This window comes from Kogia breviceps, chromosome X, assembly GCF_026419965.1.
Source record: "Kogia breviceps isolate mKogBre1 chromosome X, mKogBre1 haplotype 1, whole genome shotgun sequence".
NCBI lineage: Eukaryota > Metazoa > Chordata > Mammalia > Artiodactyla > Physeteridae > Kogia > Kogia breviceps.
The window spans coordinates 72,381,444-72,864,729 of NC_081330.1; the positions used below are offsets into that span (position 1 = coordinate 72,381,444).

Below are 483,286 nucleotides of genomic sequence, written 5' to 3' on the forward strand. Positions count from 1 at the left end.
ATCCAAGGCTGGGAGACCAGTGAGGATATAATAGTTATACCATATACAAGATGGTGAGGGCGTGAACTAGGGCAATTGTAAAGTTGGAGAGGATGGATTCTAGAGATCTTTATAAGAGTAGAATACAACTTTAGTGAGAACTAAGATATGTATATATTGGTGGTGTCATTGTTGGGTAAGAAGATGACTTCCAGGTTTCTGGCTTGACTTAAGGAGGAAAATGGTACCATTGACTGAGATAAGCAATATAGGAGGAACAAGTTTGGTTGCCAGGGTGACAATAAGTTCAGTTTTAGACATGTTTAGGGCATTCAAGAAGAGGCAGTAATCAGGCAATAGGATATAAAAATTCGAAGCTTAAAAGAGAGATGAAGGCGGGAAGTAGAGATTTAAGAACTGTCAGCACTTAGCTAATGGTTAAAAGCATGGGAATATAAGAGATCACTTACAGAGATTATAACAAGAGGAACAGGCTAATGTTAGTACCCAAGGGAATGTTTAGAGGATGAGTTAAGGAATAGCCCAGGAAGAAGATTTCTGTCTTCTATCCTTGGGGGTTTTGTTTTGTTTTGTTTTGTTTTACACATTCTCTGTAAGAAGTCTTATCTATACCAATGGCTTTAAATACTCTTTTATTCAAAATTCAGTTTAGTATTTCTAACTGTGTACTGGACTCTTCTTCCCTGAATATTTCAAACTTAGCATCTAAGACTTAGATTTTTCATCTCAAATAATATCATCATCATTAACAATAGCAGGCCCTCCTTTCTGGGGGTGTAGGCATAACTGACGGTGTCATCCTACCATGTAGTCTCATTGAGCATCTCTGCACCCTCAGTCTGTTACATTTTGGGTGCTCCTGAGTGGAATGCAGAGAAATCAGGAGATGGATATGAGCAAAAGGCTGCAAGCCACCCAGAATCCCACCCACAGAAAGATGGATAATGGACTTGAGGGGTGACTGTACCGCAATGTCAGGGCAGTGGAACAGGGACCACAGCCCTGACATCACCATGGATTCTTCTCAAATGGTGCAGGATAAATGCAAGTCGTGTAAGTTCATGCAATATGATGCCATTTTTGTAAAGCCGAACACTAAATATACATTTCATGGGATTCATACATATGTGCTATAATTATGAAGGAAAGCAAGGGAATCAACAGAGTGTCCACAATGCTTCCCTGTGGGGATGGCACAGGGGTGTGTTCTGGGGAGAGTTAAGGTGTTGATGACATTCTCATGCTCAAGGGGAGTGGTGGCTTCATGGATTTTCACCTTATGCTTTATATGTTATATATTCTTATGTATATACAAAATATTATGCAAATAAAAAAACAAAAAGCCAACTAGACTTAACAGACATATACAGTAAGTCCCCTACATATGAATGAGTTCCCTTCTGAGGGCATGTTCATAAGTCCAGTTTGTTCGTAAGTCCAACAAAGTTAGCCTAGGTACTCAGCTAACACAATTGGATATATAGTATAATATAATACTTTTCACACAAATAATACATTAAAAAAACACAAAAAATAAAGAAAACATTTTAAATCTTACAGTACAGTACCTTGCAAAGTACAGTAGTACAGTACAACAGCTGGCATACAGGGACTGGCATCGAGTGAACAGGCAAGAAGAGTTACTGACTGGAGGAGAGAGAGGAGCTGGGAGGTGGTAGAGCTGAAAGATCATCAACAATAGGAGATGGAGGGCAAACTGCAATTTCACTCATGCCTGATGTTGGTGGAATGCACGTTCGCAGCTCTGAAAGTTTATAACTTGTAAGTTCTTATGTAGGGGACTTAATGTACAGAACATTCCACCCAACAACAGCAGAATACACATTCATTTCCAGTGCATGGGGGACATTCTCCGGGAGAGACCAAATGTTAGGCTACAAAACAAGTCTTAATAAATTAAAAAGATTGAAATTGTTTAAAAAAATAACATGACAGTAGATGATATTGAGCACTTATTACATGCTGAGTACTAGGTGCTTTATGTATTTTAACTCACTTTATTTCTCACAACACCTTGATGAAGTGGCATATTATATCCATCTTCCAGATGAGAAAGTTGATACATGGAAATGTAAGTAACCTGTCCAAGGTCACATAACTAGTAAGTGGCTATGCCTGAACTTGAACCTAAGCAGTCTGGCTCTAGAGCCATTAATTTTAACCACTGTGTTCTACTACCATTCTTAAATTTCTTCACCATCCTTTGTTCTTAGTTTCAGTTAATGTCACCATCCCTCAAGTTTTTTAAGCTGGCAAAGTCAGTGTCGTCAGGGCTTCCCTGGTGGCACACTGGTTGAGAGTCCGCCTGCCGATGCAGGGGACACGGGTTCATGCCCCCGTCTGGGAAGATCCCACATGCCATGGAGCGGCTGGGCCCATGAGCCATGGCCACTGAGCCTGCGTGTCCAGAGCCTGTGCTCTGCAACGGGAGAGGCCACAACAGTGAGAGGCCTGCACACTGCAAAAAAAAAAAGTCAGTGTCATCTTCTCGACTTATCCCTGTTCCTTATCCTGAACATTATACACACTGTTATTTTGCCTTTTCTCTAACCTCTTTTTAATTTAAACCCTTATCTACTCTTATTAGACTATTACAGTAGTCATCCCTGTGGTCTTCATGCCTCCTATCTCTTCTCCATTCCAGCTTTCTTCAACACTTTGCTGTAGCTACTATCCTACTGATCATTTCTTTGCTTAAAAGTCTCTGTTGGGGTTCCTAAAAAAGGTAAACACAGAATCAGTTTTACTACTAGGTATATTATTAAAGAGAATTGAAAGCAGGCTTTCAAATGTAAACTTGTACATGAATGTTCATGACAGCATTATTCATCATAGTCCAAAATGGAAACAACCCAAATATCCATCACCTGATTAACAGATAAGCAAAATGTGGTATAGCCATACAATGGAACACTATTCAGAAAAAAAAATGAATGAATGAAGTACTGATACATGCTACAGCATGGATGAATGAACAGAATAATCCTAAGTGAAAAAAGCCAGACAGAAAAAGCCTCATACTGTATGATTTCATTTATATGAAATATCTAAAATGGCAAATTCTTAGAGACAGAAATCAGATTAGTGGTTGCCAGGGTTTGGGGGGTGGGGGGGAAGAGGACAATGGGAAGTGACTGCTTAATAGGCACATGGTTTCTTTTTGAGTGATGAAGTGTTCTGGAATTAGGTAGTGGTGACGGTTGCACAACAATGTGAATGTACTGGAAGCCACTGAATTTGCACACCTTAATGGTTAAAATGGTGACTTTTAGGTTATGAGAATTTTACCTCAACTACAAAACATCATTTCTCTACTTACAGGATAAAGTTCAAATTCTTTAACTTGGTATACAAATTCTCTAGTTTCATAATACCATGCACTTCCTCTCACAAATATTCTAAACATATTGAATGTAATACTTCCCTTTTGTATCTGTGTGTTTACATATTCTATTCCCTCTGCCTAGAATATTAATATTTTTCTATTCCACTTGGCAAACTGATACTCACTTTGGAAGATTCTGCTCAAATGTTACCTTTATGTGAAGCTTTTCCTAGCTACCCCAGGCACACCTAATCGCTCCCTGGTCTATGTTCCCACAGCACCTTATTTATATTTTTGTTCTAGCATTTAGCTTAATTGTTTTGTAACTTGTCAGTTAATATATGTTTCCCATTTAATCAGTGAGTTTTAAACTTTTTTGGAGGTCATAGCTGATATAAACTGTGGACCCTTTCTAGAAAAATGCACATATATTCATATGTTTACACAGTTTTCATGTAATTTCATGGAGTTCATGAACCTCCCAAAGGGCATGTACAGACCCACTCACCTGCATCAGAATCACCTGGAATGCTTGTTTAACAAGCCAATTCCTGGGTCCCACCCCCAGTTACTAAATCAAGATCTTTGGAGGTGATACTTTTATTCACTAGACACTGCAACACATTGAGAATAAAAATATGGATAAGATGTGACTTTTGCTCTTAAGGAATAAAGACAAGCTAGTGGTAAGGGAAACATAAATAGAGAAAATGTGACAAAGTAACAACAGAGATTGAGATTAGAGACATACATCTTCAGAGAGAAGGCAATTAAATGAAGACAGAGAAAGAATAAGCATTTGCTAAGTGCACAAGGTAAGGAAGGGCATTTCAGGAAGAAACTAAATTGCCCAGGCATGAAATGGTAAAGCAGCATGGCTCATTCTTGTAACTGAAAATAGACTGGTATAGCTGAACTATAGGTATAGAATAAGGAATTGATAGAAGATAAAGTTGGATAGATGGGCAGGGGTCAGAACATAAAAGGGCCTTGTAGGGACTTCTTTGGTGTTCCAGTGGTTAAGTATCCGCCTTCCAATGCAGGGGACATGGGTTTGATCCCTGGTCGGGGAACTAAGATCACACATTCCGTGGGGCAACTAAGCCTGTGTGCCGCAATTACTGAGCCCATGTGCTCTAGAGCCCACACACTGCAACTACTGAGCCCGTATGCTCTGGAGCCCACACGCCGCAATTACTGAGCCCTCATGCTCTGGAGCCTACGTGCCACAACTACTGAGCCCGCGCACTGCAACTACTGAGCCCGCACGCTCTGGAGCCTGCACATCACAACTAGAGAGAAGCCCATGTGCAGCAACTAGAGAAGCCCGCATGCCACAACAAAGATCCCGCGTGCTTCAACTAAGACCCAATACAGTCAAATAAATAAATAAAAACAAAAACAAAAACAAAACAAAACAAAAGGGCCTTTTATACCAAACTGTGTGGCAGCCATAGGAGAGGTTTTTTGTTGTTGTTGTTTTTGGGTTTTTTGCCACACCAAAAGGCTTACGGGATTGTTGTTCCCCGACCAGGGATTGAACCCAGGCTGCAGTGAAAGCACCACTGGACCACCAAGGCATTCCCATTGGAGAGTTTTAAAGGGGAAAGTGCACTGTGTTTTAGACAGCTGGTTACAGTGTGAAGAATAGACTCAGAAAGACCAGAGGAAGGGAGATTAGTTTAGAAGGTTATTGGAATTGTCTCAAGGGAGAAATGAGGTCCTGAACAAGGAGAGGAAGTGATAGATTTAGAGAGGTATTTCTGAAGAAGATTCAATAGACCTTTGCTGACTAAGTAAATATGGAGAGAAGGAGAGGAGTTAAGAAGGGCTTAAAGCCCTTAAATGGATTAAAATGGCTTAAAGCCTTAAAGAGCCCTGGTTTAGGAGACTAGGTCAATGATGAGACCATTAACTAAGAATAAAACTGTTGGCAGTAAAACAAGTTTGGAGAGTGGTGACTGTGATATAATAATCGCTAACATTTATTGAGAGCCCACTGTGTGGCAGGCACTATACTAAGTGCTTTATATGTACTTGTTCATTTAATTCTCACCTTAAATGAGATGTTACTATAATCCCTATTTTTATTAATTAAGAAGTGAAAAGAGAATGAGGAGCCAGTAAAGGAGATTGAGATTATGTTCATTCAATATTATGAATTTAGTTCTTGTTAATTTTTATGCTCATCAGTTTGGGAAGGTACTTATTTGAGCTTTTCATGCCCAGTGCTATACCAAGAGCTTTGGAAGCTATCTATGGTGTGTGATACCTTGTGCTCTCAAGTTACAGTAATTCTAAAAAGCATCACTGAAGAGGTGAGACTAGGTGTTTTTTTAAATTAATTTATTTCTGGCTGCATTGGGTCCTCATTGCTGCATGTGGGCTTTCTCTAGTTGTGGCGAGCGGGGGCTACTCTTCATTGTGGTGCACAGGCTCTAGGTGCGCAGGCTCCAGTAGTTGTGGCTCATGGGCTCCAGAGCTCAAGCTCAGTAGTTGTGGCAAGCTGGCTTAATTGCTCCACGGCATGTGGGATCTTCCCAGACCAGGGCTTGAACCGGTGTCCCCTGCATTGGCAGGCGGATTCTTAACCACTGCACCACCAGAGAAGTCCCTAGGGTTGTTTGTTAAACAAGAGGAGGATTTAGGCACAGAGAGAGGTAGTGGGAGGGCATTCTAAGAAGAGGCAACAGTATGAAGAAAGGTATGGAGATAGGAATGTGCCTGGTGTGCTCCAGGAAGAGTGAGGAAGAAATTGGTATAACTAGTGGCAATTACAAGTGTGAGAGTAACAGGAAATAAGGTAGTATTATATTGGCAGAAGGATAGCAGATAATGAAGACTTTGAAAACCAAGATGAAGAGTTTCGACTTGAGGCAACTAGAGAACTGTTGAGGTTCCTTGAGCAAGAGAATGGCATGATGAAAGCTGTGTTTTAGGAAGATTTCCCCAAAGCTGTGTGTAAGATATACTGGGAAACAGTAAAGGGAGACCAGCTAGGAATCTGTCATGGCAAACCAGGTGTGAAGCAATGAGATCCTGGGTGGTCCCACTATCATTGAAGAAGGATGTGTAAATGAGACACATTATAATGGAATAAATGACAGATCTATTGTTGTACCCTTTATCCAAAGATGAGGCTGAGACTTTTACCTAGAACACTGGAAGAATTGTGGTACCACTAACAGGAATGGGATATTTGAGATGGGGAGCCAAGTGTTAGGGTAAATAATCTATTCTAGATTGTTAAAAAATCAAAATAGCTGTGGCTTGGTGTGAGATGCTCATTCTCTGAATTTAATATCTTCCTAAGATACAGTCAGGAACTAGAAAACATTAGAACTGTATATGTATTTTTTGTATAATGTCATTTATTTGTTCATTAAAGACTTATCTATTTGTAGTCTGTTGAGATTAGAGTGTGAGAGTTTGTCAGGGTAGGGGTCCAGGTGCAGACAGGCTAGAAAGAAAGAAGCTCATCAAAGAGGACCTTGCATGATGTACTGACTTTTGACTTTATTTTGCAAGTAATGGGGAGCCATCAAAAAAAGGCTTTTGAGCCAACAAAGTAACATATTCAGATCCTTTTTTCAGCACTGGATTGTTAATTTCTTGTGGACAGTGAGTCTGTATTATTTTATCTTTGAGCTAGTCACTCAAAGGTGACATATTGCCTTTTGTTTATTAAACATCTACAATGGGAAGGTACTGTGTTAAAGGTTTAGTGGTAAGTAACAGATCCACTTGCTACTCTCAAACAACAAACAAAAATGCACCCAGAATCTAGTATTTCTCTCTATCTCCACTGCTACCCACCTAGATGATAAATTCTACCTGGATTATTGTGATAGCTTAGTCTGTCTGCTTCCACTTTTGCCCTTCAACAATTCATTTTTTTCCAGAGTAGATACAGTGATCTTTTCAAAAGGCTAAGGACTTATCCTTCTGGTTATGATGGAGTAACAAGGACTGGATTTACCCTTCTGCCTTAAATAACTGCAAAACTGGACAAAATATATGAAACAACAGTTCAGAGAGAGTGAGCCTGGCTAGAGTCTAGTGGTCTCTCTGAGTTTAGGAGGCAGAGTTGAGAGTTCAGGGAAGCTGAAGTGGCTAAGAAAGAGTATTGCCTCAGTAGTGAGGACAAATTAGCTCTAGACCAAAGGTTGCTCTGGTTCTGCCTAACAAAACTTAAGAGCAAGCCTTGAAGGGATTAAACTGTTTCTGAGTAACTTAACTATATCTCAGAACAAATTGCAAAAGTATTTAAAGGAAAAATAAAGAAAAACTCCAGCACCCAACAACATAAAATCCACAATGTGTTGTATCTAGTAACAAATGAAGAGGTATGCAAAGCAGGAAAATATGAGCAAAATTAATCAACAGATACAGACCCAGAAATAGCACAGATGATAGGATTAGTAGACAAGGACATTAAAATAATTATTTTGAATATACTCTATTTTTTCAGTACAGTAAAGGGAAATGTGATCATATTGAGGAGAGACATGGAGGACATAAAAAGACTGAAATTAAACTTCTAGAGATGATACATACAATGTCTGAGAAAAAAAATACTTGATTGCTTTAACAGATTAGACACTACCAAAGGAAAAATTAGTTAACTTGAAGACACAGCAGTAGAAACTTTCTGAAATGAAACACACAGAAAAAAAATGACTAGAAGAAAAAATTTACAGAGCATCAGTGTACTTTGGGACAACTTCAAGTGGTCTGAACTTGGGAGAGATATTGAAAGTAGAGATAGAGATTTGCTAGTCTCAATTATAATAGATGGTATTTGAAGCCATAAGGCTGGATGCCATTGTAAAGGGAGAAAATAGTAGAGGGAAAACAGAAGAGGACCAATGACAGAACTTGGGAGAATGGCTTCATATAAGTAAGGGATCCCTTTATAGCAGTGTTTGTTAGAAAGCAGATTCCAAAATCTCTGATTTCAAAATTTGTCACTGACAATAGATTCTCAGCCTTCACAGCCAGATTTCTTGAAAAAACATTATATATTCATTACTGCCACTCCTTGCATATGTGGTTGTGGAGACAAAGCAAAGAAAAATTTGATGGTATTCTAGGCAGAGGGAGCAATATATTGACAAGCACAGAAGTGTGCATGACCATAGTATTTGGGGAGAATTTCAAGTAATATATTATTAATGTGTAGGGATTATGTAATGGAGTAGCAAGAGCTGAAGCTGCAAAGATCAGCATGGATCAGTGGGGAACCATGACAGGCTTTTAAGCAGAGGAGTGATATGACTACATGTGTATTTTAGAAAAAGCCATCCTGGTGGCAGTGTAGAAAATGGATTAGAAGGAAGCAAGCCAAGGCAGGGAGATCAGTTAGGAGGTATATTAGTTTCCTAGAGCTGCCAAAACAAATTATCACAAATTAGTTGGCTTAATATAACAGAAATGTATTATCTTATATTTCTGGAGGCTAGAAATCCAAAATCAAGATGTTGGCAAGGCTATACTCCCTCTGAAAGCTCTAGAGAAGAATCCTTCCATGTCTCTTCCTAGCTTCTGGTGCTCCCAGCAATCCTTGGCATTCTTTGGCTTGTAGCTGCATCATTACAATCTCTGCCTCCCTGTTCACGTAGCTTTCTTTGCCTCTTTCCTGTAAATACTTGTGTCTTTATATGGCTTTCTTTCCTGCATGTCTTTACATGGCTCTATTAGGGCCCGCCCTAATCCAATATGACTTCATCTTAGCTACTTATATCTGCAAAAACTCTATTTCCTAATAAAGCCACATTCTGATATTCCAAGTGGACATGAATTTTGGGGGACCTTATTCACCTCAGTACAAGAGGCCATTACAGTAATCCAGGAGAGAGATGATGAGAGTCTGACATGGCAATGGGAGTGAAGTGGGATGGACAAGACTCAAAAGGTAGAATTGTTATGGGCACTTGCAGGCATGCTTGATTATATCTTTCCTTTAACCAATAGTGAATCTTTTACATATATCTCTCTAATTCCATTAAAAGTCAGTGACACTGTTGCTTTTTTTCTGAGCTTTTACCATCTGCCTGTTTCAGATGGTACATCATTTAAGTAATAAGATTAAGTTTACAAAGGTTAAAATTCATAATTCTTTTTATAGGATCCTATAAAATCTTTTTTAATGGCAATATAGTTGGTGTACAATATTGTGTAAGTTACAGGTGTACAATATAGTGATTCATGATTTTAAAGGTTATACTCCATTTATAGTTATAAAATATTGGCTATATTCCCTGCATTGTACATTATGTTATACATAATAGTTTGTACCTCTTAATCCCCTACCCCTGTATTGCCCCTCCCCCCTTCCCTCTCCACACTGGTAACCACTAATTTTTTCTGTATATCTGTAAGTCTGTTTCTTTTTTTTTAATATTCACTAGTTTGTGATATTTTTTAGATTTTACATATAAGTGATATTATACAGTATTTGTCTTTCTCTGTCTGACTTATTTCACTTAGCATAATACCCTCCAAGTCCATCCATGTTGCTGCAAATGGCAAAATTTCATTATTTTTTATGGTTGAGTAGTATTCCATTGTGTATATATACCACATCTTCTTTATCCATTCATCTGTTGATGGATCTTCTAAATTCTAATTGGACTAGACAGTCAACTTGAATTCCTTGACCTATGATGAAACCCATTATTGACTGGGAGCTCTGTGGCCCCCTGACCATAATGGTTAATTTATTTGATAGGAACTTATTGAGCACCCATGTGTACCAGACATTATCCTAGGCCCCAGGAATACAGAGAAAAATACGCTATGGTCCCTATCCTTATGACACTCACAGCTTGGTGTGAGAGACATGTGGGTAAACAGATAATTGTAGCACCTTGTGATAAATACTGTGACAAAAGTAAGCATCATATACAATGAAAGACTATAAGAGAAGTAACTAACCCATTTAATTTTATTTTTTAAAATATATTATTTATTTATTTATTTATTTTTGGCTGCATTTGGTCTTCGTTGCTGCATGCAGGCTTTCTCTAGTTGCAGCGAGTGGGGGCTATTCTTTGTTGTGGTGCGTGGGCTTCTCATTGCGGTGGCTTCTCTTGTTGCAGAGCACGGGCTCTAGGCACGCGGGCTTCAGTAGTTGTGACATGTGGGCTCAGTCGTTGTGGCTCGGGGGCTCTAGAGCACAGGCTCAGTAGTTGTGGTGCACAGGCTTAGTTGCTCTGTGGCATGTGGGATCTTCCTGGACCAGGGCACGAACCTGTGTCCCCTGCACTGGCAGGCAGATTCTTAACCACTGTGCCACCAGGTAAGTCCCTCTAACCCATTTTAGAAGGATGTTAAGGAAGACTTCTTAGAAGAGATGATGATTAAGCTGTATTTTGAAGGAAAGGTAGGAGTTAGTGTTTCTAAGTGAAATATTAGAGGAAATGGGATTCTAGGCAAAGGGACAGAAATGAGAGAACATAGGAGAGTACTTAGAAATGAGTCTGGAGAGAGTCATGGGCTAGACCAGAAAGAGTATTGTAGGTCATGCTATGCCAAGTTATTTAGACTTTATTTTGAAGCTATGGGAAACCATAGGACTTTAAGTAGAGCAGTCATGGTCAAATTTTCATTTTAGAAAATATACTCTGGTGGTTATGTGAAAGTTGGATTGGTAGAGGAGACAAAACTGGAAGCATGAAGACTAGTTAGGTAGCTGCCAGAACAATTCAGTTAAAAAATTTCAGAGTTTGAACCTATGCAGTGGCAGTGAAGATGGGGAGATGGGGGCAGATTTGAAAGAAATTTAGGGCCAAGTCAAGAAGCTCTGGAAGATCATATGTGGGGACTAATTGAGATAGATGTAAAGGATGAATCCTGTGCTCCAGACTTGAGTACCATTCACTGAAGAAGGAATTCAGGAGGACAAGATTTGAGATTTGTGGAGGATGTGAAAGATGATAACATCATTTTTGTATATGTTGAGTTTGAGAGCCTGTGGAAAGTCGAAGTATAGATGTATGGTGGATACCTGGAAATATGGGTTTAAAATTTATGAGATTTAGGATTTGTCAGTTTTATAGCTATTAGCTGAAGCCATGAGAAATGATGCAGTCATTCAGTGAGAATTTGGATCATGAGACAAGAGGATTGAGGATAAGACGTAGAACCCAGGCATTTAAGGGGGGTGTAGAATGAGGCAGAGGAAATGGAGAAGGAAAACTAAAAGAAGGATTGGCCAGAGAAGTAGGAGAAAGGCTAGGGCTAGCAAAATATCCATCACCACCCAGTCTTTCAGGGCAGTGCTTGTGTCCTACCCATCACCATAAAAGAACCTGGGTATATTAGAAGCAGAGACTTCTTTTCTCTTTGAAAGACAAGTATATGTTTATGGCATTCTGTTCTATTTCATTTTTACATTAAGGATATTTCTTTATTCATTTTTACTTTTCAAATTGTGAAATATGCATAGAGAATATTCATATAACATGTATTTACAGTTTAACAAATAATTATAAAATGAATGCCTGTATAACCACTACTGAATTCAAGAAATAAAATATTACTAGCACTTCAGCAGCTCACTGTATGCTCTCCCTCTCCCCCATCTAGGTAACTTACAGTAAGTTAAAAAAATTGTTTTTTGTTTTTCCTAGCTTTTTGAGATAGAATTGATATATAGCACTGTATAGGTGTAAGGTGTACAGCATAATTATTTGACTTAACACAATAAGTTTAGTTAATACCCATCCTCTCATATAGATACAAACAAAAGAGAGAGAGAAAAGTAAGTGGTTATTTCCTTGTGATGAGAAGTCTTAGGATTTATTCTCTTAACTTTCAGATACAACATACAGCAGTGTTAACTATAGTGTCATCATGTTGTACATTACATCCCTACTACTTATTCATCTTTTTAAAAAATTAATTAATTAATTAATTATTTTTGGCTGTGTTGGGTCTTCATTTCTGTGCGAGGACTTTCTCTAGTTGTGGCAAGTGGGGACCACTCTTCATCACAGTGCTTGGGCCTCTCATTATTGCGGCCTCTCTTGTTGCAGAGCACAGGCTCCAGATGCGCAGGCTCAGTAGTTGCAGCTCACGGGCCTAGTTGCTCTGCGGCATGTAGTATCTTCCCAGACCAGGGCTCGAACCCATGTCCCCTGCGTTAGCAGGCAGATTCTCAACCACTGCGCCACCAGGGAAGCCCCTACTTATTCACCTTATAACTTAAAGTTTGTACCTTTTGACCACCTTTGTCCAGTTCCCCCTCCCCAACCCCCTGCCTCTCATAACCACAAATCTGATCTTTTTTACTATGAATTTGGTTTTTTGTTTTGTTTTGTTAGATTCCACATATAAGTGAGATCATACAGTATTTGTCTTTCTCTGTCTGACTTATTTCACTTAGCATAATGCCCTCAAGGTCCATCCATGTTGCCATGAATGGCAGGATTTCCTTCTTTTTGTGGCTTAATAATATTCATATATAGTTGAATAATATATATATATATGAGTTTTTATACATATATATTGCAACTTCTTTATCCATTCATTTGTTGATGAATGCTTAGGTTGTTTCCATACGTTGGCTATTGTAAATAATGCTGCTATGAACTTGGGGGTGCAGATATCTTTTCGAATTAGTGTTTTTGTTTTCTTTGGATATATTCCCAGAAGTGGAATTGTTGGATCATATGGTAGTTCTATTTTTAATTTTTTGAGGAAAATTCATACTGTTTTTCATAGTGGCTGTACCAATTTACATTTCCATCAGCAGTTCACAAGGGGACTTCCCTGGTGGCACAGTGGTTAAGAATCCGCCTACCAATGCCGGGGACACGGGTTCGAGCCCTGGTCTGGGAAGATCCCACATGCCACGGAGCAACTAAGCCCATGCGCCACAACTACTGAGCCTGTGCTCTAGAGCCCGTGAGCCAAAACTACTGAGCCTGTGAGCCACAACCACTGAAGCCCGTGTGCCTAGAGGTCATGCTCTGCAGCAAGAGAAACTACCGCAGTGAGAAGCCCGCGCAGCGCAACTAGAGAAAGCCTGCGTGCAGCAACAAAAACCCAACCTAACCAAAAATAAATTAATTAATTTACAAAAACAAAAACAGTGCACAAGGGTTCCCTTCTCTCTACAGATTTACCAACACTTCTTATCTCTTATCTTTTTTTAAAGATTTATTTATTATTTATTTTGTTCATTTTCAGCTGCATCGGGGTCTTGGTTGTGGCGTGCGGGCTCTTCATTGTGGTGCATGGGCTTCTCTCTAGTTGTGCTGTGCAGGTTTTCTCTTCTCTAGTTGTGGCGCGCAGGCTCCAGGGCACATGGGCTCTGTAGTTGTGGTGCACAGGTTCCAGAGGGCATGGGCTCTGTAGTTTGCGACACACAGGCTCTAGTTGAGGTGCATGAGCTCAGTAGTGGTGGCACGCAGGCTTAGTTGTCCCACAGCATGTGGGATCCTAGTTCCCTGACCAGGGATCGAACCCATGTTCCCTGCATTGTAAGGCAGATTCTTTACCCCTGGATCAACAAGGAAGTCCTCTCTTATCTTTTTTGATGATGGCTGTTCTAACAGGCCTGAGGTGATACCTCATTGTGGTTTTAATTTGCATTTCCTTAATGACTAGTGATATTGAGCATCTTTTCATGTACCTGCTAGTTGCAGATCTTCTTTGGAAAAATATCTATTTGGGTCCTTTGCCCATTTTTTAATTGGATTACTTGGTTTTTTGCTATTGAGTTGTATGAGTTCTTCATATATTTTGGATATTAACCCTTTATCAGTTATATGGTTGCAAATATTTTCTCATTCATAGGCTGTCTTTTCACTTTGGTGATGGTTTCTTTTACTGTACAGAAACTTTTTAGTTTGATGTAGTCCCAGTTATTTATTTTTTATTTTTGCTGTTTGTGCTTTAGGTGTAATTTCCAAAAATTCACTACCAAGACCCATGTCAAGTAGCTTTTTTCCTGTGTTTTCTTCTAGGAGTTTCATGGTTTAAGGCCTTTAATCTAATTTGAGTTAACTTTTTAAAAGAGTTTTGTTGATTTATTTATTTAGTTAGTTATCTTGGCTGCACTGCACGGCTTACAGGATCCTAGTTCCCTGACCAGGGATCAAACTTCCACTGCCCCCTGCAGTGAAACTGTGGAGCCTTAACCACTGGACTTCCAGGGAGTTCCCTCAAATTAATTTTTGTAAGTTGTGTAAGATAGTCAAGTGCTATTTGAACATTGGGGTGCAGATATCTCTTTGACATAGTGAAAACTTTTTATTTTGAAATATTTCAGACTTACAGAAAAGTTGTAAAAGTAGTATATATAATTATCTTATTTTTCACCCAGATTCCCTATTGTAAATATTTTACCACATTTGTTTTATCATTTCCCCTCTCTCCCTTCTCCTCTTCCTCTTCCTCCTCTCTTTTCTCTCACTCTCTTCATTTGTTTCTGAATCACACAAATTGTAGACATAGTGCTCCTCAACCCCTAAATATTTCAGAGTGTTTTTCCTGAAAACAAGGACATTCTCTTATATAACTACAAGACAATTATCAAAATAAGGAAATTAACATCAATGCAATACTACTATCTAATCTACATACCTTATTCAAATTACCAATTGTCCCACTAATGTCCTTTATTGCAAAAGAAAAAAACATGTCCAAGATCCAATCCAGGATAACACGTTGCATTGAATTGTCATGTCTCTTTTAGTTTCTTTTTTTTAAATTGAGGTGAAATTCACATAACACTGTTTTAAAGTGAACAATCTAGTGGCATTTAGTACATCCACAGTGCTCTGCAACCACCACCTCTATGAAGTTTGAAAACATTTTCATTACCCCCCAATGCAACCCCATATACATTAAGCAGTATTTCCCCATTTGCCTCTCTTCCCCCTGCTAATACCTAGCCCCTGGCAACTACAAGTCTGCTTTCTGTCTCTGTGGATTTACCTATTCTGGACATCTCATACAAATGGAATCATACAATCTGTGACCTTTTGTGTCTGGCTTCTTTCACTCAGCATAATGTTTACAAGGTTCATCCATGTTGTAGCATGTATCAGTACTTTGTTCCTTTTTGTGGCTGAATAATAATCCATTGCTTGGATATACTACATTTTGTTTATCCATTCATCTGTTGATGGACATTTGGATTGTTTCCACCTTTTAGCAATTGTGAATAGTGCTGCTGTGAACATATGTGTTCGAGGTTTTGTTTGAGCGCTTGTTTTCAGTTCTTTGGGGTATACACCTGGGAGGAGAATTGCTGGGTCATACAGTAATTCTATATTTAACTTTTTGAGGAACCACCAAATTGAGTTTCTTTTAATCTGGAAGAGTTCTTAGACTATGTCATTTGTGACATCGGTATTTTTTTTAAGAGTACAGAGGGAATTCCCTGGTGGTCCAGAGGTTAGGACTCTGCATTTCCACTGCAGGGGGCATGGGTTCGATCCCTGGTTGGTGACCTAAGATCCCGCAAGCCATGCAGTGCGGCCAGAAAAAAAAAAGTATAGTTATTTTGTAGAGTGCCCCTCATTTTGGATTTGTCTGACGTTTCCCCATGATTAGATTCAATCATGCATGTGGATGGGAATACCGCAGAAGTAATTTGTGTCCTTCTCAGTGCATAATATCAGGAGGCACGTGATACCTATTTGTGCCATTACTGGTGATACTAACGTTGATCAATTGGTTAAAGTCTGCCAGCTTTAAAAGCAAATTGTTATATGTGCTTGTGATATGCCATGTATAATATGATACCACTAATATAAAGCTAAACCACACCCAAAACTTAGTCACTGGGCTTCCCTGGTGGCGCAGTGGTTGAGAATCCGCCTGCCGATGCAGGAGACACGGGTTCGTGCCCTGGTCCGGGAAGATCCCACATGCCGCGGAGCAACTAAGCCCGTGAGCCATGGCCGCTAGGCCTGCGCGTCCGGAGCCAGTGCTCCGCAACGGGAGAGGCCACAACAGTGAGAGGCCCGCATACCGCAAAAAAAAAAAAAAAAAAAAAAAAACTTAGTCACTTAAACTAACATTTATTTTGTTTGCTCAAAGTTCTGTGGACAATTTGGACTAGACTGAACTGGGCATTTCTTCTACTGGTCTTACCTAGGCTCACTCATGCTGTGGCAGTCAGCTGACCGCTTTGTAGGGGCTAGATGATTTAAGATGACCTTACTCACATGTCTGGCAGTTGGCAGGCTGTCAGCCAGGCTGCCTAGATTTTCTTCCATGTGACCTCTCCAGAAGGTTTGGATCCATTCATATGATAGCAAGCTCTGATGTACAAGTGCTTTTCAAGCTTCTGCTTGCATCACATTTGTAGATATCCCATTGGCCAAAACAAATTACGTGGCCAAATCCAGAGTCAATGCTGGAGGAGATTCCCCAAGGGTGTGGATTCAGGGAGGCATGGTTCACTGGGGGCCATTGATCTGATATCTTCCATGACTACATATTTTTTAGGAATATATACATATGTAGTATAAATATCAAAACATGTATGGAAATAAGAAATACCAAAGGCTGAATAGTGGTTACCTCTGGGGAGGTACAAAGAGGAATAGGGAATGATAGGTACACATGATACATAAACTATAGCAGTAATGTTTTATTTCTTTAAAAAATAGGAAGGAAATTTGGCAAAATGTTAGTATTTAACAAACTGAGTTGTGGGTACATGGGTGTTCATTATATTATTTTCTACCCTTTTTTTGTTTGCTTAGAGTATTTCCAAATTTTAAAAAAGTGAATGGGAGGTGTGGTAATGCAGACTAATCTTTGAAGATGTTTGGCAAAAGGAAAGGGCAATAGGGAAAGGAGGCAGCAGTTAGACAAAAAAGTGTGGTAGAAGGAGCACTATATTTATTAAGATAGGCAAAGGCTTGAGAACATTAATAGCTTGAAGAAAAGGCATCAGTAGATTAGGCTGCTGAAAGAGGAAGTTAATTCAAGAAGTACTGCTGACTTTACCAAAAAGATGAGAGATAACAAGTGTTGGCAAGGATTTGAAGAAAGAGGAACACTTGTACACTGTTGGTGGGGATGTAAATTGGTGCAGCCACTATGGAAAATAGTATGGAGATTCCTCAGAAAATTAAAAATAGAACTATGATATGATCCAGCAAACCCACTCCTGAGTATATGTCCAAAGGAAAGGAAATCAGGATTTCAAAGAGATATCTGTACTCTCATGTTCATTGCAGCATTATTTACGCCAGCCAAACTATGGAAATAACCTAAGTGTCCATCGACAGATGAATGGATAAAGGAGATGTGGTATATATGCACAGTGAAATATTATTCAGCCATGAGAAAGAAGGAAATCCTGACACCATATGGAACATTATACTAAGTAAAATAATCCAGACAGAGAAAGACAAATACTGTATGAGCTCACTTATATGTGGGGGGGAAAAGGTTGAACTCATAGAAACAGAGAGTAGAATGATAGTTACCAGAGGTTGGAGGTGGGGAAGATGGAGAGATATTGGTCAAAGGGTACAAGCCTTCAGTTATAAGATGAATAAATTCTGGGACTCTAACATATAGTATGGTGACCATAGTTAAAAATACTGTGTTGTATACTTGAAATTTACTAAGAAAGTAGATCTTAAATATTCTCACCACACACAAAAAAGATAATTATATGAAGTGATAGATGTGTTAATTAACCTGATTGTGGTAATCATTTCACAGAGTATACATATATCAAATCATCACATTGTAAGCTTTAACTATATACAATTTTCTTTGTCAATCATGCTTCAATAAATCTAGATGAAAAAAAAAGAATAATTTAGTAAGATTTAACCTTAAAATTAAAAATGTAAACTGCTCAAACATTTTAAGTTGGGCTTCCCTGGTGGCACAGTGGTTAAGAATCTGCCTGCCAATGCAAGGCACATGGGTTCGAGCCCTGGTCCGGGAAGTTCCCACATGCTGCGGAGCAACTAAGCCCGTGCGCCACAACTACTGAGCCTGTGCTCTAGAGCCCGCAACCCACAACTACTGAAGCCCGCGTGCCTGGAGCCCGTGCTCTGCAACAAGAGAAACCACCACAATGAGAAGCCCACACACCACAACGAAGAGTAGCCCCGGCTTGCCACAACTAGATAAAGCCCGTGTGCATAAACAAAGACCCAATGCAGCCAAAAAAAATTTTTTTAATAAAATAAATAAATTTATATTAAAAAAAAATTTCAAGTTGGTTACAAAGCTGACATTCTACCAAAACAAATTCACCCTCTGGTGACAAACATATAGAACATCAAATATGCAAAGCCATCTTTTTTAACACAAAAATATTCATATAATGGGTCTCTTAAATATTTCTATACTTTATTCTAAAGCTTCCCAAGTTAAGAGACGTTTACCCATCTAAGAAGGCAGTTAAAATACTAGTTAAGTGAAGCTATTTACTAGCAGACACTTGGGGTGGGAGGCTGAGAAATCTTATTTGAGGCCCTAATGGGCAACACTAAACTTGATATGTGATTATGTTAATGATTCCATAACTTCAAGGTGGGGAGATAATTGTATGAAATGATACGATGTCTTGGATTTGCTTTAAAATACTCCAGACAAAAAAAAAGAAAAAGTTAATACATAAATACTGTATATCTAGGTACATAAATAGGGAGTGATCACCTAGCTGGCTTCCCTGGGTTCCATTTTTATGTTAGTTTTTTCTTCTCCCTAAAGTCTGCAGTTCCTACCCAAGTTGATCAATTTATTGAGTTTTGAAATTTTAAGATATATAAGTGTATACATGTTGCTTAAAAAAGTAAATATATGTAAATGTCTCCAGAGACTCTTAAACTTGATGTTCTATAGTAATGTCTTTTGCATTTAATTTTAAGGTATAGCACCTGATGGAATTAGGCATTTTTCACAATCATAGGACTATATAGCTCTTAAGGATCCTTAAAATTTGATCCAGTTGAATTTTGGATATTTCGCATGGCTTCTTCTGACTCAGGGTCAGAATTTAAAAGGTTCATTCTACTAATATTCCCCTTGAGTCAGAAAATGTCTCCTAACTGCTCTCCTTAACAGTTTCTATATTCTTCATGATACCAGTAAAAGAGTTAATACTAACGTGATTAACAAGCTCAACAGTAATCCTCAACAGTGCCTAAATTCTTGATTCTTTTATTGTATTTCCTTTTCTTTTAGACTGAAAACCTTGATTCCTAAAATAAAACACATCATCGCTATTATGTGTTTTTGCATCAAATACAAGAAAATGTTTTAAAAATACACTATTAACATGATCAATAATGTTACAGAATAAAGTCCAAAAATAAATAAAGAAGCACTCCTGGGCTTCCCTGGTGGCGCAGTGGTTGAGAATCCGCCTGCCGATGCAGGGGATACGGGTTCGTGCCCCGGTCCGGGAAGATCCCACATGCCGCGGAGCGGCTGGGCCCGTGAGCCATGGCCGCTGAGCCTGCGCGTCCGGAGCCTGTGCTCCGCAACGGGAGAGGCCACAACAGTGAGAGGCCCGCATACCACAAAAAAAAAAAAAAAAAAAAAAAAAAGAAGCACTCCTGATCTATTCCTCTGTTGATCACTTCAGACAAATTCACTTAGTATATGAAAAGTGATCTTTATTAAACACTACCAAGTTGTTGGCATTCAATGCTTGTAGTTGAGTGAGTATTGAAAGGATACGGCAAGAAGAAGAAAAGCAAGGCAGCAACAAAAAGGCTACTGCCAAAGAGAGGTTTTGGAATTCATTTATACAGTAAACATTTATCGAGCACTTACAATGTGCTAAACTCACTGGGGATACAAAGATTAGTGAGACTTTGTTGCTATCACTATGGATTTACAGTCTAATGGGGATGATATTGTATAAACAGAAATATTACATTCCAGTGTAGTAACTGCCATTACAGAGAGGTGAACAGAATGTTATAGGAACATAGAGGGCAGAGCAATCATTTGTGTGTAATACACATTGTCTGAAGCACAGTGGTTAAAGGTTCAGCCTTTGAAGGCCCGTATTTAAATCCCACAATTTACAAGATGGAAAAGTTATTTAACTCCTCTAAATCTCAGGCGTTTTTTATCTATAAAATGATAATAATATCACAGTATTTTAAAAAATATTTATTTATTTAGGCTGTGCCAGCTCTTAGTTGCAGCACATGGGATCTTCGTTGCAGCATGGGGGCTTCTTAGTTGGGGGCCAACTCAGTTGCAGCATGTGAACTCTTAGTTGTGGCATGCAGACTTCTTAGTTGCAGCATGTGGGATCTTCATTGCAGCATGGGGGCTTCTTAGTTGCTGCATGCCAACTCTTAGTTGTGGCATGCATGTGGGATCTAGTTCCCCGACCAGGGATTGAAACCCTGCTTTGGGAGCACAGAGTCTTACCACTGGACCACCAGGGAAGTCCCATATGACAGTATTGATTGAGGATTAAAATAAGCTAATGAACATAAATTTCTTAGTAAAACTGCTCAATAAATGATAGCTAGTTTGTGTTTTCTGAGAAGACATATACACATTTTTTCCCTGAGAGTTAGAAGGTTATAGTGTGTACAAATGCATGGAGGTAAGAGCATGTATGCAGGGATTTGAAATTCTGTGTGGCTGAAGGTGAAGTGTTAGGTTGAAGCATGAAATCTGTCATTCAGTCATGCTATAGGTATTTATTGCAGATTGTCTACATGTCAGACATGTGGAAGATGCTGTAGGGAAAAAAGCAAATTCCCCTTCTTAGACACCTAGGACATTGTCAGGTGAGGAAGAAAGAGAAGGACGTTCTAAGAGGTAATACAATGTGTTAAGACATGGGGACATAAAGGGGCCTGGTGTGTTTGTGGAATGGTGAGAAGCTTCATAGCTGGAGTTGGTGGTGGGGTAGAAAGTGAGGCTCATAAGGTAGACTGGATCCTAATATGCTAGACCAAGGAGTTTGGATTTTTTCCTGTAGGAATTTGGAAGTCAAAAGAGTAGTTTTTGTTTTGTTTTGTAAAGATCATTTTGAAAGCAGTGTGGAAGCTGAACTGGTCTGGGGTGGGGAGGGAATGGTGACAAGACTAGTTAGCAGGTGTTGTAATAAGTAGTCCCAACTAATATTATAAGAGCCTGAACCCAGATTATGGCAGTGCAGGCCAGGTTTGGCAGAATTATATTTCTGAGGTAGAATCAATAGAATTGTGTGCTGCTTGATTGAATATGCAGGGTTAGGAAGAAGAGGTAATCAGGGCAAAAGCAAAGGTTTCTAGTTTGGCAACCTGGTTTGTGATTGAGAATGAGAATATAATTAAGGAATCCAATATATTGTGGAGGATTGGGGCAGTAGAGAACACAAGTCTGCTTTTAGACCAGTGGAGCTTAAGGTACCCTTGTAGTCTATAGGTAGAGATGTTTATAAGTAATTCCTGCTTAAGCAGGAATTTGGGACTAGTATTAAAAAGTTGAGGATCTATCACTGTATAGTTGATAGTTGAAGCTGTGTAAGCAGATGAACTTCTTTTTTTTTAATTTTTTTTTTTTTTAAGCGGGCCTCTCCCTGCCGTGGCCTCTCCCGTCGCGGAGCACAGGCTCCGGACACGCAGGCTCAGCGGCCATGGCTCACGGGCCCAGCCGCTCCACAGCATATGGGTTCCTCCCGGACCGGGGCACGAACCCGCGTCCCCTGCATCGGCAGGTGGACTCTCAACCACTACGCCACCAGGGAAGCCCGCAGATGAACTTCTTAACCCCAATGAGTAAGGATTGGACAGAAGAGGAGCGTCTGACAAAGGCAAGAAAGAAGAGTGAGGAGACAGTAGTGTCCCAGAAGCCAAGAAGAAGAACTTTTTTTGTGTGTGTGTGGTACACGGGCCTCTCACTGTTGTGGCCTCTCCCGTTGCGGAGCACAGGCTCCGGACACGCAGGCCCAGCGGCCATCGCTCACGGGCCCAGCCACTCCGCCGCATGTGGGATCTTCCCGGACCGGGGCACGAACCCGCATCCCCTGCATTGGCAGGCGGACTCTCAACCACTGCGCCACCAGGGAAGCCCAAGAAGAAGAACTTTTGAGAATAAAAACAATAATTAGCTTTAGGCAATGTGACTACAAGCCAGTGAATTCAGCAACCAGGAAGCTTTCCTTTATAGTTTTATGGAATCTTGGCAGAAGCCAGACTGTAGTGAATTGAATGAATGGAAAAGGAGAAAGTACTGACAGTGGATATAGACTAATCCTTCCAGAAATCTGGCTATGAATGGAAGGAGGGAGAAAGGATAGGAGTTTGTAATAAAATAGGGTGGATATAAGTGTTTTTAGTTTGTTTTGAGTGGAGAAAGTTAAGTATGTCTGTGGGTAGACAAGAAAATGTTCCATAAAAAAAGAAAATGTTAAAAATAGAGGTGAAAGGAGAAAACTGATAGAGACAGTCTAGAGAGACAGTCTTCCTTACAGAATCTTCTGGTGACCACCACATATAAGTTGGCTTAGGATGCTCAGAGTGTGGAACAAAACCAGAGAAGAGGCAAGAGGGAGAGAGACACAAGAGAACAAAAGCTTGGACTCCTGTTCATAACTTCCTTTTATATTCTAGAGAATACTTATCATAGAGTACAATCAGTCTCTCTCTGGGTCTGATCTACCATGTTACTTTGTCCTAGAAGATTTTGTTCACTCCCTTAGTTGAAAAAGCTACTAGAAAATGCAACTCAGTTCAATTACTATTAAATGAACTGTCTCTGGGCTTCCCTGGTGGCGCAGTGGTTAAGAATACACCTGCCAATGCAGGGGAAAAGGGTTTGAGCCCTGGTCCGGGAAGATCCCACGTGCCACGGAGCAACTAAGCCCGTGTGCCACAACTACTGAAGCCCGCGCACCTAGAGCCCATACTCCGCAACAAGAGAAGCCACCTTAATGTGAGGCCTGCGCACCACAACGAAGAGTAGCCCCAGCTCGCTGCAACTAAAAAGAAAGCCCAGGCGCAACAACTAAGACCCAACGCAGCCAAAAATAAATAAATAAAATTTTAAAAATAAATAAAAGAAATGCAAAAAAAATGAACCGTCTCTCTTTTAATTGTTTTCTCCAGTTTTATTGAGATATAATTGACATATAACATTCTATAAGTTTAAGGTGTACAATGTGTTGATTTTATACACTTACATATTGCAAAATGATTACCACCAGCCACATAATTACCATTTCCTTCTTCTGGTGAGAATATTTAAGATCTACTCTTAGCAACTTTAAAGTATATAATATAATATTATTAATTATAATCACAATGCTGTACATTAGATACCCATAATTTATTGATCTTATAACTGGAATTATGTACCCTTTGAACATCTCTCCTTCTCCACTCCCCAGCCTTTGGAAACCACCACTCTGCTGTTTCTATGAGTTCAGCTTTTTTAGATTCCACATATAAGTGATAGCATACAGTTATTTGTCTTTCCCTGTCTGACTTATTTCACTTAGCATAATGCCCTCAAAGTTAATCCATGTTGTTGCAAATGGCAGAATTTCTTTCTTTCTTGAGGCTGAATATTCCATCGGATGTATGTACGTGTGTGTGTGTCTGTGTGTGTATCCCACAACTTTTTTATCCATTCATCTGTCAATAGACACTTAGGTTGTTTCCATATCTTGGCTGTCATGAATAATGCTGCAATGAACGTTGGGGTGCAGGTATCTCTGATATTCTGTTAGTTTTTTGAGGAACCTCCATACTGTTTTCTATAGAGGCTGTACCAATTTACATTCCCACCAACAGTATATGAGGGTTCCCTTTTCTCCACACCCTCTCCAGCATTTATTGTTTGTAGACTTTTTTTTGCGATACGTGGGCCTCTCACTGCTGTGGCCTCTCCCGTGGCAGAGCACAGGCTCCGGACGCGCAGGCTCAGTGGCCATGGCTCACGGGCCCAGCCGCTCAGCGGCATGTGGGATCCTCCCGGACCGGGGCACGAACCCGCGTCCCCTGCATCGGCAGGCGGACTCTCAACCACTGCGCCACCAGGGAAGCCCCTGTTTGTAGACTTTTTGATGATAGCCATTCTGATGGGTATGAGATGATATCTCACTGTAGTTTTGATTTGCATTTCTCTAATAATTAGTGATGTGCATCTTTTCATGTACCTGTTTGCCATCTGTATATCTTCTTTGGAAAACTATCTGTTCAGGTCTTCTGCCCATTTTTTTAATTCATTTTTATATTGAATTGTATGAGCTGTTTATATATTTTTTTATGTTAACCCCTTGTTGGTCATATCATTTGCAAATATCTTCTTCCATTCCATAGTTTGTCTTTTCATTTTGTCAATGGTTTCCTTTGCTGTGCAAAAGCTTTTAAGTTTAATAAAGTTCTGGTTTTTTATTTTTGCTTTATTTCTTTTGCCTTAGGACACAGATCCAAAAAAATATTCCTGTGATTTATGTCAGAGAGTGTTCTGCCTATGTTCTCTTCGAGGAGTTTTATGGTTTCCAGGCTCTGGTGGGGTGTGTGTGGAGAGGGACTCCAGTGGCTAGCATCAGCAAATGTGAATACCTATGGAACAAAGATGGTGAAATCTTTAGAGGGTCTACAGCGGCTGGGTTGGCCTTTAGTTTCTTCAGCGGCAGAATCTGCTGTTTGTCTGCAGGGCAGGTCACTGTGAACTGCAGTTGCTGCCACTGCATGACTGTATTGGTAGCCCCTGTTTTTTTCCTTATTCCTAGCCATCCCTATATGTCTCAGTTTTGATGGTCTGGGTGGAATGAAACTGAAGTGGGACCTTCATGTGGTGCCCAAAAGGCTGGAAACTGGTCGCTTATCCCACTCTTCCTTTTCTGGTGAGGGGAAACGTCTACCTGAGAAACTCCCTCTTGGTACTGAGCAGTGCTTACTTGGGGGATGTGATGATGCAGGCAAAATGAAGCTATCTTTTTTCTCTTCTTGGGCAGTTATTTTCAGGTTTTGTTTTTCTACTGTGTTGCCAAAGTTTCTTATTTGGACTACAGTGCTCCCCCACAGCTGTTTTTTTTCATGGATAGCTGTCTAATTGTTGATCTTTGTTGGGGGATGGAGGCCAGGGTCTCCTATGTCACCATTTTGGTGATGTCCTTAATAAATTTTATTGTTTGGAGTTTTTTTATTATAGTAGTTAACATGTTTATTTTAGGAACTTCAGGAAATACAGATAAACAAACAGAAAAGATAAGAGAACTTGGGTACCCTACTCCCCAGAGATAATCAATACTAGCATTTTGGTATATGTTCTTCAGGTCCTTTTTTTCTGTGTGTAATAGCTGTGCATAGAGCCAAACTCCATCTAACCACTTCCACAAGACTTTCATCTGTCAGATTCCAAATGGTCCCAGTTAGATTTCTACAGTACTTATTTGATAAGCCACACAGTGTATTATGTTAATGTTATTTCTTCTGAGAATCACCAAGGAGTCACATTTTCATTTTTCATACATTCTAGATTTGAAAGCATATCACTAATCATCTGTTTTAGGGATTCTAGGTTTTTTGCTCCTTCTTGCTACTGGACATGACTGTCTTATAATTCTCACTGGGAATTGATTAGTGTATAGATATTGCCAGGTAAAATAATTAGTGCTATAATGAGTAGGTTGGAAGCTAAAAACTTGGAAAAAGAATTACTTACTGAAATTTTAATAAGAATTGTCATCTAAGAGATGAGATTAGCCATCTGTAGAAGTAGTTTACAAGTGTGTTATTAATGGAAACATAGGAAACAATCAAATTAATCAAGATACAGCTTTAGAACTGGGAGGTAACTAAAGAAAACATTTCTACAAGCAATTTTTATAGGCTTTTAAGATTACAACAGTATTTCTTCATGTCTTTTAGTTTTTCTACAACAGAATCTATGTAGAAATACTTCCTTGTCTGTATTACAGATCTGTCTCATTTTTCCCTTTTTTATTATGGCAAAATGTACATAGCCTAAAATTTACCCTTTTAATCATTTTTCAGTGTACAGTTCAGTGGCATTACTTACATTCATATTTTTGTATAACCATCACCTCTATTCATTTCCAGAACCTTTTTATCATCCCAAGCTGAAACTCTGTACCCATTAAACAATAACTCTCCATTCCTCCCTCAGCCCCTGAAAGCCACTATTCTACTTTCTGTCTCCATGAATTTAACAACTCTAGGTACCTCATGTAAGTGGAATCATACAATGTTTGTCTCTTTGTGTCTGGCTTATTTCACTTAGCATTTTGTCTTTAGGGTTCACCCATGTTGTAGCATGTTCAGAATCTCCTTCCTTTTTAAGTCTGAATATTAAGTTGAATATTCCTTTGTATATATATACCACATTTTGTTTATCCATTCATATATTGATGGTCATTTGTGTTGTTTTAACCTTTTGGCTATTGTGAGTAGTGCTGCTATGAACACAGGTATACAAATATCTGTTCGAGTTCCTGTTTTCAGTTCTTTTTGGGTATATACCTAGATGTTGAATGAGTGACTCATATGGTAATTCTATGTTTAATTTTTTGTGAAACCTCTATACTGCACCATTTTACATTCCCACCAACAATTCACAAGGGTTCCAATTTCTCCACATCCTCACTAACATTTATTATTATCTTTTGATTTTTTAAAATAATAGCCATCTTAATATCCTAATGGGTATGAAGTGGTATCTCACTGTGGTTTTGATGTGCATTTCCCTAATGATTAGTGATGCTGAGCATCTTTTCATGTGTTTTTTGGCCATTTGTATATCTTCTTTGGAGAAATGTCTATTCAAGTCTTTTGCCTATCTTTAAATTAGTTTGGTTTTGTTGTTATCTTTTGAAGGATAAATTTGCTGGATACAAAATTCTAGGTTGGGTTTTTTTCTTTCAACACTTTAAATATTTCACTGCATTCTCTTCTTGCTTGCATGGTTTTTGAAGAGAAGTCTGATGTAATTCTAGCCTTGTACCTCTAGGTAAGGTGTTTTTAAACCCTGACTTCTTTAAAGATCTTGTCTTTGATTTTCTGTAATTTGAATATGATTTGCCTATGTGTAGATTTTTTTGGGGGGGGTATTTATCCTGCTTGGTGTTCTCTGAGCTTCCTGGATCTGTGGTTTGTTATCTGTCACTAATTTTGGAAAATTCTCAGCCATTATTCAAACATTTCCTCTGTTCCTTTCCTTCTTTCTTCTCATTCTGGTATTCCCTTTATGCATATATTACACCTTTCATAATTGTCTCACAATTATTGCATATTCCATCTTTTCATTCTTTTTTCTTTTTGCATTCCATTTTTAGAAGTTTCTATTTACATATCTTCAAACTCACTGAGTCTTTTTTTAATTTATTTTTTATTGAAATATAGTTGATTTGCAATGTTGTGTTAATTACTTCTGTACAGCAAAGTAACTCAGTTATACATATATATACATTCTTTTTAATATTCTTTTCCATTATGGTTTATCACAGGATATTGAATATAATTCCCTGTGCTATACAGTAGGACCTCGTTGTTTATCCATTCTGTATATACCACAAACTCACTGATTCTTTCCTCATTTATGTCTCATCTACTGATGAGCCCATAGAAGACATTCTTCATTTCTATTATAGTGGTTTTTATTTCTATCATTTTTTGGTTCTTTCTTAGAGTTTCCATCTCTCTGCTTACATTACACATCTGTTCTTGTATGTTGTCCAGTTTTTCCAATAGAGCCCTTAGCATATAGTTATTTTAAATTCCTGTTCTGGTAATTCCAAAATCTCTGCCATATCTGATTCTGGTTCTGATGCTTGCTCTGTCTCTTTATACTGTGTTTTATGCCTTTTAGTATGCCTTGTAATGTGTTGCTGAAAGGTAGACATATGATGTACTAGGTAAAAGGAACTCAGGTAAATTGGCATGTAGTGTGAGATTGTATGTTTATTTGGCTAGGACTTAGGCTGAGTTTACTGTTTACTGTAGCTGTGTCAGAGGTAAAATTTCCTACAGTGTCTGGTTTTTTGTCTCCCCTGTCATCTTTGAGTTTCCCTAGAGAGTCCTTCTTAAATAAGGTCTGAGATGTGCAGTTCTTTCCATTGTAATTCCCTGTTTTATACAGGAGTCTTACCAATGTGGTGGTATGATATCAGAAGATGGGAAGAATTCTATATTCCTATTTCCTTGGCTGTAATCTTTATAAGTGCTTTTTCATTCCACACCCCCACCCCTTCCTAGGTAAAACAGGAAAGCTAGAGGGGGCTGGATTGGGTATTTCTATTCCTCCAGATCAGCTAGGCTCTGGTAGAACCCAAGGTGGAATCTAATCATCTGCAATGTTGGTGACTCCAACTTTAGAAATAATGAATACTGGACTTCCCTGGTGGCACAGTGGTTAAGAATCCACCTGCCAATGCAGGGGACATGGGTTCGATCCCTGGTCTGGGAAGATCCCACATGCCACGGGGCAACTAAGCCCATGTGCCACAACTACTGAAGCTCACGTGCCTAAAGCCCGTGAGCCACAACTGAGCCCACATGCCTCAACTACTGAAGCCCCTGTGCCTAGAGCCCATGCTCCACAAGAGAAGCCACCGCAATGAGAAGCCCACACACCACAACGAAGAGTAGCCCCCACTCGCCACAACTAGAGAAAGCCCTCACACAGCAATGAAGACCCAACGCATCCAAAAATAAATAAATAAATTTGTTTAAAAACTAATAAAATTTTAAAAAATTTAAATAAAATAAAATGATAAGCATCTTCTAAAATATTGGATATTAATGCTTAGTGAGCTCTCAGGTTTGTAGTTTCTATGTCTGCCATGTACCTTCACATTTTCTATAGTGAGCCATTCCCCACCACCCCAACCCCTGTCCACGCATTTGCTTAATCTTGTCTGGCTTTCAGAATCAAGTGGCTAAAGGAACAAAAGCTTAGTAAAGTGACTTAGGTTCCCTTTTTATCTACTGCTTCTTTATTGGCACCATTTCCTACTCCCCAAACAATAACTAAAAAAGCAAAAACTAATTTTCTGTAAAAACCCTTTTATATTGACAGTTTTATGGCAGGTCAATGCCATATTGCCTATTCTTGGATTGTGGGGACTGTATCTGTGGGGTTTCCCAAGACAAGGAGCCCCTAGAAAGCTGGAAACATCAACCCAATTATGCACTTAATTCCTTTGTCAAGGTGCTGTAACCAAAGACCACACAGAGATGATAAACCATAAGGGTTATATGTAGTATGAAGGGAAGAACAGGCATACAGAGGGATTGTTCCAAGACTCTCACTTCGGGGACCTGCGGCCTTTCCCCAGTTCTCTCTGCCTGCCCAGTCAGTATTCCTACAGGAAGTGGGGCTATTGTTAGGGATGACCTTAAGTGAAAGTGCTTAAATGTTTTCTGTGTGAGGTTTGTATGATGATAGTCAATCTTAGTTCTCTCTCTCCTCTCTTGCCTGTCTCTCTGTCCCCCACCACCACTAACAACTTTTACAACTACTGTGATTTATCTAGAAGTGAAATACCAGTCCAGAGAGCTCCAGAGTCAACATGGAAATGAAACCTCAGCAGAGCAATGTCCATTCTGTTACCTCCTGTCCAGGGCACTTTTTGCTACCCAGAGGTAGGCTGAGGCCAAAATTCTTGGTGGGTTTAACTCACCCCAGATAGTCAGAAACCAGATAGACAGGGAAGGTAGGAAGGAAGGCTTGGTCCACAGAAACTGAATCGGCTTGACATTATAGTCAACTTAGTGCCGCTTGGCCCCACCTTAAACCCTTCTAATCTCTTCTGTTCCTATCCCTGAAAGCTTTATGACTCTGGCCTTTGTGTTCTTTTCTAGGTGACCAGGGTGATATTTAAAAGAAGACAGGAAGCTATAGTAACATGCAAAGCAGATTTGGAATTAGGGAATGTTCTCCTTGGCTCCAGGTTCCAGACTTCAATTTTTTCATTCAACTTACTTAGGTCAGGTATTTGGTGAGACTTTGAGATAAGGATTTGGGTAAGATTTAGTCCCTGTCCAGGAAGAGTTCATAATTTGGTGGGGAACACACAAATATGAACAAATAATTGCCATATTATAAAGTGCAAGTACTAGAATAGAGGTGCTATGGGGAGTGCTGTCAGTAAAAAAAAATCCTCAGCCAGTCTGATTTTGGGTCGACCCAGTTGACTCCTGCTGGTTTCCGGAGCCAATCCAGAAAAAAGAAACTCAGGTGGAGTCTGCAAGCTCAGAATGCAAAGGTTGCAGAGCTGGGAAGGGGTAGTGGCTTGCCCACCACCTCCAGAGGCAGCGGGAGGGGGGCGGCTCAAGGAGCTCAGCGGGTGCCTTCACCTGTTTGCTTATTGCTCCTGAGGACCATCAGGGTCTCCTTCATTTCCCTCTACTGACACCAGAGCTGTTGGAAGGTAAGCTGAGGCATATTAAAATTTGGGGGAGTTTGAGTAAAAACCAATTTGAATTGGGCAGTGCCAAACTGGAGGTTGTTGGGGTCGCTCTAACTATAGGAGGTGGGGGGAGAGACTTTTGTGGAGAAAAGGCAGAAGCAAAGTAAGGAAATTATTGATTGGCTATTACTTAAAGTCTAGTTGGCTGTGTGTGATTGGTTGTCCTTATTGCTTTGATTTTGAAACCTTGAGGCGTTTATAGGCTTAGATTCTGGCCTGCTTACATAGGCCAGCATGGCATTAGAGCCACATCAGTCTAATGGCCTCCTTATTTAATTAATTTAACAACATATATATAAATATTTATACATGTATCTGTATTAAGCTAAACATGAGTTCATACTAATGTCTCCAATTCATATCTATTACCCTATGGATCATTTTAGCTTCTTCCCTTTGCTTATCTGTACCCTCCCACTCCAACAGCAAGAAAACTGGCTCCTATAATCCACCATCAGGTACTTAATTGTTCAATTCCAGTATACATGTATAGTGGTTTCAGAATTGCTAGCCTGTACCCTCAGGGGAAACAACTTTATCAACCAGAATAGAGTGCTTATGTACAGTCCCCTTTGCCTATATTCTTAGACACAACTCATTTACAAAGTTACTTAGGTTTGCACCTTTGCCCCCACCCACTTCAGGAAGGTTCTTTCATACATTTGTAACACACATTCTTTTTTCATATTCTGCATTCTGACCTTGTATTTCTTGATCTCCTAAATGATTTTTTGTTTTAGTTACATATATTAAGTTTTACTCTTTGTGCTATGAAGTTCTATGGCTTTTGAAAAACGTGTAAAGCATCCACCATTACAGTATCATAGAGAATAGTTTCACTGTCCAGAAATATTCCCCTGTGCTTCACCTACTAAACCCTCCTCCTCTTCTCCAAATTCCTGTAAACCAGTGATGTTTTTACTGTCACTATAGTTTTGCCTCTTCTAGAACATCATATAAATGGAATTATACAGTATGTAGTCTTTTCAGACTGGCTTCTTTCACCTAGAAATATATATTTATGATTCATCCATGTTTTTGCATGGGTTGATAGTCCATTCCCTTTTATCCCTCAATAGTATCCCATTATTTGGATGTACCACAGTTTGTTTATTTAGTCACTTACTGGGGAACATCTTGGTTGCTTCTAGTAATTATGAATAAAGCTGCTATAAACATTCATATCCCCAAAACAAAGATCCTCACAGAAGAAATATTTGAGCTGAATATTGAAGGAAAAGGAAGAGTTTACTAAGGAGAATGAGTGAGAACAGCATGAGGAAGGGCAGAGAGGGATGAAAGAACATGGCATGTTTGGGGGCCATCAGAAAGTTTTCCCTAATTGAAATGGTACATTTATGATGACAAAGTTGGAAAGGTAGGATGGGACTAGATCATAAAGATTCATGGAGTGTGGACTTTATCCTTATAGACCAATGTTTTCCAACTTCATTTACTCATATTCTACCTTCACCATTTTAATTTCTTAAATCTAGGCAATAATATCTTTGAAATCATGAGTTTAATATATTTTCTTATGAGAATTAAAATAAAAAGTATGCCTATTAAAATAAAAATGTATTCATTTGTCTCCCAACAGTGGTACACTATAACTGTTTAGAAAGATAATTCTGAGAGCGTTATATGAGAGAGAGTGGATGGAGGAGTCAAACAGGGGATTATTTTAAAGGCTATTGAAATACCGAGAGATGATGAAGTTCTGAACTAAAAAAAGCCTTATTGGCAGGGATGGTAAAGAGGGGAAGGACTTTAAAAGAGATTTAGGAACTAGAATAGACAGGATTTGTTAATTAGAGGAAGGTAAGGATATTTATGAACTAAAATCTGGATTTGGTGACTAATTAAGTGGAAGTGTGGAAGATTACAGAAAAGGAAAGATCTAGAATTACTTGCAGGTCTCTTGTCTTGGAAGTGAATGATGGTACCAGTTCACCCAAGCAGAGAACAAGAACAAAGTTAGGTTTGAGGGAAAAAATTTCCCTCAAACATTTATTTAATTGAAATTTTCTTTTAAGTTACAAATACAGTATGTTCTCACTATAGCAAGTGAAATAAAAAATGCAAGAAGATAAAGTTAAAAATCTCCCGTTTCATATCCCCCTCCCCTCCCCTTGTAACAATGAGGGTACCAATTTGTGCAGCTTTTCACACCTTCTTCATGTGTGTGTATTTATGCACACAAATACGATGATTATTTTTTATAAAAATGAGGTCATATTCTCTCTCCCTCCCTCTCCCCCCTCCCCCACCTCCCTCTCTCTCCACTTTGTGCTTCCCTCCACAGCACCTACACATCACTCCGCAGCGGTAGCAGGCCCGAAGAGGTAGGTAAAAGCAAGAACAGGGGGCCAAGAAACACAAGTCAGTAAGAGCCATCCACGGGAGGCAAAACTCGTAGCTAGTATCGCACAGGCACAGGTCTGTATAGTCTCCCTCGGGTCCCACGTACAGCGATAGAGCATGCTGTCCTCACCACATACAGCTCACCGCTTGAAGCAAAGTTCTCACGGAGTCAGGCGCGTCCTGACAGTGGCCCCTCCAGTTTTCCTCATGGTTGAAAGCGTCCTGACAGTACGCGCACCGCCCACTCAGAGCGCTCCTGGTCCTCCTTCCACCACCAGGACTTGCCCCAGAATGGCTGTGTCTTGATCACGCTGGCCCCGCGCTGATGCCAAAATCTGAGGAGTCCTCATGGGGGTAATTGTAGTTGTGCTTAAGGACCTTGTCCTTGGCGAAGAGCAGGTACGAGCCCGCGTCTTCCAAGGGGTTCGGTATTTGTCCCTCACTGGCGCCGGTAATCCTCGTAGTGTGTGTCATCCAGACCTTCTCCCTGGGTTAATGTGCACGATCTCCTTAGTCGTCCAGGAAGCTCACCTGGCAGTAGGGCCTTGCCATCAGCTGTTCCAGGTGATAATGGTCAGTGGGGTATGGGTCGTGGAGGTGACCCAGGGTATAAATCCTCTGGTGCTCACAGGATGTGAGGGAGGAGATTGTCCAAATAAGTTGTTCCTTCTTCTGAGACGAATTATTGATAGAAGAACTGTCTGTAGCTGTTGTAAAAACATCATCGCAAAGCTCATCTTCACTACAGATGGTGGAAGATGATGTTGAGCTTTCTATAAGGTCTTCGATTGCTTTCCTCACTCAAGGATTTGGACAGTAAGTCAAAACTTACTATTGTTGACCTTCCACTGATGAAAGGTTGGGTTGGCTTTGGTGTAGACCAATTCCTTTCTTAAATAGCATTCCAATACCACCAGTTTGTCTTTCTGTCGTTCACCATGGATGAGAAAGCCGATTTGTCATCTAGGTGCGTGACCTTACCAATCCCACCTTCCTTCCTGTGGGAACACCCCCCCCACACTGGAGTCATCTGAGGTCATAACCACAGCCTTGATGTGCACAATATAGCTGTCCTCACCCACGTGTGTATCTTTGGTCATTTTCCTGTTCACCTACATACCTGTCCTGTGGCGGTGGGCAGACTTCATTTTCCTGTCCGCTCCCCCTCCCCCTCCCCCTTATTCACATCTTGGAGATCGCCTGATTTGGTTGGGGGGTGGGGTGGCTAGAGCAAGGCCACTGAAGTGCCTGGGCAGGGGTGCATAGGCAAGGTGGCGGGGGCGGGGACTGAGCTCCCTGGGGCCAGGGGGTGGAGGCCGGCAGGGGCTCTGGGGACTTGGGAGCAGGTAGAGGAGAGAAGGGAGTGATTTGGGTGGAAAAACAAGTGTGCCACTGAGAGCCCAGGAGTGCTGAGAGAAGAGGAGAGGGCCAGCTGCCGGAGGGGGCTCAGTCCTGGGTTGTCCCCCTCCCCCACCCAGGCCAGACCAATCACAGTTTTGGGGGAGCTGCACCTGCGAGGTGATGCAGGGTACCCCACTGAGCTACATCTCTCCACTCCACCGATTTACTCCATATTGGATTCTTACCATTGTCAAGAGGAGGAGCGTCCCTTTTCTTTTCTTTTTTTTTAACATCTTTATTGGAGTATAATTGCTTTACATTGTTGTGTTAGTTGCTGCTGTATAACAAAGTGAGTCAGCTATACGCATACATATATCCCCATATCCCCTCCCTCTTTTGTCTCCCTCCTACCCTCCCTATCCCACCCCTCTAGGTGGTCACAGAGCACGGAGCTGATCTCCCTGTGCTATGCAGCTGCTTCCCACTAGCTATCTATTTTACGTTTGGTAGTATTTTTAAGTCCGTGCCACTTTCTCACTTCGTCCCAGCTTACCCTTCCCCCTCCCCCTCAAGTCCATTCTCTACGTCTGTGTCTTTATTTTTGTCCTGCCCCTAGGTTCTTCAGAACCATTTTTCATTCCATATATATATGTTAGCATACGGTATTTGTTTTTCTCTTTCTGACTTACTTCACTCTGTATGACAGACTCTAGGTCCATCCACCTCATGACAAATAACTCAATTTCGTTTCTTTTTATGGCTGAGTAATATTCCATTGTATATATGTGCCACATCTTCTTTATCCATTCATCTGTTGATGGACACTTAGGGTGCTTCTATATCCTGGCTATAGTAAATAGAGCTGCAATGAACATTTTGGTACATGACTCTTTTTGAATTATGGTTTTCTCAGGGTATATGCCCAGTAGTGGGGTTGCTGTGTCATATGGTAGTTCTATTTTTAGTTTTTTAAGGAACCCCCATACTGTTCTCCATAGTGGCTGTATCAATTTACATTCCCACCAACAGTGCAAGAGGCATTCCTTTTCTCCAAACCCTCTCCAACATTTACTGTTTGTAGATTTTTTGATGATAGCCATTCTGACTGGTGTGAGGTGATACCTCATTGTAGTTTTGATTTGCATTTCTCTAATGATTAGTGATGTTGAGCATCCTTTCATGTGTTTTTTTGTCAATCTGTATATCTTCTTTGGAGAAATGTCTATTTAGGTCTTCTGCCCATTTTTGGATTGGGTTGTTTATTTTTTTGATATTGAGCTACATAAGCTACATGTATATTTTAGAGATTAATGGACCTATGTGGCAATTTTTTGGCATATATGGGATATATATATACATGTATTTCATATTTTAATAGATATTGCCAGATTACTTTCCTGAAAGGTTACAGTAAGTCTTACTTCTACCAGAGGTATATGAGAGTCCCTGTTATCCCTAATCTTTGCCAACTTTGGATTTTATCATTCTCGAGAATTTTTGCCAGCCTTGGTGAGAAACATTGCATTTACTGCTTTAATTTGCATTTTCCTGATTACTAGGTGAGATTGGGCATCTTCTCATTTGTTTTTGGCAACTTGAATTTCTTCTGTAAATTGCCTTGTTTAGAATTGAATTCTGAATGTGTTGAGTTTGTCATCTAGGAGCATCTAGATGACCTGTCTAGTAGGCAACTCAGAATATGAGTCTGTAGTTCCAAAGAGAATTAGAATTGGGAGATAGCAAATTGAGAGTTGACAGTTTATAGATGAGAGCCAAAATCATCTAAATGGGATCTAAATGATAGCATCATCCTTGAAAACAGTGTAAAGTGAGGAAAGAGCTGAACAGAACCCCTGCAAATACATTTAAGCAGCAGATAGAGTCAGGAAGAATGCGAGAAGGAAAAGTCACAGAGGAGAGAGAGAAGCAGGAGAGAGTGATGCCAGGGAAGCCAAGGGAGGAGAGATCGTCAAAGAAAAGGATGTGATCAGCCATGTCCAAGGCTACAGACAGGCCCAGTGAGATTAGGACTGAAAAGTATCCATTAGATTTGCAATTAGGGCATTATTTGTCATCTTAGTGAATGTAGTTCCAATAATATGGTGAGGTCAGAAACCAGATTGCAGGGGTTGAGAAGAGACTCAGAGGTAAGGAAGTAGATACAGTGAGAAACAGATGATCCTTTAAAGAAGTTCAGACCTAAAGGGAAAGAGAGAGGGTAGCAGTTAGAGGGATTATAAGGTTTGGGGAGGGACTTCCCTGGTGGCGCAGTGGTTGAGAGTCCGCCTGCCGATGCAGGGGACGCGGGTTTGTGCCCCGGTCTGGGAGGATCCCGCGTGCCGCAGAGCGGCTGGGCCCGTGGGCCATGGCCGCTGAGCCTGCGCGTCCAGAGCCTGTGCTCCGCAACGGGAGAGGCCACAGCAGTGAGAGGCCCACGTACCAAAAAATAAAAATAAATAAGGTTTGGGGAGGGCTTCATTTGTTTTAAGAAAAGAGACTTGATCATTTGTACAGGCTGAGAGAAGGAGAGGTTAGAGGCAAGAGGAAGAGAGATTTTCTAAAATGTCCAAAGTGGAACTCCTGATTTCCCCTCCAAATTTACTTCCCAAAACTTTCCAATCTCAGTAAATGGCACCACTATCACTTAGTTTCTCAACCCGCAAACCTGGATATGATTCTTGAGTCCTCCCTTTCATCCCTTTCTGTCATTCCATTTCATGAACAAGTGGGAATGCTGGGAGAGCACCTAAATTTTCTAATATTCCAATAACCTTACCTGGCTCATTGAAGCCCTCCCAGAGCAGGATGTAGGAGCCACGCAGGTCAGGGTCAGAAAGAGGGTGAGCTTGCTTTTTATTTCCTGACCACGTTCAAGGGTAATAGTCAATTTTGAGAACAGAGCAGATGCTAGCCTCTTTAGATATTAAGAACAATACTTTCACTTCAATGCTGTGTTTAGAATTCATGGTGAGAAGCATCAGCAAAATAGCACAAACTTGTGATGTAACTCCTCTTCATAATAGGTATTAATTCTGCTCTTTCTTCTAGTTCTCTGGCAAGGAAGAGAGAGGATTCGGCTCCTGTCTAATAATGAAAGAGAAGGACATGGGTAGGGGCTGAGTGTGAAGGAAATTAGCCTATGTTTGAAAATCTACTCTGGGCCTTAGAACTCACTAGACTTAAATCCTTAACAGCAAGGGCTGTGTCTGTACCCTCAACACCCGGCACATAGTGTCAGTGCTCAATAAATGTTTGAACCTAAAGAGCTAAATTGCCTTATTTAATCCCTGCAATAACCCTATGAGGTAAATAATTTTACCCACATTGTATACGTTTGGATACAAAGGCTTAGAGAATTTAGTAGCCTGCTCATTACGGGAATGTGCATGTATAAAATGTGGTGCAGTGCAAACGCAGGTCTGTGGTTTGGGGTAAGGGGTGAGGCTGTGGCAAAGAAGGTAGCTCTTTCTGGGCACTGACGTGTTTTAGAGCAGGGTTTCTCAGCCTTGAAATTTGATACTTGCAGCTGGGTAATTCTTTGTTGTGGGGGGCTGTCCTATGCATATAAGATGTTCACTAGTATCTCTGGCCTCTACCCACTAGATGTCAGTAGCACACCCTCCCACCTCACCACATGGTGACAGTCAAAAATGTCTCCAAACATTGTGGACACTTAAAATCACCACTGGATGAGAATCACTGCTTTAGAGGCTCACAGAACAGGGCTGGTGCTGCCCAGGAGCCTCTTTATACTCAAAGAGAGGGACTCTTCCCCAGTCTTTTCTCCCTACAAAGTCAGTGGTAGAGAAGCTGAAATGAATACAAGTTGACATTGGCCAGTTCTAAGTCATAGACCTTTTCTGTGCCCTTTATTCTCCTTCCTCTCTTGTATATTTCTGTTTTTCCCTTCCTTGGGTCCCCCAACCCCGCCCCAGCCCTTTCTCCCATTTAGGCAAAAGTTATGCTTTGTATGAGATCCGCACCCCATGGGCACTAGAGTAGCAGTCACTCAGGGTGTTTTTGAACTTTCTGGTAAAATCCAGGCCCTTTCTGCTAACAAACTTTACTCCAGTCCCTGAGGCTTGTTGGCTCTCTCCCCCATGGTCTCCTTTGTCACATGGAGATACCAGTCATATTTGTGAGATTCCATCCATTATTAACAAAATGGTGGAATCAGATCTATCTGAATCCAAGACCGGTGCTCTTACCTTTACCCCTGTGGTTTTCAAACTTTGGCATGGGTCAGAATTAATTGGAGGTCAAGTTGCCAGATTTTGAAAAAATAATAAAAACCAACCAAACAAACAAAAACAAGATGCCCATTAAATTTTAATTTGAATATAATTATGTACCAAATATTGCAAATATTTATAGGAAAAAAATATTTGTTGTTTATCTGAAATTCAAAATTAACTGGGCCATTTTGTATTTTATCTGGTAACCTTGCCTAGAAGGCTTATTTAAAACACAGCTTGGGCTTCCCTGGTGGAGCAGTGGTTAGGAATCTGCTTGCCAATGCACGGGACACGGGTTCGAGCCCTGGTCTGGGAAGATCCCACATGCCGCAGAGCAGCTAAACCCGTGAGCCACAACTACCAAGCCCGTGCTCTAGAGCCCTCGAGCCACAACTACTGAACCTGTGTGCCACAGCTACTGAAGCCCATGAGCCTAGAGCCCGTGCTTGGCAACAAGAGAAGCCACTGCAATGAGAAGCCCGCACACTGCAACAAAGAGTAGCCCCTGCTCACTGCAACTAGAGAAAGCCTGTGTGCAACGAAGACCCAACACAGCCAAAAAGAAATAAATTAATTAAATAATTTTTTAAAAAAACACAGCTTACTGGGCCTCACTTCCCAGAGATTTTGAATCTGTAGGCCTGGATGGGGCCTGAGAATTTATGCATGCTGGTCTAGAGACCACTTTTGACATCCATGGCACATAGGTTAAATGGTGAAAGATAAGAATGTTTCTATGGGGGCTTCCCTGGTGGCACAGTGGTTGGGAGTCCGCCTGCCAATGCAGGGGACACGGGTTCGTGCCCTGGTCCAGGAAGATCCCACATGCCGCAGAGTGGCTGGGCCCGTGAGCCATGGCCGCTGAGCCTGTGCTCCACACGGGAGAATCCACAACAGTTAGAGGCCCGCGTACCGCAAAAAAAAAAAAAAAAAAAAAAAAAAAGAATGTTTCTGTGAAGCTTTTCCCTTTGATCCTGACATCCCACCAAAGCAGAAGGGAAGAAATGGCTAAAACTTAAAGCAGGGTTCTACTTTTTTTTTAAACTACTGAACCACCTGATCAGAAATCCATTTGTGATGGTATATGAATTTTTATTGATAACAATAGTCTGCTAGCTATTCAAAACTATGAATATTGAACAGTAATACAACAACATTCTAAAAGTGAGATTAGGAAACTTTATTCATACCATTTACCAAAGCCAAGTGTTAGTCATTGCTCAATTTTGGTTACGTCAATGAGAATGCTTCATTTTATAAACTGATTCCTGAGAACTATGTGATTATCACAGTCTTAAAAAGTTTTTTCTTTAATCACTGCTTTTGCTAATCACAGAAGTAATGTGTGCTCATTAAATTTTAAACAAACAACCTAGAAAGTTGTGACTTTGAAAGAAAAATTCTCTATAATCCTAGTCCCAAGAGATAAGCTCTGTTAACTATTTGCTGTACATTTATAGGGGCCCTTTGCATAGTGCTGATGTGTATGATTTTATTTATTTTTTAACAAAAATTAAATCATTATGAACTCATGGATTTGAATATATTTGATATCTCGGACTCACCTTGCACATTTCCTGCCCCAAACCTGGAATCAGCCACTTCTCCAAAAAGCCCTGGTTTCTTTTTAGTGGGAAATGGTATTTCAAGGCCACAGTCTAGATACTAGCAGTACTCATAGGTGCAGGGCTGGTCACTATTTCTAAGCCTTTTAAGAAAAAATGCCTCATGAGTTCACACAGATACTTTAATTCAAAGTCAGGCCTACGGGATTTTAGTTAACTCCTGTGTTATATTTGAATCTCCTTTCTTTCAAACTTGAGAATCTCGGTTCCCAAAGATATAGGGAATAATAGAATATCACATAATTACTCATTTGCTTTGTCTCACTGACATACACAACTCTCAGAATAACAATATTAATACTACCACCACCAATATGATTACAAAAATAAACATTTCTTTTGCGTATCATCTCTCCATTTTCCCCCCTTCTGTAGCAATTATATTCTATGCTCTTACTTGGAACGTTCATTGAATCTTAGTGCGTGTGTGTGTGTGTGTGTGTGTGTGTGTGTGTGTGTGTGTGTTTATTATATTTATTTAATGCTCACTACCAGTCCTTATGTCAATGTCTTTCTAGTTATTTTGGTTTTTGGAAGTTTATTCTCTAGTAGATTCCTCAGATAGGGTTCACAAGACCAATCTTTCCTGAGTGATTACACGTTGATAATAGTTTGTAGGCTCTAATCTAGAAAGTCAGTGTATTAGTTAGCTAGGGCTTCCATAACAAAATATCACAGACTGGGTGAATTAAACAACATAAATTTATTTTCTCACTGTTCTGAAGGCTAGAAGTCCAAAACCTAGGTGTTGGCAGGTTTGATTCCTTCTCAGGCCTTTCTCCTTGGCTTGCAGATAGCCAGCTTCTCAATGTGTCCTTGCATAATCTTTTCTGTGTGCATATACATTCCTGGTATCGCTCTTTGTGTCCAAATTTCCTCTTATGAGGACAGTGGGATTGAATTATGGCCCACTGTGATGGCCCCATTTTAACTTAATCACCTTGAAAAGCCCTGCCTCCAAATATAGTTCACATTCTGAGATACTGGGCTTCAACATAAGAATACTGCAGGGGGCACACAATTCAGCCCACACCAGTCAGTTTAGCTGGATATAAACTCTTTACCTCACATTTTCTTTCCTTGTATATCTTGAATATGTAAATTAATTTTCTTCTGGCATAAACCATTGCTATCAATACATCTGATGACTGGCTGATTTTCTTTCCCTTGTTCTCTTTACTTGGATACATAAGATTTTTTTCCTTAAAGTCCAGTAATTTTATTATGATATGATCATTTTGGGTTAATTTTCTCAGTTACACAAATTCCCTTATTAAATGTTGTTTCAAGTGTGCCAAAAGTTATTTCAAGAAAACTTTCCTAAGGTCTTTATTATTCATTCTTTTTCTCTTGCTTTGGTTTTCTTTATGTATGTTGGATTTTCTTTAACTATCTTCTGAATTTGTCACTTTTCCTCAAATTCTTTCTATCTCTATTTTCTTTTTAGTTTTAAATTTTTTCCTTCTTTTCATTTTCTTTTTCTCTTAAGGCATTGTGTGTTGAGTTTATTCACTCTTGTGCTCCTTCTAGTTTAGAATTCATTTCTGATTTTTTTCTTTTATTTCCAATTCTTTCCTTATTTCTATTACCTAACTTTTGAGTTTTTCTAATTCTGCATTATGTTCTTTCACATCTCGTATCATTTTCTTAATGTCTTTTTACTTGTTTTAAAATAGTAGGTTATAGTTTTCATATTTTGTTATTTATCTGCCATGCTTTTGTTGTCAAGGAATGTTATTAGCCTTATTTTTTCCATTATAATAAATATAACCTTGATCCTTTTCTGTTGCTCATTTTTACATGAAAAGTTTTTTTAAAATTTTACAAGAAGGTTGGATTTAGAGGAGATTTTTAAATTTCATGGCTTTTGAGCTCCCTCTTCTGTTGCTTTTGTGTAATATTAAAACAAATGATATGGTGCTGCTCCCCTCTCCTATTTTCATCTGGACCTTCTGTTGCTGTACTGCCTAGTTTGGATTCTACTCCCAGAAGTTTCTCCTTAGTGTGGGCTTTGTCCTAGGATGGAGCTTTAGCTGGTTAGTTTTGAGAGTTCATAGGGCTCACACTACTCCAGGCCCAGATTGTTCCAGCCTCTTTAGGTCTTACCACTGCCCTGCTACAAGCATATGCAAAATCTCTCCCAGTTTTAGCTGCTGTCCTTAAATTGTCCCTCTGAGCTTTCCACTGAGTAACTTTGGCTATTTAGGGATTCTCTGGTCTGTTAGATGCCCCATTGCTTCCCTCTGCTTCCTTTTGCTGAAACCCACATATGTCTTATAGGTGCTGGTAATTTGTCCCCTTTCCTCATATTTTGGGGTTCATGGGGGTATCTTGTTACCTAGTTTTGTTGCAGATATTGTCCATAGGTTTTAGGTTTTGCTATCCTATTCTTTCTTTTTATAGAGGAACTTGGGGCAATTGAAAAACTATGCCACCTTACCACCTTCCAAGAATCACCCTGTCCCTTGTTTTTTTTCTTTTTTAAAAATATTATTTATTTTTGGCTGCTTTGGGTCTTCGTTGCTGTGCACGGGCTTTCTCTAGTTGCGGAGCAAGCAGGGGCTACTCTTTGTTGCAGTGTGCAGGCTTCTCATTGTGGTGGCTGCTCTTTGTTGTGGAGCACAGGCTCTAGGCATGTGGGCTGCAGTAGTTGTGATACACGGGCTCAGTAGTTGTGGCTCGCGGACTCTAGAGCGCAGGCTTGGTAGTTGTGGCGCACAGGCTTATTTGCTCTGCAGCATGTGGGATCTTCCCAGACCAGGGCTCGAACCCGTGTCCCCTGCATTGGCAGGTGGATTCTTAACCACTGTGCCACCAGAGAAGTCCCTCCATTACGTTTTAATTGCAATTATTATATCTCTCATTTTTACAAGTTTTTAATCAACTTTCTGAAATATTATTTACATATAATAAAATATAATACAGTATACCTATTTTACACATATAGTTTGATGAGTTTGGGCAAATAAATACACCTGTGTAACTACCACCACTGTCAAGAGGGAACATTTTTATCATCCCAGAAAGTTCCCTTATGCTCCTTCCCAGTCAATCCTTCTCACTCATGGCACCAGACAACCATTTATTTGCTTCCTGTTACTATAGATTTGCCTTTTCCAGAATGGCATATAAATGGAATCAATAGTATGTATACTTTTTTTGTTTCTGGATTCTTTTGCTCAGTATAATGTTTTTGAGATTCGTTCATGTTGTTGCCTGTATCAATAGTTTATTCCTTTTTAATGCTAAGTATATTCCTTTGTATGGATATGCCACTGTTTATTCATTTATTCTCCCATTGGTGGATTCATAATGTTTGACTTTTATGAATAAAGCTGCTATGAATTTTTTTTTTTTTTTTTTTTTTTTTTTTTTTTTTTTGCGGTACGCGGGCCCCTCACTGTTGTGGCCTCTCCCGTTGCGGAGCACAGGCTCCAGACGCGCAGGCTCAGCGGCCGTGGCTCACGGGCCCAGCCGCTCCGCGGCACGTGGGATCTTCCCGGACCGGGGAACGAACCCGTGTCCCCTGCATCGGCAGGCAGACTCTCAACCACTGCGCCACCAGGGAAGCCCTGAATATTCTTATACATGTCTTCTGATGGATATATACATTAATTTCTGTTGAATGTTTACCTAAGAAGTAGAATTGCTGAGTTGTAAAGTAAATGCATGTTTAGCTTTATTAGATACTACCAAATAGTTTTCCAAAGTGATTATACCAATTTACACTGACATTAGTAATTATCAGTAATTATCGCTCCACATTCTTGTCAAAATTGGTATTTTCAATATTAAAAAAATAGGCTTTCTGGTGAGAGAGGTGTGTTTTACTCATTTCTGAGAGTGAGCTGCTCATTTTCCTCAGGAAATTATTTGTGGGAGTCTTTTGAGGAATAGGGTAAAAGAACATTCTTTCAGAAAGTTTCTGTGTTTGCTTCTGCTAGGCAGTTATGAGCAATGGTCTGGGACTATGTAAACTAAATGAAGCGGGTTTTTTTTTGACCACCAGATAGTGTGTATTTGAGCTATAAACTTGAGCAAGGACCAGCTTATTGTTCAATTTCTCAAGGACATGATTCTCCCCTCTATTATGTTCAGAGCCAAGGCAGTCTTTTCTTTTCAGTCCCCCAGAGCTGGGGAAGTGGGGTTTGGTGAGGTTACTTTCTAGTTTGCCCTTATTTAAGGTTGTGGCCCTTTCAGGATCCAGCTAAAATCCAGGGGTACAGGAAGAAGGCCTTTTTTAGACTCCCCACCTTGGAGGGACCTAGGAGTCCACAAATGTTTTAGCTGAAGGTCACCAGGTTTTGCAAATGCTCCCAGGGCAATGCAGCTTCAGTGCATCACATGTCTATATGGGTTCCCTTTTATCTTATTAATTCCTTTTTATCTTACCAGTTCTTTGATGCTTTTAATAAGCTGCTTTATGTTTTATCCAGTCTCTTAAGTGGTTTTCTGTGGGAGGTTTTGTTCAGATACCTAGTCCACCATATAACCAGGAATGCTTCATATTTCTGTTATTATTCTCCTGTATAGTTTTGTTTGTTTTTCCTGGATTTTCTAATTGCCTTTTATATTTTCTTTCTGAGGAAAGAGATCACTTTTTCTAATCATTAATATTTTCTAGCTTTTTAATTTATCCATCACTTGGAATCAATTACATTCTTCTTGAAGACATTCTTTCTGTAGCACTCTGGTTTCTTATTCTAAATTGGACTGATTGCTTTCCAGGCCTCATTCCCAGTTGTCATCCTAGAGGGTTTTTGTCACTGGATTCATAAGTTAAGTCTCCTATTTCTTGTTTCCCATGTCTTTTTCTTTCTGGGATTTACCCTGGTTTTGTTGAAGTACATCTTAGAGTAACAAACTAAGAAAGGCTGTGCAGGAGTTATTCTTTTGAGTCTTTACATTTCTGAAAATATCTTTTTGTACTCATACTTGATTGGTGATTTGGCTAGGTTTTAAATTCTAGGTTCAGAATAATTTTCCCTCAGAATTTTAGAGAGTTATTCTAACATCCAGTATTGCTAATGAGAAACATGATTTTTGTTTCTTTACAGGTAACCTGCTTTTTCTTTCTGGAAGCATTTATAATTTTCTCTATTTCTGATGGTATAAAATGATATAGTGTCTGGGGCTTCCCTGGTGGCGCAGTGGTTGAGAGTCCTCCTGCCGATGCAGGGAACGTGGGTTTGTGCCCCGGTCCGGGGGGATCCCACGTGCCGCGGAGTGGCTAGGCCCCTGAGCCATGGCCGCTGAGCCTGCGCGTCCGGAGCCTGTGCTCTGCAGCGGGAGAGGCCACAACAGTGAGAGGCCCGCATACCGCCAAAAAAAAAAAAAAAAAGATATAGTGTGTAAGTATGGGTCTTTTTTCCCCTTTGGTCTTAGTAGGCCCTTAAAATCTTCTTCTCTGAATTATCTGTTTCCTCTGAGGTTAATTCTGCTTGCTTCTCTTGGCCTTTCTTTTCATAATGCTGTTTTTCTTCATATGTCTGATGGTCTTTGATTGTCTCTTCATTTTTATAAATGAAAGAATAGGCAGTTGATATAGGTTTTTCTACTTTATGTATGTAGATCCATTTTCTCACTAGTTCTCTCCTCTAAATATGGGATTGGACTAGACGTCTGTGTAACTGGTCAGGGCTTGTGACTAGCAGCCTTCTCTTTAGACTTGTGTTTGGAAGTTGCCTTTAGGTGGGGGGGGACCCCAAATGCCAGATTAAGAAGAGTTTTCATTTGCACTGGAGCACCAAAACCTATACTACCCTTTAGTTTTCTCCAGGTGTTTATTCTATGTCTACTGAGTCCTCGTCTTCTTTTATTTTTTTCTTTTTGTTTCTCTCTTTTCTTTTCTTCCTTTCTATCTTTCCTTCCTTTCTTTCATTCATTCATTCATTCTTTTTCTTCCTTTTTTTCCCTTTTTTTGCTGGGAGGTAAAGATTGGGTGAACTATGCTGAATGTGGGGATGATGGGTGGGGAGATCATGGGGAACCAATGAGGATATTTGTTTCATAGACAGGCTTTCAATTCACCCCATAGTTTTCAGACTCTCTTCTTATTTTGACCTTGAATACTTGCCAGCTCTGAAATAGGAGCCTTTCTGGGATTCTGCCAGGTACATTGGCTTGTTCCATTCTGTTTCATCAGTTGACACATTGCCAATCTTCCAGAAATTTGTTAAGCCCATTTTTTTCACTGTTAAGGCCTTATTCCTTTATTATCATTTTAATGGGTATCAAAAGGGAGGAGATAAGCACACATCTTTACTCAGATATCTTCAATTAGAACTCTCTTATCTTTAAAATGGCCTCATGGTAGACCTTTGTGTAGATGTAATATAGTTTATTAAAGGTCCAATTGATGGGCATTTGGGTTCTTTCCAGTTTTTCACTATTCAGACAATGCTGCAGTAGACATCCTTTGCACATACACCTTTGGGCACCTGTGCAAGTATTTCTGTAGGATAAATTCATAAAGTAAATTTGGTAGATGTTGCCAAATTGTACTCTTAAAACATAGACCCACATCACACTCCAACTATCAGTGAATGAGAGTATCTTCCCCCCAAATCTTCACAACACTATTTGTCATTTGTCATTTTCCATTTTTGCCACTCAAATGGGCAGAAGTCTGCTCTCTCATTGTTTTAATTTGTATTTCTTAAATATGAGTGAGGTTGAGCATTTTTGCGGATGTATTGATCATTAACCAATTTCTTCTGTGAATTGCCTGTTGATGTCCTTCGCCCATATTGTTTGTCTTTTTTGAGTTGATTTGTACGAGTTCTTTTTATATTATGCATCACAATTCTGACTCTGGGTTTACATAATTAATAAGTTTGGGATGTGCAGAGTGAAACAAAAGCTTAAAAAGCCTTTAGTGTGATAATGTACATTGTGAAAAAGTGAATTTAGTGTGTAACATTTCCCAAACTAATCTGATCACAGAACTATTTTTTTCTTGGAGTATCTTAAGGAACTAATTTTGAGGGACAAGTTTGGGAACTGCTGTCTTATCTAGCACTTAAGCTCAATCAGAGTGAAGACAATGTCTGTCTTATTCACCACTGTATATCCAGCGTCCAGTGCCTGGCACGTAGTAAACTCTAAGTAAATACTTCTTGAATAAATGAATGAATATATTTTTAATGCCCAATAATTGAGCTTTTTTTTTACATCTACTAGTATGGTACTCTAATTCAGGATGTAGAACTTGTATTTCATCTAATCTGAAACAGCATTGACTATAAGACATACCCTTGTTTTATGCACCACTAAGAAAGAAAAAAATTTCACTTTGCTGTACACGAGAAACTAACACAACATTGTAAATCTACTATACTTCAATAAAAAATTAAGTAAACGAAAAAGAAAGAAAACAATACGGCCAAATAAATTATAACACAATACTATTTTAGCTTTTATAATTTATACTTTATACTTATTGACAGCGTTCTTTAAGACTTGTTTAAAAATCGATTTTTATCATCTAATGACTCTTGTACATATGTTACAAAGAACCCTGAAATGAAAATTGGTTAAGATATTTCTAAAACATCTTCACATTTGGAATCTGAGTCTTCTGAATTACTTTTTGACTCAGTCAATATGTTCTGGATTTTCCACACAATATTATTCTTTGTCATTAAGGACATTGGCAATGCAGTATTTCTGGTGGGGGGAAAGAAGTATTCTACTTTTGTTCAGGGTTTTCTTCCATGTTGCTGACAACCATTCTGCAAGTTTTGATGCTGGTACTTTCTCGATCTTACCAGAAGGTGTCAGGCAATGACAATTATATCACAACTGCTGCCTAGCCAACAGCAATCGTGGCATTCCATTAATTATAAACTGCATGCCAATTTCAGAAATGTTAAAAAACATGAAGAAATGTGCATTTTTGAATCGATGAAATGCTATTAGATGTTATCACTGTGCCTTTCCTGAATTCTGCATTTCTCTTTAGTTCAATTTATTTTTCTCTTTTCCTTCATAGCTCTGCTTTTAAACAGCAGTCTGTATTTCTTGTCTTCCTTTCCTCCCCTTTCATTCACCCTTTAATCTATTACATTCCAGTGGTGGTCTGCTTTCAGTCCTTATGCAGATTCATTCACCAACCAGTGAATGATGCTTAGAGTCTGTCTGGGAAGATAACAGTAGTATGGAGCAAATCACAGAATCTTAGAGCTAGAAGGTTTCTTAATTCTGACCTTTTCTTATGTGGCAAACCATCACATATTTGACTATTGTTCGTGGCTCCTTTCCCATCTGCCCATTTTAGATTCATTTTATTTAAGTTCAGTAGTTCTAGCTTCTTTAGCCAGTCCTCATATGACAAGGTTTCCAGAAAACTTCGCATCTTGGTTGAACTTACATGTAGCTGGCAGAGCCCTCCTCAGATGTGGAGCCCCAAGTGAAATGCACAAAGCCCTCAAAGGAACCACAGTGACCTAGCAATCCTTTTACTATTACTAGCTAGCTTTTGCTCCCATTCCCCATAGATGCTGTTTCAAACCTCACCTCACCTCTCTTCTCAGGTTGCCTGCTCCATCTCCATTTCCTCCCATTGTGAAGATGTTCTTGCCTCCCCTTAATAAAGAAAATTGAAGCCAAATACCAGCTCTTCTACTTCAAAATATAGTTACAGGGGCTTCCCTGCTGGCGCAGTGGAGTCCGCCTGCCGATGCAGGGGACATGGGTTCGTGCCCCGGTCCGGGAAGATCCCACATGCCGCGGAATGGCTGGGCCTGTGAGCCATATACAGGCCGCTGAGCCTGTGCATCCGGAGCCTGTGCTCTGCAACGGGAGAGGCCACAACAGTGAGAGGCCCGTGTACTGGAAAAAAAAAAAAAAAAAAAAAAAATATATATATATATATATATATATATATTTACAAAATTTGTGCTCAGCCTTTCCTGTTTACCTCCCTTTGTGAAAGCCAATAATCTTCTGCCTGTGCTTGGCATCCTATATCCTCCCATCTCTACAGGGTCCTGACTTGGCCAATATTATTCCTTCTCTTTCTTATCTCTTAAACTTTTTTATTTTCATCACAGATTTTTGCCCTCAGCTAGTAAACATGCTTTAGGATCTACTGTATTGTGAGAAAAAAGTATACTTCATTAATTCTATATCCAGCTTTAGTTAACTTTATTTTCTTCCTTTTTTCATAAACTTAACTTAAAATTTTTATTAATATTTCTTTTTTTTAAAGATATTTTTGATGTTGACCATTTTTAAAGTCTCTATTGATCTTGTTACAATACTGCCTCCACTTTTTTTACCTTTCGGTTTTCTAGCTGCAAGGGATGTGGGATCCCAGCTCCCTGACCAGAGATTGAACCTGCACCCCGCCCCCTGCCACACTAGAAGACAAAGTCCCAACCAATGGACCACCAGGGAAATCCCTATTAATATTTCTTTTTTGGTTCAAGATTCAAAAGTTATAAAAGGTCATACCAGGAAAAATTTCCCTCCCATTCCCATCCCAGTGGGAACCAGGGTTTTCAGTTTCTGTATACACACCCTTTGCAGCCCAGCCCTAATACCCTAAGGCAGTGGTCCCCAACCTTTTTGTCACCAGCGACGGGTTTCATGCAAGACAGTTTTTCTACAGACCAGGGGCAAGGATGGTTTTGGGATGATTCAAGCACATTACATTTATTGTGTACTTTATTTCTACTATTATTACATTGTAATATATAATGAAATAATTATACAACTCACCATTATGCTGACAAGGAGTTGGAGATCAGGCGGTAATGCGAGCAATGGGAAGCAGCTGTAAATACAGATGAAGATTTGCTCGCTCACCTGCTGCTCATTTCCCACTGTGCAGCCTGGTTCCTAACAGGCCAAGGACTGATACCGGTCTATGGCCCAGGGATTGGGGACCCCTGCCCTAAGGCATCTGTTGTATGTAATGAATAAACTTATCACCCATGCATCTAGAATGGCATTAGTTATGTACAGTTCTTGGGAAAATTAAGAAAATATTCGGGCTTCCCTGGTGGCACAGTGATTGAGAATCTGCCTGCTAATGCAGGAGACACGGGTAAGAGCCCTGGTCTGGGAAGATCCCACATGCTGCAGAGCAACTAGGCCCATGAGCCACAACTACTGAGCCTGTGCGTCTGGATCCTGTGGTCCGCAACAAGAGAGGCCGCAATAGTGAGAGGCCCGCGCACCGCGATGAAGAGTGGCCCCCGCTTGCCACAACTAAAGAAAGCCCTCGCACAGAAACAAAGACCCAACACAGCCAAAAGTAAATAAATAAATAAAAAGTAACTGTACCGTTAAAAAAAAAGGAATCTTTAAAAAAACAGAGAAAATATTCTCACAAATAATGTTCTATAGGGCTTTAATCTCTGAACCCCAGTTGAGAAAAGCAGTAGAGATAAACTATGTATATAACAGCAATTGTGTATATATATATATATATATATATATAATTTTTCTTCTTTTTTAGAGAAATGATGTAATCTTATATGCTGTCTTACATCTTTATTCACTTAACCATATGTATTGGAGATCTATGTATGTATCTACATCTTTTCTATCTATTAGATAGATATATATGTTTGTATACATCCACAAACCTAAAGATCTCCCTCATTAAACAATATTCACCTGTATATTAAAAAAAGCTTTATTGAGCTATAATTCATATACCATATAATTCACCTATTTAAATGGGTTTTAGTATATTCACAGAGTTTAGCAGTCATTCCTCATTCCTCTCAACCCTCCCAGCCCCTGGCAGCCACTAATCTATTTTCCATATCTATAAATGTGCCTATTCTAGATATTTCATAAAAATGGAATCATACAGTGTATGCTTTTTTGTGACTGTCTTCTTCTTAGCATACAGTTTTCAAGGTTCATGTTATAGCATGTGGCAGTGCTTCATTTCTTTTTCTTTCCGTATTTTTTTTTAGTACTTCATTTCTTTTTTTTTTTTTTTTTTTTTTTTTGCGGTACGTGGGCCTCTCACTGCTGTGGCCTCTCCCATCACGGAGCACAGGCTCCGGACGTGCAGGCCCAGCAGCCATGGCCCACGGGCCCAGCTGCTCCACAGCATGTGGGATCCTCCTGGACCAGGGCATGAACGCGTGTCCCCTGCATCAGCAGGCGGACTCTCAACCACTGCACCACCAGGGAAACCCAGTACTTCATTTCTTTATAATGATAAATAATATTTGACTGTATGGACATAACACATTTTATTTTTCCATTCATCAATTGATAGACATTTGTTTCTATTTTTTTGGCTATTATAAATAATGCTGCTATCAGTATTTGCATACAAGTTTTTTTGTGGAAATATGCTTTCATTTCTGTTGGGTATATATCTAGGTGTACATTTGCTGGGTCATGTAGTAATTCTATGTTGAACCTTTGGAGAAATTGCCAAGACTGTTTTCCACAGAGACTGCACCAGTTTACATTCCCACCAGCAATGTATGAGGCTTCCAATTAATCCACATCTTCACCAATACTTGTTATTATCTGTCTTTTTGATCATCCTAGTGGGTGTGAAGTGGTATCTTATTGTGGGTTTTTTTTTTTTTTCAGGGATCAAACCCATGGACCCTGCAGTGGAAGTGTGGAGTCTTAACCACTAGACCGCCAGGGAAGTCCCCTTATTGTGTGTGTGTTTTTTTAAAATAAATTATTTTATTTATTTATTTTTATTTTTAGCTGCATTGGGTCTTTGTTGCAGTGCATGGGCTTCTCATTGCAGTGGCTTCTCTTATTGTGGAGCACAGCGCGTGGGCTTCAGTAGTTGTGGTGCATGGGCTTAGTTGCTCTGCGGCATGTGGGATCTGCCTGGGCCAGGGCTCGAACCCGTGTCCCCTGCATTGGTAGGCAGATTCTTTTTTTTTTCAATTTATTTAGTTTTGGCTGCATTGGGTCTTTGTTGCTGTGGGCAGGCTTTCTCTAGTTGTGGCAAGCGGGGGCTGCTCTTTGTTGAGGTGCACAGGCTTCTCATTGTGGTGGCTTCTCTTGCTGCCGAGCACAGGCTCTAGGCACGTGGGCTTCAGTAGTTGTGGCACGCAGGCTCAGTAGTTGTGGCTCGCCGGCTCCAGAGTGCAGGCTCAGTAGTTGTGGCGCACGGGCTTAGTTGCTCCGCGGCATGTGGGATCTTCCTGGAGCAGGGCTCGAACCCGTGTCCCCTGTATTGGCAGGCGGATTCCTAACCACTGTGCCACCAGGGAAGACCCTTATTGTAGTTTTGATTTGCATTTTCCTGATGGCTAGTGATGTTGAGCATCTTGTCATGTTCTTTTTGGCCATTTGCATATCTTCATTGGAGAAATGTCTATTCAGATCCTTTGCCCATTTTAAAATTGAGTTATTTATCTAATTTTTTATTGTTGTAAAATACACATAACATAAAATTTACCATTTAACCATTTTAAAGTGTACAGTTCTGTGGCATAAAGTATCTTCACAGTGTTGTACAGCCACCACCACCACCCATTGCCAGAACTTTCTCATCTTCCCAAGCTAAAACTCTGTACCTATTAAATAATAACTCTCCATTCCCACCTCTCCCCATCCCCTAGAAACTACCATTCTACTCTATGTTTCTATTTATTTGACTACTCTAGGAACCTCATATAAATGGAATCATATAATGTTTGTCATTTTGTGACTGGCTTATTTCCTCTAGCATGATGTCTTTAAGGTTTATCTATGTTGTAGCCCATGTCAATATTTCCTTCCTTTTTAAGGTGGAATAATATTCCATTGTATGTATATACCACATTTTGTTTATCCATTCATCTGTCAATGGACATGAGTTGTTCCACCTTTTTGGCTATTGTAAATAATACTACGATGAACATAGGTGTACAAATACCTGCTCAAGTCCCTGCTTTCAGTTCTTTTGGGTATATACTCAGAGGTGGAATTGCTGGATCATATAGTAATTCTATGTTTAACTTTTTTAGGAATCACCATACTGTTTTCCATAGCAACTGTACCGTTTTAGATTCCCACCAGCAAGGCACAACAACACTTGTTATTTTCTGTTTTTTTTTAAAATTTTAAAATAGTCGTCTTAGTGGATGCGAAGTAGTTATCTTTTTGTTATTGAATTGTAAGACTTCATTATATATTCTAGACACAAATATTTTATCAGATAAATGATTTGCAAATATTTCCCCCTATTTTATAGGTTGTCATTTCACTTTGTTGAAGGTGTCATTTGAAGAACAAAAGTTTTTAACTTTGATGAAATCCAATTTAGCTATTAATTCTGTTGCTTGTGCTTTTGGTGTCATATCTAAAATCCATTGCTGGGGCTTCCCTGGTGGCACAGTGGTTGAGAATCCGCCTGCCGATGAAGGGGACACGGGTTCGTGCCCCGGTGCGGGAGGATCCCACATGCCGTGGAGCGGCTGGGCCCGTGAGCCATGGCCGCTGAGCCTGTGCATCCGGAGCCTGTGCTCCACAACAGGAGAGGCCACAACAGTGGGAGGCCCGCGTACCACAAAAAAATTAATTAATTAATTAATTAAATAAAATAAAATCCACTGCTGACTCCAAGGTCATGAAGATTTACACCTATGTTTTCTTATGAGAGTTTTATAGTTTTGGCTTTTATATTTAGGTCTTTGATCCATTTCGAGGTAATTTTTGTATATGGTGTGAGATAGGCATCCAAAGTAATTCTTTTGCAAGTGACTATCTAGTTGTCCCAGCATAATTTATTGAAAAGATTATTCTGTCTCCCATTGAATTATCTTGGCACCCTTGTCAAAAATCAGTTAACCATAAATGTGAAGGTTTATTTCTGGACTCTCAATTCTATTCCATTGAGTTATATATCTGCCCTTATGCCAGTATCACACTCTGTTGATTACTGTAGCTTTGTAGTAAGTTTGGAAATTGGAAAGTGTGAGTCTTCTAACTTTGTGCTTCTTTTTCAAGATGATTTTTACTATTCTGGGTCTCTTGAGTTTCCATATGAGTTTTAGAATCAGATTGTCAGTTTTTGCAAAGAAGCCCATTGGAATTTTGATGAGTGTTGCCTTATATCCATAGATAAATTTGGAGAGTATTGCCATCTTAATGTCAAGCCTTCTGGTCCATTAGCATGGGATGGCTTTCCATTTTGTAACGTCTTCTTTGATTTCTGTCAACAATATTTTGTAGTTTTCAGAATGTAAGTTGTGTACTTCTTTTGATAAATTTATTATAAGTATTTTATTTTTTTATGCTGTTATAAATAAATGAAGTTACTTTTTAATTTCATTTTTGGTTTGTTTATTGCTCCTGTATAGAAATACAATTGCCTTTTATATTGATTTTGTAACATGAAACCCAGCTGAACTCACTTATTAGTTCTGTTTGTTTTTAGTGGATTTCTTGGGATTTTCTATATGCAACATCATGTCATCTGCAAATAGCGACTCTTTACTTCTTCCTTTCCAATCTGGATGCATCTTGTTTCTTTTCCTTGCCTAATTGCTCTAGCTCAAACTTCCAATGTTGAATATAAGTAGTGAGAGTAGACATCTTTGTCTTGTTCCTGATTATAGGGGGAAAGCATTCAGTTTTTCACCATTAAGTATGATGTTACCTGTGGATTTGTGTGTGTGTGTGTGTGTGTGTGTGTGTGTGCTTCAACCACCTTTATTTTTTTTTTATTAATTTTTATTGGAGTATGGTTGCTTTACAATGTTGTGTTAGCCTCCACTGCACAACAAAATGGATTTTTTATAGTTCTTGAGAACTGCCTCTCCTCCTGTGCTAAGTCTCTGAGCCTCTACTCTGGAGATCAGGGCAGGGACAGTGGCCTCTTGGAGTGACACCCCTGTTTTATGAGCTGGGCACTGAAAAGGGCTGGTAGTCTCTGGTCTTCTTGGCTTGCCAGTGTGGAACCTCTGCCCTACAGGCTAGCTGGGCAAGGGCCTTAAGGACTGCAGTAGTTTTGTCCTGCTGCACTCCCCTCCCTGCTCTGAGATTTAAAAAAAAGAGGTGTGTAGGATTTTTCCTAGTACTGTTATGGTTAGTTATGGTTTCATTTTATATTTAAGTTTTTTTATCCATATGGAATTTATTTTATTGTATTTTGGTACAAGATATATCTATGAATCCAACTTATTTGTTTCTAGATAGCTACCTATTTGTTCTACAGAATAGGGATGATTTTTCTTCATGTCTGCATCTCCAGTGCCTAACATAGTTCCTTGCCCATTGTAGGTTGTCTATAAATGTGGTTTGAATGAACAAGATGGATACTGTGATTCTCTTATAATACTTAGTACCTGCCTTACTGGGGTGGACATACCCTAAAATGACCCCCAATTTGTCACACCCTGTATAATCCCCTCCCCTGAGTGCAGGTAGAACCTGTGACTTGCTTTTTTTGTGTGTGTGTGTGACTTGCTTTTAATCCATAGAATATGGCAAAGGTGATGGTATGTCACTCTCATGATTACATTAGGTTATATAAGACTCTATCTCAGCAAACTAGAATGAGAGAAACTCTCCTGCTAGCTTTGAAGAAGCAAACTTCTAGGAAATAAACTGCTTATGGAGAGGGCCATATAGCAGGGAACTGCTGGTGGCCTCTAGAAGCTGAGAGTCTCAGTCCCACAACCATAAGAAACTGAATTCTGCCAACTATGTGAGTTTGGAAGAGCATCCCAAGTTCCAGATGAGGCCCCAGTCCTGGCCTATACCTTGATTTCAGCCTACTGGGATCCTAAGCAGAGACCTAGCCAATCTGTGCTGGGACTCCTGACCCACAGAAACTATGCAGTAATAAATGGGATTGTTTTAAGTTGCTAAATTTGTGGTAATTTGTTACACAGCAATAGAAAACTGATTTACTTAAATTGTTGACCCATTTAGAGCTTCCAGGTTTTCTTCATATCATTTTAAGTCAGTTTACTCCATCTTATTCCTTAAAAGTCAAGTTTTAAAATTGAATATATGACATTTAAATATGTATTGCCATTATATCCCACCTTCTTGGTTTGGATTCAGTGTTCTAGCATGTAGATTATTTGATAGGTTTTATCTCCTCTTCTGTGAGTTCTTCCTGGATGGCTTTTCTCTGTCCTTTTCCCCTAATACACTGTGGATTGTTCTTTCTTTTGAGATACAGTAAGTCCCCTGCATACAAACCTTCAAGTTGTGAACTTTCAAAGATGTGAACGTGCATACCATCAATGTCAGGCATGAGTGAAATTGCAGCTTGCCCTCTATCTCCTGTTGCTGACGATCCTTCAGCTCTATCATCTCCCACCTCCTCTCCCTCCTCCAGTCAGTAGCTCTTCTTGCCTGTTCACTTGATGCCAGCCCCTGTATGCCAGCTGTTGTACTGTACTACTGTACTTTTCAAGGTACTGTACTGTAAGATTAAAAATGTTTTCTTTATTTTTGTGTTTGTTTGTTTTTTATGTATTATTTGTGTGAAAAGTATTAGAAACCTATTACAGTATAGTACTATGTTGCCGGTTGTGTTAGTTGGGTACCTAGGCTAACTTTGTTGGACTTACGAACAAACTGGACTTACGAATGCGCTCTCGGAACGGAACTCGTTTGTATGTAGGGGACTTACTGTGTAATAGCATCGTTACAGTGTGTTGTAATTATCTGCTTACACACTCATCTTTCCCCACTAGACTATGAACTCCTCAAAGACAGGGACCTTGACTTTTCATGTCTTAGTGCAGTGCCTGACATGTAATAGAAGCTCAAAAATTCTTTTTGTTGTATGAATAACATGAAAGAAGAGGTGACAAATAATAGGAAATGCTTCATAGGACTTAAACAGAAGAGGTTGAAGGAAGATATGATTTGAGGTCTCCATGAAAATTTCAAGCCCCCTCTAAGGTGAATTCTTCCCCTATTCTGTCACTTAGGGATAGAGTTATGATCATAGGCCTCCCTATGTCCATTGCAGCTTATGGTGGCCCCTTTCCTGACCTAGCTGTGCTTGACAGGTACATTTAGTTCAAGACTATAATTCTGCACCCAGTTACAATGCTCACACGTGTTGTTTTCCCCACACCACCAAGCAATTCTCAGACACTAGCTGGCTCTCCTAAATTCAACACAGTTCTGACACTATGTACCTGGAGATAACATCAGATCCCACAGGCTCAGTCCTACAAGACTGCCCTGCCTCCAACTTCAGACGTCAATTCCAAGTCCAGGTTGTCACCTGTGCTTCTGAACTGCCAGCTATAGAATGGAGGTTACAAAACCCACTCCTTGGTTTTAATTACTTGCTAGAGTAGTTCACAGAACTCAGATAAATATTTTACCTACTAGATTACCAGTCTATTATAAAAAGATATAACTCAGGAACAGCCAGATGGAAGAAATACATAGGGTATGAAGAAAGGGCACAGAGATTCCATGCCCTCTCTGAGAGCACCCAGACCCCAGAAGCCCAGAAGCTCTTCAAACCTCCGTCTGTTGGAGCTTTTTTCTTTCCCACACCACACAGCTTGCGGGATCTTAGTTCCCTGACCAGGGATTGAACCCAGGCCCTCGGCAGTGAAAGCGCCAAGTCCTAACCACTGGACTGCCAGGGAATTCCCTCTTTGGGGGTTTTTTATGGCAGCTTCATTACATAGACATAGGTGATTAAATCATTGGCCATTGGTGATTGATTCACCCTCCAGAACCTTCCCCTCCCCCAAGGTCAGAGGGTGGGACTGAAAGTTGTTTCTCCTGGCAACCAGCCCCCATTCTTAGGCTAGGTCCAAAAGTCACTCATTAACATAACAAAATACACTTTGATTGCGCTCCTCTTTTAGGGAATTCCAAGGATTTTAGGATCTCTGTTCCAGAAAGGAGGCAAAGACCAAATCACTGTATCACAAAGACCATCTCATAGCAGAAACTAATGGAGCCTGAGTACCTGAGTCACAGGTAGAACAGGCTAAATACACTTCACAGGGTAGGGAATTACTGCCAGCTCCTCCTCTTTCTGATATCTACACCAGTGCTTATTTCCTACTTTGTGATAGCAAACCCCCAAGAGTTGGGAGTGGAATCAAGAACTGACACCCTCTGAGCATGGTGTATTACTTACTAGGCAAGGACATTCCCTAAATTTTTATCAAGAAAACCTGAATATCTTCCCTAACCTAAGGAAGAGCTCAGAGTAATTCTCAGATCTAACAGAGGGTATCAGGGCTAATCCTCACGTCTGGAATGTAACCGATGTAAAGAAAATGAATTCATTTAATTGTATTATCAATACAATCTGTTTGAGGTTGCCAGAAAGTTGGTATTCTATGAGAATAGAAATAATGGAACCAAAAGTAAGAATTTGTGAGTATATCACCAGGCTTGACCTTGAGAGCAGACATAATTTTCTCCAGAGTACAGTACAGGAGTTAATCCAACTATTCTTATTTGATGAAAAATATATCTAAGAATATCCAATTTCCTATTCATTGAAGCATTCTTTATATTAGTGAAAATTCAAGAACAACATCGATTTACCATAATAGTTATTTTAGAATACTTCAAAAGGACATTACAGTAGATTTTGAAGAATGTTCAATGCTAAGGGTAATAGTTTACTAGAGCTGCCATAACAAAATACCACAGACTGGGGCAGCTTAAACAATAGATTTCTATTTTCTCATAGTTCTAGAGGCTAGAAGTCCAAAATCAAGGTGTTGGCAAGTCTGGTTTCTTCTGAGGCCTCTCTTCTTGGCTTGCAGATGACCACATTCTTGCTGTGTTCTCACATGACTTTATTTTTCAGTGTGCACCCATCCCTGGTGTGTCCAAATTTCCTCTTATAAGAATACTAGTCAGATTGAATTAGGGCCCACCCTGATGGCCTCATTTTAACTTCATCACCTCTTGAAAGGCCCTATCTCCAAACAGAGTAACATTCTGAGGTCCTGGGAGTTAAGGCTTTAACATGTGAATTTTGGAGGAACACAGTTCAGTCCATACAATGGGGGAAAATTTTACAATATGAATAAAAGTGCAGGATATAATATTTAGTGTGATTCTAATTGTATAAACATATGCTGAAAAAGACTGGAAGGAAATACTCAAAAATATTAATAATGGTTTTCTTAGGGTTTGGGAGTTATTAATAATTTAAAATTTTTTCTTCTTTATGCATTTCTGTATTTTCTAAATGTTCTACAATGAGCACATATTCTATAATGGAAAAATGCAATGAAAGTTACATTAAAAATTCATTCCTTTTTCCCTTAATTCTATGACTAAATCAATTTACCTTCAAGAACAGAAGACAAGGGGAAATAAATGTGGCAGAATAATTGATATCAATTGTTAAATTATAAGTGGCATTCTGTTATAAGTCAAGCTCTAGTGAGGTTGACCCTATTGACTGGTTCTCTTTTGAGTAAAATAATTAAAAATGACTTGTTTTTATGCGTGAAGGGGATCAAAATGTAAAACTTCCAGTTATCAAATGACTAAGTCATGGGAATGTAATGTACAGCATGGTGACTATAGTTAATAATACTGTATTGCATATTTGAAAGTAGGAGAGTGGATCTTGAAAGTTCTCATCACAAGAAAAAAAATTTGTTACTGTGTGTGGTGACAGATGTTAACTTGGATTTATTGTGGTGATCATTTCGCAATACATACAAATGTTGTATCATTACATTGTACACCTGAAACTAATATAATGTTATGTCAATTGTACCTCAATTAAAAGATTTTTTAAACTTGTTTTTTAAATCTGAAGCCCGGGGGATTCATTTCTGTACTGCAATAACACCACTGTCCACTACCCTACAATGAAACCCTTGTAGAACCTTTCATCTGGCCCTTTCTTTGACATCTAGCTATGAATTCCCATCCTGAGAAGATGTTTAAATCAAAGCATCCATATCATGTACTTTAGATTACTATTTTTCTCTTTCTATGGGACCACACTGTAAGAGATGTCAAAGCAGGAACCTTGTATTGCTGTGGTCTTCCAGGTTCACCCAACTATGATATTATGTCTCAACATATGAGCACACAGATTCCAAGCAACTGTTTCCAGATACCTTTATAATCACCTCCATTTTCACACTTTGTATATCTGTGCCTTCTTATTGCTTTCTTTTTGGGCTCTCTCTTCCCACGCTGCTCTCAGCTCTGAAACTGCATACTTTTGCCCGTTCATCAGGAGCTGGTTCATCCAACTCTAGCATCCACCTTTGGGTGCATTTTCTCTTATCTAGTTAAAAGGTCATTGAATCATATGGGCTCCCCTCCATGAGGCAAACTTGCAGAACCTGTAATTAAGGAGACATAATCTAGATGCGGGGCAACATGGTTTTCATTAGAGTTAGCATTCCTAATATTAAGAGTTTATTAAAAGTCTAATAAGTAAGCATATAGATGAGCAACTAGTGGATGGAATCTAATTAAACTCTGAAAACTGTTTTTGAGAAGCTTTTATTTCAAAGGTAATTCAAAAGGAAATATCCTTTTTCTTTCCTCATAAAGACCAGGAACTTAGCAAGATACCAGGTGCTGGGGTTAGAAGAAGAATAAAATGATCTTTATACTTGAGAAGCCCTGCCTGGTGGGGGATATGAAAAGTATGAACACGATTATTCTTTTTTTTGGCCATGTGGTATGTGGGAGCTTAGTTTCCCAACCACGGATCGAACACCTGAACCTCCTGCATCGGAAGCATGGAGTCTTAACCACTGGACTGCCAGGGAAGTCCCTGAATACGATTATTCTTTTATAGAAGAAGTACTATGTTAGATATATAAACAGAAGAACAAGCTCTCTGGGCTCGGACCTAGGTTTTGGTGACATGGCTAAACGTACCAAGAAGGTTGGAACTGTGGGTAAATACGGGACCCGTTATGGTGCTTCCCTCAGGAAAATGGTGAAGAAAATTGAAATAGGCCAGCACGCAAAGTACACTTGCTCCTTCGGTGGCAAAACCAAGATGAAGAGATGAGCTATGGGCATTTGGCACTGTGGTTCCTGCATGAAAACGGTAGCTGGTGGTGCTTGGACCACACCACCACTTCTGCTGTCACAATAAAGTCTGCCATCAGAAGTCTGAAGGAATTGTAGGACCAGTAGAAGCACCACCTTTTGAAACGTTGCTAGCCTATAATAAATGGGTTAATTTATGTAACAAAATTACTTTGGTTTGTTGTTAATTTTATTAGTTAAATGTTCTTATTTGCATTGCATTAATTTTGCTTTCTAAAAGGAGACTTGGATATTAAAATCCTTCTAATTTTTGTTGGAAAAAACAAAAACAAACAAAACCAGGAGAACAAGAAATTAACACTACCTGAGTAGTGGATGTTAAGGTTTCAAAGGAGTCAATACATAATGCTTCCTTTTCCCCCTTCATAATTTCTAACCAACTGAGAAGGCATAGGAGACCAGTAAATGGAGATTAAAGTGTCAGCATTCTTACTGATGAAACTGTTGAGTGGACATGACTTTAGAGCTGCAGTCAAGTGGGCCTTTTAATTTTCTTTAATTCTCTGCCCTGAATTAGAGACTTAACTCACCTGGTCGGTCAACCTAGGCAACCCTCACAGAGAGCAAATCAGAATGCACCCTCTCTGTAGGCAGGATGGCTTCAAAAGTGGGAACTCAGGAAGAGTGGAGCCATACATACCCAGTACCTTCTCTCAAAATCATTAGTCAGGTTAGTCAGTTTTCTTCCTAGAGAGGAGTAGTGAGGAGGCAGAAAGAGAAAAGAGGTTCACTCTCTAACAGTAGACATCTGCCTGGTCTGACCTGTGGAGACCCACCCCTTTCTGTCACATACAGTCCCCTTGGGACTGTGCAGAAGACTTCCACTCCACCCCTGAGTGCAGAGGTGGGCACAGGTCCCAGATTTGACCACTCATGGTAGCCCATAAGCCTGGGCTGGGTACAGGTCTCAGGTAGGGCCAGCCAGAGACCTCATATGAGATTGATATGTGGACAAAGATACTGGATCTTCAGAGTTTTTCTTAGATTACAAGTTGTAAGGATATCTCAATCTCTACCTCCCCACCACAAGCTGCCACATGGAGGGGACCCATGGCAGGAGATGAGCAGAGAGAAACAGGGCCTAGAAAGAGGGAGCCTGGTGGCATTGTTTGCATCTCACTGTTCCTAAAGTGAGATCTTTCCTTGCACTTCCCATTTATATGAGCCAATATATTCCCTTTTTTGCCTATACTAGTTTGAGTGGGATTTCTGTATTTTAAAAAAAGGCCTGTGTAATACAGTCTTGAAACATGAGTAGGCATTTCTAAGCTAAGAAGAGGAGGGGCATTTTAGATAACAGACACAGCCTAGGCAAAAGCTTAGAGGTTTGAAATGTTCAGTGTGGCTAATATGATGCCAAACAAAAGAGATAATTGAAAATGAAAGGAAACATCTTATGTGGAACAGTGTGGTAAACATCTCTTCCTAATAAAATAACTTTAAAAAATAGAAATAGGACTTCCCTGGTGGTGCAGTGGTTAAGAATCTGCCTGCCAGTGCAGGGGACACAGGTTCGTGCCCTGGTCCCGGAAGATCCCACATGCCGTGAAGCAACTAAGCCCGCGCGCGACAACTACTGAGCCCGTGTGCTTAGAGTCTGTGCTCTGCAACAAGAGAAGCCACCACAGTGAGAAGCCTGTGTACCGCAATGAAGAGTAGCCCCCGCTCAACGCAACTAGAGAAAGCCCCCGCGCAGCAACGAAGACCCAACACAGCCAAAAATAAATAAATAACTTTATTAATAGAAATAGAAGGACATTTTCTTAATGCGGTAAAGGAAATCCCAAACCAACAGTCATCATATTTACTCCCTTGTAAACTGAAAATAAAACAAGGATCCCTGTTATTGCCATTATTCTTTAATATTGTCTTGGGTGTTCTGGCTAGTGCAATAAGATTTGAAACAGAAATAAGAGGAATCAATATTTGAAAAGAAGAGACAAAAATATGACTTGCAGATAATGTGGTTGTATGCTGGAGTATTCCCCAGATAAGAGGAATATCCAAAAATCAGTAGCAATCTTGTACACCATAAATAACCAGTTAGAAAATACAGCAAAAGAGATCCTATGACATGTAATAAATATATATATATAATGTTTTAAAATAAACTCAATGAGAGATACATATGACCTAAGAAAAACTACAAAACTTAATTGAAAAATATAAAATGAGTTTAACAAAGAGAAATATTTTGTTTCTGGATAGGAAAACTAAATATATCAGAATATTCTCTTAAAATGGATTTATGGATTTATTATCATTCCATTCAGAACCTCAACAAAGTTTTTCTGGAAACTCAATACAGTCAGTTCTGCTCTAGGCAACATACGCATTTCTGAAAATCACCCGGCTATGCAAAATTGTGCAATAAAAGCCACATGGCTTATGGGTAAGATGGGGTTAGAGGCACAATACTACAAATCTTTGTCAGTGACACAAAAAAGATAGGAGATTAATCAAAATGGTATCACAGTTTTACACCAATTAAATGATAAGAAATGCGTGAATACTACAATAAATATGGCACTTTAACTTGAAAAAGACCTAAAGTTTGCTTGTGGAAGTGGGCACTGAATGGCTTTAGCTTGTGAATTACTGTAAAGTGGTGGAAAGAGAGTTATCCGAAATTTGATGCAAAGTTGTAACACCAGAAGGATAGGTGGGACTGAAGTTCTCCTGGTGAACTGATGTAGCTGGTAGATGTCTGCAGAGTATGCATGTGTCCTGCATGTGTATTCCTGCACAGCTTGGTTTATCTGGGTGCAGTTTTCTGCATTCGTTTACTGTTTCCCATAGACCAAACTGCACATAAGCAAAGGCGAAATTTGCATTCTGCTAACATTATCGCCTCGGTATATCAATCGCTTTGGAACAAAATCTCATTTTCAAAACAAGCAAGATAGCAGAAATGACTGTGAAATGACTGTTTCACTTTGAAAAATAAACTGCTTGGGGTACTTTGTAAAAGGAGTAAGTCTTGCCTTAACAAATGTTAAAATATGTTAAAGCACCCATTATTTAAAATGTGCTGGGAAAAGAAACTAGAAACCACATAAATGTGCATAAATAGGGGACTGGTTAAATAAATTATGGGCCACCCCTACTGTGGAGCACTAGACAGCCATTTTAAAAAGTGAGGGGGGCCCATGAATACTGATCTGGAAAGCAGTTCAAAATATATTTTCAAGAAAAAAAAACAGAAGAACATGTATAGTATAATCACATTTGTATTTTAAAAGGCTATCTGGGGACTTCCCTGGTGGCGCAGTAGTTAAGAATCCGCCTGCCAATGCAGGGGACACGGGTTCAAGCCCCGGTTGGGGAAGACTCCACATGCCGCGGAGCAACTAAGCCCGTGTGCCACAACTACTGAGACTGTGCTCTAGAGCCTGCGTGCCACAACGACTGAGCCCGCGTGCTGCAACAACTGAAGCCCACGCGCCTAGAGCCCGTGCTCTGCAACAAGAGAAGCCACCACAATGAGAAGCCCGCGCGCCCCCACAAAGAATAGCCCCCGCTCTCCGCAACTAGAGAAAGCCCGCACACAGCAATGAAGACCCAACACAGCCAAAAATAAATAAATGAATTTTAAAAAGTTATCTGTATTTAAATTATGTGTATATTTTCTTGTATAGGCACAGATTCTCTAAGAAAGCAAAACAAACTGTTAACAGTGGAGATCTCACAGTGGGTGGAAGTGGATTTTTATTTTCTCTCTTACATGTTTTGCTTTTGTAATTTATAAATTAAAAACTAAATTTAATGTGCTGGCATAAAAGCAGACATAGATCAATGAAAAATAGAGAATCCAGAGCTATATGCTAGTATATTTGAGAATTTACTGCATGATAAAGTAGACATAATCAGACAGTCAAGAAAAAATGACTAGTGAATTGTATTAGGCCAACTGATTAGTATTTTGACAAAACTTCAAATTATTTATGTATATAATATATATAATATCACATTTCATACACCAAAGTAAATTCCAGATGGATTACAGGGTTAAGTAGAAAAAGTGAGATATCATCTATAAGAAGGTGATCATTTAAAACTTTTAATTAAAAAAATTCAAGCCTAGGGCTTCCCTGGTGGCGCAGTGGTTGAGAATCCGCCTGCCGATGCAGGAGACACGGGTTCGTGCCCTGGTCCGGGAAGATCCCACGTGCCGCGGAGCGACTAAGCCCGTGAGCTATGGCCGCTGAGCCTGTGCGTCCGGAGCCTGTGCTCCGCAACGGGAGAGGCCACAACAGTGAGAGGCCCGCATACCGCAAAAAAAAAAAAAAAAAAAAAAAAAAAAAAAAAAAAAAAAAAAAATTCAAGCCTATGGATAATTTTAGTAGTGTAATGAATACCCATATATTGTTTACCTAAATTCACCAATTGTCAGTGTTTGCCACATTTGCTTTCTTTCTTTCCCTCTACACACACTCTCATGTGCATGCATGTGCATACACACATATGCACATTATTTTTGCTGACCTATTTGTGACACTTCATCCCTAAATACTCAGCACATGTCTCCTAAGAACAAGGACATTCTCCTACATAACCTCAATACCATTATCATGCACAGGAAACTAATACTGATACACTATCATCATCTAACACATAGTCCACATTCAAATTTCCCCAATAGCCCCAATAATGTCCTTTATATTTGTTTTTAAAAAATATCAAATTTCCAATTGAGAAATACACACTTTATAATGTCATGTCTTCCTTTTTAAAAAAAAAAATATTTATTATTTATTTAATTTATTTTTTGGCTGTGTTGGGTCTTCGTTGCTGTGCGTGGGCTTTCTCTAGTTGCGGCAAGCACGGGCTGCTCTTCATTGGGGTGCATGGGCTTCTCATTGCAGTGGCTTCTCTTGTTGCAGAGCACAGACTCCAAGCGCTCAGGCTTCAGTAGTTGTGGCACGCAGGCTCAGTAGTTGTGGCGTATGGGCTTACTCTGCGGCATGTGGGATCTTCCCAGACCAGGGCTCGAACCCGTGTCCCTTGCATTGGCAGGCGGATTCTTAACCAATGCGCCACCAGGGAAGTCCCAATGTCTGTAGTCTAAAACAATCCCCCTGAATAAAGACGCAGACCTACTAGAGAATGGACTTGAGGATACAGGGAGGGGGAAGGGTACGCTGGGACAAAGTGAGAGAGTGGTATGGACATATATACACTACCAAACGTAAAATAGATAGCTAGTGGGAAGCAGCCGCATAGCACAGGGAGATCAGCTCGGTGCTTTGTGACCACCTAGCGGGGTGGGATAGGGAGGGTGGGAGGGAGGGAGACACAAGAGGGAAGAGATATGGGAACATATGTATATGTATAACTGATTCACTTTGTTATAAAGCAGAAACTAACATACCCTTGTAAAGCAATTATACTCTAATAAAGATGTTAAAAAATAAAAATAAAATAAAAATAAAATAAATAAAATAATTCTCCTGCTTTTTTTTCTTTTGTCTTGCAAGACAGTTGCAGAGTTCTGGCTAGTTGTCTTTTTAATTTTTTTAATTTTTTAACATCTTTATTGGAGTATAATTGCGTTACAATGGTGTGTTAGTTTCTGCTGTATAAAAAAGTGAATCAGCTATATGTATACATATATCCCCATATCCCCTACCTCTACCTCTCCCTCCCACCCTCCCTATCCCACACCTCTAGGTGGTCACAAAGCACCAAGCTGATCTCCCTGTGCTATGCGGCTGCTTCCCATGGCTAGTTGTATTTTGTCTTGTCAAATGTTTCACAATCTGCATTGTCTGATTATTTCCTCATGACTAGATTCAGGTTAAAATTTTTTGGCAAAAATATGTCATGGATGATATGTATTGCTCATTACATCACATCTGGAGTGACAGAATGTCAATTTGTCCCATTAGTTGTGAAGCTAACTTTGATCATTTGGTTAAGGTAGTTCCCCCTAGATCTCTTCACTGTACAGGTTCTGTTGTAGGCAGAATTTTGGCTCCCATGACCTTCTCTCCCTGTGAATGTGTTATATTACATGGCAAAAAGGACTTTGCAAATATAATTAAGGTTACCAATCCAAAGCAGGGGGATTGTCTTGGATTACCTTAGTGGACCCAGTGTAATCACAGAAGCCCTTAAAAGTAGAAGAGGGGAGGTCAGAGAGATTCAAAGCAGAAGGATTTGATGCTTTAGAGCTTGGAAATGGAGAAGATCATATGTTAAGGAAATGGGACTTCAGTCCTACAATTGCTTGGAACTAAATTCTACGAACAACGTGAATGAACTTGGAAGTGAATTTTAGATGCTCTTCCCCAGAGCATCTAAAAAGGAATGCAGATACTTTGATTTTATCCATGTGAGACCCTGAGCAAAGAATCCAGCCATGCAGTGCTGGACTTCTGACCTATATAGTGTGGAATAATAAATTTGTGTTGTTTTAAGCCTATAAATTTGTAGTAATTTGTTACGGCAGAAATAGAAAACTAATGTAGGTACCTTTCCTTTTGTAATTAATATGTAAACTGTGGGGTGCTACTTTGAGATCATGTGAATATCTTGTTTTCCATCACTCAAGGATCATCTATTGATTATGCTTATCTGAATCAGTTATTACTTTGGTGAGTACAAAACGGTGAGTTTTGAATTCTAGCATTTCTTGTAGATTTATTAGCTGGTGTTCTTCTATAAAGAAGAGCTTCCCCCTGCCATTTAAAAGCATCACTATGAACTTATGAATTCTCTTAAAATTCAGTGTATTATCCAATACTGTTAATGTTCTTTTGAAATTAAGTTTGGCAACGTCGAACATAAAATTTCAAAATTAAGTATACTCACATTCTATGCTCAGCAAGTCCACTGATAGGTTTATACTCAATAGGAATGTACACATGGTTCAGCAAATGATACCTACTAGAATGTTCATAGCAGTACTGCTTGTAGTAGCTAAAAACCTGGAAAATAACCAAAAGTTGATCAACAAGGTAGAAGGAATAAATTGTGATATATTTGATATATCGCACAAAGGAACGTCATACAACTAAGAATGAATAATCTACAATGACACACAACAATATGGATGAAACTCAAAAAGTTAACGTTGAATGAGTTTCCTCAGTCTGGTAAAGGGTATATACAGAAAACCCACAGGGACTTCCCTGGTGGTACAGTGGTTAAGAATCCACCTGCCAATGCAGGGGACATGGGTTCAAGCCCTGGTCCAGGAAGATCCCACATGCCGCAGAGCAACAAAGCCTGTGCGCCACAACTACTGAAGCCTGTGTGCCTAGAGCCCGTGCTCCGCAACAAGAGAAGCCACCACAATGAGAAGCCCACGCACTGCAACGAAGAGTAGCCCCCACTTGCTGCAACTAGAGAGAAAGCCTGCACGCAGCCAAACAAACAAACAAACAAACAAAGCCACAGCTAGCCATCATACTTAATGGTGAAAACCTGAGTGCTTTCCCCCTATGATCAGAAACAAGGCAAGGATGTCTACTCTCACCACTTCTATTCAACACTGTACTGAAAGTTTGAGCTAGAGCAATTAGGTAAGGAAAAGAAATAAAGGGCATTCAGATTGGAAATGAAAAAGTGAAACCATCTCTGTTTGCAGATGATATGATCTTGTATATAGAAAGTCCTAAGGAATCCATTAAAACACTACTAGAACTTATAAGTGAGCTCAGCCAGGTTGCAAGGTACAAGATCAATATACAGATATCAATTATATTTCTATAGGATCAATGAAAAATAAGGAAACATTTTATTTACAACAACATTAAAAAGAATAATATACTTGGGAATATATTTATCAAAAGAAGTACAAAACTTACTCTCTGAAAACTACAAAATATTGTTGACAGAAATTAAAAAGACCTTAAAAAATGGAAAGACATCCCATGTTCACAGTTCAGAAGACTTGATATTGTTAAGATGGCAATACTATCCAAATTAATCTATGGATATAAGGCAATATCCATCAAAATTCCAGCTGTCTTCTTTGCAGAAATTGGCAAGCAGATCCTACATTTCACATGGAAATTCAAGGGACCCCAGAATAGTCGAAAGAATCTTGAAAGAGAAGAACAAAGTTAAAGGACTCGCATTTCCAATTTCAAAACTTACTACAAAGCTACAGTAATCAAGAGTGTGGGACTGGCATAAGGACAGACATATAACTCAGTGGAATAGAATTGAGAGTCCAGAAATAAACGCTCACATTTTTGGTCAGTTGATTTTTGACAAGGGTGCCAAGACAATTCAATGGGGGGAAAGAATAGTCTTTTTAATAAATGGTATTGGGACACTTGATATCCATTTGCAAAAGAATGGATTTGGACCCCTACCTCACACCTTGTACAGAAATTAACTCAAAAATGGATCAAAGACCTAAATATAAGAGGTAGAACCATAAAACTCTTAGAGGGAAACGTAGGTGTAAATCTTTGTGACCATGGATTAGGCAATGGTTTCTTACATATGACACTTAAAGCAGAAACAATCAAAGAAAAAATAAATTGGACTTTGTCAAAATTAAAAACGTTTGTGTATCAAAAGACACTATGAAGAAAGTGAAAAGACAGCTCATAGAACGGGCAAAAATATTAGCAGATCTTATATCTGATAAGGATCTAGTGTCTAGACTCTACAATAAAAAGCCAATCCAATTAAAAATGGATGAACGATTTAAATAGATTTTTCTTCAAAGAAGATGTCCAAATGGCTAATAAGCACATGAGAAGATGCTCAACATCATTAGTCATTAGGGAAATGCAAATCAAAACCACAATAAGATACCACTTCACACTTACTAGGATGGCTATGATAAAAAAAAAAGATGGATTATAACAAGTGTTGGTGAGAATGTCGAATAAATGGAACCCTCATAATACTGCTGGTGGGAATGTAAAGTGGTGCAGCCTTTGTGGAAAACAGTGTGGCAGTTCCTCGAAAGATTAAAAATAGAGTTATCATATGATTCAGCAATTCTACTCCTAGGTATGTACCCAAAATAATGTAACACATATGCCCACAGAAAAACTTGTATAGTAATGTTCATAGCAGCATTATTCATAATAGCCAAAAAAAAAAAAAAAAAAAAGGGAAAGAGACAACCCAAATGTTCATTGGCTGATTAATGGATAAATATTTTTTCCATACAATGGAACATTATTTGGCAATAAAAAGGAATGAACTATGTACTTACACATGGTAGAACATCAGTGAACCTTGAAAACATTATGCTAAATGAAAGAAGCTGATTCACAAAAGACCACATACTGTGTGCGTCTATTTAGGTGAAAATGTCTAGAAAAATAGGTACATTTATGGAGACCAAAAGTAGAATTGTGGTTGCCTAGGGCTGGAGTGAGGGGTTTGGGAGGAAATGGGGAATGACTGGAAATGGGAACAGGGTTTCTTTTGGGGATGATGAATATGTATAAAATTGATTGTAGTAATGGGTGTACAGCTCTGTGGCTATACTAAAAACTAGTGAATTGTTCACTTCAAAAGGTTGAATTTTATGGTATGTGAATTTTATCTCAATTATCAAAAGAGTACATACTATATGTTTCCATTTATATAAAGACTAAAAACAGGTAAAAAAAATCTAGGCTGTTAGAAGTTGGGACAGAGGTTGCCCTTGTCAGAAGGGAAAGTAGTTACTGGAAGGAAGCATGAAGGGGATTTCTGGGGCACTGATAATGGTTTGTTTCTTGATGTGGTTGCTGTTACAGGAGTGTGTTCATTTTGTGAGCATTCATTGAGCTGTACACTTATGATACCAGTGTGCACATTTCTCTGTGTATACCGTACCTCAATAAAAAGTTAAAAAATTTTCAGCTCTTAAATGAAAGCAACATAGGAAAATATTTGAATCGAATATTACAGAAGAAAGGTTAATATCTATATAAAGAATTAATTCTCATTTATAAGGAAAGCATCAGGACCCAAATAACTAAGTTGGAAAAAGAAAAGATATGAATAACCAATTTCCAAAATAAATAGTAATTCTAAACAGAATGCACTTCTACTTTTATTTTATTAGCAAATGACTTGTTTAAATTATAGCTATGCTGGTGAGATTGTGGTAATGTTGCTTTGCTGTAACATGGCTGATAGCACTGTAAACTGATAAAAATCCCTTGGGAAAGCACTGTAACAAGTATCAAAATGTACAAATATGTTCATTATCTTTGACTCAATAATCCCAATCCTGGGAATGAAGCCTAAGAAAGTAATTCAACTAGAGACATTGTATTAATGAAGGTGTTTCTTAGAACAAAGGAAAACTGGAAACAACCTGAATAAATGGTTAAATGGTTAAATAAATAATGGTACATCAGTGCTGTGGAATATTATGCAACCACTAACAATGATAATTTTGAATACTAGAAGTAATTTGAAAAATATTTATTTGATCATGAAAACAGAAGCATGCAAAATTATATGAGAATATTGGGTTGGTTTTTTTCTTTTTTTGCAGTTTTCATTAGTGTTAAATTGTTTTATAATAAAAACAAACAAAAAAATTCAATGTTTTGCACCTGGCCATTATACCACAAGAAAGAGTTAATGAAGCTGGAAAAATTCATAATGGTAGAGGACATCATGGAACTTCTGGAAAAATAAAAGCTGAGGAAGGAAATATGGTTGAATTCTACAAATTCATGAAAGGGATAGGTAGGTGAATGAGAAGAGTTGCATAAAATCTTGGGACGCTAGAATTAGAGAGCACCTCCTAATGCTTCTAATTAACTGATCAAGTTTTTATTGAATAATTGAATGCTTATTAAGTCCACTGTTACCCTGCACATGCTAGGCTGGTCTCTACATGGGACCCTGACTTTACTTCATGCCTCAACCCCTTACAAACTAAGAGGCCTTCTTTATATATTCCAGTCTGTACCAAGGACTTCTTTCCCTGAATATTTACAACAGCAATTTGTCGATTAATCTCATAATTGAATCAATCACCTAATCTAAGTAACCAAATAATTATCATACACACTAAAGTATCATTCTGAATATGAATTAAGTTTTTATTGAATACTTCCCATGTGCCAGGCAGGAAGAGTTGACTTCATAATCTCATCTAAGCATCTCAACAACCCTGTGAAACGTGTATATTATATTCAAAAACTGAGGCTCAGAGATGTTAGGTAATTTGCTCAAGGCCACACAGTGTCTGAGCTGGAAATTTAACCTAGGTCTAACTTCAAAGACTGCACTCCTAACCACTAGGTAATACAGTTTCAATTGTATTATGTGTGTTTTCTTTCCCGAACTAGATTTTAAGACTACGAGGGCCAGGATTTTATTTTCTGTATCCTTTGTAGTCTCTTCATTGCTATGCTAGCTGCCATACACATAGTCAGTGCTCAATGAATACTTAAGGAAAGCCAAAATGGAGCTGTAGCTAGCTGAAACTACCAGTTACTTCAAAAAGGATTTAAATTTTAGATAGATTCATTGGTGACATATTCATAATGGATTATTTAAAGGAAACAAGGATATTTAGGCCCATCCTTAATCCCTGAGATGTCGCGGTGGGAGAGAACCACACCTTCACAACCCTTGGTGCTCCGTTCTAAGAACTGATTAGGCTGGATGGGGTTTTAGAGTCTGACACCTGGTGTGATCTTTCTTTGATTCTTTTGCTCCTCTTCTGTTTCCCAGAAACTGCTAGCCTAAAAGGGCTTGTCTCCATGCTGGTGCTTCTCCTGGTTTGGCTTTGCTTGCTGCCATGACTCCTTTTCTTGTGCATTTAAATGAGGTATGGTACCCATAGAGGCCGGTATTGAAGTCCAATACATCAGGTTTTACCAGTAAGGTGGTCAACAAATAATTATGGTGTATGTCAGGCAAGTTATGCCTCTGAGCCTCAGTTTACTCATCAGTAAAATGGAATTAAATAAGCTCCCTCCTCTAATATTTCAATATTGTCAGAATTTCATAGTTAATATTTAGTTTAACATTTATAGGTAGCTGGAGGTACACTATGGAGAGACTGGGGCCTAGAAATCTAGATGGGATTAATTATCTGTGTACAGGTGGTGGTTGAAACCACCTTCCATTCTCCTGCTGACTGCATTAGGAAACACCCACAGTTGAGGGTCAGGGCTGAGGGGTTGGAGTCAGATGGCTGTCCACAACCTGGTAGGGTCCTTGGGAAAGATTTCAGGGGTGAGGTAACCTCATGTAGAAAAGAAAGCTTAGTAAGAATGAGAGTTGAGTTGGAGACTCCCGGGTGCTGTTTTCCCCTCCACCTCTCATCCCCCTCCCCCACTCCTGCCAATCACCGATTCTGACTATCAAGGCACAAAGGTAGAAAATCCCCTGGGGTTTCAGGCCAGGAAGCCTCTTATTGTCCGGCTCTGACGCTGAGCGAGGAGAATGGGAAAAGGCTGCCCTCCCCCCTTTCTCGCTCCCTGCCACGCTGGTCTTGCTTTTGCAAGTGGGAAGCAATGTCAGGCCCCACAGAATCCCTTTTGCAAAGCTGGAGAGAGAGAGAGAGAGAGAGAGAGAGAGGGTGTGTGTGGGGGGGCGGCGAGAGAGAGAGAGAGAGAGAGAGAGGAGAGAGAGAGTGTGTGTGTGTGTGTGTGTGTGTTGTGTAGCGAGGAGGATAGCGAGGAAGATTGGGGGTGGGATTCCATGACGTTACCGGCTCCGCCTCCCGGTGTATAAAAGGGCCGCTTGGCGCGCAACGACCCCAATAGCAGCTTTGAAGCCTGAGCAACCGAACTCGGCAGCCCCAACCCAACTCGGCTGAACTCAGCCTCACCGAACCCTATCCGAGACGCTCCGCCGCCCTGGGCTTGCAACAGCTCCCCGGTAAGCGTTGGGGGCCGACACGTGTGTCAGAGGGGGCGGGCGAGGGTCTGGGCACACCTAGGATTCTCTGGCAACCATGGCATGCAGTTGCATCAACACGGCCGTGACCTGTTGCTGGCGAGACCCCAGCCCTGGGAGCCAAGGCTCCCATTTCCACCTCAGCCTCAGACCTTTTCTAGATGGGGGCATAAGAAACTGGGAGCTGAGTCGCGGGGCATAGGGCGGAACCCCTCCTCTCGGGTGTGAGCAATTTCTGGCTGCTCAGGGGCCCCTCTCGGGGGGCGTCTCCAAATCTTTAGATGTCGAAACCCCGCCTCACTGTTGATGCTTGCTGGTCAGCCTTGCGGGGCGGGAGGAAGTGGAAGTGGGGGAACATTTGCTTACCCCCCTGGGCGATGGCAGTGCCAGTTACACAGTGTGGGCTTGGAGAGGAGGGATGGAACTGAGTCGGTGCTCACTTTTGATCTGTAGCCGAGGTCGGTCCCCCCTCCCTCCGGGAGATCTAGGAACCTTGCTTAATTTGAAGCCCTGGGGGCGAGCGCCGTAAAGGAATGTGGGTATTGGGTGTGAGAAGGGGGTTCTCCCCAGAGCTGCAGGCCTTTCCTGGGTTGAGTTCTGTTTAATCCCCAAAGAGCCACACGCCAGGGAACGGACACAATCGAGCTTCTCTGGCTCCTGGGTTGGGGTCTAGGATAAACGCTATAGTTTCCCCAGCAAAGAAAGAAGAGACTAATATTGATTGAGCACCTACTAGGTGCCAGGCCGCTGAACTATAGGGAGCTTTCACATGCCTTTTCTGAAATTAGTCCTTCCACAAACCTGTGAGGTATTGTTATTCCTACTTGCATATGAAGAAACTGAGGTTAGAGGAAAAGTGACTTGCCTTTGTCCCTTCAACATCCTCCTCCCTTCCCCCCCCCCAGCTCCTTTACTTGGTGGAGTGGGTATTGTAATTCACTCTTCCAGCTTAGGGATAATGAGCCCTATTGAAGGTCTTTTGTCTTGTTTTTCACCAGATCCTTCCTAGCTTCCTCTTCAATTCCAGCTAGAATGCTGTGGCAGGCGCTTTGCAGATTTGGTCAAAAGCTGGTACGCAGACGTACACTGGAGCCAGGCATGGCTGAGACTCGCCTTGCTAGATGCCTGACCACTCTGGATTTAGTGGCCCTAGGTGTGGGCAGCACATTGGGTGCAGGCGTGTATGTCCTGGCTGGCGAGGTGGCCAAAGATAAAGCCGGACCATCCATTGTGATCTGCTTTTTGGTGGCCGCCCTATCTTCTATGTTGGCTGGGCTGTGCTATGCAGAGTTTGGTGCTCGGGTTCCCCGTACTGGTTCTGCGTATCTCTACAGCTATGTCACTGTGGGTGAACTCTGGGCCTTCACCACTGGCTGGAACCTCATCCTCTCCTATGTCATCGGTGAGATGGTGGGGCAGGGGGGAACTGCACAGCCAATGAAGGGGCATGGAGTCAGGAAATCTGGGTGGAATGGTGAAGTGAGGTGTTCATCATTCGCAGGACTTAAATATCCATAAATGTGTGTATTTGTTGGGGGGCTGGGAGGGTTGAAGGTGTGGAGAAATTGTTTGTTCTACTTACCTCTGTCTTGGTGTCCTTAATTGACTGGCTTTGGTTCTTAAAAGGTAAGAATAGGTGAAAATAGCAGGTATTCTTGTGAGACTGGTCTGGGGGAGGGAGGAGAGGAGAGAGGAAACTTGACCCCGTGTTTCTGCCTCTGGTCCACCAGGTACAGCCAGTGTGGCCCGGGCCTGGAGCTCAGCTTTTGACAACCTGATTGGGAACCACATCTCTCAGACTCTGCAGGAGAGCATCTCACTGCACGTTCCCCATGTCCTCGCAGAATATCCAGACTTTTTTGCTATGGGCCTTGTGTTGTTGCTCACCGGTGAGGCAAGGGACAAGGGACAGTCACGGGGGTGGGGCTAGTGGGGACTAGGCCTGGGAGCTTGTGGAGGTGAGAGCAGTGAGAAAGAAGAAGCTGGGAAGGAAAGGTCTGCACACAGAGGCAAGGAAACAAAGCTTGGACTGAGGCCTTTCTTTCCCACAGGATTGCTGGCCCTGGGGGCTAGTGAGTCAGCCCTGGTTACCAAAGTGTTCACGGTGGTGAATCTTTTGGTTCTCGGTTTTGTCATCATCTCTGGCTTCATTCAGGGAGATCTGCACAACTGGAAGCTCACAGAAGAGGACTACAAACTGGCCGTGGCTGGACTCAATGACACCTATAGGTTAGGAGATTCAGGAGCTGCAGAGCTGGGAGCATGACAGAACAGAGGGATCTGCACTGAGGGATTCCGGATTGGCAGTGGGGAGGAATGGGAGCCTAGGCCTTGAAGACCCAGCTAAATAGTTGGGCCTTAGAGAAAAGGAACAAGAGTTGGCTGAACATGCTCTTACCTTTTCTATCCCTTCTTTCACTTTAGCTTGGGCCCTCTGGGCTCTGGAGGGTTTGTGCCTTTCGGCTTCGAAGGGATTCTCCGTGGAGCAGCGACCTGTTTCTATGCATTTGTTGGTTTCGACTGTATTGCTACCACTGGTAACACAGTCATTCCGTTCTGTCTGGGGCTTGGGCATCTGTGTGTGCTCAGGTGGCGTGCGGGTTGGAGTGGTAGAGGAGCGAGCCTGCTTCTCTGATTCAGAACCTTGTGCCCCTTCCTGCAGGGGAAGAGGCCCAGAATCCCCAGCGTTCCATCCCCACAGGCATTGTGATTTCACTCTTCGTCTGCTTTTTGGCCTATTCTGGTGTCTCTTCGGCACTCACACTCATGATGCCTTACTACCAGCTTCAACCCGAGAGCCCTTTGCCTGAGGCCTTTCTCTATTCTGGATGGGCCCCTGCCCGCTATGTTGTAGCCATCGGATCCCTGTGTGCTCTTTCTACCAGGTCAGTGTCAAACGTTTGTTCTCCTGTGCTGTCAGAGTCTCAGGTGATAGCACTCCACACCAGAGAATACCCCTTAAAAGGCCCTTAAGAAATCCCTAAAACGGCCGTGAGCAGAAGGTGGAGACTCCTTAAGCTCACAGTCTTGAGGAGAGAGATGCCCAGTCAACACCGCTCTGGGCGTACTTCTCTCCAGCCTCTTGGGCTCTATGTTCCCCATGCCTCGGGTGATCTACGCGATGGCAGAGGATGGCCTCCTGTTTCGTGTCCTTGCCCGGATCTACACCGGCACACACACCCCCATCGTGGCCACTGTGGTCTCTGGCATTATCGCAGGTGAAAACTCGTCTTTGCCCTTCCCCTCGTTGTTTCACCAACTCTGTTCACTTGGCTTTTGCCTTCGCTCATGTTTTCTGCCCATCAATTTCAGCATTCATGGCATTCCTCTTTGAACTCACTGATCTGGTGGACCTCATGTCAATTGGGACCCTGCTTGCTTACTCCCTGGTGGCTATTTGTGTTCTCATCCTCAGGTGAGACTCCTTTCCTCTGCATACTGTGGTTTGGGTTTTGATTCTGAGATGAGGAGTGATGGGGATCTGCTCCTCCTTCCTCCTCTTCTTTCATCATCCTGACTTTCCGTGAGGAATATGGATATCCCTCCCTGCCAAAAAGAGTGGCTACCCTTAATGGTGATGAGGAAGGTTAAGCTGCCTGGGAGAAGATGGTATAGTGGTTAAGGGATGTTCTTAATACTGCCATCTTCCTCTTGTCTCAGGTATCAGCCTGACCAGGAGATGAGGAATGAGGAAGGTGAAGTGGAGTTGCAGGAGGAGAAGATCCATGAAGCAGAGAAGCTGACCCTACAGGGACTATTTTGTCCACTCAACTCCATCCCCACTCCACTCTCTGGCCAAGTTGTCTATGTTTGTTCCTCACTGCTTGGTGAGCATTGGCATTTTTCTCTTGGGTCAGCACGATGGGAAGGAGGGGAGTGTGTGGCATTTGGTGGCTGAGAGAGGGTGACCCTCCTTGGAATGGGGTGCCTAATGTCTTAATATGTTGCTCTCAAGAACTGGTTTTGATGTTTCTCAACTTGATCCTTGAAGCTCTACTGCTGAGTGTCCTTTGCCTGGTGCTGGCCCAGTGGTCCACTCCACTGCTTTCTGGAGACCCAGTGTGGACTGCAGTGTTTGTGCTACTCCTGATGCTTATTACTGGGATCACTGGAGTCATCTGGAGACAGCCACAGAGCTCCACTCCACTTCACTTTAAGGTAAATGACCTTTCTCCCCTCCACCAACCCATCTTGGAAGAACAGGTTCCAGATACCTTGCAGTCTCATACATATTCTTTCATCGGACAAGAAGGGAAAGAGATAGGAGATACCTAGGCCAAAGATGTCTTCTCTGGCCCTTCCTGTTCCATTTCCACAAATTCTGCATATTCTTGGAGTCCCATATGAGGTACACTACATGAATGGACACTGAAATACACAGCATGAGTAGGAGTCGGACTCTCCCTTTCCTGGCTTGAGTAGGTTAGGGATCTCTTTCTATATCACCCTGTGGTCTGTACAAAGAAGATTTTGCTTTGTTCCCAGGTACCTGCTTTGCCTCTCCTCCCATTAATGAGCATCTTTGTGAATATTTACCTTATGATGCAGATGACAGCTGGCACCTGGGCCCGATTTGGGGTCTGGATGCTGATTGGTAGGTATCCACTTGGGAAGAGTAGGCCTCTCGGGTCTCCTTTCCCGCCTCCTTTCCCTCTTGGTCTCGAGTAGGAGCCCTATTAAGCCTTTACAGGCCACTATTTTCCCTACCTCACAGCTACCTTTCCCTACTAGGGTTTGCTATCTACTTCGGCTATGGGATGCAGCACAGCCTGGAAGAGGTTAAGAGTGACCAACCCCCACTCAAGTCTAGGGCCAAAACTGTAGACCTGGATCTCAGCAGTGCCTGTACACATTCGATTTGACATCATCATACCTGAATGCTGTCTGTTCTCCCTGCACAATAATGGAGAGTACTCCTGACCACACAGAGAGCTAGGCTTCCAATGGGATGTTGGTGGGGGAACACAGATAGAGCTCTGTATTTATTGTGGAGTGAAGGATGTGTCTTCTCTTTCTTGTCTTTTTTTTCCACTCGTCTACTTTTTAACTGTATCTGTAGCTGCTTACTGGCTTTTAAAAATTATTATTAAAAGAAACTAGAAATAGAAACTATGTCTTGTTCTTTGCTTGCTAGAGATGATACGGAGCCTGACTTTCAGTGTGGAGAGCTTCAGATAAGTGTCCTTTGTTTGCTCCCGTCACCACAATAGTATCTGCTGTGCCTGTGTGTGCTTCTTGTTGGCTTGGGGTTTGAGTAGGGTGGTGTAAGTAGCCATCAAGTCTAGTCACACTTCAAGGAACGATCTTGAGATATGTTTTCCCCTTGCTACACAAAAGGTTAGGTTCTGAATAAGTGGACAGCAACACTCGTCTCTGGGATTTGGGGGTGGACTCTGATCTCAACACTGGCATTGGTCAGGGCCTACACTGAGACCATTGTCTTCTGTTCCACCCCTTCTAGTTGGACCAGTCCCAGACTCCTATGACTGCCTGGACAACAGAAATTTTGGCTGTGGTGTTTAGTACTTCTGGGAAGGGGTGGACAATAGGAGAGGATGGGTAAAGGACTGTGTATATGTATAGCTACTGGTTGTTGTAAGGAAACAGAAGTTAGAGCTGCTCAGACCAAGAACTATTCATTCCTCCATTTACTCAACAAACATATGAGGAGCTCCTGTAAAATGCTAGGCCGGTGCTGGGTGGTGGGGATACAAACATGAATAAAACATAGTCCCTGCCCTCAAGGAACTCACGATCTAGTGGGGGAGACAAGCAGGTAAACAGGAAACAATGCGATTTGTCCCAGGGCAGGGGTAAGTGCCGAGAGCTTCAGAGGCACAAAGAAGGATGTGCTTGACCTGAGTGCACCCTGCGGCTTGTGGGATCTTAGTTCCCCGACCAGGCATTAAACCTGGGCCCTCGGCAGTGAAAGCACGGAGTCCTAACCACTGGACTGCCAGCAAATTCCCTTGAGTAGGTGTTTATGAAGTGGACTGAGGGAAGGTCTTATCTGCCAGTGAACAGTGCACAAAGCTGTGGAAATGTGAAAAGGCGTACTGTATTGGGGGTATGACATAGTTTAATGTGGGTGGAGGGCAGCATATATGGGGTTGTGGTGAAAGGTAAGAAACCACAGGAATGGCCTTGTATACCCTACCTAGGAATTCAGATGTTATCTTAAAATGGTGTGTGTGTGTGTGTGTGTAGTGGGGGAGGGGATGTTGTCATTGAATGATTCCAAGCAAAAGGGGTGGTTGGATTTATTAGTCTGGCAGCAACAAGGAGGATGGCTTGGAATAGGGTGGGGGAAGTTAGAGCAGTGTGATAATAGCTGTCATTTATTCAGTATTTATTTTATGCCAGATACTGTGCATACAATCTCTTTTTAGTTCTTGCAATGACCCAATGAAGTAGAAGTTATGGTAATTATTTTTTACAGATGAGGAAACAGGTTTGGGGTAAGAGATATGCTGTAGGTCACATAACTTGGAGTGATCAGGGCTGGGATATGCACCCAGTTCTGACTCTGCAGCCTGTGCTCTTTAACCACTGTGCGACATTGCTAGCAATAATTAGTTAGGAGAGCATCATAGTCATTTGGGCAAAATATTTCAGGATTTTTGGTCATTTGGATGTCAGAGGTAAGAAAGAAGTGGACGACTTAGATTTCTGGGTGAACTTTCTGGGTGAATGATAAAGTTATTAGCCAAGATGGGGAGCGTAAGAGGAAGAGCATATCTGGGGAAAGATAAATTCAGTTCCAGATATGCTGAGTTTATGAACATGTACATGAGTTTAGCTTCATATAGGTGAAGATACATAATCACCCATTGGAGCATGGAGCTAGGCTAGAGGTCTAGGCTAGAGTTATAGATTTAGGAATCATCAACTCAGAGGGCAAATGAGTATGTAATGGAAGCTGTGTGTGGGGCTAAAGATTGCCTTGGGGCAAAATAAATTCTGAAGCACAAATGATATCATTTCCTTTATGTACAAAGAACTCATAAAAAATAAGAAAGATGAATAACTTGATAGAAAAATGAGTACAGGATATAGTGTTCAGAAAAAGAATATAAGATACCAACAAATATAAAAAAAGATACTCAATCTCACTCAACAAGAAATGCAAATTAAAACAACCATGAGAATTCAGTTCTTACCTTCCAGACTGGCAAAACAAGTATCGATGACAAGGCATTGGCAAAAGTGAGGGTAAAGAGGCAGTCTTACGCATGATGGGGATATACATTCTTGTGACTTTTGCAGAGGGTAATTTGATGATACCAGAATTAACACATTCTTTTTGATCTGACAATTTCATTTATAGGAATTAAAAATTTACGTATATGAGGATATTTACAGTAACATTATTCATAATAGCGTAAAACTTGGAAGCTACCTGATGTGCACCGGCCAGGAACTAGTTAAGTTATATTTATTCAGTGGAAGACATACAGCCATTTAAAAGACGAGATCTTGCTTTCCTGGATATAAAAGCTCATTATAAATCTAGGTTAAATACAACAACATGGCATTTACTCAAAAAAAGAAAAGAAAATATAGAATTATATGTGCCAAGAGCTGATATGGAAAGAGCTCCAAGTCACACTTTAAGTACAGACAAAACAAAACAGAACAAAAACCCCAAGGTGCAGAATATTTGTGTGAAAGAGCAAGAGGATGCATTTATACCTGTTTCTTTTTTCTGAAAAAATTAACCAGAAACATCTGGTTTCTCCTCTGTACTTTTTCAGTTTTTCACCAGGTACAAACACTTTTATTTTTTAAAAAATTAAAAAGAAAATATTTTTTTGGCTGCATGTATGGGATTTTAGTTCCCCGTCCAGGGATTCAACATGCGTCCCCTGTGGTGGAAGCGTAGAGTCTTAACCACTGGACTGCCAGGGAAGTCCCCAAACATTAGTTTTAAAATTCCTTAAAAAATCATTATGATAGTAAAAGATTGGAGTAACTCTAACATTGAAGTGATACAGGAAGAGAAGGACTCAGTGTAGGAGTAGGTGGAGACAGGAGAGTGAGGTGGAAGTCTAGGGAGGAAGGGACCTCTCAGGAGCAGTCAACAATGGCAAATGCTGCCTAGAGAGCAGAGTTAAATAAGATGAGGACAGAAAGGGTTCATTGGTTTTGTCAGTTAGTAGGTAATTGATCATTTCAAGAGCAGTTTCTGTCAGATGGTGGGGGCGGGGGACTGCAGTGGATTGTGAATGGAGGGCGAGGAAGAGGACCTGGGCTATAGGCGAGCATTTCAGGGCACTGCTGGAGGGAGCTGAAGGAGAGGTTTAGGTTTTTTGTTTTGTTTTGTTTCAAGATGGGCAATTCTTGCATTTACATGCTTAAAGGAGATTGTTAGTGGAGAGAGCGATAAATCCTGGCACTACTGTTTAAATAAATCTTTTGTGAAGGAAGGAGTAGTTCTTTGATTTTGGTGCTCTAGGTCTTTTTTCATTCAGTGCTGTTTCCCAGACCTCAGACAGGTAAGTATAACCTTCATGAAGTTTTCTCTTTTTGTGTAATTCCTGTACTATTGAAAAAAACACACCAATTTTTAAGCTTAAATACACTTCTTTAAAAAAGAAAACATTTTACCACTATCATAAGTGGAAAACAAAGTATTTTCCTAATACACATTAAAATATCCAACTATTAAAAAATGTTTGGCTGTGCACCACCTAAAATAATCACATACACCATATTTTGGAAACAGTTAACACAGTGAATAATATCTCCGTAGGACACTATGCTTGAAGCTGGAGTAGAAAATTGCTTTAGGCATGGTCTAATCTTGATCTCCTCAAGGAGCCAGAGATAAAAATTGGCCCAAATAAGTACAGACACAAAGTGGGAAATAATAGGTATCCTAAGAGAGGTCTGAATGAAGTACCATGGGAATTCACATGAAGGAGTTCTGTGAAGTCTTCATGGAAGCTGAGGCTTTTAAGCTGTGCTTTAAAGGATGGGTAAAATATGTAATTTCAGATATGGTGGGAGAGCATTTCGGGAAGAGGGAACCTTGTGCACAAAGGCAAGAAATGGGAAAGTTTATAATTCAGTTTGCCCAGAGCCTAGGATTTTGAAGTGGTGAAGTGGAAAAAGAGGGCAGGAAAGGCAGATTCCAATCACTCTTGAACTCAATTCCAGGGCCTGCAAGTAAAGGGCAGGAAGTGTGTGGATGAGAGTGTTATACTATGTGAAGGAGAGAGTGGGTCTGTGATTTGTTTCAATGAATTAACCTCAGCTACCTACTCATATGGTTATACCCTAGATTTTGCCAGAATGTCACCTCTGAAACCACTATTTCAAACATCAAATTCTCTGTCTATGTCACCTCTGAAATTACTATTTCAAACATCAAATTCTCTGTCTACATCTTCCCAACAAGCTCCAGCTCATTTGCTCAAGTAACCCCACTGCAACAATTCTTTGACCTCTTGAATCGTCCAATTCACTACTCCTCTGCTCCCCAGATACACCTTCTCTGTGTTTATCAGTTTCCTCCAATCTTTTGCTTGTTCCCTTTACCACTTAAATTTCTGAATTTATTATCATTATCACTCTTGCCAGTATCTTCACCTCACTAGGCAATACTCCAGAGTCCTCTCCACCCCACCCGGAGGAATCCAAACATCTTCTCCATACTTTCACCTGTGTAGCTCAGGATTGTTGGCGGCAATCACACAGCTGGGCAGGTTAATGATCATCAACCTTGACCAGGCCCTCAAAGGATTTCTGCCGGAAATCATCTTTTTCTCTCTGATTCCCCTGCTCTCTGAAACAACTGTTTCTTACCTTCCTCACATTCTTCAAATCTCTCCCTCCTACTCTCTGCTGTTGACTTTGCCTCATACTTTATTGCAAAAATGCATGCCCATCAGATAAAAACTCCCTCATCTTCCTGTGGATTTTTCTTTTAATGGAAATAGCTTTTCTTTTTTTTCCCTAATGATAAAAATGTGTTCACTGTAGGACATTGAAAAACTGAAAGATATAAAGAAGAAAGTAAAGATTCTCCCAAATCCCAACACTCAAAGATAAACATTGTTAATATTTTGGTAAATACTCTTCCAGACATTTTCATTCAAATATGCATACATACATGTTTATCTTTTCTGCGAGACCTTTTCAGTTTACGTATTAGTGGGATTGGTTGGTTGCTGTAGCCACTTCTGTCTCTTCCCATTCACACCCAGGTGGAAACCATCCCAATATTTTTCTTAAAGTGAAGTATACAGTTGATTTACAATGTTCTTTTAGTTTCAGCTGTACAGCATAGTGATTCAGCTTTGTTGCAGATTCTTTTCCATTTATAGGTTATTATAAGATATTGGCTGTAATTCCCTGTGCTATACAGTAAATGCTTGTTGCTTATCTGTTGTATGTGTAGTAGTTGGAATTCCCTGTAGTTTTTTTAGTCACTCAAATCTATAAAATTACACTTTTTAAAAATTAGTTAATTAGGCTTCCCTAGTGGCGCAGTGGTTGAGAGTCCGCCTGCCGATGCAGGGGACACGGGTTCGTGCCCTGGTCCGGGAAGATCCCACATGCCGCCAGAGCGGCTGGGCCCGTGAGCCATGGCCGCTGAGCCTGCGCGTCCGGAGCCTGTGCTCCGCAACGGGAGAGGCCACAACAGTGAGAGGCCCGCGTACCGCAAAAAAAAAAAAAAAAAAGTTAATTAATTGATTTTTATTTTTGGCTGCATTGGGTCTTCATTGCTGTGTGTGGGCTTTCTCTAGTTGTGGCAAGCAGGGGCTTCTCACTGCGGTGGCTTTTCTTGTTGCGGAGCATGGGCTCTAGGTGCGTGGGCTTCAGTAGTTGTGGCATGCAGTCTCAGTAATTGTGGCACACGGGCTTAGTTGCTCCGCGGCATGTGGGATCTTCCCGGACCAGGGCCCCAACCTGTGTCCCCTGCATTGGCAGGTGGATTCTTAACCACTGTGCCACCAGGTAAGTCCCTACACCTTTTTGAGCAGTTGGTAACTTTTTTCTTTTTTTAAACTCAACGGTAGGATATAGGCATTTCCCAAGTTTTATACCTCTACGTTGTTTTCACAGCAATGTTTTTAAAGGCTGTATAAGTATGCCACTATATGGTACTAATGTACACTAGGTTGTATAAATAGTCCACATTTAACTAGGTGAACACATAAGAGATTTACAACGCCTCAGTGAACATTTCTGTTAATCTATCTTTGCAAAATTTTCCAATTTCTTCTTTAGGAAAATTCCTAGAAGAGGAATTGTTAGGAAATGGTACACACATTTAAGACTTTGATACCAATTGCCAAACTGCCCTCCAGAAAATTTGCAGTAATTTGTACTCCTAACCAACAGTGCACAAGAGTGCCTGTTTTGTGCATCTTGTCAATTTGAGGTTTTGTTAAGCTTTTTAACCTTTGCCAATCTGATAAATGAAAAAAATTCACCTCGCTTTATTATTTGCATTTCTTTGATTACTGATGGGGTTGAACATCTCTTCATGTGTTTATTGGCTATTTATGTTTCTTCCTGTGCAAATTGTCTGATCATGTCCTTCGCTGATTTATGTGCTAGACTATTTGTTTTTTTAATTTTAAGAGCTCTTACTGTTTATCTGTTACATATGTTGAAAAAATCTTTTTCTAATCTGTGGTTAGTCTTTCAACCTTGCTTATAGTACCATTCAGAAGATTTTAATTTTCTTTTTCAGTATGCGGGCCTCTCACTGTTGTGGCCTCTCCCGTCGTGGTGCACAGGCTCCGGACGCGCAGGCTCAACAGCCATGGCTCACGGGCCTAGCTGCTCCGCGGCATGTGGGATCTTCCCGGACCGGGGCACGGACCCGTGTCCCCTGCATTGGCAGGCGGATTCTCAACCACTGCACCACCAGGGAAGCCCAGAAGATTTTAATTTTTATGTGGTAAAACTTATCATTATTTTTCCTTTTGATTCTGGTTTCAGGTCACGTCTAGATCTTTTCATGTTTATAAAATACTCACCCAAACTTCCTTTAGAAATTTTATGATTCAATTTAATCTTTGATGAATCCAGAATTCATTTTGGTATATGAAGTAAGGCAGGGATCTGGTTTTATTTATTTTTTTTAAATGGCTATCCAGTTGTTTCAATACTTTTTCCAGACCAGCTCTTTTCTCCACTGATTTGAATCATTTCTATATATACTTGGGCCTGTTTCTGAACTCTATTTTGTTCCATTTATCTGTCTGCATGCACTATTACCATACAGTTGTATTTACGGTAGTTTTAATATCTGGTAGAACAAGCCCCTGTCCCTTACTTTATTATTACTTTTGTTTTTAGAATTTTCCAGACTATAATTGCATATTTACTCTGGAGGTGTTTTTCTTCTTTTAACAAGGTGTAATGCTACCTTCTGCACTACTTTGCATTCTCCGTTGCTTACTCTCTTTTAATCCAGTCTATTAATGAGAGTCTTAATAAGTGCTCATTAGAGTCCAAGCTGTTCACCTGCCTTATGTAACAATCTTAGAGTCCAAGCTGTTCACCTGCCTTATGTAACAATCTCTTTCAACATTTCTGCACTAAGTTGTTAAAGGGTTGCAGTGGAAAATTTATAGTTTATTCTAGGGGTAAGGTAAGATAATTTACAGCATGTTGAGTGCTGCCTAATGGTATTTTACTACTCACTCTTGCACGTCCTCCCCAATATGTACCTGCTTCTTTTATGATCTCTTTTCCTCTTCTCTCTCTCTTTGACTTTTTTTTTTCTGTCTCTTAATTCTCATTTACTTGTAACATCTAGAGAGGCCATCTAGATCAAAACCAAAAACATTGGGGCTACCCATACAACATAAGGGTTTTTCACCCTTTCTGCATATTTTCCTTTATTCCACTGGCCCTTTCAGTGTAGTGGTTCCAGCTCAGTAAGTAGCCCTGAATTTGGAGTCTTATTTATAGTCAGTATTAATCAACAGTCATTTGATTCCTGTATGCCTGATATAATCTTGGATAATATAATATCCATTCTACTACAGACATTATTAATCACTAAGAGCTCTAAAAGGACCCCTGTGGGCTTGAGAGCTGAGGTCTAATTATTGTCCTGTTTCTCCATCTGTTCATCCATGAACAAAGGAGTTATGCTAGAGCCAGGAGCTTGGGTGGAATGATAGAAGTTGGGAGCCCTTAACTGCCAACCAGGAAATGGGGAGTGATAATGGGAACTAACATTCTTTAAGTACCTACCATATGCCAGCCACTGTTCTACATGCTTTATGTACACTATTCCATTGATCCAGAAGCCTAGAATTACTTTTATTCCCATATTACAGATGAGGAAATTGAGGCACTGAGATTCTAAGTAGCTAGAGCCCTCTCATGCTGTATGTAGTGCGTGAGGATTGGGTCAATTATGGGATACCACCAGACTTCTTCCCCTAATTTAGCAATCTAGGATTGTGAAATATATATTAAGTTGCAGGATTTAATAGAGGAGGATCCAAAAGAAAAGTAGTTAATAGCAGTACTTCCTGTTTTCCCCCTTTTCTTCACTATACTATCTGATCTAGATGCAGAAAATTTTGAAGAGGGAAAAGAAATTATTTTTAGAAATCCCATCTTTTTTTTTTTTTTTTGCGGTACGCGGGCCTCTCACTGTTGTGGCCTCTCCCGTTGTGGAGCACAGGCTCCGGACGCGCAGGCTCAGTGGCCATGGCTCACGGGCCCAGCGGCTCCGCGGCATGTGGGATCTTCCCAGACCAGGGCACGAACCTGTGTCCCCTCCATCGGGAGGTGGATTCTCAACTACTGCGCCACCAGGGAAGCCCCAGAAATCCCATCTTTTCCACGATAAATAACGACTGACTCTGAGACTCTCAGGGTCAGGAGGCAACTCTGTTAGTGTTCCCAGACTTGAAGCCACAATCTCTTCTCTTCATTTTGTTAGCCAGCTCCACATCTGGCTTGACTGAGGTGCACAAGGCTTAAAAGAGGGGTATGTGAGGGAAGGGGTGGGAGGCTTGTTAATGCTTTGATTTGGCATGTCCCCAAATTTGGAGGCCTCATGCCTTAACATGGCTGTCTCTGAGTTGAGATTTCAGTAGAGGCCAACTCCTTGGTTGCAAGCATCACTCGTAGATTTAGCTGAAATCAAACATGTTCACATATATATATTCCACACCATCCCTGAAACCATTTATTTGGAGTTGGGTAGGACCCCTGCCCTTGCTGTGAGCCTGCAGGGGAGTCACTGGGTAGTTTCCTTCAGATTTGACAATGGCAGAGCAGCAGAAACATGTCTTGGAACTACAGGGTTTTTCAGTCTCCTCCACTTTTAAAAATAATTAATTTATTTGTTTTTATTTTTGGCTGCGTTTGGTCTTCGTTGCTGCTCGCGAGCTTTCTCTGGTTGCAGCAAGCGGAGGCTACCCTTTGTTGCTGTGCATGGGCTTCTCATTGTAGTGGCTTCTCTTGTTGTGGAGCATGGGCTCTAGGTGCGTGGGCTTCAGTCGTTGTGGCTCTCCGACTCTAGAGTGAAGGCTCAGTAGCTGTGTTGCATGGGCTTAGTTTCTCTGAGGCATGTGGGATCTTCCCAGACCAGGGCTCGCAAGGGCTCGAACATGTGGATTCTTTTTTTAAAAAATAAATTTTATTTATTTATTTATGGCTATGTTCGGTCTTCGTTGCTGTGTGTGGGCTTTCTCTAGCTGCGGTGAGTGGTGGCTACTCTTCATTGCGGTGTGTGGGCTTCTCACTGCGATGGCTTTTTAAAAATTGTGGAACATGGGCTCTAGGTGCAGGGGCTTCAGTAGTTGTGGCTCACGGGCTCTTAAGAGTGTGGACTTCAGTAGTTGCGGCTCATGGGCTCTTAAGAGTGCAGGCTGAGCAGTTGTGGCGCACGGGCTTAGTTGCTCCGCGGCATGTGAGATCTTCCCAGACCAGAGCTCAAACCCATGTCCCCTGCAGTGGCAGGCGGATTCTTAACCACTGTGCCACCAGGGAAGCGCTCCTCAACTTCTTATATTTCTGACCTTTGCACTCTTGAATAACCAGTGGGCAACATTGTTTACTTTCCGTTCCTTCCTCCCTTCCTCCCTCACTCGTTCCCTCTGTCCCTTTTCTTTTTTTCTTTCGAAGGCCTGCTCTCCTCTTTCCTGTAACCCTCGCCATCTGTACTTTTCCCGCAGTAACTGCAGTATGTTTCAGTATTGCACTATATTCCCGCACTTTCATTGATTCTCACCCTGGCCCTCTGAACTGCATCCACAGAACTTCACGCCTGGACTGTGCCCAGAAACTCAGGCTTCGAGATGAAGGGAAAACGTCAGTTGGGAGAGGCCTTTCATTGACATCACTATGGGGGGAGGAGCTTTCCAAGCGTCTTCACTGGCACTATAGACTTGGTTTGCGCAGGGAGCACTGCGGCATCGGCTGCCCTGGCGGAGGTGTATAGGTTAGTTGTTTCTAACTAGCAAGGAGATGCGGTCGTTAGGTCAAAACTTTTTAAAGTGGCCCTGAGGCAGTGATTTTGAACTATGGAGCTGACTCTCTGGTGAAGGAAGACGGGGAAAGACAGGGTTTCGGGACTTGGATGAAGTATGGGGAGTGATGCGGCGTGGGGGCGGGGGACAGTGGGGAAGGGCGGTCAGTGATTGGATGCTTAGAACATATGTGCGTCGGGGTCAGGGGATTTTGAACCAATTAGGCGGATTGTCCTTAGAAAAGAAGTCCGACGAAAATTTCCTTCAGGCTGGGTTCCCGTCGCCGGACAGCCTGCTGCTGCGTCTCATTAACTTTTTCTGGGTTTTAAAATTTCCTCAGCATTTTTTTTGGGGGTAACAACTAACAGGAAACATTTGAAAAGAAATTTATTGAGAAGCTGGAGAATAAAGGACAGAATATTAAAATATTTTCTTATTTCGTAGGCCTGAACCAGAGATTTTAAAATGGACGCCGTTGATTTTCGTCTCATGGACTTTAAAGGTATTTAGCTTTGCACTAGAAAATGTCAAACTGTTCGCTACCTTATCTAAGATCTTCTGAATGTACTCTGTTTCCTAATTTTATCTCTTTGGCCTATCCACAGCTCCAAGTTTTCTCATTTAGGTATCGGAAAACAATGTTGATGTTTAAGACACCAGAACCCTTTTATAAACTAGCATAGGGAAATAGTATTCACAATTCACAGCTTGTTTTCTCAGGATTTTTGTGGCATGCATAATAACAGTGGTTTAATCTGAAATAGAAATCTACTGCGTTAAAAGTACATTAAAAATTATGGCTAGGACATCCCTGGTGGCGCAGTGATTGAGAGGCCGCCTGCCGATTCAGGGGACACGGGTTTGTGCCCCGGTCCGGAAAGATCCCACATACCGTGGAGCGGCTGGGCCCGTGAGCCATGGCCGCTGATCCTGCGCATCCGGAGCCTGTGCTCCGCAGCGGGAGAGGTCACAACAGTGAGGCCCGCGTACCGCAAAAAAAATTAAAAAAAATTACAACTAGATCCTGAAGTGCCTTTCCATAATCATCAGTTAAAAATAAATTATAGCCTGTGTAGTTTTAGGTTTAAGAGCATTTTTCTGTATCTTAATTCTTTTGAAAATTGGTACTCTATGGATAATATTTGTGGGAGTTCTTAGTAAACAGAAGCAATTCGATTGACTAGAATACCAGATTCCTCAACCATGCCAGATACGGGAGAGTTCACCATACTTCTTTTTTTCTGGGGACATGATTAGACCTGTGGTACATTCGCATTCACGTTCATATAATAATGAAATATGTTGTAACCAGGGTGGCTACAAATCTATGATTTAAAAAAGTTTAGGTCAGTATTTTGTTAATGCTTGTCATTTTAAAACAACAACAAAGCCCACTACCACCTACCTGAAGTTTTAATTTAGGATATGCTATCTTAAAGATATAAGTATTAAATAGGGATTGTGACTTTTAAGGATATTGTATTTGAGACCTGGCATTTACATAAATATTTGAAGCACACAGAAAAGTAAGGAGAATAATATAATGAACGCCTGTAAAACTACCACTAAGTTTTGTTGAATCTTCACATTTTGTCATATGCTTCAGATACTTCACTGTTCCAAAGAATGAAAAGATTGAGGTGCCTGTTTTTCATCATTTGAAATAGTACATAAATTGTATCATTTTTGTATAGTTTTTTTTTCCTGCAGCTTGTATTTTTTTGCTCAGTATTATGTTTTGGATATTTACCCATATGGATATTTTAGCTCTAGTTCATTTATTTACATCAGTGACTAGTAATAATACATTGAATATAAGTGTACCACAATTTATTTATCTAATCTCAACAGCATTACAACATTGTGTTTTGTAGTGTTTATTAGGAGCTTTCAAAAATTTTTGACCACCACCTATGGCAAGGAAATATTATATTTCACATCACATCCCAGTATCAAAAGTTTAATGAAATCATTTTACCCTTATTACATCACACTATAATATTTCCTATTCTATGCTTTTTCATTTACAAAATGTTGGTTATGACTCACTAAATTAATTTATTTCTTGAGCACTAGTGGGTGAGGCTCTAGGGCAATGCTGTAAAATTGAAACACAGTGCAAAGATAAATAATTTTATATTTCCTAGTACCACATTAAAAAAGGTTAAACAGATGAAATTAATTTTAACAGTACATATTATTTAGCTCAGTATATCCAAAATGTTATCATATCAACATGTAATTGATATAAAAATTATTAATGATATTTACATTCTTTTTTCTGTACAAAGTCTTTGAAGTTTGGTATGTATTTTATAGTTAAAGCATATCTCATTTTGGACTTGCCACATTTCAAGTGCTCAGTAGTCACATGTGGCTAGTGGCTACTCTATGGTGGCAGTGCTATTCTGGGGTGTACATTAAGAAGTTGCACTGCTGGGTCAAAAGCTACAAGCATGTTTAACTTAACAAATATTGCCAAATTGCTGTCCACAGTAATTTTAACAATTTATACTCCCTCTTCTTTTCTCTTTCCCTATATTATTGCTAGTATTTGGTATTGCCAGACTAGAAATTGTGCATGAGTGAAGGGTTTTAAAAATTAATTAATTAATTAATTAAGTTTTGGCTGCCTTGGGTCTTCATTGCTGTGCAACAGCTTTCTCTAGTTGCGGCGAATGGGGACGGATCTTTGTTGTGGTGTGCAGGCTTCTTATTGCGGTGGCTTCTCTTGTTCCGGAGCATGGGCTCTAGTGTGTGGGCTTCAGTAGTATGGCACGTGGGCTCAGTAGTTGTGGCGCATGGGCTCTAGAGCACAGGCTCAGTAGTTGTGGTGTGTGGGCTTAGTTGCTCTGCGGCATGTGGGATCTTCCCGGACCAGGGATTGAACCTGTGTCCCCTGCATCGGCAGGCGGATGCTTAACCACTGCGCCACCAGGGAAGTCTGGTGGTGTTGTTTTTAATTAACATTTTATCTTGGGGTAATTTTTTTTTTTTTTTTAATTTTTTATTTTTGTGTGGTACGCGGGCCTCACTGTTGTGGCCTCTCCCTTGCGGAGCACAGGCTCCGGACGCGCAGGCTCAGCGGCCATGGCTCACGGGCCCAGCCGCTCCGCGGCATGTGGGATCCTCCCAGACCGGGGCACGAACCCGCGTCCCCTGCATCGGCAGGTGGACTCTCAACCACTGCGCCACCAGGGAATCCCGGGGTAATTTTAACAGTACGCGGGCGGCTCACTGTTGTGGCCTTTCCCTATTGCGGAGCACAGGCTCCAGACGCGCAGGCTCAGCGGCCATGGCTCACGGGCCCAGCCGCTCCGCGGCATGTGGGATCTTCCCAGACCCAGGCACGAACCTGTGTCCCCTGCATCGGTAGGTGGACTCTCAACCACTGCGCCACCAAGAGAAGCCCAATCTTGGGGTAATTTTAGATTTACAGAATAGTTACTGAGATAGTGCAGAGAGTTCCCAGATACCCATCAGCCAGTTCTATTTTCTCTCATGTTGTCATATTACATGGGTGTTTTAATTTACATTTCTCTGAAAATTAGTGAACTTGGATATATTTTCATAAATTTATTGACCTTTGAGTTTTCTTTTCTCTGTACACAACCTTTTCAGTCAGATTTTGTAAAAATGGACCACAAAGGGCCATGTGATGGCTTAGCTTATTTTCTTCTCAGGGGGAATTGACATAACATTCCCTCTTTTTGTACCAACAATTCCAATCAATTTCAAGGCCAAAAAGGAATACAAATTGGTGTGAGTTATACTCACTGGGTCTAAATAATTGTAACTCCTTTTCTGCATGTCAGCTTTTCAACTATTTGAAGGTAGTTATGTCCCCTGGGAAGTCTCTTCAGATTCAGCATTTTGAGTTCTTTCAGTCATTTCTCATATTACATGGTTTCTAGTCCTCTCATCATTTTGTGTGCTGTCCTCTGAACATGCTCTGTTCTTTTCATGTTATTCCTTAAAGTGTATATATATATATATACATATATATATTTCTTCCTTAAAGTATGGTACCCAGAACAGAACACAATTTTCTAGGTTTGATATGATCAGCTCAAAATAATCTTTCTCTTTAGATTTAGGAATGATCATCATTGTCTTTAGATACTGATATAGCTAAGATTGATTTTTTTTCTTTTTTTGGGTGGTGGCAGTCACACCGCACTAATGACTCGTTTTGAGCTTTTGGTCCCCAGAAGACCCTCAGTCTTATCCCAAGATAAAATGTTAATTGAAAACAACACCACCAGACTTCCCTGGTGGCGCAGTGGTTAAGCATCTGCCTGCCGATGCAGGGGACGCACGTTCAATCCCTGGTCCGGGAAGATCCCACATGCCACAGAGCAACTAAGCCTACACACCGCAACTACTGAGCCTGCGCTCTAGAGCCCGTGCGCCACAACTGCTGAGCTCACGTGCCACAACTACTGAAGCCCGCACACCTAGAGCCCATGCTCTGCAACAAGAGAAGCCACTGCAATAAGAAGCCTGCACACCACAACAAAGAGCAGCCCCCACTTGCCGCAACTAGAGAAAGCTGTTGCACAGCAATGAAGACCCAAGGCAGCCAAAACTTAATTAATTAATTTAAAAAACCCTTCACTCATGCACAATTTCTAAAGTCTGGCAACACCAAATACTAGCAATAATATAGGGAAAGAGAAAAGAGGGAGTATAAATTGTTAAAACTACTGTAGACAGCAATTTGATAATATTTAAGTTAAACATGCTTGTAGCTTTTGACCCGGCAGTGCAACTTCTTAATGTACACCCGAGAATAGCACTGCCACCATAGAGTAGCCACTAGCCACATGTGACTACTGAGCACTTGAAATGTGGCAAGTCCAAAATGAGATATGCTGTAGGTCAGGAGCAGGGCAGCATAGTGTGGCATCAAACTCCTGACTTACAGCCTCCAGGGATTTCAGCTCTGTAGTACTTTTTCTTTCTTTCTCTCTCCTCAACTTCCTCTTTCCTTTTCCTTTGCTTTTCTTATTCTTTCTTTCTTAGAAATTAACTTTATTGAGATATACTTTACATACAATAAAATAAAAATAAAATTCACACACTTTAAAAAAATTATTTATTTTTTGGCTGCATTGGGTCTTCGTTGCTGCATGCAGGCTTCCTCTAGTTGTGGCTAGCAGGGGCTACTCTTCGTTCCAGTGTGCGGGCTTCTCATTTTGGTGGCTTCTCTTGTTGTGGAGCTTGGGCTTTAGGCATATGGGCTTCAGTAGTTGCAGCATGCAGGCTCAGTAGTTGCAGCACACGGGTCCTAGAGCACACAGGCTTCAGTAGTTGTGGTGTGTGGGCTCAGAGTTGGGGTGCGCGGGCTCTAGGGTGCGTGGGCTTCAGTAGTTTTGCGCGGGCTCCGTAGTTGTGGCTTGCAGGCTCTAGAGCACGGGCTCAGAAGTTGTGGCACACAGGCTTAGTTGCTCCACGGCATGTGGGATCTTCCCGGACCAGGGATTGAACTCACGTTCCCTGCATTGGCAGGTGGATTCTTAACCACTGTGCCACCAGCGAAGTCCAAAATTCACACACTTCAAGTGTATAGGTTGATGTTTTTTTTTTTTTGGGGGGGCAAATGTAACCTGTATAACCACCATTACAATCAAGAAATAGAACATTTTCATCTCAGAGAATTCTACCATACCCCTTTGCTGTCAGTCTACCCACAGCCCTCTACCCCAGGCAACCACTGTTCTGATTTCTGTCACTGCAGATTAGTTTGTAAATGAAATCATTCAGTGTATACTCTTTTCCTATGGTGTTTTTCACTGAGCATAATTGTTTTGAGACTCATCCATATTGTTTAATATATAAGTAATTAATTCCTTATTGTTTAGTAGCATTCCACTGAATGCCTAGATCACAATTTGTTTATTCATCAGTTGATGGACATTTTTGACTATCATGACTAAAGTTGCTATGAATATTCATGTATAAGTTTTAAGTGATTTAGGTTTTCATTTATCTTGGGGAGGATATCTAGGAATGGATTTGCCGAGATGTAAAGTGCTTTTGTAACTAGGTGTTACCAGATTTTCTAGATTATTTCCTTTTTGGAGGACAGGTTTTTTTTTTTTTTTTTGGTGGTACGCGGGCCTCTCACTGCTGTGGCCTCTCCCTTCGCGGAGCACAGGCTCCGGACGCGCAGGCTCAGCGGCCATGGTTCACGGGCCCAGCCACTCCACAGCATGTGGGATCTTCCCGGACCGGGGCATGAACCCGTGTCCCCTGCATCGGCAGGCGGATTCTCAACCACTGCGCCACCAGGGAAGCCCTGGAGGACAGGTTTTGAAAGGCCCAAATTCTTAATTTAAGAAACAGTAGCATCTGGGTTGGGGGTGTTTCCTAAAACTGTCCTGCCTGATTCAGAAAGAAAAACTTCCTCATCTTGACAAGCACCAGGACCATACAAAATAGAACTTGACTTAACATGGGAATAGCAAAAAGTTGAGTGTTGTTGAATAGTTGTACCAAGATAATTCAGGCCAGTTGTCCTCCTCAACATGAGCGTTATTTCTTCTTAAAGAATGGCAACTGTTTATCAAGCTTTGGAACTCCCTTTCCTGTTGTTAATTTGAAGACAATTCTCCTTTTTCTAGATTTCTAACCTCTTTGTATTTGCTATAATATAAACATCCTTATGGTCTATTAAAATATCCAAGTTTTTACTTTATTTTTTTCTGTTAAATCTTTGATGACTGTTAAGGAAGTAGGTATTAACAATTTGTATCATTAAATCTTCAGAAGCCAGTGACAGTATATACTTTAGACCAGCTGTGTACAATAGAAATATGTGAGCTACAATGTAATTTAAAAATTTCTAGTAGCCACATTTAAAAAGCAGAGAGAAACAGGTACAATTATTTTAAATAATAATTTTGATACTATGTTTATAGCCTTACATATCCAAAATATTATTTTAACATGTAATCAATATAGAAAATTACTGAGATATTTTACATTTTTTATACTTTACATTTTTTATACTAAATCTTTGAAATCTGGTGTGTACTTTACAATTATAGCCCATCTCAATTTGGACTAACTACATTTCAAGTGCTCAGTAGTCACATGTGGCTGCCATGTTAGACTGCAGGTCTAGATTGAAAATTTTAGTAGGAACACTCACTCAAGATAATTGACTTTCATTGAATCTCAAAGGACTTTATTCATTTGAAAGCCTCCCTCAACAACTTTTTTGTATTCCTTTAAATGCCACAGTGGGATCCTCAGATTAGGAGTGATGGAATTATTAGGAAGTGTCCCAAGAGTGTGCCATGTAGCTCAGAGTCACAAGCATAGTGTCTGTATGGCCTGTGCAGAAATCTTGTTGATATACTTGTTGGAGTCACCTGGTATGCACATATTAGGTAGAAATAATATAGTTTATGAAATAAAGAGACAGTGTAACTAACAAAATGGAACTTTGTTAGTATACCATACAATGCGTTTCAAGCTCTGGCCCCTACATACCTTTCTAATGGTGTTTCCTGTAACCTTCCTTTACCCTTTTTTCCAGCCATACTTAACTACTTATGGTTATTTGAACCCATTGTGCTTTCCATATCTGCATGTTTTTCCTTCTGTTTGGTATGTTGCCTGGCAAACTCTTAAGTGATCCTTCAAGACCCACATCAAATAGCACTCAGTGAAGCCTATTCTGCCATCCCTATATCCCAACTCTAAAACGGGTAGTCACTTAATTCTTCCTTTATATTTCTGTAGCGTCTTGCACTCACAGCACTTATTATATTGTAATTTTTCTCATTTTAATTTCTCTTAATAGTGTGATCTGCTTGATGGTATAGACTGTTTCACTCATCTTTGTATTCCTAGTAAGATCCATAGTATCTGCCTAATATCAAGCATTCAATAAATGTTTGTTGTATTAACTTTTACAAGGAGAACTGTGGACACCAGCCAAAGCAGAAAGTACAGTTGTTGTGGATTTTGTTCATGCTGTACTACTAATAGCTTTGATCTTGGGCAAGTTAATTAACTTCCCTGTAGCTTATTTTAATTAATTATAAATTAGAGTGTGTTACTAGAATTTTAAGGTGACTTACAGCTCTAGAAAATTGGTTGATTGATACATGTGTATACCATACATCTTGTGTGGAGATGGTATGTAAGCTCCTCAAGGGAGGGAACTGTGTCATGTTTACATTATTCTTGGTGCTTAGCAAAATACTTAATTATCATTAAATGTTTATTGAATTAATGAATGAAATAACTCTTGTCTCTTTCATTCATATTGCCCACAAGGATAGTAACACTGTCACCAGGAATGATGCTATATATTTCTGATGATGATTTGGAAATGCACATGGTCTCAGATAAAACTTTCCCGTGTTATTCTATCACCATCAAAAGCAGTTCAGGGCTTCCCTGGTGGCACAGTGGTTGAGAGTCCGCCTGCCAATGCAGGGGACATGGGTTCGTGTCCCGGTCTGGGAGGATTCCACATGCCGTGGAGCGGCTAGGCCCGTGAGCCATGGCCGCTGAGCCTGCGTGTCCGGAGCCTGTGTTCCACAGCGGGAGAGGCCACAATAGTGAGAGGCCTGCATACCGCAAAAAAAAAAAAAAGTTCATAAGATGCTTAATTGTTCATGTCATTTTGCTTAGCAATCCTCTAAATAACTAGTGCATTCTGTTAGGAATGGAAAGGCTAAAGATACCTTGTGTGGAAAATTAGCCGTCATTCATTTGGTTTCATTAAATATTTGACATCTTTTGCAAGCAAGTTTTATTTTATGTGTATTATGTGTAGTTTACAATAGTATAGAGATAAGAAATCACAAAGACAGTTGAATCAACTTAGGTTTCTTTCTTCCTTCAAAGACCTCTTTGGTGAGAGTTGCTGTAATGTACTCAGTTTAGCTAATCCACTTCAACCTTCCAACTGTGTTGTTATAGTCTACTTATTGCATTCCCAACCTTTCCATGTATTGTTTTTGGTCTGATTTAGATGTGAATCTACTGGGCAGGTGTCTTGGATACCTCTGTCTTCAGTGCCTAGTGCATTGTTAACACTCAGTAAACAAGTTAATTAATTAAGTTGTTAAATAGATAGAAATAGCCTTTGGTAACCATGGTAACTAAAACAAAGCAGATATTAGCTGAATAGAAGACTCAGTCAAGAGCAGCAGGGTTCAGCTACAATGGGTAAGATGATGTAATGAGAATAAAAGAGTAATATATACAGATATTTTGTAAATATATACAAATGCTTAGGAGTAGGATTGGATGAATTGGCAAATTGAGATTGGTTATTGACCTTGCATTTTATAGGAATGTGAAAGAAATAAAATACCAGATTCATGGCAACCTTTATACAGTGTGCATTTGGTTGAGAGGACTGTTGTGGCTTTTTTGAGATATTCCTCCTAGTGCTATGGTTTGTTCAATGTAAGTATAATTCTACCCTTTAGTATCTAAAGTTTAGTGCCCTGGATGTGACTGGATGTCTTTCCTTACCAGAATCAAGTTGGAAATTCCTCTTTTGGTTAGCATGATATAGTCAGCTCTTGCCTTTTTACCTCCCGCCACCACCTAGCCAGTAGCCCTTCAAAATTTTACATAGCTTTATCTCCTGATGAGCCTGGGCTTAGGTTTGCTTCAGTCCCTGAGCCAGTTCTGTACAGGGCAAGAAAGAATAACAGTATTATGTTGTAGGGAAGAGACTGGTTTGGAATGAAGTCATACTGGCCGTCAGATTTGAGATTTAACATGCTGAGGGCATACTGTAGTCACCTGTTGAGCTTTAGAACTGTATCATTTCTGACTGTCATGATTTTCATGGAGCTAGCCTGCCCTGTATCTTTTCCTAGTTGCCCTCCAGGACCAAGATGCTGCTCAGAACTACAATACACTGCTGTGAATAATTCTCTTGGAACTATCGTTCATGCAGTTTCATCTGACTTCTGCATTATGATTCGCTGCTTGGATTCTCTTGTGCCATACCCAGTTTGTCAGATGGGTCCTCCTGGAACATTGTATATGAAAAATGATCATGTCTCTGAATATTAGATAGAAAGTATGATTTACAGTGTGGTTTTGTCTGTCATTAAACCTGTTTGTCCTGAGTTTGCTTGAGTTTTTTTGCCATGCCCTTTTGACACTGTTTTGGACATTCTGACTGTCCTCATTAAAAGTAGCCTCTGCTGGAATAGTTTTTCTTAGCTCACAATCAGAATTATAGTGTAGCACTCTGAATGGTGTTGGATCATTTCTTTTCTCTCTACTGTTTTTTAATTGTCTCAGAGTCCTGGCAAGTCAGTTCTTCCAGGCCTTTTCCAATAGGCCTAGTATAGTGGAAGGACAGGATTTCAAATTAGAAAGCCTCAGTTCAGCTCCTAGTTTGCTACTTCCTCTTTCTGTCACCTTTGAGAAGTCACGATACTTTGTTATATCTCAGCTTCTGCATCTTATAAAAGTATCTCCCTTACAGAGTAGATTGATGATTAAATGAGAATGCATATAAAAAAGCTTTGAGACTGTAAAGCGCTATGCAAATGTTAATTTTATTGTCATTTTTGGTTCTTTTCTCACTGAAGAAATTGCAAGTAATCGTTGTGATTTGGAGTAAAATCTTGAATTGACCCTGGCAAGTCTTTGTTTTTTTTTTTTTTTATTTTTTTTTTTTATTTTTTTATTTTTTTATTTTTTTAACATCTTTATTGGAGTATAATTGTTTTACAATAGTGTGTTAGTTTTCCCTCTACAACAAACTAAATCAGTTATACATACACACATGCTCCCACATCTCCTCCCTCTTGCATCACCCTCTCTCCCACCCTCCCTATCCCACCCCCCCAGGCGGTCACACAGCACAGAGGTGATCTCCCTGTGCTATGCAGCAGCTTCCCACCAGCTATCTAATTTACATTTGATAGTGTATATATGTCCCTGCCACTCCCCCACTTCGTCACAGCCCACCCCTCCCCCTCCCCATATCCTCAAGTCCATGCTCGAGTGAGTCTGTGTTTTATTCCCATCCTACCACTAACCTCTTCATGACCTTTTTTTCCCTTAGAGTCCATATATATGTGTTAGCATACGGTATTTGTTTTTCTCCTTCTGACTTACTTCACTCTGTATGACAGACTCCAGGTCCATCCACCTCATTATAAATAACTCAGTTTCATTTCTTTTTATGGCGGAGTAATATTCCATTGTATATATGTGCCACATCTTCTTTATCCATTCATCTGTTGATGGACACTTAGGTTGCTTCCATGTCCTGGCTATTGTAAATAGAGCTGCAATGAACATTTTGGTACATGAGTCTTTCTGAATTATAGTTTTCTCAGGGTATATTCCCAGTAGTGGGATTGCTGGGTCGTATGGTAGTTCTATTTGTAGTTTTTTAAGGAACCTCCATACTGTTCTCCATAGCGGCTGTATCAATTTACATTCCCACCAGCAGTGCAAGAGGGTTCCCTTTTCTCCACACCCTCTCCAGCATGTATTGTTTCTAGAGTTTTTGATGATGGCCAATCTGACCGGTGTGAGATGATATCTCATTGTAGTTTTGATTTGCATTTCTCTAATGATTAATGAGGTTGAGCATTCTTTCATGTGTTTGTTAGCAATCTGTATATCTTCTTTGGAGAAATGTCTATTTAGTTCTTCTGCCCATTTTTGGATTGGGTTGTTTGTTGTTTTGTTATTGAGCTGCATGAGTTGCTTATAAATTTTGGAAATTAATCCTTTGTCAGTTGCTTCATTTGCAAACATTTTCTCCCATTCTGAGGGTTGTCTTTTGGTCTTGTTTATGGTATCCTTTGCTGTGCAAAAGCTTTTAAGTTTCATTAGGTCCCATTTGTTTATTTGTGTTTTTATTTCCATTTCTCTAGGAGATGGGTCAAAAAGGATCTTGCTGTGATTTATGTCGTATAGTGTTCTGCCTATGTTTTCCTCTAAGAGTTTGATAGTGTCTGGCCTTACATTTAGGTCTTTAACCCATTTTGAGTTTATTTTTGTGTGTGGTGTTAGGGATTGTTCTAATTTCATACTTTTACATGTAGCTGTCCAGTTTTCCCAGCACCACTTATTGAAGAGGCTGTCTTTTCTCCACTGTATATCCTTCCCTCCTTTATCAAAGATAAGGTGACCATATGTGTGTGGGTTTATCTCTGGGCTCTCTATCCTATTCCATTGATCTATATTTCTGTTTTTGTGCCAGTACCATATTGTCTTGATTACTGTAGCCTTGTAGTAGAGTCTGAAGTCAGGGAGCCTAATTCCTCCAGCTCCATTTCTCGTTCTCAAGATTGCTTTGGCTATTCGGGGTCTTTTGTGTTTCCATACAAATTGTGAAATTTTTTGTTCTAGTTCTGTAAAAAATGCCAGTGGTAATTTGATAGGGATTGCATTGAATCGGTAGATTGCTTTGGGTAGTATAGTCATTTTCACAATGTTGATTCTTCCAATCCAAGAACATGGTATATTTCTCCACCTATTTGTATCATCTTTAATTTCTTTCATCAGTGTCTTATAGTTTTCTGCATACAAGTCTTTTGTCTCCTTAGGTAGGTTTATTCCTAGATATTTTATTCTTTTTGTTGCAATGGTAAATGGGAGCGTTTTCTTAATTTCACTCTCAGATTTTTCATCATTAGTGTATAAGAATGCCAGAGATTTCTGTGCATTAATTTTGTATCCTGCAACTTTACCAAATTCATTGATTAGCTCTAGTAGTTTTCTGGTAGCATCCTTAGGATTCTCTATGTATAGTATCATGTCATCTGCAAACAGTGACAGCTTTACTTCTTCTTTTCCTATTTGGATTCCTTTTATTTCTTTTTCTTCTCTGATTGCTGTGGCTAGAACTTCCAAAACTATGTTGAATAAGAGTGGTGAGAGTGGGCAACCTTGTCTTGTTCCTGATCTTAGTGGAAATGGTTTCAGTTTTTCACCATTGAGAACGATGCTAGCTGTGGGTTTGTCATATATGACCTTTATTATGTTGAGGAAAGTTCCCTCTATGCCCACTTTCTGCAAGGTTTTTATCATAAATGAGTGTTGAATTTTGTCAAAAGCTTTCTCTGCATCTATTGAGATGATCATATGGTTTTTCTCCTTCAGTTTGTTGATATGGTGTATCACATTGATTGATTTGCGTATATTGAAGAATCCTTGCATTCCTGGGATAAACCCCACTTGATCATGGTGTATGATCCTTTTAATGTGCTGTTGGATTCTGTTTGCTAATATTTTGTTGAGGATTTTTGCATCTATGTTCATCAGTGATATTGGCCTGTAGTTTTCTTTCTTTGTGACGTCTTTGTCTGGTTTTGGTATCAGGGTGATGTTGGCCTCATAGAATGAGTTTGGGAGTGTTCCTCCCTCTGCTATCTGTTGGAAGAGTTTGAGAAGGATAGGTGTTAGCTCTTCTCTAAATGTTTGATAGAATTCGCCTGTGAAGCCATCTGGTCCTGGACTTTTGTTTGCTGGAAGATTTTTAATCACAGTTTCAATTTCAGTGCTTGTGATTGGTCTGTTCATATTTTCTATTTCTTCCTGGTTCAGTCTCGGCAGGTTGTGCATTTCTAAGAATTTGTCCATTTCTTCCAGGTTGTCCATTTTATTGGCATACAGTTGCTTGTAGTAATCTCTAATCCTGGCAAGTCTTTGAACTGCTTTGGCTTTTGAATGACTGGTTGAGTTGATGGAGGTCACAGGGAGAGACTTGGCAGGACTGTTGATAGATTTTTTCCATGTTGTAACAGAAGCTCCCTTCCTCAAGGACAGGGAAGAAGTTTATTTTCTATTATACTCTACCTAGAATGCTGTCTACATAATCAGAATTAATTGGTACAGATTAACGTGGCTGCCTCAATAGAGTGACTCCCCAGTTTTAACTAGGATGAATCTCATTTAAATTAAATTGAGTGCAGTCATGTTGTAAATCACACTTTATTTCAGTAGCCAGGAAGATAATTTAATCATTTTTTTCAAAATGTACAATATTTCCTGATATAACCTTAACACAGGGTGTTGTCTTCACATCTCAGGAATAGGCTGTATTTATAGAAGCTCTTTTCTGAGCTTCTCCCAGAAGCAAGTCTCTCCTTCATAGTGTAACTCTCAACCATTCAGCTATGTGATCTCTGTTACTTACTCAGCTTTGCTGACTGCATTTTATCCTCAAGAACTGCAGTGCTCTCATTGCCTCAGCTGGTGTTAGTCAAGTTGCTCAACTGAATGACACTGAAAATATGTTTTGAAAGGACCAGAATTATTTTGACAGAGAATGAATTATATAAAATATTAAGAGAACATTAACAAATCAAAATTAACGCCTTCACAGTCTCGTATACTATGTAACTAGGAGTTATAATTGGTATTCTAATAAAATATATTTGGATTATTTTTAAAAAGGAAGTCAAATTAAAAAATTTATATTGGGTTTTTTCTTTTCAGAAACATTTTAAGAAATCTGTTTTTAAAAGATTTGGATTTTTAAAAACAATTTCAAAACATTCCTAATTATTTTTAAAAATTGAGGTATAATTGATATACAACATTATATTAGTTTCAGGTGTACAACATAATGATTCAATATTCATGTATATTACAAAATGATTAGCACAATAAGTCTAGTTTAACATCCATCACCATACATAGTTAGAAAATTTTTTTCTTGTGTTGATAACTTTTAAGATTTACTCTTTTTTTTAAACATTTTTATTGGAATATAATTGCTTTACAAAGGTGTTAGTTTCTGCTGTATAACACAGTGAATCAGTTATACATATGCATATGTCCTCATACCTCTTCCCTCTTGCATCTCCCTCCCTCCCACCCTCCCTATCTCACTTCTCTATGTGGTCACAAAGCAACGAGCTGATCTCCCTGTGCTATGGGGCTGCTTCCCACTAGCTAGCTATTTTACGTTTGGTAGTGTATATATGTATATACCACTCTCTCACTTTGTCCCACCTTACCCTTCCCCCACCCGGTATCCTCAAGTCCATCCTCTAGTAAGTCTGTGTCTTTATTCCCGTCCTGCCCCTAGGTTCTTCATGACAATTTTTTTGGATTCCATATATATGTGTTAGCATATGGTATTTATTTTTCTCTTTCTGACTTATTTCACTCTGTATGACAGACTCTAGGTCCATCCACCTCACTACAAATGACTCAGTTTCGTTTCTTTTTATGGCTGAGAAATATTCCATAGTATATATATGCCACATCTTCTTTATCCATTCATCCGATGATGGACACTTAGGTTGCTTCCATGTGCTGGCTATTGTAAATAGAGCTGCAATGAAGATTTTGGTACATGACTCTTTTTGAATTATGGTTTTCTCAGGGTATATGCCCAGTAGTGGGATTGCTGGGTCATATGGTAGTTCTATTTGTAGTTTTTTAAGGAACCTCCATACTGTTCTCCATAGTGGCTGTATCAATTTACATTCCCACCAACAGTGCAAGAGGGTTTCCTTTTCTCCTCACCCTCTCCAGCATTTACTGTTTGTAGATTTTTTGATGATGGCCATTCTGACTGGTGTGAGATGATATCTCATTGTAGTTTTGATTCACGTTTCTCTCATGATTAATGATGTTGAGCATTCTTTCATGTGTTTGTTGGCAATCTGTATATCTTCTATGGAGAAATGTCTGTTTAGGTCTTCTGCCCATTTTTGGATTGGGCTGTTTGTTTTTTTGATATTGAGTTGCATGAGCTGCTTGTAAATTTTGGAGATTAATCCTTTGTCAGTTGCTTCATTTGCAAATATTTTCTCCCGTTCTGAGGGTTGTCTTTTCGTCTTATTTATGGTTCCTTTGCTGTGCAAAAGCTTTTAGTTTCATTAGGTCCCATTTGTTTATTTTTGTTTTTATTTCCATTTCTCTAGGAGGTGGGTCAAAAAGGATCTTGCTGTGATTTATGTCATAGAGTGTTCTGCCTATGTTTTCCTCGAAGGGTCTGATAGTGTCTGGCCTTACATTTAGGTCTTTAATCCATTTTGAGTTTGATTTTGTGTATGGTGTTAGGGAGTATTCTAATTTCATTCTTTTATGTGTAGCTGTCCAGTTTTCCCAGTATCACTTATTGAAGAGGCTGTCTTTTCTCCATTGTATATTCTTGCCTCCTTTATCAAAGATAAGGTGACCATATGTGCTTGGGTTTATCTCTGGGCTTTCTATCCTGTTCCATTCATCTATATTTCTGTTTTTGTGCCAGTACCATACTGTCTTGATTACTGTAGGTTTGTATTACAGTTTGAAGTCAGGGAGCCTGATTCCTCCAGCTCTTGTTTTCTTTCTTAAGATTGCTTTGGCTATTCGGGGTCTTTTGTGTTTCCATACGAATTGTGAGATTTTTTTTTGTTCTAGTTCTGTGAAAAATGCCAGTGGCAGTTTGATAGAGATTGCGTTGAATGTGTAGATTGCTTTGGGTAGTATCGTCATTTTCACAATGTTGATTCTTCCAGTCCAAGAACATGGTATACCTCTTCACCTATTAGTATTATCTTTAATTTCTTTCATCAGTGTCTTATAATTTTCTGCATACAGGTCTTTTGTCTCCTTAGGTAGGTTTATTCCTAGATATTTTATTCTTTTTGTTACAATGGTAAATGGGAGTGTTTTCTTAATTTCACTTTCAGCTATTTCATCATTAGTGTATAGGAATGCAAGAGATTTCTGTGCATTAATTTTGTATCCTGCAACTTTACCAAATTCATTGATTAGCTCTAGTAGTTTTCTGGTAGCACCTTTAGGATTCTCTATATATAGTATCATGTCATCTGCAAACAGTGACAGCTTTACTTCTTCTTTTCCGATTTGGATTCCTTTTATTTCTTTTTCTTCTCTGATTGCTGTGACTAAAACTTCCAAAACTATGTTGAATAATAGTGGTGAGAGTGGGCAACCTTGTCTTATTGCTGATCTTACTGGAAATGCTTTCAGTTTTTCACCATTGAGGACAATGTTGGCTGTGGGTTTGTCATATCTGGCCTTTATTATGTTGAGGAAAGTTCCCTCTATGCCTACTTTCTGGCGGGTTTTTATCATAAATGGGTATTGAATTTTGTCAGAAGCTTTCTCTGCATCTCTTGAGATGAGCATATGGTTTTTCTCCTTCAGTTTGTTACTATGGTGTATCACATTGATTGATTTGCGTATGCTGAAGAATCCTTGCATTCCTGGGATAAACCCCACTTGATCATGGTGTATGATCCTTTTAATGTGCTGTTGGATTCTGTTTGGTAGTATTTTGTTGAGGATATTTGCATCTGTGTTCATCAGTGATATTGGCCGGTAGTTTTCTTTCGTTGTGACATCTTTCTCTGGTTTTGGTATCAGGGTGATGGTGGCCTCGTAGAATGAGTTTGGGAGTGTTCCTCCCTCTGCTATATTTTGGAAGAGTTTGAGAAGGGTATTTGTTAGCTCTTCTCTAAATGTTTGATAGAATTCGCCTGTGAAGCCATCTGGTCCCGGGCTTCTGTTTGTTTGAAGATTTTTAATCACAGTCTAAATTTCAGTGCTTGTGATCGATCTGCTCATATCTTCCACTTCTTTCTGGTTCAGTCTTGGAAGGTTGTTCATTTCTAAGAATTTGTCCATTTCTTCCAGGTTGTTCATTTTATTGGCATATAGTTGCTTGTAATCTCTCATGATCCTTTGTATTTCTGCAGTGTCAGTTGTTACTTCTCCGTTTTCATTTTTAATTCTGTTGATTTGAGTCTTCTCCCTTTTTTTCCTATGAGTCTGGCTAATGGTGTATCTATTTGTTTATCTTCTCGAAGAACCAGCTTTTAGTGTTATTGATCTCTGCTATCGTTTCCTTCATTTCTTTTTCATTTTTTTCTGATCTGATCTTTATGATTTCTTCTGCTAACTTTGGGTATTTTTTGTTCTTCTTTCTCTAATTTCTTTAGGTGTAAGGTTAGGTTGTTTATTTGAGATGTTTCTTGTTTCTTAAGCTAGGATTGTATGGCTATAAACCTCCCTCTTAGAACTGCTGTCGCTGCATCCCATAGGTTTTGGGTTGTCGTGTTTTCATTGTCATTTGTTTCTAGGTATGTTTTGATTTTCTCTTTGATTTCTTCAGTGATCTCTTGGTTATTAAGTGGTGTATTGTTTAGCCTCCATGTGTTTGCACATTTTACAGATTTTTTCTTGTAATTGATATCTAGTCTCATAGTGTTGTGGTCAGAAAAGATATTTGACACAATTTCAATTTTCTTAAATTTACCAAGGCTTGATTTGTGACCCAAGGTATGATCTATCCTGGAGAATGTTCCATGAGCACTTTAGAAGAATGTGTATTCTGTTGTTTTTGGATGGAATGTCCTATATCAATTAAGTCCATCTTGTTGAATGTATCATTTATTTTTATTTATTTATTTATTTATTTTGCGGTATGCAGGCCTCTCACTGTTGTGGCCTCTAGATGCGCAGGCCCAGCCCAGTGGCCATGGCTCACAGCAGCCCAGCCGCTCCGCGGTATGTGGGATCTTCCCGGACAAGGGCCCGAACCCGTGTCCCCTGCATCGGCAGGCGGATTCTCAACCACTGCGCCACCAGGGAAACCCGAATGTATCATTTAAAGCTTGTGTTTCCTTATTTATTTTCATTTTGGATGATCTGTGCATTGGTGAAAGTGGGGTGTTAAAGTCCCCTACTGTTCTGGTGTTACTGGCGATTTCACCTTTTATAGCTGTTAGTATTTGCCTTATGTATTGAGGTGCTCCTATGTTGGGTGCATAAATATTTACAGTTGTTATATCTTCTTAGATTGATCCCTTGGTCATTATGTAGTGTCCTTTTTTGTCTCTTGTAATACTCTTTGTTTTAAAGTCTGTTTTTTTCTGATATGAGAATTGCTACTCCAGATTTCTTCTGATTTCCCTTTGCATGGAATATCTTTTTCCATCCCCTCACTTTCAGTCTGTATGTGTCCCTAGGTCTGAAGTAGGTCTTTTGTAGACAGCATATATACAGGTGTTTTTGTATCCATTCATCCAGTCTGTGTCTTTTGGTTGGAGCATTTAATCCTTTTACATTTAAGGTAATTATCGATACATATGTTTCTACTACCATTTTTTAACTGTTTTTGGTTTGTAATTGTAGGTCTTTTTCTTCTCTTGGGTTTCCTGCCTAGAGAAGTTCTTTTAGCATTTGTTGTAAAGCTGGTTTGAAGGTACTGAATTCTCTTAGCTTTGGCTTGTCTGTAAAGCTTTTAATTTCTCCATCAAATCAGAATGAGATCCTTACTGGGTAGAGTAATCTTGGTTGTAGGTTTTTCTCCTTCATCACTTTAAGTATGTCCTGCCCCTCCCTTCTGGCTTGCAGAGTTTCTGCTGAAACTGTCATCTGTCAAACTTACGGGGATTCCCTTGTATGTTATTTGTTGTTTTTCCCTTGCTGCTTTTAATATTATTCTTTGTGTTTAATTTTTCATAGTTTGATTAATATGTGTCTTCACATGTTTCTCCTTGGATTTATCCTGTATGGGACTCTTTGTGCTTCCTCGTCTTGATTAACTATTTCCTTTCCCGTATTAGAGAAGTTTTCAAGTATAATCTCTTGAAATATTTTCTCAGTCCCTTTCTTTTGGTCTTCTTCTTCTGGGACCCCTATAATTCGAATGTTGGTGAGTTTTATATTGTCCCAGAGGTCTCTGAGACTCTCCTCAATTCTTTTCATTCTTTTTTCTTTATTCTACTCTGCACTAGTTATTTCCACTATTTTCTCTCCCACGTCACTTATCCGTTCTTCTGCCTTAGTTATTCTGCTACTGATCCCTTCTAGAGAATTTTTAATTTCATTTATTGTGTTGTTCATCACTGTTTGTTTGTGCTTTAGTTCTTCTACTGCCTTGTTAATCGTTTCTTTTATTTTCTCCATTCTATTTCCAAGATTTTCCATCATCTTTACTATCATTATTCTGAATTCTTTTTCAGATAGACTGCCTATTTCCTCTTCATTTGTTAGGTTTGGTGGGGTTTTACCTGCTCCTTCATCTGCTGTGTGTTTCTCTGTCTTCTCATTTTGCTTAACTTACCCTATTTGGGGTCTCCTTTTTGCATGCTGCAGGTTCGTAGTTCCCGTTGGTTTTCGTGTCTGCCCCCAGTGGCTAAGGTTGGTTCTGTGGGTTGTGTATGATTCCTGGTGGAGGGGACTAGTGCCTCTGTTCTGGTGAATGAGGCTGGATCTTTTCTTTGTGGTGGGCAGGTCCATGTCTGCTGCTGTGTTTTCTGGTGTCTGTGGCCTTATTATGATTTTAGGCGGCCTCTCTGCTACTGGGTGGGGTTGTGTTCCTGTCTTTCTAGGCTGTTTGGCATAGGGTGTCCAGCACTGTAGCTTGCAGGTCATTGAGTGGAGCTGGGTCTTGGCGATGGGATGGAGCTGTCTGGGAGATTTTCGCCGTTTGATATTACGTGGAGCTGGGAGGTCTCTTGTGGACCTGTGTCCTGAACTTGGCTCTCCCATCTCAGAGACCCAGCTCTGATGCCTAGCTGGAGCACCAAGAGCCTGTCATCCACATGGCTCAGGATAAAAGGGAGAAAAAAAAGAAAGAAAGGGGAAGATAAAATAAAGTTATTAAAATAAAAAATTAGTAAAAAAATTTTTAAAGTAATAAATAAAAGGAGGAAAGAAAGCAGAGAGCAACCAAACCAAACCAAAAACCAAATCCACCAATGATAACAAGTGCTAACAACAACAACAACAAAACGGACACACAGTACAAGTGGCAAAAGCAAAGCTATACAGAGAAAATCACACACAGAAGCACACACATACACACTCACGAAAAGAGAAAAAGGGAAAAAATATATATATCGTTGCTCCCAATGTCCACCTCGTCAATATAGGATCATTCATTATCTATTTAGGTATTTCACAGATGCAGGGTAAATCAAGTTGATTGTGGAGATTTAATCCACTGCTCCTGAGGCTGCTGGGAGAAGTTTCCCTTTCTCTTCTTTATTCGCACAGCTCCTGGGGTTGAGCTTTGGAGTTGGACCCACCTCTGTGTGTAGGTTGCCTGAGGGTGTCTGTTCTTCGCTTGTAAAGGAGCAGCTGATTCGGTTGCTCTGGATCCCTCAGGCTGGGGGGGGGAGGGAGGGGTATGAAGTTCAGGGCAAGCCTGCAGCGGCAGAGCCCAGCGTGACATTGCACCAGCCTGAGGTGCGCCGTGTGTTCTCCCGGGGAAGTTGTCCCTGAATCTCGAGACCCTGGCAGTGGCAGGCTGCACAGGCTCCCAGGAGGGGCAGTGTGGATAGTGACCTGTGCTTGCACACTGGCTTATTGGTGGCTGCAGTAACAGCCTTAGCATCTCATGCCCGTCTCTGGGGTCTGCGCTGATAGCCGCAACTCGCACCCATCTCTGGAGCTCCTTTATGTGCGCACTGAATCCCCTCTCCTTGCGCACCAGGAAACAACGGGCAAGAAAAAGTCTATTGCCTCTTCGGCAGCTCCAGACTGTTTTGTGGACTCCCTCCCGGCCACCTGTGGCATACTAGCCCCCTTCAGGCTGTGTTCACACAGCCAACCCCAGTCTTCTCACTGGGATCCGACCTTCGAAGTCTGAACCTCAGCTCCCCAGACCCCGCCCACCCCGGCAGGTGAGCAGACAAGCCTCTCGGGCTGGTGAGTGCTGGTCGGCACTGATCCTCTGTGAAGGAATCTCTCCGCTTTGCCCTCCGCACCCCTGTTGCTGCGCTGTTCTCCGTGGCTCTGAAGCTTCCCCCTCTACCACCCGCAGTCTCCGCCCACGATGGGGCTTCCTAGTGTGTGGAAACTTTTCTTTCTTCACATCTCCTTCCCAGAGGTCCAGGTCCCATCCCTATTCTTTTGTCTCTGTTTTTTCTTTTTTTCTTTTGCCCCATACCCATGTATGTGGGTAGTTTCTTGCCTTTTGGGAAGTCTGAGGTCTTGTGCCAGCATTCAGTAGGTGTTCTCTAGGAATTGTTCCACATGTAGATGTATTTCTGATGTATTTGTGGGGAGGAAGGTTGTCTCCAGGTCTTACTCCTCTGCCATCTTGAAGCTCTTCCCAAGATTTACTCTTAACAATTTAAAAATATACAGTATAGTAATAACTATAGTTGCCATACTGTATATTACATCCCTATGTTCTATTTATTTTATAACTGGAAGCTTGTACCTTTTGACTTCATTTACCCATTTGCCCCCCCCCACTTCCTGCTTCTGGCAACCACCAATCTTTCCTGTATCTATGAGCCTTGTTTTTTTAAAATGTTTCCACATCTAAGTGAGATCATATGGTGGTATTTGTCTTTCTCTGTGTGACTTATTTCACTTAGTATAACGCCTTTAAGGTCCATTCATGTTGCAGATGGCAAGATTTCATTCTTTTTTATGGCTGAATAACATTTTATTGTATATATTTACCACATTTTAAAAAATTAATTAATTAATTTATTGATTGATTTTGGCTGCATTGGGTCGTCATTGCTGCCCGCGTGCTTTCTCTAGTTGCGGTGACTGGGGCTGCTCTTCATTGTGGATCGCAGGCTTCTCATTGTGGTGGCTTCTCTTGTTGCAGAGCACGGGCTCTAGGCACACAAGCTTCATTAGTTGTGGCACGCGGGCTCAGCACTTGTGCCTCGCAGGCTCAGCAGTTGTGCCTCGCAGGCTCTAGAGCACAGGCTCAGTGTTGTGGTGCATGGGCTTAGTTGCTGTGTGGCATGTGGTATCTTCCTGGACCAGGACTCGAACCTGTGTCCCCTGCATTGGCAGGCGGATTCTTAACCACTGCGCCAGTAGGGAAGCCCTTAGCACATTTTAAAAATCCATTCATCGATGGAGACTTAGGTTCTTTCCACATCTTGGCTATTGTAAATAATGCTGCAATGAACATGGGGTTGCACGGTCTTTTCAAGTTAGTGTTTTCATTTTCTTCAGATAAATACCCAGAAGTCGAATTGCTGCATCATATGGTAGTTCTATTTTTAATTTTTTGAGGAACCTCCCTACTGTTTTCCATAGTGGCTGCACCAATTTACATTTCCATGAACAGTGTTGAGGGTTCCCTTTTCTCCACATCCCCTCCAATACTTGTTATTGCTTGTCTTTTTATGATGGCCATTCTAACAGGTGTGAGGTGATATCTCATTATGGTTTTGATTTGCATTTCTTTGATGATTAATGATGTTGAACATCTTTTTCTTCATGCACCTGTTGGCCTTCACTGTGTTTTCTTCGGAAAAGTGTCTATTCAGACATTTTAAAATTGGATTTTCTTTTGCTGTTAAGTTGTATGTTTCTTTATATATTTTGGATATTAAGCTCTTATCAGATATATGATTTGCAAACATTTTCTGCCATTATAAACTTTCCTAGTTCAGTTATCAGTATTTTGAGCAAGGGCTATAATATATATACTTCTCAGCCTAATGCTTACCTAATCTTAGAAGAATCAAGATATTTAATATTAGTCATTCTGTTAACTAATTTATGGGAGTAAGGAAGCTAGAGGTTTTTCTTTTCATATGTATCATTACTTGAGGCATATGAAATATGTATGGTATATTTTCCCTAATAACTCTGATCATGCAGTGTAGGTACTGAAGAGCTTTAAAAAATGTTTGAGTGTATTTGAAAATAAGTTGCTTTGTGAAGTCTCTATGTGAATCTATTTTCTGATATTTAACTGAAAAGTTTTCTTTTTTAAAAAAATATTTATTTATGGCTGCGTTGGGTCTTTGTTGCTGAACGTGGGCTTTCTCTAGTTGCGGCGAGTGGGGGCTACTCTTTGTTGTGGTGTGTGGGTTTCTCATTGTGGTGGCTTCTCTTGTTGCAGAGCATGGGCTCTAGGCACGCGGGCTCGGTAGTTGTGGCTCACGGGCTCTGGAGTGCGGGCTCTGTAGTTGAGGCGCACCGGCTTATTTGCTTCTGTAGAATGTTGGATCTTCCTGGACCAGGGCTCGAACCCGTACCCCCTGCATTGGTAGGCGGATTCTTAACTAATGTGCCACCAGGGAAGTCCCGAAAATTTTTCATTTAGCAGATTTATTGTTCGTTGTAGCAGGTTAAAAATCTTTCAGAAGGTGCTCTTATGTTATTGTTACGAATATTAACAACATTCTTGCTAGTTAATGCTCAGAAATGTTGCAAGAAATTAGAGACATGTAGGTTATGGAGAGCTCTGTTACACAAGTTTGGAAAAACCTCAATTTTGATAATATGAAAGGCATCAATTATGGTTCTACATCACGTTTGGGTTTTAAGGAATTCTATGGCCTAATAAGATTCATCTGTATTGGGTCTGGAGCTCAAGACTGTTTAGAAAATGGTGACATCATTTGTATAGATTCAATAACTGGCTAATGTTGCTAATTGAGCATGTCATATTTGTCTCACAAAGTAAGGTTAAGACTTCAGTGTATGTCTGTCTAATGCTTTAAAGTATTAATAAGTATTTTAGTTTTACAGGGCATGTATCTAAGTCTCCCTTCAGAATTTCTACATTTTGTAGTTTTGAAGACATTGTTAATTTCTCTTCTCTAGTTTTAAGATGACCTATAATAACATGACAATTTGTGAAATCAATGCATTTTACTTTGAGAATGAGTAATGACGATTAAGTTATAAACAAGTGACTCCTAGGAAATACAAATTTTATTTGAAAATTATGCTTTGCCTTTAGATAGAATAAACTTTATCTCCAGTTTGGTTTTACTCTAAGGAGTATTGAAGTTTCTCCATGCTGTATTCATTTGACAAAAGGTCTAGGAACAGATTTCAGAATGATTTGCTACTTTCAGCCAATGTTGATAGTTCACAGCACTTTTATCATTTATTGTTATTTCAGAAGTTGTTGAAAACCTGGTTGTAAAAGACCGTTCACCTGTGATACCTGAGACAATTGATAGACTCTTCGTGGACATAGGAAATATCAACAGGGAGTCTATGGCTGAAATACAGGACTCTCAGGTTGGTATTTTGTTTATAAGTTTTGATGATTCACTGTTTTAATTAATGTATAAGTAAAAGGATAGACTTCATGATTAACATGAAATCTAAATACATGGAAATCAAGCCTAATGGCACATTTAGGAAAAATAGTGTTTTAGAAACCAATGGAAAAATATGTCTCAAATTTAATATGTACTATTTAATCTGTCTAGGCTTCAGTTTTCTCATCTGATAAAAGAGGCATAATAAAACCCACCCTCCAGTGTTGTTGTGAATAGTAAACGAAATAACATATTTAAGGTCCTGGGTGCATAGTAGTTAGTCATTTAGTAATAGTTCTCAGGCTTCCCTGGTGACGCAGTGGTTAAGAATCTGCCTGCCAACACAGGGGACATGGGTTCGAGCCCTGTTCCTGGAAGATCCCACATGCCACGGAGCAACTAAGCCTGTGCACCACAATAAGAGAAGCCAGTATGATGAGAAGCCTGCACACCACAATGAAGAGTAGCCCCTGCTCACTGCAACTAGAGAAAACCTGCGTGCAGCAATGAAGACCCAACACAGCCAATAAAGAAAATAAATAAATAAATAAAAATAATAATAGTTCTCTTTTCCTTCCTTCTGCAGCAAAGTAAGAAATTACGTGGTACCTGGTAGTGGGGAACTCAGTTGAATATAAGCCTTCAGTGGTGCTTTTTTTTTTTTCTAGTGTTTAATTGGAGGTCTGTTCCTTAATTTTGAAATTGCCTTGAGGTTCTGAAATACTTATGGGAATGTTTACTTTGGGCAGATCCTTCCATTTTGGTGAATGCACGTATGGAAAGGTGAGAATAAAGTTTGTTGTAAATATGTCTCATATATATAACTTTATATATATAACTTTATTTATATATAATTCATATGCCATATAATTTACCCATTTCAAGTGTACAATTCATTGATTTTTAGTATTTCACGGAGTTGTGCACCCATCACCACAGTTAACTTTAGAACATTTTCATCACCTCTGAAAGAAACCTTGCACCCATTCACAGACACTCCATTTCCTCCTCTCTCCTCCAGCTCTAGGCAACCTCTAATCTACTTTCCATTTCTATGGATTTACCTATCCTGAGCATGTTATATAAATGGAATTGTACAATATGTGGTCTTTTGGGACTGACTTCTGTCACTTAGCATGTTTTCAAGGTTCTTCCATGTTGTAGCATGTATCTGTACTTACTACTTTTTAAAAAAATTCTAATTTCCATTTGAAAGCTTGAGTGTTATTTATTGAGTGATTGGCTGCGTTGGGTCTTCATTGATGCGCGTGGGCTTTCTCTAGTTGTGGCGAGCGGGGGCTACTCTTTGTTGTGGTGCGTGGGCTTCTCATGGCAGTGGCTTTTCTTGTTGCAGAGCACGGGCGCTAGGCGTGTGGGCTTCAGGAGTTGTGGCACATGGGCCCAGTAGTTATGGCTCATGGGCTCTGGAGCACAGGCTCAGTAGTTGTGGTGCATGGGATTAGTTGCTCTGCAGCATGTGGGATCTTCCCAGACCAGGGCTCAAACCCGTGTCCCCTGCATTGGCAGGCAGATTCTTAACCACTGTGCCACCAGGGAAGTCCCATGTACTTCATTACCTTTTATGGCTGATAATATTCCATTATTTGGATATATCATGTTTTGTATATCCATTCATCTGTTAATGAACATTTGGGTTGTTTACACCTTTTGACTACTATGAATAATGCTGCTATGAACATTCATGTACAGGTTTTTATGTTTTTATTTCTCTCAGGTGTATACCTAGGAGTGACAATGCTGGTCATATGGTAACTCTGTTTAACTTTTGAGGAACTGCCAGATTGTTTTCCAAAGTGACTGTACCATTTTACATTCCCACCAGCAGCATATCAGTGACCAAATTTTTCCACATCATCACCAATACTTATTATTAGCTTTTTGATTATAGCCATCCTAGTGAGTGTGAAGTAGTATCTCATTGTGTTTGTTTTATTTTTAATTGTGGTGTAGTATACATAATGAAAAATTTACCATGTTAACTATTTTTAAATGTAAAATTCAGTAGTATTGAGTACATTCACATCGTTGTGCAACCAATCTCCAGAACTCTTCATCTTGCAAAACTGAAATTCTATACCTATTAAACAATAACTCCCCATTCTCCCTTTCCCCCAGACCCTGGCAACCACCATTTTACTTTCTACCTCTATAAGTTTGACTACTCTTGGTACTTCATATAAGTGGAATCATGCAGTATTTATCACTTTGTGACTGGCATATTTCACTCAGTATAATGTCCTCAGATTTATCCATGGTGTAGTATGTGTCAGAATTTCTGCCTTTTTTTCCCCTCCCCCAGAATTTCTGTCCTTTTTAAGGCTTCATAATATTCCTTTATGTGTACATACCACATTTTGTTTATCTATATATCAGTCCATAGGTACTTGACCTGCTTCCACCTTTTGGCTTTTGTGAATAATGCAGCTATGAACATGGGTATAAAAGTATCTGTTCAAGTCCCTGCTTTCAAATCTTTGGGGTATACACCCAGAAGTTGAATTGCTGGATCATATGGTAATTCTATTTTTAATTTTTTGAAGAACTGCCATACTGTTTACCATAGTGGCTGCACCATTTAAAATTCCCATCAGTAATACACAAGGGTTCCAGTTTCTCTACATCCTTACCAACACTTGTTATTTCTGTTTTTTGATAGTAGTCATCCTAATGGGTGTGAGGTGGTATCTCATTGTGATTAATTTGTTTCCCTGATGACTGATGATGTTGAGCATCTTCTCATGTGCTTATTGGTCATTTGCATATTTTATTTGGAGAAATATCTATTAAGAGCCTTTGCCAATTTTTAAATCGAGCTGTCTTTTTATTATGAGTAGTAGGAGTTCTTTATATATTCCAGATACAAGTCACTTATCAGATACGTGACTTGCAAAATATTTTCTCCCATTCTGTGAGTTATCTTTTCACTTCCTTGATTGTATCCTCTGAAGCAAAGAAGTTTAAAATTTTGATGAAGTCTAACTTATCAAGTCTTTCTTTTATTGTTTATACTTTTGGTGTTATATCTAAGGAGGCTTTTCCTAACCCAAGGTCATGAAGACTTACTGTTATGTTTTCTTCTAAGAGTTTTATAGTTTTAGTCCTTACCTTTAAGTTTATGATCCATTTTGAGTTTACTTTTGCATATCGTATGAGGAAGGGATCCAAATTCATTCCTTTGCATGTGGATATCAAGCTGTCCCAGTATGTTTGTTGATTGTTCTTTCCCCATTAAATTTGTGTTAGTATCCTTATCAAAAATCAATTGACCATAAATATGAGGGTTTATTTCTGGATTCTCAGGTCTATTCCATTTATCTATATGTCTGTCCTTATGCCAGTACTACACTCTCCTGATTATTGTAGCTTTGTAGAAAGTTTTGAAATTGGAAATGTGAGTCCTTTAACTTTGTTCTTCTCTTTCAAGATTCTTTTGACTATCCTGGGGTCCCTTGAATTTCCATATGAAATTTAGGGTCTGCTTGCCAATTTCTGCAAAGAAGGCAGCTGGAATTTTGATGGGTAGTGCATAAATCCATAGATCAATTTGGGGAGTATTGCCAACTTAAAAATATTAAGTGTTATAAGCCATAAAATGGTATGTCTTTCCATTTATTGTTTAATTTTTTCAACGTTTTTAGTTTGGAGTATAAGTTTTGTACTTTTTTTTAAATTTTCTACATGTTTTAGTTCTTTTGATGTTATTGTAGATGTATTATTTTCGTAAATTAATTTTCAGATTATTCATTGCTAATGTAATTGTTTTTCGTGTATTGATCTTGTATCCTGCAACCTTGTTAAATTTGTTAATGAGTTCTAAAGTTGTTAGTATATTTTTTTACATAGAAGTCTCTTTTTAGAATGCTCAACATCATTAATCATTAGAGAAATGCAAATCAGAACTACAATGAGATATCATCTCACACTGGTCAGAATGGCCATCATCAAAAAATCTACAAACAATAAATGCTGGAGAGGGTGTGGAGAAAAGGGAACCCTCTTGCACTGTTGGTGGGAATGTAAATTGATACAGCCACTATGGAGAACAGTATGGAGGTTCCTTAAAAAACTACAAATAGAACTACCATATGACCCAGTAATCCCACTCCTGGGCATATACCCTGAGAAAACCATAATTCAAAAAGAGTCATGTGTCACAATGTTCATTGCAGCTCTATTTACAATAGCCAGGACATGGAATCAACCTAAGTGTCCATCAACAGATGAGTGGATAAAGAAGATGTGGCACATATATACAGTGGAATATTACTGAGGCATAAAAAGAAACACAATTGAGGTATTTGTAGTGAGGTGGATGGACCTAGAGTCTGTCATACAGAGTGAAGTAAGTCAGAAAGAGAAAACCAAATACCATATGCTAACACATATATATGGAACCTAAAAAAAAAATTGGTCTTGAAGAACCTAGGGGCAGGGATTTCCATGGTGGTGCAGTGGTTAAGAATCCTCCTGCCAACGCAGGGGACATGGGTTTGAGCCCTTGTCCAGGAACATTCTACATGCCGCGGAGCAACTAAGCCCGTGCACCACAACTACTGAGCCTGCGTGCCACAACTACTGAAGCCCACGTGCCTAGAGCCTGTGCTCTGCAACATGAGAAGCCCGCGCACTGCAACGAAGAGTAGCCTCTGCTTGCCGCAACTAGAGAATGCCCGCGAGAAGCACTGAAGACCTAACGCAACCAAAAATAAATAAATAAATATATTTGAAAAAAAAGAACCTGGGGCAAGATGGTAATAAAGATGCAGACCTGCTAGAGAATGGACTTGAGGACATGGGGAGGGGGAAGGGTAAGCTGGGAGAAAGTGAGAGAGTTGTAGTGTATATATGGACATATGTACACTACCAAATGTAAAATAGCTAGTGAGAAGCAGTCATATTGCACAGGGAGATCAGCTCGGTGCTATGTGACCAGCTAGAAGGGTGGGATAGGGAGGGTGGGAGGGAGGGAGACGCAAGAGAGAAGAGATATTGGCACATATGTACATGTATAACTGATTCACTTTGTTATAAAGCAGAAACTAACACACCATTGTAAAGCAATTATACTCGAATAAAAATGTTAAAAAAAAAAAGGTATGAACATTTTTTGGCTCTTTTTACATGTTGTCAAGTTGCTTTCCAAAATACCCCAAATGGCAGCTTTAAGCTGTTTTACTCTGCATGTTTATTTTTCCACCTAAATACCATTTGTTCCTCTGGGAAATTTTAAGTCAAATATTAACTCCATGTGCTTTTGATGAAACAAATCAAATAATATTTCATGTGAAAGTCATCATTAGGTCAGCTGTGGCATGGGGATACTGAGTGAGATAGATGGAGATGAGCATGATAATTAGCTGCAGAATAGTAGTGAAATGATGGCCATGCTAAATAAATAATCCATTTAAAGGGAAGCTCATCAGGGAAATGTGGAATTGTAGGGGGAAAAAGTGGTCTTGAGGAAATAAACTAAAATACAGTTGTGCACTGTTACTGTACACAAACTGAGTTTGTGTTATGAGTATGAGTTATTCCTCTTAGTCGTATTACTACTAATATGTTTATGATAAGATAATGGTATATAGCTTCTATCATAGTCACTATAGCACACTGGGAGATTTAGGCCAGAGCTCTGGCATATTGGTCTGAGGCAATAGTAGCACCCAGGACCAACTATTGCCTTCAGAGATCTCTTGTCAGAAACCAATCTACTGCAAATTTTATTCTTGAGATACTATGAGCTTGATTTATTTTTCCATCCAGTTGACTATGTTCCACCTGATAGGTTAAACCAGAAGAAGCTACTAGAATCTTTGCCCCCATAGTCCCTAGAACAGAACATAATAAAACAACAAATCTTATTATTTTAATATGTATTCTTTATTTAGCACTTTGGCAGGTAGTATAAGTGCTACATAAATTGAGATATGAACTTTGATTTCAAGGAGTCTAGTTGGGAAATAAGAGTAACAATAAAAACAAATGATACACAGTAGCATAGTTAATTGCTCAATTATGTAAAACTTAAGTTAATATAGGAATTCAAAGAAGAGAGAGACCAGTGAAGACTGTAATGGTTGCTTAAAACTTCATGTATGTTCTTGGTGAGGGTGAATTTGGATTTGAGTTACATAAAGATCATGGGAGGAGGTATATCAAGTGAAGCCAACAGTATGAATAAAGGTACGCGGGAATGAACAAGTTGTGTTCATGGGACAATAAGATTATTACTCTGTGGGTAAGTTTTTGGGAGAAAAGTTAAATTGGGACTAGATTATGGAGGACCTGTAAATGACCCACAGTAGTCACATAAACGTGAAACATGCACAAAAGAAAATATCATTGGAGGTGGACAGTATTTTAAGTGGCTAAGAAAATGTTTCTGTTGTACAGATTGAAGAAATGGCAGTAAACCTGTGGAACTGGGCAGTTATCAAGAAAACAGCTTTGGGTTTAAGTGAAGAGCAGAGCGCCAAATGTACGTATATGTTTTGTGACTCATATTATGAGGAGTATTCTTATTATACATTAGATTGTGTTCCTGCACTTTAAATAATATTTTGACCTGTTCTTAGATGCAGATTTGTTAAAAGTAAACTAAACAAAACAACCCATAAGCAGTGGTTTCTCAAGCAAACCCTACCTTGGTTTTGTGGTTTTTCAGAGCTTAGCTCCTTATTAATAGAAATTTAAAAGTGTAACTGCAAGAAATAGTCTGCTGGTGAACAACAGAGATGATTAAAAATGAGGCGGGAAAATGAGAACTTGAAAAATTTCAAAGGACATGGATTATTTCCTTGGAGAAGAGATGACCAGAATCTTCAGGATTCTGAAGAACCATCAAATAGTAGTTTCTCCTCTCCATTAATAAAATAATGAAAAATGTTGCTATGTGAGGAATTCAGATTAAAAAGTCTGTAAAGAATAGTTTCTTCATGAGGTGGGTTAATGAACATTGGACTGAGTTACTGAGAAAAATTACAGAAGTTTTTTGTGAGAGCAAACAAGAATAACAACAACAAAACAAAACCCCAAAACCATATTCAGCTGCTTAGATGTATTAAATGTGATCTATTGTCTGGCAGAGTTTGAGTGCTTTAGCTAAATGGGCAGGGTCTAGTGTGCTGACAGTTACTGATTTCCAGCAAGGATAGGGACAGTTAATGCATTTATGGAAAGTATATGTCTCATAAAGGATACATTGAGGCAACAAACCAAAAGGTGAATCTCTGGAGTGCTTGGCTTGTAGACAAATGAATTTTGTCTGTATGCAACAAATAGAATTTAATACTAAGTATTTATCTCTATGAACATAAACCAAACTGTATACAACTTCAGTGTATGTATAGGGTAATTAGTGGTTGATATAGTCAATACTATACTTACTTTTTAAGCCCACTCCTCTATTAGGATGTTTAGAGAACAGTTCTGTCTCTTTAACTCTCCAATAAATGTTGATATCATTGCTCCTAGAAGCCTTAGATCTTGTAGTTGTGAGGAGGGAAGAGTTGGAAATTCATCCGTGGGAGAAACTTACTACACAGGTGAACTGTGCGACGTTAAAATGCTTTAATTCTAAACTTCTCCCATTTTGCATATCAAGGAACATTGCTCTGGCTGTTTTTCTCTGCTTGTCAAATAGTGGGGATTTGGTAGATGAAGTGGGAGCTGCAGCACTAGGACTGACCTTTCCTAATGTACTTACTCTGCATGTAGCAGTTCTTAGCTATTTGGGTGCTTATTATGTGTATAATACTTTTAAGATACAGTGGAAAACAGGGTGTAGTGCAGGAAGCCTCTGATTTTAAAAAGTTTTATTCTCAAAATCTGTTGATTGGAAGATATTTTGTCTAAAAAACAAATTCAGTGTGCCTGGATTGTGTTGTGATCAAAACGTCATTAAGATTTATGTACTACAATTTATTATTGGGAAGAATTATGGAACAATGAACAGAAATAGGAAAGGCAGAAGTAGAGGAATGACTCTTAAACTTTAGTTTTAGACCTGTTGTATTTGAGGTGACAGTAAAGTTGGCGATGTGAGACTGGAGCTTGTGAGAAAGGTCGGGCTGCTTATAGATTTGATGTTTATTCACATGGAGATGACTGTTGAAGCCACAAGAATCGTTGAGTTCTCTGAGGGAGAAAATAAAGAGCAGTGGTTCTTAGATACTGATATAAATGAGAGTCACCTGTGGAGCCTTTTAAACTACAGATGCCCAGTCTCCACCATTGGAGGTTTTGATTTGGGGGGGTTAGGATGAAACCTGGGCATGTCTGTAATTTGAAAAAATTTCTCAGGAATTCTCATGCATACCAAATATTAAGAACCAATGGTGTTGAGAGAACGGAGTACTGAGATTTTAACCTTAATTCTTCCAGTTAAGGACTGGGAAGAAAAAGAGCAAGGATAGGAGACCACAGGTAACAGTCAAAATATTCTAGAGGAGACTCACTACCCACTTATTGAGTACATACTCTTTTATAGGGTTGTCAGACCATGTTATGGCAGGCAGTAGGTGAAAGGGACAAGGTAAGACTCCAGGGCAAGAATACCAGGCATACATTATGCTTGAGGATTTAGGAAGGAATAGGTTAAAGCTAAATAAACAGTGAAAGTAAAGAATTCACAAATGCCAAAGGATGCAAATCTATATGTTGTTTAAAGTCAATTCAAATATCAAGCTGTGGATGCTGATGGAGCAGAGTAAGGCAGATGCAAGGAGTCAGTCAGCAAGCACCTAACCAAGATGTTTATAGTATAGAGGGACCAAGAACAGGCTGATGAGAAGACAAGGGTAGGGCAACAGCAACAAAGAAAACATCTTTATACTGAAGTAGCATTCTGTTTGAGCCTCAGGTGCCTTTGGCCTGAAGGCTTATTGGTGATAACTATACACAGCTGGATCAAGAATGTGGGGATGGAGCAAAGTTCTTGGACTAAGACATTTCCCACAGAGGGACACTGCTCAATGCTGAACCAGGATAGAGTGAGGCATAGAAAGTAGTATTTTTCCAAAAGTTTATTATGATCATTGTGAAATGTTGCTGTGAAGTCAGGGAAGGTGATCTTTGGGAGTGCAGCTTTAGTAAAGTGGTAAAGATGCAAAACAGATTGCAGGGCATTAAGGAGACGAGGGAGTAGCAGTAAAACAGATAGTAGGTCATTCAGTTCAAGAAGTTTGACAATGAGAGGAAGAGGAGAAATTGGAGGGAAGCTTGTAGCACAGTGGGGTTAGCTGAATTTTTTCAAGGAAGGGAGATGGATATATTTGAAGGTAGAGGGGAAGGAGTAAATTGAGAGGGAAGCACTGAAGATATCTTTGGAGAGGGAAAATAATTGAGATCAGGGTCCTTGAGAGTATGGAAGAATTAGTAAACTTTGAAAAAAATAAAGGAAACATTTTTAAAACTGGAAATGCAGGACAATGTAAATATATGTTTAGAAATTATTTTACTGAAAGTTTTTTTCCCAGAAACAAATTAAATTTGTTGAGGGATGAATAATGTTTACATTTTGTAATGGTTAATAAAAATTTGACTACTTCAATTACCATAATTTAAGCTGGGCAAATCTTCTCTTTTTCATTGGAATATTAATTAAAAATGGTATTAGCATAGGTAGAATGGCTGGTGAGATTTAATAACATCAAGACAACTAGTTCAGTTATATGTGAAGTCATCTTTAAAAACTTGAGTATGTTTTATGATGAAGGAAACCAGACAACTAAAGAGGTTACAATTATTCAAACTTTCCTATTTTCAGGGTAAATGAACTGTATAATGAAGATATCTGTATTTTCTAAGTTATGCTTCAAGAACTTTTACCTCATCTGCAGAAAATAATATATTTAGACAGTTTCACATTTTAGGAGAATAATCTTAAACTATTCTGATGTTCAGAAATTTTGTCAGATGTTGAATAGCTTTAGATTCCAGTTCTACTTAGAATTATTTTGCTGCCAGCATGGTACGTACAAGAGCATCATGTTAGTCTTTGGGATTTAAGACAGGCAGAAATTAAAATTTGAAAATTAGATATCTGTCTGACTAAAGCGTTAAGCACATGATTCATTTGGTAATTTTCAGGTCATTTACTTTTGATAATTGATTTTTTAAAAAGACCTTTAAAGTTCTTATTTTTAACAACAAAAGTGGTTTCACTTCACTCCTCTTTTCTCTTTATATGTGTATATAAAAGGGGAATGAATGTTTTGTGTTTATGGGTATCTAATTACTGTTTTGCAGTACGGCACGTTGCTTGCAAGTTGGTGTGTATGTGTGAATGCTCAGCTGCTTCAGAAGAAACTATTCGAAGACAAATTTTGGTAAGTCCTAATTAAATCAGGAGAAAGTGCAGATGCAGTGAGAGAGTCATTACTCCTGTGTAGATGGTTGAAGTTAGTGTAAACCTGGAAGGGAGTTATATCCTTTAGTTCTAGCAATGTTACTTTTATAATAATTATATCTATTACAATTAAAGGTCTCAACAGTATTGTAGTTGTTAATTACAGTGATTCAGTGGACTAAATATTGAACTTATAATTCAGGATTTATGAAAAGGAAGAAAAGTAATAAAAAGTAATAGTTTTCTGCTCCATCCCTTTCTACCCCCTGTCTTGCTCCCTAGAGGCAAGTATTTTTTTTAGTGGAAAATATTTTTCCTAGTGTTTTAAAACAATATTTTATTGAAAAGCTCAAATGTACACATGAAGCAGAAAAGACAGTATGATTCCCCTATTTACCTATCACTCAGCTAGAGTAATCAATCAACTCATGACCACTCTTGTTTCTTCTATATCTCCTCTAACCGCAAACCCCTGGCCCCATGGATTATTTTGAATTAAATCCAAAGAAGCATTATTTTGCCCATAAATATTTCAGTACATGTCTCTAAAAGACTAGATATCTTTTTTATTCAAACCCAATACCCATTATCATACCTGATAAAATTTAATAAAGATTTTTCTAAAATCATCAAATATCCAGTCTTCCCTCCCACCAACCCTTCCCACTTGCCTCCCCCCTTCTTTCCAGTTGGTTTTTTAGAATCAGGATTAAAGTCCACACCTTGAATTTTGTTAATATGTTCTGTAGTTTACCTAAATTCTGGATTCCGATAACTGCATCCTGTGGTGTCATTTAATAGTACTTTGTCCTCTGCTTTTCCTGTAAACTGGTAGTTAGATTTAGAAGCTTGATCTGATTCAGGTTCATTTTTGTCAAGAATAATTCATAGGTGGTATGGTGTACTTCCATCAAGAGGCACTAATGTCTACTTGTCTCTTTTCTGTTGTGTTAGTGTCCTTTGATGATTATTGTCCCCAGGTCCATTATTTCTGTGGGGGTCTGCATATTCAAATTCTGTAGTTATTTGGTTTATTAACTGGAATAGAGAGAAACTTTCATCAACTATTTGGTTACTCTGAAGTATATTTTGTATAAGAAAGTCCTGACTCTTCCCCTTTATTTAACAGTTTTCAGAATAATGAGTTGGTTCTGTAACATCCTTAAATGATGACTAAGTGGGTTATTTTTTAAAAAAAAGTATTACTGTGAACTCATGGATTTTAACATATTTAATGACTTTCAATCCATTGTAGTTATTATTCTTACTGAAGCACAATGTCCTATTTTGGGTTGGAAGGAGCCTCATTAAGTGATTCTGAGTCCTTTTGGCATGACCTCAGCAGTCTTTAATAGTTTCATTTGGTTTCTGATATGACAAGGTATCCAGGCTTATCTTGTATAGTTCCTACCCTAGACCTGGAATCAGCCATTCCTCTAAGGAGCCCTGATTTCTTTTAGTGGAGAACGTTGTTTAGAACCCACAGTCTGGACGTCACAAATGCTCATTACTATTGCATTGGTTATTGTTTCTAGACCTTTTTAGTGGACAGAGCTATGACGTATATATTTTAAGAGAGAAAGTATATAATGAGTTCATACTGATATTTCCACTTGATATTTAGGATTATAGGGTTTTACTTAGCTTCTCGATTTTATATTTGTGTGTCTTTGGTGCTAAAAATCTTGGTGCCTAACATTAAAGTAATGAATAACCTCTTTTATCCTAGAAAATGTTTTTTTATAAGTTTCAGGATATAGCAATATCGATATTATTACTAAGAATGATTTCTAAAAACATTTAGGAATTTTTTTGCACGTTTGTTCTTAGGATGTATCTCACTAGGGATGTACAGTCAAAATATTGTTTTAATATTGTTAAAATATCTTAAAATTACCTGAAATAATTCCTTTCCCTATGATTAAGCTATGAACTTGATACATAGTTAGGTTTATTTGCTTCTGCTTGCTTTTGATTTTTGTGATTGCTCCCGCCTACCCATTTTGATTGAATTTTGTTTTATTTTATTATTTATTTATTTATTTATGGCTGCATTGGGTCTTCGTTGCTGCACCTGGGCTTTCTCTAGCTGTGGCGAGTGGGGGCTACTCTTATTGCGGTGCCTGGGCTTCTCATCGCAGTGGCTTCTCTTGTTGTGGAGCCTGAGCTCTAGGCACGCAGGCTTCAGTAGTTGCAGCAAGTGGGCTCAGTAGTTGCGGAACACGGCCCCTAGGGTGTGTGGGCTTCAGTAGTTGTGGTGTGTGAGCTCAGTAGTTGTGGTGCATGGGCTTAGTTGCTCTGTGGCATGTGGGCTCTTCCCGGACCAGGGATCAAACCCATGTCCCCTGAATCGGCAGGCAGATTCTTAACCACTGCACCACCAGGGAAGTCCCTGAATTTTCATATTTTATTTTCTTTTGCGGTACACGGGCCTCTCACTGTTGTGGCCTCTCCTGTTGCAGAGCACAGGCTCCGGATGTGCAGGCTCAGTGGCCATGGCTCACAGGCCCAGCTGCTCCGTGGCATGTGGGATCTTCCCGGACTGGGGCACGAACCCGTATCCCCTGCATCGGCAGGCGGCCTCTCAATCACTGCACCACCAGGGAAGCCCTATTTTTAGTTTTTTAAGGAACCTCCATACTGTTCTCCATAGTGGCTGTATCAGTTTACATTCCCACCAACAGTGCAAGAGGTTTCCCTTTTCTCCATACCCTCTCCAGCATTTTGTAGATTTTTCTGATGATGCCCATTCTAACTGGTGTGAGGTGATACCTCATTGTAGTTTTGATTTGCATTTCTCTAATGAGTAGTGTTGTTGAGCAGCTTTTCATGTGCTTATTGGTTGTCTGTATGTCTTCCTTGAAGAAATGTCTATTTAGGTCTTCTGCCAGTTTTTGGATTGGGTTGTTTGTTTCTTTAATATTGAGCTGCATATATATTTTGGAGATTAATCCTTTGTCCGTCGATTCATTTGCAAATATTTTCTCCCATTCTGAGGGTTGTCTCTTTGTCTTGTTTATGGTTTCCCTTGCTGTGCAAAAGCTTTTAAGTTTCATTAGGTCCCATTTGATTATTTTTGGTTTTATTTCCATTACTCTAGGAGGTGGATAAAAAGAGATCTTGCTGTGATTTATGTCAAAGAGTGTTCTGCCTATGTTTTCCTCTAAGAGTTTTATAGTGCCCAGTCTTACATTTAGGTCTCTAATCCATTTTGAGTTTATTTTTTGTGTTTGATGTTAGGGAGTGTTCTAATTTCATTCTTTTACAGGTACCTGTCCAGTTTTCCCAGCACCACTTATTGAAGAGACTGTCTTTTCTCCATTGTATATCCTTGCCTCCTTTGTCATAGATTAGTTGACCATAGGTGCGTGGATTTATCTCTGGGTTTCTATCTTGTTCCATTGATCTATGTTTCTGTTTTTGTGCCAGTACCATATTGTCTTGATTACTGTAGCTTTATAGTATAGTCTGAAGTCAGGGAGTCTGATTCCTCCAGCTCCGTTTTTTTCCTTCTACTTCTATGGCTCTCCGGGGCCTTTTGTGTCTCCATACAAATTTTAAGATTTTTTGTTCTAGTTACGTAAAAAATGCCATTGGTAATTTGATAGGGATTGCATTGAATCTGTAGATTGCTTTGGGTAGTATAGTCATTTTCACCATATTGATTCTTCCAATCCAAGAACATGGTATATCTCTCCATCTGTTGGTATCATATTTAATTTCTTTCATCAGTGTCTCATAGTTTTCTGCATACAGATCTCCCTAGGTTGGTTTATTCCTAGGTATTTATTCTTTTTGTTGCAGTGGTAAATAGAGTTTCCTTAATTTCTCTTTCAGATTTTTCATAATTAGTGTATAGGAATGCAAGAGATTTCTTTGCATTAATTTTGTATCCTGCAATTTTACCAAATACATTGATTACCTCTAGTGGTTTTCTGGTGGCATTTTTAGGATTCTCTATGTATAGTATCATGTCATCTGCAAACAGTGACAGTTTTACTTCTCTTCCAATTTGTATTCATTTAATTTCTTTTTCTTCTCTGATTGCCATGGCTAGGACTTCCAAAACTATGTTGAATAATAGTGGTGAGAGTTGACATCCTTGTCTTGTTCCTGATCTTAGAGGAAATGCTTTCAGTTTTTCACCATTGAGAATGATGTTTGCTGTGGGTTTGTCATATATGGCCTCTATTATGTTGATGTAGGTTCTCTCCATGCCCACTTTCTGAAGAGTTTTTATCATAAATGGGTGTTGAATTTTGTCAGAAGCTTTTTCTGCATCTATTGAGATGATCATATGGTTTTTCTTCTTCAATTTGTTAATATGGTGTATCACATTGATTGATTTGAGTATATTGAAGAATGCTTGCATCCCTGGGATAAATCCCACTTGATCATGGTGTATGATCCTTTTAATATGTTGTTGGATTCTGTTCGCTAGTATTTTGTTGAGGATTTTTGCATCTGTATTCATCAGTGATATTGGTCTATAATTTTCTTTTTGTGTAGTATCTTTGGTTTTGGTGTCTGGGTGATGGTGGCCTCATAGAATGAGTTTGGGGGTGTTCCTTCCTCTGCAGTTTTTCAAAAGAGTTTGAGAAGGATAGGTGTTAGCTCTTCTCTAAATGTTTGATAGAATTCACCTGTGAAGCCATTTGGTACTGGAGTTTTGTTTGTTGGAAGATTTTTAATCACACTTTCAATTTCATTACTTGTGATTGGTCTGTTCATATTTTCTATTTCTTCCTGGTTCAGTCTTAGAAGGTTTTACCTTTCTAAGAATTTGTCCATTTCTTCCAGGTTATCCATATTATTGGCATAGAGTTGCTTGTAGTAGTCTCTTAGGATGCTTTGTATTTCTGTGGTGTCTGTTGTAACTTCTCCTTTTTCATTTCTAATTTTATTGATTTGAGTCCTCTCCCTGTTTTTCTTGATGAGTCTGCCTAAAGGTTTATCAATTTTGTTTATCTTGTCAAAGCACCAGCTTTTAGTTTTATTGATCTTTGCTGTTGTTTTCTTTGTTTCTATTTCATTTATTTCTGCTCTGATCTTTAGGATTTCTTAACTTCTGCTAACTTTGGGGTTTGTTTGTTCCTCTTTCTCTAGTTCCTTTAGGTATAAGGTTAGATCGTTTATTTTAGATTTTTCTTGTTTCTTGAGGCAGCCTTGTATAGCTATAAACTTCCCTCTTAGAACTGCTTTTGCTTCATCCTATAGGTTTTGGATTGTCGTGTTTTTATTGTCATTTGTCTCTATGTATTTTTTGATTTTCTCCTTGATTTCTTCAGTGATCTCTTGATTATTTAGTAACATATTGTTTAGCCTCCATGTGTTTGTGTTTTTTACGTGTTTCTCCCTGTAGTTCATTTCTAATCTCTTAATGTTGTGGTCAGAAAACATGCTTGATATGATTTCAATTTTCTTAAATCTACTGAGGCTTGATTTTTTACCCAAGATGTGATCTATCCTGGAGAATGTTCTGTGCACACTTGAGAAGAAAGTGTAATCTGCTGTTTTTGGATGGAATGTCCTGTAAATATCAATTACATCTCTCTGGTCTGTTGTGTCATTTAAATCTTGTGTTTCCTTCTTTATTTTCATTTTGGATGATCTGTCCATTGGTGTAAGTGAGGTGTTAAAGTCCCCCAGTATTACTGTGTTATTGTCGATTTCCTCTTTTATAGCTGTTAGCAGTTTCCTTATGTATTGAGGTGCTCCTACTTTGGGTACATATATATTTATAATTGTTATATCTTCTTCTTGGATTGATCCCTTGATCATTATATAGTGTCCTTTCTTCTCTCTTGTAACAGTCTTTATTTTAAAGTCTATTTTATCTGATATGAGTATTGCTACTCCAGCTTTCTTTTGATTTCCATTTGCATGGAATATCTTTTTCCATCCCCTCATTTCAGTCTGTATGTGTCCCTAGGTCTGAAGTGGGTCTCTTGTAGACAGCATATATATGGGTCATGTTTTTGTATCCATTCAGCAAGCCTGTGTATTTTGGTTGGAGCATTTAATCCATTCACTTTTAAGGTAATTATCGATATGTATGTTCCTATGACCATTTTCTTAAGTGTTTTGGGTTTGTTTTTTTAGGTCCTTTTCTTCTGTGTTTCCCACTTAGAGAAATTCCTTTAGCATTTGTTGTAGAGCTGGTTTGGTGGTGCTGAATTACCTTAGCTTTTGCTTGTCTGTAAAGCTCTTGATTTCTCCATCGAATCTGAATGAGATCCTTGCTGGGTAGAGTAATCTTGGTTGTAGGTTCTTCCCTTTCATCACTTTAAGTATATCATGCCACTCCCTTCTGGCTTGTAGAGTTTCTGCTGAGAAATCAGCTGTTAACCTTACGGGAGTTCCCTTGTATGTTATTTTTTAATTACTATGTGTCTCGGCGTGTTTCTCTTTGGGTTTATCCTGTATGGGACTTGCTGCACTTCCTGGACTTGGGTGGGTATTTCCTTTCCCATGTGAGGGAAGTTTTTGACTATAATCTCTTCAAATATTTTCTCTGGTCCTCTCTCTGTCTCTTCTTCTGGGACCCCTATAATGCGAATGTTGTTGCATTTAATATTGTCCCAGAGGTCTCTTAGGCTGTCTTCATTTATTTTCATTCTTTTTTTTATTCTGTTCCACAGCAGTGAATTCCACCATTCTGTCTTCCAGTCAGTCACTTATCCGTTCTTCTGCCTCAGTTATTCTGCTAATGATTCTTTCTAATGTAGTTTTCATTTCAGTTATTGTATTGTTCTTCTCTGTTTGTTCTTTAATCCTTCTATGTCTTTGTTAAACATTTCTTGCATCATCTCGATTTTTGCCTCCGTTCTTTTTCTGAGGTCCTGGATCATCTGCACTATCCTTCTGAATTCTTTTTCTGGAAGGTTTCCTATCTGCACTTCATTTAGTTGTTTTTCTGGGATTTTATCTTGTTCCTTCAACTGGTACATAGCCCTCTGCCTTTTCTTCTTGTCTCTCTTTCTGTGAATGTGGTTTTTGTTCCACAAGCTGCAGGATTGTAGTTCTTCTTGTTTCTGCTGTCTGCCCTCTGGTGGATGAGGCTATCTAAGAGGCTTGTATAGGTTTCCTGATGGGAGGGACTGTTGGTTGGTAGAGCTGACTGTTGCTCTGGTGGGCATAGCTCAGTAAAACTAATCCGCTTGACTGTTGATGGGTGGGGCTGGGTTCCCTTCCTGTTGGTTGTTTGGCCTGTGGCAACCTGTCACTGGAGCCTACCTGGGCTCTTTGGTCGGGCTAATGACAGACTCTGGAAGGGCTCACGCCAAGGACTGCTTCCCAGAACTTCTGCTGCCAGTGTCCTTGTCCCCACGTCGAGCCACAGCCACCCCCTACCTCTGCAGGCAACCCTCCAACACTAGCAGGTAGGTCTGTTTCAGTCTCCCCTGGGATCACTGCTCCTTCCCCTGCATCCCGATGCACACACTAGTATGTGTGTGCCCTCCAGGAGTAGAGTCTCTGTTTCCCCCAGTCCTGTTGTAGTCCTGCAGTCAAATCCCACTAGGCTTCAAAGTCTGATTCTCTAGGAATTCCTCCTCCTGTTGCCGGACCCCCATGTTGGGAAGCCTGATGTGGGGCTCAGAACCTTCACTCCAGTGTGTGGACTTCTGTGGTATAAGTGTTCTCCAGTCTGTGAGTCACCCACCCAGCAGTTATGGGATTTGATTTTACTGTGATTGCGCCCCTCCTACCGTCTCATTGTGGCTTCTCCTTTGTCTTTGGATGTAGGGTATGTTTTTTGGTGAGTTCCAGTGCCTTCCTGTTGATGATTGTCCAGCAGCTGGTTGCGATTCTGGTGTTCTCACAAGAGGGAGTGAGAGCACGTCCTTCTACTCTGCCGTCTTGGTTCCTCTCTCTACTTTTGCTTTTTAAATATAAGCAAATAGGTGTTTATTCATATCTCTGTCTCCCCCGAGTTTCTTAGGTAATTGGTAGTATTCCGTATGTATACTTTTCTCCACCTTTTTTTTTACCCAATTTAACATTATATCCTAGAGATCACTCCATAGCAGTTTATAGAGATACTCGTTTTTATTTTTATTTTTTTTTTAGCTACATAGCATTCAGTTGGTGCATGTAACTTGTCACATTCAACCAGCCCTCTTTGATGGACATTTGGATGCTGCAGTGAATTGCCTTGTACATATATCTTTTCCTCTTTTAAGGCTATTGCTTGTAACCAATTTTGCTTTTACTTCTTACGTTTACTTTCATATATCTTAATCATATGCTTGTATCACTGTATTAGTTTGCTAGGGCTGCCATAACAAAATACTACACAGTGGGTGGTCTAAACAATAGGCTGCCATAACAAAATACTACACAGTGGGTGTTCTAAACAATAGAAATTTATTTTCCCACAATTCTGTCCAAGATCACGATCCAAAATCAAGTCCAGCATTAAGGTGTTGGAAGGTTTGTTTTCTCCTGAGGCCTCTCTTCTTGGCTTGCAGATGGCTGCCTTTTTGCTGTGTCCTCATATGGCATTTCCTCTGTGTGGGCAGACACCTGGTGTCCCTTTGTGTGTCCAAATTTCTTCTTAAAAGGACACCAGTCACATTGGATTAGGGCACACCCTAATGGTGTCATTTTAACTTCATCATTCTGTCAAAGGTCCTATCTTCAAATACAGTCACATTCTGAGGTACTGGGAGCTGGGACTTCAACATATGAATTTTTTGAGGGGGAGGGGGCAACATATTTCAGCCTACAATAATTAAATCTTTATTTATCAGCTTCATGTATGATCTGTTTCTTTCTGCTATGATAGATGAAGATTTATCTCATCATATATTACCTCCCCTACTCCTCCTTTCAGTTTTTGTTAGCTATATTATACTGTTTTAAATTTATTTTAATTATTATTATTATTTTAATTTAAATTTATTTATTTTAGTATATATTTTTGTTTCTCCATCCATTTTGGAGAGTATATCTTTACTTTCAACTGAGGATATTAGTACCTTTATCATTCTCTCTCCCATTCCCCACCATTACCCTTCCAACTTCTGTTACCTCTAACATTTGCATTTTTGGCTTTATTGATTTCAAAGAATGGAACCTAAAAGGAGCATTTTATTGATTATGACTACTGTTAATTCTGTAGATAATAATGGTATTTCTCTTTATGTTTCCATTTACAAGCTGTCTTAATTCTATTTCCTCAGGTATTCTGTTTGTTGAGTGTGACGTCCTTTCATATTATTGCTTTCCCTCAAACATTTGGTGATTCTTGCTCATATTTAATTTGAGATTCCTTGATTCTTCTGTGTCACACTGTTTACTGTAACTGAATCCAGTGACTGATGGAGAATTAAGACCAGAGGTTTTGCATTGACCTGTGTTGTCAGCCACCTGGAACTCTGTTTTTCTCTAGCCTAAGTGATTGTACTTACTGTTCCTTTCTGTGGAGGAGGGGAGAATATATCTCTTGGGGATGAAGCCTACTGCCTCATACTCCTCCTGTTCATATCCAGAATGTTTCCACATTTTGCATTTTTGTGCATTTTAGGATATGGGGTTTTGCTGCAGTTCATTTGCTGTCTATTTTTCAGAGGTTCTTCATAATTTCAGATCAACTGAAAACGTCCCTTATTTTTCAGGACTACTATTAATAAGAAAAATATGTATATTTTTCTTTTATTTCTAGAAAAAATATATAAATCCCTAGAAAGGATATTTATAATATATATAATATGTATCATAATACATATTTATGATATGTATATACCATTTCTAGGGGTTTATAGTATATAAAATTTATAGTATATATTATGTACACTTATAGTATATAAAATTTATGGTATGTCATAATATGTACTATATGCACATCATTTATAGGGATTTATAATAGAAGGGGTGGCTGTAGTGTGTGCTCAATCCTCCATCTTGATTCAGTCCTTGTTTGCTTCCACAGTATTTGTGCATATTACTTATCAACTATTTATTTAGGTGTCTGACAGTTATAATACTGTGAGCTTCTTCAGGGTGCCTGGCATGTAAAGGATACATAATAAACATTTGCTGGACTAAGAAAAATGTTATTAGAGACATAATTAAAAACTACAACCGAGGTACGTTGACTTATAGTCTAGTGCTTAGCATATAACTTTCTTCAAGTATGTGAGGCATTAAGTTTTAGAACTTCCTCTTCCTGTCTAAATTATCTCAATGTTTTCTTTTAGTATTTTCTTAGAAGATGTGTTTTCAAGTCTATTAATTTTTTATTATTGCTTTTCTTAAGACCGTTTCTCTTTTAATTATGGAGTTCCAAGCAGAACACAGAACTCTAATAAATGCTGTTAGTTTTTTCTTTTCTTTGGATTACACTACTGAATATGGACAGAGGATTAAATATTTTCTCCAGTATAATCCTCAGTCAGTTTGGAAGAGGTGTGAATTTAAAAAGAATTATTTTCTAACTTCTGTCTTCCAGATGAATATGAAAACAGGAAAAGGATGGTTGGATGTTGGAGATGCTGTGATCGCTGATCAATTTTTTCAAGCTGCCATGGCTGTAAGTTACCATTGATTTTTAGCTGTGGCAGTTATTAGTAACAGTTGTGGTTATTATCATCATTACGTTGTATTGTGGTTTATTTTCCAGGTTCTGGAGCAGTTATATGTCAAATTATTGCAGAGTTGCTCCACTGAGGTCCATGTGACTATGCAGAAGACTACTGTGGAGAGGGACGTTTTCAGAGTGCTTTCTTACCAAGCAGAGTCAGTAGGTATCATAATCACTAGGGCCTCACAGTGGGGCATTTTATATATGTAAATGCAGAAGTGATGACATGTAACCTATTAGAAGAAAGTCAGGTGTCATTGGTCTTTTATAGGATATTATATTTGGCCTTTTTAATATCTTGTTTTATATCTGAAGGTGACATTACTAATGGTGATTGGTACGTATTGGAGTGGATGAGATTGAAAAGACTTATATAGCTAATCATCATTTTCAACCACTGCATGTAATATCTATCATTTATTTGTGGCAGTGGCCTCTACTTAAAATACCTGTCTCTGTGAATATCTTACATTCACAGTCTACCTAAAATATTTGCCGAAAAAGAGCCTTCACATTGGCAATTATTCTCGGTTGTTTGCTGATGTTTCTTAAAAGTCTGCTGATGTCAGTGTTCAGAGTTGTACTTTACCTCTGTTTGGCTTGTGAGTTTTCTTCTTTTGTCACCATGCAGTTAGGTGTGCATTTTCAGTTGACAAAATGTAAGCTGTGATGAGTTTACTCTCTGAAATTATGTAATTCTAGAAGTGAAGGAGACCTTAAAATCATCTAGCGTAATCTTATTTTTATTTTTTAACATCTTCATTGAGATATTTATAATTTGTATACTATAAAATTAACACATTTAAAATGTACAATTCAGTGGTTTTAGTATATTCATAGAAATGTACAACCTTCACCACAATCTTAAGTTTAAAATGTTTTCATTACCCCGAAAGAAACCCCCTATCCATTAGCAGTCACTCCCTATTCATCCTGACCCCAGCTCTAGCAACCACTAATATACTTTCTGTCTTTATAGATTTACCTGTTCTGGGCATTTCATATAAATGAAATCATACAGTATTTAGTCTTTTGTGATTAGCTTCCTTTTACTTAGCATGTTTTTAAGGTTCATCTGTGTTGTAGCATGTATCAGTATTTTTATTACCAAATAATGTTCTACTGTATGGATATACTAAATTTTGTTTATCCATTAATCTATTGATGAACATTTGGATTGTTTCCAGTTTGGGGCTATTATGAATAATTCTACTGTGAACAATAACATACAGATTTTTGTGTGTACATTTTAAAATTTCTTTTGGATATATACCTAGGAGTAGAATTGCTGAATAACATGATTATGTTTAACCTTTTGTGAAACTGCCAGACTGTTTTCCACAGTGGCTGTACCATTTTACACTTCTGGCACTTGTGTCTGAGGGCTCCAATTTCTGAATATCTATGAGTTTTATAGATTTAGCACTTATATTTAGGTCTTTGATCCATTTCAAGTTTATTTTCGATTATGGCATGAGGGTGGGAGTCCAACTGCATTTTTTTTTTTTTTTGTGATACGCGGGCCTCTCACTGTTGCGGCCTCTCCCGTTGCGGAGCACAGGCTCTGGATGTACAGGCTCAACGGCCATAGCCCATGGGCCCAACCACTCCGTGGCATGTGGGATCCTCCCGGACTGGGGCATGAACCCGTGTCCCCTGCATCGGCAGGCAGATTCTCAACCGCTGTGCCACCAGGAAGCCCCCCAACTGCATTTTTTTGCATATAGCTATCCAGTTGTCCCAGCGCTATTTATTGAAAAGACTATTCTTTCCCCATTGAATGGTCTTAGCACTGTTGTCAAAAATTAATTGATCCTGGGCTTTCCTGGTGGTGCAGTGGTTGAGAATCTGCCTGCCGATGCAGGGGACATGGGTTTGTGCACTGGTCCAGGAAGATCCCACATGCCGTGGAGTGGCTGGGCCCGTGAGCCGTGGCCGCTGAGCCTGCGCATCCGGAGCCTACTCCGCAATGGGAGAGGCCACAACAGTGAGAGGCCTGTGTATCACACACACACACAAAAATAATTGATCCTGGCGAGGCTCTGGAACTCTTATTTGAATTTGTGGCATGGAGAGATCATAAGGTGGTATTATCCCGATTTTATGAATGAGGAGCCTGAAGCTCAGATAGAATGCCCTAAAACCAATGACACATTGAGTAAATAATAATTAAATAAGAAGGCTAATAGAGGAGACCTTCAAGATGACAGAGGAGTAAGACATGGAGATCACCTTCTTCCCCACACATACATCAGAAATACATCTACATGTGGACGACAACTACAGAACACTTACTGAATGCTGGCAGAAGACCTCAGACTTCCCCAAAGGCAAGAAACTACCCATGTACCTGGTTAGGGCAAAAGGAAAAAGAAAGACAGAGACAAAAGAATAAGGAGGGGACCTGGACCTCTGGGAGGGAGCTGTGAAGGAGGAAAAGTTTCCACACACTAGGAAGCCCCTTCACTGGTGGAGACAGCAGTTGGCCAGGGGGGAAGGTTTGGGGCCATGGAGGAGAGTGCAGCAACAGGGGTGCAGAGGGCAAAGCAGAGAGATTCCCGCACAGAGGATCGGTGCCGACCAGCACTCACCAGCCCGAGAGGCTTGTCTGTTCACCTGCCTGGGACGGGTAGGGGCTGGGAGCTCAGGCTCCAGCTTCAGAGGACAGATCCCAGGGAGAGGACTGGGGTTGGCTGTGTGAACACAGCCTGAAGGGGGCTAATGTGCCACAGCTAACCAGGAGGGAGTCCAGGAAAAAGTCTGGAACTGCCTAAGAGGAAAGAGACCACTGTTTTGGGGTGCGAGAGGAGAGGGGATTCAGACCACCGCCTAAACTAACTCAAGAGATGGGCTTGAGCTGCGGCTGTCAGCGTGGGCACCAGAGACGGGCATTAAAAGCTAAGGCTGCTGCTGCAGTCAAGAAGCCTGTGTGCAAGCACAGGTCACTATCCACACCTCCATTTCCGGGAGTGTGTGCAGCCCGCCATTGCCAGGGTCCCGTGATGCAGGGACAACTTCTCTGGGAGAACACATGGCGCACCTCAGCCTGTTGCAATATTATGTTGGCCTCTGTTGCCGCAGGCTCGCCCCACATTTCATACCCCTCCCTCCCCCCAGCCTGAGTGAGCCAGAGCCGCCTAATCAGCTGCTACTTTAACCCCATCCTGTCTGAGCGAAGAACAGACACCCTCAGGTGACCTACACGCAGAGGCGGGTCCAAATCCAAAGCTGAACCCCAGGGGCTGTGTGAACAAAGCAGAGAAAGGGAAATTTCTCCCAGCAGCCTCAGGAGCAGGGGATTAAATCTCCACAATCAATTTGATGTACCCTGCATCTTTGGAATACCTGAATAGACAACGAAGCATCCCAAAATTGAGGCAGTGGACTTTGGGAGACACTGTAGACTTGAGGTTTTCTTTCTGCATCAAATTTGTATCTGGTTTTATGATTATCTTAGTTTAGTATTTAGAGTTTATTATCATTGGTAGATCTGTTTGTTGATTTGGTCTCTTCTTTTTCCTTTATGTGTGTGTGTGTGTGTGTGTATGTGTGTATATATATATATATATATATATATATATATATATATATATATAATTTTTTTTTCTTTTTCTCTTGGTGAGTGTGTATGTGTACACTTCTTGTGTGATACTTTTCTGTATAGCTTTGCTTTTACCATTTGACCTAGGGTTCTGTTAGTCCATGTTTTTTCTTTGGTTTTTTTTTCTTAGTAGAGTTTTTAGTGCTTGTTATCATTGGTCGATTTGTTTTTTGGTTTGGTTGCTCTCTTCTTTCTTTCTTTTTTTCTCCCTTTGCTTCTGAGCCGTGTGGCTGACAGGATCTTGGTGTTATGGCCGGGTGTCAGTTCTGTGCTTCTGAGGTGGGAGAGCCAAGTTCAGGACCTTGGTCCACCAGAGACCTCCCGGCTCCACGCAGTATCAAACGGCGAGAGCTCTCCCTGAGATCTCCATCTCGACGATAAAGCCAGCTCAACTCAACGACCAGCAAGCTACAATGCTGGACACCCTATGGCAAACAGCTAACAAGACAGGAACACAACCCATTAGCAGAGAGGCTTCCTAAAATCCTAATAATGTAACAGACACCCCAAAACACACCACTGGTAACAGTCCTGGCCAGCAGAAAGACAAGATCCAGCCTCATCCACCAGAACACAGGCACTAGTCCCCTCCACCAGGAAGCCTACACAACCTACTGAACCAACCTTAGTTAACCACTGGGGGCAGACACCAAAAACAACGGGAACTATGAACCTGCAGCCTGCAAAAAGGAGACCCCAAACAGAGTAAGTTAAACAAAATGAGAAGACAGAGAAACACACAGCAGATGAAGGAGCAAGGCAAAAACCCATCATACCAAACAAATGAAGAGGAAATAGGCAGTCTACCTGAAAAACAATTCAGAATAATGACAGTAAAGATGATCCAAACTCTTGGAAATAGAATGGAGAAAATACAAGAAACCTTTAACAAGGACCTAGAAGAACTAAAGACTAAACAAACAATGATGAACAGCACAATAAATGAAATTTAAAATTCTCTGGAAAGACTCAGTAGCAGAATAACTGAGGCAGAAGAACAGATAAGTGACCTGGAAGATAAAATAGTGGAAATAATTAGTGCAGAACAGAATAAAGAAAAAACAATGAAAAGAATTGAGGACAGTCTCAGAGACCTCAGGGCCAAAACTAAACGCACCAACATTCAAACAATAGGGATCCCAGAAGAAGTAGAGAAAAAGAAAGGGACTGAGAAGATATTCAAAGAGATTATAGTTGAAAACTTCCCTAACATGAGACAGGAAATAGTTAATCAAGTCCACGAAGTGCAGAGGATCCCATACACAATAAATCCAAGGGGAAACATGCCAAGGCACATGTTAAGCAAACTATAACAAATTAAATACAAAGAACAAATATTAAAAGCAGCAAGGGAAAACCAAGAAATAACATACAAAGGAATTGCCATAAGGTTACTGGTGATCTTTCAGCAGAAACTATGCAAGCCAGAAGGGAGTCGCAGGGCATATATAAAGTGATGAAAGGGAAAAACCTACAACCAAGATTACTCTAAACAGCAAGGATCTCATTCAGGTATGACGAAGAAATTAAAACCTTTACAGACAAGCAAAAGCTAAGAGAATTCAGCACCAGTAAGCCAGCTTTACAATATATGCTAAAGGAACTTCTCTAGGTAGGAAACACGAGAGTAGGAAAAGACCTACAATAACACACCCAAAACAATTAAGAAAATCGTAATAGGAACATACATATCGATAAGTACTTTAAATGTAAATGGATTAAATACTCCAACCAAAAGACATAGGCTGGCTGAATGGATACAAAAACAACACCCATGTATATGTGGTCTACAAGAGACTCCCTTCAGACCTAGGGATATATACGGACTAAAAATGAGATGGAAAAAGGTATTCCATGCAAATGGAAATCAAAAGAAAGCTGGAGTAGCAATTATCATATCAGACAAAAGAATCTTTAAAATAAAGAGTATTACAAGAAACAAAGAAGGACAGTATATAATGATCAAGGGATCAATCCAAGAAGAAGATATAACAATTGTAAATACTTGTGCACCCAGCATAGCAGCACCTCAGTACATAAGGCAAATGCTAACAGCCATATAATGGGAAATCGACAGTAACACAATCATAGTAGGGGACTTTGACACCCCACTTTCACCAATGGACAGATTATCCAAAATGGAAATAAATAAGGAAACACAAGCTTTAAATGATATATTAAACAAGATGGACTTATTTGAAGTTTATAGGAAATTCCAACCAAAAACAACAGAATACGGTTTCTTCTCAAGTACTCATGGAACATTATCCAGGATAGGTCATATCTTGGGTCACAAATTAAGCCTTGGTAAATTTAAGAAAATTGAAATTGTATCAAGTCCCTTTTCCGACCACAGTGCTATGAGACTAGGTGTCAGTTACAGGAAAATTTCTGTAAAAAATACAAACACATGGAGGATAAAGAATACACTACTAAATAACCAAGGGATCACTGAAGAAATCAAAGAGGAAATCAGAAAATACCTAGAAACTAATGACAATGAAAACAGGATGACCCAAAACCTATGGCATGCTGCAAAAGCAGTTCTAAGAGGGAAGTTTATTGCAATACAATCCTACCTCAAGAAACAAGAAACATCTCAAACAACCTCACTTTTCATGTAAAGCAATTACAGAAAGAACAAAAAACACCCAAATGTAGCAGATGGAAAGAAATCATAAAGATCAGATCAGAAATAAATGAAATGAACGAAACAGTAGCAAAGATCAATAAAACTAAAAGCTGTTTTTCTGAGAAGATAAACAAAATTGATAAACCATTAGCCAGACTCATAAGGAAAAAAGGGAGAAGACTCAAATTAATAGAGAAATGAAAAAGGAGAAGTAACAACTGATATTGCAGAAATACAAAGATCATGAGAGATTAGTACAAGCAACTATATGCCAGTAAAATTGACAACCTGGAAGAAAGGGACAAATTCTTAGAAAAGCACAACCTTCTGAGACTGAATGAGGAAATAGAAAATGTAAAGAGACCAATCACAAGCACTGAAAATGAGACTGATAAAAATCTTCAAACAAAAGCCCAGGACGAGATGGCCTGACAGGCGAATTCTATCAAATATATAGAGAAGAGCTAACACTTATCCTTCTCAAACTCTTCCAAAATATAGCAGAGGGAGGAACACTCCCAAACTCATTCTATGAGCCCACCATGACCCTGATACCAAAACCAGGTAAAGACATCACAAAGAAAGAAAACTACAAGCCAATATCACTGATGAACATAGATGCAAAAATCCTTAACAAAATACTAGCAAACAGAATCCAACATCACATTAAAAGGATCTTACACCATGATCAAGTGGGGTTTATCCCAGGAATGCAAGAATTCCTCAATATATGCAAATCAACCAATATGATAAACCATATTAACAAATGGAAGGAAAAAATCCATATGATCATCTCAATAGATGCAGAAAAAGCTGTTGACAAAATTCAGCATCCATTTATGATAAAAACCCTCCATAAAGTAGGCATAGAGGGAACTTTCCTCAACATAATAAAGGCCAGATATGACAAACCCACAGCCAACATTGTCCTCAATGGTGAAAAACTGAAAGCATTTCCAGTAAGATCAGCAATAAGACAAGGTTGCCCACTCTCACCACTATTATTCAACATAGTTTTGGAAGTTTTAGTCACAGCAATCAGAGAAGAAAAAGAAAGAAAATGAATCCAAATCGGAAGAGAAGAAGTAAAGCTGTCACTGTTTGCAGATGACATGATGCTATGCAAAACGAATCCTAAAGATACTTCCAGAAAACTACTAGAGCTAATAAATGAATTTGGTAAAGTAGCAGGATACAAAATTAATGCATGGAAATCTCTTGCATTCCTATACACTAAGGAAGAAAAATCTGAAATAAAAATTAAGGAAACACTCACATTTACCCCTGCAACAAAAAGAATAAAATAGCTAGGAGTAAACCTACCTAAGTAGACAAAAGACCTGTATATAGAAAACTCTAAGACACTGATGAAAAAAATTAAAGGTGATACAACCACATGGAGAGATATATCATGTTCTTGGATTGGAAGAATCAACACTGTGAAAAAAACTCTACTACCCTAAGCATTCTACAGATTCAGTGCAATCCCTCTTAAGCTCCCAGTGGTATTTATCACAGAACTAGAACAAAAAATTTCACAGTTTTGTAGGGAAACACAAAAGACCCCGATTAGCCAAAGCAATATTTTTTTTTCAGTACGCGTGCACCGGACGCGCAAGCTCAGTGGCCATGGCTCACGGGCCCAGCCGCTCTGCGGCATGTGGGATCCTCCTGAACCAGGTCACGAACCCGTGTCCCCTGTATCGGCAGGTGGACTCTCAACCACTGTGCCAGCAGGGAAGCCCCTAGCCAAAGCAATCTTGAGAAAGAAAAACAGAGTTGTAGGAATCAGGCTCCCGGTCTTCAGACTATACTACAAAGCTACAGTAATCAAGACAGTATGGTAATGGCACAAAACCAGGAATATAGATCAGTGGAACAGGATAGAAAGCCCAGAGATAAACCCAAGCACATATGGTCACCTTATTTTTGATAAAGGAGGCAAGAATATACAATCTAGAAAAGACAGCCTCTTCAGTAGGTGTTGCTGGGAAAACTGGACAGCTACACATAAAAGTTTGAAATTAGAACCCTCCCCAACATCATGCACAAAAATAAACTCAAAATGGATTAAAGACCTAAATGTAAGGCCAGACACTGTCAAATTCTTAGAGTAAAACATAGGCAGAACACTATGACATAAATCATAGCAAGATCCTTTTTGACCCACCTCTTAGAGAAATGGAAATAAAAACAAATGGGACCTAATGAAACTTAAAAGCTTTTGCACTGCAAAGGAAACCATAAACAAGACCAAAAGACAACCCTCAGAATGGGAAAAAATACTTGCAAATGAAGCAGCTAACAAAGGATTAATCTCCAAAGTTTACAAGCAGCTCATGCAGCTCAATATCAAAAAACAAACAACCCAGTCCAAAAATGGGCAGAAGACATAAAAAATGGGCAGAAGACATAAATAGACATTTCTGCAAAGAAGATATCCAGATTTCCAACAGACACATGAAAGGATGCTCAACATCACTAATTGTTAGAGAAATGCAAATCAAAACTACACTGAGGTATCACTTCACACCACTCAGAATAGCCATCATCAAAAAATCTACAGACAGTAAGTGCTGGAGAGGGTGTGGAGAAAAGGGATCCCTTTTGCACTGTTGGTGGGAATGTAAATTCATACAGCCACTATGGAGGTTCCTTAAAAAACTAAAAATAGACCTACCATACGACCCAGCAATCCCACTAATGGGCATATACCCTGAGAAAACCGTAATTCAAAAAGAGTCTTGTACCAAAATGTTCATTGCAGCTCTATTTACAATAGCCAGGACATGGAAGCAACCTAAGTGTCCATCATCGGATGAATGGATAAAGAAGATGTGGCACATATATACAACGGAATATTACTCAGCCATAAAAAGAAACGAATTTGAGTTGTTTGTAGTGAGTTGGATGGACCTAGAGTGTGTCATACAGAGTGAAATAAGTCAGAAACAGAAAAACAAATACCGTATGCTTACACATATATATGGAATCTAAAAAAAAAAGAAGAGGTCTCAAGAGCCTAGGGGCAGGGCAAGAATAAAGATACCAACATAGAGAATGGACTTAGTACACAGAGAGGGGAAACAGTAAGCTGGGAGGAAGTGAGAGTATGAGAGAGTGGCATGGACCTATATACACTACCAAATGTAAAATAGATAGCTAGTGGGAAGCAGCAACATAGCACAGGGAGGTGAGTTTGGTGCTTTGTGATCACCTAGATGGGTGGGATAGGGAGCGTGGGAGGGAAACGCAAGAGGGACGAGATACGGGAATATAATTATATGTATAGCTGATTCATTTTGTTATAAAGCAGAAAGTAACACACCATTGTAAAGCAATTATACTCCAATAAAGACGTTAAAAAAAGCCAAAAAAAGAGCTATAATTTTTCGATCTGTGTCAACTAAATATAGGAGGAATAGAGTTACAATAATATCTTCGAAACTGTAAATCAAGTTTAATTATCTAGAGAACAAATTAAATTAAATTGATCTAACTTGGCCATTGCTTTAAAAAATTTTACCTGTATTTATCAGTCTGGGATTGCACCGCCTTTCCGATTCTAAAAGGCTATTCCAACCAAGAGCCTTTTGATGAGGAAATGACACAGGGATTGGAGTGTAATAAAATACCAAGTATGTTATTTTGAATTTTTCTCATGCTTGAGAACAGAAATACCTTACGCTTTGAAAAAATGGTGCAATTTTATATTTTCCATTTGACTACCTTAAAACGTTCATTGTCTTTTAATGAAACTACAGGGGGCAAGAGCAAAGATGAAAAGATGTAGGACTGTAAAAGTGATGGCTTTTAGCTTCTAGTACTTGAGTGAAAGCAGTACAATAAAGTAAGATGGAGTGCAGCAGCAAGTTTTGTGCCTTGAAGCCTCCTCTTTGTGGCAGTAATTTGGAATTAATTTGTGCAGCTTCTCAATAAAAGGCTTTATGTTTAAAGAAAACATTAATTTATCCTAAATGTGAGGGTTTATTTCTGGACTCCTGATTCTGTTCCATTGATCTATATGTTTCTCCTTTTACCAGTGCCACACTGTGTTGATTACAGTAGCTATGTAGTCAGTTTTGAAATCAGGAACTATGAGTTTAGAGCTTTGTTAGTTTTCAAGGTTATTCAGCTCTTCTGGGTGTCTTGCATTTCCATATGAATTTTAGGATATGCTTGTCAATTTTTGCAACAAATCAGCTGGGATCCTGATAGGAATAGCATTCAGTCTGGATCAATTTGAGGAGTATTGCTATCTTAATAATGTTAAGTATTCTGATCCATGAATATGAGACATCTACCCATTTATTTAGGTTTTGTTTAATTGCTTCTCATTTTTTTAAATGATGAAACTGAGGTTCAGAGAGAAGGTGTGAGTTAGTTGAAGATCTAAGACCAGAACCAACATTTTCTGACTTTTAGTCTAACTCTCCCTACCTTGCAACGTAGGTTGGCTATTTAAAAAGAGAACGCCTTGTGGTAGTTTTGGCTTGCCTTGTAATGTTAGTATCTTTTTGGGGCTACTTTAATGCAACTACTAGAAAAAACTGATAAGAAGTCCAGCAGGTCTTGGTCTTATGTCTTAACTATTTCATGAACTTGCTGTATGACCTTGGGCTGTTACTTAAACTCCTCAAGACTATAAAATTTCAATATTTAAGAAACCAACTCCCTATATAATACACTGTGTCAGGGGTACATTTGGCTTGATAGCAGTTCATGTGAGAAAAAAACCTAAGTGCTTTATTTAATTTTTTTATTGACGTATAGATGATGTACAGTATTATATGTTACATGTGTACAATATAATGATTGACAATTTTTAAGGTTATACTCCAGTTATAGTTATAAAATATTGGCTATATTCCTGTGTTACATGATACATCCTTGTAGCTTATTTTATACATTATAATTTTTTTCTCTTTTAAAAAAATTTTTAAAAACATTTTATTGGAGTATAATTGCTTTACAATGGTGTGTTCATTTCTGCTTTATAAAAGTGGATCAGCTATACATATACATATATCACCATATCTCTTCCCTCATGTGCCTCCCACCCTCCCTATCCCACCCTTCCAGCTGGTCACAAAGCACCGAGCAGATCTCCCTGTGCTATGCGACTGCTTCCCATTAGCTAACTATTTTACATTTGGTAGTGTCCATAAATGCACTACCACTCTCTCACTTTGTTCCAGCTTACCCTTCCCCCTCCCCGTGTCCTCAAGTCCATTCTCTAGTAGGTCTGTGTCTTTATTCGATCTTGCCCCTAGGTTCTTCATGAACATTTTATTTATTTTTTTTTTTGGTGGTACGTGGGCCTCTCACTGTTGTGGCCTCTCCAATTGTGGAGCACAGGCTCTGGAAGCACAGGCTCAGTGGCCGTGGCTCACGGGCCCAGCCGCTCCGCGGCATGTGGGATCTTCCCAGACCGGCGCACAAACCCGTGTCCCCTGCATTGGCAGGCGGATTCTCAACCACTGCACCTCCGGGAAAGCCCTTCATGAACATTGTAAAATTTAGATTCTCTCTCTATATATATATGTGTGTGTGTGTGTGTGTTAGCATATGGTATTTGTTTTTCTAACTTACTTCACTCTGTATGACAGACTCTAGGTCCATCCACCTCACTATAAATAACTCAATTTCGTTTCTTTTTATGGCTGAGTAATATTCCATTGTATATATGTGCCACATCTTCTTTGTCCATTCATCTGTTGATGGACACTTAGGTTGCTTCCACGTCCTGACTATTGTAAATAGAGCTTTAATGAACATTGTGGTACATGACTCTTTTTGAATTATAGTTTTCTCAAGGTATATGCCCAGTAGTTGGATTGCTGGGTCGTATGGTAGGTCTATTTTTGGTTTTTTAAGGAACCTCCATACTGTTCTCCATAGTGGCTGTATCAACTTACATTTCCACCAACATTGCAAGAGGGTTCCCTTTTCTCCACACCCTCTCCAGCATTTAATGTTTGTAGATTTTTTTCATGATGGCCATTCTGACCAGTGTGAGATGATATCGCATTGGAGATTTGATTTGCATTTCTCTAATTAATGATGTTGAGCATTCTTTCATATGTTTCTTTTCAATCTGTATATCTTCTTTGGAGAAATGTCTGTTTAGGTCTTCTGTCCATTATTGGATTGTGGTTTTTTTTTATATTGAGCTGCATGAGCTGCTTGTAAATTTTGGAGATTAATCCTTTGTCAGTTGCTTTGTTTGCACATATTTTCTCCCATTTTGAGGGTTGTGTTTTCGTTTTGTTTATAGTTTCCTTTGCTGTGCAAAAGCTTTTAAGTTTCATTAGGTCCCATTTGTTTATTTTTGTTTTTATTTCCATTTCTCTAGGAGGTGGGTCAAAAAGGATCTTGCTGTGATTTATGTCATAGAGTGTTCTGCCTAGGTTTTCCTCTAAGTGTTTTATAGCGTCTGCTCTTACATTTAGGTCTTTAATCCATTTTGAGTTTATTTTTGTGTATGGTGTTAGGGAGTGTTCTAATTTCATTCTTTTACATGTAGATGTCCAGTTTTCCAGTTCTATGGGATTTATTCTTCAGTTTGTTAATATGGTGTATCACATTGATTGATTTGCATATATTGAAGAATCCTTGCATACCTGGGATAAATCCCACTTGATTATGGTGTATGATCCTTTTAATGTGTGTTTGGATTCCGTTTGCTTGTATATTATTGAGGATTTTTGCATCTATGTTCATTAGTGATATTGGTTTGTAGTTTTCTGTTTTTGTTACATCTTTGTCTGGTTTTGGTATCAGGGTGATGGTGGTCTTGTAGAATGAGTTTGGGTGTGTTACTCCCTCTGCTGTATTTTGGAAGAGTTTGAGAAGGATAGGTGTTAGCTCTTCTGTAAATGTTTGATAGAATTCCCCTGTGAAGCCATCGGGTCCTGGGTTTTTGGAAGATTTTTTGGAAGATTTTTCATCACAGTTTCAATTTCAGTGCTTGTGATTGGTCTGTTCATATTTTCTTTTTCTTCCTGGTTCAGTCTCGGAAGGTTGTGTGTTTCTAAGAATTTGTCCATTTGTCCATTTCTTCCAGGTTGTCCATTTTATTGATATATAGTTGCTTGTAGTAATCTCTCATGATCCTTTTTAATTCTGCAGTGTCAGTTGTTACTTCTCCTTTTTCATTTCTAATTGTATTGATTTGAGTCTTCTCCCTTTTTTTCTTGATGAGTCTGGCTACTGGTTTATCAATTTTGCTTATCTTCTCAAAGAAACAGCTTTTAGTTTTATTGATCTCTGCTATTGTTTCCTTCATTTCTTATTGCTTTCTGATCTGATCTTTATGATTTCTTTCCTTCTGCTAACTTTGGGGTGTTTTGTTCTTTCTCTAATTGCTTTAGGTGTAAGGTTAGGTTGTTTATTTGAGATGTTTCTTGTTTCTTAAGGTAGGACTGTATTGCTATAAACTTCCCTGTTAGAAGTGCTTTTGCCGCATCCCATAGGTTTTGGGTCATCATGTTTTCATTGTCATTTGTTTCTAGGTATTTCTTGATTTCCTCTTTGATCTCTTGGTTATTAAGTAGTGTATTGTTTAGCCTCCATGTGTTTGTATTTTTTACTGATTTTTTCATGTAATTGATATCTGGTCTCATAGTGTTGTGGTCAGAAAAGATACTTGATACAATTTTAGTTTTCTTAAATTTACCAAGGCTTGATTTGTGACCCAAGGTATGATCTATCCTTGACAATGTTCCATGAACCCTTGAGAAGAAAGTGTATTCTGTTGTTTTTGGATGGAATGTCCTATAAATATCAGTTAAGTCCATCTTATTTAATGTGTCATTTAAAGCTTGTGTTTCCTCATTTCTTTTCATTTTGCATGATCTGTCCATTGGTGAAAGTGGGGTGTTAAAGTCCCCTACTATGATGGTGTTACTGTCGATTTCCCCTTTTATGGCTGTTAATATTTGCCTTATGTATTGAGGTGCTTTTATGTTGGGTGCATAAATATTTACAATTGTTATATCTTCTTCTTGGATTGTCCCCTTGATCATTATGTAGTGTCCTTATTTGTCTTTTGCAATAGTCTTTATTTTAAAGTCTATTTTGTCTGATATGAGAATTGCTACTCCAGCTTTCTTTTGATTTCCCTTTGCATGGGATATCTTTTCCCATCCCATCCCTTTCAGTTTGTATGTGTCCCTAGGTCAGAAGTGGGTCTCTTGTAGATTAGCATATATATGGGTGTTGTTTTTGTATCCATTCAGCCAGCCTGTGTCTTTTGCTTGGAGCATTTAATCCATTTACATTTAAGGTAATTATCGACATGTATGTTCCTATTACCAATTTCTTAATTGTTTTGGGTTTGTTATTGAAGGTCTTTTTCTTCTGTTGTGTTTCCTGCCTAGAGATGTTTCTTTAGCATTTGTTGTAAAGCTGGTGTGGTGATGCTGAATTCTCTTAGCTTTTGCTTGTCTGTAAAGGTTTTAGTTTCTCCATCAAATCTGAATGAGATCCTTCCTGGCTAGAGTAATCTTGGTTGTAGGTTTTCCCCTTTCATCACTTTAAATATGTCCTACCCCTCCCTTCTGGATTGCAGAGTTTCTCCTCAAAGATCAGCTGTTAACCTGTGGGGATTCCCTTGTATGTTATTTGTGGGTTTTCCCTTGCTGCTTTTAATAATTTTTTTGTATTTAATTTTTGATAGTTTGATTCATATGTTTCTTGGTGTGTTTCTCCCTGGATTTATCCTGTATGGGAGTCTCTGTGCTTCCTGGACTTGATTAACTCTTTCCTTTCCCATATTAGGGAAATTTTCAACTCTAATCTCTTCAAATATTTTCTCAGTCCCTTTGTTTTTCTCTTCTTCTTCTGGGGCCCCTGTAATTCGAATGTTGGTAGGTTTAATATTGTCCCAGAAGTCTCTGAGACTGTCCTCAATTCTTTTCATTCTTCTTTCTTTATTCTGCTCTGCAGTAGTTATTTCCACTATTTTATCTTCCAGGTCACTTATCCGTTCTTCTGCCTCAGTTATTCTGCTATTGAGTCTTTCCAGAGAATTTTAAATTTCATTTATTGTGCTGTTCATCATTGTTTGTTTACCCTTTAGTTCTTCTAGGTCCTTGTTAAAGGTTTCTTGTGTTTTCTACATTCTATTTCCAAGATTTTGGATCATCTTTACTGTCATTATTCTGAATTGTTTTTCAGGTAGACTGCCTATTTCCTCTTCGTTTGTTTGGTCTGATGGGTTTTTGCCTTGCTCCTTCATCTGCTGTGTGTTTCTCTGTTTTCTCATTTTGCTTAACTTACTCAGTTTGGGGTCTCCTTTTCACAGGCTGCACGTTCGTAGTTCCCGTTGTTTTTGGTTTCTGCCCCCCAGTGGCTAACTAAGGTTGGTTCAGTGGGTTGTGTAGGCTTCCTGGTGGAGGGGTCCAGTGCCTGTGTTCTGGTGGATGAGGCTGGATCTTGTCTTTTTAATGGCAGGTCCATGTCTGCTGGTGTGTTTTGGGGTGTCTGTCACCTTAGTATGATTTTAGGCAGCCTCTCTGCTAGTGGGTGTGGTTGTGTTCCTGTCTTTCTAGTTGTTTGGCATAGGGTGTCAAGAACTGTAGCTTGCTGTTCATTGGGTGGAGCTGGGTCTTGGCATTGAGGTGGAGATCTCTGGGAGATTTTTGCCAGTTGATAGTACATGGAGCTGTGAGGTCTCTTGTGGACCAATGTCTGGAACTTGGGTCTCCCACCTCAGAGGCACAGCCCTGACCCCTGGCCGGAGCACCAAGATCCTGTCATCCACATTGCTCAGAATAAAAGGGAGAAAAAAAGGAGAGAAAGAAAAATATAAAATAAAATATAATAAAATAAAAATGTTATTAAACAAAACATAATCATTAAAATTTTTTTAAGTAATTAAAAAGAACAAAAGAAAGAAGTGAGCATCCAAAGCAAAAAACAAGTCCACCAATGATAACAAGCCCTGAAAAGTATACTAAAAGACAAACCAAAAAATGGACAGACAGAACCCTAGAACAAATGGTAAAAGGAAAACTATACAGAGAAAATCACACAACCAAGTATACACATACACACTCAGAAAAAGAGAAAAAGGGAAAAAAATATATATATATATATCGTTGCTCCCAAAGTCCACCTCCTCAATTTGGGATGATTCATTGTCACTTCAGGTATTCCACAGATGCAGGGTATGTCAAGTTGGTTTTGAACAATTAATCCACTGCTCCTGAGGCTGCTGGGAAAAATTTCCCTTTCTCTTCTTTGTTCACACAGCTCCTGGTGTCAGCTTTGGATTTGTCCCTGCCTCTGGGTGTAAGTTGTCTGAGGGCGTCTGTTCTTACTTAGGCAGGACGGGGTTAAAGGAGCAGCTTATTCGGGGGCTCTTCCTCACTCAGGCTGGGGGAAGAAGGGGTACGGAGTGCGGGGCGAGCCTGCGGTGGCAGAGGCCGGCGTGACGTTGCACCAGCCTGTGGTGTGCCTTGTGTTCTCCCGGGGAAGTTGTCCCTGGATCACAGGACCCTGGCAGTGGTGGGCTGCACAGCTTCCTGTGAGGGGCGGTGTGCATAGTGAGTTGTGCCAGCATACAGGCTTCTTTGTGGCTGCAGGAGCAGCCTGAGCGTCTCATGCCCGTTTCTGGGGCCGTGCTGATAGCCTCGGTTTGCGCCCGTCTGTGGAGCTCCTTTAAGCGGCTCTCTTAATCACCTCTCCTCACGCACCAGGAAACAAAGAGGCAAGAAAAAGTCTCTTGCCTCTTCAGCAGCTCCAGACTTTTTCCTGGACTCCATCCCACCTAGCTGTGGCGCACTGCCCCCCTCAGGCTGTGTTCATGCAGCCAACCTCAGTCCTTTCCCTGGAATCTGTCCTCTGAAGCCCGAGCCTCAGCTCCCAGTCCCCGCCTGCCCTGGCAGGTGAGCAGACAAGCCTCTCGGGCTGGTGAGTGCCAGTCAGCACCGATCCTCTGTGCAGGAATCTCTCCGCTTTGCCCTCTACACCCTTGTTGCTGCACTCCCCTCTGTGGCTCCAAAGCTTCCCCCCTCTGCCACCGGCAGTCTCTGCCTATGACAGGGCTTCCTAGTGTGTGGAAACCTTTCCTCCTTCACAGCTCCCTCCCACTGGTGTGGGTCCCGTCTCTATTGTTTTGTCTCTTTTCTTTTTTGTTTTGCCCTACCCACGTGCGTGGGGAGTTTCTTGCTTTTTGGGAGGTCTGAGGTCTTCTGCCAGCGTTCAGTAGGTGTTCTGTAGGAGTTGTTCCACTTGCAGATGTATTTCTGATGTATTTGTGGGGAGGAAGGTCATCTCCACGTCTTATTCTTCTGCCATCTTGAAGCTCCCCTCTACCTATTCATTTATTTATTTATTTATGGCTGTGTTGGGTCTTCATTGCTGTGTACCAGCTTTTTTTAGTTGTGGTGAGTGGGGGCTACTCTTCTCTCTGCGGTGCGCGGGCTTCTCATTGTTGTGGCTTTTTGTTGTGAGCACGGGCTGTAGGCATGCAGGCTTCTGTAGTTGTAGCGCGTGGGCTCAGTAGTTGTGGCTTGTGGGCTCTAGAGCTCAGGCTCAGTAGTTGTAGCGCATGGGCTTAGTTGCTCCGTGGCATGTGGGTTCTTCCCAGCCAGGGCTCGAACCCATGTCTCTTGCATTGGCAGGCAGATTCTCAATCAGTGTGCCACAAGGTAAGCCCCTAGCTATTTATTTCTAAAGAGACTCCCAAACTGTTTTTTAGAGTGGATGTGACATTTTAATTCCCACCAGCAATATATGAGAGATCCCATTCTCTGCATCCATGCCAGCATTTGGTATTGTGACTTATTTTAGCTGTTCTATTAGACGTGTAGTGATATCTCATTGGTTTTAATTTGCCTTTCACTAATGGCTAATGATGTTGATTTTTTAAATGTACTTATTTTCCATTTGTATATTCTCTTTTTAAAAAAAATTTGGTTATTTGTTTATTTGGCTGCTTTGGGTCTTCGTTGCTGCGCGCGGGCTTTCTCTGGTTGCGGCGACTGGGGACTACTCTTTGTTGTGGTGTGTGGGCTTCTCCTTGTGTAGCTCAAGCTCTAGGTGCATGGGTTTCAGTAGTTGTGGCTCAGTGGTTGTGGGTCGTGGGCTCTAGAGTGCAGGCCCAGTAGTTGTGGCGCATGGGCTTAGTTGTTCCACGGTGTGTGGGATATTCTTGGACCAGGGCTGGAACCAATGTCCCCTGCAGTGGCAGCTGGATTCTTAACCAGTGTACCACCAGGGAAGTCCCACCATTTGTATATACTCTTAGGTGAGATGTCTCTTCATGTCTCTTGGCCATGTTGTAATTGGATTGTTTGATTTTTTTACTGTGAATTTTGAGAATTATATATTCTAGATTTGAGTTCTTTGTCAAATATGTGTTTGTAAGTGTTGTCACTTAGTCTGTAGCTTGTCTGTTCAGTCTTTTAATCGGGTTGCAGAACAAAAGTAATTTTGATGAAGTCCAATTGATTTATTTCTGTTATCGATTATGCTTTTGGTATTCTGTCTCAAAACTCTTCACCAAGCCTTAGATCTGAAAGATTTTCTCTTATATTTTCTTCTAAAAGTTTTATAGCTTTACCTTTTGCATTTAAATCTATTATTGATTTTGAGTTAATTTTTGTGTAAGTTGTGAGGTTTAGGTTGAGTTTCCTTTTTTGTTTATGGATATCCAGTTGCTCCAGCACCTTTAGTTGAAAAGACTATCCCTCCGCCATTGAATTGCTTTTGCACATTTGTTAAATGTCAGTTGGCCATACTTGTGTGGAAGGATTTCTTTCTGGGATCTCTATTCTCTCCTTTTGATCTATGGGTGTATCCTTCTTTCAGTACCACTCTGTCTTGGTTACTATAGCTATAAAGTCTTGAAAATGTGTAGAGTCATTCTTTCCATTTTATTATTATTTTTCAGAATTATTTTAGCTATTCTAATTCCTTTTTCTTTACATATAAATTTTAGAATAATCTTGTCCACATTTACACAGAGTTTTTGCTGGAATTTTCATTGGAATTATGTTCAGCCTATATATCAATTTGGGGAGAATTGACATCTATTATTTTCATTTGTTGCTTGTCCTTTAGTTGTCATATCTGAGAAGCCATTGCCTGATCCAGGATCATGAAGATTTACTCCTGAATTTTAGTCTAAGAATTTTATAGCTTTTAGCTTTACATGTAAGCCTTTGATCTACTTTGAGTCAATTTTTCATATGACATGAGGTAGGTATGCAATTTCATTCTTTTGTATTGGGTATCCAGTCCTAGCACCATTTTTAAAAAGAGACTATTCTTTCCTCATAGAATTGTCTTTGCACCCTTGTCAAAAATCAATTGACCCTAAATGTAAGCACTTATTTCTGGACTGTTAGTTTTATTCTGTTGATTTATATGTCTTTCCTTATGCCAATATCATAGTCTCGACTATGGTAGCTTTGTAGTACGTTTTGAAATAGTAAGTATTAGCCTTATGACTTTGTTCTTCTTTTTCAAAATGGTTTTGCCTGTTGTGGGTCCCTTAAATTTTTAGATGAATCTTAAGATCAGCATGTCAGTGTCTGCAGAAAAAGCCAGCTAGAATTTTGATGGAAATTGCATTGTATCTTTGGCTTAATTTGGAGAGCATTGCCATTTTAAGACTATTAAGTCTTCTGATTTGTGAACATGGGATATCTTTCTGTTTATTTATGCCTTCTTTAATTTCTTTCAACAATGTTGTATAGTTTTTAGTGTATAAGTCTTGCAGTTCTTTTGTTAAATTTATTTCTAATTTTTAATTTTTTGTTGTAATTTAAATGGAATTGATTTCTTAATTTCATTTCTGGTTTATTCATTGTTAGTGAAAAGAAATACAATTGATTTTTGTTTATTGTATGCTGTAACCTGGCTGAACTTGTTTATTAGTTCTTCTAGTTTTTTTGTGTGGATTTCTATGATATTCTCTATATAAGATCATGTCGGGCTTCCCTGGTGGCGCAGTGGTTGAGAGCCCGCTTGCCAATGCAAGGGACACGGGTTCGTGCCCCGGTCCGGGAAGATCCCACGTGCCGTGGAGCGGCTGGGCCCGTGAGCCGCGGCCGTGCTCCGCAATGGGAGAGGCCACAGCAGTGAGAGGCCCACGTACCGCAAAAAAAAAAAAAAAAAAAAAGATCATGTCATTTGAGAATAGAGAATTTTATATAGGGATTATACTCATGAATAAATTTAACAAAAGAAGTGAAAGAAAGCCAGAAAATTTTATTGAAAGAAATTAAGATCAAAATAAATGGAAAAATATTCTATATTCATGGATTGGAAGGCTTAATATTGTTAAGATGACAGTATTCCCCCAAATTGATCTACAGATTGAATTCAATCCCTGTCAAAATTCCAGCTTCCTTGCTTTTTGCAGATATTGATACCCTTATCCTAAAATTCATATCAGCACTCATGAGACCCAAAACAGGCAAAACAATCTTGAAAAAGAACAAAGTTGGAGGACTCACATTTCTTAATTTCAAAACTTGCTGCAAAACTGTAGTATCAAGATAGTGTGCCACTGGTGTGAAGACATATAGATCAGTTGAAAAGAACTGAGAGTCCAGAAATAAACCCCCATATTTATGGTCAAATACCTGAAAGTAAGAGTTGAAAATATAAAACTCTTAGAATAAAACATAGGTATAAATCTTTGTGACCTTAGGTAAGGCAGTGATTTCTTAGATATGACACCTCAAGCACAAGCAAAGAAAAAATCGCTAAATTGGCCTTCACCAAAATTTTAAACTTTCTTTTATAAAAATAAATAAATGGGCTTCCCTGGTGGCGCAGTGGTTGAGAATCCGCCTGCCGATGCAGGAGACACGGGTTCGTGCCCTGGTCCGGGAAGATCCCACATGCCGCGGAGCAACTAAGCCCGTGAGCCATGGCCGCTAGGCCTGCGCGTCCGGAGCCTGTGCTCCGCAACGGGAGAGGCCACAACAGTGAGAGGCCCGCATACCGCAAAAAAATAAATAAATAAATAAATAAATTTATTTATTTATTTATTTATTTATTTATTTATGGCTGTGTTGGGTCTTCATTGCTGCGTGCGGGCTTTCTCTAGCTGTGGTGAGTGGGGGCTACTCTTTGTTGTGGGGCATGTGCTTCTCATTGTGCTGGCTTCTCTTGTTGTGGAGCACAGGCTCTAGGCATGCGGGCTCAGTAATTGTGGCTCACGGGTTCTAGAGTGCAGGCTCAGTAGTTGTGGTGCATGGGCTTAGTTGCTCCGTGGCATGTGGGATCTTCCTGGACCAGGGCTCGAACCTGTGTCCCCTGCATTGGTAGGTGGATTCTTAACCACTGTGCCACCAGGGAAGTCACAAAATTTTAAACTTTTGTTCATCAAAAGACACTATGAAGTCAGTAGGCTGCTACAGAATGGGAGAAAATGTTTGCATGTCATATAACTGATAATTATCTAGCATCTAGAATACATAAAGAGTTCTTGGAACTCAGCAAAGAAGTATAAATAATTCAAATTTAAAATGAGCAAAACACTTGAGTAGGCATTTCTCCAATGACGATAAACAAATGGCCAATAAGCACATGGAAAGATGCTCAACATTATTAGTCATTAGAGAAATGCAGATGAAAACCACAATGAGATGCCACGTTGCAGACACTCAGATATGTATAAATACAAAAATGGAAAATAAGTGTTGGTGAAGATATGGAGAAATTGAAATCCTCATATACTGCTGATGGGAATGTAACATGGTGCAGCTGCTGTTGAAAGCAGTTTGGAAGTTCTCAAAAAGCTAAACATAAAGCCTCCATATGACTTAGCAATTCTACTCCTAGGTATATGCACAAGAGAATTGAAAACATATGTTCATACAAATGCTTGTAACACAAATTCATAGCAGCATTGTTCATAATAGCTCCAAAAAGGAAACAACTGGAGAGGGAAAGGGGGGAGGGACAATTTAAGGGTATGGAATTAAGAGATACAAATTACTGTGTATAAAGTAGATAAGCAACAAAAATATATTGTATAGCACAAGGGAATTATAGTCATTATCTTGTAATAGCTTTAAAGAATATAATCTGTAAAAATACTGAATCACTGTGCTGTACATCTAAAGTAATGTAATATTGTAAATCAAGTATACTTCAATAAGAAATACATATGATATAAAAAATTAAAAGAAAAACCTAAAACAAAATGGGAACAATCCAGATGTCAATCAGCTGATGAATGGATAAACAAAATGTAGCATACCCATATAATGGAATATTTAATCCATGATACAACATGGGTGAACTTTGAGAACACTTTGCTAGGTGAAAGAAGCTAGATATGAAAGGCCATGTATTATTATTATATGACTGTATGTATATTACATTTCCAGAATAAGCAAATCCATAGAGATAGAAAGTAGCTTATTGGTTGCCAGGGACTGGAAGAAAAAGGTGATAGGTAGTGGTTACTAATGGGTACAGGGTTTTATTTGGGGATGAAAATGTTCTGGAAATAGTGGTGATGGTTGCACAACCTTGTGAATATACTAAAAACCACTTCAGTGGTTTTAAAATGCAGTTCATTGTGCACTTTAAAATGTTGAATTTTATGGTATATGAATTATATCTCAAAACAAAAGACCTATGAATGGGGCTTTTCCATGGAGCTGCCAGACTGGTCAATTAGTGATGATTCTCTGGGGATGGGGCTTTTTTGGCTCTTCCAAACTCATTCTGTCCTTTTCATTGCCTAATATGGTTCCCAATCTACTGGTTTTCAAGGCTTTTGCAGGGCTGGAGAGGGGTTTATCAAATGAGCAATTTATTATTTATTTATTTTATTTTGTTTTATTTTTTTTGGTACGTGGGCCTCTCACTGTTGTGGCCTCTCCCGTTGCGGAGCATAGGCTCCAGACGTGCAGGCTCATGGGCCCAGCTGCTCCACGGCACGTGGGATCTTGCCGGACCGGGGCATGAACCCGTGTCCCTTGCATCGGCAGGTGGACTCTCAACCACTGTGCCACCAGGGAAGCCCAAATGACCAATTTAAACTACTACAGGCTTGTTGGCCTTACCAAGTTCTTTTATTCAAGAAAAATCAGCTAATTTTATTGAGTAAACACCTCTAAGATCGTTGCAAATTCTTTTTTAATTTCCAGAGTTCTGAAAAAGTTAATTTTGACAATTTTTGCCCAAGTCCTTATTGCTTTCCTGGAGGAATGGAGTTTCAGAGATCTTTAAGTCACTATTCTAGGAGTGATTCTTCTAAAATTGATTTTCATATGTTGATCTTGCATCTTTTTTTTTTTGACTGCGTTGGGTCGTGGGCTTTCTCTACTTGCAGCGGTGAGCGGGGGCTACTCTTTCGTTGTGGTGCGTGGGCTTCTCATTGTGGTGGCTTCTCTTGTTGTGGAGCACAGGCTCTAGGTGTGTGGGCTTCAGTAGTTGTGGTGCACGGGCTTAGTTGCTCCATGTCATGTGGGATCTTCCCAGACCAGGGCTCAAACCCGTGTCCCCTGCATTGGCAGGTGGATTCTTAACCACTGTGCCACCAGGGAAGCCCAATCTTGCATCTTATATCTTTGCTGAATTCACTTATTCTAGAATTTTTTTGTAAATTTCTTGGAATTGTCTGTGTAGACTATCATGTCATCTGCAGATAGGGGCAGTTTTATTCCTTTCCAATCTGTATTTCCTTTATTTCCTTTTCTAGCCTATTGTGCTGGCTGGGACTTTCAATACTATGTTGAATAAGAGTGGTGAGGATGAATGTGATTTTTTTGGACATGTTATAATGGAATGTGGCAACCTTGGTATAGCTACATAACTCACTTAACCAGTATTTTGCAAATTACCAGTTCATATTGTTACAAAATCATGCATGGGTAAAAGATGGAGTCAAAGTATAAGATAGATCCATGGGTTTTAATGAAAAAATTCATTCATGAAAAGTTCATTTGTGTGGTTCCAGAATTCACACTGCAACTAACCTTTAAGAAGCTGCCACTTGCTTAGTTTTGGTGTTGTATCAAAGAAGAATAGCTTCAATTATCTGAAAAGACTATTTTCCAACTGCATGTATTTGTAAGAATGGATTTTCTTCATATACTTCAATCAAAACAACATTATAGTACGTATAATGCAGAATCAGATATGAGAATCCAGGTGTTCTATTAAACCATTTACAGATTTGTAAAAATGTAGTACAGTGGTACTTTTCTGCTAATTTTTTTATTTTTGGAAAATATAGTTTTCACAAGAATGTGTTATTTATATTAACATATTCAACCTCATTTTTCAATGAATACATATTTTTTTAAATTTCCATTTTAATTTATAATATGGTAAATATTGATAGCTTTAAAGTAGATAGACAAAATCTCTTTTGAGTCCTCAATTTTTAAGAGTTATAGGGCCCTGAGACCAAAAAGAATCAGAACTGTGACTTCCCTGGTGGTGCAGTGGTTAAGAATCCGCCTGCCAGTGCAGGGGATACGGGTTCAAGCCCTGGTCCAGGAAGATCCCACATGCCACGGAGCAGCTAAGCCTGTGCACCACAGCTACTGAGCCTGCGCTCTAGAGTCCATGAGCCTCAGCTACTGAGCCCACGAGCTGCAACTACTGAAGCTTGCGTGCTCTAGGGCCTGTGTGCCACAACTACTGAGCCCGTGTGCTGAAGCTTCTGAAGCCTGCGTGTGGCTAGAGCCTGTGCTCTGCAACAAGAGAAGCTACTCTGATGAGAAGCCTATGCACCGCAATGAAGAGTAGCCCCTGCTCTCCACAACTAGAGAAAGCTCCCACGCAGCAACAAAGACCCAACACCGCCAAAAAATCAATGAATGAATGAATCAATCAACTATTAATAAAAAAGAATCAGAACTGTTTTGGTGTAGGATTGATCTAGATCCATGATTCTCAATGTGTGGTTCCTGGACCAGCAGCATCAATATCACCTGGGGACTTGTTTGAAATGAAAATTCTTGGGTGCCACTCCAGACTCAGTGAATCAGAATTCTGGAAGTAGGGTCCAACAATCTGTGTTTTAGCAAGACTTCCATATGATTCTGTTTATGCTAAAATTTGAGAATCATTAATATAGCATATTCTGTCAGGATGTTTGACAATGAGAAGAAAAATTGAGTTGTAGCTGCTGAGAGAAGCACAGTCAAAGGAACTTTATTTTCAAAATAGAATATATAGGAACACATTATAGGTAGAATATAAAAAAGCAGGAAGAAGATTGGAGGAGTTTGATAAAGAGGAAGGCATAATTAATGGGTCATATACCAGAAGGAGATGGAAATGAATCTGATCAAATACGTGTACAGAGGGAAAAACATTTATTTAGTGCCTGCTATATAAGTCAGTGCTCTGTGCACTAGAGATAAAAAGACCAGGGAATTCCCTGGCGGTCCAGTGGTTAGGACTTGGTGCTTTCACTGCCATGGCCAGCTTTCAATCCCTGGTCAGGGAACTAAGATCCCGCAAGCCAGCAGTCCCCAACCTTTTTGGCACCAGGGACCGGTTTCGTGAAAGACAATTTTTCCATGGACCAGGGAGGGGTGGGATGGTTTCGGAATGATTCAAGTGCATTACATTTATTGTGCACTTTATTTCTATTTCTATTACATTGTAATATATAATGAAATAATTATACAACTCACCATAATACAGAATCAGTGGGAGCCCTGAGCTTGTTTTCCTGCAACTAGACTGTCACATCTGGGGGTGATGGGAGACAGTGACACCCGAAGTGTGTTGCTTATGTCCAGTCTACTCTGTGATCTCATTTTGGTTGCTGTCACTGCATAAAACCCTGCTTCACGAAGATAGGATGTTGGAAATGGAAGCAGGCTTTTCAGTGCTTTTGTGGCAATCTCAGGATTATTCTGCTTTGACTTTAATCCATAATGTATGGAGATTTGAAGTTGTCTCAGACATACTTTTAAGGCCATCATCATTTGCGATCTCAAGCAGTTGATCCTCTTCTAGCATGGACAAAGTTGATTCACCTGGCTTATTCACAAATGGGTTGCAGATCCATTCCTTCCCCGTTCGGGGATCTTTTGTAGTTGGGAAGTAATGCTCAAACTCGTTTAAAAGCTGAGGTAGGTGATCATTTACCAGCTGGGAGAAAGAAGGCCCTGGCTCAGTCTCTTTCAAAATCTCTGCTAACGTTTGAAGTATGTCAGAAATCCCAATGTTCGCTCGTCACCCCTATAATTCCAGTTTGGCTTAGAATGCAGCCACTTTATCTGCCGACTTGAACACAGTTACCCTTCTCCTTTGAAGTGACAGATTGAGTTCGTTGAGGAGATTGAATATGTCACACAAGTATGCAAGTTTAGCAACCCATTCTGTGTCACTGAAATGCGCTGGCAGTGGTGACTGTTTTTCTAAAGCAATCTCTGGATCGGCTCTCATAACTCAGAAACTCTGGCCAGTGATCCACCTTTAGAAAGCCATCTCACTTCTGTGCATAGAGAAGATGTGTGTGCTCTGTGTCCACCTCCTCACAGAGCTGCGCAAACAGATGTGAGTTAAGGGCACGTACTTTAATGTGGTTGATAATTTTAATCACATCCTGCAAAATGTTGCTAAGTTCAGGTGACATTTTTCAGCTAGCCAGCATTTCTCTATGGATGATGCAGTGTGTAGACTCACATTCAGAAGTGACTTCTTTGACCCGAGTAGTGAAATGAGAAAGCCGTCCAGTCATGAGAGCTGCTCCGTCCGTGCATATACCGACACAAAATGACCAATTCAGTTTTCCTGATATGTAATCATTCAAAGACTTGAATAGTTCTGTAGCTGTGGTGTTGGTTGGCAACAAAAGTGCACATAACATATCCTCAGGCACATCCTTCTGAAAAATATGTCACACTAAAACAAGCATTCTTACCTTGTTGTCAACATCAGTAGACTCATCAACTTGGATTGTGTACCATGGTGACTCATTAATCTTCTCTAACAATTGTGCCTCAATATCCTCTACTATTTCATCAAGTCATCTAGTATGGTGATAGCCAAAAGGGGAATACGTGCCACCTCTCCTAAAAGTTCACGACAGATGTCCTTAGCAGCAGGCAGGATCAACTCTTCACCAGTAGTAAAGGGCTTCTTAGCTTTAGCAATGCAGTTAGCCACTAAGGATAATGCTCTCAGTGCAGACACATTTGATGAAGTGGCGGCCTTCAATAATTGCTTCTGTTCTTCATGTTCGTGTTTTTTTTTTTCATTTGAAAAACTCCAAAGGCTTATCTTTTAGTGCAGGGTGCTTGCTCTCCATGTGGCAAAGCAGTTTCATGGCTTTGTTGGTTAGCCGGTCACCACATATTATACAAAGCGGGCTTGGAGAATGTGAATCACCCATTGCAATGAACCCGTAATTTAAGGACTCTCGGTACTTTCTTTTAAATGCAGCTTTCTTTTTGTTGGCAGTCTTAGCGTCTTCTGCTTTCTCATCATTGGGTCTTTCCCCCCTTTTCAAAGTAGCTTTCTAGCACGTTTGTTTTTTACTCATTTTGGCTAGGGTTAGCTTGTGGGCTTACCAAAACTGTGATTGAGACAAGCACACAGTGCAGGAAAGAGGCGTGGACGGAAGTGGTAAATAAAATAATGGGTGGGCCATGTGCAGACTAAAGTAAATGTCGGATCCTGACTTAAAGCCTGCCACCAGATGCAACTGTACAATTGAAGTACATCAACTCACTTGCCACTATAAAGCCTGCCACCAGATGCAGCTTAATTGTCACTTGCCACTCACTGATAGGGTTTTGATATGAGTCTGCAAGCGATTGATTTATTATGGTCTCTGTGCAGTCAAACCTCTCTGCTAATGATAATCTGTATTTGCAGCTGCTCCCCAGCGCTAGCGTCACTGCCTCAGCTCTACCTCAGATCATCAGGCATTAGATTCTCATAAGGAGCGTGCAACCTAGATCCCTCGCATGCACAGTTCCCAGTAGGGTTCACACTCCTATGAGAATCTAATGCCATTGCTGATCTGACAGGAGGCAGAGCTCAGGTGGTAATGTGAGCGATGCAGAGCGGCTGTAAATACAGAAGAAGCTTCGCTCAGTGGCCCGCCGCTCACCTCCTGCTAGGTGGCCTGGTTAGGGACCCCTGCTGCAAGCCACGTGAGTGGTGTGGCCAAAAAAATAATCATGTTAATGTGTGGTACCTCTCTTATAGGAACTTAAGGTAAGTTTTGTGGAAGATACAGATGTGTAAGCAGATACATTACACTAGGATAATTGCTTTCATATGAATGAAGTTCCAGTTCCACAGTAAAACAAAAGGTAAACAAGGTAAACAACTAATTATGCTCTGAAAATTAAGAAAATTGTGAATTTTATATGGTTAAGAAAGGGACATACGTTAGGTATTTTACACTGCAAAGAAGAATTAGATGTTGAGTAGCGCATGAGTTTTTTAAATAAGGTGGAAGGTGAAGTAATTTTTGGGAGAGGTGCAGTAGGAGTTTGTGGTATGTTATGGAGCACTTGAAGAGTACGAAGAAGGGCTGGAACATCTGGGTGGGAAATGACCTAAGAAAATCAACAAAGAAGGGAACTAATTTTTACTGAGCATTTACTATATACTTGACATGGTACTAGGAGCTGTAACATTCTTGTTTGCTGAGCTAAAGTGAAGGTCCAGTTGAAGTTAGCATAAATTTTTAGTGGATCCATACAGCATAGTTTACTGTCTTTGGATTGATTGTGTTATCATCATCACTTAGCATATTAGGTGATAGTCTGTCTAGCATTTAATTCCTTGCACAATGGCAATAATCCTTTGTAGCAGCAGTTCAGGTCCAACCTTGGAGTTTTTCTTCTCTCTTCTAAGGAAGGGAAACTTAAGATTCCTTGATCCATCAGTATAAGTTATAATACTTTATAGACCTGCTAGCATATGATTTTACAAGCAGTGAGTACCACACAGGAACAGATAACTTCCTTTGTTACAATTCTTGGCACTGGTGGTAGTTTTGACTGTTAAATATGTTAACATTTTTGTGTACTGCCTTACAGTTTACAAAGTGCCTTCATATCTGTGATCTCATTTGATCCTCATAAGATCAGCCCTATGTGATAGACATTACTATCCCTATTTTACGATTAAGGAAATTGAGGTTCAAAGAGGTTGTGACTTGCCTAAGTTCACTGAGCAAAGAAGAGGGGAAGCTGGGAATCCAAATCCTGTATTCTTTTTACTACATCAGTATAGGCTGGGCATCATCCCAGACCTAATGATTCAGAATCTCCAAGTGGTGGGACCTGGGCATATGATTTTCAGAAAGCTCCACTGGTAAGTATAATGCTCACCAAAGGTTTCTACAGCATTACATCATGCTGCCTCTTCCTTAAGACTTCTTTTACTGGAATTCTATATTGTTTGGATTTGAAATATTGATTTCTGGTCCAACAAGATGAATAAATTTTCAAAACTAGTTTGAATTATTAGACCTCTTATTTCCTCTGAGATAAAATCTCAGTATATTTTTGTTGTTGAAAGATAAAGATGTTTAATGTTAGATTGTTTACTTAACAATTCAAATTTAGAAATTCAATAAAACAATAAAACAAGATCTAAACTCTATAAATATAAACCTAGATGGTTTTGAAAGGAAATATACCTGAATATCAGTAGTGATCATCTGAGTTTGGAGATTACAGTTCATTTTATTCTTTAAAAATATTCTGTATTTTTAAAGATCTCTGTAAAAGTCATATATTCTTTTTTAACAGGAAAAAACCAATAAATTGTATTTTATCAATTTCTCATTGAATACGTTTTTTAATAGTTGCCTTCTACCTCAATAAGTTTTAGGAAAACATGAAAAGACCTTTGGACCTTTGTAAAATCTGAGTATTGATAGACACTTTATGGATTCTTTGACTATTAAAGGCTTGTTTTATATCTTTTAAGAACAGAAAGCATCCTCCTCTGATATGATGTTTGTCACTCAGTGTATCTCTTTTATAATAAGATTTTCTTCACCTTGAATAAATCAATTAGCACGTATTCATCAAACATTTATTTGTATAGATGGGAATATTATTTTTTAATATCTATAGATAATTGAGATTTGGCTTATTGAGGTTCTTGTGCTTACAGTTTTTTTCTCCTTTAACAAAATCTAGTATTAAAGCCTTAGAGAAGGGTATCTACTCAGCAAAATGTCAAGCTTAAGATTCAACAAGTAGATAGAGGAGAAAACTAGAGAGAAGCTGGCTTCTTACATTCTTCATCTTTTCTTCTCTCTACTCAATTCTTTTATTATCCAAAGCACAAAAATATTTGACACCACATGAAGAGAAAAGAAAATAGTGAATGTAGGGAGTTTTGCCCCGAGAAAGTACTTCAGAAAATTATTTTTTGTATATGTCCATGTTTCTTTTAGTATGCCTCATCAGCTAAATTCTTTAATGACAGAAACAAGCCTCTTCTACAAGTGTGAACACACAAGTAATGTGTGTTCATTCATTTGAGTGTCATAGAATGGTAGAGCTGAAAGAAATTTTTTTTTTTTTTTTTTTTTTTTTTTTTTTTTTGCGGTATGCGGGCCTCTCACTGTTGTGGCCTCTCCCATTGCGGAGCGCAGGCGCAGGCTCAGTGGCCATGGCTCACGGGCCCAGCCACTGCACGGCATGTGGCATCTTCCCGGACCGGGGCACGAACCCGTGTCCCCTGCATTGGCAGGCGGATTCTCAACCACTGCGCCACCAGGGAAGCCCGAAAGAAATCTTAAGAGATAATTTAGTACAGTATCCTCGTTTTATACATGAGGAAGCTAAAGCCATGAAAGCATAAGGTTCAAGGTTATACGTAATAAATATCAGAGTAGCTCTTCTAGCTCCAAGATAGGATTGCACTAAACTGCCTTTCATAGCAGATGTTCATAGCATTTCAGACTATGAAGTTATTATGAGCCTGTTTTAGGACAAAAGACTGCTATTTAATGTAAAAAACTCCTCTAATGTGGAGATAAATACAAGAGCTCTTCAAGCTGGGGAAACATCTATCAGAGATGGCATTATAATATAATAACATAAGATTGTATAATACACCAATTTTGATATTTCCAGAAAAATGAAATAACTCTTGTTATTCAGTGTCAACTTTGTCTTACCCAAGATTCTTATCACTTATTTCTCTGTATTTTGAGCTGGCTATTATGTTTAGCTCAACCAGTTAGCATTGCTAAGATTAGAAAAGAAATTAAGACTTTTTAACACCAGTTAAAATATGTTAGATTTGACTTATAAAGAAGATTATAGGGCTTCCCTGGTGGCACAGAGGTTGAGAGTCCGCCTGCTGATGCAGGGGACACGGGTTTGTGCCCCGGTCCGGGAAGATCCCACATGCCGCAGAGCGGCTGGGCCCGTGAGCCATGGCCACTGAGCTTGCGCGTCCGGTGCCTGTGCTCCGCAACGGGAGAGGCCACAACAGTGAGAGGCCCAAGTACCGCAAAAAAAAAAAAAAAAGATTAGAAAAGAAATCAAGACTTTTAAACACCAGTTAAAATATATTAGATTTGACTTATAGACAAATAGCTTGTTATTTCATTTTAACCGGTTACTGACATTTTTTTTGTTTTCCCAGGCAGTTGCTCAAGAGGATTTTCAAAGAGCATCTACATGTATACTGCGCTGTAAAGAAATGTTGATAAGGCTGCCCAAAATGGTGAGTGAAATCTCTGCCTTTATTCTCTAAGCATTTAAAAATATGCTATATCAAGTTCTAGGAAGAATCATTACTACTTCATGTGATCCTTTAGAGATTATATTTTAGATCAGATCTACTTACTTAGCCAAGCTTTGAAATATTTTGCTTCCTTTGTTCTTTACTAGAAAGGGTTTTTGAATAAGTGATATGGGTTATTTCTTTTTTTAATAGATCTTGATTGGAGTATAATTGCTTAATAATACTGTGTTAGCTTCTGTTGTACAACAAAGTGTATCAGCCATATGCATACATATATCCCCATATCCCCTCCCTCTTGAGACTCCCTCCCACCCTCCCTATCCCACCTATCTAGGTGGTCACCAAGCACTGAGCCGATCTCCCTGTGCTATGCAGCTGCTTCCCACTAGCTAGCTATTTTACATTTGGTAGTGTATATGTGTCCATGCTACTCTCTCACTTCGTCCCAGCTTATCCTTCCTCACCCTGTGGCCTCAAGTCCATTCTCTATGTCTGTGTCTTTATTCCTGCCCTGCCACTAGGTTCATCAGTACCATTTTTTTTTAGATTCCATATGTATATGTTAGTATACAGTATTTGTTTTTCTCTTTCTGACTTAACTTCACGCTGTATGACAGACTCTAGGTCCATCCACCTCACTATAAATATATCAGTTTTGTTTCTTTTTATGGCTGAGTAATATTCCATTGTATATATGTGCCACATCTTCTTTATCCATTCATCTGTTGATGGACACTTAGGTTGCTTCCATGTCCTGGCTATTTGTAAACAGTGCTGCAGTGAACATTGTGGTACGTGTCCCTTTTTGAATTATGGTTTTTTTCAGGGTATATGCCCAGTAGTGGGATTGCTGGGTCATAGGGTAGTTCTATTTTTAGTTTTTTAAGGAACCTCCATACTGTTCTCCATAGTTGTTGTATCAGTTTACATTCCCACCAACAGTGCAGGAGGGTTCCCTTTTCACAGCACCCTTTCAGGCATTTATTGTTTCTAGATTGTTTGATAATGGCCACTCTGACTGGTGTGAGGTGTTACCTCATTGTAGTTTTGATTTGCATTTTTCTAATAATTAGTGATGTTGAGCATCTTATCCTGTGCCTCTTGGCCGTCTGTATGTCTTCTTCAGAGAAATGTCTATTTAGGTCTTCAGCCCAGTTTTTAATTGGATTGTTTGTTTTTTTGATTTTGAGCTCCATGAGCTGTTTATAAATTTTGGAGATTAATCCTTTGTCCATTGTTCCATTTGAAAATATTTTCTCCCATTCTGAAGGTTGTCTTTTCATGTTGTTTATGGTTTCCTTTGCTGTGCAAAAGCTTTTAAGTTTCATTAGGTCCCATTTGTTTATTTTTGTTTTTATTTTCATTACTCTAGGAGGTGGGTCAAAAAAGATATTGCTGTGGTTTATGTCAAAGAGTGTTTTTCCTATGTTTTTCTGTAAGAGTTTTATAGTGTCTGGTCTTACATTTAGGTCTTTAATCCATTTTGAGTTTATTTTTGTGTATGGTGTTAGGGAGTGTCCTAATTTCATTCTTTTACATATAGCTGTCCAGTTTTCCCAGCACAACTTACCGAAGAGGCTGTCTTTCCTCCATTGTATGTTCTTGCCTCCTTTGTCATAAATTAGGTGACCATATATGTGTGGGTTTATCTCTGGGCTTTCTATCCTGTACCATTGGTCTATATTTCTGTTTTTGTACCAGTACCATACTGTCTTGATTTTGTAGCTTTGTAGTACAGTTTGAAGTTGGGGAGCCTGTTCCTCCAGCTCTGTTTTTCATTCTCAGGATTGCTTTGGCTATTCATGATCTTTTGTGTTTCCATACCAACTGTAAATTTTTTTGTTCTAATTCTGTGAAGAATGCCATTGGTAGTTTGATAGGGATTACATGGAATCTGTAGATTGCTTTGGGTAGTATAGTCATTTTCACAATATTGATTCTTCCAATCCAAGAACATGGTATATATCTCCATCTGTTTATGTCATCTTTGATTTCTTTCATCGGTGTTTTATAGTTTTCTGAGTCCCAGTCTTTTGCCTCCTTAGGTAGGTTTATTCCTAGGTATTTTCGTCTTTTTGTTGTGATGGTAAATGGGATTGTTTCCTTAATTTCTCTTTCTGATTTTTCGTTGTTTCTGTATAGGAATGCCAGAGATTTCTGTGCATTAATTTTGTATCCTGCAACCTTACCAAATTCCTTGATTAGTTCTAGCAGTTTTCTGCTAACATCTTTAGGATTTTCTATGTACAGTATCGTGTCATCTGCAAACTGTGACAGTTTTACTTCTTCTTTCCCAATTTGTATTCCTTTTATATCTTTTTCTCCTCTGATTGCCACATCTAAGACTTCCAAAACTATGTTGAATAAGAATGGCGAGAGTGGACATCCTTGTCCTGTTCCTGATGTTAGTAGAAACGCTTTCAGTTTTTCACCATTGAGTATGATGTTTGCTGTGGGTTTGTCATATATCACCTTTATTGTGTTGAGGTAGATTCTCTCTATGCCCATTTTCTGGAGAGATTTTATCATAAATTGGTGTTGAATTTTGTTAAAAGCTTTTTCTGCATCTGTTGAGATGATCATATGATTTTTATTCCTTAATTTTTTAATATGGTGTATCACATTGGTTTGCATATATTGAAGAATCCTTGCATCCCTGGGATAAATCCCACTTGATCATGGGGTATGATCCTTTTAATATGTTGTTGGGGGCTTCCCTGGTGGTGCAGTGGTTGAGAATCCGCCTGCCGATTCAGGGGACGTGGGTTTGTGCCCTGGTCCGGGAAGATCCCACAGGCCACAGAGCGGCTGGGCCCGTGACCCATGGCCGCTGAGCCTGTGCATTTGGAGCCTGTGCATCCAGAGCCTGCGCTCCACAGCGGGAGAGGCCACAGCAGTGAGAGGCCTGTGTACCGCAAAAAACAAAAAAAAACAAATAAAAAATATGTTGTTGGATTCTGTTTGCTAGTATTTTGTTGGGGATTTTTGCATTTATGTTCTTCAGTGATATTGGTCTATATTTTTCTTTTTTTGTGATATATTTTTTTGGTTTTGGTATCAGGGTGATGGTGGCTTGGTAGAATGAATTTGGGAGTGTTCCTTCCTCTGCAATTTTTTGGAAGAGTTTGAGAAGGTTCAGTGTTAGCTCTGCTCTATATGTTTGATAGAATTAGGCTGTGAAGCCAACTGGTCTTTGACTTTTGTTTGTTGGAAGATTGTTAATTATAGTTTCAACTTCATTATTTGTGATAGGTCTGTTTATATTTTCTAATTCTTCTTGGTTCATTCTTGGAAAATTGTACTTTTCCAAGAATTTGTCCATTTCTTCGTGGTTGTCAATTTTACTGGCCTATAGTTGTTTGTAGTAGTCTCTTATAATCCTTTATATTTCTGCAGTGTCAGTTGTGATTTCTCCTTCTTCATTTCTAATTTTATTGATTTGCATCCTCTCCTTTTTTTTCTTCATGAGTTTGGCTAAGGGTTTATCAATTTTGTTTATCTCCTCAAAGAACTAACTTGTAGTTTTATTGATCTTTGCTATTGTTTTCTTCATTTTTGTTTCATTTATTTCTGCTCTGATCTTTATGATTTCTTTCCTTTTACTGACTTTGGGCTTTCTTTGTTCTTCTTTCTCTAGTTGCTTTAGGTATAGGGTTAGATTGTTTATTTGAGATTTTTCTTGTTTCTTGAGGTGAGATTGAATTGCTATAAACTTCCCTCTTAGAGCTGCTTTTGCTGTGTCCCATAGGTTATGGGTCGTTGTGTTTTCATTGTCATTTGTTTCTAGGTATTTTTTTAAAATTTCTTCTTTAATTTCTTCAGTGATCTCTTAGTTATTTAGTAGCACACTGTTTAGCCTCCTTGTATTTGTGTATTTTGCAGATATTTTCCTGTAATTGATTTGCAGTCTTATAGCGTTGTGGTTAGAAAAGATGCTTGATATGATTTCAGTTTTCTTAAATTTTCTGAGGCTTGATTTATGACCCAAGATGTGATCTATCCTGGAGAATATTCCATGTGCACTTGAGAAGAAAGTGTATTCTGCCACTTTTGGGTGGAGTGTTCTATAAATATCAGTTAAATGTATCTGTGTCTGTTGTGTCATTTAAAGCTTGTGTTTCCTTATTTATTTTCTGTTTGGATGATCTTTCCATTGGTGTAAGTGGGGTGTTGAAGTCCCCTACTATTATTATGTTACTGTCGATTTTGCCTTTCATGGTTGTTAGTATTTGCCTTATGTATTGAGGTGCTCCTATGTTGGGTGCATATATATTTATAATTGTTATATCTTCTTGGATTGATCCCTTGATCATTATGTAGTGTCCTTCCTTATCTCTTGTAAGAGTGTTTATTTTAAAGTCTATTTTATCTGATACAAGTATTGCTATTCCAGCTTTCTTTTGATTTCCCTTTGCATGGAATATCTTTTTCCATCCCTTAGCTTTCAGTCTGTATGTGTCCCTAGGTCTGAAGTGGGTCTCTTGTAGACAGAATATATATGGGTCTTGTTTTTGTATCCATTCAGCCAGTTTGTGTCTTTTGGTTAGGGCATGTAATCTATTTATATTCAAGGTTATTATTGATATGTATGTTCCTGTTGACATTTTATTAATTGTTTTGGGTTTGTTTTTGTGAGTCTTTTTCTTGTCTTGTGTTTCCCCCCTAGAGAAGTTTCTTTCGCATTTGCTGTAAAGCTGGTTTGGTGGTGCTGAATTCTCTTACCTTTTGTTTGTCTGAAAAGCTTCTGATTTCTCTGTCAAATCTGAATGAAATCCTTGCTGGGTAGAGTGATCTTGGTTGTAGGTTTTTCTCTTTCCTCACTTTAAGTATATCCTGCCACTCCCTTCTGGCCTGCAGAGTTTCTGCTGAAAAATCAGCTGATAACGTTATGGGGATTCCTGTGTGTGTTATTTTTTGTTTTTCCCTTGCTGCTTTTAATATTTTTTCTTTGAATTTAATTTTTGTTAATTTGATTAATATGTGTTGTGATGTGTTTCTCCTAGAGTTTATCCTTATGGGACTCTGCACTTCGTGGACTTGGTGACTATTTCGTTTTCCATGTTATGGAAGTTTTTGACTATAATCTCTTCAGATATTTTCAGACCCTTTTTCTCTGCTTCTGGGACCCCTATAATTTGAATATTGGTGTGTTTAGTGTTGTCACAGAGGTCTCTGAGATTGTCTTCAATTCTTTTCATTCTTTTTTCTTTATTCTGTTCCTTGGCAGTTATTTCCACCATTTTGTCTTCCACCTCACTTATTCCTCCTTTTGCCTCAGTCCTTCTGTTATTGATTCCTTCCAGTGCATATTTCATTTCAGTTATTGTATTGTTCATCTCTGTTAAACATTTCTTGTATTTTTTTCAATCCGTGCCTCCATTCTGTTTCTGAGATTCTGGATCATCTTTGCTGTCTGTGGTTTTTTTTTTTTTTTTTTTTTTCTTTTTAATGAGTGGGATTGTGTTCCTGTCTTACTGGTTGTTTGGACTGAGGCTTCCAGTACTGGAATTTGTAGGCTGTTTGGTAGAGCTGGGACTTGGTGCTGAGATGAGGACCTCCATGAGACCTTACTCCTATGAATATTCCCTGGGGTCTGAGGCTCTCTGTTAAATCCAGTAGTTCAGACTTGGAGCTCCCACTGCAGGAGCTTCAGCCCAACCCCCAGCTTGTGAACCAAGATCCTGCAGGCCACACAGGATGGGAAAAAAAGAACAATAACAAAGTAAAAAATAAAATTAGACTAGGAAACTAACAGATATGTTAGAAAGAATATAAAAATAAACATACAGATGAAACAACAACTGGAAGGTAAAACTGAACCACAATAGTAAAAAATAGGAGGAGAAAAACGAAATAGTGGAAAAGGTCTTGGCTGTGGTCAGTGGGGCCTAAGCAGGGGAAGGGTTTGGATGGTGGGCAGGGCCTATGCTTAGGACCCACAGGGCTGGAAAAGGCCCTGGGGCGTTTAGGGGGTGGGGCTTAGGCTCAAAGGAACTGAGGGATCCCTGGTGTGCCCCCCACCTCTGATCTCCCTGGCCTCCCTCCTATGCCCCCAGGACCCAGGTGGCCTCCAGGGGGCCATTGAGGGTGGGGCACCTGGCCTGGGAGCCCAGCAGGTTTCCTGGGTTTGGGTTAGCAGAGCCAACGCCCTCCACTCCTCTCCCACTCCTCTGGTCCTGGAGGGGCCCTCCTGACCGCCTTTCTTCTCCCCCCCACCCCCGGCCTCTCCTGTTCTCCCCCTGCACTCCCAGGACCAACGCAGCCCATAGGGGGCCTCTGAGGGCGTGAGACCCTGCCCGAGAGCCGGGCAGACTTCCCCAGCCTTGAGCAGGGGAAATGCTGGGCACGTTCACCCCTGATCCAAGCCCCTGAGGGTCCCTCCAGGTGTGGGAACCCCTCCCCCCTCTCAGCCACCCCTCAGGGGTTACAAAACTATTATAGGAATAGTACAAAGAACTCCTGTATACCCATTTACCAGAGACCCCGTTCAAGTTTCTCAATATTGTTCTTTACACAAAATGGATTCAACATAGGATTCACCTAGTCACCAGTCTCTTTCAGTGGAACACTTTCTCATTTTTGCCTTGACTTTCATGACGATTACAGAACAGTCATTTTGTAGAATGTGACTTAATTTGTTTTTTAAAAGTTAAAAAGAAATTTTATTGAGATATAATTGACATATAATATTGTATAAATTTGAAGTATATGACATGTTGATTTGATACACTTATATGTTGCAATATGATTACTGTAGTAGTGTTAGCTAACACCTTTATCATGTCACATAAATATCATTATTTTGTGTTGAGAACAGTTAAGCTCTAGTCTTTTAGCAGTTTTAAAATTTGTAGCACATTGTTGACTGTAATCACTATGTTGTACGTTAGATTTCCAGAACTTATCTATTTGTTGCAAGTTTGAACCCTTAAACTACATCTTCCCAGTTTCCCCGTCCTAACCAAATTAAGGTTTGTTTGGAGTTTCCTCATGATTAGACCAGGTTATGAATTTGGGGCCAGAAAATCACAGAAGTGATTCTTTTGGGTGGCATGCAGGATCAATTTACTCTATTGTTGGTGGTGCTAACTTTGATTTCTTGGTTAAAATGGTGTCTTCCAGGTTTTGCCAGTGTAAACTTATGTATTTTTCCCTTTGTTATTCCTAAGTGTTTTGTGAGGTGATACTTTGAGACTGTGTAAAATTCAATTTCTCATCCCACTTTCACCATCCATGGAGATTTCTTGCCTAAATTAGTACTGTGAAGGTTGACAACTGGCTGTTTTTCTAATTCCATCCTTCTTTTTATATTCATTTGCTGACATTCTACCATAATTTTTTTTTTTTTTTTTGCGGTATGCGGGCCTCTCACTGTTGTGGCCTCTCCCGCTGCGGAGCACAGGCTCCGGACACGCAGGCCCAGCGGCCACGGCTCACGGGCTGAGCTGCTCCGCGGCACGTGGGATCCCCCCGGACCAGGGCACGAACCCGTGTCTCCCGCATCGGCAGGCGGACCCTCAACCACTGCGCCACCAGGGAAGCCCTCTACCATAATTTTGATTGTGCTGAGATATATAAAATTTGCCATTTTAACCATTTTAAGTGTACAATTCAGTGGCATTAAGTACATTCACAGTGTTGTACAAGCATCACCACTCTGTATCCATAGAAATTTTGTACCCATTACACAATTACTCCTCATTACTGCCTCCCCTGGTAACCTCTAATTTACTTTCTGTCTCTATGAATTTGTTTATTCTAGATATTTCATATAAGTGGAATCATGCAATATTTATCCTTTTGTGTCTGGCTTATTTCATTTAGCATTAATACTTTCAAGGTCCATGTTGTGGCATGTATCGGAACTGTATTCCTTTCTATGGTTGAATAATATTTCATTTTATGTATATACCTCATTTTGTTTATCTGTTCATCAATTGATGGATGCTTGAGTTATTTCCACCTTTTGGTTATTGTGAATAGTGCTGCTGTGAACATTGATGTACAAGTATCGGTTCGAATCCCTGTTTTTAATTCTTTTGGATATATATATAAGACTGGAATGTTTGTTAACATGGTAATTTTATGTTTAACTTTTTGAAGAACCACCAAACTGTTTTTCATAGTGGCTGCACCATTTTATATTCCCACCAGCAGTTGAATGAGGGTTATAGTTTCTCCACATCCTCAACAACACTGGTTATTTTCTGGGCTTAAAAAATTATTATTATAGCCATCTTACTAGGAGTGAAGTGGTTTCTCATTGTGCCTTTGGCTTGCATTTTTCTGATATCTAATGACATTGAGCATCTTTCCACGTGCTTATTGGCTATTTATATAGCTTCTTTGGAGAAATGTCTATTAAAGTCCTTTTCCTCTTTTAAAATTGGTTATTTTTAAGATAACAGATGTATTAATATCATGTTAAGTGTTGTTATAAATGGTGTTATAAGCTGCTGAACATTAAAAAAATTAGCATTTCTACTGGTGCCAGTTTTTACAAAATGCTGTGAACTGAACTGTGTCCCCTCTGCCCCAAGATCAGATGCTGAAGCCCTAACTCTCAGTGTGTTTGGTGATAGCACCTTTGGGAGGTAATTAGGTTTATACGAGGTAGGGCCCTCATGATGAGATTAGTACCCTTATAAGAAGAGGCACCAGAGAACTTGCTTTCCTCGCACTCCCTATCCCCACCATGCAAGAAGGAAGCTGTCTGCAAGCCAGGAAGAGAGCCTTCACCATATAAGAGTGTTGGCTAAACCTTGATCTTGGACTTTCTAGCCTTCAGAACTGTAAGAAATAAATTCTGTTCTTTAAATAAAAAATAAATAAATAAAATTGGGTTGTTTTTCCTACAGTGAGGTATCACCTCACTCCAGTCAGAATGGCCATCATCAAGGGACTTCTCTGGTGGCACAGTGGTTAAGAACCTGCCTGCCAATGCAGGGGACAAGGGTTCGAGCCCTGGTCCAGGAAGATCCCACATGCTGCAGATCAACTAAGCCTGTGTGCCACGATGACTGAGCCTGAACTCTAGAGCCTGTGAGCCACAACTACTGAGGCCACGTGTCACAACTACTGAAGCCTGTGTACTTAGAGCCCATGTTCCGCAACAAGAGAAGCCACCACACTGAGAAGCCTGTGCACTGCAACAAAGAGTAGCCCCTGCTCGCTGCAACTAGAGAAAGCCTGTGCACATCAACGAAGACCCAATGCAGCCATAAATAAATTAATTAATTTAAAAAAACTAAAAAAATAAAATGGCTATCATCGAAAAGTCTACAATAAATGCTGGAGAGGGTGTGGAGAAAAAGGAACCCTCCTACACTGTCAGATGGAATGTAAATTAATGCAGCCACTATGGAGAACAGTGTGGAGGTTCCTTGAAAAACTAAAAACAGAGTTACCATATATGATCCTGCAATCCCACTCCTGGGCATATATCCGGAGAAAGCTATAATTTAAAAAGCTACTTGCACCCCAATGTTTATTGCAGCACTATTTACAATAGCCAAGACATGGAAGCAACCTAAGTGTCCATCAACAGATGAATGGATAAAGAAGATGTGGTGTGTGTGTATATCTATATCTATCTATCTATCTATATATGAACACAATGGAATATTATTCAGCCATAAGAAAGAATGAAATAATGCTATTTGCAGCAACATGGGTGGACATAGAGATTATCATACTAAGTGAAGTAAGCCAGACAAAGACAAATATGATACTGCTTGTATGTGAAATCCAAAAAAAAGATACAAATGAGCTTATTTACAATATACAAACAGACTCAGAGACATAGAAAACAAACTTTTGTTTACCAAAGGGGAAAAGTGGGGGGAGGGATAAATTAGGGGTTGGGATTAACATATACACACTACTATTTATATAAAATAGATAACCAACAAGGACCTACTGTATAGCACAGGGAACTATACTCCATACTCTGTAATAACCTATATGGGAAAAGAATCCCTCTCTCTCTCTCTCTCTCTTGCGCGCGCGCTCTCTCTCTCTCTCTCTCTCTCTCTCTCTCTCTATATATATATATATATATATAATAATATATATATAATATATATATATATATAATATATATATAATATATATATTTATATATTATATATATATACACACACAGGTATATATAATATACATACACACACACACACACACACACACACACACACACACATATCTCTGAATCACTGTGCTGTACACCTGATAGCATGACATTGTAAATCAACTATACTTCAGGAAAAATAGGGTTGTTTTTCTTTTGGTTGTTGAGTTGTAAGACTTCTTTATATAGTCTGGATATTAAACCCTTATATGATTTGCAAGTATTTTTGCCCATTTTGTGGGTTGTCTTTTCACTTCTTTTGATAATGTCCTTTGATGAACAAATTTTTTTCATTTTGATGAAGTACAATTTATCGGTTTCTTCTGTTGCCTGTGCTTTTGGTGTCATATTTAAGAAACTATGACCAAATTCAAGATCATGAAGGTTTTCCCCTATATTTTTCTCTGAGAGTTTTACAGCTTTAGCTCTTAAATTCAGGTGTTTGATCCATTTTGATTTAATTTTGTGTATGGTGTAAGGTAAGGGTCTAACTTCATTATTTTACATGTGGATATCCAATTATTCTAGTACAATTTGTTGAAGAGATTATTCTTTCCCAATTGAATGGTCTTGCATCCTTGTCAAAAATCAATTGACCAGGGGCTTCCCTGGTGGCGCAGTGGTTGAGAATCTGCCTGCTAGTGCAGGGGACACGGGTTCGAGCCCTGGTCTGGGAAGATCCCACATGCTGTGGAGCAACTAGGCCCGTGAGCCACAACTACTGAGCCTTTGCATCTGGAGCCTGTGCTCCGCAACAAGAGAGGCAGGCTGCAATAGCGAGAGGCCCGCACGCCTTGATGAAGAGTGGCCCTTGCTTACCAGAACTAGAAAAAGCCCTCGCACAGAAACAAAGACCCAACACAGCCAAAAATAAATAAATTAATGAAAAAAATCAGTTGACCATAGATATCAGAGTTATATTTCTGTGCTTTCTGTTGTACTGTATTGGTCTATATGTCTATCTGTATACCAGTACCACACTGATTATTGTAACTTGGTTGTACTATACATTTGAAATAGGGAAGTGGGAGACCTCCAACTTTGTTCTTTTCCAAAATTATTTTGGCTCCTCTGGGTCCCTTGAAAATCTATATGAATTTTAGGATAGGTTTTAAAAATTTCTTCAAAAAGGACCATTGGGCTTTTGATAGGTGTTATGTTGAATCTATGTATCTCTTTGGGTAGTGTCATTTTTACAATACTGTCTTTCAACCCATGAGAGTGAGATGTCTTTCCATTTATTTAGGTCTTTAATTTTTTTTCAGCAATGTTTTCTAGTTTTCAGTGTACAAGTCTACACCTCCTTGGTTAAGTTTATTCCTAAATATTTTATTCTTTTTAATGATATTTAAATGGGATTTTTTTCTTAATTTTCTTAATTGATTGCTCATTTCTGGTTTATAGAAGTGTAACTGAGTTTTGTGTGTTGGTTTTGTAACCTGCAATTTTGCTGAATTCATTTATTACCTCTACATTTTTAAAAGGTTCTTTAGGATTTTATGCATACAAGATCATGTCACCTGTGAATAGAGATAGTTTTACTTCTTCCTTTCCAATATGGATGTTTTTTGTTTCTTTTTCTTGTTTAATTTCTCTGACTAGAACTTCCAGTACTATGTTGAATAGAAGGATGAAAGCTAGCATCATGTTGTTCCTGATTTTAGAGGACAAGATTTCTGTCTTTCACCATTGAATATGATGTTAGCTGTTTCTCATATACAGCTTTCATCATGTTGAAGAAGTTACCTTCTATTCCTAGTTTGTGTGTTTTTATTGTGAAAGGTTGTTGGACTTTGTGAAATGCTTTATTTTTAATCAATGGAGATTTGTGTGTGTTTCTTTTTATAAATTTTGATACATCATATTGTTTTCTTTATTGAGAGAAGATTGCACTCATCAGGTAGCTTTACTGCTTAGTACTTCAGTGTATATTTCTTAAGAATAGAATAACCCCTCTTTATAAACACAGTACAGTGATCAAATTCAAGAAATTTAACATTCATAAGTTCTTTTTTTTTTAAGGGCATGTCCTAAGGTTTTTTTTTTTTTTTTTTTTTTGGCTGCATTGGGTTTTCATTGCTGCACGTGGGCTTTCTCTACTAGTTGCAGCGAGCGGGGGCTACTCTTTGTTTCAGTGCGCAGGCTTCTTCTTGCGGTGGCTTCTCTTATTGCAGAGCACAGGCTCTAGGTGCGCGGGCTTCAGTAGTTGTGGCTCGTGGGCTCTAGAGTGCAGGCTCAGTAATTGTAGCACATGGGCTTAGTTCTGCGGCGTGTGGGATCTTCCTGGGCCAGGGATTGAACCCGTGGCCCCTGCATTGACAGGCAGATTCTTAGCCACTGCGCCACCAGGGAAGTCCCATAAATTCTTTAATGTACAATCCATATTCTAATTTTTTAAATTGTACTTTATTATTTTGTTAATAATTTTTTTTTTTGGCCACGCGGCATGTGGGATCTTAGTTCCCTGACCAGGGTTCAAACCTGTGCCCCCTGCACTGGAAGCACGGCATCTTAACACTGGGCCACAAGGGAAGTCCTAATTGTACTTTATAGCATATGATTTTCCCCTCCAGTTCAGGATCCAGTTCAGGGTTATGCTTTGCATTTAGTTATTCTGTCTCTTTAGTATCCTTAGTAATTTGCCTTTATCTTTTATGAAATTGGCATTTTCAGAAGAGGTTTATCGAGGTATAGTAAATCACATACATTTAAGTTATACAGTTTGATGAGTTTTGGCATATGTGTACACCCATGAAACCATCATTACAGTCAAGATTATGAGCCTTTCCATAACCCCCAAAAGTTTTCTTCTGTCCCTCCTTTTCCCCTTCCCCTGCCACCTCCTTCATACCCAGGCACCACTGATTAATTTTCTGTCTTTATAAATTTGTCTGCATTTTCTGGAATTTTTATGTAAATGGAATCGTACAGTATATCCTTTTTTTGATTTGGCTTCTTTCACTCAGTATAATGATTTTGAGATTTATCCATGTGTTTTTTCATATCAATAGTTTGTTCTTTTTTATTGCAGAGTAAAATTTTGTTATATGGATATACCACAGTTTGTTTATCTAATCATCTGTTGATGTATATGCAGATTATTGCCAGTTTTTAGCTGTTTTAAAATCGAATACAAATAGAACTGCTTTAAATATTCATGTATAAGTTTTTGTGTGGATATATGTTTTTATTTCTCTTGGGTATCATAGGAGTGGAATATCTGAGTCATATGTTAGATGTATGTTTAACATTTTGTGAAACTAGTACAGTGTTTTCCAAGGAGGTTGAACCATTTTATGCTGCCACCAGCAGCATAGGAGAGTGCAGGTTGCTTTACATCCTTACCAACACTTGGTATGGTCAGTCCTTTTACTTTTACCTATTAGAGTTGTGATATAGTGGTTTTATTGTTCCTTTATAAGAATTGCATTGTTTTTCTATTTGTTTTCATGATTATTCCTTTGTCTTTAGTTTTCAGCAGTTTGCTTACGGTGTATCTGAGCATGATTTGTTTTGGACTTATCCTGTTAGGGATTTGCTGAGCTTCATTTTGTGTGTGTGTGTCTGTGTGTGTGTGTGTGTGTGTGGTACATGGGCCTCTCACTGCCGTGGCCTCTCCCATTGCAGAGCACAGGCTCCGGACGCACAGGCTCAGCCGCCATGGCTCACGGGCCCAGCTGCTCCGCGGCATGTGGGATCTTCCCGGACCAGGGCATGAACCCGTGTCCCCTGCATCGGCAGGTGGATTCTCAACCACTGTGCCACCAGGAAAGCCCTGAGCTTCATTTTTTTAAACAATTTTATTGAGGTGTGATTGACAAACCAAAAACTGTATAATTAATATATAAAGTTTGACAAGTTTAGAGGTAAGTATACATCTGAGAATTCATCACCACCAATCTGTGCCACAAACATATTAATTACCTCCAAAAGTTTCCTACCACCCTCTTCATTTATTATTATTTTTATAAGAACACTTAATATAAGATCTACCCTCTTAGAAAAATTCTAAGTATATAATACTGTATTGTTAACCACAGGCAATATGCTGTAAAGTAGTTCTCTAGGACTTATTCATATTGCATAACTGAAACTTTGTACCTTTTGACTAGTATCTCCTCATTTTCTCCTTCCTTCACCCTTGGAAGCTACCATTTTACTCTGTTTCTATGAGTTGGACTATTTTAAATTCCTCATATAAGTCAGATCATGTAATATATTTGTCCTTTTGCACCTGCTTTTTAAATGTAGCATAATGTCCTCCAGGTTCATCAATGCTGTCACAACTGGCAGTTTTTCCTTCTTTTTTTTAATGACTGAATGATATTCCAGTGTATACATATACCACATTTTCTTTATCCATTCTTCCATCAGTGGACATTTAAGTTGCTTCCATGTCTTAGCCATTGTGACTAATGTTGCAGTGAACGTGGCAGTGCAGGTATCAATTTGAGATTATGATTTCAATTCCTTTGGTTGGATCACATGGTAGTTATGTTTTCAATTTTTTCAGGAACCCATAGTGTTTTCCATAGTGGCTGTACCAATTTACCAATTTACATTGCATTACAAGGATTCCGTTTTCTCCACATCCTCAGTAGCATTTGTTATCTCTTGTCTTTTTGATAATAGCCATTCCAAAAGGTGTGAGATAATATCTCATTGTGGTTTTGATCTGCAATTTCCTGATGATTAGTGATATTGAGTACGTTTTCATGTACATATTGGTCAAGTGCCTGGGACACCAATGGTTGGGAATTTAGGGGTTTTTTTGTTATAATCTTATAGATACTTGATGTTCTGTTCTTTTTTTTCATTTTTTCCTGTCTGCTTTTTAGACTGGATAATTTATATTGATCTATTTTCAAGTTTACTGTCTCTCTCCTTTTTCACATCCATTCTGCTATTGAGTCCATCCAGTGAGGTGTTTGGGGTTTTTTAAAAAATTTTGCTTATTACATTTTCCAGTTTGAACATTCCCATTTGGTTCTTTATAGCTTCTATTTCAGGTGTTAGCAAACTTTCTGTAAAGGACAAGATATATTTTAGGCTATGTGAATCACATACAGTCTACATTGCATAATCTTTTTCAACAATCTTTCAAAATGTAAAAATAATTTTTGCTAATAGTCTGCGTTGGCCCACAGCTTGCAGTTTGCTGATGTCTGTTCTGTTTATTTGATGAGAGTTTCTATTTTTCTGTTTGTGTTGAGAGTGTTCATAATTGCATGTTCAAACGGTTTTATAATGGCTGCTTTAAAGTCCTTGCTAGGTAATTCCAAATTCTGTGTCATCTCATTGTCAACTTCTGTTGATTGTCTTTTTTCATGTGAGTTGAGATTTTTAAGGGTCTTCATAGATTAGTTTTTTTATTGTGTCTAGATATTTTGAATATTATGAGCCTCTGGGTCTTGTCTAAATTTTATAGAAATGTTGATGTTTTTATTTTAGCTGTCAATCAACCTGGTTAAATTCATGCCACAGTTTTCAAATTTCTGGGGGCTGTGGTTCCAGTATCAATTCAGTTTTCAAAGCCTGTGCAGTGCTATTCAGATTTGTCCTGCATGTGCAGGACACTCATTGGTCCGTCTGATACTAGTGGATGTCTGTCCCTTAGTTCAGTTCTCACAGTGTTTGCTATGCTAATCAGGATCAGATCCATGCTTGCTCAGGCTGTTTATAAACAACATGATGGTGTTGCTTTTCTGGACTCCTCTCTCCATCATCTTTTTAGTAGTTTCTGGTTCCCTTGAGCTACCCTTTTCAGTCCTCCAGCCAGTGACTCTCCATAACCGCAGTCGGACTACATCTGGGGCCAACCAGTGGGAAGTCAGAGAGGAAAAAAGCAATGTTTTTTTTCCCCATCCTCTTGGAACTGAAGCTCCCTGAATGGAGAGAAAGGTTTCTCTCCTCAAAGTTTCAATTCTTGTGGTTTCCCCTAGCTGCATTGTTGTTGCCACCATGGAATTGCCTGGTGACTGAGTTACAGAGAATGGAGGAAAGAAAAAATAAAAACCAAAACAGGATTTCTGTATTCTCTCTGAATAACTCAAGCCAGAACTAGAGATGCTTTCTCAGTCTGAAGCACAATGCTCACTGCTTAGTTTCTGGCTGTGCATTAATTTAGACTAGGGTATACCAGAGGAAAAGAATGGTAACTTCACTACCAGGTTGGTGTTACTTTGAATTCTGGTATTCTTCCCCTATCTGCCTTCTGTTCTTTTCTTTTCTGAGACTTTGAATAGCTCCATGAAGTTAGTTCAGGTTTAGTTAACATTCAGTGGGAGAGAAAGGGTGGCATGTGTTTATTACATCTTACGTACTCAGAACTGTAACTCTGTTTATTTTGATACTCAAATTTTCCCAGATTTGGCCACTAGGAGCCCCTTTAAGCTGACTTCTATGTCTTTTTAACATATTGTTATCACTTGTGAACATTTCTTTCCTTTCTGGCTCACTAAAATGTTCCAGGCTCATCATGTACTCTCCTGCTCAAACCATGGAATTAGCTCTTTTTCTCTCAGGAGCCTTGGTTCCTTTTGGTGGAAAATGTTATTCAGAAGCCAAAATCTGGGCACTAGGTGTGCTTATTGTTTTGGGATGTCACTGCTGTCAGATCCTCTCAGTGAACTGAGCATATATATACACTTACACTTTTGTTTATATACATATATATATAATATATATATATAATATATATGTAATATATATGCACATTTCCACCCATATTTATCTGTGTCATGTATCTATCTATCTGTCTATCTATCTATCTAATCTACTGAAAACCATGATACCTTCAATTCTAGTCCAACACCAAAGTATTCATCTTAGTGTTTTTCCTTTCCATATTTCTAATTCTCTTCTCCAGTAATGAGGAACCTGGCTTCTATTATCCTTAATATATTTGCTTATTTAATCAGTCCCTCTGTATGTAACCAGTCTCCCATCCCCTCTACCACCCTCTCCAGTGTGAGGGTGCCCTACTTTCCCTGTTCATGCTCTGAATCTTTATTCTGGGTGTACATCCTCCTCACCCCGGTCCAACATCGTATGCCTGGCCATTACTCCACGTAGATGCTCTGTTACTGGGCTCTGACTCTCTATGCTCATCCCCTGGGTGAATGAACAATACATTCTTATACTGCTAGAATCTTATCAAGGAAACCACGCAGTCCCCAGAGTCTCTCTCCCTCTGGAAAATTATAGAACTATAAAAATAAATTCCTAAAACCCTGTAAGTCAAGTGATTATGGTACAGAGAAGAGAAAGTATACACAGAAACTGGGTACGAGGCATGGCTGACTTGATGTCAACATGTCTCTATTCCTTAGAAGAGGATTTTATGAAGTTCTGAAAAACCAAAAACCAAAATACCTACTCTAAAGTAAAACTTAATTAGCTTCTACTTTATTTATTTATTTGTTTTGTGGTATGCGGGCCTCTCACTGTTGTGGCCTCTCCCATTGTGGGGCACAGGTTCCGGACGCACAGGCTCAGCGGCCATGGCTCATGGGCCCAGCCGCTCCCGCGGCATGTGGGATTTTCCTGGACCCGGGCACGAACCCATGTCCCCTGCATCGGCAGGCGGATTCTCAACCACTGTGCCACCAGGGAATTTAGCTTCTATTTTAAAGTACGTATATGCCACACAACACTTCTAGGAGCTTGATGGTGGAAGTGTTGCGAAATCATGAGAAACATGCGAAATAATGAAATGGTTGGAAATAATTGGTTTGGTGTATAGCTCCTGTAGGTGCATAGTGAAAAATCAATTAACTGGATTAATTGGGACATAGTGATATGTTGTTTAACTGAACTTCGTTTTGTGAGAGTTAGAAAATTCTAGCAATTTAAGCATTTATTTAAAAGTTTGCATATACTTACTTACCTTGGTAAGTAAAACATAGAGACACTTTCTTTGATATTTGAGACTCTTGTAATTACTGAAAACAAGGTTCATGATCTGTGTAGAATATTATAGAAGGGGCTACTTACTAGTGTGGTCAGTGGTAAGATACTTCACTGCTCTGAAAATCAGTGTCCTCATCTGTAAAGTGATTGCATGACAACAAGTTCACAAGTGTCCCTTCAGTACAAAAATTCTTACTTGATATAGAGAAGCCCTGGGCCAGATCCTAGAATGTATGTGTCTATGTGTGCATTTTTAATGGCAAAGATCTCTTAACAGGTTGTTTACTTATTTAACTATTTCTCCTCAAAGTTTGAAACTTAAATCGGAATTTTATTTTCATTAGTTGATTTGTGTGTTCGACTTGCTTTTATCTTTCATTTCTATTCTTAGCTTGCTCTAGAATTTATTTTCAGTGTAGAGTTTTAATTCATTATGAAAGTTTCATTTACACAAGGAAAATGGCCAGTGGGCCTCTGGAACCCTTCGAAGTAATTAATTCAAGATTCAGCTAGATTTCATTGCTGTTCTGTAGGGGCACAAAGCTTTTAAGTGAAGTCTAGGCTGCCTGGACTTTATTACCATGATTTTATTCTCTTTTGCCTACTTAAACTTACCATTTTATAGCCAAATATTTGAAACATATGTGTAAGATTGTGTACATCTCTCCATCCATAGTAAAAATCTAACCTCATAGCACACAAATGAATTACTCCTCTGAAAGTAAAATGCAGTTTTCTGCCTGTTGTGGCTAGTGGGATATGATTGCTTTCTCTGACCCTTTCCACCCACTGCTTTGTGTATCTGGGAGAGCGTTAACTCACTTAAGGGTATCAACTTCATTACAAGCTCAGAATCATTTGAGCCTTAAATATGACTTACTGGAATCTTTGTAATGGCATGTTCCATTAAATTTTAAGTGAGTTATATACTTTTAAACTAAATACCTATAGCATATGGAAAGCCTGGTCAGACTTGTTCATGTTTTTGGCTGCAGTAAGGCTCTTTATGTAGCCATTAGAACATTAATGCTTCCAACAAATATCAATGCTTATTTTTAATTCAGGCTATCGTTATTTTTAAATGTGTGTGGTTTACTTTTTATGACAACTTTTTATGCATAATTTTAATTTTTATCAGTGTATATATGCACATAGTTTAAAGAGAACAATAATTCTACAATTCATGTTTCAAAATTACCTGTCCCACACCCCTCTTCTTTTAGTACCTTTAAAATGTTATGCTACCATCACTTCTATCTAGTTACAAAACATTTGTAGCACCCCAAAGTAAAATCCCATACTATTGGAAGCACCAATTACTTTCTATATCTATGGATTTAATTTGTGACTGAATGATATTTCATTGTATGGATATACCACAGTTTCTTTATCCATCGTTGGTTGATGGATATCTGAGTTGTTTCCACCTTTTGACTATTGTGAATATTGCAGTTATGAACATTTGAGTAGAAGTATTTGAGTACCTGTTTTCAATATTTTTAGGTATATACCTAGGACTGGAATTGCTGGGTCATATGGATAATTCTGTGTTCAACTTTTTGATGAAGTGTCAAATTGTTTTCCACATTGGCTATATATACCACTTGACATTACCATCAACAGTGTATGAGGGGTCCAGTTTCTCCGTTTCTTCACCAATGCTTCTTATTTTCTGACTTTTAAAATTAAAGCTATCCTAGTACATGTGAAGTGGTATCTTGATTTGCATTTCCTTAATGACTTAATGTTGAATGACTTAACGTTGAACATCTTTTCATGTGCTTGTACAAATGTTCACCATTTGTATGGCCATTTTCTGTTCTTTGGAGGAATGTGCGTTCAAGTCTTCTGCACATTAAAATTTTTTTTTAATTAAAAAAGTTTTTGACTGCACTGCATAGCTTGTGGGATCTTAGTTCCCTGACCAGGGATTGAACCTGTGCCCCCTGCAATGGAAGCATGGAATCCTGACCACTGGACTGACAGGGAATTACCATTTGCCCATTTTTAAATTGGATTATCTTTTGGTGACTGAGTTGTATTTTGGCTACTACACCTATGTCAGATATATCGTATGATTTGCAGATATTTTCTGTATACTCTGTGTTGTATATTCATTCTCTTGATAGTATCCTTTCATGTACAAAGGTTTAAATTTTTTTAAGATTTTTTAAAATGCTTTTCTTTTTTAAAAAATTATTTATTTAATTTATTTATTTTTGGCTGCATTGGGTCTTCGTTGCCATGTGTGGGCTTTTTCTAGTTGTGGAGAGTGGGGGCTACTCTTCATTGCAGTGCATGGGCTTCTCATTGTGGTGGCTTCTCTTGTTGCATAGCACGGGCTCTAGAGCACAGGCTCAGTAGTTATTGTGCACGGGCTTAGTTGCTCTGTGGCATGTGGGATCTTCCCAGACCAGGGCTCAAACCTGTGTCCCCTGCATTGGCAGGCAGATTCTTAACCACTACACCACCAGGGAAGCCCCCAAAGTTTTAAATTTTGATGAAATCCAACTTATTCACTTTTTCTTCTGTTGCTTGTGCTTTGGGGTGTCAGATCTAAGATTCGACTGCCAAATCCAAGGTTATGATAATTTACCCATGTGTTTTCTTCTGGGATATTTTATAGTTTTAGCGGTTAAAATGATAAGAATCTTTGACTCATTTTGACTTAATTTTTGTATATGGTGTTAGGTAGGGCTCCAAATTCATGTAGAAATCCAGTTTATCATTTGTTGAAGAGAGTATTTTTTTCTTTTAATTGGTATTGGCACTTTTCTCAAAAATCAGTTTGACCTTAGATGTCAGAGTTTATTTCTGTGTTCTCAGTTCTATTCCATTGGTCTGTATGTCTTTTCATTATGCCAGTACCATACTGGTGTTTTAAATTTATTTATTTTTAAAATTTTATTTTATATTGCAATACAATTGATTTACAATATAGTGTTAGTTTTAGGTGTGCAGCAAAGTGATTCAGTCATACCTATACATATATCCATTCTTTTTCAGATTCTTTTCCCATATAGGTTATTACAGAATACTGAATAGAGTTCCCTGTGATATACAGTACCATATTGTTTCAGTTGCTGTAGCTTTGTTGTACTGTGCATCTGAAAAACAGATGTTTGAGAATTCCAAATTGTTTTTCTTTTTCAAGATTATTTTGGCTATTCAAGGTTCATTGCAATTCCATCTCAATTAGAGGATTGGCTTTTCTACTTTTGCAAGAAAAGGCTGTTGGGATTTTGATAGGGATTCCATTGAATCTGTAGATCACTTTGGGGAGTATTGCCATCTTAACAATGTTCATTTTCCCATTCCATGAACATGGGATGTCCTCACATTTATTTATGTTTTCTTTAGTTTCTTTCAGCAATATTTTATAGTTTTCAGTGTACAAGTCTCGTACCTTCTTGATTACATTTATCCCTAAGTATTTTAATATTTTTGATGGTGTCATAAATGAATTGTTACTTTCCTTTTCAAGTTGTTCATTACTAACATATAGAAATATAACTGATTTTTGTGTGTTGATTTTGTATCCTGCAGCTGTGCTAAATTCACTTATTAGTTCTAGTAAGAATGTGTGTGTGTGTGCACTTTAACTTGTGTGTATTCCTCAGGATTTTCTACATTTGAGATCATGTCATATGTGAATAGAGATAATTTTACTTCTTCCTTTCCAATCTGGAGGCCTTTTATTTGTTTTCCTTGTCTAATTCCTCCAGTTAGAACTTCTTGTACAATGTTGAATGAAGTGGTGAAGGCAGGCATCCTTGTTCTTCATCTTAAGGGGAAAGTTTTCGGTCATTTATCATTGAGTATTATGTTAGCTGAGGGTTTTTCACAAATGTCCTTTATTAGATGGATGAAGTTCTCTTTTATTTCTAGTTTGTTTAGAGCGTTTCTTTTCATGAAAGAGTGTTGGGTTATTGTTAAATGCATTTTTCTGCATCAGTTGAGCTATCAAGTGCTTTTTTTTTTTTCTTTCATCCTATAAGTGTGGTGTGGTACATTGATTTATTTTCTTATGTTGGATCACCTTTGTATTCCTGGGATAAATTCCACTTGGACATGATATGTAAATTAATCCTTTTTGTGTATTCCAGGATTCTATTAGCCAGTACAGTAAGTCCCCTACATATGAACCTTCAAGTTTAGAACTTTCAAAGATGTGAATGTGTGTTTGCATGTCCAGTCATGTAAGTTAGTTCACGTGTCTAGTGTACATTGTCACATGCATGCGCCCTCTACAAGTGGTTGTACTTTTTTGTGGTTTACTGTACATTACTGTATAGAGTACAGTAGTATAGTAACTTTATTTCAAGCCCAGGATGTCTGGAAGCAAGTGTAAAAGCGGTGATGTAGCTGGTACTGCTAAGAAGTGCCAAGCAATAATGATGGAAACAAAAGTGAAAATAATTGAGAGAGTGGAGCAAGGCGAAAAGATGGTAGACATCGCTCATTCTTATAACATGAGTCATTCAACCATCGGCACGATTCTAGAGAACAAGGACAAGATCATGGAACATGTGAGGTCTGCTGTGCCAGTGATGTTCACAATAATATCGAAGAAGTGTGGAAAAGTGATGGAGGAGATGGAGAAACTTCTCAGTGTGTGGATGCAGGATCAGCATCAGTGTTGAGTCCTGCTCAGCTTAATGCTGATTCAAGAGAAAGCTAAAAGCCTTCAAGAGAGACCTAAAAGACTTGAGAAAGAAACATGGCGAAGAATCAGAAGGAGCATCTTTTAATGCCAGCCGTGGGTGGTTTCATCGGTTCAAGGCTAGAGCCAACCTTCACAACGTAAAAGTAAGTGGTGAGGCAGTGAGTGCAGATATGGTAGCTGCCTGGGAATTTCCTGAAATGCTTTGAGAAATTATTAATGAAGGCACATATTTACCTGAGCAGGTTTTTAATGTGGATGAGATAGGACTGTAGTGGAAGAGGATGCCAGACCAAAGTTACCTCAGTAAGAAAGAAAAGTTGATGCCCAGCTATAAAGCAGCAAAATAGGCAAACTCTGTTGTTTGTCGGCAATGCTTCTGGCAATTTGAAGCTGAAGCCTCCCTTAGTTTATCATTCAGAGAACCCAAGAGCCCTTAAAAGCATAGCCAAGGGCTCTCTTCCTGTTGTGTGGAAGAGTAACCCCAAAGCCTGGATTACACAGGCCATTTTCCAGTACTGGTTTTTCCACCACTTTATCCCAGAGGTAGAGAAATATTGCTTGGAGAAAGAGGTCCCATTCAACATTCTTTTGCTGCTCGACAGTGCTCCAGGCCACCCCCCATTCATGGACGACTTTCATCCCAACGTCAGAGTTAGTGCCTCTGCCACCAAATACTAATGAATACATTGCTCATCCAGCCTATGGACCAGGGATTTATAGCGACTTTCAAGAAATGTTATTTATGTCACACTTTTCATCAGACAGTAAAGGTTAGTGATGAATCAGGAACAACCTTGCAGCAATTTTGGAAGGATGATAATATCTACAAGGCCATAAAAAACATTGCCTTTGCTTTGTGTGAGGTTACAGCTGTCACCATGGATGGGGTTTGGAAGAACCTTTGGCCGCAGTTTGTTCACGATTTTCGTGGATTTGAGAAGGTGGATGCAGAGTCCAAAGAGGTCTTCAACAATGTAGTGCCCCTCACCGAGAAGCTGGAGCTAGATATGCAAGAGGACGACTTCACTGAACTCCTTGTTGTGCAACAGGAGGAGCTTACTAATGAAGACCTGATGGAATTGGAGGTCCAGAGAAAGGACAAAGAGAGACAAGAGGAAGAAGTAACTGAAGAACTGAAGAGATTCACGATGCAGGAAATGGCAGTGGATTTTCTTTATTTGAGGAGGCACTGTTAGTTTTTGAGGCATAGGACCAAACGTAGACAGTACTCGAAGGTTGCAGCAGCTGTTCAGAATGCAATCCCGTGCTATGGTGTCACCTATGACGAGAAAACACAAGCTACTACCCAGACATCACTGGACCGTTTTTTCAAGAGAGTAGATAGAATTGAATCCAGCAAGGAACCAGAACCTGTGCCACCAACGTCAGGCATCAGTGAAATTGCAGCTTGCCCTCCGTCACCTATGGCTGATGATCCTTCAGCTCTACCATCTCCCACCTCCTCTCCTTTTCACTTTATGCCAACCCCTGTATGCCAGCTGTTGTACTACTCTACTTTTCAAGGTACTGTACTGTAAGATTAAAAATTTTTTTGTGTTTGTTTTTTTATGCATTATTTGTGTAAAATATTATAAACCTATTACAGTAGAGTACTACATATCCGATTGTGTTAGTTGGCTAACTTTGTTGGACTTATTAACAAATTAGACTTATGAATATGCTGTCGGAATGGAACTCGTTCGTATGTAGGGGACTTACTGTATTTTGTTGAAGATTTTGCATCTATATTCATAAAGGACATTGTAGTTTTCTTATTTTGTGATATCTTTATCTGGCTTTGGGATCAGGGCAATGTTGGCTTCATGGCATGAGTTAGGAAGGGTTCCCTCATATTCTATTTTTTGGAAGAGTTTTAGAAAGATTGGTGTTAAATCTTCTTTAATTGATTGGTAAAATTCACCAGGGAATCCATTTGGTCCTGGACTTTTTTCAGAGGAGTTTTTTGATTCCTGATTCAATATCTTGTCATAAATCTATTCAGATTTTCTATTTTTTCTTGAGTCAGTTTTGGTAGTTTATGTGTTTCTAATTGTCCATCTAGGTTATCTTACTTCTTGGCATACTGTGTTCATGGTAATTTCTTATAATCCTTTTTATTTCTGTAAGGTCCATAGAAATATTCCCACTTTCATTTATGATTTTAGTAATTCTTTTTAGAAACTTCTTTTTTGTTAGTCTAGCTAAAGCTTTGTCAATTTTATTGATCTTTCAAATAAACTTTTGGTTTGATTAATTCTCTTGATTTTCTTTTCTCTGTTTTATTTATCTCTAATTTTTATTATTTTCTTCCTTCTGCTAGCTTTTGGTTTAGTTTGCTCTTCTTTTCCTATGTGTTGATTTGAGATCTTTATTTTTAAAATTTATTTTATTGAAGTATAGTTGATTTACAATATTGTGTTAATTTCTGCTGTACAGCAAAGTGACTCAGTTATACGTAATTCTTTTTCATATTCTTTTCCATTATGGTTTATCACAGGATACTGAATATAGTTCCCTGTGCTATACATACAGTAGGACTGTTGCTTATCCATTCTATATATACTAGTTTGCATCTCCTAATTCCAAATTCCCAATCCATCCCTCCCCCAAGCCCCTCCTCCTTGGCAACCACAAGTCTGTTCTCTATGTCTGTGAGTCTGTTTCTGTTTCATAGATAAGTTCACTTTTGTTGTATTTTAGATTCTGCATATAAGTGATATCATATGGTGTTTGTCTTTCTCTTTATGACTTCACTTAGTATGATAATCTCTGGGTCCATCCATGTTTTTGCAAATGGTATTATTTCATTCTTTTTTGTGGCTGAGTAATATTCCTTTATATATATACCACATCTTCTTTATCCATTCATCTTTTGATGGACATTTAGGTTGCTTCCATCTCTTGGCTATTGTGAATAGTGTTGCTGTGAACATGGGGTTTATGTATCTTTTTTGAATTATAGTTTTGCAAGATCTTTTTTTAATATAGGTGTATATAGCTATAAATTTCCTTTTGAGCATTGCCTTTGCTGAATCCCATAAGTTGTAGTATGTTGTGTTTTTATTTGCATTCATCTCAACATATGTTCTAATTTCTTTTGTGATTTCTTCTTTGACCCATTGGTTGTTTAAGAATTGTTTGTTTAATTTACACATATTTTTGAATTTTCCAGTTTTCAAGTTTTATTCCATTGTGGTAGGAAAAGATGCTTTGTATGATTTCAGTGCTGTAAAATTTATTGAGACTTGTGGCATAACATATGGAGAATGTTCCATGCGTACCTGAGGAGAATGAGTATTGTGCTGGCTTGGGGTTGAGTGTTCTGTATATGTTGATTAAGTCTAGGTGGTTTATAGTATTGTTCAAGTCTTCTATTTCCTTTTTGATCTTTTGTCTGGCTTTGTACATGATTGAAAGTGAGGTGTTGATATCTCCAACTGTAATTGTAGAACTGTTTGTCCTTTCACTTGTGTCAGTTTTAGCTGCATATATTTTAGGGGTCTGTTGTTAGGTGTATATATGTTTGTAATTGTTATATTTAATTGATAAATTTACCCTTTTATCAATATGTAATGTTCTTTGTCTTTTGTAACAATTTTTTACTTAAAGTCTATTTTGTCTGATATTTGTATAGGCACTCAGCTCTCTTTTGGCTCCTATTTGCTTAGAATATCTTTTTTTCATGTTTTCACTTTCAATCTATTTTTGTCTTTGGATGTAAACTGAGATTTTGTAACCAGCATATAGTTTGATCATGGTGTGTTTAAAAAAAAATTAGCCACGGGGCTTCCCTGGTGGCGCAGTGGTTGAGAATCCACCTGCCGATGCAGGAGACACGGGTTCGTGCCCTGGTCCGGGAAGATCCCACATGCCGCGGAGCGGCTGGGCCTGTGAGCCATGGCCGCTGAGCCTGCGCATCCGCAGCCTGTGCTCCGCAATGGGAGAGGCCACAACAGTGAGAGGCCCGCATACCGCAAAAAAAAAAAAAAAAAAAAAAAAAAAAAAAGCCAATCTGCCAATCTCTGCCTTTTAATTGGAGAGTTAAATTACATGTAATTACTGATAAGAAAGGACTTCTGCCATTTTCCTGTTTGTTTTCTATATACCTATATATGTGTCGTATCTTTTTGTTTCTCATTCCCTCCACTACTACCTTCTTTTTTGTTTAATTGCTTTTATCTAGTATTCCATTTTGATTTCCTTCTCATACCTTTTTCACCATATGTTTCAGTTACTTTCTTACTGGTTATTCTGAAAATATAATTAACATCATAAACTTGTAAGAATCCAGTTTGAATCAATACCTATTAGCTTCAATATTATACAAAAAGTCTGCTGCTATACATCTCCATTTACAAATTACATATTTATATATTATGTGCCCATTAGCATAAACTTATACTTATTTTTAAATGTATTTTTCCTTTAAATCGTATAGAAAAAAAGAGTTGTTATGAACCAAAAATACAGTAATTCTGACTTTTATGTTTACCTAGTTACCTTTACCCTTATTTTTATTTCTTTGCATTACTACCTAGCATGCTTTTGTTTCAGCCTGAAAAATTCTATTTAGCATTGTAGAACAGGTCTACTAGAGACAAACTCTCAACTTCTGTGTATATGAGAATGTCTTAATTTCTCCTTCATTTCTGAAAGGATAGTTTTGCCACATAGAGAACTTTTGGTTGAAAGTTGTTTTTTTCATCACTTTAAATATGTCATTTCACTGCGTTCTGGCTTGTATGGGAAATCAGCTGAAGTTTGAGAAATCAGCTGAAGTTTGAGGATCCCTTGTACATGACTAACTGCATCTCGCTTGTTGCCTTCAAGATTCTTTGTCTTCTGACGGTTTGATTATAATATATCTCAGTGTGGATATCTTTTTTTTGTTGTTTGTTTTTAATAAATTTATTTATTTTTGGCTGCGTTGGGTCTTCGTTGCTGTGTGCAGGCTTTCTCTGGTTGCGGCGAGCGGGGGCTACTCTTCATTGCGGTGCGTGGGCTTCTCATTGTGGTGGCTTCTCTTGTAGAACACAGGCTCTAGGCACAAGGGCTTCAGTAGTTGTGGCTTGCAGGCTCTAGAGCACAGGCTCAGTAGTTGTGGCACATGGGCTTAGTTGCTCCACAGCATGTGGGATCTTCCCAGACCAGGGCTCGAACCCATGTCGCCTGCATTGGCAGGTGGATTCTTAACTACTGAGCCACCAGGGAAGTCCTGGATATCTTTGTGTTTATTCTATTTAAAGTTTGTTGAGCTTCTTGGACTTGCAGATTTGTATCTTTTTTATCAAATGTGGAAGTTTGGGGCCAATATTTCTTTGAGTATTCCTTCTGCTTTTTTCTCTGTCTTCTCTCCTTCAGGGACATTGTTGTTTTCTCATGGGTCTCAGGCTCTGTTCATTGTTCTACATTCTTTTTTCTTTCTGCTCCTCAAACTGAATAATTTCTGTTGATCTTACTTTCAAGTTTTCTGATTCTTCTTTCTGATCTAATCTTTTTTTGAAACTCTGTGGTGAGTTTTTACTTTCAATTATTGTACTTTCCAGCTCCAGAACTTCTTCTCTTATATATGTAATTTCTATCTCTTTATTGATATCCTCTATTCGGTAAGACATTTTTATCCTTGTTTCCTTTAGTTCTTTTTCCACAAATTGCTTTATCTCATTGAGCATATTTAAGACAGTTGATTTAAAGTCTTTATCTTTGGAATTCCCTGGCTATCCAGTGGTTACGACTCGATGCTTTCCCTGCTGGGACCTGGGTTCCATCCCTGGTTGGGGAACTAAGATCCCGCAAGCCACGCAGCGCAGAAAAAAAAAAGAAGCCTTTGTCTTTTATGTCCAGTATCTGTGCTTTCTTAGGGACAGTTTTCCTTCCTTCCTTCCTTCTTTCCTCCCTCCCTCCCTCCTTCCCTCCCTCTCTCCCTTTCTTCCTCCCTCCCTCTCTCCCTCCCTTCCTTCTTTTCTTCTTGTGAAAGGGCCATACATTTTTGCTTCTTTGTATGTCTTATTTTTTTGTTGTTAAAAGTGGACATTTTAATATTATAATGTAGTAACTTTGGAAGTTAGATTTTTCCCACTACTCACAGTTTGTTGTTCTTGCTGTGGTTTGTACTTAATTGTTTGTTTAGTGACTTTTCTAAACTATTTTTTTTAAAGACTGTGTTCTTTGTCTCCTTTACTCTAAGTTGCAGTCAGCCTTTATCTATTTATTTATTTTGACAGTGCCGGGTCTTAGTTGTGGCACACGGACGTCTTAGTTGCAGCATGCTTGTGGGATCTAGTTCCCCGACCAGGGATTGAACCTGGGCCCCCTGCATTGGGAGTGTGGAATCTTACCCAGTAGACTATTAGGGAAGTGCCCACAATGAGATATTGCTTCACACTCATTAGGATGGCCGAAACAACAAAATAACAGGTGGTGATGAGGATGTGGAGCAATTGGAACCCTCATACACTTGCTGAGAAACGTAAAATGATGTAGACGTTATGGAAAACAGTATGACAGTTCCTCAGAAAATTAAAAAATAGAATTAGTGTATAATACAGCAATCCCATTCTGGGTATATGTCCAAAAGAAAAGAAAGCAGGTTCTTGAAGAAATATTTGCACACCCATGTTCATTACAGCATTATTCACAGTAGTTAAGAGGTGAAAGCAACACAAATGTCCATTGACAAATGAATGGATTAAAGAAGAAAGATAGTATACACATACAGTGAAATATTATTCAGTCTTAAAAGGAAAGAAATCCTGTCAACTGCTACAACATGGGTGAGCCTTGAGAATGCTATACTAAATGAAATGTCAATCACAAAAAGCCAAATATTTTATGATTTCCCTTATATGAGGTATTTAAAAGTAGTCAAACTCACAGAAACAGAAAGTAGAATGGTGATTGCCAGGGGTTTAGGGAGGGGCAAATGAAGGGTTATTGTTCAATGGGTAAAGAGTTTCAGTTTTGCAAGATGAAAAAGTTCTGGAGATCTGTTGCACAACAGTATGAATATAGTTAACACTACTAAATTGTACACTTAAAAATGGTTAAGATGGTACATTTCATTACATGCTTTTTACCACAATTAAAAACTTTTCTTCTTTTACTATCATTTTACTGGGATGTTAGGAGAGAACAGAGGTAGTTGTGTGTGCTCAGTCTGACATCTTTAACAGGAATGTGATGCTGGCTTTTTTGTTATTTTTCTCTGCTTTTTGTTTCCTGTTTACTTTTTCCCACCTTCCTGTGGGTTAGATGAACATTTTTAGAATTACCTTTTATCTATATTATTTTTGAGTTCTGTTTTTATAAGGACAGTCATGATGGATTTAGGATGCACCCTAATCCAGTATTACCTTACCTTGATTACACTGCAAAGACCCTATTTCCAAATAAGGTAAAGTTCACTGGTTTCAGATGGACATGAATTTTGGAAGGAGGGCATTATTTAACTCAGTATAGTCTTGATAGCATAAGTCCTTTTACTTTATTCTTCTTCATTGTTGTTTTAGCTGTTCTGGGCCTTTTACTCTTCCATATTCCTTATAGAGTCAGCTTGTCAAGTTTGGTGAAAAACTGTTGAAATTTTGATTGAAATGGCATTTGATTTATAATTAATTTGGAGAGCATCACTGTCTTTATATAATGTTGAGTCTTGTTATCAATGAATGTGATATGTCCTAATTTATATAGTTTTCTTTAATGTATTTCAACATAGTTTTGTAATTTTCTGTATAAAGATATTTCAGTCAATTTGCTGTCATAAGTGATATCTTGGAGTTTACATTTTTATTTGTCATTGGTGTATAAGAATGCAGTTGCTTTTAAATGTTTATTTAATATCCAGCAACTTCTCTGAACTCTTTTATTAATTCTAATAATTTCATCTGTAAAGTTTCTTGGATTGTTTGCATTTGCATGTTTTTACTATCTCTTTTGTCTCTAGCTCTGTTGCTATCTATTTCACATTATAAATTACTAGAGGACACAATAGTCTGTAATGACCTATATGGGAAAAGAATCTTAAAAAGAGTGGATATATGTATAGGTACAACTTGATTCACTTTGCTGTACACCTGCAACTAACACAACATTGTAAATCAACTATACTCCAGTAAAAATTGAAAAAGAAAAATAATTCCTGGAGGGCAGACACCTTTCTTTAATATGCTTTGTAGAGTAAATGGACATTGAATTGCGTATTGAAAGATATGAAAGGAGACTCATAGCTGGTGTTTAGGGAAAGAAAACTTTTGGTATCTTGCCCAGAGTTAGAGCTGATAAAGGGAAAAGCAAATGTAAAGAGAGGGGAAAGGACTGAATTAGAGGATCACAGATATGTAACAGAAAAGTAATTATTAACTATGCCTTCATCAGGATGCGGCTACCAGTAAAGGACCTTGAAGTTCAGAGTTAAGAGTTTGTATTTTGTTTAGAAGGTGATTGATAAAACTATACTGTTAGAAAACTCATGATTTTCATTCTAAAGGTCAATGAAGTTATTTAGTGTGCTTTTGATGGGCTTAAGGTTTAGACAAGACCTGAAAATCAGGGCAAGAAATCTTATAATGAGAGGAAATGATCGGATAAAGGTTGGAGAGGAGCTAACTGTAGTATTATTCACTTTAAAAGAATTAATGAATTAAATAAGCCAACTCTCTTTTTTCTGAGACATCCTTCCTGTATCCCAAAACTAGATTAGGAATTACTTAAGGTGTTGACATGAAGGCAGAAGGTAGTGCTGTATTGTTTAGAGGCAGAGAAATAAGTGTTTGGAAAATTGTATCTTAGAGCACCAGGAGAAATAACTAATGACCTATTGTTTATTATTACTGAGACATCTGAGGATTAGAGAAAGCTGAGTCAGGGAGGGGTTGGAAGGTAAACGTCTTAAAGCCATTAAGGAAGAAAGGCAGGCAATTATCATTCAATTATCGTTACACAATTATAATTGAACAAAATGTAAAAATACATGATCTATAAATGTTTAAAAGACAACAAAATCACAAAGAAAAATAGCTTGGAACTTGGAACTAAAAAAAATAATAGGTTTGTTTTTTCTGAATTTTAAGAACCTAGTTCATAAAGTAAGTCACAGAAAATGAAATTATCTAGTTAATTAAAAATAAAAAGGGGACTTCCCCAGTGGTCCACTGGTTAAGATTCTGTGCTCCCAATGCAGTGGGCATGGGTTCAATCCCTGGTCAGGGAACTATCAATAGATCCCTCATGCCACGACTAAGAGCCCGCATGCTGCAACTAAAAGATCCCACATGCCGTAACTAAAAGTCCTGCACACCTCAATGAAGATCCCACGTGCTGCAGCTAAGACCCAGCACAGCCAAATAAATAAATAAATATTTTTTTAAAAGCCTCATACTGAACTCAAAAGTTAGTGATCAAACTCATTTTTAGCTGCAGTATCTTAACTGAGTTTTAAAGATCCTCTATATAGTCTCATCGTGGCATTGTAAATTAAGTATTCGGTTGGATCTTTTATTTCTGGGCCACTAGATGAAGCAGTGGCTGGAGTTTCTAGAAATTCCATGAGTTCTGGTCCCATAAGTCCGTTTCTATATGACCAATATACAACAGACTTACAGATCTACCTTCTTTGTGTTTTTTGGCCACTGTGTATTATTTGCAAAATGAGATGCTACCACTCCTTGGAAGGCCAGGAACGTATTTTTTTTTTTTTTTGCGGTATGCGGGCCTCTCACTGCTGTGGCCTCTCCCGCCGCGGAGCACAGGCTCCGGACGCGCAGGCCCAGCGGCCATGGCTCACGGGCTTAGTTGCTCCGCGGCATGTGGGATCTTCCTGGACCAGGGCACGAACCCGTGTCCCCTGCATCGGCAGGCGGACTCTCAACCACTGCGCCACCAGGGAAGCCCAGGAACGTATTTTTTAAAGAGATATTTGTATAAATCTTAGTACTAAATACCCCATTAGAAATGTTGCATGAGGACAGAGATTTTTGTCTGCTTTGTTCACTGATATGTCTCTTAAGGCCTAAAATAGTGCCTAACAGATAAGACATGCTTAGTAAATGTTTATCATTGAATGTATAAATGAATGAGTGAATGGAGCAGTACTGGTCATTAAAAGATTTTTTTTCGGTCATTACATTGAAAATATGCTGCAGGTCTCTTGAAAGATATCTTAGTATTTTGTAGCTTTGGTCTTATAAGTTTATTGTTTTGTATTCTTTTCTCCCCTAGGAAGTAGTATTTAATGTAAGTACACTTGAAGGGATTGTGAGGGAAGAAAAAAAAAACACTGAGGAAATTGAATAAAGACTCAGTACATTTAAATGTTCATCAAAAGTTTTACTTTCCATTTTTCTCTGTATAAGTTAGTTGCAAGCCTCTCTGCAGCAAGTGGGTATAAGCTGAGTTATTCCAATATAGCTACATAACTGGTGTAGCCCTGTGTGAACCTATGGGATCTGGGGCATGTAATGAGTTAAGCTTTTTCTGCTGAAATGTCGAGAATGCATTTAAATACTTCTGGATTCTTGCCAGACCCACATTACCAAGACTGTTCTTTATTTTAGATTCAAATATACAGTAGGTCTGATGTGCTCAGGCATGCATATTGAACTTCTACTTTCTGAATGTACTGTACTGTAATTCAAAGGGAAACTTTTTTGAAGCAAGACAGCTCTTTACACATTACTTATGAATAACTTCCCTCAGATCTTGGATTCTTAATTGAGGATCTGCTTCTGTAGTCTTACTCAGGTTAAACTTACAAAGGACTCCTTTATATGGATATAATCAGATTCTGGATAGATGGTTTCTATAAATAGTGAGGGGATATTTGGGTAAATTATTAGAATTAAGTTTTTTTTCTTTTATGCCATTTCCCAGTATTCTGATGAATGGAAATTCTGTATGATATGACATTGACACAGCGACTGAGATGCTGATTAATCTGTAAGAGTATTTTCCTATGGCATCATTCACATACTTGTTCCTACTTTCATCTCAGTGGTAATTTTTGTAAAGAAAATTTTTGTTGTTATCAAGAGAGCCATTAAATTAACTATTTCTAAATAAGTCTTATGACTAGATGGTGCTTTGGACACATTTCACGTTTTTTAAAGTTGTCTTAATTTTGAAAGGTATTCATTCATTTTTTGCCCCCCTCAGTGGTGATTTTGTTTTCTTTGAATATACTCTTTTCTAATGCCTTTTACTGAATCTGGCAACCTACAGAGGCATTTTAGCCTGCTCTTTTGCTGGGCAATGATTAGTTTTCCCATTTCCTGTTACAAAGGACCTTTCAAGTTCTATTAGTAATGTATTGTATTACCTTTCCATAGGTAACTAATGCCACACCCTGAATATTTTTAGCTCCTCTTTATATAAATTGAGAGGTTTTGATAAGATTGAATGGGTTATTTTGATGTACAGAACACTAAGTATGTCTTAAAGACTCTGAAATGCTATAGATTTATTTTAACGTTAAGAGAATCATGAATCTGACATATCTTCTTCTTGTTTTTTTAATATTGTAGACCGTATATCTTCATATTCTCTGTTATAGCTTTGGAGTAGAAACCTACAAGCAGAATAAATATGAAGAAAGTTCTTTCTGGCTCAGGTAATATAAAAAAATAATATAGATTAATGATTATTATCATAGAGTTCAGTTAATACTTACTATAGGGTACTTTGGCAGTTTAAACATTTTCTGACTTCAAAAGTCAACATGCTAAATTTATTTACTCCTTTAACATGTATTGTTTATTATTCTTATATGTTGCCAGTTGATAGAAAAAGTATTCTATTCTTAATAACATAAAAGCATGTTCTCCCTCCATTCCTCCTTTGTATCTTCATCAAGAATATGGAAATCCTTATTTTTTGCTTTGGTATGTATTGCTGTCTGCTAACCCTGAAGTAGAAGGGCAGGTGGGTAAATAGTAGGATCACCTAAAATTATTATTAGTCTTAAGAGAATCTTGGTATTTTAATATCAGTCAAGTAAGTATATATTAAGCACTTACTATATGCTTAGAACTACACTGAGATTTGTACTGTTGTGTTGAATCTGGAAATATCAGGGAATAGTGTAAAAATATAGCAACTGTATGCAAGAATCCTGTGTTTCACTGAATACCTATGCCCAGTACAGGTTCTGACATAACAGTAGATACTCAGTAATTGCTAGTGAATTTCTGTGAAAAATCTATTTTTCTGGAGATGTCACATAAAGTGCTTTGAATTTTCTTTTCCTTTTTAATTAATTAATTAATTTTTGGCTGTGTTGGGTCTTTGTTGCTGTGCATGGACTTTCTCTAGTTGCGGCGAGTGGGGGCTACTCTTCTTTGCAGTGTGCGGGCTTTTCCTTGCAGTGGCTTCTCTTGTTGCAGAGCATGGGCTCTAGGTGTGCGGGCTTTAGTAGCTGTGGCGTGCGGGCTTTAGTAGCTGTGGCTTGCGGGCTCTAGAGTGCAGGCTCAGTAGTTGTGGCACAGGGGCTTAGTTGCTCTGTGGCATGTGGGATCTTCCTGGACCAGGGCTCAAACCTGTGTCCCCTGCATTGGTAGGTGGATTCTTAACCACTGCGCCACCAGGGAAGTCCCAAGTTCTTTGAATATCAGGGGATTATGGAGTAAAATATAGCAAATGAATTCCTGAATGTTTCCCTTCTCTGAGTATGGGGTTAGTTCTAGTTATTTGGAGATATTCTCTTGATTAGTCTAACTATTGTGAAAATTACATTTACCATTAATGAAATAAATAGAAATATGGTCATTAAGATTATAGTACTCATAGGCATATATATCTCTAATAAAATACTTATGCAAATAACTTGTTTATGTAAAAGACTTTTTAGAGCCCAAAGATTGATCAAACTCTGTAAAGAACTATGCCTGACAGAGCAGGCTTATGCAGTTATAAGAGATATACTTGTCTCAATTTAGAATGCTTCATACAAGTGGAATATACCTGAAATGTTTATTATAAATCACATTTATCAATTGAATTATTAAAAATATACCAAAGGAGCTAGCTAGTTTAGCATAGGTTTACAACAAGTTTCCTTTAAATGAACAGCCTTTTTATAAAGTGAATGAGTGAGTTCTATTCTAGGATTTGGCAGTGTTTGGGGGAGCAGCAATCACAAAGGTTATGGCATCAACCTATCAAGAGATTAGTATGCCAAGGAGACAGGAATGGGAAGGACAAAAAAAGAAAAAAAGGATGTCGTGGTGCCATGGATGGCTTCTGGAAGCTTAAGACTTTGGAGGTGAGCCTGTAGTTTATGCCAGAATGAACATAAACGTGAATGCTCTCTAGCAACTGCTTATAAGAGTAGGCTGAGGCTTGAAGTGGCATAAATGTAGGTTATTATCATATATGCCATGGATTGTTGACCTCTTATCTGTTATTATCATTTTTAGAAAACCTTACAGAAGGAAAATATGACAGTGATAGAGCATGACTGATATTTATATCATAAGCTAACTATATCAGATTTTTACTCTGTTTAGTGTCTGTATTAGGAACATTATTTGACCCACAGTCATATTTAGATAATAACATATTTATAGAGCACCACTATATTTTTGACTCTTTTTGTATTCTTGTCACTAGAATGAGATTGGGGAAAACAGGAAGTACTTGAATTCTAGCCCTAGTTATTATATATTATTTTAATCTTTCTGCCAGATTATTTTTCTACATCTTTGGGGATATAAAAATAACTTAGTGAAGTATTGTCAAATGCCTTGAAAAGGATTATATTTTAATGTATTTAAAAAGAGGCAAAAATAATTATCAACATTGTGATACCTACCTTTTAGAATTATTCTAGAGATTAAATACGATGATGCATATATTGTAGAGTGTTTAATAACATGCTTGGGAAATAGAAACTGCTCAATATATGGCAGTATATATGGCCATATATATATTATGGCCATAGCTGCTGCTATTGCTAGGTGATGTGTTTGCTGTTTACCGCAAATGGGCACTAATGTGGCTGCTTCACTAGTATATTCTAAATTTTTTTTTCTTTCTTTTTTTTTTTTTTTTGTGATACGCGGGCCTCTCCCGTTGCGGAGCGCAGGCTCAGCAGCCATGGCTCACGGGCCCAGCCTCTCCGCGGCATGTGGGATCTTCCCAGACCGGGGCACGAACCCGTGTTCCCTGCATCGGCAGGCGGATTCTCAACCACTGCGCCACCAGGGAAGCCCATATTCTAAAATTTATCACAGTGAAATCAAACGCAGATTACTTGTTGACTTCCCAGGTAAAAATATTATAAAGACAGACACCCACATCTTTTTATCATATACTGCCATTCTTTGGGGCGATTCTTCTTTGTGCTTTAATTATCTGTGTGTTGAGAAAACTGTTGGGAGCAGTTGGTGATACAGGCAGGAATGAATAGCTGCTAATTAAGCATCTTTCTCTGTAGGTTTTGTACTAGAAGGGCATGGAAGGTGAGTGTACTTTCTACAGGCTTAACTCTTTTGAGAACAGTGGATACTTTAAGCTAGAGGTTATATACAATTTGGAAATACCCATTCAGTCTAAAAGGAAAACCCCTCATTTTCTCACAAATGATAAGATACCAAAATTGCTGTAGTATATTAGAATTTTGTTGAAGTAGAAGCCTAGAACATAAAGGGTGGTAGTGGGTATTGCTTATAAAGCTCTTTTCTTTCCCTCAGTTCTTGTTAACAGATCTCAGTTTAGGACTTTGGTCAGTTTTTGTCTCCCCCTTGCCCTTTCTTTTGCTAAGAAAACTTCATAAACAGCTGCTGCTTTCCTTGATTTCTGCCACATTTTGGGGGGATTTTTAAAAAAAAAACATTTATTTTTGGCTACTTTGGGTCTTCATTGCTGCATGCAGGCTTTCTTTAGTTGTGGCCAGTGGGGGCTGCTCTTCGCTGCGGTGCGCAGGCTTCTCATCATGGTGGCTTCTCTTGTTGCGGAGCATGGGCTCTAGGCACGCAGGCTTCAGTAGTTGTGGCACGCAGGCTCAGTAGTTGTGGCTTGTTGGCTCTAGAGCACAGGCTCAGTAGTTGTGGCTCACGGGCTTAGTTACTCCACGGCATGTGGGATCTTCCTGGACCAGGGATCGAACCCATGTCCCCTGCATTGGCAGGCGGATTCTTAACCATTGCGCCACCAGGGAAGTCCCTCTGACACACTTTTTGGATTATGTCCCCTTATTAGAGATGCCACAGATTAAGAAAGGCTGCTATAATTCTGAATGAAATTGGGAATCCTTAAGCTTACTTTACTGTTGGCGTCAAGGTACCTGCCTCATTGTATTCAAATGACAAGTTCAGTTAGGACTCCATAGAATATAAAATTTCAGATCTTTGAAACGAGCTTTGGAAATATGTTTAAGAGGTTTTCTTGTTTAATAAAGTACAGTTTTTCATTTTCTCCCCTTTTGTAATTCTTGCTATACTGAGCTCCTCTGTCTGCTCCTGGCAGAGGCAAGAATAAGTAGGTGGAAAGAGACTGTTGATATAGAACTTTCTTCTGCACTCTAGGGGATTTGTTAGTGGCCTTTCAGTTACCCTGGTAGAATTTAAAATTAGTGTTTAGTCTTTTAAAGTCCTATCTAACAATTTGGACATATATTTTGCTGAACTTGCCTTTTTAGAAAAGGTTTACAGAAATTGCACTCTAGCTAATTAGTAATCTACAAGAAGTACTGTAAACCAAACAATAGAAATAAGTCCAACTCAAAAGGCTTTGGAATTACACTGATTTACTGAAAAGACTTTGCATATTTTTCCCATGGGAGAAAAATGTCCTAATCCCCATATCTTAGTCATATTCATTTTTTTAACATGATAGAATTTATTTTAAAAAAGTCATTTTATTTATTTATTTATTTATGGCTGTGTTGGGTCTTCATTGCTGCAAGTGGGCTTTCTCTAGTTGTGGTGACTGGGGACTACTCTTCCTTGCAGTGCATAGACTTCTCATTGCACTGGCTTCTTTTGTTGTGGAGCATGGGCTCTAGGCACGTGAGCTTCAGTAGTTGTGGCATGCAGGCTCAGTAGTTGTGGCACACGGGCTTAGTTGCTCCATGGCATGTAGGATCTTCCTGGACCAGGGCTCAAACCCGTGTCCCCTGCATTGGCAGGCAGATTCTTAACTACTGCACCACCAGGAAGTCCCACCTTAATCATATTCTTTATCAAGGATGATTTTTCCTTGATTTCTAGTAGTTCTTTCTAATTCACTCATCTGTGTTCCTTGGAGCTACTGGCTGGTAAACACTTGGGGAGGCTTACTTTTCCCCTTTTGCTATAAGACCTATTTTCTAATTACGGCAAATTAAATTTGGGAGAGAAGAATCAAAATGAAAGGGTAATAACCATGGATATAGTAAAAATAATGTTTAAAACTTCTTTGCTGATTGGGGACTTCCCTGGTGGTCCAGCAGTTAAGACTCTGCACTTCCAGTGCAGTGGGCGTGGGGTCGATCCCTGGTCAGGAACTGAGATCCCACATGCCACGCTGAGTGGCCAAATTAAAAATAAATAAATAAATAGAATTAATTTTAAAAAAACTTCTTTGCTGATTAAAGCAGTTATATGTGCTAATTATAAAAATTTAAATGTCACAGAAAAAGTAATATGGAAAGTAAAAGTCCCCTGTAATCCCACACTCATAAATGCTCAGTATTAACATTTTACTTTGTTCTTTTTATTTTTTTTCAAAAATAGTTTAAAAAAACTCTTTAATATATTAAATGACAAAGAAAACATGAGAATCCTTGACATGTATTTGGAAGATTTAAGGAGTTTTTTCAAAATGGACAGTAAATAAAGAAGGTTAGTGAAATGAAACTGAGCCCAAGACTATACACAGGAAAATTCCTAATTGGTGACCTCTTGTTGTAGTAGAGACAGTGAGATAAATTGGGAAAATGACAGAAAACATTTGAATTGGATAGAATCCTGAAGAACTGGATAAAACCCTGAAAGTGTTTTGTAAAATATTATCTAATATTGATCTTAGTAACTGAAATTTAAATGACCCTACTGCCTTAACCTATACGTCAGAGACTAAGTGCTTATAAATTTCTGAAGAGGAGAGGCCTTTGTAGGTTACCAAAAATGAGAATATTTCTCAGGTCCTTGTGTGAGAGGCCTGGGTTGCTTTTCTCCTCTCAGCATCCGAAGAAAGCATGATTTCTTTAGCATCCTTCTGAGACCATAAGGTCTCATTTCATATTTTCTTAAACACACACACACACACACACACACACACACACACACCCTAAACTTAATGTTGCTAGATTTTTGGATGTGAATAAATAATTGGGTAAGTATTATGTTAGAGGAGGAGTAATTTTTTTAGCTCCTTTTCTAACACCATTTTAAATTTGCCTGAAATGAATCTAAAGCCTGTCTTGGCAGCTAATGTGAGTTGTTTCCTAGTAATTGGGGATAGTTTATTTTTTATTTATTTAGTTTTTTCGGTACATGGGCCTCTCACTGCTGTGGCCTCTCCCGTTGCGGAGCACAGGCTCCGGACACACAGGCTCAGTGGCCATGGCTCACGGGCCCAGCCGCTCCACGGCGTGTGGGATCCTCCCGGACCGGGGCATGAACCCGCATCCCCTGCATCGGCAGGCGGACTCTTAACCACTGCACCACCAGGGAAGCCCGGGGATAGTTTTTATGTTAGATGTAGTATCCTCAGGTGGGAAGAGAAGTGTGTCTCTTTTCTGTTCTATAAAACTTTTTGTATCTCTTATGGAATTGAAAGAGGAGAATTTAACAAAAAATATAGTTTTAGTTTCTAAATTTATAGTGCTTAGAGTTAGTAAACCCAGATTATGTAATTTCTGTGATGGTTTTAAAAAACAGTTATTATGTTTACAATAAGGACAGTGTTAATGAGATATTTTTTATTTATCAGTATTTAGCCTTTACTCTGGTTGTATAGGAATATGTGACACCAGAGTTCTTCTAGTAAGAAGGGAAACAACAAAGGAAATATACGTAAATGTATTTATATGCACAAATATTAACGGTTCAATGTATAAGCCGAAGGGAAGTTTGTATCAGTTTTAATGCTACTTAATATTCATTGCTTTATTTTTGTTTTGTCTCAGCATGAGACCATGAGATTTTGACAATATTATCTGTAATCAGGCAGTGTGATCTAGGGAAAGAGCACAGAGAAAAATCTGTTACTAATCAACTCTGTGACCTTGGGTGATTCACCTAACTATTATGTGCTGTGATATAGTCATCTGAAAAATCAGTGCAACATTATTTGTGTAGGTGGCTTGTGATGAAGATAGCATAAGTAATACAATAGTACTTTGAAAAGTTAAGGGTATTATATGATCATAGACTATGATAAAATTATTAACTATAAAAATGATCATATAGAAGACATGTTTTAATGGAAAATGGAATGTATTAGCACCATCTTGTGGAAATATAACAAATTGTATAGTAGCAATTTTAATAAGAAGATAGTTTACTATAGATAACACTTTATAGCTGTAAGAACCCTTACAGATCATCTAGTTCAGAAATTAAGAAACTGTGTTCTGTGGTACCCTTAGGTTCTGCCAGAAGAGCTTCAGAATCTCCTTTAAGAGGAGGAGACTTATTCACACTTCTCCAAGATCTCCATCTTGCTTCAGAGAAATTAGGCTTTAATCAGTTTCCTAAGTAGTATGTCCTTTTAAGATTTTGTCTGAAAAAATGATTCATCTGCTTAGAGTTTAAAAAATGATAATGATCAACTTCATCTTGTACAGATAAGGAAATGGAAATTTGGAGAGGTTAAGAGATTTATACAAGGGGACATAGCTGAGGCACTAGATATGAATAGTCTTTCTCCAAAGGTCGGTAGTGATGTCACCCCTATTTGATTCCTGATTTTAGTAGTTTGAGTCTTTTCTCTTCTTGGTTAGTCTAGCTAGCTAAAGTTTTGTCAATTTGTTGGATCTTTTCAAAGCACCAATTTTTGGGCTTCCCTGGTGGCACAGTGGTTGAGAATCCGCCTGCCAATGCAGGGGACACGGGTTCGTGCCCCGGTCCAGGAAGATCCCACATGCCGCAGAGCGGCTAGGCCCGTGAGCCATGGCCGCTGAGCCTGTGCGTCGGGAGCCTGTGCTCTGCAACGGGAGAGGCCACAACAGTGAGAGGCCCGCGTACCGCCAAAAAAAAAAAAAAAAAAAAAGCCCCAATTTTTGGTTTTTGTGATTTTCTCTATTGTTTTTTAAGTATTCTATTCCATTTATTTCCACTGTAATCTTTATGACTTTTTCCCTCTGTGCTTGCTTTAGGTTTAGTGTGCTGGCTTTTTTTTCCCCCTAAGATGGAAGGTTGAGATCTTTTTAAATATTGCCATTTAATATTTAATATTTTAATATTGCTGGCTAGGATATTTCCCCTAACCATTGCTTTAGTTCCATCTGATAAGTTTTGGTGTGTTTTGTTTTCCTTTTCATTCAGCTCAATGTATTTTCTAATTTCCCTTGTGATTTATTCTTTGACCTGTTGGTTATTTAGGAGTGTGTTGTTTAATTTCCAAATAACTTCCTTTTGTTCTTGACTTCTAATTTATTTCCATGTAGGGAGAGAACCTGTTTTGTATGATTTCAATCCTGTTAAGTCAACTGAGGCTTTTTAAGGCCTAGAATATGTTCCATTCTAGAAGAATGTGTAGTCTTCTATTATCTGGTGCAGTGTGGTGTAGTTGTCTGTTAGGTTAGAAGGTTTATAGTGTTGTTCAAATCTTCTGTATCCTTTTTGATGCTCTGCCTAGTTGTAATATGCATTATTGAAAGTGGGACACTGACATCCCCAACTATCATTGTTTAATTATGTACCTCTCCATTCAATTTTGTTGATTTTTGCTTCATGTATTTTGGGGCTCTGTTGTTAGGTCCATATATGTTTATAATTGTTATATCTCCCTGATGGATTAGCCTTTTTATCATTACAAAATATCCTTCTTTATCTCTAGTAACATTTTCTTTTGTTTTGAGGTCTGTATTGTCTGATATTAGTATAGCTACTGTAGCACTCTTATGGTTGTTATTTACATGGTATATCTTTTTCCATTCCTTTTTAAAAAATTTTATTTTCATAAATTTACTTATTTGTTTATTTATTTTTGGCTGTGTTGGGTCTCTGTTGCTGCATGCAGGCTTTCCCTAGTTGTGGTGAGCAGGGGCCAATCCTCGCTGTGCTGCACAGGCTTCTCATTGTGGTGGCTTCTCATTGCGGAGCATGGGCTCTAGGCGTGTGGGCTTCAGTAGTTGTGGCATGTGGGCTCAGTAGTCATGGCTCGTGGGCTCCAGAACGCATGCTCAGTAGTTGTGGCACATGAGCTCAGTTGCTCCACAGCATGTGGGATCCTTCTGGACCAGGGATCGAACCCATGTCCCCTGCACTGGCAGGCAGATTCCCAACCACTGCACTACCAGGAAAGTCCCCCTTTTTTTTTTTTGCAGTACGTGGGCCTCTCACTGTTGTGGCCTCTCCTGTTGCGGAGCACAGGCTCCGGATGCGCAGGCTCAGCAGCCATGGCTCATGGGCCTAGCTGCTCCGTGGCATGTGGGATCTTCCCACACCGGGGCACAAACCCATGTCCCCTGCATTGGCAGGCGGACTCTCAACCACTGCACCACCAGGGAAGCCCTTCCATTTCTTTACTTTCCTCCTCTTTGTATCTTTGAATCTAAAGTGTGTCTCTCATCAACAGCATACAGTTGGATCTCGTTTTAAAATTTAGTCTGAAAATCCCTGCCATTTGATTGTATTGTTTAATCCATTCATTTTTCATGTTAATATTTTTAAAATTTAATGTTTATTTTTATACAGCAGGTTCTTATTAGTTATCTATTTTATACATATTAGTGTATATATGTCAATCCCAATCTCCCAATTCATCCAACCACCACCACCCCCTCCCGCTTTCCCCCCTTGGTGTTCTCTACATCTGTGTCTCTATTTCTGCCTTGCAAACCAGGTCATCTGTACTGTTTTTCTAGATTCCACATATATGTGTTAATATACGATATTTGTTTCTCTCTTTCTGACTTACTTCACTGTGTATGACAGTCTGTAGATCCATCCACCTCTCTACAAATGACCCAATTTCATTCCTTTTTATGGCTGAGTAATATTCCATTGTATATATGTACCACTTCTTCTTTATCCATTCATCTGTCGATGGGCATTTAGGTTGCTTCCATGACCTAGCTATTGTAAATAGTGCTGCAATGAATATTGGGGTGCATGTGTCTTTTTAAATTATAGTTTTCTCTGGATATATGCCCGGTAGTGGGATTGCTAGGTCATATGGTAGTTCTATATTTAGTTTTTTAAGGAACCTCCATACTGTTCTCCATAGTGGCTGTATCAGTTTACATTCCCATCAACAAAGCAAGAGAATTCTCTTTTCCCCACATCCTCTCCAGCATTTGTTGTTTGTAGATTTTCTGATGATTCTAACTGGTGTGAGGTGGTACCTCATAGTTTTGATTTGCATTTCTTTAATAATTAGTGATGTTGAGTATCTTTTCTTGTGCCTCTTGGCCATCTGTAAGTTTTCTTTGGAGAAGTGTCTGTTTAGGTCTTCAGCCCATTTTTTGATTGGGTTGTTTGTTTTTTTGATTTTGAGCTCCATGAGCTGTTTATATATTTTGGAGTTTAATCCTTTGTCTGTTGATTTGTTTGCATATATTTTCTCCCATTCTGAGGGTTGTCTTTTCGTCTTGTTTATGGTTTCCTTTGCTGTGCAAAAGCATTTAAGATTCATTAGTTCCCATTTGTTTATTTTTGTTTTTATTTCCATTACTCTAGGAGGTGGGTCAAAAAAGATCTTGTTGTGATTTATGTCAAAGAGTGGTCTTCCTATGTTTTCCTTTAAGAATTTTATAGTGTCTGCTCTTACATTTAGGTCTTTAATCCATTTTGAGTTTATTTTTGTGTATGGTGTTAGGGAGTGTTCTAATTTCATTCTTTTACATGTAGCTGTCCAGTTTTCCCAGCACCACTTATTGAAGAGACTGTCTTTTCTCCGTTGTATATTCTTGCCTCGTTTGTTGTAGATTAATTGACCGTTGGTGTGTGGATTTATTTATGGACTTTCTATCCTGTTTCATTGATCTATATTTCTGTTTTTGTGCCAGTACCATGCTGATTTGATTACTGTAGCTTTGTAGTATAGTTTGAAGTCGGGGAGCCTGATTCCTCCAGGTCCGGTTTTCTTTCTTAAGATTGCATTGGCTATTCTGGGACTTCTGCATTTCCATACAAATTGTGAATTTTTTTGTCCTAGTTCTGTGAAAAATTCCATTAGTAATTTGATAGGGATTGCATTGAATGTGTAGATTGCTTTGGGTAGAATAGTCATTTTGACAGTATTGATTCATCCAATCCAAGAACATGGTATATTTCTCCATCTGTTTGTGTCATCTTTGATTTCTTTCATCAGTGTCTTATAGTTTTGTGAGTATAGGTCTTTTGTCTCCTTAGGTAGGTTTATTCCTATGTATTTTATTCTTTCTGTTACAATAGTGAATGGGATTATTTCCTTAATTTCTCATTCTGATCTTTTGTTTTTAGTGTATATTAATGCCAGAGATTTCTGTGCATTAATTTTGTATCCTGCAACGTTACCAAATTCATTGATTAGCTCTAGGAGTTTTCTGGTGGCATCTTTAGTATTCTCTATGTATAGTATCATGTCATCTGCAGTAATAGTTTTACTTCATCTTTTCCGATTTGGATTCATTTTATTTCTTTTCCTTCTCTGATTGCCGTGGCTAGGATATCCAGAACTGTGTTGAGTAATAATGGCAAGAGTGGACATCCTTGTCTTCTTCCTCATCTTAGAGGAAATACTTTCAGTTTTTCACCATTGAGAATGATGTTTGCTGTGGGTTTGTTGTATATGGCCTTTATTATGTTGAGGTAGGTTCCCTCTATGCCCACTTTCTGGAGAGTTTTTATCATAAATGGGTGTTGAATTTTGTCAAAAGCTTTTTCTGCATCTATTGAGATGATCATATGATTTTTATTCTTCAGTTTGTTAATATAGTGTATCACATTGATTGATTTGCGTATACTGAAGAATCCTTGCATCCCTGGGATAAATTCCACTTGATCATGGTGTATGATCATTTTAATGTGTAGTTGGATTCTTTTTGCTAGTATTTTGTTGAGGATTTTTGCATCTATCTTTATCAGTGATATTAATCAGTAATTTTCTTTTTTTGTAGTATCTTTGTCTGGTTTTGGTATCAGGGTGATGGTGGCCTCACAGAATGAGTTTGGAGTTCCTTCCTCTGCAATTTTGTGGAAGAGTTTGAGAAGAATGGGTGTTAGCTCTTCTGTAAATGTTTGATAGAATTCACCTGTGAAGCCAGCTGGCCCTGGGCTTTTGTTTGTTTGGATTTTTTTTGTGTGTGTTGTATGCGGGGCTCTCACTGTTGTGGCCTCTCCCGTTGTGGAGCACAGGCTCTGGACGCATAGCCTCAGTGGCCATGGCTCGTGGGCCCAGCCACTCCATGGCATGTGGGATCTTCCCGGACCGGGGCACGAACCCGTGTCCCCTGTATTGGCAGGTGGACTCTCAACGACTGCGCCACTAAGGAAGCCCTGTTTGGATATTTTTAATCACAGTTTCAATTTCATTACTTGTGATTGGTCTGTTCATATTTTCTGTTTCTTCCTGGTTCAGCCTTGGCAGGTTATACCTTTCTAAGAATTTGTCCATTTCTTCCAGGCTGTCCATTTTATTGACATAGAGTTGCTCGTCGTTGTGTCTTATGATGCTTTGTATTTCTGCAGGGTTCATTGTAACTTCTCCTTTTTCATTTATAATTTTAATGATTTGAGTCCTCTCCCTGTTTTTCTTGATGAGTCTGGCTAAAGGTTTATCAATTTTGTTTATCTTCTCAAAGAACCAGCTTTTACTTTTATTGATCTTTGCTACTATTTTATTTGTTTCTATTTCATTTATTTCTGCTCTCATCTTTATAATTTCTTTCCTTCTGCTAACTTTGGGGTTTTTTTGTTCTTCTTTCTCTAATTCTTTTAGGCGTAAGGTTAGATTGTTTATATTAGATTTTTCTTGTTTCTTGAGGTAGGCTTGTATTGCTATAAACTTTCATCTTCGAACTGTTTTTGCTGCATCCCATAGGTTTTGGATAATGGTGTTTTCATTGTCATGTGTCTTTAGGTATGTTTTGATTTCCTCTTTGACTTCTTCAATGATCTCCTGGTTATTTAGTAACATATCGTTTAGTCTCCATGTGTTTGTGTTTTTTACGTTTTTTCCCCTGTAATTTATTTCTAATCTCATAGCATTGTGGTCAGGAACAATGCTTGATATGCTTTCAGTTTTCTTAAATTTACCAAGGCTTGATTTGTGACCCAAGATGTGATCTATCCTGGAGAATGCTTTGTGTGCACTTGAGAAGAAAGGGTAATCTGCTGGTTTTTGTTGGTATGTCCTATAAATATCAATTAAATCTATCTGGTCTATTGTGTCATTTAAAGCTTCTGTTTCCTTGCTTATTTTCTGTCTGGCTAATCTGTCCACTGGTGTAAGTGAGTTGTTAAAGTCCCCCACTATTATTGTGTTACTGACGATTTCCTCTTTTATAGCTGTTAGCAGTTGCCTTATGTATTGAGGTGCTCCTATCTTGGGTGCATATATATTTATAATTGTTATATCTTCTTCTTGGGTTGATCCCTTGATCATTATGTAGTGCCCTTCCTTGTCTATTGTAACATTCTTTATTTTATACTCCATTTTATCTGGTATGAGTATTGCTACTCCAGCTTTCTTTTGATTTCCATTTGCATAGACTGTATTTTTCCATCCCCTCACTTTCAGTCTGTATGTGTCCCTAGGTCTGAAGTGGGTCTCTTGTAGACAGCATATATATGGGTGTTGTTTTTCTATCCATTTAGCAAGCCTGTGTCTTTTGGTTGGAGCATTTAATCCATTGACATTTAAGGCAATTATCAATATGTATATTCCTATAGACATTTTCTTAATTATTTTGGGTTTGTCTTTTAGGTCCTTTTCTTCTCTTGTGTTTCCCACTTAGAGACATTCCTTTAGTGTTTGTTGTAGAGCTGGTTTCGTGGTGCTGAATTATCTTAGCTTTTGCTTGTCTGTAAAGCTTTTGATTTCTCCATCAAATCCTAATGAGATCCTTTCAGGGTAGAGTAATCTTGTTTGTAGGTTCTTCCCTTTCATCACTTTAAATATATCATGCCACTCCCTTCTGGTTTGTAGAGTTTCTGCTGAGAAATCACCTGTTAACTTTATGGGAGTTCCTTGTATGTTATTTGTCATTTTTCCCTCTTGCTTTCAGTAATTTTTCTTTGTCTTTAATTTTTATCTGTTTGATTACTGTGTGTCTCGTGTGTTTCTCCTTGGGTTTATCCTGCCTGGGGCTCTCTGTGCTTCCTGGACTTGGGTGGCTATTTCCTTTCCCATGTTAGGGAAGTTTAGACTATAATCTCTTCAAATATATTTTCTGGTCCTTTCTCTTTCTCTTCTCCTTTTGGGACCCCTATTATGCGAATGTTGGTGTGTTTAATGTTGTCCCAGAGGTCTCTTAGGCTGTCTTCATTTCTTTTCATTCTTTTTTCTTCTGTTCCATGGCAGTGAATTCCAGCATTCTGTCTTCCAGGTCACTTATCCATTCTTCTACCTCAGTTATTCTGCTATTGATTCCTTCTAGTATATTTTTCATTTCAGTTATTTTATTGTTCATCTCTGTTCTTTAATTCTTCTAGGTGTTTGTTCTTTAATTCTTGTAGGACTTTGTTAAGCATTTCTTGCATCTTGTTGATCTTTGCCTCCATTCTTTTCCGAGGTCCTGGATCATCTTCACTGTCATTGTTCTGATTCTTTTTCTGGAAGGTTGCCTATCTCTATTACATTTAGTTGTTTTTCTGAGGTTTTATCTTGTTCATTCATCTGGTTCATAGTCCTCTGCCTTTTCATTTTGTCTGTCTTTCCATGAATGTGGTTTTCATTCCACAGGCTTCAGGATTGTAGTTCTTCTTGCTTCTGCTGTCTGCCCTCCTCATGTTAATATTATTGTTGGATTTATAACTGATATTTTGCTTTTTGTTTTCATGTTTTGTTTCATAACTACTTTCCCCCTCTTTTTCACCTTTACTACCTCCTTTTGTCTTAAAAGTGGATATTTTTTTTTTTTTTTTTTTTTTTTTGGTGGTATGCGGGCCTCACTGTTGTGGCCTCTCCCATTGCGGAGCACAGGCTCCGGACGCGCAGGCTCAGCGGCCATGGCTCACGGGCCCAGCCGCTCCGCGGCATGTGGGATCTTCCCGGACCGGGGCACGAACCCGTGTCCCCTGCATCGGCAGGCGGATTCTCAACCACTGCGCCACCAGGGAAGCCCAAAAGTGGATATTTTTTGAGAAGTAATGAGTTTTTTTTTTTATTGTGGTTATGTATATATCATGAAATTTGCTATTTTAATCATTCTAAGTGTATAATTCAGTGACATTAATTACATTAGCTGTGTTATGCACCTATCATCACTATTTCCAAAACCTTTTCATCAACCCAAACAGGGACTCGGTAACTTTCAAACTTTAGCTCCTCCTTCCTCCCTCCCCCTCATCCCCAGAAAGCTAATCTGCTTTCTGTCTCTATGAATTTGCCTATTCTGTGTACTTTATATAAGTGGAATCACACAATATTTGTCCTTTTGTGTCTGGCTTATTTCACTTAATGTGATATTTTCCAGGTTCATCCATGTTGTATAATGTATGGATACTTCATTCCTTTTGGTTTTTTAAACTGATGAGTTATTTTACTGTGGTAAAGTATACATATCATAAAGTTTACCATTTTTAAGTGTACAATTCAATGGCACTTAAGTACATTCACAGTGTTGTGCATCCATTACCACTCTCCATTTGCAGAATGTTTTCATCACTCCAATCAAATTCTGTTCCCATTAAACAATAACTCACTGCCTCCCACTCCTCTCAGCCCCTGGTAACCTCTATTCTGCTTTGTCTCTATGACTTTGCATATTCTAGGTTGCTCATATAAGTAGAGTCATATATTATTTTTTCTTTTGTGATTGGCTTATTTTACCTAGCATAATGTTTTCAGGTTCATCCATGTTGTAGCATGTATCAGTATTTCATTGCCTTTTATGGATAAATAATATTCTATTTTATGGATTTACCACATTTTGTTTATCCATTCATCAAGTGATGAACATTTGGGTTGTTTCCATCTTTTTTTCCTATTGTGAATAATGCAACTATGAACATTGGTATATAATTCTTCTTGAGTCCCTGCTTTTAGTTCCTTTGTGTATATACCTAGAAGTGGAATCGCTGGGTCTTAAGTGGGTATTTTATACTATATCATTTAAATTTATTGAGCAATTTAAAAAATTATATATTCTTTGAGTTATTTTCTTTCTGGTTGTTCTGGGGCTTACAACATACATCTTAATTTATTAGAAGTTACTTTGGATGTATGCTAACTTTATTCCAGTAAAATATAGGAACTTTACTTCTGTATAACTCCATTCCCTTCTCTCTTTTTTGCTATTACTATTATACATATGATGTGTGTATATATTTTAAAAGTCAACAATATATGCTTATAATTATTGCTTTATATAATCTTAATGTATTTTAAAGAAGAGTAGAGAAAAAAGGAGAGCATAAATATATTTATAGAATTTTAAAATATATTGAGTTTCTTATCAGTTTTGGTTTTCTTCATTTATTCATGTAGATTTGAATTACCATCTGGTGTCATTTCCTTACTCTAATTATAATTTCATTCCAACCTGTGCTTCTTTGTGTTGTTATTGTCAAATGTATTACATATGTAATGCCCCAACAAGAAAATTTTATGGACGTTTATATAGGTGCTTTTTTTTTTTTTTGCAGTATGTGGGCCTCTCACTGTTGTGGTCTCTCCCATTGTGGAGCACAGGCTCCGGGCGTGCCGGCTCAGCGGCCATGGCTCACGGGCCTAGCCACTCCACAGCATGTGTGATCTTCCCGGACTGGGGCACAAACCCTTGTCCCCTGCATCCGCAGGAGGACTCTCAACCACTGCGCCACCAGGGAAGCCCTATAGCTGCTTTTTAAATAAGAAAGGAAAGAGAAGAAATATGTAATCATGCTGTTTTTTAAATAATTATTTACTTAATTACTTTACTAACACTTTTTTTTCTTATGAATTCAAATTGATATCTGATGCCACATGCTTTCAGCCTGAAGACTGTCCTTTTTGTCTTATTTATAAGGCTAGCAAGAAATTCTCCGTTTTTGTTTGCCTGGGAATGTATTTATTTAGTCTTCATTTTGAAAAATATGTTTACTAGATATAGGATTCTTAGTTGATAGGGTTTTTTTTCTCTTTAAGACTTTTGAATATGTCATCGCTGCCTTCTGGCCCCCATTGTTTCTGATGAGGAGTCAGCTGTTACTGTCATTCCCTTTTACATGATGAAACATTTTTCTCTTATAGCTTTCAGTATATTCTCTTTGACGTTGAATAATTTGGCCATAATGTGTCTGGTTATGGATTTCTTTGTGTTATCCTACACGGAGCCTTTTAAGCTTCTTGATGTGTAGATTATTGTTTTTCATCAAATTTGGAACATTTTCAACCATTATTTCTGTCCCTTTCTCTCACTTCTCTCCTTTTGGTACTCTGTGCATATGTTGGTGTGCCTCATGGTGTCCCACATTTCTCTGAGGCACTGTTCTTTTTCCTCATCTTTTTTTATTCTTTAGATTTGTATAATCACTCTCAGTCTATCTTCAAGTTTATTTATTCTCTTTTTGCCTGGTCAGATCGACTTTGAGCCTCTTCTAGTGAATTTTTCATTTCAGTTATTGTACTTTTCAACTTGAGAATTTCCACTTTAAAAAAATGATTTGTATCATTTAATATATTCTTATTCTCTATTTGATGAATCATTGTTATCTTACCTTCCTTTAATTATTTAAACATGGTTTCCTAAAGTTTTTTGAACATATTTCCAGTAGCTTCTTTGAAGTATTTTTCTAGTAAGTGTAATGTCTGGGACCTCTCAAAGGCAGTTTCTATTGCCTGCTCCTTTTCTTCTGTATGAGTCACATTTTACTGTTTTATTGCATGTCATGTAATATTTTGTTGTAAACTAGACATTTTGGATAATATATTGTAGCAGGTTTGGATACCAGTTCCCCCACTTTCTGGAACTTATTTTTCTTTTTATTGCTTGTTTGGTCACTTGACTGGACTAATTCTGTGAAGTCTATTTTTCTCGCAGTATGTGACCTCTAATGTCCCTGCTGAGAGTTTTTTCTCCTGTTTTTATCTTTTCATGGTTTTCTGGGGTTCACCCCTGCATCTGGATATACAAGCCCCTTGTTGGTCAAAGGTTGTTATAAACCAGTTCAACTTTCACTCTTTCCTGTTGGATGTGTGTTTGGCTTAAAGACTATCTTCACAGTTCAGTGAATTTACCATTTTGCCCTGTATTCATCCAGGGGGTGGTAGCTAGTAGGTCCTTTCTCTGGTCATGCCTGAGTGGGCAGTCTTGAGCATGGGCACAGTATCCAACACCCCCCTCCCCAGTTATGAGTGCGACTTGATTTTTTTAAGGCAAAACTTTTTAGAGCAGTTTTAGGTTTACAGAAAAATTGAGAGGAAGGTACAGAGATTTTCCACATACTCCCTTCCCTACCACATGCATAGCCTCCCCCATAATCAATATCACTCACCAGAAATGGTGCTTTTTTTTAACTAAGGATAAACCTACATTGACACATCATAATCACCTAAGTCCATAGTTTACCTTAGGGCTCACTGTTGCTGTTGTACGTTCTGTGGGTTTGGACAAGTGTATAATGATATGTATCCATCATTATAGCATTTTAGTATCATACAGAATAGTTTCACTGCTGTAAAAATCTTCTGTGCTCTGCCTATTCATATCTCCCTCCCCCCAACCCCTTTCAACCACTGATCTTTTTAGTTTCCAAAGTTTTGCCTTTTCTGGAATGTCATATAGGTTAGAGTCATACAGTATGTAGCCTTTTCAGGTTGGTTTCTTTCACTTAGTAATAATACATTTAGGGTTCCTTCATGTGTTTTCTTGGCTTGATAGCTCATTTCTTTTTCGTGCTGAATAATATTCCATTATCTGGAATGTGCCACAGTTTATACATTCACCTACTGAAGGACGTCTTTGTTGTTTCCAAGTTTTGTCAGTTATGAATAAAGCTGCTATAAACATCCATGGGCAGCTTTTTTTTTTTTTTTTTTTTTTTTGTGGTACGCGGGCCTCTCACTGTTGTGGCCCCTCCTGTTCATGGAGCACAGGCTCTGGATGCGCAGGCTCAGCGGCCATGGCTCACAGGCCTAGCCACTCCGTGGCATGTGGGATCTTCCCAGACCGGGGCATGAACCCATGTCCCCTGCATTGGCAGGCGGACTCTCAACCACTGCACCACCAGGGAAGCCCCATGGGCAGCTTTTGATATAAGTTTTTAATTTCTTTGGATAAATACCAAGGAGCATGATTGCTGGGTTATATGGTAAGAGTGTGTTTAGTTTTATAAGGAAACACCTAACTGTCTTGCAAAGTGGCTATACCATTTTGCATTCCCACCAGCAGTATATGAATTATGTTCTCCCACATTCTCACCAGCATTTGGTGTTGTCAGTGTGTTGGATTTTGGTCATTCTAATAGGTGTGTAGTGGTATTTTATGATTGTTTTAATTTGCATTTTCTGATGACATATGATGCGTGGAGCATCTTTTCACAGGCTTATTTACCATCTGTATATCTTTTTTGTGAGGTATCTGTTAAGAACTTTGGCCCATTTTTAAATTGAGTTATTTGTTTTTATTAGGAGTCTTTGTATATTTTGAACATCAATCTTTTATCAGATGTGTCTTTTGCAAATCTTTCCTTTAAGTCTGTGACTTATCTTCTAAATCCCTTGATATTGTCTTTCACAAAGCAAATGTTTTTAATTTTTAACGAAGTCTGGCTTATCAGTGATTTCTTTCATGGATTGTGTCTGTCTTTGGTGTTATATTCTTTTTTTTTAATTTTTAATTTTGTTTTTGGCTGCATTACGTCTTCGTTGCTGCGTGTGTGCTTTCTCTAGTTGGGGCGAGCGGGGGCTACTCTTTGTTGTGGTTTGCAGGCTTCTCATTGAGGTGGCTTCTCTGTTGCAGAGCACGGGCTCTAGGCACACGGGCTTCAATGGTTGTGGCTGGCGGCCTCAGTAGTTGTGGCTCACGAGTTTAGTTGCTCCATGGCATGTGGGATCTTTCCAGATTAGGGATCAAAACTGTGTCCCCTGCATTGGCAGGAAGATTCTTAATCACTGTGCTGCCCGGGAAGTCCTTTGGTGTTATATCTAAAAAGGCATCACCATACCCAAGGTCATGTAGGTTTTCTCCTGTTATCTTCTAGAAGTTTTATAGTTTTGCACTTTGCATTTCAGTCTGTGATCCATTTTGAGTTAATTTTAAATTTTTGTGAAAGATGTAATGTCTGTATCTAGATTTTTTTGCATGTAGATGTCCAGTTGCTCCTACACCATTTGTTGAAGAGACTAACTTTGCTCCATTGTATTGCTTATGCTCCTTTGCCAAAGATTAGTTGACTATATTTATGGTGGGCTCTCTTTTCTGTTCCACTGATCTATTTGTCTTTTCTTTTGCCAATATCTTGATTACTGTAATAAGGAACTGTTTTTGATAGCTGTAGCTTTACAGTAAGTCTTGAAGTCAAGTAGCAGCAGTCCTATATTTTGTTCTTTTCCTTCCATATTGTGTTGGCTATTTGGTCTTCTGTCTCTTCATAGAAACTTTAGGATCATTTTGTCAGTCTCTAATATAACTTGCTAGGATTTTGATTGGGATTGCATCTGATCTACAGATCAAGTTGGGATGAATTGATATCTTGAATTTTTCTATGCATGAACATGGAATTTTCTCAATTTGTTTAGTTTTTCTTTGATTTCATTTATCAGAGTTTTATAGTTTTCCTCATATATTGAAATAGATCTTGTACATATTTTATTAGATTTATATCTAAGTATTTCATCTTTTGGGTGCTAATATAAATAGTATTGTGCTTTTAATTTTAAATTCCACATGTTCATTACTGGTACATACGAAAGCTATTGATTTTGTATGTTAACCTTGTATCCTGAAACCTTACTATAATCACTTATTAGTTCCAGGAGTTTTTTTTGTCGATTCTTTCAGTTTTTTTTGTAAATTTTCTCTTTCTTTTTTTTTTTTTTTTTTTTTTTTTTGCGGTATGCGGGCCTCTCACTGCCGTGGCCTCTCCCGCTGCGGAGCACAGGCTCCGGACGCACAGGCCCAGCGGCCATGGCTCACGGGCCCAGCCGCTCCGCGGCACGTGGGATCCTCCCAGACCAGGGCACGAACCCGTGTCCCCCGCACCGGCAGGCGGACTCCCAACCACTGCGCCACCAGGGAAGCCCAAATTTTCTCTTTTTAAAGAATTAATTTATTTTTGGCTGTGTTGGGTCTTCGTTGCTGCACAGGGGCTTTTCTCTAGTTGTGGCGAGCAGGGGCTACTCTTTGTTGCGGTGCATGGGCTTCTCATTGCAGTGGCTGGCTTCTTGTGTTGCAGAGTATGGGCTATGGGCACGCGGGCTTCAGTAGTTGTGGCTTGCAGGCTCTAGAGTGCAGGCTCAGTAGTTGTGGCACACGGGCTTATTTGCCCCATGGCATGTTGGATCTTCTTGGACCAGGGCTTGAACCTGTGTCCCCTACATTGGCAGGTGGATTCTCAACCACTGTGCCACCAGGGAAGCTCTTTGTCAGTTTTCTACATAGATTATCATGTCATTTGTGAGCAAAGATAGTTTTATATCTTCTTTCTCAATCTGCATATCTTTGATTTCTCATTTTTGCCTTACTGCATTAACAAGGACTTCCAGTATGATGTTGAAAAGGAGTTGTGAGAAGGGACATCCTTGTGTTTTTCCTGAATTACTGGGAAAGTTTCAATCTTCTGAACATTAAGTATGCTGTTAGCTGTATATTATTTGTAGGTAGTCTTTATCAAGTTGTTACTAGTTTAATGAAATGTTTTTTATTTTTTGATCATGAATGGGTATTTGATTTTTTTCAAATGCTTTTCCTGCATCTACTGATATGATTATGTGATTTTTTTTTAGTCTGTTGATATGATAGATTACATTAACTGATTTTTGAATGTTGAACCAGCCTTGCATATTTGGGATAAATCCCACTTTGTTGTGGTGTATAATTTTTAAAAAATTGTTTTTGGATTCAATTTGCTAATATTTTGTTGAGGATTTTTCCATCTATGTTCGAGACAGATATTGGTCTATTCATTTTCTTTTAATGTCTGTCTGGTTTGGGTATTAGGGTAATGTTGGCCTCATAGAATGAGTTAGGAAATTTTGCTTCTGCTTCTATCCTCTGAAAGAGATTATAGAGAATTTATATAATTTCATCCTTAAATGTTTTGTAGAATTCCACAAAACTACTAGAACCCATCAGTGAATTCAGAAAAGTTGTATTTCTGAATTCTGTTGTATTTCTATACTTTAACAATGAACTATCAGAAAGAGAAATTAAGAAAATTATCCTATCAATCACATCAAAAAGAATAAAATATCTAGGAATAAATCTAAGGAGGTAAAAGATTTGCATTCATGCACAAACACACACACGCAGTGGAATATTACTCAGCCATAAAAAGAATGAAATCTTCTCATTTGCAACAACATGGATGAACCTAGAGAGTATTATGCCAAGTGAAATAAAGTTAGACATAGAAAGATAAATACTGTAAGATTTCACTTTTATGTGGAATCTAGAAAGAAAACAAATGAATAAATATAACAAAAGTTATAGATACAGAGAACAAACAAGTGGTTGCCAAAGGGGAGGGGTTGTTGGGGGAGAAGAGAAATAGGTGAGGGAGATTAAGAGGTATAAACCTCCAGTTGCAAAATAAATGTCAGAGGTATGAAATTTATGGTATGGGGAATATAGTCAGTCAATAACTATCTAATATCTCTGCATGGTGACATATCATAACTAGACTTATCATTGTGAACATTTTGAAATGTATAGGGAATATCCAGTCACTGTGTTTTGTAATGGGAACTAACACAGTGCTGCAGGTCAATTATACTTCAGAAACAAACTCATAGGAAAAGAGATCAGATTTGTGGTTACTAGAGGTGGGGAGTAGGGAGAGGGAGGATTGGATGAAGGCAGTCAAAAGGTACAAACTTCCAGTTATAAGATAAGTAAGTACTAGGATTTTAATGTACAGCATGATAAATATGACTAACAGTACTGTGTGTTATATATGAAAGTTGTTGAGATAATAAATCCTAAGAGTTCTCATCACAAGGAAACAATTTTTTCTATTGATTTAATTTTGTATCCATATGAGATGATGGATGCTCACTAAATCATTGTGATAATCATTTCATGATGTATGTAAGTCAAATCATTATGCTGTACACCTTAAACTTATACAGTGCTCTTTGTCAGTTATGTCTCAATAAAACTGGAAGAAAAGTTTGATAGAATTCAGCCATAAACTCATCTGGGCCTGGTGCTTTCTATTTTGGAAGGTTAATAATTTTTTAAAATCAGCTCTTTCTTTTAATGTTGATCCATACAAGTTCAGAAACACTGACCTGTAGGGTCAAGTGCAAACTCCTTAGAGCAGCACGTGTCTTGTCTCCATCACCCTCCAACCTCCTTCCTGCACCTTCCCCCATGCCTGCTTCTTACTTGACTAGAGTTGGAAGGTTAATAATTTTGATTCATTTTATAAAATAGATACAGGTCTAATCAGACTGTCTTTTCATGTGAGTTTTGGCTGCTTGGGTCTTTCAAGGAATTGGTGCATTTAATCTAGGTTCTCAAATTTGTGGACATAGAGTTGTTCATAGTATTACTTTTAATACTCTTTAAATTTTCAAGGGGTCTATAGTGATGTCCCCTAATAATTTGTGTCTTTTTTTTTCTTAGCCTGGTAAACAGGCTTATTAATTTTATCAGTTGTTTAAATACCAGCTTTTGGTTTCATTTATTTTCTCTATTGATTTCCTGTTTTTAATTTCATTGATTTCTGCTCTAATTCATATTATTTCTTTTTTTCTACTTGCTTTTGATTTAATTTCCTCTTTTTTCCAGTTACTTAAGGTGGAAACTTATGATTTTAGATGGTTTTGCTGCATTCAACTATGTTCTTACTGATTTTGTGCCTGCTCTATCTGTCCATTTCTGAGAGAGGGGTGTTGAAATCTTCAACAATGATAGTAGATTCATCTATTTCGCCTTGCTGTTCTATCAGTTTTTGCCTCACATAGTTTGATGCTCTGTTGTTAGGCTCATACATGTTAAGAATTGTTATATGTTTTCTTGGAGAATTGACCTCTTTATCATTATGTAATACCCTTCTTTATCCCTGATAATTTTCCTTACATTGAAATGTGCTCTATCTGAAATTAATATAGGTACTCCTGCTTTCTTAGGATAGTGTTAGCATGGTATAATTTTCTCCATCCATTTACTTTTTATCTCTATGTGTCTTTATATTTAAAGTGGGTTTCTTGTAGACAATGTATAGTTCAGACATTTAAAAATATCCATTCTGACAATCTCTTTTAATTGGTGCACTTAGGCCATTGAAATTCAAAATGATGATAGATACAGCTGGATTAATATCTACCATATTGTACTGTTACTGTCTTCTATTTGTTATTCTTGTTCTTTTCTCCTATTGTTGTCTTCCACTCTTCTTCTGCCTTTTGTGGTTTTAGTTGAGTATTTTATATGATTCCATTTTCACTCTTTTCTTAACATATAGGTTATACTTAAAAAAACTTTTCTTAGTGGTTGCTCTAGAGTTTGCAGTATACATGTACCACTAATCCAAGTACACTGTCAAATAACACCATACCACTTCATGAGTAGTGTGAGTACCTTATAATATCAAAATGCCTCCCTCCCACCCCTTGTATCATTGCTGTCATTTATTTCACTTTCTTCTCTCTCTATATATATACATATATATTCACACACAGAGAAGATATATAAATATGCATACAATATTGAACACATTTTTTATTGATATTATTTTGAACAATTATCTGTTAGATCAGTTAAGGGCAAGAAAAGTAAATTATTTTTACCTTCACTTATTCCTTCTTCCATGCTCTTACTTACTTTATGTACATCCAAGTTTCTGACATATTATTTCTCTTCTCTCTGGAGAACTTCTTTTACCATTTCTTGCAAGGCCAGTCTGTTGGCAACAGATTGCCTCAATTTTTGTTTGTCTGAGAAAGTCTTTATGTCTCCTTTACTTTCTGTGTGTGTGTGTGTGTGTGGTACACGGGCCTCTCACTGCTGTGGCCTCTCCCATTGTGGATCACAGGCTCTGGACACACAGGCTCAGTGGCCATGGCTCACAGGCCCAGCTGCTCCGCGGCATGTGGGATCCTCCCGGACCGGGGCACGAACCTGTGTCCCCTGCATTGGCAGGTGGATTTTCAACCACTGCGCCACCAGGGAAGCCCCTCCTTTACTTTTGAATGATATTTTCACAGGGTACAGAATTGTAAGTTGATGTTGTTTTTCTCTCAGTACTAAATATTTCACTCCACTCTCTTCTTGCTTGTATGGCTTCTAAGAAGTTGGATATAATTCTTATCTTTGCACCTTTTAAGATAAGGTGTTTTTTTTCCTCTGGCTTGTTTCAGGACTTTTTTCTTTATCTTTGATTTTCTGTAATTGGAAAATTATATGCATAGGTGTAGTTTTTGGTATTTATCCTGCTTGGTGTTCTCAGAGCATCCTGGGTCTGTGGTTTGGTATTGGACATTAATTTGTGGAAATTCTCAGTCATTACTGTTTCAAATGTGTCTTCTGTTCCTTTCTTTTTTCTTTTGGTATTCCCATTACACTTACATTATACCTTTTGCAGTTGTCCCACAGTCCGTTGACATTCTGTTCTTTTTTTTTTTCAGTCTTTGTTCTCTTTGCTTTTCTGTTTTCAAGGATTCTCTAGCTCATAGATTCCTTTTGTGTGTGTGTGTGTGTGTACGTGGGCCTCTCATTGTTGTGGCCTCTCCCGTTGCAGAGCACAGGCTCTGGACGTGCAGTCTCAGCGGCCATGGCTCATGGGCCCAGCCGCTCCACAGCATATGGGATCTTCCCGGACCGGGGTACGAACCCACGTCCCCTGCATCGGCAGGCGGACTCTCAACCACTGTGCCACCAGGGAAGCCCCAAGCTCATAGATTCCTCAGCCATGTCAAGTTTATTAAAAAGTCCATCAAAGACAATCTTCATGTTTGTTACAGTGTTTTTTATCTCTGGCATTTCTTTTTGCTTCTTTCTTAGCCTTTCCAGCTCTCTACTTATGTTACCTGTCTACTTTATCCATTGGAACCCTTAGCATATCAATCATAGTTATTTTAAATTCCTGGACTGATAATTCCAATATCACTTCCATGTCTGGTTCTGATGCTTACTGTCTCTTCAAATTGTGTTTTTTGCCTTTTGGTATGCCTTGTACTTTTTTCTTGGTAGTGGGACTTGATATACTTGGTAAACAGAACTACTGTAAATAGGCCTTTAGTAATGTGGTGGCTAGGTGTGGAGGAGGGAGAGGCCTATAGTCCAATGACTAGTTTTCAGTCTTTTCGTGAGTCTCTGCCTCTGAACTGTGAACTTCACACATTTCTCCTTTTTTTCCTCCCCTCTTAGGTGGTACAGAATGGCTAGCATAGACTGGGGTTGAGTATTTCTCTTCCCCAGGTCAGTTAGTCTTTGATAATACCCCAGGAGGTTAGGCCCTGGTTCACTAGTTTCCCCTGAGGGCCGGCCTTGTTAAGAACAGATTTCTCTGGGCTGTTTCAAAATGGTTCCTTTTTACCTTTTCCTGCCAAAGCCCAAGGGGATTTTTCTATGATACTTACTGTGGGAATCTGGTTGAGCTCCTGGAGATCAGTGGGTATCCCCCTGTAACTATGTCCTCTTAGACTTTTAACTGTCAGACTTGTCCACACTGAACCTCCAGCAGTCTGTCAACTACAGTTCTCAATTTCCTGCCCTAGCAGTGGTGCCCTTGGTAGTTTTTACTTGTGAATCTCTCCGGTGCTAAGCATCAGCTCCTTGTATTTTTGCCTGTCTCCCCAATCTTGGGGGAAGTGGTTTGCCCTGTGTCCTCACCTCTCTTGGATCCAAGAGGAATTGTTGATTTTTAAAAGTCTTTCCAGTTTTTTACTTGTTAGGTTGGAGTTGTGACTTTCAAGCTCCTTACATGTGGAGCCATAAACTGGAAGGGTGATTTGATTTTTAAGCTTGGCTTCCTTACCATCACCCCTGGATCAGAATAGCTTAATTTTCAGTCCCGTGTTTGGTCAGAGGTTCTGATAAGCCCCTTGAGCCACTCAGGCTAAGGGTCTTTGCTGATGGATCTGTGTATGCCTTGAGAAATGCTTTCTAGTCCCACATTTCCCTCTGATTGTTCCTGAGTGGGTGCAGCCTAGAACATATTCATAGCCTTCTGTATCCCCAGGGATGAGTGTGACCCTAGGATTGTTCTTCTTGTCTCTCTCGCTGGTTCTCTCTGTTCAAACTTCGGGCTTGTCTGCTATTTCACTTCTTGCTACTATTATCTTGCAGGTACCAACCCCTTCTTAATTGCTCACTAGCAAGATCTCCATTGTTTTTGACTATGCCCTTAGGCAGTAATCTCTCCTTGCTCTGTTCCAAATAAAGTCATTCCCCTTAGGCAGAAATGCTGAGATCTTCCTCTTTGTTGCCCACTTCTTCCCCTGGGTGGAAACTGGCATACTGCTGCAGCTGGGGGCAGGAGCATGGCAGCTACTCTTTCAGTGACACCCCTACTATATGAGTAGATGTTGGGGAGATGATAGCCCCTAATCTATTTAGCATGCCCTCCTGTCCTGCATCCTCTGCCAAATGAGCCAGCCTGGGTGAAAGGGATCAGGGTCCCAGTATTCTTGAGCTGTTACCCCTGGCGTAGAGCCCTTAACCTAAGAGTGAGAACTGAGTGGGGAAAGGAAGACCCAGTCCTCTCCTTGTGCCTGCCAATAATAGCACTTCTGCAACACAGATTTGGGAAGTTGAGAGAGGCTGGCAGCCTGAGTCTAGGACCTGGAGGGAGAGGGAATTCCCACTTTCTTTTTGTTTTACAGTGAAGTTGACTTTCAACATTATATCAGTTTCAGGTGTACAACATAATGACTTGATATTTTTGTATATTACAAAATGATCACCACGATAAGTCTAGTTACCAATTTTCACCAAAGTTATAATAGTATTATTGCCTATATTCATATACTGTATATTATGTCCCTGTGACTTACTTATTTTATAACTGGAAGTTTGTGCCTCTCTATCTCCATCACCTATTTCACTCATCTCCCCACCCCACTCCCAAATTCCTACTTTCTTGACAACACTCATCTGGAGTAGCTTCCATGACAAGGAGGTGGTGTAGATAGGAGCAGGTCATGGCTCAAATGCCACAGACTCCCACTGTTCTTACTGAGATTCAGTTGATTTTTTTAAATAAATGTTTTTCCATTTGCTGTGTGCCCTTAGGACATTTTCCAGAGACCTTAAATGGTTGTTTTAATGATTTTTTCCAGGCAAATGGTTGTTCCACTGGGGGAGAAGGGGGTCCAAGAGCTCCTTAATACCACTGTTGCAGAAGTTCCATTTTCATTGATTATTTTAAAAACTGGAAGTAGAAGGTTTAATGTACCAACAGAGACCTCTATGAGAGGGCTTACAATGAGGCCATTATAATGTAGGCCAGCATTATATCCTTGTTAGCAAGCTGAAAACTCAGTTTGGTAGCTATGGGTCTTTTAAAAAGTAAAAGTAAAAGGAATACTTTAAAGTAATGGTTTCAGTTTAGTCCAGTTCACCAAAATTTTATTGACTTCCTCCCTTGGAATACCAGTTTTATGGTGAGTGATCTTTGTTTTACTTTTTAAGTTTTTTTTTGGAAAACCTGAGTCTCATATTAATACATTATTTGTGGTTATCAGAATGTCCCATAGATAATATGGTATGGTAATTAAAGCAGAGAACTGAAAGTCAAATTTCTTTTCTCCCGATCCCCTTACTCTCCTTTTTAATACCAATCTAGGAAATATTAGAAATCACTTAACTGCTAAATTGGTTCATTCAGCTGCAAAATGGAACTAATATTGTGTGTCACAAGGGTGTTGTGAAGCTTAATAAATATTGCTAAAGCATTTGTTTCTGTGAAAACTCCTGTATTTGTTTTATTTTAAAAATATATTTCTTATACTTTAAAATGTGCCCATAAAGTAAGGGCTTGTACACACATGTAAAATCGTTTAATCTAGTGTGTATATAGCCAAATGGAAAAGAGCAGTAATATAATTATAGTGTTGATTTATTGGATATATATCCTGAGGAAATTGTGGTTTTCTTTCTTTTTTAATGGGTGTTGAATTTTGTCAAAAGCTTTTTCTGCATCTATTGAGATGATCATATGGTTTTTATTCTTCAGTTTGTTAATATGGTGTATCACATTGATTGCTTTGTGTATATCGAAGAATCCTTGCATCCCTGGGATAAATCCCACTTGATCATGGTGTATGATCCATTTAATGTGTTGTTGGATTCTGTTTGCTAGTATTTTGTTGAGGATTTTTGCACCTATATTCATGAGTGGTATTGTTCTGCAATTTTCTTTTTTTGTAGTATCTTTGTCTGATGATGGTAGCCTCATAGAATGAGTTTGGGAGTGTTTCTTCCTCCTCAGTTATTTGGAAGAGTTTGAGAAGGATGGGTGTTACCTCTGTTGTAAATGTTTGATAGAATTCACCTGTGAAGCCATCTGGTCCTGGACTTCTGTTTGTTGGAAGATTTTTAATCACAGTTTCAATTTCATTGTGATTGTTCTGTTCATATTTTCTATTTCTTCCTGGTTCAGTCTTGGAAGGTTAAACCTTTCTAAGATTTGTCCATTTCTTCCAGGTAGTCCATTTTATTGGCATAGAGTTGCTTGTAGTAGTCTCTTAGGATGCTTTGTATTTCTGGGATGTCTGTTGTAACTTCTCCTTTTTCATTTCTAATTTTATTGATTTGAGTCCTCTCCCTCTTTTTCTTGATGGGTCTGGCTAATGGTTTATCAATTTGTTTATCTTCTCAAAGAACCAGCTTTTAGTTTTATTGATCTTTGCTCTTGTTTTCTTTGTATCTATGTCATTTATTTCTGCTCTGATCTTCATGATTCCTTTCCTTCTGCTAACTTTGGGTTTTGTTTGTTCTTCTTTCCCTAGTTCCTTTAGGTGTAAGGTTAGATTATTTATTTGAGATTTTTCTTGTTTCTTGAGGTAGCCTTGTATAGCTATAAACTTCCCTCTTAGAACTGCTTTTGCTGCATCCCATAGGTTTTGGATCATTGTGTTTTCATTGTCATTTGTCTCTAGGTATTTTTTGATTTCCTCTTTGATCTCTTCAGTGATCTCTTAGTTATTTAGTAATGTATTGTTTAGCGTCCATGTGTTTGTGTTTTTTACTTTTTTTTCCCTGTAATTCATTTCTAATCTCTTAGTGTTGTGGTCAGAAAAGATGCTTGATATGATTTCAATTTTCTTAAAGTTACTGAGGCTTGATTTTTTACCCAAGATGTGATCTATCCTGGAGAATGTTCTGTGCGTACTTGAGAAGAAAGTGTAATCTGCTGTTTTTGGATGGAATGTCCTATAAATATCAATTACATCTATCTGGTCTATTGTGTCATTTAAAGCTTCTGTTTTCTTATTTATTTTCTGTCTGGCTAATCTGCTCATTGGTGTAAGTGAGGTGTTAAAGTCCCCCACTATTATTGTATTACTGTCGATTTCCTCTTTTATAGCTGTTAGCAGTTGCCTTATGTATTGAGGTTCTCCTATGTTGGGTGCATATATATTTATATATGCCTATAGGCATATATAATATATAGGCCTATAATATATATGCCTATATATGCCTATAATATATAGGCATATATAGGTTGCCTATCTCCACTTCATTTAGTTGTTTTTCTGGGGTTTTATTTTGTTCCTTCATCTGGTACATAGCCCTCTGCCTTTTCATCCTGTCTGTCCTTCTGTGAATGTGGTTTTTGTTCCACAGGCTGCAGGATTGTAGTTTTTCTTGCTTCAGCTGTCTGCCCTCTGGTGGATGAGGCTATCTCTGTGGTTTTCTAAAGTTAGAAAGTATTGCTTTATATAATTGATTTTTATGTATCAATTGGTTAATCATCTGTTGTAGTACAAAATAGAAAAGTTGTAATTAAGTATAATTATAAAATGTCTTCTTAGTAATATGTAGTCTTGAAAAAAATGTATATAATTTGAAATAAATAAGTATTTATATGTATTTTTTTCCTTTTTTAATGATAGGCAAAGCTATGATATTGGGAAGATGGATAAGTGTTCTGTTCAGCTGGGAATGCTGGTAAGGATCATGTTAAATATTGCAGAAGTAGGTTGAAGAAATACAGTTTATGTTATTGTAATAAAATTATGATAGTCTGTCCCTCCATTTGTGAGTCGATTATTCACTGGGCACATCAGTTAATATCTCAGTGCATTAGTTTCTGTAAAGTTGTTATACTTACAGAATCTACCCTCCCGGTAGATTCTTGTACCCATGAATTAAGTAATACATGTAAAGTGCTTAGGACAATGTTTGGCTATATACGTTTGAGCTTTTATTTGCATGTTCAAAAATTCTAGGTTTCTGTAACCACCCAGGTAGAACATGCTTGGTATGGAAGTTAATTTTAATATTTAATTAAGTAAAATGTGATTATGTAAATAAATCTGATATAAAACTAATTTAATACATGCCATAGAAGAATTGAATTTTTTGAATATCCATCTCTGCTTTTTACCATTATTACAGTATATCACTCAAAATGTAACTTAACACATACACACATATATACATATATTTATATGTATATACACACACACGTATATATCTCAATATATCTAGCAATGTGGTAGATGGGGAAAAAAAAGAGAAGTATAAAATGTGGCCTCTACTGTTAAATAGCTTATGTTTAAAGGATGAAACTAATACAGGTGTATACAATGGAATATTATTCAGCCATGAAAAGGAAGGAAATTCTGACACATGCTACAACATAGATGAACCTTGAGGACATTATGCTAAGTGAAATAAGCCATTCACAAAAAGACATACTGTATGATTCCAGTTCAGTGAGATATGTTGGGTAGTCAAATTCATAGAGATGGAAAGTAGAATGGTGGTTGCAGAGGTTTGGAGGGTGGAGAACATGGGGAGCTATTGTTTAATGGGTAGAGAGTTTCAATTTTGTGAGATTAAAAGAGTTCTGGAGATGCTTGATGGTGCTGGTTGCACAACAATGTGAATATACTTAATGCTACTGAACCATACACTTAAAAATGGTTAAAATGGTCAATTTTATGTTATGTGTATTTTATCACAATTAAAAATAATATATATTATGATAGTGTCATATAATAGAGTATCATATAACAATGAGAATAGACTACAATAATTGTAACAATATGGATGTTCTCAGATATGTTGAACAAACAGAGCAAAATACAAAGTAGTACATACTGTATGATTCCATAAATGTGAATGCCAAAAGCAGGTAGAACTAATACGTGGTGTTGGAAGTCAGATAATTGGTTACCCTTGTTTGGAATAGTGTCTGAAAAGAGTTATGAGATGAGACTAATGTTCTGTTTCTTGATTTCTGTGTTGTTAACATATGTGTGCTCACTTTGTGAAAATTCAGAGTTGTACCATTGAGATTTTGGAACTTTTTGGTATGTATTTTATACTTCAATTAAAATTTCAAAAAAAAGATTTTAAAAAATGAATACAAGTGAAACAATTTGGGAAAAATAAGTGATAAACTGTGTGGCACTAACCTGAAGTATACGCAAGGGCATGAAGAAAAGGGGAATATTAATGTTGACTAGAATAGTTGAAAAAGCCTTTTGGCAGGAGATAGGCCTTGAAAAGCAGATGGGGTTCATACAGTTAAAAGGGAGGGAGAAGGGAATATGAGGCAAGGGAACTAGATGAGAAGATGTCTGGAGGAGGAAATGAGGATGGAAGATAGGATTTAAGCGTGATTGAAATCTTTTCATATTGCAAGGTATGGAGAAGTAAGATTATGAAATAGTTTTTCTTTCATGCTAGCAGTATTTTATTGCAGTATAACTTAAATAAATAAATAAATAAACAAATAAATACATACACTAAATTGCACAAATCTTAAAAGTGTACACCTTGATGAGTTTCAGTTTATCTATATAGTTTTGTAACTACCACACAGATCAAGATACAGAAATTTCCATCACCCTCAAAAGTTACCTTTGCCCCTTTCCAGTTAATAGGCATTCATACCCCCATGATAAAACCACTATTCTGACTTTAATTGCTGTAGAATATTTTTGGCTTATCTTGAACCTGTGTATAAATGAAATCATACAGTATGTACTGTTTTATGTCTGGCTTCTTTTGCTTAACATAATAGTTTTGAGATTCATCCATTTAATTTAATCTTTCTGATTATTTGACCCTTTTACTGTTACAAAATAGCTACAGTCTTTCTCAGAGATGCCATATTTACTCCATCAAAGTCCTCTGTGGAAGTTTATAAGTTGAGAGTTGCTCCGCAGTAATAATAATGACATTACGTACATTATATCCATCTTAGTTTTTGAATTAAAAAACTCAAAGTATCACACCCTAAATGCCATTTCTCTAAGGTTCGCAGAGCCCTAATGTGCTTAACATTTTTTTGTAAGTTAGAAGACCACCTTTGCCTGATCCTACTGTCCTCATTATACTTAGAGGCAGAATCTTCATTGAAATAGGCCTCATACTTTCAAAATGTGAATCTGTAGTTAAATAAGTCTGTGCTAAGTAGAGTTATTCCCCTTATCAATGTAGATCTGACTGGAGAAACTGACTTAATTATGAAATACTTTATTAATTTTAAAACTTGGTTGAGTTGGGAGAAATCTTGTCTATAGGAAAGTATATCTGCTCCTAGTGAAATGGTGGTATATGTGCCCTTGGTCCAATTGGTTCATCTCAACTAGGCTGTAAAGTCTTTGAGAGAGGGATTATGTCTATTTATTTCTTTTGATGGAGGCCTAATATAATGCTACCTAAACAGTAGGTGGTAAGATGATTACATTAAATATTGCTGTGCTTTAATTTCCTTATTTTTAAAGTGGGGATGATTAAGTACTTTACCACTAAAACACTGTTAAGAAAATAATTATATTAACACAATTATATTAAATTTAAATAAGCTATTACTGTAAAAATTCTCAGATGGTATTTGATATGGATAGCATAATGATGAGACATATCCCAAGACTATGTGGTTGCTTAAGGAAATGCTATTTCATAATTATGACTGAGGTTTGAAAAATGCCTTTCACTGTGTAAGTGCTAGTCAGCTGTTGTACTGCAGTTTAACCCTCAGCTGTGTGTGTGTTTTTTTTTTCTATTTTTAATTATAGGCTAAAGTTCTACGGTTACTAGCCACTGCTTATATGGATTGGGATGACAAAGAATATTATAAAGCTCTCAGCGCTATAAACCTAGCAAACAAGGTATAAGAGGTTTTTACTTTTGAAAATCAGCTTAATGAAATTTTGAAAGCATTGATTCACATTTTGAAATCCAGTGTAGACATTTGCTCCAGTATTCCTATTTTCTTTTTTTAAACGACAGATTGTTGCAATCTCTTCTGCAGCACAGAAAGGAAGAATAAAATATACCTCTTTGACAACAGATATTTTTGAAAAAAAATTTCTTTTGCACAAAACAGAAAAGGTTCTCTGATGTGAGTAAATTTTAGGATAAAGAAGGAAATGATAAAATAGGCAGATAATGGGATTTAGTTTAAAAAAAACAACATCAGTGGTTCACTTAAAGCTAATGCTCATACATATATACACATATTCATACATACATACATACAATACCTCTATACTCCTGGATAAGGAACACTGATAGGCTGATGACTGTTTAAAGAAATTCAGTTAGGATCATTGTGTTTTACTCTATAAGGCAATTAATATACTGATACATTTTTAAAAATTTTTATTTATTTTGGCTGCATTGGGTCTTTGTTGCTGGGAGCGAGCTTTCTCTAGTTGCGGTGTGAGCAGGGGCTACTCGTCGTTGCAGTGCATGGGTTTCTCATTGAGGTGGCTTCTCTTGTTGTAGAGCACAGGCTCTAGGCACACAAGCTTGAGTAGTTGTAGCACGTGGGCTCAGTTGTTGTAGCTCGTGGGCTCTAGAGCACAGGCTCAGTAGTTGTGGCACACGGGCTTATTGCTCCGTGGCATGTGGGATCTTCCCGGACCAGGGATGGAATGCTTGTCCCCTGCATTGGCAGGCGGATTCTTAACCACTGCAGCACCAGGGAAGTCCCTGATACATTTTCAAAAGATTTTTTTCAACAATATGGGAAGCATGAAAGTGAATAGTTGAATTTATCAGAATATTAAATTACACAAAGAAACTGTTTACTTGAATTATATTTTCCTGAAATTTATGTCATGTGGATGGGGTTATTTAATACTGAAAAACTTCTTTTATATTAAATTTTTAAATTTAAAAATATTAATATACATGAACAATTTCAAAAGCTGCATCCTTTTTTTTTTTTGCATTTGCTAAGATGCAAGTCTAAATAAAAAACAGGATCCAAGACAACAGAGGAGGCTGCATACTAGCTAGCTACATGGCTTCTTGTCAGCATGTCTCTTTGTTCACTGGATACAGAAGTTGCAGTTTTTATAACAGTAATTGTCCATCTGCATTACTCCTGACATATCACATTTAATAGCCTAATTATTGACCCTGGACATTGATGAACTGGGTGCATTAGGATTTCAGTGGCAATATACACTTAAAAGAGTTTTATTTGTAAACAATTTCAAACCTAGAGAAAGATTGAAAGAATAAGAATAGTTCAAAGAATACCTGTCTATTTACCTTACCCAGAATCACCTGTTATTAACATTTTGTGCATTCTCTTTCTCTATATTATTGAGGAAATATAATTCATACATTCATCTTATTGAGGATAATATATATTGATATCTGTAATAATAATATATGTTATATACACTCAGTAATGAACTGTATAGCATGTTTTTCTCTCCAATATAGGATTAATCAATCTAGGATTAGGTATTGCATTTATGTGACATGTCTCTTTAGTCCCCTGTCATCTGGAACATTTCTGTAGCCTTTCTTTTGACTTTTGTGTCATTGATATTTTGGAAGAATACATTAGCTCCCTACCTTATTTTAAATGAAAATTCTTCATTTGAGATTTATCAGATGTTTCCTTGTGATTAGACTCATTATGCATTTGTGACTGGAATACTGCATGAGTGATATTGTGTCCCTTCTCAGGGCATCACATTTGGAGGCCCCTGATGTCCATCTGCTCCTCATTGGTGATAATACTGATCACCTGTTCAAAAGTGTTTTATATTTTCACTGTATATTAACTGTTTTTCCCTTGCAACCAATAAACACTTTAAAATTATGCATATACCCTTATTTTATTTAAAATTTCCTTAAGAATTAGTGTTCTTACCTGAATCAATCTTATGATGGTTGCCAAATAATCATTTTCTAACTGTAGCACTTCCTTCATATTTACCAGTTGGCACTCAGCATTCTACTGTAAGCAAGAGCTCTCCCTTCTCCCATTATTTAATATTTATTTATTTACTTATTGATTTATTCATTTGTTACCAGGATTTATCAGGGTTTTTGTATTCCTATTTTTCCACTGACATAATTCATTGCTCTTAATTATCTTTGAACAGTTTTATTTAGGTATAATTAACATACAATAAACTGCCCATATTTAAAGTAAAAACTTTGTTGAGTTTTGACATGTGTGTATATCTATAAAACAATCACCACGATCAGGATACTGAATATATACATCATTCCTCGAAGTTTCTTCACACCCTTATGTCACCGCTCTTTCCCACTCTTCCCTAGGTAACAAGCTCTGCTTTCATAGAATAGTTTGTATTTTCTAGAGTTTTGTACCAATGGAATCATAGAGAATGTACTCTAGTTTTGAATGACTTATTTCATTTAGCATTCAGTACAGTTATTCTGAGATGTTGTGTGTGTGTGTGTGTGTAGTTTATTCCCAGGGTTCCGTAATATCTTATTGTATGGATATATACCATATTTGCTCTTAAATCTACTTTATCTTTTATTGATATCGTTATTTTAGCTTTCTTTTGACTAGCGTTAGCATGGTGTATCTTGTTCTAGCTGTTTTCCTATTTATGTCTTTATGTTTACAATGCATCTCTTGTAAGCTGCATACAGTTGGGTTTGCTTTTTTATCCACTCTGACAATCTCTGTCTTTTGACTGGCATGTTTAGAATATTTACGTTTGATGTGATTATTGATGTGGTTAAGTTTGAGTCTATCACCTTGTTATTGTTTATTTGTCCTGCATATTCTTTATTCCCCTTTTCTTTTTTTCCTGCCTTCTTTTGTAAGTTTGTATTTAAGTAAGTTTTTCTTCAAAACAATTTATGAGTCCAATGTAGTTTTTATTCCAACCTCCTAAAGAATCCATATTGAAATATTATGAAAATACGGACTTCCCTGGTGGCACAGTAGTTAAGAATATGCCTGCCAACGCAGGGGACAAGGGTTTGAACTCTGGTCTGGGAAGATCCCACATGCCGCGGAGCAAATAAGCCCTGTGACACAACTACTGAGTCTGCGAGCCATAGCTACTGAAGGCCACATGCCTAGAGCCCATGCTCCACAACAAGAGAAGCCACTGCAATAAGACTGCACACCGCAACAAAGAGTAGCCCCTGCTCTCCTCAACTAGAGAAAAGCCTGCACGCCGCAACAAAGACTCAATGCAGCCAAAGATAAATAAATAAATAAATAATTTATTTTTAAAAAAGAGGAGTATTATAAAAATATTTGCAGGATAATCTAGAGGAATAAACAGTGAGACTACTCAGGGAAATACTGAAAAAGGAGAGTGATCATAGAGGCTTTGTCACATTACATATTTGAATGATATTTTAGATTCAGTTTTATTTCATCTGTTGGCCTATTAGTTGTAACTCTTTGTTTTGCTATTCTACTGGTTTCTTTAGGGCTTATACTATATATCTTATCCTGGGCTACTTTCATATGTCATAATAGTGTACTTTTATATCTCCCAGTCTGACCTTTATGCTACTGTTGTCATTTGTTTTACTTTTACATATGTTATAAAATCCACAATACTATTATTATTTTTGTTTAAATTGTCAATTTTATTTTAAAAGAGATACAAATAAGAAAAAAACTTATGCATTTACACATGTAGTTACCATTTCAAGTAATCATTATTCCTTTGTATACATCCAAATTTCCATTTGTTATTTTTCTTCTGCCTGAAGAACATTGTTTTTGGATTCTCCAAAGAGACTTATTATAAATAACTGGCTCATGCAGTTATGGAGGCTGGTGAGTCTCAAGATCTGCAGGATGAGTTGGCAAGACAGAGACTCAGGAAGGCTGATGGTATGGTTCCAGTCTGAGTCCAAAGGCCTGAGAACCAGGAGAGCCAATGATGTAGTTTCAGTTCAAAGGCTGGCAGGCCTGAAACACAAGAAGGGCCAATGATTCAGTTCCAGTCCGAATGCAGGAAGAAGCTGATGTCCAGCTCAAAAGCAGTCAGTCAGGAAGAGTTCTCTGTTACTCAGGGGAGGGTCAGCTTTTTTGTTCTGTTCAGGCCTTCAACTCATTGGATAAGGCCCACCCACATGCTGGACAATCTGCTTTACCCAGTGTGTCTATCTGTCTGTCTGTCTGTCTGTGTATCTATTTATTTATTTATAAATTTATTTACTTATTTATTTATTTTTGGCTGCATTGGGTCTTCATTGCTGCATGCAGGCTTTCTCTAGTTGTGGCGAGTGGGGCCTACTTTTTGTTGTGGTGCATGGGCTTCTCATTGTGGTGGCTTCTCTTGTTGTGGCTCACAGACTCTAGAGCATAGGCTCAGTAGCTGTGGGGCACGGGCTTATTTGCCCTGCGGCATGTGGGATCTTCCCAGACCAGGGCTCGGACCTGTTTCCCCTGCATTGGCAGGTGGATTCTTAAGCACTGTGCCACCAGGGAAGCCCCAGTCTATTGATTTAAATGTTAATCTCATCTAGAAACACTCTCACAGAAAGACCAGAATAATGTTTGACAAAATATCTGGGTACCCTGTGGCCCAGTCAAGTTGACATATAAAATTAACCATCATTGACACCTTTTAACATTTCTTGTAGTGCTGGTCTATTGGTGATGACTTATTTCAGCATTTGTGTCTTTGAAAATGTCTTTATTTCACATTATTATTATTATTATTATTATTTATTTTTTTTTTTTTTTTTACGTGGGCCTCTCACTGTTGTGGCCTCTCCCGTTGCAGAGCACAGGTTCCGGACGTGCAGGCTCAGCAGCCATGGCTCACGGGCCCAGCCGCTCTGCGGCACATGGGATCCTCCCGGACCGGGGCACGAACCCGTGTGCCCTGCATTGGCAGGCGTACTCTCAACCACTGTGCCACCAGGGAAGCCCTATTTCACATTATTTTTAAAAATTTATTTATTTATTTATTTGGCTGCACTGGGTCTTAGTTGTGGCATGTGGGATCTTTGATCTTTGTTGCAGCATGTGGGTTCTTTAGTTGCGGTACGCAAACTCTTAGTTGTGGCATGCATGTGGGATCTAGTTCCCCAACCAGGGATTGAACCAGAGCCCCCTGCATTGGGAGTGCAGAGGCTCAGCCACTGAACCACCAGGGAAGTCCCTATTTCACATTATTTTTTTTAAAACTTTTTATTTTTAATATTTATAGAGTAACAGGAAGTTGCAAAAATGGTACAAAGAAAAAAATTAAAATAAAAGCAATAGATTCAGAAGAAAATTTTAACACCCCCCTCCCCTCTCCAAATAGTACAAAGAAGTCCCATGTACCCTTTACTAAGTTTCCTCTAATGGTTACCTGCTGTATTACTATAATACATCAAAAACAGCAAATTGTCATTGGTACATTGTATGTGTATAGTTTTATGCCGTTTTATCCCATGTGTAGATGCATGTAACTACCACTGCAATCATATACAGAACTATCCCATCACCCCAAAGATTTTCCTCATACTACCCCTTTATATGCACACCCATACCTATTCCACCCCCCACCATCCCTAAGCCCTTGCAAACACTATTCTTCATCTCTATAATTTTGTCATTCCAAGAATATTATATAAATGGAATCATACAGTTTATGACTTTTAGGAGATTAGCTTTTTTCTCTTAGCATAATGCCTTGAAATCCATTCAAGTTTTTGTGTGTATTAATACTTGATTTCTTTTATCACTGAGTGGTGCATGGTATGGATGGTATCACAGTGTGTTTAACCATTCACTACTAAAGGAAATATTGGTTGTTTTCAGATTTTGGCTATTATGAGTAAAACTGCTATGGTATTTGTGTATAGGTTTTTGTGTGGGATGTAAGTTTTCATTTTCCTGGATAAATAACTAGGTGTACAATTGTTGGGCTATTTTGTTTTTAAGAAATTGTCAAACTGTCTACCAGAGTGGCTGTACCATGTTGCGTTCCTACCAACAATATATGAGAGTTTTAGTTTCTTTTCCTTCTTGCTGGCATTTGTCATTGTCCCTGTTTTTATATTTTAGCTGTTTTAATAGGTATGTAGTGATTTTAATTTCTACTTTCCTACTGGCTAATGATGTTGAACACCTTTGCAGGTGCTCCTCTTTGGTGAAATGTGTCTTCGTAACACTTGTGCATTTCATACTTGGATTGCTCAGCTTTTTTTTTTTTTTTTTTTTTTTTTTTTTTTTGCGGTATGCGGGCCTCTCACTGTTGTGGCCTCTCCCGTTGCGGAGCACAGGCTCCGGACGCGCAGGCCTAGCGGCCATGGCTCACGGGCTTAGTTGCTCCGCGGCACGTGGGATCTTCCCGGACCAGGGCACGAACCCGTGTCTCCTGCATCGGCAGGCGGATTCTCAACCACTGCGCCACCAGGGAAGCCCGGATTGCTCAGCTTTTACTGTTGAGTTTGATAAGATAAGATATTCTAGATAAGAGTTGTTTGTCACATATGTGGATTGCAAATATTTTCTCCCTGTCTGTAAGCTGTCTTTTCATCTTCTTAACAGGGTTTGATTTATGGCCCAGGATATAGTATATCTTGGTAAATGTCCTGTGGACACTTGGAAAAATAAAAATATATTCAGCTCTTCCAGGGTGGAGTGTTATATAAATGTCAGTTACAGTTGACCCTTGAGCAACATGGGTCGAAACACTGCACAGTTGAAAAGCCACGTATAACTTTATAGTGGGCCAGTCGTATCCATAGTTGCATATCCATGGATCATGTAGTACTGTAGTATTTATTGAAAAAAATCCACATATAGGTCGACCTGCACAATTCAAACCCTTGTTGTTCAAGGGTCAGCTGTAGATCCTGTTGATTGATGATGTTGAGATCTTCTATATCTTTGCTGAGTTTTTGTCTAGTTCTATGTTTTTTTTGTTGTTGGTGGGGTTTTTTTTTGCGGTACGCAGGCCTCTCACTGCTGTGGCCTCTCTCGTTGTGGAGCACAGGCTCCGGACGCGCAGGCTCAGCGGCCATGGCTCATGGGCCCAGCCACTCCATGGCACGTGGGATCCTCCCGGACTGGGGCACGAACCCGTGTCCCCTGCATCAGCAGGCGGACCCTCAACCACCATGCCACCAGGGAAGCCCGAGTTTTATGAATTTTTGAAGGTAGGGATGTTTAAATTTACAACTCTAATTGTGGATTTGTCTATTTCCCCTTTTATTTCTGTAAATTTTTTCTTCAGATATTTTACAGCTCTTTTGTTCATTGCATACGTATTTAGAGTTACTATTTTTTCATGGTAGATTGACCCTTTTATCATTCTGTAATGTCCCTTTCTGCCCCTGGTAATTACTTTTTTGATGTACAGTCTACTTTATCTGATATGAATATAGCTATACCTACTTTCTTATTGTTAAATTTTTCATAGCATATAATTTGCCATCTTAACTGTTTTAAAGTATACAGTATAGTGGCCTTGAGTACATTCATATTGTGCACCCATCACCAACATTCTTCTCCAGAACTCTTCATCTTGTAAAATGTAAACTCTGTACCCATTATATAATAACTCCCTATTCCTTTCTCTTCAGTTCCTGGAAACCACCATTCTACTTTCAGTCTCTATGAATTTGACTACTCTAGATATCTCATATAAGTAAAATAAAAACAGTATTTGTCCTTTTGTGACTGGTATATTTCACGTAGCATAATGTCCTCGAGGTTCATCCATGTTATAACATGTCAGAATTTCCTTTCTTTTTAAGACTGAATAATAATCCACTGTATGTATATACCACATTTTGCTTATACATTCATCCATTTATGCACTTGTTGGTTGTTTTCACCTTCAGCTACTGTGAATAATGCTGCTGTGAATGTGGGTGTACAAATAGCTGTTTAGTTCCCTAATTTCAATTTCTTTTGGGTATAAACCCAGAAGTGAAACTTCTGGATCATATTGCAATTCTATTTTTAAGTTTTTTGAGAAAACACACTACTGTTTTTTCCATAACAGCTGCACCATTTTAAATTTCAGCCAAAGTATACAGGGGTTTCAATTTCTCCACATCCTTGCAAACAGTTTTATTGTATTTTGATAGTAGACATGCTAATGGGTGTAAGGTACACCATTTTTTTATATTCTTTTGGCTACGTTTGGTCTTTGTTGCTGTGTGTGGGCTTTCTCTAGTTGTGGCGAGCAGGGCCTACACTTTGTTGCAGTGTGCAGGCTTCTCATTGAAGTGGCTTCTCTTTGTTGCGGAGCATAGGCTCTAGGCATGTGGGCTGCAGTAGTTGTGGCTCGCGGGCTCTAGAGCGCAGGCTACCACTGCGCTACTAGGGAAGTCCGCCATTTATTTATTTCTTTATTTTTGGTGGTACGCGGGCCTCTCACTGTTGTGGCCTCTCCCGTTGCGGAGCACAGGCTCCGGACGCACAGGCTCAGTGGCCATGGCTCACGGGCCCAGCCGCTCCGCGACATGTGGGATCTTCCCGGACTGGGGCACGAACCCGTGTCCCCTGCACCGGCAGGCAGATTCTCAACCACTGCGCCACCAGGGAAACCCCCCCATTTATTTTTGAATGATATATTTTCTGGGTATAGAATTTGAAATGGAGAGCTTTTTTTTCTTTGAGAATTTTAAAGATACTGTTTACAGTTTTCATGTTACATTGTTTCTGATAAGAAATACGATGCAATCCTTATTGTTGTTCTTTATGTAACATGTCCTTTTTTCTCTGGCTAGTATTTGGATTTTCTGTTTATCACTGGTTGTGAGCAATTTGTTGATGATGTACTTTGAAGTAATTTTCTTCATTTCTTATGCTTTGGACTCTTTGAGCATGTTGAATCTCTGGGATCATGGCTTTCATTATGTTTGGAAAGTTCCAGTATTTTTTGAAATATTTTTTTTCTGCTTCACCGTCAGATGCTAATTACTCATATATTAGGTTGTTTGAAGTTGTTCCCACAGTTCACTTATGCTGTTTACATTTAAAAAGATTTTGGGGGGCAGGCTTCAAGATGGTGGAAGAGTAAAACGTGGAGATCACCTTCCTCCCCACAAATACATCAGAAATACATCTACATGTGGAACAACTCCTACAGGACACCTACTGAACGCTGGTAGACCTCAGACCTCCCAAAAGGCAGGAAACTCCCTATGTACCTGGGTAGGGCAAAAGAAAAAAGACAAAAGAGAGAAAAAAGAATAGGGACGAGACCTGCACCAGTGAGAGAGAGCTGTGAAGGAGGAAAGCTTTCCACACACTTGGAAGACACTTCGTGGGTGGAGACTGCGGGTGGTGGATGGGGGAAGCTTCAGAGCCACAGAGGAGAGCACAACAAGGGGTGCGGAGGGCAAAGCGGAGAGATTCCCGCGCACAGAGGATCTGTGCTGACTAGCACTCACCAGCCCGAGAGGCTTGTCTGCTTACCTGCCAGGGCGGGTGGGGGCTGGGAGCTGAAGCTCCAGCTTCACTGGATCCCAGGGAGAAGATGGGTTGGCTGCATGAACACAGCCTGAAGGGGGCTAGTGCACCAGAGCTAGCTGGGAGGGAGTCAAGGAAAACGTCTGGAGCTACTGAAGAGGCAAGAGACTTTTTCTTGCCTCTTTGTTTCCTGGTGCACAAGGAGAGAGGATTAAGAGCGCTGCTTATAAGAGCTCCGGAGATGGGCGTGAGCTACAGCTGTCAACACAGACCCCAGAGACGGGCATGAGATGTTAAGGCTGCCGCTGCTGCTGCCACCAAGAAGCCTGTGTGCAAGCACAGGTCATTCTCCACACCTCCCCTACCAGGAGCCTGTGCAGCCCGCCACTGTCAGGGTCCCGTGAACCAGGGACAACTTCCCCTGGAGAACACACAGCACACCTCAGGCTGGTGCAACGTCACTGGTCTCTGCCGCTGCAGGCTTGCCCTGCATTCCATACCCCTCCCTCCCCGAAGCCTGAGTGAGTCAGAGCCCCCAATCAGCTGCTCCTTTAACCCAGTCCTGTCTGATTGAAGAACAGATGCCCTCAGGCGACCTACACACAGAGGCCACTCCAAATCCAAAGCTATACTCCAGGAGCTGTGCGAACAAAGAAGAGAAAGGGAAATTTCTCCCAGCAGCCTCAGGAGCAGCGGATTAAATCTCCACAATCAACTTGATGTACCCTGCATCTGTGGAATACCTGAATAGACAATGAATCATCCCAAATTGAGGAGGTGGACTTTGGGAGCAACAATATATATATTTTTCCTTTTTTTCTCTTTTTGTGAGTGTGTATGTGTGTGCTTCTGTGTGTTATTTTGTCTGTATAGCTTTGCTTTTTAACATTTGTCCTAGGGTTCTGCTGTCCGTTTTTTTTTTTTTTTTTCTTTTTCAATATAGATTTTAGCGCTTGTTATCATTGGTGGATTTGTTTTTAGGTATGGTTGCTCTCTTCTTTCTTTTTTTATTACTTAAAATTTTTAAAAATATTTTTTATTTTAATAACTTCATTTTATTTTATTTTATCTTTTTCTTTCTTTCTTTCTCTCTTTCTTTCTCTCTTTCTTTCTCTCTCTCTTTCTTTCTTTCTTTCTTTCTTTCTTTCTCTCTTTTATTCTGAGCCATGTGGATGACAGGCTCTTGGTGCTCCAGCCAGGTGTCAGGGCTGTGCCTCTGAGGTGGGAGAGCAAACTTCAGGACATTGGTCCACAAGAGACCCCCCAGCTCCACGTAATATCAAACAGCAAAAATCTCCCAGAGATCTCCATCTCAATGCTAAGACCCAGCTCCACTCAATGACCAGCAAGCTACAGTGCTGGACACCCTATGGCAAACAACTAGCAAGACAGGAACAAAACCCCATCCATTAGCACAGAGGCTGCCTAAAATCATAATAAGGTCACAGACATTCCAAAACACACCACCAGATGTGGGCTTGCCCACCAGGAAGACAAGATGCAGCCTCATCCAGCAGAACACAGGCACTAGTCCCCTCCACCAGGAAGCCTACACGACTCACAGAACCAACCTTAGCCACTGGGGGCAGACACCAAAAACAATGGGAACTACGAACCTGCAGCCTACAAAAAGGAGACCCCAAATAGGGTAAGTTAAGCAAAATGAGAAGACAGAAACACACAGCAGATGAAGGAGCAAGGTAAAACCCCACCAAACCTAACAAATGAAGAGGAAATAGGCAGTCTATCTGAAAAAGAATTCAGAATAATGATAGTAAAGATGATGGAAAACCTTGGAAATAGAATGGAGAAAATACAAGAAATGATTAACAAGGCAGTAGAAGAACTAAAGCACAAACAAACAGTGATGAACAACACAATAAATGAAATTAAAAATTCTCTAGAAGGGATCAATAGCACAATAAATGAGGCAGAAGAACGGATAAGTGACCTGGAAGATAAAATAGTGGATATAACTACTGCAGACCAGAATACAGAAGAAGAAATGAAAGGAATTGAGGACAGTCTCAGAGACTTCTGGGACAACATTAAATGCACCAACATTTGAATGATAGGGGTCCCAGAAGAAGAAGAGAAAAAAAAAAGTGAGAAAATATTTGAAGAGATTATAGTTGAAAACTTCCCTAATACGGGAAATAGTTAATCAAGTCCAGGAAGCATTCAAATCAATAGAATTAGAAATGAAAAAGGAGAAGTAACAACTGACACTGCAGAAATACAAAGGATCATGAGAGATTATAAGCAACTATATGCCAATAAAATGGACAACCTGGCAGAAATGGACAAATTCTTAGAAATGCACAACCTTCTGAGACTGAACCAGGAAGAAATAGAAAATATGAACAGGCCAGTCACAAGCACTGAAATTGAAATTGTAATTAAAAATCTTCCAACAGGGGCTTCCCTGGTGGCGCAGTGGTTGAGAGTCTGCCTGCCGATGCAGGGGACACGGGTGCATGCCCTGGTCCAGGAAGGTCCCACATGCCACGGAGCGGCTAGGCCTGTGAGCCATGGCTGCTGAGCCTGCGCGTCCAGAGCCTGTGCTCCACAACGGGAGAGGCCACAACAGTGAGAGGCCCATGTACCACAATAGCAAAAACAGAAAACAAACAAACAAAAAATCTTCCAACAAACAAAAGCCCAGGACCAGATGGTTTCACAGGCAAATTGTATCAAACATTATAGAAGACCTAACACCTGTCCTTCTCTTCCAAAATATAGCAGAGGGAGGAACACTCCCAAACTCATTCTGTGAGGCCACCATCACCCTGATATCAAAACCAGACAAAGATTTCACAAAGAAAACTACAGGCCAATATCATTGATGAACATAGATGCAAAAATCCTCAACAAAATACTAGCAAACAAAACCCAACAGCACATTAGAAGGATCATACACCATGATCAAGTGAGGTTTATCTCTGGAATGCAAGGATTCTTCAACGTATGTAAATCAATCAGTGTGATACACCATATTAACAAATTGAAGGAGAAAAACCATATGATCATCTCAATAGATGCAGAGAAAGCTTTCGACAGAATTCAACACCCGTTTATGATAAAAATCCTCCAGAATATAGGCATAGAGGGAACTTACCTCAACATAATAAAGGCAGTATATGACAAACCCACAGCCAACATCATTCTCAATGGTGAAAAACTGAAACCATTTCCAATAAGATCAGGAACACGACAAGGTTGCCCACTCTCACCACTCTTATTCAACATAGTTTTTGAAGTTTTAGCCACAGCAGTCAAAGAAAAAGAAATAAAAGTAATCCAAATCAGAAAAGAAGAAGTATAGCTGTCACTGTTTGCAGATGACATATACTATACATAGAGAATCCTAAAGAAGCTACCAGAAAACTCCTAGAGCTAATCAATGAATTTGGTAAAGTAGCAGGATACAAAATTAATGCACAGAAATCTCTTGCATTACTATATACTAATGATGAAAAATCTGAATGTGAAATTACAAAAACTCTCCCATTTACCATTGCAACAAAAGGAATAAAATACCTAGGAATTAACTTACCTAAGGAGACAAAACACTTGTATGCAGAAAATTATAAGACACTGGTGAAAGAAATTAAAGATGATACAAATAGATGGAGAGATATACCATGTTCTTGGATTCGAAGAATCAACATTGTGAAAATGACTCTACTACCCAAAGTAATCTACAGATTCAATGCAATCACTTTCAAACTGCCAATGGGATTTTTCACAGAACTAGAACAAAAAATTTCTCAATCTGCATGAAAACACAAAACCCCCAAATAGCCAAAACAATCTTGAGAAGGAAAAACGGAGCTGGAGGAATCAGGCTCCCTGACTTCAGACTATATTACAAAGCTACAGTAATCGAGACAGTATGGTACTGGCACAAAAACAGAAATATAGATCACTGGAATAGGATAGAAAGCCCAGAAATAAACCCACACACATACGGTCACCATATCTTTGATAAAGGAGGCAAGAATATACAATGGAGAAAAGACAGCCTCTTCAATAAGTGGTACTGGGAAAAGTGGACAGCTACATGTAAAAGAATGAAATTATAACACTCCCTAACACCATACACAAAAATAAACTCAAAATGGATTAAACCATCTAGATGTAAGGCCAGATACTATCAAACTCTTAGAGGAAAACATAGGCAGAACACTCTGTGAAATAAATCACAGCAAGATCCTTTTTGACCCACCTCCTAGAGAAATAGAAATAAAAACAAAAATAAACAAATGGGGCCTAATGAAACTTGAAAGCTTTTGCACAGCAAAGGAAACAATAAGCAAGACCAAAAGAGAACCCTCAGAATGGGAGAAAATAGTTGCAAATGAAGTAACTGACAAAGGATTAACCTCCAAAATTTATAAACAGCTCATGCAACTCAATATCAAAAAAACAAACAACCCAATCCAAGAATGTGCAGAAGACCTAAATAGACATTTCTCCAAAGAAGACATACAGATTGCCAACAAACACATGGAAGAATGTTCACCATCATTAATCATTAGAGAAATGCAAATCAAAACTACAATGAGATATCATCTCACACTGGTTAGAATGGCCCTCATCAAAAAATCTACAAACAATAAATGTTGGAGATGGTGTGGGGCAAAGGGAACCCTTTTGCGCTATTGGTGGGAATGTAAATTGATACAGCCACTATGGAGAACAGTATGGAGGTTCCTTAAAAAACTAAAAATAGAACTACCATATGACCCAGCCATCTCAGTACTGGGCATATACCCTCACAAAACCATAAAGCAAAAAGACTGATGTAGCAAAATGTTCACTGCAGCTCTGTTCACAATAGCCAGGACATGGAAGCAACCTAAGTGTCCATCAACAGATAAATGGATAAAGAAGATGTTGCACATACATACAATGGAATATTACTCTGCCATAAAAAGAAACAAAATTGGGTTATTTGTAGTGAGGTGAATGGACCTAGAGTCTGTCATACAGAGTGAAGTAAGTGAGAAAGAGAAAAAGAAATACCGTATGCTAACACATATATATGGAATCTAAGAAAAAAAAAAGGGAAAAAAAGGTCCTGAAGAACCTAAGGGCAAGACGGGAATAAAGACACAGACCTACTAGAGAATGGACTTGAGGATACGGGGAGGGGGAAGCATAAGCTGTGACAAAGTGAGAGAGTGGCATGGACATATATACATTAACAAATGTAAAATAGATAGCTAGTGGGAAGCAGCCGCATAGCACAGGGAGATCAGCTTGGTGCTTTGTGAGCACCTAGAGGGGTGGGATAGGGAGGGAGGGAGGGAGGGAGGGAGACCCAAGAGGGAAGAGATATGGGAACATATGTATATGTATAACTGATTCACTTTGTTATAAAGCAGAAACTAACACACCATTCTAAGGAAATTATACTCCAGTAAAGATTTTTTTTTTTAAGAAAAGGTGAAGACCTAGTAGAGAATGGACTTGAGGACGTGGGGAGGGGGAAGAGTAAGCTGGGACAAAGTGAGAGAGTGGCATGGACATATATACACTACCAAACATAAAATAGATAGCTAGTGGGAAGCAGCCACATAGCACAGGGAGATCAGCTCAATGCTTTGTGACCACCTAGAAGGGTGGTATAGGGAGGGTGGGAGGGAAGGAGATGGAAGAGGGAAGAGATATGTATATGTATATCTGATTCACTTTGTTATAAACAGAAACTAACACACCATTGTAAAGCAATTATACTCCAATAAAGATGTAGAAAAATTTAAAAATAAAAAAAAATCAAAAGTTTTTTTTTCACCTGTTTCATTTTGGAATATTTTGTATTGCTATGACTTGAAGTTCATTAATTTTTGTTCTGCAATGTCTGATCTTCCGTTAATCCCATCTGCTATAATCTGAATAGTTGTGTCCCCTGACCCCAAATTCATACACTGAAATTCTAACCACCAAGGTGATGGTATTAGGAGGTCGGGGTCTTTGGAGGTGATTACATCATGAGGGCAGAGTCCTAATGATTGGGATTAGTCCCTTTTTATAGGATACCTGAGAGAGAACTCCCTCACCCCTTTTACCATTTAAGATTCCAGTGAGAATGGAGCCACTTATGAGGAAGTGGGCTCTTACCAGACACTGAATATGCTAGTGCTATGATTTTAGACCTATCAGCCTCCGGAACTGTGAGAAATAAATGTTGTTTATAAGTCCCCCATTTTATGCTATTTTTGTTATAGCAGCCCAAATGGACTGACACCATCTCATATAGTTTTCATGTCAGATTTTGCAATTTTTATTTCTGGAAGTTTGATTTGGATCATTTTTACGTCTTCCATGTCTCTGATTAGCTTTTTGAGCATATGAAATATAATTTTACTCTTTTAATGTCCTTCTCTGCTGATTCTTGTATCTGTGTCACTTCTGGGTCAGTTTCAGTTGGTTATCTCCACAGTATGGATCATGTTTTCCTGCCTCTTTCCAGGCCTCATCATCTTTCATTGGATGCCACTTGTTGTGAATTTTACATTGTTGGGTGCTAGATATTTTTATAATAGTATAAATCTTGTTGAGCTTTATTACGGGAAGCAGGCAAGTTATAGGCGTACCTCAGAGATATTGTAGGTTAGTTCCAGACCACTACAATAAAGCAAGTATCACAATAACGTGAGTCACACGAATTTTTTGTTTTCCCAGTGCATATGAAAGTACATTTATAATGTAGTCTGTTAAGTGTGTAATAGCATTACGTCTAAAAAACAATATAAGTACCTTAATTAAAAATACTTTATTGCTAAAAAATGCTAACCATTGTCTGAGCCTTCAGCAAATCATAATAATCTTTTTGCTGTTGGAGGGTCTTTCCTCGATTTTGATGGCTACGGACTGATCAGGGAGGTTGTTGCTGAAGGCTGGGGTGGCTGTGGCATTTTCTTAAAATAAGATGAGAAAGAAGTTTGTCCCATCAATTAAATCTTCCTTTTACGAACGATTTGTCTTTAGCATGCAATGATATTTTGATAGCATTTTACCCACAGTAAAACTTCTTTCAAATTTGGAGTCAATCCTCTCAAACCCTACTGCTGCTTTATTAACTAAGTTTAATATTCTAAATCTTTTGTTGTCATTTCAACAGTCTTCACAGCATCTTCACCAGGAGTAGATTCCATCTCCAGAAACCACTTTCTTTGCTCATCTATAAGAAGCGACTGTTCATTCATTAATGTTTTATCATGAGATTGCAGCAGTTCAGTTCCATCTTTAGGTTCTGCTTCCAATTCTAGTTCTCTTGCTCTTTCTACCACATCTGCAGTTACTTCCTCCACTGAAGTCTTGAACCCCTCAAAGTCATCCACGAGGGTTGGAGTCAACTCCTTCCAAACTCCTATTAATGTTGATATTTTGACCTTTCCCCACGAATCACAAATGTTTATAATGGCATCTAGAATGGCGAATCCTTTCCAGAAGGTTTTCAATTTACTTTGCCTGGATCCATCAGAGGAATCACTATCATGGCAGCTATAGTGTTACAAAGTATATTTGTTAAATAATAAAACTCAAAAGTTGAAATTGCTCCTTGATCCATAGGCTGCAGAATGGATGTTGTGTTAGCAAGCATGAAAACATTAATTTTATTGTGCATCTCCATCAGAGTTCTCGGGTGACCAAGTGCATTGTCAAAGTAATATTTTGAAAGGAATCTTTTTTCCTGAGCAGTAGTCCTCAACAGTGGGCTTAAAATATTCAGTAGACCATGTTGTGAACAGATGTGCTGTCATCCAGGCTTTGTTCCATTTACAGAGCACAGAAGAGTAGATTTAGCATAATTCTTAAGGGCCCTAGGATTTTAGGAGTGGTTAATGAGCATTGGCTTCAACTGAAGGTCACCAGCTACATTAGTCTCTAACAAGAGAGTTAGCCTGGCCTTGGAAGCTTTGAAGCCAAGCATTGACTTCTCTCTAGCTATGAAAGTCCTAGATGGCATCCTCTTCCATTAGAAGGCTGTTTTGCCTACAGTGAAAATCTGTTGTTTAGTGTAGCTACCTTCATTGATTATCTTAGCTAGGTCTTGTGGATAACTTGCTGTAGCTATTACATTAGCACTTGCTGCTTCACCTTGCATTTTTATGTTAAGGAGTCAGCTTCTTTCCTTAAACCTCAAGAACTAATCTCTGCTAGCTTTAAACTTTTGTTCTGTAGCTTCCTCACCTCTCTCAACCTTCATACAATTGAAGAGATATAGGGCCTTGCTCTGGATTAGGCTTTGGCTTAAGGGAATGTTTTGGCTGGTTTGATCTTCTATCCAGACTACTAAAACTTTCTGTATTGGTAATAAGACTTGTTTCACTATTTTATCATTCATGTGTTCACTGGAGTTGCACTTCTAATTTCCTTCAAGAATTTTTCCTTTGCATTTAGAGCTTGGCTAACTGGTACAAGAGGCCTGGCTTTCAGCTTATCTTGGCTTTCAGCATGCCTTCCTCACTAAGCTTAATTATTTCTAGCTTTTGATTTAAAGTGAGAGGCATATGATTCTTCATGTGAACACTTAGATGCCTTTGTAGGGTTATTAATTGGCTAATTTCAGTACTGTTGGGTCTCAGGGAATAGGGAGGCCTGAGGAGAGGGAGAGAGATGGGGGGCTGCCCAGTTGGTGGAGCAGTCAGAACACAGATAACGTTTAAGTTCGCTGTCTTATATGGATGCAGTTCATGGCATCCCAGAACAATTACAATAGTAACATCAAAAATCACTGAGCACAGATCACCATAACAAATATAATAATAATAATAAAATTTGAAATATTGCAAGAATGACCAGAATGTGGCACAGAAACACAAAGTGAGTAAATGCTATTGGAAAAATGACACTGATAGAGTTGCTTGATGCAGGATTACCACAAACCTTCATTATGTAAACAACACAGTATCTGCGAAGTGCAATAAGGTGAAATGCAATAAAATGAGGTATTCCTGTACTTGGAAACAATTTGATCCTGCAGTTAGTAGTACTCCTAACTCTTGCTCAGTATGAAACATTTCCTCATGTGCTTTGTAATTTGGGATTGTTAGTTCATCTTTAGTGTTAATCTTTTAGAATCCTGTACAACCTGGATTGAGGACATGGCCTTATATCTATTTTTTTTGATGTGGACCATTTTTAAAGTCTTTATTGAATTTGTTACAATATTGTTTATGTTTTATGTTTTGGTTTTTTGTCCCTGAGGCATGTGGGATCTTAGCTCCCCAACAAGGGATTGAACTCACACCCCCTGCATTGGAAGGCAAAGTCTTAACCACTGGACCACCAAGGAAGTCCATGGCCCTACATCTATTTGCTTTAGCCAGATGTCTAAGAGATATCACTCTTTTGACTACTTTTACTTTGATTTTTCAGCTTTACAATTCTTGGACAACATGAGTAGTATAAATTTTTAAAAATATATTTATTTATTTTTGGCTGTTTTGGGTCTTCATTGCTGCACGCAGGCTTTCTCTAGTTGCGGCAAGCAGGGATTACTGTTCGTTGTGGGGCGCAGGCTTCTCATTGCAGTGGCTTCTCTTGCTGTGGAGCATGGGCTCTAGGCATGTGGGCTTCAGTAGCTGTGGCATGTGGGCTCCATAGTTGTGGTTCATGGGCTCTAGAGCACAGGCTTAGTAGTTGTGGCACACGGGCTTAGTTGCTCTGTGGCATGTGGGATCTTCCCAGAGCAGGGCTCAAACCTATGTACCCAGCATTGGCAGGCGGATTCTTAACCATCGTGCTGCCAAGGAAGTCCGAGTAGTATAAATTTGAACTCCATATCTATGTGAAGACAGAGCCTGTTAAAAAATCCTGCAGACACCCCCCCACACCCGCCAGTCATCCAGACAAACATCTCTTTTTGACCTCATTCAGAGATTTGGCAGAAGACTGGCAAACTTCCTATACCATTAGATAAAAGAGAAAAAAAAAACCAGGATACTCACTATTCCCATACAGTCTACTTCTCCATGTTTTGATGACTCACTACAATCTTTCTGCTTTTGTTTACTTTTCAGAGTCCTCAGGTTGTTGCTTTGTAGATCTTGTTCAGGGTTTTTAGTTGTAATTAGTGGAGGATATAGACTATAGTTGTCATGCTCCATCTTGGCTGGAACAGGATCAAATAGTAATATTTTTAAATTAGTGTTTGAGGGGAAATTAAAATTTGGTAGCCTTATGTTATTCCACAAAGTTGTTTTTATTTATTTATTTTTTTGTGTGGTATGCGGGCCTCTCACTGCTGTGGCCTCTCCTGTTGTGGAGCACAGGCTCCGGACGCACAGGCTCAGCGGCCATGGCTCACGGGCCTAGCCGCCCCACCGCATGTGGGATCTTCCCGGACCGGGGCACGAACCTGCGTCCCCTGCATCGGCAGGCAGACTCTCAACCACTGCACCACCAGAGAAGCCCCACAAAATTGTTTTTGAAAATGTATCAGTACAATGAAACTGGAAAAGTCTTGGTTGCTTAGATAAGACACCAAAAGCACAAGAGAAAAAGGAAAATTAGATTATATTGGGCTTCATTAAAGTTAAAAATTTTGGGACTTCCCTGGTGGCACAGTGGTTAAGAATCTGCCTGCCAATGCTCAGGGGACATGGGTTTGAGCCCCTATCTGGGAAGATCCCACATGCCACAGAGCAACTAAGCCCATGCACCACAACTACCGAGCCTGTGCTCTAGAGCTTGCGATCCACAACTACTGAGCCTACGTGCCACAACTACTGAAGCCCATGCGCCTAGAGCCCATGCTCCACAACAAGAGAAGCCACTGCAATGAGAAGCCTGCACACCACAACAAAGAGTAGCCCCCACTTGCCGCAACTAGAGGAAGCTTGCGCACAGCAACGAAGACCCAACACAGCCAAAAATATATTAATTAATTAATTAATTAAAAAAGTTAAAAATTTTGCTTCAGTTGAAACCATCAGGAAAGTAAAAACACAACCTATGGGGTCCTCCCAAAAGAATGGGAGAAAATAATTGCAAATTATATATGATAAGTGTCTGGTATCCAGGATATATTTTTATAAAAACCTCTTACTAAGTAGTAAGAAGACAACCCAATTAAAAATGAGCAAAGGATTTGAATAGGTATTTCTCCAAAGGAGATATCATAGGCCAATAATAACATGGAAAGATGCTCAATATCACAAATTATCAGGGAAATGCAAATCAGAAGCACAATGAGGGACCACTTCGCACTCACTAAAATGACTATATTTTTTAATGGGCAAAAACAATTATTGGTGTGAATGTGGAATAATTATAACATTTATACACTGCTGGTGGGAATGTTAAATGGTACAACCACTTTGGAAGACAGTTTGGCAGTTCCTCTAAAAGTTAAACAGAGAAAACATGACCCAGCAATTCCACTCGTAGGTGTATACTCGAGAACTGAAAACATGTGTCCACATAAAAACTCATGCATGAATGTTTGTAGCACCACTATTTACAACAGCCAAAATATGGAAACAGCCCATATGTCCATCAGTTGATGAACAGATAAGCAAAATGTGGTATATCCACACTAAAGAATATTATTTGGCCATAAAAATGAATGTAGTGCTGATACATGTTACAACATTAATGAACCCTGAAAACATTATGCCAATTGAAGAAAACCAGCCACAGAAGAACACATATTGTATCATTCCATTTACATGAAATGTCCCAAATAGGCAAATATATAGATACAGAAAGTAGAATAGTGTTTGCCTGCGTGTTGAGGTGAGGTGGCACTGGAGGGAATAGAGAATGACTATTAAAGGGTACAAGGTTTCTTTTTGTGGTGAGGAAAATGTTCTAAAACTGATAAACAACTTTGTGTATATACTAAAATCCATTGAGTTGTGTACTTTATTTTTTAAAAATATTTATTTATTTATTTTTGGCTGCATCGCTGTTTTTAAAATCACAACTCTTGAGTGCATGTCTTTATTTTGTTCTGATTTTAATTGGAGTGTTTTTTTAGAGACAGTTTTTAGAGCAGTTTAAGTTCACAGCAAAATTAAGCAGAAGGTACAGAGATTTCCCATACACATCCTGCCCCTACTCGTGCACAGCCTTCCTAGCTATCAAAGTCCCCACCAAAGTAGTGCGTTGATTACAACTGATGAGCCTGCATTGACACGTCATTATCATCCAAAGTCCACTGTTTACATTAGAGTTCACTCTTAGTGTTGTATGTTCTAAGGGTTTGGAAAAATGTATAATGGCATGTATCCATCTATACTATCATACAGAGTAGCTTCACTGCCCTAGAACTCCTCTGTGCTTCACCTATTCATCCCTCCCTTTCCCCTAACCCTTGCCAACTACTGATCTTTTTACGGACTCTGTAGTTTTGCCTTTTCCGCAGTGTCATATAATTGGAATCCTATAGTATGTAGCCTTTTCAGATTGGCTTCTTTCAGTTAGTAATATGCATTTAAGATTACTCCATGTCTTTTCATAGCTTGATAGCTCATTTATTTGTAACTTTGAACACTATTCCATTGTCTGGATGTTCCACAGTTTATCTATTCACCTACTCAAGGACGTTTTGGTTGCTTCCAAGTTTTGGCAATTACGAATAAAATACCATCAGCTGTTTTCCTTGAAGCGACAGACCTATTTCATTCATTTTTGTGAAAATGTCTGCCAAATACCCATGTTGGAATAACTGAGGTTTGTCTAAAAATGGTATTCCATGACAAAAGTGGCTTGTTCAGCTTGCAGTTCAAATAATCACACAAGTGTTTTTTTTTTTCTGGAAACAGCTATCATGGTACTTCAACACGCAGGAAAAATGCTTTATGCATACTTCTCATTTCATCATATTGGATATTAAAAAGACATGAACTGGTACAGCCACTTTGCAAGACAGTTTGGCAATTTCTTACAAAACTAAACATACTTTTACTGTATAGTCCAGCAATTGCACTCCATGCTATTTGTCCAAAGGAGTTGAAAACTTATGTACATACAAAACCTACACATGGTTGTTTATAGCAGCTTTATTTATAATTGCATCGGATCTTAGCTGTGGCATGCAGGATCTTTCATTGCAGCACACTGGCTCTTTGTTGCAGTACATGGGCTTCTCTCTAGTTATGGTGTGTGGGCTCAGTAGTTGTGGCACGTGGGCTCTCTAGTTGTGGCGCGCAGGCTCCTGAGCACATGGGCTTTGTAGTTGTAGCACAAGGGCCTAGATGCCCTGCAGCATGTGGGATCTTAGTTTCCCAGCCAGGGATAGAACCTATGTCCCCTACATTGGAAGGTGGATTCTAAACCACTGGACCACCAGGAAAGTCCCGACTTGTGTACTTTATTACTTTATGTATTTATTTATTTTTAATGTCATGGGTATTTTTAAAATTTATTTTATTTATTTATTTTGGGCTGTGTTTGGTCTTCGTTGCTGTGTGCGGGCTTTTCTCTAGTTGCAGTGAGTGGGGGCCACTCTTCATTGTGGTGTGTGAGCTTCTCATTGCAGTGGCTTCTCTTGGTACAGAGCACAGGTTCTAGGTGCACGGGCTTCAGTAGTTGTGGCTAGCTGGCTTAGTTGCTCCACAGCATGTGGGATCTTCCCAGACTAGGACTCAAACCCGTGTCCCCTGCATTGGCAGGCAGATTCTTAACCACTGTGCCGTCAGGGAAGCCCTCCAAGTTGTGTACTTTAAATGGGTGAATTGTATGGTATGTTTATTATAGCTCATTAAAGCTCTTACCCCCCAAGAAAGTCTTGCAACAGATTTTTTTTACCTAAAATGATATTTGTAGCCTGAAAAATGGGTAAGATTTCTGAAGGAGAGAACATAGGAAAAGGAGTAGTTTTATAGAAGCTGTACCTTAGGAAAGCCTCACAGTAAGGGGCTAGGAAGATAAGAAGAACACCTTAAAGTAGGTAAAATACCCAGTAGATTGGCAAAAACTTAGAAGTCGGATAATTCCAAGTGTTGGCAAGGATGTGGAACACTGGGAATTCTCATCCACAGCTGATGTTAGTGTAAAGTGGATACCACTTTGGAATTGCAAGCATGAGTCCTCCTGCTTTGTTCTATTTCAAGATTTTTTCGGCATCCCTTGCACTTTCATATGAATTTTCAGTCAGCCTGTCAATTTCTACAAAGAAACCAGCTGGAAATTTGATTGCATTAAATCCGTAGATCAATTAGGGGATTACTGCTATCTGAACAATATTAAGTTTTCCAATCAGGAATATGGGATGTGTTTTTATTTATTTAGGTCTTGTTTAATTTCTTTCAATAATGTTTTGTAGTTTTCAGTATAGAAGTCTTGCCCTTATTTTTAAAATGTATTCCTATGTATTTTTTTCTTTTTGATGCTATTATAAATGGAATTATTTTCTTAACTTCACTTTTGGATTGTTCATTGCTAAAATGTGGAATATGTCTTGAGCCCAAGAGATATTCCAACATTCCTGTTAGGAAAGGTGGTAATGCAATAAGTTATAATTATAATTCAATCTTAGTTTATTCTTTGTACTGATATTATCTTTATTTGCAAATGCTCTTAATACCAGTAGTTACTTTTTCCCTAACTTTCCATTCTTCAGACATCTCACCCATGAATCGCTGTAGTTTTTTGCAGAGCTTGGAGCTAATAAGTACAATGTTCATGGAGAGGTTAATTGACATTGTAGAGAGAAAAATTCTATTCTGTGAACCTACACTGCCCTTTTAATCATAGACTACTGTTTAAAGATTTACACTGTCAGGCAAAAGTGGAAGCAGGTCCAACTAGCAAGGACTTGGAAAAACCATTCAGAGTACATTGTTATTAATAGTAAATATGATAGGTGTATCCTATAGGAAAGACAATATGTTTTCTATTTCATTCAGCCATTGTTTGCAAAGGACCTTCATTGTTATTAAAGTCTCAAAAGAAAACAAACCTAATTGATGTTTGGGGTTTTGCTTACCAAGACAAGAATATGGTCTTAACGTTCTCATAGTTTAAGTATTGACCTTGCCATTAAATGCTTGCCACTCAATAGAAATGTTTATATGTTCTTTTCCTTTTACTATTTCATTTAGATTGAAAAAAGTATCAGAAAATATCCTCAGGAATAGACCAGATGTTATGATTTGATTTTTTATAATTTTGATTTCCTTTGATCACGATACATCATTCTGTGGTTGAATAAAACAGGCAATTACTTGAAAATTGTCTTTTACATTTCACAGTGTTAATATCATTGTGATTTCTTTGTTTAAAATAGGAACATTTAACTCCAGCTGGGCTTTTCTTAAAGATGAAAATCCTCTTGAAGTATGAAACAGCTAATGAAGAAGTTTTTGGAGGTAAGTAACATCTCTGTGTGTGAAGAGTACACAATTTTGAAATATTAACACCAATTTGTTGAATGTAAGGTCTTTTGTAGTATACTAGCATAGGTATAATTTGATGGTGACTGAGAAGGAAATTGAGCACATAAGATTGTCAGTCAGGAAGAAAAGGAGAAGGAGGAGAAAATAGTAGCAAATGTAATAAGTAGTAAAAAAGAGCTGAATAAAAACTATCAGTTTTCCTTTAGTCTAGCAGAAAATTGCAGCTGCCCACCATGAAGAAAGATAACCTACTGATAGGAAAAGCCTTTGTAATGCTGTGCCTTTTATAATTACTTGTATAAATATTGCTATTTGTTTTTCAAAATTCTCAAGGGACTAGAATGTACACATCACAACATAAACATCCTGATACACAGCTGTGGGTCATTTGGCAAGTGACTTAACTTTTCTGTGCTTCAGTTTCTTCATCTTTAAAAGAAGTGTAATATTAATGTCTACCTCACTGTGTTGTTTTGAGAATCCTATGAGAAAAAGTATGTAAAGCATTTAGTTCCATGCCTGGTACATAGTTAGTGTGCAATAAATATTACCTATTATTGAAGTTATTATTGTTGTTCTTACTACTATATAGATGAAGTAAGTGAGGCATAATATTTCTATGCACACTGGCCCCATAACAGTATTTCAGTTATGTTTAGTCATAAAAATAATTTACTCTAAATTTTTTTAATGTATCCATGCTTTATTTTTTACTGCATAAAATTTAATTGTATTACAGAGCTGCATTATTTTTACAGTATAAAATTATATGTTAGTATAATAACTGATTATCCAATAAATAATAACAATTTGTAATAAGTAGGACAGTAATCAGATTTGGAAGTTGCTCTAAATTTAGTGCCAGTTTAGTACTGCTGAAACTTTCTGTGACTTCTAGAATATTAGCCAATCACTAAGAGACCTCAGAAGCTGAAATACATAGAGGATTCTGCATCTCTAGGTAACAGTATCAGCTCAGATATACACAGGTTGAAATTTATTAGGAGTCAGAAAGACAACTCCTCTTTTTTTTTGCAGTACAGGAATAAACAAACCAATTAAAGGAATAGTCTTACTGAAGCTAATATAATATGGGAAGATCAGAGAGATTATTGGAGTCACCTAGTTTGAAGTTGATTAATTTTGGACTAGAATTCCCCATTACAGTTTTTTATCAAAATGTAGAAAAGAAACAGTTTAAAATAAAATTATTCTTTATTTCCAGATTGTTTTTACTTTCTAGATGCTCATGATAGATTTGCAACATCAGATTACAAACTAGGAAACTTCATGACTTTAAGTTTTCTATAGTTTAAAATAATAAAATTATATTTCACTTTGTATTAAAAGTATATATGGGGACTTCCCTGGTGGCACAGTGGTTAAGAATCCACTTGCCAATGCAGGGGACATGGATTCAAGCCCTGGTCTGAGAAGATCCCATATGCCGTGGAATAACTAAGCCCGTGTGCCACAACTACTGAGCCTGTGCCCTAGAGCCTGTGAGCCACAACTACTGAGCCTGTGAGCCACAGCTACTGAAGCCCATGTGCCTAGAGCCCATGCTCTGCAACAAGAGAGGCCACCGCAATGACAAGCCTGTGCACTGCAACGAGTAGTCCCCACTGGCCCAACTAGAGAAAGCCTGTGCACAACAACAAAGACCCAACATAGCCAAAAATAAATAAATAAAATAAATACATTTATTTTTTTTAAAAAAAAGAACGGTCACCCTAACTGCTGTTTTTCATTAGAACTTCACTGGTATTTTTTATAGTAGGAAAAGTAGAAATTAAAAATATATGTAATTTTTTTATTATGAAAAGATAGCACATACCCATTAAGGAAGTTTTTGGAAAATACTAAAAATATCCATTGTCCACCATCCACTGGGATATCAGCTCCTTGGCAGCAGAGATTTTTGTGTGTTTTGTCCACTGCTGGATTCCCAGCACCAAGCACAGTTCCTGGCACAGAGAATACACTCATTAGTTATTTTTCGAATAAATAATCTAAACACAATCACTTTTAGAAATTTTATGATTTATTTTCAGTATTTTTCTATATTAATTTGCTTGTTTTACAGAATTGTGACTATATAGTACAGACAGCCTTTGTTTTCCAATTTTGTTTTTTTACTAATTTTATAACCATTTTTCATATTGGTACATATTCATTTTTAAATGAAAAACAGTTTTATTTCATACTTAACAGTTTTAATGGTTGCATAGTAATTTATCATTACCCTACAGGGGACACTCAGTATATGTCCTTTTTATTGTTGTTATAATTTATATTGCTTTTAATATCCTGTTCATTACATTTCCCCTCATTTATTTCAGATGAATTTTCAGAGTACAATTTCTGAAGTAAAGGGAATAATAATAATAGCAACTTTCATTTACTGAATACTTACTAAGTGCTAGGTCCTTTGCTATGTAATTTGCATACATTATCTCATGTAACTCTCTCATCAGCCCTGAGAGATTGGTGATTTGTTCCCCACTTTACAGATGACAAAACTAAGGTGAAGAAAAACTAAGTAACTTGCCTATGTCCATGAAAGTGGAAAGTGGTTTCAAATATGGATCGTCTGACTTCAGATCCCAAGCTTTTATCCACTGTATTCTTAGCAGATAGTAGTCAAATTGCTTTTCAAAAAGTTACTTTGCCTGTTTTACTGCACTCTCTCTAGCATTGGATATTATTACTATATAAAAAGACTTTGATAAATTGTTAGGCAAGACATGGTATATGGCAAACATTTAGAAAGTAGATTCTGAACAGAGGAAAATTATTGAAAATAGCTAAGGTTCCTAAAAAGTGAAACTAATGTGATTATTTCCTTTGTTCTATTTGTTAGCTGTCATGGAAATACTACATCGTGACATGTCTTTAGACTTCTGTCTGAACGTTGCTAAACTGCTGATAGGTCGTGAAAGGTATAGAAGAAATGATTTTCTTTTCTTTAAAGACTAACATTTTTCTAAGGTTTCCATTAACATATATTGAATTATATCTATCTGTCTATATTTATCTATCTATCTCCCTCCATCCATATTCACAGAGCACAATGTTTGGCCATTGTGCTAATCAAATTAGAAGATGGAACTGCTTGCTTAAATGATTTAAACAATCTATAGTCAAGTCAATTTTAAAATTTATATTAAAAGTTTTTAAAATAAATAAAATGAGAAAGGAGTAAGATAGGGTTTTATAAAACAGGAGTTGACTAGGTTAACTTGCAGGCCAGTGGCATGTGGAACAGGAAGGCATGTGCAAGTGTAGTTCTGCAAATGATATACCTCTCTGGCTCTATCTTCATGGGATCATTAATGTCAAAAGGGACCTTAATGTACTTGCAGACCTCTTAGTGATTTTCAGACTTCAGTGTTCATCAAAGTTACTGGGAATTGGGGCTTCCCTGGTGGCGCAGTGGTTGAGAGTCTGCCTGCCGATGCAGGGGACACGGGTTCGTGCCCCGGTCCGGGAGGATCCCACATGCCTCAGAGTGGCTGGGTCCGTGAGCCATGGCCACTGAGCCTGCGCGTCTGGGGCCTGTGCTCCGCAAAGGTAGAAGCCACAACAGTGACAGGCCCGCGTACCGCAAAAAAAAAAAAAAAAAAAAAAAAAAAAAGTTACTGGGAATCATTTGAAAAGATGCTCAACATCGTTAGCCATCAGGGAAATACAAATCAGAACCACAATGAGAAACTGCTTCACACTACTAGGATGGCTGTAATCAAAACAATAGATAATAGCAGAAATTGACAAGGATGTGGAAAAACTGTAACCCTCATGCACTGCTGGTGGGAATGCAAAATGGTGCAGCCACTTTGGAAACAGCCTGTTAGTTCCTCAGTAAGTTAAACAGAGTTACCATATGACCCAGCAGTTCCACTCCTAAGTTAAACAGGAAATGTGTCCATACAAACATGTGTATCCAAATGTTCATAACAGCATTATTTTTAATAATCAAATGTGGAAACAACCAAAATGTCTATCAGCTGATGAAAAGATAAACAACATGTAGTATACTCATTTGGCAATAAAAAGAAACAGAGTACTGATACATGTTATAACATGGATGAACCTTAAAAACATGCTAAGTGAAAGAAGCCAGTCACAAAGACCACATATTGTATCATTCCATTTATATGATATTTCCAGAACAGGCACATTTATAGAAACAGTTAATAGATTTGTGGTTGCCTAGGGCTACGAGAATTGGGGGGATATGGGGAATAACTACTAATGGGCATGGGGTCTCTTTTTGATATAATGAAAATGTTCTAAAATTGTATGATGGTTGCACAACTCTGGGAATATACTAAAAACCATTGAATCATATACTTTAAATGGATGAATTATATGTGAATTATACCTCAGTAAAGCTTATTTAAAAATAATCACTAGGGAATGTGGTAAAAACAGAGAGATCAGGCCTTAACCTTACTCCAACAAGCCCAGACCTCTGTATTCTATATTAGTCATCCAGGTGGTTCTGAGAACCACTGTTTTGTTTAATTTTTTAGTTTTTTAAATTGAAGTATAGTTGATTTACAATATTATATTAGTGTCAGGTGTACAACATAGTGATTCAATATTTTTATAGATTATACTCCATTTAAAGTTATTATAAAATACTGACTATATTCCCTGTCGTGTACAATATATTCTTGTAGCTTATTTATTTCATACATATTAGTTAATGCCTCTTAATCCCCTACCCCTATTTGGCGCTACCCCCTTCCCTCTCCTCATTGGTAACCACTACTCTGTTTTCTATATATGTGAGTCTATTTATGTTTGGTTACATTCATTCATTTTAGTTTTTAGGTTCCACATATAAGTGATAACATACAGTATTTGTCTTTTTATGTCTGACCTATTTCACCAAGCATAATACCCTCTAAGTCCATCCATGTTGTTGCAATGGCAAGATTTCATTCTTTATACCACATCTTCTTTATCCATTTATCTGTTGATGGGTTGCTTCTATATCGTGGCAGTTGTAAATAATGCTGCTATGAACATTTGGGTGCATGTATCTTTTCGAATTAGTGTTTTTGTTTGTTTTGAATATATACCTAGGAGTGGAATTGCTGGATCATATGGTAGTTCTATTTTTAGTTTTTTGAGGAACCTCCATACTGTTTTTCACAGTGGCTGCACCAATTTACATTCCCACCAACAGTGCAAGAGGGTTCCCTTTTCTCGGCATCCTCACCAACATTTGTTATTTGTGGTCTTTTTGATCATAGCCATTCTGACGGGTGTGAGGTGACATCTCAGTGTGGTTTTGATTTGCATTTCTCTGATGATTAGTGATGTTGAGCATCTTTCAGGTGCCTGTTGGCCACCTGTATGTCTTCTTTGGAAAAATGTCTATTCAGGTCCTCTGCCCTTTTTTTAATCAGGTTGTTTGTTTTCTTGATATTGAGTTGTATGAGCTGTTGATATATTTTGCATCTTAACCCCTTTTGGTCATATCATTTGCGAATATTTTCTCCTGTTCAGTAGGTTATCTTTTCATTTTGTTGATGGTTTCCTTTGCTGTGCAAGAGCTTTTACAATTTTAATTTGGTCCCATTTGTTTATTTTTGCTTCTGTTTCCTTTGCCTTAGGAGACAGATCCAAAAAAATAACTGCTATTATTTATGTCAAAGACTGTTCTGCCTATATTTTCTTCTAGGAATTTTATAATTTCCAGTCTTACATTTAGGTCTTTAATCCATGTTGAATTTATTTTTGTATATTGTCTGAGAAAATGTTCTAATTCCATTCTTTTACATGTAGCTATCCAGTTTTCCCAGCACCAGTTGTTGAAGAGACTGTCTTTTCTCCGTTGTATATTTTTGCCTCCTTTGTTGTAGATTAATTGACCATAGGTGCGTGGGTTTATTTCTGGTCTCTCTATTCTGTTGCATTGATCTATGTGTCTGTGTTTGTGCCAGTACCATACTGTTTTGATAACTGTAGCTTTGTAGTATAGCCTGAAGTCAGGGAGTGTGATACCTCCAACTTTATTCTCTTTTCTCAAGGTGGTTTTGATTGTTTGCATTCTTTTGTGGTTCCATATAAATTTTAGGATTTTTTGTTCCAGTTCTGTGAAAAATGTCATGGGTATTTTGATAGGGATTGCATTAAATCAGTAGATTGTATTAAATCTGTAGATTGCTTTGGGCAGTATGGACATTTTAACAATGCTCCTAGTGTTCTTATTACTTTAGGAAATTACAAGGACTGTAGAAGCTCAGTGTTAAGAATCGGGGGCAGAGACCAACATATATTTTCTGTTATCTCATACATACTTCATTAGCTGTTAAGTTTCAACCTGATTGTTAACAGCCTATTTTTTTCAGTTCTGATTTTTGTGAACTTTGATTCTGTCATGCAGTATATTAACTACTCCTCCCAGTTTATGTCATACTCAGATTTCATAGGCATGCCCACCTGTCTTCATTTAATTCAGATTAGCAAACTTTTTCTTAAAGGACAAGATAGTATATATTGTAGATTTGCAGGCCACACAGTTTCTGTCACAACTCCTCAACTCTGCCATTATAGTGCAAAAGCAGCCATAGACAATATATAAACAAATGTGGGTGGCTGTGTCCCAATAAAACTCTTTCCCAGTTTTTTAAATTGTGGTAAAATACACATAACTTACTATACTAATCATAAAGTGTACACTTCACTGGTAACAAGTACATTCATATTCTGCAAACATCACCACAGTCCATCTCCAGAACTCTTTTCATCTTGCAAAACTGAAACTCTTTACCCATTAAACAATAAACTCTCTGTTCCCCACTTCTCCCAGTCCTTGGCAACCATCATTCTACTTTTCATCTCTATGAATTTGAGTACTCTAGGTACGTTATTTAAGTGGAATCATATAGTGTTTGTCTTTTTGCGACTGACTCATTTCAGTTAACATAATGTCCTCAAGTTTCACCCATGTTGTAGCATGTGTCAGAATTTTGTTCCTTTGTAAGGCTTAAGAATATTCCATTGTATGTATATACCACATTTTGCTTATCCATTTATTTACTGATGGAAGATAAAACTTCCATGTTTTAGCTATTATGACTAATGCTGCTGTGAATGTGGGTGTAAAAATATTTCTTTGAGAACATGTTTTCGATTCTTTTGGTTATATGCCCAGAAGGGGAACTGCTGGATAATGTGATTCTATTTTTAAGTTTTTGAGGAACTGTCATACTGTTTTCACAGTGGATGTACCATTCTGCATTCCCACCAACACTACACAAGAGTTCCAATTTCTCTACATTCTCATCAACTTTTTAAAAATATATATTAGTAGCCATCCTAATGAGTGTGAGGTGGTATCATGTAGTTTTGATTTGCATTTCTTTAATGACTAGTGATGTTGACCATCTTTTCATGTCATTTTTGGCCATTTGTATATCTTCTTTGGAGAAATGTCTGTTTTAGTCCTCTGCCTATTTTTTTAATCAAGTCGTTTGGTTTTTAATGTTGAGTTTTAGGAGTTTTCTGTGTATTCTGGATATCAATCCCTTATCATATAAATCATTTGCAAATATTTTCTTCCATTCTGTGGGTTTCCTTTTTACTCTGTTAGTTAGTGCCTTCTGATGCAAAATACTTAAAATTTTTCATAAAATCCAATTTGTGGGGTTTTTTGTTTGTTTCCTGTTCTTTTGGTGTCATATCTAAGAAATCATTAAACAAATCCAATGACATGAAGATTTTCCCCTTTGTTTTCTTCTAGGAGTTTTATAGTTTTAGGTCTTACATTTAGGTCATGAATCCATTTTGAGTTAATTTTTGTACATGGTGTAAAGTAAGGGTCCAATTTCACTCTTTTGCATGTGATACTGGTTTTTCTCAGCATCATTTGTTGAGAAGACTGTTTTTTCCCCATTGAATGGTCTTGGCACTCTTGTCAAAAATCATTTGAATATATATGTGAGTTTATTTCTGTGTATTCGGTTCTCTTCCATTGCTTTTTTAAAAACTGTTATTTTGTAGTAAGTTTTGAAATCAGTTAGTATGAGTTCTCCAGCTTTGTTCTTCTTTTTCAGAATCATTTTGACTCTTCAGAGTTCCTTGAGATTGCATATGAATTTTAGGATGAATGTTTCTATTTCTTCAAAAAAATCATTGGGATTTTGATAGAGGCTTCATTTAATCTGTAGATCACTTTTGATAGTATTGGCATCTTAACAATACTGTCTTCCAATTCATGAACATGGAATTTCTTTCCATTTATTTATGTGTCCTCTAATTTTGTTTAGAAATGTCTTGCAGATTTTATCATACAAGTCCTTCACTTCCTTTGTTACATTAATGCTTAAGTATTTTTTATGCTATTGTATATGAGATTGTTTTCTTAATTTTCTTTTCAGATTGTTTATTGTCTGCATATAGAAATGCAACTGATTTTTGCATGTTGACTTTGTGTCCTGCTACTTTGCTGAATTCATTTATTAGTTTTAATAGGTTTTTTGTGGGATCTTTAGGGTTTTTTACATATAAGATCATAATCATCTACGAACAAAGATAATTTTACTTCTTCCCTTCCAGTTTGAATGGATGGCTTTTACTTCTTTTCCTTGCTTAATTTCTCTGGCTAGGATGTCCAATACTATGTTGAAAAAAAGTGACTAAAGCAGGCCTCCTTGGCTTGTTCCTGATCTTAGAGGAAAAAGTTTCAGCCTTTCACCATTGAGTATGATGTTCACTATGGGTTTTTCCAATATGGCTTTTTTAAAAAAATTAATTTTCTTCCTTCCTTCCTTCCTTCCTTCCTTCCTTCCTTCCTTCCTTCCCTCTTTTTCTTTCTTGGCTGCATTGGGTCTTAGTTGCAGCATGCAGGATCTGCATTGAGGCATGCAATATCTTTTTGTTGCAGCACATGGGCACTTTGTTGTGGCTTGCAGGGCTTCTCTCTAGTTGTGGGGTGTGGGTTTTTCTGTCTCTAGTGCGGGCTCCAGAGCTCAAGGGCTCTGTAGTTTGTGGCACGCGGGCTCTCTCATTGAGGCGTGCGAGCTCAGTAGTTGTGGCACGTGGGCTTAGTTGTCCTGTGGCGTGTGGGATCTTAGTTCACTGACCAGGGGTCGAACCCATGTCCCCTGCATTGGAAGGTGGATTCTTTACCACCGGACCACCAGGGAAGTCCCACATACGGCTTTTATTATGTTGAGGTAGTTTACTACCCTTAGCTTGTTGAGTGTGTTTATTATGAAAGGGTGTTGAATTTTTCAGATGATTCTTCTGCATTTGTTGAGATGATCATGTGATTTTTATCTTTCATCCTGTTAATGTGGTATGTAACATTTACTGATTTTTATATTTTGAACCATCTTTACATCCTAGGAATAAGTCCCACTTGGTCATGGTGTATGATCTTTTTAATATGCTGTTGAATTTGGTTTGGTAGTATTTTGTTGAGGATTTTTACACTATATTCATCAGTGATATTGGCCTGTTGTTTTCTTTTCTCATAGAGTCTTTTTCTGTTTTTGTATCAGGGTAATGCTGGCATTGTAAAATAAGTATGGAAGTGTTCCCTCCTCTTCAATTTTTTGGAAGAGTTTGAGAAGAATTGCCATTAATTCTTCTTTAAATATTTGGTAGAATTTATCAGTGAAGCCATCAGATCCTGGGCTTTTCTGTGTTAGAAGGTTTTTGATTACTGCTTCAATCTCTTTACTAGTTATACATCTGTCAGATTTTCTATTTCTTCGTGATTCAGGCTTGGTACATAATATATTTCTAGGAATTTATGCATTTATTTCTTCTAGGTTATCTAATTTATTAGTGTATAAGTTTTAGTAGTAGTCTTTTATAATCCTTTTGATTTCTGTGGCATCAGTCCTAACGTCTCCTCTTTCATCTCTGATTTTATTTATTTGAGTCGTCTTGCTTTTTTTCTTAGTTAACTATCTAGCTAAAGGTTTGTCAGTTTTATCACTTAAAAAAACCAACTCTTAGTTTCATTGAGTATTTTATTGTTTTTTTCTGGCCTCTATTTCATTTACTCCTGCTCTAATTTTATTATTTCCTCCCTTCTGCAAGCTTTTGGTTTAGTTATTTTCCTAATTCCCTAAGTTCTAAAGTTAGGTTGTTGATTTGAGACTTTTCTTGTTTTAATGTAAGCTTTTATATTTATAAATTTCTCCCATAGCGCTGCTTTTTCTGTGTCCCATAAGTTTTGGTATGTTGTGTTTTCATTTTTATTCTTCCCTAAGTATTTTCTCATCTCCCTTGTGATTTCTTCTTTGATTCATTGGTTGCTTAAGGCTTGTTTAATTTCTACAGATTCTGAGTTTTCCAGACTTCAAGACTGAGAAACTTATCCCCCCAATACTACATTCAAAAGAAATTTATCACATAAGAGTGAGTTTGCAAATCAGTGGACCTATGACCTGGGTATGACCACAGATGTGTTGCATAAGGATACATTAATTGCCAACATTTAACAATTTCACATAAAAATTTGGATTTTTGAGTTCTCTTGAAAAAATTGAAAAATATCTGGAAACACTTGGTCAATATTCCCACTAAGCAATAATCAGTTGGAACCAAGTGGCAGTTGTTACCTTCAGACGTGGGACATGTATTCTCCAGTTTGACATAGTCCCCACCATGCCTTATTTTCTCCCATATCCTGTGTGTCAAGTTGTCATTTATCATCTTCTTTGTGTCATTATTCTTATAGCAGATATAAGAGGAAAATAAATGTTCATGGCATCCACATCTCTATAAAAAGTGAGGGAATGAAAGCTAGACTGAAAGGAAATTTTAAAAATATTCCTGTGTTTAATATGCAAAAAAGTGTGTTGGTATCAAATGAGTACAACTTAATAGCTCATTATGAAATGAAATAAAGTAGAAACTGTGGCTAGTATACACAAAAGCAATGTAATGAAAACATATATACACTACCAAACGTAGGGTGGGAAAGCTAGTGGGAAGCAGCCGCATGGCACAGGGAGATCAGCTAGGTGGTTTGTGACCACCTAGAGGGGTGGGAGGGAGGGATATGCAAGAGGGAAGAGATATGGGAACATATGTATATGTATAACTGATTCACTTTGTTGTAAAGCAGAAACTAACACACCATTGTAAAGCAATTATACTCCAATAAAGATGTTTAAAAATTATTAATAAAAACTTATCAAATTCAATAACAGGATGGAAATTTCAATCAGGTTTATTTTGGAAAGTTAATAAAATAAGCTATCCTGTTGTGAAATGCAGTTATATAGTTTTATATTAAGGAAAACCAGGCGTTAAACCCTTTTAAAGATGAGAAGTTTACAAAAGTGCATCTACTGAATGAGTCATAAAATGCATTCTTAAGTTTCAAGTGTAAATCTAACCAGAAATGCTGTTGTTTGGCATGTTGAAGGTATGACTGATAATTTATTAGGTTGCTTTAAAAGAGTTATTTGTGGTGTTTCTGTTGCATAGACATATGTAATACTGCACAGTAATGCATATTTACTTGTGTCAATGAAAATTTTGATAAGACAGAACTTTTGAACATAGTACTTGTGTCATATAAGTTTAATGTAGATTGATAAAAAAATTTGTGTGTGACTACAGGAGATATTTCTGCAATGGTTAGTTATTAGGATAAACCTTGATTTGGAACTTAAATCCAAGGTGGAAGTATTTTTTAAGAATATAAGGCAAGTCTATTAATTGTATAATTTACCAGGAAACACTGTGCTAAAAAGCTAAAAAAGAAACGTGGATATAGTAATAACACATGTATACTGGATATTCTTCTGTGGCTTCAAGAGAGATTATTGCTTTGCTGGGTGAATTTGATGCACAGTAGAGTAGTTGCCTCTACTTCTTGGAGCTTAAGGGGATTAGTTGAATGTGGTGCTGTCACATGTTGGGTTGCCCTAGAAGCAGATTTTTAAGATGGAGATTAGTGTATGGATAATTTATTAAGGGGTGGTCTCAGGATTAACACATATGAGGGAAAGGAATGGAGGCAGGACTAGGTAAAGGGAGAAGTTGGGCTGATGTAGTCACCATAAGGCTTCAGCTTTACCCCATGGGATGCTCTGAAGCTGGGATGGCCATTCAGAATTTTCCTCAGGGTGAGAAAACCAGGTCTAGCCCAGTGTTTACTAGTCATTGGATGCCAACTGCCTTGGGAAGGGGGCATTACCTTGGATGAGGTAGCTCTCTTCAGCCTTGGTAATTCCTAAACAGCAACCTGGAAATAAATATTTTAGTGTTGAAGGGAAAATCTGGGTGATGCAGCACAGCATTCATGACAGGTGCTAAAGAGATCTTTTTGAACTGTTGAAATAATTAAACTTATTCACGTCATCTACGGGAAAAACCTCTGCCTCAGCTCAAAGACTTGACCTCTCTGGTGATTATGACAAATCATGTAAACACTCAGTCTCTCTACAAATGCAGTAAGTAAATGAATGTAAATTTAAATTCACATGTTCGTAGTGAAGTCGTTTCTTTGGGAAACCCATTTGGCAGGGACTAATCTGACTCACTTTTCTATGCTGAAATTGATTTCCAAAGATGGAACTGATTACCTGAACTACATACTCAAAGTTTTAGACTTGAAGATTGAATTCTTAAGAATATGTTTTCTGATTTCCAACATTATAATAGTGAAAAATATTGTTTATTTTGCCTTTCTCAATTAATATTACTAATGTGAATAAAGAACTACAAATTTACCTGCACTATAGTGTGTTACTAAATTCTAATTAGACAAATATGGAATATCAGATGTAGTAGACATTTACTGCTTTTGGTCAGTCATCACTCATTCATCTACTTTCTTATTGATAACATCCAAATTTCCATTTAGGTATCTGCTTCTTCCCTATCAGTATGTGTGGACATTGACATATTGGTGTAGAAGAAAAAGTTTCAGCTTTCTATTTCCAAATCAAAAGACAATCAGTTTCAAAAGGAAAATTTGATAAATTAAGTGTTTATATTTTTAGATTTCAAATTTAAAATATAGCTTCGGGCTTCTCTGGTGGGGCAGTGGTTTAGAGTCCGCCTGCTGATGCAGGGGACACGGGTTTGTGCCCCAGTCTGGGAAGAGCCCACATGCTGCGAGTGGCTGGGCCTGTGAGCCATGGCTGCTGAACCTGCGCGTCCGGAGCCTGTGCTCCACAATGGGAGAGGCCACAACAGTGAGAGGCCCGCCTACCGCAAAAAAAAAAAAAAAAAAACCAAAATATATATAGCTTCTATTTTTTACAGTTTTGTAGTATGTTAGCATGCTTGTACAGTCATTCAGTTAATAATAAAGCTTGATTACATATCTGGCAGGTTTTTGTTTAACATCTTTATTGGAGTATAATTGCTTTACAATGGTGTGTTAGTTTCTGCTGTATAACAAAGTGAATCAGTTATATGTATACGTACATCCCCATATCTCCTCCCTCTTGCATCTCCTTCCCACCCTACCTATCCTACTCCTCTAGGTGAGCACAAAGCACTGAGCTGATCTACCTGTGCTGTGCAGCTGTTTCCCACTAGCTATCTATTTTACATTAGTTAGTCTATATATGTCCATGCCAATCTCTCACTTCATCCCAGCTTACCCTTCCCCTCCCCGAGTCCTCAAGTCCATTCTCTACATCTGCGTCTTTATTCCTCTCCAGCCCCTAGGATCTTCAAAACCATGTTTTGTTTGTTTTTTCAGATTCCATATATATGTGTTAGCATACAGTGTTTGTTTTTCTCTTTCTGACTTACTTCACTCTGTATGACACACCCTGGGTCTATCCACCTCAATACAAATAACTCCATTTTGTTTCTTTTTATGGCTGAGTAATATTCCATTGTATATATGTACCACATCTTCTTTATCCATTTATCTGTCAATGGACAGTTAGGTTGCTTCCATGTCTGGGCTATTGTAAATAGTGCTGCAATGAACATTGTGGTACATGACTCTATTTGAATTATGGTTTTCTCGGGGTATATGCCCAGTAGTGGGATTGCTGGGTCGTATGGTAGTTCTATTTTTGGTTTTTTAAAAAACCTCATACTGTCCTCCATAGTGGCTGTATCAATTTACATTCCCACCAACAGTGCAAGAGGATTCCCTTTTCTCCACACCATCTCCAACATTTATTGTTTGTAGATTTTTGATGATGGCCATTCTGTCCAGTGTGAGGTGATGCCTCATTGTAGTTTTCATTTGCATTTCTCTAATGATTAGTGATGTTGAGCATCCTTTCATGTGTTTGTTGGCAATCTATATATCTTCTTTGGAGAAATGTCTATTTAGGTCTTCTGCCCATTTATGGATTGGATTTTTTTTTGATATTGAGGGACATGAGGGGCTTTTATATTTTGGAGATTAATACTTTGTCAGTTGCTTCATTTGCAAATATTTTCTCCCATTCTGAGGACTGTCTTTTTGTCTTGTTTATGGTTTCCTTTGCTGTGCAAAAGCTTTTAAGTTTCATTAGGTCCCATTTGTTTATTTTTGTTTTTATTTCCATTTCTCTAGGAGATGGGTCAAAAAGGATCTTGCTGTGATTTATGTCGTAGAGTGTTCTTCCTGTGTTTTCCTCTAGGAGTTTTATCCTGTCTGGCCTTACATTTAGATCTTTAACCCATTTTGAGTTTATTTTTGTGTATGGTGTCAGGAAGTATTCTAATTTCATTCTTTTACATGTAGCTGTCTGGTTTTCCCAGCACCACTTATTGAAGAGGCTTTTTTTCTCCATTGTATATTGTTGCCTCTTTTATCAAAGATAAGGTGACCATATGTTCATGGGTTTATCTCTGGGCATTCTGTCCTGTTCCATTGACCTATATTTCTGTTTTTTTTTTACCAGTGCCATATTGTCTTGTTTACTGTAGCTTTGTAGTATAGTCTGAAGTCAGGGAGCCTGTTTCCTCCAGCTCCATTTTTCTTTCTCAAGATTGCTTTGGGTATTCGGAGTCTTGTGTGTTTCCATACAGATTGTGAAATTTTTTGTTCTAGTTCTGTGAAAAATGCCATTGGTAGTTTGATAGGGATTGCATTGAATCTGTAGATTGCTTTGTGTAGTGTAGTCATTTTCACAATGTTGATTCTTCCAATCCAGGAACATGGTATATCTCTCCATCTATTTGTATCATCTTTAATTTGTTTCATCAGTATCTTACAGTTTTCTGCATATAGGTCTTTTGTCTCCTTAGGTAGGTTTATTCCTAGGTATTTTATTCTTTTTCTTGCACTGGTAAGTGGGAGTGTTTCCTTAATTTCTCTTTCATATTTTTCATCCTTATTGTATAGGAATGCAAGAGATTTCTGTGCATTAATCTTCTATCCTGCTACTTTGGCAAATTGATTAATTAGCTCTAGTAGTTTTCTGGTGGCATCTTTTAGGGTTCTCTATGTATAGTATCATGTCATCTGCAAACAGTGAGAGTTTTACTTCTTTTTTTTCTGATTTGGATTCCTTTTATTTCTTTTTCGTCTCTGATTGCTGTGACCGAAACTTTCAAAACTTTGTTGACTAATGGTGGTGAGAGTGGGCAACCTTGTCTTGTTCCTGATCTTAGTGGAAATGGTTTCAGTTTTTCACCATTGAGAAAGATGTTGGCTGTGGGTTTGTCATATACTGCCTTTATTATGTTGAGGTTTTAATCATAAATGGGTGTTGAATTTTGTCAAAAACTTTTTCTGCCTCTATTGAGATGATCATATAGTTTTTCTCCTTGTTTATGTGGTTTATCACACTGATTGATTTGCATATACTGAAGAATCCTTGCATTCCTGGGATAAACCCCACTTGTTCATGCTGTATGATCCAGTGGGGTCAATGTGCTGTTGAATTCTGTTTGCTAGTATTTGTTGAGGATTTTTGCATCTATGTTCATCATTGATATTGGTCTGTAGTTTTCTTTTTTTGTGACATCTTTGTCTGCTTTTGGTATCAGGGTGATGGTGGCCTTTTAGAATGAGTTTGGGAGTGTTCCTCCCTGTGCTGTATTTTGGAAGAGTTTGAGAAGGTTAGATGTTAGCTCTTCTCTAAATGTTTGATAGAATTCTCCTGTGAAGCCATCTGGTCCTGGGCTTTTGTTTGTTGGAAGATTTTTAATCGCAGCCTCAATTTCATGCACCACAGTGAAGAGTAGCCCCTGCTCGCCGCAACTAGAGAAAGCCTATGCACAGCAATGAAAACCCAACACAGCCAAAAATAAATAAATTTAAACAAAAAATAAAAATGGGTGTTTTAAAGCTGCCAAATTTGTGGTAATTTGTTACAGCAGCAATATAAAATTAACACAATATCCCCATTGTTTCTGTAAATGAGGGGGTGGTAAGAGGCAGGGAAGAGGTTGGAATAAATAAACTTTAAGATTCACTTTTAGTTCTAAATTCTATGATTGCAGGATTCTCATTCAACTGCTAGTTTTTAAGCTAAAATCTAACAATCATAAATAGGGTGATACATAACACACACAAAAATACTTTAAAGGATACATACCATTATGGCAAAGCTACAGGTTTGGGGGACTCTGTAATGGCAAATCATCCTGCTAGATATTGAAATTGATTGTGCAACTACAAAACAAGTAGTTGCAACCAAAGCCAGGTTCTTCAGATGTAGCCTAAAATTAGGGTTCAGTGAAAAGCAGAGTATTCATACCTTTATATGGACAATGATTGTTATTATCAAACCAGAAGATCAGTGATGTCTGTATGCCTACTAGCACTATAATAATTTATAGTTCTTAGTCCATTAAGGAATCAGTTATTTACATTTCTTACACATTGCAAATTCACACAGTTCACTATATTTGGCAAATATACCCTTTGTTTTCCATGAAACTAACTCCAAGGAGCAGAAATTCTGATTCAATCTGTAAATTAATACTTAGTACATCCCTTAGAGATCTAACACTGCTTTAAATCAACCTCCAACTTTCTCTATGCAAGGTGGCACTGAGTTGATAATGACAGTTCTAGGTGACCTTCTCATTCACCTCTAGCAATTATGCAATGCATATATTTCAAATAAGTATACAATTTTATACATTTTGACATATAAATTATATGTCACACATATACATATATATGTATGTACATACATATAATATGTTCATATGCATGTTGTGGACATGTTTTCATAAGTGTTTATATACACATACACACATGTATGGGTATATGCACATACATATATGTATGTGTGTATACATGCATGCACAGTTATGAACTCATCATCACAATCAGCATAATGAACATAGTTATCACCCCCCAAAAGTTCCTCACAACCTTTTATAATTGCCCCTACCTTTCTTTTATCAGATAGCTATTGATCATTCATTAATCACTTAATGTTGCTATATATTAATTTGCATTTTCTTAAATTTTATATACATGGAATCAGAGTATTAATTCTTATTAGGCTGGTTTCTTTAACTCAGCATCATTACCTGAGGTCCATCCATGTTTTTACATCTATCAATAGTTCATTCCTTTTTATTGCTGAGTAATCTTCTGTTGTATGATTATGCTACAATTTGTTTATCCATTTTTTGAGAGACATTTTTGTTATTTCCAGTTTGGGGCTATTACAAATAAAGTTGCTGTGAACATTCACGTGCATGTCTTTGCCTCGACATATGCTTTGATTTTTCTTATTAAATACGTAGAAGTGAAATGGCTGGTTTGGATGGTAGGTTGGCATTTAATTTTTTAAAAAATTGCTAAGCTGTTTTCCAAAGTAGTTGTAGCATTTTACATTTCCACCAGTATGAAAGTTTCAGTTCCTCTATATCCTGATCCACATTTAGAATGGTCAGCCATTTTAATTTTAGATGAGATTGTGCACATTCAGGGTGGTATGGCCTAGACCAGCCTTTTTAATTTTAATGGGTTTGGAGTGGCATCTCTTTGTGGCTTTAATTTGCATTTTTATAATGACTAATAATGTTGAGCATATTTTCATGTGCTTATTTGTCATCTGTGTTTCCTTTTCTGTGAGGTGTCTATTCAAATCTTTTGCCCATTTAAAAAAATTGGGTTGTTTTCTTAATACTGAGTTAGAAAGTTCTTTATTTTGTAAACAAGATTGCTATCAGATAGAGGATTTGCAAATATTTTCTGCCAGTCTGTGGTTTGGATTTGCATTCTCTTAAAAGTTTTTGGAAGAATAGAAGTTTTTAATTTGATGATGTCCAGCTTATCAATTTTATTTCTCATGGATAATACTTTTGGTGTCATATCAAAGAATCTTTGCCTAACCCAGCTCACAAGTAATTTCTCTTATGTTTTCTGTTAGAAGTGTTGGTTCCAGGTTTTACATTTAGGTCTGTGATCCATTTGACTTGATTTTTGTATGTCTATGCATTCTTGGGATAAACCCCACTTGGTCATGATGTACTATACTTTTTTTATATAGTTGAATTTGATTTGGTAAAATATTGTTTAGAATTTTTGCATATATGTTCATGAGGTATATTGGTTAACAGTTTTATTTTCTTGTAATTTCTGTATCTGGGTTTTGTATTAGGATACTGCTGGTCTCATAGAATAAGTTGAGAACTATAATCTCCCTTTCAATTTTCTGAAAGAATTTATACTAAATTGGTATTATTTCGTCCTTAAAGATTTGGTGGAATTAAGCAGTAAAACGTTGGGGCCTGTAAGTTTCTTTAGTGGCAACATTTTTAACTCCATACTCAATTTCTTTAATAGATATAGCACTGTTTGGGTTATCTGTTTCTTCTTGTGTGAACTTGGGTCATTTCAGTCTTTCAAGGAATTTGTTTCGTTGAAGATATTAAATATATTGTCAGAAAGTTGTTCATAATATTCCCTTATTAAACTTTTAACATTTGTAAAAATCTGTGGTGATGTCAACTCTCTTCTTCTTGATATTGGTAATTTGTGTCTTCTCTCATTTTCCCCTGATCACTCTGGGATAGAGATTTATAAATTTTAATGATCTTCCCCAGGAACCAGATTTTGACTTCATTGATTTTTCTATTTTCTTTTTCATTGATTTTTGCTTTGATATTTATTGTGCTTACTTTGGGCTATATTTACTCTTATTCTTAGAGTTCCTTAAGGTAGAAGATGACATAGATTTCAGACCTCTCTTTTTTTCTCTAAGAATTTACTACTATTAATTTTCCATGAAGTACCACTTAAGCTGCATCCCACAAATTTTATATGTTGTTTCATTTTTATTCAGTTCTAAATACATTCAGATTTACCCTTTGATTTGCTTATATAGCCCATGGGTTATTCAGAAATATGTTGTTTATTTTCCAAATATTTGGGCATTTTCCCAAAGATCTTTCTGTTACTAATTTCTAATTTAATTCCATGTGGTCAGAGAACATACTTGATATAGTTTGAGTTTTTTTGGATTTACTAAGACTTGTGTTACAGACCAGAATATAATCTATTTTGGTAAATGTTCAATGTGCATTTGGAGAGAAGGTGTATTCTGCTGTTGTTGGGTAGATTTTTAAGTATCAGTATAGCTCTAGATTTGTTGTAGATGTTATTTATCAAGTTGAGAAGGTGGCCCTCTCTTCTACTTTGTTTTTTAAAAGATTTTTTTGATGTGGACCAGTTTTAAAGTCTTTATTGAATTTGTTACAATATCGCTTCTTTTTTATGTTTTGGTTTTTTGGCTGCAAGGCATGTGGGGTCTTAGCTCCCTGACCAGGGATTGAACCTGCATTGCCTGCAATGGAAGGCGAAGTCTTTTTTTTCTTTTCTGTGTGGAGGCATTATCGTTTATTTTTTTATTTTTTTATTTTTTTGCGGTACGCGGGCCTCTCACTGTTGTGGCCTCTCCCATTGCGGAGCACAGGCTCCGGACGCGCAGGCTCAGCGGCCGTGGCTCACGGGCCCAGCCGCTCCGCGGCATGTGGGATCTTCCCAGACTGGGGCACGAACCCGCGTCCCCTGCATCGGCAGGCGGACTCTCAACCACTGCGCCACCAGGGAAGCCCTATCGTTTATTTTTATTTGTTTTTTTTATAATTTTCTGTACATTACATATTTCTTCCAATTTAGTGACCATATGTTACTTTTATAATCAGAAAACAAAATAAAAGTTAACTAAAAAGGGAGGAAGAGATTAGAGCTTAGCTGTGCTTCTCTTAATAATGCAATGAGAAGATTCTAAAGAAGATAAAAGGAGCCCTGAAGCAAGATGGTGGAGTAGAAGGATGTGCTCTCACTCCCTCTTGCAAGAACACCAGAATCACAACTAGCTGCTGGACAGTCATCGACAGGAGGACACTGGAACTCACCAGAAAAGATTCCCCACATCCAAAGACAAAGGAGAAGCCACAATGAGATGGTTGGAGAGGCGCAATCACAGTAAAATCAAATCCCATTACTGCTGGATGGGTGACTCACAGACTGGAGAACACTTATACCACAGAAGTCCACCCACTGGAGTGAAGGTTCTGAGCCCCACGTCAGGTTTCCCAACCTCGGGGTCCAGCAACAGGAGGAGGAATTCCTAGACAAACAGACTTTGAAGCCTAGTGGGATTTGATTGCAGGACTTTGACAGGACTGGGGGAAACAGAGACTCCACTCTTGGAGGGCACACACAAAGTAGTGTGTGCATTGGGACCCAGGGGAAGGAGCAGTGAACCCAGGGGAGACTGAAGCAGACCTACCTGCTAGTGTTGGAGGGTCTCCTGCAGAGGCGGGGGCTGGCTGTGGCTCACCGTGAGGACAAGGACACTGGCAGCAGAAGTTCCGAGATGTACTCCTTGTAGTGACTCCTCCCAGAGTCTGCCATTAGCCCCACCAAAGAGCCCAGGTAGGCTCCAGAGTTGGGTTGCCTTGGGCCAAACAACCAACAGGGAGGGAACCCAGCCCTACCCATCAGCAGTCAAGTGGATTAAAGTTTTACTGAGCTATGCCCACCAAAACCACAGTCAGCTCTACCAACCACTAGTCCCTCCCATCAGGAAACTTGCACAAGCCTCATAGATAGCCATATCCACCAGAGGGCAGACAGCAGAAGCAAGAAGAACTACAATCCTGCAGCCTGTGGAACAAAAACCACATTCACAGAAAGATAGACAAGATGAAAAGGCAGAGGGCTATGTACCAGTTGAAGGAACAAGGTAAAACCCCAGAAAAACAACTAAATGAAGTGGAGATAGGTAACCTTCCAGAAAAAGAATTCAGAATAATGATAGTGAAGATGATGCAGGACCTTGGAAAAAGAATGAAGGCAAAGATCGAGAAGATTTAAGAAGTGTTTAACAAAGACCTAGAAGAATTAGAGAACAAACAAACAGATGAACAATACAATAACTGAAATGAAAACTACACTAGAAGGAATCAGTAGCAGAATAACTGAGGTAGAAGAATGGATAAGTGTCCTGGAAGACAGAATGGTGGAATTCAGTGCTGTGGAACAGAATAAAGAAAAAAGAATGAAAAGAAATGAAGACAACCTAACAGACCTCTGAGACAACATTAAACGCAATGACATTCTCATTATAGGGGGTCCCAGAAGGAGAAGAGAGAGAGAAAGGACCTGAGAAAATATTTGAAGAGATTATAGTCGAAAACTTCTCTCACATGGGAAAGGAAATAGCCACCCAAGTCCAGGAAGTGCAGCGAGTCCCATACAGGATAAATCCAAGAGAAACACGCAGAGACACATAGTAATCAAATTGGCCAAAATTAAAGGCAAAGAAAAATTACTGAAAGCAGCAAGTGAAAAACGACAACTAACATACAAGGGAATTCCCATAAGGTTGACAGCTGATTTCTCAGCAGAAACTCTACAAGCCAGAAGGCAGTGACATGATATACTTAAAGTGATGAAAGGGATAAACCTACAACCAAGATTACTTGACCCAGCAAGGATCTCATTCAGATTCAATGGAGAAATAAAAGCTTTACAGACAAGCAAAAGCTGAGAGAATTCAGCACCACTGAACCAGCTCTACAACAAATGTGAAAGGAACTTATCTAAGTGGGAAACACGAGAAGAAAAGGACATACAAAAACAATTAAGAAAATGGTCATAGGAATATACATATCAATATTTACCTTACACGTGAATGGATTAAATGCTCCAACCAAAAGACACAGGCTTGCTGAATGGATAGAAAAACAACACCCGTATATATGCTGTCTACAAGAGAGCCACTTCAGACCTAGGGACACATACAGACTGAAAGTGAGAGGATGGAAAAAGATATTCCATACCAATGGAAATAAAAGAAAGCTGGAGTAGCAATACTCATATCAGATAAAATAGACTTTAAAATAAAGAATGTTACAAGAGACAAGAAAGGACACTACATAATGATCAAGGGATCAATCCAAGAAGAAGATATAACAATTATAAATATATATGCACCCAACATAGGAGCACCTCAATACATAAGGCAACTGCTAACAGCTATAAAAGAGGAAATCGTCAGTAACACAATAATAGTGGGGGACTTCAACACCTCACTTACACCAATGGGCAGATCGTCCAAAATGAAAATAAATAAGGAAACAGAAGCTTTAAATGACACAATAGACCAGATAGGTTTAATATTTATCGGACATTCCATCCCAAAACAGCAGATTACACTTTCCTCTCAAGTGTGCACAGAACATTATCCAGGATAGATCACATCTTGGGTCACAAGTCAAGACTCAGTAAATTTAAGAAAATTGAAATAATATCAAGCATCTTTTCTGACCATAACGCAATGCTATGAGATTAGAAATGAATTACACGGAAAAAAACCCTAAAAAACACAAACACATGGAGGCTAAACAATACATTACTAAATAACCAAGAGATCACTGAAGAAATCAAAGAATACCTAGAGACTAATGACAATGAATACATGACAATCCAACACCTATGGGATGCAGCAAAAGTAGTTCGAAGACGGAAGTTTATAGCTATAAGAGCCTACCTCAAGAAACAAGAAAAATCTGAAATAAACAATCTAACCTTACACCTAAAGGAACTAGGGAAAGAAGAGCAAACAAAACCCAAAGTTAGCAGAAGGAAAGAAATCATAAAAATCAGAGCAGAAATAAATGAAATAGAAACAAAGAAAACAATAGCAAAGATCAATAAAACTAAAAACTGGTTCTTTGAGAAGATAAACAAAATTGATAAACCTTTAGCCAGACTCATCAAGAAAAGACCGAGAGGACTCAATAAAATTAGAAATGAAAAAGGAGAAGTTACAACAGACACCGCAGAAATACAAAGCATCCTAAGAGACTACTACAAGCAACTCTATGCCAATAAAATGGACAACCTGGAAGAAATGGACAAATTCTTAGAAAGGTATAACTTTTCAAGACTGAACCAGGAAGAAATAGGAAATATGAACAGACCAGTCACAAGTAATGAAATTGAAACTGTGGTTAAAAATCTTCCAACAAACAAAAGTCCAGGACCAGATGGCTTCACAGGTGAATTCTATCAAACATTTAGAGAAGAGCTAACACCCATCCTTCTCAAACTCTTCCAAAAAATTGCAGAGGAAGGAACACTCCCAAACTCATTCCACGAGGCCACCATCACCCTGATACCAAAACCAGACAAAGATACTACAAAAAAAGAAAATTACTGATTAATAACACTGTTAAAGATAGATGCAAAAATCCTCAACAAAATACTAGCAAACAGAATCCAACAACACATTAAAAGGATCATACACCATGATCAAGTGGAATTTATCCCAGGGATGCAAGGATTCTTCAATATACGCAAATCAATCAGTGTGATACACCATATTAACAAATTGAAGAATGAAAACCATATGATCATCTCAGTAGATGCACAAAAAGATTTTGAGAAAATTCAGCACCCATTTATGATAAAAACTCTCTAGACAGTGGGCATAGAGGGAACCTACCTCAACATAATAAAGGCAGTATACAACGAACCAACAGAAAACATCATTCTCAATGGTGAAATACTGAAAGCATTTCCTCTAAGATCAGGAAGAAGACAAGGATGTCCGCTCTCACCACTATTATTCAAGATAGTTTTGGAGGTCCTAGCCATGGCAATCAGAGAAGAAAAATAAAAGGAATCTAAATTGGAAGAGAAGAAGTAAAGCTGTCACTGTTTGCTGATGACATGATACTATACATAGAGAATCATAAAGATGCTACTAGAAAACTACTAGAGCTAATCAATGAATTTGGTAAAGTAGCAGGATACAAAATTAATGCACAGAAATCTCTTTCATTTCTATACACTAAGGATGAAAAATCTGAAAGAGTAAATAATGAAACACTCCCATTTGCCATTGCAACAAAGAGAATAAAATACCTAGGAATAAAGCTACCTAAGGAGACAATAGACCTGTATTCAGATAACTATAAGATGCTGATAAAAGAAATGAAAGATGATACAAACAGATGGAGAGAAATAACATGTTCTTGGATTGGAAGAATCAACATTGTGAAAATGACTCTACTACCCAAACCAATCTACAGATTCAGTGCAATACCTACCAGTGGCATTTTTCACAGAACTACCATTAAAAATTTCACAATTTGTATGGAAACGCAGAAGTCCCAGAATAGCCAAAGCAATCTTAAAAAGGAAAAACGGAGCTGGAGGAATCAGGCTCCCTGACTTCAAACTATACTACAAAGCTACAGTAATCAAATCAGCATGGTACTGGCACAAAATCAGAAATATAGATCAATGGAACAGGTTAGAAAGCCCATAAGTCACACACCAATGGTCAATTAATCTACAACAAGGCAAGAATCTACAATGGAGAATAGACAGTCTCTTCAATAAGTGGTGCTGGGAAAACTGTACAGCTAGCTACATGTAAAAGAATGAAATTAGAATACTCCATAACACCATACACAAAAATAAACTCAAAATGGATTAGAGACCTAAATGTAAGACTGGATACTATAAAACTCTTAGTGGAAAACGTAGGAAGAACCTTGTTTGACATAAATCACAGCAAGATCTTTTTTGATCCACCTCTTATAGTAATGGAAATAAAAACAAAAATAGACAAGTTCCACATAATGAAACTTCAAAGCTTTTGCACAGAAAAGGAATCCATTAACAAGATGAAAAGACAACCCTCAGAATGGGAGAACATATTTGCAAGCAAATCAATGGACAAAGGTAATCTCCAAAATATATAAATAGCTCATGCAGGTCAATATTAAGAAAACAAACAACCCAATCCAAAAATGGGCAGAAGACGTAAATAAACATTTCTCCAAAGAAGACATACAGATGGCCAAGAAGCACATGAAAAGTTGTTCAACATCACTAATTATTAGAGAAATGCAAATCAAAACTGTGAGGTACCACCTCACACCAGTTAGAATTGGCATCATCAGAAAATCTACAAACAGCAAATGCTCGAGAGTGTGTGGAGAAAAGGGAACCCTCTTGCACTGTTGGTGGGAATGTAAATTGTTATAGCCACTATGGAGAACAGTATGGAGGTGCCTTAAAAAACTAAAAATAAAATTACCATATGATCCAGAAATCCAACTACTGGGCATATACCCAGAGAAAACCACAATTCCAAAATGCACATGCACCCCAGTGTTCATTGCAGCACTATTTACAATAGCCAGGTCATGGAGGCAACCTAAATGCCCATCGACAGACGAATGGATAAGGAAGATGTGGTACATATATACAATGGAATATTACTCAGCCATAGAAAGGAATGAAATTGGGTCATTTTTTGAGACGTGGATGGATCTAGAGGCTGTCATATAGAGTGAAGTAAGTCAGAAAGAGAAAAAGAAATATCATATATTAACACATGTATGTGGAACCTGGAAAAATGGTACAGATGAACCAGTTTGCAGGGCAGAAATTGAGACACAGATGTAGAGAACAAATGTATGGACACCAAGAGGGGAAAGTGGCAGGGGGGCAGGGTGGTGGTGTGATGAATCTGGCGATTGGGATTGACATGTATACACTGAGGTGTATAAAATTGATGACTAATAAGAACCTGCTGTATAAAAAAATAAATAAAATAAAATTCAAAAATTAAAAAAAGAAAGAAAAATAAGCACAGCAGGAATAGGAACAAAGCCCAGGCAACTGGCCAGAACCTTCTGAGATAGAAAGAGCTCCTCCTGGGCTTCCCTGTTCTCGGGGCTCCCCAGGGTCTGTTGTTCCCTGCCTTCAGGAGGTGGATATTGCTCCTGGGTGTTTTTTTAATGTTTTGGTTTTTTGCCCACGAGGCATGTGGGATCTTAGCTCCCCAACTGGGGATTGGACCAACACTCCCTGTGTTAGAAGGTGAAGTCTTAACCACTGGACCACCAGGGAACTCCCTATTCTACCTTTTTGAGAGTTTTTTTAAAAATCGTGAAGCATTGTTGAGTTTTGTCAAATACTGTTTCTGTATCAGTTGATATGGTCATTTGATCTTTCTCCTTCAGTCTGTTAGTTTGGTGAATTTCAATTAATATTTTTCAAATATTGAACCTGCCTTGGACCCCTGAAATAAATCTCACTGGGTCGTGGTGTTACTTCTTTGAATATATTGCTTATTTCTGTTTGTTAATATTCTGTTAAGGATCTTTGCATCTCTATTCATGAGGGATATTGGTGTATAGTTTTATTATTTTGTACTGCTTTTGTCTGACTTCTCAGGCTAATACCATCTTGATAACATTAATCAGGAAATGTTCACTCCTATTTCTGGAAGGTATTGTATAGGTTTTAGTTCTTAAAAGTTTGGTAGAATTCTTCAGTGAAACTGTTTCAGTCTGGAACTTCTTTTTCAGGAGTTTTAAAATGATGAATTCAACTTCCTTAATAGTTACAGGGTTATTAATATTATATATTTTATACTGGTGAGTTGTTAGTGTTTTTCTGTTTGTTTTTGCTTTTGGGGGAAGTGGTTCATTTCATCTAAGTGGTTAAATTTCTGTGTGTGAAAGTGTTCATAGTGTTCCCTTATTATCCTTTTGATATGGGGTCTGTAATATCCCCTGTTTCATTCCAGATATTGGTAATTTGAGTCTAATCTTTTTATTTTTTAGTCTTGCTAGAGGTTTATTAATTTTATATGTATGTTTTTTAAAGAAACAGCTTCACTGTTTTCCCTTTTTTCTGTTTTTTTTTCTTTTAAAATTTTATTGATTTCTGCTCTTTACTCTTTCTGCTTGCTTTAGGTTTATTTTGCTCTTACTTTTCTGATTTCTTGATAGTGGGAGCTTAGCTTATTGATTTGAGACTTTCCTTCTTTTCTGATGTAAGCCTTTACTGATAAAAAAATTTCCCTCTCAGCACTGCTGTAGCTGTATCCTGCAAATTTTGATATACTGTGCTTTCATTTTAACTCAATTATCTTGTTTTTGATTTCTGTTTGATCCGTGTTGTCAGGGAGCACACTCTGTATGATTTCACTTCTTTTAAGTTTCTTAAGGTTTGTTATATAGCCCAGAATATAGTCAAGGTCTGTGGATACTTGAAAAGGTTATTTTGCTGCAGTTTGATGAAGTATTTTATAAATGTCATTTAGATATTAATTGATTAGTTGTTGAGTTGTTATATATCTTTGCTGTTTTTTGTCTAGTTCTTTGAATTTTTGAAAGAGTGTTGAAGTCTCCAACTCTAATTGTGGTTTGTCTATTTTTCCTTTTAGCTCTATCAGGTTTTGCTGCTTGTACTTTGCAACTGTGTGTGTGTGTGTGTGTGTGTACTCATTTAGGATTACTGTATCTTTTTATAGTAATAATCATGGCTAAGATGTATTACAATGAAAGGGTACAAAGCAAAATCATTAAAAGTAAAGTTAAAAGGCACTTGAAGCAAAGTCTGAAGGACATCAGGCACAAGCTTCCAAGAGTTCTCTCCCAGTGGAGGTGCACAGGACATGCTTAATTCCTCTAGCAAGTGTGACAGTGTGTGTGAACTGTTGTTTATCAGGGGTTCATTAGAGACTCAGTCCCCAAGACTTTAAATAGGGGCTGGTCATGTAGACACCTTTACCTAGCACATACCAAGATTCCAGACACTCAAAAGGGAAGTATATGTTTAATATAAACCATATTGTTTGCACATTCTAGGCATAGTTAAACAATCTTATTATTAAGGGTAAGTTTTATATCAGTGTAGGGAACTGTTTACCAGCTGAGTGACTAGTTGTCGGCCAAGCACCAACTTGGCAAGCAGGCTTTTTAAAGAATAGGCAGCCTCAGGCCTGCTATGTGAACTCTTCTCTACATGTTCTGCCATTTACTAACGTATATATTCTTACCAAGACATAAAGGTTCAACTGATGTATACACACTCCTAAGGCTGTAATTTCTGTAAATTAGTATTTCCAAGTCCTTTTTAATATGCCTATTTCAAGATTCTGTATATGTATTTATCTACATTTTTATTCTGTTACCCGAATTGGTTCTCTGGTTGTTCAGCCTCAAAACCTTGTCTCTCAGTTGCTTTCTTTTCTTTTAATATTTTAGTTTTTTCTCCTTCATTCTGTTTTCCCTCCATCAATTGTTTCTTCTTTCAATTGCATTTTAGTAAAAAAACCCTCATTTTCCTTTACTGCTAATGGTTTATTCACATAGCCTGAAAGAATGAAAGGGCCATCTCGTTTTCAGGAGGAGTTGCTGAGGGGGCTGTACCTTTCCCTCAGACCCCTGATGGGTGAGGGCTCCAGGGAAAGGATGAAAAGACACGTTGCCCATGTAACAGATCCCTGAGAACTCTCACCAAGAGGCCACGGCTATGGACAGGGGCCAGGTCTGGAGAGAGAAGGGAAGGCTGCTGAAAGAGTGGATCCAGTAGAGGCAACAGAGAGAGCCTGGATTTGTTGCTGTGGTCAGAGCCTGCACTGAGCTGTGAATGCCCTGAGTGTCATAGTTGGATGAAAGAATGGGCTTAAAGAAATGTGGAAGGGCCAGGACCTTACGTCTGCATTATTCTCTGTAGATAGAAAGGTTGAGGTCACCCCAGTGTTCTCCTCCTGCTTCAGTTACTAGACAGTGCCTTGAAAGTGGTGTGATGAATCTCAATGGCACGAAAAGGTGAAAGACCATGAGCAGGAAATTCACCAAGAGTCTTTACTGAGAACCAGAACCAGCAAACACCAGAAAAACTGCTCATGGAAAATAATGCTAAAAGCAAAAGGATTACAGTCAGGGACATTTATTGTATTGAATGATTTATTGATTGGCTAATTAATTGACCCAAGGCAGAAGAATGTTTACTGAAAAACTCCCAGGGGAAAAGAGGTTAATTACACAGTGAACAGAGGGCAGAATTTAAGGGACCAAGTCCTGGACAAAGTGGGGAGGGGCAGTCCAGGCCAAACAGGGAAGATTGGTCTTTAAGGGGAGGGACTACCTCTTCCCTGAGAGTGGGTGAGAAGAGGAAAGGGGATTTAGCATTTTCAGGTTTGCCCCTGGAAGTCTGAAGATATCTGTTCCAAAATATACTTTTATTGTCTTTGAAATCGAAGTCCAAGACACTGCTGTGCTTGAAGGAGTTAAATTTAAGCAGGAAGTGAGACTATAAAGATAAAGCTGTCAACATGCAGCCTGTTCTTTATCTTTTAATATATTGGGGCACATTTGGTTTAGGTACATCTAAAATTGTGTGTAGTTTAATTGTGTTGGTTTTCCCCCCAGCTTTATTGAGATATAATTGACATATAACATTGTGTAAGTTTAAGGTGTATAATGTAATGATTTATATATGTGTATATTACAAAATGATTACCAGAATAAGGTTAGTTAACATATTCATCACCTCACATATTTATATTTTTTTGTGGTCAGAATTTTTAATTTCTACTCTTAGCAACTTGCAAATATACAATACAGTGCTGTTAACTGTAGCCACCATTGTGACTGATCCTTTTAATTTGTTCTTGAATTTGGTTTGCTAATATTTCATTGCGGATTTTTGCATCTCTCTTCATCAGGGATATTGGTCTACAGTATCCTTTTATTGTAGTGTCCTTCTCTGACTTTGGTTTCAGGGTAATGGCTGACCTCATAAAATGAGTTTGGAAGTGTTTCCTCCTCTTAAATATTTTGGAAGATTTTGAGAAGGATTGGCATTAATTCTTCTTTAAATGTTTGGTAGAATTCCCTAGTGAAACCATCTGGTCCTAGGCTTTTCTGTGTGGAAAATTTTTGATTACTGCTTCAATCTCCTTAGTCGTTATTAGTCTCTTCAGATTTTCTGTTTCTTCATGATTCAGTCTTAGTATGTTGCATTTCTTCTAGGCTGTCCAATTTTTTGGCAGACAGTTATTCATAGTAGCCTCCTGTGATCCACTGTATTTCTGTGGCATCAGCTGTAATCTCATCTCCTTCATTTATAATTTTACTTGGTTCCTTTCTCTTTCTTTCTTGGTTGTCTAACTAGAAGTTTGTCTATCTTTTCCTATTCTCTAGTTCATTTACTTCTGCTCTAATCTTTATTATTTCCTTTCTTCTGCTAACTTTGGTCTTAGTGTGTTCTTCATTTTCTAGTTCCTCATCATGTAAGGTTAGGTTGTTTATTTGAGATTATTTCTTTTTTCTTGATGTATGTGCTGTCATTATAAACTCTTAGAATTGCTTTTGTGCATTCCATAAGTTGTGGTAGACTGTGTTTCTATTTTCATTTGTCTCAAGATACATATTTTTATATCCCTTTTGATTTCTTCTTTGATCTATTGGTTTTTAGGAAGTGTGTTAATTTCCATGTATTTGTGAATTTTCCATGATTTCTAGTTTCATTCATTGTGGTTGGAAAAGATACTTGATATAATTTCCATCTTCTTGAATTTGTGAGACTCATTTCATGGCCTAACATATGGTCTATCCTAGAAACTGTCCCATGTGCACTTGAGAAGAATGTGTATTCTGCTGCTGAAGGATGGAATATTCTGTATATGTAGCTGTTAGGTCCATTTGGCCGATATTTTTGTTCAAATCCACTGTTTCCTTATTGATATTCTAGATGATGTATCCATTGAATTCAGTTGGATCTGTTCATTAGTGTATTTTTAAAATTCTCCCTTCAGTACCGTTGGTATTTGTTTTATATATTTAGTTGTTCTGATCTTGACTACATAAATATGTATAATTTTTATATTTTCTTGAGGGATTGACCCCTTTATCATTATGTAATCACCTTCTTTGTCTCTTTTGACTATTTTTAACTTAAAGTCTATTTCCATAAATGGAGTATAGCTACCTATGCTTTCTTTTTGTTACCATTTGCTTGAAATGTCTTTTTCCTTCTATTCATTTGCAGTCTGTGTGTGTCTTTAACACTAAAGCGAGTCTCCTTTAGGCAGCATAACATTGGATCTTTTTTTTTTTTTTTTTTTTTTTTTAACATCTTTATTGGAGTATAATTGTTTTACAATAGTGTGTTAGTTTTCCCTCTACAACAAACTAAATCAGTTATACATACACACATGCTCCCACATCTCCTCCCTCTTGCATCACCCTCTCTCCCACCCTCCCTATCCCACCCCTCCAGGCGGTCACACAGCACAGAGGTGATCTCCCTGTGCTATGCAGCAGCTTCCCACCAGCTATCTAATTTACATTTGATAGTGTATATATGTCCCTGCCACTCCCCCACTTCGTCACAGCCCACCCCTCCCCCTCCCCATATCCTCAAGTCCATGATCGAGTAAGTCTGTGATTTATTCCCGTCCTACCACTAACCTCTTCATGACATTTTTTTCCCTTAGAGTCCATATATATGTGTTAGCATACGGTATTTGTTTTTCTCCTTCTGACTTACTTCACTCTGTATGACAGACTCCAGGTCCATCCACCTCATTATAAATAACTCAGTTTCATTTCTTTTTATGGCTGAGTAATATTCCATTGTATATATGTGCCACATCTTCTTTATCCATTCATCTGTTGATGGACACTTAGGTTGCTTCCATGTCCTGGCTATTGTAAATAGAGCTGCAATGAACATTTTGGTACATGAGTCTTTCTGAATTATAGTTTTCTCAGGGTATATGCCCAGTAGTGGGATTGCTGGGTCGTATGGTAGTTCTATTTGTAGTTTTTTAAGGAACCTCCATACTGTTCTCCATAGCGGCTGTATCAATTTACATTCCCACCAGCAGTGCAAGAGGGTTCCCTTTTCTCCACACCCTCTCCAGCATTTATTGTTTCTAGAGTTTTTGATGATGGCCAATCTGACCGGTGTGAGATGATATCTCATTGTAGTTTTGATTTGCATTTCTCTAATGATTAATGAGGTTGAGCATTCTTTCATGTGTTTGTTAGCAATCTGTATATCTTCTTTGGAGAAATGTCTATTTAGTTCTTCTGCCCATTTTTGGATTGGGTTGTTTGTTTTTTTGTTATTGAGCTGCATGAGTTGCTTATAAATTTTGGAAATTAATCCTTTGTCAGTTGCTTCATTTGCAAATATTTTCTCCCATTCTGAGGGTTGTCTTTTGGTCTTGTTTATGGTATCCTTTGCTGTGCAAAAGCTTTTAAGTTTCATTAGGTCCCATTTGTTTATTTGTGTTTTTATTTCCATTTCTCTAGGAGATGGGTCAAAAAGGATCTTGCTGTGATTTATGTCGTATAGTGTTCTGCCTATGTTTTCCTCTAAGAGTTTGATAGTGTCTGGCCTTACATTTAGGTCTTTAACCCATTTTGAGTTTATTTTTGTGTGTGGTGTTAGGGATTGTTCTAATTTCATACTTTTACATGTAGCTGTCCAGTTTTCTCAGCACCACTTATTGAAGAGGCTGTCTTTTCTCCACTGTATATCCTTCCCTCCTTTATCAAAGATAAGGTGACCATATGTGTGTGGGTTTATCTCTGGGCTCTCTATCCTGTTCCATTGATCTATATTTCTGTTTTTGTGCCAGTACCATATTGTCTTGATTACTGTAGCCTTGTAGTAGAGTCTGAAGTCAGGGAGCCTAATTCCTCCAGCTCCATTTCTCGTTCTCAAGATTGCTTTGGCTATTCGGGGTCTTTTGTGTTTCCATACAAATTGTGAAATTTTTTGTTCTAGTTCTGTAAAAAATGCCAGTGGTAATTTGATAGGGATTGCATTGAATCGGTAGATTGCTTTGGGTAGTAGAGTCATTTTCACAATGTTGATTCTTCCAATCCAAGAACATGGTATATTTCTCCACCTATTTGTATCATCTTTAATTTCTTTCATCAGTGTCTTATAGTTTTCTGCATACAAGTCTTTTGTCTCCTTAGGTAGGTTTATTCCTAGATATTTTATTCTTTTTGTTGCAATGGTAAATGGGAGCGTTTTCTTAATTTCACTCTCAGATTTTTCATCATTAGTGTATAAGAATGCCAGAGATTTCTGTGCATTAATTTTGTATCCTGCAACTTTACCAAATTCATTGATTAGCTCTAGTAGTTTTCTGGTAGCATCCTTAGGATTCTCTATGTATAGTATCATGTCATCTGCAAACAGTGACAGCTTTACTTCTTCTTTTCCTATTTGGATTCCTTTTATTTCTTTTTCTTCTCTGATTGCTGTGGCTAGAACTTCCAAAACTATGTTGAATAAGAGTGGTGAGAGTGGGCAACCTTGTCTTGTTCCTGATCTTAGTGGAAATGGTTTCAGTTTTTCACCATTGAGAACGATGCTAGCTGTGGGTTTGTCATATATGGCCTTTATTATGTTGAGGAAAGTTCCCTCTATGCCCACTTTCTGCAAGGTTTTTATCATAAATGAGTGTTGAATTTTGTCAAAAGCTTTCTCTGCATCTATTGAGATGATCATATGGTTTTTCTCCTTCAGTTTGTTGATATGGTGTATCACATTGATTGATTTGCGTATATTGAAGAATCCTTGCATTCCTGGGATAAACCCCACTTGATCATGGTGTATGATCCTTTTAATGTGCTGTTGGATTCTGTTTGCTAATATTTTGTTGAGGATTTTTGCATCTATGTTCATCAGTGATATTGGCCTGTAGTTTTCTTTCTTTGTGACGTCTTTGTCTGGTTTTGGTATCAGGGTGATGTTGGCCTCATAGAATGAGTTTGGGAGTGTTCCTCCCTCTGCTATCTGTTGGAAGAGTTTGAGAAGGATAGGTGTTAGCTCTTCTCTAAATGTTTGATAGAATTCGCCTGTGAAGCCATCTGGTCCTGGACTTTTGTTTGCTGGAAGATTTTTAATCACAGTTTCAATTTCAGTGCTTGTGATTGGTCTGTTCATATTTTCTATTTCTTCCTGGTTCAGTCTCGGCAGCTTGTGCATTTCTAAGAATTTGTCCATTTCTTCCAGGTTGTCCATTTTATTGGCATACAGTTGCTTGTAGTAATCTCTAATAATCTTTTGTATTTCTGCAGTGTCAGTTGTTATATCTCCTTTTTCATTTCTAATTCTATTGATTTGAGTCTTCTCCCTTTTATTCTTGATGAGTCTGGCTAATGGTTTATCAATTTTATTTATCTTCTCAAAGAACCAGCTTTTAGTTTTATTGATCTTTGCTATTGTTTCCTTCACTTCTTTTTCATTTATTTCTGATCTGATCTTTATGATTTCTTTCCTTCTACTAAATTTGGGGGTTTTTTGTTCTTCTTTCTCTAATTGCTTTAAGTGCAAAGTTAGGTTGTTTATTCGAGATGTTTCCTGTTTCTTAAGGTATGATTGTATTGCTATAAACTTGCCTCTTAGAACTGCTTTTGCTGTATCCCATAGGTTTTGGGTCGTTGTGTCTCCATTGTCATTTGTTTCTAAGTATTTTTTGATTTCCTCTTTGATTTCTTCAGTGATCACTTCGTTATTAAGTAGTGTATTGTTTAGCCTCCATGTGTTTGTATTTTTTACAGATCTTTTCCTATAATTGATATTTAGTCTCATAGCGTTGTGGTCGGAAAAGATACTTGATACGATTTCAATTTTCTTAAATTTGCCAAGGCTAGATTTGTGACCCAATATATGATCAATCCTGGAGAATGTTCCATGAGCACTTGAGAAAAATGTGTATTCTGTTGTTTTTGGATGGAATGTCCTATAAATATCAATTAAGTCCATCTTGTGTAATGTATCATTTAAAGCTTGTGTTTCCTTATTTATTTTCATTTTGGATGATCTGTCCATTGGTGAAAGTGGGGTGTTAAAGTCCCCCATTATAATTGTGTTGCTGTCGATTTCCCCTTTTAAGGCTGTTAGTATTTGCCTTATGTATTGAGGTGCTCCTATGTTGGGTGCATAAATATTTACAATTGTTATATCTTCTTCATGGATCGATCCCTTGATCATTATGTAGTGTCCTTCTTTGTCTCTTGTAATAGTCTTTATTTTAAAGTCTATTTTGTCTGATATGAGAATTGCTACTCCAGCTTTCTTCTGATTTCCATTTGCATGGAATATCTTTTTCCATCCCCTTACTTTCAGTCTGTATGTGTCCCTAGGTCTGAAGTGGGTCTCTTGTAGACAGCATATATATGGGTCTTGTTTTTGTATCCATTCAGCCAGTCTGTGTCTTTTGGTGGGAGCATTTAATCCATTTACATTTAAGGTAATTATCGATATGTATGTTCCTATTACCATTTACTTGTTTCGGGTTGTTCTTGTAGGTCTTTTCCTTCTCTTGTGTTTCTTGCCTAGAGAAGTTCCTTTAGGATTTGTTGTAGAGCTGGTTTGGTGGTGCTGAACTCTCTCAGTTTTTGCTTGTCTGTAAAGGTTTTAATTTCTCCATCAAATCTGAATGAGATTCTTGCTGGGTAGAGTAATCTTGGTTGTAGGTTTTTTTCCTTCATCACTTTAAATATGTCCTGCCACTCCCTTCTGGCTTGTAGAGTTTCTGCTGAAAGATCAGATGTTAATCTTATGGGGATTCCCTTGTGTGTTATTTGTTGTTTTTCCCTTGCTGCTTTTAATATGTTTTCTTTGTATTTAATTTTTGACAGTTTGATTATTATGTGTCGTGGCGTGTTTCTCCTTGGATTTATCCTGTATGGGACTCTCTGTGCTTCCAGGACTTGATTAACTATTTCCTTTCCCATATTAGGGAAGTTTTCAACTATAATCTCTTCAAATATTTTCTCAGTCCCTTTCTTTTTCTCTTCTTCTTCTGGGACCCCTATAATTCGAATGTTGGTGCGTTTAATGTTGTCCCAGAGATCTCTGAGACTGTCCTCAGTTCTTTTCACTCTTTTTTCTTTCTTCTGCTCTGCAGTAGTTATTTCCACTATTTTATCTTCCAGGTCACTTATCCGTCCTTCTGCCTCAGTTATTCTGCTATTGATCCCATCTAGAGTATTTTTAATTTCATTTATTGTGTTGCTCATCGTTGCTTGCTTCCTCTTTATTTCTTCTAGGTCCCTGTTAACTGTTTCTTGCAAATTGTCTATTCTATTTCCAAGATTTTGCATCATCTTCACCATCATTATTCTAAATTCTCTTTCAGGTAGATTGGCTATTACCTCTTCATCTGTTAGGTCTGGTGTGTTTTTATCTTGCTCCTTCATCTGTTGTGTGTTTTTCTGTCTTCTCATTTCGCTTATCTTACTGTGTTTGAGGTCTCCTTTTTGCACGCTGCAGGTTCGTAGTTCCTGTTGTTTTTGGTGGCTGTCCCCAGTGGCTGAGGTTGATTCAGTGGGTTGAGTAGATTCCCTGGTTGGGGGGACTAGTGCCTCTGTTCTGGTGGATGAGGCTGGATCTTGTCCTTCTGGTGGGCAGGTCCTCGTCTGGTGGTGTGTTTGGGGATGTTGGTAACCTTATTATGATTTTAGGCAGTCTCTCTGCTAATGGATGGGGCTGTAGACCTGTCTTGCTCTTTGTTGGGGATAGGGTGTCCAGCACTGTTCTTTGCTGGTCCTTGAGTGAAGCTGGGTCTTGGTGTTGAGATGGAGGTCTCTGGGAGATTTTCGCCGTCTGATATTACGTGGAGCTCGGAGGTCTCTTGTGGACTAGTGTCTTGAGGTTGGTTCTCCCACCTCAGGGACACCGCCCTGGTGCCTGGCTGGGGTGCCAAGAACCTTTAATCCACACGGCTCAAAATAAAAGGTAGAATAAATAGAGAGGAAAGAAAAGGAAGGAAGGAGGGAGGGAGGGAAGGAAGGAAGAAAGGAAGGAAGAAATGAAGGAAGGAAGCAAGAAAGCAAGGACGGAAGGTACAGAGGAAGAAAGGGAGGAAGGAAGAGAGGAAGGGAGGAAAGAAGGGGGAAGGAAGGAAGAAAGGAGGGAAGGAGGGAAGAAAGGAAGAAAGAAAGGGAGAAGACAGAGTAGTATAAAGTATAGTTATTAAAATAAAAAATAATTATTACGAAGAAAAATTTCCTTTTAAAAAACAAAAAACAAAAAAAAAACAAAAAAACACAAAAAAAACACAAAAAAACAAACAAACAAACAAAAAACAGAAAAATGGGTCGGTCTAACCCTAGGACAAATGGTGCAAGCAAAGCTATATAGACAAAATCGCACACAGCAGCACACACATACAGACCCACAAAAAGAAAAAAAAAGGGGAAAATAATAGTATATCTTGCTCCCAAAGTCCACCTCCTCAACTTGGGATGATTCGTTGTCTATTCAGGTTTTCAACAGATGCAGGGCACTTCAAGTTGATTGTGGAGCTTTAATCCGCCGCTTCTGAGGCTGTTGGGAGAGATCTCCCCCTCTCCTCTCTGTTCGCACAGCTCCTGGGGTTCAGTTTTGGACTTGGTCCCGCCTCTGCGTGTAGGTTGTCCGAGGGCGACTGCCCTTCGCTCAGACAGGACGATGTTAAAGGAGCAGTTGATTCGGGGGCTCCAGCTCACTCAGGCTGGGGGGAGGGAGTGGCACGGGGGCGGGGCGAGTCCGCGACGTCAGAGGCCGACGTGACGCTGCACAGGCCCAAGGCGCGCCGTGCGTTCTCCCGGGGAAGCTGTCCCTGGATCCCGGGACCCCGGCAGTGGCGGACTACACGGGCTCCCGGGAGGGCCGGTGTGGAGAGTGACCTGTGCTCACACACAGGCCTCTTGGTGGTGGCAGCAGCAACCTTAGCGTCCGACACCCGTCTCTACTGTCCGTGCCGACAGCCGCGGCTCGCGCCTGTTTCTGGAGCTCCTCTACGCGGTGCTCTTAATCCCCTCACCTCACACCCGAGGAAGCAAAGAGGCAAGAAAAAGTCTCTTGTCTCTTCGGCAGCTCCGCGCCCGCTTCTGGAGCTCCTTTAAGCGACGCACTTAATCCCCTCTCCTCGCGCCCAGGCAGCAAAGAGGGAGGAAAAGGTCTCTTGCCTCTTCGGCAGCTCCAGACTTCTCCCGAACTCCCTCCCGGCCAGCCGTGGCGCACTAGCCCCCTTCAAGCTGTCTTCACTCTGCCAACTCCAGACCTTTCCCTGGGATCCGACTGAAGCCCGAGCCTCAGCTCCCGGCCCCGCCCGCCCCGGCGGGCGAGCAGACAAGCCTCTCGGGCTGGTGAGCGCCGGTCGGCACCGATCCTCTGCGGGAATCTCTCCGCTTTGCCCTCCGCACCCCTGTGGCTGAGCTGTCCTCCGCGGCTCCGGAGCTTCCCCCTCCGGCGCCCGCAGTCTCCGCCCGCGAAGGGGCCTCTAGTGTGTGGGAGTCTTTCCTCCTTCTCGGCTCCCTCCCACTGGCATAGGTCCCGTCCCTATTCTTTTGTCCCTGTTTATTCTTTTTTCTTTTGCCCTACCCAGATATGTGGGGAGTTTCTTGCCTTTTTGGAGGTCCGAGGTCCTCTGCCAGCGTTCGGTGGGTGCTCTACAGGAGAAGCTCCACGTGTAGATGTATTTCTGATGTCTCTGTGAGGAGGAAGGAGATCTCCGCGTCTTACTCTTCCGCCATCTTTAAGCCGTCTCTCCTGGATCTTTTTAAAAAAATTGAAGTATAGTTGATTTACAATAGTGTGTTGGTTTCAGGTGTACAGGAAAATGATTCAGTTTTATATATGTATATATTTTCAGACTATTTTCCATTATAAGTTTATTTATTTATTTGACTGCTCTGGGTCTTAGTTGTGGCATGCAAGATCTTTGTTGCCACGTGCGGAATCTTTGTTGCAGCATGTGGGATCCTTAGTTACGGCATGCAGGATCTTTAGTTGTGGTGTGCAGGATCTAGTTCCCTGACCAGGGATTGAACCCAGGCCCCCTGCATTGGGAGTGCAGAGTCTTAACCACTGGACCACCAGGGAAGTCCCTCCATTATAAGTTATTACAAGATATTGAATATAATTCCCTGTGTTATATAGTAACTCATTGTTGATTATCCATTTTGTGTAGAGCAGTTTGTATCTGTTAGTCCCATACTCCTAATTTATCTGTCACCCTCTCCCTTTCCCCTTTAGTAACCATAAGTTTCTTTTTTAGGTCTGTGAGTATGTTTCTGTTTTGAATATAGATTCATTAGTATTACTTTGTAGCTTCCACAAATAAGTGATATGTAAAATGTGTCTTTCTCTGCTTGACTTACTTCACTTAGTGATTTTTGCTAGGTCCATCCATGTTGCTGCAGATGGCAATATTTCATTCTATTTTTTTCTTACCTTGTACAAAATAATAGCCCTTACTATTCATTGAGAAATTTTTTAACATCTTTATTGGACTATAATTGCTTTATAATGTTGTGTTTCTGTTGTATAACAAAGTGAATCAGCTATATGTATACATATATCCCCATATCCCTTCCCTCTTGTGTTTCCCTCCCACCCTCCTTATCCCACTCCTCTATGTGGTGACAAAGCACCGAGCTGATCTCCCCGTGTAATGCAGCTGATTCCCACTAGCTATCTATTTTACATCTGGTAGTATATATACATCCATGCTACTCTCTCACTTCATCGTAGCTTACCCTTCCCCCACCCCATGTCCAGAAGTCCATTCTCTATGTCTGCATCTTTATTCCTGCTTCTAGGTGCATCAGAACTATTTTTTTTAGATTCCACATATGTTTTAGATACTGTATGCGTTAGCATATGGTATTTGTTTTTCTCTTTCTGACTTACTTTACTCTGTATAACAGAATCTAGGTCCATCCATCTCACTACAAATAACTCCATTTTGTTTCTTTTTATGGCTGAGTAATATTCCATTGTATATATGTACCACATCTTCTTTATCCATTTATCTGTCAATGGACAGTTAGGTTACTTCCATGTCCTGGCTATTGTAAATAGTGCTGCAATGAACATTGTGGTACATGACTCTTTTTGAATTATGGCTTTCTCAGGGTATATGCCCAGGAGTGGGATTGCTGGATCATATGGTAGCTCTATTTTCCGTTTTTTAAGGATCCTCCATACTGTTCTCCATAGTGGCTGTACCAGTTTACATTCCCACCAGCAGTGTAAGAGGGTTCCCTTTTAGGCACATCCTCTCCAGCATTTATTACTTGTAGACTTTTTGATGATGGCCATTTTGACTGGTGTGAGGTGATACCTCATTGTAGTTTTGATTTTCATTTCTCTAATAATTAGTGATGTTGAGCATCTTTTCATGTGGTTTTTAGCCATCTGTATGTTTTCTTTGGAGAAATGTCTATTTAGATCTTCTGCCCATTTTTTGATTGAGTACTTTGTTTTTCTGATATTGAGCTGTGTAAGCTGTTTGTATATTTTGGAGATTAATCCCTTGTCAGTTGCTTTGTTTTCAAATATTTTCTGCCATTCTGAGGGTTGTCTTTTAGTTTTGTTTATGGTTTCCTTTGCTGTACAGAAGCTTTTAAGTTTAATAAGATCACATTTGTTTATTTTTGTTTTTATTTTCATTGCTCTAGGAGGTGGATCAAAAAAGATCTTGCTACTGTTTATGTCAAAGAGTCTCTGCCTATGTTTTCCTGTAAGAGTTTTATAGTATCCAGCATTACATTTAGGTCTTTAATCCATTTTGAGTTTTTGTGTACGGTGTTAGCAAATATTCTAATTTCATTCTTTTACATATAGCTGTCCAGTTTTCCCAGCACCACTTATTGGAGAGACTGTCTTTTCTCCATTGTAAATTCTTACCTCCTAGATTTGGTGACCATAAGTGCATGGATTTATCTCTGGAGTTTTGTCCTATTCCATTGATCTATATTTCTGTTTTTGTGCCAGTACCATACTGTCTTTATTACTGTGTAGCCTTGTAGTATAGTCTGAAGTCAGGGAGCCTGATTCCTCCAGCTCCGTTTTTCTTTCTCAAGATTGCTTTGGCTCTTTGGGGTCTTTTGTGTTTCCAACACATTTTTTGTTCTCATTCCGTGAAAAATGCCATTGGTAGTTTGATAGGGATTGCATTGAATCTGTAGATTGCTTTGGTAGTATAGTCATTTTCACAATGTTGATCCTTCCTATCCAAGAACATGGTATATCTCTCCATCTGTGTTACCTTGATTTCTTTAATCAGTATTTTATAGTTTTCTGAGTACAGGTCTTTTACCTCTTTAAGTAGGTTTATTCATAGGTATTTTATTCTTGTTGTTGCAATGGTAAATGGGATTGTTTCCTTAATCTCTCTTTCTGATCTTTCACTGTTAGTGTATAGGAATGCAAGAGATTTCTGTGTATGAGTTTTCTGTTGTGAAACTTTACCAAATTCATTGATGAACACTAGTAGTTTTCTGGTAGCATCTTTAGGATTTTTCTATGTATAGTATCATGTCATCTGCAAACAGTGACAGTTTTACTTCTTTTCCAATTTGGATTCCTTTGATTTCTTCTTCTTCTCTGATAGCCATGGCTAGGACTTCCAAAACTATGTTGAATAAAAGTGGCAAGAGTGGACCTCCTTGTCTTGTTACTGATGTTAGAGGAAATGCTTTCAGCTTTTTACCATTGAGTATTATGTTAACTGTACGTTTGTCATATATGGCCTTTATTATGTTGAGGTAGGTTTCCTCTAAGCCCACTTTCTGGACAACACTATGAGATTAGAAATCAGTTACAGGAAAAAAATACTGTAAAAAACCACAAACCCATGGAGGCTAACAATATGTTACTACATATTCAATGGTTCACTGAAGAAAGAAATGAAAGAGGATATCAAAAATACCTTGAGACAAACAACAACGAAAATGCAGCAATCCAAAACCTATGGGACACTGCAAAAGCAGTTCTAAGAGAGAAGTTTATAGCAATACAATCTTACTTCAAGAAACAAGAAAAATCTCAAATAAACCACCTATCCTCACACCTAAAGCAACCAGAGAAAGAAGACAAACAAAACCCAAAGTTAGTAGAAGGAAAGAAATAAAGATCACAGCAGAAATAAATGAAATAGAGATGAAGACAATAGCAGCAAAGATCAATGAAACTGAAAGCTTGCTTTTTGAGAAGATGAACAAAATTTATAAAACTTTAGCCAGACTCATCAAGAAAAAGAGGGAGAGGAATTAAATCAATACAATTAGAAATGAAAAAGGAAATGTTATAAACAGATACCACAGAAATACAAAGGATCATGAGACATTACTAAAAGCAACTGTATGTCAATAAAATGGACAACCAGAAGAAATGGACGAATGCTTAGAAAGATACAACCTTCCAAGTCTGAGTCAGGAAGAAATAGAAAATATGAACAGACCAGTCACAAGTACTGAAATTGAAACTGTGATTAAGTCTTACAACAAACAAAAGTCCAAGACCAGATGGCTTCACAGGCGAATTCTATGAGACATTTATAGAAGAGTTAACACCTACTCTTCTGAAACTCTTCCAAAAATTTGCAGAGGAAGGAACACTCCCAAGTTCATTTTATGAGGCCACCATCACCCTGATACCAAAATGAGACAAAGATATCCCCAAAAAAGGAAATTACAGGCTAGTATCACTGATGAACAGAGATGCTAAAATCCTTAGCAAAATACTAGCAAACTGAATCCAACAACACATTAAAAGGATCATACACCCTGATCAAGTGGAATTTATCCCACGGATGCAGGGATTCTTCAGTATATGCAAATCAATCAATGTGATATACCACATTAACAAATTGATGAATAAAAACCATATGATCATTTTTCAATAGATGCAGAAAAGCTCAATACTGATTTATGATATTTTCATTTTTTAATTAAAATTTTTTTGAAGTTTTAAATTGTGGTAAAATACACAAAGCATAAAACATACCATGTTAACTATTTTTAAGTGTACAGTTCATCAGTGTTAAGTACATTCACATTGTTAAATTTGTTACAATTAACATTCATAGTGTTAAGTACATTAACCAAACTCCAGAGCTCTTTTCATCTTGCCCATTTAAAACTTTGTACCCATTAAGCATCAAGTCCCTATTCTCCCCTTTCCCAGTCCCTGGCATACACCATTCTACTTTCTGTCTCTATGAATTTGACTACTGTAAGTACCTCATATTAGTGAAATCATACACTATTTCTCCTTTTGTTACTATTGTATTTCATTTAGCATAGTGTCCTCAAGGTTCATTCGTGTTGTAGCATGTGTCAGAATTTCCTCCTTTTGAAAGGCTGAATAATATTCCACTGTATGTGTATACTGCATTTTGTTTATCCATTCATCCATCAATGGAGACTTGTATTACGTGCACCTTTTGGCTATTGTGAATAATACTGCTATGCAAGTGGGTGTAAAAATATTTCTTTGAGACCCTGCTTTCAGTTATTTTGGGTTTATACCCAGAAGTAGAACTAGTAGATCATATGGAAATTCTGTTTTTAATTTTTTTTTTTTTTTTTTTTTTTTTTTTTTTTTTTTGCGGTATGCGGGCCTCTCACTGCTGTGGCCTCTCCCGTTGCGGAGCACAGGCTCCGGACGCGCAGGCCTAGCAGCCATGGCTCACGGGCTTAGTTGCTCCGCGGCATGTGGGATCTTCCCGGACCAGGGCACGAACCCGTGTCCCCTGCATCGGCAGGCGGATTCTCAACCACTGCGCCACCAGGGAAGCCCTAATTTTTTAAAGGAATCACGATACTGTTTTCCATAGTGGCTGTACCATTTTACATTCCCAGCAACAGTGCACAGGTTTCCAGTATTCCCACATTCTTGCCAACCCTTGTTATTTTTTGTTTTTGTGACAGTAGCCATCCTAATGGGTGTGAGATGTATCTCACTGTGGCTTTGATTTGCATTTCCCCAATGATTAGTGATGTCAAGTATTTCATGTGATTTTTGCCACTTGTATATCTTCTTTGGAAAAATGTCTATTCAAGCCCTTTGCCCATTTTTAAGTCAGTTGATTTTTGTTGTTGAGTTTTAGGAGTTCTTTATATATATGGATATTAACTCTGTATCAGACGTATGATTTGCAAATATTTTCTCCCATTTCATAGGTTGCCTTTTCACTCTGTTGATTGTGTTCTTTGATACACAAAATTTTAAAATTTTGACGTAGTCTAGTTTATTTTTACTGGTGTTACTTGTGCTTTTGGTGTCATATCAAAGAAATCATTGCCAAATCCAGTGTTGTAAAGATTTTTCCCTTATATTTTCTTATAAAAGTTTTATATTTTAGCTCTTCCATTTAGGTCTTTGATCCGTTTGGAGTTCATTTTTGTATATGGTGTAAGGTAAAGGTCCAATTTCATTCTTTTGCTTATGGATATCCAGTTGTCCCTGCACTGTTTATTGACAAGACGGTTTTTTTTCCTCCATGGAATGCTCTTGGCACCTTTGTCAAAAATCATTCAACCATATATGTGAGAATTTATTTCTAGACTCTATTCTATTCCATTGGTATATTTGTGTCTGTATGCCAGTATCACATTATTTTGATTACTGTATCTTTGTAGTAAGTTTTGAAGTCATGAAGTATGAGTCCTCCAGCTTTGTTCTTCTGTTTCTGGATTGTTTTGGCTCTTCTGGGTACCTTGATATTCTGTTTGATTTTTAGGATGGAATTTTTCATTTCTGCAAAAAATGTCATTGGGATTTTCATAGGGATTGCATTACATCTGTATATCACTTTGGGAATATTGCCATCTTAACAATATTAAGTCTTCCAATCCATGAAATATTTGTATTTAAAATAATCATTATCTCCTGGTATATTATTTGTGTAATAAGCATAAATAAATTTTTAAAGGAATTGTTGGCAGAGGGAATTGGTAAATTTCTTTTTCTTTCAGGTTTATTGAGATATAATTGACATTCAGCACTGTATAAGTTTAAGCTATACAGCACAATGACTTGAGAAGGTGGTCAAAAGATAGAAACTTCCAGTTATAAATAAATACTGGGGATGTAATGTACATGATGACTGTAGTAAACAGTGCTGTATGGTATATTTGAAAGTTGCTAAGAAAGTATATCATAAAAGTTCTCATGAACAGGGACTGGTAAATTTGTAATGTCAGTTCATGTATCTTCACTTTATGGCTCTCATGTTCCAATATTTATAAACTGACATAAGTTTTGGAGAAAAAGAACCAATTAGATATTAGTAGAGAAATGATTGTCTGACTCTATGTGTTCATAAAAAGAAAATGTGTGTGGCTTGATAAATTAAACAGAAATTGAATTAAATTATTTATTGTTGACCAATAGGCTATTTAGACATTTAATGATATTAACTAAGTTCAGATATAGTTTTATCTTGTCTGTTTTGCTCATACTCAAAATTTTGCCTTGTTAATTAAAAATGTTATTTTATTCACACCACTTAAAATTGTGTTTCATTGAACAGAGAATCTGTTGGGTTTTATTTCCTGAAGATTATCTGTGAACATTTTAAGTCATCAGAAAATGTTGGTAAAGCTCTACTGCTCCATGTTGACATGCTTTTACAAAGGAAGGAAGAATTGCTTGCCAGGGAGAAGATTGAAGAAATCATTATAGGTCAGTAGGATTTCTGCAGGTGTTTTAGAAAGGTGTTAATACGCATGTAGTTCTGAGATGCAGGTCAGAGCAGTAGCAAACTCCTCAAGTCAACAGATTTTTTCCTTCCTCTCACTTCCTTTTTTTTCTCCTTAATACCCTTTGACTATAACAACTCACCTATCCAGATTCCACATATTTGGCAAGCTAGAATGAAAGCTAAGCAAAGATAACAAAACATCAACAAAAACAGACCTCTGAGCTTAATCCTCAAGTGTAATGGAAAATTGTGAGATTATAAGCCTAACTTCATGTTTCAGTTCGATCTCAAATTAGCTGCGTACCTTCAGACAGGTCAGTAATATCTCTGGATCTTGGATTTTTCCAACTATAAAATGAAGGTTGTGAACTACATTCCTACTTTTTAACTTCTTTTTAGCAGCAGCAGCAGCATCCTTTTGTGATACAATTGTATATGAACCCTGCCCCCAATAAAATAGACTAGAGTTGCTGTGGTTAAAGCAGAGTTGTAGAGCCAGATCTCAGCATACCATTAATTCCCCCATCTCTCTGTAGAATCCTATACCCTGAAGAACACAGAGAGTATGATCCATTTATTAGAAAATTCTTGCCCTGATCTGTCTTTCCTACTCTATACATATATAGAGATATAACTGGAATGATAGTCACTAATGTTAACACTGGAATTTATTCTGAGTGGTGGCAGTTTATGTGATTTATTGCTTTCTTTGTTTTTTACCAGATTGCTTGAATTTTTATAAGTATGTATCATGTTTTTATAAAAAGAGTCATTTATTTTTTTAAAGGAATTCTTTTGACTAGATAATTTCTAAGACTCTATTGAACTCTAGATTCTATGAATTGTATTTTACTGATGACACCCTTCTTCCATATCCTCACTAAGAATCCAGTTGTTTTTAGACCCAGCGTTGTTAAGCTTGGTTATCTGGTTTTCCAACCCTCAGCATTTTAATGGTAGCATATTATAAAGGGAGAAAGGACCTACAGGGAAATATACAGATAACCTGATCACAAGGGAGGGAAAAACCTTATAAATTGTATAAAACAATTTCAAGTATTTAAAAAAGTATAATAATCTGTACTACATAATAATTACTGAAGGCATCATTATGATATACTATCAGTACAATAAAATACAATAGTTGTTAGGTTGACCTTGAATAGTCAAACAAAAGTTAAATTGTGCTTTAGAAAACTAGAATGTATGTTTAGAAAAACATAATTCATAAAACATAATTTTTAGAAAAATTAAGAACTTTAAATGATTTAGACTTTTTAAAATAAAAAATTATTTTATGTTTAATGAAAGTAAACTGCCAGGTAACTAGAAAACTTTGCTATCCAGAATAACTAATTTTCTAAAATTACAGTTAACCCAAGTTATATTGTGATATCTAATTATATACTTACACTTTCAAAGTATAATATTTTAAGTAGATGCTTTATGTGGATTTTACTCTCATGTGAGTATTTTTAACTAAGTCATGGAACAGACTATGTCTGCTGAGGGGTCAGACTCTCAGTTTTCTAATCAAGACTTGCATGGAAATTGATAGTGCCAAAGGGGTGGAAGTGAAAGGGGTATAGAATTCTATTATAGCTTAAACTTTACCTTAGTGTGTGATAACGTATTTGAACCCTGTACATGTCTAGACCAGAAACAGTCAGACATGAGTTACAATTTAAAGTAATAGAGTTTATGTGTAAACATGGTCTTAAAGTATTTTACAAAGGCTTTAAGGTATAATTGGCCTTTCTTGGGAACTTAATCTGATCTAGTTAGTACATAATAGTATAAACACTTCTTATTAATGATTTCTAGCATTGCTGTCTATTCATTGATAATAACATTAAGGCACCAGATGATGATCAAATTTGGAACTTAGAAAATACGTTAAAAAGAGACTAGGCTGGAAAACTATTATAGATTGATGGGCGAATTACAGAGATTCTAGCAAACTCTGATTGTATTACATAATCAATTTTGCTAGTAAATCTAAAATTGATGATGAAAACCTGTCTGAATGTGATTGTGTTTGTAGCCATTACTTAAAGATTACAGGTTCTGAAGAGCACAGTTAGTGCTCTTTATTTAATGTAATAGATCTTGATTCTTGTTTTTACAACTTGTTTTTTTTTCAGGTCACCAAACAGGAAGACAACTGACAACAGAATTAGTAGGCTGTTTACACAACATTTTGTGGAAAAAAGCTGCCAAAAGTTTTGAGGTTTGGGAATAATCTATTTTCATTCTTTATATTCTTTCTTCACCCCAACAAATAAAACAATGTATTCACTATAAAAATCATAGAGCATCAAGTACTCTAATAATCTCTTTCTGCTTAGGTACTGTCTATTTATTAAATATTTATAATGTAGAATTTAATGGGCATTGGACAAGAATTTATTTAAAGATACTAAGATGTGGACTTCCCTGGTGGCACACTGGTTAAGAATCTGCCTGCCAATGCAGGGGACGCGGGTTTGAGCCCTGGTCCAGGAAGATCCCACATGCTGCAAAAGCAACTAAGCCTATGCGCCTCAACTACTGAGCCTACACTCTAGAGCCCGCGAGCCACAACTACTGAGCCCACGTGCCTAGAGCCCATATTCTGCAACAAGAGAAGCCACCACAATGAGAAGCCTGTACACCACAGTGAAGAGTAGCCCCCACTCGCTGCAACTAGAGAAAGCCCACATGCAGCAACAAAGACCCACCACAGCCAAAAATAAATAAAGTAACTTATGTATTTTTTAAAAAATAAAATAAAAATAATAAGATGTGATTCATCCCCATTGGGAGTTTACAGTGTAGGGAAATGACATCACTGATATTAAGATATGGGAAGGGCTTCCCTGGTGGTGCAGTGGTTGAGAGACCGCCTGCCGATGCAGGGGACATGGGTTTGTGCCCCGGTCCGGGAGGATCCCACATGCCATGGAGCAGCTGGGCCCGTGAGCCATGGCCACTGAGCCTGCACGTCCGGAGCCTGTGCTCCGCAGTGGGAGAGGCCACAGCAGTGAGAGGCCCACATACCGCAAAAAAAAAAAAAGATATAGGAAAGTATAATTTATTTTAACATGAGGAGCAAGAAAGAGGGTTTTATTTCCTTTAAAAATTGAGGTATGGAGCACAGAGGATTTTTAGGGCAGGGAAAATACTTTGAATGATACTATAATGATGGATGCATGTCATTATCCATTTGTCTAAACCGATAGAATGTACAACACCAAGAGTGAACCCTAATGTAAGTTCATCAGTTGTAACAAATACACCACTCTGGTAGAGGATGTTGATGATGGGGGAGGCTATACATGTGTGGGGTCAGGAGGTATCTAGCAGATATCTGTACATTCCTCTCAATTTTGCTGTGATCCCAAAACTGCTCTTAAAAAAACCTTTTAAAAACATTGTGGTGTAATAAAAATGCAAAAAAAGGAGTAATATTTTTTTCTTTTTACAAAACAGTCCAGGATTACTGTAGAAAATTTGAAACCACAGATGAGTTTTTTAAAAAGAATAGTCATTCTTAATCCAATCACTCTTAAAATTTTATATATTGCCTTCTAATCCATATGCATTTGTGTGTGTATGTGTAAGAAAGGACGTACTGTTTTAGTGGATTTCCACTTCCAACAAAAATGTAAGAGACCTGGTTGATGTCCTTGCCTGAATAACACTTTGCTCCCTCTCCCTACCTCCAAAAAAACAAGACAAAATACATGAAAAAATGGTTTTTAAGACACTGGACATTAGGCAATGGAGAGTGATCTCTGGTAGATAGGAAATAAACAAGGTGAGCACTGCAGTTGTTCAGCTTACTACCTTGAGTTTCCAGGTTGTAGCATAGGAGTAGAAACTGAAGTGGACTATGACATAAATCACAGTAAGATCCTTTTTGACCCACCTCCTAGAGAAATAGAAATAAGAACAAAAATAAACAAATGGGACCTAATGAAACTTAAAAGCTTTTGCACAACAAAGGAAACTATAAGGAAGATGAAAAGACAACGTTAAGAATGGGAGAAAACATTTGCAAATGAAGCAACTGACAAAGGATTAATCTCCAAAATATACAAGCAGCTCATGCACCTCAATACCAAAAAGAACAAACAGCCCAATCCAAAAAGGGGCAGAAGACCTAAATAGACATTTCTCCAAAGAAGATATACAGATTGCCAACAAACACATGAAAGGATACTCAACATCACTAATCATTAGAGAAAAGCCAGAGAAAGCTACAATGAGGTATCACCTCACACTGGTCAGAAAGGCCATCATCAAAAAATCTACAAACAGTAAATGCTGGAGAGGGTGTAGAGAAAAGGGAACCCTCTTGCACTGTTGGTGGGAATGCAAATTGATACAGCCACTATGGAGAACCGTATGGAGGTTCCTTAAACTAAAAATAGAACTACCATATGACCCAGCAATCCCACTCCTGGGCATATATGCTGAGAAAACCATAATTCAAAAAGAGTCATGTACCACAATGTTCATTGCAGGTATATTTACAATAGCCAGGACATGGAAACAACCTAAGTGTTCATCAACAGATGAATGGATAAAGAAGATGTGGCTCATATATACAGTGTAATATTACTCAGCCATAAAAAGAAAGAAAATTGAGTTATTTGTAGTGAGGTGCATGGACCTGGAGTCTGTCATACAGAGTGAAGTAAGTCAGAAAGAGAAAAACAAATACCATATGCTAACACACACACACACACACATATATATATATTAGATTCCATATATATATATATATATATATGGAATCTAAAAAAAGTGGTTCTGAAGAACCTAGGGGCCGGACAGGAATAAAGACACAGATGTAGAGAATGGACTTGAGGACATGGGGACAGGGAAGGGTAAGCTGGGACAAAGTGAGAGAGTGGCATTGACATATATACACTACTAAATGTAAAATCAGTAGCTAGTGGGAAGCAGCTACATCACTTGGGGAGATCAGCTCAGTGTTATGTAACCACCTAGAGGGGTGGGATAGGGAGGGTGGGAGGGAGTTGCAAGAGGGAGGGGATTTGGGGATATATGTATACATAAGGCTGATTCACTTTGTTATACAGCAGAAACTAACACACCATTGTAAAGCAATTATACTCCAATAAAGATGTTTAAAAAAAAAGGAAAGAAACTGAGGTGGATCCTAGCAGGCTTCCTAATTTGAGGAGTTGGAGCTGAGAGTCTGGAAACACCAAGATAGCTAGAATTCATAGGACAGAGTATCAGAGAGAACAGAGCAAGAAAGAGAACTCAAACAATCAGAGAATCCTTCTCAAGTGTTTAGCAGAGTACTGATCAGGATAATATTGGATGAAAATACCTAAAGCCAGAGGAGTCACCATCTAAAAGTATTAGAACAGTGCCTAGCAGTCACACAGGTCTGGGAATAGAACCTGTTCATACCAGCCAGACTGGAAAACTTCTAATTCATGGGGCATTGGATAGAGAATTCAGAAAGATCTTGTTTTGGTAGTGGGGAGTAATTAGTCCTAAACTGAGCACTGTTCCAGACCTACCTGAAAAATCATAAAAGTATGACCTGAAAGTATCAGATTGATCCCAAGGAATTTAAATGCTTGCCAGAGTACAGGTCAAGGATATTTACCAGAATGCAGAACTATCCAGCACCCAACAAGGTAAAGTTTATAACATCTGGCGTCTGATAATAAATTACCAAGCATACAAACAGGCAGGAAAATACAACCTATAATGAAGAAAAGAAGCAACAATTAAAACTAATATAGAAGTTAACATTAATAGAGGACATTAAAATAGCTCTTATAATTGTATTCCATATATTCAAAAAGTTAGGTAGAGACATGGAAGATATAAAAGACCCAAATGAAACTTCCAGAGATGAAAAATATGTCTAGGATCAGAAATATACTGTATAGTATTAACATCAGATTAGACATTGCAGAAGGATGGATATGTTAATTGTGGTGGTCATTTCACAGTGTATACATATATCAAAACATCTTGTTTTATACATTAAGGTGCCACAAAATAGAATGATATTCTTATTTTCTTTTAGAGGGTCTCTTTCTTTACTGAGCAAGTAAAAAATTATTTCAGAATTTCCTTCTCGTATTGAATCTTTTTTTCTCTCATTTTCCAGCCTTGCAGGATAATTTTTTTAACTCCCACTTCCAACACTGTAGAAGAATGTAATCTTTTTTTTTTTTCCGATACGTGGGCCTCTCACTGTTGTGACCTCTCCTGTTGCAGAGCACAGGCTCCGGATGCGCAGGCTCAGCAGCCATGGCTCACGGGCCCAGCTGCTCCGTGGCACGTGGGATCTTCCCGGACCGGGGCACGAACCCATGTCCCCTGCATCGGCAGGCGGACTCTCAACCACTGTGCCACCAGGGAAGCCCAAAAAATGTAATCTTAATTCTAAATAGTCAAAGGCAGTGTTATACCTCCTCAGCACAGTTGTTTCTAGTAGGGAGTGAGTTTTATTCCTTTTAGGTACTAATTACTCCTGTCTTTCATTGAAAAATGTGAAATTTCTTGGTAAGGTACAGGGGACTCATCTACCTTACCTTGGTGTGCATGAGCAATCTTAATTTTCATATCTTAAAAAAAGTTATCCAGGTCATTTCTATGAGATTTTTCCTAATAGCTTCCTACCATCGAAAATTTTAAAGTGCCTCAAAAGTAAGAAAATATTTTTGTGTAAAAACATAGCATTTAATTAAAATAGTGAAAAACCTGGAAATTTACTGAATATCTTACATTTTCTTATCCTACATAGCAACATAGAGTAATATTTACAAAATGAAGTTAAATGGAAAGAATAGAAAATGAAATTGTAATATAAGGTATGATTACAACTATATACAAATACAGAAGGGTAAAATTAAAATGGAATGTGGAAAATGAAAATAGCTGTATTCGAATGGTAAATTATGGGTGTTCTCATTTTAAATTTTTATTGTTGTTTTAATAACTTTTAAATTGTATTCTGAGTTTTCTAGGGTGGCTCATCACCCTCTCAGACTCTCCATTCCATATGTGAAATTTCATTTTTTTCAGCTTTATTGAGGTACAATTGCCAAAAATATGATTAAAGTGTACAGTGTGATGATTTGATTTGATATACATATACATTGTGAAAGGGTTCTAATGATTAATTTTACATGTCCATCACCTCACATATTTACCTTTTTTCTTTTTGGTGAGAACATTTAAGTTCTGCTCTCTTAGCAAAATTCAATTATACAATCCAGTATTACAAACTATAGTCACCATATATCTAATGTATATATTAGATCCTCGGACCTTTTTCATTTTATAACTGAAAGTTTGTACCCTTTTACCAACCATTCTCCATTTCCCCCACCCTGAAACCCCTGGGAAACACCATTTTACTCTGTGTTTCTATGAGTTTGACTTTTCTTTCTTTACTTCAGATTCTACAGATAAGTGATAACCATGCAGTTATCAGTTTGTCTTTCTCTTTCTGGCTTATATCATTTAGCATAATGTCCTTCAAGTTCATCCATGTTGTCACAAATGATAGGATTTCGTTCTTTTTTAAGGCTAATATTCCATTGTATACATATAACTGTACTTTCTTTACCCACATTCATCAGTAAACAGCAACTTAGGTTGTTTCCATACCTTGGCTTGCTGCAGTGGACATGGAAGTACAATTATCTCTTTGAGATAATGATTTCATTTTCTTTGGGTATCCCACACAGAAGTGGAATTACTGGATTGTATGGTAGTTCTATTTTTAATTTTTTGGGAAATCTCCAACTGTTTTCCATAGTGGCTATACCAGTTTACATTCCCACCAACAGTGTATAAGGTTTCCCTTTTCTCTACATCCTCACTACCATTTGTTATCTCTTGTCCTTCTGATGTTAGCCATTGTAGCAGACGTGAAGTGATATCTCATTGTGGTTTTGATTTGAATTTTCCTGATGATAAGTGATGTTGAGCACCTTTTCATGTACCTGTTGGCCATTTGTATGTCTTATTTGGAAAACTCTGTCCAGATCCTTTGCCCATTTTTGATCGGGTTTTGTTTTTGTTCTTGTTTTTATTTTTTGCTACTGAGTTGTAGTATTTCCTTATTTATTTTGGATATTAACCCCCCAAAATATTGCAGATATTTTCTCTGATTTCATAGGTTGCCTTTTTTTTTTCCTTTGCGGTACATGGGCCTCTCACTGTTGTAGCCTCTCCCGTTGCGGAGCACAGGCTCTGGACACGGAGGCTCAGCGGCCATGGCTCACGGTCCCAGCCGCTCCACGGCATGTGGGATCTTCCCGGACCAGGGCACGAACCCGTATCCCCTGCATCGGCAGGCGGACTCTCAACCACTGCACCACCAGGGAAGCCCCATAGGTTGCCTTTTAATTTTGTTGGTTTCCGTGAAACCTCTAATGTGAGGGAAGAAGAGAGAATATTGATTGCCACTTTATCTATAACTTTATATTCATCAAGGCTGATAATAAAATGCACTTAGCATTCAACTAAAGAGGATGTTGTGTTTTGGCTGCCTAAAAATGTAAACAGTGCCATATGTTTGTTTCTAAAGGTGACTTGGAACAATTAGGGTCAAATATAGAGATATCTCTGTTATTTTGTTATTTCTTTTTAAACTTTAGGTACAAGATTATGCTGATGCCCTACACTGGTACTACTGTTCTCTGAGACTTTATGCATGTGATCAAACGTACGTGGACTTTGCCAAGCTACAGAGGAACGTGGCTTCTTGTTACCTGCATTTGGAACAACTTGATAAGGTCCTTTGATTTATCTATTTTTCAAAGGCAGCAAATGTTTTTATGGGCAATGGCAGAGAGATGGTTGTAGTGGTGTGACTTCTTGGCTGTTAGGTTAGGATGTCTGAGAGTTACTTCATACAGAACAAAGTCAAATTGATATTATCCTGACTTGCACACTATAAACATTAATGAATGGAACTTCCCAAAAGGAGAGAAAATTTGGAGACTCTTAATTCCATTACTTACTGTTTATTTTTAACACCCTGTTCTGAAAGGTAATATATCATTGCTATTCATGAACAAAGTTATCTGCTGCTAACCATCTTCAGTATTGTCCTTTGAAGCAGAATAAATTTTAAGGTACACATTTTTTTGGGTCAAGCATTCAGTGAGACCAAACACTTTGATGAAATATCGTTCTTTTACTTTCTGGGTTATCTTTTGCCTTTCCAACCAATCTAAAAAAATGTTCAGGGGCTTCCCTGGCAGCGCAGTGGTTGGCAGTCCGCCTGCCAATGCGGGGGATGCGGGTTCGTGCCCTGGTCCGGGAGGATCACACGTGCCGTGGAGCGGATGGGCCCGTGGGCCATGGTCGCCGGGCCTGCGCATCCAGGGCCTGTACTCTGTGACGGGAGAGGCTGTGACAGTGAGAGGCCCGTGTACCGCAAAAAAAAAAAAAAAAAAAATTCAGCATTTGATTTCTTATCAGGACAAAATTCTAGAAGGTAAAAGGGATAAAACTTGCTTGAGGATAGAGCCATTCATGCTCCCCAAAGCATTTGGGACATTTCTTCCTTTGGTTATTATATAGTATGCACATAATGGGGTGGGGCGTATTGTCTTGTGGTAAGACGAAAAACAAGAAGTACAAGTATGGATCTAGATAAAATATGAAGGTTTTTGTTGCTTTTTAAGTTTTAATAACAAATTTAGGGGAAAGTGTGTGATTAAGGGTTGTAATTTTAGACATTTTCTTTGAAGATTTGTTTACTTTGAAGGGTTGTTTACCTTAATAAATACTTCAGATTTTCTTTCAAAAGAATATTTACCATTTAGTTTGTTATAAATTCACAGTACTGAAAGATAAGTTGAAAGGTTACTTAATTCATCGTATTTCTACACAGGCTAACATTTAAGTGTTTCAGAAAGATAGTTGACTACTATTTACTTAAAGACCTGAAAAGAAGATGTCACATAGATTTTGTTACCTAATTCATTTTATTTCTGCTCAGGATACCGTTAACCTATTTCAGAAAGATAGTTTCCTACTGCTTACTTAAAGACCTGTAAAGAAGGTAATCATAGAGCTTTTGTAACTCTATGATTTATGTTAACCTGGCAGATTGGGAAGCACCTGGACCTGGAGCTAGACATGCCAACTGGGGGGATGGATACATCTGCAGGCCAAGGAAGGATATCTAATCACCTAGTCAAGATAGAAAGAACATAGTATGAGATATTGTGATAGTCTCTGAAGTTACAGAGATGAACAAGTTGCCTTTGACTCAGCCAGGCAGCTGGCATCAGGGTATCCTCATGGGCAGATCAGAAGATTATGGCAATGGCGGAAATTTAAGTGTTGGAAAGGTTCCATAAGTTAGGCACATAGGTAGTTGGCATCACATAAGCATATCAGCAGGGAACAGGTCTTCAATCATAGAGATTTGGACTCAGATGCAGGACTCAAATCTTTGCATCACTGGGGGTATGTGTAGATAGACTAGAAAGAGCAAGGTCGAGCTCCAAACCTAAAGTGAAAGAAACATGAGGCTCTTTTTAAGATTGGAGCTCAGGCATAGGGAGGCAGATTGGGATGCAGTTACCGGAAAAAGAATACAAAGTGAATAGATGGTACAGTCTTCTAAGACTTGAAGCACTGCTTCTTAAATTTCCTCTAACTAATGTCAAGTTTGGTCCTAGAGCCTAGTGTAGGACTGAACTTATAATTGGGAGTTCAAATGGTATTAGTAGTAAGGACAGGAAGAAGAGAGCAGGAAACCAGGCAGGTCCTAATATGTATACTCAGTTTGTGATTATATCATTTAAGGCCAGATTGCCTTGTTGATTACTGTTAGTATATTTCTCCATTTCATCCTTCCTGTCTTAAACTTAGCGGACATTGATTTGATACCTCCATATGTAAGGAATACTCTATTGTGCACTTAGACAGATGAAGAAAGGTGAAACAGTTACACAGTTCATCATATTTTACTATTTTGCTATTCCCACCTAGTCTTGTTAATTTTTATTGTCTGCTTTTTTCACACCTTCCCTTGATCTACTTGAGTACTGTTCAGAAATTTTGTGAAACCATATTTATTGAATCTGCTAAAATTTCGTAGTTTTCATATAGGCACTAAGTAAAACTGACTCTTGTTGACTTTCTGTCATACTCCTCACCAATCTTTGGTGATTCCAAAACATTTTTTTATCCCTAAGCCCCTATGCCTTATCCTTCCTTTTAGCAGAAAACCTTATCTTCTAATTTCCTGGGCTTGTAGCCACTGACATGAACTTTATCACCTTCTCTCTCTCTCTTTTTTTTTTTTTTTTTTTTTTTTTTGCGGTACGCGGGCCTCTCACCACTGCGGCCTCTCCCGTTGCGGAGCACAGGCTCCGGACGCGCAGGCTCAGCAGCCATGGCTCACGGGCCTAGCCGCTCCGCGGCATGTGGGATCCTCCTGAACCGGGGCACGAACCCGTATCCCTTGCATCAGCAGGCAGACTCTCAACCGCTGCGCCACCAGGGAAGCCTGATCACCTTCTCTCTTTATCCATTCTTTCTTCTCCCTTATCTCTGAGAATGAAGTTACTTTCCCAGGGGACCTTCCCTACAAATCTCAACCCTGTCTCTTTCATTTTTATCTCTCTACTGTTTCTTTCCCCTGTCACTACAATTATTTTTAGGCCTTCTTTATTCAAAAACCTTTCTTCAACCTTGTCATCCTCCCCAAATTATAGTTTGTCCTTCCTTTCATCACCAAACTTTATAACCTAAAATTACTGCCTATATTTTTTAGTATTCATTCATTCAAAAAATATTTATTAATTGTCTACTACATGTTAAATACTGTCCTAGGCAAATAGACAAAACCCCCTACCCCCACAGAGTTTATATTCTACTAGGAGAGACAGACAATAAAAAGATAAATATTATGGTATATTAGAGAGGTCAGCAAATTGTCTATACAGAACCACATAGTAAATACTTTAGGTTTTCTAGGCCATACAGACGTCTCTCTTGCAGCTACTGAACTCTGCTGTTGTACCATGAAAGTAGGCGTAGACCATATGTAAACAAATTGGCATGGCTTTGTTCCAACAAAACTTTATATTTAGGAACACTGAAATTTGACTTTCATATAATTTTTGTGTCATAAAGTATTCTTTTTTTGATTTTTTTCAGCCTTTTAAAACAGTAAAACTTAGCTTGATAGATGGTAGGCTGGATGGAACCCAAAGGTGGTGATAAGTGCTAAAGAGAAAACTAAGTAGGAAAGGGTAGTATTAAATGTTTTAGAGGAGGAATGAAGGGTTGGAATTTTATACAAGGTGGCCAGAGAGGGCCTCAGTGAGAAGGAAGTTTTTGAGTAGAGACCTGAGGAAATGAGGGATATGGTTATGAGGATACCTTTAAAAAGAGCATTCCAGACAGAGGGAGTAGCAAATGCAAAGGCTCTGGTGTGGGGGGTAGGAGCATATGTGTGGTGTTTGAGGAAAAGCAAAGAGACTAATGTGGCTGGAGCAGAGGGAATATTAGGGAAAACAGGAGATGTGATCAAGGAAGTAGTGGGGAAACAGATCATGTAAGAAAGACATTGTAGTTCATTGTGAAGATTTGTGTCATTAAGTCTAAGTGAGATGGGGAGCCAGTGGGAGGGTTTGGGGAAAAGGAGTGTCAAGATCTGACTTGTATTTTAATAAAATCACTCGGCCACTGTGTTGAATAGACTGAGCTGGATGCAAGGGTGGAAGCAGGGAGACCAGTTAGGAGGCTACTGAAATAATCTAGGCAAGAGATGGTGGTGGCCTGGACCAGGATGAAGGAAGTATGGGTGGTGAGAAGTGGTCAGATTCTGTATAGAATATGAAAATAAAGCTGACAGAATTCTCTGACAAACCAGATGTAGGATAAGAGAGAAAAAGAATGACTCTAAGGTTTTTGGCATCACCACCTACTTCCCTCTTGATGATTTTTGCATCTGATTCTATAAACTGCTCTTTTGAATATCACTAGTGACCTTTTTTTAAATAAATGTATTTATTTTGGGCTGCGTTGGGTCTTTGTTGCTGAGCGCAGGATTTCTCTAGTTGCAGTGAGCAGGGGCTACTCTTTATTGCGGTGCGCGGGCTTCTCATTGTGGTGGCTTCTCTTGTTGCAGAGCACGGGCTCTAGGCATGTGGGCTTCAGTAGTTGTGGCTAATGGCCTCTAGAGCGCAGGCTCAGTAGTTGTGGCACATGGGCTTAGTTGCTCCGCGGCATGTGGGATCTTCCTGGACCAGGGCTCGAACCCATGTACCCTGCATTGGCAGGCGGATTCTTGACCACTGCACCACCAGGGAAGCCCTGCTAGTAACCTTTTAATGATCAAGTCTAATGATTTTTTCCCTCAGTCCATTTTGTCCTCTGCTCTCTCTAGCACGAGAGAATATAATACTACTTTTTCCTTCTAGAAACTTTCTCTTTGGCTTCTAATGACATACTCTCTTTTTTTTAAATTGAAGTATAGATGATTTACAGTGTGGTGTTGTTAGTTTCTGGTGTACAGCAAAGTGATTCAGATATATCTATGTATCTATCTATATATCTTTATCGTATTCTTTTCCATTATGGTTTATTACAAGATATTGAATATAGTTCCCTGTGTTATACAGTAGAACCTTGTTTTTTTATCTGTTCTATGTATAGTAGTTTGTATCTGCTAATCCCAAACTCCTAGTTTATCCCTCCCCCACCTCGCTTCCTCTTTGGTAATTGTTAATTTGTTTTCTATGTATGACATACTCTCTTAATCCTATTGCTCTGACAGTTCCTTTTTTATTTATGTTATTGGTAGTCTCTTTTCCCAAATAAATGTTGATGAGGGCAGGTACTGTTTATCTCATTCTCCATTTTATCCTTAACACCCATGAACATGCTTGGTACATAGTAAGTTTTCAATAAACATTTGTTGAATTTAATCTCTGCTCCCTTCTTTTATTTCTGTTGTACACTATCCCCTCAGAAATTCATCAACTGTTTTCTTAGCTTCAGCTCTCCATACCCAAATCTATATCTCTAGCTCTGATCTCTCTCATAGCCCACATCCACTTTTCTGCTGTCTTTGGATATATACAGCTATCTAAGACTGTAATCTTAGATTCATGAATTCCTTCTTCTCCCCCTGTATTTAGTCATGTGCCACATCTGGTCAATTCTACCTCTGTAATATTGTTGCCAGCTGTCTCCCCTTCCATCTTTACCTCACTACCCTGGTCCAAGCCTTCATTACCTCTAAGAATACTGGAATAATCTAACTGATTATAGTATCTTGCTCAATAATTTTCAGTGGCACCCTGTAAATAAAGACCAAATTCCTTAGACTTAAGGTCCTCCATAATCTTTATTTATTTATTTTTAAAGTTTTTTTTTTAAAATCTGTTGTATAATTGCTTTACAATGTTGTGTTAGTTTCTGCAGTATAACAAAGTGAATCAGCTAAGTGTATGCATATATCCCCATATCCCCTCCCTCTTGCGTCTGCCTCCCACCCTCCCTATGCCACCCCTCTAGGTGGTCACAGAGCACACAGCTGATCTCCCTGTGCGATGCACCTGCTTCCCACGAGCTATCTATTTTACATTTGGTAGTGTATATATGTCAGTGCTACTCTCTCACTTCGTCCCAGCTTACCCTTCCCTCTCTCCGTGTCCTCAAGTCCATTTGTTGGCCTCGTAGAATGAATTTGGGAGTGCTCCTCCCTCTGCTATATTTTGGAAGAGTTTGAGAAGGATAAGTGTTAGCTCTTCTGTAAATGTTTGATAGAATTCGCCTGTGAAGCCATCTGGTCCTGGACTTCTGTTTGTTGGAAGATTTTTAATCCCAGTTTCAATTTCAGTGCTTGTGATTGATCTGTTCATATTTTCTATTTCTTCCTGGTTCAGTCTCGGCAGGTTGTGCTTTTCTAAGAATTTGTCCATTTCTTCCAGGTTGTCCATTTTATTGGCATACTGTTGCTTGTAGTAATCCCTCATGATCCTTTGTATTTCTGCAGTAACAGTTGTTACTTCTTTTTCATTTCTAATTCTATTGATTTGAGTCTTCTCCCTTTTTTTCTTGGTGAGTCTGCCTATTTATCAATTTTGTTTATATTCTCAAAGAACCAGCTTTTAGTTTTATTGACCTTTGCTATTGTTTCCTTCATTTCATTTTTATTTATTTCTGATCTGATCTTTATGATTTTTTTCCTTCTGCTAACTTTGGCGTTTTTTTGTTGTTCTTTCTGTAATTGCTTTAGGCGTAAGGTTAGGTTATTTGAGATGTTTCTTGTTTCTTGAGGTAGGATTCTATTGCTATATACTTCCCTCTTAGAACTCCTTTTGCTGCTTCCCATAGGTTTTGGGTCATCGTGTTTTCATTGTCATTTGTTTCTAGGTATTTTTAAATTTCTTCAGTTATCTCTTGGTTATTTAGTAGTGTATTGTTTAGCCCCCATGTGTTTGTTTTTTTTTACAGATTTTTTTTACTGTAATATCTAGTTTCATTTCTTTGTGGTCGTAAAAGATACTTGATACAATTTCAGTTTTTTAAAATTTACCAAGGCTTGATTTGTGACCCAAGATGTGATCTATCCTGGAGAATGTTCCATGAGCACTTGAGAAGAAAGTGTATTCTGTTGTTCTTGAATGGAATGTCCTATAAATATCAATTAAGTCCATTTTGTTTAATGTGTCATTTAAAGTTTGTGTTTCCTTATTGTTTTTAATTTTGGATGATCTGTTCATTGGTGAAACTGGGGTGTTACTATCCCCTGCGATTCTTGTGTTACTGTCGATTTCCCCTTTTTTGGCTGTTAGCATTTGCCTTATGTATTGAGGTGCTCCTATGTTGGGTGCATAAATATTTACAATTGTTATATCTTCTTCTTGGATTGATCCCTTGATCATTATGTAGTGTCCTTCTTTGTCTCTTGTAATAGTCTTTATTTTAAAGTCTATTTTGTCTGATATGAGAATTGCTACTCCAGCTTTCTTTTGATTTCCATTTGCATGGAATATCTTTTTACATCTTCTCACTTTCAGTCTGCATGTGTCCTTTGGTCTGAAGTGGGTCTCCCGTAGACAGCATACATACAGGCCTTGTTTTTTATCCATTCAGCCAGTCTATGTGTTTTGGTTGGGGCATTTGATCCATTTACATTTAAGGTAATTATTGATAGTATGTTGCTGTAACCATTTTCTTAATTGCTTTGGGTTTGTTTTTGTAGGTCTTTTTCTTCTCTTGTGCTTCCTGCCTAGAGAAGTTCCTTTAGGATTTGTTGTAAAGCTCGTTTGGTGGTGCTGAATTCTCTTAACTTTTGCTTTGTCTGTAAGTGTTTCAATTTGTCCGTCAAATCTGAATGTGATCCTTGCTGGGTAGAGTAATCTTGGTTGTAGGTTTTTCCCTCTCATCACTTTAAATATGTCCTGCCATTCCCTTCTGGCTTGCAGAGTTTCTGCAGAAAAATCAGCTGTTAACCTTATGAGGATTCCCTCGTATATTATTTGTTGCTTTTCCCTTCTGCTTTTAATATTTTTCCTTGTATTTAATTTTTGATAGTTTGATTAATATGTGTCTTGGCGTATTTCTCCTTGGATTTATCATATATTGGATTCCTGAGCTTCCTGGACTTGGTTGACTATTTCCTTTCTCATATTAGGGAAGTTTTCAACTATAATCTTTTCAAATATGTTCTCAGTTCCTTTCTTTTTCTCTTCTTCTTCTGGGACCTGTATAATTCTTATGTTTGTAGGTTTAATATTGTCCCTGAAGTCTCTAAGACTGTCCTCAATTCTTTTCATTCTTTTTTCTTTATTCTGCTCTGTGGTGGGTATTTCCACTATTTTATCTTCCAGATCACTTATCCGTTCTTTTGTCTCAGTTATTCTGCTATTGCTTCCTTCTAGAGAATTTTTAATTTCATTTATTGTGTTGTTCATCATTGTTTGTTTGCTCTTTGGTTCTTCTAGGTCCTTGGTAAATGTTTTTTTTTTTTTCTCCATTCTATATCCAAGATCTTGTATCAACTTTGCTATCATTGCTCTGAATTCTTTTTCAGGTAGACTGCCTATTTCCTCTTCATTTGTTTGGTCTGGTGGATTTTTACGTTGCTTCTTCATCTGCTGTGTGTTTCTCTGTCTTCTCATGTTGTTTAACTTACTGTGTTTGGGGTCTCCTTTTTGCAGGCTGCAGGTTCGTAGTTCCTGTTGTTTTTGGTGTCCGCCCCTAGTGGGTAAGTTTTGTTCACAGGCTTCTGTAGGCTTCCTGGTGAGGGGACTGGTGCCTGTGTTCTGCTGGGTGGGGCTGGCTCTTGTCTTTCCAGTGGGCAGGGTTGCGTTCGGTGGTATGTTTTGGGGTGTCTGTGAACTTAGTATGATTTTAAGTAGCCTGTTTGCTAATGGGTGGGGTTATGTTCCTGTCTTGCTAGTTGTTTGGCATGGGGCATCCAGGACTGGAGCTTGCTGGTCGCTGGGTGGAGCTGGGTCTTAGCATTGAGACAGAGATCTCTGGGAGAACTCTCACCGAATGATATTACGTGGGACCAGGAGTTCTCTGGTTATCCAGTGTCCTGAACTCGGCTCTCCCACCTCAGAGGCTCAGGCCTGACACCAGGCCAGAACACCAAGACCCTGTCACCCACACAGCTCAGAAGAAAAGGGAGGAAAAAAAGAAAGAAGTAAATAATTAAAAATAAAATAAAATTATTAAAATATTTTTTTTAAAAAGGAGCAACCAAACCAATAAACAAATGTATCAATGAAGATAAATGCTAATAACTATACTAACATAAACGTAAAAATCAGAAACAAGTCAGCCGCAGACAGCAAACCCCAAGTCTACAGTTGCTCCCAAAGTCTACTGCCTCAGTTTTGGGTTGATTCATTGTCTCTTCAGGTGTTCCACAGATGCAGGGTACCTCAAGTTGGTTGTGGGGATTTAATCTGCTGTTACTGATGCTGCACGGAGAAATTTCCCTTTTTCTCCTTTGTTCACACAGTTCCTTGGGTTTAGCTTTGGTTTTGGCCCCACCTCTGCATGTAAGTTGTTCTCAGGCTTCTCTTCCCGCCCAGACAGGACGGGGTTAAAGCAGCGGCTGATTAAGGGGCTCTGGCTCACTCATGGTGGGGGAGGGAGGAGTACAATAGTTATAACTGGAATGCAGGGCAAGCCTGTGGCAACAGAGGCCAGTGTGACATTACAACAACCTGAGGCGTGCCGTGTGTTCTCCTGGTGAAGTTGTCCGTGTTTCACGGGACACTGGCAGTGGTGGGTTGCACAGGCTCTTGGGGGGCGGTGTGGATAGTGACCTTTGCTTGCACACAGGCTTCTTGGTGGCTGCAGCAGCAGTGTTAGCATTTCATGCCCATGTCTGGTGTCTGAGCTGATAGCTGCAGCTTGTGCCTGTCTCTGGAGCTCTTTTAGGTGGTGCTCTGCCTTCTGTGGGCAGACAGGGAAGGAATCCCTTCTCCTCGTGCTCCCCCAAACAATGGTCTCTTGCTTCTTAGTCAGGACTGGAGTTTTTCCCAGATTCCCTCCCGGCTAGCTGTGGCACACTAGCCTCCTTCAGGCTGTGTTCACGAAGCCATCCCCAGTCCTCTCCCTGAGGTCTGACCTTCAAAGCCTGAGCCTTAGCTTCCAGCCCCCACCCGCCCCACCCCACCCCGGTGGGAGAGCAGACAAGCCTGTCAGGCTGATGAGTGCTGGTCGGCACCTATGCTCTGTGCAGGAATCTCTCTGCTTTGCCCTCTGCACCCCTGTTACTGTGTTCTCCTCTGTGACTCTGAAGCTTCCCCCCCATCCCCCATCTCTGCCAGTGAAGGGGCTTCCTAGTGTGTGGAAACATTTCCTCCTTCACAGCTCCCTCCCAGAGGTATAGGTCCTGTCCCTATTCTTTTGTCTGTTTATTTCTTTTTTCTTTTTCCCTACTCAGGTATGTGGGGATTTTCTTGCCTTTTGGGAAGTCTGAGGTCTTCTACCAGCGTTCAATGGGTGTTCTGTGGGAGCTGTTCCACTTGTAGATGTATTTTTGATGTATTTGTGGGGAGGAGGGTGATCTCCACGTTTTACTCCTCTGCCATCTTGAAGGTCCCCCCCTCCATAATCTTTAAATAAAATAATCATCTTTTATTTCCTCTACACATGTACTATGTTTGTTCCCAACTGGAGTACCTGCTGCATCCTAACCATGATCTATGCTTTTCTACCTCTGTAACTTCATCCATGCTTCTCTATTGCAAATTAGCTCTTCTATGCATCCCTACCTTTTGAAATTCCTTTTTGAAACCTTAGATCCTAATGACGGTCTAAGAAAATTTCTGAGTCTTGGTCTTCCTCTAAGAATTTGTAACACTTCTATTTATACCTTGGTACTTATGTTCTGTCTTGTATTCTAGTTGTTTTTATACCTGTCTTAGCTCCCTATTAAATTGCTTTCTCCTTGAAGATAGGACCATATCTTATCTTTATTTTGTCTGATGTCTAGCATAGAGCCTAATGCATAGTAAGCACTCATTACATTAAAAAATAGTCATAGAGACTCCATAAATACCTGTGAATCAGGTTCCCTAATACAGGAATTCCATTTGTTCATGCTGTTTCTATCCTTGCTACTGTGGATAATTGGAAATTAAAAGTGATCAAGATCTGTGAGTGCCTTTGATTACCAGAATTGAATGAGATTATGTTATTTTAAAAAATCACCCCATTATTCCTTTCTCTAGCTCAGTTCCTTTCTTTTCAATATGAAATATTGAATCATAGGTGAGAAGTTAATTTGGGTGGGTTAAAGAATTTGGAGAATATATTCCTCTGAACTCTTAGTAGATTATGTTACAGATTCATCAGTTCATGCATTTGGTGACATCATTTTGAGATAACAGTGCTAAATTTAGCTAATTTCTTTAGTTTATTTTCTGATTCATATAAATGTAAATTTTAATTGCCATTATCTGTTGAATATCCCACCTCAGAGTATCCCACCTCTTGAGTATCTCCCGTACGTTTTATGAGGCAATATTAGACTATGTAGTTTCATAGACATCAACTCTGCCTTTGGGGAATTTACAGCACCTTAAGCCCAATAAAATAATTTTATTATATTATTTTTTAAGAATTTAAAGTGTTTCATTTGTGAAAAATCATAGGTTTGCATGGACACACTTAGTATGGAGGAAATGAACTTGGGTTACAAGTATAGGAGCAATTTATCACAACTTGATATAATGGGATTTGCTGCAAATCATAATAATGTTGAATTTTTGTTAAGAGAGAGATAATGGATTGTTTTGGTGATAGTCTGTAAGTTAATAGTAATACACAATGTGTTACTCTTTAACTCAGTACAGAAATTCCATCCTCAGCTTGCAACTGCAGTTTAGGTACATGAATGTCATTGTTATTACTATAGATTAATAAAACTAAAGCATAATCTCAAAGCACAGTATGGTCATAAGATCTACAACAGCCCTAAGATGAGACTATTTAATAGAATATTTGTATGACTTAAAATGAAAACAACCACGACTCATGTGCTGGTTTTATATTGGTTCTGTTTGCTATATGAAATTCTAAAAATCATGCCTTTCCATTATAGGAGTGAAAATGAGCTTGTGATCAGCAGAAGTAAACTAGTAATGTTCACTAGATGGCACTGTGGCCTCTGCTTGTACTATAATAGCTCATTGATGATTTTGAAGTGATTTTGTGATGCTTTGGTGGTATAGCCTTTCCCACAAATGTATCTGTATGGATGTAAAAGAAAGGTAGCACTTAAGTAACCATGAGATGAAGGTCAATTGTGACTCATTCTTGGTACAGCCATAATGTAAAAACACTCTAATTTAGCTTTAAAGTCGACAAATATTGATTGAATACCTAATCTGTGCCTCATACTATAGAACAAGTAGAAGACATGATCCTTTCTATAGATAAGCTTAAAATATTTTTGTTAAAACAAGATTTACACATATGAAATAGTTAGAAAGTAAGACGTTTGCAATTGAATATCAAATTGTGTGGTATATACCATATGAGTTTAGAATAACAATATGTAGATGAGGACCTTTTGTGAATATTGATTGAATGTACATATGACCTAAAACTGAGTAAGTAATGTGTTAGAAGACAAAGTCAGATCTGAAGGCACCTCAACAGGCTGAAATGATGAGCCCATTTTAAAAAGATGAAGACCAACAGGGAACAACAAAACACCTTATACTTGGATCCCTAAAAACCAACTGTATAAGAACAGAATAGATGAAATGTGGCTTAATAGTAACATACATGGAACATTTGGGGTTGTTGGTTGACTGTAAGCTCAACATAAACCAATAATGCTAAGAACGTTCATTGAAATTAAGTAGCATCAATAGAAATATTATATAGAAGAGTGGTCATCACCCTGTATTCTGCTCTGGTTACAGCATACCTGAAGTATTGTGTTGGACTGGGGCAACACTCTTGAAGGAGGATGTTGACAAATCCTAATGTGTCAGGGGGAAGGCACTCAGGATGGTGGGAACACCACAAACCATCTTATTTGAAGAATAGTTAAAGGAAATATGGATGTTAAACTGGGAAAATGGAAGATTTAGGAAGAACATGATAGCTCCCTCCTAATATTTGAATGGCTGTCAGGGAGAAAAGAATTTGATTTATTTCATGCATGTTTCCATAGGTGAGACCTACAAGGAGTGAGATTTCAGGTAATTATAAGGAAACTCTGTCTAATAATTAGACCTGTCCAAAAACTGAAATGGGCTCAAGGTATTTAAGCAGAGACTGAATGACTACTTGGTGTGAATGTTAGAGAGATGATTCAGGCATCAGAAGAATTTTTGACTAAGAGAACTTTTTTTAAAAAAATTATTTATTTATTTTCGGCTGTGTTGGGTCTTCGTTTCTGTGCGAGGCCTCTCTCCAGTTGCGGCAAGCCGTGGCCGCTCTTCATCGCGGCGCGTGGGCCTCTCACTGTTGCGGCCTCTCTTGTTGCGGAGCACAGGCTCCAGACGTGCAGGCTTAGCAGTTGTGGCTCATGGGCCCAGTTGCTCTGCGGCATGTGGGATCCTCCCAGACCAGGACTCGAACCCGTGTACCCTGTATTGGCAGACAGACTCTCAACCACTGCGCCACCAAGGAAGCCCTGACTAAGAGAACTTTGAGGTCTTTTCCAACCATATTGCCTTAAGATATCAGATAAAATGATAAAAATCTATAATAGTCAAAGAAGATTTTGGAGGTTTATAAGTTCATAGATCATTGAATTTTAGAACTAAAGAGACCTTTACAAATCATTATTAATTTCTTTTAAAAATCAAATTTATTGAAGTATAATTTACATTTAAAACACTAATTTTAAATATACTGTTAGATGATTTTGACAAATATATATCCCAGTGGACTCAGTTCACCAATCTATATATAGAATACTTTCATTATCCTAAAAGATTTCCTTGTGCTCCTTCCCAGTCAATCCCCAGCTCTATTCCCAGCCCCAGGCAATGACTGATACGCTTTCTGTTACTATCGATTAAATTATATTTTCTAGATTTTCATATAAATGGAATCATACAGTATGTAGGGGTTTTTTGGGAGTGGAGATCTGGCTGCTTTCACTCAAGATAATGTTTTGGAGAGTCACTCATCTGTTGTTGGACATTTTGATTGTTCCCACTTTGAGGCTATTATGAATGAAACTACTATGAACTTTCAAGGTAAAAGTCTTTGTGTGGATATTTGTTTTGATTTCTCTTGGTGAAATATCTAGAAGTAGAGTTGCTGGGTCATATGGTAAGTGTATTTCTAAGTTTATAAGAAGCCATCCAGCTGTTTTCCAAAGGAGTTATGCCATTTTACATTCCTGCCAGCAATGAATGAGAGTTGCAGTTCATCCACATCTTTGACAACGTGTGGTATCTTTTGTCTTACCTTAAGAATCCTAGTAGGTGTGTTGTGGGATTTCTTTTAATAAAATCAAATTTATTGTACTTTTCTTTTATGGTTTATGTTTATTGTGTCCTAAGAAATCTTTGCCTGCCCGAAGATGGCAAAATTTTTCTTCTGTGCTTTCTTCTATAAATTTTACAGTTTTTAGCTTTTATGTTTTGGCCTATGATCCATTTTGAGTGTGTGTGTGTGTGACAGAGAGAGAGAAAGAAAAAGGTAAAGATCAAGCTTCGTTTTTTCCCATATAGATATATTGTTCTAGCCCCAGTGTTGAAAGACTATTCTTACCCAGTTGAATTACTTGGTAAATATGTCAAAAATCAATAACTGATCATAAGTATTTGGCTTTGCTTCCGTACTCTGTTGCTTCTATGTGTCTATCCTTATGCTAATACCTCACTTTCTTGATTATTGTAGTTTTATAGTAAGTCTTAAAATCAAGCTGTGTAAGTCCCTGACTTTGTTCTTTTTCAGAATCTTTTGGCTATTCTAAGTCCTTTATATTTTTACACGAATTGTAAAAGCAGCCTGTTAATTACTCCAAAAGTGCCTGGTGGGGTTTTTACTGGGAATACATTGAATCTATAGGTCATTTTGAGAACAGTTAACATCATAATACTTTTGTGTTCTAACCCATTAACACAGTGTAGCTCTCTATTTAGGTCGTCTTTAATTTCTCTCATCAATAGCTTATACTTTTCAGCATAAAAATCTTGCACATGTTTTGTTAACTTTATCCCAAAGAATTCATGTTTTGATGAAGTTGCAAATGGTATTACTCTATTAATTTTAATTTTCAGTTGTTCATTTTCTAGCATATAGAAATAAAATTGATTTTTTAAAATTATGGTAAAATTTACCATCTTAACCATTTTTAAGTGTACAGTTCACTGGCATTAAGTACATACTGTACACAGTATTGTGCAACCACCACCACTATCCATTTCTAAAACTTTTCATCACATAAAACTGAAACTGTGCCCATTAAACAGTAACTCCCCACTCCCCCCATTCCTCAGCCCCTGGCAACACAATTCTATGTTCTGTCTCTGTGACTTTGACTACTTTAAGTACCTCATAGAAATAGAATTATGCAACTTGTCTATTTGTGACTGGCTTATTCCATATAGCATAATGTCCTCAATTTTTATCCATGTCGTAGCATGTGTCAGAATTCCCTACCTTTTTAAGACTGAATAATATTCCATTGAATTTATATGCTACTTTTTGTTTATCCATTTATCTGTTGATGGACACTTGGGTTGCTTCCACCTTTTGGCTATTGTGAATAATGTTGCTATGAATAAGGGTGTGCAAGTATCTGAGTCCCTACTTTCAAATTTTTTGGGTATATACCTAGGAGTAGACTTGTTGGATCATATGGTAATTCTATGTTCTTTTTTTCTGAGCTCTAGCACCTCGTTTCTGAGTTCTTCTGTTTTCTGCTATTCTTTCATATCTTGTATCATTTTTCTTAATGTCTTCTAGCTCATTTTGAAATAGTTACAGTTTTGATCTGTTTTGTGGGCACATTTTTCTTGCATGCTTTCATTTTCTGTGGAGGTATTTTTCTGCTCTTTATTTTTTTTAACAACAACTTTTGGGGTATTTATCTTGAAATTTTACTGTTGCTCATTTTAATGTGAAATTAGTTTTTCTTAACTTTTACATTGAGGTGGGGTTTTGGAAAGTGTTACTAACTTCACAAAGCTTTTTTCTGTGTGCGGTAGTTGTTTTGATTTTGCTTTTTGTTTTTGTTTTTATAGTGCTTTAAAATAAGGCAGCTTGCTTTTTGAGATTTCCTGGCTCTACACCCCCTGCCTACTTCATTTTTGTTGTAGACTTGTATTATTCAGTATGATAGCCACTAGCCACATGCGGCTATGCACGTTTACATTTAAATTAATTAAAATTCAAAAAATTTAGTTCTTCAGTTGCACTAGTCACATTTCAAATGCTAAATAGCCACATGTGGCTAGTGGTTACTGTATTAAATAGCACAGATGTAGAATATTTCCATCATCACAGAAGTGCTGTTGGGCAGCACTGGACTATACCTTTTCTTTCTTTCATCTCTATTGTCTCTGTCCTATTCAATTTTGATTGTACTCTTATCAGTTTCTCCTCACTGTGGAGCCTTAGAAGAGAGCTCTGGTGGGTCAAGTTTGAGGGTTCATGGGGGCTAGACTGCTTCAACTTCTTTAGTCTATTTATATGAAGCCCTTGTACTCACTCAATAATGGGGAAGGCAAATTCTCTCCCGATTTGAACTGCTGTTCTTAAATTTCCCCATCGTACTTTTAGTGAATTTCTTTGAGCTATTTGGGGTTCTCCTTTTCTATAGTCTATTAGATGCTTGCATGTTACCTCCTTCTTTATCCTGTACAGATGCTGATATAATGCAGGTCTTGTAGTTGTTGGTGTTTTGTTACCACCCATTTTTATTTAGGAATTCTTGGGGATACTTTGTCATCAAGTTTTGTTGTAAATGTTGTCTATCAGGTTTTGGTTTGCCATCTACATGCTCAGTCTTTTTTCTTTTCTTGTTTTTTTGTTTGCTTGGTTTTTGTTTTCACTGCACTGTGCGGCATGCAGGATCCTAGTTCCCCAACCAGGGAGTGAACACGTGCCCCCTGCAGTAGAAGCACAGAGTCCTAACCACTGGACCACCAGGGAATTCCTGCTCAGTCTTTTATCATGTGGGGATTCAGAGAAATTGAAAAACTGTACTGCCACTACCACCATATTTCCAGACCCCTTCCATACAGTTACCTTTCTAGACTCTTTTAATAATTAACAATAATTCACTTATAAATTCTTTTGGGTTTTCTACATATCCAGTTATATCAACTGTGAATAAGGACAGTTATGTTTCTTCCTTTTCAGTCCTTATACCTTGTATATTTCTTGCCTTATTGTGTTGGCTAATGCTTCCAGTATCATGTGGAATAAAAGTGGTGTTCCTGATCTAAAACTGAAAGTTGCCATAAATTGCCATTATGTATGATATTTGCTTTAGGATGTTTCTTGTTTTTTTTGTCATTTAAATATAAATATAGGTATTGGTTTCCTAGGGCTGATATAGCAAAGGGTCATAAGCTGATTGGCTTAAAACAACAGAAATTTATTCTTCTGGGGGTTAGATGTCCAAAGTCATGCGCTCTCTGAAGTCTCTAGTGGAGGATCCTTCCTTGTCTCTCATTTGCAGAGAGATTTTCTGATTTGTTTTAAGGTAGTCATATGATTTTTTTTCTCCTTTATGTCATTAATGTCCTGATTAATGGATTTTCTAGTGTTAAATAAACCTTGCATTCCCAGGAGAAACCCAGCCCTGTCATGATGTTATTCTTTTTCTATTTTACTAGGTTTTGTTTTTCAGTGTTTGTTGAGGATATTTGCATCAGTCTTTGTGAGTGAAATTGAGCTCTAATATTTCTTTCTCATTTTGTCTGTGTTACATTTTGATATGAAGGTTATGCTAGCCTCACAAAATAAGTTTCAGGGAAACTTATTTCCCTGGCAGTCCAGTGGTTAGGACGCCACACTTTCACTGCTGAGGGCCCGGGTTAATTGCTGGTCAGAGAACTAAGATCCCTGCAATCCACATGGTGCAGCCAAAAAAAATAATAATTTTTTTAAAAAGTTGCAGAGGGTTCCTTTTTTTTCTATTCTCTAGAAAAGTTTGTAGGACTTGAATTATTTCTTCCCTAAAATGGGATGCTATCTGGGATTTGACTTTTTATGGGAAGATTTTAGACTATTAATTAATTACATTAATAGTTATAAGACTATTCAAATATTTCTGGTTCTTGTTTAATCATTAAGTTTTAGTAAATTATATTTTTCTAGAAATGCATTTATGCTGTCTAAATTCTCAACTTTATTGGCATAAAGTTATTCAGATATCTTCTTGGTAACTTGTACCTTCTCTTCTTGTTTGTTGTCTTACCAGAGATTTGTTCATTTTATTAGGATTTTGAAAGAACAAAGTTTTGTCTTTGTACATCCTTTCTATTTTATGTTTGCTTTATATTTCAGCAATTTCTGCTAGTATCTTTATTGTTTTTCTTCTTTATACTTTCTTTGGATTTATCTTGCAATTCTTTTTCTAACTTCTTAAGATGGATCCTTAGCTTATTAATTTACAATGTTCTTCTCAAAATATATTTATTACCTAATGTATTTAATACATTTTCATCTAAGTGCTGCTTTAGCTCTAGACCATGATATTTTAAGTAAATTTTTATTGATGTATAACCTATAGAAAGAAAAACACACAAATTATAAGTGTATGGCCTAATGAATTTTATCACAAAGTGAACAAACTCATGTAGCCACTACCCAGAGAATAATTAGAACATTAACAGCATCCCTGAATATTGCTCATACCTAGTTTACAAGTTTTGATATGTAGTATCTTTGCTTTACTATTGAAAATATTTTTCAGTTCTTATAGTTTCTTCTTTAACCCATGAATTATGTAAAAATGGTATATATAAAATTTGAAAAACATGGGGATTTTCTTGGTATCTACTTGGTGATTCTTTTGTACTTTAATTGCATTGTAATTGATTTTGGACCTTTGAAATAGGTTGAGATTTGCTATGAATATGTTCCAGTTTTTAAAATATTCTGTGTATTTTTGATAGAAATGTGTTCCCTGCAGTTATAGGGGAGATAGAAAGATGAAGTTTATTGTTCATTTCATTTGAATCTTCTATATCCAAATTTTGTGTGATTACTCTATCAATTACTGAGGTGAAGTGTTAAAATGTCCCCTTGAAATTATGAATTTCTGCATTTCTCCATCTAATTTTGTCCTTTTTGTGTTATATATCTAAGACTGTATTTTTCATGCCTACAGATTTAGCACTGTATTATATTCTCATTAGTTACAGTTCTTATTGGTATGAAATAACCCTCTCTATTTCTTGTATTGCTTTTTGCCTTAATATCATTTCTGTCTGATATTAATACATCCACACTAGCTTTCTTTGATTAATATTTTCCAGGTATATCTTCCTTAATCCTTTTAACTTTTCTGTATCCTTATCTTTTAGGTATGCAAGTTGTGAATAGCATATAGTTCAATATTTTCAATCCAGTCTTCACCATTTTTGTTTTTTAAATGGAGCACTTCTTATACATTTAATGTGATAATTGATGTATTTAAGGTTAAATATACATCTGTGTGCTTTATAGTTGTCACCTCCATCCTGTTTCTTTCTCTCTGCTTTCTTGCTTTCTTTAGAAACATTTTAAAAAATTAATAGACGTTACTTTTAGATTTATAGGAAAACTGAGTGGAAAGTAGAGTTTTCATATACTTCCTTCCTCACCACCATCAACGCTGCACATACTCAGTTTCTCCTATGTTAACATCCTGCATTAGTGTGGTATATTTGTTAAAACATTGAGCCAATACTGATATTTTATTTTGAACTAAGGTCCATAGATTACATTAGGGTTTGTTCTTTGTATTGTACATCCTGTGGGTCTTGACAAATGTATAATGACATCTGTGTACCATTACTGTATCTTAGAGAATATTTTCAATCCCCTGTGCTTCCCTATTCATCCCTTGTTCCCTCACACTGAACACCTGAGAACCACAGGTTGTCTTACTTTTGCCGTAGGTGTGCTTTTTCCAAAATGTCGTATAGTTGGAATCATAGAGGATGTAGGTTTTGCAGACTGGTTTCTTTCCCCTAGCAATAAGCATTTAAGATTCCTCCATGCCTTTTCATGGCTTCATAGCTTGTTTCTTGTATCACCAAATAATATTGTGAGGAATCACTACATTTTGTTTGCCCATTCACTTATTGAAGGGCATCTCTTTTTATCCAGCTTTATTGAAATATAATTAACATATCATATTATATAAGTTTAAGGTGTACAACTCAATTTGATACACACACATATTGTGAAATGATTACCATAATAAAGTTAGATAATACATCCATCACCTCACATAATTACCTTTTTATTGTGATGAAAAACACTTAAGACCTACTCTCTTAGCAGCATTTGGATATATAATACAGTATTGTTAACTACAGTCACCATGCTATATATTAGATCTCCAGGACCTATTCATTTTATAACTGGAAGTTTATACGTTTGACCAACTGTTCATTTCCTTCATCCCCTAGCCTGTGGCAACCACCACTCTACTCTCTTTTTCTATGAGTTAGGCTTTTTGTTGATTCCACATGTAAGTGAGATCATATAGTATTTGTCTTTCCCTGTCTGACTTATTTCACTGAACACAATGCCCTCAAGGTCCATCCATGTTGCCACAAATGGCAGGATTTCCTTCTTTTTTTAATGGCAGAATATTTCATTGTATATATACCACACTTTATCCATTCATCTGTTGTTTCCATGTCTTGACTAATGTGAATAATGCTGCCATGAACATGGGGTGCAGATATCTCTTTAAGATAGTGATTTCATTTCCTTTGTATATATGCCCAGACGTGGAATTGCTGAATCATATGTGGCTCTATTTTTAATTTTTTGAGGAAGCTCCATACTGTTTTTCATAGTGGCTGCACCAATTTACCTTCCCACCAGCGGTGTACTAGAGTTCTTTTTTCTCCACACCCTCCCTAACACTTGTTATCTGTTGTCTTTTTGATAGTAGCCATTCTGACAGGTGTGAGATGATACCTTATTGTTGTTTTGATTTTCATTTTCCTGATGATTAGTGATGTGGAGCATCTTTTCATGTATTTGTTGGTCATTTGGATATCTTTGATGGAAAAATGTCTGTTAGGTCCTCTGCCCATTCATTAATCTGATTATTTGGGTTTTTGCTATTGAGTTATACAAATTACTTAGTATTTTGGATAGTAGCCCTTTATCAGATTTATAGTTTGAAAATATTTTCTCCCATTCCATAAGTTGCTTCTTCATTTTGTTAATTGATTCTTTGGCTATGCAGAAGCTTTTTAGTTTGATATAGTACTACTTGTTTATTTTTGCTTTTGTTGCTTCTGCTTTTGATGTTATATTAAAAAGTCATTGTTAAGATCAATGTCAAGGAGATTTTCCCCTATGTTTTCTTCTAGGAGTTTTACAATTTCAGCTCTTACATTTAAACCTTTAATCCATTTTGTGTTAATTTTTCTGAGTGATATAAGACAGGGATCCAATTTCATTCTTTTGTGAGTGAATACCATTTTTTAAAACACCGTTATTGGAGTATAATTGCTTTACAATGTTGTGTTAGTTTCTGCCGTATAACAAAGTGAATCAGCTAGACGTATACATATATTACTATATCCCCTCCCTCTTGCTTCTCCCTCCCACCCTCCCTATCCCACCTCTCTAGGTGGTCACAAAGCACTGAGCTGACCTCCCTGTGCTATGCAGCTGCTTCCCACTAGTTATCTGTTTTACATTTGGTAGTGTATGTATGTCCATGCTACTCTCTCACTTCGTCCCAGCTTACCCTTTCCCCTCCACGTGTCCTCAAGTCCATTCTATACGTCTGCATCTTTATTTCTGTCCTGCCTCTAGGTTCTTCAGAACCATTTTTATTAGATTCCATATATATGTGTTAGCATACGGTATTTGTTTTTCTCTTTCTGACTTACTTCACTTTGTATGACAGACTCTACCTCCATCCACCTCACTACAGATAACTCAATTTTGTTACTTTCTTTTTATGGCTGAATAATATTCCATTATATATATATATATATGCATGCCACATCTTCCTTATCCATTCATATTTTGATGGACACTTAGGTTTCTTCCATGCCCTGGCTATTGTAAATAGTACTGCAACAAACATTGTGGTACATGTCTCTTTTTGAATTATGGTTTTCCCAGGGTATATGCCCAGGAGTGGGACTGCTGGGTCGTATGGTAGTTCTATTTTTAGTTTTTTAAGGAACCTCCATACTGTTCTCCATAGTGTCTGTATAAATTTACATTCCCACCAACAGTACAAGAGTGTTCCCTTTTCTCCACACCCTCTCCAGCATTTATTGTTTCTAGATTTTTTGATGATGGCCATTCTGACCGGTGTGAGGTGATACCTCATTGTAGTTTTGATTTGCATTTCTCTAATGATTTGTGATGTTGAGCATCCTTTCATGCATTTATTGGCAATCTATATATCTTTGGAGAAATGTCTATTTAGGTCTTCTGCCCATTTTTGGATTTGGTTTTTTGTTGTTTTGATATTGGGCTGCATGAACTGCTTGAATATTTTGGAGATAAATACTTTGTCCATTGATTCGCTTGAAAATATTTTCTCCCATTCTGAGGGTTGTCTTTTCATCTTGTTTATGGTTTCCTTGGCTGTGCAAAAGCTTTTAGGTTTCATTAGGCCCCATTTGTTTATTTTTGTTCTTATTTCCATTTCTCTGGGAGGTGGATCAAAAAGGATCTTGCTGTGATTTATGTCATAGAGTGTTCTTCCTATGTTTTCCTCTAAGAGTTTTATAGTGTCTGGCCTTACATTTAGATCTTCAATCCATTATGAGTTTATTTTTTTATATGGTGTTAGGAAGTGTTCTAATTTCATTCTTTTACATGTACCTGTCCAGTTTTCCTAGCACCACTTATTGAAGAGGCTGTCTTTTCTCCACTGTATATTCTTGCCTCCTTTATCAAAGATAAGGTGACCATATGTGCATGGGTTTATCTCTGGACTTTTATCCTGTTCCATTGATCTATATTTCTGTTTTTGTTTCAATACCGTACTCTCTTGATTACTGTAGCTTTGTAGTATCATCTGAAGTCTGGAGTCTGATTCCTCCAGCTCCATTTTTCTTTCTCAAGATGGCTTTGTCTATTCGGTGTCTTTTGTGTTTCCATACAAATTGTGAAATTTTTTGTTCTAGTTCTGTGAAAAATGCCATTGGTAGTTTGATAGGGATTGCATTGAATCTGTAGATTGCTTTGGGTAGTATAGTCATTTTCACAATGTAGATTCTTCGAATCCAAGAACATGGTATATCTCTCCATCTGTTTGTATTACCCTTGATATCTTTTATTAGTGTCTTATAGTTTTCTGCATACAGGTCTTTTGTCTCTTTAGGTAGGATTATTCCTAGGTATTTTATTCCTTTTTTTGCAGTGGTAAATGGAAGTGTTTTCTTAATTTGACTTTCAGATTTTTCATCCTTAGTGTATAGGAATGCAAGAGATTTCTGTGCCTTACTTTTGTACCCTGCTACTTTATCAGATGCATTGATTAGCTCTAGTAGTTTTCTGGTAGCATCTTTAGGACTCTCTATGTATAGTATCATGTCATCTGCAAACAGTGACAGCTTTACTTCTTCTTTTCTGATTTAGATTCCTTTTAGTTCTTTTTCTTCTCTGAGTGCTGTGGCTAAAACTTCCAAAACTATGTTGAATAATAGTGGTTAGAGTGGACAACCTTGTCTTGTTTCTGGTCTTAGAGGAAATGCTTTCAGTTTTTCACCATTGAGAACAGGGTTGGCTGTGGGTTTGTCATATATTGCCTTTATTATGTTGAGGTAAGATCCCTCTATGCCTACTTTCCGGAGAGTTTTTTTTATCATAAATGGGTGTTGAATTTTGTCGAAAGCTTTTTCTGCATCTGTTGAGATGATCATATGTTTTTTATCCTTCAGTTTGTTAATATGGTGTATGACATTGATCAATTTGCGTATATTGAAGAATCCTTGCATTCCTGGGATAAACCCCACTTCATCATGGTGTATGATTCTTTTAATGTGTTGTTGGATTCTGTCTGCTGGTATTTGCTTGAGGATTTTTGCATCTATGTTCATCTGTGATACTGGCCTGTAGTTCTCTTTTTTTGTGACATCTTTGTCTGGTTTTTGTATCAGGGTGATGGTGACCTCATAGAATGACTTTGGGAGTGATGAACACCATTTATTCAGAAGAATATTTTCGCCCATGGAGGGCTCCCTTATCAAATAATTGACCATATATGCCTGGGTTTATTTCTGGGCTCTCAATTCTGTTCCTTTGGTCTGTGTGTCTGTTATTATACCAATACCATGCTGTTTTGATTACTGTGGCTTTGTAATATAGTTTGAAATCAGTGATGCCTTTATCTTTCTTTGTCTTTCTCAAAATTGACTTTTTGGGTCATTTGTGGTTCCACAGGAATTTCAAGATGGTTCTTTTCTACTTCTGTAAAATATGTCATTGGAATTTTGGTAGCATTTGAATTGAATCTCTAGATATCTTTGGATAGATGGACAATTTAACAATATTAATTCTTCAGATGCATGATGGGTATCTTTCCATATATAGGTGTCTTCTTCAGTTTATTTTATCAATCTCTTGTAGTTTTAAGTGTACAGAAATTTCACATCCTTGGTTAAATTTGTTTCCTTAAATTTATTGTTTTTAATTCTATTGTAAATGGGATTGTTTTCCTTATTTATCTAACATATTTCATTGTTAGTATATAGAAACAACTGATTTTGTATGTAGATTTTATATCTTGCAACGTCACTGAATTTGTTTATTTTAACAGTTTTTTGGTGGAGCCTTTAGGGTTTTCTATGTGTAAGATCCTGTCATCTGAAAACAGAGGCAGTTTTTCTTCTTCCTTTCCAATTTGGATGCTTTTCTTTTTCTTTTTTGCCTAATTGCCCTGGTTAGGACTTAAAGTACTATGTTGAAAACTCACCTCCTTTCAAGAAAACATAAAAATCACAACTAATTGCTGAACAACCATCAACAAGAAACACTGGAACCTACCAAAAAAGGTACTCTACATCCAAAGACAAAGAAGAAGCCACAGTGGGATAGTAGGAGGGGCACTTTTGCTATATAATCAAATTCCATACCTACTGGGTGGGCGACCCAGAAACTGGGAAATAATTATATTACAGAGGTTCTCCCAGAGGAGTAAGAATTCTGAGCCCCACATCAGGCTCCCCAGCCTGGGGGTCTGGCATTGGGAGGAAGAGTGCCCAGAACATTTGGCTTTTAAGGCCAGCAGGGCTTAAGTGCAGGAGCTGCACAGGACTGGGAGAAACAGAGACTCCACTCTGAGAGGGCACACAGAAGGTTTCATGTACACTTGGATCCAGGGCAAAGCAGTGACTCCATAGGAGCCTGGGTCAGACCTACCTGCGGATCTTGGAGGGTCTCCTGGGGAGGCGGGGATTGGTTGTGGCTCACTGTGGGGGCAGGGACACTGGTGGAAGAGGCCCCAGGGAATATTCATTGGCGTGAGCTCTCCCAGAGGTCGCCATTTTGTCACCGAGGCCTGGCTGTACCTAACAGCCTGCAGGCTCCAGTGCTGGTACGCCTCAGGCCAAACAACCAACAGAGTGGGAATAAAGCTTCACCCATCCACAGACAGGCTGCCTAAAATTGTCCTGAGCTCACAGCCACCTCTAAACACACCCCTTGACATGGCCCTGTCCACCAGAGGGACAAGACCAAGCTCCACCTACCAGTGGACAGGCACCAGTCCCTCCCACCAGGAAGCCTGCACAAGTTCCTGGACCAAACTCACTCAACAGGTGGCAGGCAACACCAGAAGCAACAGGAACTACAAACCTTTAGCCTGAGAAATGGAGATCGCAAGCACAGAAAGTTAGACAAAATTAGATGGCAGAGAATATGTTCCAGAAGAAGAAACAAGACAAAACCCCAAAACAACAACTAAGTGAAGTGGAGATGGGCAATCTGCCTGAAAAAAATATTCAGAGTAATGAGAGTAAAGATGATCCAGGATCTCAAAACAAGAATGGCGGCACAGGGAGATCAGCTCATTGCTTTGTGACCACCTAGAGGGGTGGGATAGGGAGTGTAAGAGGGAGACACTACAGGGAGGGGATATGGGGATATATGTATACATACAGCTGATTCATCGTGTTATACAGCAGAAACTAACACAACATTGTAAAGCAATTATACTCCAATAAAAATGTTTAAAAAAAGAATGGCGGCACAGACCAAGAAGATATAAGATTCAAAGAACACACAAAGATAAATGATACAATAACTGAAATGAAAAATACACTAGAAGGAATCAGTAGCAGAATAAATGAGGCAGAAGAATGAATAAGTGAGCTGGAAGACAGATTTGTGGAAATCACTGCTGTGAAACAGAAGAAAAAGAAGAATGAAAAGAAGTGAGGACAGTCTAAGAGACCTCTGGGGCAACACTAAACACACCAACATTTGCATTATAAGGGTCCCAGAAGGAGAAGAGAGAAAGAGCCTGAGAAACTATTTGAAGAGGTAATAGCTGAAAAATTCCCTAACATGGGAAAGGAAACACTCAAGTCCAGGAAGCACAGAGAGTCTCATACTGGATAAACCCAAGGAGGAACATGCCAAGACACATATTAATCAAATTGACAAAAATTAAAGACAAATAGGAAATATTAAAAGCAACAAAGGAAAAAGCAACAAATAACATACAAGGGAATGCTCATATGGTTATATGCTGATTTTTCAGCAGAAACTCTGCAGGCCAAAAGGGAGTGGCATGATATATTTAAAGAGATGAAAGGGACAAAACTACAACCAAGAATGCTCTACCCAGCCATGCTCTCATTCACATTTGATGGAGATGTCAAAAGCTTTATAGACAAGCAAAAGCTAAGAGAATTCAGCACCACCAAACCAGCTTTATAGCAAATTCTAAAGGAACTTCTCTAGGCAGAAAAGAAAGTGCCACAACTAGGAAAAAAAAAACTATGAAAGTGAAAGCTCACTGGTAAAGGCAAACATACAGTAAAGGTAGGAAATCATCAACACACAAATACGATATCAAAATCAGCAATTGTGAGGAGGGATATTGGAAATGCATTTGAAATTAAGAGACTAGCAACTTTAAAAAGTGTGTGTGTGTGTGTGTGTGTGTATACTGGTATATCAAAACCTCATGGTAACCACAAACCAAAAATATATAGTAGGTACATACACAAAAAAGAAAGCAATCTAAACACAACTCTAAAGATACTCATTTAATCAGAAGAGAAGAGAACAAAAGAGGAAGAGAAGAAAAAATATCTACAAAAACAAATTCTGAACAATTAATAAAATGGCAGTAAGAACATACATATTGATAATTACCTTAGATGTAAATGGATTAAATGCTCCAACCAAAGACATAGACTGGCTGAATGGATACAGAAACAAGACCTGTATATATGCTGTCTGCAAGAGACCCACTTTAGATCTAGGGACACATACAGACTGATAGTGAGGGGATGGAAAAAGTCATTCCATGGAAATGGAAATAAAAAGAAAGCTCGAGTAGCAGTACTCATATAAGACAAAATAGACTTTAAAATAAAGACTGTTATAAGGAGACAAAGAAGGACACTACATAATGATCAAGAGATCAATCCAAGAAGAAGATATAACAATCATAAATATATATGCACTCAGTATAGGAACATCTCAATATATAAGGCAAATGTTAACGTCCATAAAAGGAGAATTCAACAGTAATGCAATAATAGTGGGGGACATTAACACCAGACTTACATCAATGAACAGATCATCCAGACAGAAAATCAATAAGGAAACACAAGCCTTAAATGACACATTAGACCAGAGAGACTTAATTCATATTTATAGAATAGTCCATCCGAAAGCAGCAGAATACACATTCTTCTCAAGTGCACATGGACATTCTCCAAGATAGATCACATGCTGGGCCACAAAGCAAACCTCAGTGAATTAAGAAAATTGAAATCATATCAAGCATCTTTTCTGAGCACAACGCTATGAGATTAGAAATCAACTACAAGAAAAAACTGTAAGAAACACAAACACATGGAAGCTAAATAACATGTTATGGAACAACCAATGGATCACTGAAGAAATCAAAGAGGAAATTTTAAAAATTACCTAGAGACAAGTGAAAATGAAAACATGACAATCCAAAACCTTTGGGATGCAGCAAAAGCAGTTCTAAGAGAGAAGTTTATAGCAATACAGTCTTACCACAGGAAACAAGAAAAATCTCAAATAAACAACCTAACCTTACACCTAAAGCAACTAGGCAAAGAAGAACAAACAAAACCCAAAGTTAGTAGAAGGAAAAAAAACATAAAGATGAGAGTAGAAGGAAATGAAATAGAGACAAAGAAAACAGTAGCAAAGATCAATGAAACTAAAATCTGGTTCTTTGAGAAGATAAACAAAATTGATAAACCTTTAGCCAGACTGATCAAGAAAAAATGGGAAGGGCTCAAATCAGTAAAATTAGAAGTGAAAAACAAGAGGTTACAACTGACAACACAGAAACACAAAGGATAAGAAGCAACTACTAGAAGCAACTATACACCAATAAAATGGACAACCTAGAAGAAATGGAAAAATTCTAAGAAAGGGACAATCTTCCCAGACTGAACCATGAAGAAATAGAAAATATGAAGAGACCAGTCACAAGTACTGAAATTGAAACTGATTTTAAAACTTCCAACAAACAAAAGTCCAGGACCAGATGGCTTCACAGGTGAATTCTGTCCAACATTTAGAGAAGAGTTAACACCTATCTTTCTGAAATTATTCCAAAAAAATGCAGAGGAAGGAACACTCCCAAACTCATTCTGTGAGACCATCATCTTACTACCAAAGCCAGACAAAGATACCACAAAAAAAGAAAATTATAGGCCAATATCACTGATGAACATAGATACAGAAATACTCAACAAAATACTAGCAAACTGAATCCAGCAATACATTAAAAGGATCATACAGCCCGATCAAGTGAGATTTATCCCAGGGACACAAGGATTTTTCAGTATCTGCAAATCAATATGATACACCACATTAACAAATTGAAGAATAAAAACAATATGATCATCTCAATAGATGCAGAAAAAGCTTTTGTCAAAATCACACACTAATTTTTTTCTACTTTTTAATTTTTTTTACTGTACACAGGCCTCTCACCACTGTGGCCTCCCGTGCCGCAGAGCACAGGCTCCGGACGTGTAGGCCCAGCGGCCATGGTCCACGGGCTAAGCCGCTCCGCAGCATGTGGGATCCTTCCGGACTGGGGCACGAACCTGCGTCCCCTGCATCCGCAGGTGGACTCCCAACCACTGCACCACCAGAGAAGCCCCAACACCAATTCTTGATTAAAACTCTCTAGAAAGTGGGCATAGAGGGAACCTACCTCAACATAATAAAGGCCTTTATGAAAAACCCACAGCTAATATCATACTCAACAGTGAAAAGCTGAAAGCATTTCCTCTAAGATCGGGAACAAGACAAAGATATCTATTGTCACCACTTTGATTCCACATAGTTTTGGAAGCCCTAGCCATGGCAATCAGAGAATGAAAAGAAATAAAAGGAATCCAAATTGGAAAAGAAGAAGTAAAACCATCACTGTTCACAGATGACATGATACTATACATAGAAAATCCTAAAGATGCTACTGGAAAACTACTAGAGCTCATCAATGAATTCGGTGAGGTTGCAGAATACAAAATTAATACACAGAAATCTGTTGCATTTCTATACACTAACAATGAAAGTTCAGAAAGAGATATTAAGGAAACAATCCCGTTTACCATCACAACAAAAAGAATAAAATACCTAGGAATAAATGTACCTAAGGAGGCAAAAGACCTGTACTCTGAAAACTATAAGACACTGATAAAAGAAATCAAAGATGACAGAACCAGATGGAAAGATATACCATGTTCTTGGATTGGAAGAATCAACATTGTGAAAATGACTATACTACCCAAAGCAATCTACAGATTCAGTGCAATCCCTATCAAATTACCAATGGCCTTTTTACCAGAACTAGAACAAAAGAATTTTACAATTTGTATGGAAACACAAAAGACCCTGAATAGCCAAAGCAATCTTGAGAAAGAAAAACGGAGCTGGAGGAATTAGGCTCCCTGACTTCAGACTATACTACAAAGCTACAGTAAACAAGACAATATGTATGGTACTGGCACAAAAATAGAAATATAGATCAATGGAACAGAATAGAAAGCCCATAAATAAACCCACACACCTGTGGTCACCTAAACTATGACAAAGGAGGCAAGAATATACAATGGAGAAAAGACAGTCTCTTCAATAAGTGGTGCTGGGAAAACTGTACAGCTACATGGAAAAGAATGAAATTAGAACATTCTCTAACACTACACACAAAAATAAACTCAGAATAGATTACAGTAAGTCTCCTACATATGAACCTTCAAGTTGCCAACTTTCAAAGATGCGAACATACGTTTGCATGTCCAGTCACATTAAGTTAGTTCATGTACTGGCATACATTGTCACATGTGTGTATCCTCTACAAGTTGTGGTTTTGTGTACTCTACTGTACCATACTGTATAGAGTACAGTAGTACAGTATCTTTATTTCAAGCCCAGGATATCTGGAAACAAGTGTAAAAGCAGCAGTGATGTAGCTGATACTGCTAAGAAGTGCCAAGCAATAACAATGGAAACAAAAGTGAAAACAATTGAGAGAGTGGAGTGAGGCAAAAAGATGGTAGACGTCGCTCGTTCCTATAACAAGTCATTCAACCATCAGCACAATTCTAAAGAACAAGGACAAGATCATGGAACATGTGAAGTCTGCTGTGCTGATGATGTCGACAGTAATATCAACGAAATGTGTAAAAGTGATGGAGGAGATGGAGAAACTTCTCAGTGTGTGGATGCAGGATCAGCATCAGTGTCGAGTCCTGCTCAGCTTAATGCTGATTCAAGAGAAAGCTAAAAGCCTTCAAGAGAAACCTGAAAGACTTGAAAAAGAAACATGGTGAAGAATCAGATGGAGCATCTTTTAATGCCAGCCATGGGTGGTTTCATCGGTTCAAGGCTAGAGCCAACCTTCACAACAGTGAGGCGGTGAGTGCAGATATGGTAGCTGCCTGGGAATTTCCTGAAATGCTTTGAGAAATTATTAATGAAGGCACATATTTACCTGAGCAGGGTTTTAATGTGGAAGAGATAAGACTGTACTGGAAGAGGATGTCAGACCAAAGTTACATCAGTAAGAAGGAAAAGTTGATGCCCGGCTATAAAGCAGCAAAGGATAGACTAACTCTGTTTGTTGGCAATGCTTCTGGTGATCTGAAGCTGAAGCCTTCCTTAGTTTATCATTCAGAGAACCCAAGAGCCCTTAAAAACATAGCCAAGGGCTCTCTTCCTGTTGTGTGGAAGAGTAACCCCAAGGCCTGGATTACACAGGCCATTTTCCAGGACTGGTTTTTCCACCACTTTATCCTGGAGGTAGAGAAATATTGCTTGGAGAAAGAGGTCCCATTCAACATTCTCTTGCTGCTCGACAGTGCTCCAGGCCACTCCCCATTCATGGACGACTTTCATCCCAACGTCAGAGTAGTGCATTTGACATTGAATACTATTGAGTACATTGCTCATCCAACCTTTGGACCAGGGAGTTATAGCGACTTTCAAGAAATGTTATTTATGTCACACTTTTCATCAGACAGTAAATGTTAGTGATGAATCAGGAACAACCTTGTGACAATTTTGGAAGGACTGTAACATCATAAGGCCATAAAAAACATTGACTTTTCTTGGCGTAAGGTTACGTCCATCACTATGAATGGGGTTTGGAAGAACCTTTAGCTGCAGTTTGTTCACGATTTTTGTGGATTTGAGAATGTGGATGAGTCCAGAGAGGTCTTTAGCAACTTAGTGACCCTCAGCAAGAAGCTGGAGCTAGATCTGCAAGAGGACAGCTTCACTGAACTCCTTGCTGTGCAACATGAGGAGCTTACTAATGGAGACCTGATGGAATTGGAGGCCCAGAAAAAGGACGAGGAGAGACAAGAGGAAGAAAAAGTAACGGAAGGACCAAAGAAATTCATGATGCAGGAAGTGGCAAGGGAGTTTTCTTTATTTGAGGAGGTACTGTTAGTTTTTGAGGCACAGGACCTGAACATAGAACAGTACCCAAAGGTTGCAGCAGCCATTCAGAATGCCATCCAGTGCTACCATGTCATATATGACGAGAAGAGCTACTACCCAGACATCACTGGATTGTGTTTTCAAGAGAGTAGATAGAATTGAATCCAGCAAGGAGCCAGAACCTGTGCCATCATCGTCAGGCATGAGTGAAATTGCAGCTTGCCCTCCGTCACCTATGGCTGATGATCCTTCAGCTCTACCATGTCCCACCTCCCCTCCCTCCTCCAGTCAGTAACTCTTTTTGCCTGTTCACTTGATGCCAGCCCCTGTATGCCAGCTGTTGTAGTGTACTACTGTACTTTTCAGGGTACTGTACTATAAGATTAAAATGTTTTATTTTTTGTTTGTTTTTATGTATTATTTGTGTGAAAAGTATTATAAATCTATTACAGTACAGTACTATATAGCCGATTTTGTTAGTTGGGTACCTAGGCTAACTTTGTTGGACTTAGAAACAAATTGGACTTAGGAACGTGCTCTTGCAATAGAACTTGTTCGTATGTAGGGGACTTACTGTAACAATCTAAATGTAAGGCCAGATACTATAAAACTCTTAGAGGAAAACAAAGGCAGAACACTCTTTGACATAAATTGCAGCAATATCTTATTGGATCCACCCCTAGAGTAATGAAAATAAAAACAAAAATAAACAAATGGGACCTAATTAAACTTTAAAACTTTTGCACAGTAAAGGAAGCCATCAACAAAACGGAAAGACAACCACAGAATGGGAGAAAATATTTGCAGACAAAGTGACCAACAGGGGATTAATCTCCAAAATGTACAAATAGCTCATGCAGCTCAATAACAAAATAAACCAGACAACCCAATCAAAAAAGGGGCCGAAGACCTAAATAGACATTTCTCCAAAGAAGACATACAGATGGCCAAAAAGCTCATGAAGAGATGCTCAGCATCACTAATTATTAGAGAAATGCAAATCAGAAGTACAATGAGGTATCACCTCATACCTGTCAGAGTGGCCATCATCAAAAAGCCACAAACAATAAATGCTGGAGAGGGTGTGGAGAAAAGGGAAGACTCCTACACTCTTAGTGGGAATATAAATTGATACAACCACTATGGAGAACAGTATGGAGTTTTCTTAAAAAATAAAAATAGAACTACCATATGATCTAGCAGTCCCACTCCTGGGCATATATCTGGAGAAAACCATAATTTGAAAAGATACATGAACCCCAATATTAATTGCAGCACTATTTACAACAGCCAAGACATGGAAGGAACCTAAATGTCCATTGACAGAGGAATGGATAAAGGTGATGTGGTACATATGTACAGTGGAGTATTACTCAGCCATAAAAAGGGTGAAATAATGCCATCCATGTTGCAGCAACATGGATGGCCCTAGAGATGATCATACTAAGTGAACTAAGACAGAGAAAGACAAATATCATATGAGATCACTTATATGTGGAATCTAAAAAGATGATACAAATGAACTTATTTACAAAACAGAAACCAACTCACAGACTTTGAAAACAAATTTATGGTTACCAAAGGGGAAAGGTGGGGGGAGGTATAAATTAGGAGTTTGGGATTAACATATGCACACTACTATATATAAAATAGATAATCAACAAGGACCTACTGTATAGCACAGGGAACTCTACTCAATATTCTCTAATCATCTATATGGGAAAAGAATCTGAAGAAGAATGGATATATGTATATGTATAATTGAACCACTTTGCTGTACACCTGAAACTAACAACACATTGTAAATCAACTATACCCCAATATAAAATAAAAATTAAATTGAATAAAAAGAACTTAAATATAAAATTTAAAAATAAATTACTTAGGTCTGAAAAAAAGCACTATGTTGAATAGAAGTCGTGAGAATGAACATCCTTGTCTTGTTCCTGAGTTTAGAGGAAAACCTTTCACATTTCACCACTGAGTATGTTGTTAGCTGTTGTTTTGTCATTCATGTGGCCTTTGTTATTTTGAGATATGTTCCTTTTTTTTTCTTTCTTTCTTTTTCTTTCTTTTTTTTTTTTTTTTTTTTGCAGTATGTGGGCCTCACTGTTGTGGCCTCTCCCATTGCGGAGCACAGGCTCTGGACACACAGGCTCAGCGGCCATGGCTCACGGACCTAGCCGCTCCATGGCATGTGGGATCTTCTCAGACCGGGGCATGAACCCGTGTCCCCTGCATTGGCAGGTGGACTCTCAACCACTGTGCCACCAGGGAAATCCGATGTGTTCCTTTTATACCCAGTTTTTTGAGAGCTTTTGTTATGAAAGAGTGTTGAATTTTGTCAAATGCTTTATCTGTGTCTGTTGAGAGAATCATAGTATTTTTATCTTTCATTATATTACTGTAATGCATTATTTTTATTGATTTGTGTATGTTGAACCATCTTTGCATCCCAGGAATAAATCCCACTTGATCATGGTGTATGATCTTTTTAATGGGCTGTTGAATTCTGTTTGCTAGTATTTTGTTGAGAATGTTTGCATCTATATTCATGAGGGATATTGGCCTGTTGCTTTTTTCTTGTGGTGTTTTTATCTGACTTTGGTATCAGGGTAATGCTGGCCTCGTGATATGAGTTTTTTGGAGTGTTCTTTCTTCAGTTGGAAGAGTTTGAGAAAGATTGGCATTAATTCTTCTTCAAATGTTTGATATAAATCACCACTAAAACCATCTGGTCCTGGTATTTTCTTTGTTGAGCCGTTTTTGATTACTGATTCAGTCTCCTTACTCATTGTTGGTCTGTTCTGATTTTCTATTTCTTCCTGATTCAGTCTTAGTGGGTTGTCTGTTTAACTTAGTTTCATTAATTTTTTTCTATTATCTTTCTAGTCTCTATTTCATTGATTTCTGCCCTAATCTTTAATTCCCTCCTGCCAAGTTTGAGCTTAGTTTTTTCTTTATAGTTCCTTGAGAAGTAAAGTTAGGTTGTTTATTTGAGATCTTTTCTTAATGTAGGCATTTATTGCTATAAACTTCCTTCTTAGAACTATCTTTGCTGCATTCCCTAAGTTTTGATATGTTTTCTTTGTTGTTTTTGTTCTCAGAATACTTTCTAATTTGCCTTTTGATTTCTTCTTTGATCCATTGATTATTCAGGAGTGTGTTGTTTAATTTCCATGCATTTATAAATTTTTCATTTTTCTTCATGTTATTTTTTTCTAGTTTCATGCCATTGCAGTGGGAAAAGATACTTGATATGATTACAATCTTCTTAAATTTGTTAAGGCTTGATTTCTGGCCCAGCATATGATTTATCCTAGAATATGTTCCATGTGTATGTGAGAGGAATATATATTCTGGTGCTGTTGAATGGAATGTTCTGTATGTGTCTTTTAGGTCAATTTTGTCTATAGTGTTAGTTCCACTATTTATTAATTTTCTGTTTGGATACCTATGTATTGTTGAAAGTGGGTTTTGAAATGTTCCCTGCTGTTATTTATTTCTATTACTCCCTTCAGTTCAGTTAATGTTTGCTTTAAATATTTAGGTGCTCTAGTGTTGAATGTGTATGTATATACAGTTGTTATATCCTCTTGATGAATTGACACCTTTGTCACTATATGGTGTCCTGCTTTGTCTCTTGTGACCGATTTTGACTAAAGTCTATTTTGTCTGATAATTATAGCCACTCTTGCTCTCTTTTTGTTACCATTTGCATGGAGTATCTTTTTCCATCCCTTCACTTTCAGCTTATGTGTGTCCTTAAAGCTAAAGTTAGTCACTTGTAGATAGCACATTGTTGGATCTTGTTTTTGTTTGTTTTTTATCCATTCAGCCACTCTGTGTCTTTGATTGGATAGTTTAGTCCATTTACATTTAAATATTGATAGTTAAGGGCTTACTATTCCCATCTTGCTAATTGTTTGAGTTTTTAGTTCCTTTCTTCCTCTCTTGCTTTTTTCCTTTTTTGATTTATTTTTATAATGGTGCGTCCTAATTCCTTTATCATATATGTGTTTTACAAATATTTTCTCCCATTGTGTGGCTTGCCTTTTCATTCTCTTAACAGTGTCTTTCACAGAGCAGAAGTTTCTAATTTTAATGAAGTCCAGCTTTTTTCTTTCACGAATTGTGCTTTCAATGTTGTTTAAAAAGTCATCAGTAAACCAAATGTCACTTAGTTTTCTCCTTTGTTACCTCTAAAGACTATCCTCACTTTTTTGTACTTCCTGGTTTCTCCCTTCTACTAGTGTGGAAATTAATTACTGTTTCTATTCTTTTAAAAATTGTCCTAAAAGAATAGGATCCTTACTTAACTGTCCACCATGTTTGTAGTCTCTCTCTGCTGCACTTTAGCTGCATATTTATTATGTCTTATCGTTCAGTTCACTAATTTTCTTTTCATCTGCTTATTGCTTGCTATTAATAAGCCTATCCATTATGTTGCCATTTGGATTGTTGTGTCTTTCATTTCAAGTAGTTCCTTTTGCTCAAATCAGCAAGGTCACATTTTATAGTTCCTATTTCTTACAAACTTGTGTGATGTGCAGTGTTTAACAACTGATATGGCTTGGGCATTAATCAGTCAGAATGGATACCAGCTGTAAACAAGCACTGTAACTGCATCAATATGTATTATTGAATAGTTATATACTTTTATTATTATCTTTTATTTCCTTAAACTTTGAAAACAGAGGTGTTTTATAGGCAGTTTGTGTGTGTGTGTGTGTGTGTGTGTGTGTGTGTGTGTGTGTGGTACATGGGCCTCTCACTGTAGTGGCCTCTCCCGTTGCAGAGCACAGGCTCTGGACGCGCAGGCTCAGCGGCCATGGCTCACGGGTCCAGCCACTCCACAGCATGTGGGATCTTCCCACACCGGGGCACGAACCCATGTCCCCTGCATCGGCAGGCAGACCCTCAACCACTGCACCACCAGGGAAGCCCTATAGGCAGTTTTTGATACTTTTTAAATATACATTCTGAGAATCTGTTTCTGCTCATTCTCATTCATGGTGTCTTGTTTCCTACTGTGCTTGATTTTTTTGTTTCTACTCAAGATTCTTGAAAAATTATTTATGGAAATATTTTGAAGCCTAAGATGAAGGTGTCTTCCCCCAGAGAGGATTTACATTTGCTTCTTCCTATGTTTGGGACCAGTGAAAACTAAATTCATAGCTTGACATCTTTTGGCCTCCCATATAATGTAATTTGCAGCTGTAAATACATGAGAAAGTCTGTTTGTATTACACCTTAGGGACTGGTTTCCCTACCCCATTTTTTTTTTCAGTACGCGGGCCTCTCACTGTTGTGGCCTCTCCCATTGCGGAGCACAGGCTCCAACGCACAGGCTCAGCGGCCATAGCTCATGGGCCCACCTGCTCAGTGGCATGTGGGATCCTCCCGGACTGGGGCATGAACCCGTGTCCCCTGCACCGGCAGGCGGACTCTCAACCACTGCGCCCCCAGGGAAACCCTTCCCTACCCCATTTTGTAGTATTCTTCTCAGAACCAAGGTATCTATCACATTGCAGTCCCCTGAGGATGTGGATAAAAGTGGGTTTACTTCTGGTTTGCCCTTAGCCTAAGAGTGTGATCCCTTGAGCCTTGATGTCTATTTTCCTGACCTAGTAAGGTACATTAAAGCTAAAGTTAACATTTGCCTAGGTTTACAAATGCCCACCAGGAAAAAAAAAAGTAGCTTTAATTCTCCATTTACTTCTCTGGGACCTCACTTTTCCTTAGATATTGCTTGGTAATTGCTTTACTAGTCACTTGCTTTTGGAATTAAAAAAAAAGCGTTATCTAACATTTTTGGTTGTTTTCAGTAGAAGGGTTGGTTTAACATATATAATGTGCCCTATTTTCAGAAGCAGAGTTCACTGTTTCCATAGCATTTTAATAGAACTGTTCTTCAAAGATTTTTCTTAGATTGATGTCTTTTCATTAGGAGTATCCCTCAGCCATTGTGACTATGTTAATAGTATTAGTAAAATATGGTAAGGTCTTTCTTATATGCTTTGTAAAAGAAACCCAATATTTCTTTTTTCAGGCTAAAGAGGCAGTGACAGAAGCTGAACGATATGATCCTACAAATATTTTCACTAAATTTTATATATTCAAGATTGCAGTCCTAGAGGGCAACTCTGACAGAGGTATAAATGTTATTTATGAGTTATATTTGACTGTTAACACAAAGAATAATCCTTTTTGACCATAATAGAGAAAAATAGCTTTTAAAACAATGGAGTGGAATATATATGCTAGCTTTCCTATGTAATGATACAACCATACAAAAAGAAACTATGGAAGTTTGCATAAAAATAAAAGAACAGGGTTTGCCTATTGAAGGAGTAGGAACTAGGCAGATGTGGGGCAAGAATTGGGGGAAAGTCTTGTTCCTGTATACTTTTTTGTACTTTGTCATTTGAACCAGCCTATTAAAACTTAACTTTAAAAAACTGTGGGAGCAGGGAGAAATTATAATGTAGTCAGTTAAGAATTGTCATTAGAGAATGGAAGTCTCCAGGATACCTTTTGATTGTTTGTACTTACTTGGGAAGTTATTGGTGAGAGATCTGGCCCTGAAATGGAGTTTCTCTCCACAGGGTTGACAGTGGTACAGTTGCTCACATGAACCTTATCCCATTAGTGCTTTGTCCTTTCCATTAAGTTAAGCCTAATTTCCTAGCTAGTTGTCTGCACACATGTGTATCTTGACTTGGTCACAGATTTACCTGTGCTGTGATATTATTCCTGCTCAGCTCTGGGTAACTGAGCAAATCCTAGAGCAATTGGAGCTTCAGACTGGTTGCCTTTTGTGAAGGGCACAAGTAGAGAAATTGAGAAGCTTGAGTTAATAGGTTCAAACAGAATTTATACTAGTCCAATTAAGCAACTATTTGTGAATACATACTAAATGTGCAGTGGAGTCTGTTAATTCACTCTGTAAGAAAAAGAAAGATGATTTATTCTGCTTTGAAAAAGAAATGTTCCACGGTAGTAAAGTATATCTGTATATTAATTAAGGAGTAACAAATTGGAATCAGCTCTTTATCAAGGTTAATATTGCTGTTATGTCCATCATCAGGGTTTTCACTGGAGACTTCTGGGCATTTGTTTTTCTTGATACATTATGCTGAAGTATAGAAAAACTTGAAACTTTTGCCAGTAGAAATGGCAAGAAAAAAATAACCCCACACAATCAGATTTCCTATTAAGGCTTTCTTTTAACATTCTATTAAAATAAAATTATTTTACTTTTTAAGCATAGCATTAGCTCAATATTTTCATTTCTTCCCGTTATCTGTGTCCACTTTTTAGTCATGTTTATTGAAAATACAATAAAATTTACTCTTGCCTAGTGTATGATTTTATAAGGTTTATTTATATTAGTAATTCTATGAGTTTTGACAATTGCTTACAGTCATGTAACCAGCACCACAGTCAAGATATAGAACAAAAAATTAACTCAGGCCCCTTTGTTGTCACTCCTTCCCACCACTTCCAGCCCTGATTCCTACTAATCTCATTTCTATCCCTATAATTTTGCCTTTTCTAGAATGTCATATAAATGGAATCATATAGTATGAAGCTTTTTGGGCCTTCTTTCACTTAGCATAATACATTTGAAACTCATTCATACTGTTGTGTGTTCCCATAGTTTGTTCTTTTTTATTGCTAAGTAGTATTTCATAAGTATGGATGTACCAAAATTTATACATTTACCAGTTGAAGGATATTTGGATGGTTTCCGGTTTGGGTGATTATAAATAAAGGTGCTATAAACATCTGTTTACAGATTTTGTGTGATGACAAGATTTCACTTCTCTAGGGTAAATATCAAGGAATGGGTTTTGCTGGGTTTTAAGTATATGTTAAACTTTGTTAGAAACTGCCAAACTCTTTTCTAAAGTGGCTATACAGTTTTATGTTCTAACTAGCTATGTATGAAAGTTCCAGTTGATCTACAGCCTCACCAGCACTTGGAATTGTCCATTGAAAAATTTATTTACCCATTCTAATAATGAGATAGAGATATAGTACTGTGATTATAATTAGCATTTCCATAGTGTCCAATATTTGACATCCATATATCTTCTTTGGTGTAGTGTTTGTACAAATCTTTTGCCCAGTTTTCTATAAGGAACTTGGTGTTCTTATTGAGTTTAGAAGTCCTTTACATATTCTAGACACAAGTTATTTATCAAATATGTGTTTTACAAATTTTTCTTTTTATTTTCTTATCAGTGCATTTCATGACAAGTTTTATGAAGTCTAATTTATCTTCTTTTTTCTTTTATGGATTGTTTTTTGGCATTGTATCTAAGAAATCTTTACCTAATCGATGGTCACAAAAAATTTTCCCTATGTTTTCTTCAAGAAATTTTACAGTTTTAGGTTTAAGTTTGTGGTTAGTTCTGTGATCCATTTTGCATTAATTTTTTATATTTAACTTAAGGTATGGATTGAAGTTCATTTTTTTGCACATGGTTACCTAATCATTCCAGCTTCATTTATTTAAAAATTCCGTCCTTTCCCAACTGATTGCCTTTGTACCTTTAATGAAAATCAATTGTCATTTGTGCATGGGTCTCTTTCTGGACTCTTCATTCTGTTCCACTGAACTACTCCTCTTTACCCCATTCCCACACTGTCTTGATTAATGTAGCTATGTAGTAAATTTGAAATCATGTAGTGTTAGTCCTCCAACTTTATTCTTCTCTTTCAAATTGTTTGGGCTATTCTAAGTCCTTTGTATATCTCTGTGAATTTTAAGTAAGTTTTTCAGTTTCTACAAAAGTAAGTACTGATTGGGATTACACTGACTCTATAGATCAGTTTGGAGAGAATTGACATCTTCCAATTTGTGAACAAGTTATATTTAGGTCTTTAATTTCTCTCAGCAGTCTTTTCTATCTTTCAACATATATAGGTCTTATGCACCTTTTGTCAGATTTATCACTAAATATACCATATTTTATGCTATTTCAAATGGCATTTTAAAAAATCCTTCAGTTTCTGATTGTTCATCTCTAGTATGTAGAAATACAATTGACTTTTGTATATTGATCTTGTATCCTACAGACTTGCTAAACTCACTTATTAGTTCCAATAGCTTTCTTGTAGATGATTATGTTGTCTCTGAAAAAAGACAGTTTTACTACTTCCTGTCCAATCTGGGTACAGTTTCTCATGCCTTATTTTACTTGTTAGAATGTCCAGTAAAATTGGTAAAAAGCAGACATCCTTGACTTTTTCCTGATTTTAGAGGGAAAGCATCCAGTTTTCAATTATTAAGTATGATGTTAGCTGTAGGTTTTTCATAGATACCTTTTATCAGGTTGAGGAAGTTCCCTTCTGTTTCCTGTTTCCAGTTTCCAGGTTTTTAATCAGGAATGGATGTTGAATTTGGTCATATGATTTTTCTACATCGATTGAAATGATCAAGTTTTGTTTTTGTTTTGTTTGTTTGTTTGTTTTTTTGCGGTGCACGGGCCTCTCACTGTTGTGGCCTCTCTGGTTGTGGAGCACAGGCTCCGGACGCGCAGGCTCAGCAGCCGTAGCTCACTGGCCCAGCTGCTCCGTGGCATGTGGGATCTTCCCGGACCAGGGCACGAACCCTTGTCCCCTGTATCGGCAGGTGGACTCTCAACCACTGCACCACCAGGGAAGCCCTGATCAAGTTTAAAAAAAAATTTTGGAGTACAGTTGATTTACAATGTTGTGTTAGTTTCAGGTGTACAGCAAAGTGAACCTGTTATACATATATCTACTCTTTTCTAGATTCTTTTCCCATATAGGCCATTACAGAGTATTGAGTAGAGTTCCCTGTGCTATATAGCAGGCCCTTACTAGTTATCTATTTTATATATAGTAGTGTCTGTATGTCAATCCCAGTCTTCCAATTTACCCCTCCCCCAAGCCCCGAACCATAAGTTTGTTTTCTACATCTGTAACTCTATTTTGGTTTTGTAGATAAGTTCATTTGTAACCTTTTTTTAGATTCCACATATAAGTGATATCATATGATACTTCATTCAGTATGACAATCTCTAGGTCCATCCATGTTGCTGCCAATGGAATTATTTCATTCTTTTTTATGGCTGAGTAATATTCCATTGTATATATGTACCGCATCTTCTTTATCCATTCCTCTGTTGATGGACATTTAGGTTGCTTCCATGTCCTGGGTATTGTAAATAGTGCTGCAGTGAACATTGGGGTGCATGTATCTTTTCGAATTATGGTTTTCTCCAGATATATGCCCAGGAGTGGGATTGCTGGATTATATGTTAGCTCTATTTTTATTTTTTTAAGGAACCTGCATACTGTCCTCCATAGTGGCTGTACCAGTTTATATTCCCACCAAGAGTGTAGGAGTGTTCCCTTTTCTCCACACCTCTTCAGCATTTATAGTTCGTAGACTTTTTGATGATGGCCATTCTGACCAGTGTGAGGTGATGCCTCACTGTAATTTTGGTTTGCATTTCTCTAATAATTAGTGATGTTGAGTATCTTTTCATGTGCTTTTTAGCCATCTGTATGTCTTCTTTGGAGAAATGTTTATTTAGATCTTCTGCCTGTCTTTTGACTGGGTTGTTGTTGGTTTTTTTTTTTGATATTGAGCTGCATGAGCTGTTTGTATATTTTGGAGAGATTAATTTGTACTGGCACAAAAACAAATACACATCAGTGGAACAGGATAGAAAGTCCAGAGATAAACCCACACACCTATGGTCACCTAATCTATGACAAAGTAGGCAAGAATATACAATGGAGAAAAGACAGTCTCTTCAGTAAGTGGTGCTGGGAAAACTGGACAGCTATATGTAAAAGACTGATATTAGAACACTCCCTAACACCATACAGAAAAATAAACTCAAAATGGACTAAAGACCTAAATATAACCTAAATATAAGGCTGGATACTATAAAACTCCTAGAGTAAAACTTAGGCAGAACACTCTTTGACATAACTCACAGTAATATCTTTTTCGATCCACCTCCTAGAGTAATGAAAGTAAAACACAAAAATGAACAAATAGGACCTAATTAAACTTAAAAGCTTTTGCACAGCAAAGGAAACCATAAACAAAACAAAAAGACAATCCTCAGAATGGGAGAAAACATTTGGAAATGAAATGATCAATTGTTTTTAAAGTTTGTTAATATGGTCAGTTACATTGATTTTTTTTCAACAGAAAACCAATGCTGCATTCCTGAGATAAGCTCCACTTAGTAATGATGTGTTCTTTTTTTAAATATCATGTTAGATTTGATTTGCTAACGGTTTGTTTAAGAATATTTGTACCTGTGTCCATGAGTGATACTAGTCTCTAGTTTTCCTGTAATGTTTTTGGTTTTGCAATTAGGGTAATGCTTACTACATAGAATGCATTGGAAAATACACCCTCTTTTTCCATCTTCTAGAAGAATTTGTGTTGCTCAGTTGGTATTATTTCTTTGTTAAATGTTTGCTAGAATTCACAAGTGAAGCCATCTGGGGCTGGAGTTTTCTTTATGAGAAGGTTTTTAATTTTAAACTCAATTTCTTTAATAGACAATAGGTTTCTTCAGTTATCTATTATTTCCAAACTGAGCTTTGGTAGTTTGTGTCTTTCAAGAAATTTGTCTGTTTCATCTAAGTTGTTGAAATTATTGGCCTAAAGTCATTCATTGTATCATCCATATTATCCTTTTGACATCTGTAAAATATTTAGTAATGTCACCTTTCCCATTCCTGATATTTGTAATTTGTGTCTTCTCTCTTTTTCTTCCTGTCAGAGTGGCTACAAGTTGATCAATTTTATTGCTCTCAAAGAACCAGCTTTTGGTTTCATTAATTTTTCCCTATTTTTTTTCTGTTTTCTATTTCATTTATTAATGTTCTGATGTTTATCATTTCCATTCTTCTGCTTACTTTGAGTTTCATGTGCTCTTTCTTTTCTGGTTTCCAAAGGTGAAAACTGACGTCATTGATTTAAGACCTTTATTCTGGTTTAACATAAACAGTTAATGCTATAAATTACCTTCTAAGTATTGCTTTAGTGACAATCCACAAATTTTGATATATTGTGTTTTCATTTTAATTCGGTTCAAAATACTTTGCAATATGACCTTTGACTCCAGTGTAAACCCATGGATTATTTAGAAGTATGCTATTTATTTTCCAAACATTTGCAGATTTCCAGAGAACGTTTTTATTAATTTAATTTAATTCTGTTTTAGTGTAAGATCATAAGTTTATATGAATTGAATCTTTTAAAATATGTTGATGCTTTTTATATGGCTCAGAATATTTGCTTTCTTGGTAAATGTTCCATGTGCACCAGAGAGGAATGTGTATTTTGCTGGTGTAAGGTCAAGTGTTCTATAAATATCAGTCAGGTCAAGTTGATTAATAGTGTTAAATATCTGTGATGATTTTCTGTCTACTTCTCCTGTCAGTTATTTGAGAGAGGTTATTGAATTATTTGACAATAATTATGGATTTGTTCATTACTCCTCATAATTCTATCAGTTTTTGCTTCTTGTATTTTGAAATTTTGTCATTGGATGCATAAACATTTAGGATTATGTCCTCATAATGAATTGGTTCCTTTATCATCATGAAGTAACCTACTACCACTGGTAATAATCTTTGCTCTGAAATCTATTTTGTCTGATATTAATATAACCCTTCCAGCTTTCTTTTGATTACCTCTACTATAGTATATATTATCCCATCATTTTCTTTTAACCAATTTGGCTTTATAGTTAAAGTGTGTTTCTTGTAGGTAGCATATAGTTTAAAGTTTCTTTCTTTAATTCAGTCTCTGTCTTTTTTTTACATCTTTATTGGAGTATAATTGCTTTACAATGGTGTGTTACTTTTCTGCTTTATAACAAAGTGGATCAGCTATACATATACATATATCTCCGCCCTCTTGCATCTCCCTACCACCCTCCCTTTCCCACCCCTCTGGGGGTCAGAAAGCACCGAGCTTACCTCCCTGTTCTATGTGGCTGCTTCCCACTAGCTATCTATTTTACATTTGGTAGTGTATATATATTCATGCCACTCTCTCAGTTCGTCCCAGCTTACCCTTCCCAATCCCCATGTCCTCAAGTCCATTCTCTACATCTGCATCTTTATTCCTGTCCTGCCGCTAGGTTCCTCAGAAACTTTTTTTTTAGATTCCATATATATGTGTTAGCTTACAGTATTTGTTTTTCTTTCTGACTTATTTCACTCTGTATGACAGACTCTAGGTTGATCCACCTCACTACAAATGACTCAGTTTTGTTTCTTTTTATGGCTGAGTAATATTCCATTGTATATATTTGCCACATCTTCTTTATCCATTCATCTGTTGATGGACACTTAGGTTGCTTCCATGTCCTGGCTACTGTAGATAGAGCTGCAATGAACATTGTGGTACATGACTCTTTTTGAATTATGGTTTTCTCAGGGTATATGCCCAGTAATGGGATTGCTGGGTCATATGGTAGTTCTATTTTTAGTTTTTTAAGGAACCTACTTACTGTTCTCCATAGTGGCTATATCAATTTACATCCCACCAACAGTGCAAGAGGGTTCACTTTTCTCCACACTCTCTCCAACATTTACTGTTTGTAGATTTTTTTGATGCTGACCATTCTGACTGGTGTGAGCTGATACCTCATTGTAGTTTTGATTTGCATTTCTCTAATGATTAGTGATGTTGAGCATCCTTTCATGTGTTTATTGGCAATCTGTATATCTTCTTTGGAGAAATGTCTATATAGGTCTTCTGCCCATTTTTGGATTGGGTTGTTTGTGTTATTTTATACTGAGCTGCATGTGCTGCTTGTATATTTTGGAGATTAATCCTTTGTCACTTGCTTCATTTGCAAACATTTCCTCGCATTCTGAGGGTTCTCTTTTCATCTTGTTTGTGTTTTCCTTTGCTGTGCAAAAGATTTTAAGTTTTATTAGGCCCCATTTCTTTATTTTTTTATTTCCATTTCTCTAGGAGGTGGGTCAAAAAGGATCTTGCTGTGATTTGTGTCGTAGAGTGTTCTGCCTATGTTTTCCTCTAGGAGTTTGAGAGTGTCTGGCCTTACATTTAGGTCTTTAATCCATTTTGATTTTATTTTTGTGTATGGTGTTAGGGAGTGTTTTAATTTCATTCTTTTACATGTACTGTTCACTCTTTTCTCCTTTGTATGTTCTTGCCTCCTTTATCAAAGATAAGGTGACCATATGTACGTGGGTTTATCTCTGGGCTTTCTATCCTGTTCCATTCATCTGTGTTTCTGTTTTTGTGCCAGTACCATACTGTCTTGATTACTGTCGCTTGGTAGTATAGTCTGAAGTCTGGAGCCTGATTCCTCCAGCTCCGTTTTTCTTTCTCAAGATTGCTTTGGCTATTCGGGGTCTTTTGTGTTTCCCTACAAGTTGTGAAATTTTTTCTTCTAGTTCTATGAAAAATGCCATTGGTAGTTGGATAGGAATTGCAATCAATCTGTACATTGCTTTGGGTAGTATAATCGTTTTCACAATGTAGATTCTTCGAATCCAAGAACGTGGTATATCTCTCCATCTGTGTGTATCATCTTTAATTTCTTTCATCACTGTCTTATAGTTTTCTGCCTACACGTCTTTTGTCTCCTTAGGTGTAGGTTTATTCCTAGGTATTTTATTCTTTTTGTGGCAGTGGTAAATAGGAGTGTTTCCTTAATTTCTCTTTCAGATTTTTCATCCTTAGTGTGTAGGAATGCAAGCAATTTCTGTCCATTAATTTTGTGTCCTGCTACTTTATCGAATTCATTCATTAGCTCTAGTAGTTTTCTGATATCATCTTTAGGATTCTCTATGTATAGTATCATGTCATCTGCAAACAGTGACAGCTTTATTTCTTCTTTTCCGATTTGGATTCCTTTTATTTCTTTTTCTTCTCTGATTTCTATGGCTAAAACTTCCAAAACTATGTTGCATAATGATGGTGAGAGTGGACAACATTATCTTGTTCCTGATCATAGAGGAAATGGTTTCATTTTTTCACCATTGAGAATGATGTTGCCTGTGGGTTTGTCATATATGGCCTTTATTAAGTTGTGGTAAGTTCCCTCTGAGCCTGCTTTCTGGAGGGTTTTATCATAAATGGGTGTTGAATTTTGTCAAAAGCTTTTTCTGCATCGATTGAGATGATCATATGGTTTTTCTCTTTGAATTTGTTAATATGGTTTATCACATTTATTGATTTGTGTATATTGAAGAATCCTTGCATTCCTGGGATAAACTCCACTTGATTGTGGTGTTTGATCCTTTTAATGTGCTGTTGGATTCTGTTTGCTAGTATTTTGTTGAGGATTTTTGCATCTATGTTCATCAGTGATATTGGCCTGTAGTTTTCTTTCTTTGTGACATCTTTGCCTGGTTTTGTTATCAGGGTGATGTTGGCCTTGTAGAATGAGTTTGGGAGTGTTCCTCCCTCTGCTATATTTTGGAAGAGTTGAGTAGGATAGGTATTACTCTTCTCTAAATATGTGAAGCCATCTCGTCCTGGGATTTTTATGTTAGAAGATTTTAAATCACAGTCTCAATTTCAGTGCTTGTGTTGGTCTGTTTATATTTTCTGTTTCTTCCTGGTTCAGTCTCAGAAGGTTGTGCATTTCTAAGAATTTGTCCATTTATTCCAAGTTGTCCATTTTATTGGCATATAGTTGCTTGTAGTAATCTCTCATGATCCTTTGTATTTCTGCAGGGTTAGTTGTACTTCTCCGTTTTCATTTTTAAATCTATTGACTTGAGTCTTCTCCCTTCTTTTCTTGATGAGTCTGCATAATGGTTTATCAATTTTGTTTATCTTCTCAAAGAACCAGCTTTTAGCTTTATTGATCTTTGCTATCATTTCCTTCATTTCTTCTTCATTTATTTCTGATCTGATCTTTATGATTTATTTCCTTCTGCTAACTTTGGGGTTTTTTTGTTCTTTCTGTAACTGCTTTAGGTGTAAAGTTAGGTTGTTTATATGAGATGTTTCTGGTTTCTTGAGGTAGGACTATATTGCTGTAAACTTCCCTCTTTGAACTGCTTTTGCTGCTTCATATAGGTTTTGGGTCGTCGTGTTTTCATTGTCATTTGTCTCTAGGTATTTTTTGATTTCCTCTTTGATTTCTTCAGTGACCTCTTGGTTATTTAATAGTGTATTTTTTAGTTTCCATATGTTTGTATTTTTTACAGATTTTTTCCTGTAGTTGATATCTAGTCTCATAGCTTTGTGGTCAGAAAAGATACTCGATAGAATTTCAGTTTTCTTAAATTTAGCAAAACTTGATTTATGACCCATGTTATGATTTATCCTGGAGAATGTTGCATGAGCACTTGAGAAGAAAATGTATTCTCTTGTTTTTGGATGGAATAATCCTGTAAATATCAGTTAAGTCCATCTTGTTTAATATATTATTTAAAGCTTGGTTTCCTTATTTATTTTCATTTTGGATGATCTGTCCATTGGTGAAAGTGGTGTGTTAAAGTCTCCTGCTATGACTGTGTTACTGTTGATTTCCCCTTTTATGGCTGTTAGCATTTGCTGTTAGGAGCATAAATATTTTCAATTTTTATATTTTCTTCTTGGATTGATCCCTTGATCATTATGTAGTGTGCTTCTTTGTCTCTTGTAATAGTCTTTATTTTAAAGTCTATTTTGTCTGATATGAGAATTGCTACTCTAGCTTTCTTTTGATTTCCAATTGCATGGAGTATCATTTTCCATCCCCTCACTTTCAGTCTGTATGTGTCCCTAGGTCTGAAGTGGGTCTCTTGTAGACAGCATATATATGGGTCTTATTTTTGTATCCATTCAGCCAGTCTGTGTCTTTTGGTTGGAGCATTTAATCCATTTACATTTAAGGTAGTTATCAATATGTATGTTCCTATTACCATTTTCTTAATTGTTTGGGGTTTTTTATTGAAGGTCTTTTCTTTCTCTTGTGTTTCCTTCCTAGAGAAGTTGCCTTAGCATTTATTGTAAAGCTGGTTTGGTGGTGCTGAATTCTCTTAGCTTTTGCTTGTCTGTAAAGGTTTTAATTTCTTTGTCGAATCTGAATGAGATCCTTCCTGGGTATTCTTGGTCATAGGTTTTTCCCTTTCATCACTTTAAATATGTCCTGCCACTCCCTTCTGGTTTGCAGAGTTTCTGCTGAAAGATCAGCTGTTAACCTAATGGGGATTCCCTTGTATGTTATTTGTCATGTTTCCCTTGCTGCTTTTAATAATTTTTCTTTTTATTTAAGTTTTGATAGTTTGATTAATATTTGTCTTCACATGTTTCTCCTTGGATTTATCATGTATGGGACTCTCAGTGGTACCTGGACTTGATTGACTATTTCCTTTCCCATATTACAGAAGTTTTCTATTATGATCTCTGCAAATATTTTCTCAGTCCCTTTCTTTTTCTCTTCTTCTGGGACCCCTATCATTTGAATGTTGGTGCATTTAATGTTGTCTCAAAGGTCTCTGAGACTGTCCTGAATTCTTTGCATTCTCTTTTCTTTATTCTGCTCTGTGGTAGTTATTTCCACTATTTTATCTCCCAGGTCACTTATCCATTCTTCTCCCTCAGTTATTCTGCTATTGATTCCTTCTAGAGAAGTTTAATTTCATTTATTGTGTTGTTCATCATTGTTTGTTTGCTCTTTAGTTCCTTTTCATCCTTGTTAAAAGTTTTTTGTATTTTCTCCATTCTATTTCCAAGATTTTGGATCATCTTTACTATCATTATTCTGAATTCTTTTTCAGGTAGACTGCCTATTTTGTCTTCATTTGTTAGGTCTGGTGAGTTTTTGCCTTTCTCCTTCATCTATTGTGTGTTTCTGTCTTCTGATTTTGCTTAATTTACTGTGTTTGGGGTCTCCTTTTCGCAGGCTGCAGGTTCGCAGTTCCCGTTGTTTTTGGTGCCCGCTCCCAGTGGGTAAGTTTGGTTCAGTGGGTTGTTTAGGCTTCCTGGTGGAGCAGACTGGTGCCTGTGTTCTGGTGGGTGAGACTGGATCTTGTCTTTCTGATGGGCAGAACTGTGCCCGGTACTGTGTTTTGGGGTGTCTGTGACCTTATTATGATTTTAGGCAGCCTCTCTGCTACTGGGTGTGGTTGTGTTCCTGTCTTGCTAGTTGTTTGGCATCGGGTGTCCAGCACTGTAGCTTGCTGGTCATTGAGTGGAGCTGGTCTTAGCGTTGAGATGGAGATCTCTGGGAGGTCTTTCGCTGTTTGATATTACATGGAACAGGGATGTCTCCGGTGGTCCAATGTCCTGATCTTGGCTCTCCCACCTCAGAGGCACAGGCCTGACACTCGGCTGGAGCACCAACACCCTGTCAGCCACATGGCTTTGAAGAAATGGAGAAAAAAACAAAGAAAGATAGAAAAATACAGTAAAATAAAATAATTAAAATAAAAAATTATTAAAAATTAAAAAGTAATAAAGAAGAGAGCAACCAAACCAAAAAACCAGTCCACCAATGATAACAAGTGCTAAAAACTATACTAAAAAAAAAACACAACGGACAGACAGAACCCTAGGACAAATGGTAAAAGCAAATCTATACAGACAAAATCACAGAAGCATACACATATACACTCACAAAAAGTGAAAATGGAAAAAAATATATGTATCTGTATATATATAAGAAAGGAAGAGAGCAACCAAATCAATACACAAATCTACCAGTGATAATAAACTCCTAAATACAGAACTATGATAAACATAAAACCGGAAACAAATTAGATGCAGAAAGCAAACATCAAGTCTACATTTGCTCCCAAAATCCACCGCCTCAATTTTGGGATGATTCGTTGTCTATTCAGGTATTCCAAAACTGCAGGGTACATCAGGTTGAATGTGGAGATTTAATCCGCTGCTCCTGAGGCTGCTGGCAGAACTTTCCCTTTCTCTTCTTTGTTCGCACAGCTCCTGGGGTTCAGCTTTGGATTTAGCTCCGCCTCTGCATGTAGGTCTCCTGAGGGCGTCTGTTTTTCGCTCAGACAGGATGGGGTTAAAGTAGCAGCTGATTAGGGGGCTCTGGCTCACTCAGGGCAGGGGGAGGGAGGTATACAGAATGCGTGGCAAGCCTGTGGCAGCAGAGGCCAGCGTGAAGTTGCAACAGCCTGAGGCATGCCTTGTGTTCTCCTGGGGAAGTTGTACCTGGATCACCGGACCCTGGCAGTGGTGGGCTGCACAGGCTTTCTTGAGGGGCTGTGTGGATAGTGACCTGTGCTTTCACACAGGCATCTTGGACCTGCAGCAGCAGCCTTAATGTTTCATGCCCACCTCTCGTGTCTGCGTTGATAAACATGGCTCTCACCTGTCTCTGGAGCTCGTTCAGGCAGTGGTCTGAATCTCCTCTCCTTGCACACCCTGAAACAATGGTCTCTTTCTTCTTAGGCAGTTCCAGACTTTTTCCTGGACTTCATCCCGTCTAGCTGTGGTGCACTAGTCCCCTTCAGGCTGTATTCAGCCAGCCAACCCCAGTCCTTTCCCTGGGAGCTGACCTCCGAAGCCGGAGCTTCAGCTCCCAGCCCCTGCCCACCCCAACAGGTGGGCAGACAAGCCTCTCAGGCTGGTGAGTACTGGTTGGCACCAATCCTCTGTGCAGGAATCTCTCCACTTTGCCCTCTGTACCCCTATTGCTGCACTCTCCTTCATGGTTCCAAAGCTTCCCCCCTGACCCCTCCAGTCCCTGCCAGTGGAGGGTCTTCCTAGTGTGTGGAAACTTTTCCTCCTTCACAGCTCCCTCCCAGAGGTGCAGGTCCTGTCCCTATTCTTTTGTCTCTGTTTTTTCTTTTTCGTTTTGCCCTACCCAGGTACGTGGTTATTTTCTTGCCTTTGGGGAAGTCTGAAGTCTTCTTCCAGCGTTCAGTAGGTGTTCTGTAGGAGTTGTTCCACATGTAGATGTATTTCTGATGTATTTGTGGGGAGAAAGGTGATCTCCACGTCTTACTCCTCCACTGTCTTAAAGGTCTCTCTATCTCTGTCTTTTAATTGAATCATCTAGACCATTTATATTTTAATGTGATTACTGATATGGCTAAGTTTAAATTTAGCATCTTGTTATTTGTCCTATCTGGTCTTTGTTGGCATTTTTCTTTTTTCTGCCCTTCTTTTAGATTAATTAATATTTTATAATTATGTTTATCTCATTCTTTGGCTTATTAGGTATAACTTTTTGTTTTGTTATTTTAGTTGTTACTTAAGGCCTATAGTACATACATATCTAACTTACCACGGTCTACCTTTAAGACATATAAGGAAATATAATACCACCTTTTTTTTTTACTTTATTCTGTATTAGAATCCACTTTATGGATGTACCAAATTGTATTTAGCCCATACATTATTGATGAAATTTAGATTCATTCCCTATTTTACTCTTATAGAAAATTGCTGTGTGAACATATTTGTATGTTTTTATTCACTTTTGTGGATATATCCATGGAATAAATTCATAGAGGTGAATTGCCCAGTCAGGCATTTTTCTGACATTCAAGTCCTCCTTCACAGTTTAGCAATTTAGATGACTTTATGAAAATTAATTAATATTTTAAAGATATTAATGCTCTTAAAATAAATTCCAAAGTCATTCTGGTATAATTAACCATAGATAGCTATTATCTGTGATAAGAGTATCTCATTTTTTAATTGTTTCCTTGTTTTTCAGCTTTGCAGGCAATTACTCCTTCAGAGAATTTATTAAGAGCTGGAGAACAAGAAGAGAATTATGTACTTAAAAATAGAGGTTTACTTGTCATGTTCCTCAGTTTAGCTTCCCAGTTTGCTCTACAGGTAATTCTTATGTACCCATCTATGAGATTTTTACCTCTTTTCCATTTTCAGAGACAATTAGAATGGAATCATCATCAGTTAGGCACAGTAGAGGACTTTCTTTACCCTCTATTTTGCCTCATTATTTTCACACCAAGCTTTGTTGCAGAATTGCTTTATTTCTCTTCATTGCTTTATGATGTAAAGTAAATAAAACAAAGTGAGGTAATAGTTTTGAGCTTAAAATAACAGAAAAATAAGCATAGCAAAACATTAACTTTTATTAGAAACTTGAGATTTAAGTACTATACCATGCAAAAAAAATAGTCATCTATTTGGAAACTTATCTTTCTCATCAGTTTGCAAAAACAAAAACACAGTTTAAATCTTAATGGACCTTTTTAGTTTGTAACCAGAAAGCGACTTTAGTTTAGAAGTAATAAATACTTGCACCTCCTTTGTTTACTTGCAAAATTCTGGTCTTAGTAATATACAGAAATTAGGAAAAGCATTGTAGCAATTGTAGCAACTGTGGAGCTCTTGGACTAGGTGATAGACCGGGTTTGAGTTCTGGCTCTGTCACGTAAGTGCTTCCCTTCTTTTAATCTTAATTTCATCATTTGTAAAATAAAGATAATACCTAACTCCAGTGTTATTGTGAAGATTAACTGAGAGGATGGCTGAAAATGTGATTTGTAATTAAAGAAACTTGATCTACACATATAGTGTTTCTGTTCTTATTAACGATATACAATCTGGCTACAGCTGTCTCTTCTACTTTATCTCGTATAACTCCCCTATATCATCATTATAGTGATATAAGCCACCATTACATTAGGCACAGGATCTAGAATGGTGGAGGCACAAGCCCTCTATAACTCCAATCAAATACAGTGTCTCTCAAACAGGCCAGTCACATTCCTTTTTCTGTGTCTGGTTTATACCATCCCATCTTTTAAGAAATGTTCTTATTTAAATGCCACCTTTGCAAAGTCCAACTTAAGATTTCCTTCCACTGTAGAGACTTACCAAATCAATTCCAGTCCTCACTGCTCTCTTTCTACTCTAAGTTTCAGTAATTTTTAACATGTATGCTACTTATTTGGTCTGTATCATATGTACTGCCTTATATTGCTAATGAATGGATTGTGTGTCTAACTTGACTTATAAGATCCTTGAGGACCATATTTCTAGTACCTAGCCCAATATCTTGACCAAAGTAGTAGCTGAATACAGTTTTGAATGATGTGTGTTTTGATGTTAATGAATAGGACAATAGAACTCCTGGAAGAGGAAAAATATTTGGCAGATGTAGATACATGATGTGCTTATGCAGGAAATGAGAGAAACATCTATAATGGGGAACCCAAAGGCAAATATCTTTTTAAAGGAAGGTTTATAAAGTTACATTTGATGGAAAGCAGAAGAAAGCCAATGGAAGAATTATGGAACTATATTTCTGAAAAGGAAAATAATTTTAATAGAGGAGAAAGAATCGTGAAAAAGAAAAGCCTCAAGTAGTTTGAATTAGAAGATGGAAGGAAGGATGGATGAGCCAAACCCAGGAAACTGAATATATCTCTACAAAAGAACAAGAGTGGAATCCAGTTTTTACTTACTACAGTTGCTTTGCAAAAGGCAATTCAAGTGCTGGTGAAACTGTCATTCATTCAGCAAATATTTATTGAGCACCTACTGAGTGCCAGGTACTGTTCTAGTCTCTTGGGATAAATTAGTAAACAAAACAGTGATACGCCTTCTTGGAGCTAACATTCAAGCAGGAGGAGAGAAGATAATAATAAGCATAATAAATAAGAAGTTATATAATATGTTAGAAGTTGATAGTAATACAGAAAAAATAGAGCAGGATAACAAGGATCAGGGATGGGAGTGGTCTGGGATTGGTGTGAGTTATTTTTTTAGTAGGGTGGTGAGGATAGGTCTCATCGAGGAGATGACACTTGTACAAAGACTTGAAATTGTTGAGGTAGTTAGCTCTGTAGGTATATGGGGGGAGTGAAGAGGAAGAGTATTACAGGCAGAGGTAACAGCCAATACAAAGGCCCTAAGGTATGTATCAAGGAAGCCAGTATGGCTAGAGTGAATAAAGGGTGGGATTAGTGAGAAATGAAGTCAGAGAGGTGATAGTCTGGATTATGTAGATCCTTATAGGCCAGTGAAAGGACTTTGACTTTTACTCTGAATGACATGGGGAACCATTGGAAAGTTTTTAACAGAGCAGTGACATGATTTGACTTTCATTTTGACAGAAATACTCTTGGCTGTTATATTGAGAATAGACCATAAAAGAACCAAGCAAGGAGACCTGCTAGGAAGTTTTCGAAGTAATCCAGGGAAAAGATTAAGGTGACTTAGATAAGGGAGATAACAGTGGAGGTTGTAAATGATAACAGAATTTGCTGACACATTGGATGAAGGGTATAAGAGAAAGAGACTGGGTCATCAAATGGAGTTGCCATCAGTTGAACTAGGAAAGGCTGCAAATAGAGTACAGTTGCGAGGGAAAGCAGGAGGTCAGTTTGGACATGATGCACTTGAGATGTCTATTAGACTATCCAAGTAGAGATCTGAATAGTCAGTTGTACATATGCCTCTGGAGTTGTGAAAGAGGTCTGGGCTGAAGAGAAAAGTTTATTAAGAGTCATTAACATATAGATGGTATATAAAGCTATGAGACTTGGATGCCATCACCAAGGGAATGAGTATATATGCAGTAGAGAAGAAGACCAGAGACTGAGCCTGAAACCCTCAAATATTAATGGTTTGGAGAAAAGAAGAGGAACCAGTAAAGGATAATGAAAGGGAGTAATCCATGAGGTAGGAGAAAACAAGGGTGATGTGATGTCTTGGAAGCCATATGTGTTTCAAGGAGGAAAGAGTGATCAACTATGTTGAATGTTGCTGATAGGTCAAATACAGTGAGGACTGAGAACTGACCATTGAAATTTATAATATGGAGGTCATCGGTGAGTTTGACAAGAGCAGTTTTGGTAGAGGTAGGACAAACACCTGATTAGAGTAGACTCAAGAGAGAATTGAAGGAAAGGAATTGGATACAATAAGTATAGACAATTCTTTAGAAGAGTTTACTACAAAGGGAAGAAAAGAAGTTGGTCAAGAAAAACAATTTTTTTTTAAAGTTGGGCAGTAGTTGGTGAGAGAATTAGGATCAAGAGGTTTGTTTGTTTGCTTGAAATGGGATGAGTGAGAATGTTTGTTTGCTAATAGGAATGACCCAGTAAGAGAACAAAAATTGACAATGTGAGAGAGAAAAATGAAAATTGTTAGAGTAATGTCATTAAATATGCAAGAGGTGATGGATGCAAGTGTATAAGTTTAGGGTTTGGCTCTAGGAAGAAACATGGATAGTTCATTTATGATAGCAGTTGAGAAGGCAGAGTATGTGGTGTGGTTCCTGGTGTGTGAATAGATGTGGTAGTGGGAATCTGTGGAAGTTCTCTTTCTGACTGCTTCAGTTTTCTCAGTGAAGTAGGAAACAAGGTCATCACCTGAGAGTGAGAATAGGAGAGGAGGTGTTGGGTGTTGAGAAAAGAGGATAAGATATCAACTAATCATCCATAAAATCAAGAAAGTGAATGGCAATGTTAGTGTGGTATGCTTGCCTTGTAGCAGTAAGGTCCATTTGATGAAGTTTTAAAAATAAAACAAATAGTTGTACAGGTTTTTACCCAGCTACTTTCAGCTGAATGGATGCAGGCGCAAAAGTCACTAGAAAGTTGAATTTAACCAGGCTCATGGTTTTGCCAGATGAATACAATGAAGCAAAAGAGGGGCAGGAAAATCAAGGAACGAGGGAGTGATTATAATTAATCCCCATGGAATTTAAACTGGATACCGAGGAGGACTTCAAGGGGATGAGGGATGGTGAAATAGTAGTAGTATCAATGTATTGGAGATCTTAATGCAATTGAAGGATTGCTGGAGTGATAGAGGGAGTGAATTAGAAAGGTAGAAGGTGGTAGAATACATGAAATAGAGCAGGGTACAAGACTAGAGTGAGGGAGTGAGACACCTAGAATTGGTCCATGCACAACCCTTAGAATGAGTGCGTCCTTAAATTGTGTATCCTAGGAGCCTCACTTGCATCTGGCTTTTAGTGATGACAGTGTCCAGTGAATGACTGTGCTAATGAATGGCTAAGACAATTGGCAGAGTGGAATTCAAGGAAATAAGAGACTAGGATATTAGAAGGATCTGTCTGTATAATGAAAATGCCAAAAATTGACAGGAGTATTTTTTGGAAAAAAATAACTGAATAGTAGATAAATCATTAAGAAATGAGAAGAAATGGTCTGAGAGCAGTTCACCGAACAGTGAGGGATAATGGATGATATAGTCTGGTGACAGGAAATTCAAAGCTGGGGGTTTTAGGGAGCAAGAGGGAGAATAATTTTAAAACAGCAATGAAGAGCAAAAATGATGCCTACTCCATCTCCAGATCTAGCGAGATGAAAGAAAAACAGCCACTACTTGAGAGGGCTTCATTGGAAGCAGTATCCGTGGAGAAACCTAGATTTCCATTAGAGAAAGAATGTAGAGGGAACTTTCTGGGAAGAGGTTGCTCATATAGGAGATTTTTCTGATAATGGACTGAATTTCAGAAAGCATAGTGGAAGGGTTGGAGGAGTTGGGGAGAAATGGGAAAAGAGGACAAAAGGGATTTACAGAGCCTTATGTGGATTAGGGTGCTGGAAATGAGGGTGACCTCAGAGTCCAGGGTTCTTTTGGCTACTGCTGACAAACAGGAATAAAGAGCACAGTAAGATTAGTCCTAGTGATTTCAAGGCAGCGTTGGCAAGGCTATGAGTGTTTGTGGATAGGGAGGAGTGGCTTTCTGGGGCCAATATGAACCTGTCCTGTTTTTGTCAATGAGTTGTATCTTCATTCTACTATCTTGCAGTAGCTCTTTTGAGAATACAAAACAAACAAGTTCAGATTTTGTCTTCCCCTTAATGGACAGGAATATAGATAACATTTCGTAAGTATCACTTTGAGATGTAACTTAACATATTATATTTGTCCTTTTTAGAATGAACAACACATTGTGGCAGGAAAAGCTTTGGAATATTTAGCTCAATATTCAGAAGACGGACAAGAAGTCCTTACAGCTTTAAAGTAAGTAATCCACATCCTGTGGATGTGAAAGGCTCTCCTCTGTACATGTTACTCTTGGTCTATAAACCTTGCCAAAATAGTACTGATGGGATCAAGCTGAGTCAATGCCTACAATACTAAGTAGTTTTTTTTCCAGCTTTATTGAGATGTAACTGACAAATGGTGGCATTGTGTAAGTTAAGTAAGGTATGTTACCTGGTGATTTAATACACATTCATATTATGAAATGGTTAGCACAATAAGATTAGTTAATACATCCATCAGCTCACAAAATTACACAGTGTGTGGTGAGAACATTTAAGATTGACTCTCTTAGCAACTTTCAAATGTATAATACAGTATGGTTAACTACAGTCACCATTCTGTACATTAGATCTTTGGAATGTATTCATCTTATAACTGGAAGTTTATACCCTTTGACCAACATTTCCCCATCTTCTCTGCCCACAGGCCCTGGCAGATGTCATTCTACTCTATTTCTATGTGTTTGGATTTTCTTTCTTTCTTTTTTTTTCTTTTGTTTTTTTTTCTAGAGATTCCATATATAAGTGAGACAATACAGTTTTTGTCTTTCTCTGTCTGACTTATTTCACTTAGTACAATGCCTTCAAGGTCCATCTGTGTTGTCACAAAAGGGAGGATTTTCTTCTTTTATTTGGTTGAATAATATTCCTGTTTGTGTGTGTGTACATATACCACATTTTCTTTATTCCGCCACTGATGGACACTTAGGTTGTTTCCATGTCTTGGCTATTGTGAATAATGCTACAGTGAACATGGGGGTGCATATATCTCTTCAAGATAGTGATTTCCTTTCCTTTGGATATATACCCAGAAGTGGGATTGCTGGATTGTATAGTAGTTTTATTTTTACTTTTTGAGGAACCTCCATGCTGTTTTCCACAGTGGCTGTACCAGTTTGCAGTCCCATCAACAATGCACTAGGGCTCCCTTTTCTCTATAGCACTTGTTATGTCTCGTCTTTTTGATAATAGCCATTCTAACAGGTGTGAGGTGATATTTCATTGTGATTTTGATTTGCATTTCCCTGATGAGTAGTAATGTTCAGCATCTTTTCATGTACCTGTTGGCCATTTGGATGTCTTCTTTGGTAAAATATCTATTCAGGGGCTCTGCCCATTTTTTAATAAGATTATTTGTTTTTTGCTGTGGAGTTGTAGGAGTTCCTTATATATTTTGGATATTAACCCTTTATCAGATATATTGTTTGCAAACATTTTCTCCCATTCCATAGGTTGCCTTTTCATTTTTTTGATAGTTTCCTTTGCTGCGCAGAAGCTTTTTACTTTGATGTAGCCCTACTTATTCATTTTTGCTTTTGTTGCTTGTGCTTTGGGTGTCATATCCAAAAAATCATTGTCAAAGAGCTTTTTCCCTGTATTTTCTTCTAGGACTTTCATGGTTTCAAGTCTTATATTTAAGTCTTTAATCCATTTTGAGTTAGTTTTTCTGAGTAGTGAAAGATAGGGGTCCAATTTCATTCTTTTGTATGTGGATATCCAGTTTTCCCAGTACCACTTATTGAAAAGGTTATCTTTCCTCCATTAAATATTCTTGTCTCTCTTGTCAAATATTAGTTGACAGTATATATATGGGTTTATTTCTGGGCTCTCTATTCTATTCTGTCAGTCGGTGTGACTATTTTTATGCCAATACCATGCTGTTTTGATGACTATAGCTTTGTAGTATAGTTTGAAAACAAATTTGATGGCTCTAGCTTTGTTCTTCTTTTTCAAGCTTGCTTTTGTTGTTCAGGATCTTTTATAGTTCCATTTGAGTTTTAGGATTTTTTTTCTATTCATGTGAAAAATGATACTGGAAATTTGGTAGGGATGCTTAAGGTAAAAAAAGATAGCAGTTGAAACTGATCTTTCCCTTTCTCTGTTTCTATGAAGGAAAATGGTTTATCAAAAGGGAACTTTTACATACAATAGTGAGACAGAAGAGGGTGAGGTTAGGACATTGTAACTCCTAATGATGTAATTGAGAATATGCCAGTGGGAAAAATAAACCAGAAGGGTTCTATAGTGATTCTCCCATTGGTCAAATGTACTTGAGGCCACACTTCTGAAGGGAAATGGAGTCACAGATATAAAAGTATCAGAAGGAGTCTTGAGATACATACATTTAGTCAGATAAATATCTAAAATTATTCTGGATGATTGATGGTGTTTTTTTCTTTTTAAAGATTTTTAGGATTTGAAACTTTACAAACTACCTTATTTTGTCAGTTTGTCATCATGCCGCCAGATCCCTTCAAAAAATATTCATTCTAGTTTATGTGGAACCCAAAGGCCAGTTCCAGGTTCCTTTATAGAAAGAAAAATATAAAAGACTTGTACACTATATCTGATGCTCTGGCAGGTGATTTGGGGCAATTATATAAACTGTGGAACTATTTAAGAATTTGTCATGGTAAATGAAAATGAAAGCAACACTTTCATTTTAAAATTATTTTATTAAATTACTCTTCCAAAATTACAAAGTTGGTATGTTTTCATTGCAACCATTAAGACATACAAAGACCTATAAATAAAATAATCTCCTTTTTTACATCTCTTTTCTCACTTCTGCCTCCTGGGCTATCAAGATTAATAACTTGGTATATATTCTTTCATGTATTTTTTCCTAAGCATCACTTTTTATATTACTTTATCATACAGGTGTTTTCTTCGTTTTGTTCTTCCAAAAGTTTCTCAAATGCCAGAATCTGAAAACAAGTAAGTTATAATTCAACAGAAATGATGTATTCACCATTAGAAAAAATATAACAACTTTCACTAGAAACCTTGTATTGAGAGATGTATAGTATACTGGCTAAGGTCAATATAGGCTCTAGGGCCAGTTTTCCTGGGTTCATATTTTGGCTCTGCCACTTATTAGATATGTAACCTGGGCTTCTGTTTCCAGATCTGTAAAATGGGTATAATAATAGTACCTACCTTATGAGGTTGCTGTGATGACCTGATGAATAAATACATGTAAAACAATTAGAATAGTGCCAGGCATTTACCACGCCCTCAGTAATGTTTGCTATGATTTCATTATGATATTGTGTCTGTTTCCCCCTTTCTTAACAGGAGACTTAAATATAGACTAGCTCTTAGCTCTTACTTTCCCACAGAAATGCAAATAACCTGGTTGGCTTGTTGATCAGAATCAGAATCTGATTCTGTATCAGCTCAGCTGGGAGTATTCAAATATCTTTCTGCTCACAGTTTCTATGGCATAAGATACAAAGAACTTAACAATTCATGGAAGATTTGGGTCACCCATATTTCATTCACAAAATTCACTTCCTCCTAATCATTTAAAAGAAAACTCTATTCAAGGTCTTGACTAGAGATAACTTTCAGAGAAATACCACCTATCTCTATTTTCTCTACTTGGACAAAAACCTCTGTAATAGTGTATCACTACTTCATTTTTGCTTTGTATATTTGTACCTGGAGGCAATATATATTTTCAGCTAAATTCTTTGGGAACTGTCTATGACTGAGATAATATTAGATTGATGACATAACTTTTTTCATAATACAAATTTTACCCAGACATATATGGTAAGTTTTGCCCCTTCTTTACAGGCTCTGTGAATCCATTTGAAGGGCACTCAAAGTAACTAAAAAAAAAAAACAAAAAAAACACCGTATTGAGAAAATTGAAAATTTGAGTAATGACCAAATATTGGATATTAAGAAATTATTAACTTTTAGGTATATAATGGTAGTATAGCTATGTTTTTAAAGGATCCTTACATCTTATAGACACATCCTAAAATATTTATGGATGAAATGATGTGATGTCTGGAATTTGCTTCTACAAACAATAAATGCTGGAGAGGGTGTGGAGAAAAGGGAACTCTCTTGCACTGTTGGTGAGAATGTAAATTGATACAGCCACTATGGAGAACAGTATGGGTGTTCCTTAAAAATCTAAAAACAGAACTAACCTATGACCCAGCAATCCCACTACTGGGCATATACCCTGAAAAAACCATAATTCAAAAAGAGTCATGCACCAAAATGTTCATTGCAGCTCTATTAACAATAGCCAGGACATGAAAGCAACCTAATTGTCCATCAACAGATAATGGATAAAGAAGATGTGGCACATATATACAATGGAATATTACTCAGCCATAAAAAGAAATGAAATTGAGTTATTTGTAGTGAGGTGGATGGAACTAGAGTCTGTCATACAGAGTGAAGTAAGTCAGAAAGAAAAAAACAAATACTGTATGCTAACACATGTATATGGAATTTTAAAAAAAGTTCTGAAGAACCTAGGGGCAAGACGGGAATAAAGACACAGACCTACTAGAGAATGGACTTGAGGATACGGGGAGGGAGAAGGGTAAGCTGGGACAAAGAGAGAGAGTGGCATGGACATATATACACTACCAAACGTAAAATAGATAACTAGTGGGAAGCAGCCGCATAGCACAGGGAGATCAGCTCGGTGCTTTGTGACCACCTACAAGGGTGAGATAGGGAGGGTGGGAGGGAGGGAGACACAAGAGGGAAGAGATATGGGGACATATGTATATGTATAACTGATTCACTTTGTTATAAAGCAGAAACTAACACACCATTATAAAGTAATTATACTCCAATAAAGATGTTAAAAAATAATAATAATATGGGAGAAGAAGGGGTAGGTGGAGGTATCATTAAAATAAGATTGATGATGAGTTAATAATTATTGAAGCTGGGCCATGGATACATGGGAATTCAGTTATCTATTAAATATAAGCATGTTTGAAATTTTCAACAATAAAAAGTTAAAAAATGAAATAAACTCAGGGACTAAATCTTGATAGCTAATAGATTGTAAGAGCTCCTCAAAGGCTAGGACTATTTGTATTTATCTTTGTATCTCTGGAACCTAGGACAGTATCTAGCACATAATAGCCACTCAATTTATTTAAATGGCTGAATATCAGTTCTTTACAAGAAGATCTTATATTGGATTTAAAGGTGTTTCATATTCCATGTAATTGTGATGCACAGTTAAATCCCACTCATTAAAACTAATTTAAAGATGGGGAAAAGGAAAGGAATCTTGTTCAAATTAATGACAAACTTTAATTACAGAATATTTTGTAAATATACCTTTATTGTTCTCAAGTAAATATAGTAATAAAGAACATTTAGATTTAGATAGTCTAATCTATTTAGATAGTCTAACTAGATTAGACTAACTTATAAAAGAAAAAAAAAGCCTAATTCAATGGGAAGAGTCAGAGAATTGAGTTCTAGTTTCAGCTGTTTCACTAACTTCTGGTTTACCTTAGACAATAACAACTTATTTAACTTCTTTAGGCTTTATTTTCTTCACCTATTAAATAAAAGAAGGTGAACTGGAAAATTTCTAAAGTTCTGTCCTCTTCTAAAAATCGTATGGTTTTCAATTACAGTATCTACCTAAGTATTAACAATTAGTGTGCTACAATTTTTGAAAGCAGTTTGTCTCTTAAATAGACTGTACATCCTTTCCATGTCCTCATTCTTATTTGTACTAGCTATTTGCATTAATGGACCCTCCCTAGATTATTTTATATAGTCACTGAATTAAATAGTGAAGTCAACTTTAGCTCAGCTGAAATTCAGATTAATAAAATTTATTGTTAGAAGTTACTTTATATAAAGCAGATGTCTAATGTTTATCCCTAAGAAAGCTGCTGCTTTTCCTGAAGCACAGTCTGTGTTGTATAATACTAGACATTCTCCTGATAAGGCCAGTCTTATAGTGTGTTCTACCCTACTTACTATAAACTTCCTTAGTTGAGTTTGCCGATACTTCCATATTCAATCCTTGGTTTAAGCATAATGGGATGTTTTTCTCGGTTAAAATTTATGTTCCCCCTAAAGAAGCTTAACAAAGGGTCAAGAGACCTAGGTAGCAGTAGTCTTGACATTGTCATTGCATGACCTTAGACAGGTCATCCCACATTTCCAGATCTATTTCCTCATCTGTAAAATGAAGGGTATGTATAAGTGGTTTTTAAACTGTATTCCTTAGAAACCTGGAAATTCTGTGGCACTGCCTCAGAGACTTCCAGAAAGCTGAGGCTCTAGGCCTCCACCTACCACTGGTTCAACTAGAAAAGGTACACTTTTGTCTCTTCTTGTATATTAGACTTCAATAAAATTTTATTTGAAACACAGGTTCCAGTTTTCTCCCTCTTCAAAAAACACCAAAGCTTGAAAATCAGAGATCACTACCTGCTCTCAAATTCTATGACCCTGTAGTATAAAACCTTATCAGTCATTGAAATCCTTTGCTTGAGAGTAGGTGTAGAAAGGGAAGAGAGAAAAAAATATGAGGACATTGGAGATGAGGAAAAGTATCCTATAATGAGGGAAAACAGTGTTGAAATGAGAGGTTGGAGCCTTGAACAACAAACTTCACAATTTTACATTTTCCTTGAGGTGCTCTCAGGCAAATATAGAGTCTCTTTTTGATACTTTTCTGTAGTAAAGGTTTGGAACAGTATGATAATACTCTTTTCTTTATTTTTTAGAAAGAAAGAAATGGATAGACTTTTGACTTGCTTGAATACAGGTAAATATCTCCTTGATTATTTTCACTCCTTCATTTTGCCTCTATCCTCTATTAAATTCTCCAAGTACATTGAGCACACTGACTCGGGCTTCGTGTTTGAGTTAAGCTTCATGCTTTTACTAACATTTGTCACAGCAGTATACCTGTTTATTTATTCACAAGCCGAGAAAAGTTTGTCATCATTAGCATTCATCTCCAAATGTGATTTCACCTGTTTTTATTACAGTTTTTAAAAGATATTTCCCTTCCTTCCTTCCTTCCTTCCTTCCTCCCTCCCTCCCTTCCATGTCTATTGCCACTTGGTCCTAACCTAGAAATTGAACAGGTGAAAAAGGGTCAAGACAAATAAAAATATTCTAAGCCCTACTAATTTTCATGTTCTCTCAATCAAATTCGGATTGTTTACTCTGTTATTTTGAAGCTGTCCATCTGTCTATCCAAGTCTGTGTCATCTCCTCTATCTACTAATTCCTCCCTGTCCACTTCATTCAGCTAACCTCCTAGCTACGTTGCATTCCTTTTTCCAACTCCATGCTTTCTTTCTTGGTGTCCCTTTTGCCTAATAGGTCTTCCAATTTCTACTGCCCATGTACCTATTTCCTTATGTCTGAAACACACCAAAAACTCCATATCTTAGAAATTCTGTTGCATTTATTGCAGTAGTTCAATTTTATACCTCAAATACCTGTCAACAGGGTGTAAATGTAGCAAAGTGGTTTAGAAACCACAGCTTTTCAAAAGAGAAAAAGTTTTCTGTTGGCATTCTTATCTCTCAGAAGGGCACATGAGTATGTAATAAATGCTTTCTGATGATGTCGGCACATTCTGGTTCCATACTGTGCTTGCCGTAGGAGCTCAGTAAATATTATGCCAACCTATCAATACTATTCCAATCCTCAATCTCCTTTTCAGTGTTTTAAATGATTATTTCTCTTCTTTGTTTCCTTACACGTAAATCATATCTTTCTACCTCAGGTGGTGAATGATTGCTCTAATTAAAATTATAAATCTCTCTAAAAATGTGTTTGTTCCCCAGAGTTTGAGTTAACAGTTCCTTGGAGCTTGGTAATGCTTTTTGTCATTTAAATTACTTTTGGTATGCACCCATGCACACGCATAAAAAAAAGAACTTTCTAAATTCAAGCTCATGTTTGACTGTTTTTAAAGCAGGATTAACAACTTTGCTATAGTATAAAGCAAAAGACCTCAATATCACATTTTCCTGTTTGACTTCAGCACTCCCGAAACTTGTTCAGTATTTTTATGGAGAAGCCTCGACTTCAGGCTCAAGGACTCATGAAGCTCACTGGTTTCAAAAAATAGGTAAAAGGAAATTCTGTGGCTATGGGAAACATTGTGGGATGGTAGAATCATACAGATGTGGATTCAAATTCTGGATCTTCTATTTGTAGCTATGGGTACAAGGATAACTTGCTTAATCTCAGTTTCACTATTTATAAAAATGGGGACAATTATACATACTTCATAGGGCTATTATGGGTTTTAAATGAAAGTGTATGTACCTGGGGCATACTGTGTACTCACTAAGTATTAGTTTTTTTCCTTTTCCATAGAAATGGATCTAAGAATAAAATGATGAATTAGAACTACAGGTCCCCAAGGTTATGCTCCTAAACTTGGTCTAGAATGCCCAATTTGTCTCTAAATGTGATTCATGAAAAATAAACTACGTGCAACAATATGAATGAATCTCACAAAAATATTGTTGAGCAAAAGAAGCCAGATGTTGAGCATATACTGCATGGTTCCATTTATATATAGTAAAAAACAAAAAGAAAAACAAAAAAACAGGCAAAACTAATTGGCACTGTTAGAACTTAGGATAGTGATTACCCTTGAAGGGAGTCGTACTTGAAGAGGATAAGTGAGAATGCTTCTGGGTTTCTGGTAATGATCAAGATCTTCCTTGATCTGGATTGGTTACATGGATATATACACTTGGTGAAAATTCATCAAGCTGTACAATTATGAGTTGTGTAATTTACTTTATGTAGGTTCTGTTTCAATAAAAATGTTTACAAAATTGTGGAGGTAGTTACTACAGTGATAAGTAAGCAAAAGCAATTAAGCATCAATGTCACAAAGTAAACTGGTTCTACATGGACCTTTTTCTGCTTTATGGGGTTTACTGGGGCTCTAATCTAGGAGAAAAGGGAATAAATACAGCAATCTGGCTTCTGGGAAACATGCAAATAATGGAAAATAACAAACATTTAAGCTATAGAAAGGTTTAATGACTTTGACCTTTTGGAAGTTTGAAAAGTTATTTTCTAGTACTTGTTTTACTGAATTTTAATTTTGATTTTCCAAGGTAAAGATCATACTGAATGTTGCCTAATGGGGGCTCCACCAACTGAAGTTGGTGAACTCCTCAGAGTGATCCTCATTTTTTTAGATGGATTTGTGCCAACTAAGAATTTGTCATATGTCCCCAATTTTTAAAAATCCAGCACTATCTCCATTGGCCATTGTCCTAGAATTAAAGATTGGAAGTGATAGAAGTCTCTAAATTTACCTGGAAAAAAATTCTCTAAAAACCTAAAGTTAGCTTTTTTTAACCCCTGAGAAATTAATATTAAATTAATATTAATATTAATATTAAAGATGTAGGTAGTGGAGATTATAATGGTACAGATTAAACAGTAAATTTTCATAATTATGTTATTTCATGTTAACTTTCAGCTTGGAACTTGGCTATGCAGTGTAACGAAGACCCAGTGACAATGCGAGAGTTTTTCATGATTTCTTATAAGGTAAGTCTCTTCCAACAAGTATCTCACATGGATCACAACAAGGATATGACCACTATGGGTATAGTCAATGACTAAGTATAGAGTGAGATTGGCTTTTAATCTAGGAACTTTTAATATATGTTTAAGCAGGAATGACCTAAGGAGAATTTGATCCCTATAGGGATAGGGTATAATATGAGAACATGAGGCAGGTCTCCCCATACCGAAATATCACAAACAACCATCATGGAGCCTAAAGTTCTACCATAAGAGACTTATTTCTTTATCTTTGAAAGAATTTCAGTCTCTCAGAACCTATATCAAAATGTAACTATCTTTAGGAGGGAATACTCTAAGAAGTTGTCAATTACCAAAACATTAGGAAGGGTTATGTGTATAAGTCTATAGGAATATTGAATAGGTATCTGGGGACAACAGGAGGTTAAAAGGATGCTAAGAAGCTTGAACCTACTTTATAATTTTTCCGAGAGCAGGTTTTGTGTGTAAGGATTTGTGAGCTTGTTTTGCAGTTTTAAGCCTTTTAAAATAGTTGTTATCCTCCAAGGTAGAGGTTAAATGCCAGAAAGAGGATCAAGTAGTGATTAGAGGATGAAAGGAGAGGTGGCAAAGAATATCCCTCATACACATTCAGGAGTATGCAGTCTGATATGTTGAGATAGATTAAATGTTTTAGAACTGGAAAGAACTATAGAGATAATCTGGCACAACTCCCTCATTTTATATATGAGTCACCTGAGATGTACAGAGATTGGGTGTCTTGAAATGCTGTTAGTTAAATGATGGTGATGATTATGATCACTAAATATTTGGGGAGATTAAGAAATAATGTTTGAAAGTTTAGGTATAATTGCCATTTTAATTAGGTAAAATAAATTAGCTTTAGTTGTTTTTTTTTTTCCTGGTATGCGGGCCTCTCACTGCTGTGGCCTCTCCCATTGCGGAGGGCAGGCTCCGGATGAGCAGGCTCAGTGGCCATGGCTCACGGGCCCAGCCGCTCCGGGGCATGTGGGATCTTCCCAGACCGGGGCACGAACCCATGTCCCCTGCATCGGCAGGCGGATTCTCAACCACTGCACCACCAGGGAAGCCCTAGCTTTAGTTTTGACATTCATGACAGCACTAGTCGGATTCCATGTTAGAATCAAGTAGCCTAGAATTTTACTGTACTACAAAGCTGGGAGGTTTGGAGTTTTTTTGAGGTTAATTTGTGCTTTTATTTGCTAGTATAACTTAACTACAGTGGCCTGCAAACTCTTTTGATCTAAAAAATACCTTTTACATCACAGTCCAACAAACACACACACATATATAATATGCATACATATATAATGAAACAAAAGTTTTGCCAAAAATGTCTAACCTGAGTGTTAATTCTTTCTTTTTTGAGACTTTTTTTAAAAGCAGTTTTAGGTTTACAACAAAATTGACAGGAAGGTACAGAAATTCCCCCATATACCCCGTCCTGACACATAAGTAGCCATTATCAACAGAGTCGTACCTTTTCTTTTTTAAACCAAGGACAAACTGCGTTGACACATCATAAAACCAAAGTCCACAGTTCACCTTAGCGTTCACTTTATTGAAGTGAGTAGTGTTGGACGTTCTATGGGTTTGCACAAAAGTATAATGACATATATCCATCATTATAATGTCATACAAAGTATTTCACTGCTCAATAAAAACTTCTGTACTTTGTGTATTCAGCTCCCCTCTCCCCCCAAAACTCCTGGCAACCATTGATCTTTTTATTGTCTCCATAGTTTTGCCTTTTCCAGAATGGCATATAGTTGGAATCTATTTTTTCCCCTTGAATAAAGAGATTCAAAGTCTTTATGTCTGTAAGACCACTTATGGCCCACTCATGTGTGGACCTCACTGGCTCTAGGTGGCAAACTTCCCCACTAAATACTGTAGCTTTTCTTCCAATATTGAGACCTGTCCCTCTGGTCCTACCCAGAAGCCATGTGGAGCTACAAGGGGACATGTGTTGGGTATTTGTTCATAGGAAGGCCACAAGTTTGTACCCCTTGTCACAATGACCTCAGATTTCTTTTGGGTGTGTTGTAAACAGAGGAGCCATTTCTTCAGGCCCCCTGCTCTGAGCACACCCCATGGGAGTTTTTTCTAAAGCTGGAGGACAAGGTTTAATGATGAGGTTATGCCTAATGCCTGTCAAGATTTGACATTGTCTCTTTCAACCATGAATAATATAGGTACTAATTTCAGCTCTATTCAATGCAAAGGGGAAATCTATTTGCCAGGGGGAAAATCACTTAGAAATTACAACATAAACCAAGAAGTAAATCACTAGATAGAAATACAGGGCCAAATGACAGTACTTGTCACTGGGAAAGATAGGAAAATTGTGAAGAAATGAAGCTTTTTAATCTCTAGAAAGGTGCTAAAAAACAAGGGAAAGTAATAGAAAATTAAAACTGTAAATCAGTGTTATAGTCTATATCATTTTTAAGGTGAGATGTGCTTTTCCAGCTGAATTTTGTCATTCAGACAGGATTTTGCTGATTTTCATTCTGATTGTTTGTGTTCACCTGGCAGAATTCTCACTATTCATTGATGTTCTGGTTATTTCTTATCAGCTGTCCCAGTTTTGTCCTTCTGATCAAGCAATTCTGATTGCACAGAAAACATGTTTACTTGTGGCATCTGCAGTTGATATAGAGCAAGGGAGAAAAGCTTCAACAACTTCCGAACAGGTAATGTGCAACCTTCAAGGAAAACACAAGCATTCAGTGTGCTGTTTTGGTATGTTTGCTTTCCCTGATGCAATTGTTTTTTATTCTCTTTAAAGAATCCTTCCCTCCATTCTAGCAACATCTTGATTTCAAAGATTTGTAATGGCTACTTCCTTCCTAAGGAAAGGTCACATTTGGCTTGGCCTTTTCTTTTAAAATGCCCCTTGCCATGGACCATTTTTTCTGAATCTGTTTTGAAATATTCTTTATCTTCATCATCTCCCTGTGATCACATGTGGTCCATAGGAGTGTCTTCTCTATTTCCTTTCACACATTCTCTAAGGAAGCACTCATTTACTTCCACAGCTTTGATAGCCATCTGAAATTATTTAGTTGGCTTGTTTTTCATCACTCAATTGCATTTGCTTTCTTTAGCCCACATTCTTAAATATTTTATCATTAACTCAATTTTAACAAGAAGAAGACAGAATTCCTACTTTTGCCTGAATTCCACTCTCAGCTTAAACCTTACCCCTTTTAGGAGATACCAACATCAACATCTTGCTCTCCCATCTACCAGAGTATTCTTTGGTTTGTCTTTAGTTCTTTACCTTCCTTCTTTCAAGCTAAGAAAGTTGTCACCAAGTTGGACCACTAGCATTTTTGTATGTTTTTAATTAAGTTCTAGGTCTCTCTGCTTTTTTCTCTTCCCTAGACAAAGAAAACGTCCCAATTTCCCATACCTACCAGCTTCTTTTCTTTCCAGTTGGTATAAAATCCTTCTTGGTGCTTATTCTCTTCCTTCTGTTAATCTGTTCTTTTATATGATTCTTCACATCTGGAATAAACTCTTAGCAGATCTCTGCCAACATATTTTCTTTCCTTTCTCTTCCCTTGTTGAGTTCAACTCGAAAAACATATGAGTACCAAGCACTCTGCTAGGTACTGGGGATAAAGAAGATAAAGTAGTTGTCCTGAGTAGTAAAGGGGCCTCTTTGTAGAAACCTTTCCATTGTAAAAGAAGATGAAAAAAAGAATCTATGATCCTCAGAGCAGAACCAAAACAAACATTTTGCTTCTTAACAAGTAAGGGTGTTGTCGAACTCAGGTTCGTGTGCCCCACACACAGTGAGGCTAAACAAACTGAAATGTCAGAGTTTGGAGCAGAGGAAGGCTTATTGCAAGGGCCACGCAAGGAGGATGGGTGGCTCATGCTCAAAAGACCTGAACTCCCCAATGGATTTCAGGGAAGAAGTTTTTGTATGCGAAATTTGAGTGGGGGAGGTGATGCAGGGTGTGTAACCCTCCTCTGATTGGTTGGTGGTGAGGTAACAGTGTGGTGTTCCAGGAATCGCAATCATCAGTCTTCTGGTTCCAACCAGTCTGGGGTCCACATGCTTGTGCTCAGCCTAAAGTTATCATCCTCCACCTGGGTGGGGGCCTTAGTTCCTGTAGAAGAACTCAGAGATATATATCAAACTGTTATCCACATCCCCCAAGGAGGAACCAGGACCACCATCCTGCACTATTGTTTTCTTTCTGCATTCCATCACTCTTCTAATTAGTAACTGTTTGAATCTGCCCTTTGGAACTCAGGGAAGGTCTAGGAGGCTGAAAGCCTTTATTCTACAAACAAGAAATGGTGGAACAGAAAGGCTTTTATTCCCCAGGAGGGCCCCACAGGGTCCTGCTCTGTTTCAATGGTATTCTCACAATAAGGTCTTTTGCTTTACTAAGAAAACAGTAACATCTTGTTTTCACATAGCGGTTTTAACTTTTTAAAAGCTTTCCCTCTTAAGTTGGTAGTCCTGAGTCTGTTAAATTTGTATCTCAGTGAATAGAGATCAAATTGATGTGAGGGAAATTTCACAAACTCTTAAGTATGATCCTTAATTATTTTGTTTGTTTCTAACACTGTTCTTTTTTTCCTGTGTTCTTTCTCTTGCATACACTTATGTTTCCTAAGAACTCTCTAACCTAGTAACCTTTCTATAATCTTTGCTTTTGAAAGGATATCTGTTTAGATAATTGAAGATGTACTTCTGCCTTTCCCCATGTTAGCCTGGCTCCTATGAGTTAGACCATGGTGCTCTTTCTCTAATGAAGATTTGTTGGATTCTATTATTTACATCTGTTCCTTGTTCTCTAAATCCTCATCAACTGAAGTATTTCCAAATAAGTATATTATGAAGCAATATAGATAGACTGCATAATCCTATCAACATTGCATCTAGTCTTCTGAGTATGAGCTGGGGAAAGTGAGTGATGCTTTAAAATATATATAGTAATTGTAAGTTATCAAGGAACCACATCTTTTTCCTAGAACAGGACAATTGGTTACTGAAGGGGAAGCTAGGGAAGATATCTGGTCTTCTGTTAATTACTTATCCTTCATTTCCACTTCTTTGATCTAAGGAAAGAACCAACAGTTTAGGCAAGGTATTGTGTGATCAAAAGATTTGAAAGGTGTGCTTGGGCCAAAGATGAATAGAGCATGGGGATGCCTGATTTAAGTTAGTTACAGGGCTTCCCTGGTGGTGCAGTGGTTAAGAATCCACCTGCCAATGCAGGGGACACGGGTTCAAGCCCTGGTCTGGGAAGATCCCACATGCTGTGGACCAACTAAGCCCGTGCGCCACAACTACTGAGCCTGCGTGCCTAGAGCCCGTGCTTCTCAACAAGAGTATTCACCACAATGAGACTGCCGCAACACTGCAACAAAGAGTAGCCCCTGCTCACCACAACTAGAGAAAGCCCGTGCACAGCAACAAAGATACAACACAGCCAAAAAAAAGAAAAAAGTTAGTTACAGTATAGCTTTGCTAAATTGACAAGAAAAGGGGTTTCCTGCTGAGGGAAGGTTCCTACAAAGAGCTGCTTACAAAGGTAAGCCCAAAACCTAATGGGGAAAACAACATTAAACCCCAAGGCTTAAAAACAATCCTTGTCTTGGTGCCCCACATTTTGAACCCACTGGGGCTGCAGTTGGGCCCCCAAGCCTCTAGACCCCACCTGCATGGCTCTGCCAGGTGCAGTACATGCTACAGCTCTCACAAGTTAGGGTTCAGGCTGGAATTCCACAAGGTGGCTCTACTGGTCTGGGGTAGAAGGCTCTGTGGGGCATTGCCCTAGTGAGGACTTTCTGCAGTGGTTCTCCCCTACAGAGGTTCTTTGCCTGGGCCCTGACGGTCTCTGGGGCATCTTTTGAAATTTAGGAGAGGGCAGCAGTGCCCCCCAGCTCTTGCACTCTGAATACTGGGGAGAAAACACCAAGCTGATGCCTTCAGAGGTTTGCAACCTGTGCCTTCTGGAGGGACAACCACAGCAGCCTATGCTGCACTTGGGGTGTCTGAGGAGCATGGTGCGGGAATTTGAGGAGCACGGCCCAGGAGATGAGATGGCTCTGGGCCGCAGTGGGCCCCTCCTTTGAAATCCTTCTGCCCCGCAGGCCCTTGCACTCCGAGCCCCTGATGGGAGGGCCAGCCCCAAAGATCTCTGATCTGCTGTTGAGGTTATTCTTCCTTTGCCTTGGACAGTAGGTCCTGGCTTCTGTTTAGATGGCTGACCAATCTCCCCATTGTCTTGTTGAATAGCTCCTAGCTTCTGCTGAGATGGTTCATCCACAGCAATCTCCTTATCAATTCAGCCACACCCTTGGTGTTCTCTCCCTTTGAAGCTTTCTTATTTCTTTCAATATTAATGGGTTGAGAATTTTCCACATTTTAAAATTCTGCTTAATTTTTGATTAACAATTCCACCTTTAAATCATTTCTCTGTTCTCACATTTTACTATAAGCATTCAAGAGAAACCAAGCCACTCTTCAACACTTTGCTTAGAAATTTCTTCAGCCAAATATCAATTCATCGCTCACAAGTACTACCTTCTATAAAACACTGGGAACACAAACACAATTCAGCCAAGCTCTTTGCCACTTTATAGCAAGGATGGCCTTTCCTCTAGTTTCCAATGTTCCTCATTTCCATCTGAGACCTCATCAGAATGACATTTACTGTCGATATTTCTACCAACATTCTGTTCACAACCACTTAGATATTCTCTAAGAAGACTGAGACTTTCTCTACAGCTCTCCTCTTCTCTTTCTTGATCCTCAAGAGAATTTCCCTTAACAATCCATTCATGGCAATGTAGACTTTCTAGCATGCACCTCCAAACTCTTCCAGACTCTGCCCATTACCCACTTCCAAAGCTGCTTCCATATTTTTAGGTATTTGTTACAGCAGCACCCCACCAATCAGTACCAGTTTTCTGTCTCAGTCCATTCAAGCTGCTATAACAAAACACAATAGACTGGGTAGCTTATAAACAACAGAAATTTATTTCTCACAGTTCTGGATGCTGGAAGTCCCAAGATCAAGGTACCAGCATGGTTGTGTTCTCTGATGAGGTCTGTCTTCCTCCTTTATAGTTGACACCTTTTTACTGTGTCCTCCCATGATGGAAAGTGCCAAGGATCTCTTTGGAACCTTCTTATAAAAAGCACAAATCTCATGTATGAGGGCTCCATCCTTATGACTTTAGCATCTCTAAAAGGCCCCACCTGCTAATACCTTCACCTTTGGGGTATGATTTTAACATACGAATTTGGGGGCATACATTCAGACCATAGCATCATAGCTTGAGCAGCATCCCATAAGTATTGGTTTGTTTGTTTTTCTCTTTTCATTCATCGCAAAATATTTTCTAATTTTCATTCTGATTTCTTCTTTGACCCATTGTTTATTTAGGAATCTATTGTTTAATATCCACATGTTTGTTTCCCAAATTTATTATTATTTATTATTATCTTACTGATTTCTAATCTTGTTCCACTGTGGACAGAGTACATACTTTGTGTGACTTCAAGTTATTTTAAATTTATTTGAAGTCTGTGTTGTGGCCTAACAAATGGTCTGTCCTGGATAAAGTGCCATGTGTGCTTGAGAAAGAATGTATTTTCTTCTTGGGTTGGTGAAATGGTATATAAAAAAACTATATATAGTTTTTTTGGTTTTTTTTTTTTGGTGGTATGTGGGCCTCTCACTGTTGTGGCCTCTCCCGTTGCGGAGCACAGTCTCCAGACGCACAGGCTCAGTGGCCATGGCTCACGGGCCCAGCCGCTCCACGGCATGTGGGATCTTCCCGGACCGGGGCACGAACCCATGTCCCCTGCATTGGCAGGTGGATTCTCAACCACTGCGCCACCAGGGAAGCCCTATATATAGTTTTATATAATTGTTTTTTTAAAACAAGAAGAAAGAAGAAATATATATTTATACTTTCTTCTACAGTTACATAATTACTTTTATCAGTACACTTTGTTTTTTCATTTGGATTCAAATTACTATCTGGTGTCAATTGCTTTCAGCCTGAAGAACCTCTCTTAGCATTTTTATAAAATGGTTCTGCTAACAAAAAGATTCTCTCAGCTTTTTTTAATCTGAGAATTTATTTTGCTTTCAGCTCTGAAAGATAGTTTTGCTGGATATTAGATTCTTGGATGATTGATACTTTATTTCATTACATTGAATATGTTATCCCACTGCCTTTTTAATCAAGATTCTGCATTTCCTAACATTGTTATCATACCTTCCTTCTTTAAGTGTGGTTTCCTTTAGTTGTTTGAACATATTTAGAATAGCTCCTTTGAAATCTGTTTCTGCTAAGTTCCAACATTGGACCTTTCCAAAGTCAGTTCCTGTTGCATACTTTATTCCTGTGTATGGGTCATACTTCTTGTTTCTTTGTGTATCTTATAATTTTTTGTTGAAAACTGGACATTTTGCATAATATATTGGAACATCTTTGGATACTGATTGCCCCCCCCCCCGGACTTGCTGTTAATATTTGCTTAGTGACTTGGCTGAGCTAGTTCAGTGCAGTCTGTTTCCCAAAGCTGTATAGTAGTATACAGCTTCTGATATTACTTATCAGAGATTACAGTCTTTGCCTTTGCAGTCACCCTGAACCCTCCCCTGAAAAGGGATGAAAGAAGTTTTAGCAGGGTTATTTTTGACTATCTCTTTCTGTGATCTCCCTGTTAAGCTTCTGAATGGGCTTCTTTTATTGGTATCACACACAGATTTAAGTCTTGACTAATTACTAGGTGACTGCTGTGTGTGTGTGTGTGTGTGTGTGTGTGTGTGTATATGCATGTGCACGCAGGTGCACGTGAGTGTTTGAAAATGGTCTTTGGCATAAATTACTCCACAGTCTGATCCAATTAAAGTAAGACCCCTTTGAAGGGATAGGGAGTCTTCTTAGCTTTCTCTTCCCCTGGTTCTCTCTGTAAACTTCTAGCTGGTCTACTATTTGGCTTTTCGATATCATTAGTTACCAGCCTCCTCTTAATTACCCACACCAAAATCTCCACTTTCTTTTATAGTGCCCTTAGACTCGAACTTCCTCAAGTTCTATTTCAATAAAAGTCAGTCTCCTTAGGGTGACTACAGAGCTCACTCTTCTAATGGCCTTCTTCTCCTCCTGAGCAGAAACTCTATACCACTGCTTTGAAACTAGAGGCAGGGACAGTGACCCATTTGTATCAGAGTGACAATACAGCTCTATGAGTCAGGGCTAGGCAAAAGTTATAGTCCCTAGCATTCTTGGCTTGCCTCTTCCAGCATGGAAACTCTATCTTATAAGAAAGCTGAGGTGAGGGCAATTGAGACCCAGTATTCTCAATTTGCAATGTCTGGTATGAGGACTGGGTAGAAGAAGAGAGCTCAAGTCTTCTCGGTTGTGCTTGTTTATAATAGAACTCATGCAATACAGATCTTGGGGAGGGGGATGATAAGTACTGGCAGCATGCCCATTCTGGTCATCCCTAGCCTGGAAACTAAGAATAGAGTGAGCCCCATCTTCTTGGCCCCACCCACCTAAAGTGCAGTTACATCACAATGAGCTTGAGGGAGAGTGAGTAGATCATGGCTCAACTGCTACAGGTACTCACTGTTCTTACAAAGACTTAGTAGATTTCCTGGAATAGATGTTTCCCCATTTGCTATATGCCCTCAAGGCACTTTCCTGAGACTTTACATGATTGTGTTTTAAAATTTTCACCAGTTATGGTAGTTTTGCTGGGGAGAGGATCCATGGCTCTCCTCATACCACCATTCTGGAAGTGCTTCTCTTCTATCCTAGATCATTAAAGAAATTGATAATGTTCAAGATTTTCTATATAATCCTCATTTTCCTGGAACATTAAAGAAAAGTTAAAAAAAATATATAGAGGCTAATATTTATATGTAAATTCCAAATATTCACTTTATACTTTCATTTTTCTATAGTTTTATTTTTAACTGTTTTTAGTGAAAATGATATTTTTATTTGCTTAAAGTTTGGTTTGGTTGAGACTAATTTTCTCATGGCTTTCTTACCAAATAGACCAGGTTACTGAATCGTGCACTTGATCAGATCCATAAATGCAGAGACATCTGGAATCTCCTGAAAGAAACAGGTACAGTGGGACTGGGAGTATTGGTAACACAGTTATAAAAGGGGTTTCAAATCTTAATAACCTAGTCTTTATCACCAGAAATTTGTCCCACTGCAGTATTTGATAACCAGTCAAATGATTCTTTAAGAGCTAGCTTTTCCCCATAGTATGTCTGTATTTTGACTCTTTGATATAGTACTTCGAGTAAGAACATGTTTTACCTTGATTTTTATTGAAGTATAGTATTGAGTATAAAAATAGGACCATAATTGTTCAACATGACTTTATTGCTCTTAGGTCACTAGATTTGATGTCTAATTTAATCAAGTTTTAACTTTGACTAAATGTAGGGTACAAACCAAACCAAAATTACAATATCAGATACTGCTAACATTTTGTTATGAAATAATCAAAATAATAGTAAACCTTTTGAAGTTACATAGTAGTTTGCTACTGTTTCCTGATTAAGGATGGTATTATTAGATAGACTTTATTGTGTCCAGCTGTTTCTGTTTTAGTTAGAACTTTTTAAAAAAATTAATAGATATTGAATTACATGCCTTTTAAGCGTCTATAGAGATAATCATATGGTTTTTCTCTTTTGAAGTATTAATATATTGAATTATAATAATAATATATTTCCTAAAATTGAGTCATTGTTGCATTTATGGAATAATCCCTATTTGGTCATGGTGTATTATAATTTTTTAAAAGGCTGATGAATTTGGTTTCCTAATATTTAGAAATTATTGGTCTATCATTTTGTGTGTGTTCATGCATGATATCTTTGATGGATTTTGATATCAAACTATAGGAGTTATAAGGAAGAACATAAACACATAAAATTTAGTTCACCTCTCTCAATCTACAGCAGGAATTTAAAAGAATACAAATAATAGAAAGGACAGAGAATACCTAAATAACATTCTTAGTATGGAAGATTTAATAGAAATGTACTCTATAGCCTGAAAACATACTTTATATAGCCTGAGAATAGAAAACGCATTTTCTTTTCATGTGCCCTTTGAACATTTACAAAATTAATCACAAGAAAAACCTGAATTAAAAAAAAGAAAAACAGTAAATTCTAAGACATAGAAATAAAACAGACAACATTAACTGATCACAATGCAGTCAAACTAGAAATTAATAATGGAATCAAGAAACAAAACCCTTGACCAGTTGGACATTTTAAACAACAGTGATAATGGAAAATCTAGAAAATCATGATAACAAGAATACCTCATAACAGAATCTTAGTTGCTAAAGCAGTGCTCAGTGTGAAATTCATACCTTCAGTGCCTTTTATTTAAAAAGTATATCAGAATGCTAGCTGTCTACTGAAAAATCAATTTATTCTTTCTGGAAACACAGCTAGACTCTATCTATCTATTTATCTATCATCTATCTATCTATGTCATTAGACTTGCAAATTTAAACAACAATGAAATGCCACTACACACCTGTTAGAATGGAAAAATTTAAAACACTGAAAACACCAAATGCTGGTAAGTATGTGCAGCAACAAGGATGCTCATTCATTGCTGACAGGAATGCAAAATGGTTTAGCCACGTTGAAAGACAGCTTGGCAATTTCTTACAAAACTAAGCATACTCTTGCTATACAATCCAGCAGCTGTGCTCCCTGGTATTTACCTAAATAAATTAAAAACTTATGTTCATGTAAAGACCTGCACATGGTGTTTATAGCAGCTTTATTCACAATTGCTAAAATTTGGAAGCAACCAAGATGTCCTTCAGTAGGTGAATGGATAAACTGTGCAATGTCCAAACAATGAGATATTATTATTCAGGGTTAAGAAGAAATGAACTATTAAGCCATGAAAAGACATGAAGGAAACTTAAATGCATATTACTAAGTGAAGGAAGCCAATATGAAAACGCCACATACTATATGATTCCAACTATATGACATTCCAGAAAAGACAAAACTGTTGAGACAATAAAAGGATCATTGGTTGCCAGGGGTGAGTTGTGGAAGGAGGGTTGAATAGATAGAACACAGAAAATTTTTAGGGCAGTGAAACTATTATATATGATACTACAATGGTGGATACATGTTATTATACATTTGTCAAAATCCATAGAATGTACAACACCAAGAGTGAATCCTAATATAACCTATGGAATTTGGGTAAAAATGATATGTCACTGTAGATTCATTGATTGTAACAAATGTACCACTACGGTACAGGATGTCAATAGTGGGGGAGGTTGTATGCAGTGGGGGATAGGGTATATATGGGAACAGTCAGTACTTTCCACTCAATTTTGCTGTGAACCTAAAACTGCTTGAAAGAATGTCTATCATCGGTGCTCCTTCCTGCACCAGGAGAAAAGCATGCCCCTGTGCCAATGCTCTTCCACCTCAGCCCTGAAAATGAAACGCACGAGGATCAGACCTAAATTCCACAGCAGCCAACCCACACACCAACCTGAGAGAAATTAATCTTTGCTGTTGGGTGATTTACAAGGTGATAAAGAACTTCAAGCTGCAAAAGCTGTGTGGAGGACAGGCTTTTGGTGCTCCAGCCATGTGTCAGGGCTGTGCCACTCAGGTGGGAGAGCCACGTTCAGGACATTGGACCACAAGAGACCTCCAAGCTCCATGTAATACCAAACGGCAAAAATCTCCCAGAGATCTCCATCTCGGTGCCAAAACACAGCTCCACTCAACGACCAGCAAGCTACACTGCTGGACACCCTATGCCAAAAAACTAGCAAGACAGGAACACAACCCCATCCGTTAGCAGAGAAGCTACCTAAAACCATAATAAAGCCACAGACACCCCAAAACACACCACCAGACGTGGACTTGCCCACCAGAAAGACAAGATCCAGCCTCATCCACCAGAACACAGGCACTAGTCCCCTCCACGAGGAAGCCTACATAACCCACTGAACCAACCTTAGCCACTGGGGACAAACACCAAAAACAATGGGAACTATGAACCTGCAGCCTGCGAAAAGGAGACCCCAAACACAGTTAAGTTAAGCAAAATGAGAAGACACAGAAACACACAGCACATGAGGGAGCAAGGCAAAACCCCATCAGACCTAACAAATGAAGACAAAATAGTCATTCTAGCTGAAAAAGAATTCAGAATAATGATAGTAAAGATGGTCCAAAATCTTGGAAATAGAATGGAGAAAATACGAGAAAAGTTTAACAAGGACCTAGAAGAACTAAAGAGCAAACAAACAGTGATGAACAACAAATTTAATGAAATTAAAAATTCTCTAGAAGGTATCAATAGCAGAATAACTGACGCAGAAGAACGGATAAGTGACCTGGAAGATAAAATAGTGGAAAAAACTACGGCAAAGCAGAATTAAGAAAAAAGAATGAAAAGAATTGAGGACAGTCTCAGAGACATCTGGGACAACATTAAACACACCAACATTCAAATGATAGGGGTCCCAGAAGAAGAAGAGAAAAAGAAAGGGACTGAGAAGATATTCGAAGAGATTATAGTTGAAAACTTCCGTAATATGGGAAAGGAAATAGTTAATCAAGTCTAGGAAGCACAGAGAGTCCCATAAAGGATAATTCCAAGGAGAAACACAAAGAAACATATTAATCAAACTGTCAAATACAAAGAACAAATATTAAAAGCAGCAAGGGAAAAACAACAACACATAAGGGAATCCCCATAAGGTTAACAGCTGATCTTTCAGCAGAAACTCTGCAAGCGAGAAGGGAGTGGTAGGACATATTTAAAGGGATGAAGGAGAAAAACCTACAACCAAGATTTCTCTGCCCAGCAAGGATTTCATTAAGCTCTGACGGAGAAATTAAAACCTTTACAGTCAAGCAAAAGCTGAGAGAATTCAGCACCATCAAACCAGCTTTACAACAAATGCTAAAGGACCTTTTCTAGGCAGGAAACACAAGAGAAGGAAAAGACCTACAATAACAAACCCAAAACAATTAAGAAGATGGTAATAGGAACATGCATATTGATAGTTACCTTAAATGTACATGGATTAAATGCTCCAACCAAAAGACATAGACTGGCTGAATGGATACAAAAACAAGACCCGCATATATGCTGTCTTCAAGAGACCCACTTCAGACCTAGAGACACATACAGACTGAAAGTGGGGAGATGGAAAAAGGTATTCCATACAAATGGAAATCAGAAGAAACCTGGAGTAGCAATTCTCATATCAGACAAAATAGACTTTAAAACAAAGACTATTACAAGAGACAAAGAAGAACACTACATAATGATCAAGGGATCAATCTAAGGAGAAGATATAACAATTGTAAATATTTATGCACCCAACATAGGAGCACCTCAATACATAAGGCAGATGCTAACAGCCATAAAAGGGGGAATCGACAGTAACACCATCATAGTAGGGGACTTTAACACCCCACTTTCACCAATGGGCAGATCATGCAAAATGAAAAGAAATAAGGAAACACAAGCTTTAAATGATACATTAAACAAGAAGGACTTAATATTTATAGGACATTCCATCCAAAAACAACAGAATACACATTCTTCTCAAGTGCTCATGGAACATTCTCCAAGATTGATCATATCTTGGGTCACAAATCAAGCCGTGGTAAATTTAAGAAAATTGAAATCGGATCAAGTATCTTTTCTGACCACAACACTATGAGACTAGATATCAATTACAGGAAAAAATCTATAAGAAATACAAACACATGCAGGCTAAACAACACACTACTTAATAACAAAGAGATCACTGAAGAAATCGAAGATGAAATCAAGAAATACCTAGAAATGAATGACTATGAAAACACAATGACCCAAAACCTATGGGATGCAGCAAAAGCAGTTCTAAGTGGGAAGTTTATAGCAATACAGCCCTACCTTAAGAAACAAGAAACATCTCAAATAAACAACCTAACCTTACACCTAAAGCAATTACAGAAAGAAGAACAAAAAAACCTCAAAGTTAGCAGAAGGAAATAAATCATAAAGATCAGATCAGAAATAAATGGAAAAGAAATGAAGGAACCGATAGCAAAGATCAACAAAACTAAAAGCTGGTTCTTTGAGAAGATAAACAATATTTATAAGCCATTAGCCAAACTTATCAAGAAAAAAAGGGAGAAGACTGAAATCAATAGAATTAGAAATGAAAAAGAAGTAACAACTGACCCTGCAGAAATACAAAGGATCATGAGAGATTACTACAAGCAACTATATGCCAATAAAATGGACAACTTGGAAGAAATGGACAAATTCTTAGAAATGCACAACCTTCCGTGACTGAACCAGGAAGAAGTAGAAAATATGAACAGACCAATCACAAGCACTGAAATTGAAACTGTGATTTAAAATCTTCCAACAGGGGACTTCCCTGGTGGCGCAGGGGTTGAGAATCTGCCTGCCAATGCAGGGGACATGGGTTCGAGCCCTGGTCTGGGAAGATCCCACATGCTGCAGAACACCTGAGCCCATGAGCCACCGCTACTGAGCCTGTGTGTCTGGAGCCTGTGCTCCACAACAAGAGAGGCCGCAATAGTGAGAGGCCCATGCACTGTGATGAAGAGGGCCCCCCACTTGCAGAGAAAGACCTCACACAGAAACAAAGACCCAACACAGCCAAAAATAAATAATTAAATTTAAAAAAAAATTTCCAACAAACAAAAGCACCCGACTGGATGGCTTCACAGGCGAATTCTATCAAACATTTAGAGAAGAGCTAGCACCTATCCTTCTCAAACTCTTCCAAAATATAGGAAAGGAAGGAACACTCCCAAACTCCTTCTATAAGGCCACCATCAGTCTGTTACCAAAACCAGACAAAGATGTCACAAAGAAAGAAAACTACAGGCCAATATCACTGATGAACATAGATGCAAAAATTCTCAGCAAAATACTAGCAAACAGAATCCAACAACACAATATAAGGATCATACTCTATGATCAAGTGGGGTTTACCCCAGGAATGCAAGGCTTCTTCAGTATATGCACATCAATCAACGTGATACAACATATTAACAAATTGAAGGAGAAAAACCATATGATCATCTCAATACATGCAGAGAAAGCTTTCGACAAAATTCAACACCTGTTTATGATAAAAATTCTTCAGAATATAGGCATAGAGGGAACTTTCCTCAACATAATAAAGGCCATATATGACAAACCCACAGCCAACATCGTTCTCAGTGGTGAAAAACTGAAAACATTTCCACTACGATCAGGAACAAGACAACGTGGCCCACTCTCACCACTCTTATTCAACATTTCTTTGGAAGTTTTAGCCGCAGCAATCAGAGAAGAAAAGTAAATAAAAGGAATCCAAATGGGAAAAGAAGAAGTAAAGCTGTCACCATTTGCAGATTACATGATACTATACATAGAGAATCCTAAAGATGCTACAAGAAAACTACAAGAGCTAATCAGTGAATTTGGTAAAGTAACAGGATACCAAGTTAATGCACAGAAATGTCTCACAGGGGCTTCCCTGGTGGCGCAGTGGTTGAGAGCCTGCCTGCCGATGCAGGGGACATGGGTTCATGCCCCGGTCCGGGAGGATCCCACATGCCGCGGAGCAGCTGGGCCCGTGAGCCATGGCCGCTGAGCCTGCGCGTCTGGAGCTCTGCAACGGGAGAGGCCACAACAGTGAGAGGCCCGTGTACCACAAAAAAAAAAAAAAATGAAAGACATGTCTCGCATTCCTATGCACTAAAGATGAAAAATCTGAAAATGAAATTAAGAAAACACTCCCATTTACTGTTGCAACAAAAAGAATAAAATATCTAGGAATAAACCTACCTAAGGAGACAAAAGACCTGTATGCAGAAAATTATAAAACACTGATGAAAGACATTAAAGGTGATAGAAATAGATGGAGAGATATACCATGTTCTTGGGTAGGAAGAATCAACATTGTGAAAATGACTCTACTACTCAATGCAATCTACAGATTCAATGTGATCCCTATCAAACTACCACTGGCATTTTTCACAGAACTAGAACAAAAAATTTCACAATTTGTAGGGAAAAGCAAAAAACCCTGAATAGCCAAAGCAATCTTGAGAAAGAAAAATGGAGCTGGAGGAATCAGGCTCCTGGACTTCAGACTATAGTACAAAGCTACAGTAATCAAGACAGTATGGTACTGGCACAAAAAGAGAAATATAGATCAATGGATCAGGATAGAAAGCCCAGGGATAAACCCATGCATATATGGTCACCTTATCTTTGATAAAGCAGGCAAGAATATACAACAGAGAAAAGACAGCCTCTTCAATAAGTGGTGCTGGGAAAACTGGACAGCTACATGTAAAAGAATGAAATTAGAACACTCCCTAACACCATAAACAAAAATAAACTCAAGAAACTAACCCACTATTGTAAAACAGTTATACTCAAATAAAGATGTTAAAAAAAAAAAAAAAAAACTCAAAATGGATTAAAGACCTAAATGTAAGGCCAGACACTATCAAACTCTCAGAGGAAATCATAGGCAGAAGTCTCTATGACATAAATCACAGCAAGATCCTTTTTGACCCACCTCCTAGAGAAATGGAAATAAAAACAAAAATAAACAAATCTGACTGAATGAAACTTAAAAGCTTTTGCACAGCAAAGGAAACCATAAACAAGACGAAAAGACAACCCCCAGAATGGGAGAAAATATTTGCAAATGAAGCAACTGACAAAGGGTTAATCTCCAAAATTTACAAGCAGCTCCTGCAGCTCAATATTTTTAAAAAATCCAAAAATGGGCAGAAGACCTTAATAGACATTTCTCCAAAGAAGATATACAGATTGCCAACAGATGTATGAAAGAATGCTCAACATCATTAATCATTAGAGAAATGCAAATCAAAACTACAGTGTGGGCTTCCCTGGTGTCACAGTGGTTGAGAGTCCGCCTGCTGATGCAGGGGAGACGGGTTCATGACCTGGTCCGGGAAGATCCCACATGCCGTGGAGTGGCTAGGCCCATGAGCCATGGCCGCTGTGCCTGTGCGTCCGGAGCCTGTGTTCTGTAGTTGGAGGAGCCACAGCAGTGAGAGGCTCGTGTACCGTGAAAAAAAAAAAAAAAAAAAAAAAAACTACAATGACATATCATGTCACACTGGTCAGAATGTCCAGCATCAAAAAATCTACAAACAGTAAATGCTGGAGAGGGTGTGGAGGAAAGGGAACACTTTTGCACTGCTGGTGGGAATGTAAATTGATACAGCCACTATGGAGAACAGTATGGACGTTTATTAAAAAACTAAAAATAGAACTATCATATTACCCAGCAATCCCACTACTGGGAATATACACTGAGAAAACCATAATTCAAAAAGAGTCATGTACCAAAATGTTCATTGCAGCTCTATTTACAATAGCCAGGACGTGGAAACAACCTAAGTGTCCATCGACAGATTAATGGATTAAGTAGATGTGGCACATATATACAATGGAATATTACTCAGCCATAAAAAGGAATGAAACTGAGTTATTTGTAGTGAGGTGGATAGACCTAGAGACTGTCATACAGAGTGAAGTAAGTCAGAAAGAGGAAAACAAATAGCATATGATAACACGTATATATGGAATCTAAAAAAAATGATCATGAGGCACCTAGGGGTAAGACGGGAATAAAGATGCAGACATATTAGAGAATGGACTTGAGGATATGGGGAGGGGGAAGGGTAAGCTGTGACAAAGTGAGAGAGTGGCATGGAAATATATACACTACTAAACATAAAATAGATAGCTAGTGGGAAGCAGCTGCATAGCATAGGGAGATCAGCTCAGTGCTTTGTGACCACCTAGAGGGGTGGGATAGGGAGGGTGGGAGATGCAAGAGGGAAGAGTTATGGGTATATATGTATATGTATAATTGATTCGCTTTGTTATAAAGCAGAATTAACCATTGTAAATCAATTCTACACCAATAAAGAAGTAAAAAAATAAAAGAATGGCTATCATCAAAAAGGCAAGCGAGAGGGCTTCCCTGGTGGCCTAGTGATTGAGAGTCCACCTGCCAATTCAGGGAACACGGGTTTGAGCCCTGGTCTGGGAAGATCCCTCATGCCACAGAGCAACTAAGCCCGCAAGCCACAACTACTGAAGCCCACATGCCTAGAGCCTGTCCTCCGCAACAGGGGAAGCCACCACAATGAGAAGCCCGTGCATCACAGCAAAGAGTAGCCCCCGCTCTCTGCAAATATTGAAAAGCCTGCATGCAGCAACGAAGACCCAACGCAGCCAAAAATAAATAATTTTAAAAAAATTTTTAAAGGCAAGGGAGGATGTGGAGAAAAGGGAATCCTTGTGCACTGTTGATGGCAATGTAAATTGGTACAGCTACTATGGAAAACAATGTGGAGGTTCGTCAAAACATTAAAAATAGAACCACCATATGATCCAGAAATCCCACTACTGAGTATATATCCGAGGGAAATGAAATCACTATTGCAAAGAGGTATCTGCAGCACCATGTTCATTGCAGCATTATTCACAATAGTCAAGACATGGAAATAGTCTAAGTATCCATTGAAGGATGAATGGATAAAGAAAATGTGATATACATACACATATGTATGTATGTCTGTATGTACCATTTGGTACAGCTCCAAGGATGATGGGTTGTAAAATGTTAATAAAAATGGATTTTATTTTAAAGTAAAAAAAAATAAAGTAAATCTGTTAATTAAAAAGTAAACAAATGTGGTAGCAGAAAAGACTATAATAGGAAATTTCTTAGTGTTGGCGATTCTTTGTCAGCTTTTCTGGAATATAGTATGCTTTTTCAATTTGTAAATTCGAGTGTTCCTCTTTTTCTAGAACTGTTTTTAAACATTTGGTTTTATTTTTTTCAATTTTCTTCTTTAGGAACTCTAGGTATGTTTTGGATCTCCTTTGCTTGTCTTCCAAATCTACCGTCTTCTCTCTTTTTAGAGTTTTAATTTCTGTTCTCATTTTTTTGAACACGTTAAAGGTTTAACTCGTTAATTAATAAAGGAACCAGTAAGATGTTACAGCTGTTTCAAAAGATGAGTAAAACACACACACACACACACACACAGAGGCAATTAGGAAATGGATTTACAAGTATATTCAAAACTGAGTTGCCAGGACTTCCCTGGTGGCGCAGTGGTTGGGAGTCTGCCTGCCGATGCAGGGACATGGGTTCATGCCCCAGTCCGGGAAAATCCCACATGCCGCTGAGCAGCTGGGCCCGTGAGCCATGGCCGCTGAGCCTGTGCATCCGGAGCCTGTGCTCCGCAACGGGAGAGGCCATAACAGTAAGAGGTCCGTGTATGGCAAAAACAAAAACAAAAACAAAAACAAAAAACGGAATTGCCCATATGTGTGCGTGTGAATATGCATGGGTATGTTATCCTTTGCTATTCCAAAGCTAGGATACAAAGGCCAAGAAACTCTCTCCACCAGATTTACCTGTAGTACTTATAAATTTGAGGAAAATCATCATTTTTCAAGGTCCTTCAAATTTACTAAGGTTCCTGGCCTTATGGAAAGTGAACTTTTTATCTCATTTAGACTGAGCACCTTCCCTGTAAGTCAGGTACCAGGACAATTCCCTGAGAGGACTTCGTAGGCATTTACTCCACACAGCTGAGGTACGATCAACCTTATTCCTTAAAAGTATCTTATCATACCTGATTAAGTGGCTGTCTTTCTTAAATATGGATAGTTCATGCAAGGCCTTTGTTGCACAATGAGTCCATTTATATCCTGGTTTAAAAAGTGGAAGATTTTGGGGCTTCCCTGGTGGCGCAGTGGTTGAGAGTCCGCCTGCCAATGCAGGAGACACGGGTTCGTGCCCTAGTCCGGGAGGATCCCACATGCCGCGGAGCAGCTGGGCCCGTGAGCCATGGCCGCTGGGCCTGCGCGTCCGGAGCCTGTGCTCCGCAACGGGAGAGGCCACGGCAGTGAGAGGCCCGCATACCGCAAAAACAAAAACAAAACCAAAGAAAAAAAAAAGTGGAAGATTTTTATAGAACCAATGCAAATAACTATATTGCCATGAAAAATAGGGAGACTTAGGAACAGTTTCTGAATTAATAAGGGAGGGATAGGATGGGGAGGAGGTAAGTGAGAATCATGTCATTTTAAAATATTTTAATTTAGTTTACAGAAGCAGCAGCTACTAAATTGTTTTGAGTTACAAATAACTTACAAAGAAAAATGACTGTCTCATAAATTCAGAAATCAGAACATTAAAACATAACAATATTCCAAATAAATAACTACAATAAAATTTCCCATATCAATTTATTCAGTCCTATATCATTAGTGTTAGATCTTTGGTTAGTAGTCTGCTTTCATGAAGCTGTATGCTTCTAAACTTAAAGTAAAAAAGCCCTGGAAATCCTCACTAAGTACACTGGTCTCAGAGTTGTCTATGCAGTGTTAACTTAGAAACCTGTACCTGAGAGTCTATTCTGATACATCAGTAGTTTCAAGAACCTGGTCAGTAGTTTGAAGAACCTGGTACAGTCCTTTTCTGTGAGCCTCTGAGCCTGTCCTTTGTTGGAGACACAGACTCTGGCCTGTAACTTACAACAGTCTTCAAGCCAGCAATAGAGTAAAACAAAAACTGTATACTACAGAGAGTTAATGGCTGTGGTTAATTTAGTAAGGTAACCAATAATATCAGAATGGAGGAAGGCAAACTTCTCTATTGGGGTACAGTACATAACTATTTCATAAGAGTTTTTATTGTGGTAAAAAAATATATCTAACATAAATTTGCCATTTTAACCATTTTTACATATACAAATCAGTGGCATTAATTACATTCACAATGTTGTGCAACCATTAGTGCTGTTTATTTCCAAAACTTTTTCATCACCCCAAACAGAAACTCTGTACCCATTAAAAAATACCTCCCTCTTCCCCCTTCTCGCAGCCCCTGGTAACCTCTAATGTTCTTTATGTCTCTATGATTTTGCCTATTCTAGATATTTCATTTAAGGGCAGTCATACGATATTTATACTTTTGAGACTGGCTTATTTCACTTAGCATAATGTTTTTAAGGTTCATCCATGTTGTGACATATTACTACTTCATTCCTTTTTATGGCTGAATAATATTCTATTGTATGGATATGCCATATTTTGTTTATCACTTCATCTGTTGATGGACTCTTGGGTTGTTATCACTTTTTAGCTATTATGAATAATGCTGCTATGAGCATTGGTGTACAAATATACAAAGCAAATATCTGTTTGAGTCCCTGCTATCAATCTTTTGGATCTATATCTAGGAGTGAAGTTGCTGGGTCATATGATAATTCTACATTTAGCTTTTTGCAGAACTGCCAAACTGTTTTCCATAGCACTACACCATTTTACATTCCCACAAGCACTGAATGAAATTTCTAATTTCTCCACCTCCTTGTAGCCATCCTAGTGAGTATGAAGTGGTATCCCATGGTTTTATTTGCCTTTTCCTAATGACTAATGATGTTCAGTGTCTTTTCATGTGTTTATTGTCCATTTATATATCTTCTTTGGGAAAAAAAAAAAAGGACTTGTCTGTCAAGTCCTTTGCCCATTTAATTGGGTTAGCTGTCTTTTTATTGTTGCTTATATTAAGCCTAAAAAAGAAAAACCTAAAGTTTCTTCCCCCTCCTGTGTTTTTCTTTCTTGTATATCTCCTTTACCTTCACAGAGAACACTTCTGGTCACCAAACGTGTGGAGATTTTCCCCCACACAAAGCAATTTTCTGTGACACCAGCTGAGTGTGCTGCAATTCACCTGGGCTTCTGACCAATGGCTATAGATCCGAGATCCCAACAGCTCTCGCCTTGGGTTCAATTAATTTGCTGGAGAGGCTCATGGAGCTCAGGGAAACATTTACTTATGGTTACCAGTTTATTATAAATGGAGATGATGAAGAATACAGATGAACATCCAGATAGAAAGATGAGTAGGGCAAGGTTTGTGAGAAGGGATGCAGATCTTCCATGCCCTCTCCAGACATGCCACTTTCCCAGCACCTTCATGACTTCATCAACCCGGAAGCTCTCTGAACCCTGTACTTTGGGGATTTTTATGGATGCTTCATCACGTAGGCATGATTAATCATTAACTCCACGTAGGCATGATTAATCATTAACTCCATTTTCAGCCCTTATCCCTTCTTAAGAGAGTGGGGGACTGGACTTAAAATTTCAAGCTTATAATCATGGCTTGGTCTTTCCAGTGACTAGTCCTCATCCAGGAGCCCACCCAGAGTCACCTCACTAGAACAAAAGATACTCCTATCACCCAGGAAATTACAAGGGTCTCAGGAGCTCTGGGTCAGGAACAATGATCAAAGACCAATATTAGAACAAGAGATGCTTCTAGTGTTCTTATCACTTGGGAAATTATAGGAGTTTTAGGAGCTCTGTACCAGGAACAAGAGGCAGAGACCAATATATATATATTTTCTATTATCTCACAAAACCCTTATCAGGTACATCATTTGCAAGTATTTTCTCCTACTCTGTAGGTTGTCTTTTCACTTTCTTGATAATATCCTTTGATGCACAACAGATTTTAATTTTGATGAAGTCCAGTTTTCTACCTTTTCTTTTCTTTTGTTGCTCATGATTTTAGTGTCATATTCAAGAATCTATTGCCAAATCCAAGATCATGAAGATTTGCCCCTATGTTTTCTTCTAAGAGCTTTATAGTTTTAGCTCTTATATTTAGGTCATTGGTCAATTTTGAGTTAATTTTTGTATATGGTATGAGGTAAGCATCCAGTTTCATTCTTTTGTTTGTGGAAATCCATTTGCCCCAGCAGTTTTTTGTTGTTGTTTTTTGTTTTTGCGGTACGTGGGCCTCTCACTGTTGTGGTCTCTCCCATTGTGGAGCACAGGCTCAGCGGCCATGGCTCACGGGCCTAACCGCTCTGCGGCATGTGGGATCTTCCCAGACCGGGGCACGAACCTGTGTCCCCTGCATCGGCAGGCATACTCTCAACCACTGCACCACCAGGGAAACCCACCCAGCAGTATTTTTTGAAGAGACTTCTTTTCCTCGTTGAGGAGTATTGACACTCTTGTTGAAAATCAGTTGGCCATAGATGTTTATTTCTGGATTCTCAGTTCTGTTTTATTAGTCTATATGTTTATCCTTAAGTCAGTACCACACTGTGCTGATTACTGTTGCTTTGCTGTAAGTTTTGAAATAGGGAAGTATGACTCCTCCAACTTTGTTCTTCTTTTTTGAGATTATGTTGACTTTTGGGGGCCCTTACAATTCCATATGAATTTGAGGATTGGCTTTTCTATTTCTGCAAAAAAAAGGCTGTCAGAATTTGGTAGGTATTGCTTAAGGTAGTTTTGATATCTTACCAATATTAAGTCTTCCAATCCATGAACATGGGGTGCCTTTCCATTATTTAGGTCTTGTTTAGTTTCTTTCATCAATGTTTTATAGTTATCAGTATATAAGTCTTTCACCTCCTTGGCTAAATTTACTCCTAGGTATTTTATTCTTTTGGATGCTATTGTAAATGGAATTGTTTCCTTAATATCCTTTTTGGATTGTTCATTGCTGGTGTATGGAAACACAGCTGATTTTTGCATGTTGCTCTTGTACACTGCAACTTTGTTGAATTCAGACATTTCTTGTGGATTCATTGGGATATATATATATATATATATATATATATATATATATATATATATATATAAAATCATCTCATGTGTGATCAGCAATAGTTTTATTTCTTCCTTTTTAACGTGGATGCCTTTTATTCCTTTTTCTTGCCTGATTTCTCTGGCTAGAACTTCCAGTACAAGAGGAACAGTGAACACAGGCATCCTTTTTTTGTTCCTGATCTTAGGAAGAAAGCTTTCAGTATTTCTCCATTGATTATGTTACCTGTGAGTTTTTGTAAATATCCTGTATCAGGCTGAGTATATTCCCTTCTATTCCTAGTTTTCTGAGTGTTTCTTTTTCTTTATCATGAAAACGTCTTGTATTTTATCAAATGATTTTTCTACATCAATTGAGATGATCCCATGGGTTTTTTGTTCTATTAATGATATATTAATATATCATCGATTGATTTGCTTGTGCTGAACCAACCTTGCATCCCTGGGATAAATCCCACCTGGTCACAGTGTATAATATTTTCATATGTTGTAGGATTTGGCTTACTAGTAGTTTGTTGAAGAGTTTGGAATCATTATTCATATAGTATATTGGTCTGTAATGTTCTTTCCTTATGATATCTTAATTTGGCTTGCTGCCAGAGTAATGCTGGCTTCACAGAATGAGTTGGAAAATATTCCCTACTCTTCAGTTTTTTGGAAGAGTTTGAAAAGTGTTGGTGTTAATTCTTTGTTTGGTAGAATTCATCACTAAAGCCTTGTCATCCTGGACTTTTTTATTAGGGTTTTGGTTACTGATTCTCTTTTAATTTTTTTTAGGTCTGTTGAGATTTTCTGTTTCTTCTTAAGCCAGTTTAAGTAACATGTGTGCTTCTAGGAATTTGTTGTTTCATCTAGGAAATCTAATTTTGTTGGCATACAATAGTTCATAGTAATCCTTTTTATTTCTGTAAGGTCAGTAGTGATATCCCCTCTTCTGAATTACTAGAATCTGATTCTAGTAATGAGTCTTCCCTCTTATTGTCAGTGTAGCTAAAGGTTTATCAGTTTTGTTAATCTCTTCAAATTCTTGGTTTCATTGATTCTCTCTATTGTTTTTCTATTCTCTATTTCATTTTTCTCCGCTCTTTGTTGTTTCCCTCCTCTAGTAGCTTTGAGTTTATTTTGCTCTTGTTTTTCTGGTTTCTCAAGGTTTACAGTTATGTTATTGCTTTAAATTTTTTCTTCTTTTTTAAAAAAGTATATTTTATTTTATTTGGCCATGCTGCATGGCATGTGGAATCTTGGTTCCCTGACCAGGGATTGAACCCATGCCCCCTGCATTGGAAGCATGGAGTCTTAACCACTGGACCACCAGGGAAGTCCCTCTTCTTTTTTAATGTAGGTATTTACAGCTATAAACTTCCCTCTGAGTACTGCCTTCACTGCATCCCATAAATTTTGGTGTGTCGTGTTTTTGTTTTCTTCCATCTCTAGGTATTTTCTAACTTCTCTTGTGATTTTTTTCTTTGACCCATTGGTTGTTGCTTAATTTCCACATACTTCTGAATTTTCCAGTTTTATTTCTTTTGTAGATTTCTAGCTTCATTCCATTATGGTCAGAGAATATACTGTATTTCAGTCTTATTAAATTTATTGAGACTTGTTTTGTAGCCAAATACATGGTCTCTACGGGAGAATATTCCATGAGCACTTGAGCATAAAGTGTTTTCTGCTGTTGTTGGATGGAGTATTCTACATAATGTCTGTTAGATTTAATTGGTTTATAGTGTTGTTGGCATCCTCTGTTTCCTTGTTGATCCTCTATCTAGATATTCTATCCATTATTGAAAATGATTCATAAGTGTTTCTCTTGAAGGTAAAAATACACTAGGAACAGAGAAGACAGTCAAAAATCTCCAGGAACTGCCCCTAAAGTCTAAAATATCTGAAATTTTTATATTAATAATGTTTTACCTATAAAAATTTAACATGGAGAAGGCTGAGCATCTCTTCTGATTTTGCAACTCTTACAATCGTAACCCATCAAGCAAACCTAATTACTTCTTATATTTCTGTCTTTGTGAGGAGAAAGAATAAATCTTTGCAGTTTTCCAGGGGCCCTTTTGAAAATCTCAAAGATAATTTTAGCTTTAAAAGATATCCTGAAGACTTTATTTTATATCTTCTGTATTTGGGATGCGACTTTTCAGAAGGCAAAATCAAGAGTTGTTAGAGGCAGTTTGGGCGTTTGATTAAAATAGGATCATGGGTGCCTGAGAAACAGTACTTGGTTACCTATTCAAGCAAAATGACAATAAAATGTTTACAAATAAGCATAAGAAGTAACACAATTCTAAAGAACTTTAATAAATGAGGAAACTTTGTTCTTTGTCTGCCCTTAAATGATCAAGAGTAAAGACATGACAAAGACAGTGAAGATCAGAAAATTATTCTGATAAAACACAGAATCTGCTATCTAGGCAGATTACATACAAGGTAAAGAATAGCCTTTCATATTGTAAGTGAGACCATTAATTATTAAACTAAGGAATTCCGCAAGCCCATCAAAAAATCAAGATAACTTTGCTCCATTTTAATACATTACAGAGCTTTATTTCAGACTCAGGTTTATACCAGGGCAAATAAAATTTACTTTCCAGGTTTGTCCTTCATTATGCTCTTTTATATTCTGGAACAAACTGACAGCCTTTTAGAGGATCTGCCTAGTCAAAACTATTTTTATGATAGTACTAAGATATGGTTTTCCAGAGGCTACATGATGTGTGATATTGTAATAGATTGGATGCAGAAGCAGATATAACAACCTAGCTATTTCTATTAAGTCAGGCATTAAGGAGCTTTTCAAAACTGTGAAACAATCTTCTCATTCATTTTTAAAACAATTACTTTTTAATTGACATTAACATGCAGTGGGTTCGTCTCAAATTAATTCAATCAGGAAATAAATTTAAATTTTCTGTTTTAATTTTTAATATGGTAAATATCAATAGTTACAACCTACATATGAAAAATCAATCTCTTTGATAATTTTTTCAGAGTGCAAAGGGAACCTGAAAACAAAAAAGTTTGAGAACCAACTGATTTAGGAGTAAACTACATTTTCCTTTAAAAACAAAAGCACAGGGACTTTCCTGGTGGTCCAGTGGGTAAGACCCCATGCTCCCAATGCAAGGGGCCTGGGCCTGGTCAGGGAACTAGGTCCTGCATGCATGCCACAGCTAAGGATCCTGCATGCCACAGCGAAGACCTGGCACAGCCAAATTAAATAAATAAATAAAATTTAAAAATCGGTTACAATTGACTAAAAATAAATGAATAATAAAAGCAAAGGTACCTATCCATTTGACACTATTGCTCATATATAATCTCAACCACTTGTTTTAATTGTAACTTTTAACAAAAATAATTTTTATTTCAAAGAGAAAACTTGGAGGGGTGTAATTGAGAACCATCTCTCACTCACAAACAATATAGCAGACTAGCAGAGTTCATGAACATGCACGGCACAGCTTTCTATGGCCACACCCATACTTTTTAAAGAGGAAAAATGAACACATTCATTAACACAACCCCAAAATATCGCCTTTCTATAGCATATAAAAATAAGAAGCAATAGTATATAAACTTAAAACTATGCTCAGTAATCAGTGTTGAAGTATTCAGTTTTACTTAAATGTTATCTTGGTATCTAGTGATTATCCATTTATTAACTCAATTTAATATCAGTCTAACTTTGTGTGTGTGTGTGCTAGGCGGGCCTCTCACTGTTGTGGCCCCTCCCGTTGCGGAGCACAGGCTCCGGATGCACAGGCTCAGCGGCCATGGCTCACGGGCCCAGCCGCTCCGCGGCATGTGGGATCTTCCCGGACCGGGGCACAAACCCGTGTCCCCTGCATCGGCAGGCTGATTCTCAACCACTGTGCCACAAGGGAAGCCCCATCAGTCTAACATTTTAAGTGAACTAAATATCTTGAAAATTATCTTAAATGTAACATTCTACAAACCATTACTGCTGAAATTAAAAGTCTGTCAGAACAATGATTCAACTTTAGTTGAACACAATTTACATTTTTCATAATTTCAAATGTTATATTTGAGTAATATATAACTTTAATTAGTAAACGTGTACATTTAGGAAAAACAGACCCAAGTTAAGAAAAATGTTTGCTAGTTTTCTTTTTAATTAAATCATTTATTTACTCTTTATTTCAATCTTGCATTTTTCATTCTTTTTTTTTTTACATTTTTAACATCTTTATTGGAGTATAGGTGCTTTACAATGTTCTGTTAGTTTCTGCTGTATAACAGAGTGAATCAGCTATATGTATACATATATACCCATATCCCCTCCCTCTTGTGTCTCCCTCTGATCCTCCCTCCCTCCCTTTTTACTTTACACAAATAAATCACAAAAAAAGTCTGTCTTTTCAACCAAAGTCACTAAACTAATCTCATTTGCCAAAGATTTACCTTAACTTTGGATTACTAAAATGTTTCTGAGTTAGCTGAATTTTTTATAAGAATACTTTTAGTTTCGCACATGTAAAGTATTAGAAGTTCAGTTTCCTTTTTATGGAAATTTGAAGAATATTTGTATATAAGTGCTTATTTATGTCTATAAACCAATCAGAATAGAGCTCCTTTGATATAAGAGACTTTATAATCTAATTTATGAATACCTGCCAGAGATAAGAAAACATTTCCTGCTCACTAAATGTGAAGTTAAGACCTTTCTCAATTATAAACACGGAGATATAGAGATCTTGTGGCTTCAGATCCTACAACTTCAGCTATGGGTCAAGAATAAATACAGAAACTTACCAGTCCAGATATCATAGTGTTGTTCTTCCCAGCAGGCATGAAATAATTGATTAATTTGAGCTCAAAATGGACAAATAGAACAACAAAAACGACTAACAAATTAAATTGTCTGTTGTTTATTACCCAGTCAGAGACTAGGTAATCTGTTCATCCATTTACAGAAATCACCAAATGATCAGACCGTAAAACCACATTCCCAGTCATTGCTGCTACCAAGGGAGAATAATTTATTGGCTATACCCAAACCAGAAGCAAAAACAAAAACATAAACTCAATAGAAAAGAAAAAGGAGATTCAGCAAAGTTCTACTGGCACTTGGGGTTCAAGAAAAGATGAGGTTAAGCAGTCCATGACTTGCACTTCTCTGGCAACACGATTTACCCTGTTCTGTCAAGTGTATTCGTTTGGCATTTTGGTCGATAATTTTTTAAAGATATATCCATTACTCTCATACAAATATAAAATGAACATGTGTTAAAGATTTTATTTAACTCATTAATTGATGAGAAAACATAATGTTAGAATCAATTTCAATTTCCATTTCATTTTGCTTATCTCTTATTTTCTGTATCCCTTTCTGTTTATTCAGTGGTGTCTCTTCACTTTTGCTGCTTCCAGTTTTACCTTTATAGCTTTTGTGTGTGTGTGTGGTACGCGGGCCTCTCACTGTTGTGGCCTCTCCCGTTGTGGAGCACAGGCTCCGGACACGCAGGCTCAGCGGTCATGGCTCGTGGGCCCAGCTGCTCCACGGCATGTGGGATCTTCCTGGACCGGGGCACGAACCTATGTCCCCTGCATCGGCAGGCGGACTCTCAACTACTGCGCCACCAGGGAAGACATATTGGAAGATTCTTTCTTTCTCTAGTTGTGGCGAGTGGGGGCTTCTCTTGCTGCAGAGCACAGGCTCTAGGCACACAGGCTTCAGTAGTTGTGGCATGTGGGCTCAGTAGTTGTGGCTCACAGGCTCTAGAGCGCAGGCTCAGTAGTTACAGCACACAGGCTTAGTTGCTCCACAGCATGTGGATCTTCCCGGACCAGGGCTCGAACCCGTGTCCCCTGCATTGGCAGGCAGATTCTTAACCACTGTGCCACCAGGGAAGTCCCTAAAATTTTATTTTATTGTGGTAAGAACACTTAACATGAGATCTACCCTCTTAACAAAGTTTTAAGTGTACAATATAGAATGTTTACTATAGGTACAGTGTTTTACAGCAGATCTCTAGAACTGATTCATCTTGTTTAACTGTAAATTTATGCCTGTTGATTATCAACTCTCCATTTCCCTTCCTAGCAACCACCATTCCACTCTTTGAGTCTATGACTTTGACTATTTTAGATACCCTGTAGAAGTAGAATCATGCAGTATTTGTCCTTCTGTGACTGGCTTATTTCACTTAGTGTACTGTCCTCAAAGTTCATCCATGTTGTCACATATTGAAGAATTTCCTTTTTAAAGGCTGAATAGTATTCCATAATATGTATAAACCACACTTTATCCATTCATGCCTCAATGTACATTTAGCTAGTTTCTATATTTGGTTATTGTGAATAGTTCTGCAGTGAACATGGGAGTGCTAATATCCCTCCAAGATCCTGATTTCAGTTCTTTTGGATAAATACCAGAAGTGGGATTGCTGGACTATATGGTGATTCTATTTTTAATTTTTTAAGGAACCTCTATACTGTTTTATATAGCAGCTGCACCATTTTGCATTCCCACCAACAATGTACAAGGGTTCCAGTTTCTCCACATCCTTGCCAACACTTGTTGTCTTTTTTTTTGATAATAGCCATCCTGACAGATGTGAAATGATGTTTTTGGTTTTGATTTGCATTTATGTGATGATTTATGACTTTGAGCATCTCTTCATATACCTCTTGGCCATTTGCATGTCTTTTTTGGAGAAATGTGTATTCAAGTATTTAGCCCATTTTTAAACCGAGTTATTAGTTTTTCGCTATTGAGTTTTGATAACTTATCTTTAATTGTGGTACTTTTTCCTTAGGCCAACTATTTGTAGGAAGTTCATGTGGAGAGGAGGCTAGGGCCATGATCCAGGCTAGCAGAAGTTTATACCTATGATCTAGGGTTGTTGCGTACATGAGTTCTTGTAGTCTTTATATTTTCCCAGCCAGTGGATATAGGAACCTGTAGAGCTTCTCATAACACAAAGGTTCTTCTCCACTGCCTCACTGACCAGCTGCTCACTCTTCAGCCCTTTCTCCTCTGCTTCTCAAAACCAAACCAAACTCAGACAAGTTCCCATCACCAACCTATAAACTCTGTTCTTGTTATTGTAGATAAAGGATTTGTATCTTGGTGTGTGCCCCTAACTTTGGACTTTTGCTGGCCTTCTCTGATACCATATTTATTTTTAAAACATGTATATGTATGTTTGTATGCATATATACTGGATTGTAAGCTTCAAGAGGACAAATACTGTATCTGCGTTTGCTTACCTTTGTATAGCCAATACTTGATATTTGATTATTGCATGAATGAACAAAAGAATACACACACACACACACACACACAAACATACACATACACATACACATATACAGTCATCCCTCAATATCTGCGGGAGATTTGGTTCCAGAACCCCCCGTGGATACCAAAATCCCCAGATGCTCAAGTCCTTATAAAATGGCTTAGTATTTGCAAATAACCTGCATATTTCTTCCTGTATGCTTTAATCATCTCTAGGTTACTTATAATACCTAATACAAAGTAAATGCTATGTTAATAGCTGTAAATACTATGTAAATAGTTGCTAGCACATGGCAAATTCAAGTTTTGCTTTTTGGAACTTCCTGGAATTTTTGTTTTTAATATTTTCGATCTGTGGTTAGTTGAATCTGCACGTGTAGAACCTGCTGATAGGGAGAGCTGACTGTAAGCATGCATACATATGGATGCATATATCATATATAAAGTCTTGGAAGGTTACACACAAGACTCAACATTTGCTAGGATTTAGTGAGCTTGTGAGACCTTTACTTTTTATTTCACTTATTATTTGTATTGTTTGAATTTTTGAATGAATATGTAGTACTTTAATAATAAAACAAAATTCAGTTAGAAAAAAATGAATCTGTCTTGTTAAAGGTTTATATTGTTTAAGATTGGGTATTTCCAATGAAATAATGCCTAAAATTATGAGCCCAGCATGTGAATAATGTAAATAAATCATTAAGCTACCAACTGTAAATAGACAAATTAAGGCAAAGTGCAAAGCTGGTGAATCATAAGCTCCTGGGGGGAAATTGGAAAATGCCAACCTTTAAAAAATCTATTCGAAATCAAAGTTAATTAAGAACTGTATAAACAGTGACTGAAATCTTAGTGCTATGGGAATTGGCTTTTACAAAAGGATTAACCCTGATGTGCCATTATGTTAGTGACCTAAGGACAGCAGCTTACCACACTCAGTCTACAGAGTCTTCATTAAGTTCTTAGGGGCTACTAGGTATTGTGAAAGCATAAGGAAATGTGTTACTGTCTCTAACCTTAAATTTACAGTGAAGAAAGGAGATCAGAAACATAATCTATTAGACATATACAAAGCTAAATGAAATAACTTCACTAATAGAAATATAGAGGGTATGGGACCACAGAAGAAGAAATGACCCTTTCTAAAAGGTAATATTTGAACTTACTCTTGAAGAATGAGTAAGATTTTAATGGTTAGAGAAGGAAGTAGAAGCCATTAAAAGCTGTGGGAACTGAATAAACAAAAGCTAGGAGTACAAGAGAGCACTGTTACTTTTGGAATTGTCTCTTATTCAGTGGTTATATAGTGGGAGGTAAGGCTGAAAGTAGTGTGATTTGTAGTATGCCCCTTCTCAACACTAAATCAAGCCAATAGTATCACCTTAGTCCAAGCTACCTCATTTCTCACCTGGACCACTGTAATAGCTTCTCAACTATCCTCTCTGCTTCCACAATTGCCCCTCTATAAATCCAACAGCCACACAGCAGCCAAAGTATTATCAGTCAGATCATATCAGTCCTCTTGTACTTCCCATTTAGTTGGACTTAAAATAAAATCCAAAGTCCTTACCATGATCTACAAGGCCATAGATTATCTGGCTTTTGGTTTCCTCTCTGACCTAATCTCTCATCACTCTGCCTCAGCTTACTATAATCTAGCTCTACTATATCTTAATAATAATACCTTATACTTTCTTGCCTCTGGGCCTTTGTATTTGCTATTCCCTTTGCCTAGAACACTTCTCCTGGATATTCATGTGGTTTGCTCCCCCACATCCTCTGCTCAAGTATCACCCCCTTCAGAGAGGTCTTTCCTGCCCACACCCTTTCTAAAATATCAACTTGTATCACTATCTACTCCCTTAACCTATAGTTTTTCTTTAAAACACACATCACTACTTGATATTATATTATATATTGTATATCAGTTTTATTCCCAACTAGAATCTAAGTTCCATGCAGGCAGAAAAGTTACCTGTCTTGTTCATCCTTTATCCCTACTTCCTAAAACTATCTGACATATACTAGGGCTTTAGATATATTTACTAATGAAATGCTGCTATGGTGCCAGAAATTCTATCATTAGAAAGTCATTTGGGCTTCCCTGGTGGCGCAGTGGTTGAGAATCCGCCTGCCGATGCAGGGGTCACGGGTTCGTGCCCTGGTCCGGGAGGATCCCACATGCTGCGGGGCGGCTGGGCCCGTGAGCCATGGCCGCTAGACCTGCGTGTCCGGAGCCTGTGCTCCGCAACGGGAGAGGCCACAGCAGTGAGAGGCCCGCATACCACAAAAAAAAAAAAAAAAAAAAAAAAAAAAAAAGAAAGTCATTTGTTTGAGTATCAGAGCATTTTGGTATTCGAGAGCCCTCTTGCAAAGATCCCTGGGAGAGCTTACAATTTATCAGTCATTATCAGTTTACACTTTGGGAGAGAAACATTAAGAAAAATACCTTTAAAAAGATTCAACTTGGGATATAGGTATAGGACAGAGAAAGGCAGGTCAGGTTTCCAGAAAAAGAAAAAGGAGATTTAAAGGGAAGTAGGGGTTGCACCACAGATGACTGCTTATGATTTTAAGTCACTCCAAACATTTCTAACACAAGGGAACTCAATACATTCTGCATCTATTTTTCTGGCTTCTTTTGAGTATCTCCACTTAAGAGCATAATTTTTGGATGTTGCTAGGAACATACTTGGAGTTACTTTCTACATGAAGAGTCATCACACGTTAGGGCTAAGAGTAATCTTAGTGATTACATTTCTTAAAGATATTTATTTTGTCATGAGTATTTTTAACATATTTATTGGAGTATAATTGCTTTACATTGGTGTATTAGTTTTTTGATTTATAACAAAGTGAATCAGCTATACATATACATATATCCCCATATCTCTTCCCTTTTGCAGCTCCCTCCTTCCCACCCTCCTTATCCCACCCCTCTAGGTGGTCACAAAGCCCCAAGTTGAATTCCCTGTGCTATGCGGCTGCTTCCCACTAGCTATCGGTTTTACATTTGGTAATGTATATATGTCCATGCCACTCTGTCACTTTGTCCCAGCTTACCCTTCCATCTCCCTGTGTCCTCAAGTCCATTCTCTAGTAGGTCTGCATCTTTATTCCCGTCCTGCCCCTAGGTTTTCATGACCACTTTTTTTTTTAGATTCCATATATATGTGTTAGCATACAGTATTTGTTCTTCTCTTTCTGACTTACTTCACTCTGTATGACAGACTCTATGTCCATCCACCTCACTACAAATAACTCAATTTCGTTTCATTTTATGGCTGAGTAATATTCCATTGTATATATGTGCCACATCTTTATCCATTCATCTGTCGATGGACACTTCGGTTGCTTCCATGTCCTGGCTATTGTAAATAGAGCTGCAATGAACATTTTGGTACATGACTCTTTTTGAATTATGGTTTTCTGAGCATATATGCCCAATAGTGGGATTGCTGGGTCATATGGCAGTTCTATTTTTAGTTTTTTAAGGAACCTACTTACTGTTCTACGTAGTGGCTGCATCAGTTTACACTCCCACCAACAGTGCAAGAGGGTTTCCTTTTCTCCACACCGTCTCCAGTATTTTTTGTTTGTAGATTTTTTGATGATGGCCATTCTGACCAGTGTGACATGATATCTCATTGTAGTTTTGATTTGCATTTCTCTAATGATTAATGATGTTGAGAATTCTTTCATGTGTCTGTTGGCAATCTGTATATCTTCTTTGGAGAAATGTCTATATAGGTCTTCTGCCCATTTTTGGATTGGGTTGATTGTTTTTTTTGATATTGAGCTGCTTGTAAATTTTGGAGATTAATCCTTTGTCAGTTGCTTCATCTGCAAGTATTTTCTCCCATTCTGAGGGTTGTCTTTTTGTCTTGTTTATGGTTTCCTTTGCTGTGCAAAAGCTTTTAAGTTTCATTCAGTCCGATTTGTTTATTTTTGTTTTTATTTCCATTTCTCTAGGAGGTGGGTCAAAAAGGATCTTGCTGTGATTTATGTCATAGAGTGAACGTTCTGCCTATGTTTTCTTCTAAGAGTTTTATGGTGTCTGGCCTTACATTTAGGTCTTTAATCCATTTTGAGTTTATTTTTGTGTATGTATGGTGTTAAGGAGTGTTCTAATTTCATTCTTTTAAATGCAGCTGTCCAGTTTTCCCAGCACCACGTATTGAAGAGGCTGTCTTTTCTCCACTGTATATTCTTGCTTCCTTTATCAAAGATAAGGTGACCGGGGCTTCCCTGATGGTGCAGTGGTTGAGAGTCTGCCTGCTGATGCAGGGGACATGGGTTTGTGCCCCGGTCCGGGAAGATCCCACATGCCGCGCAGTGGCTGGGCCTGTGAGCATTGGCCGCTGGGCCTGCACATCTGGAGCCTGTGCTCTGCAGTGGGAGAGGCCACAGTGGTGAGAGGCCCGCGTACTGCAAAAAAAATAAATAAATAAGGTGACCATATGTGTGTGGGTTTATCTCTGGGCTTTCTATGCTGTTCTATTGATCTATATTTCTGTTTTTGTGGCAGTACCATACTGTCTTGATTACCATAGCTTTGTACTATAGTCTGAAGTCAGGGAACCTGATTCCTCCAGCTCTGTTGTTCTTTCTCAAGATTGCTTTGGCTATTCGGCGTCTTTTGTGTTTCCATACAAATTGTGAGATTTTTTGTTCTAGTACTGTGAAAAATGCCAGTGGTAGATTGATAGGGATTGCATTGAATCTATAGATTGCTTTGGGTAGTAGAGTCATTTTCACAATGTTGATTCTTCCAATCCAAGAACATGGTATATCTCTCCATCTGTTTGTATCCTCTTTAATTTCTTTCATCAGTGTCTCATAGTTTTCTCCATACAGGTCTTTTGTCTCCTTAAGTAGGTTTATTCCTACGTATTTTATTCTCTTTGTTGCAATGGGAAATGGGAGTGTTTTCTTAATTTTACTTTCAGATTTTTCATCATTAGTGTATAGGAATGCAAGAGATTTCTGTGCATTAACTTTGTACCCTGCTACTTTATCAGATTCATTGATTAGCTCTAGTAGTTTTCTGGTAGCATCTTTAGGATTATCTATGTATAGTATCATGTCATCTGCAAACAGTGACAGCTTTACTTCTTCTTTTCCCATTTGGATTCATTTTATTTTTCTTCTCTGATTGCTGTGGCTAAAACTTCCAAAGAATTGTTGAATAAGAGTGGTGAGAGTGGGCCACCTTGTCTTGTTCCTGATCTTAGTGGAAATGGTTTCAGTTTTTCACCATTGAGGACGATGTTGGCTGTGGGTTTGTCATATATGGCCTTTATTATTTTGAGGAAAGTTCCCTCTATGCCTACTTTCTGGGGGGTTTTATGATAAATAGGTGTTGAATTTTGTCGAAAGCTTTCTCTGCATCTGTTGAGATGATCATTTGGTTTTTGTACTTCAGTTTTTTAATATAGTGTATCACATTGATTGATTTGCGTGTATTGAAGAATCCTTGTATTCCTGGGATGATCCCCACTTGATCATGGTGTATGATCCTTTTAATGTGCTGTTGGATTCTGTTTGCTAGTATTTTGTTGAGGATTTTTACATCTATATTCATAAGTGATATTGGCCTGTAGTTTTCTTTTCTCTGTGATTTTGGTATCAGGGTGATGGTGGCCTCGTAGAATGAGTTTGGGAGTGTTCCTCCCTCTGCTATATTTTGGAAGAGTTTGAGCAGGATAGGTGTTAGCTCTTCTCTAAATGTTTGCTAGAATTCGCCTGTGAAGCCATCTGGTCCTGGGCTTTTGTTTGTTGGAAGATTTTGAATCACAGTTACAATTTCAGTGCTTCTGATTGGTCGGTTCATATTTTCTATTTCTTCCTGGTTCAGTCTCGGAAGGTGGTGCATTTCTAAGAATTTGCCCATTTCTTCCAGGTTCTCCATTTTATTGGCATATAGTTGATTGTAGTAATCTCTCATGATCCTTTGTATTTCTGCAGTGTCATTTGTTGCTTCTCCTTTTTCATTTCAAATTCTGTTGACTTGAGTCTTCTCCCTTTTTTTCCTTGATGAGTCTCGTTAATGGTTTATCAATTTTGCTTATCATCTCAAAGAACCACCGTTTAGTTTTATTCATCTTTGTTATCGTTTCCTTCATTTCTTTTTTCATTTATTTCTGATCTGTTTTTTACGATTTATTTCCCCCTGCTAACTTTGGGGTTTTTTTGTTCTTTTTTTCTCTAACTGCTTTAGGTGTAAGGTTAGGTTGTTTATTTTAGATGTTTCTTGTTTCTTAGGTAGGATTGCATTGCTATAAACTTCCCTCTTAGAACTGCTTTTGCTGCATCCCATAGGTTTTGGGTCATCGTATTTTCATAGTCATTTGTTTCTAAGTATTTCTTGATTTCCTCTTTGATTTCAGCAGTGATCTCTTGGCTATTAACTAGTGTATTGTTCAGCCTGCATGTGTTTGTATTTCTTATAGATTTTTTCCTGTAAATGATATCTAGTCTCAGTGTTGTGGTCAGAAAAGATACTTGATCCGATTTCAATTTTCTTAAATTTACTAAGGCTTGATTTGTGACCCAAGATATGATCAATCCTGGAGAATGTTCCATGAGCACTTGAGAAGAATGTGTATTCTGTTGTTTTTGGATGGAATGTCCTATAAATATCAATTAAGTCCATCTTGTTTAAGGTATCATTTAAAGGTATCATTTAAGGTATCATTTAAAGGTATCATTGTGTTTCCCTATTCATTTTCATTTTGGATGATCTCTCCATTGGTGAAAGTGGGGTGTTAAAGTCCTCTACTATGATTTTGTTACTGTCGTTTTCCCCTTTTATGGCTGTTAGTACTTGCCTTATGTATTGAGGTGCTCCTGTGTTGGGTACATAAATAACTACAATTGTTATATCTTCTTCTTGAATTGATCCCTTGATCATTATGTAGTGTCCTTCTTTGTCTGTTGTAATAGTCTTTGTTTTAAAGTCTATTTTGTCCGATATGAGAATTGCTACTCCAGGTTTCTTTTGATTTCTCTTTGCATGGAATATCTTTTTCTATCCCCTCACTTTCAGTCTGCATGTGTCCCTAGGTCTGAATGGGGTCTCTTGTAGACAGCATATAGATGGGTCTTTTTTTTGTATCCATTCAGCCAAGTTGGTGTCTTTTCGTTGGAGCATTTAATCCATTTACATTTAAGGTAATTATCAATATGTATGTCCTATTACCATTTTCTTAATTGTTTTGGTTTGTTATTGTAGGTCTTTTCCTTCTCTTGTGTTTTCCTGCCTAGAGAAATTCCTTTAGCATTTGTTGTAAAGCTGGTTTGGTGGTGCTGAATTCTTAGCTTTTGCTTGTCTGTAAAGTTCTTAATTTCTCTGTGATATCTGAATGAGATCCTTGCTGGGTAGAGTAATCTTGGTTGTAGGTTTTTCCCCTTCATCACTTTAAATATGTCCTGCCACTCCCTTCTCGCTTGCAGGGTTTCTGCTGAAAGATCAGCTGTTAACCTTATGGGGATTCCCTTATGTGTTATGTGTTGTTTTTCCTTGCTGCTTTTTTTTTTTTTTTTTTTTTTTTTTTTTTTTTTAACATCTTTATTGGAGTATAATTGTTTTACAATAGTGTGTTAGTTTTCCCTCTACAACAAACTAAATCAGTTATACATACACACATGCTCCCACATCTCCTCACTCTTGCATCACCCTCTCTCCCACCCTCCCTATCCTACCCCCCCAGGCGGTCACACAGCACAGAGGTGATCTCCCTGTGCTATGCAGCAGCTTCCCACCAGCTATCTAATTTACATTTGATAGTGTATATATGTCCCTGCCACTCCCCCACTTCGTCACAGCCCACCCCTCCCCCTCCCCATATCCTCAAGTCCATGCTCGAGTAAGTCTGTGTTTTATTCCCGTCCTACCACTAACCTCTTCATGACATTTTTTTCCCTTAGAGTCCATATATATGTGTTAGCATACGGTATTTGTTTTTCTCCTTCTGACTTACTTCACTCTGTATGACAGACTCCAGGTCCATCCACCTCATTATAAATAACTCAGTTTCATTTCTTTTTATGGCTGAGTAATATTCCATTGTATATATGTGCCACATCTTCTTTATCCATTCATCTGTTGATGGACACTTAGGTTGCTTCCATGTCCTGGCTATTGTAAATAGAGCTGCAATGAACATTTTGGTACATGAGTCTTTCTGAATTATAGTTTTCTCAGGGTATATTCCCAGTAGTGGGATTGCTGGGTCGTATGGTAGTTCTATTTGTAGTTTTTTAAGGAACCTCCATACTGTTCTCCATAGCGGCTGTATCAATTTACATTCCCACCAGCAGTGCAAGAGGGTTCCCTTTTCTCCACACCCTCTCCAGCATGTATTGTTTCTAGAGTTTTTGATGATGGCCAATCTGACCGGTGTGAGATGATATCTCATTGTAGTTTTGATTTGCATTTCTCTAATGATTAATGAGGTTGAGCATTCTTTCATGTGTTTGTTAGCAATCTGTATATCTTCTTTGGAGAAATGTCTATTTAGTTCTTCTGCCCATTTTTGGATTGGGTTGTTTGTTTTTTTGTTATTGAGCTGCATGAGTTGCTTATAAATTTTGGAAATTAATCCTTTGTCAGTTGCTTCATTTGCAAATATTTTCTCCCATTCTGAGGGTTGTCTTTTGGTCTTGTTTATGGTATCCTTTGCTGTGCAAAAGCTTTTAAGTTTCATTAGGTCCCATTTGTTTATTTGTGTTTTTATTTCCATTTCTCTAGGAGATGGGTCAAAAAGGATCTTGCTGTGATTTATGTCGTATAGTGTTCTGCCTATGTTTTCCTCTAAGAGTTTGATAGTGTCTGGCCTTACATTTAGGTCTTTAACCCATTTTGAGTTTATTTTTGTGTGTGGTGTTAGGGATTGTTCTAATTTCATACTTTTACATGTAGCTGTCCAGTTTTCCCAGCACCACTTATTGAAGAGGCTGTCTTTTCTCCACTGTATATCCTTCCCTCCTTTATCAAAGATAAGGTGACCATATGTGTGTGGGTTTATCTCTGGGCTCTCTATCCTGTTCCATTGATCTATATTTCTGTTTTTGTGCCAGTACCATATTGTCTTGATTACTGTAGCCTTGTAGTAGAGTCTGAAGTCAGGGAGCCTAATTCCTCCAGCTCCATTTCTCGTTCTCAAGATTGCTTTGGCTATTCGGGGTCTTTTGTGTTTCCATACAAATTGTGAAATTTTTTGTTCTAGTTCTGTAAAAAATGCCAGTGGTAATTTGATAGGGATTGCATTGAATCGGTAGATTGCTTTGGGTAGTATAGTCATTTTCACTATGTTGATTCTTCCAATCCAAGAACATGGTATATTTCTCCACCTATTTGTATCCTCTTTAATTTCTTTCATCAGTGTCTTATAGTTTTCTGCATACAAGTCTTTTGTCTCCTTAGGTAGGTTTATTCCTAGATATTTTATTCTTTTTGTTGCAATGGTAAATGGGAGTGTTTTCTTAATTTCACTCTCAGATTTTTCATCATTAGTGTATAAGAATGCCAGAGATTTCTGTGCATTAATTTTGTATCCTGCAACTTTACCAAATTCATTGATTAGCTCTAGTAGTTTTCTGGTAGCATCCTTAGGATTCTCTATGTATAGTATCATGTCATCTGCAAACAGTGACAGCTTTACTTCTTCTTTTCCTATTTGGATTCCTTTTATTTCTTTTTCTTCTCTGATTGCTGTGGCTAGAACTTCCAAAACTATGTTGAATAAGAGTGGTGAGAGTGGGCAACCTTGTCTTGTTCCTGATCTTAGTGGAAATGGTTTCAGTTTTTCACCATTGAGAACGATGCTAGCTGTGGGTTTGTCATATATGGCCTTTATTATGTTGAGGAAAGTTCCCTCTATGCCCACTTTCTGCAAGGTTTTTATCATAAATGAGTGTTGAATTTTGTCAAAAGCTTTCTCTGCATCTATTGAGATGATCATATGGTTTTTCTCCTTCAGTTTGTTGATATGGTGTATCACATTGATTGATTTGCGTATATTGAAGAATCCTTGCATTCCTGGGATAAACCCCACTTGATCATGGTGTATGATCCTTTTAATGTGCTGTTGGATTCTGTTTGCTAATATTTTGTTGAGGATTTTTGCATCTATGTTCATCAGTGATATTGGCCTGTAGTTTTCTTTCTTTGTGACGTCTTTGTCTGGTTTTGGTATCAGGGTGATGTTGGCCTCATAGAATGAGTTTGGGAGTGTTCCTCCCTCTGCTATCTGTTGGAAGAGTTTGAGAAGGATAGGTGTTAGCTCTTCTCTAAATGTTTGATAGAATTCGCCTGTGAAGCCATCTGGTCCTGGACTTTTGTTTGCTGGAAGATTTTTAATCACAGTTTCAATTTCAGTGCTTGTGATTGGTCTGTTCATATTTTCTATTTCTTCCTGGTTCAGTCTCGGCAGCTTGTGCATTTCTAAGAATTTGTCCATTTCTTCCAGGTTGTCCATTTTATTGGCATACAGTTGCTTGTAGTAATCTCTAATAATCTTCTGTATTTCTGCAGTGTCAGTTGTTACATCTCCTTTTTCATTTCTAATTCTATTGATTTGAGTCTTCTCCCTTTTATTCTTGATGAGTCTGGCTAATGGTTTATCAATTTTATTTATCTTCTCAAAGAACCAGCTTTTAGTTTTATTGATCTTTGCTATTGTTTCCTTCACTTCTTTTTCATTTATTTCTGATCTGATCTTTATGATTTCTTTCCTTCTGCTAAATTTGGGGGTTTTTTGTTCTTCTTTCTCTAATTGCTTTAAGTGCAAAGTTAGGTTGTTTATTCGAGATGTTTCCTGTTTCTTAAGGTATGATTGTATTGCTATAAACTTGCCTCTTAGAACTGCTTTTGCTGTATCCCATAGGTTTTGGGTCGTTGTGTCTCCATTGTCATTTGTTTCTAAGTATTTTTTGATTTCCTCTTTGATTTCTTCAGTGATCACTTCGTTATTAAGTAGTGTATTGTTTAGCCTCCATGTGTTTGTATTTTTTACAGATCTTTTCCTATAATTGATATTTAGTCTCATAGCGTTGTGGTCGGAAAAGATACTTGATACGATTTCAATTTTCTTAAATTTGCCAAGGCTAGATTTGTGACCCAAAATATGATCAATCCTGGAGAATGTTCCATGAGCACTTGAGAAAAATGTGTATTCTGTTGTTTTTGGATGGAATGTCCTATAAATATCAATTAAGTCCATCTTGTGTAATGTATCATTTAAAGCTTGTGTTTCCTTATTTATTTTCATTTTGGATGATCTGTCCATTGGTGAAAGTGGGGTGTTAAAGTCCCCCATTATAATTGTGTTGCTGTCGATTTCCCCTTTTAAGGCTGTTAGTATTTGCCTTATGTATTGAGGTGCTCCTATGTTGGGTGCATAAATATTTACAATTGTTATATCTTCTTCATGGATCGATCCCTTGATCATTATGTAGTGTCCTTCTTTGTCTCTTGTAATAGTCTTTATTTTAAAGTCTATTTTGTCTGATATGAGAATTGCTACTCCAGCTTTCTTCTGATTTCCATTTGCATGGAATATCTTTTTCCATCCCCTTACTTTCAGTCTGTATGTGTCCCTAGGTCTGAAGTGGGTCTCTTGTAGACAACATATATATGGGTCTTGTTTTTGTATCCATTCAGCCAGTCTGTGTCTTTTGGTGGGAGCATTTAATCCATTTACATTTAAGGTAATTATGGATATGTATGTTCCTATTACCATTTACTTAATTGTTTCGGGTTGTTCTTGTAGGTCTTTTCCTTCTCTTGTGTTTCTTGCCTAGAGAAGTTCCTTTAGGATTTGTTGTAGAGCTGGTTTGGTGGTGCTGAACTCTCTCAGCTTTTGCTTGTCTGTAAAGGTTTTAATTTCTCCATCAAATCTGAATGAGATTCTTGCTGGGTAGAGTAATCTTGGTTGTAGGTTTTTTTCCTTCATCACTTTAAATATGTCCTGCCACTCCCTTCTGGCTTCTAGAATTTCTGCTGAAAGATCAGATGTTAACCTTATGGGGATTCCCTTGTGTGTTATTTGTTGTTTTTCCCTTGCTGCTTTTAATATTTGTTCTTTGTATTTAATTTTTGACAGTTTGATTAATATGTTTCTTGGTGTGTTTCTCCTTGGAATTATCCTGTATGGAACTCTCTGTGCTTCCTGGACTTGATTAACTCTTTCCTTTCCCATATTAGGGAAGTTTTCAACTATAATCTCTTCAAATATTTTCTCAGTCCATTTGTTTGGCTGTTCTTCTTCTGGGACGCCTGTAATTCGAATGTTGGTGCATTTAGTATTGTCCCAGAGGTCTCTGAGACTGTCCTCAATTCTTTTCATTCTTTTTTCTTAATTCTGCTCTGCAGTAGTTTTTTCCACTATTTTATCATCCAGGTCACTTATCCGTTCTTTTGCATCAGTTATTCTGCTATTGATCCGTTCTGGAGCATTTTAATTTCATTTATTGTGTTGTTCATCACTATTTGTTTGTTCTTTAGTTCTTCTACATCCTTGTTAAAGGTTTCTTGTATTTTCTCCATTGTATCTCCACGATTTTGGATCATCTTTTCTGTCATTATTCTGAATTCTTTTCAGGTAGACTGCCTATTTCCTCTTCATTTTTTACGTCTGGTGAGTTTTTGCCTTGCTCCTTCATCTGTTGTCTGGTTCTTTGTCTTCTCATTTTGCTTTACTTAACTGTGTTTGGGGTCTCCTTTTCACAGGCTGCAGGTTCATAGTTCCCATTGTTTTTGGTGTCTGTCCCCAGTGGCTAAGGTTGGTTCAGTGGGTTGGGTATGCTTCCTGGTGGAGGGGACTAGTGCCTGTTTTCTGGTGGATGAGGCTGGATCTTGTCTTTCTGGTGGGCAGGTCCACTTCTGGGTGGTGTGTTTTGGGGTGTCTGTGGCCTTATTATGGTTTTAGGCAGCCTCTCTGCTAATGGATGTGGTTGTGTTCCTGTCTTGCTAGTTGTTTGGCATAGGGTGTCCAGCAGTGTAGCTTGCTGGTCATTGAGTGGAGCTGGGTCTTGGCGCTGAGATGGAGATCTCTGGGAGATTTTCACCGTTTGATGTTACGTGGAGCTGTGAGGTCTCTTGTGGACCAGTGTCCTGAACTTGGCTCTCCCACCTCAGAGGCAGAGCCCCGATGCCTGGCTGGAGCACCAAGAGCCTGTCATCCACACGGCTCAGAATAAAAGGGCGAAAAAAAAAGAGAAGAAGGAAAGAAGAAGATAAAATAATATAAAGTAAAATAAAATGAAATAAAGTTACTAAAATAAAAAATAATTATTAATAAAATACTCTTTAAAGTAATAAAAATATTTTTAAAAAAAGAAAGAAAGAAAGAAGAGAGCAACTAAACCAAAAAACAAATCCACCAATGATAACAGTGCTAAAAAGTATATGAGAAAAAAAATACAGACAGAACCTTAGGACAGATGGTAAAAGCAAACCCATACTGACAAACACACACACACAGAAGCATACACATACGCACTCACAAAAAGAGAAAAAGGGAAATATATATTTAATATATAGTTGCTCCCAAAGTCCACCTCCTCAATTTGGGATGATTCATTGTCTATTCAGGTATTCCACAGATGCAGGGTACATCAAGTTGATTGTGGAGATTTAATCCGCTGCTCCTGAGGCTGCTGGGAGAAATTTCCCTTTCTCTTCTTTGTTCACACAGCTACTGGGGTTCATCTTTGGACTTGGACCCACCTCTGCCTGTAGGTCTCCTGAGGGCGTCTGTTCTTTGCTCAGACAGCACAGGGTTAAAGTAGCTGCTTATTCTGGGGCTCTGGCTCTCTCAGGCCTGGGGGAGGGATGGGTACGGAGTTCGAGGGAAGCCTGTGGCTGCAGAGGCCTGCGTGACATTGAACCAGCCTGAGGCGCCATGTGTTCTCCTGGGCAGTTTGTCCCTGGATCCCGGGACCCTGGCAGTGGTGGGCTGCACAGGCTCCTGGGAGGGGAGGTGTGGAGAGTGACCTGTGCTTGCACACAGGCTTCTTGTTGGTGGTGGTAGCAGCAGCCTTATCGTCTCATGCCCATCTCTGGGGTCCGCGCTGATAGCTGTGGCTCACGCCCGTCTCTGGAGCTCCTTTAAGTGGCGCTCTTAATCCCTTCTCCTTGCACACCAGGAAACAAAGAGGCAAGAAAAGGTCTCTTGCCTCTACGGCAGCTCCAGATTTTTTTCCCGGACTCCCTCCTGGCTAGCCGTGGCGCACTAGCCCCCTTCAGGCTGTGTTCATGCAGCCAACCCCAGTCCTCTCCCTGGGATCCGACTGAAGCCAGAGCCTCAGCTCCCAGCCTCCACCGGTCCTGGCGGGTGAGCAGACAAGCCTCTTGGGCTGGTGAGTGCTGGTCGGCACGGACCCTCTGTGCAGGAATCTCTCCGCTTTGCCATCTGCACCCCTGCTGCTGCGCTCTCTTCCGTGGCTCCAAAGCTTCCCTCCCCACCCCGTCCACTCCCTGGTGTCCACCTGCACAGGGGCTTCCTAGTGTGTGGAACCTTTTCCTCCTTCACAGCTCCCTCCCACTGGTGCAGGTCCCATCCATATTCTTTTGTCTCTGATTTTTCTTTTTTGTTTTGCCATACCCAGGTACGTGGGGTGTTTCTTGCCTTTTGGGAAGTCTGAGGTCTTCTGCCAGTGTTCAGTAGGTGTTCTGTAGGAGCTGTTCCACATGTAGATGTATATCTGATGTATTTTTTGGGAGGAAGGTGATCTCCACGTCTTACTCTTCCACCATCTTTAAGGTCCCCTCTCCGTGACTCTATGTTTAATTGTTTGAGGACCTGCCAGACCATTTTCCAAAGTGGCTGCACCAGTTTATATTGTCACCAGTAGTGTGTAAGGCTTCTGATTTCTCCACCAGCATGCCAACACTTGTATTATCTGACTTTTTGATTCTAGCCATCCTTCTGAGTGTAGAGTGATATCTCATGGTGGTTTTGATTTTCTGATGACTAATTTTCTTTTTTGTTTAAATTTAATTTATTATTTACTTTTGGCTGTGTTGGGTCTTCGTTGCTGCCCATGGGCTTTTTGTAGTTGCGGCGAGCGAGGGCTACTCTTCATTGTGGTGTGCGGACTTCTCATTGTGGTGGCTTCTCTGGTTGCAGAGCACGGGCTCTAGGCACTCAGGCTTCAGTAATTGTGGCTCAGGAGCTCTAGAGCGCAGGCTCAGTAGTTGTGGCGCACGGGCTGAGTTGCTCCACGGCATGTGGGATCTTCTTGGGCAGGGCTCGAACCCCTGTTCCCTGCATTGGCAGGTGCATTCTTAACCACTGTGCCATCAGGGAAGTCCCAGTGACTGATTTTCTTGACAACTAATGGTATTGAGCATATTTTCATATGCCTATTGGCGATTTGTACGTATTTTTGGAGGAATGTCTATTTAGATCCTTTGCCCAATTTTAATTGTTTTTTAAATTATTAAGTCATAAGAGTCCTTTATATATTCTAGATGCAGGTCCCTGATCAGATATATGACTTGCAAATATTTTCTCCCATTCTGTGGGTTTTTTTTTTCCTTTTCTCAGTAGTATCCTTTGAAGCACTTTTTTCTTTTAATTTTCATGAGGTACAATTTATCTATTTTTCTTTTGTTGTTCCTGCTTCTGGTAACATATCTAATAACTGCCAATCCAAAGTCATAAATGTTTACTCCTATGTTTTCTTCTAAAGAGTTTTATAGTTTTAGTCCTTACATGTAGGTCTTTGATCCATTTTGAGTTAACTTTTGTACATGGTATGAAGTAGGGTCCAATTTCATTATTTTCCATGTGGCTATACAGATCCATGTGTTTAAAAAAGCTATTCTTTGGAATTCCGTGGTGGTCCATTGGTTAGAACTCTGTCCTTTCACTGCTGAGAGTGTGGGTTCAATTCCTGGTCAGGGAACTAAGATCCCAAAAGCCATGCAGCACAGCCAAAAAGAAAAGAAAAGAAATTATTCTTTCCCCATTGGATGATTTTTGTCTCCTTGTGCAAAATTGTTGACCATAGACACATGGTTTTATTTCAGGAAATGTTACTCTCCAAATGTGTTCTTCTTCTTTTGTGTGTGTGTGTGTGTGTGTGTGTGTGTGCTCTTCTTTTTCAAGATTGTTTTGGCTATTCTGGACCTCTTGAATTTCCACATGAATTTTAGGATCAACCTGTTCGTTTCTGAAAAAAGAAAAAAGCCAGCTGGGATTCTGATAGGGATTGTGTTGAATATGTAGATCATTTTGAGGGGTATTGCCATCTTAACAATGTCAAGTCTTCTAATCCATGAACATGGAATATTTTTCCATTTATTTATATCTTCCTTAATTTCTTTCAATGATGTTTTATAGTTTTCAGTGTACAAGTCCTGCACTTCTTTAATTTAATCCTAAATAGTTTATTTTTGATGCTGTTATAAATGGAATTGTTTTCTTAATCTTATTCTCATTTTGCTCATGACTATTGTATAGAAATAGAATTTTTTTTTTTTTTTTGTGGTACGTGGGCCTCTCACTGCTGCGGCCACTCCCGTTGTGGAGCACAGGCTCCGGATGCGCAGGCTCAGTGGCCATGGCTCACAGGCCCAGCCACTCCGCAGCATGTGGGATCTTCCCGGACCGGGGCACGAACCCGCGTCCCCTGCATCGGCAGGTGGACTCCCAACCACTGCACCACCAGGGAAGCCCTAGAGTTGATTTTTGTACATTAATATTATTAAACTTCTTTATTAGTTCTAATGGTATTTTACTGGAATCCCTAGGAATTTTATTTACAAGATCACATTGTGTATTAATGGTTTCACTACTTCATTTCCAGTCGTTGTTTTTTATTTCTTTTTCTTTCCTAATTTCTTTAGGTAGAACTTACAGTACAGTGTTGAATAGCAATGGTAGGGGTGGGCATACATGTCTCTTTCTTCATCCTAGAGGGAAAGAATCCAGTCTTTCACCATTAAGTATGTTGTTAGCTGTGGTTTTTTCATAGATGCCCTTTATCAGGTTGAGGAAGTTCCCTTCCACTCCTAGTTTGTTCATTGTTTTTATCATGACAGTGTTTTATCAGGTTTATTGGATTCTGTCAGATGCTTTCCACCTGTTGAGATCATCATGTATTCTCTGTTTTGTTGATATGGTGTATTATATTAATTGGTTTTCACTTGTTAAAGCAACCTTACATTCCTGGGAAAAATCCCACTTGATCACATTGTATAATTCTTTTATATGTTGCTGGATGCAGAATACTGCTGTTTTGTTGGGGATTTTTGTGTCTATATTCATAAGAGATATTTGTCTAATTTTCTTTACTTGTGATGTATTTGTCTGGTTTTGGTATCATAGTAATCCTGTCCTTATAGTATAAGTTGTGAAATGTTCCATCCCCTTCAATTTTTGAAAGAGTTAGTAAATAGTATTAATTATTCTTTAAATGTTTGCTCCAATCCTGTGGTGAAGCTGTATAGGCCTGGCCTTTTCTTTTTCTGTAGTTTTTTTTTTAATATTTATTTATTTTGGCTGTGCCGGGTCTTAGTTGTGGCATGTGGGATCTTTTACTTGTGGCATGCGGGATCTTTAATTGCGGCATGCAGGCTCATAGTTGTGGCATGCAGAGTTCTTCATTGTGGCATGCAAACTCTTAGTTGCGGCATGAGCGTGGTATCTAGTTCCCCAACCAGGGATCAAACCGAGGCCCCCTGCATTGGGAGTGTGGAGTCTTACCCACTGGACCACTAGGGAAGTCCCTGTAGTTTTTTAAATTACTAATTCAATATCTTCCTTCATTATACATCTATACAGATTGTCTGTTTCTTCTTGAGTCAGTTTCAGTAGTTTGTCTTTCTAGGAAATTGTTCATTTTATCCAGGTTGTCCAATTTATTGGCATACATTTTTCATTGCATTCCTTTGTAATCCTTTTTATTTCTCTAAGGTTGGTAATGATGTCTCTTTTTTCATTTCTGATTCTAGCAATGAGGCTTCTCTCATTTTTTCTTAGTCAGTCTAGCTAAAGTTTTGTCAATTTTGTTGGTCTTTTTAAAGAACCAGCTTCTGGTTTCATTAATTCTCTCTATTGTTTTCCTGTTCTCTCATTCATTTCCACTCCAATCTTTATTATTCTCTACCTTCTACTTCTTTGGGTTTAGTTTGCTCTTAACTAATATGGAGAGTTATATTATTGATTTGAAATCTATTTTTCCTTCTTTTTTTTAAAGTTTCATTTTATTTTTTTCCAGGTTTATTGAGGTATAATTAACATACAGCACTATATAAGTTTAAGGTGTACAGCACATTTTCTGTAAAGATATAATTAATTATATGTTTATATGTTTACCAATATAATTATATGTTTATGGATATAATTTTCCATCTAAGCACTTTAGCTGCATCCCATTAGTTTTATTATATTGTGTCTTCATTTTCACTCATTTTCAAAATATTTTCTAATTTCTCGTTTGATTTGTTTTTTCACCCATTGGTTGTTTAAAAGTGTCTTGTTTGCTTTCAATATATTTGTGAGTTTCCCAATTTCTTTTTTGTTATTCTAATTTCATTCCACTGTGGTCACAGAACATATATTGTATCATTTTGTATTTTGAAATTTATGGAGGTTTGTTTTATGACCTAGCATATCATTAATTCTAGAGAATATTCTATATGCATTTGAGAAGAATGTCTATTCTGCTGCTGTTGAGTGTTCTCTAAAGGTCTGGTAGGTCTAGTTGGATTATAGTGTTTTTCAAGACATATTTCCTTCTTGATCTTCTAATTGTTCTGAGTATAATTCATTTTAATAAAGTTCAAGAACACCCAACTATATCAATAATTGCATTAAATATAAATGGTCTAAATCAGAGGTCAGGACACGTTTCTTAAAGACCCAGTAGTAAATATATTTTCAGCTAACAGGCCATAGGGTCTCAGGCACAACTACTCAACTCTGCCATTATAGGCAGGAAAATAGACATAGATAATATTTAAACAAATTAACATGAATGGGTTCCCAGAAAACTTTATTGCCAAACAAGCAGCTAGCCCATAGATTGTAGTTTGCTCACCCCTCGTCTAAACACACCAATTAAAAGATCAAGAAAAGAAATAAAGAATGTCAGATTGACTAAAAAATCAACACCCAACTACATGCTGTCTATAAGAAACCCACTTATATATGAATACACAGCTAGGTTAAAAATAAAAGGAATTGAAAAAGGTACACTATGCAAACACTAATCCAAAGAAAGCTGGATTGGCTATATAAATATCAGAGAAGATACTTTAAAACAACAAATATTACTAAGGATAAAAGGGATATAATGAAAAAGTGGTCAATTAAACTTGACAACATAACTATCCTAAATTTGTAATGTACGAAACAACAGAGCTTCAAAATACATGAAACAAAAACTGATAGAACTGAAAGGAGAAATAGACAAATCCACCCTATGGTTGGAGATTCCAATACAGTAATCAATAGAATAAGTCAACAGATACTCAACAAGGATATAGAAGACATAACTAACACTATCAACCAACTTGATTTAATTGACATTTATAGAATGCTCTACCCAACACCACCAGAATACACATTTATTTTCAAATGCACGTGGAGAATTCAACATAGGCCATATTCTGAACCATAAAACAAACCTGAAAAGAGTTAAAAGTTTTGAAATCATGCAAAGTATTTTCTCTTACCATAATGGAATTAAATGATAAATCTACAAAATATATGTAAAATATATTTTACAGTTATATTTTTCCAAATATATATTTGGAAATTAACATACTTCTAGTTGATATAGAGGGATCATATATCAACATATTAAAGGCCATGTATGGCGAACTCACAGCTACCATCATACTCAATGGTGAAATACTGAAAGTCTTTCCTCTGAGATCAGGAAGAAGACAAGGATGCCCTCTCTTGCTACTTCTATTTAACATAGCAATGGAAGTTCTAGCCACTGCAATCAGACAAGAAAAAGAAATAAAGTGCATCCAAATTGGAAGGGAAGAAATAAAACTCAGTATTTCCAGATGACATGATACTATATATAAGAAACCCTAAAGTCTCCACCAAAAAATATTAGAACTAATAAATGAATTCAGTAAAGTTGCAAGATACAAGATTAATATACAGAAATCTGTTGCTTTTCTATACACTAATAATGGACTATCAGAAAGATAAAGCAAGAAAACAATCATGAATAAAATCACATCAAAAAGAATAAAATACCTAGGAATAAACTTAACCAAGGAAGTGAAAGACCTATACTCTGAAAACTATAAAACATTGATGAAGGAATTTGAAAATGATACAAAGAAATGGAAAGATATCCCATGTTCTTGGATTGGGAGAATTAATATTGTTTAAAATGTCCATACTACCCAAGGTGATCTACAGACTTAAGGCAATCCTTATCAAAATACCCATGCCGTTTTTCACAGAACTTGAACAAATAATCCTAAAGTTTTTATGGAACCACAAGAGACCCCGAACTGCCAAAGCAATCTTGAGAAAAAAGAACAAAGCTGGGATATCATGCTCCCTGACTTCAGACTACTACAAAGCTACTGATACCCAACAAGTGTATAGAAGACATAAATAACACTATCAACCAACTTGATCTAATGGATATTTATAGAATGCTCTACCCAACACCAGAATACACATTTATTGTAATCAAAACAACACATTTATTTGTAATCAAAACAACATGGTACTGGCAAAAAAAAATAGACACATAGATCAACAGAACAGAATAGAGAACCCAGAAATAAACCCATGCACCTACGGTCAATTGATCTATGACAAATGAGGCAAGAATATACAATGGAGAAAAGACAGTCTCTTCAATAAGTGGTGCTGGGAAAACTGTACAGCCACATGTAAAAGAATGAAATTAGAACATTTCCTCACACCATACACAAAAATAAACTAAAAATCGATTAAAGACCTAAATGTAAGACCTAAAACCATAAAACTTCTAGACGAGAACATAGGCAGAGCACTCTTTGACATAAATCATAGCAATATTTTTGGATCTGTCTCCTACAGCAAAAGAAATAAAAGCAAAAATAAACAAATGGGATCTAATTAAACAAAAAAAACTTTTGCACAGCAAAGGAAACCATTGACAAAACAAAGAGACAAGCTATGGAATGGGAGAAAATATTTGCAAATGATATGATCAATAAGGGGTTAATATCCAAAATATATAAAGAACTCATACAACTCAGCATCAAGAAAAAAACCAACAACCCAATTAAAAATGGGCAGAAGTACTAAATAGACATTTTTCCCAAGAAGACATACAGATGGCTAACAGGCACATGAAAAGATGCTCAATATCACTAATCATTAGAGAAATGCAAATCAAAACCACAATGAGATATCATCTCACACCTGTTAGAATGTCTACAAATAACAAATGTTGGTGGGGATGTGGAGAAAAGGGAACCCTTGTACACTGTTGGTGGGAATGTAAATTGGTGCAGCCACTATGAAAAACAGTATAAGGTTCCTCAAAAAACTAAAAATAGAACTACCATGTGATCATGCAGTTCCCTCCTGGGTATATATCTACAAAAAAAGAAGACAATAATTCAAAAAGATACATGCAGGATTATTTACAATAACCAAGATATGGAAGCAACCTAAGTATCTGTCAATAGATGAATGGGTAAAGAAGATGTAGTATAATATATAAAATGGATTATTACTCACCCATAAAAAAGAATGAAATTCTGCCATTTGCAACAACTTAGATGGACTTAGAGAATATTACCCTTAGTGAAATAATAAGACAGAGAAAGCCAAATACTCTATGTTATCCCTTATATGTGGAATCTAAAAAATAAAACAAACCAATGTACATAACAAAGCAGAAACAGATTCACAGATACAGAGGACAAACTAGTGGTTGCCACTGGGGAGAGTGAAGTGGGGAGGGGGCAGCACAGGAGTATGGGATTAAGAGATACAAACTACTATGTATAAAATAGATAACCAACAAGGATATATTGTACAGCACAGCAAAATATAGCCATTGTTTTGTAATAACTTTAAACTGAGTGTAAGCTATAAAAATATTGAATCACTATGTTGTATACCCAAAACCAATATAATATTGTAAATCAACTATACTTCAATTCTAAAAACATACTTTTAAATAATCAAATGGGTTGAAGAGAAATTCACAAGGGAGATTAGAAATAGTTTGAATGGAAGTAAATGAAAACACAGCATGTAAAAATTTGGAGGATACAGCTAAAGCAGTGTTCAGACAAAACTTTGTAGAAATAAATTCCTCTATTAGAAAAAGAAAGATCTTAAATAAGCCTCCACCTTATGGAAAAAATTAGCAAATTGAACCAAATGAAGCAGAATGAAAGGAATAATATAAGAGCAGAAGTCAATAAGATTTAAAACAGAAAATAATAGATAAAATTGATGAAACCAGGGCTTCCCTGGTGGTGCAGTGGTTGAGAGTCCGCCTGCTGATGCAGGGAACATGGGTTCGTGCCCTGGTCCTGGAAGATCCCACATGACGTGGAGCGGCTGGGCCCGTGAGCCATGGCCGCTGAGCCTGTGCGTCTGGAGCCTGTGCTCCACAATGGGAGAGGCCACAACAGTGAGAGGCCCGCGTACTGGAAAAAAAAAATTGATGAAACCAAAAGCTGTATTGTTGTTATTGTTTGAAAAGATCAGTGCAGTTGAGAAAACTCTAGCCAGGCAGATCAAGACACAAATTAACAATATCAAGAATGATAGTATAGACATCACTACAGATGCTACAGACATTAAAAAAAGATAAAAAGGGAATATTCTGAAGAAATTTATGCCCATTAATTTGAAGGGTTAGATGAACTTGACAAATTCCTTGAAAGTCAAACTATCAAAGTTCCCACAAAAAGAAATAGATAACCTCAATTGTCCTATACCCATTGAATTCATAGTTTAAAATCTAGTAAAACATGAAAAGGATAACAGATTATAACCAAGTAAGTTTTATCCTGGGCTCAGCATTGTAAACTCAATCATTTAATTCACCGTATCAACATATTAAGTGACAAGACTCAACATCCATTTATTATAGAAACTCTCAGCTAAACAGGAATAGTGGGGAAGTTCCTCAAGCTGATAAAGTCCATCCACAAAACTGAAACCTACAGCTAATGTCATTTTTAATGATGAAAGACTGAATGCTTTCCCTCTAAGGACATAAACAAGTCAAGGATGTCTACTCTCACCACTCCTGGTCATCATCATCCTGGTGGTCCTAGCCAATGCAATAAGGCAAGCAAAAGGGTGGGAAAAGACATATAGAGTAAAAAAGATCAAATAAAACTATCTGTAGTTGCAGAGGACACATGATTCTCTATATAGAAAATCCAAAGAATCTACAAAAAAGTTATGTGAACTAATAAATGAGTTAAGCAAGTCACAGTATACAGGTCAATATTCAAAAGTTGATTATAGTTCTACATGCTATCACTGAAGTTCAATAACAAAAAATACCCATCAATAGTGATAGAAGTCAAAATAGTTGTTAACTCTGCAAAGGTGGTATTGACTGGAAAGGAGCACAAGTGTTGGAAGTGTTCTATATCGTGATCTGGGTAGTGTTTATATGGGTTTGAACATATATAAAAATTCATCACCCTGTTTGTTTAAGATTAATGTACTTCACTCAGTTTATTGTATGTATGCTATACCTCCAAACTTTTGAAAACGTTCAGTCTAACAAGGGTGATTGGAAACCATCTCACATAGTATGGTAGATGCCACCTGATACAAGATTCTGCCCATGGCGATAACCAAGAAATATTGTTGACTGACTAAATGAAGCAGTTTGGAAACTTTCCATTACTTTGTTTAAAATAAAGCCACAGTTGGTTTATATTGCACTGTATTTTCTGGTTAACTCAGTCATTAAAGTAAGGCAGGTAAACGTATTTGAATTAGATAGCAACAAGATTTTTCCAGGCTATTTGGGAATATCATGGTAATAATTTCAGGAAATGTAGACAACTCTAGTGAATGCATTTCAGGGTGTGAAAGTATTGGTGAGTTTATAGATTTTAAAATGTAAAAGATCTGTCTACAGGAGCTGGGATAACCTTCAAATTATAAGTAAAATTAATTTTCCTCAATAGGAAAATCTCCCCAGAAGAGAGATTAGAATAGAAGAGAATGATAAAATGTAATCGCAGAGAATGTTGCATTTTTGCCTCTTTCTTAGGGGACTTCTCAGGTGATCCATGTGAGGCATTGCTTCTGCTGTATGAGTTTGAAGTTAAAGTCAAAATGAATGACCCATTACTGGACAGCTTCCTGGAATCAGTGTGGGAACTGCCTCATTTAGAAAGTAAAACATTGGAAACAATCGCATGTAAGAGCTATATTTATGTTTTTGGAAGGCTGGTACCCATTTAAATCGTACTACTTTTTTCTTTCTTCTCTCTCTTCTCTCTTTCCTCCAGGTGGGAAGCAGTGTATCCTCATAGCACTTTGTTTCTTCTTCTCTCATGGCATTCTCAAACTATTTTGTATTATAATTGTTTGTGCATTTATCTTTTTCTTTCTATGAAATTATAAGCTCTTTAGGGTCATGAGTAATAATTACTTGTATTTTTTGTACTTATAAACCCTAGCAAAGTGCATTGCCCATAATAGTTGCTCATATTTATTTTATGTGTAGAATCGAATAATATAACTACAAAATAGAGGTAGCTCAAATTTCAGAAAGTTAGTTTTTCTCAGCTAGTTAGAAATAGACAATCAGCTGCTTCACTAATCAAAAGTGATACACTCTTAGCCATTTATGAAAGTGTACAGAGAAATATTGGTGATATTTTTAACACAATTGCCAACCTCAAATTTGTCATTGGGCTATAAATAGTATTGGGGGGCTCAGAGCCTCTATGGGGATATACTGCAAGAAATGGCCTCATTATGTTCCCTTTATATCTTTCACCCTCCTCAGGAACCTGTGTGTGGCTAATAAAGGTATTAGGTAACACCAAGTGCACAAGAGTCACATTTGCCTTTCCTTGTCTTGCCAAGACAGAATTTCTAGGGACGTGGAGCTGGTGGCATATACTTAATAGACACATGATGGTGACCACTGTTCCTTGTATAATGGAACTCCAACTCTAGAGGCCTGGTAAATGCGCCTAGAAGTTTTAGGGGTTTTATCTCTGATACTTACTCTTATGTCAAGTGTTTCCTGTTTTTAATATTAGGCAGAAACAGTATATTTAGTATAAATCTGTTTTTGATTAGTACCCTTTTACTTACCTGCTTTCTGTTTCCTTCTTAGTGTGCCCCTCCTTCACTTTGGTTCCTAAGATTATTGCTTCACTTGTATGACTATGTGCAGGCTCACAGAAACAGTTGGTTCTCTGTTGATGTTTGCTGAAGAAAAAATATAACCTGGTGATCCTACCATGTTACTCTGCCCAGAAAGTAGAAGCTATCTCTGAAAGCCACCATGGATTCATTGTTTTATAAAATTCGTTTTTGGGTTTTTGTGTTTGTTTGTTTGTTTTCATCTGTCTCAGGTCAGTTTCATTAGAGAAAGTCAGTTGTAATGTGGGATGAAAACTGTGATGGATGAGATATGGTATTCACAATCTTTTTGCTTCCCTTCCTGTAGCATTAGCAATGGAAATGCCTGCACACTATCCTTCTATCGCTCTAAAGGCCTTGAAAAAGGCTTTATTTCTCTACAAAAAGAAAGAATCAATTGATGTTTTGAGATACAGGTTAGTAAATATAATTCAACACTGAATCCTAGTTTTTGATAGCCAAAAGTGCTATAGTCAATGTCCCACATAAGTCATCAATCATACTCAACTGACTCAAAAGATGATTGGGCCACTCCTGTAATTCCTGGACTAAAAGGCCCTCAGAATAGCTCCATATTTAGAGTTGTGTGATAGACCGAGGCAAGGTAAAGGAGTCTGGTTTTCCCAAAGGAGAAAAGAGGGAGAAAGTTGCTTCTTTGTGTGGGTCTGTGTATATAATAAAATTACTAATGAAGTACCTTTCTTTCTTTCATTACTGAATATGCCAAATATACAGAAAAGTGCAGAGATTAATATAACAAACACCAGTGTATCCACCACTCAAATTTAACAGATGTTAACATTTTGCTACATTTGCCTCATATATATTTTTCTAAGCACCTTTCTTTAAGGACCAATAAGTGCTGTACATAATATAAAATAGTATTTATTGAATATTTTATGTTCTCTATGCCTAAACATGGGGGAAAGATAGATATTGTGTGATTTTTCTCTGGAAAACTTCATTACAGTCTTCCTTTTCTGAGACATGAGAGAGCTCTCCTGGAATTACTCCCGATTTAAATCCCAATTCCCTTCTGCATTTTAGGATGTAATGAGATGCTTTAAAGTATCTGTAGATTAAACCAGCTCATAAAATATAGTAAACAGACACAACTCCTTAGTTCAGGAAACTAAAAAAAAGTGAAAGACAACCGTAGGCATAATAAAAGGAAGGATTGGTCAGCCCCCTTTATATCTTCAAAAATCTGTCTTCTGAGCTTGGAGGCCAGATAAAATTGAAGGAAGAACAGAAGTGTTTTGAAGCTCTTAGTCTGGGATGAGATCCAGATTTTACTTATCTTAGCCATGAAGTCAATGATTTCTTTCCTTATGGGATGAGTTTTCTCTTTTTGATTTTCAGCAAATGTGTGCACAGCTTGGTTAACCTCTTAGTGCCAGATGGGGTGCCGAATGAAGAACTCTGTCCCCTGGAAGAAATTTGGGGCTATTTTGAAGATGCTCTGAGCTTTATTAGCCACATTGTAAGTCAAACAATGATATTAAACTTTAAGCTAATTTTAAAGAACTAAATTATCTTATGTATTAGAAATTATATAGAATAATGCTTTTTGATATGAGTTTTAATGTAAATAAATTTGTATTAAAATGTGGTTACACACTGTAAAATTTCCCTGGGTCTGTGAAATGTAAATAGTTAAAAGTAGAAAATTTCTAATACAAGTATACTATGGATTAGGTCAAAGTAGCAGTACCATCTGGCATTTTGAATTACTTTGTATTTTCAAAACCTGGTAGAATTATTATTTCCCTGTGATGAGACTAACCCTTTGAAAAAGTGCATTATCATTCCTGCCACTTCTGAGACAGGTAATAGAGTAGAAGGAACAATGAAGACCTGTGTTTTAGTCCCTCCTCTGCTGCTTTTTTTTCTTTTCAGTGCAGGTTTATTCAGTAATTTTTAAATTAGCTTTATTAAGATGTAATTTATATACCATAATATTCACCCATTATATCTATATAATTCAGTGATTTTTAGTAAATGTATGGTTATGCACTGTCACCATAATCCAGTTTTAGAATATTTTCATTACCCCCAAAATTTTCCCATTGCCCATTTGCAGTCATTCCCTGCTCCCATTTTCAGGCCCAGGAAACCACTGATCTGCTTTCTATCTCTAGATTTTCTAATTCTAGACACTTCATATAAATGGAATCATACTTGTGACCTCTTGTGTCTGGTTTCTTTCAGTTTAGCTTACTGTTTTTGAGGTTCACCCATGCTATAGCATGTATCACTTTCATTCCTTTTTATTGCTGAATAAATAGAATATTTTTATAGTCTGTTGAATTAGTATGTCACATTTTGTTTATCCACTCACTAGTTGATAAATATTTTGTTTCCACTTTTTGGCTATTACAAATAATGCTGCTATGAACAGTTGTGTCTAAGTCTTTGTTTTCAAAGGTTTGTTTTCAATTTTCTTGAGTACATGAATTAATGGGTCATATGGTAACACACTATATTTGACTTTTTGAAGAACTGCGATGTTTTCCAAAGTTGCTGCACCTTTTACATTCCTACCAACAGTGTATGAGGGTTCCAACTTCTCCACGTCCTTATTAACACTTGTTATTGTCCATTTTTTTTTATTATAGCCATCCTAGTGGGTATGTAATGGTAGCTCATTGTGGTTTTGATTTGAATTTCCTTGATAGCTAACACTATTGATCATTTTTTCATGTGCTTATTGACCATTTGTTTATCTTTTTTGGAAAGATATCTATTCAATTATTTTTCCATTTTAAAAATTGGATTCTCGGTAAGTTATGTGTTCTTTATGTATTCTAGATACAAATCCTTTATCAAATATACTATTTGTAAATATTTTCTCCCAGTCTCTGGCTTGTCTTTTCATTTTCTTAATGGCAGCATTTAAAAAGCAAATATTCTGGGCTTCCCTCGTGGCGCAGCGGTTGGGAGTCCGCCTGCTGATGCAGGGAACGCGGGTTCGTGCCCCGGTCCGGGAGGATCCCGCGTGCCGCGGAGCGGCTGGGCCCGTGAGCCGTGGCCGCTGGGCCTGCGCGTCCGGAGCCTGTGCTCCGCGACGGGAGAGGCCACAGCAGTGAGAGGCCCGCGTAAGCAAAAAATAAATAAATAAATAAATAAATAAATAATAAAAAAATAATAATAAAATAAAATAAAAAGCAAATATTCTGAATTTTGATGAAGACAATTTATTATTTTTTCTTTTATGGGTCATGTTTTTAGTCATGATAAGAAGTCTTTGCCTATTCCAAATTTACAAAGATTTTCTTCTATATTTTCTTGTAGCTTTTATACTTTTATTTCTTACATATAGGTCTGTGATTCATTTTGAGTTAATTTTTGTTTATGGTGTATGAGGTAAGGGTCTAAATGGTTTCTCATTTGTTTGTTTTTGCAAATGGATATTCCTCCTCTGCTGTTTGACTTCAGTTTTCTCATTTGTAAAATGGAAATAGTACCCTTTCTGACTCCCACACTGAGGTTTTAAGGATCAATTAAAATAATAATATGTGTTGTGAACTTTAACAACTCATACACAGATAAGGTAGTATTGTTATTATAAGGGAGCTATAAAATATTAAGAAGGTCAAATGGCTTGCTTAAAGTCACACAAAAAGGGCTTCCCTGATGGCACAGTGGTTGAGAATCTGCCTGCCAATGCAGGGGGCATGGGTTCGAGCCCTGGTCTGGGAAGATCCCACATGCCGTGGAGCAACTAGGCCTGTGAGCCACAACTACTGAGCCTGCGCGTTTGGAGCCTGTGCTCCACAACAAGAGAGGCTGCGATAGTGAGAGGCCTGCGCACCGCAATGAAGAGTGACCCCCACTTGCCACAACTAGAGAAAGCCCTCGCACAGAAACGAAGACCCAACACAGCCAAAAATAAATTAATTAAGTTTTTTTAAAAAGTCACACAAAAGTCATTATTCAAGTCCATGTTAATATCCAAGGCTCCTGACTTGCCCAACTGCTTCTTCATATACAAACGTCTGCAAACCACAACAGATGGTGGAACAATATAGCAGGGTGACAACCTGGTACAAACTAGCATCATCTTACAGAAACCCAGAATTCTGGAGCTATGTAATTATGGCCTGTGTAAATTTAAGTTAAAAAAAAAAACTTCGGAATTGAACATTTTGGAGATATATACATCTTTTTTTCCCCTCATCTTAACTTTCTTTTGGGAAGAAGAGAAAATTAAATTTCTAAGCCATGAGCCTCATCTGGACCTTCAGATGTGTTTGCCATAGTAACAAATACAAACTAAAATTAAATTGTACTATAAATTCAAATTGATCAATTTCCATAGTCGCTATATAAGGCCAAAACTGCTCTGAGCATTTTGTTTTTGCCACTTTTATTCTATTTAATGTATTACTGTTCCATCTCTCCGAATCTTGGGTTGCCTGTTAGAGAGGCTAATATTTTTTTTTACTTTTTTGACCAGCCTCCCATCCATTATTGCTAATTCCCTGAGACATGATGAGATAGTTAGCTTTTCTATACAGAGATTAATTTAATAGCCCTCTTGACTCTTTACAATAGTATATGTTGCTTTTTACTGTTTGATTGAATGTGCTATGTATCCCTTTTATTTTCAATACTTGGAAAAAAATTTGCCCTTATTTGACTTTTCTGATGACCCAGTCACTCATTCATTATTTATTAAGCAGATAACCTTTATCAAGTGCCTCCATACAGTGGCAAAATGGCTATTGCACAAATATAAAACCTCAGGCCCACACTATCATACTTTACATTTTACAAAGCATTCTTATATCCATTATTTCATTTGACAGCCCACCCCCCAGTAATTCTGTGAAGTAGGCAATGCTGGTATTATCCTTGATATACAAATGAGGAAATTTTTAAGATTCAAAAAAGTCAAGTTACCAATTTGCCTAAGTTCATATGGCTAATGAACAAAAATCAGAACTAGAACCGTCTGACCTCAGTTCCAGGGCTCTTTCCACCAGAACACATGTCTTATTTACCTGCTCTTGCTAGGAATTTCAGTTCAAAGGAGAGGCTCAAGTTGGTATCTAGTACACTTTTTGCCTAGCCCTATATCCCAAAGATTTTCTCCTCTTTTTAAAAATTTTATAGTTTTATATTTACATTTAAGTTATAATACATTTTAAGTTAATTTTTGTATGAGATGTGAAATTTAGGTTGAGGTTCATTTTTGCTGTGATATCCAGTTGCTCTAGCACCATTTGTTGACAAGGCTGTCTTTCCTCCGTTAAATTGCTTTTGTACTTTTGACAAAAAATCAGTTGGGCATATTTGTGTGAGTCTCTTACTGGGTTCTCTATTTTCCCTATGTGTCAATCCCTCTGCCAGTACCTGATTACTATAGCTACACTATAAGTTTTAAAAGCAAGTAGAGTGATTGTACCCACTTTATTGTTATTAGCTGTCTAGTTCCTTTGCCTTTCTATATATATTTTAGAATAATCTTGTCTAAATCTACAAAAATTCCTCCTGGGATTTTGATAGGAATTGCATTAAACTGTATATGTTTCCTAGAACTGTGATAACAAATTAGCACAAACTGGGTGACTTATATAACAAGAGAAATTTATTCTCTCACAGTTCTGGAGGCTAGAAGTCTGAAATCAAGGTGTCAGTAGGCCATACTCTTTCTGAAGGCTCTATGGGAGGATCCTTCTTTGCCTCTTCCTGTCTTTTTGTGGTTGTTGGCAAACCTTGGTATTCCTTGGCTTATAGATTCATAACTCTGGTCTCTGTCACCACATGGCATTCTCCCTCTGTCTTTCTCTTTTTCTTATAAGTGCACAGCCATTATTGGATTAAGGGTCCACTCTACTTCAGTATGATCTCAACTTAGTTACATCTGCAGTGACCCTATTTCCAAATATGGTCACATGGTGAAGTACCAGGAAGGACATGAATTTTGGGTGAGGAGTCCATCGAACCTAGTACACTGTATCTCAATTTAAAAAAAGAATTGACATCTTTATTATATTGAATCTTCCAATCCATGAACAGGGTATGTCTCTTCATTTATTTAGATGTTTTATTTCTTTCATCAGTATTATGTAGTTTTCAGCATACAAATCCTGTACATGTATTGTTAGATTTATATCTAAGTGCTGTGGGTTGTTGTTTTTTTTTTTTGAGTGATTGTAAGTGGTGTCCTGTGTTAATTTCTAGTATGAAGAAATGCAGTTGATATTTCTGTGTTTATTTTGTATCCCACAACCTTGCTGAACTCACTCATTTCAGGAATTTTCTTTGAAGATTCCTTAGGATTTCCTATGTAAACAACCATGTCATCTGCAAATAGGGGACAGTTTTATTTCTTCCTTTCCAATCTATATGCCTTCTCTTTCCTTTTCTTGCCTTACTGTGCACACTAGAACTTTCAGCACCATGTTAGTTAAGAGTAATGAGAGTGGATATTCTTGTCTTGTTCACTCTCTTAGGGGGAAAACATTCAGTCTTTCACCATTAAGTATAATGTTAGCTGTAGGATTTTTGTAGAAGCTCTTTATCAAGTTGAGGAAGTTCCCACTATTCCTTTTTTCTGAGAGTTTGATAAATGAGTATTGAATTTTGTCACATGCTTTTCCTGCATCAGTTGATATGATCATGTGATTTTTCTTCTTTAACCTGTTAATATGGGGGGTTACACTGACTGATTTCAAATATTGAACCAGCCTTGCATCGTTAGAATAAACCCCACATGGTCATAGTGTATAATTCTTATTTTTTCTTAGCATTTTTATTGGAGTATAATTGCTTTACAATGGTGTGTTAGTTTCTGCTTTATAACAAAGTGAATCAGTTATACATATACATATATCCCCATATCTCTTCCCTCTTGCGTTTCCCTACCTCCCATAATTCTTTTTATATATTGCTGAACTCTGTTTGGTAGCATATTGTTAAAGATTTTTTATCTATATTCATGTGGGATATTGGTCAGTAGTTTTTTTTCTATACAGTCTTTGGTTTTGGTATCAGGGTAATACTAGATTCATAAAATGAATTGCAATGTGTTTCCTTATATTTTTGGAAAAAATTGGGTAGAATTTATGTCAGTTCTTTTCTAAATGTTTGGTAGAATTCTGCAGTGTAACTGGGCCTGGAGATTTTTTTCAGGAGTTTAAAACTACATATTCTATTTCCTTAATAGTTATAGACTGTTCACATTATCTATTTTATATTGGGTGATTTGTGGTAATTTTTGTTTTTCAGTGAAGTGACCTGTTTCATCTAAGTTGTCAAAATTTTTATATATATATAAATTGGTATGACCAAGGCTGACAACATTAGCATTTTATTTTTTTAAATTTATTTTATTTATTTATTTTTGTCTGCATTGGGTTTTTATTGCTTCATGCGGGCTTTCTCTAGTTGGAGCAAGTAGGGGCTACTGAGCAGGGGCTACTCTTCGTTGTGGTGCACGGGCTTCTTACTGTGGTGGCTTCTCTTGTTGCAGAGCACAGGCTCTAGGCACATGGGCTTCAGTAGTTGTGGCATGCAGGCTTTTATAGACGGCAGGGTCAGTAGTTGTGGTGCACGGGCTTAGTTGCTCCATGGCATGTGGCATCTTCCTGGACTAGAGCTTGAACCCATGCCCCCTGCATTGGCAAGCGGATTCTTAACCACTGTACCACCAAGGAAGTCTCCTAAGTTGTCAAATTTATGTGTATAGAGTTCTTTGTATTATTATTCCCTTATTATTCTTTTGATGTGTGCAGGGTCTGTAGTGTTATCTACTGTTTTATTCCTGATATTGATAATTTACATATTCCCTTTTTTATGTCATTCTTGCCAAGAGTTAGTAAATTTTATCTACCTTTTCAAAGAACCATCTCCTCCATTGATTTTCTCTGTTGCCTTTGTGTTTTCAGTGTTGTTGATTTCTGCTCTTTATTATTTACTTCATTCTGCTTGCTTTGCATTTAGTTTGCTCTTCTTTTCTAGGTTCTTGAGATGGGAACTTAAATTATTGAGACCTTTCCTCTTTTCTAATGTATGCATTTAGTGCTGTAAATTTCCCTCACCGAGCTCCTTTAGCTGTAGCCCACAAATTTTGCTATATTGTATTTTCATTTTCATTTACTTCAATGTATTTTTTAATTTCCTTTGAGACTTCCTCTTTGACCCATAGATTACTTCGTAGTGTATTGCTTAGTTTCTAAGTGTTTACAGATTTTCCTATTATCTTTCTGTTACTGAATACTAGTTTTATTCCATTGTGGTCAGAGAACAGAACTTGTATAATTTCAGTTATTTAAACTTTTTGAGATTTATTTTATGGCCCAGGATATGATCTTAGTAAATGTTCCATGGGCACTTGAAAAGAATGTGTATTCTGCTGTTGTTGGGAGGAGTAGTCTATAAATGTTGATTAGATCTCACTGGTTCATGGTGTTGCCAAGTTCTTGTATACTTTTCCTTATTTTCTGGCTAATTATTCTATTATTTTGTTGAGCAGGAATATTGAAATCTTCAACTATAACTATGGAGTTTTCTAGCTCTTCTCACTCCTATTGGTTTTTGCTTCATATTTTGTAACTCTGTTATTGGATGCATACACATTTATGATTGCTATGTCTTCTTTGTGGATTTCACCTTTTATCATTGTATAATGTTCCTCTATGTCTCAAGTAATTTTCTTTGCTCTGAAATCTATAATAACTAATATAATATTACCACTCTTGCTATCCTTTGATTACTGTTTATATAATATACCTATTTCCATCTTTTTACTTTCAACCTGCCTATAATGTTACATTTGAAGGAAATTTCTTGTAGCCAGCATATAGACAACACATTTTTAATCCACTTTGCCAATCTATCTTTTTTAATGTTCTCTCTTTTTTAATGATATTAAAAGTTTCAGGTGTACAACATTATAATTCAACATTGGTATACACTACAAGGTGATTACCCCTAAAAGTCTAGTTACCATCTATCACCATATAATTGGCTCCCTTTACCACTTTTGCCCAATCCCCAGCATTCTTCCCCTCTGTTGAACACCAATCTAGTCTCTGTATCTATGAGTTTGTTTTCAATTTGTTTTGTTTTTCATTTGTTTTGTTTTTTAGATTCAACATATGAGTGAAATCATAGCCTACTTATCTTTCTTTTTCAGGCTCATTTAGCATAATGCCCTCAATCCATGTTGTCACAAATGGCAAGATTTATTCATTTTTATGACTGAGTAGCATTCCATTGTGTGTATGTGTGTGTGTGTACACACACACACACATATACACATATATGTCACATCTTTATCCATTTATCCATCCATGGACACTTAGATTTCCCCATATCTCAGCTATTATAAATAATGCTGAAGTAAACATAGGGGTGCATATATCTTTTTGAATTAGTGTTTCATATTCTTTGGATAAATACCCAAAAGTGGAATAGTTGGATAATATGGTAGTCCTAGTCTAAATTTTTAAAAGAATCTCCATAATGTTTTCCATAGTGGCTCTACCAATTTACATTCCAAACAACAGTGCCCAAGGGTTTTCCTTTCTCCATGTGCTCATCAACACTTATTTGTCTTTTTGAAAATAACCATTCTAACAGGTGTGAGGTGGTATCTCATTGTGATTTTGATTTTCATTTCTCTAATAATTAATGATGTTGAGCATCACTTCATGTATGTGCCTCTTGGGCATCTCTATGTATTCTTTGGGAAAATGTCTACTCAGGTTCCCTGCCCATCATTTTTTTTTTTTTTTTTTTTTTTTGCGGTATGCGGGCCTCTCACTGTTGTGGCCTCTCCCGTTGCGGAGCACAGGCTCCGGACGCGCAGGCCCAGCGGCCATGGCTCACGGGCCCAGCCGCTCCACGGCATGTGGGATCCTCCCGGACCGGGGCACGAACCCGCGTCTCCTGCATCGGCAGGTGGACTCTCAACCACCGCGCCACCAGGGAAGCCCCTTGCCCATCATTTTTTAAAAAATAAATTTATTTATTTATTTATGGCTGCCTTGGGTCTTCATTGCTGCATGCGGGCTTTTGTCCAGTTGCAGTGAGCGGGGGCTACTCTTCATTGCGGTGCCTGGGCTTCTCATTGCACTGGCTTCTCTTGTTGTGGAGCATGGGCTCTAGACACATGGGCTTCAGTAGTTGTGGCACACAGGCCCACTAGTTGTGGCTCGTGGGCTCTAGAGCACAGGCACAGTAGTTGTAGCGCATGGACTTAGTTGCTCCGTGGCTTGTGGGATTTTCCCAGACCAGGGCTTGAACCCGTGTCCCCTGCATTGACAGGCAGATTCTTAACCACTGTGCCACCAGGGAAGTCCCTGTTTTCTTATTATTAATTACTGCCTTTTTTTCAACTTAGAGAATCCCTTTAACATTTCTTGTAAGGTCTTCTTAGTGGTATGAACTCCTAAAGGAGTTAAAGCTTTTGCTTATCTGGAAAACTCTTAATCACTCCTTCAATTCTGAGTGATAACCTTTCTGGGTAGAGAATTCATGGTTGGAAGTTTTTTCCTTTCAGCACTTTGAATATGTCATGCCACTCTCTTCTAACCTGTAAATTTTCTACTGAAATATCTGCTGATAGTCTTATGTGGTTTCCCTTGTATGTAATAAGTTGTTTTTCTCTTGCTGCTTTTAAGGTTCTCTCTTTATCCATTTTAAGTATAATATATCTTGGTGTGTTTTTCTTTGGGTTCATCTTATTTGGAACTCTCTGGGTTTCCTGGACCTGGATGTCTGTTTCCTTCCCCAGATGGAGGATGTTTTCAGCCATTATTTCTTCAAATAATTTTTCCAGCCCTTCTTCTCTCTATTCTCCTTCTGGGACCCCTTTGATGTGCATATTAATACTCTTGATGTTGTCCAAGAGGTCCCTTAAAATATCTACACTTTTTAAAAATTATTTTTTCATTTTGCTGCTCTGAGTGATTTCTATTGCTTTATCTTCCAGCTCACTAATTCTTCTACTTCATCCAGTCTGCCGTTAAACCCCTCAAGTGTATTTTTTAGCTCAGTTATTACTTCTGTTTGGTTCTTTCTTATATTTTCTCTTCCAGTATCCTCCCAAGTGTGGTGAGCATCTTTGTGACTGTTACATTGAACACTTTATAAGGCAGGTTGTTTATGTCCATTTCATTAAGGTCTTTTTTCTGAGGATTTGTTCTTAGGTTTGGAACATATTCTTCTGTCTCTTCATTTTGTCTGACTCTATGTTTGTCTATATATATTAGGTGAAACAGCTACCTCCCCTGGTCTTGAAGGAGGGTTCTAGTGTAGCAGATGATCCACGGGGCCTGGAAACACATTCTACCCTGGACATCAGAGCCAGACACTCAAGAGGTGTCCCTTGTGTGGGCTCTTATGGGGCCATAGCTGCTAATGGGGAGGGTGAGGCAAGGTGTGTGTGCTCACCCCCTTGGTTGTAGCATAGCTGTTTCATGGAAGGTTGGGGATGAGGCACATGCCTGGCCTGGTTGCAGAACAATTGTTGCATGGTGTGGGGGTGGACTCAGGGTGCTCTCATGGCCTAGTTGTGGTGAGATTTCTGCACAGATGGACAGTACACAGGGGGTACCCGCCTGGTCTGATTGCATCGCAACTGCTGTGCTTAGGCAGGTGGGGGGGGAGGTAGTGCTCTCACCTGGCCCAGGTGTGGTGCAGCTGTTGTGTGAAGTGGGTGGGTGCTCAAGGTGCTCACCCAGTCAGGCTGTTTTGCATGGTGTGCAGAGCATGCCCAATGGTGTAACCAGACTAGAGGGAGGGCACCAAAAATGACACCTGCCAGCTCTGTCACCAGCAAGTTAGGATATTATTGCAAAATGTTGTCAGCCACGAAAAGACAACCCTCAGAATGGGAGAAAATATTTGCAAATGAATCAATGGACAAAGGATTAATCTCCAAAATGTATAAACAGCTCATGCAGCTCAATATTGAAAAAGCAAACAACCCCATCAAAAAATGGGCAAAAGACCTAAATAGACATTTCTCCAAAGAAGACATACAGATGGCCAAGAAATACATGAAAAGCTGATCAACATCACTAATTATTAGAGAAATGCAAATCAAAACTACAATGAATCACCTCACACCAGTTAGAATGGGCATCATCAGAAAATCTACAAACAACAAATGCTGGAGAGGGTGTGGAGAAAAGGGAACCCTCTTGCACTGTTAGTGGGAATGTAAAGTGATACAGCCACTATGGAGAACAGTTTGGAGGTTCCTAAAAAAACTAAAAATAGAATTACCATATGATCTAGCAGTCCCACTACTGGGTATATGCCCAGAGAAAACCACAATTCAAAAAGACACATGCACCCCAATGTTCATTGCAGCACTATTTACAATAGCTAGGTCATGGAAGCAACCTAAATGCCCATCCTCAGACGAATGGATAAAGAAGATGTGGTACATATTTACAATGGAATATTACTCAGCCATAAAAAGGAACGAAATTGGGTCATTTGTTGAGACGTGGATGGATCTAGAGACTGTCATACGGAGTGAAGTAAGTCAGAAAGAGGAAAACAAATATCATATATTAACGCATATATGTGGAACCTAGAAAAATGGTACAGATGAACCGGAGTTCAGGGCCGAAGTTGAGACACAGATGTAGAGAACAAACGTATGGACACCAAGGGGGGAAAGCCTTGGGGGCATGGGGGTGGTGGTGTGATGAATTGGGCGATTGGGATTGACATGTATACACTGATGTGTATAAAATTGATGACTAATAAGAACCTGATGTATAAAAAAAAGAAAAAAGATAACATTCTTTTCTCCCAGTTAACGTTTTATCTCTTCTGTTGATTTTCATGGCATGGGATAGCAGGCCTATCCTATATTTACAACACTGCTTTTCCAATTTTGTCTGAAGAGCCATGTCTTGGAAACAATAGATGTGAACTTTTTTCTATTAATATAAAAGTCATTGTCTTTCAATAGGGTAATATATTCTACTTATAGCTATTTTAGTGTGTTTTTCTTTTCAGTCTCTTCACGTTTTTCTTTATTAAAATGTCATGTTTACTTTCTTGTATATTCATTCCTCCATATTCATGCATTAAATCATTCAGAATATTTATTAAGCAAAAAAAAAGAAAAGATGCTCAACATCAGTAAATATTGGAAAAAATTCAAATCAAACTACAAGGTATCAACTCACACCAGTCAGAATGGCCATCATTAAAAAGTCTACAAATAATAAATGCAGGAGAGGGTATGGAGAAAATGGAAACCTCCTACACTGTTGGTGGGAATGTACATTGGTATAGCCACTGTGGAAAACAGTATGGGGGTTCCTTAAAAAACTAAAAGTTACCATATCATCCAGCAATCCTACTCCCAGGCACATATCTGGAGAAAATTCTAATTTGAAAAGATACATGCACCCCAGTATTCATAGCAGCACTATTTACAATAGCCAAGAAATGGAAGCAACCCAAATGTTCAACAACAAATGAATGGATGAAGAAGATATGGTGTGGGTTTTTTTGTGTGTGTGTAATATATATTTGCATACATATACACACAGAATGGAATATTACTCAGGTATAAGAAAAAATGAAATAATGCCATTTGCAGCAACATGGGTGGACCTAGAGATTTTCATATTAAGTGAAGTAAGTCAGATAGAGAAAGACAAATGTTATATTATCACTTACATGTAGAATCTAAAAAAATGATACAAATGAACTTATTTACAAAACAGAGATAGACTTACAGACCTAGAAAACAAACTTATGGTTACCAAAGTGGATAGCGGAGGATGGGGGGAGATACATTACGAGCTTGGGATTAACAAATACACACTACTAGGTATGAAATAGATAAACAACAAGGACCTACTGTATAGCACAGGGAACTACACAGTAAGTCCCCTACATACGAACCTCCAAGTTGCAAACTTTCAAAGATGCAAACGTGCATTTGCACGTCCAATCATGTAAGGTGTGAGTGAAATTGCAGCTTGCCCTGCGTCTCCTACTGCTGATGATCCTTCAGCTCTGCCATCTCCCACCTCCTCTCCCTCCTCCTCCTGTCAGTAACTCTTCTTGCCTGTTCACTCAATGCCAACCCTTGTATGCCAGCTGTTGTACTGTACTCTTCAAGGTACTGTACTGTAAGATTTAAAATGTTTTATTTTGTGTTTGTTTTTTATGTATTATTTGTGTGAAAAGTATTATAAACCTGTAATTATACAGTACGATATAGCTGATTGTGTTAGTTGGGTACCTAGGTTAACTTTGTTGGACTTAGGAACGCGCTCTCGGAATGGAACTCATTCGTATGTAGGGGACTTACTGTATTCAATATCTTGTAATAACTTATAATGTAAAAGAATCTGAATCACTTTGCTGTACATCTCAAACTAACACAACATTGTAAATTAACTATACTTCAATTTTTTAAAATGGTTAAAAAAAAGGAACCCCAATGAGAGTAACTGTTGACTTCTCACCAGAAACAGTGGGGATCAGAAGGCAGTGACATATTCAGAATGATAGGAAAAAAATAACAGCTAACCAGGAATCCTATAATTAGCAAAATTATCTCACAAAAATGAAGATATTAACAGATAAAGAAAAACTGAGAATTTCTTGCTAGCTGACATGCCTGCAAGAAATACTAAAGGAAGTTCCTTAGGTTGATAGCAGGTGAAACAAAAAGCATTGGTAATTAGGTAATTATACAACAGTATAAATGCATATTTCTTTTCCTTTCTTCTCTTGTATTATTTAAAAAGCAAATGTATAAAACAATTGTTTGTTGGGCTTTTATCATTTAAAATGTAATATAAAAATAACAGCACAAAGAAGGAAGGTGGGAGCCAGTTTGGAATAAGGAATGACACTAGAGAATAAGCCATGGGAAGAAAGGAAAAGAACCAGAAATGGTAAATAAGAAAGTTAATATAACATTATAAATATATACTTTCATTCTTTACTTCTCTTAGCTTCTTTGAAACACATAAAATTATATGAAGTAATTAAAACTATTATTGTTGCATTGTCTATTTCAAAACTTACCACAAAGCTATAGTAATCAAGACAGTGTGGTACTGACATAAGGATAGACATAGAGATCAGTGAAATAGAATTAAGAGTCCAGAAACAAACCCTCACCTTTATGGTCAGTTGATTTTTGACCAGATTGTGAAGACTGTTCAATGTGAAAAAGTAGTCTTTCTAACAATGATTCTGGGACAAGTGCGTAGCCACATGGAAAAGAATGAAGTTTGGACCCCTGTCTCGAAATGGATCAAAGACCTAAATGAAAGAGCTAAAATTATAAAACTATAATTATATATAAGCTAAAGTAATAAAACTTTTAGAAGTATAGGCTTAAATCTTTGTAACCCTGGGTTAGACAGTGTTTTCTTAGATATGACACCAAGAGCACAAGCAATAAAATAAAAAATTAGATATCAGCAAAATTAAAACTTTTCTGTGAAGGACCATCAAAGAAGTGAAAAGACAACCCACACAATGGCAGTAAATGTTGGAAATCATATATTTGTTAAAGAACTTGTACTTAGAATCTATAAAGAGCTCTTACAACGCGATAATATGAAGACAACTAATTTTTTTAATGGGCAAATATCTGAGTAGACAGTTCTCCAAAGAAGATATTCAAATGACCAGTAAGCATGTGGAAAGATTCTTGACATATTAGTCATCAGAGATAGGCAAATCAAAACACAGTGAACTACCACTTGACACCCACTAAGGTGACTATAGTCAAAAAGACAGATAATAACAAGTATTGACAAGGATGTGGAGAAATTGGTGCCCTCATACACTGTGTTACTGTACAATGGTACAGCTGCTTTGGAAAACAGTCTGGCTAAGTTCCTTAGAAAGTTAAACATGAAGTTACCATATGACCCAGCAATTTCACTTCTAGGTATATACCCATAAGAAATGAAAACAAATGCCAGCAAAGACTTGTACACAAATGTTCATAGCAGCCAAAAGTGGGAGCAACCCAAATGTCTATCAGCTGATGAATGGATAAACAAAATGTGGTATTTCCATACAATGGGATATTAATTGGCCATAACAAAGAATGAAGTATTGACACACACTACAACATGGATGGACCTTGAAAACATTATGCTAAGTGAAAGATACCAGTCATAAAGGACTACATTACTGTGTGACTCTGGACATTTATCTGAAATGTCCAGAATAGGCCAATCTATAAAAGACAGAGATGGGGGTTATTGGGGGACATGGGGAGTGACTGCTAATGGGCATGGGGGTTTCCTTTTAGGGGGATGAAAATATTCTTCAATTGACTGTGGTGATGGTGGCAGAACTCTGTGAATGTACTAAAAGCCATTGAATTGTACACTTTTTTTTAGCAACTTTCACGGTTTGGATGTGCTTTTTTTTCAAATTTATTTATTTATATTTATTTTTGGCTGTGCTGGGTCTTCGTTTCTGGGCGAGGGCTTTCTCTAGTTGCGGCAAGTGGGAACCACTCTTCATCACGGTGCGGGGGCCACTCTTCATCGTGGTGCGCGGGCCTCTCACTGTCGCAGCCTCACCTGTTGCAGAGCACAGGCTCCAGATGCACAGGTTCAGTAGTTGTGGCTCACGGGCCTAGTTGCTCCACGGCATGTGGGATCCTCCCGGACCAGGGCTCGAACCCGCATCCCCTGCATTGGCAGGCAGACTCTCAACCACTGCGCCACCAGGGAAGCCCTGTACACTTTTAAGTAGATAAATTGTATGGTATGTGAATTATATCTCAGTAAAGCTGATGTACACAATATTCACTTCAGGAACCCTGAAGAGAGCCTAAAAAGACAGCATTTGTGTTCCAAAACACGTACAGTTTTGTTAGAGATATATATGACTGCCATGTTTATTAAGATGTTGAAGACAGAGAAAACTGGCTTCAAATATGAGCCCCAGAAAATCATAAGCGCAAACATCTCTACTTGCTGGCATTGATTTGTATGTTACCACAGGCAAGCCTATGTTGCACTGGGGTGAGTAGCTGCACGGTTGCATTTCTTCATTGGAGGTGAATGATTCTCCTGAGCAGTGCTGGACATGAGAGTAGCTAAGACAAATGAATATAAAACTCCTCCAGTTCCCTAACTCATTGAATGGCACCATCATTCCTCCAGTTGCCCAAGCCAAACATCTTGGAGTCATCCTCAATTCCTCCCTCACTCCCATTTCTAATCTATCACTAAGTCCTGTCAGTTCTGCCTCCTAAGTATCATATATTCATTTACTTTTTCCCATCTTCCACCATCACCAACCTAGTTCAGGTTATCATCTCTTACCTCAGCTACTGCAAGAACCTTTTAACTGGTCTTCTTGCATCTCTTGCTTTCTTCATTTCTCCATCCAGCAACCAGAGTGATCTTTTAAATTTTCGAATATATGTGATCTTGCTTAATCTTCTTCAGTAGTTTCTCATTGCTCTTAAAAACCAAAATCCTAAACGTGGCCTACAAGGTCCTGCATACCGGTCTGTCCTCATCTTGAGCCACTCTTTCCATCACTCTCTGTACTGCTAGCCACACAGTACTCCACTAATTACTACCTCCTAGACAAATTTGATGGCATCTTTCTTTACTCTGGCCTTCATTATTGACCACTGCCTCCTTATTGAAATTATCTTTTCTTTTGTCCTTTATGTTCTCATCACTCTTCTGTGTTATCTTTTCCCTCTTGCCACCCAACTATGAACATTTCCAATATTCTCTACTTTTTCCTTCTCCATATTCTATACTCTTTCCTTTAAGTGGATTGATATTTTTCAACTGTTACCTGAGTTCCAGTCCATATCTGCAACAGCCCACATTATATCGCCAAAGTTACCTCAATCTCAACATGATTAAAATAGAAGTTAACATTATCTTGATCCTTTATCCCCAGAAACATTTCCTTCCAATTTCTTCTTTCAGTGGTATCGGCATTCTGTCAGCCACTCAAACTGTGTACTTCAGAGCCATTTTTAATTGACCTATCTTCTATTCCCCATATCAAATCAGTTACCAAGTTCTACTGATTCTTCCTTTAGAGTGTTTCTTACATCTTTCCACTGTCACTATTCTATTTGTGACCCTCATCCACTTCATTCTTTGTCTCTTACAAGTCCATTTAAACAGTTCTCACTGTATGTGTTTTCTCACACTCACGTCTGTTCTAAACACCACTGGCATTTCAATCTTATCAAAACTCCAGTTTCATCATATAACTTTCCTTCTCAAAAAGTTTCAGTGACTTCGCATTGCCAGCAGAATAAATCCCAAAATCTGTGGCCTGTTATGCAAAACCCTTAACACTCCAGCCCGATGTTTCACAAATTACATTCCACAAGATGTTAGTAAATGATCTACATACTCTGGATTAAACAAAGTTACATGGTTTCTTCACTGTAAAAGTTCCTAAAACTTTTAATGAACTAATGTGCATTAAAACTCTCCAAGAGATTGTATATAGAATGCAGCATTTCCAAAATGTATTTGACTAAAGAACCCTATTTTTATACACCATCTGTTAACATTTTTCATGACACTAATGTTCTAAGGAAAAGCATCTAGGAAGTGCTTAGGTATCCCCATCCTACATTTCCAGTCCTGTTTCCCATTAATTTCCCTACATCAATTGTCTGCTTGGGCCAAATGACTATTAGTCCCCCTGAGACGTGCTTAGTCTCAAGCACAATCTGAGTCTTTATTGATTCTGTTCTGCCCACATGGAATGCCCTTCTCTTTCTCTGTATGTATTTTTTAAGTTGAGATACAGTTCATATATAAAATTCACAATTTTAAGGTATACAATTCAGTGGTTTTAGTATATTCACAAAATTCTGCAACTATCACCAGTATCCAAATCCAGAACATTTTCATCACCCCAAAAAGAAACCCCATAACCATGAGCAGTCACTCCCCATTCCCCTCTCCCCCAGCCCCTGGCAACTACCAATCTGCTGTCTCTCTGGAATTGCCTGTTCTGGACATTTCGTATAACCTCTCTATAGCTAGATATCCTGCTCATCTACTCTAAGATCATGTCTATTTGTTCAGTCATTTGTTAAGTCATTCAGTTAAAATCACAACACAGTCATGTGTCAGGCTGTGAATACGCAAAGGTAGATGACATTCTGCCTTTAAGGAACTCCCAGCCTAGTGAAGGAGACAGACAATAGATGCCATGAACAAAGTGCCATAGGAACAAAGTGGTACAGATAATAAATTGTGGAGAGTCAAGCAAAGCCTGACTGAGGAGGTAGCATTTTAATAACTGGATATTAATTCATTTGTTCATTCATTCATAAATTCATTCATTCACCAAATATTTATTGGGCCCTTATTATGTGCCAGGCACAGTGTTGGACTCTGAGGATACAAAGATGAAGAAAAATTCCCTGTACTCAAGGAGCTCAGCCTGGAGGAGATACATATATACACAGTTTCAAAACAATGTAATATAAGTTGTATTAGAGGAATGTAAAGCTTGCTATGGGAACAGAGAGAAAGGAATAACTAACTCCGTTTGTTAATTTGAAGAAAAGGTAGAAGTTTACCAAGTGGATAAAGATTGGGTGGGGGGGTGGCATTTCAAGCAGAGAGACTAGACCTCTGACTGTGCCAGCCCAATGCTCATTTGTTTGACTGAGCTGGAGCACCTAATTCCTGTGTCACTCTGACTAACCCTTAATCACATTCCTGGTGTGGTCCTCTTTATACGTGGATGCCTTGTCTCCCCAGAGGCATTATGTGTCATTTAGGATAAGAGCTTTGTCTTGTCACTCTTAGCACCCTCATTCTCATAGTGTTTTATGCATAGTAATTTTTTATAGATCCACTGAAAGGACAGCTGAGACATTGTCATCGACACTCTCAAGAACCTGCTGCCCAGGTCTTCTGTCACATGTCCCCCTTCAAGGGCCTGAGACCTCTTGTGTAGATGAAGGACTAACATGGAATGAGCACACAAGAGCTCCCTCTGTGGTCCATCTCCTTAGACTAATCCTTTTTGCTATTGCAAAATCTTGTGATCAGCCATGTTAAAAGGCAAAGGGACCATCTTAGAAATGTGCCCTGTAGGGGCTTCCCTGGTGGTGCAGTGGTTGAGAATCCGCCTGCCAATGCAGGAGACACGGGTTCGTGCCCTGGTCCGGGAAGATCCCACATGCCGCGGAGCGACTAAGCCCGTGAGCCATGGCCGCTGAGCCTGTGCGTCCGGAGCCTGTGCTCCGCAACGGGAGAGGCCACAACAGTGAGAGGCCCGCATACCGCAAAAAAAAAAAAAAAAAAAAAAAGAAATGTGCCCTGTGTTCATAGCTAGGTAGATACTGTCAACACTAAACATCATTTTTAAATTACAGTCAGTTGACTTGAAGTACAATAAAGCAGATTACACTCCATAATCAGTTTTTGCCTTCAAAGTGGAATCTGAGGTTTCCCAGAGAAGGAATTCTACCTCAAGATTCTAACAGAAATTCTGCCTGAGTTTCCAGCCTGCTGGCTTGCCCTACCAATTTCAGACTCAAGATCACAACATCAAGTCTTACCTGATTTTATAGCCTGCTGGCCTACCCTACAGATTTCAAACTTGCCAGCCCCTACTTTGTGTGTGCCAGTTCCTTAAAATAAATCTCTATACATATGCAAAAAATAAAGATTAATATAATTTCTATTCCAAACACAGACTGATTCAGGTCAAGGAAATTAAGAGATTCAATAAAACTTCTGCTTCACAACCTTCTCTGAAAATTAGAGATAGATATTGGGGAGATAATTGACTGAGGACAGCAACAAGGGAAGCCCCAAATAGGATACAGGTTTTTCTCCTGTTTCAGAAAGACAGAACTCAGTTCAAGAGGGCTTCATTGCTTTTTTAGTGTATATGTCACTTCATGAGGTCTTGCTATGGAGCATCCTACAGCTGACAGACTTTCAAGGTGGTCTCCTCCTACTTTCCAGGAGCACAGGATTGCTCATGGGGGCCGCGGGCTCTTTCCTCAGTGCCAGCAGAGCACCCGTTGTTTAATAATAGTGGGATGGAGCCCTGATAGAGTCAGGGCTACAGTGGTTGTGACAGTAATAACTGTAAACCCACTGTTCTTGGATTTCAGGAAGGCTACCCAGAAATGGAGATTGTCTGGCTGATGATCAAGTCCTGGAATATTGGAGTATTTATGTACGGCAGCAGCAAGTATATGTCTAGTGAAAAATGGTGTGGCCTGGCACTGCATTTCCTTGACCACCTTGGCTCCCTTAAGAGAAGCTATGAAACTCAGGTGAGGAGGGAGAGGGCTACGGGTGGATGGCATGACTCAGGGACAGAGAGGTTCTACATAGCTCTCATTAAGGACACAACCCTACCTTCCTTGGCTAGGAAAGGATCTTGACCATTGTTCCTCTCAGTGGTTCCACAGAAGTGCAAGAGTTATGGGACTATAAACAGTAATTTTTTATAGTGAAAACCAGGAAGAATGGTGAACAAGGCAAATTTAGGAATAGTAAATGGAATCTAAGTAAGAAGAATGCCAAGAGTGAGTTCTGGAAAGATGCATCCCCGTCAATGCCAGTGCACATAGGGAAGGACCAGCCTCTGTGCAAACAATGACTGTTTAAAAAGACATTTTCTTCAGGAACTATTTTGAGTAGCAGACTTCTGGCCCCTTAGCTAACCAGGAGAGGCTTGATAGAGAAAAAGTTTTTGTATCAAATAAGAGCAAAGGATCTTTTTTTTTTAAGTACTTCCTCCCTTCTGCCTATCTCTAGTGAACAGACCTAGTGTCATGGGATCCCTATTCCCCAGGTGAGTACTGTATGTTCTTCCCAGAGTGGTGCCTCAGGTCTCAGAAGGTAAAGGTTGGACTCTCATGCCATCACCATGGGTCTGGGGAGATTTCCCACATTTCCTTTCATCTCAAGAAATCTATTTGCTGTTCTCTTTCCCAGATGCATATTCTGTACAGTGAGCTTGTGGAAACATTAGATAAAAAAAAAAGGCCCACTTGTTAATGAAGAGTGAGAACTGCAGGAACAGAGCAAGCTGACAGTGACTTGAAGATATGTGGTCCTGAGATGTTGAATATTTAAATTCTTACCAAACTTACTCTTGAGTTTTTGTTTCTGTTTCTCCTACCCTGTTTTCATGTTGTTAAATGACATTTTCTAAAATAAAAGCATTTTGACTTTTACTGCTGTGACCAGCTAATTTCTGGGGGACAAATGATTTTCTTCCAAAGTGCTAAGGAGCTATGGAACATTATATATATAATATATATATTTATATTTATATATATATTATATATATAATATATATGTATAATATATATTATATATATTATATATATATATTTGTTTATATACATATATACATATATATATACACACAGAAATAGCCCATGTGAGAGCAAGATGATTCATGCCCCATGTGAACAAAAGGGGATGTTCATCCCAGTCCCACACAGGTTGCATTTTATTCGAGAAGTGCTCAAATTTGCAATACCTGAAGATAACAGAGAACCATAGACTCTTCATCGGAAGGACCTTATTGGTCTTTGGGCCCAGCATTGATCAGATTTCATGAAATCTGTGACATCCTTGAGACTTGGTTGTGCAGTCTGTATCACAGAACATAGCCTGTGACGAACTCCCGAGACAACGCAATCTGCCTTTCTTTTTGCTAATTGGTAAAATACCCTTCCTCATACTGAACAGAAATTTGTCTCCCTGTAACAAGTTTGCTTCCTCTGTTCCCCATCCTCCTGACTTTTTTGTCTTCCGGTTAAACATCCTCAGACCCCCTCAGCTGTTCCTCACATGATGTAGTCACCTCACCTTTCCCAGCGCCAAGGCCCATGTTTCAGTGAGGTCTGACCCACACAGAGTTCAGCAGCCTCATTCTGGCTAGACTTGCGTTAGTGTACCGTAAGATTACAGTGGCTTTTTTTCCCCAGTTGGTTTGTATTAACATTTTTTAACTTTTGATTTTGAAATAGTTTCATACTTACAGAAAAGGTGCAAATTGCCACATATCCTTTACCCAGATTCCCCATTTGTTAACATTTTACCACATTGCCTTATCATTCTCTCTTTGTGTGTTTATTTCTGAACCATTTGAGATTAATTTACAGACTTCTTGCTCCATTACCCCTTAATGCTGCATTGTGTATTTCCTAAAAGCAAGGATACTATTCTCCTAAGTCAGGGGTCCCCAACCCCCAGGCCGTGGACCACAACTGGTCCACAGCCTGTTAGGAGCCGGGCTGCACAGCAGGAGGTGAGCAGTGGCTGAGCGATGGAAGTTTCCTCTGCCGCTCCCCATCGCTTGCATTCCCCACCCACGGCCCCCCACCGCCATCCGTGCAACAATTGTCTTCCACGAAACCAGTCCCTGGTGCCAAAAAGGTGGGGACCGCTGTCCTAAATGACCACAGTAAAACCATCAAAATTAGAAAATTAATGATACAAGTCTACCATCTAATCCACAAGTTCCATTCCAATTTCATTGTCCTAATAAAGTCCTTCATAAGTTCAGGATCATAAGTTGCATTTAGATGTCATGTCTCTTTCATCTCCTGCAAATGGAAACAGTTTCTCAGTCTTTCCTGATCTTTCATGACCTTGACATTTTTTAGGAGTACCGGCCAGTTACTTTGTAACATGAACCTCAACTTCTTTGTGTCTGGTGTTTCCTAATGATTAATTTATGCATTTTTGTTAGGCACACCACAGAAGAGATGTGTTCTTCTCAGTGCATCATACCAACAGACAGACAATGTCAGTTTGTCCCACTGATGGTTAAAGTTAAGACGGTGTCTACCATATTAGTAATTCATAAGTAATTAGGAAGTATTTTGTGGAAGACACCTTGAGACCAAATATCCTGTTCCTCACTGAACTCCCACTCACTAGTTTTAGCATCCATTGATGACTCTTGCTGGAATCCCTTTTTACTGTGATGGTTGCTAAATGTTGATTTTTAAATTTCCATCATTCCGTCTTCATTTATTAGTTGGCGTTTGTTAGGGAGAGCATTTTCTTCTCCCCTACTTATTTATTCATACTTTAAAAATATGTTTTAGTACAGACTAATGGATTCCTATCTTATTCAATGAGTTATAATCCACTATTACCACTATTTTGCTCCTCAAAGCTGGCTCCTATGTCTTTTTGACATGTCCCCATCATTCTTTGAACACTCCCTTACTTTGTGACATGGTAAGATGTTCCACACTCATCTTGTACTTTCCCTGCTCCTGCACTGGAATCAGTTATTTTTCCAAGGAGCCCTCATTCCTTTTAATGGAGAATGGTAGTATCCAAGATCTGGGTGCTAGGTGTACTCATTATTACTGGGGTGCCATTGTTTCTAGAGCCTCTCAGTGGACAGGGTTAGGAAATAAATGTGTGGATGTGTATATACCTATACGTGCATATATGTATACATAAAACCGAGTTCACACTGATACCTCCATTTTCAATCCAACACCAGAGGGTTCATTCTAGCCTTCCTCCCTTTCCATATTTGCAACTATCTCTTCCAACATTGAGAAATCTGGCTCCTATTAACCTCAAATATTCACTTATTTGCTCAATCATCTCCTTGCTTGAGAATAATCTCCTAGTCATGCCTCAGTCCTGACCCCACCATCCTGACCATGAGGGCCGCCCCTTCAGCCAAGAAGCCCTGGCAAACACTGGCCAAGTCATCAGCCGAGCTTCCAGACCAGGGAGTGAGGAAGCTGAGTCCCTTGCTGAGCCCCCACCAAGGGGAAGGCCAAGGAACCACATTCCATTCAAGCAGGCATTTCATATTGTTGACTCATGGGACTTATTGTTTACTCTGCCCTGCTTTCACCTTGGTGTTTTTCCTATTTAGTTTTGAGAAGTCAGATCAAGGGTCAGTTCCTCAGAGAAACCTTCCTCCACCAGGTCAGGTTCTCTTGTCATGTGCTCTCTTAGTGCTCTGTTTTATTTTTCATAGTTTATAAACATATATTTCCTTGTGGACTGATTTGAGTAACATCTGTCTCCCTCAATAGTCTTTAAGCTGCAGAAGGGCAGATAGTATGTTTCCTCACCACTGTATATACCAGTGTCAAGCACAGTGCCTGGCACTTTCAACAAATATTGGTTAAAAGAATGAATGAAAACTTCGAAGTCTTCTTTTCATATATCCTGCTATTAACTGATGTCTCAGCTTTTACTTCTAGTCTAAGTGCATTTATCACTATTAAGTTGTTCTCGCCATTTGTTCTTTTTGGATACAGTGTCTATCTTTATCCCACTCAGACCCACATTATCTGCATATTTGATCAGCGTGCCATCTAATGTCTTTATCCAAATAGGTAATAAGACGTACTGAATAGGGGAGGGCTGAGACAAAGCTTGGTGACAGGCCTTGCAGTCCTACCCACAAGTTCATGCATTCATGCAACAAACAAACACTTTCTGAGCACTTTCTACTATGTACTGGGCACGGTTATAGGTACTGGGGATAAAGTCATGAGCAAAATAGAGGACGAAGTCTCTCCTTTGAGGAGCTTACATCCGAGTGGGTGTGTCAGATAATAAATTAGTATATAAATAAACTTTGTTCTTTTAACTAGCAGACTTTGGGATGATCATTCACCCATTCCATAATTGTACTATCTACATTTTCCCAACTTTTTCACAAGGAAAAAGTCACACATGAGTGATTTTGTCAATGCCTTGCTAGGATCCTGATACACTGAGTCTACAATGTTCCCCTGCTTTTACCCACTTATATATACTCACCTCATTTCAGAAAAGAAAATGAGCTTAGTCTATCTTGTGCTATTCTTAGGTAAAGTGTTTTATAAATTCTTTGTTACCACTAGTTCCCTTCCAGGTCTCATGCAAACCATCCTGTCCTATAACGTATAGAAATTTGCCTGGGATTAAGAGGAAATCTTTCTAAAGCTTGTGAAACCTATCATCCTCCCTTTAAAAAGGAGCATATGTCCTTCTCTGTAGGCTTCCAGCATCTTTCTCATTCCCCATGGTTACAAACACCAGTGCAGTGACCTCATCAACAGGTTCTCTCAACATCATGAAATACAATTTGTCTGGGCCAGGAGACTCAAAATCATTTAAAGCACCCTGATGCTTTCTTACAATTCTTGTATTTACTGTGATCCTCAGGTCCCTCTTACCAATGTCTGCTTGACCCTTTCCAGTCTAATGGACACAGTTTGTATGGCGGAGAAGACCAGAGCAAAGGAGGAATTAAAGAGGTCCTCTTTATCTTTGTTGTCTGGCAGCATTACACCATTTCATTTTTCATTTTATACCCTGTGGTACTATTGGAATTATTTTTATATGTGCTTATATTACATTTATAATTTTAAAAACATTTCTTTTTAAAAAAATTATATTTTATTTATTTTTATTTTTGGCTGCATTGGGTCTTTGTTGCTGTGTGCGGGCTTTCTCTAGTTGTGGCGAGTGGGGGCTACTCTTCATTGCGGTGCATGGACTTATTGTGGCAACTTCTGTTGTGGAGCATGGGCTCTAGGTGCACGGGCTTCAGTAGTTGCAGCACGCGGGCTTCAGTAGTTGTGGCTTATGGACTATGGAGAGCAGGCTCAGTAGTTGTGGCGCACGGACTTAGTTGCTCCATGGCATGTGGGATCTTCCTGGGCCAGGGCTCGAACCCGTGTCCCCTGCATTGGCAGGCGGATTCTTAACCTCTGCGCCACCAGGGAAGTCCTTAAAAACTAATTCTAATTAAAACGAAACATACTATCTCCCCCAACTTGCAGACTTTTTAAGCCCTCCTTGATCTGCTTCTTGGCATAAACAGAACTGAAAACAGCCTCTTTTTCTTACTCTTAGAATTAGCTCCTTTGGGGTCAGGCCTCCCTGATGTTATTGACAGCTCCGTGTTACTACTTTATATTCATCTGTGGTCAGATGCCCTCTCTCCACCTTTTTAATGTCTCATCATCAAAGAACTCCCTCATTTACATCACTTTCTTTCCACACTTTTACTTCTTCGTTAAAATACTTCACAATTATATGGTCAGAATTTAGTTTCTAAGAGCTTTTCAACCCTTTTGGGAGGGCAGTTAAATAGAAAGTGCAAGAAAACTAACAGTTGATGCACCCCTACTAAGAGCTGAGCCCTTCATGTGTGTCATCCCACCTAACTGTCGTCACAACCCCAGGAAGGAGGTGGTGTCATTCTATTGTTGCCACTCCTTCCTTCCTTCTTTCCTTCCTTTCTCCCTCCCTCCCCTGTCATTCCTATCGGAAACTGAGGCTCAGAGAGTTTACGTCTCTTTATCAAGGTCACACAGCAGGTAAATGGCAGAGCCATGATTTAAAGCTAGATCTATGGGACCCCTGCTCTTTCTTTGCCCTCATGATACCTTTCTTTTCTCTGAAACATCTGACTCCTGCTTTCTTAAATTCTAGGGCAAAATACCTTACTATGTCCAGCCTTACGCTCTCACAAGCCCTGAGCTAATATGGTTGCTCTTTTAAGTTTCCACTTCGCCAATCAGTTCTTTGTTATTGGTCAGAATTAGATCATGGAGAACGAACAGTTCTCTTGTGGATTTCTTTACTTTCTAAGGGCAATACTGTCAGCAAGACAAGTAAAAAATTTTGAAATGTTCTGCTTTTAAGCAAATGAAGCGGGAGAAGCCCTGGACAAAGTCCCTCGTTGCTGCTAGATCTTGCCCAATGCCATTTTTGTGATCTGCATCAGGAATACATCATCCATTTCTCCCATTTTGTAAAGTGCTGTGTGACATACTTACACTTTATTACTCCTGGTCCCTTCTCCTTTCAACTTCACCAAAACTCTGTAGAGGACTCTATCCTCACGTTTGTGGATATTTATGCACACAGCACAATACCACTTCCCATTCCCAAGGGCACCTTTCTTCTTTATAATGTGCTCCTCCTGATACCAAATTCCAGTTATAAGTTTCATTCCTCCAAGTCTTAATGATATCTCTTAGGTGATATTTACTTCCTTGAGTTAAAACTTCAAGTTTACCTCATAATCTTAGGTTGAACCATATGAAGTTGCCATTTTTGTAGGTCAAAACCATGGAATATTGGCAATTTCATGTGGTTCAACCCAATGCACGTGTTGTGTATTGATACAGAAACAGTTTAAGCTGTAAGGTCTATTTATGACTCTTCCCAGATGTATTCTCCTATGACTGAACAGGCACCTCTTCCAGTGCTGTTCTTGTTGTCATATCTGATATCATCCATAGTAATTGATTTTATAATATCATCAGGTCATTTTTCTCCTTTCCCCTCCATTTTCAATTTACAGTTCTCTCCTTCCTCCTCACAGAGACATCAGAAATACATCTACACGTGGAACTTCTTCTATAGAACACCCACCGAACGCTGGCAGAAGACCTCAGACCTCCCAAAAGGCAAGAAACTCCCCACATACCTGGGTAGGGCAAAAGAAAAAAGAATAAACAGAGACAAAGAATAGGGACGGGACCTACACCAGTGGGAGGGAGCCGTGAAGGAGGAAAGACTCCCACACACTAGAAGCCCGTTCGTGGGCGGAGACTGCGGGTGGAGGAGGGGGAAGCTCCGGAGCTGCGGAGGAGAGCACAGCCACAGGGTGCGGAGGGCAAAGCGGAGAGATTCCCACAGAGGATCGGTGCCGATCAGCACTCACCATCCCGAGAGGCTTGTCTGCTCACCCGCTGGGGCGGGCGGGGCCGGGAGCTGAGGCTCGGGCTTCAGTCGGATCCCAGGGAAAGGTCTGGATTTGGCAGAGTGAAAATAGCCTGAAGGTGTAGTGCGCCACGGCTGGCCGGGAGGGAGTCCGGTTGAAGTCTGGAGCTGCCGAAGAGGCAAGAGACCTTTTCTTCCCTCTTTGCTTCCTGGGCGCAAGGAGAGGGGATTAAGCACGCCGCTTAAAGGAGCCCCAGAAACGGGCGCGGAGCTGCTGAAGAGACAAGAGACTTTTTCTTGCCTCTTTGCTTCCTCGGGCGTGAGGTGAGGGGATTAAGAGCACCACATAAAGGAGCTCCAGAAACAGGCGCGAGCCACGGCCGTCGGCACAGACAGTAGAGACTGGTGTGGGACGCTAAGGTTGCTGCTGCCACCACCAAGAGGCCTGTGTGCGAGCACAGGTCACTCTCCACACCGGCCCTCCCAGGAGCCCGTGCAGCCCGCCACTGCCGGGGTCCCGGGATTCAGGGACAGCTTCCCCGGGAGAGCGCGCGGTGCACCTTGGGCCTGTGCAGCATCACGTCAGCCTCTGCCGCTGTGGACTTGCCCCGCACCCGTGCCACTCCCTCCCCCAAGCTTGAGTGAGCCGGAGCCCCCGAATCAACTGCTCCTTTAACCCCATCCTGTCTGAGCGAAGGGCAGACGCCGTCGGACGACCTACACGCAGAGGCGGGACCAAGTCCAAAGCTGAACCCCAGGAGCTGTGCGAACAGAGAGGAGAGGGGGAGGTCTCTCCCAGCAGCCTCAGAAGCGGCGGATTAAAGCTCCACAATCAACTTTAAGTGCCCTGAATCTGTGGAAAACCTGAATAGACAACGAATCATCCAAAGTTGAGGAGGTGGACTTTCGGAGCAAGATATACTATTATTTTCCCCTTTTTTTCTTTTTGTGAGTGTGTATGTGTGTGCTGCAGTGTGAGATTTTGTCTGTATAGCTTTGCTTTCACCATTTGTCCTAGGGTTAGACCAACCCCTTTTTCTGTTTTTTTAATAGAAACTTTTCTTCTTAATAATTATTTTTTATTTTAATAACTATACTTTATCCTACTTTATTTTGTCTTCTCCCTTTCTTTCTTCCTTTCTTCCTTCCTTTCTTCCCTCCTTCCCTCCTTTCTTCCTTCCTTCCTCCCTTCTTTCCTCCCTTCCTTCCTCCCTTCCTCTCTTCCTCCCTCCCTTTCTTGCTTTCTTCCTTCCTTCATTTCTTCCTTCCTTTCTTCCTTCCTTCCTTCCCTCCCTCCTTCCTTCCTTTTCTTTCATTTCTATTTTTTCTCCCTTTTATTTTGAGCCGTGTGGATTAAAGGCTCTTGGCGCCCCAGCCAGGCACCACGGCTGTGTCTCTGAGGTGGGAGAACCAACCTCAAGACACTAGTCCACAAGAGACCTCCCAGCTCCACGCAATATCAAACGGCGAAAATCTCCCAGAGATCTCCATCTCAACACCTAGACCCAGCTTCACTCAAGGACCAGCAACGAACAGTGCTGGACACCCTATCCCCAACAAAGAGCAAGACAGGTCTACAGCCCCATCCATTAGCAGAGAGGCTGCCTAAAATCATAATAAGGCTACCAACATCCCCAAACACACCACCAGACGTGGACCTGCCCACCAGAAAGACAAGATCCAGCCTCATCCACCAGAACAGAGGCACTAGTCCCCCCAACCAGGGAACCTAATCAACCCACTGAACCAACCTTAGCCACTGGGGACAACCACCAAAAACAACGGGAACTACGAACCTGCAGCGTGCAAAAAGGAGACCCCAAACACAGTAAGATAAGCAAAATGAGAAGACAGAAAAACACACAGCAGATGAAGGAGCAAGATAAAAACACACCAGACCTAACAAATGAAGAGGTAATAGGCAGTCTACCCGAAAAAGAATTCAGAATAATGATAGTAAAGATGATTCAAAATCTTGAAAATAGAATAGACAAATTGCAAGAAACAGTTAACAAGGACCTAGAAGAAATAAAGAGGAAGCAAGCAACGATGAGCAACACAATAAATGAAATGAAAAATACTCTAGATGGGATCAATAGCAGAATAACTGAGGCAGAAGAACGGATAAGTGACCTGGAAGATAAAATAGTGGAAATAACTACTGTAGAGCAGAAGAAAGAAATAAGAATGAAAAGAACTGAGGACAGTCTCAGAGACCTCTGGGACAACATTAAACGCACCAACATTCAAATTATAGGGGTCCCAGAAGAAGAAGAGAAAAAGAAAGGGACTGAGAAAATATTTGAAGAGATTATAGTTGAAAACTTCCCTGATATAGGAAAGGAAATAGTCAATCAAGTCCAGGAAGCACAGAGAGTCCCATACAGGATAAACCCAATGAGAAACACACCAAGACACATAATAATCAAACTGTCAAAAATTAAATACAAAGAAAACATATTAAAAGCAGCAAGGGAAAAACAACAAATAACACACAAGGGAATCCCCATAAGGTTAACATCTGATCTTTCAGCAGAAATTCTAGAAGCCAGAAGGGAGTGGCAGGACATATTTAAAGTGATGAAGGAAAAAAACCTACAACCAAGATTACTCTACCCAGCAAGAATCTCATTCAGATTTGATGGAGAAATTAAAACCTTTACAGACAAGCAAAAGCTGAGAGAGTTCAGCACCACCAAACCAGCTCTACAACAAATCCTAAAGGAACTTCTCTAGGCAAGAAACACAAGAGAAGGAAAAGACCTACAAGAACAACCCGAAACAATTAAGTAAATGGTAATAGGAACATACATATCCATAATTACCTTAAATGTAAATGGATTAAATGCTCCCACCAAAAGACACAGACTGGCTGAATGGATACAAAAACAAGACCCATATATATGTTGTCTACAAGACACCCACTTCAGACCTAGGGACACATACAGACTGAAAGTGAGGGGATGGAAAAAGATATTCCATGCAAATGGAAATCAAAAGAAAGCTGGAGTAGCAATTCTCATATCAGACAAAATAGACTTTAAAATAAAGACTATTACAAGAGACAAAGAAGGACACTACATAATGATCAAGGGATCGATCCATGAAGAAAATATAACAGTTGTAAATATTTATGCACCCAACATAGGAGCACCTCAATACAGAAGGCAAATACTAACAGCCTTAAAAGGGGAAATCGACAGTAACACAATCATAGTAGGGGACTTTAACACCCCACTTTCACCAATGGACAGATCATCCAAAATGAAAATAAATAAGGAAACACAAGCTTTAAATGATACATTACACAAGATGGACTTAATTGATATTTATAGGACATTGCATCCAAAAGCAACAGAATACACATTTTTCTCAAGTGCTCATGGAACATTCTCCAGGATCGATCATATATTGGGTCACAAATCTAGCCTTGGCAAATTTAAGAAAACTGAAATCGTATCAAGTATCTTTTTCGTCCACAAGGCTATGAGACTAGATATCAATTACACGAAAAGATCTGTAAAAAATACAAACACATGGAGGCTAAACAATACACTACTTAATAACAAAGTGATCACTGAAGAAATCAAAGAGGAAATCAAATGAAATCAAATGTCATTTGTAAAACAAATGACAATGGAGACACGACGACCCAAAACCTATGGGATACAGCAAAAGCAGTTCTAAGAGGCAAGTTTATAGCAATACAATCATACCTTAAGAAACAGGAAACATCTCGAATAAACAACCTAACTTTGCACTTAAAGCAATTAGAGAAAGAAGAACAAAAAAAACCCAAATTTGGCAGAAGGAAAGAAATCATAAAGATCAGATCAGAAATAAATGAAAAAGAAGTGAAGGAAACAATAGCAAAGATCAATAAAACTAAAAGCTGGTTCTTTGAGAAGATAAATAAAATTGATAAATCATTAGCCAGACTCATCAAGAATAAAAGGGAGAAGACTCAAATCAATAGAATTAGAAATGAAAAAGGAGATGTAACAACTGACACTGCAGAAATACAAAAGATTATTAGAGATTACTGCAAGCAACTGTATGCCAATAAAATGGACAACCTGGAAGAAATGGGCAAATTCTTAGAAATGCACAACCTGCCAAGACTGAACCAGGAAGAAATAGAAAATATGAACAGACCAATCACAAGCACTGAAATTGAAACTGTGATTAAAAATCTTCCAACAAACAAAAGCCCAGGACCAGATGGCTTCACAGGCGAATTCTATCAAACATTTAGAGAAGAGCTAACACCTATCCTTCTCACACTCTTCAAAAAGATAGCAGAGGGAGGAACACTCCCAAACTCATTCTATGAGGCCACCATCACCCTGATACCAAAACCAGACAAAGACGTCACAAAGAAAGAAAACTACAGGCCAATATCACTGATGAACATAGATGCAAAAATCCTCAACAAAATATTAGCAAACAGAAACCAACAGCACATTAAAAGGATCATACACCATGATCAAGTGGGGTTTATTCCAGGAATGCAAGGATTCTTCAATATATGCAAATCAATCAACATGATACACCATATCAACAAACCGAAGGAGAAAAACCATATGATCATCTCAATAGATGCAGAGAAAGCTTTTGACAAAATTCAACACCCATTTATGATAAAAACCCTGCAGAAAGTAGGCATACAGGGAACTTTCCTTAACATAATAAAGGCCATATATGACAAACCCACAGCTAGCATCGTTCTCAATGGTGAAAAACTGAAACCATTTCCACTAAGATCAGGAACAAGACAAGGTTGCCCACTCTCACCACTCTTATTCAACATAGTTTTGGAAGTTCTAGCCACAGCAATCAGAGAAGAAAAAGAAATAAAAGGAATCCAAATAGGAAAAGAAGAAGTAAAGCTGTCACTGTTTGCAGACGACATGATACTATACATAGAGAATCCTAAGGATGCTACCAGAAAACTACTAGAGCTAATCAATGAATTTGGTAAAGTTGCAGGATACAAAATTAATGCACAGAAATCTCTGGCATTCTTATACACTAATGATGAAAATCTGAGAGTGAAATTAAGAAAACACTCCCATTTACCATTGCAACAAAAAGAATAAAATATCTAGGAATAAACCTACCTAAGGAGACAAAAGACTTGTATGCAGAAAACTATAAGACACTGATGAAAGAAATTAAAGATGATACAAATAGGTGGAGAAATATACCATGTTCTTGTATTTGAAGAATCAACATTGTGAAAATGACTATACTACCCAAAGCAATCTACAGATTCAATGCTATCCCTATCAAATTACCACTGGCATTTTTTACAGAACTAGAACAAAAAGTTTCACAATTTGTATGGAAACACAAAAGACCCCGAACAGCCAAAGCAATCTTGAGAACGAAAAATGGAGCTGGAGGAATTAGGCTCCCTGACTTTAGACTCTACTACAAGGCTACAGTAATCAAGACAGTATGGTACTGGCACAAAAACAGAAATATAGATAAATGGAACAGGATATAAAGCCCAGAGATAAACCCACACACATATGGTCACCTTATCTTTGATAAAGGAGGGAAGGATATACAGTGGAGAAAAGACAGCCTCTTCAATAAGTGGTGCTGGGAAAACTGGACAGCTACATGTAAAAGTATGAAATTAGAACAATCCCTAACACCACACACAAAAATAAACTCAAAATGGGTTAAAGACCTAAATGTAAGGCCAGACACTATCAAACTCTTAGAGGAAAACATAGGCAGAACACTCTACGACATAAATCACAACAAGATCCTTTTTGACCCATCTCCTAGAGAAATGGAAATAAAAACAAAAATAAACAAATGGGACCTAATGAAACTTAAAAGGTTTTGCACAGCAAAGGATACCATAAATAAGACCAAAAGACAACCCTCTTAATGGGAGAAAATATTTCCAAATGAAGCAACTGACAAAGGATTAATCTCCAAAATTTATAAGCAACTCATGCAGCTCAATAACAAAAAAACAAACAACCCAATCCAAAAATGGGCAGAGGAACTAAATAGACATTTCTCCAAAGAAGATATACAGATTGCCAACAAACACATGAAAGAATGCTCAACATCATTAATCATTAGAGAAATGCAAATCAAAACTACAATGAGATATCATCTCACACCGGTCAGATTGGCCATCATCAAAAACTCTAGAAACAATAAATGCTGGAGAGGGTGTGGAGAAAAGGGAACCCTCTTGCACTGCTGGTGGGAATGTAAATTGATACAGCCGCTATGGAGAACAGTATGGAGGTTCCTTAAAAAACTACAAATAGAACTACCATACGACCCAGCAATCCCACTACTGGGAATATACCCTGAGAAAACTATAATTCAGAAAGACTCATGTACCAAAATGTTCATTGCAGCTCTATTTACAATAGCCAGGACATGGAAGCAACCTAAGTGTCCATCAACAGATGAATGGATAAAGAAGATGTGGCACATATATACAATGGAATATTACTCAGCCATAAAAAGAAATGAAACTGAGTTATTTATAATGAGGTGGATGGACCTGGAGTCTGTCATACAGAGTGAAGTAAGTCAGAAGGAGAAAAACAAATACCGTATGCTAACACATATATATGGACTCTAAGGGAAAAAAATGTCATGAAGAGGTTAGTGGTAGGACGGGAATAAGACACAGACTCACTCGAGCATGGACTTGAGGATATGGGGAGGGGGAGGGGTGGGCTGTGACGAAGTGGGGGAGTGGCAGGGACATATATACACTATCAAATGTAAATTAGATAGCTGGTGGGAAGCTGCTGCATAGCACAGGGAGATCACCTCTGTGCTGTGTGACCGCCTGGGGGGGTGGGATAGGGAGGGTGGGAGAGAGGGTGATGCAAGAGGGAGGAGATGTGGGAGCATGTGTGTATGTATAACTGATTTAGTTTGTTGTAGAGGGAAAACTAACACACTATTGTAAAACAATTATACTCCAATAAAGATGTTAAAAAAAAAAAAAAAAAAAAATAAAGTAGTGGAAAGGGAGAAAAAAAAAAAAAAAAAACTTTAGAAACAGTAAATGCTGGAGAGGGTGTGGAGAAAAGGGAACCCTCTTGCACTGCTGGTGGGAATGTAAATTGATACAGCCACTATGGAGAACAGTATGGAGGTTCCTTCAAAAACTACAAATAGAACTACCATACGACCCAGCAATCCCACTACTGGGCATATACCCTGAGAAAACCATAATTCAAAAAGACTCATGTACCAAAATGTTCATTGCAGCTCTATTTACAATAGCCAGGACATGGAAGCAACCTAAGTGTCCATCAACAGATGAATGGATAAAGAAGATGTGGCACATATATACAATGGAATATTACTCAGCCATAAAAGGAAATGAAATTGAGTTATCTGTAGTGAGGTGGATGGACCTAGAGTCTGTCATACAGAGTGAAGTAAGTCAGAGAGAAAAACAAATACCGTATGCTAACACATATATATGGACTCTAAGGGGAAAATAATGTCATGAAGAGATTAGTGGTTGGACGGGAATAAATCAGAGACTTACTAGAGCATGGACTTGAGGATATGGGGAGGGGGAAGGGTAAGCTGTGACGAAGTGAGAGAGTGGCAGGGACATATATACACTATCAAATGTAAATTAGATAGCTAGTGGGAAGCAGCCGCATAGCACAGGGAGATCACCTCTGTGCTTTGTGACCACCTAGAGGGGTGGGATAGGGAGGGTGGGAGAGGGTGACACAAGAGGGAAGAGATATGGGAACATATGTATATATATAACTGATTCACTTTGTTGTAAAGGAAAAACTAACACACTATTGTAAAACAGTTATACTCCAATAAAGATGTTTAAAAAAAATTTACAGTTCTCTGTATCAGATCAGCAAGGCTCTGGGTAAACACATTTTTACTAGTTATCATAGAGAACTCTGTCCCTAGCCAAGAGCCCAGCAATGCAGTATTTTAAACAATGGGTCCAGACAAAGCAAATCCTATTCTACAGTTCCATCTCTACAGGCAACTATTTCACCATCCATCTATTCTTTTCTAAAGTACTGGTTTTCTTTTGCAAGAAAAAAAAAAAAAACCAAAACACCACCTGGTTCGTCACATCCTTGGATTTTCTGGGCACAACTTCATAGTCCTTGGAGATGGTTTCTATGTCTCCTTTGGTGGGGCCACTCATCCCTACAGGAGGTCCACCTGTTAGATCAAGAGGTGGAGGAAGGTGAAAATGGGCAGCATTTGTTTGATTTGATAGGTTTCCCATGGCTCTCTGCTAAACTGCAATGAAAATACATGATCAAAGAAAATATTCATATTATGTCTGCATACTTATGGCCCCCTCCACATTGTCAATCATGAAGCCACCAACCATTCATTCATTCATTCATCTGTCCATCCAGCCAATGAGTAATTGTGGTTTAGACCCAGATCCTACCCTTAGTGAGCTTACAGGAAATGAACTGGTTAGGCTTACATTTATTATATTACAGTGATTATAATATTAAAGACAGAACATGAATGCTATAAAAGTAGGGGAAACGTGCTGAGATTTCAAAGGACGGGATCAGAAACTGCTTTGTGGAGAAGGTTGAACTGGACTTTAAAGATGTATAGTATTTGAACATAAGGGGACAAGGGGAAGGGTATTCTAGGCAAAAATCAAGCCAAACCAAACAAACAAAAAACTAGCATGGCAAAGGCATGTAGTCTTTCCATACAAGGAACGATGAATGTTTATTTGCAGCATAGAGTACTTGAAGGTGAGTATTGGGGGAAAGCGTTAAAAGGTGGGTTGGAACCAGATTATGGAGCATCTCCAATACCTGGCTAAGGTGTTTGAACTTTATTCTGTAAGCCATGGAAGGAATTTGAGCTGGGGAATGGTGTGGTCAGAGACAGACTCTGGAAACATTAATCAGGGCAACAGTGGGTGCAGTGGATTGGAGAAGGGAGAGTCTAGAGGTAGACTACTTTGGAGGTCATTGTAACTTCTCTATTTCACCCTTTTTTAAAGCCCCATACTTTTTGTGAACACATCACTTTGTAAATATCTATTTGCGTGACTGTCTGATGCCTGTCTCCTCCACAGTGAGCTGTCTAAGGGCAGAGACTTATCTGCTTTGCTCACCGTTGTATCTCCAGGGGGTTTGTCGAATGAATGAAAATAATGAAGAATCAAATTGGGATAATAGCAGTGAAAACAGTGATGGTGGACGTGAGGAATATTAGAGAGACATAGAGATGATGCAAAGGTTTCAGGTCTGGGTGGAGAGGATGTTTCAACAGCATCAAATATGGCAGAGAGCTTTGTATACCTCTATGAAGGTATCAAATCTGGTGACTTGGAAGCCACGATGACTTTTGAGAGTAGTTTCAATGGAGTGGTGAGGGCAAAAGCCAGACTGCATAGAAATACCGAGGCGGGAAGTGGTAAGAAATAGACGAAGCAGCACAGCATGGTGGTGTAACCCGTGACCGAACTGCCCAGGTTCGAATCCTTGCTCTCCCACTTACTAGCTGGACGTCTTTGGGTGAGGTACTTAACCTCTCTCCAGGCCTCAGTTTCTTGTCTATAAAGCTTCCATAACAATCCTAGAGTTGTTGTAAAGAGTAAATAAGTAAATACATGCAAAGCTGGTAGAGCAATGCCTGACACCCAGTAAGTGCTTCTGAAGGTTTACAATTATTATTCTCCTCTTGCTCTCTAGCAGGGTCACGTGTTTCCCTCCACCCACTAACTCTTGACACCCTCTTGTCATTCTGTTTCTCCAGGAGATCTGAATTTTCCAGCCCCAGGAAAGGCTTCCAACCTTTATGGGGCAGCTAGAGTGATGTGGGGTTTTTAACTATTTTCTGTTTTGCAGTCTTCTGCTCATCAGAATCTCAACTCTGTTTTTTTTTTTTAATCTTTTTTTTTTTTTTTTTTGTGCTAGGCGGGCCTCTCACTGTTGTGGCCTCTCCCGTCGGGGAGCACAGGCTCTGGACGCGCAGGCTCAGCGGCCATGGCTCACGGGCCCAGCCGCTCCGCGGCACGTGGGATCTTCCCGGACCAGGGCACGAACCCGTGTCCCCTACATCAGCAGGCGGACTCTCAACCACTGCGCCACCAGGGAAGCCCATCGACTCTGGTTTTTATTCCCTTTTACTTTCTCTATTGCCTGTTGTTATTTCTTCTCTAGAAATAGTGGGGTGAACTCTAGCAGACCCCAGAGAACAAGCACCATTTTTGTCTCCTCTACTTAACAGCAAGGAGGGTGGGTTCCCCCTTGGCTTTTTTTTTAAACCCCACATTTGTTTATTTATTTTTGGCTGTGTTGGGTCTTCGTTTCTGTGTGAGGGCTTTCTCTAGTTGTGGCAAGTGGGGGGTCACTCTTCATCGCGGTGCGCGGGCCTCTCACTGTCGCGGCCTCTCTTGTTCTGGAGCATAGGCTCCAGACGTGCAGGCTCAGTAGCTGTGGCTCACGGGCCCAGTTGCTCCACGCACGGCATGTGGGATCTTCTCAGACCAGGGCTCGAACCCATGTCCCCTGCATTAGCAGGCAGATTCCTGCATTAGCAGGCAGATTCTCAACCACTGCGCCACCAGGGAAGCCCCCCCACTTGGCTTTTTTAGGATATTTTTACCTTTACCTTTTGAGGGTTTTTTTTTTTTTTTTTTTTTTGCCATTTTCCCCTCATTCAGCCTAGGAAACTTCAACCTCTCTGATAAGGCAAAGGCCTGGGAACCTTTTTAATGCCTCAAGAAAAGTTGAAAGTTGATAAGCTCACATTTAATTTAACAAACACAAAGCCAGCAATTGCTCTGACTAAAAGCCAAACCTGGTGCATCACTGCCTTCAGGGGCCTCGGAACCAGGAAGTACTTCCTGGTTGGTGTCTCCCAGCTGATGGCCCTCGTGCTCTCGTGGGAACCACCAGCAGGAACTACTATTTGCCACCGTGGGGCACGTACACTCTCTTTAGGAGGGCATCTAGTGGCACGTTTGACACCCCCATTCCCATATTTCCCTAGCACCATTTCTTTGTCTAATGGTAAGTAATGAGAAGCAGCGCCCTCTTCTACCACAGTTTTCTATTATTTTTAGGTGTCCTGGGATCGTGCACCTCCACCCATCTGGGAAAAGGAAATTTCCCGTGTCCTAGTCCACACATCTCCTGTGGCTCCTTTTGCCCCCTCCTTTCCAGCAGGCACTTAGCCTCTGTGTGTAACGTGTGATCATGTATAAACCTTGGGTCCTGTTCTTTGGCAGCTGTATTTAAGCTGTTCACGTCATCTGCATCACTGTTCATTTGTTTTTTTCAAACTGCAAGCCCACACAAGGCATGAACTTTCTTTTTGTGAGGGATTCCGCACAGTACATGTCCTTTAGAATTCTATTTTATCATTGTCAATAAGTGTTAAGGGCCAGAAGAGGCCGTAGAGATCATCTGTGCAACTTCCTCCTGTTTTAGATTAAGACAGTGAGGCCCAGAGAGGGGGAGTTCATTCAACAGTCCTTTATTGAGCGTGTAGCATGTAGTAGCTGCTGTGGGGGATACAAAGATACACCAGATGCAATCTCAGACTTCTAGAAGCCTTTTGTCTAGTTGAAGTATGTTATGGATGAGGAAGAACAGAGTAAGTTCGTATAAACTGCTAAAGTGGTGCAAAGGAAGGGAGGGGGAAGTTCTTCTGGAGAGACCAGTGACGTCATCAGGAAAAATGCCATGGAAGCTGAAACCTGAAGGGTTTCATAGCGATTGGGGCTGGAAACATTCCAGACAGAGGCTTTGCTCACAGGTGAAAAGGCAAGAAGTCTAGATTGGTTTATAGAGAAATACAGGAGATAATGGGGAAAAGCAGATCGAGGCCCACAGAGGGTGTTCAGTACTTCGCTTGCCTAAATCCCACACCCCTCCCCCACCAGGCTAGCCCTGTTGACCTTACAGGTTTAACGTGAACGTCTACCTCCGTGTCTAAGCAGGCCCCTCACTATATTACCCTCTGTTGCTGCATCCTATTTATTTCTTTCACAGCATTTAGTATAACAGGTAATTATATACTTTGTTACTTGTTTGTTGCCTCTCCCCACTGGACTAGAAGCTCCCTGAGGGCAGGGACTGTCTTTGTTTGATTTGCCATTGTATATCCAGCACCAAGCACAAGGACTGTCATGAGGTGCTCGCTGGGTCGTGGCTCCTGTTATTGCAAGGGTAGGGTAGGGGCAGTGATAATGAATATAAAGCACTAAATTGAACAGACACTGTAAGGAATCAAGTTTTGGTAGGAGATTGGCTATGATGACCAAAGGAGAGAAATCAGATTTTGAGCTTAGGTGACTAGGAAAATGGTGGCACTTACGATGGAGGAGAAGAGTGGGTGAAGCAGTCTTCCTTGCAGCCAAAGGGCTCCAGGGAGGAATGGAGTCACCTCAAGGAGCAGGGGACGTGGCATGTTCATCTTTCTCTGACGCTAAGGCCGAGAGGAGTCTTTGAAAGTCATGCTTCGGAGGTCCTGGCTGACCCTGAGAGCTTCCAGGCACTGGATAAATTTGTGCTGAACGAACAAATGGTCAGTGAGTGGGAGCAGAGCTGGGGACTGTTCAGTTCCTGGTGAGCAGGCAGCAGAGTGAAAAGAAGGGGAAGGAGCTAAAGGAGAGGAAGCGGTTGGAGATGGAAAGGAGTCATAATTGGAGCAAGATCCCAGAGGAAGTAGCAGGAACTCCAGAATGGAGGTTCTCCATAAAACAAAAAACAAAATTCACATTCACCACAGGTTTGGGCCTTGTCAAATCTCTTCCCTCCAAGCTTGAGCCAAAGACTAGGACATCTTCTCTTTTACTGAGCACCTGCTATGCGACAGATACTATGCCGAATGCTGGAAATGGGAAGGCAAATAGGACAGTCTCTGCTCGCAAAGAGGAGTCAAGGAGAGGAAGCCAGATGTCAAGAAAGAAGAGCCAGAAGACGTGTGGCACAGGGAGAAGCAGCGCAGCGCTTGAGAGCACAGCCGCTGCAGCTGGCCTGCGCTTGACTCACTGCCGCATATTAGCTGCATGACCTCCGTGTGCCTCAGTTTCAACCAGAAAATAAGGATAAGAGCACCAACCTCATAGGGCTGGTTTTGGCAATAAATGATTTAAAATGCACAAAGCACTGAGCATGGTGCCTGTCACATAGCGTGAAATAAGTGTTAGCAATTACAATGATGGCAAAAGTTCTTACAGGGTCTAACAACAGCACAAAGGAAGGAAGGGTCATTGTGACCACGGCATGGGGGCAGGAGAGGTGCTTCAGGAAAGGCAGCATAGAACGAGGGGAATTCTTGGAGTCTTAAAATGTGGACAGGAGTTTTGCAGGTGAGCAGGGTGGGGTGGCAGCGAGGGCATTTATGGGCAGAAAAATAAAAGCAAAGACACAGGGTTGTGCTGCATTCAGAGAACTCACGGCTGGAGCGGACGGAGCCACAGCAAAAGACGAGGCAGGAGAGAAAGGGCAGGGCCGCCATGATAAATAAGGAGTGCGGACTCTTCCCTATAGGCAACAGAGCCCCACGGGGAGGGAGGGCGCTTTAGTAGGCCGATTCTGTCAGCTACAGGGAGGATGGCTGTGGTGACAGGAAGGCCAGTCAGGAGAGCAATCCGCTTGCACATGTTCTCCACCACCAGCGGGCAGGTCTGAATCCTTCTCAAACCACCCACTTTCCAGTCCTCTGCTATGTGCTAGATGCTTCTGGTGACAGTGCAAGTGCCGGGGAGGGTCAGGACACAGAGGGGGTCCATTAGGTCTAATGTGGAAACCACCAGTGGGTCTCACCCTGCGACAATAGGCTCAGTGCTTCAGATGAAATCTAGTTGGGGCTTCACAGCTGAAACAGACTGTCCTCTGCGAAAGCTCTTGCCACCAAGACTCCACTGGTTGGGCAGGAACCAAGGTGTGTGGGGAGTGGGGGGAAGGGGGGTGCAAGTTCTGCTGTTTCTGGGAAGTGATGAGGAAGAGAGGCTTTGGAGGAAATTGGAATTTGAGCTTCAGAAAGTTACTTGCAGTAACAATAGAATGTCCTAGAGGTGCCACGGGACTCTGCTCTTTCCAAGTTGCTCAGCATCTTCCCTCAGGGGCTGAGTTTTCTTCAGCAGCGCCGCCTCTAGGAGGCACAGCAGCTGTGGAGCCAGTCAGCACAGCAGGATCAGAGGCCAGCTCTTTGTGCCCTTTACACTTAGGAGGTGGATTTCCTTAAAACTCCACAGAGCACTTTGGGGACTCCTTTTTGTTAGGCTGCCTTCTAGCAAATGAGAGAATGTGTGAAAAGAAGCACCCTGCAAACAGCTAAGCACTGTTGTCCTTGCTGTGGTTCGGCCCACACCCAGTCAATCATCAGTCAGCTCTTGAGCTGAACCACAGCAGGACGCCCTCAGGTTTCTCCACACAAGCTACAGGGACATCAGCTACGTCACAGGCACCTGCTCTAAGCGCTCCTCCTCTTGTCACAGGGCTGCCATGATGACTGCCACCCTGCTCTGCAAACTGGGCCCATCTCACCCTCATTCCCCCTGCGCTCTAATGCTTTCTGGTAGCTGGGAGCCCAGCTTTTTCTTACCATGTTTATTACTCGGTTCTCTGCTCCTGCCTTGGCTCCCGCTTTCTCTAACAAACGTCTGTGCTGCATTAGGCACCTCCTGTTCTTGTGTACCTTTGCCATTTTGCCCCGAAGGCCGTGGATGCCCTCCACACACACCCGGCCAGCACTACCTGAGGCAGCT

The 483,286-nt window shown here is 38.4% G+C and overlaps 2 protein-coding genes, 2 non-coding genes and 2 pseudogenes across 4 annotated transcripts; 3 read left to right on the forward strand and 3 right to left on the reverse strand.

The window, feature by feature from the left end:
* Positions 1-30,629: 30,629 nt before the first annotated feature.
* On the reverse strand, positions 30,630-34,198 carry LOC131748123 (sprouty-related, EVH1 domain-containing protein 2 pseudogene; annotated as a pseudogene).
* A 26,886-nt stretch (positions 34,199-61,084) lies between these two features.
* On the forward strand, positions 61,085-61,362 carry LOC131748386 (large ribosomal subunit protein eL43-like; annotated as a pseudogene).
* Positions 61,363-73,968: 12,606 nt separating this feature from the next.
* Positions 73,969-79,194, forward strand: SLC7A3 (solute carrier family 7 member 3). The gene is made up of 12 exons (XM_059050401.2): positions 73,969-74,088; positions 75,105-75,508; positions 75,837-75,995; positions 76,158-76,335; positions 76,531-76,643; positions 76,769-76,991; positions 77,185-77,324; positions 77,419-77,521; positions 77,767-77,933; positions 78,098-78,264; positions 78,592-78,700; positions 78,838-79,194. The coding sequence occupies exons 2-12, from the start codon at positions 75,139-75,141 to the stop codon at positions 78,966-78,968; spliced, it is 1,860 nt and encodes a 619-aa protein (XP_058906384.1). The 5' UTR covers positions 73,969-74,088; positions 75,105-75,138; the 3' UTR covers positions 78,969-79,194.
* Positions 79,195-85,975: 6,781 nt separating this feature from the next.
* On the forward strand, positions 85,976-461,987 carry TEX11 (testis expressed 11). Its single transcript, XM_059050388.2, has 31 exons — positions 85,976-86,020; positions 89,350-89,533; positions 90,006-90,063; positions 114,388-114,509; positions 120,947-121,031; positions 124,802-124,881; positions 135,355-135,435; positions 135,526-135,645; positions 167,298-167,378; positions 201,619-201,704; positions 232,592-232,646; positions 235,733-235,825; positions 260,582-260,663; positions 263,554-263,632; positions 306,215-306,366; positions 308,530-308,615; positions 315,034-315,171; positions 353,235-353,337; positions 367,861-367,985; positions 373,036-373,121; positions 375,806-375,862; positions 379,666-379,706; positions 380,943-381,029; positions 382,410-382,480; positions 385,078-385,199; positions 392,563-392,630; positions 438,765-438,914; positions 440,181-440,289; positions 441,236-441,356; positions 460,980-461,144; positions 461,812-461,987. Exons 3-31 carry the CDS (start codon positions 90,027-90,029, stop codon positions 461,872-461,874), a joined length of 2,745 nt encoding a protein of 914 aa, XP_058906371.1. The 5' UTR covers positions 85,976-86,020; positions 89,350-89,533; positions 90,006-90,026; the 3' UTR covers positions 461,875-461,987.
* Positions 299,703-299,775, reverse strand: TRNAG-CCC (transfer RNA glycine (anticodon CCC)). The gene has a single exon. It is a non-coding gene; the product is annotated as a tRNA-Gly (tRNA).
* Positions 384,463-384,591, reverse strand: LOC131749081 (small nucleolar RNA SNORA11). The gene has a single exon (XR_009333193.1). It is a non-coding gene; the product is annotated as a small nucleolar RNA SNORA11 (small nucleolar RNA).
* Positions 461,988-483,286: the final 21,299 nt, after the last annotated feature.

Coding starts and splice junctions, on each gene's coding strand:
- TEX11 (XM_059050388.2), top strand. CDS start 90,027: ATGGACGCCGTTGATTTTCGTCTCATGGACTTTAAAG. Junction 308,616..315,033: donor AAGCTGCCAAAAGTTTTGAG/GTTTGGGAATAA, acceptor TTTAAACTTTAG/GTACAAGATTATGCTGATGC. Junction 438,915..440,180: donor AACATTGGAAACAATCGCAT/GTAAGAGCTATA, acceptor CCCTTCCTGTAG/CATTAGCAATGGAAATGCCT.
- SLC7A3 (XM_059050401.2), top strand. CDS start 75,139: ATGCTGTGGCAGGCGCTTTGCAGATTTGGTCAAAAGCTGGTACGCAGA. Junction 75,996..76,157: donor CCTTGTGTTGTTGCTCACCG/GTGAGGCAAGGG, acceptor TCTTTCCCACAG/GATTGCTGGCCCTGGGGGCT. Junction 77,522..77,766: donor ATTTGTGTTCTCATCCTCAG/GTGAGACTCCTT, acceptor CTCTTGTCTCAG/GTATCAGCCTGACCAGGAGA.